This window comes from Vicugna pacos, chromosome X (assembly GCF_048564905.1).
Source record: "Vicugna pacos chromosome X, VicPac4, whole genome shotgun sequence".
Lineage (NCBI taxonomy): Eukaryota > Metazoa > Chordata > Mammalia > Artiodactyla > Camelidae > Vicugna > Vicugna pacos.
The window spans coordinates 58,615,586-59,185,126 of record NC_133023.1 but is presented as its reverse complement, the minus strand read 5'-3'; the positions used below and the strand labels follow the sequence as shown (position 1 = coordinate 59,185,126).

Here is a 569,541-nt window from a genome sequence, read left to right as displayed (position 1 = left end):
TTCATGTTGCTGAAAGCACAAGTCATAGCAGAACTAACTTGAAAGAAGCATTCCAGCTGTATCCAAGTCATCATAGAATTCTCTTCCACCCTCATCTGAAAGAGGCTTGAGAGATTCATTCTGTTCCATTTTGGCCCAACTCCAGACTCTGAACAAGCAACACATAAATTTTTCTATAGCAATAGAAAGTCAGCAGAAACTAATATAGGACAGCTTCCCTCAACCAGTGGTTCAGGATCAATCCTTTTGTAATTTAAACCCATTCGTTTACTTTCAAATCAGCTAGCAATTGGATTTGTACAATATATTTAGGAAAAATGCAACTGTATTATGAAAATTAAAATGATTACCCATAAGTAAACAGTTAAGTTAATCATTTGGTTGAGGCAGCACCAAGAAAACAAACAAAAACAAGGAAGTGCTGTTTACATTTGGTGTGGCACTCATTGAAGGAGGGCCAAGTGGACAGAACCTGTTCACTTAAGCAACTAAGAGGTTCATCAGCTGATTGCCAACCATACTAGTTGTGTGGGGCATCCCTTAAGCATCTACTTCTCAGCAAACGAGCCTTAAAGTTCAGTCTGAAAACATTTATGTTTATGTTGAGAACAAACTGGCATTAGTCTCCATTCAGACTTGTGACTATGCTCCAACCTGGGGTAAAATTTAATGACAGCCTTACTCTACCTTTCCCTGGTTATTCAAATTAGGAATCATCTTGAAGGCATCCTCCCTTGACCCACAGCTTTCCTATCACACCCCTTTCCTTTATTTTCAAGTACTTCTGAAATCCTCACTTTTCCACCATCTCTAACCCTCCTTAACCTCCCACCCCCTTCCTCATTTCCTCCTCACACTCCCATCAGTCATAGGCCTACTGTAGCCTGCTTATAAAAATGTTAATGTTGCAGTTATTTATTTCATATATTTGTCCTTGTTTAATGTCTGAAAGTGCTTGGTTAACTCAATCACTATTGCTTATTCTGATGTATTTCCATCTTTACCTAGGTATAAAATCTGCTGAAATTGAAGGGAGACAGTCTGCCTAAACTGCAAGAGGACACTGCACACCACAGTCAACAAGAAATGCCTGTGGAGGGCACTGGACATGGGAGTTGCACCTAGAGCTCCACAGAGCTGACTTTTTTCATTTCAGTAAATACATAAATTTATAGTGTCATTTATGAGGCTTGCATAGCTTGCCATTTTATATACATATCATAATTTATTTTATCATTGTCCTATTGGTAAATGTTATTTTGGTTTCCCAGTTTCCACTGTTACATATAATGCTTCAGGAAATGGTTTTGGTTATCTTGAAGAATTTGTCCAGTAATTTCCTTACTATTAATTTCTGGCAGTCCAAAATTCTATGTCAAAGGGTATGGGCATTAAAAAATATTTAATGGAAAATGCATACATACATAGGTTGATCAAAATTCAGATCATACAAAAGGATATACAGTGAAAAATAAGCCTCCTTCTTACTCCATACCTTCCAAGTCCCTCCTTTTTTTTCACATAAATGATAGCATAATATATACATGGTTGACTTTTCTTCATTCAAAATATCTTGGAAAGATTCCCATGTCTTATTTTTCTTTTATTTTCTATGCTAAAAATGAATAATGAACCTTGAAGATGTTATGCTAAGAGAAATAAACCAGAAACAAAAGGGCAAATATTATGATTCTATTTACATGAAGTACCTAGGGTAGTCAAATTCATAGGATAGGAATTAAAACAGTGGTTACTATGGACTGGGAAGAGGAGGAATGGGAATTCGCTCTTTAATAAGTGCAGAGTTAGTTTGGGATAACGAGAAAGTTTTAAAGATAGGTAGTGGTGATAGTCACACAATAATGTGAATGTACTTAATACCACTGAATTGCACACTTAAAATGGTTTAAATAGTATACTTTATGTTATGTATATTTTAGCACAATAAAATAAAATAAAAAGAACTATTAGCATGCCTCCTTCATCTTGGTAGCACAGTTAATTTCAAGTGGTCAGAATTTTGCATTTTCAAAAAAGTAGTACAAAAAAATATACCCAACATTTTATATACATGTGTGTGTAAATGAAGTTATTTGTGTAGTATGGATAATATGAAGGAGCCTTTCACATTTGACAGAAAAGCCAGAAAAGAAACTAGGGGTCAGTGCCAGAAGTCCACAAACAGGCTCCCTTGGAGATCCACAAAGCTGAGTTAGTGGTGAAGCCTTATTTTCCTTAATGACTGCATTATTTGGATGTATCAAAATGTATTCAATCACTCCCATACTGAAGGACATTTGTTTCCAATCTTACCCTACTGAAAAATATTACTGTAATAAATAACCCATATATAAATATCTTAGCAAGGAAGAGGGAGTATATCTGTAGGATATACCTGTTCTGAATCAAAGAATTTGGGTTTAAATTATGGCTACATATTGCAAATTGCCCTCCAAAGAAGTCCTATCAATTTACACTGTTATCAACAATGTATGAGTCTTCATTTCCCCATTAACGCAATGTATTATTACTCTTTTCTTAATCTTTTTTCACCAGCAAGATAAAAATGGTATCTCCTTGTAGATTTAATTTGTATTTGTCTTATGAATAAGATTGAAGGATATGTAAAATGTTAATTAAGGATTTCCTTAGTGTCAAACTGCCTTCTAGAAAGAGAAGGTTTATCACTAACACCCTTGAGAGGTATGCATAAGAGTAACAGTTTTATCCAAATCCTCACCAACCACTGGGAATTATTCTTTTCATCTTTGACAATCTGTTTAGTCAAAAAATGGAATCTCATTATTATTTTAACTTTAATTTATAGAAATATTAGAGTTGAAACATTTTAATACGTTTTTGGGCCAATTGTATTTGTTTTTTTCACTAAACTTTTCACACCTTCTGCTCAATTTTTATACTATGGTAGTTTATTTTTCTTTCTAATTAAAAATATGTATTTATAGTCTACCTTCATTCTAGAGGCAGCAGAGGCCTGTCTTTCAGAAAGTACATTGTGTGTTGGAGAAATGTAAGCATATGATTGCTTTCCTAGCAATAAATGAGTATGTCCTTCTGCCTTCTCATCTCCTATTTTTCAATGCCCATATCCTGATCTTTCAGGAAGAGTTGGGAGGGCAGTGTACTTTCCCTGCTACACTTTCTCAACATCCCCTTTCAATCACCTTCCCCCTTAGCATTGTAGGGGGGGTGTATGTGTGTGTTTTGTCCTCTGTAAAAGGAAGCAGGGAGATGGTCTTGCTCTGGCTTGTGGCCTTGGTTCTAATCACTCATGTAGCAGCAGAACCAGGCCTTGTGCTCCTTGTTGAAATAAGAAAGGATGAAAGATTTGTCTTCTGATTTCATCCTGATGTAACTAGCTTCCTAAGCTATATGAATTTAGCAGGGGCAGCAAAAGACAGGTCACATGGTAATCCATTCTTTTATGCATCTTGTTTGAACAAACACTGAGCACACTGCAGAACTGGGAAGTTGCTAAGATAAATTAAATGCAGTCTCTTCCCTATAGGAACTCACAGTCTAGTGACAGTTGGGTAGTAGTTATGCCTTCTCTTAGATTTACTTGGATAAACACAGAGTAAGTGAGGACCTAGAAGAATTCACCAAGATTGCAGAGAAAATTTTCACTGTACTCCCAGGTCCGAGTAGCTTCCTGATTGATTCATTCAACAAGTATTTATTGAGTGAGATAATACATGCTCAGTAGAGAAGGGGCAGCTACCTCCTATGTTTTAACAAGACCAAGGGAAGTCAGAATGGGGATAGAATTGTATGTTTCATAGCAGAAAAAAGTTGAGAGAATGCTCATTTGATATCCATTCTGTGAAATAAAAAGGTCATCCAATCAGAACAACAATGGGAGAAATAGCAAGATTAGAGATTTGAGAAAAGTTAAAAGGGTTTGTAGGGTATTGAAGCATGAGTTGACCAAAGAAATAGGGTACGATTGCTGTGCAGAGATAAGGGCCAATTGAGCTTAGTGACCAAGAATTTATATTGGTGCCAAGTTGCCCTGTGGAGAGACTTTCCCAGCAGCATTTGGCTGCTCCAGTGCAGTCACTGCAATACTAGCAGGGTCCTTGAAGGGAACCAGGTCACTGCATAATGTCCAAGGGTTCAAACCCTTGCTTCTCTTTCATTTGTCTTATTATGTCTTATATGTATCTGAATATACTCTGATATTCTGATTATAGAGGTAATATTTGCTAATGTGGCAGGTTAATCTACAGTGATACTAGTTTATGCTTTCTGTTTCTCAAGGGTAGCTAAAGGATTATAAAGTTAATTTTTCCCTTCTGCCTCTTGTAAAGGGACAGCTATGCCTTTGTATATGAAAATCTAGGCTCTTTGTGTTTCAGGAGCCATCCTTGAAGAAAACCATCCATGAATTGAGTCTCAACTATTAGGAGCATTGTAAAATTCCTTTGTCCCTTCATCTGTTGTGGCATTCATCTTTTTATTATTGACTGATAGGAGGTCCTTATTTATTAATTATTTCAGTCATATGTTGCACGTGTTTTTCCTCATTCATTTTTGTCTTTTAATTTTGATTTATGATGGGTTGTTGTTTTAACATATAGAAATTTTATACTTTATATCTTTTCTTTTATTATTTCTGATTTCTCTTATGCTTAGAAAGGCGTTTCCCAACCCCCTCCAAATATAGCTGGCTGTATTTTCTCATAGTACTTTCATTTGTTTTATATTTAAATCTTTAATCCATTTATATATATAGTTACTTCTGAAAATGTACCAAGGATTTTTAAATAGCTTTAATAAGGTGCTTTCTTGGAATTATTTTCATCTGCAAGTCACAAAAACATAGATAAAATCCAACAACTATGCAACACAATGTTGCATTATGTTCAAAACCAAAGAAATATTATCATATATATTTAAGTATCAGTATAAGAGCATTTTTCTATATTGACCTTTAATGAAAGTTCCAGCATGAATTGACTTTCAGTACTTTATTTTTTTTAATTTAAAAAAAAATTTATTGAAGTATAGTCAGTTTACAATGTTGTGTCAATTTCTGGTGTACAACACAATGCTTCAGTCATACATGAATATACATATATTCGTTTTCATATTCTGACTTTCAGTACTTTAGATTAATGGACAGAATGTTCTGTTAAGAGGTTTCATCTGTATCAGAACTAAAATCCAAGTATCATGAGCTCCAGAATCAATGGCAGTGCTGCCACTGTATCGGATTCTGTCCAAGTCCCTTACAGCCTTTAGGGCCAAGGCCATTTACCCACATTTGTTCAATTTATAGCTGCAGTTCCTGTAGTAATTCAGCACATATCACAGACTCGTATATCTATAAATCTTTAAGCCTAACTGTTTGGGAACAAAAGTTGAGCTAAACATAGAGGGGAAAATATTTAGCTTCAGCGAGCAAGATTTTATTGAGCTAGGTAAATATAAAGATAAAAGAAATGATATGATATTTATGCTTTTTAAGAAGCTGTTATGCCATCTAAATATATATGTACAATTTCTGAGAGTTCGACATGTATTTATGCATATAAAGAGGTCATATATACATATTTCAAAAAATCTTGAATCAACTTAGAATTAATATTTGTGTAAAGTATGTACTTATTTATAATTCCTATGTATTTTACTTAACATCTCACATAAAAGTATTTTTCATGTCATGGTACACTTTTTATAAACATACATTTTATGACTATAAAATATTCCGTCATACAGATGAACCATAAATCACTCAACTATTACTCTCTAAAGGTAGACATCTAAGTTGCTTTCAACACTCGAGTATCATTTTTTTTAAAGGATGTCAGGAATGTCCATGTGCATAAATCTTCGTGAATTCTGATGATTTCCTTAAAATAGATTCCTAGAGGTAGACTGACTGGATAGAAGTATATGATGTATATGTAGAACTGTTCTGCAAAAAGATTTTACCAACTCCACCAGTCTCACCAGCAATGTTTGGGAGTGCCCATTTCCTCATACATACAGAGGGCTTGGAAGGTGAGGAACACTAATACTCAGTTTATTAAAAGCAAACAGGAGTTAAGTCTTGGCTCACCACCCCTTTCTTGCCCTTGCTATACTCTCTCCTTTACATCTTGTGCCCAGAGTCCTCTGTGCTGCTTCCTGACCACCCAGGGTCTTTCACTGAGTTGCCCCACCAAAGCCAGCCTTCCCTAGAAAAGTTGACTCTCTAGACTTTTTCTCTCCCTGGTCCATCCCCACATCCAAATTCAAAACTCAATATCCTGCAGCCTGACCTCTCAGCCTGCCCTGAGATTGATCTTGTATATTAATTATCAATAATGAAATTGAAAGATAATTTTTTAAAAATAAGTTTGTTAAGCCAAAAAATGATCCCCAAAATTTATCCACATCAAATCCCTGGAACTTGTGTGTGTTATCCAATTTGGAAAAGAGTCTTTGCAGATGTCTCTTGAATTAAGCATCTTAAAATGAGGAGAAAATCTTCAATTTTCCAAGTGGCCCCTAAATGCCATTACAAGTGTGCTTATAAGAGAGAAGCAAAGGAAGATCAGACATGCAGAAGAGGAGAAGACCATGTGAAGAGGGAGACAGAGATTGAAGCAATGCAGCCACAAGTTCAGAAACAGAGGCCAGTAACCACTGGAAGCTGGAAAACACAAGGAACAGATTCTCCTCTAGAGTTTCTGGAGGGATCATGGCCAGGACCACACCTTGATTTTGGACTTCTGGCCTCCATAACTGTGAGAGAATACATTTTTCTTTAAGTCATCATCTTTGTAGTAATCTGTTACAGCAATCACAGGAAATGAATGCAGTGTCTCACCATGATCTCTCAGTTAACAATAAGGCTGCATATCAGGACAGGACTGTGGGAGGGAAAGGTGTTGTGGTTCATTAAATAACCACAAGGGAGCAGTGTCCTGCAGGGGATAGCAAGGAAACTGGTTTTGCTACTTGAGGTTCTCTCCCCCTTTCCTTTCATCATTCCATCTCACTGACCCCAAATCTTCTCGGCCCTAAAAAGCTTAAGGCTTGGGCCTTGGACATCCACAGGTAGTTTAGATTGTAGAGATTAGGTTGGGCATGTCAGGGGATGGTAAGCAATGAAATGAAATCTGTCTTTTAGTACTCTACAAAGCTTGAAGTACTGTCAAAGCTGAGCACCAACCTTTGGGGAAACACCCCAGGTCTCCCTTTAAGGATAACCTTTAGCAGATGGTGAAGTGGATTAAGCTGATGGCCTCTTTTTCTAGCTGCTCCTCTTCAGTAAGTCCATCCTCAGACACCTATTGCTCTTTCTGCCTCTGGTCCTTCAGTCATGAGGAAAGGTGAATTTCTTAGCTAACATTTATGGGCCAACCATCATGCTAAGGCCATCTATACATTATTTCACCTAATCTTTAAAACAACCTAGAAGAAGCTATTATAATTATCTGATTTTACAGAATGGAAACCTGAGGTTTAGAGGTCAAGTAACAGGGTTATAGTCCCCAAGATGTCGAGTCAAGCCTCAAGCCTTGGTCATATTAATTGCCACACCTTAGCATTACTTGGCTTCTGACCATTTTTCTCTTCTCTAATTAAGTTAGCATTTACTGTCCATATCACTCATTTGACTAGCATTTTAATTACATGTTACACAAATATATATTATCTCCTAATTAGATTGCAAACTCCATTATGGTAGGCACTATACCTTAAGCTGTGTTTGTAGCCCTCAGAGCACCTGTGGCAGTGAGCCTAAAAGCTGTAGGTTTTCACTAAATGCTTGCTAACCTCTCTCATCTTGGGAAACAGTTCCCCAGTTAGAACCCCTGTCAGTGTAACTTTATTGATTTTCAATTTAGAAAGAGTCCATTGAGAACTTTATTCGGAAACTAAAAAATTGTTAGGACTGGACTTAGAGTCACCATAATCCACAATAGCTTTATCCCAATTCCTCCTAAATGCTTTAGCATGCAATAGGTCACCTATAATGGCCTAACATTCCTCCTAGAGGTACAGTACAGTAAGGTCAAAGATGATTACAGTAAGTGACATTATTGGGCCAATATCACCTTCTAAATCTGAAGACAAATCTTTATAGCAGTCAGTGTCCAGACACATCTACAAACTTGTTTTTATAGTTCCCAAGTTGATAGATCCTCTACACTGTTCTCTTTTTTGCATTGTGTATCCTCATTTTCTTAGGCTAGTTTTTTTTTTTTTTTTCGATGGAGGTAGGGCGATTGAATCCAGGACCCTTTGCGTGCTAAGCATACTCTCTACCACTGACCTATACCCTCCCTGCTTCTTAGGCTAATTCTAACTCAAGTTGTTTACTGTTTTCAACAAACCCATATGTAGTTCCAGAGTCTCTTTTTTTTGTAAGTTCAACAATCAAAATGAATGTTATTTTTGACACAAGAGTTAAATCTACCCAATGATGAAGATTCTTTCTGGGATTCTATGAACCATTCTATATTTTCATGCATAGAAATATATCCTTACTATATTATCTTTTATCTCAAAACTCTTATATATAATGTCTGTTTCGCACTCATAATTTATTTGGACTTCACTGTACCTATATATTTTTCTTGGAGGTTTTTTCTAGCTTTATTGAAATTAATTGACATATAACATTGTGTAAGTGTAAGATGTACAAAATGTTGACTTGATAAACTTACATATTGCAAAATGATTGCCACCATAGAATCCTTAGAGTTTTTAATGACCTTAGGCAAAAGCAATACAGTATTAACTTACCTTCATATTTATTGGTAGAATGATTAGAGTACATTGGTTTAATGGAGTACCCATCATCAAGTGGATCATAGCTATGAAAGTGCTTTGGAAATGGTAAGCAACTACACACATGTAAAATTATAGTATTTTTTACTCTTATTCTTTTGCAAAATATCGCAAGAAGAGAAATCCAAAGAATATTTAATGATTACATTCTGATCATTGTGTCACCTAAGAGAAGTTAATATTTGAAGATAGGAGAGCCTTTCCAGAGCTTCCTCAATGTAGATAATTGCTTAATCCATTACTTCTCAAAATTTAATGTGCATAAGAATCCTCTGGAGATCTTGTTAACATGCACATTCTGATTCATTAGGTCTGGGGTGGTGCTTGAGAATCTGTATTTCTGACAAGATCTCAGATGAATCTCATATTTCTGATCTCTGGACCACACTGTGCATGGCAAGGAATAATTTTGGCTCTGCCTCTTAAACTTAATCACTAATCATATTATTAAGAGCTAATGTGTGGTTACAAGGAAACATATTCAGTAGGTGGAGACATTATCCCTTTCCCATAAATACAGACTGTCACTGAAACTTTGGTTTGGAAGATGAGCTTAAAAGTCATCCAGGTAGGGCCACATAAATAATTCTAAACAGAGAGGTTTCTATTCCTTTTTTCAGTATCTGTAGGGAAGAAAATTTTATATCTTTCTAACAAATTAAGCTTAATCTAGTTCTACCTTTACTGGTAGAAAAAATTTTCTGTTTTTTTTAATACATTTTTTTTAGAGCAGTTTCAGGTTCACAGCAAAATTGAGCAGAAAATACAGAGTTCACACATAGCCCTCCCCACCTACACATGTATACACCCCTACCCTCAACATCCCTCATCAGTGTGGCATATTTGGTACAATCGATGAACCAACATGGGCACATTATTTTCAACCAAAGTCCATAGTTTACATTAGGGTTCACTCTTGATGTTGTACATTCTATGGGTTTTGACAAATGCATAGTGACATGTAGCCACCACTACAGTATCATACAGAGTAATTTCATTGCCCTAAAAATCCCTTGTGCTCCATCTATTCATTCCTCCCTCCCTGCCCCTCCCCAAACCCCTGGGAACCACGGTATTTTTATTGTTTCTGTAGCTGTGCCTTTTCCAGAATGTCATTTGGTTGGAATCGTACAGTTTGTAGCCTTTTCAAACTGGCTTCTTTCATTTAGTAATATGTCTTTTAAGTTTCTTCCATGTCTTTCATGGCTTGATAGCTCATTGTTATTTTTTTACTGCACATATATTTTCTAATTTACATATATATACTGTTCATTGTTTCTAAGAACGTTTAGAGCTTTAGCTTTTTAAACCTGCATAGTTATCAAAGGAATAGCTAAGCCAACCACAAAATAAGAATTAATTCAAAAAGATACATACAGTATGCTATTAACAGCAGCATTATTTATAATTGTCAAGATATGGAATATATATATATATATATAATGGAATACAAGTCACCCATAAGAAAGAAGGATATTTTGCCATTTGCGGCCCTTCATTCACTTTTTTTTTTCATTTCAAAAGCTAGAATTTTATAACCAGCATAAACATTTCCATTACATCAGAAACATCGAAATACCTAGAAATAAACTTAACCAAGGAGGTTACCTATACTCCAAAAACCAAAATGACACAAAGAAATGGAAAGATTTCTTGTGCTCTTGGATTGGAAGAAACAACATTATCAAAATGGCCCCACTACCCAAAGCAATCTACAGATCTTGCAACTCCTGTCAAAATACTCACAATATTTTTCACAGAACTAGAACAAACAATTCCAAAATTTATATGGAGCCATAAAAAACCCTGAACTGCCACAGCAATCTTTTGTAGGTCTTTTTTTTTTCTTTCTTCTTTTTGTTTTCTTTTCTTATGGTTTGATGACTAGAGAAGGTTCTTTAACATTTGTTGTAAAGCTCGTTTGGCAGTGCTGAAATCTTCTAGCTTTTGTTTATCTGTGAAGCTTTTGATTTCTCCATCAAGTCTGAATGAGAGCCTTGCTGGATAGAGTATTCTTGGTTGTAAGTTTTCCCCTTTCATCACTTTAAATATATCTTGCCACCCCCTTCTGGCCTGTAGAGTTTCTGCTGAAAACTCAGCTGATAACCTTATGGGAGTTCACTTGTATGTTATTTGTTGCTTTTCTCTTGCTAATTTTAATATTTTCTTAATTGTTGTCAATTTGATGACTGTGTGTTGGTGTGTTCCTCTTTGGGTTAATTTTGTGTGATACTCTCTGCACTTCTTGGACTTGGGTGATTGTTTCTTTGCCCAGTTGGGGAAGCTTTTGGTTATTATCTCTCCAAAAATTTTCTCAGGTCCTTTCTCTCCCTCTCTCCTCTTTCTGGGACCCCTATAATGTGAATATTAGTGTGCTTCATGTTGTCCTAGGGTTCTCTTAAACTATTTTCATTTCTTTTCATTCTTTTTTCTTTTTCTGTTCTGCAGTAGTGGTTTCCACTCATCTGTCTTCTAGCTCTGTGATCCATTTTTCTGCCTCATTTATTCTATTATTGCATCCTTCTAGTGTGTTATTCATTTCAGTGATTTTATCCTTCAACTCTGTTTGGGTATACTTTATATTTGCCAACTCTTTGCTAAAAACTTCACTCTGTGCATCTATACTCCTCTTGAGTTCTCTGAACACCTTGACCATCATTACTTTAAACTCTTTCTCAGATAAATTGCCCATCTCCTTATCACTTATTTCTTCTTCTGGGATTTTATCTTGTGCCTTGTCCTGGGAGATATTCCTTTGCCACCTTATATTATCTATCTATCTTTCTATGTGTTTGTGGATTCCTTCCACAGGCTTTGGGGTTGTTGTTTTCTTTTTTCTTTAATTTATTTGTTTATTATTTTTTGCTTGTTTGGTTTTGGTTGGGGGAGGTAATTATGTTCCTTTATTTACTTATTTGTTTTAGTGTAGGTACTGGGGATTGAACCCAGGACCTCATGCATGCTAAGCATGCACTCTATCACTGAGCTGTATCTCCCCCCAACCCAGGATTGTTGTTTTCTTATTTCTAGTATCTGCCCCTGGTGGATGAGGCTGGACTAGAGGCTTATGCAGGTTTCCTGGCAGGAGGAGTCAGTGCCTGCCCACTGCTGGGTGAAGCTTGGTCCTGGACCTCTGGTGGGTAGAGGCCTTTGTAGCTTAGGAAGTCTGATGATGGGTGGGGCTATGTTCCCACCCAGTATGTCATTTGGCCTGAGGTTTCCCTATAGGCTGTTGGGTGAGGCTAGGTCTTGGTGCTAATGATGTAATCAGGATGTTAGCCTCCAGAAAAGCTCATGTAGATGAACACTCCTGGAATGTATGCCACCTGCTTTTTCCTCCCATGGGTGAGCCACAGCCATCCCCACATCCCCAGGAGACCCTCCAGATCCAGCAGGCAGTCCTGGCCCAGGTTCCTATGAGATCACTGCCTCTGCCCTTGGACCTGGCACACACGAGTTTCCATGTATGCTTCCGAAGCAAATAGTGTCTCTGTTTCCCCTAGTCCTGTGGGCGTCCCTGAGCCAAGCCCCACTGGCCTTCAAAACCAGATGTCCTGGAGAGCGAAAAAAAATGTGGCAATTGATATATATATGTTCATGTATAACTGAAAAATTGTGCTCTACACTGGAATTTGACACAACATTGTAAAATGACTATAACTCAATAAAAAAATATTAAAAAAAAAAGATGTCCTGGGGTCTCCTTCTCTTCCCAATGCCAGAACCAGAGCTGGGGAGCCTGACATGAGGCTTAGAGCTCTCACTCCTGTGAGAAGGCCTCTGCAACTTAATGATTCTTCAGCTTGTAGGTTGCCCACTAGAGGGGTATGTGGCCCAATCATATCATGAACATGCCCCTCCTACCATCCTGCTGTGGTTCCCTCTTTATGTTTCCAGTTGCATAAGATCTTTTTTGCTAGGTTCCAGTCTTTTTTTCAGTGATTGTTTAACATTCAGTTGTGGTTTCATTGTAGTCATGAGGAGAGGCAAGCTCGTGGTCCTACCACTCTGCCATCTTGACCAGAAAAGAATACTGGTAGAAAAATTTCTTTTTCTCATATGAATTTTTTTCTGTTCCAATTTAAACCTCTTGTTACTTCGGGTTGGTTAATAGAGTAATTAACTATGTTATCATTTCCAAGTATTTTTTTAGTATAATTACAGCCCCAATGGCTTCATTTAAAAATGCCTATAGTCCTAGTAATTTGGCCTAGGAAATGAATTTCTTGTATCCCAGCTAAGTGAGTATTTGATACATGTAAAGACATAATGCAAACCTTTGTATACTGGATATGCCTTGAGTTACTGCCCCAATTCCTTCCAAGACTAACACTCAACAAGAATGACAACAGCACCATTTTACCTGTGATGGTGATAGTATTTTTTTTAATGCCAAAGACAATTCCATTTCTTTCCTTTAGATGACCTCAAAGACTGGAGAGATCATTTTGTTCAAAGGAATAATCATCCCTTTACTGGATTAATTAATATGTTCTGTGGGAAAATACCAACTGTTTTCTTATTTGGAGATTTGCAGATACTAACTACTATATATAAAATAGGTAAACAACAAGTTAATCCTGTATAACACAGGAAACTATATTCAATAACTTGTAGTAACCTATAATGAAAAAGAATATGAAAATGAATGTATGTATATGTATGACTGAAACATTATGCTGTACACCAGAAATTGACACGTTGTAAACTGACTATACTTCAATAATAAAAATTAATTGAAAAAAAAGAAAAGGGTAGCACTGGCACCCTACTCCTCCCACTATAGGCTAATCAACTCTAGGTCCCTATGTTCCCCCTTTCTCCAGGAATTTATAGCACTTTTCCCATAATAAATTCCTTCCTACAGGAATTTGCAGCACTTTTGCTTACTACCATGACCCCTGTGCTGGGTGTTGCTTCCTACAGACACTGGTGTGTCAGGTACCTGAAGCATGAAGCCATTGGGGTTTACACCCCTGTCTTCAAATGGCTCCTAGAAACTGCTCTATGAAGTCTGATCATGGCTAGGTGATAGTTCCTGCAACCATCACTGTGCTGCTCGTTCATCAAGGCTGCTTCCCACTAAGTAAATCAATGGATCCAAACTAGTACACTCCTAACTCTTGGGCTCTCACTTAAACAGAAGCCGACCTTTGGAATTTCATGCCATAAAGTAGAATACACCAGAATCCTAATTTTGTCGTTGTCACTTTTATTGACACTTGTGATGTTTCTGTTGTTGTAGGTTCTTAAAAGGAGTACAGTTCAATCTATCTTGATAGGAACTGATTTGTATAAACTATCCGAGCACTATTCTCAAGCACATGTGAGGGCCTTCCTGGTTCCTAGACTTCCAGGTGACTTGTCTTCCAAGCCTTCCCCTTAATAAAACAGATATACTTTCCAGATATCTAATCCCCTAATAGTGGGAACACTGTTCCTGAAGCTTCCTCAAGCAGCACTTCTTCACCCTTCCAGTTGCCTGATGGACATTAACCACGTAATGGTCATGAGCAGCCTCTTGCCTGCAGAGCAGGTACATTCAGTCACACTCTTAGCCTTTCCACACCTTGGGTAACACTGGATTTGATGTCACAAAGACTTCCAGTCAATCAGCCACAGTTAGCTGTGCATTGTCTTTCTCCACAGATTTGTTGCCCAATGCATTTCTAATACGAGCCCAGAAGAGTGGCCTCTCATGGACATTCTCTGGCCAGGTGATAAATGTCTGCCTGTTGACAAGTTTCCTGAGTTGGTGGTAGCTGGATAACTTATAGTTTGGGATCTCTTCCAGGAAGATCAAGATGAGGACATCCTCGTGCTCATAGAATATCTTGATGCTGGCTAGCTGTACTTCAAGCTGGCACCATTCACTGTGCAGGTAGTGGTTACTGACCATACACAATGTTTTCCAGCTTGTGTTGATGGCATTCTGGATGTTCTCAAAAATGTCCATGCCTGGTTCAAAATCCCGGTGGTGAAGACAGAGCTAGAAGGTAGGCTGACCTCTTTCTTCCGGGGCTGGAACAAGCTCTTCATATACCCACTGCTCATCAGTGGCAGTGAAAGAGACAAAGGCATCATAGATGAACTCCTTCTCTGTCCTATGCCACTTGGCCTGATACCAGGCTCAAAATATGTACAGCCTATACCATAGCAATGAAGTCATCTTGGCGATAAACCAAGAGGAGACCATGGTTGTGAGGACCAGACTGAAGGAACAGAAGAAGTAAACCTTTCCCAGGTCAAAATTACACGTAGAATCATTGAAATCTATCAGTAAACTCTGGATATTTCCCTGCTGACAGAGGTAGCTACAGAGGTAGGGGATATAGACCTTTGCTGTGTTTATGGACCAATTCTTGAAACATTCATTGTCACAGCTGCACTGAAGTTTGTTTCCATAAAGATCAAAGTACTTCAGAGACTTCAGATTCTCCAGATGACTTTGATTAATTACTCTTAGGTTGTTGAATCTTAAAGAGAGGACCTGAAGGCTTTCTAAGCCAGAGAACATGCCAGGAGTCAGGGACTCTAAGTTGTTGTTTTCCAGGCGCAACACTTTTAGTCTTTTGAGGTTTTGGAATAAGTAAATACTTAAACTGAGGCTTCGGTCTCCAGATTTTGTTTCTGAGATATCCAACTTTGTGAGATTAATCAGGGAGTCAAATTGACGGTAGTCTACGAATACCATGGGATTTTTCCCTAGGAGTAGCTCCTGCAGGCCATTCAGCCCTTGGAAGAAGTTGGTTGGAACAACCTGAATCCCATGTATTTGTCCTTCTAGGTTGAGTTGTTTCAAAGACTTGAGGTTCATAAATGGAGGAGATTGCAAGGTCCTAGTAGTTTCATATGTAATTTTATTAAAACTGAGATGCAAAATTTCTAGATTTTCCAGGCCCAAGAAAAGGCTTGCCTGAAAATTTGACAAGACATTGTATGTCAAGTCAAGTTTATAGAGGCAACTGAGGCTAGAAAATGCATTTTTTGCTATGTTTTTCAAGCAGTTCTGGGAGAGAGTGAGAACTTGGAGTTTCTTCAGACCCTCAAAGGTTCTGCAATTCAGAGTCCAAATATTGTTGTACCCAAGGTCTAAACTCTCTAAATTTGGAAATTGAGCAAAGAAGTATCTGTCAATTTTTACTATCCAGCACCCAGCCAAGTTGAATTTCTTCAATGAATACAGCCCATAGAAGGCCATCCTATTGAGTTCTGTAATGGGATTTCTAGAGAGAAAGAGAGATTGTAGATACCTCAGGGGTGAAAATGCAAAATCTGGAAAGCTTTTAAACTTATTGTGGCTCAGATCTAGGGCTCTCAAGTTCTGGAGGGTACTCCAGGTCCTGTTAATGACAAAGGAAAGTTGACACTTGTTTAGATTCAGCCTTTGGAGGCTGGGCATAGCATCAAATTCACTGTCATTGAGGTGAACCAGATCATAGTTATGGCTCAGGTCAAGGGACAAAAGCCTGGTACAGTTGGCAAGGTGCTGTATGCCCCTGGCATCAATGGCATTTTTCCAAAAAACCAAAGCCTCTAGTATGGGTAAATTTTGGAGGAGACGACATAGTGTGTTGAGGTTTAAGTGACTACGTCAAACTTCTGGTTAATAAGGTCTATTTCCCTTAGATTCTGTAGGTGGTTGGCTGAGAGCATCTCCAGTTTCACCAATGTTCCACTCAGATTCAAGCTTCTCAGTTGGGGCATAGTTTCCAGATCCACATTCTGTATGACTCCGAAGCTAATATGAGAGACATCCAGAGTGGTCAGATTAGGTAGTGACAAAGCAGAGAAATTTAATTCCATTAGCTTGTTCCCTTGCAGGCTCATCTGGGTCAGGGAGACCAATGACCTGGGGCTGTGATCCAAGGACATGATGCTGTTGTTAGTAAGATCAAGACATTCCAGGTGCAGAAGATGTTGGATTGCTTCCAGAATATTAGAAAAATCAGTAATAAAGTTTCGAGATAAGTTTAAATATTTCAATTTGACAAGAGGGTCAAAGGCATTTTTGTGAATAGGGGTAATTTGATTATGACTCAGGAGCAAAGTTTCCAAGTTGGACAGGCCTTCAAATGAGTTGTTCACACTTTGAATCTTATTTTCTACTAAATTCAAAAGGGTCATGTTTTCAAGTCCCCAAAAGGCCCTCTCATCAATCTTCCAAATGGAATTCTGCTCCAATCGCAAGTCCACCAGAGCAGACAAATTAGTGAAGCCATATGGAGGAAGGACCTGAATTTGGATCTGTGTCAGGTTGAGGTGGGTAGTGTATCCAGGGATGTCACGAATGGCGTCTGTTAAGTTAATGATCTTCTTCCGAATGCAGAACATATGGTGAATGTCCATTTCATACTGTATGCATTTACTGAACCCATACATCTCTGTCAAAGAGAGCAGAGAAAGCCCACTGAAAATGAGCCAGAACTGTTGAGGAGGCAAAAGATTTTCTAAACCCATCTTGTCAGCCCCAGACCTCAGAGTTACTATTATAAAAAAATCCTCTCACATGTGTGATGCATATTTTTGGAGGAATGGTCCTTCCAGTTCAACTTTGCTGCAAAGATAATGAGACAGTTATTTAGCTTAAACATATCTCTTTTAATATTATTTATTTATTTCTCTCTTTTAATAATAAATAAATTTCATAGCTGCTTCAAGAAAACTAAATTTTGTCTCAAAGTTAACTTCCAAAACAAATCAATTTCCAAAGCAATCCCTATGTGTATCATCAAAAACCAGTGTTATTTTTTCCTGTAATCCAAAGTTGTTAGCACATGGAGGCAGAGAAGGAAATAGCACACTTGAATTAATTTAGAGAATTAAGAAGCTCCCCAACCCTCCTCTCACCCTTACACAGTAAAATACCTCCCTCACTGTTTGGGCTGATACCTGAGATTCTGCCACTGGAGATGCACTTTGGAGGTCTGTGGGTCTCAGCCTAGTTAAAAGAGAGTCATCATGGTGGGGAAAAAAACAAGGTTTACAGATCACCTCTGTTTTAATGTGAATGAATACAGAATCTGCTTTAAAGCCACTCATTTCACCACAGTTTGCATTTACATCTCTCAGGCGATCAAACCCATTAACAGCATGTGACATTTCTGGAAAGCAGGAAAAATACAACTACAATAAACAGATGTGTCAGTCTAGTTTCTGATGTGTGCTGCCCAAGGTTTCTCCAGCCTCATCTCCCAGTTTCAACCTGTTCCTACCATCACTTGTGGTAATGTAGTGAAAAGAGAACCAGCCCAGACAGACCTGGGCTCCAGTCCTGTGTCCTTTGACAAATTATTTAACCTCTCAGAGCCTGTTTCCTTATCCATACAATGGGACAATAATACCGATTCCCCACAACTTATGCAGATTCAATAAGACAACTTAAAGTGCCCAGATTGATGCCTGGTACACTGTGGAGCTGAATAAAAGGTTATTCCCTTCTTTTCACCTTAACTCTAGGCCAACATCAGCACACCATCTTTGTGTGGATCTTCTAGTTCTTGTCTCAAGAGCACTCACAGCCACAGAGAGGGGAGAGAAACAGTAAAGTTGGATTGTTTTCTTTCCTTTGTATATACTTCCATATGCACACAAAAATATATGACATATATGTATAGATATTGCCAGCACTATTTGTAAGATTCTAAGAATCACAAAACAAGCATCCATTATAGAACTTGGAGAGAGATATATATTTTATATATATATAAAATAAAATGAGGATTTTTTTGAATTGGTACATTTACAGTCATGATTGTATTATAATGAATAGAATCACAAAATATTTTGAAAAACTTTTATATGTAAAGTAAGCCACTTACTGAAGTCTGTATATATTAAGACTCTCAAGAATAGTACACAAGAGGGCCCATTTGCTCACAATATCAGTAACCCTTGGTATTATTCACTTTTATAATTTTTGCAATTCTGGTGGTATTAAAGTGGTATTGCTTTGTCTTTTATTGACATATTTCTAAATATTTCTAATATTGAGGATCTTTCTATATATTTAGTAGCTATTTGGATTTTTCTTTCAGTGACCTGCTTATTTATATCCTTTTTCCAGTTTTCTGTTGGGTTTCTTGTTTTTTTCTTCATGATTAGTGGTCATTTTTGTATATTCTAGATATTAATCCCTTGTTGGTTTTAATGACTTAAATAGCTTCTACATGTCATCTATCACTTAATATTGTCTATGATGTTCTTTGTGACTAAAACATTTTAATAATAATATGATAAAACCCATCACTTTTTTTGCTTTGTGATTTTGCTTTTAGATTCCTATTTTTTTAAAATTTTTGCCTCCTTAGATTACATTAGATGCTGTCCATTTAGCTTTACCTTTCCCACTTATATCTCATCCATCTAAATTCCAGTTTTGTATGTTGTTTAAGGTAGGGATCCAGCTCTATTCTCCAATTAGCAAAGTAGTTCACTGTAAACTAAAAAAAAAAAATCAGTTTCTTTTCTAATGCCTTGAGGGGTATATTTATCATACACCAGATTACCCTATATACTGAATGTATTTCTGAGCTCACTTTTCTGTTCCTTTGTTTACTTATCATTTCCTACAATGGTATCATGTTATTTTATTATTCTGGCTTTAAAGTATATCTTAATATTTAATAGGGTGAATCCTTTCTCTGTGTCAAGTTGATTTTCAAAGTGATTAGCTAGTCATGAAAATTTTTCCATTATAAATGTAAGTAATTTTATCAACTTTTCCCAAAGTCCTACTGGAATTTAATTTGGGACTGCACTGAATTTGCAAGTTAATGTGAGTTGAATTGATACAATTGCCATGTTATATCACCCCAAATATAGACATGGTATATCTTCTTTTAGTCAAAACTTCCTTTATATTTTTAAAGAGTTTTAAAATAGTTTCTGTAAAATTTGTGTTTCTGTGTTAAGGTGTTTCCTAAAAACATTTAGATCTTATTATTTTGAGGGATATCTTATTTTTTCCTATTTAATGTTCTAATTAGGTATGGCAGGGGTGCCATAAGTTTTGAATTTTTTGTGTTATCGTTGATCATAAGAGTGGAAAGCTTTCTGAACTCTAATTAGTTTTTAAAATGTGACTGTTTATTCTATTAGGTTTATCTGTTAATGATTATATTCTCTGCAGGTAATGGAAATTATATATCTCTTTTTCAAATTCATACACTTTCTATGCTTGTTTTTAATGTTGGGCTCATAATACTGGTCACAACCTCCAATACTACATTTAATCATAATGATGATAGATTTTTTTTTGTTAATGGGATGGCATCTATAGATTTTCCATTAATTATTTTATTTGCTATAAGTTTTGATACATATCAAGTCAGAAAATTTCCCTTATATTCCTAATTTTTTAAGGAAGAATATAGTTGAGTTTGACCAGAACACAAAAGAGGGAGGGGGAAATAGAGCCATCAACTAAGGGAGAATGTACACGGGGGGGCAACAACTTTCTTGCACAAATGGTAAACTGGCTATAAATATGGAAGCATGAAAACATCAAAAGTACTTACTATGTGCCTGGAACTTTCATAAGCATTATTGACTCACTACAAAACTCAGCAAGATACATAGTCTTAACTCCATTTTATTTATGGGGAATGGAAGCCCAGAGAGCAGACTTGCACAAATATTGCACAGCTAATTTGTGACAGATTAATGATTCAAAGCAAAGGCCACATCATCATAGAACTTCATGTTCTTTCCACTATACTTTGTCACTCCTTAATTCCAAAAGAGCAACCTCTAAACATTTGTAGCAATGATTACATCATAAGGATACTTGTGTTGCTCTATCTCAGTGATTGCTTTGAAGAATGCTAATTTGGTGTGTAAATTCTACAATATTCCAGAAAAAGTGGTGTCATAAATTTATACTTACACTTTATAGTCATGTCCATGACAGATGAAACAGAAACAATGATCTAATGATAGTTGTAATTTCCTTTTTTTTCACTCCTAATTTTTTTATTGAAGTATAGTTGGTTTACAATGTCATATTAATTTCTGGTGTACAACATAGTGATTCAGTTATATGTTCCTTTTCATTTTCTTTTTCATTATAGGCTAATACAAGGTATTGAATATAGTTCCCTGTGCTATACAGTGAGACCTTGTTGTTAATCTATTTTCTATATAGTTGTTTGTATCTGTTAATCCCAAACTCATAATTTATCCCTCCTCCACCACATTTCCCCTTTGGTAACCATAAGTTTGTTTTCTATGTCTGTGGGTCTGTTTCTATTTTGTACGTAAGTCCATTAATTGTGTCATTTTTTCTAGATTCCACATATAAGTGGTAACATATGGTGTTTTTCTTTCTCTTCCTGGCTTACTTCCCTTAGTATGAATGATCTCAAGGTCCATCCATGTTGCTGCAAGTGGCATTATTTTACTCTTTTTTATGGATGAGTAATGTTCCATTGTATAAATATACCACAACTTCTTTATCCGGTCATCTATTGATGGACATTTAGATTGTTTCCATGTCTCAGCTATTTTAAATAGTGCTGCTGTGAACATTGAAGTGTATGTATCTTTTCAAATTAGAAATTCAGTTTCCATTTTAAGGCAGCCCAGTGTTTTTAAGACTGAGATGAATAGACTGATTCACTGCTGGAGGTCAGTGCTTTAAGGCATTTTGACCTTGTTAGGCAATAAGAAGGAAATAGCTCAAAGGATAATAGACTTCATTGTAAAAGTAAATAGAAGGAAAAGAAGGGGGAGGAGGAGGTGGAGGAGGAGAAGGAGGAGAAGAAGGAGGAGGAGGAGAAGAAGGAGGAGGAGGAGAAGGAGAAGAAGAAGAAGAAGAAGAAGAAGAAGAAGAAGAAGAAGAAGAAGAAGAAGAAGAAGAAGAAGAAGAAGAAGAAGAAGAAGAAGAAGAAGAAGAAGAAGAAGAAGAAGAAGAAGAAGAAGAAGAAGAAGAAGAAGAAGAAGAAGAAGAAGAAGGAGAAGAAGAAGAAGAAGGAGAAGAAGAAGAAGGAGAAGAAGAAGAAAAAGAAGGAGAAGGAGGACGAGGAGGAAGAGGAGGAGAGGAGGAGCAGGAGAGGAGGAGGAGGAAGGAAGAAGGAGGAGGGGGAAGGAAGAAGGAGGAGGAGGAAGGAAGAGGAAGGAGAGAAGAAGGAGGAAGGAGAGAAGAAGGAGGAGGAGTAAAGTAGCATAAGGAAATATGTCTTGCATAATTCTGGGGTGGCTGGGAAACTGGGTGGAACAAGATGGCATTAACAACTTAATGTGTCCTCTGCTCTCATAGATGACAAGGGTGACCCATATGACCCCTAAAACCTACTCCTGTTTGTCACAGGAAATTTTAAATGAAGGAAAAGTGTAAACATCCAAACATGTCCAAACATCCAAATTTCCTGCCCTGACAAAGTACGGAAAGGTAAAAACCTTGTTGGTAAAAGTTCCATGGGGACAGGGCTAGTAGAGAAGATTTCTTTTACCTCAAACTGCTGGTCATGACTGTAAAGGAGCATTCAGAGCCAGTGCCAGAGAAGGAAGCTGGGACCTGTAAACCAGAGAAGGACAGAAGTACTTAGAGGTAGCAAAATGAAAGCCAGGAAGATGTGAGCAGAGAGCAGTCACGCAAGTGAGTAGGAAGGAATCTGTGCAAGGACCCAAATAGCACTGTTTTTTGTTTTTGTTTTGTTTTGTTTTTGCAGCTTGATTTTAGGCTCATCTCAGTAATGTGATGCACAGAACCTTTAAAAGGGCTGGAACAGGGCAGAGAACCAAACTCTTCTGGCGTTTAAAATAAGGCAAGGACTGTGAAGAACTAAGAACTTTCTGTTTGTACACTATTTAATACAATTTTATGACACAGTTATTGTACTGCTATACTCAATTTTTATATATTTTAGAAAAATTTTATCTATGCTGACCATATTTTTGTGCATTTTTAATTGAAGTATAGACAGTTTACAATGTTGTATCGATTTCTGGTGTACAGCATAATGTGTTAGTCATACATATACATACCTATATTCCTTTTCATATTCTTTTTCATTATAGGTTACTATAAGATATTGAATACAGTTCCCTATACTATACAGTAGAAACTTGTTTATCTATTTTACATATAGTACTAAGTATCTGCAGAGCTCGAACTCCCAATTTATCCCTTCCTATTCCCTGTACCCCCTATGCTGACCATATTTTATGAACCAAAACTCCAAGACATAAGCTAAAATTCTAAGCCTTTTTTCTCTTCCATCCTATGCACATGGACCACACACTCTCACCAACCACACTACATACAGTGATTTCTCAGCATGTCTCACCTCTCCCATAACACTGGCCCAACCCACTACTTGGTTAAAAATAATAATAATAATAATGAAGTTTTTGTAAAACTGAATGTACATGGGAAAAGGATTAGAAGGACATAAACCAAATGAATAGCATTAAAGATTTCTGAATGGTGGTAATACAAGCCATTTTCATTTTCCTGTGTTTGTAATCTATATTGAATTCAATTAATAGCCCACTATCCACTGTTACTCAAGCTCAAAGCTTGTTGCTGAGCACTGAGCCACCACCAGGCTCCTGGTCAGTTACCCACCAGCTGGAGTTCCTCGTGCTCCTGGAGGAAAGCAGAAATGAACTGAGGGATCATGGAGCCCAATGGAGAGGGGCAAGGTAAGAAATTTTCTGTGTTGCTGAGGGAGCTGCAGAGATCCTCTTGACCCTATCAGTGGGGCTAGAACCATGTCTAAATTTCTGGGCCAATTCAGCAAAATCCAAGAGGGGACTTAAAGCTACTATGTAGTTCACTGAGGCATAATTTTACTTGGGCAACAAGAACCAGTGCTGGGTGGAGTTGGAAATGAAAATGATGACAGCCTGGGGATTGGGGAGGGGAAGATGTAACTCAATAATACTGGGAAAGTTTGACCTCAAGTAACAAAGTTATGCAAGAGGCTGATTCAGAAAACCGTGGTTTACTTAGTTCCCAGTTACTAGGGAGCTTTCAGAGCAGATGGAGCTTTGGGAACTTTAGCCTTTCCCATCAAGAAGCTAGGCTAGCTGCTCTTAGGTGAGAAAGTAGGGAGTAGAAGTGTGACTCAGGCAGAATAGAGCACAGGCTACCACTGCCCTTGACTTCCATGGATGAAGTTGGAAACCCAGCTTGCCAAAGATGGACCCAGAAATTTCACTAACAGGTGCCTAGACGGCCACCCATCTGCTCCTTTCCTAACAGAGACTGTCTTGCCCTATGGCTTAATCTATCCTGGGATCATCTGCTGATCCTAGCCCCAGATATAACTCACTGACCTTCACTGCTAATCTAGCCTTAAAAAGTAGTTAGAAACTTGTTGTATATCTATTTTATATACAGTAGCTAGTATCTGCTAATCTCGAAATCCTAATTTATTCCTTCCCACCCCCTTTCCCCCTGGGTAACCATAAGTTTGTTTTCTGTGTCTGTGAGTCTGTATAACACATGAAACTATAGTCAATATCTTGTAATAATGTATACTGAAAAAGAATATGAAAAGGAAAGAAAAGAAACAACCTAAGTGCCCACAGATGGATGAATGGATAGAGAATTTGTGGTATCCATAGCACAGAATATTACTTAGCCATGAAAAGGAGTTCCTGCCATTTACAACAGCATGAATGGACATAGAGGGCATTATGTTAACTGAAATAAGTCAGACAGAAAAAGGCAAATACCATATGATCTCACTTATATGTGGAATAAAACAAATAAAAAACTTGAACTTATACATTCAGAGTACAGATTAGATTGGTGATTGCCAGAGGTGGGGGTGGGGGATGTGGAATGGGGGAAATTGGTTAAGGGGTTCAAAAGGCACAAACTTCCCATTATAAAATAAATCAGTCACGGGGGTGTAATGCACAGCATGGTGACTATACTTAATAATATTGTATATTTGAAAGTTACTGAGAGTAAATCTTAAAAGTTCTTATGATAATAAAAATAAAATGTGTAACTATAAAAAAAGTAGTTAGAGAATTTCAGGGGGAGGGTATAGCTCAGTGGTAGAGCATGTGCTTCACATGCTGGATGTCTTGGGTTCAATCCCCAGTCCCTCCATTTGGAAAATAAGCAAAAAGAAACATGAATAAAGTATGCATTTTATTAAAAATATAGAGAATCTCAGAGCTGGGAGGGACTTTCAAAGCCCAGCAAGAAGGCATATGCATAATACACAACAGACAAATGCTGAGCCTATTTGTCAAGGTCCAGGGAAAGAGAGTCCACAACCCTCTAAGTTTATACAAGTATTTGTTTAGCAGTTCCTCACAGTCCTGATCTTCCAGCCTTATTCTCTGCAGTTTAAATTTATTCCTTTGTATTTGGCTTTTCTAGAAGTGAATAGAAGCTGTAGCACACAGGACCTACCTAGCATAAATGTAAAAATGACACATGCCTATAAAATAAGGCATATTGGGGACAACAAGACAACCTAAGGGATTCTTAGGTTATGTTCTGAGCAGAAAGAAGAAAGAAGGTGACATAATAAAGATGATTATATATAATTTATTGACCAAATTAGGACACTTTTGAGAGTGAAAGGGGCATCAAATATAACAGGCATTAATTGAGCTGAAGCAGGCTGCAACATCTAGTCACCCTGAATATAAGATAACATATAAGATAACAAAGAGAAACCCAGCCTACTCAATTATATTTTCTTTATAGTTTCCAAATCAAAGCAACAGCAATCAACATTTTCAAATTGGAGGGGATAGAATAAATATTCCCAAGAAGGAGCTGAGTGCTAAGATAGTTGAGCTATTGGTAAGAGAATGTATAGCTGTTTTAAATTCATGTGTTAATGTGTTTCCTACACATGTGTTGAGTACCTACTTTGTTTCAGCTACTCTTCAGGGTGCTGCTCATATCAACGAGATTTATAGGTCATGGTCCCAGGCCTGGAGCAATAATTTATGGAGAGGTGGATTCATATACACAAGTAAGTAAGGCTACACGAAAGTAAACACTCAATATAGGAATAAAGAAAATGCTACAAGAGTTGAAGTTTCCAAGCCCAGATCAGTAACATTATAAGATATTAAAAGACTTTATAGACATAATTTTGAAAAAAATTACTTTAGGTAAATCTTTAAGAAATTATAAAGAACTAAAGATTTTGTTCAGTGGAACAACTATTGAACAAAATTGCTGCTCAAGCAGTTAATAAATCTTGGTTAAATGAATGAAATGTTCCTCTGGTCAGACCATACCTAGAACTTTTATGTTCACCATATTTTAAATGAGTCATTGAGTAATAACTGAAAATTTCCCCGACTTGGGAAAGGAAACAGTCACCCAAGTCCAGGAAGCACAGAGAGTTCCACACAGGATCAAACCAAAGAGGAACACACCAAGGCACATAGTCATCAAATTGACAATTAAGGATAAGGAGAAAATATTAAAATTAGCAAGAGAAAAGCAACAGATAACCCATAAGGTTATCAGCTGATTTTTCAGCAGAAACTCTACAGACCAGAAGGGAGTGGCATGATTTAAGTGATGAAAAGGAAAAACTTACAACCAAGAATACTCTGTCCAGCAAGGCTGACTTGGTGGAGAAATCAAAAGCTTCACAGATAAACAAAAGCCAAAAGAATTCAGCACCACCAAACCAGCTTTACAACAAATTTTACAGGACCTTCTCTAGTAATCAAACCATAAGAAAAGAAAACAAAAAGAATAAAGATTTTTTAAAAAGACCTACAAAAGTTTGCTTTGGTAGTTCAGGGTCTTTCATGGTGCCATATAAATTTTGGAATTTTTTGTTCTAGTTCTGTGAAAAATGTTATAAGTACTTTGACGGGGAGTGCATTGGATCTGTAGATTGCTTTGGGTAGTATGGCCATTTTGATAGTGTTGATTCTTCCAATCCAAGAGCACAAGATATCTTTCCTCTTCTTTGTATCATCTTCAGTTCCCTTCATCAATGTTTTACAGTTTTCAGAGTATAGGTAACCTCCTTGTTAAGCTTATTTCTTGGTATTATGTTGTTTTTGATGCAATGGAAATGTTTATGTCAGTTATGAAATTCTGGTTTTTGAAGTGAAAAAAAAGTGAATGAAAGGCTGCAAATGGCAAAATGTCCTTTCTTATGGGTGAGTTGTATTCCATTGCATATATGTGCTGCATCTTTGTCCATTCATCTATTGATTTGCATTTGGCATGCTTCCATGTCTTGGCAATTATAAATAATATTGCTGTTAATAGTGAGGTGTATGTATCTTTTTGAATTAATTCTTATTTTGTGGTTGGCTTTATTCTTTTGATAATGTGTAAATTTTTAAAAAGATAAAGCACTAAACGTTCTTAGAAACAATGAACAGTACATATATGTAAATTTTTAAAAATATATGCAATATATTGTGTATATGTATTTATGTGCAATATCTTGTATATGTGCAGTCAAATTGTAACAATTCTACCTAATAAAACTAAAAACTGAAAAAAATAAATGAGTCATTGACAAAATGGGATGGGTATCTACAGGAGGGTGACTACCATGGTGAAGGATCAGAAAAGCAAGTCATATATATATATAGAGAGAGAGAGAGAGAGACCATTACATTCCAGTTTATGCCTATTCCTATCATCCCATCCAATTATTATCCGATTACACTTTCAAAAGTATTCTGGTCTGAATGATAAATTATATGGTCACCCTACATATGTATAACCTAATATTAATTAGTGCCATTTATTATGTGATAATGTTTGTCATGCAAGACCTTACTTAATCCTTATCACAACCCTATTATATAGGTGTTATATCATTATTCTAACTTTATGGATGAGGAGTCTGAGTCTCTGAAATTTTACATTATATGGCCCTAATCATAAAGGTAATGAAGAGGGCTGACTTTTTCATTAGGCACAGTAGGTACAGTGCCTACAGCCCACAATACATTCAGGGGGCCATAAAAACATTTTGTCTTTGTAGAAATCAGATGAAAAAATGAACTTTAAGAGTAAAGGAAATGTTTTAATATATATTAACATATTTGACTTTATACCAATAGAGTTTTAAAGTCTGATTTCTTGTAGGTTTTTTCTTTTTTTTAATAGAGGAAGGGGTCCACAAGGTAACAATGCCCAGGGCCCCTGAAAGTCATATTGTGGCCCTGGTAATGAGTGGCAGAACTAGAATCCAAACCCAGAGCCCACACTCTAACTGAAAACCAAAACAGCTGAGGGAACAGGAAGCAGGCAGACTCAGAGCATCATCTGGCTATCATCAGCTATCTGGGGGGGCAACCATAAGAAAGAAAGCTCTTCTGTGATTATCTGATGTTTCTTTCTTGCCCTTCTGCCTCAGCTGTGCTTGTTGAAATTTCACTGAATCTTCAAGATAGAGCTTAGTTGTTACCATCTCTATGACGCCTTCCCTAACTCCCATCCTTGGAATTAGTTTCACTTTCTTCTGTACTCCGGTAGCTCATCTTTATATTAATTTAATTTATATTATATTACATATACTATATATATATATATATTATAGCAAGTAATATAAATTTTATAGTAGTTATAGCATGTACCACATTCTGCCATTGTATGCATGTTTGTCTCTCTTAAGAATCTGTAAGGAATAGGGATCATATCTTCCTTATCTTTGTATATACAAAATAGTGATTTAAACATACTATGGGCTGAGCAGACATTCACTGAGTTGATCTTCTTCCTTAGCTCACTTTAAAGATAAATTTCTCAACAGTCAGAGATGGTCCATATTCAACCTTTGAGATACTAGGCTCCAGACACTGAAAATGTTCACCAAGGCAGGGAGTACATAGAGGGGATTCCTGTTTTGGTTGGAAGTTTGGATTAAAAATCCTTTAATGGCCTTTCCAACTCTGAGTCTATGGTTTTCAAATTCTGTTTGCAGCCTTGAGGGGCAGCACAATATAGTGGCTGAGAGTTTGGAGTCTGGAACCAGACTGCCAAAGTTTACCTCCTGACTCTGCCACTTGTTGACTTTCTGGATTTGGGCAAATAGTTCATTTCTCAGAATCTTGATTTTCTTCATCTGTAAAATGGGGATGACAATTGTTCCTCTCGCATAAAGTTGTTGAAGATTAAATGAATTAATGTACCAGCACATGGCACAGAGTAAGAACCATACAAATGTTTTTTAATAAGTAAAATAATTATATTTATGGTTGCTTCTTTGGGCCACCTTCATTTTTTTCCATTTATATTTTGAAATCCAGAGCTGAAGCTTTAAAAGGCATGGACCAAAGTATAGCCCAAAGGAAGGCTGACTTCCCAACTAGTTATGTGTGTTACATATGTATCTGATAATGTGACCCCCCCCACATCATGCATGCCTTTTGGGCAGATCTCCAAGGATCTTCTTTTGTCAATCTGAAATTTCAGAACCCAGGGAGTAGTAGGGCCATCCTAGCTCCTTTCTTGATTCCTTCAGTGTTGGCATTGCAGTAGCAAGAAGGACTGCTTATCTTTTGGATATAAGATACACTTTCTGGTTTTGCAAACAGTCAGAAAACCATTTTCTGTCTGGAGCAAATCATGTGTCTCCCCTGCATCTAAAACTGTCAGTAAGAGCTCCCTTCAGCCTGGCTGGCATCTTAAATAACAGCATTACTGTGAGGGTTTGGGAAATGACAGCAAGTCTGGTGATTGTAAAAGAGCAAAAGCTCCCTCAAAATAGACATACTTGAGTTCAAATCCTGCTTGATATGGTGTCTCCCTTGGAAAGTCAGATCATGTAAGCTCAGTCTTTTCTGTAAAAGGGAATAAGAATCTCACAAGGTTATTGAAAGGATTAAATATGGTGATGTAAGTAAAATGTTCAGCACATAGATCTTCAATTAATGTAACCATATTAGCCTGTGTTCAACATGAAATTCCCCACATGTACATAAACATTGCCCTGTTTCTATATACCCCTATTATGACATGAATTCAAGAGAAGATGTGAAATAATGGATTGACTTAACTGCAAACAGAAGTTCCAATTATCTCACTGCTGCTCCAGGATTCAATATTTACATGAATAAATAATTTTTCCTTCTGAAAACCACTTTCAAACCACTTTTAAAATAAGTGTGATGAGTACAGACTTCTCCCCACAAAAATTTCTCTGTGTTAATAGATGTGGTTTTATTGTTTTGTGCATTTCATACATTGTCAGATATGGCTAGTTTCCCACATTGGTCCTTCCCTCACCCATGCCTACCCCTTTCACACTCTGGGTAATGGAAGTCATGAGCCCCACTTTCTAAAATGGAGAAATGAAAGGAAAAGAAGTGCCTGATCTGAAGTCATTGCTTATGTGACTAGTGGAGTTGGGAATAATTGGGAGATGAAGAAAGAACTGAAGGAACCAGAGATGTCTCGCTTGAAATGAAGAATATTCATGGACTACGGGAGCTGCATTTTAGCAACCACAATCCCCAGTCACTATTTTCTGCAGAGCTTCTTCTCCCAGGCCTCAATATAGGAATTCTATACAGCCAACTGCTTCCTCTAGACCTTTAAGGGAAGAGAAAGGGGGAACCAACAGGCAGAGGCCCTTAAGCTTCCCTACCTAGAAACACAGGCATCACTCTCTACCTAGACCTCGATTCCATCACAGAAACAGGCCCTGAACTAGTAAATGCCATCTCGTCCTAAAACTACTACCTATAATCCAGACAATGGATTGGAAGGTCCACAACAAAAACTTAGCATAGTCCCTAGAAACTTGTTCATAAGGAGAGAATAAACTTGTGGTTCTCAGTCCTGCCTGAGCAACAATATCACCCAGGGGTTCAAAACAGGTATTTCCTGGCCTCCACTCCAGCATCTGTATTTTAAACAAATGCCCTAGGTATGCAGCCAGGAATGAGAAGCCCTTCATCCAGTAGTTGTCAAGTCTGAACATGAATCAGAACCACCTAGAAAGGTTTTTAAAACATGAGTTGCTGGGCCCCACCCTGAGTTTTAGATTCATTTGGTCTGGAGAGGGGCCCAAGAATTTGAATTTTCCCCAAGTTCCCGGGTGATGTTAATGTGACTGGTGGAGGGACCACACTCTGTGAACAACTGGCATTGCCTATCTGTCTGAATTTGGCCTCGATGTCAAACAATTTCCATAGACTCTGCCTCAGTTTACCACTGTACCAAATAACTACTGAGGGAATTGGAGCTAGCCAGAACACTCAGTTATCAAGTCAGTCTCTACTGACCCTGCATATCAATCACTGCAAAAACAATCAGCTCACTACCCTGCCAAGGTCTCTGAGGCTAAACAGAGAATGTAACACACATACAGGTACCTCAAACCACCTGCTTTGTGATGTAAAATTTCCTGTCAACAACTCCTGCAGGGCAGGGCTGGCCCAGCAGGGAAAAGCAGTGTTTGACTGTCTCACTTGGGTCTACCTAACAGAGTGAAACTGCAGGTCCTGAGTCTCCATGCAGATATGTCAGCACCCAAATCAAATAGTTTTCTAGCAGGAGAGAATCATAACTCTGAGAACAGAAGACTCATCATGTCACATTTACAAGGATTCTCATCCCTCAGGAGAATTCTTGAGCTTCTTTTCCAAGGATGATGACCCCATTGCTTGTTTTTTAAATTTTTCCCCTTAACAGAGGCACTGGAGATTGAACCCAGGACCCTGGGCATGCCAAGCAGTCGCTGTACTACTGAGTCTTACCCCCCACCCCCAACCCCATTGCTTTTACCCTTGTGTCCTTCAGAGACATTCCTGAGCTTGTATACAGCGAGAGGGACTAAAGGACTTTTCCCTCTCAAACTTGGGGAGAGTCCTAGTGAAGGCTTTTAGAAAACACGATTTCATGACTCACAAAGAACCTGAGAGTATGACCCTCCTTCCTATGATAACTCTCCACATCATCTGCAAAAAGGCACTCTGACAGTCTCAGCCGAAAGTTTGCCACAAATTCAACTATACATAGCTTGTTCTTCTTCTTATTTTAAAACACTCTGCTTTCTCTGTGAAACTAGCAGGATTAGATGCTTCCATTTCTACTTTTGTAAGTTTCTTGATAGTACTACTGTTTGTAAATTTGGCTGAGGATGGGGAAGATGAGTGCAGAGGTGATCCACAGTGCAGGCTCTAGTCTGAGTGGGCTACAAGACTTGATGCCCAGAAAAGACACCTCAGAATTACTTAGCACTTTCTGAAGTATAGTCCTGCCCCATAATTCTCTGTGAAGTTTTACAGAAGAGGAGAGGAGGCCCAGAAAAGTAGCATTGCTTTGCACTCAGCGAGTAACTGGTTATGTATGACTGAGATTCAGATCCAAGCCTCTTGACCTCCACTCCAGTGCTCTTAGCACCTCAGCCCAGGTGGTGCAAATACATCTTGATGTCAGCTCCCTAAAGGTACTTCATAGACTGTGGGTCTTGGGGGTCTAAAGTGCTATCTAGGATTCTACTCCTTCCTTCTAACTCTTGGTACTTCTGAGGTGTGGTGACACCCAAACAAGAACCACTGTGGTGCCCACAATGAAAAGTAACTCTAAACTTGAGTTAGAGAATTATCTAGTTATCGTAGAGAATTTATTAGACTGAGAGTGGAAGTACATTTTTAAAGCACTGTGATGATTTTCACAGCATATTCTGCCCAGTAGTTACAGCAGCACCTAATTTAGGATGCACTTGGGGGTCCCAAATTCTTCTTTTCCCAGTTTCATTGTGATATAATTGAGATTGAATTTATAAGTTCAAGGTGCACAACCCAATGATGTGATACATGTAAGTATTGCAAAATGATTACCACAATGTGTTAGCAACATCCATCACCTCCCATAGTTACAAATTTTTTTCCTTGTGATGAGAACTACTCTCTTAGCAACTTGTAAATACACAAAATAGTATTTTTAGCTATAGTCACCATGTTGTACATTAGAGCCCCAGAACTTGTTTATCTTATAACTGGAAGTTTATACCTTTTGACCACATACACCCACTTCCCCTACCTCCACCCCCGCCTCTGACAAGCACAAATCCAATCTCCGTTTCTATGAGTTTGGTATTTTTAGATTCCACATACAAACAAGATCATACAGTACTTGTCTGTCTCTGACTTATTTCACTAGCATAAGGCCCTCAGGGTCTATGCATGTTGTTGCAAGTAGCAAGACTTCCTTATTTTTTATGACTGAATTTTAAAAATTTATTTATATTGAAATATGGCCAGTTTATAATGTGTCAATTTCCGGTGTATAGCATAAGGTTTCAGTCATACATGTACCTACATATATTCATTTTCATATTCTTTTTCATTACAGGTTCTACAAGATATTGAATATAGTTCCCTGTGATATACAGTAGAAACTTGTTTATCTATGGCTGAGTTTTATTCCATGCTTATACATACCACATTTTCTTTATCCATTCATCCGCTGTTAGACACTTAGGTTGTTTCTAGAGCTTGGCTATTGTGAATAATGCTGCAATGAACATGGGGGTGCAAATATCTCTTCAGATTCCCAAATTCTTAGAGCTTCTTAAGTCGTTGGGTACAGGTGGAAAGGTATAAGCAGTAGAGAACAAGCCTGGTTGGGTGATAAGAAAAGAAATCCTGTGCCACTTCCATGTACTACAAATGTCTGTGGTGTAATTTCTGAATTAGCTACTTTGAAGAAAAACATATTTTCTTGATCCCTCAGTCCTTAATAAGGCCATGTTCTTGATACCATTGTGGGGAAGGATTTCTTCCCATAATTCCCTGTATATTGCTGGCATGCAACCAAGGGTCAAGACAAGCAACATACCTGCGAGAAGCTCTCGGTACATATTCCTGCTGCTCATCTTCCTGTAATCAGATTTCCTCTAACAAACTTCTTTTGGGAAGCTCCAAAACCTCAAGATGATTGCTGAACTCTTAGGACATGTGACCAAAAGCAAAAAGCATTTTCTTCCTCTTCTGATTGCTCTCTCTCTCTTTTTCAGTAACTGAGGGAGTTTCAAATCCTGCTTAGCATATGTTGTGAAACAAACATGTTTTCAGTGAAAAGATTTCACCTTCTACCCATCATAAATTCCTCCATATTTCTTGCTCCCTTGGAACTCTTAGGGTGGCTCAATTGGTTCATGCCTTGTGTTGGGAGCAGTTCCAATCAACGAGACTGGAATTGCACATATGTGCATGACTGGAGTCCTCTTCTCCCCTCTTTCCTCACTGGAACTGGTGCACTTCCTCTTCAGCTAGGTCCCAGCTGTGTTTGAGCATTATGGTCAAGCTGTCTCATCTGGCTTCCTTCCCCTCTGACTCCTTTCTACCACAAACTTGGCTGCCTATTTGATGAGATTTCCCATGTTGTCCTACATTTTATTTGGTTTGGGTACAGAATTTGTCTCTCTCCTAATGATAGCCAAGAGAAGGTGGAGAAGGGATTGAATCCTGAACCTGCCTCACTATCAAGAACTGACTTGAAACAATTACTAGAGTGTGGGAAGAAGAAACACGACAAAAACCCATTTACAAGGCCAGCTCTTGGCAAAACTGAGGAATGTCTAGCCAGGTCTTAGTAGTTTAACTTTAGTGTTTTCTCCTTCACACATCTCGAGAGTATCAAGGACCAAGATTGCCTTCTACTAAGTGTGTCACGCTCCAGAAACTTAGAAACCAATCTTCCTTTGATAGCCCAGTGCTCCTCATTTTTTAAGCACCAAAAGCACAAGGTTTAAGTAGAGGTTTTGCTCAGAAAAAGAGATAAAAGCAGAATAAAATATTTTGCATTAACATCAAAATGGGGAAGGGGTGAGATATCCCTGGACAAAGTCTTTTTTGTGGATGAGGAGACACCCCCTAGCAGGATCCCTAAGGTTTGTGGCAATGCCCTCTTCAGGGGAGGAGGGGACTATCTTTTGGCTTTTTCAAAACTCTCACTTATACTACTTACCCACTGTTTTATAATAATAATAGCTAATGGAAAAAGTTAGAGTGCATTTAACATGTGCCAGACATTATAATAAATGCTTTACATGTATTTATTCAGATAACAAGTAACTCTATGAGGTAAATTTTATTATTGTCCCAGTGTTTAGATAAGGAAATGGAAACACACAAAAATTAAATAAGTAGCTCAAGTTTACCCAGCCATTAAGGAACAGAGTTGTGGTGGTATCTCTGTTCACCCAGGCACCAATGCGGCTTCTCTTGCTCCATGCACTTTCTGCTGGTGAGTCGGAATAATGTCTCCTCCTCCTTGGGGTCCTGGATCTCTCTTGCCCAAAGACACTGCCACCTCCTCTGGACAGAAGTGCTAGATGTTCCAGATATAATTTAGAAAAACCACAAAAATTTTTTGAAAAATAAAAAGTCACATTAAGTGATACTACTCCTAAAACAGTCATCTCTCTGGGAGTACTATTCCTGGGAGATTTCCTCTAATAAACCCAGCAGCAAGACATTCTTCCTTTCCTTGCCATTCAGAGATGGCTTCTTTATGTATTATTTTCTAGAAACCATTTGTGATCAGTTCTCCCAACTGAATAGCAAGAAAGTGAGGGGCAGAGTCATACTCTGGTTCATCATGTAAGTAATTGGTGGAAGAAATTCACCGTGCTAGTAAGTGCTATTTTTGTGGGCAAATATACTGGAATGCTGATCTGGACACTTTCTGCATTACACAAGCTCTTCCAAACAAACAGCCTGAAACCAAGGAAGTGTGATGCTACAAAAAAGGAACATTTATTTTTATGTACTTTGTTATCTCCCTAAAATGATAAAATAAATTCTTTTTTTGTCAGATGCTTTTCTTAAATCAGTGCACAATTCCCTCCCACCTCTCCTGGGTCTGCCATGAGGCCATCCAATTTCCCAGTATGCACTACTGAAGAAAATGCCTGAAGGGAGGAAGGAGAATGGCACATGGCAAATTTATTTATTTTTTATATGTGCAAATTTGTCTTATTTAATTTGTATTTATTGAAGTATATTCAGTTTACAATATGGTGTCAATTTCTGGTGTACAGTGTAATGTTTCAGTCACATACATACATATATTTCTTTTCATATTATTTTTCTTTATGGATTACAAGATACTGAATTTTTTGTCTTTATTTTGATAAATTTTTTAACAAGGCTAAAATTCTAGGTTGACATTTATTTATTTTTTAAAAATTTTTATTGAAGTAAGTCAATTACAATGTGTCAATTTCTGGTATACAGCACAATGTCCCAGTCATGCATATACATACATGTATTCATTTTCATATTTTTTATTAAAGGTTATTACAAGATATTGAACATAGTTCCCTGTGCTATACAGAAGAAACTTTCTTAAAACCAATTTTTATATATAGTGGCTAACATTTGTAAACCTCAAACTCCCAAATTTATCCCCTCCCATCTCCTTTCCCCAGTAATCATAAGATTGTTTACAATGTCTACAAGTCTGTTTCTGTTTTGTAGGTGACTTCATAGTGTCCTTTTTTTTCTTTTCCTTTAGATTCCACATATGAGTGGTATCATATGGTATTTTTCTTTCTCTTTCTAGTTTACTTCACTTAGAATGATAATCTCCAGGTCCATACATGTTGCTGCAAATGGCATTACTTTATTCTTTTTTATGGCTGAGTAGTATTCCATTGTACAAATATACCACAACTTCTTTATCCAGTCATCTGTCCATGGACATTTAGGTTGCTTCCATGTCTTCGCTATTGTATATAGTGTTGCTATGAACAATGGACTACATGTATCTTTTTGAATTAGAGTTCCCTCTGGATATATACCCAGAAATGGGATTGCTGGATCATAAGGTAAGTCTATTTTTAGTTTTTTGAGGAATCTCCATACTGTTTTCCATAATGGCTTCACCAAACTACATTTCCATCAGCAGTGTAGGAGGGTTCCCTTTTCTCCATGAAAATGGCAGATTTATAATTTATTTGCTTATGGTACTGTGGTAACTCTTCCTGGGAACAGGAATGGAGGTGAGAGATGGCCAATTCTTGACTCTATCCCTACAAAATTCACAAACAGTGAAGGTGTCACTATATGGTCTTTCATGAACAGGGTCAAATATGGGTTTTCTTATAGGTAATTTTTTTGTTTTAGTTTATGGGACTATCTGAAGAAGGCATAAAGAAATTACAGAACTTACATATTTTGATGCCTTAGACAACAGGCACTCTTGACGATGAATGATAATTCCGCTCCCCTTGCTTGCGACTGATTTAGGAGAAGACATGTGATGTAGTTCTGACTAATGAGACATGAAGTAGATTCTTCTTGGGGCTTCTGGATATATTTCCTCAATCTTAAAAAGTGGTGTAAGTACAATATGACTACATATCTATTCAAACCATCCCATCTGCTAGAAAAGATGTGGAGCAGCTGAAACTCCTGTATTGCTGATGGGAATGTAAAATGGCACAACCACTCTGGAGACACGTTTGGCTATTTCCTATAAACATACATTTACCATATGATCCAGCAAACATACCCCTGGGCATTTATTCTAAGCCAGAAATTCTCAACTTTGACACTATTGACGTCTCTGGCTGACTAATTCTTGATTCTGGGCCACTGTTCTCTGCATTGTAGGATGTTTAGCAGTATCCCTGGTAGATGCATCCCAGTAGATGCTAGTAGAAACCGATTTACCCAGATGAGACAATCAACATGTCTCCAGACATTGTCAGATATCCCTTAAGGGGCAAAATAGCCCCTATTTGAAAACCACACTTCTAGGAAAATGAAACATATTCATGCAGGTGGTTGCTAGAAGTTAGGAATAAAAGGAAGGTGTGACAAACGGATGACATGAGGGAGTATTTGGAGTGTAGAACTCTTCTGTATACTGATTACAGTAGTGTTTACATGTATTAAAGTTTATATAACTGTGCACCAAAAGAAAGAGACAGGTTTATTGCATGTTCAATTAAAAAGTGAAATTTTTAAAAATAAGAAGTTTTGACGCACGGAGAAGATGGCGGAGTAGAAGGACGCTCGTAAGTCACCCTCTCCCACAAATACACCAAGACCCACATCTACAGACCCACTCAGCCAACGAGAGCACCTGCGGAACTCCAACAGATCATCGCCCTCTTCAAAAGATAAAGACGCCAAAAATCTGGTAGGAGAAAAGGAAAAAGAAATAGCAAAAGGCAAAGCAGGACGGGACACGTCCCGCAGGGAGGGAGTGGCAAAGGAGGACAGGCGCTCGCTCGCTGGGTCTCCCCTCTCCAACTGAGAGGCCAGCGGGACGGAGGGGGAGCCTCCGAGGCTCAGATCTGTACAGAGCAGCCCTTGTCTGACAGAACTAAGTTAAACGGGCACAGAGCGTCCCCCCGACACCCAGCCTGAGACGCGGGCTGGCAGCGGCGGGCAGGGCCACGCTGCACAAGCTGGGCGGAGGACGGGGGCGGCTGCACGGAGGCAGCCCCGGGGGACTGCAAGGGGCTGGGCATCATGGCTGTGGGTGTACAGGACAGAACAACCTGGGCCCTCCATAAAACAGCAAGGTTGATGTGCTCTCGGGGGAAGGGTGCATACCCCATCTCTGAAAACCCGCGGAAACTTTTCGGGGGGAAGAGAGGCGGGGCTCAGGCACAGCCGCCATATCCTCCAGCGCTGAGCACCCAGGCGGGGGCGGGTACGAAACCTGCATCCGCACCAAAGGGCTCAGCAGCCTCAAAGGCCAGACTGAGACAGGCCTACAGCCCGGGGCAGATAGGATCCTTCCATCCTGGTCCCTCAAAAACTTGCTCCACAAAGACAAACAAGGAGCCGGGTTTTGGCTTGGAGCAGGGACAAGGCTGTCCCTCGGTCTTCCCTGAGCCCACCTGCAGAGCGCCGACCAGGGCAGAGCGCCGCCCAGGGCGGAGCGCACAGCCGCACAGAGCAGAGGAGCTACCGGCGGCGCGGGTAGAGGGAGAGCGGTCCCTCGCCTTTTGGGCAGGAACACAGCCCCTGACCGAGGTGCTGAGAGGGGGCAAGACTCGACCTCCTACCAGGCCAGTCTGCAACATCTGACTGCGGCATCCGGAGGGGCAGTGACCCACCCGCCCACAGCAGAGGAGAGCTGCACCTGACCCCGTGTTAGGAGGAGGCATGATCTGCTTGCCAACAGATGCTGGGAGCAGCACAGAAGAGGGCGCCAAAGGAGGGCCTCTGAAAACAACAAGCTGAGCTTCCAAAACAGGATGAAGACAGAAAGACTTCACATTGAAAGCACACAGACTCCAAGAGAACACCGACAACCCCCCCACCTTTTTTTTTTAAATATGTTTTTACCTATTCTATTTTCTATTACTCTCAATTTTTACTTCTTAATTCATTTCTATTTCTCTTGGGTTTTGATATCCTGTTATTGATTAGACACAGGTTTCAAATATATCTATTTATCTCCCCCCTTTCTTTTTTTTTTAAAGGTTTTAAAAGGACGTCTCAACCCGATTAATACTCTGCTTCAACTCGCTCTTCTATTATTCATTATACACTGTTTTCAAACCCTCTTTCTCCCTTCTTTTAAAAATATTTCTCTCTCTCTTTTTTCTTTTTTTCCTAAGTTCTATTCCTAAATAGGCATTAGAGAGATAAAATCCTTAAGATCCAAAATAGACAACTGATACTCCATAAACCACAGTGCCAGAGAGGTATGAGCAAGATGAAGAAGCAGAGAAACCTTTCCCAAATAAAAGAACAAGAGAAATCCCCTGAAAGAAAAATCAATGAAATAGACATCGATAGCCTACTAGATCAAGATTTCAAAAAAGGAGTGATCAAATTGCTGAAGGAATTAAAAGAGATAGTGTTTAGAGACATAAAATATGTCAAAAATGAAATTGAAGCTATAAAGAAGAGCCAAGTAGAATGGGTAAACTCATTGAAAGAAATGAGGAATGATCTAATAGCTGTACAATGCCAACTAGATAATGCAGAGGAACGAATTAGTGATCTAGAAGACAGGGCAACAGAAAGCACCCATTCAGAAGAACTACAAGATAAGCAAATAAAAATAATGAAAATAGCGCAAGGGACCTATAGGATAATATAAAGCGTCCCAATTTTTGCATAATAGGGGTTCCAGAAGGAGAAGAAAGAGCAAAGCAGACTGAAAAGGTTTTAGAAGAAATCATGACTGAAAACTTCCCAAACTTAAAGAAGGAATCAAATATCCAAGTACAGGAAGCTCAGAGGGTCCCAAACAGGAAGAACCCAAATAGACCCACACCAAGACATATCATAATCAAGATGGCCAGAGTCAAGGATAAAGAGATGATTCTAAAGGCAGCAAGAGAAAAGCAAAGAGTGAATTACAAGGGAACCCCCATAAGGCTCTCAGCTGATTACTCTACATAAACACTACAGGCCAGAAGGGAGTGGCAAGATATATTCAAAGCCCTGAATGAAAAAAAGATGCAGCCTAGGATACTTTATCCAGCAAGGCTATCCTTTAGGATAGAAGGAGAAATAAAGGGTTTCACAGTCAAAAAAAAAAAGCTGCAGGAGTTTAGCAACACTAAACCCACGCTAAAAGAAATATTGAAAGGGCTATTCTAAATAGAAAAGCAGCAGGATGCTACAAAAATGAGAAACTGAAAAGGTGATAACTCATGAATTACAAATAAAGAAAACATTAAATTATAAAAGAAGACATACAAATCACTGAGAGTGGGATGGGAGGCAGGGAAATATAGAATTTTTTTTTTCTTTTTAAAATTTTTTTAACAGTAGGATGGGTTTGAGATCATGTTACTATCAGTTTAATAAAAACAGTTATAGTAATGAGTTCATAGATTTACAAAAAAGGGTAACCACAAGTCAAAAATTTACAAGGGAGTCACAAAAATTAAATAAAATCCATGATAATACAAAGGAAAATTACCAAACCACAAAAGGAAGAAGAAAGGAACAAAGAGGATATACCTATTCAACTGCAAAGATAAGTTCAAAATGGCAATAAACACACATCTATCATTAATTACTGTAAATGTTAATGGACTAAATGCTCCAGTCAAAAGACACAGAGTGGCAGACAGGATAATAAAGCAAGAACCTTCAATATGCTGCATACAAGAGACCCACTACAGGGCGAAGGACACATATAGGTTGAGAGTGAAAGCATGGAAAAGGATATTCCATGCAAATGGAAAAGCCAAAAAAGCAGGTGTTGCAGTACTGATTTCGGACAAAATAGACTTTAAAACAAAGGCCATAAAGAAAGATAAAGAGGGACATTTTATAATGATTAAAGGAGTGATACAAGATCAGGATATTACACTCGTTAATATATATGCACCCAATATAGGAGCACCTAAGTACATACAAGAATTACTAACAGAGATAAAGGGGGATATTGATGGGAATACAATCATAGTTGGAGATTTTAACACTGCATTAACATCACTAGACAGATCTTCCAGACAGAAAATAAACAAGGCAACAGAGAAATTAAATACTACAATAGAAAAACTAGATTTGGTGGATATTTTCAGAGCATTACACCCCGCAAAAATAGGATATACATTCTTTTCAAGTGCACATGGAACATTTTCCAGGATCGATCATGTACTTGGGCACAAAAGAAACCTCAACAATTTTAAGAAGATAGAAATTATCTCAAGCATCTTTACTGACCACAATGCCATGAAACTGGAAATCAACAACAGAGAACAAAGGAGAAAAAAAGGAAAGCATGGAGATTAAACAATATGTTATTGAAAAAACAATAGGTCAATGAGGAAATCAAAGCTGAAATTAAAAAATACCTTGAGACAAATGATAATGAAAGCAAAACCACTCAAAACCTATGGGACACAGCAAAGGCAGTGCTAAGAGGGAAGTTTATAGCGATACAGGCCTTCCTCAAAAAAGAAGAACAATCTCAAATAAACAAGTTAATCCTCCACATGAGTGAATTAGTAAAAGAAGAACAAAAAGCCCCATAAAGCAGCAGAAGGAAGGAAATAATAAAGATCAGAGAGGAATTAAATACAATAGAGATTAACAAGACCATAGAAAAAATCAACCAAACCAAAAGCTGGTTTTTTGAAAAAGTAAATAAAATCAACAAACCTCTGGCCAAACTCACAAAGAAGAAAAAAGAGAGAGCACAAATTAGCAAAATAAGAAAGGAAAATGGAGAAATTACAACAAACAAAATAGAAATACAGAATATCATATGAGAATATTATGAAAAACTATATGGAAGCAAACTGGATAACCTAGAGGAGATGGACAAGTTTCTGGAAACATATTGTCCACCAAAACTGAATCAAGAAGAAACTGAACACTTGAACAATCCGATCACTAGAAAGGAAATAGAAATAGCAATTAAAAACCTCCCTACAAATAAAAGTCCAGGACTGGATGGCTTCACCGGGGAATTCTACCAAACATACAAAGAAGAACTCATACCAATCCTTCTCAAACTCTTCCAGATGATTGAAAAGGAAGGAATACTCCCAAACTCATTCTATGAAGCCACCATCACCCTCCTACCAAAACCAGGCAAAGACACTACAAAAAAAGAGAATTATAGGCCAATATCACTCATGAACATAGACGCCAAAATCCTCACCAAAATTTTAGCAAATAGAATCCAACAACACATAAAAAAGATTATACACCCCAAGTGGGGTTCATCCCAGGGACACAAGGGTGGCTCAACATACGCAAATCAATCAATGTAATGCATCACATCAACAAGAGAAAGGACAAAAAGCACATGATCATCTCAATCGATGCAGAAAAAGCATTTAAAAAAATTCAACATCCATTTATGATAAAAACTCTTGCCAAAGTGGGTATAGAGAGAACATATCTCAACATAATAAAAGCTATATATGACAAACCTACAGCCAGCATAGTACTCAATGGTGAAAAACTCAAAAGCGTCCCACTAAAATCTGGGACAAGACAAGGATGCCCACTATCACCACTCCTATTCAACATAGTCCTGGAAGTCCTAGCCACAGCAGTCAGGGAAGAGGAAGAAATAAAAGGGATCCAAATTGGAAAAGAAGAGGTAAAAGTGTCATTATATGCTGACGACATGTTACTATATATAGAAAACCCTAAAAGGTCCACAAAAAAGCTACTAGAGCTGATTGAAGAATTCAGCAAGGTAGCAGGTTAGAAGATTAATGTTCAAAAATCAATTGCATTTCTTTACACTAATGATGAATCAACAGAAAAAGAAAGTAAAGAAACAATCCCCTTTAAAATAGCACCCAAAGTAATAAAATATCTGGGAATAAATCTAACCAAGGAGGTGAAAGAATTATACACAGAAAACTATAAACCATTGATGAAGGAAATTAAACAAGACTTTAAAAAATGGAAAGATATTCCATGCTCCTGGATTGGAAGAATCAATATTGTTAAAATGGTCACACTGCCCAAGGCAATCTACAGATTTAATGCAATCCCTATCCAATTACCCAGGACATATTTCACAGAACTAGAACAAATCATAATAAAATTTATATGGAACCATCAAAGACCTAGAATTGCCAAAACATTAATGAAGAGAAAGAGAGAGGCTGGAGGAATAACTCTCCCAAACTTCAGACAATACTATAGAGCTACAGTCATCAAGACAGCATGGTATTGGTACCAAAACAGACATATAGACCAATGGAACAGAACAGATAGCCCAGAAATGAACCCACAAACTTGGTCAACTCGTCTTCAACAAAGGAGGCAAGAATATACAATGGAATAAAGACAGTCTCTTCAGCAAATGGTGTGGGAAAACTGGACAGCAGCATGTAAAACAATGAAGCTAGAACACTCCCTTACACCATACACAAAAATGAACTCAAAATGGATTAAAGACTTAAACATAAAACAACATACATTAAACCTCCTAGAAGAAAATATAGGCAAAACATTATCTGACATATATTTCAAAAATTTTCTCCTAGAAGAAATAAAAAGAAGACTAAGCAAATGGGACCTAATGAAACTTACAAGCTTCTGCACAGCAAAGGAAACCAGAAGTAAAACAAGAAGAAAACCTATGGAATGGGAGAAAATTTTTGCAAGTGAAACCGACAAAGGCTTGATCTCCAGAATATATAAGCAGCTCATACGACTCAATAAGAAAAAAATAAACAACCCAATCCAAAAATGGGCAGAAGACCTAAACAAGCAATTCTCCAAGGAAGACAGACAAATGATCAAAAAGCACATGAAAAAATGCTCAATATCACTAATTATCAGAGAAATGCAAATCAAAACTACAATGAGGTATCACCTCACACCAGTCAGAATGGCCATCATTCAAAAATCCACAAAAGACAAATGCTGGAGAGGCTGTGGAGAAAGGGGAACCCTCCTACACTGCTGGTGGGAATGCAGTTTGGTGCAGCCACTATGGAAAACAGTGTGGAGATTCCTCAAAAGACTGGGAATAGACTTACCATATGACCCAGGAATCCCACTCCTGGGCTTGTATCCAGAAGGAACCCTACTTCAGAATGACACCTGCACCCCAATGTTCATAGCAGCACTATTTACAATAGCCAAAACATGGAAACAGCCTAAATGTCCATCAACGGATGACTGGATAAAGAAGTGGTGGTCTATTTATACAATAGAATACTACTCAGCCATAAAAACCGACAACATAATGCCTTTTGCAGCAACATGGATGCTCCTGGAGAATGTCATTCTAAGTGAAGTAAGCCAGAAAGAGAAAGAAAAATACCATATGAGATCGCTCATATGTGGAATCTAAAAAACAAAAACCAAAAAACAAAGCATAAATACAAAACCGAAATAGACTCATGGACATAGAATACAAACTTGTGGTTGCCAAGGAGGCAGAGGGTGGCAAGGGATAGATGGGATTTCAAAATTGTAGAATAGATAAGCAAGATTATACTGTATAGCACAGGGAAATATACACAAGATCTTATGGTAGCTCACAGAGAAAAAAATGTGGCAATAAATATATATATGTTCACATATAACTGGAAAATTGTGCTCTACACTGGAATTTGACACAATAATATAAAATGATTATAAATCAATAAAAAAAGTTTTAAAAAGTTAATAAGTTGAAAAAATTGATTTAAAGAAAAAAAATTGGAAATTAATAGTAAAGTGCAATGCAAATATGACTAAAATTAATGAAGGTTGTCCTCAAATGACTAAACTTTGTAAAACTCTTGTGTGGTACGCAGAGGTAGGTCCTCTCAGACCCTCAATCCATGGTGTTAGGCCTGTGATTATGTTACCCTACATGACAAAAGGGACTTTTGCAGATAGAATTCGGATTGCTAATCAGCTGACTTTAAACTAGGGAGATTATCCTGGATTATCTATGAGGGCCCATTGTAATCACGTGAATCCTTAGCAGTGGAAAACCTTTCCTGGCAGCAGTAGGAGAGATGTGACAGAAGAGGCAGGAGAGATTTGAAGCATGAGTGGGATATGACCAACAATTGCTGGTTTCGAAAATGGAAAAAGTGGGCCATGATCCAAGGAATGTGGCTGACCTTTAGAAGCAAGAGTAACCATCAGCTGACAAATAGCAAGGAAACAGAGACCTTAGTCCTACAACCACAAGAAACTGAATTCTACCAATAACCCAAGGGAATGGATTCTCTCCTACAGCCTCTGAAAGGAAATCCAGCCTCCTATAGCTTTTTTGTATCTCTGTGGTATTGGTTGTTATTTTCCCTCTTTCATTTCTTATTTTATTTGAGTCCTCTCTCTTTTCTACATGAGCCTGGCTAAAAGTTTATCAATTTTGTTTATCTTTTCAAAAAAAACCCCAGCTCTTGGTTTAAATGATCTTTTCTACTTTTTAAATCTTTATTTTATTCATTTCCTCTTTGATCTTTATTATTTCCTTCCTTCTGCTGACTTTTGGCTTTGTTTGTTTTTCTAATTCTTTTAGGTGGCAGATTGGGTTGTTTATTTGAGATTTTTCTTGTTTCTTGAGGAAAGCCTCTATCACTTGAACTTCCCTCTCTGAATTTTTCTTAATCCAGTAGAAACACTCTGAACAGGGCACATCTGCTTTGGGCTTTACTCACTGAGTCACCTTAAGATATATTACTTCTCACTACCTGTGTTTTCTCCATCTCTATCAATTAGAGTTCAATCAGAGAAGCATAACTGCTATGAGTGTTATACTATAAGAGATTCATTATAGGGGTCAAGCCATATATGATTGTGGGAACTGGTGGAACAGTTGGTACAGGTTGCTTCCACACCTAGTGTTGAGTCTGCAGTGACTGTAGTTCAGCCAGAATGGCAGTCAGGTAGGAAATCTGGTTGTTAATGAGAACAAGGATAAACTAGAACCTGTGAGGATAAATTGAAATCTATGAGGACAACCAGAACCCAGGAGGACAAACAACCTGTGTCTGTCTTGCACATCTCCAATGTCAATGCTGTAGGTGACCACAGGAGAAACAAGTGCCTTGCATGACAAAACTGCACTTTCACTTGGACCTGACTTTAGAGAAGCTGAAAGAGGAAGTCTGGTGATAGCTGGGTGAGCCACGGGGTCAGGTGCTGCCTCCCCTCACCAACAAGGTGAGCCAGGAGATCAACAGTAACATGAGCAAACTACCACAGTGCCTGGAGCTCTGCACCAACTTTCTGAAGGTAAAAAATGTATGACCACAACCTCACTTCAGCCTTCTAAATCTCACAAAAAATGTGTCTTGTGGGGAGGGTATAGCCCAGTGGTAGAGTGTGTACTTAGCATACATGAGGTCCTGCATTCAATCTCCAGCACCTCTATAAAATAATAATTAACCCAATTACCTCTCCCCACAAAAAAATGTGTCTTGTAGCCAATCCTAACCCAAACCATACAGGGAAGAGATTTCTGTGAAATATATTTCCAATTTACCAAAGGTGACAGAGGACCAAGTCACCACCTCATTATAAACCAAGAAACTTAATTTCCTTTAGCTATAAACTGCAGATTACATAGATTATTGTGACGATAATAAGACTGTCAGAAAGTGTGGCAGATAGAAAATAAAATCTCACCCATTTAAATTGAAAACGTTTGCATTTTTGAAGTACCCACATTTATAATTCCAGCCTGCACATTTTCCCTTAATTTGAGTTTCCTATATCCAGTTGCCTACTTGACATCCTCTGGGATTCCTGATAGATACATTAAAATTGTGTCTAAAACTTAAACCGAACTTTTGACCTTTCTCTCACTTCTGCCTCTGAAACCACACCATCCCATCTACCACCTTCTCCATTTTGGTCAATGGCAACTCCCACCTTCTTAATGCTTGGGCCAAAAATCTTGGAGTCATCCTTGACTTCTCACTTTCTCTCATACCTCATACCCAACCCATCAGGAACCAGGAACTCCTATTGTCTCAACACTCAAAATATAACCACCTGCACCACTACCACCTTGACTTAAGCTGCCACCATTGTCGTTCTCCTGGATTATTGCCAGTGCCAGATAACTAGAGCGGTCAGATAAAATACAGGTGACCCAGTTAAATTGGAATTTCATGACAGGTAATTTTTAGTATAAGTATGTTCCATGCTGTATCCTCTGTGATGTTCTTCCCTCATCACTCTGTGTGGCAAGCTTCCTCACCTCCTTAAAGTATTTCCTCAAATGTCAGCTTTTCAGTGAGGCTTTCTCTGACCACCTTATTTTAAATTGCAGTCTCCTCCCCAATACCCTTTATCTCCCCTTCTCTACTTATTTTTTTCATAGCAATCACTGCTATCTAACATCCTAAATATTATGTTTACCATCTGTGTTCCCACATCAGAATCTAAGCTCACTGGGGGTAGGTTTTGCTTTTTGTTGTTGTCTTTTATGTTTTGTTTGTTGCTGTTATCACCAGCATTTAGAACAGTGCCTTATCCACAGTAAAACTCAATGTTTGTTGAATGTGTGAATGAATGTATGAATGAATGAATGAATGAATGAGTGAACAGACCTCTATTTGAACAAGGGTGTCCAGGCAAAATTTAACTTTTGCCCAGAACTTATTGGAGAGAGTCAGAGAGATGAGTAGCTAGTAAATGTGGGTCCTTGACAGATTCGTAGGCATTTCCAACTCATCCCGAAGAAGACTAAGAATAAGTGTTTTAAACCAGTGCTTTTCATATTTTAATGCACATATAAATCACTGGGAATCCTGTTAACATGTGGGTTTTGGTTCAGCAGGTCTGAGGTGGGTCCAGATAGTTGGCATTTCTCACAAACTCCCAGATGATGCTGATGCTGCTTTTCTGGGGACCACACTTTGAGTAGCAAGGTTTTAAGGCATCACTGAAGCCTGGCCTCTGGTGATAGAGCCAAAATGTTATCAGTCAGTAAACAGTTACTGCCAGTGGTCCAACCTAATATAGAACAGAGTAATTTATTTTGAACAGAGGCAGCTGTGACTGAACAGAGTGAAATCATGACTATTTGAAACGAGGACTTTGTCCAATCTCCATGGTCCTAAATTTAAGAATGCACTCAGCTATATCTCAGTGTGAGAGTGTTATTTTACTTGAACTGGCACAAACATGAAGAGTAACAATTACAGAGGAAAAAGGAAGGTTACCATTGCTAAATTTTAGGACTCAAAGGAATGTGATTGGTGTGGGGATTATTTCAGGCAAGCAGGCTGCTATTTTGGTGTTCCTTAAATCATGCCAAATGGGGCCTTCCTACAGACAGAAGTTCTCTTCAAAACAGGAAATTAGAGGGGGGGTGGTATAGCCCAGTGGTAGAGCACATGCTTAGCATGCATGAGGGCCTGGGCTCAGTACCCTCATTCAAAAAATTAAAAATAAATAAATTTAAAAAAATAGGAAATTAGCAACTCAGGCAGCTCCAGACCAATAACTGACCTACATACCCAAGTGGCTGTGGTTAATTTGTCTTTCTATCCCCACGCCCAGGGCAAGGAAATAACAACAGCAACCTTTTACCACTGTGTTTTTGCTGTTTTAGAAACATTACCTCCATACTACTGTCTCAAAATTTTGTAAGGTTATTATCCTCATTTTGCATTCAAAGAAACCTAAGTCAGGTTAGGTTAAGCTTTGGTTAGTTTAAGCAACTTGCCCTTGGTCACTGTGGTAGGCAGGATAATGGCCCCTCAAAGAGGCCCATGTCCTAATCCCCAGAACCTGTGAATATGTTACTTTACATGGCAAAAGGGACTCCGCTGACATGATTAAGGATCTTGAGATGGGGAAATTTTCCGGATTATCTGCATGGACCCAATGTAATCATAGGTCATTGTAAGAGGGAGGCAGTGAGGTCACAGATAATAGTAGAAAATGTGATGATGGAAACTATAGGTTGGAGTGATACGAAAAAGGGGCCATGAGCCAAGGAATGTAGGCAGCCCTTAGAAGTTGAAAAGGGCAAGGAACGCGATTCCCCCTAGAGCCTGTAGAAGGAATACAGCCCTGCTGACAACCTTGATTTTAGCCCTGAGATTTCAGACCCCTGACCTCCAGCACCATCGAATATTTGTTGTTATTTGTTATGGCAGCTATAGGAAACTAATAGCTGGTACATGGCAGAACTGTGATCTTGCAAACAGGCCTGGTGGGCTCCAAAATCAGTGCTGTTTCCACCACTGGGAATGGAGATGTGGTGCTTTTAAAGAAATGGTAGATGCAAAGGTGGAAGGTAAGAAGCTGAAAGAAACAAGAAGAGCTTAAGAGAGCTGATCCTGGGGTCTACTTGCCCCAAAATAACCTCTTCCAGATGGCCTGTTGTTTTCCATTTCAATAGTTATAAAGTTATTTGGATGTAAAAATAATCTTTTCTATTTAATATCTTTGTAATAACCTATAATGGAAAAGAATATAAATGTATAACTGAATCACAATGCTGTACACCAGAAACTAACACAACATTGTAAATCAACTATACTTCAATAAAAAAGAAAACAGTATTAAAAAGAGTAACTATAATATTAATAAATATACAATGTAAGAAGTAAATAATGACTATACTTCAATAAATAAGTAAATAAATAATCTTTTCAAGTAATTGCTAATACTTCTGACTAGATCTAAAGGTCATTGGCACTTTAGGATGGATTAAATTAATCTCGGATTGTGTCCTATCACTCGGTGATGATAACTGCAATGAAGAAATTGAAGTTTTGATTGGGTGAGGGTGAAGCAAGTCATGTTGAAGTAATGGCAGCACTTTCATTTATAGGCAGGCCTGAAGGCGAGGGAAAGGGTGCTGATAATGAAAAGCTGGGGGCACTCGAGGGCAACAGGTACAATATGCCAAAGATAACTCAGCCTGTTTCAAACTTTTCCAGTGAGAGAACTGTGTTCAGATTTCTTCAATTGCATGAGATCCTATTTATACTGGCAACTTTTTTTTCATACTGGCAACTTTACTTTAACTTGTCCTCAAGAACCTTGCCTTTCATACCTTACTCCTAATTCATTTCTACTACTGGTGGTCACCTCTGTGAAGAGGAAACTGTTAAGCAAATATGGCCGGCTGGCCCTAGCTCAATTTGTGAAAAGAGGCAGCTCTACCTCTCTCACCTCTATTTGAATCTTAGCAGGGCCTTTAAAGCCTTAACCTAGCAAGCATTCCCCAAGAGGAAGGTTTTCTGATGTTTTGTTTTGTTTTGGTCTAGAAGGTTTTGAAAGCTCACCTGGGATGTTGCTACCACTGCATGTCCTTCTCAGAGGTTAGCCAAGGTGCCAGTATAAAAGGGAGGCTGGCCATCTAAGTGGATACCTCAGTGATTTTACTCTCATGTTTCCATTTCCAATCCTGTATCATCACCCTGAATAATCCCAAGGATTTCAGAAGGAAATAAAAATTCACTTTTCCTTACAAATAGGTTTAAAACCCTTTCCTTAACTCTAAGTGTTTGGTTTGGGAATCTCATACACATTGTATAGGGCTCCCCAAATGCAAGGAAAGCTCTTGTCTCCATTTAACTCATTGGGGTAGACAATCTATAAAGAATGCTTCATAGACTATAAAAGAAAGGACAACAATTATATTCCTTTTTCTGTTTCTCATCCTCACTAAAAAATACAGCAGGTGGAGTGAAGTTTGAAGGAAAATAGATTTCTTCCATCTCACTCTTAGTGAATGCATGGTGCTGCTTCCAATCCTGCCCCATTTTTTATTAAAAAAAAATAACATCTAAAAGCACATGGTAGCTTGGAACTGCTGGTAGAGGAATTGGGTGATTTAACAAAAGAGACACTGACAAAAACACACTTTTTTTTTACAATACTATAATTATAAAGTTGAAGGCACATCCTTGGCAGAATATGATCAATTACATGCTTATGGAAAAACAAACTACTGAATATTTTGACTACAGTAGATGATTATTGCACAACATCGTCCACTGCTGTTTTGGGTATCAAACAATGTTTAACAATGGTTAGTTAGACATTTCTTTAACTAAAAGCCTAAGGTTGAGACGCCTGGTTTTGGCCACAAAAGGCATTTATTATCAATGCCATTACAGAAGCTCTTTTAATTGAAGAACAAGAATTCACGCTTTTGTGCTTTATCTGGTTATTCATGCCAGATAAACTTTCAGAAGGACTACAGAAAGTTCGGGTAAAAACAGCTAATAATTTGGCATGAATCTATATTTTTTATATTTGGTAAAATAATATTTTTAATATAGAAAAGTAAGAAACAAAAAAATCCAAAAGGAGTGATTTTAGGAATGTTTCTATTCTTACGAAAATAACCAGTAATCAGATGCCTCACCCAAAGAAAATAACAAAATAGAGCAAAATAAATATTAAGAAAAAAAATTTTAAAGCAAGAGTCACAAGTAATGGGAAAAAAAATCTCTAAGAACATACATTCTTGATTTTTAAGCTGTGTACATAAAGGATATGCTTTAAATTTTTGGAAACATCTTGTCTACACTGCTATTTTAAGCATTCTGAACAAAGAATATGTCTGATAAAAGAGTAACTTTTAAAAAGTTTAAAGCACAATATAAAATTATTTGTTCACAAGGCATCAAATCTAACACTCTAAAATGCTGATACTAAACTAGGAAAAATAACATTTCTATTTTCACAAATGACAACCATACTTCTTTAGACTATAACACTAAATAGTTACATTTTAACCTTTGAAATTTAAAAGGCATCTTTGGATATTTAAGATAAAAGGCGCCCCTTAGTTGAGTCTAAGTCAGCACTCAATACAAAAACGTTTTTGTTATCTTTCAGACTGAGGGCATGGTTGCTGACGGAATACAGAAGAGTGACAATGGAACAACAAACAAAAACCTTCAAATATAAAATTCATATATAAGTCCATTTTCCTTCTATATGGGATTTGTGTATATACGTCATGATATGAATAAACATAGACACATATGCACACATTGATCAAATTTGTTCTCACTAGTAACTCATTACTAAAAGCCAGTTACTAACTGAAAGCAATGTTTTTGATCCCCTCTATATATCACCTCTCTCTCCTGTGAATACAGCTGCTCTATGATGCTAATGGGAGTTTAGAATTGCGTAAGATTTGTGGAAGAGAATTCAAAGATGGTTATAGATATTTAAAGCAGGATTCTTCCTAAGGAGCATGTTTTCTGTTCTGGTAGTAAGGGCTGAAATTATATCCTTGATTTTTCCCAGATTATATAGGATCCTTTTCTTATTGCCCTATACCATGTGTGGTCCATTGGCATGTGGGGCCAAGAGGACAACTCTAACACACACAATAATAAAAGTAGTAACTGGCTATATTCAAGTGCTTCAGAGAAAGAGAGAGAGTGAGAATGAGGGGAAGAGGGAAGGGAAGGTAGGGAAGTGGGTAGAAAGAGAGAAAGGTATTTCTTTTTTCAGAAGTCTATATTATGCATTTGTTGTATTAGCTATTTCTTCTAGAAGAAACAAGTTGTGGTATGACAGGCCACTGGAATTAAAATAAGAAACAAATATTAAAATTCAAACTGAAAACACAGACGATGGCATAGGCATTGGTCTAAAACTGAGCCTAGACACACAAACTCATTCATATTTCATGAAAATGGGTTTACTTTTCTTTATCAAGTTTCAGTTCTCTCTTTAAGATAGTTGAGATAAAAATGACATCTTTTCCAACTCTGAAAAGTTAGCATGGAATTATGTTATAAACTTTCTTGTGTATGTATGAAAGGACAAGAGAAAAGGTAGGAGAGGAAGACACTCATCCTCCACTCCCACCTGATTTCAGACTCTGCCCTGATAAAATGATTTTTAGTATTTATTAGTGATCTCAAAGAGAAATAAGAACTATCATTTACTGAGTACAAATCTTATGTGCCAGGCATTGTGCTAGCAGCTTAATCTATGGCATGGGAACAAAATATTATGAATTTATTTATGAGTTTTCTTCACTTACATAATTCTGTACATGAAATCCATCTTACAGTTAACAAGGAAATTTAAATAGTGATACAAGCACCAGATCTCTGGCCAGTGTATTAATTCCCAGGCACTCACAGGGGAACTTCTAAATTTATATGACAAGGAGAACAAGCCCCTGAATTTGTTGACCACACTAGCTAGCAAGTGCAAATGTTTTAAATTAGAGAAAAGTATAGATTTGCCTAAAAGGTATTACAACCTAGGGAAATTTTCATTTTTGTATTACAACTGATTGTGTTTTTGGTAAGAGCAGCTTTGAGTAATAACATTATTTTAAAGTCATTTTGAGAGATTATCTAAAACACTAAAAGATAATGAAAATCTATTAAATTATAAATACCAGCTAAGGTCTTGCATCCTCTCCAAAAAAGGACAAATTTAGTGAATACAGGTAATTTTATATGACCTGTACATGTTAAAGATGGTAGTGTCAAGCTTTGAAAAAAATCAATTGTAGAAGAGGCTCACAATCTTAAGCTTCTGGACTGAGGCTGACAGACTACGCTAAGAACAACTTATAGCTGAACAACTCAGCAGGAGTGAATTGAAAGCTTGTGCAGAGCTAGGGAGTCACTGAAGGAAGAATCTGATATATTCCTTACAACAATGGGAAGATGGGAAGCATGGAACCCTATGGACCCTTATGGTCTTTTGAGCTACAAGATAAAGAAACGAACAAGATACTGGAAAAGTGTCAGTTATTCCTGTCAATGAGAAACCATTTATACTTAGCTCACTCGAAAGAAGATAACAACAACAACAACAAACAACATACTGGGGCATCTAAGAGAGCAACTGCAAAGATAAAGATGCAGGAAGAATGGAGGCAGGGTGAAGAAAGCCTGTAATAAATAAGGCACACCTATTTTGAAGTAGTTTCTACTGTTTTCCTTCTAAAACTAGATGCTTCAGTGCTTTGAAAGCCATTGCTTCCAATCTGGCAGGGCTGGGGCTCAAGAATCTCCTCAAGATTATGTGCTCAAATCTTCAAATTTTTAATTATCTTTTTCTTGAACTTTATTTTGGTCAGAAAATTATCATTTTAGCAGCAAGTCAGCAATCTTCACTTATAGGACTGGTAAACCTCACTGGTCTATCTTATCTGTTGCTAGTGAAAACAAGAAATGCTGGAAATTCATTTTCAATAAAGCTAGGTTCTGAGCTGATGCCCTGAAAAAGATATTTTTGCCATTAGACACATGCAATTCAAATAGATACCCTAACATAAGAGCATGAGATCAACATAAAATTCTGCAATATTGTAAAAAGGTAATGTGACCATGAATGCTGTGTCAGTGCAGAACAACTTCATCAAGCAGCACTCTGCGGCCTATTACAACGCACTGTCATCATCTTCCCTGAAGTCTCCCACCAGGAGTGAGTGCTTATCAGGTTCACTGGTACCAACGCTGTTTAGTGACCGTTTATCAGACAGTAGTGAGTTTATGGAGGCTCTGCTGTAATTAACAATCCGGTCCAGCAAACCCAGTTTAGGAGAATTTCTTGAGGTATCATCTATTCCAACATGAACACTTATTTCCGAAGGGCTTTTCTGTCCCATCTGGCTTCGAGCATGCAGTTCATAATTCTCGTAAGTTGGTTTCCTGTAACTGGAAAGATGCAAAAGTACACTCGTTTGAAATAACCAAATGTGAAAGAAGCACTTGTTACATTCAAAAATGAAAAGAGATTTGCCTGGTGTGAAATGTATAAAGGTGATCCCTGCTAGGAAAGCAGCTCAAAAGGAGTTGTGTGGGGTCACGTGATCAGAAATCCTACTTCTCAGAGCCAGTGTACTAGATTTCACCCTATTCAGTGCTTGTGGTTGCTATATTTAGACTACATAAGGTGATAATTGCATAGTTAATATTTATTATTAAGAACAGTTTAGGCTTATCATTGATTGCTACAAGAATAAAATCTAGCAAGACTGACTATGGATAAAAAAAGGACTGTAAAATAGAAATGTGAGCAAACCGTCATACTTACAGTTTAAGGAAGAGAGAAGAAAGTACTACTGAAACAGATGAAGCAGCCATTGCAGCAGATCCCATCCAGGGCTGCAAAATCAAACCAATGGGCATAAAAACCCCTAGGAAACAAGTTTGGATTAATTAGAGCAGACAGTACTAAACAGGTTACCAATGTGTTCCTAATACATATACAGAAATCATTTCCTTGTTTGATATTTATTCAGCAATTTACCCTCCTGTTGGTGGAGATTTATGTCGTTGCCAATTTTCACTAATAGAATGTTGCTGTGAACATGTGAACTGTGTCTCCCAGTCCATGTGTTTGAGAATTTTGCTAGGGTACATACCTAGAAGTGAAACAGCTGAGTTGTAACACAGGCACACCTTCAACTTTAGGTAGATATCCCTCAGTTGCTCTCCAAAGTGTCTGTACCATATCCTAATCCCTCCAATAGTATATGAGGGTTCATATTCTACAACCTCATCCACTCTTGGTTTTGACAGACATTTTAAAATTCACTCATATGATGGGGATGAAGATAGACTTACTATACTTTAAATTTTTATGTGCTTATCTATATTTTCTACTTTTTCTACAGTGATCATATATTACTTGTATAATTACTTAAAAATAACTCGTTCCGTGAATTAATCTCTCTGGACTTAATTCTTTTATACTTTGTCCTCTCAGCATCTGTGTGTCCCTGTTGATAAACAGTTCTGTCATTTTTCTCATGTCATTCCATGTCTCTGTCTCTTAAACAAGAGAAAAGAAGAAAGTGATAACTATTTCTCTTATGTTATTACTAACGCCTACCAAGCCCCTAAGTAATGGGGATGATCAGATGCTTATTAAACAATCCTAAACTGCTTTTTCTTGGTCATATTCCCTTGTTCATTTTCTCTCTCTCTCTTATCTGGTACCCAAACTTAAGAAAAAAACTGCTGGCTATTAGCATATTAAGAAAAGTCTCTGTATGCAACTATGTAACAAGACAAAAACTGATACAGAGTAAGTATATCATTTTTCCTTGTTTATGTAGGTTTTAAATTTTTCAAAATACATAATTGGAGGAAAAAAATAAGGTAAAATAAAATAAACCTGTCAGAATGCATATATATTCTAGGCCATGATGAACATACTGAAAATTTAAATTATTGATTTTAATATTACCTCTTACCATACCAGCAGGCTACATAAAAAGCTGAGCTCAAAACTAATAATAAGAAGACTAAAACTTCCAATATGACAGGTCTCTAATGACTTCAGAAAAAAAGCAATACAAGTTAACTGTCACATACCAGCAGCTATGGGAATTCCAATCAGATTATAAATTAGAGCAAAGACAAAATTTATTCGAATCCTCTTGACTGTCTTCCTTGATAAGTCAATACTCGCCACAACATCCAGAAGATCATTCTGAGAACAGAAATATGTGATATTAGCAAGAGACTCTACTTATATTTGATACTATATATACTGAAGATGATGTGTACCTTAGCATAATATGTGAATTAACTACAAATTTCAGATATTGTCAAAAATTTGAGTCAGCCTTCAAAGATGTTTGTCAGGAATTTTTCTCAGGGCTCTGAAAACACTTTTAGGGTTGTATGCTGGTATAGGGACTAAATCTCATTAGAATAACGTCAGCAAGTATTTGTTGAAGATAATTTTATTGTAAGTATATTCCCAAATCTTATTCACTTTAGAAGCTTGTCATTCTTACTTGCTTCACTGAACTGAGAAGGTCTGGAAGTATTAGCAAGACCTCTCAAACTCCCATCTTGAATTCTCCCCGTTTCTATGGCTGGGAGCATGGGAATTAGAAGGACAAAATCATTGTGTTCAATATACTTTACGACACTGTCCCTGACCATGTAGATAGCAGTCTCACACTCCTCAAAGTTCAGGCCACAAGACTTACCCTTATCAAAACCACATCAGCTGCTTCAATGGCTACATCTGTGCCTGTGCCGATGGCAATCCCAACATTAGCCATCGCCAGAGCTGGGGAGTCATTTATTCCATCTCCTACCATTGCTACCTGTTTCCCTTCCTCCTGAAGTTGCTTCACCTTAGCAACCTTGTGGGAAGGTAGAACTTCAGCAAACACCTTAGTAATGCCAACCTATGTGAGGAAAAATAAACTCCATTAATTTCAAGAAATATTATTGAGTACCTGAAATATAACTCAGCAATAATGAGCCATCATTTTCCACCTATCAGATGTCCAAATTTTAAAAGACTAATAATATCCAGTGATAACAAGGGTATGGGGAGATGAGTTCTCTTATACACTGCTGGTGGGTGTGTAAATTGGTATTGTCTTTTTGGAGGGCATTTGGCAGCATCTATCAAAGTGCACAGATCATTTGGTTCAAGTAATTCCACTTCTAGTTATAGTTTGGACATATATGCGCATATATAAAAGGATGTATATCCAAGGGTGTGTATTACTGCCGTATTTGTAACAATAACATTTCCAAAACCATATAAATGCCCCATTATTAGAGGAATGGTTAAGTAAATTATGATATATTCACACCATGGAATTCAGTGCAACAATGGACAAAGCTCTGAGGCATATATGATGTTATCTAAAAAAAAAGTAAACTGCTGAACAATTTGTACAAAGTGATCCAATTTATGTTGAAAATACCAGAACTATACATTTGTATATGAACATATATGCATATGAAAAAGTATAAAGGGTAGGGCTGGACAGGGAGTTTGGGAAAAGGGTGACTTCAACTTTTTACTTTATAGCCTTCTGTATTTTCATACAAGAATCTATTTATATATTATTTGTGTTATTTAATAGAAGAGGGGAGAAGGCATTCCAAAGTAGAAAAGACCAATATGAGAAAAGTTTTAGAGGTAAGGCAAATGAGTGGGTCAGTAGCAGAAAAATGCTATCAGAGTGATGCATTAGGAAGATGGTTCCATCAGTTGTACTTGGGATGGACCAGAGAGAGATGTGCATGGAGCTACGGCAGTATTTCAGGCATGAGAGGATGAAAGCCTGGATAGGGCTGGCAGCACTGGTGAAGACTGTGAGCAACATTTCAAAAGAAGCATCAACAGAAACTGTGTATGATGTCATGCAAGCATCTCATGAACTAATAAGCAAAAAGCTTTTCATTTATAACAGTAGAGACAAACCCCAAAGTCCTTCCTGAGCAGTGTGCCAGTTCTTCTTTAAGGAACCAGCTATGGCTACTCAGGGACAATGAAAATAATAGGTAATATAATTTTTTTGGCACTTGAAGGCAAGAAAGAAAATATACATGAAGAAATAGAAGTTAACACAAACTCCCACCCCAACAACTAAGTAAACCCATTACCTGAGAAGCAATAGATCTAGCTGTTTTACTGTTGTCTCCAGTCATCAGAACTACTTCTAAGCCCATAGACTTCAGAATATGGACAGCCAATTCTGCTTCAGGCTTCACTGTATCAGCAATAGCTATCAAGCCGCACAGCTCATCTAATATAGGAACACCAGAAAACAGAATTTGGAATATGGTGAAAGCAGAATAATATTCTGACTTAAAATTTCAGAAAGAAATGAATTTTAAGTGAAGTTGTTCAGGAGTTGGCTTAACTCAAAATATCCCCAAAATCACATGAACTTTATACCACAAACCCTGCTGCAAACCTCCATATTTAGTTGTGAAAATTTCACAGAGTGAGGTAGGGATTACTAACGAAGGTAATAATAAGAAAACAAAAAGAGAGACTTTACTGGATATTAAAAGACCCATTTTCTTTCTTTCTTTCTTTCTTTCTTTCTTTCTTTCTTTCTTTCTTTCTTTCTTTCTTTCTTTCTTTCTTCCTTCCTTCCTTCCTTCCTTCCTTCCTTCCTTCCTTCCTTCCTTTCGTTCTTTCTTTCTTTCTTTCCTTTCTTTTTCTTTTTACATTTTTTATTGATTTATAATCATTTTACACTGTTGTGTCAAATTCCAGTGTAGAGCACAATTTTTCAGTTATACATGAGCATATATATATTCATTGTCACATTTTTTTCCTCTGTGAGCTACCATAAGATCTTGTGTATATTTCCCTGTGCTATACAGTATAATCTTGTTTATCTATTCTACAATTTTGAAATCCCATCTATCCCTTCCCACCCTCTGCCCCCTTGGCAAGTACAAGTTTGTATTCTATGTCTATGAGTCTGTTTCTGTTTTGTATTTATGCTTTGTTTTTGTTTTTGTTTTTGTTTTTTAGATTCCACATATGAGCAATCTCATATGGTATTTTTCTTTCTCTTTCTGGCTTACTTCATTTAGAATGACATTCTCCAGGAGCATCCATGTTGCTGCAAATGGTGTTATGTTGTCGGTTTTTATGGCTGAATAGTATTCCATTGTATAAATATACCACATCTTCTTTATCCAGTCATCCACTGATGGACATTTAGGCTGTTTCCATGTCTTGGCTATTGTATCATTTTCTTTCTTTAGAGAAGTATTGGCCAAAAGCCCCAAACACTTCAGCTAATTTAAAGGCAAATGAAACTGAGAACTAATTAATTTCTTTTTTGTTTTTCTTTTTACGGTGAAGGGGTGGATGGAAACAAAACTGGTATTTTATACTGGGAGAAAAAAATCACTGCAAGGAATTATTTTACATTAAAAACAAAAGTAAATGGTATTTTCTACTTCTTCCTGGACCTAAAAAGCCCACAGTAAGATACTGCCTTCATATTTAGCAAGAATTATAAATGTTGACTAATTAATCTCAAAGCTGGAAATTTACCCTAAGAAATAATTTAACAAAAAAGCACCTAAAATCTCAAGGATGTTTATTGTAGTGTTATTTACAATAATATAACATTAGGAATAGCTTAAATTTCCAAGGGAATTATTAAACTAATTATAGTATATAAGTCTGATAAAGTATACTGCATTAAAATAGAATTGGAAAATTATTATTAAATAAAATAAGGTAAAATAAAATAGTATGTGTACAAGGGATTAAATTTTATTCAATTTTATTGAGGGAAAATTAATATACAATATAGTGCACCCATTTAAAAACAGTATATGTACTAAAGGGGAAAGGGAAGGGAGGGATAAATTAGGAGCTTGGGATTAACAGATACAAACTACTACTATATACAAAACAGATAAACAACTAGGTCCTAATGTATAGCACAGGGAACTACATTCAATATCTTATAATAACCTATAATGAAAAAAATATGAAAAAGAACATACATATATGTGTATAACTGACTCACTATGCTGTACACCAGAAATGAATACAACATTGAAAATCAATTATACTTCAATAAAAAATAAAAATAAAAATAAAAATAGTATATGTACTAATATTGTAATTCTGTACATGTGCATGTATATATACCCAGAAATGGAATATGTGCAATTAAAACTGACCTTGTTAGGATGATGAGATTATGAGTAATTTTTACTTTGCTATAAATTTTAAACTTTGTTTTTCTTTTTTTTAATTTTTAAAATTTTGTTTTTCTTTGTTTGGGGGGAAGGTAATTAGGTTTCTTTTTTAACGGAAGTACCGAGGATGGAACCCAGTACCCTGTGCATGCTAAGCGCTCTGTCACTGAGCTATACCCTCCCCCTGCTATAACTTTAATGTTACATTATTTTTAGGTTGAAAAAAATTCTTGATTAGCCTTTTTTAAAAACATAGCCTATATGAGACTGAACACTGAATAAACCTGACTTGATTGCCTTGGAGTCACCATCTTCCCGCACAGCTTTGCTGGGTGAGAGAAGACGATGGTGGTGGCAAACTCAGTGACATGACGCTTGGCACACATTCCTAAACTCTTTGATTGCCCAAGGGCATACAGCACGGCCTTGGATAAGTACAGACTGAACTAAGGACTGTGCTTTCTTAGTTTCTTGCCAAAATTGGCTGTCTTTTGAAAAAGACTATAAATGTAGGAATCTGAAGTCCCTACTACCATTAAATCTTCCACAAAGAGCACCTTGAACTGGAAGGCTTACTGAGGATTTCATTTTAATACTCTGGTTGCCAATTTTGAAGGAGAGAGGAAAAGTAGAATTGGAAATTGATGAAGGAATTCTGATTGAGGAAAGGAGAGGAGGAAGGGCAGGAGAACCTTGATGAGTGATGACATAATTAATATACTTCAGCCTTTGTTTTCTCTAGTGAAGATTCTATGTTCTCCATTGTTTATATTTGGGCATAATTTTAATTAAATAAAGCATAGTCTTTAACTATTGTAAGGGCTGCAGGGGTACAATAAGCAAATTCTGCTCCCAAAGTTCACAGAGTGCAGGCAGCTGGGTACTACTTTGAAAGTCATCAAAAATGTGGAGAATAAAATACTTAAGACCAGAAAAAAAAAAAACGCTATAAAGGAAAATAACAAAACCAGGCAAATGCAAGAGAATTTGAAATTAATCAGTAACAATTATGTATTGCTGATATTTTACTTTGCATTCAGGCTACTTTTGAATAACCCTCATAGTTCAGATGTCTCTCAAAAATACACATAAAATAATAACTGAGATCACGACATTGAGTCATAGTGTACTTATGGAAAACCTTACCATCAATTGCCACCAATACAGCAGTCCGACCTTTTCTCTCATGTTCAGTCATAGATCCGTCTACATCATTATTAATGACAAGACCATTTCTAATCATCCACTCCCGGTTACCAATGAGAACTTTGTACTGCTGAGCATTAAGAGCATCTGAAAGAAAGTACAGAAGTAACATTTAGTGAACTTGTTCAATACTTATAACAACCCTGTAAGGGACATTCCTCCCGTCTAAACTTGCACACTCAGTACATCAGTTTGTTTGTTTGTTTGTTTGTTTTGGTAGAACACAGCCTATGACAGTAATTTTCAAATGTTCAAGGAATATACTCTGCTCTTCCATGCCTCTGAGTGTTTAACAAACTCCATTATAGTCTTCAGGAGCCAATTCAAATGTTTCTTTCTTGGTGAAGCTTTTCATTTGAACTTTCCATATGATCTTTCACAGCAACTGAATTAAATTCAAAGTAATTACTGTGTATCAGTACAACCATCAATAGTTAGACAAGAACACAGAACCATACTGATGTCTCATTTTAAATGTGTGACCACTAGCTTTAACTGGACTCTTAGTGCTATCTGGCAATTCTACTACATTCTCCTAGTCCATTCATTCTCCATTCCTTCCAGATGGCTATTTAGATCTTCTTTTTTCCCATTCTCATACCAGATGACGACTCTGCTTCCTATTTCAGGAAGAAAATAAAAGCCATCGGAAGAGAACTTCCACAAACTCTCACTGCCACATCTACCCAACTACCTGTGCCTGTGTACACACTGATCTAGCTTCTCTTCTGTTATTATAAACTGCCTCTACTTCTATTTAAGGCCAACTTCTCTGCTTGTGTACTATATCCCCCTCCTTTGCCTATTTTAGAACATCTTTCTAACAATTCTCCCCTCTACAGCATAATCATATTTTCTGTTTCTGCTATACATAGCCTTATCTTTAGAAAGGAAAACAAAACAACCCTCTCTTTATCTCACTGACCTCTCTAGCTCCTGCCCCATTTCTCTGCTTCCGTAACAGCAAAACTTCTTGACAGCGTCATCCTTATTGGCTGCTTCCAATTCATACCTTCCCATTCTCTCGTGAACCCACTCCAATAAGGCCTTTGTCTCTATTACTCCAAAGAATTGTTCACATAGTACACCAGTGATCTTTAATAAATCTAATGACTGATTCTTAGTCCTCAGCTTACTTGCCCTATCAGCAACATTTAACACAGTTGATCATTCCCTCCTTGAAATACTTTCTTTGCTTGGCTTCTGGATCACCACAGTTTTAGAGTCATCTTCTCACTCACCACCTCTCAGTCTTCTTTGCTGACCCTTCCTCATCTCCCTGATTTCTTAATTTGTAGTGTTACAGGACTCAGTACTGAAACCTTTTTTCCCCTCTATCTACTCTCACTCCTTGGTGATCTTATCCAGTCTCATGGCTTTAAATACCATCTATATCAGTGCTGTCCAATAGAACTTTTTGTGATGATGGAAATGTTCTACATCTGCTCTGTTTAATACAATAGCCACTAACAACATGCAGCCACTGAGCACTGAAATGTGGCTAGTATGGTTAAAGGCTGAATTTTAAATTCAGTTCAATTTTAATTAATTTAAATTTAAATAGTCACATATAAATAGTGGTTACCATATTGGACAGCACAGATCTATAAATGGATGACTCCCAAGTCTTTATCTCCAACCCAGTTTGTTTCCTTGGAACTCCAGACTTGTGTAGCCAACTGCCTACTTGATATTTCCATTTATATGACATCTCCAATTGAGTATCTAACAGGATCTCAAACTTAACATGTCAAAAACTGAACTCCTGATCAATTTTCCTCAATATTGCCCCTCCTGTGATCTCCCCCATCTTGTTTAAATGGTAAAACCATCCTCCTAAATTGCTTAGGCCACAAATGTTGGCCTAATTCTTGACTCCTGTTTCTCTTATACCTCATTTCCAATCTGTGAGCTTAATCTGTCAGCCAGCTCTCCCCAGAAGATACACTCAGAATTTGACCACTTCTTAGCACCTCTACTGTTACCACACTGGTCCAAGCCACCAATGTCTTTCACCTAGATTACTGCAACAGCCCATTAACTCATCTCCCTGCTTCTGCCCTTGTTCCTACCCACTGCAACACTGTATTTTTACTAGACCAGCCCAAGTAATACTTCTTAAACATTAAGTCAGATTCTGTCACGCCTATACTCAAAACCCTCCAGGGGTTAGGGTATAGCTCAAATGGTAGAGCACTTGCTTAGTACACACAAGGTCCTGAGTTCAATCCCCAGTACCTCCTCTAAAACTAAATAAGTAAACCTAACTATCTCCCCAACACAAAAATAAATTAAATTAAAAAAAAACCTCTCCAGTGGCTTTCCATCTCAGGGTAAAAACCAAAGTCCTTTCAATGTCCTTACAAGATTTACTCCTGTGCTACCTACCTTTCTGACCTTGTCTCTTACCCCCTTCCTATTTATTTACTCTGTTGTAGCTATACTGTTCTCCTTACTGTTCCTCAAACTAATAAAGCACACTCCTCACTCAGGGCTTTTGTACTTAACATTCCTCCTGCCTGGAATGCTCTTGTCACAGACATGCACATGGCTTTCCCCTGCCCCCTCCTCAGGTTTTTGCTCAGAAATAGCCTTCTCAATGAGCCCTACCCTGATCGGCCTAGATAAAATAAGAAGCATTCCCTATACCCCTTGCCATTCTTTTTTTTTATAGCACTATCTCCATCAGACGGACTATATTTTCTTCTTTATTTGTTCACTGTCTTGTGTTCTCCCACCAGGAATGTAAACTTCATGAGATAGGGACTTGGTCTATTCTGCTCACTTTAGTGTTTTGAACAGTGCTTAATAAAAACTGTCAGCTGAACAAAATTACTATGTGTCAGTGTGCCTGATACTAGGAGTTTATAGACAAATAATAAAGAAATCATAGTTTAGTAGAATCAGGTAGGTAAATGAAGAATCATCATGCAGTGTGCCTAGTACCTCCAGAGATTAAGTAGAGTTATGACTAAGAAAGAAGAGAAAATATCTCTGCCTATGTATGTCAGTCACTGAAGGCTTCACTGAAGAGAGATGTGAGCTGAGTCTTCAAAGATGAGAAACCAGTAATATGCATGAAATGATGCACTGTAAGTAGAAACTCTAAGTAGTTCCATATGGATGGAACACAGGTTACATGGGTGGCAGTGGAAAAAGGCAAGATGCAGGGAGGCAGAAGACATATCATGGGGTACAGATCTTGAACAAAGTCCAGAGAGGACTGGATTCTATCCTGTAGGAGACAGAAAGCCTGTAAAGCCAGGATTCTTAACAGATTTCCATGGAGGGGCTTTAAGATATATACAAACCTCCAAAACATAAATTTTCTGAGGGGTGGGCATGGCTTTTACCATATTCCTCCAAAGGTTCATGACTCAAAAATAGGTTATAAACTACTGCAATAACAAGTTATTGGTCAAAAAGTGATATAATCAGGTTTGCATGTTAACAAAAACACTCAAGCACAAATGGGTGGGGAGGTCCAAGTACATTTAGATGTGCATATCATGTTTTTGGTTAGGTGGATAAACCAACAAGAAACCTGAGAAGCAGGCCTTGGCTAGAAGAAATGGACTTTAGAGTGGCAGTGGAAACCTACAGGTGGTAGAATAAACAATGAGCATGAATGAGATTGTACACAGAGAGTATGTAAAATGAGAAAAAGACAAAGGACAAAACCCTGAGGACACCCAACATTTGAGAGCAGGAGAAAAGAGGAGTCAGAGGAGGATTAGAAAGAACAGCCAGGTAAGGTTAGAGGAGAATCTAGAGAAAGCAGGATCATGGAATCAAAGGAGAAAAAGTTTTTTTAGGAAATTAGAAATGGTTACTATTGTCAAATGTCTTAGCGTGGTCATGCATCAATGAAGACTGAAAAGTGACCACTGGAGAGGGGAATAAATGAGGTCATCAGTGGACTTAGAATAGTTTCACTAGTATGAATGGGGCAGAAGCCAGACTGTGCAAGGAAGAAGTGGATTCAGCAAGCCTAGACTACTCTTTCTAGAAGCTTGAATATAAAGGAAAAGAAAGACAGATAAAATCTAGACAGGCATACAGTGATTTTGATGGAAGGAATATTTACATGTTAAGGAGAAAGAGCTACTACAGAGAGCTGTAAATGAAGGAAGCAAGGGGACATAAGAAAGTGAAGTCCTTGAGGAATCAAGAGAGGATGGAATCGAGTTTGGCCAAGATGGCAGAGTAGAGGGACGCTCTTAGCTCACCCTCTCCCACAAATACACCAAAACTCACATCCACGGACCCATCCAACCAGAGCACCTGCAGAACTCCAACAGAACATCGTCCTCTTCAAAAGATAAAGATGCCAAAAAAAAAAAAAGACAAAGATACCAAGAATCTGGTAGGAGAAAAGGAAAAAAAGAAAGAAGAAAAAGCAGAACAGTGTGGGACTGGTCTTGCGGGGAGGGAGCAGCACAGGAGGCATAGCATTCATTTGCTGAATCTCCCCATCTCCAACGGAGAGGTCAGCGGGACAGAGGGGGAGCCTCTGAGGCTCGGATCCGTATGGAGCAGCCCTTGACCAACAGAACTAAGTTAAACAGGCACAGAGGGTCTCCACAACCACCAGCCCTAAAGGCAAAGAGGCAGGTGGGGGACAGGACAGGCTACCCGAGCCGGGTGGAGGACTGGGGCAGGCTGCACAGAGGCAACCCTGGGGGACTGCACGGTCCTGCATGCTGTGGATGAGTGGGTACACAGGGCAAAACAACCAGGGCCCTCCATAAAACAACACGGTTGATGTGCCCTGGGGGGAAGGGTGCCATAACCCCTAGCTCTGAAAACCCACAGAAGGTTTTCAGGAGAAGAGAGGTGGGTGTCAGCCACAGCTGACATATCCTTCAGTGCTTAGCACCCAGGCAGAGGTGAGGTCGAAACCTGAATCTGTACCTAAGGGCTTAGCAGCCTCATAGGCGAGATGGAGACTTGTTTACAGCCCAAGGCAGATAGGACCTTTCTGCCCTGGTACCTCTGAGAACTCTTGCCTCCAATACAAATGAACAAGGAGCTGAGTTCTGGCACAGAGCAGGCACGGGGCTATTCTGCCATCTTCCCAGAGCCTGCCTAGGGAGCATGGATCTGAGGTGGAGAAGACAGCTGCACAGAGCAGGGGAGCAACCAGTACCAGGAGAGGGCGGGTGGCCACCCGCCTTCCTGGCATGAGTGCAGCACCTGACCATGATGCTGGGACAGGGAGTGACTTGCCCGCCTACCTTGCCCGAGCACATCATCTGACAGCACCAATGGGAGAGGAAGTAACCCGCCTCCTACTGTGCTGCTGGGAGGGGGCACAACCTGCCTGCCTACCCTATGGGACCACAGCATTAAGGGGGGGCGTGACCCACCAGGAAAAAACGTAAGAGCACAGCACCTGACCAGTGTTAGGAGGTTGTGTGATCTGCTTGCCAACCTGCACTGGGAGCAGCACAGACCAGGGGCGCTAATGGAGGGCATCTAGAAGGAGCGAGCTGAGTTCACGCAGCAGGGCAAAGACAGAAACATCTCTCGATAAAATCATAAAGAGCACACAGTCTCCACAAGAACACATCCTCCTTTTTCTTTTCTTTTTTCTATTTTTATCATTTCTATTTTCTATTACCTTTTTAATTTTTACTTTTTAAACAATTGTATATGTCTCCAGTTTTAATCCCTTTAAATTTTTTCTTTTAAAATACTTTTATTATTATTGTTTTTTAAAATCCACCTCATTTCATTTTTATTTCTCTTGGTTTTGATCTCCTGTTATTGATTATACTCAGGTTTCAATTTTTTTCTATTTTTTTAAGGTTTTTAAAAGACCTCTCAACTCGATTGCTATTTTGCTTCAACTTGCTGTTCTGTTATTGATTATACACTACTTCAAACCTTTTTTTCCTCCCTTCTTTTCAAATTCTTTCTCACTCTTTTTAACTTTTATTCCTGCATAGGCTTTAGATAGATAAATAAATAAACTCCTTAAGGACCATAATAGATAACTGATACTCCATAAGCCACAGTGCCAGAGAGATATGAAAAAGATGATGAAGCAGAGGAACTGTTCCCAATTAAAAGAGCAGGAGAAATCCCCTGAAAGAAGGATCAATGAAACACACATTGATGGCCTACTGGATCAAGATTTCAAAAAAGGAGTGATCAAAGGACTGAAGGAACTAAAAGAGATAGTGTTTAGAGTATGAAATATGTCAAAAAGGAAACTGAAGGTATAAAGAAGAGCGAAGTAGAATTGGTAAACTCATTTGCTGAGATGAGAGCTGATCTAAAGGCTGTACAGAACAGGCTAGATAATGCAGAGGAATCAATAAGTGACCTAGAAGACAGGACAACAAAAAGCACCCAATCAGAACAGCTGAGAGAAAAACAAATAAAAACAATGAAAACAATATAAGGGATCTATCGGATAATATAAAGTGTGCCAATCTATGCATAATAGGGGTTCCAGAAGGAGAAGAAAGAGCAAAGCAGACTGAAAAGGTTTTAGAAGAAATCATGACTGAAAACTTTCCAATCCTAGAGAAGGAATCAGATATCCAAGTACAGGGAAGTTCAGAGGGTCTCAAACAGGAAGAACCCAAACAGACCCACACCAAGACATGTTATAATCAAGATGGCCAGAGTCAAGGATAAAGAAATGATCCTAAAGGCAGCAAGAGAAAAACAAAGAGTGAGTTATAAGGGAACTCCCATAAGGCTCTCAGCTGATTTCTCTACACAAACACTATAGGCCAGAAGCGAGTGGCAAGATATATTCAAAGTCCTGAATGAAAAAAAGATGCAGCCTAGGATACTTTATCCAGCAAGGTTATCCTTTAGAATACAAGGAGAGATAAAGAACTTCACAGACAAGCAAAAACTAGAAGAGTTTAGCAACACTAAACCCATGCTAAAAGAAATATTGAAAGGTCTACTCTAAATAGAAATGAAATGAGAAAATCATAACTGGAAAGTTGAAAACTACCATGAATTACAAACAGAATAAACATGAAATTGTAAAAGAAGACATCTAAATCATTAAGAGTGGGAGAGGGAGGCAGGGAAATATAGTTTTATTTTCTTTGTTAAATTTTTTGTTCTCAGCAGGATGGGTTTGAGCTTATATTACTATCTGTATAATACAAACAGTTACAGCAATGGGTTAAAGACTTACAAAAAAGGGTAACCACAAGCCAAAAACTTACAAGTGAGTCACAACAACTACATAAAATCCAAGATAATACAAAGGAAATTTATCAAAACACAAAAGGAAGAAGAAGGAACAAAGAGGAAATACCAAATCAACTGCAAAAATAAGTTCAAAATGGCAATAAACACACATCTATCATTAATTACTGTAAATGTTAATGGACTAAATGCTCTGATCAAAAGACATAGAGTGGTAGACTGGATAATAAGCAAAAACCTTCAATATGCTGCATACAAGAGACCCACCTCAGGGAGAAGGACACATACAGATTGAGAGTGAAAGGATGGAAAAGGATATTCCATGCAAATGGAAAAATTAAAAAAGCAGATGTAGCAATACTGATTTCAGACAAAATACACTTTAAAACAAAGGTCATAAGGAAAGATTAAGAAGGACATTTTATAATGATTAAAGGAGTAATACAAGATGAGGATATTACACTCGTTAATATATATGCACCCAATATAGGAGCACCTAAGTACATAAAACAATTACTAACAGAAAGAAAGGGGGAAATTGATTGGAATACAACCATTGTCAAAGATTTTAACACCGCATTAACATCACTAGACAGATCTTCCAGACAGAAAATAAATAAGACAACAGAGAAATTAAATGATACAATAGAAAAATTAGATTTGGTGGATATTTTCAGAGCATTACATCCCCCAAAACAGGATATACATTCTTTTCAAGTGCACATGGAACATTTTCTAGGATTGCTCATGTACTTGGACACAAAAAAAGCCTCAACAATTTTAAGACAATAGAAATTATCTCAAGCATCTTTACTGACCACAATGTCATGAAACTAGAAATCAACAACAGAGAACAAAGGAGAAAAAAAGGAAAGCATGGAGGTTAAACAACATGCTATTAAAAAACCAATTGGTCAATGAGGAAATCAAAGTTGAAGTTAAAACATACCTTAACAAATGAAAATGAAAACACAACCACACAAAATTTATGGGACGCAGCAAAGGCAGTGCTAAGAGGAAAGTTTATAGCAATACAGGCCTTCCTCAAGAAAAGAGAACAATCTCAAATAAACAATCTAAGCCACAAGCTAAAAGAATTAGAAAAAGAAGAACAAAAAACCCCAAAAGGCAGCAGAAGGAAGGAAATAATAAAGATTAGGGAGGAAATAAACAAAATAAAGATTAAAAAAACAGAAAAAAAAATCAAACCAAAAGCCAGTTTTTTGAAAGAGTAAATAAAGTCGACAAACCTCTGGCCAAATTCACAAAGAAGAAAAAAGAGAGAGTACAAATTAGCAAAATAAGAAAGGACAATGGAGAAATTACAACAAATAACATAGAAATAAAGAATATCACAGGAGAATAGTATGAAAAACTATATGGAACCAAAATGAATAACCTAGAGGAGATGGACAAGTTTCTGGAAACATACAGTCCACCAAGACTGAACCAAGAAGAAACTGACCACTTGAACAAAACGATCACTAGCAATGAAATCGAATTAGCAATAAAAAACCTCCCTACAAGTAAAAGTCCAGGACTGGATGGCTTCACCGGGGAATTCTACCAAACATATAAAGAAGAACTCATACCAGTCCTTCTCAAATTCTTCCAGAAGATTGAAAAGGAGGGAACACTCCCAAGCTCGTTCTATGAAGCCACCATCACCCTGATACCAAAACCAGGCAAAGACACTACAAAAAAGAGAATTATAGGCCAATATCACTGATGAACATAGATGCCAAAATCCTTACCAAAATGTTAGCAAGTAGAATCCAACAGCACATGAAAAAGATTACACATCATGACCAAGTGGGGTTCATCCCAGGGACAGAAGAGTGGTTCAACATACGCAAATCAATCAATGTAATACATCACACCAACAAGAGAAAGGACAAAAAGCACATGATCATCTCAATAGATGCAGAAAAAGCATTTGATAAAAATCAACATCCCAAGGGGGTGGGTGGTGGGAAGGGACAGACTGGGATTTTAAAATGCAGAATAGATAAACAAGATTGTATTGCATAGCACAGGGAAATATAAGCAAGATCTTATGGTAGCTCATACGAAAATAAAATGTGACAATGAATATATATATGTTCATGTGTGGCTGAAAAATTGTGCTCTACATTAGAATTTGACACAACATTGTAAAATGACTATTACTCAATAAAAAAAGTTAAAAAAATTCAACACCCATTTATGGTAAAACTTCTCACCAAAGTAGGTATAGTGGGAACACATTTCAACATAATAAAAGCTATATACGACAAACCTACAGCCAGCATAGTACTCAACGGTGAAAAACTCAAAAGCTTCCCACTAAAATCTAGTCAAGAGAAGGCTGCTCACTATCATCACTCCTATTCAATATAGTCTTGGAAGTCCTAGCCACAGTAATCAGGCAAGAGAGAGAAATAAAAGGGATCCAAATTGGAAAAGAAGAGGTAAAAGTGTCACTATATGCCGACGACATGATACTATATATAGAAAACCCTAAAAGGTCCACACAAAAACTACTAGAGCTGATCGAAGAATTCAGCAAGATAGAAGGTTACAAGGTTAACATATAAAAATCAGTTGCATTTCTTTACAATAACGATGAATTAACAGGAAAAAAAAGAAAGAAACAATCCCCTTTAAAATAGCACCCAAAGTAATAAAATACCAAGGAATAGATCTAATCAAGGAGGTGAAAGACTTACACACGGAAAACCATAAACCATTGATAAAGGAAATTAAAGAAGACCTAAAGAAATGGAAAGATATCCCATGCTCCTGGATTGGAAGAATCAGTATTGTTAAAATGGTCACACTGCCAAAGGCAATATACAGATTTAATGCAATCCCTATCAAATTACCCAGGACATATTTCTTCAGCAAATGATGATGGGAAAACTGGACAGCAGCATGTAAATCAATGAAGCTAAAACACTCCCTTACATCATACATAAAAAATAAACTCAAAATGGATCAAAGACTGAAACATAAGACAAGATACAAAAACACCTCTTAGAAGAAAATATAGGCAAAACATTATCTGACATATATCTCAAAAATGTTCTCCTAGAACAGTCTACCCAAGCAATAGAAATAAAAGCAAGAATAAATAAATGGGAGCTAATGAAACTTACAAGCTTCTGCACAGCAAAGGAAACCATAAACAAAACAAAACGACGACGTATGGAATGGGAGATAATTTTTGCAAACGATGAAACCAACAAAGGCTTCATCTCCAGAATATATAAGCAGCTCATACAACTCAATAAGAAAAAAACAAACAACGTAATCCAAAAATGGGTGGAAAACCTAAAGAAGCAATTCTACAAGGAAGAAATACAAATGATCAATAGGCACATGAAAAAATGCTCAATATCACTAATAATCAGAGAAATGCTAATCAAAACTACGATGAGGCATCACCTCACACCAGTCAGAATGGCCATCATTGAAAAATCCACAAATGACAAATGCTGGAGAGGCTGTGGAGAAAAGGGAATCGTCCTACACTGCTGGTGGGAATGTAGTTTTGTGCAGCCACTGTGGAAAAAAAGTACGGAGATTCCTCAAAAGACTAGGAATAGACTTACCATGGGACCCAGTCATCCTGCTCCTGGGCACATATCCAGAAGGAACCCTACTTCAAAATGACACCTGCACCCTAATGTTCAAAGTAGCACTATTTACAATAGCCAAGACATGGAAACAGCCTAAATGTCCATCAACAGATGACTGGATAAAGAAGTTGTGGTCTATTTATACAATGGAATACTCTTCAGCCACAAAAACCGACAACATAACACCATTTGCAGCAACATGGATGCTCCTGGAGAATGTCCTTCTAAGTGAAGTAAGCCAGAAAGAGAAAGAAAAATACCATATGAGATCTCTCATATGTGGAATCTAAAAAAAAAGAAAAAGAACATAAATACAAAACAGAAACAGACTTATAGACATAGAATACAAACTTGTGTTTGCCAAGGAGGGGTGGTAGGAAGGGACAGACTGGGAGCTCAAAATTTGCAGATACTGAGAGGCATGTGCAGAATAGATAAACAAGATTATATTGTGTAGCACAAGGAAATATATACAAGATCTCATGGTAGCTCACAGAGAAAAAAATGTGACAATGAATATATGTATGTTCATGTATAACTGAAAAATTGTGCTCTACAATGGAAATTACTACAACATTGTAAACTGACCACACTCAATAAAAAATTAAACATCATAATTTGCATCAATTATAGACTGATTACAAACAAAATATTGTAATTAAAAAATAAACACACACCAAAAAAAAAAAAGAGGATGGGCTCTAGAGCAAAGATGAGGGGATTCATTGGGCAAGATGAGGGATTCTTCTTCCCCTGAAAATGGAAATATTCTGGGAGGGGGAAATAACCTGAAAGAACACATGTCTTAGAACCTTCAATTTCTGTGTCAAAAGTAAGCCAGGTAATTCACTTAGGGAAGTAGAGGGAAGGCCATAGGAGATTGTGAAGGATACAAAAGGTTTGGAGCAACTGTAGTGAGAAATAAAAGAAGGACAGCTGAACTAAGATGGAAGATCAGTTAAGGCTAGATTTCATCACCTTATATTGGAATCATGGAGCACAATTGGAAACTGTTCTTGAGAAACCTGAGTGAAATAATTAGAAGGCCTACAGTAAAACAGCTTTGAGAGAATAAAACCATGATGCCAATTTTTGTTTCTTATGTAACAGTTCAGAATTATAAAGTTATATATGTTAATAACTGTCTCATAATTGGCAATACAAAGAAAATTAGCTTACTTGAGAGCTGAGCATCAATGATCATGGCAGACGAAGGTGATGGCTGTTCATTACTTGCATCTATTTGAATAATGTTATTTTCCTCTATCTTCCAGTTATTCTTATGTAGGAAGCCTTCAATATTGGTGACTTTACAGCTAATACCACAGCCTGGCACAACCTGGAAATCTGTACAGGTACCCAAGGTTTCAGTGTCCAGCTCCTAATAAATAAACAGAAGAATTTCCTCTGCTGTACTAATAATCCAAGGTCATCATTAGCAAGATCAAAGATTACTGCTGGTTAATTCTAAATATTTAGACACATGCTACATGCCTGCTTAATTCTAAATGTTTAGAATAAAACTGTCACTCATCATTGCCTATTTGACAGTAGATTTCGATAAGGATGAAGGAACAGAGCATTGAGTATAACGTTGAAAATTACAGGAGAACCTCAGAATCCTTTGTTTTAATCTGACTCTGTGAGATTTATATCAAGTTTAGGGAAAGAAAATGTGGAAAGTTAATCAATATTCTCTGTCCTTTCCAGCAGAGAATTACAAGTTAAATATATTCTACTCTCAGGTCAGTACAGGGCAAAGTGTAACAAAGAATGGGGCCTTTAGTTGCCAGAGGGCCTCTCTAGTACGACTCTGTGTCCTTAGTTAGCCAAAGAATTTTGGTGGCCATCATTGTTTCCTGGCTCTTTAGATCTTAATCCTCTCAGTTGTTTGATTTGGGTGTAAAAAAGCCAGGTTAGTAACAGGCAATAGGTAAAAAGGAAAGAACAAATAAAGAAATGGCAGCATCGATGGTAGAAATTGCCAGTTTAACTGTAAAATTAGGTGAGATGATTTACAAAAAATTTATATACAAATCAATGAGAAAAAGGTAAACAATCTTATGAAAAAATAGGCAAAGGTTGCCAGCATACAGAATATAGAAAAAGAAATTCAAATGGCCAATATACGTGAGAAAAGATGCTCAACCTCATTCATAATTTAAAAAATGCAAAGTAAAATATTAGGCACTATATATAAAAATAGATTAAAAACCCCCAAATTTCTTCTGTATAGCACTGGGAACTATATTCAATATCTTGAAATAACCTTTAATGAAAATGAATATATGTATGTATATGCATGACTGGGACATTATGCTATACACCAGAAATTGACACATAGTAACTGATGGTAGTTCAATTTAAAAAATGCAAAGTAAACCATTAATGAATAAATAATTTTTACTTACTAAATTAAAAAAAAATAAAGTATTAGTAAGAATGTGGGGAAATGGGCATTCAACTTCAGGTGAAAGTATAAAATGGTACAGCCTTCTGTGTGGGTGTTGGTAATATGTGTCATTGTGAGCACTGGTAATATTCATCAAAATGTAACTGCATGTATCCTTTGATCTAGCAATTGCATTGGCAGGCATTTAACATAGAGATAAACTTGCAAAACCTGACAAGGATGTTAACTGTACATTTTAAGAGCCAAAAAACCAATCATACAATGGAATACAAAATAGTCGTTAAAAACAATGAGGCAGATCTATATGCCCTGAAATGGAAAAATCAGTTAATAATTTTTTAAAAGGTACCAAAGGTTGGTCATTGCATAACCTTTCCATAAAGTCTAAAAATTAATAAATGCTGTTATATGTACTAGAAATGGTTAACAGGTACACACTTCTGTGAGTATATGAAAAATTACTGAATTGTACACTTTACAAGGGTGAACTGTATAGTATGTGAATTTTATCTCAATAAAGCAGTTATTTAAAAAGACTCTTATCAGGTTACCACTTGTTAAGCTTTGGAGAAAGGAATTACAGAAGCAGGCAGGGAATAAGACTTTCGTTTTTCATCATGTAATTCTGAACTATCTGAACTTTCGTACCATAAATATGTATTGCCTCTATTTTAATTTTTTAGTCAACAGGGGTTTATCTGTGTGGTAGGATTATAGTTAATTTCTGTTTTCATCTTTATCCTTTCCTCTATGAAAAAATTAAAACATATAAAATAAAATGAGAAAACACAAGTCTCTCTAACCTCATGTCAACTATATACGTAAATCATTAAAAAACAAGGAAGAAATTGTACCTGCTTGCAGTATTTGGTTATGGCGGCTCCTAGAGGATGTTCACTGTTACTTTCAGCAGTTCCCACAATGGCCAGGATCTTATTGCGTGATATTCTGTTACTTTCCACTAGAACCTTTACTTGATTCACTACAGGGGTTCCATGTGTAATGGTTCCAGTCTTATCAAATACTACTACCTTTACCTGTAAGAAAATTAAAATACAATGCACCTATATGACTTGATAATCCTTAATATAAGCTTTCCAGAAATGAGAAAAAAGTTTACTTTGACAAACAGATTACTATTTTGTTTCTCAATAAACTGACTTTTCATTTAATCGGACTTAATAAATTGTCTTTGGGAGAATAATAGGAAAAAAGAATAAGGGAAGAAATACCCTTAGTTACACCTAAAAGCCCTCCCTTGCAAATGTACTGTCGATGTATGTTAAACAACTAGAACTAATTCTTAAGGGATGACTGTTAATAGGTAATTAAAAGATGCCTCTAGTGCCTCTAGTGCCTCTAGGAAAAGAGAAAGGTTTTCAATACTAATAAATTCTAGATCTGTAGGGGAAATCCGGGCAGTAGGCAGATGATTATAAGAGAAAGGTAAGTAATTAAGTTTAAGTATGCACCAGAAAAGACCAGCTAGGTTGCTCTGACTTTATTGGATTTAGATGAGAAGCTTGGCCTGGGAAGAGACAGCTCAGGGAACCAATGAGAGAAACAGCCAAGACAGGAAAAAGGAAGAGTCTGGAATTAGAGAACAGTCACCTCACAGTAAACTCGGAAAACAAACCTTGAGAAATGAATAGCTTAAACAACTGAGGTGAAAAGAGATATGACAACGAAATGCAAAGCATGATTCTGGACAAGAGAAAAAACAGCTATAACGGATACTATAGAGTCAGCTGAGGAAGTTGGAATATGAACAATAGATTAGACTAAAGTATTATATCAATATCAATTTCTTGATTCTGATCTTTGTACTGTGGTTATGTAAGAGACTGTCCTTGTTCTTAGGAAAGGAGCCTCGTATTTCAGTAAAGGGTATATAAGAGTTCTTTAAACTATTCTTGCAACTTTTATTTAAGTATGAAATTATGTAAAAATTAAAAATTACTATAAAAATTAATAGCCTGAATTCATAGGCTAGATGAGGTTTCAAATCTGTTCTAAGTTGGATTCTGTGTTTACTACATGAATCTGTATATAGTTTAAATCCTCCTAATAAGAACATACTAAAAGAAACATAGTTTTAGTTGAAGTCAAGTAGCCTTGATTGAGATTGTGATGGAAATTCTAATATGAGAGAGGTCAGGGGCAGAATTATATTCCTGAAGTCATAGTTGCAAACTGTCAGCTGGTGGCAGCAAAAGCAGAGAAACTACAATGTAACTACAAGCACTATCTAACAGCAAAGAAAACAAAACACGGAGTCACGTACAAATAGGTTAGAAGTCTGACAGATTTGGACAAATTTTCCTGAGCAAATACCTGTTGTGTCTTCCTGCCCTAAAGGCTGATCTAGTCTGAGCTGGAATAGGACTTCAGGTTTTTTAGAGTACCTTTAGAGCTTTTAGATAACTAAGGCCAAGTCAGAGCAGAACCAAAATAACACCTTTCTTATCTCAACCCTCAAAATAGTGTCAGAAGAGGCTCAGCTTATGAACTGTGTAGAAATAATTTAGGATTCTGTGTTTCTCAATAGGGGTGCTATTGCCAGTTTGGATGGGACAACTCTTAGTTCTGGAGGACTACCTTACCTTATGAGCCATCTCCAATGGCTCACCACCTTTGATTAGTATGCCATTCTGAGCGCCTACTCCTGTACCCACCATCACGGCAGTTGGAGTGGCCAGTCCCAGTGAACAGGGGCATGCGATGCACAGAACTGTGATCGAGGCTTGGAAAGCAAAGCGTATTATCGTTTCTGTTCGGGAGATACTTCTGTTGTAGCCCTTGAGAAGAAAGGCATGGATTTGGATTATTGACTTAGAGCTGTATAAAACAAAAGGAACAAAGCTTAACTCTATTTACATAAAACTATAGTTTTGGAGTCACACATAATTCTACTTAACTGCAAACATGTTTTAGTTACTAGTAAGAAAGTACTTTTTTTCTTTTATGGTATAAAAAATTGTGACATAACTGGGCAAACAAGGCACAGTCCTAAAATCAAGATTTCAGTTTTGCTGATTCAAGAGTTACAAAACTATGGAGTGAATATGAGGAACATAAAAGTCAGCTTCTCCCACCCATATTGAGAATAAGCGTTTTCATTAGGGACTTTCAAAAATAGCTGCAAACATGGGACCTAATTTTCAACAAGTGTGATCCTGAACAAAAATAATTCTGTATTTCTATATACACTAAGACCATATCTCTGTCCTTCACACTATTCTTTAAAGACAATGGAAAAAATCACCCAGCTTGAAAAGGTTGCTTAATCATATTTCAATAAAATTCTTTTGGACAAAACAAGGTGAACTGAGTATCTGGTAGTATAGCTCTTAGTGACATTGAATATTTGCTTGTGTGGGTAAATATGATTGACAGTATTAGAGGAAATCTCCTCAGACCCCCTGAACTGATAAGAAAAATTTCTGAAGGATACACATTCCAAAATGCTTTCAGCAATCCTCTTGTTCAATGAGTACTTAACCAATGTGAACCATTTAAAGAAACTTTTTTATATTATACTAATACCATATTATGGCATAGATACATAGTTGTTATAGTTCTACCTTTTCTTTAATTGAAGGGACATACAGCATGAAACAGTATACAGAATGGCATTTTTAAAAGAAACACAACAAAGTAAGACTTTCTTAGTAATAATGGTTTTACAGTGCTAGGTTCTTACTAAGTTCTCAAATACTTTAAGTGTTCACCTAAGAGTTTTACACACACACACACACACACACACACATACATAGAAACAGATTTGGAAGGGATTTTCAGACATCTAAGCTTATGCTTTCATATATGTCATTATGTGTATGTTTTCACCTACACTAATTTCAATCCTGAAATTTAGGTATTATTATCACTATACTGCAGATGACAAAACTGGGGTTAAGAGAAGTTAAGTGACTTCAAGGTTTTATCTCTAATATGAAGCACAGTCAAGATCTACTTTACCACTTTATGTATGACATCATACTTTAGAGACTATCACAGAACTAGAATGAAGAAGACACTAATATTTACAAAGCATTTAATAAATTATAAAGTGTTTCTAATATAATCATCTTATTTAACCTTTACGATGACTGCTAGCTATGTTGGATGTGAATTATTAAAATGTCACTTTACAGATGTAAGGAAATTGAAGCTCAAGGAGAAATTAAGTTGACCTAAGATCACACTGATGATATGTGGCAGAGCTGAGATCCCAAGGTTTCTCTCAATATTTCTATAGTCCTTTGTGAAAGCAAAATCATGCTGGGACTGAGACTAAATATAAAATGTGAAAGTTCAGTACAGGAATACCTCAGAGATATTGTGGGTTCAGTTCCAGACCACCAAAATAAAGTAAATATTCCACTAAAGTGAGTTACATGAATTTTTAGGTTTCCCAGTGAATATAAAAGTTACGTTTACACTATATTGTAGTCTAGTAAGTGTGCAATAGCATTATGTCTAAAAAAACAATGTATATACCTTAATTAAAAAATAATGCTGTTGGAAAAATGGCATCAGTAGATTTGCTGGACACAGGGTTGCCACAAAACCTTCAATTTGTAAAAAACACAACATCTGCAAAGCGCAATCAAGCAAAATGAAATAAAATGAGGTATTCCTGTACTTCTTTTTGGAAAATCACAAGTCATAATGAAAAATATCTTTCCAAAAGGAAATCTTTTCCATTTACAGAGATGCTAATGTTTTTCTTTCACTCCAGTCTGTTAAAGATACTAGTCATTACTAAAGTTATTTTCCAATTAATTACTTATGCAAAAGATTCACAAACTGTTTTACATGATAAAGAGGTGTTATAAGTCACTTACAGGAAAGTAGGTTTCCACAATTTCAAAATTCAGAAATCCAATTATAATCCAAACCAAAAGGGTAACAATGGAAATGATAACAATAAAAGGAACAAAGTAGCCACTGAGTTTGTCTGCAAACTGCTGGATAGGAGCCTAAAATTAAAAAAATAATAATAATGATAATATGTATATCAAAGTCTCCTTTTTTGATAATGAATACAGGGTATAGTATTGAGCACAAACAAATACTTTAATGAACTTCATATTAATACAACTAGAAATAAAGGAAATTATAAAAACTAGATGAAGATTGATACTGAGCGAGCTTTAAAGCAAATACTTTCTGTTTCTCCTAGGGAGTTAAATTACCTTTGACGTTTGTGCCTCCTCCACAAGTTTGACAATTTGAGAAAGGGTTGTGTCTGCTCCAACATGGGTTGCACGGATAAGGAGTGACCCATTCTGGTTAATGGAACCAGCAATCACTGTGCTGCCAGATTTCTTAGCCACAGGCATTGCCTCCCCTATACAAGAAGTAAAGATAGATTTAGGGAGCATAAATAAATACTATCTTGAAATATACCATTATTTGTTTATCATCAAAAAATATCTCGATAGGAGATTCTTACCTCATGAAATAGAATCTGGACAAATGCCTACGTGAAAGTTGCACTCTCTTTTTCCTTACGTTAGTTCTGGGCCAAACCCAGGGATGTATATTTTAAACCAGAAAGACCTAATGTGTTAGCTCTTAGTGGCAGGTACTTTTGGAGCTTCACACTAGCCTTAGAGCACTGGTTTTCAACCTGTTTCCAAGGAGCATTTAGAAATGTAGGAGAGAGTTCTCATTTGTACTAATTACTGGTGGGGCATGGGGTGCTGCTACTCCAATTTAGTGGGTCAGGGACACTAAATGTACCACATGTACAACAGTCCCACAGAACTACGAACTGTCCCCAACCAAACTGGCAATAGTACCCCTACTGAGAAACACAGAATCCTAAATTATTTCCACACGGTTCATAAGCTGAGCCTCTTCGGCACTATCTTGAGGGTTGAGGTAGGAAAGGTGTTATTTTGGTTCTGCTCTGGCTTGGCCTTAGTCATCTAGGAGCTCTAAAACTACTCTAGACCTACTCTCTTTAGAGCAGGACTTAATGTAGAAAACCTGAAGTCCTATCCCAGCTCAGACTAGATTGATCTTTAAAGCGGGAAGACACAATAGGTATTTGCTCAGGAAAATTTGTCAAAGTCTATTGGGCTCTACAGCAAAATGAGACAACTTCCTCTGGTCATACATTGCTAGTAACCAACAATGTTGAGTGAAAAGAGCCTTCAATAGCATAATTAAAACCACAAGGTAAATCTACAGAAACTGATTTAATACAGTCTTAAAAAGAAACCATATTCTCTTTGCATATTATTTACTCATTTCATAGTTTCTACAAAAGCTCTTCAACTTTCATGCCTATTCTTAATTAACACTTTGGATTCACTTCACTTTCATGTCATGATCCTCTGAAAGAACATACCCGTGATGAGGGACTCATCCACCATAGAATGGCCTTCAATAACACGACCATCCACTGGAAATTTGCCTCCTGGAACCACTTTAATGATGTCTCCACGTTGTACAAGTTCCACATCCACTTGTTCTTCACTGGATATGAGTAAAAATAAAAAGCATCATGACAATATGCTTCTCCTTCTGATCTTTCCATGTAAGCTTTTTAGTTCATATCAAGCTTGTGGCTCCATAATTGCTACCAATGGAAGTTAGAACCAACATTTAAGCAAGGAACTACAATGGCCGTCCTTTTCACTGTTGGGGAATAGCTCATTGCCTGGCACAAAGTAGCACTCTAAATACTTGTTGAATGGTCAATGGACAAATAAGTGAAACCTTTATAAATAATATAATGAGTTTTATTTAATAAAACAATTTATTTGTTGTGTAAAGTTGCCTAAATCATCTTATGAGGAAAGAAATGAGAAACACAAAACAATGAAATCTAATCAAGCTTTAGCTCTAACTTCCAGTTTACAGACAGTTACAGGAGTTATAGAACAAGTTAAATGATTCCAGGAGGAAGCGGAGATAAATTCAGACTGTGGGATATTCTACAGGACAATTGATAGATGTTTCTGTAACAAGTCAATTGTATGAAGAGGGAGGAATGGGGTAGGAAGGGGGGACGGAGAACTGGAGGGAGGAGCTGTTCTAGATCAAAACAAACATGTCAGGAGAAAGACAAATACTGTATGATATGACTTACATATAGAGTATGAAAATACAACAAACTAGTGAATATAACAAAAAAGAAGCAGAATCACAGACATAGAGAACAAACTAGTGGTTACCAGTGGAGAGACGGAAAGGGGGAAGGGCACTATAGAGTTAGCGAGTTAAGAGGTACAAATTATTATGTATAAAAAAAGCTATAAGGATATATTGTAAAGCACAGGGAATATAGCCAATATTTTATAATAACTGTAAATGAATTATAACCATTAAAAATTGTGAATCACTATATTGTACACCTGCAACTTATATAATATTGTACATCAACTATAATGCAATACAAATACAGTGAAGCAGGGACCTTGTTTGAATTCCATTTCAAACAAAGAAACATTTTGGAGACAACAGAAGAAATGTGAATATGACTGTGTATTAGATAATACTAAAGAATTATTGTTCATTTTATTAGATGTGATATGGTAAGAATATCTCCTATTTTAGAAATACTATAGGAATATCTGTAGTAAAATGATATGACTGGGATTTACTTTAAAATACTATTGCTACAAATAAAAGAAAGACAGGAATGCATAGATGAAGCAAAGTGTGGCAAAATGTGAATAATTGTTAAATCTGGAAGGTAGATTATGTGGATTCATTATAGCCTATCTCTGTGCATATTTTATATTTTTCATAAGAAGTTTAAAAAGAGGAGGTAGAATGAAGATAAATACCTCAAGAGGATATTATCAGAGCCAAGAGTAACAATAGTTGCTTCTGTAGCTTGTAATGAAATTAGTTTGGCAAGAGCCTCTGATGTTTTGCCCTATAAATTTAAAGAAACATGTTAACAATGCTAAGGAAGAAAAAGGCTTATGTAAAATAAAGATACAATCTTTAACATTTACCTAAAAGACAGCTTTAGGAATGTTAATTCATTCAAATTAGAAAATTTTTCACTTCAAAAATAAGAAGTACACAAAATATAAAATGTATTATTAGGTATAATTTATAAATAAATAATGTAAATTAATAAGAAAAACATCAGGAACCCAAAAGATACATGGGCAAAGGACATAAATGGGCAACTCATTTAAGAAGAAATATAATACCTGATGCATGGAAAAATGTTTATCCCTGCTATTAATGGAAGAAATGCAAACTAAAGCAACTCTATGATGCCATTTAATGCCTACTAATTTAGCAAGAATTTAGATAAGAGTCAGTGCTGATGGATGAAATTGTAGCAAAACTACTTCACTAACATACCTGTAATGGCAAAAATTAAGATTAGTAGCATGAGCCATAGAAAGATTTATGCCCTTTATAAATATCCTTATATCCTTTGTAATTTATCCTAAGATACCAATTCAACAGAAATAACTATTAAACATGAATATGTTTAATGCAGGATTATCTAAACTTATACAGTGGAAACAATCTAACTGAGAATAAAACCAGAACAGTTTAGTAAATTAAAGCACACTGATTTGAGAGAATAGTATTCAGAAATACTGAATAATTATCTAGACTGCAAAAATGGGAGGAAAACTTTATAGTGTTAAGGGTACAAAGTGGTAGGTATACAGTGTTTGCCACTCTGTACAATATAAAGGTATGTGGAACAGGATTAGAAAGTAATTTTCATTACAGCATGGGATAATGGGTAAATTATTTCCCATCATTATTTTAAAACTTGTGGGCACACTAATTTTTCCATTAATAATGTGATATAAATAAAACAAGTACTTCTCAAATGTCTCTCCCTTAAAAATAAACATGGACATACTGTACAATCTACAGTACAAATTCCATACATTTGGTGAATCTTCTAAAGGAATATTTAACCTAAAATACTGCCAAAACAAAAATGTTTCTTTCAGTACATGGTTAACTACATAAATGGATGTATATTTCCAATAATTGGTCTAGAATATACTACCGTCATTTATCCACCCAAGATTTGAACAAACGTCAATCTTTCTCACTTTACCTTTGCTATATGTTCCAGCCACCGGCCTAGTGCAATAAACACAAATAGCATAGGAGGAGTATCAAAGAAAGTAACAGGGTTCACTTTGGCTCTCTCATACATTGCAACCAGAAGAATAACCAAAGAATAAGCAAATGCAATGGTGGTTGCCAGCACAATCAGTACATCCATATTTGCAGTCTTATGCTTCAGCGCTTTGTAGGCCTGAATGTAGAAGTGCCAGCCTCCAAAAAACTGTAATATAGAAACAGTAATCATTGCTTTTTTAAAAATGCTGAAATTCACATATATACCTTAATAACTAAGATATAGTATCAATGGTAACTTCCTTTAGCTTTTATCTAATCCATAAACAATAAGGAGAGATTTTAAGCTGAAACAATAATGTTTGTATTTTAGTAGATATGTGTGTGTAGGGATTCAAATGGCTGTATAAGCCCTTGACAGCTGTCATCTGTGATCCAATGGATATTCCATAATATAAAGAAAGTCAAATAGTTCTTGAATTTTTCCTTTTAAAGCTAGGAAAAACAAGAACTAGGAAAATAATTCCAATCTTTTAAAAATGATTTTTTTATATAAAATTCACCTCCTTCTTTTCAAAATTCAACCTAAGTGGTATATCACAACCTATTGGATCTATTCACTGTTTTTGTTGAGAAACATAACTGAAAAGCTTATTTTTCATTAGTGCAGAGAAATGTACTAAGATGTTTTTAAAATCTTTATTGCTTTTTACAAGGATCAGAAAAGGGAATATATCTATTAGATGGAAGTGTTCCACAGTAAAAGTTTACCTCAGAAGAAGGGCTGAAAACATACAGAGACTAATGAACTTAAGTGCCATAGAAAAATAACAAAAATAATAATATAATAATTATTATGGTTATTTTATAGAATAAATTAATTATAAATACCTTAAAATAGAATTTATTTATAATATAATTAATATAAATATAATGGAATTTATTATCTACTTTAACCACTCAGTTTAAGGTTCTTTTTGTAAAGCATCCAGCATAAAATGATCATACTTCTGGATAGTATTTGTTTTGCAACTAAAATAGCCCCGCCTGCCACATTTTAGCTATTTTTCATTAGTAACAAATATACTTGCTAACATTTCACTTGCCTGTACAGGTACACACAATAAAAAAGATAGCAAATTCATAATGGACAATCCTGGCAGGATCTGGCGCTCCAGGAACATAGAAGAATGAATGCTGATCATTTCTTCTTGGCTCATGTTCTGATTATGGTGAAGAGTTGCAAGGTGGTGGTCCATAACCATCATATATATCATCAGCCCCATTACAGGAATACAGAAAAACAGGCTCACAAGAAAGGCCCGTCGCCATCTTATAGAAAAGAAAAATCATTTGAGTAGGTAGCTAATGGTTAAAGATCCTATGTACTATAGGGAAATACAAATTGTGACCAATTCCCACCCAGTGTAAGGATGATATTGTAAACATTGACATACTAACAGAATGTTAAACTTGTAACGAGGGGTCAAAAATCTGCTTTTTGCTGACATTCCAAAAGCACTTACTGTCTTATTTCTCGTTTATGGTCTAGGTGGCTTGCAGACCGGTCCTTCTTGACCAAAGAAGCTTCAAAACCTAAGCTCTAAGGAAATTCATAAGAGAACAATTATTTCACTGAATGTATCAATATTATGTACAGAAATTCTAAGTCATGGTATTGTCATTGAGGACAATGCAACTCAATTACTGAGTGTAAATACCCTGGGGAATACAAAGATGAAGTTGTGCTTCCTTCTCTTAATTACCTTTGTTTCTAATCTTTCATCTAAGAAATAAATATTTCCTCAACTCTAGCTAATGTCTATCCTACTGTTCTCAAACTATTGATCTAACTCAAGTGCTGTTGTTCTCTGGAGAGACTCTTATTATATCAAAAAGTAAATGAAAGCCTCCAATAAGTAATTTTGGAAAAAAGCTGAATCTATAACTTGGTCAGGCTGACAGAGTTTTTGATGATGTAATAAAGAAAGAATTTATCAGTAAAATCATAAATTTTGCTCTTAGACAAGCATCTACTAGTACTGATGAATATTTATCACTTTATTTTTAATTTTAGTTTTGACATCTACCCATCCATCCCCTGAACAAGTACAGAAAACTGAATACTAGGCCATAAAAGCTACCACCATACTAAATATATTATACAAGAATTTGCAGTCTTTACTCTTGTTCTATCAGAAAAAAGGACACAAATGAAAAATTTCCTCAATAAAACAAAACGTTGAAAGAAAGTTACACCTAAGCAAGACTTATATGAGCATAGACAGTAACATACACTATTATTTTGAACTGCAAGGGAAAATGCTGCCATCTTACATTTGTTGGTCGTGTAGCACAGTGAAAAGAACAAGCTTGAGCACTGGAGTTAGAAAGATTAGGTTCAGATTCCAGCTATGACACTTACTGGCTATGAGACTTTGGGTAAGTAACTTAACATCTCTTAACCTGAGTTTCCTCCAAATGAAGATGACAGCACTGTTGTGAGAATTAAATCAAGAGCTGAAGCTTTGCAATCTTGGTAACTGGCACATAGTAAATACTCACTAACGCTACAGCTTCACAAAGATGTTACTGGTATTACGATCTACATTAACAGGCTCTTATCTGAACTATTAATATGCTTTTTAGATCATCAGAACACCAAATGCTATACCACATTGAAACTTTTAAAACACTTTCACATGTATTACCTCTAAGATTTACTGAAGAATACAGAATGAATTTGTCACAAAGGAAAAGGTTTGGTCTTTTAAATTTCTTACTTTAACTTAAAAAGATATCATTTGTGACGGGGAGGGTATAAGCTCAAGTGGCAGAGCACATGCCCACAAAAGTCCTGGGTTCAATCTGTAGTACCTCCTCTAACAATAAATAAATAAGTAAACCTAACTATCTCCCCCCCAGAAAATTTTATATAAATAAATAAGAAAAAAATATATCATTTGCTTTGACCTAACAAACAATAAAGCATCTGGCAGGATGCTTTACTTTCTTAGTGATTAACATGAATTTTACTCCTAACAAACTGTACTTTATTCACATTTTCTAAATAGTTTAAAATGATCTGTGGTTCTACCTTAAGTCTGCTCCTGATTAACAGTGCTAATGTGCCTCTGCCTAACTCTTCCTGACAAAGACCAAAAAAAAGGACAGACATATTTACATTAAACTTCAAGACAGATATTGTCCACAGAGTAACAAAACAGTCAGATTTTTTCATTGTCTCTATCTGACACAAACCAGAAATGATTCAAGGGAGTGCTGACTGAATAGGTGAGAACACAGAAATGCAAAGTGTTGGGACTTACTTCAATTATATGAATAATATCTCTGGGACCAATAATTTCTGGATCATATTTAATATGTGCTTTGTTGGTTGCCAGGGCCACAGAGCAGTAGAAGATCCCTCTGTGTTTTGTGAGGGTAGACTCTATTTTATGTACACAGGAGGCACACGTCATTCCTCTCACCTGTTAAAGACAAAGGCTTTGTTATTTAGAAACATACTTTTTCCCTCTATTAAGTTTGTTATTACTTTAAACTAAAAGAACTCTAGTAACATGAGATTAAGATACAAGATCTTATCTGCACACTATTAATATGCTTTAAATTTGATTATTAGATCACTGTTTTTATATCACATTAAATAAATCTGCTCCCAGCTGCAAAAGGTTAAATAGAAGAGGATCTCATTAAAAGTCTCCCTCTTCTTGTTACCACTCAGTGATAGAGGACTTGACACCTATCATTGTTTCTTGTATTCAATGTCTTGCTCCCCTCTAAACTTCTTTCATATTGCTAAAGTATAAACATATACATATGTGTGTGTGTATGTATATATATATACACATATATAAATCCTTTAATATTACTTCTGTTGATGGATGACAAAAGTGTTTTCTTTTGTTCAAAAATGTATTTTGCCCTATGTCTTGAATGAGGTTATACTTCAGTTGGGTATTAAATTCTAAAATGAAGAGGCAGGACTTCTGGAGTGAGGAACTCCTAACACAGCAAATCCTTTCCCCAAAGAATGATAAAACTGGCAAAGGTTTCAAAAACAACCATTGAAAGACTATGGGAAATAACCAAAAAGAGTATATAGCAAATTACAGAGTATTTATTCAAGAATATCTACCTAAAAGATATCATTAATGGTGGAGTAAGGATTTCTGAAAATTCTCTCCTCCATAAAAGCAATGAAAAAAATTGTTAGAACCAAGTTTTTCAGGAAAGTTGAAAAAGAGGGAACCCTGTACACTGTTAGTGGGAATGTAAACTGGTGCAGCCACTGCAGAAAACAGTATGGACATTCTTTAAAAAACTAAAAATAAAACTGCCATATGATCTGTTAATTCCAATTCTGGGTATATATATCCAAAGAAAATAAAAACACTAATTTGAAAAGATACATGTACCTCCATGTTCATAGCAGTATTATTTACAACTGCCAAGACATGGAAGCAACCTAAGTTCTATCAACAGATAAATGGATAAAGAAGGTATTACACACACACACACACACACACACACACACACACACACACACACACACACACACAATATGGAATACTACTCAAGCATAAAAAAGAATGAAATAATGCCACTTGGAACAACATGGATGATTTGGAAGGTATTATGCTTAGTGAAATAAACAGAGAAAGACTGTATCTTAATCATTTATATGTGGAATCTAAAAATAAAACAAATAGATGAATATAATAAACAGAAACAGACTCAGAGAATAAACTGGTGATTACCAATGGGGAGAGGGAAGGGAGAGGGGCAAGATAAGGACAGGGATTAAAAGGTACAAACTACTATGTATAAAATAAGCTACAAGATAAACAACAAGGTCCTATTATATAGCACAGGGAACTATATTCAGTATCTTATAGTAACCTATAATGAAAAAGAATATATATGCGTACAACTGAATCACTATGCTGTACACGAGACCAACACAACATTGTAAATCAACTATACTTCAATTTAAAAAATTATAGGGGGAGGATTAATAGCTCAATGGTAGAGCACATGCGCTTAGCATGCATGAGGTCCTGGGTTAAACCCTCAGTACCTACATTAAAAAAATTTATCCTACCATCAAATAAATACATAAGCTACAAGGATTTATAGTACAGCACAGGAAATATAGCCAATTTTTTTTTTGTCTGGATAGGCTGAGAATTTTCCAATTTATCACACTGGTTTCTTTTTGTTTTTCACAGTTTGTACCTCAGTTAATCTTTCTTCTCACATTTTACTATAAGCAGCAAAAGAAAATTAGCCATACTTTCCACCCTTTACTTGGAAATCTCCTCAGCTAATTCTTCAATATTTTATAATAACTTTAAATGGAATATAATCTATAAGAATGTTGAATCGCTATGGTGCATACCAGAAACTAATATATTATAAATAAACTATACCTCAATTTTTAAAAATTGATTTAAAAAGAAATCTGAAAATTAAACAAAAACAAAGCGTAAATACAGGACAGAAATAGACTCATAGACAGAGAATACAGACTTGTGGTTGCCAGGGGGGTGGAGGGTGGGAAGGGATAGACTGGGATTTCAAAATTGTAGAATAGATAAACAAGATTACACTGTATAGCACAGGGAAATATACACAAAATGTTATGATAACTCACAGAGAAAAAAATGTGACAATGAGTGTGTATATGTCCATGAATGACTGAAAAATTGTGCTGAATACTGGAATTTGACACAACATTGTAAAATGATTATAAACTATTAAAAATGTTTTAAAAAAAAGCTTGCAGCAATGCAGGAAGCATTTATTCAGGAAAATCAGATGAATCCCAATAAAACAACAAACTGTATGGCATTATAATTTGCCTTATTCCCATCCCCTCTCCTCCAGCTGTGGTAGCTATGAAGACCAACAGGCCATAATCAGGGTGGAAAACAGCATCAAGGAAGCCATCAGAGAGGACAGAAAATGAGTGGAGTGCCTTCAAAGCCTCATTCCCAGAGAACTGTCATTATTTGACCTGTCTGATGGTTCTCTAAAATATCCCACTTGCAAAGATGTCTGTGTTTGTCCTGACTGGAGCTCAGTGAGTACAAAAAGGCTTTTCCTCAGGCGAATCTGTCAAAAACAATTAAAGGAAATTATTTAACCTTGTGGCTACCTGAGCCAATGGAAAACAGCTGGGGCAAACAAGAGGCTAGCAAAAAAGCCTAAAAAGGAAAGCTGGGCAGCGAGATGTCCATAAGAGCTCCAACATATTCCTAGGAGTCTAGAAGGCCATGCACATGCATAAGGTTGTGCCCATGTCCAGGGCTACGTGCACGTTCAGGAAGGAACTGAAAAAGCTTTAACTTCTCACCTCAGGCTGATTTAGGCTCTGTAGAAGCAGGAATTGAAAACCAAAGTAAAACTGACAACTGCATGGCTGAGTGTTCAAGGCATGCCTCAACATTTACACAGAGCTCTTTAGCAAAGACTGGGATACTAACTTGTTCCAGATATTTAAGAAAATCACTGTCCACTCATTAGCTGACCACTGTGCAAAGCAAGCAGAGACTTCAGTGGCCATAAACAACAAAAAACATAGTTTTTATAGAATTAGTTCAGGAGTCACTAAACAAACAATAACAATGGCAAACAGCAACAAAGAACAAATCTTGAGGACAGGGAAAGAATGTTATTTCCAGAGCTGCCACATTATATTTTCAACAAAAAACTGTGAGACATGCAATGAAACAAGAAAGTATGGTCCCTATACAGGAAATTAAGTTTTAGAAGTCTTTAAAAAACCAATCCATTCTTTTTAATAGCTGCTAAGTATCCTATGGTATGGACACTTGGGTTTTTTCCCATCTTTTGCTATTACAAATGATACTATAATCCACACACGTCATCTCATACATTTTCAAATATATCAGCTGGATAATTTCCTACAAGTGGAACTTCTGAGGCAAAGGCTATGTGAAATTTTACTTTTGATAGATATTGCCAAATTCCTGTTAAAAGCTTATATCATTCGACATTCCACCAGCGATATATGAGAGATCAAACACAGTGTTACAATTGCTTCTTACCTTTACCAATCTAATAGGTGAAAAAATGGCATTTCAGTGCAGTTTTAATCTGCTTTACTCTTATTATAAGTGAGGCCGAATATCTTTTCATATGTTTAAAGAGGTACTGTTCTGGCTTTTCTGTGAACTGCCACTTCATATCCTTTGCCAGCTTTCTTTTGGGTTGCTGGCTTTTACTGATTTACAACAGTTCTTCATATATTAAGAAAATTAACCTCTACTTATGACATGAATTACAATTATTTTACTTGCCTTTTGACTTTACTTATGGTGTTTTTTCTCCCAAGAAGTTTTTATGTACCTGAATTTATCAATCTTGGCTTTTATGGGTTTTGTATGGTATTTAGAAAGACTCTTTCAACTCTAATATTATTTTTTAAATCATAGATTAGATGTCATCATCAGAAAAAGCTGAGTAGAGGCTACATGGAAGTTCTCTGTACTATTTTTGCAACTTCTTTGTGAGTCTAAAACTATTTCCACAATGGACTGATGTATGATAAAACAAGTACAGTACAATGTTAATTGTAGAATCTAGGCCGTGTGTATAAGTGTCCAACTATACAACTGACTTTTCTGATGTCTGAAATTTTTATAGTAATATAGTGAGAAAAAGCTCCAAATATTTCTCCTAGTAATTTTATAGTATCATTTTTTACATTCAAGTTTTTGTTTGAGTTGGAACTTATTTTGGTACAGAGTTAAATTTTTTTGTTTTGTTTTCATTGCTTAAGTTATACAAATAAAACCTGATTTGCTGGATTGGACAAAATTACCATTTTAAACCAATATGCCTTTCACCTGGCTTTATGACTTCATTTATAAAATTTAAGTCTTTAATGTGTCTGGAATTTATTCTTTTACATGCTACTAGGTAGAAATCATAGTATATTTTAAAATTTGGTTTTCTTTTGTTCATTCAAACCCAATCCTTGTTTTATGGTTCTTAATAGAGGTATGACAATTATCTTTTACAGTCCATGCTTGATAGCCACCATTAAGTTACATCTTATCCTTGCATTTTCCAGTTTCCTTAATTTTCATTTTATGTCTTATTTGATCAACATTTAATTATCTTTGGAACTCTTTTCTGATTCCTCACCAAGTTATTCTTGGAAATCACGCAAGAATTCTTACTTACAATAAGTTCCAAAACACCATCCCCTTCATCGGCATTTTCTATCACAGTAGCTCCAAATCCAAGCTCTCGGATGAACTCAGCTATCATTGGGGGTTCTATAACAGCAGGGTTATATCTTACTTCTGCCTTGCCAGCCATCAGAGCCACAAGCACAGAATGTATTCCTAGAAACATTGATAAGAAAAAAAAAATTCAGATAACATTCTTCATAAAAAGAATAATCTTTTAACAGTTTTAGTAGTTTTTTTAATTGTGAAAGGATTAAAGTGAATCTGAAGAAATTTATCAACTTTTTAAAAAATTTTGCTTGTGTTTATTTGTTTTGAGGAGGAAGTAAATAGGTTTATTTGTTTATTTAATGGAGGCACTGGGGACTGAACCAAAGAGAGAACAGCAGAATAAATTTGATGAACTCAGCTCTCAGCTTCAACAATTATCAATAATACTGGGCTGATCTTGTTTCATATGTATTCCTAACTACTCACTCCCTGCCCGTGAAGCAAATCCCAGACATCATATCATTTCATATGCAAATATTTAAATACATATCTCTAAACAATATTTAAATCATATCTCTAAACAATAAAGACTCTTCCCTTTTAAAAAATAACTATAATACCATTCTCAAACCTAAAATAATTCCTCAATATCATCAAATATCCAGGCAGTATTCACATTTCCACAACTGTCTTACAACTCCTTATTTAACACTGTTTGTTTGAACTGGGATCTAAATAAGGCTCCTGAATTGCAATCGGTTGAGACCTTATAGTGAGAATATAAAGTATTTTTACAAACTCAGAAGACAGAGTCCTAGAGAAAGGAACTCGTACACTTAGAAAGTCACTGCACTTGTAGCAAAGAATCTAAGAATGTACCAACATATACATTATAATATTATCAAATAATAGTCATTCTCTCTCAAGTTTTACTGTCTGGCACACAGTAATCTGAGATGCTCTTATTCCTAGAAAAAAAATGTGCCACACAACTTAACAAAGGAGTTCATTTTATAAACTGCTGTTCTCTGGTGTAAGCATTTTGTTAATAACCATCCCACTTCTCTGTGTCAGCTATTAATTACTCTCATTTCCAAGAAAAAAATAAATTCTGCATAGCAGGAATGACAGTTCTTTCTAGGAATCTGTGGCTCTTGGTGGCTATCAGATAGGGAATAGGGATCAAAAGTCCACAGGTCAGCTCTGGGATTTGATAAAAAAATCACAAATATTAATTTAATAGTTTTTAATAAGAAAACAAAGTATCTAATATAATCTAAGCTTTCTATATAAGTGGCTACACTCTGGACTTTGTGGGTACCAAATGATTTTGAGGATTGGATCATGAGAAAGTGTCAGTAATAAGTGTCAGGAGGGTATAGAGAAAGTAGAAAAATCTTTCTGCTTCAGTTGAATGTAATCTATAGCAAAAGAGAAATACAAAGAAAATCTGGTTTTTCAAGTTTTAAAAATACTTTTCATATTTATATAAATTATGGATAATTTTTAAATTCTTACTGTAAACTATAATTAGAAGTCTTTCTATTCATTTTTAGAAATATAACAGACAAAACTGAGGGAAGACCAGTGCCACTTAGTTTTTAAAAAAAGTGAATGTAGTGAGTGACTCCACATAGGCCAATGGTATTTCTAATCGGATTAAGAGGTGGTAAAGGGGTAGTATAAAGTAATTGGAAGAATCAGCTTAATGGATTAAAAAAAAAACGATCTGTAATTGGCATAGGCATTCTTTCATGAGAAAGGCTATTTCTGAATTGCCCAAAAATAGTTTGTTCTAAAACTAAAAAGGAACCTTGCAAACTCCTTTTTGCCTTCATTTGCTTGCAACCTCCCTCCTGTTCTTTTTTATTCACTTAAAGTATAAGCTTTAGCCTTGACTGCATTCTAATTAAATATACAGCAGGCTGAAATGAAGGATGCAGAAATGACAGAATGTGGAGAAGATAATACTGAACTGAAGATGTTCTGTATAACATACATTTAGTTACAGTAATGTTCTGGCCTTTATATCTAGGGTGATTCTACTGGCCACAGGCCTGCATTATTACTCTATATACTTTGAGTTATTTCCCCAATAGTGGGGATAAGCTTATACTAATCATATTTATTTGGCCCTTGTGACTAACAGCATGTATCATTAATATACCTAGGGCTCGGGCTGCCTAAGTACCAACCCATGACTTCAGGCTTATTAAAAATAATCACATATCTCTATGGTTAACACTTCTACTATGCCATACTGTTAAGTCCATTAATGTGAGTGCAAAATTGTAAGCTAAAATACCTGAGTGTGACTGAATACATAACTATATGTATTATAGATTTTCTAAGATTTTGTAACCTCAGTTAAAACTTGTACACAACATTAAGTAAATTTTGAATAATCACTGCAAACAAAAATCAGTGATCAAACTCTTGGAAGAGAAGAATATAATTCTAAACAAACTTGGTATTGGTCCGGTGCTTGGTATGGGTATAGTAATATTGAAACTTACGGATTCTAGTTGTCAGTTTTACACATAGCTTTATCAGAAAATTTACATTTCTTAAAGTCCATTACAGCCAAGGTCCATAAAGAATAGTAATCTTATGTATTTCCTTCTGCCATTTGACTACAAATTTCACTGATATTAAAAAGTGACCATGAGGTAAACAAGACAGGAACTATAAGGGAACAAAACACTAACAAAAACTGGCTGTCAGGAAGTCAAGGTTGTCCTGCACATCACTGATAGTCTTTATGAAGCCTTGGCAAGAATCATAAACATGGTTACAAAATACATAAGAGGACAAAAAGGACAGAGTCCTCACACCAGTACATGAAATAACAGGCTTTAAGAGTGTCTTACCTTCTTCTCGTCTTAAATTTCGTTCAATGTTTGCTACACAGGAAGCACAAGTCATACCAGTGACCTGTATGTAACACTTAGATGAAGTCTTTGCCTCCTCCTTGTCGTGAACTGGTGTCATCATTTTGGTATGAAATTCATTAGTTGCAGTCAAAAGTGGCATTTCTGATGAGGACTGAGCTATTACTACCAACGGCTCATTTGTATCTGGTAGACAGGGAAAGATTCTTTTCATTTGAGGTATTCTTCAGTTGCATCCTTGTCATTCATCACAATCCACACTTCCAGGCACTGTCAATCCACTCCTTTAAAACCAGCATGGACCTAGAGCCCTGAGCAATGTTACCTTTACACTTTCCAGGAAGTGACTTCCAATTTAAATACTGTCCCCTCAGTCAGTTCCCAGGGAAATCTGAACTAACTGAATATACGTTATATCAAGTTTTCCAGCCATTATTTCCACCCCAAATCCCAGGTAGACAGTAGTTTGTTACTACATAGCTCTTATTTTTATAATGAATTTTTATCATCATATTAACGATTTACATACTGGCATTAAAGCAATTCGTGATATAGTACATGGAATAAAAAGCAATTAACAAAACAGCACCGCAGTATAATGTCTTTTAAAAATTGTTAGAGTGTATATATGAGAAATGTATCAAAAAGCCTAGGAGAGTACATACCAAATCATTAATAGGGGCTACTTCTGGGGAATGGGGTTAAGGCAGGAATAGAAAAACAGACAGATGAACAAATTTCCTCTATAGACACTTCTCTGTATGTTTGAATTTTTAACACTAATCTATAGTATTTTTAAAATTAAAATGTCTCTGTGGACAATGGAAGAAGAGGCAAGGAGTAAGTCAGCAGTAATCTTCATTTTCCACAAAGGAATATGAAGAAAATATCTCTGCAGAATGTTTATGGACTGTGGAACAGTGGAAAGCTTCTGCATCCCAGAAGCTCCCTGGCAGTCTCAGAAAATTTGCTATTTTGTTTTAGTTTATCCACTGCAGTATTAATCATCTCCCAAGAAGAGAGAAATTATTCCTTTTAGCACATCCACACACCTGCAAAATAGCTAAGGATTTTCTACTCTTCTGAAGAAATAAGGATGAAAAGAAGCAGAAATTTCTACTAACCTATCTAACTTGTAATTTATTCCCGTTGGGCAAAAAACTGGTTCAGGTTTATTTGGCTAGCCCACAGAGAAAACCCTGCACATAGGTGAGCTGGCTTTCAGAATGCTGAACAAAGGCATCTTTTAAAGGAACTTCAACAAAAGCCTCATTATTTCCCTAAAGAATAATGATCTACACTTCTCAAATCAGTTATAATAATGGCTCGAATTTTAACGCACGTACAATCATTTGGGGGATCTTGTTAAAATGCAAATTATGAGTCAGTACATTTAGGGTGGGGCCTGAGATTCTACTTTTCCAATAAGCTCGCAGGTAATGGCAGTGATGCCAGTCTGGGTATAGCAAAGGATAGTTTGAATAGCAAAGGACTATATTCTCCCAGTTCCAAAATTAGTCAGTCTCTGGTCTTAAGTGAATCACTTTAAAAAAACTACATTTATTCATTCAGATTACAAGAGCATTATTTAGAACAAAGAGGGCAAAATTTACTAAACAGTATCATTATCTTAACTCAAAAAGGAGGCTCCTTTGCCCAAAGAAAATAGCTTTGGCTCTGAAAAAAACCTTATTTTTATCTAAGCAGGAGCTTATCCATTCTCTCACAATTACTATCAAGACTTAATTTTGAATTTGGACAATGAAAAAAGTTTACACTACCAATTACTGTAAGTCTTGTTCCAGAGTAATTTAGTGATTTCAGGTAACAGAAGTAACCACAATGCCGTCTGCAACTTTCTCACAATAGAAGTACAGTATTAAGTTAAGTCATAGAGGCAATCCCTTTTAGCTACATTGGCATGACTTTTCAACAAAAATTCACAAAATTGTGATGTTTACCCCAGCAAGTGTGGCAAAAAGAGCAAAAGCTTCCATCTTCCACAGAGGCGGTGAAGGTGTTAAAAAGCCACAATGAATTAAATGGCTAGTTTTCTTAAGTTAGCTTTTCTATACACTGTAGCAACACTATTTATGCTTAAATGAATTCAAAAGGAAGGCTGACTTCCCTGCACTTGAGGCAACAATCAGAAAAGAGTCCAAAAATTTCAAGAAAGGGTTTCCAATCTGATCCTCAAAACTGGTAGGTTCAGTGTCTAAAGTAATGTGAAGAATAAATACATAATCAGAAAATGGCTTAAGATAATTATAAATATCATGTCTGCAACTTACTTTCAAATGATTCAGAAAAAGATATATATGGGAAAAGATATATATGTGTGTAATGTGTGTTTGAATATATGTCTGTCTGTCGATAAAGAGAATGATAAAACAAATGTTGCAAAGTATTAACCACCAGGGAATCTGAAGGAAATTGGTAAACAGAAATTCTTTGTACTATTCTTGTAGCTTTTCTGTAAGTTTGAAATTAAAGATAAAAAGTTACACAAAAGGAAAGGAATTTCATTGAGCATTTTGTTTGCTTTAATTGGTTAGTGAAGACTTAACTTCATACATTATATGTCTTTTCAAGAGAATGATGAGATTGAAGGTCAGGACAAAAAGCACCTCCCATTTTTCTCACTACTTCCTTTAACATTTATGGCCCACCTAGGACTAGTATGACATGAAAGTGAAATGCAGAGTAATAGACTGTGAAGCCTGGATCAGCACTAACACTGGCATTCAGAAAATGGGTAGCCACAATTCTGGGGGCACTGTAAAGTCTGATTGATTTCTAGCAGAAACACAGAATGCAGTCATTTGATATCAACCTTTTATCCCAATTATGGGTTACTGCAGTCACAACTCATCAATTATTTTATGGTCACATTCACTGTGCCAAGGTTTTTTGCCTATTCATCATGGCCATTAATGTGTTTATGATAAGCCCTAACAGATGTGGGATGCATATCCTGGTAATTATCTGCTGAATAATTGATTCCTGAGGCCCTTGACAATAGTAGGTTGAGGTAAAAGCTATTGTTAAAAGTTACTGAACATGTCAACATTCATGGTTCTTGAGGACTAGGTAGATAATAAACATGGTGCCAGAGACTATCAAGTATTCTTGAATTCCACTTACTAGATTGATCAGAATTTCTCCTATTGTTTAAATGAGTCCATCTTTGAAGCCACCTAAGGTAACTGGAAAGTTGCTTTTGCTCTGTTCACATTGGTTACATAAAACCTCATAAATACTAGCTATTTTAATTATATTACTTAATATTATATTATTGTTAAATGAACAATGTTAAAATAGATATAACTCAGAGATTTTAATCATAGAAGTCAAAGCAGCAAAATATTTAGACCAGTGCTTCTCAAACTTTAATGTGCATCTGAATTACCTAGGGTGCTTATTAAAATTAAAATGTAGATTTTTATTTAATGCAACTGCAATGGGTCAGAGAATTTATATTTCTAACTAGCTCCCAAGTGATGCTGCTGTTGCTGATCTGTGAACCATACTTTCAGTTGCAAAAATAAAGACCCAAGAGAATAGGACAAATTTCATTTGGGGGTCAGTCTGAGGTCCTTGCTTACAGTAATAACAGATACCAGATTTGACCATGAAAATATTTCAGTTTTATACCATATGTGGTGTGATTTGATATGATTCCTATATGTAGGAGGCATAAGAATATCACAATATGGGGGGAGGGTATAGCTCAGTGGTAGAGTGTGTGCCTAGCATGCACGAGATCTTGGGTTAAATCCCCAGTACCTCCATTAATAAATAAATAAATAAACTTAATTTCCCCCAATAAAAGATTTTTAAAAAGAATATCACAATATAAGTAACCTCTCTGACTGACACTGATGTAAAGTAAACTTGGTTATGTAGTGTCCATCATTGACACACAGTGCATTATGTATACCAAAGTATTTTAATTTAATAGAAACTCTGAGGAATAATTATGAATTAGTGAAATGCAAATTAATATAATTACAAATATTGTCACTTTTTGAAAAGTTTTTAAATTGTAAACAATAATAGATGCAACTAAAATTTTGCTGAAATCAATTTTAGTAATTTTTTATGGCTACCTGATGGAAGTTTCACTTCTAATATCTTCAATTTAAATTTTTCTTCTGGTTTCATAATTATTTCCTTTTGCAATTATGGATTTTATACACTTTCTTCAGACTTTTAATACTGGAGGTTCTTTGACATTTTTGTATTCTGTACGAGTTTTCTAATAGGGAATTGTATATTTCTTTTTTAAAGCACAAGAACCTTAGTCTTTAGAGATTTTATTTTATTAATGTGAGAATTCTAGGTGAGAATGTAAAATGGTGCAGCCATTTTGGAAAACAGTTCAGCAGTTCCTGAAAACATTAAACATATTCACCATATGACCTAGAAATTCCACTCCTAGACGTATACCCAGGAGAAATAAAAACATATATTCATGCAAAAACTTGCAACAAATGCTCATAGCAGCATCATTTATGATAGTAGAGCAGTGGAAACAACCCAAATTTCCATCAAATGACAGAGAAACAAAATAAGGTATACACATACAATGGAATACTATTCAGCAATAAAAAGAAATGAAGTACTGATACATGTCACAAACATGGATGAACATTTGTTACCTTGAAAACATTATGCTAAGTGAAAGAAGAGATACAAAAGGACAGATATTCTGACTCCACTTACATGGTGCTTAGAGTTGTCAAATTCATAAAGACAAAATACAACAGTAAATAACAGGGGCTGGGGGAAGGGAAGGGGAAATGGGGAATGACTGCCAGCCAGTATGGGGTTTCTTTGTGGGGGCTGATGAAAATGTTCTTAAATTATACAGTGGTAATGGCTGCAAAACTCGGTGAATATACTAACACCCACTGGATTATGTACTTTAAAAGGGTGAATTTCACGGTATATGAACAACACCTTGACTTAAAGAAGTGAGAATTCCACAATTTCTACCATTTGTCATGAATATGAAAATTAAGAATATTTATGTCTCTGGGTCCTCCTCCACTGACACTTATCTACCATAAAAATTTGAACATGTGTTTAATTTTTTTGTTTCTCAATTTTAGTGAGCTTGAAAAGAGAATATTGCTGTTCAATATCCTTCATTCTGATCAAAGACTGTAGTCTATGCCTAGTTCTACAGTCAGTTTAATTTAAATGGCTAAATTAAAAACTATGGTTAAAATTCTATTATTTTTTCTACCTTCTTTCTTTTTAAAATAATGTTTGCTTCTCCTGTTTTATATATATATATATATATAAATACAAACAAACAAACATGCATACACAAAAAAACTTAAAATACAGAAAGCACAGTGAAAACTAATTGTCATCTTATCTTACCACTCACAAATAACTACTGTTAAAATTTGGTTCATGCCCTATCAGGAATTTTATTCACTCATATACATAAATAACACATACATGGTATAAATCCTTATATGTGTTTATAAAATTTTGATCATACTGAATATAGAGCTTTTTAGCTTTTTTTTGTTCATTTAACAAAATATCTCAGACACTTTCCTGTGATCATTAAGTATCTTTAATATCATAATTTTTTATGGCTTCATAGCATTTCATCATATGGAGGTATCATTATTTATTTAATGTTTCTAGTTTTAAAATATTGTAAATAATTAAGCAAACATCCTTATGCATCTTTGTATACATTGCTGACTACCTCTGTATGTCTTATTTCCAAAAAGTGGAACTGCAGTGCCTATTACTCATTTCTCATTGATAAAAGCCAAAGAATTAGCAAGGTGTAGATAAAAGAAAAAAGTGATAATTACCTGAAAAAGAGGCATCAAATCCCATGTCTTCTATTGCTTGTCTCAAGGTTTCTGGAGAGGTTAGTAAAGGATCATACTCAATAGTTCCATTGCCATTTGCAAGGGATACTCGTATGGATTTTACACCTGGCTTTTTTGATATCACACCCTCAATAGACTGCACGCAAGAATTACAAGTCATGCCATCAATGTTTATCACGGTTTCTTGAGTCAGAGGCTGGCTAACTACATTCAAAGGACTCTTTTGAAGAGATGAGCTGGAGGGAGAGTTTGGGATACTCTCAATTTCACTTATACTACTAATTCTATATTGCCCTGGTGATATGGCCTCTATTGCTTTTCTCAGAGTTTCTGGAGTGACTAAACTTGCATTGTACTTTACTATAGCAGATCTATTCTCTAAAGAAACTACTATGCTGTTTACATATTGGAGGGTAGATAACGCACTTTCAATATTTGACACACATGATTTACAATGCATGCCCTCTATGATGAAAATGACTGTTGAATTATTGGTATGTGAGGGACTCCTTTGCTGTGATCCTTCTGAGGATTTGACTGGTGTGTTCTTTAGCCGTTCAATATCAATAGCTCCCAATTTGAGGTACTTCGGCTGTTTTTTGATGAATGCTGGAAAGCCCACAGCTTCAATCTGTTTTTTTATTTCCTCTACTGTAATAAGATGAGGTTGATAAACAATAGTAGCTTCTTGGTTGTCCAGGGAAACTAGTTAACAGAAAGAAAATAATTATTTAATTAAGTTATTCCTGGGCCAGCAGAAAACATGCTGTAGACAAAATCAATACCACCCATAATTATTTCTCTCTCATTGTTGTCATAATCCCTTCTTAAAATAATTCTGTTCTTTCCAGAAAATGTTATTGATACAGACTGGAAAAAAGTAAAAGATGTGCCCTCTATATCTGTGGCCTCCAAGTTTCTGCATGTCTGAACAGAAACATATTAGAGGTAAAGTGGACACCAGGCATGCTAAGAACCCTGAACTCCATGAATCACCATACTTGCAGTCTTTTCTGCTAGCTCAAGATTTGTGTAACTTTTAATTATAATCATTAACTTTACTGACATTAATCCTAGTAATACGCTGTACCTCAGACTTCAGTGAAGCAGTAACCTTCTAGTCCCCCAGATTCAAAAGGCATGCTTAAGAAAAATGCAAAAGTGAAAAGGATAAAATAGAAAATTAAGGCTTACAATACAATCAAACAAACAATATCAGACATTACCTTTAATTCGCTGAACACCTTGCAATTTCCCAATTTTTCCTTCAATGGTGCTAGTACACGAATGGCAGGTCATCCCTTCCACTTTCATCTTCAGCATGACTTCACCTGCCTGAGCCATACTGTAATCTTCACAAGTTTCTGACTTCTTCTGAGTTCCAGTATCCAAACTGAGATCCGGAACTAGCTCTATTATCTGATTGGCATTCACTATAGAAGGGATTATTCTCACCACTGCAGTTCTCTGCTGAGGAGAAATTTTAACGTCTGTCACACCCTTGGTCTTGAGTAATGTGCTTTGGATATGGTCCCATGGAGGAGCCAGTGAAGCAGTAACAGTCAAAAACACGGTCTCAGTTAAAACAGGGAGAGGCTTAGGATTGTGGAGAATAGCATCAAAGCCCATGTCATCGATAGCTTCCTGTAGGGTCTTTGGAGTTTGTAGTTTAGGGTCATAAACAATAGTTGCATTTTTTTCTTCCAGTGAAACCTTTCAGAAGGAAATTTCAAAAGTCAGTTTAATTAATTACATGACATGGAACTTAAAAATAGCAATCAACACACCACATTCAAGAAGAATGAAACAAATAAGTCGAGTTTCTCTATTAGTTCTCATCTTTACTATTCTCTTTGGAAGGAAACACAAAAACATCTTGTGCACCTACAGGAATGTAAAGCTATAGGTAGGTGTACGTGACTCAGGTACTGATCAGACATTTGATGCATAGACTAACACACTCTAGAATTGCACAATACAGTACAAACTACTCTCTCCTACCATCTCCTTTCACAAATTACTCCAACACTTTACACTCTACCAATTCAAAAGGTAATATGAGAAACAGGATCAGCTATAGAAAACAAAAGGCAATATGAAGTTTAAACTTTTCAAATGTTCAATTAAGATTACTTTGTTGGCAAGAAAAGGTATAAACATGCTAGTTTATGAAGGCAGTACGATTTTGTAGCAAATATTCCTATATTCTTCCAAGTCACTATGGTCTAGTATTACTTTTGTTCAAAATAAGAACATCTCTACTGTTTTACCTGATTTGATTATTAAAAAAAACAAAAAACAATGATTGTATTCTTAAAGCTCAGCAACTGTATATAATTTAACTACTACCAGGACATCTTACTATGCATGTCTTTGGTTAACATGTTACAAAGATTATGATGTAGTCACACACACACACACACACACACACACACACAAACTGGGTTGGGAGTCAGAAGATTTGAGTTCCAGTTACTGATCAACTACACTCATTACTTCTACCATCTGAAAGATGAACAAATGTGCCCTATTATCTTCCAGGGTTGTTATAAAGGATCATATGAGTAAATAGACAGGAAAGTAGTTCTTTGCAGCAGCAAGTTATATAAAAGTAAACACTGAACAACTAATATTTATCAAGCACATATTATATGTGCCAGGAACTGGGATTCTCTGGATACAAAAATGATCATGACGCAGTTCCAGTGAGCAATACTAGAACAGAGAAAAAACAGACACTTATTTATCCCTGGGAATGTGTGTCAAAAAGGCTTCTTGAGGGTGATAATACCTGAATATTAAAGGTAAAACAGAATTCAGCAAGGATATATGAGGCAGAGAATTCCTGACAAATGAAAACACAAAAGTAGAGAAAGATGACAGGTTGGGGAATTAGGCAACTGCCTTGTGGGGCTTCCTGTATGCCAATAATGATCTGTAATTTATCCTACAGGTAATAGAGGGCCATGGAAAAGTTAAGCAGGGGAATGGTATGATTATATTTGCATCTTGGAGAAGAATCATTTTGGACGCACTGTGGAAGAGGGTGCTGGGGTAGAGTGGAGTGACACAGGAGGACAAGAGATTAGCTAGGAGTCTACTGCAATTGCAATAGTGGTACAATAGAAGGTCTGAATTAAGGCCTGATCACTGAGGATGAAGGGAAAGAGGGCAGTTCTGAGATAAATTTAGGAGGGTAAGACCTACTAAGGAGATTACAGAGAGCAAAGGAGATTACTAGGATGACTTACAGGTTTCTGGTTTGGGCCAGTGGGGAGATGGTAGTGCCATTAACTGATATCAGAGAGGGAAGAGAAAAACTGGAGGAAATTAAGAGGTTGGAGTGGAGGGAAAAGAAAGATGATGAATTTAGTTTTAGACTTCTTGATTTTGAGAGGCAGTAGGGTATTAATGTTCCAAAGGCACTTAAAATATGAGTATTGTTGTTCTTGTTAAAGATTCCTAGTGAAAAGCTTTGTTCCACAAAATAAAAATAACTCCAAAATATAATTTAAAATAATTCAGAGTAGGAAATCTCACTTTAAATTGTCCACAGTAGTTATGTAGCTAAATCTTTCACTTATTTTAGTGAACTTCATATTTTTATTTCTTTCTTTAGCTTGGTAATCAATGGCTATGTATTTGGTAAAATCTTGAAATATGCTCATGGCGTGGAAAGTTTCTAAGCCTCTGATAATTCTAGTTGGTCAGACTGCTCTTATTTATGGAAGAGATCACTAGCATAAATGATCCAACACAGAAGTGGGAAAATAATTTATATTTGTTTTGGAATACACTGTATAACATTTTCCCTGAATAAGTTGCAGAATAGCAAAACCACATATAGTTCACTTACATACTTTTGAAAGAGATTCAACATAAATACAGTCACTATAAAATGAAGACTTTTGTGTCTTTGTACCTTTAAAGAGAGTCTCTTTTAAACTTTAATCTCACTCCCCTAAGGTCAATAACTTTCTGATTTGGAAAATTACTTTAAAAAATTTAAACATTCAAACTAAAGGGGAAGATGGAGAGCAGACAAGGGATGGGGAAGGACTGACTATAAAGGGGCAGCACAAGGGAATTTTGGGGGGCTCTGCTGTTCTGGCTGTGGGGGTAGTTAATGAATCTATACATGTATTGAAATTCACCAAAGCTATTATTTTAAAAATTATCGTGAACTGTGATCCTAACATGCAAAGATAATCAGCATTTATATTTTTGAATATTTCTTTCAAGTCTGTCCCCTCCAGTGTGTGTTCTTGTGTGTGTACATAGTATGTGGTGTGTTTACTTTAGCTTATTTCACAAAATAGGATAACCTGCTTACATACCATTTTATTCTTTTTTACTTGAAATTATATTTGTAGCATTTAACCCTGTCAATTTTTTCAGCAGCATTGTTTTTAATAATAGCATAATAATCTATTTCAAAAAAATTTCCCAAAGCTAAAAAAAACCCCAAAACAAACAAAAATAACTCATAGAACTGTACCCCCCAAAGAAGTCAATTTTATTGTATAATTTTAAAAACAAAAAATTAAAAGATCAAAAATTCAGTTCCTTAATGCAAGCACATTTCAAGTGTTCGATGGCCAGAGTGGCTGTCATCCAGGACAGAATAGATACAGAACATTTCCTTCATTATAGACTGTTCCATTGGACAGTACTGCTCTAAATACTACAATACATTTTCTAATAAAGTGCCAAACTTTAAAAAAAAGGAAGGGGAATTTTTTCCCTTTAGATTTAAATACATTGTATCTGGTATCTCTTATGACCTAGTTTTAAGCTAATCCCCACCCTACCACCCTGCCGCCAAATTTCAATTTACTAACATACTCAACAAGAAATTGCTCTTAAAACTCTTTTTTACAGCAAAACATCATTTTGTCACTAGATGGTTTGCTATACCTTCTACTGCTTTAGCCTGGCTTCTATTTACAAGACATAAAGAAATAAGGAAATTACGTATATAAAATACTATACAAAAAAGTTGTATTATTATCCTATGTTGCTTTTGTGCTGCAGATCAGAAAACACTTCCTTATTTAGTAACTACTATTTGTGAATTTTAAAGCTGGACCAACCACACCTAGCACAAATATGTTCCCCTTTGGGGTAACAGCATTCAACTTTTCCTCTGAATATTAGATATCAAAGAGACTTTTCAAGCCTAAGATCTCAAAGGAAATAAAAACAAGCAGCACTTTTGTCTCTTTTAAGAGGAAATTCACATAGTGATTATCATAGTACAGTTCTGGATGCCAAATCCTTGGGCAGGAAGCTAAAATAGCATTTATTTATTTATCAAATATTTACTGAGTACCTGTTATGTGCCCAGCACTGTGCTAGCTGCTACAGATATAATTATGAGCCCAAACAGGCACAGACTCCATACAGCCAGAAATTGCTGGTGGCAGTCTGATCCTGGATCTGTGCCACTCTCCTTTCACATGATCCCCACCAACACAAACCACCTCTTCCTATTCCCCACATTGCTCCAAAGTTTCAACAGCTTGTCATTTTCTCAGAGTCTTTCATTAGGAATCAATGCTTTTTTTTATTTTCAGAGGAACTATTTTTCTATTATATCAATAGTTCCTCTGAAAATAAATATCTAACAGTCTACAAGTTAGGAATTTGGCTCCTATGAAGGACTGAAGATGGAGGACTATTCACTAAATGTAGATGAAGGCAGGAGTGGAAGAGAAGAAACCAAAACATGCTCTGTGGGCTCAATAGCATGAACAGTGGTGTAGAGGGTGCTAACTGTCCACAGGGATTGCAAAGATCCACTCTTTTAATGTTTACGAAGTTCTTTACTTACTGAAACATCTAAAGTATGAAATTCAAGCATAGCATACTTTATCCGCATGTGATTTCTGTAGCATCATCTATTCTCAAGCAAGAAAGCTAGAACCTTGGACAAATCATCCTAATCAAAGGGCTTCAGTTTCTTGAGAGACTGGATTAGATAAACCTTTTGAGTTCTAACTTTATATAAAAGCTAAAGACTGTGTTACCATCACTTCTTGGGTTGTTATTAGTACATTTTCTTTTTTTGTATTCCTTATCATCTGATAATAAAACGTGATCCAATTTCCTATCTGGAGGCTAGGAAATTGAATAAACTGCCCAAGAAACCCAATGAGAAAATGAAAGAGCCAGGATTCAAATGAAGGTCTGTGTAATGCCAAAGTCCATGCTCTTTCCATCTATAAATGATGAGGTTAGATGATCTTCAATTTCCTTGAAAAACTAAAATTCTATGCCTGAGATTTGAGCAATGTGTGGCTTATAAATAAAAACACCTTAAAAGCATGAGATAGTTCTAGTGTGTGAACCAAATTTTAGTTCTGTGTTTACTTTCCTCCCCTAAATTTCATATCTACTCCCATACCAGTTTAAATTTAAAAATGACTTGGAGAATATATTTCTTTGGGTTTTTAGCAGGATTTGACAATTAATACATTCTAACATTTCTCCATTTTTAAAAGCCACTTTGGGACAGGTCCTTTGCTAAATAAAGTTTTAGCACACTGAAATTCCTTTTTATACCCCTAGGAATTAATTTATATGTCATCACAATAAATTCAGGTTAGCATGCTACTCCCATGTTAGCATGCTACTCACATTTATTTCACAATAAATTCATGGTTAGCATACTCCCAGCCAGTGTGGGAGTCTTCAAATAGTTTAAAGCCCACTTTCTAACATTTTCATAACAACTCAACATAGAGGGATTCAGGGGTTTTTGAGAGCTTACAAGGATTCCGTCAATTTACAGACTGAAATCAGAAAAGTAAAATAATTAATGATCTTGAATTTCTAATATGTTTGATTCACCTCCCACAATTTATTTTTGACAACTAAAAACTATATAAAAAACATAATAGGAATTCCATTTATATTATATGTCTCCATAGAAATTCTATTACTGTGTGTTAAAAAATGTACATATATTAACCCTCTACTTTGATGCTTCAATACAGGGTACTGAAAATTAAAATATGATAAGAGGAAGCCATCAAACTATTAATACTTACCCTATTTGACCAACCTAAAATAAAGGTTACCACTTAAAATTATTAAATCAATTTATGAACTAGCAAAAGACAATTCTTAGAGACTAAGACAAAAGTCCAAAACAAATATAAAACTTCAAAAGCCAAATGTTTTAAAATGAAAAAGATGTGGAGATTTTGTTAGTTTAAGTTAAGTTTGTTTTTCTGTAAACTGTGTGCCTTGTCAGAATTTTCATTGCCAGTATAATTTCACTTTGCTTCAAAAATTATATAGCCAATGCATGATTATTCAGTATAAAAATTTAAATACAAAGAAAGGAAATAGTGAAAGTCTCTCTTCACATCATTTCTCCACTGCTTGTTTGTACTTTGGATTTGACACTTCGTTGATTTTGGGGATAAAGTTCAACTAAATCAGAAACCTAAACCTCTTTGAATAACTGATTCTACATTTTCATGGGTGGATATTACCTAAGAATTTATATTAAGCAAAATGCCTACATTACTCTAATGCAACATTTAAAAAAAGAAATGTTCAATGCACTATCATTTGCCAGAGCAAAATTTAGGGGAAAAAAGTTCCAAATAGAAACAAAAAGACTGATTTCTATATGCTGATAGGGAACAATATCTAAGATTTACTTGCTAAGTGAAAAAAGCAAGGTGTAGAACAGTATGTATAGTATGTTTCCATTTACATAAAAAGGGGATACACACACACATATATACAGCTGATCATTAAACAACATGCAGATGGGAGGGTTAGGTGCGCCCACCCCCAGGCAGTTGAAAATCCGTGTATAACTTTACAGTTGGCCATCCTTATCTTCGGTTCTACCTCCTTGGATTCAACTAACCATGAATCATGTAGTTCTATATACATATTTATTGAAAAAATCCATAAGTGGACCCATACAGTTCAAACTTGTGTTATTTAAGGGTCAACTGCACACACATGTGCATACAGGTATACAGTATATACAGGTAAATCACTTTATATTCAGAGCCTTTTCTGGAAGAATCCATACATAGTAAATTGATAACTGGTTTCTTTTGGGAGGGGGAATGTTACTCTGGACATGTGTTACTTTTCCAGTAATTAAAAAAAGACAGTTAATTTTACAGGGAGCAAGGAATGTATGGATCCACAAGATGACTTATTAACTGCTAGTACCTAGGTGGTCATTTTTTAAAAGGATAGTCTGTATTAGGAAAATGGACTGTAGCCATTAGGTGAGTCAAGGGAAAAAGCACTCAAAAAGCAGTATGTTTCAAGGACAAACTAATATGTTTAAAAGGCATTAACCTTTTGAGCCATTAAGTCCATATATCTAATTAAATTTGTTTTTACATTTCTACTTTCAAAAAGGCAGAACAATCCCAGAGAAAGACTTTCATATTATCTGTCCATTTTATTTTTCCCTGAACAGAGCACTGGGATGATTAAATAAACCTTCAGGTTAATCACTTTAAAGTTTACTGTCTTGACATTGGCAGAAGAAGAGTATTACACTCATTTACAAACTTCACAATTTAAGACACAATTCCCAACATGTATTTAAATGCTGAAGCTGCAAAAAGATATAATCATATTCATTCTACTTATTCCAAAATTAGAGACTTCTTGACTATTCACTCTCCTTAAATTCTATTAATTAAAGCTCTAATCTGTTCCACTGCAACATTTTTTTAATAAAACAACCCCAATCAATTTAACATCACAATTACATTACTTCATGTCAGAGTTTTATTCCAAATAATACAAAAGTTCCTTGATTTAATCAAAACAATGTCTTCTTTAAATCTGGTTTCTAAATTGACTGCGCATGAGTCTCAACTGCAATCTCAGAAACTATGATCCAGAAAGTTTAAACCTTAACATTCTTTAGAAAATGACAAATATTTATGTATTAACATGTTGAGCTGCATTCTGACTACAAATCATGTTTGGACAAGGACAATTTCTATACGGTACCTAGAAAGAGGTGAATCCACCTTTTGTGGATACACAGAAACTCAAAATGGATCAAAGACTGAAACATAAGACAAGATACAATAAACCTCCTAGAAGAAAACATAGCCAAAACATTATCTCACATATATCTCAAAAATGTTCTCCTAGGGCAGTCTACCCAAGCAATAGAAATAAAAGCAAGAATAAACAAATGGGACCTAATGAAACTTAAAAGCTTCTGCACAGCAAAGGAAATCATAAGTAAAACTAAACGACAATCTACAGAATGGGAGAAAATTTTTGCAAATGATGAAACTGACAAAGGCTTGATCTCCAGAATATATAAGCAGCTCAAACGACTTAATAAGAAAAAAAAAACCCAATCCAAAAATGGGCAGAAGAACTAAACAAGCAATTCTCCGAGGAAGAAATACAAATGATCAATAGGCACATGAAAAAATGCTCAATATCACTAATTATCAGAGAAATGCAAATCAAAACTACAATGAGGCATCACCTCATGCCAGCCAGAATGGCCATCATTCAAAAGTCCACAAATGACAAATCCTGGAGAGGCTGTGGAGAAAAGGGAACTCTCCTACACTGCTGGTGGGAATGCAGTTTGGTGCAGCCACTGTGGAAAACAGTATGGAGATTCCTCAAAAGACTAGGCATCGACTTACCATATGACCCAGGAATCCCGCTCCTGGGCATATACCCAGAAGGAACCCTACTTCAAAAAGACACCTGCACCCCAATGTTCACAGCAGCACTATTTACAATAGCCAAGACATGGAAACAGCCTAAATGTCCATCAACAGATGACTGGATAAAGAAGAGGTGGTATATTTATACAATTAATACTATTCAGCCATAACAGCCAACAACATAATACCATTTGTAGCAACACGGATGTCCTGGAGAATGTCCTTCTAAGTGAAGTAAGCCAGAAAAAGAAAGAAAAATACCATATGAGATCTCTCATATGTGGAATGTAAAAAAAAAAACGAAAGAAAAAGAACATAAATACAAAACAGAAACAGATTCGTAGACATAGAATACAAACTTGTGGTTGACAAGGGGGAGAGGGGTGGGAAGGGACAGACTGGGAGTTCAAAATTTGCAGCTACTGAGAGGCATATGCAGAATAGATAAACAAGATTATACTGTATAGCACAGGGAAATATATACAAGATCTTGTGGTAGCTCACAGTGAAAAAGAATGTGACAATGAATATATGCATGTTCATGTATAAATGAAAAATTGTGCTCCACACTGGAAATTGACACAACATTGTAAACTGACTATAATTCAATTTAAAAACGTTCAAAAGAAAAATAACACAAATATATAAATAACAAAATTCTGTACAGATATAAATATTATAAGTAGGTAACAAAATTATGGTACAAATTTTTAGAATCTACCAAATACCATAAAATCTATGAAAATAACATTTTTATTAACACCTTTGGCTGTATATATATAATGCTGCTTCATTTAACAATGATATTGTAAATACATTTTCTATATAGAGAAGAAAACAATACTGCAGTCTTTCCTGTAGGTCAAAATATTTTTTTATTAATGATAGCTTAGAAAAGGTCCTTTAAATGTCACAACTAGATATTTGTAAATTTTTAGAGCTGTTGTCAAATTTGGGAAAACTATTGAGTTTCTTTCACATATGAGCTATAAGATTTCAGGGCATTTCCAAAAATTTACTTGTGCAGTGACAAGTCTTAAATACTCTTTGGATTGATAATACTCATTTCCCACTTTTACACTGGGCCCTACACCTTTATGTCATGATGCTGGGTGAATTGGCACCATTAGTGGTAAGGGTGTTATTAGAAGCCAGTCCTACACCAGAATTTGTAGCAAAAATTTCACTACACACAGAAGAGACTAAAAACTATATATAGCCAAATATCTTACTAACCCCAAACTAAACATATCCTCAATTCAACTTCCCATTACTCAGATTCCCAAAATGCCCATGGCACATCCAATACTGCCAACACAAAGGGGAAGTCTGACAGAGAGGGAGTTGAAGTAGAACTAGACAATGAACTTATAGGATTGTGGTTAAAATATTTTACTTTTGTAAAAACACATAACCACGTGTTTACATTACTAAGACTCTTTCCATGACTTAGAAGGGGTCAATGCCAGTGAAAGACTCTGAAACTTAAGCTTCATTAACTTTACCATAAATCTGTCTCTGGGCCTAGAAGACAACACTTAGTAAAATGTTTTTTAAAGGAAGGAGAAAAGAAGAAAGATCACTAGTATACTCTATATCATATAGGCTTTCAGCTGAAGAAGGAGAGGCAGAGCTAGAACAGGCAGAGAAATGTGTCTCCTTTTATCTTCAGCAAACAAATTATGAATGTGCCCTGGAAAGTATAGCCTTAAGTATCTGTCACTGGGATCTATATAAATCACTGTTGATAACACAAAGTGCTTTCATATTATATTTCTGCTACTTTTCCTTTACAACTTAATCCAATTTAATTGCATTTTTCTGACCTTGAATAGACTTTAACAAACAGAGGTGGATTCTGGGAAGATGTAATAGAAATAGCAGCCTTATATATGAGTGGGGTGCAATAGGCTTTTTGAGCAAATTTCTACAGGAATCTACTTGCAAATGTCAAAGCAGAATCTAGTCCTTTAGTTATACATAGATATGTTGGCAAAAATAATAATCTAAAATAGTCTGTCAGGCAGAGAGTTGAGAGTTTTGGAAAATGCATTAGTTGTCAGTAGACAGTAAGTACTTGAGTCACTTGGGAGAAAAATTATGTGAACTAGTTTCTAGATGCATAAGACAGCTTTACTGCAATTAACATAGACACTTAATTAGTAAGATTTAGCTTCTATTCTGACCCCTAACACCAGCCACCTTAGATCAAGTGGAGGAGGTTTAATTGGTTTCATTTGAAGATAAATCAAGTGTAGGTGTCATACCTATTATTCATTGAAATTAAATGATTCATTCTCAGAGCTTTGGGACTGAAAGTTGCAGAGCTACTTTTGCCACCCTCTTCTAATTAGCAAATTGCAAAAATACCCATCTGATTTTTGGATAGTTACGACTAGTGAAAAATTACCAAATGTTTTTATAAATTTGAGTATTTTGAATATAAACACACTTAAGAAAACCTGCAGTATAGTAAATAAAGAAAAGTTACCCGCATTCTCTCAGCTTTTCCAACTTGGCTGTCTTCCCAAAGCAAATTAAATGCAGCAGCATCCTTGGGGCAGGGAGAACGGGAGGAGACAATGAAGAAGCCTCTGAGACTGGAGTTATGCCAAGGTAGATGGTAAATACAAAGGAAAATCCTACTTTTGGAGCATGTGAAAGTGGAAAATTGATATCTAAGTGTTCACATGGATGCCTACAGGACAGAAGACTCAGCAGAAGGCATATCACACTATGTCAATAAAGCTTTGCTAGACACAATCATCAAAATAGTCTTAGCTGACCAGAGTACAGTTTAGTTAACAAATGAGAAACACTGCTTTTCTCCCATACAAATAGTAAAATGGATACAAAGTTTACTTTGTCTTCCCTGGCCAAGATGAATATGAAATTCAGACATGGGAAAAATTACCTAGAGTTTCAGATATAGAAGAGAATTGCCCACATATTGGCACCACACCACATGACTCTTGAATTAAGGAAATGTATTAAATTTCATCAAGAATCACTATGCACCAATTAACCAATTTTTGTAAGAAAAGCAAGGCAAACTGAAGCCAATTTGCTCAAGATCTTATGAGAAGTCTGAATCACAGACAAGAATACTGTAGGGACAAGAAAGCATGAATTCTGTACTTCGCTGAAAAGCTAAGACCCATCTTGAAACTTCTGAAGAATGAATGGGTAAAACTTAACGTTTAGATTAAGAATAATTAAAAGGCAGAGCTCCCATAAGTATTTGATCTGGAGATACACAAAATATTCTAGTTCCAATTTAATGATTCATGTGCTTAAAATAATAGTGAACTTCTGATTATTACAAAGAATCCCTAATTTTAAATCTTGTGCTAAATCTGATGTCCAGTTGGACAAAACTCCCTTAGAATATTAACATCTGGGGGTAGGGTATAGCTCAAGTGGTAGAGCACATGCTTAGCACGCATGAGGTCCTGGGTTCAATACCCAGTATCTCCTCTAAGAATAAATAAATAAATAAACCTAATTACCTCCCTCCACCAAAGGAAAAAAAGAGCCTGTTCTCTATTTAAAAAAAAAAGACTATTAACATCTACTCTGGGCAGAATGTCTAAAATTTATCTTTTCCATGTGGATCTGAACTAGTCACAGGAAAACCACTTTAGGACTGATGAAAGCTGATCAAATTCCAAAGCTGCATTAACTTTTTGCCATCAGTGTAATGAACATTGTATAAAAGCAAAATTACAGAAAACTTCTGGTAAATAGAACCACCACCAATATAAACTTATTTTTAATGATGCTAAAAACTTAAATAACATATTAAAATAATAAGTTCACTGAACAAATGAAGACACAACTCAGTTAAAATGACAAACTGACTCATTAAGCCCTGGCAGTGAAAATAAACCTGCTGAAGAGTTAGTAATTCACAGTATTTTAAGAAGAAGCATCCATTTATCACTGTCATTATAGTAGGAATCCCCAAACTTTTGGCAAGGAGATACTGTTCATTTTTTTGGACCCTTAGATACCAGTTCGAGAGAAACAGGAGACAACAGGTGGGGAATCAAACTGAATGAAGCATGGCAGAGAGTCCTGAAGTTAACTACACTCCAAACAGTGCTGAGAATCCTGAAGAGTGACAAGGAAAAAGGTGGGCAAGGGGCAGCACAAAGGCTTGGAAATGGCACAGAGATAAACTAGGAAATTCCAATCCACTAATCAGGGACCTCTACCTTAACAAAGTACAACAGGCAGGAAGGCTTAGATCAAATCTTAAAAGAATTAGCAAAATATATTATCAAATTCAAATAATGAGAATGTCATGAAAATAAATAGCAAGGATTCTCCTGGGTGACAGATACAGGGAGGTCCCTTGTTCCTTGTACTAGGCTCTTCATTTTTGTGTATGATTGAAATTTTTCATTAAAAGCATTCTTTGACCACTCCAAGCCCCCATGCCAAGACATTTTGCCCTCTTATTTGTTAAACCTATCTGCAGTTCAAGGGAAATCAGATTCATGTGTTCTCAATTCAGCTTAACTTATTAAAATATTGCTTTTTAAAAGCTAAAAAAAAATTCTTTGACCAAGGTGGGCTTATCCTGGGAATACATGGCTAGTACAACATTTGAAAATCAATCAGTGTAACTCAACATACTAATAGTCTTAAAGAAGAAAAATAATCTGATCATCTCTAAATGCAGAAAAAGCACTTGAAAAATTTCAACATCTATTCATGATTAGAAATAAAAACTGTCAGAAAACTAGGAAGAGAAAGGAATTTCCTTAAACTGATATAGGGCATCTACAAAAACCCTGCAAGTAACACAATACTTAATGGTGAAGGACTGAATGTTTTCCCTCTACAATCAGGAACAAGACAAAGATGTCCACTCTCACCACTCCTATTTAAAACTGTAATGGAAGTTCTAGCCTGAAAAAGAAATAAAAGACATATAGACTAGAAAGGAAGAAACAAAACTATTTTTATGCCAATGACATAACTGTTTATGTAGAAAAGCCCAAGGAATCTACAAAAAAAAGCTAAAAGATTTATTTAATAAGTCAGTTTAGCAAATTTCAGGATACAAAGTCAACATACAAAAGCCAACTGCAATTCTATACATTTGTAATGAACAACTGAAATTAAAATTTTAAAACACAGTACCAGTTAAACATCATTTAAAAACAGAAAATACTTAAAATATACATCTAACAAAATATATGCAGGACCTGCACACTGAAAACTGATTTTAAGATTTATTATAAAGCTACAATAATCAACATGGTGTGGTATTTATTGACCAAAGGACAGACATACAGATCAATGGAATAGAACAGAGCATACCAAATTATACCCATAAATATATGCTAAACAGATTTTCAACAAAGGTGCAAAGACAATTCAATGGAGAGAGAATAGACTTCAACAAACAGAGCTGCTTAGAAAAACTGGATATCCGTATAAAAAATTAACTTCAACCCATACCTCATCATGGATACACATTAATTCAAAATGGATCAAAGACCTAAACATAAAACCTAAAATGATAAAACTTTTAGAAAACATAGGAGAAAAATCTTTGTGACCTTGGGGAGGCTAAAATATGACACCAAAAGCATGCTCCATAAAGGAAAAAAAAAGTGGATAAATTGGAATTCATCAAAAGTAAAAATTGCTGCTCTGGGAAAGACACTTTTAAGGGAATAAAAAGACAAGCCACAGACTGAAAAAAATATTTGCAAAACACATATCTAAGAGAAGACTTATATTCAGAATATATAGAAAACAACCAAAATTGAATAGTAAGAAAACAAAAAACACAGCTAAAAATTTGACAAAAGGTTTGACAGACATTTCACCAAAGAAAAGTATACAAATGCCAAATAAGCACATGAAAAGGTACTCAATATCATTAGCCATTAAGGAAATGAGAATTAGTGAGCTACCACCACACACCCACTAGAATGTCTATAACAAAAAAAATGATAATTCAAAGTGTTGGAGAGAATGTGGAAAAAGTGGAATCCTCAAACATTGCTGGTGGGAAGATAAAATAGTATCACCACTGTGGTAAATCTCAAAAAGTTAATCATACACATACCATATGATGGAACAAATCCAATCCTAGGAAACTGCCCAAGAAAAATTAAAACATGTCCACACAAAGACTTAGATGTGAACATTCAGAACATCGTTTTTCATAATCACAAAAGAAAGTGGAAACAATCCAATGTCTCTCAACAAGTGAGTGGGTAAACAAACTTTGGTATATCCACACAATGGAAAACTCAACAGAAATAAAAAGGAAAGAACCAGTGATATATACAGCATGGGTCAATCTCAAATGGGTAATGTTAAGTGAAAGAGGCCAGACTCAAAAGGCTACATACTGTTTGATTCCATTTATACGGTGATTTAAAAGAAGTAAAACTTAGAGGAATAAAAAATAAATCAGTGGTTATGAGGGGCTAAAAAGGGAAGGATGATTTCAAAGTAAGGTTACTAAATTTAGCAAATAAAAATACAGGACAGACTCAGTTAAATTTAAATTTGAGATGAATGACAAATAATCTTTAGCGTTAAGTATAGCTCATGCAATACAACAGCTCTCAAGCTGTGGTTCCAGGACCAGCACCTTTAGAGTTAACTAGGTACTTTGTTAGAAATGCAAATTCTCAGGCCCCATCCAGCTCTACTAAAACAGAAACTCTGAGGGTGGGACCTAGTAATTTACTTTTACAAGTCCTCCAGGTGAGTCTCATCCTTTGGTTTGAGAACCACTGCTCACTATACCTGTCACTGACAAAAAAGAACCATAAGAAGCTAATGCGAAGAGAAAGGGGCACACAAGCCTGTCTGATAAATCAATTCACCATCATCAAATATTAACTGAACAGCCAAAGGGTATAGTAGGTTCTCTGAGGAGGGGTGATAGGCATGATCCTCAACTGAAGGCAGTTTCACACAAAGAGGACATTGGCAATGTCTGGAAACATTTTTGGTTGTCACAAGTAGGAGGAGAGGATACTGGCATCTGGTGAGTAGAGGCCAGGGATGCTACTAAACATCCTATAAAGCACAGAACAGCAACCTCCCCCAAAGAATTGTCCAGTCCATAATGTCAATAGTGCTGAGGTTGAGAAAGCTGGACTTAACACATTTTTTTTACACCGAAGGCTTTAAAATCAAAGGCATTTTTATGAACATGGAAATAAAAAGATTAAAAAGGTAATGACAAAAAATATAATTCAAAGTGTCTCATTCTAAAAATATTAGAATTATTCTGAAGAAAACTTATACAGACTATTGATAACAGAGCTAAAACAGTAATTTGGTGGTAGGAGGGACCTTTATGACAAAAATACCGTGTTGCTTTTTTTTTTAGAAGTTATGTGAGAGAATAAATTGGAGATTGGAGATGACAAGTCTGAGAACCATATGCAAATTAAAATGCATCTGTAGACACCGTATGACCAGAAAACAAACTGGCCCAGGAATCCTGGAAGTTGAGTTCTAGTTTTGCTTGGTATTAGGCAACTATGTAATTTAGCACAGGTCATTTCCTTATCTGGGCTTTAGTCTGCTGATCTGTAGAATGAGGGGATTAGACTATTTGAGTTCTATTTAGGATCTCTCACAGCTTTAACATACTATGCCTATGTCGAAAAATGGGCACAGGAAACATTCAAATATATACATATATATATTTTTATTGAAGAATAGTCAGTTACAATCAATTCTGTCAATTTCTGGTGTACAGCACAATGTCCGAGTCATGCATATACATACATATATTTGTTTTCATATTTTTTCATTAAAGGTTATTACAAGATATTGAATATAGTTCCCTGTGCTATACAGAAGAAATTTGGTTTTCATCTATTTTTATATATAGTGGTTAACATTTGCAAATATATTTTTTACAGGATATGAGGAGACATGCTATCACTTTGTTCCCTTTGGGATAGTCTTGTGCTGACTTTAGTACTTCTGGCTTTTGTGTTTAGAAGTTGTGAGACAAAGCTACTTAGCTCTTCTTGATTATTTACAATAATTATATTAACAACTCATGTTCACTGCAGAAAAATAAGATTATACAGATAAATCACTCTTTTCACTAAGTAAGATTCTGAGATGAATTATAGCAGGACTGTGTTAAGATGGTCTAACAAAAGTCAATTTTATTTTTGCAATTAAAAATTGAAGTGAAAATGTTTAGAAAATTACTGTTCTACTTTATATGCATGTTCCTAGGGAAGGCTACATTATTACTAAACAATTGTCATGCTGTAAAAGAGAAAGAAATCCTACAACCCCTTCTCTGAGAACAAATATTTTAGTTCAGTATGAGATTAAGAGTAATAAAAAGTTTAGCAGCATCTATATATACTTATAAAATATAAACTGATAAATATACAACCATAATAATGTCAAGACTCCACTTTCAGATGGTTTTAAATGTTAAAAATATATAATTTCCTATTTTTTAATAAGAAGGTAAGTGAATAGGCCAAAAAAACCTTAATTTAGCTTCAGGGCCAGATGCACGATAGTCTTTATGCCAAACATGTCAGTGTGTCCGCTTCTATCTCAGTGTTAGAAGTAATTGCCCAGAAGAATTCCAGTCAACAGCATTTGACTTTACTAATTTCCAAGGAGCAACTTACTTTAATGTGATGTACACCATTCAATTTTACAATCTGCTGTTCAATGGTCCAAACACAGGAGCTGCATGTCATCCCCTCAACAGAGATGGTGACAGAATTCACACCCATACATGGATCCATTTTGATTTCTTCTTTACATTTCTATTAAAAACAATGAACTTATTAATTTCAGCCATGGAAATAATCCTTCCTCAACTTTCCCACCTCCCCAACTGAAAATACACTACTAATAAAATATGCTCAGCATTCTTTTCTCTCATCTCATTTTACTCCCACCTCAGGGCCTTGCATTAGCTATTCCCTTGGTTTAGAACTTTGTTCTCCCAAATACCTGCTTTGCTAACTTCCTCGTCTCTTTCAAGTCTTTATCCAAATCTAACTCTCCTAATGAGTCTTACACTGACCATGCTGTTTAAAATTGCATCCCATATCCCTTTGACACACACATACTCTGATTTCCCTTACCTGTGCTCTATTTTTTTTCATAGGATGTCTTATCATCTTCTAATATACTTCATAATTTACTTACTGTGTTTATTGCTTATTATCTGTCTTCCTGTGGTGGTTTTAAAATATGTTCACAAGTTCTTTACTATTCTTTCTTTCAAGAGATGGAATTTAACTTCTTTCCCTTTGAGTGTAGCCTTGACTCAGTGACTTGCTTCCAACAAATAGAACACAGTGGAAGTGACAAGGTGTGATTTCCAAGACTGGCCATAAAGGGCACTGCAGGAGGGGGAAAAAAGTAATTGTGGCTTCCTCTTTGTCCTCTCTCTTGAATCACCCGATATGGGGAAAGCCACCTGCCACGTCATGAGGACACTCAGGCAGCCTTATGAAGAGGTTCTTGTGGTGAAAAATAGAGGCCTCCCGTCAACAACCAGCAAAGACATGATGCCTCCTGCCAACAACCAGGTGAGTGAACTATCTTGGAAGCTGATCCTTCAGACTCAGTCAACCCTTTAGATGCCTGCAGCTCCAGCCAATATTTAAACTTAAAAACTCAAAAGAGACCTTGAGCCAGAACCACCAAGCTAAACCACCCCCAAATTCATGACCCACAGAAACTGTGACACAATAATGTTTGTTGTTTTAAGCCACTAAAAAATTTGGAATAATTTGTTACAATAATTAATATTACTTCCTACTAAAATGAAAATTCCATGAAGGCAGGAATCTTTTTTTTACTGATATTAGTTTGAATCACTTGAAATTCCCATTTTATTGAGATATAACTGACATACAACATAGTTTTGGGTGTACAATATAATGATTTGATATATGTAGATATTGCAAAATAATCACCACTATAAGTTTAGTTAACATCCATCATCATGCATAGTTACAAATTTTTTCTTCTGATGATAACTTTTAAGATCTACTGTCTTAGCAACCTTCAAATTTACAATACAATATTGCTGACTAGTCACCATGCTGTACATTATATCCTCAGGACTTATTTATCTTATAACTGGAAGGTTATACCTTTTTAATCACCTTCATCCATTTCATACACTCCCTAACCTCCACCTCTGGCAACCCATCAATCTGTTCTCTGTGTCTATGAGTTCATTTTGTGTTAGTCTTCATGTATAAGTGAGCACATACAGTTTGTCTTTCTCTGTCTGACTTATTTCACTTAGCATAATGCCCTCAAGGTTCATCCGTGTTGTTGCAAGTGACGGAATTCCTTCATTTTTATGGCTTAATAATGTGTGTATATGTATATCACATTTTCTTTATTTATTCTTCTATTGATAGACACTTTAGTTGTTTCCATGTCTTGGCTATTGTAAATAATGCTGCTATGAACATAGGAATGCATTTATCTTTGAAACAGTTATTTCATTTCCTTTGGATAAATATCCAGGAGTGGAATTGTTAGATCACATGGTAGTTCTATTTTTAATTTTTGGAAGAACCACCATACTTTTTTCCATATCCATTTTTAAAATACAAAAATCTTAGAAAAGCTGAAAGAACAATTCATACCTAGAAGCATCATTCTCAATCTTAAATTTAACTAGCACTAATTACGGAACAACTATAATTTATAGTGTGATCTGATCTGAAATAGATTAATAATTATTAGTCTATTTTTGTTATTTACTTTCAAAGTTAAAGCTAAAGCTATTCGAAATTCTAACAATTCAGTATGTCCACTGATTCTTCTTATGAAATTAGTATTAAATTATTACCTATTTTTACATAAAGAGACTTACAGTATCTATTCAATATAAAAGAATATGTTTTGTCTAATTTTTGTTTTTAATGATTTGAAACAGTCTTGACTAAAAGCCAAAAAATAATGATCTCTAATGAACCACACTGCCAAAGGTTTTCACATTACGGTATCTATGACTTACAATCTGTATGTAAAAATAAGCTGTCATTGCTCTGAGAACTGCATCTTCATTCCTCTAATCAGAACAGCTGCTGCCAATAGGACAAAAATCTGAATCTTTGAATGAATGATAAGTGTAATAGAGAAGAATTAGTAGAACTGAATTAGCTTAGAGGACCTAGAGCTAGCTACTCCAGCTCAAAAAGAAGTTCTCCATATTGCCTGAATTCTCCATTGCACAAAATTTTACAATTTAAAGATTATTATATTAATGAATATCTTCCTTTTTGTTTCCAAATTTTTATTATGAAAAATTTCAATCACACAAAAAAGCTGAAATAATACAATGAACATCTAACTGTATATCCTCTGAATGAATTCAACAATTGTTAACATTTCTCTATATTTACTCTATTTTTTCTGTTATTGATAAATTTTGGAGATCATAATATTTCAGCATGCATTTCCAAAGAATAAGAACTCCTGTAAAACCACAATACTATTATCACAGCTAATAAAATTAATGATTGTATATCCTGTAATACAAATTCTCTAAATTTTCCCAAATGTTCTAAGAACATCCTTTACAGCTTGTATTTTTTCCAAATCAGGATCCAGGCAAGGTCCACATTTTCCATTTGGTTGTGTCTCTTCTGTTTCTTTTAATCTAGAACAGCCTCTCCCCCATATTTCTTCTCCCCCATGAAGTAACTTTTTAAAGAATCCAGATCAGTTGTCTTAACAGACATTGTATCCTCTTTTTAAAATACAAACTCCTCTTTGATCATTTAAGGAGTTGATAGCTGGAACTACACCTCCTAATACCTAGGTAAGATCAGTTACTACAATAGAACAGAAGCCTAGATCAGACAGGAAAGGCAAGTAGCTGTGAGCAAAGGATCCTTGGGATATAGGGAACTCCCAGGCCTAGATGAAAGGTCCAAGGTGGGATACTTAAGGCAAGCGGGAAAGCATTAGGGGCTAGGGAAAGGGTCACCGTGAAGTGGTAATGGGTATGAAAAGGGAAGTGTAATAATGTCTAAAACAAACAGATCCTATCAAAATTTTGCTTACCGTTAGTCCTGTACCTAAAAAAGAAGATGCTTCCTCTTTCCTCTTGTAGCACATGGCTGTCTGTCTCTGGGTCAGAACACTCAGACTTAGTACCTATATGGCTCAGAAATGTTACGGGTCAAAATGGGGCTTTTGAGGGGTGATCTAGGTAAATCCCAAAACTGACTAAATAGTTTTATAAGAAACTGTCAAAAAAAAAAAAAGAAACTGTCAAGTTCAAAAAACAGAACTGGTAACAAACTTTTGGAATACAATACACTCAGCAGATGAAAGATAGTTTACCTGGTTAGTTAGGAATGTAAAATCAAAATAAAGTTTTATTATGGTGTACACCCCAGACCAAAGTATTAGAACATCTCTCAGAGTTACTGAGGAACTGAGAGAGACTAGTTAAGCAGAAAGGCACTTTTAAAGTGACTGGATAATTCACCCTGGAAATATATATTGGGGAGGAAAGAAATGAAATGAAATGAATGAAAATTACATTAATACAGCCACTTTTCCCCCTCCATCCTAATTTAAGCATGTGAAATCTTCTATGAATAATATGTATTTTCTCTGTCTTCAAAACTCACCTGCATTTTTTTCTTCAAAATAGTACTTAAATTGGACCTTAGACTCAATTGAAACCTCAGAGGACTTTGATCTTCCTGTACTACTCTATTATACACACACACATAACTCTAATTGATTTTGTAATATATGTTACATCCATCTTTTGAATTTTAAATGTCTCAAAGATAGGTACAAAGTCAGGAACATCTTTTGTAACCTTTCATTATATTTTTTCAAAATGACTCAGAAAACAGTGTAAGCATAAACAATTTCATATGGTGTAGGCCTATGAGAGATGACAGTATCAAAGAAACACATCTGGCATGCAGCTTTTAGTAATGAGGCGACTCTGAGAAAAAGAGCATTCAACAACATTGAGGGAAATGACTTCTAGTTATTAAAGTATTTCGAACCATTCCCTAGACACAGATGCTAATCATCATCAGTAATAATATTTTCTGTGACGAAGAACAGTATTATGACTAGATAGATCATCATCTCTGGTTTGGAAAGAGAAACTGCAAAAGTTGAGTACAAACAAACAAGACACATATGAAGTCTGATTGCTCAAAACCACTTCTTAAAGCTGATCACAGAAGCTCAAACATTATTTTTAAATCCCCCTAAAATAATTAGTCCTCAAAATTTGAGAAAGGTTTCTGAATTCTTAATAAATTACATGGTAAAATTTATTTCTTTTTTTGGATATAGTTCTACTTGGATAATTTTTATCACTACAGTAATCAAGGAAATGCAAATTAAAACTACAATGAATATCATTTACACTCATCAGGTAGACCAGTATTTCAAAATCTGACACTACCAAGAGTGAGAGAATATGGAGCAACAGGATCTCTCCTATTCATCTGGTGAGAGTGTAAACAGTACAACCATTATGGAACTGCTTGGCAATACCTGGTAGAGTTAAAGACACACAACATTTTAACTCCTAGGCATATTACCCTAGAGAAAGTCTCACATGTGTACAAGGAAACATGAATAAGAATGTTTATTGCAAAGTGTTCCTTACAGTTAAAACTTTGGGGGGTGGGGAGGGTATAGTTCAGTGGTAGAGAGCATGACTATTATGCACAAGGTCCTGGGTACAATCCCCAGTACCTGCATTAAAAATAAATAAAAACCTGGATGCTCCTGGAGAATGTCATTCTAAGTGAAGTAAGCCAGAAAGAGAAAGAAAAATACCATATGAGATGGCTCATATGTGGAATCTAAAAAAACAAACAAACAAACAAAAACAAAGCATAAATACAAAACAGAAACAGACTCAAGAGACATAGAATACAAACTTGTGGTTGCCAAGGGGGCGGAGGGTGGGAAGGGATAGACAGGATTTCAAAATTGTAGAATAGATAAACAAGATTATACTGTATAGCACAGGGAAATATACACAAGATCTTATGGTAGTGCACAGAGAAAAAAATGTGACAATGAATATATATATGTTCACTTATAACTGAAAAATTGTTCTCTACACTGGAATTTGACACAACATTGTAAAATGATTATAAATCAATAAAAATGTTATTTTGTTAAAATAAATAAATAAATAAAAACCTAATTACCCCCCAAAAGAAACTTTAGAAATAAGCTAAAGTCTATCAACCAGAAAATGCAAAAATAGATGATGGTATATATATATGATGGATCATAACTCAGTAGCTAACATGAATGAACTAAAATAGTGGTTCTCACTGGGAGGAGGTGAGATTTCACCACCAAAGGGACATATGACAATGTCTGGAGACATTTTTGGTTATCATAACCTGGGGTGAGGAGGGAGTGCTACTGGTATCTTGTGGGTACAGACCAGGGATATCACTAAATAGCCTATAGCCTACAATGGACAAGAAAGCTTCTCACAACAAAGAATTATCTGGCCCTAAACATCAACAGAACAGAGGTCGAGAAACACCAAACTAGAGCTACAAATAGCAACATGGATAAATCTCATAAACATAGTTTAGGAAATAAAAAGTTTCAGAAGGATACAAAAGTCTAAAAATGTAAAGCAATATCATACATTGGTTTTGTATGCACATATATATATATATATAGTAGTGTTAGTTAAAACACAAAAATATGCATGAGAATAATAAACTCAAATTCAGGCGTTTGAGGAGGAAAGAAGAGATTGATTGGAATACAAAGGGGAACTTCACTTATATATGTAATGTTCAACTTCTTAGGCTGAGTAGTTGATACACACATGCTATATAGGGTTCCCTGTGCTCTATGTAGGCCTCAGTTATTTGATTTTAAGAATTTTTAAAAGCAAAATAAATGAATGGACCTGGAGGACATTATGCTAAGTGAAATAAGCCAGACACAGACAAAAAAGATAAAAAATACATGATCTCACTTATATGCAGAATCTAAAAAAGTTAAACTCTTAGAAGCAGAGACTAGAATGGTAGTTACCGGGGGCCAGGGAATCGGGAAAATGGGGAAATGTTGCTCAACAGGCACAAAGTTTCAGTTATACAGGATGAATAAACTCTGGAGATCTAATTAATGTACAGCACAATGGCTATAGTGAATAATACTGTATTGTATACTTAAAACTTGCGAAAAGAGATCTTAGTTGTTCTCAACAACCAAAAATGGTTAACTATATGAGGTGATGGATATGGTAATGAGTTTTATTGCAGTAATCATATCACTATGTATACATATATCAAGATATCACACTTTACACCTTAAATATATACAACTTCTATTTGTCAATTATACCTCAGTAAAGCTGGAGGAAAAAAGATTTTTAAAAAACCCAGCCCATTTTAGGGGGAAATAAAGAAGAAAAAAATATGGGGAATATGTAGCAGTTAAGAGAAAAGTTACCAAAACTGAAATAATTCAATAAGTGAGACCAATGCTAAACTCAAACATATAAACAGCCAAAAACCACCTAGTATATAACAACAGGGCTATAAAACACCCCTGTTTTGTTAGACAAATTGGTGATTTCTAGCTATGCAAACAACATTCAACTAGTTGCCTTCAGTGTGTGTGTGTGTGTGTGTGTGTGTGTGTGTGTGTGTATAAAATATTTCCAAATCAACTTATTTAAAAATTTTAAAAATTATTTTTAATTTTTTAACTAAATTTTTTTCTGCCCATTTTATTTAAAATCTACCACCTCTAAATTGAAAACAAAAGGGGTAAACATTAGCTTCTCTATTATTTTATATGAAGCATCTCTTTTTTTAAAATTGTGTGAGCCTTTAAAATGAAGATTGATCTTATTCCTTAATTTGTTTTCAAAATATTGAGTGTCAAATCTCTTTCATCAGACAACTGTCATTATACAAACAGAGGACTAAGATTCCAGATGAAACAGCTGGAGTAGACAAGTGTATGTTTCAAAGCATAACTGTTCTTTTCATTTGACCATTCCTGAAAGATTAGGAGTCAATACTTAAGATATATTAGTAAGGTCAAAAAAGAACAGAATAATCAAATTAGGAAAAGGCAATGTGCTTTGCCAGTCATTTTTTGTGACTCCTGGACTAATCATCACCTCTTTACAAAAAAGCTGTCCTTGTAATAACAACACAGATATTTCAGATTCCGACAGCATTGCACAGTTGACAAAACTTTCATACACATCAATTTCACAAGAATCCTGCAGTATAAGTAACGCAGTAGCCTCCTTTTAAAATTAAGGAAGCTAACACTCAGACTTATCCCTGCTCATACAGCCAAGTCAGGCTGGAGTCTAGAGCTAACAATAGCTTCAAAGGGATTAACTTAATAGGGCAATGTTTGCAAAAGGTATAAAGTAAAACCAGCCAAAGATGGAGGTAGGGTGAGGAAAATGCTCAAAACATATCGTTACCCTGCAGTGAACACGAGGTAAGGGGACAAGTTATTCAGAAACTAGGAAATAGACCTCAAGTTATTACTAGGTGCCTTTCCACCAGGGGCTGAACATTTGCTGTCTTGTCAATTCAATAACAGACCAGAGGAAAAATATGTTTTTAGTATGCGTGAAACTTTTGCCTCAGACAAGGCCATTTTTATTTCTGGAAAGTAGAGGGAAGTAGGATTCAACTATTTGACATTAAAACTTGTCAGTTACTTTTCAACCATATATATTATAGGTTAAATACGGCCTTGGTGCAGTAGTCTTAGATCTAAGACTGTTTGTAGTTGGGATGCTTTTTCCCCCATCAAAACAGTCATCAGATTCAAGCTTGTCAGATAACAATCTGTAGGTAAATTATGGACCACATGTAATGCTATAGCTCTCTTCATAAGAAAAAGTCCATCCTACAAAATTAGTTCTAAGACAAAATAGTGCCCCAAACCACTGATGAAAAAACATTAAATGCCTGTGAAAACCAAAAACAACTGTCAGTAGTTAACCACTACACAAAGTTGAAAGAACACTTATTTTATATTTGCTATAACTGATTAAGAACTATGAAATAAATGATAAAATTTTGAACAGACTGAAAATAACAACTCAGTTTGACCAAGCTTTTCAAGTATGTCATTTATTTTACAAAAGCCATCACTAAAAAGGATAATGATGCTAATCACTCTATCAGACATTAAAATATCTTTAAAAGTTTTACTTTTTGTAAATTGGTTTATAACATTATGTAAGTTTCATGTGTACAATATCATATTTTGACTTCTTTAAAAAGTCTTGTACTAACATCAAAATAGACAGATCCTTTGTAATGGAACAGAAAGTCCCAGAAACCAACATTTATGTATATATAAGAATGTAATTTATAAAAAGGGAAGAATTTTAAATAAATGGGGAAATCAATAACTGGTGTTCACGTAATGTGCTAACCATGTGAGGCAAACACTTTTAGATCCCACCTTACAGCAAAATTCTAAACGAGTTAAAGACTGAAATGTGAAAAAAGGGTTTTTAATGCTATAAAGATATAAAAGTGGGTAATAATTAACACCAACAGCAACAACAAAACTTGGGGTGAGGAAGCCCTTTATAAGCCTAAGCCAAAGCAGAATCCGTAAAGAAAAAGGTTTTTTAATTTAATTTATATGACTTTTCAAAATTTCACGTGGCAAAAAAAAACCCCACCCTGTAAGCAAATTACAAAAATATCTATGCATGGAGTTTCTTTTTGAAGTGATGAAATTTTCTGGAATTAGACAGAAGTAATGGTTGCACAAGTCTGTGAATACAGTAAAAACCACTGAATTACACACATAAAGTTATAATGAATTTTATGACATGTAAACTATATCTTGAAAAAGCCTGTATGTGTAATATGTATGTCAGACAATTGACAATATAAGAAATCCAAAATTCCAATAAGCATCTGAAAATTTACATTTAAAATTATAAATTAAAATGATTAAGATACAATGTTTTCCACCTACTAGATTAGTAAAATGTGTCTATTACCACATAATTTAAAACAACAAACTAGGAAACAACCTAATTTTTTTTACAGTAGGGCCTTGCTTAAATAAACTCTACATATCCACACTATTACTGATAGTTGTCCTATTTCTGGCTACCCAGCATCCAAACACACAACCTAGGTTGAGGAAATTTCCTCCTGTCAGTGAGTGTCTTGGTAACAGGCAGTAGGACTCTACCCTACTATTGAAGCCAAAGTGGAAGGGGAGATACTTCCTTTCTCTTAATCCTTGAAACTGAGATGCTGCTAAGTGATTCTAGACCTGGCTGAGCAGATACTTCTGTCCAGGGTTTTGAATTCTGAGGAAGTGACACAAATAGTCAGTGACAGTTAAAGAGAATTCCTGACTGTTGCAGCAGCAGAGTCAAGATGCCAGCAGTGGTGGTGGCAAAAAGTCCTGAGAAAGTCAGTGTCACTGGAGAGGTCTTCACCAGACTGTTTGTGGGGGTGTGAACTTAACCTGTTTTAGCCTCCCTGGATTCTTGCCCATTTTTCCAAGCATGGTTGACTATCTTTCCTGTTGACTCTATAAACAATCTTAATAGCCTACCAATAAATTCCTTGTCTGGTTAAGTGAGTCAGAACTGCTTTATGCTGTTCACAAGCAAAAATGCACATAGTACATGTATAATAAATACCATGTGGCCATTAAAAATGATAATGTAGATCTCCATTTACAGACAGGAAAAATATTCAGGATACATTTAGTAAGAAAAAGCAAATTTTCACTGTGCAAAAAGTTCTCTTAACCAACCTCCAATGGATTAACTGATGGTTTCTACTCTATTACTAAACTATTCAGATGCCCACAGCATGCTTAAGTGCACTACTTGTTCCACCAGTAGTGTTGGCATACTTAGTTTCAGCTGTGTTTGCTCCCAAGCCTGTTTATGCTGACTGAAATTCTTATAATCATGTGATTTAGTTAAATATTATGTAAACTGATGAAATGTAAGTATAAAAGAGAATTATCCTATGAAAACAAAAGTCAATGCTTTAGAAAAGTCAATAAAGGTGAGCAATAAAGTGCTGAAAAATAGCTGTACATGAAGCAACTTTAACAGAATGTGGGGTGAGAAATCATAAAAAATCTAGAAACATTATGTTCTCTACTTTCATGAAAGCAAACTAGAAATTGGAATTCTGGAAATCTGGAATGAAACAGTATGGATGTGCTTTATACAAGAAAGAAAAGGAGGGATTTCAAAGGACCCACATGCAAGGAAAAAGCCTTGGCCCTACATGAAATATTGAGGAACAAATGAATATATGCTCTAGGTCTTTACAAAGTGAATAGGCTATATATACACAGTTATTATGGTTCCATTCTTCAACCGACCAACCACTAGATAGTTTAGGAGAGTTTCCACCATGTTTCCATTTTCTATAAGGAAGATTCTGGAATATACCACAGAACAAAGAGTAAAAAACATCTCATTCCACTTTGTTTTAAAGGGCCCTAGTAATTTACATTTTCAACCTTGACTAAAACCTGTCATAAACCAACAATTATAAACAGTTGAATAAAAGGTACAATTGAGAATGTGTATCCCTAGCAAGGACATTGCTAACATTTAGACTTCAAAGAATTTTCTTCCCATCACTGAATTTCCTGCTTGCCCTATAAAGCCATGAAATGCAATGGCCTATTATGTTGCCTATGTCCAATACTTTATGCCATTTTTTTCACCTGGAACATTATGTTATTTTCTAATGTTGTTTTCATTCAGAACCCTCAGTGGAAGTTAGAGACAATTTTCCTCATACACAATTTTATATGACATTTCTTCTTCCTCTAAAAGTATTTATGAACTTAGTAAAATCACTATTTCCTGAGAAAGGCAGACACTTTAAAAGTTTGTGTGTTTGTGTGCACATGGTAAAATACATATAACACAAAACTTATCATTTTAACTAATTTTTCAATTGAAGTAAAGTTGACTCACAATATTATATTAGTTTCAGCTATAAAACATAGTAATTTCGTGTTTTCATAGAATACATCCCATAAATAATTGTCATAAAATATTGACTATGTTCCTTTTGCTGTACATTACATACTTGTAACTTATTTATTTTATACCTAGTAGTTTGCACCTCTTAATCCCCTCTGGCTATTTTGCCCCTCTTCCCATCCTTCTCCCTTCTGGTAACCACTAGTTTGTTGTCTATACCTGTGTGTCTGTTTCTGTTCTCTTCTATTTGTTCATGTGTTTTATTTTTAGGATTCCACATGTAAGTGAAAATGTACAATATTTATCTTTGTCTGAGTTATTCCAATAAGCACAATACCCTCCAGGTCCATCCATGTTGCAAATGGCAAAATTTCATTCTTTTTATGCTTGAGTAATATTCCACTTTGTATGTATACCACAACTTCTTTATCCATTCATCTGTTGATGGACACTTAGGTTGCTTCAATATAGTAGCTACTGTAAACAATGCTGCTATGAACATTGCTTTGCATGTATCTTTTAGAATTACTGTTTTATTTCTTTCTGGATATATACCCAAAAGTGGAATTGCTGGATCATATGGTAGTACTATTTTTACTATTTTAAGGAAACTCTATATTGTTTTCCATACTGACTGTACGAATTTACATTCCCACCAGCAATGCATGAGGGTTTCCTTTTCTCCACATCCTTGCCAATACTTGTTATTTCTTGTCTTTTTGATGATAGCCATTCTGACAGGTGTGAAGGGATACTTCATTGTGGTTTTTTTTTTTTTTTTGCATTTCCCTGATGGTTAGTGATGTTGAGCATCTTTTCATCTGTCTGTTGGCCATCTGTATGTCTTCTTTGGGAAATATGCCTATTCAAGCCCTCTGCACATTTTTAATCAAATTTTTTTAAAATATTGAGTTGTATGAATTATTTATATATTTTGGATTTAACCCCTTAGCAGACATATTGTTAACAAATGTCTTCTCCCATTCAAGGTTGTCTTCATATTTTGTTGATGATATCCTTCACTGTGTAAAAGCTTTCAAGTTTCATTAGCTCCCATTTTTAAAGTTTTGTTTTTGTTTCCCTTGCCTGAGAGAAGACAGATACAAAAAATATTCTTAAGACCAGTGTAAAAGAGCAAACTGCCTATGCTTTCTTCTAGGAGTTTTATAGTTTCAGATCTTACATTAGCTCTTTAATCCATTTTGAGTTTATTTTTTGTGTATGGTGTGTGAAAATGTTCTAGATTCATTATTTTACATGTAACTGTCAAGTTTTCCCAATACCACTTATTTTTTAAAAAGACTTTATTGTTTTAGAGCAGTTTCAGGTTCACAACAGAATTGAGCAGAAAATACAGACAGTTCCCAAATAGCCCCCCACACATATATACACCTCTACCCTCAAAATCCCTCATCAGTGTGGCATATTTGGTACAACTGATGAACCAACATGGACATGTTATTATCAACCAAAGTCCATAGTTTACATTAGGGTTCACTCTTGATATTGTACATTCTATGGGTTTTGACAAATGCATAATGACATGTAGCCACCACTATAGTATCATACAGAATAATTTCATTGTCCTAAAAATCCCTTGTGCTTCATCTATTAATTCCTCCCTCCATCCCTCTCCCCAAACCCCTGGAAACCACAATTTTTTATTGTTTCTGTAGCTGTGCCATTTCCAGAATGTCATTTGGTTGGAATCATACAGTTTGTAGTCTTTTCAGACTGGCTTCCTTCATTTAGTAATATGCCTTTTAAGTTTCTCCCATGTCTTTCATGGCTTGATAGCTCATTGCTTTTTTTTTTTACTGCACCTATATTTTTAAATTTACATATATGTACTATTCGTTGTTTCTAAGAACGATTAGAGCTTTAGCTTTTTAAATGTACATAGTTATCAAAGGAATAAAGCTAACCACAAAATAAAAATTAATTGAAAAAGATACATACACCCTGCTATTAACAGCAACATTACTTATAATTGCCAAGATATGGAAGCATCCGAATTGCATATCAATAGCTGAACAGATAATGAAGATGCAGTATAGATATAGATATAGATATAGATATAGATATAGATATAGATATACACACACACACATATATATATAATGGAATATAACCCACTCATAAGAAAGAAGGATATTTTGCTCTTTGTGGCTCTTTGTTCACTTTTTTTTTTCACTTCAAAAACCAGAATTTTATAACTGGCAGAGACATTTCCATTACATCAAAAACAACAAAATACCTAGAAATAAACCTAACCAAGGAGGTTACCTATACTCTGAAAACCGAAATGACAAAAAGAAATGGAAAGATTTCTTATGCTCTTGGATTGGAAGAATCAACACTATCAAAATGGCCACACTATCCAAAGCAGTCCACAGATCCAACACAACCCCCATCAAAATATTTACAACATTTTTCACAGAACTAGAACAAACAATTCCAAAATTTATAAGGAACCACAAAAGACTCTGAACAGCCAAAGCAATCTTTTGTAGGTCTTTTTTTTCTCTTTCTTCTTTTTGTTCTCTTTTCTTATGGTTTGATGACTAGAGAAGGTCCTTTAATATTTGTTGTAAAGCTGGTTTCGTGGTGCTGAAATCTTTTAGCTTTTGTTTATCTGTGAAGCTTTTGATGTCTCCATCAAGTCTGAATGAGAGCCTTGCTGGATAGAGTATTCTTGGTTGTAAGTTTCCCCCTTGCATCACTTTAAATATGTTGTGCCACTCCCTTCTGGCCTGTAGAGTTTCTGCTGAAAAATCAGCTGATAACCTTATTGGAGTTCCCTTGTATGTTATTTGTTGCTTTCCTCTTGCTTATTTTAATAATTTCTCCTTACCCTTAATTGTTGTCTGTTTGATGACTATGTGCCTTGGTGTGTTCCTCTTTGTGTTGATCCTGTGTGGTACTCTCTGTGCTTCCTGGACTTGGGTGACTGTTTCCTTTCCCAAGTTGGGGAAGTTTACAGTGATTATCTCTCCAAATACTTTCTCAAGTCCTTTCTCTCTCTCTTCTCTTTCCTAGACCCCTATAATGTGAACATTAGTGCACTTAATGTTGTCCCAGAGTTCTCTTAAGCTATCCTCATTTCTTTTCATTCTTTTTTCTTTTTTCTGTTCTGCAGTAGTGATTTCCACTAATCTGTCTTCCAGCTCACTGATCTGTTCTTCTACCTCATTTAGTCTATTCTTGGTTCCTTCTAGTGTATTGTTCATTTCAGTGATTTTATTCTTCAACTCTGTTAGAGTATTCTTTATATTTTCCAACTCTGCTATAAACTCTCTGTGCATCTATACTCCTCTTGAGTTCTCTGAACATCTTGGCCATCATTACTTTAAACTCTTTCTCAGATAAATTGTCTATCTCCTCATCGCTTATCTCTTCTTCTGGGATTTTATCTTGTGCCTTGGCGTGGGAGATATTCCTTTTACACCTCATATCGTCTATCTTTCTATGTGTTTGTGGATTCCTTCCACAGGCTTTGGGATTGTTGTTTTCTTATTTCTAGTATCTGCCCCTGGTGGATGAGGCTGGACTAGAGGCTTATGCAGGTTTCCTGGCAGGAGGAGCCAGTGCCTGCCCACTGCTGGGTGAAGCTTGGTCCTGGACCTCTACTGGGTAGGGCTGTGTCTAGAGGCCTTTGTGGCTTTGGAAGTCTGATGATGGGTGTGGCTGTGTTCCCACCCTGTATGTTGTTTGGCCTGAGGCTTCCCTACAGGCTACTGGGTGGGGCTCAGTCTTGGTGCTAATGATCCAATCAAGATGTCAGCCTCCAGGAAAGCTCATTTAGATTAACATTCCTGGCATGTTTGCCACCAGCTTTTATGTCCCCTGGGTGAGCCGCAGCCGTCCCCTACAGCCCCAGGAGATCCTCCAAGTCCAGCAGGCAGGTCGTCCCAGGTTCCTATGAAATCACTGTCTCTGCCCTCAGACCTGGTGCTCATGAGTTTCTGTGTATACTCCCAAGTGAATGGAGTTTCCATTTCCCCCAGTTCCATGAGGCTCCCAGAGCCAAGGCCCACTGGCCTTCAAAACCAGATGTTCTGGGGTCTCCTTCTCTTCCCAGTGCCAGAACCAGAGCTGGGGAGCCTGACACGCAGCTTAGAGCTCTCACTCCTGTGGGAGGGCCTCTGCGACTTAACAAATCTTCAGCTTATGGGTCGCCCACTCAAGGGGTATGGGGCCCAATTATATCATGAGCACACCCCTCCTACCATCCTGCTGTGGTTTCCTCTTTATGATTCCCATTGCAGAAGATCTTTTTTGGTAGGTTTCAGTCTTTTTTCAATGGTTGTTTATCATTCAGTTGTTCTTTCATCGTAGTTGTGAGGAGAGGCAAGCTTGTGGTCCTACCACTCCTCCACCTCCCAATATGACTTATTTAAGATACCACTTTTTCCCCATTATATATTCTTGCCTCCTTCGTCATAGATTAAATGACCATATGAGTGTGGGTTTATTTCTGGGCTCTCTATTTTGTTCCATTGATCAATGTGCCTGCTTTTGTGCCAGTACTATACTGTTTTGATTACTGTAGCTTTGTAATATAGTCTGAAGTTAGGGAGTATGGTACCTCCAGCTTTATTCTTGGTTTCCTGGATCTTTTCTACTATTTCTTTGGTCTTTATTTCTGCTTTGATCTTAATAGTTTGCTTCCTTTTCCTGACTTTGAGCTGGATTTGTTCTTCTTTTTTATAATTCCTTTAGAGTTGGAGGGCTGGAGACAGGTATGAGCCAGGGACATTTTACCATTTTAAGTGTACAGTTTAGTAGAATTAAGTATATTCACACTCTTGTGCAACCATCCATCTCCAGACCTTGCTCATCTTCCTAAACTGAAACTGCCCATTAAACAATAATTACTCATTTCCCCTCTCCCCAGCCCCTGGTAACCACCATTCTACTTTCTCAGTCTATGAATCTGACTACTCTAGGTTCCTCATATAAGGAGAGTCATATACTGTTTGTCCTTGTTTGTCTGTCTTATTTCACTTGCATAGTATCTTAAAGGTTTACCCATGTCAGAATGTTATTCCTTTTTAATGCTAAATAACATTGTTTATATATATATATATAGTAAATTGTTTTATATATATATAAATTGTTTTATATTTATATATATGTGTGTGTGTGTATGTATACACACACACACACATACATACACACACACAAAACATATTTTGTTTATCTCCTCATCTTCTAGTAGACAGTTGAGTTGTTCCTACCTTTGGGCTATTGTGAATAATACTGCTATAAACATTGTTATACAAATATCTATTCAAGTCCCTGCTTTTAATTCTTTTGGGTATATACTCAGACTTGGAATTGCTGGATCATTTGGTAATTCTAAGTTTAATATTTTTTAGGAATCACCATAATGTTTTCCACATCAACTGTACCACTTTTCATTCCTATCAGCAATGCACAAGGTTTCTATTTCTCTACACCCTTGCCTTGTTATTATTTTCTGTTTTTTTAATAGTAGCTATCCTAATGGGTATGAGTGGTAACACACTTTTTTACATCTCAGAAATTTCAGTGAAGAATGGAGAATTAAAGCTAAAATATGAGATAGATGGAAAGCCATAACCTTTCATTATTAGCCCTTTCATTGTTATTTTATTTCATTTACAATGCATTCTTAACAATTTTTCTCAATAATTTCCCCCATATTCTGATTTTTTGGCAAGAACTGGTTATAACATGTATTTTAAATGTGAAACATTATGCTGTCAGCTCTATTTTATGATTAGTTTTATAGGTAAGTACAAAAACTTGGAATGAGTTCAAAGGGATCAGGATAAAAAGATGTAACAACTGGTCACTAGTAAGAGTTCTTGGCTCATAATGTGCTTATTTTTAGAGTGGATATAAAAAATGGAAATATGAATCTCATTTATATCAATTCTTCAGAAACCTAGCTTTCATATTTAAACACATTTCTTCAAACTTTTTCCTAAAGCTAGTAAGAGTATATATACTAAAGGGGTAGAGTATACTAAAGGGTACAATATTGTACTTTGAGCACTGTAAATTAATAGTCAAAGAATAATGAAACAATACTAACCACAATTACTACAACAAAGTAGACTGATCAGTAAAGATGATGTGGGCAATAACTAGAATCTAGTAACATATTACTCTATCACCCTGAACAATTTGTTTGTTATATCTACTTTGGAAAGGAATACCAGAGGGACTGAACCCTATCATTAAAAATTACTTAATCAAATACTTGTCCTCAACCCTCATAAGCATTTATATAAATGTCTCCCACACAAGAATGAAATAACTTGTAATACATTTAGGACCAATGAAACTGCATGAAATCTCAGAAAATTTAAGTAGGAAATTATGCCTATTTTAAACCAGGCAAATGTATATGAACAGTACCTAGCACTAGTTACTGCTGTATGTGTCACTTATAGGTATATAATAAGTACTATTACTATACAATAAAAAGCCAGAGATTAATGACATGAGCCAAAATCACATATACATACTTAGTCAAACAGTGACCCAAAGATAATCACTTTTTTGTGTCTTCATAGGGACTCCAACTAGTGGGAGACAAGGCTACAGTATAAACATATGCCTGTACTTTTCCCCCTCTTACTTATATGAAAATCATCTATTTCAAATATTCCAAATATGAAATGAGAAGAAAACCAGATTGGGAGAAGAAACACCCAAAGAGAGAAAGAGACACCCAAAGCAGCTGTTCAAGAATTTTTTTGTTGTTGGGCGGATGATCAGTTGACTGGATAGACAGACAAACCAACTCTGAATTCTCCTATAAGATAAGAAAGCTGAAAAGAGGAAAGTGATTTCTTCTTGGTCAGAAGACCAAAAACGGTTGGAAACTACTAACTCTCTGAGATATTTTCCACAAACTCTTTACTCTTTCCCTGACTACAAAATGAAAACTCAAAGGAGTAAGTCCACCTTAACTCAGTGATCAATATTAGCATCACTAATAGTGAAATGACCAGGCATTCTATGCCTCTTACGTACCACCTCTGAAGTATTCTCATCAAAAATCTTTAACTTGTATCTAATAAAGCCACGAGAGGTAACTTCCAATGTACAGGAAATAACAGGGAATAAAGGGTGATGTTAAATGACAACACAAAGAAATAATCAGAAAAATCCAGATGTGACAAGAGCAGCACTGTCCAATAGAAATTTCTGCAATGCTGGAAATGTTCTATATCTATGCTGATCAATAAAATAGCCACTAGCCACATGTGGCATTTAAGCACCTGTAATTTTCCTAGTCAAAAAATGAGATGTGCTACAGGGGAAAATATATATACTGGTTTCAAAGACCTAGTAGGCAAAAAGAATGCAAACTATCTCAATAAGTGTATATTGATTAGATACTGAAATAATGATAACTTGTATATATTAAGTTAAATATATTAGTAAAATTAATTTCCCATTTCCTTTCTTATTGTGGCTATTACAATATTTTATTTTATTTTTTGTCTATACTATAATTATGAACCTATTTCTCCTTTTAGTTCTGTCCATTTTTGTCTCATATATTTTTAAGCCATGCCATTAGCTACATAAAAAGGAATATTTTGTCTACCTGTTAAATTAATCTTTTTATCATTATAAAGTATTCTCCTTCTCTCCAGTAGTATGGCCATACCAGTTATCTTTGGAAGTATTTGCATAAAATATTTTTCATACTTTTATTTTCAACCTTTCTGTGAATGACACATAGTTGTATCTTTGAATATCATTTAATTTTTTTGCATTCTTTTTTACTGAAGTATAGTCAGTTTACAATGTTGTGTCAATTCTGGTATACAGCATAATGTTTCAGTCATAAATACATACAGTCCTTTTCACATTCTTTTTCATTATGGGTTACTGCAAGATATTAAATACAGCTCCCCATACTATACAGTATAAACTTGTTGTTTATCTGTTTTATATATAGTAGTTACTATCTGCAAATTTCAAATTCCCAATTTGTCCCTTCCTACCCCCTCTATCCTCTAGTAACCATAAGTTTCTTCTCTATGCCTGTGAGTCTGTTTCTGTTTTGTAAATAAGTTAATTGGTGGGGATTTTTTTTTAGATTTCACATATGAGTGATATCATATGGTATTTTTCTCTCTTTCCGGCTTACTCCACTTAGAATGACAATCTCTAGGTCCATCCATGTTGCTGCAAATAGCATTATTTTATTCTTTTTATGGCTGAGTAGTATTCTACTGTGTGTGTACATATATACCACAACTTCTTTATCCATTCATCTGTTAATCAGCATTTAGGCTGTTTCCATGTCTTGGCTATTATAAATAGTGCTGCTGTGAACACTGGGGAGAATGTGTCTTCTTGAGTTATAGCTTTCTCTGGATATATGCCCACTAGTGGGCATGCTGGTTCATATGATAAGTCTAGTTTTAGTTTTTTTAGGAACCTCCATACTATTTTCCACAGTGGCTGCATCAGTTTACATTCCCACCAATAGTATAGGAGGGTTCCCTTTTCTCCATACCCTCTCCAGCAATTATTTGTAGACTTTTGAATGGTGGCCATTCTGACTGATATGAGGTGGTGCCTCACTGTAGTTTTGACTTCCATTTCTGTAATAATTAGGGATACTGAGCATCTTTTCATGCACCTGTTGGCCATCTGGATATCTTCTTTGAGAGCTTGTTTGGAGGTTCTAGCAGGGGAGCGCAGCCACTTGTATGCCCTTGACTGAGAAGAACAGTCCTCCTCTATTGGGGATGGTCGTCCTCTTCAACCAAGCATGCAGCTTCAGGAGGGATGCATATGGAGTGGTGAGAGAAGAAGGGGACACCTGCTTAGCCAGCCAGATCAGCTGAATCAACCCTGGCGATTAGTGGGGTGACAGATGTCACAGCCAGATTGCCCTAACATCCTGGATATCTTCTTTGGAAAGATGTCTATTTAGGCCTTCTGCCCATTTTTTGATTGGGTTGCTTGTTTTTTTGATATTAAGCTGTATGAGCTCTTAGTATATTTTGGAAATTAGTCCCTTGTCAGTCATATCATTTGAAAATATTTTCTCCAATTCTGTAGGTTTTCTTTTCATTTTGTTGATGGTATCCTTAGCTGTGCAAAAGCTTTTAAGTTTAATTAGGTCCCATTTGTTTATTTTTGCTTTTATTTCCATTACTCTCAGGGCTGGTTCAAAAAAAATATTGTTGAGATTTATGTCAAAGAGTGTTCTGCTTATATTTTCCTCAAGGAGTTTTATAGTATCTGGTCTTACATTGAGGTCTTTAATCCATTTTTAGTTTATTTTTGCATATAGTGTTAGAGAATGTTCTAATTTCAGTCTTTTACAGGTAGCTGTCTAGTTTTCCCAGCACCACTAATTGAAGAGACTGTTGTTTCTCCATTGTATATTATTGACTTCTTTGTCATAGATTAATTGACCATAAGTGCATGGGTTTATTTCTGGACTTTCTATCCTGTTCCATTGATCTATGTGTCTGTTTCTGTGCCAGCACCATACTATTTTGATTGCTGTAGCTTTGTAGTATAGTCTGAAGTCAGGGAGCGTGATTTCCCCAGCTCCATTCTTGTTTCTCAAGATTGTTTTGGCTACTTGGGATCTTCTGTGTTTCTATACAGATTATATTTTTTGTTCCAGTTCTGTGAAAAATGTCATTGGTAATTTGACAGGGATTGCACTGAATCTGTATATTGCCTTGAGTAGTATGGCCATTTTAACAATATTGACTCTTCCAATCCAAGAACATGGTATACCTTTCCATCTGTTTGTGTTGTCTTCAATTTCTTTCATCAGTGTCTTATAGTGTTTGGAGTACAGGTCCTTTACCTCTGTAGGTAGGTTTTCTCCTAGATATTGTATTCTTTTTGATGCAATGGTAAATGGGATTGCTTCCTTAATTTATTTTCCTGCTATTTTGTCATTAGTATATAGAAATGCAACTGATTTCTGTATGTGAATTTTGTTATCTTGCAACTTTAGCAAATTCATTGACGAGCTCTAGTAGTTTTCTGGTAGCGTCTTTAGGATTTTCTATGTATGGTATCATGTCATCTGCAAACAGTGACAGTTTTACTTCTTCTTTTCCAATTTGGATTCATTTTATTTTTTTTTCTTCTCTGATTGCTGTGGCTAGGACTTCCAAAACTATGTTGAATAAAAGTAGCTAGAGTGGGCATCCTTGTCTTACTCCTTATCTTAGAGGAAGCATTTAGCTTTTTTTTAATCTTTCTCACAAGCTCTGCTTGGAACTGTAATGTGGGTCCATTTACACTTAATAAATTATTGATATTTTAGGGTTTATATTTATCTTTTTGATGTTTTCTATTTGTCCCAAGTATTCTTTAAGCCTTTTTCTCCTTTTTTGTTTTATTTTGCATTCATCAAATATCTTTCATTATTCCCCTTTTCCCATATAAAATATAAAATCAATTGTGCTTCTATACATTGATAATGAACAATCTGAAAAGAAAATTAACAATTTCATTTATAATAGCATTAAAAAAGAATAAAATACTTAGGAATAAAGTTAGCCAAGAAGATGAAAGACTTGAAAACTGAAAACGACAATATATTGCTAAAAGAAATTAAAGAAGATACTAAAAAATGGAAAGCCATCTTGTATTCATAGATTGAAAGACATAACAGTGTTAAGATCCATCCAAAATGATCTAAAGATTCAGTGCAATCCCCATCAAAACCTGAAGAGTATTTTTGCAGAAATAGAAAAATCCAACCTAAAATTTACATGGAAACTCAAGAGACCCCAAGAAGCCAAAACAATCTTGAAAAGGAAAAAAAAATAGAAGTCTCATACTTCCTGGTTTCAAAACGTATTATCATGCTACAGCAATCAAAACAGTGTGGTACTGGTATAAAGATGGACATATAGACCAATGGAATAGAACAGAAGCCCAGAAATAAACCCTCACATGTAAGGTCAAATGATCTCCAACAAGGGTGCCAAGACCACTCAATGAAAAGAACAGTCTCTTCAACAAAGGTGCTGGGAAAACTGAATATCTACATGCATAAAAATGAAGTAAAACTCTTATTTACACCATATACTAAAATTAACTCAAAATGGATTAAAGACCTAAACTTGAGAGAAAAAAACTATAAAACTCTTAGGAGAAAACATAGTGGGAAAGTTTCTGAAATTGGATTTGGCAATGATTTCCTGGATACAACACTAAAAGCACAAGTAACAAAAGAAAAAATAAATAAACTGTACTTTGTCAAAATAAAAAACTTTTGTGCATCAAAGGACGCTATCAAGAGAGTGAAAAGACTCTCATAGAATGGGAGAAAATATTTACAAAGTATTTATCTGATAAGAGATTGATAATCCAGAATGTATTTTGTGCAACTCAGCAACAAAAAATACAGTTGAAAAATGGGCAAAGGACTTGAATAGACATTTCTCCAAAGAAGATATATACAAGGGCCAACAAATACATGAAAAGGTATTCAATATCACTAGTCATTAGGAATGTAAATCAAAACCCCAAAGAGATACCACTTCATATCTATGAGGATGACTATAATTTTTTAAAATTGAAAATAACAAGCTTTGGTGAAGATGTGGAGAAACTGGAACCCTTGTGCATTGTTGGTAGGAATGTAAAATGGTACACTCACTATGGAAAAGTTTTGAAGTTCCTCAAAAAGTTAAACAGAATTACCATATCATCCAGCAATTCTACTTCTAGGTATGTACCAAAAAATATTGAAAGCAATTCAAACTGAAACTTGAACATCCAAGTATTCTTTTTAATATTTAGCAATATTAAATCTTGGTGAGGATGAAAAGGAAACTGCTTGTGGACTCCTCATGGGACTGTAAACCGATACAGCCACTAAGGAAAACAGTATCAAGCTTCCTCAAAAGATTAAAAATAGAACTACCATATGATCTAGCAATTCCACTTCTGGGTATATATCCAAAGGAAATAAAATCACTATGCCAAACAGAGATCTGCACTTCCATGTTCATTGCAGCATTATTTACAATAGTCAAGACATGGAAATAGCCCAAGTGTCTATCAACAGATAAATGGATAAAGAAAATGTGGTGTGTGTGTGTGTGTGTGTGTGTAATGGAATACTATTCTGCCATAAAAACTCTGCCATTTGTGACAACATGAATGGACCTTGGGGGCATTATGCTCAGTGAAATAAGTGAAACAGAGAAAGACAAATACTGTATGTAGAATCTTTAAAAAAAAAACTCAGAAAAAGATCAGAGTTGTGGTTACCACAGGCAAGGGGTAAAGGGTAGGAAAATTGAATGAAGGTGGTCAAAAGGTACAAACTTTCAGTTACAAGATAAATAAGTACTAGGAATGTAACGTACACCATGATAACTATAGTTAACACCACTACATGATATATTTGAAAGTTGCTAAGAGAGTAAATCCTAAAAGTTCTCATCACAAGGAAAAAATCATTTTTTTCCTTTTTTCTGGTATCTATATGAGGTGATAGATGTTAATTAAATCTATTGCAGTAATCATTTTGCAATATATGTAAGTCAAGTCATTATGTTGTACACCTTAAATTTATACAATGTATGCCAATTTTATCTCAAAATACTATAAATCACACCTCTTGATGGACAGTAAAAGTTAGAATTAAATCTGTATCTGTTCTTTTAAAAAATACAATCTGTAGCCTTAGAAATATAACAATATGGAATCTTAAAATAAGTCAGCAAATAAAATGCCTCATGTGAAGGCCGTGTTATATTGTAATCACTGGAAAGAGAAGAATCTGCCAAGTTTTTGAAGTTTCATTGAAGATAACATATCACAGTGACTCACAACTTACCATTCCAGTGTTGACCTACTGGGATAATTGGGCAAATTACACTTGTGCTTATTTGGCTCTGTGATTTTACTGTGTAATTCTAGTCAATTTAGTGCATATGCCTACAGGGACTCTGGCCTATAAACAGAAAATAAATAAAGAGCCCTCGTGGCAGATTGAGGTTAAATAGTGCACTAATCATTCATCAGGTTAAAAAAGATTTATAAAGTCAAAAAAAATTAGCCCACTATCAGGAATGACATAACTGTATGCAAAGCTAAGTCATTCTCACTGGCAGACTTGAGAAACAGCCTGTTTAAACAGATAACAGGTGAGAGAGCAGCCTAGAAAAGAGACACTTGCCTTATCAGCCCAATACATTCGGAAATCTACCAGTTGGGACTTCCTTATATGCACCTAAGATTGCATGCTTTCTTCTAACATGTACACTTTTTTCTTGCTGAAAGCTTATAGTGTATGCTTACAAACTTTTTTACTTAACATATAATTTAGTTGTTAAATGAAAAGATGTTTAACTAAACTAATTAAAATACAAATTTGGGAAGTACAAATTAGATACAAACTAAAACAGTGACACCATGTTTCTGACTTACCATGTTGGCAAAAATTTCCAAGACCAATGTATCTATTCAACATGGTCAAGGATGCAGAAAAATATTTTACCATATTGTCAACAAAGAATAAATCACTATGGCCTTTTTTGGACAGCAATTTTGCAATACCTAGCAAGATATCACATGAATATAACCCTAGACCCAGCAATTGTACTTGAACGAAAAATATACAGAGGGAAGGGGGGAGAGTATAGCTTAGTGACAGAGCACATGCTTAGCATGCACAAGGTCCTAGGTTCAATTCCTAGTACCTCCATTAAACATAAATAAATAAACAAACAAACAAACAAACCTAATAACCCCCCAAAAAATACACTGATGTTCAAACCTATAGGGTAAGCATATTTAAAATAGTTCAAACTTGGAGACTCTCTAAACATCTATCAACAAGGAAATAGATAACTTATGATGCATTCATACTATAGACTACACAGCAGCTAAACAGAACAAGCTAAATCTGTATATACTGACATGGAAGAATATCCATGAATAGAAAAAGGTCTAGAATGATACAAACTATTAAAAGTAATTACCCTTTAAGGGGATGACTTTCTTTTTTTACTTTATATATATATATCTGTATTATTATAATTTCATTAAAATAAACGTGTATTATTTCAGTATTCAGAAAAAAATAAAGAAAAAGCTAAAATTGGCCACACGTATTTTTTTTTTGCTTGAAATAGATGCATCTATTCTTTCTGGAGCTTTAGATTTGCAGATAGTTTTTTGCAAACACAAGAAGAAGCAGGTCACATACAGTTCCTGTTTTTTAAGACAAGCAAAGGTTAAGAACGACAAAGAAAAAGGAGATTACAGAAAATGAAGTGAGGATAAGAGAAGTAAGACAGGGCAGATAGAGCAGTGTGGGGAAAGGAATTCTTTTAGTACTGGGCATGAAAATCATGAACAGAATATGATTCTCTAATCTTAAATCAGAAAGAGAAACAAAAAATAAAAACAGATAGTTTTCTTCGATCAGAGAGGGAGAGTTTAAAATGAGCAGCAGCAACCACAAATTCACTACAATTAGTTTTATCTTTTTATTTATTTTTTTAATTAAGTTATAATCATTTTACAATGTTGTGTCAAATTCCAGTGTAGAGCACAATTTTGCAGTTATACATGAACATATATATACTCACTGTCACATTTTTTTTTGCTGTGAGCTACCATAAGATCTTGTATGTATTTCCCTGTGCTATACAGTATAATTTTGTTTATCTATTTTACATTTTGAAATCCCAGTCTGTCCCTTCCCATCCCCCGCCCCCTTGGCAATCACAAGTTTGTATTCTATGTCTATGAGTCTGTTTCTGTTTTATATTTACTTTTGTATTTATGGGTTTTTTTTGAGATTCCACATATGAGCAATCTTATATGGTATTTTTCTTTCTCCTTCTGTTTTAAAAGACTAGGAAAATCCAACTGAGATCAGGAAATTATACATACTCTCAGAAAAAGAGGAACAAACCAGTTCCTAAACTGGTTGAGAATCTTTGGGATAACAAGGAAAACACACAGCATGTCCCAATAATCTGACATTAGGGATCAACTTGAGACAAAGGAATTTGTAAAATTTCCATAAGCAAAATGAATTAAGTCTTCCATAAGTAAAATGAATTAAGTCTTCTCCAATTTGATAGAAAGTCTATCAAATTAGGAATGAGACATACATAAATTATATATAAAACTCTATGAATGAGTAATTACAGAGGGTTGCATGTTAAATGAAGATTTTGACATTAGGAGATAACATGGTGGTTTGGTTTTGAGAAAATCTCTTTTTCTAGACTCAGCAACAAAAAATAACATCAATAAATCTGCTTTGGGCAAAATGACTTTAGAGGCCATACTTAAAACATTAGTCATTTCAACCTGCCTAAAAATGGTAAAACTGAAAAATCACTTTTATGACTATTCTTTCTACTCAGAAGGCTGAAAGAGCTGGATCTCTACCCTGTCACATTATTTCCATCCTGAAACTTAAAAGGTTGACATTGTTCCCAGAGAAACAAATTCCTTTAGTGCAATATACTTAATAAGCAAAGGAATATGGTAATTTATTCTCATAACTTTTAAGGTATCCAATATAAAGGTATTTTATATTTAGATTACATAGCATGTGATGTTAGTTCTCATATCCACTCAAGAGAACTTTTAAGACAACTGGGAAGAAGTGAAAATAACTAATGACTGAATTATATTCTAAGGATACAAATAAAAACTTTATTATTATTTTCAGAATCACACAGATAGAACAGACAGACGTGATGAGCATAAACATGGAGTCAGGAAACCTGGGGTCAAGAATAAATTATCTATGTGAATTTGGGGAAGTCACTTAATTGTTCTCAGAGCCTCAGTTTTTGCTTCAGTGGTTACCAAACTTCAACATACTTAAGAATTAACTAGAGGAGAATCTTTAAACTCCAGATTCACAGGCTTTCCACCCAAAGATCCTCTTCATTGGGAGAAGTAATGTTAAGGAATCTGCATTTTTAATGAACACGTCTGAAGATTCTAATACAGTATAGACAGACAATATACATTGACAAACGTAGTCCTACATAATATGGGAGTGAATAGCTACTTAACCCACATCAGAGTTGTTACATGGATCTAATGAAAAAAGCATGTAAAATACGTAGATACGTTTATACTAATTTATGCATTTTATAGAAAATGTATGTATATTAGATAATATGCTTATTTTCCTGAAATATCCAATCTAACTACAGGGTTTATTAAGGTTGAGTTAATACAGAGAGGTATTAATGAGTTTAATAACATTGGCAGTTAAATATATCAAACTGCTTATATACTGACAATAATCAAATAGAAAGTATAATGGGAAAAGATTCCATTCATATAGCGCTCTACAGCTTCCTGAAAAAATATTTTAAAGACTCAGTAATAAATAAGAAATGGGTAGGAAGATATTGTTAAAACAGGTTAATTCTACCCAAATTAGTCTAAAATTTAAGAGAGCAGATGGAATTTTGAGGTGCAGAGAACCTGACACAGTGATCCTAAGGTTCATATGAGAGAATAAATATTTGAGAACACACGGATAAATTTTGAAAGGGTGATAAGGAGGAGATATATATATATGACTTTTATATATATATATATATATAAAACACACAAAACTCTCTCTATATCACTATATATAAAATAGTGACAGCATTGCCAGTAGGTAAGGAAACAGTGGATCACCTAACAAATGGCTTTGGAACAACCAGTTATCCATTTTGAAAAAAAAAAAAGTTGTTCCCAACATAATATACTTAAATCCTAGATGAAATAAGGATTTAAAGGTAAAGTACCAAAGGTACTGGAAGAAAGCATAAGCATTAATGAGTATAATTTGGGGATAAGAAAAGCCTTTCTGTTAGGGTTTTCTATATATAGTAACATGTCATCAGCATACAGTGACACTTTTACCTCTTCTTTTCCAATTTGGATCCCTTTTATTTCTCTCTCTTGCTTGATTGCTATGGCTAGGACTTTCAAAACTATGTTGAACAGGAGTGGTGACAGTGGGCAGCCTAATCTTGTCCCAGAATTTAGTGGAAAGCTTTTTGAGCTATTCACCATTGAGTACTATGCTGGCTGTAGGTTTGTCATATATAGCTTTTATTATGTTGACATATGTTCCCTCTATACCCACTTTGGTGAGAGGTTTTATCATAAATGGGTGTTGAATTTTATCAAATGCTTTTTCTGCATCTATTGAATGATCATGTGCTTTTTGTCCTTTCTCTTGTTGATGTGATGTATTACATTGATTGATTTGTGTATGTTGAACCACCCTTGTGTCCCTAGGATGAACCCCACTTGGTCATGATGTATAATCTTTTTTATATGCTGTTGGATTCTATTTGCTAATATTTTGGTAAGGATTTTTGCATGTATGTTCATCAGTGATATTGGCCTATAATTCTCTTTTTTCGTAGTGTCTTTGCCTGGTTTTGGTATCAGGGTGATGGTGGCTTCATAGAATGAGCTTGGGAGTGTTCCCTCCTTTTCAATCTTCTGGAAGAGTTTGAGAAGGACTGGTATGAGTTCTTCTTTGTATGTTTGGTAGAATTCCCCAGTGAAGACGTCCAGTCCTGGACTTTTATTTGTAGGGAGGTTTTTTATTGCTAATTCGATTTCATTTCTAGTGATCGGTTTGTTCAACTGGTCAGTTTCTCCTTGGTTCAGTCTTGGTGGACTGTATGTTTCCAGAAACTTGTCCATCTCCTCTAGGTTATCCATTTTGGTTCCATATAGTTTTCCATAATATTCTCCTATGATATTCTGTATTTCTATGTTATTGGTTGTAATTTCTCCATTTTCCTTTCTTATTTTGATAATTTGTACTATTTTTTCTTCTTCGTGAGTTTGGCCAGAGGTTTGTCGATTTTATTTACTTCTTCAAAACACCAGCTTTTGGTTTGATTGATTTTTTTCTATGGTTTTTTTAATCTCTATTTTGTTTATTTCCTCCCTAATCTTTATTATTTCCTTCCTTCTGCTGCCCTTTGGGTTTTTTTTTTTTTTTGCTCTTCTTTTTCTAATTCTTTTAGCTTGTGGCTTAGATTGTTTATTTGAAATTGTTCTTTTTTGAGGAAGGCCTGTATCGCTATAAACTTCCCTCTTAGCGCTGCCTTTGCTGTGTCCCATAAATTTTGTGTGGTTGTGTTTTCATTTTCATTTGTCTCAAGGTATTTTTTAATTTCAACTTTGATTTCATCGTTAACCCACTGGTTTTTTAATAAGGTCCACACAAAAACTACTAGAGCTGATGGAAGAATTCAGCAAGGTAGCAGGTTACAAAATTAATGTTCAATAATCAGTTGCATTTCTTTACACTAACGATAAATCAACAGAAAAAGAAAATAAAGAAACAATCCCCTTTAAAATAGCACCCAAAGTAATAAAATACCTAGGAATAAATCTAACCAAGGAAGTGAAAGAATTATATACAGAAAACTATAAACCACTGAGGAAGGAAATTAAAGAAGACTTTAAAAATTGGAAAGATATCCCATGCTCTTGGATTGGAAGAATCAATATTGTTAAAATGGTCACACTGCCCAAGGCAATCTACAGATTTAATGCAATCCCTATCAAATTACCCAGGACAGATTTCACAGAACTAGAACAAATCATAATAAAATTTATATGGAACCATCAAAGACCTAGAATTGCCAAAGCATTACTGAAGAGAAAGAAAGAGGCTGGAGGAATAACTCTCCCAGACTTCAGACAATACTATAGAGATACAGTCATCAAGACAGCATGGTATTGGTACAATAACAGACATATAGACCAATGGAACAGAATAGAGAGTCCAGAAATGAACCCACAAACTTTTGGTCAACTCATCTCCGACAAAGGAGGCAAGAATATACAATGGAATAAAGACAGTCTCTTCAGCAAATGGTGTTGGGAAAACTGGACAGCAGCATGTAAAACAATAAAGCTAGAACACTCCCTTACACCATATACAAAAATCAACTCAAAATGGATCAAAGACTTAAACATAAGACAAGATACAATAAACCTCCTAGAAAAAAATATAGGCAAACCATTATCTGACATACATCTCAAAAATTTTCTCCCTGAAGAAATAAAAACAAGAATAAACAAATGGGACCTAATGAAGCTTACAAGCTTCTGCACAGGAAAGGAAAACATAAGTAAAACAAAAAGATAACCTATGGAATGCAAGAAAATTTTTGCAAATCAAACCGACAAAGGCTTGATCTCCAGCATATATAAGAAGCTCATACGACTTAATAAGAAAAAAATAAACAACCCAGTCCAAAAATGGGCAGAAGAACTAAACAAGCAATTGTCCAAGGAAGAAATACAAATGATCAATAGGCACATGAAAAATGTTCAATATCACTAATTATCAGAGAAATGCAAATCAAAACTACAATGAGGTTCACCCCTCACCAGTCAGAATGGCCGTCATTCAAAAATCCACAAATGACAAACGCTGGAGAGGCTGTGGAGAAAAGGGAACCCTCCTGCACTGCTGGTGAGAATGCAGTTTGGTGCAGCCACTGTGGAAAACAGTATGGAGATTCCTCAAAAGACTAGGAATAGACTTACCATATGACCCAGGAATCCCGCTCCTGGGCATATATCCAGGAAGAACCCTACTTCAGGATGACACCTGCACCCTAATGTTCATAGCAGCATTATTTACAATAGCCAAGACATGGAAACAGCCTAAATGTCCATGGACAGATGACTGGATAAAGAAGATGTGGTGGTCTATTTATACAATGGAATACTCTTCAGCCATAAAAACTGACAACATAACACCATTTGCAGCAACATGGATGCTCCTAGAGAATGTCATTCTAAGTGAAGTAAGCCAGAAAGAGAAAGAAAAATACCATATGAGATTGCTCATATGTGCAATCTAAAACAAACAAACAAACAAAAAACAAAGCATAAATACAAAACAGAAATAGACTCATAGACATAGAATACAATGTTGTGGTTGCCAAGGGGGTGAGGGTGGGAAGAGATAGACTGGGATTTCAAAATTGTATGATAGATAAACAAGATTATACTGTATAGCACAGAGAAATATATACAAGATCTTATGGTAGCTCACAGAGAAAAAAATATGACAGTGAATATATATGTTCATGTATCATTGAAAAATTGTGCTCTACACTGGAATTTGACACAACATTGTAAAATGATTATAAATCAATAAAAAATGTTAAAAAAAAGAAAAAAAGATATGTTACATGAAAAATGCAAGATGCAGAATAGTGTGTATATAGTATGATCCCATATGTGTAAAGAGAAAAAAGAGGGGAGATAGGTTTTACATAGGCTTGAAAATGTACTGAAAATTTCTAGAATACACAATAAACTGCTAACACTTTGTGGCGGAGGGAGCTGGGAATTCAGAGCATTTTACTTTTTGTACCTTGTGACTTTTTGTTACTATGAATATATATATATTGCTTTTGTTATAAAAATATAAGCTTAAAAAAGCTACCACTCTCGGACCTGGCAGTACTGCTTTCAGGAATATATTATAAGGAATAAATGGAGAGATACCCAAAGATATAAACATAAAAATATTCATTACAAATAAAGTGGATACAAGTTAAAAGACTAAAAAAAATGAAGATTAGTAAAATAAATGATGACCCATGAATTCAATGGAATACTATATGGTTGTGAAATTTAATTTTTCTGACATACAAAGACAGTAATTAATATACTGAAGAATAAGTCTTTTTTGTTTTAAAAGGAGACAAAGTATGCATGTTTGCACAGGAAAAATTTGGAAGATTATGTAGTTATCTTGGAGAGTAGTAAAGTTGGAAGCACTGTTATGATCTTTTGCTGTACTTTACAAAATTTTCTACAGTGAACATATTGTTTACTGAGAGTGACTAACAACCCATGTGGGGTAAACCCATAAATCCTAGGAATCAGACAATTCAGCTTGCTGCCAATGTACATTCCTACAAGAAGTTCAAATCCCTCTTTGGTTAATCCAATCTTGTAAGAATCCTAGGATATATATGTCTAGTTCTAGGAATCTGTTTCACAAGGGTCATATGATACTTGATGTCTATGAGAAGATTTAAATTTATTAGAAGACGAGGCACTAAAACTGAATGAGCCTTTTGAAAACATATGTTAAAATCTTGCTCTCTATAACAAAATTTCAGGATACTTGTGAAAGGAAAGTAGTTATTCTGTATCAGCACCTTCCATCTGGGCCATCTGGACTGCAAGATAAATGCTTTTCTGTAAAGAGTTCAAGAAGCTCAAGTAGATATTATGCTCACAAAATTTATCATTAACGTATACAAATGGTATACTGAATCATCTAGTAGTAGTAAAAGTTCTGGTATGACAGCAAATTCCAGTGAAGTGAGAAGGAGTCTTTTTTGTTTGGTTTGATTTTTTTAAATATATGATTCCCCATTTTTTAACTGCAAAGGGCATTTCTATGACTTTCCGTGTGACATAAGATTTAATAAGTTGCGTTTACTTTCCTTAACTGAATTGCACTTTACATGCCACAAAGTTGATAATATAGATCTTGAGGGGATAATTAGTTGCCTTTATTTCTACCTGTGAGAGCTGACAGACCAGAACAAATATTAACATCAACCAACAGCATGCCTATTTGGTGAGAGTTGGCAAGAGAGGTATGAGGGGGAGGGAGAGAGAACCATCCCATCACTTTCAAACTTCCCTCATGCTATTTCTTTATAACTAACACTTTCCAAAATGTGCAAACCCTGGCACCCACTATGTGTTTTCCTCCCTATAGTTTTGTTTTTTCAGATTGTCATATAAATGAAATTACACACTATGCAGCCTTATAAGTCTGGTTTCTTTCACTTAGCTACATGCATTTTAAGATTCACCTATGTTATTGCATGAACCAACAGGTAGTTCCGTTTTTGTAATAGAGTGGTATTCCACAGCATGGATATACAACAATCACTTTACCCATCAGTTGAAATAATTGGGTTGTTTCCAATTTTTGGTGATTAAGGCTGAATAATGCTGCTATAAATATTCACATACAAGTTTCTGTATGAACATAAGTTTTCATTTCTCTTGGATAGATACCTAGAGGTAGGACTGCTGAGTTATATGGTAAAAATATGTTTAACTTTGTAGGAAACTAAAAAACTGTCTTCTAAAGTGGCTGTAGCATTTTTCATTTCCACCAGCAATGTATGAAAGTTCCAGTTGTTCTGCCTTGCTGATATTTGGTACTGCCAGTTTTGTTTTGTTTTGACATTCTAATAGATGTATTACGGTATCTCATTGTGATTTTTTTAACTTTATTTTTCAGAGCATTTTTAGTTTCAGAGCAAAATTGAACTGAAAAGTACAGAGATTACCCATTTACTCCTTGCGCCCCCATGCACACCTCCCCTGCTATCAACATCCTGAATTAGCTTGGTACATTTGTCACAATCACCACTGTGGCTTTAATTTGCATTTCTCTAATGGTTTTAATTTTCATCTGCTCAATCTGCATTTCCTTTATTTGCTATTTGTACATCGTCTAGGTGAAGTGTTTATTCAGATCTTTTGCCCATTTTGTTATTGCGTTATTTTCTCATTGTCAAATTTGAGGGCTTTTAAATTTTATTCTGGATGCAACTTTTTGTCAGAAATATCATTTGCAAATATTTTATCCCAGACTGTGACTTAACTTTTCATTTTCTTTCACAGAACAAAAGTTTTTGATTTTAATAAAGTCCATGTACTCATGTTATCATTTATGGGTTGTGCTTTCGGGGTAATATAGATTTCTAATCTCATTTCTTTGTTCACGTCTTTCTTTATATAGTGTAATATTTCTCCTAACTAGCAGCTTTGGTCACAAAGCTGAGAGAAAAAAAAAAAGCTGCCAACAATTTTGTTTAATGAGTACAGTTTCACTTTGAGAAGATAAAAAAAGTTCCAGACATGGATGGTGATGATGGTTGCATAACAGTGTTAATGTACTTAATGCCACTACACTGTACACTTAAAATTGGTGAGTTTTACTATATAATTTGACCATAGCCAAAAAAAATTGCCACCAAGCAACAATATGTCAGGGAAGTCTATGTTCTAAAGCTCATGTACACTACTCGTTAGAACATTTTAGGCAGTAGTGAAACCAAAACAATGGCGCCAACGCTTCACTTTGGATCCATATGGATGATGAATGAGGATTTATTTCGAAGATGAGAGGTAGCCAGCCAAAAGGGACACTGTACAGCACTTTATAGAAAGGTTGTCTCATTTAGTCCTCAGATTCACAACGAAGATACTATAATCTGCTTCCTTCACAATTAAGGGTTAAGGGAACTGAGGCTTGGAGGACAAAGTTGCCTGTTCAAAGTCATGTTTGAGTCAGTAAATTAAGGAGCAAAGATGAAAGAAAGCCACCAGACAATCTGCCCCCAGAGCTCTCACTCCAAACCATTCTCATACTACTTCCAAATCCAGGAAGAAAAACTCTCTCTTCATTCAGCTTTTATTGAGAAATATAAAAGTTAGGAAATCACAAATAATTTAACAAACATCCCTTGGGGATTGTTACATGTAATTTCACTAGATTGGTTTCTCAAGGTATACTGAACAAAGGTAAGCTGTATGCCATCTTTTACTTTGCAGTGGAGGGGGAAACAGCTCTACATCTGAAGTCAAATGGCCTGGTGTCAAATTCTGGCTCTGGCTTTGTGTTAAAATAACTTATGTCTATATTAGTTTATGTGAATAAAATTTCCAATTCGGGGTGAGAAAATTATATAGCAGTAGATGCTTATTCACTCAAAATATGTTACTTATAGTATCTTGAAGCATCAAAATATGCATAAGCTTCTTTGATATTGTGAAGACCTAGTAAAGTTTAGAACAGTATTTTGAATCTCTATAAAAGTTAGCTATTATTGTTTGTAAAAAAAGAGTCACCTTGGACAAATCACTTCACCTATAAAATGGTAAGTATTTAAGAATAATGGTGGGGACTCCGGGCAAGATGGCGGAGTACAAGGACGCTTGTAAGTCACCCTCTCCCACAAATACACCAAGACCCACATCTACAGACCCACTCAGCCAACCAGAGCACCTGCGGAACTCCAACAGATCATCGCCCTCTTCAAAAGATAAAGACGCCAAAAATCTGGTAGGAGAAAAGGAAAAAAGAAAGAACAAAAGGCAAAGCAGCGCGGGACGGGTCCCGAGGGGAGGGAGCGGCAAAGGAGGACTGGCGCTTGCTCGCTGGGTCTCCCCTCTCCAATTGAGAGGCCAGCGGGACGGAGGGGGAGCCTCCAAGGCTCGGATCTGTACAGAGCAGCCCTTGTCTGACAGAACTAAGTTAAACGGGCACAGAGCGTCCCCTCGACACCCAGCCTGAGACGCGGGCCAACAGCGGCGGGCAGGGCCAGGCTGCACAAGCCGGGCGGAGGACGGGGGCGGCTGCACGGAGGCAGCTCCAGGGGACTGCAAGGGGCTGGGCGCCGGGGCTGTGGGTGTACAGGACGGAACAACCTGGGCCCTCCATAAAACAGCAAGGTTGATGTGCTCTTGGGGGAAGGGTGCATACCCCCATCTCTGAAAACCCACGGAAACTTCTCAGGGGAAGAGGGGCAGGGCCCAGGCAGAGCCGCCATATTCTCCAGCGCTGAGCACCCAGGTGGGGGCAGAGGCGAAACCTGCGTCTGCACCGAAGGGCTTAGCAGCCTCAAGGGCCAGACTGAGACGGGCCTACAGCCCTGGGCAGATAGGATCCTTCCATTCTAGTCCCCCACAGAACTTGCTCCACAAAGACAAACAAGCAGCTGGGTCTTGGCTCGGAGCAGGGACGAGGCTGCCCCTCGGTCTTCCCCGAGCCCACCAGCAGAGCGCGACCAGGGCGGAGCGCCCACCGGGACGGAGCGTGACCAGGGCGGAGCGCCGAACGGGGCGGAGCGCGACCAGGGCGGAGCGCCGGCCAGGGCAGAGCGCCGGCCAGGGCAGAGCGCCGGCCAGGGCAGAGCGCCGGCGCAGAGCGCGCAGCCGCACAGAGCAGCGGAGCTACCGGCGGCGCAGGCAGGGGGAGAGCGGCCCCCCGCCTGTCGGGCAGGAACACAACCCCTGACCGAGGTGCTGGGAGAGGGCACGACCCGCCCTCCTGCCTGGCCAGTCTGCAACATCTGACTGCGGCATCCGGAGGGGCAGTGACCCGCCCGCCCGCAGCAGAGGAGAGCTGCATCTGACCCCGTGTTAGGAGGAGGCACGATCTGCTTGCCGACAGGTGCTGGGAGCAGCACAGAAGACGGCGCCAACGGAGGACCTATGAAAACAAGCTGAGCTTCCAAAACAGGACGAAGACAGAAGGACATCACATTAAAAGCACACACACTCCAGGAGAACACCGACAACCTCTTTTTTTTTTTTTTGGTTTTTGTTTTGCTTTGTTTTGTTTTTTTGTTTTCTGTTTTTGTTTTTGTTTTGTTTTGTTTTAATCTGTTTTTACCTGTTCTATTTTCAATTACTCTTTCAATTTTTACTTCTTAATTCATTTCTATTTCTCTTGGGTTTTGATGTCCTGTTATTGATTAGACATAGGCTTCAAACACATATATTCATCTCCCCACCCCCCTTTTTTTTTTAAAGGTTTTAAAAGGACGTCTCCACCCGATTAATACTCTGCTTCAACCCGCTCTTCTATTATTCATTATACATTGTTTTCAAACCCTCTTTCTCCCTTCTTTTAAAAATCTTTCTCTCTCTCTCTTATTCTTTTCTCTTTTTTTCTTTTTTCTTTTTCCTTTTTTTTCCTAAGTTCTATTCCTAAATAGGCATTAGATAGATAAAATCCTTAAGATCCAAAATAGACAACTGATACTCCATAAACCACAGTGCCAGAGAGGTATGAGCAAGATGAAGAAGCAGAGAAACCTTTCCCAATTAAAAGAACAAGAGGAATCCCCTGAAAGAAAGCTCAATGAAATAGACATCGATAGCCTACTAGATGAAGATTTCAAAAAAGGAGTGATCAAATTGCTGAAGGAATTAAAAGAGATAATGCTTAGAGAAATAAAATATGTCAAAAATGAAATTGAAGCTATAAAGAAGAGCCAAGCAAAATGGGAAAACTCAATGACAGAGATGAGGAATGATCTAACAGCTGTGCAAAGCCGACTAGTTAATGCAGAGGAACGAATTAGTGATCTAGAAGACAGGGCAACAGAAAGCACCCATTCAGAAGAACTACAAGATAAGCAAATAGAAAATAATGATAATAGCATAAGGGACCTATGGGATAATATAAAGTGTCCCAATCTTCGCATAATAGGGGTCCCAGAAGGGGAAGAAGGATCAAAGGGAATTGAAAAGGTTTTTGAAGAAATCATGACTGAAAACTTCCCAAACTTAAAGAAGGAATCAGATATACAAGTACAGGAAGCTCAGAGGGTCCCAAACAGGAAGAACCCAAATAGACCCACACCAAGACATATCATAATCAAGATGGCCAGAGTCAAGGATAAAGAAATGATTCTAAAGGCAGCAAGAGAAAAGCAAAGAGTGAACTACAAGGGAACCCCCATAAGGCTCTCAGCTGATTTCTCTACACAAACACTACAGGCCAGAAGGGAGTGGCAAGATATATTCAAAGCCCTGAATGAAAAAAGATGCAGCCTAAGATATTTTATCCAGCAAGGCTATCCTTTAGGATAGAAGGAGAAATAAAGAGTTTCACAGACAAAACAAAGCTGCAGGAGTTTAGCAACACTAAACCCATGCTAAAAGAAATATTGAAAGGGCTATCTAAATAGAAAAGCAGCAGGATGCTACAGAAATGAGAAACGTACAACTGGAAAGGTGATAACTCATGAATTACAAATAAAGAAAACACGAAATTATAAAAGAAGACATACAAATCACTGAGAGTGGGAGAGGGAGGCAGGGAAATATAGAATTTTTTTTCTTTTTTAAATTTTTTTAACAGTAGGATGCGTTTGAGATCATGTTATTATCAGTTTATTAAAAACGGGTATAGGTTAATAGATTTACAAAAAAAGGGTAACCACAAGTCAAAAATTTACAAGGGAGTCACAAAAATTAAATAAAATCCATGATAATACAAAGGAAAATTACCAAACCACAAAAGGAAGAAGAAAGGAACAAAGAGGATATACCAATTCAACTGCAAAGATAAGTTCAAAATGGCAATAAACACACATCTATCATTAATTACTGTAAATGTTAATGGACTAAATGTCCAGTCAAAAGACACAGAGTGGCAGACTGGATAATAAAGCAAGAACCTTCAATATGCTGCATACAAGAGACCCACTTTAGGGAGAAGGACACATATAGATTGAGAGTGAAAGGACGGAAAAGGATATTCCATGCAAATGGAAAAGCCAAAAAAGCAGGTGTTGCAGTACTGATTTCAGACAAAATAGACTTTAAAACAAAGGCCATAAAGAAAGATAAAGAAGGACATTTTATAATGATTAAAGGAGTGATACAAGATGAAGATATTACACTCATTAATATATATGCACCCAATATAGGAGCACCTAAGTACATACAAGAATTACTAACAGAGATAAAGGGGGATATTGATGGGAATACAATCATAGTTGGAGATTTTAACACTGCATTAACATCACTAGACAGATCTTCCAGACAGAAAATAAACAAGGCAACAGAGAAATTAAATACTACAATAGAAAAACTAGATTTGGTGGATATTTTCAGAGCTTTACACCCCCAAAAAATAGGATATACATTCTTTTCAAGTGCACATGGAACATTTTCCAGGATCAATCATGTACTTGGACACAAAAGAAACCTCAACAAATTTAAGAAGATAGAAATTATCTCAAGCATCTTTACTGACCACAATGCCATGAAACTGGAAATCAACAACAGAGAAACAAAGGAGAAAAAAAGAAAAGCATGGAGATTAAACAATATGTTATTGAAAAAACAATGGATCAATGAGGAAATCAAAGCTGAAATTAAAAAATACCTTGAGACAAATGATAATGAAAGCACAACCACTCAAAACCTATGGGACACAGCAAAGGCAGGGCTAAGAGGGAAGTTTATAGCGATACAGGCCTTTCTCAAAAAAGAAGAACAATCTCAAATAAACAAGTTAACCCACCACCTAAATCAATTAGAAAAAGAAGAACAAAAAGCCCCAAAAAGCAGCAGAAGGAAGGAAATAATAAAGATCAGAGAGGAATTAAATACAATAGAGATTAACAAGACCATAGAAAAAATTAACCAAACCAAAAGTTGGTTTTTTGAAAAAGTAAATAAAATCGACAAACCTCTGGCCAAACTCACAAAGAAGAAAAAAGAGAGAGCACAAATTAGCAAAATAAGAAAGGAAAATGGAGAAATTACAACAAACAAAATAGAAATACAGAATATCATACGAGAATATTATGAAACACTATATGGAACCAAACTGGATAACCTAGAGGAGATGGACAAGTTTCTGGAAACATACTGTCCACCAAAACTGAATCAAGAAGAAACTGAACACTTGAACAATCCGATCACTAGAAAGGAAATAGAAATAGCAATTAAAAACCTCCCTACAAATAAAAGTCCAGGACCGGACGGCTTCACCGGGGAATTCTACCAAACATACAAAGAAGAACTCATACCAGTCCTTCTCAAACTCTTCCAGACGATTGAAAAGGAGGGAATACTCCCAAGCTCATTCTATGAAGCCACCATCACCCTGATACCAAAACCAGGCAAAGACACTGCCAAAAAAGAGAATTATAGGCCAATATCACTCATGAACATAGACGCCAAAATCCTCACCAAAATTTTAGCAAATAGAATCCAACAACACATAAAAAAGATTATACATCATGACCAAGTGGGGTTCATCCCAGGGACACAAGGCTGGTTCAACATACGCAAATCAATCAATGTAATACATCACATCAACAAGAGAAAGGACAAAATCCACATGATCATCTCAATCGATGCAGAAAAAGCATTTGATAAAATTCAACACCCATTTATGATAAAAACTCTCGCCAAAGTGGGTATAGAGGGAACATATCTCAACATAATAAAAGCTATATATGACAAACCTATAGCCAGCATAGTTCTCAATGGTGAAAAACTCAAAAGCTTCCCACTAAAATCTGGGACAAGACAAGGATGCCCACTATCACCACTCCTATTCAATATAGTCCTGGAAGTCCTAGCCACAGCAATCAGGCAAGAGAAAGAAATAAAAGGGATCCAAATTGGAAAAGAAGAGGTAAAAGTGTCATTATATGCTGACGACATGTTACTATATATAGAAAACCCTAAAAGGTCCACAAAAAAGCTACTAGAGCTGATCGAAGAATTCAGCAAAGTAGCAGGTTACAAAATTAATGTTCAAAAATCAGTTGCCTTTCTTTACACTAACAATACATCAACAGAGAAAGAAAGTAAAGAAACAATCCCCTTTAAAATAGCACCCAAAGTAATAAAATATCTGGGAATAAATCTAACCAAGGAGGTGAAAGAATTATACACAGAAAACTATAAACCATTGATGAAGGAAATTAAAGAAGACTTTAGAAAATGGAAAGATATTCCATGCTCTTGGATTGGAAGAATCAATATTGTTAAAATGGTCACACTGCCCAAGGCAATCTACAGATTTAATGCAATCCCTATCCAATTACCCAGGACATATTTCACAGAACTAGAACAAATCATAATAAAATTTATATGGAACCATCAAAGACCTAGAATTGCTAAAGCATTACTGAAGAGAAAGAAAGAGGCTGGAGGAATAACTCTCCCAGACTTCAGACAATACTATAGAGCTACAGTCATCAAGACAGCATGGTATTGGTACCAAAACAGACATATAGACCAATGGAACAGAATAGAGAGCCCAGAAATGAACCCACAAACTTTTGGTCAACTCATCTTCGACAAAGGAGGCAAGAATATACAATGGAATAAAGACAGTCTCTTCAGCAAATGGTGTTGGGAAAACTGGACAGCAGCATGTAAAACAATGAAGCTAGAACACACCCTTACACCATATACAAAAATCAACTCAAAATGGATTAAAGACTTAAACATAAGACAAGATACAATAAACCTCCTAGAGGAAAACATAGGCAAAACATTATCTGACATACATTTCAAAAATTTTCTCCTAGAAGAAATAAAAGCAAGAATAAACAAATGGGACCTAATGAAACTTACAAGCTTCTGCACAGCAAAGGAAACCAGAAATAAAACAAGAAGAAAACCTACGGAATGGGAGAAAATTTTTGCAAGTGAAACCGACAAAGGCTTGATCTCCAAAATATATAAGCAGCTCATACGACTCAATAAGAAAAAAATAAACAACCCAATACAAAAATGGGCAGAAGACCTAAACAAGCAATTCTCCAAGGAAGACATACAAATGATCAAAAAACACATGAAAAAATGTTCAATATCACTAATTATCAGAGAAATGCAAATCAAAACTACAATGAGGTATCACCTCACACCAGTCAGAATGGCCGTCATTCAAAAATCCAAAAATGACAAATGCTGGAGAGGCTGTGGAGAAAGGGGAACCCTCCTACACTGCTGGTGGGAATGCAGTTTGGTGCAGCCACTATGGAAAACAGTGTGGCGATTCCTCAAAAGACTAGGAATAGACTTACCATATGACCCAGGAATCCCACTCCTGGGCTTGTACCCAGAAGGAAATCTACTTCAGGATGACACCTGCACCCCAATGTTCATAGCAGCACTATTTACAATAGCCAAAACATGGAAACAACCTAAATGTCCATCAACAGGTGACTGGATAAAGAAGGTGTGGTATATTTATACAATGGAATACTACTCAGCCATAAAAACCGACAACATAATGCCATTTGCAGCAACATGGATGCTCCTAGAGAATGTCATTCTAAGTGAAGTAAGCCAGAAAGAGAAAGAAAAATACTATATGAGATCGCTCATATGTGGAATCTAAAAAACAAAAACAAACAAACAAAAACAAAGCATAAATACAGGACAGAAATAGACTCATGGACAGAGAATACAGACTTGTGGTTACCGGGGGGGGGGGGGGGTAGAGGGTGGGAAGGGATAGACTGGGATTTCAAAATTGTAGAACAGATAAACAAGATTACACTGTATAGCACAGGGAAATATACACAAAATGTTATGATAAATCACAGAGAAAAAAATGTGACAATGAGTGTGTGTATGTCCATGTATGACTGAAAAATTGGGCTGAACACTGGAATTTGACACAACACTGTAAAATGATTATGAATCAATAAAAATGTTAAAAAAAAAAAAAGAATAATGGCTCTGGAATCAGGCTACCTTGGTTTAAATCCTAGCTCCTCCACTTGCTGAATTTAAAGTCCTGGGCCTATCGCTTTTTCTCTTTAAGCTTCAGTTTTCCATGGCTAAAAGTAAGAGTAATTTTAACACTGCTATGAGATTAAAATGAGACAATCCATGCAAATTGCTTGGTATAATCCTTCATTCACAGTAAGCCCCTCAGTGCACATGCACTGCTGTTGCTTTTTATTAGCAATATTAAAATGTATGGGTAGCATTACGAATCAAATCATGGAAAGGGTATTTTGCAAATCTGCAGAGACAGCAATACTCTAATCAGTTCTTAGAGAACTGTAACTTATCTCATCTGGTGTTCATAAACATTGACCACTCCACCGAAAGCTACCCTCTGCCTGTCCCTCTGGATCACAATCCTCTTGTTTTATATTCTATCATATCACTTATCACTATCTGATATTTATTTTCTCTGTTTACTTATTTATTGTCTATCTTCCCCTTCCAAAATGTTAAGTTCTCTGAGAATAGGGAGGCATAACAGTTAAAAAGAAGGACGGAAGAGCCAAACTGACTGGATTTGATTCCTATCTCTGCTGCTTGCTAGCTGGGTTACCTTGGGCATGTTACTTAAGCTCTGTGCCTCAGTTTCCTTATCTGTAAAGCAGGAATAATAACAGCATGTTTCATAGAGTTGTTATAAGAATTAAATGACTTTATATAAAGCACTTGGGAAAACCTAGCACACAGTAAGTACTCAGTAAATGCTAGCATTATCATTGACCTACTTCACCTCTGTCATTCCAGCAGCCTGAACAGTCCTTGACACAGAGCAGGCAACCAATAAACATTTATTGAATAAATTAACAACAAGTGCTCAATGCTCCAATTGGAGTCAATCTTATAGCTCAAAAATATTCCTAAAAGAAAGAGTTGGGAATGAGGGAGAGGGGCTGTGGTGAGGTACCTTCTGTGGGGTCAACGACTCTGTACAGAAGCCATCTTCCACCCTAAGGGAAAAAGGCTGCTGGTCACCACGGAATATGATCTAAATTCTAGAACTGCCTTTGGTATCTAGGGAAGTCCCTGGGTACCATCTCTTTCCTCAGCTAACATTTATCGAGCGGTTACTTTGAGCAGTACTTTGCATGCATTAACTCATTTAACCCTTACAACAACCTTGAGGTAAATACAATTACCCCCATCTTACAAATGGGAACACAGAGGCACAAATAGGTTAGGTAACTTTCACAAGGTCACAAAGCTAGTAAGTAGCTAAGTCTGAATTCAAACTTAGGAAGTCTAGTTCTAGAGCCCATACGTTTAGCAGCTGTCATTTTCATTGTAGAGCACTGTCATGCTAGTATCTGGAATTCTTTTCTCTAAGGTCACTAGTGTTTCAAGAGAAGAATTCTCCAATCTCCTGCCTGAGAAGCATATACCAGGACCTATATTTGGAGCAAGGTGAGGGGAAAGGGCTGACCATTCAGTCTGCAGACTTTCACGGAAGCTCCCTGTTCTCAGCCCTGTGTTTCACCTTCACTCTGCCCATCGTCCAACAGCTCAGAGCCTTTCACGTTCACTTAGGCCAGAGACTCTCCTCTTGATCTCCTACCACCCAGGGCAGGTGGGAGTAGGGGGTAGGCGGGGGGATCACCTCACTGCAGCAGGAAAGGGAAGAGACCTGAGGGGTCCAACCCCATTCTGTCAGTTTTAAAAACATTTCACTTATTTTCAGCCCTGGGTTGCCCCCTAACCTCTCAGGAAAAGCCACTTGCCTTCAAGTTCAGAGCCTCTCATGGGTAATATGAAAGGAAAGAACTCACTTCTCATTGATATCCCCCTCTGCAGGCAGACTCCCCTTCTTCCTCTGCTCCCTACCTTCCAGCGATGCGTTCAAACCACTCTTGTGCTGATGTCCCTTTCCTGTTCTATTTGTCTTACAGGTTCAAGCCTTTTAAAATTTCTTTACTGTCATATTAGTGGAGTCTAATATGGAGTCTTATCTCTATATTAGTGGAATCTTGTCTCTTGGGATGGACAAGAGCTAAACATGTATAGTCAGCTGACCATGTTTAATCCCATTCACTACTTTTATAATGATATTTAAAGGGTAGATTTCAGTTATCTGGAAAATTAACCTCTGCAAAATACATCATTCCTTAACAATACTCAGTAAAAGGTAGTATACATCACGAAAGACCATGGGCTGCTCTGGAGGTTGTTTCACAGGGTTCCCAGAAGCTCACCTAAAACTTCTCTACTCAGTACAGAACCCGCTAAACCACCAAAATTTGTTTCATTTCAACTCCAAAACACAGATATATAACTCTAGAGACATTTGTTGAGATCACTTTATGAGTTAAAAAAACAAACCCTTATTACTTTCCACAAATGTATATAGTGAGCCAAGGCTTTCCTTTCATTCTGAGACCATAAAGCTTTCAGACAAACGAATCTGGAGATAAAAGCAAAAAGGGATCTAGAGTTGAAAACAGAGAGATACTTTATGATTAGAATATTCCAAAAATCCAAAGAGGTAAGTTTCTAAGTGCAGCCTCCATTGTTAAGTGATACAATGAAAATACATACTATGTGTCTGAAAGCCTGGATATTATAGACTCTTCCATCAAAAGGACAAAGGTATGGTTATTGATGATGTTTTTTTTGCTGAGCTATTTTTTCTCTGGACTAGCCTCCCGCTTAACTAACAAACTGCATTCAGAAAACTGTGCAGCAGAGTTAGAGGTATAGCTAATGACTCCAGAGGACAAGTGCCTCCCACAGAGATGAAGTCCATTAACTCTGGCTTCATTAACACTATTTAATCAGTCAAATCAAAAAGGTACCAGGAAGGTTTATACCACCAACCCCATACACACTAGCATTCAACTCATGTTGGAAAATATGGTGGTACTCAGCATATGTGTACAACCCACCTTGCTGATTATACAAAGATATCTCCTCTATCAGGTAAGAATATAATTAGTCTTGCCAGTACTTTTTTTTTAAAAAAAGCAGTTAACATACTGGTCAAAAAACTATTTGGTCTTAATTTTTAGAATTGAAATATTCATGTAGTATGATTTTAAAAATAACATATGCTTCTGTTTTTCAGAATCTTTCGACTTTTCCTAACGTCTGTATTTATCATAAATTTTCTTTTTATCAAACCAAGGTCTAAAGTACAATGTTCAGTATGAAGTAGTCAAACACTCCATATAGTCCAGATCTGTATCCTCATGTACACCCTTTAACCCTCAAATTCTTTAATGTCCTGTTTTATAGACTTTAGTTAATAAAGGTGAAAATATGACAACGCTCTCTCTTGTCCAAAGTTGAATCACTATCATAAGAGATAAGGATGAAAAATTATATACTGGAAATGTGTATGAGTTCAGCTTATAAAAAGGAAACTAGCAATCCAAAACTGTCAAGGACAATTGTTTAGCCAGGTATTTTTCCACAGATGAATGAGAACAAATTCAGAGAAAGCCTATATCATTCCACACCCTTAAGAGTTTTTAACTGGCAAGTTCCAAGTGCTTTGTTATTAAAAGTAAGCAGAAGCCCTAATACTGATGGCTGTATCAAATCTACTGAATTGCTGAGAAAAAAATATTTTAAATTCAATGCAGTCTGTCAAACAGAAATCAAAATAAACAGCCATCAACAATATTTACTATTTTTAGAATTTCAAGTGCAAATTCATTACAATTTTTCAGGAAGATTTTTTTTTTCCATTCCTCAATCCTGTGATTCTGTGCTTTCTTTGAAAGCACGATGACGAACTTTGTCATTTCACAAAACTAAGACTCTAAAATAGGCTGAATCTTTAGAAAGTTGGTTCTGGTACAGTAAAACAAATATGCTTTACTACAAGAGAGCTATTTTTTCCCCTTTTTAGACATGCAATTTTCACAAAGTAGATGCTTCCTTTCAGTTAGTTAGCTAACTTAAAGGGGGTTCACTTTCTTAATTCTGAAAAACCCATGGAGTGGTAAGCTATAGCATATTCTAAATTTTGGTTTAGTGTATTCTGTTGGGTCTTTGAAATAACATTATTAAAGCATCCCTTCTCTTGCCTTATCTCCCTTTTTTTCTTACTTTTGATGAAGGGTTCATGTGCATGAACACATACATACATACATACACACACACATAAGCTAAGACATTGATTGAACCTACTAACATCTTCCAGCTAAAAACTCATTCTGACAACACCTCCTTTTGGAAAAGTTATGACTATGAATGTAGGAAATTAAAGTAGAACACAGTACAGAGAAAGGTAAACAGATCAAATTAGGAAAAGTGTAAGTATCTATGTTCAAAGATGAAACTGCTATACTTCAGTATGAAACAAGTATCTGGCCAGCTACTTGCAAACCAGTCTCCTCAAAATGTACAATACTGAGTTTGATGGAAATGGCTGGATTAATCTGAAAAGCTTCATATAATTATAAGCCAAATTCCTAAAAAGTAGGCAGAACATGGGCAATATAAAAAGACACATATGGAGAACTAAAACACCAGTTGAATAGAGAGAGGAAAACGTCTACATGGGGGGAGGAGGGTATAGCTCAGTGGTAGAGTGCGTGTTTAGCATACACAAGGTCCTGGGTTCAGTCCGCAGTACCTCCATTAAGATAACTAAGTAAATAAATAATAAACCTAACTACCCCCCTAAAAAAATGCTTAAGAAAATAAATATTTTAAAAAAGTCTATATGGGAGCAGGAAAGGAGGTTTGTCTAGTCAGAATTGAGGGTACAGGTGGAAATATAGCAGGAAGTAACAGTAACATATCCTTACAGTCATACAGCATATTTCTGTTTACAAATAAGTGTTTCAAAAATTATTTCAATGAGACAGCAGATATATTCTTTAGGCAATTCATTAATTTGATATACATGACAGAGAACATCTTTGACATCAGACAGACTTGGACTTGAATCCAAATTCTGCCATTTACTAGCTGTGTGACCTTCAGCAAATTGATCTCTCTGATGCTCAGTTTCCTCACCTGAAAAATACAGATAACTCTTACTCATGGAACTGCTGAGAGGAGTGTATCAGATAACACAGGTAAAGTGCTTGACCCATAATTCCATTTCCTTTTCACTTTAATAATATTACTAAGTGCCTAGTATCTTTTTAGGTTCTGTGCTAGGCCCAGCTGGAGATACAAAGGTAAATGAATATGATATGGGCTCTGCTCTCAAGGGGCTCAGGGATGAAGGAAGGGAGTTCAGCGAAGACTTCACAGAAGAGATGCTTTAACTGTGTCTCTTTTTTTCCCTTAAAATATAAGGAATAAACATCAACTGCAGAAAAAAAGAAAATATAGATAAGCGAATACAAAAATAAACAACAAATCAGTCCACCACCAAGAAGCAACCAATGTTAAATTTTGAGGTGGGGTGTATATGTGTGTGTATGTGTGTATGTGTAAGTTTAGGAGGTTATTTTATGTGTATATATGTATAAACACACATTTTAAACAAAAATATGCTGTTCTATTTTAAAACATGCTTCTTTTCATTCAATACTGATGAAAAAATTTTCATGTACTCAGGTAAGGGGAAGTCATTCTGACTTACACATGATTTAACTCAAATTTTATGCTAACTAAAACACCCTGTTTGTGGCCTATTAAACATACATTGTACATCTGCTTTAATTATTAAAGAAAAGAGCACACTGACCAGAAGTAAAGAATGTCCATGTTAAAAATAAAGATAAAATGCTTCCCTTCCTGGACGCCAATGCTGGTCCTCCTTCAATGATAAGACTCTCTTCCCAGATGCCAAGACCATACTGACTCACTGTATACATGCTGATCTGGTTTTTTCCCTAAACCTCGTAGGAATGTATCCCTGACTTGTCTGATGTTCTTTGTTCTGACAAGATATAAAACTGCTGAAAAACATGCTTCTCTGGAGCAGTTCCTTAGAGTTATTTGAGAGGCTGTCTCCAGGCTATAGTCCTCAGTTTGGATCAAATAAAACTATTTTCTATTCCTATTATAGAATGTTTATTGACTACTGATCAACAACATTATAATACATATTTTTCTATGTCAGGAAATATTAATATATAATAATACAAAATACTTTTTTTTTACTATTTTAATCTTCACAACCCAATGGGATAGGTACTATTATTACCTCCACTTTACAGTTGATGAAATTGAGACACAGAATGGGTAAGGAACTTTCCCAAAGTCACACAGCTAGTTAAGTAACATAATCAAAATTTGAACCCAATCCTAGTCCAGAGTCTGTGCTTTTAATCACTAATGTATATACTACAATTTTAAAAGGCTGAATACATTGTGGAAAACAGCATGGAGGTTTCTCAAAAAGCTAAAAATAGAACTACCATATGAAACCAGCAGTTCTACTCCTGGGTATATATCTGGAAGAAACAAAAACACTAATTCAAAAAGATACATGCACCCCAATGTTCATAGCAGCACTATTTATAATTGCCAAGATAGAGAAGCAATCTAAATGTCTATCAACATGTGAATGGATGGATAAAGAAGATGTGGTATACATATATATAATGGAATACTATTCAGTCATTTAAAAAATGACATTTTGCCATTTGCAACATGGATGGACTTGGAAGGTATTATGCTAAGTGAAATAAGTCAGACAGAGAAAGACAAATACTGTAAGATATCACTTATATGTGGAATCTAAAAAATCCAACTAGTGAATGTAACAAAAAGGAAACGGATTCACAGATATAGAGAACAAACTAGTGGTTATCAGTGGGGAGACGGATGGGAGGAGAGGCAAGATAGCAGTAGGGGATTAAGAGGTAGAAACTACTATGTATGAAATAAATAAGCTACAAGGATATATTGTAAAACACAGGGAATATAGCCTATTTTTTATAATAACCATAAGTGGAGTGTAACTTTTAAAACTTTTGAATCACTATATTGTATACCTATAACTTATAAAATATTGTACATCAATGATATTTCAATAAAAAATAAAAATAAATAATTTAAAAGCTGAATATAAATCCATTAAATGAATGTACCATAATTTAACCAATCTACTATTGTTAGGTGAACTGGGTCTTCAAGACTGAGTCTTCTCGAAAAGAATAGAAAGAAATTCCAGACAAAAGGGCCATGAACAAAGTTACAGAGGTGTCAAACAGCATGGCACATTTGAAAGAGTGCTTTCGGGAATATGGATATGACTGGGGATATGGCATGAGTGGGAAAGACAAGGAGGCTGGAAAAGTAAGGTCATATAAAATTGAAAGGGACAAGACTAGTGTCAGGAAGACCAGTTAAAAGCCTACTGTCTGACTATGGAATATTATTCAGCCATAAAAAGGAATGAAATTCTCACATATACTGCATCATAGATAAAGCCTAAAGACATTATGCTAAGTGAAACAAGCCAGATACGAAAGGACAAATATCGTATGATTCTACTTATAACAGGCACCTAGAAGAGGTAAATTCATAGAGACAGAAAGTAAAAATGAGGTTACAGGGGGTGGGAAAAGGGGGAGTGAGAAACTATTGTTTAATGGGTACAGAGATTCTCTGGGGATGATGAAAAAGTTCTGGAAATGGATAGTGGTGATAGTTACACAACACTGTGAATGTACTTAATGCCAATGAATTATATACTTTAAATGGTTAAACTGGTAAATATGTTATGTATATTTTATCACAGTTTTTAAAAAATGACTCTTGTCCAGAAGGGAAATGATTAGGAACTAAATGGAGACATGAGGGGAAAATTTTGAGGAATATCAAAAACTATACAACAGACTTGATGACTAAATGAATGAGAGGGTGAGGAAAAAAAAATTTCTCGGGTTTCTGGGTACAGAGGAGGCCATTATTAGTTTCCTTTTACAGATAAGGACACAAAGGCCCAGAAATACAAAGTAATTTGCCGAAAGCCACAGTTTGTTAATAGCAGAATTGGAACTTAACCATCAGAGTCCTGTCTCTCACTGTACTCTTTCCACTACAACATATCAAGAAAGAATATTATCGTACATTTGTATAGCACTCTATAATTTACAAAATGTTTTTGCATACATTATTTCACTTGATAATCATAACAACCTATAAGTTAGACAGGGAAGGTCTCATTTTATTGTAGAGTACACTTAAATAGAGTAAGAAAAATGATACAACTCCTTAAAATCCTCATCAGACAGAGATCTAAATTTCATCTGTTGGATTTCAGGAGAGCCTTAAGGTAGGAAGTGAGATTCAAGTAATGAATTTGGGATTACCACAGCTGCTGCATGTATTAAGTATTGAGGGGAGAAAGTGAGTAGAATAGAAGTAGTTTGGGTAGGTTTCAGGCCACCATATTGCATAACTCCATGTCATAATTTTTACAGATAACAATATGACTACTGACCCCTGGAGTTGTGTAAGACAGCTGTCCTGGATGAAATAAAGTATGAGTCTCCCATCTGCTGATCAGGATCTACTGGTTGATCTAGAAACCTTGCCTCATGGAACTGCACCCTGGTTCCCAATCCCGTCTACTCCTCTGCCACATCCCCTTTCTGCCACGTGTCCCAGCTGACATCCCCAGAGTGAAAGGGAGAACAGCACAGCCAGTAACTATTCAGGGACTACAATGTTGGTATCTACCCTGATCTCAAGACTCAGACTAAAAGAAGCTCTTCTGTATATAAGGTTGGAGATCACCATAATAAAGGATTGGGAGGAGACAAAGATGTTCTTAGGTGATTATTTCTACTTATCTGGTGGGGAAAAAAATTCTAGAAAGTTCCAGGATAATACTGTTAAACCTTCTGAGAACATGATCATACTTATATTAAATCTAAAGGTAACAAGAGAGAAAAGGCAGGTCATAACAGGCATTCATTTGGTAATCCACTCATGCCTTAAACCAAGGTAAAAGAATATTAGTACAGATTACAAACAAAACTTACTACGTATGCTTCTGACCAAATTGTGTTTAGGTACAACACAAAACTAGGACACAAATGGTCTAGCCAGATGCTTCATATAGAAGATCATCTAAATCTGCTCAAATGCTTCAAATGCAGAACAGAACCTAAAACAATCACTGGTAGTCCTCAAATGGCCAAGTCAAACAACTGCAGTTAAGTTTCTTTTCCTCGTGTCTGGACAAAGGAAACATACTACTCTTATAGAAACACAACTGAAAACAAAGGCAAATGTACTCTATTTTGCTTGAAGACACTTCGGATGGCATTCTACTACCCATCACAGAATGTATTTCTTTCTCTTTCATTGAGTAACCTCCCTCTACTTCTCCTGACTTTCCCTTAGACGGCCCACTGACACTAAATGTGTACCTTGCTCTCTAGTGTTACTTGGTGCTACTAGGGTAACTGACCCCGACTGCTCTGTGTAAATATCATTATATTGCCTATATAGTTGTGTCACCAAGAAAACTTAATACAAAATTCTAAACTCAGGAGACAAATCAGAATGGAGATGGAATCAAATCAAGGTAGTATGACTCTAAAGCCCATGCTCCTTACCCTCTCCAAAACAGTGTACCCAAAGGAATTTACCATAGACTAAATAGCTGTTTAAACCATTCAAAAGATGACTGTATTGGAAAAATCCACTTTTCCCTCTTGTGTTTCTCCTTTACTCTTATACTACTACCATACTCACAACACTTCTGACACCAGACATGTGGAGGTTTTCCCCCACCAAGAAATCCTCTGTGACACCAGCTAGGTGTCCTACAAATAACTCAATTCTGACACTATCTACATGGAGATACGGTCAGATTCCACAAACTAAGGGCTCAGTCCTACAAGAACTGTTCCCACCCACCCCATTTCCCACACATGCAGACTTAAATAGCTGTTCAATGCATTAAAAAGATAGCCCACATCTACCACTTTCAATACTCTTCCCCAATAGAAAATCTCTACTACAATCAAGCAAGTGCCCTCACTGCCATAGAGTCCATGCTTGCCATTTCTTTCTAAGACTGTTTAGACTGTCTCCTTACCTACAATGCTCTCTTCCACAAATTTAAATCCTACCACCTCACTTGTCTGTAAACTCCACAAAAGCGGGAATGTATCTGTTGTGTTCACTCTCATATCCCAGCACCCTGCATATGGTAGCTACTCAAAATAATTGTTGAGTGAGTAAATGAACCCAAATACCACCTCCTCCATGAAAAACATGTCAAATATTTGTATCTACTTTCTTTTTGAATTCTGAATATGCTCACAATTAGCATCATAGTTTAGTACCTAATTTCTCTATAATTATTTGGTATTTGATTTTCTTAACTAGACATTGGATACATGCTTTGTGCCTCTTCGTACATCTCACAGAGCCCACGTAAACACTAGACATACAGGGGAAAGGTAGAGCTCAGTGGTAGAGTATGTGCCTAGCGTGCACAAGGTCCTGAGTTCAATTCCCAGTACCTCCATGAAAATAAATCTAATTACCTAACCCTCCAAAAAAAAAACACTAGACGTACAGCAAGCACACAGTAACAACTGGAGTGTTGAATTTATTTATAAAAATTCAATTTACCCACAACTTTGTAAGAATGCAGCTATTCTGCGGAGTAGGTTAGACATGCATAAAGCCTTTTCCATTGCCTACATTCTATATTTTAGAAATAATTCAATAGACGTATGGTGCAGCATTTGGCAATCAGAGAAATAATCTAGAAAATTCCAATGGCCCAGTCTGTGGCTCATTAGTTAATACACAAAGCAGATTGTTATGAGTTTCCTTGGTGGAGAAGTAGAATGAGTACATCAGGGTGATCTGACTTGCCAGCAGTCATGAGTTTGAGATGCCATGTTAGCATACTATAGGTGTACTGTAGGCTACTGTGTCCTCCTAGTCTGAGCTTCCCATTTTCTGTGGTGTCATTTAGAAATTAAATATTGCTCGCAGGTACTGACTGAGTAGTATGTTGTTTATGTAGTCTACTAAATTCATAGCACAGTAAAACTACAATTTACAGTTTTATTACATAGGTTGCTAAAACTACTTTTATGGTAAACAATACATTAAAAGAGTAACAGTAACTAAACTTTATTGTGTGCTTTCTACCTGCCAGGCACTGCTCTTAGGGATTTACATGTATTAATTCACTGACAATCCTACTGTTATTGCTGCTATTTTAGAAATTTGAAGGAACTAAGGCACAAAAGGTAAGAGGTCTGCCCATAGTCATACAAACAGTAAACAGAGGAGCTGGGATTCCAATCCAGACAGTCTAGGCCAGAGGCCCCACTCTTAGCCCTATATTATACTCCCTCCCCAAAACAGCAGATCACAATACAATGGTGAAGTCAAAATGCCTTGAAGTTGTCAAGAGAATAATATCCAACAGTCCAGAAAATATAACCAGCAATGTCCCAATTTATGCTTGCTGATTAACTTTTATTGTATGTTCTCTTAGTACAGTTTAAATTCTAAACATGTTACAAATATCAAAGTTTGGCCAAGTTCAAAGATGTGCTTACTGTAAAGATTTTTTTTAAAAAAACACACACATGGACCATTTCTTTTCTCTTCCTGGGAGACTCTGAGAATGCAAATAAAATAAGACTAACACCATTTTAAACATTAAGTCTTTTAGCATATCTGTAAATAATGTAATTAGCTAAAAACAAAACTATGGGTCTTTACTTTTGAATTTCATTTTAAATTACCAAGCACATTTTGAACTACCAATATTTTAATTTTTAATCATCTAATCAATTTGCTCATTCACACTTTCAAGTAAGATAAATAGTATTTTCCTCTTTAGGACAAACAAGGAACTTAATTTCAATAGACTTAATTTTGCTCATATGTCTATATATTTTTAAGGTACAATTATTTTAAAAAATACAGTTTCTTTATGTTAGGTAAGAGCATAGATTCTGAAGTCAAACTGACTGGCTTTAAATCTCAGTTTAGCCACTTGCTAGGTCTAAGAATAAAATTTGGCCCTATGAAAGAATATGTCAACTCCTACCAAAGTGCAAACAATAGACAAAGTACCAGATTTATTTTTTCACACCAGACAGAGGAACAGTTCTGGCCTCCTTCACTTATGTGCACAAAAGAAAAAAAAAAGACTCAAAATCCCATGACTTACCACTTGCCCTAAAGTTAAAAAACAGGAATTCATGGGTTACTTCTGTAATAATCACAGTGCACAAACTTTTAGGCAATCTTTTTTTTTTAATTGAGGTATAGTTGATATACAATATTATGTAAGTTTCAAGTGTTACAACATAGTGATTCACAATTTTTAAAGGTTATATTCCCTTCTAGTTATTATAAAATATTGACTGTATTCTCTGAGTTGTACAATATATCCTTGTAGCTTATTTATTTCATACATAGTAGTTTCTACCTCTTAATTCTCTACCCCTATCTTCCCCTTCCTTCCCTCTCCCCACTGGTAACCACTAGTCTGTTCTCTATATCTGTGAGTCTGTTTCCGTTTCATTACATTTACTAGTTAATTGTATTTTTCGATTCCACATATAAGTAATATCATACAGTATTTGTCTTTTTCTGACCTATTTCACTTAGCATAATACCCTCTAAGTCCATCCACGTTGTTGCAAATGGTAAAATGTCGTTTTTTATGGCTGAGTAATATTCCACTGTATATATACACATCTTCTTTATCCATTCATCTCTTGATGGACACTTAGGTTGCTTCAATATCCTGGCTATTGTAAACAATGCTGCTATGATCATTGGGGTGCATGTATCTTTTTGAATGAGTGTTTTTCATTTTTTTCAGTTATATATCCAGGATTGGAATTGCTGGGTCATATGGTAGTTCTATTTTTCGTTTTTTGAGAAACCTCCATACTGTTCTCTACAGTGGCTGCACCAGTTTACATTCCCACCAACGGTGTATGAGAGTTCCCTTTTTTCCACATCCTCATTAGACAATCTTAATCACACTCAAGTTGAAGTAATAATTTATTCTTTTATCTATTACACTTTATCTACAATGAATTTAAGGCTCTAAAGCTATCTAAAGGCTATGAAGGTTTTCATGACTAAAATTCTTCCTTTTATCACCTAGATAGAAACAGATGAGCAAGATAAAACACTTTGCTTTAGACGGACAATACTTTAAAAAGTATGACACCAATCTGATTGCTAATACATAAAAATGCACTTACAGTTGTGATTAGAAATTAATACCAAGATATTGTGACTATAAATCTAAACTAAAAAGTGCTATTTAGAATTAACAGTGAAATGATATAGCAAAATAAGAGAAAGCATTTATTGGCCAAAATGAAATTAGCTGTATACAAATAGTTTAGTATTAATATTAGTGTTTTAATAATACGATTAATATATTTATCAATAATCAATACAATACTTTATATTTTAGTTTAATACTATTAGATTAATGATCAACTGAATACTTAAATTAGAACTCTTAGAGCAAATAATTTCATCATCACCAAAATATTAGACACCTTTTTTCCCATTTTAAGTGCAAGGATCAACAAAGGAAATTACACTTGGCACTCTTTAACAACTAAGCTCCCTAAGCTTTTGTTAGCTCAAAGAACAACCTTTAAGTGTCCTCATGACCCTAGAGATCAGCTACAAATTAATCCTAAATCCTGAGAAGTTCATTAATAGGGCTCTCCACTGTAGAATTATCCCTCTCTGTTCGTCTATCTCTACTGACAATTTTTCAGCTCTTAACAGAAGCCCTTCTAATGCCCTCCTCTCCTGAATGGCAGGTAGGATGCTTCAGGTGAACACTGAAAAGATCAGAAACAATTTTATTTGTAATTCCAAGAAACATAGAATGCTCTGCAAACCCAGGATAGGGTAAGGAAAGGAGTAATTTCAGTATTATTCCCTCCCTATCTGCTTTGGTTAGGACACCAAATGCACAAGACAGATCAGGAAAAATTACAACAGCATAAAACAAAACACTTTAATTTTTTACAAATGAAATCAACTAAGGTAACTGGTCAGGCTAAAACAATTTCCTTAAGATGTGGAATAACCCGTTTATTCCAATTAGTAAATTGTCAAAATGCATTCCTGATTACGTCTGGAAAACTGGACTTCTATACTAGAGAATTATAAAGTAAAAACAGGTTTAAAAAATTTAAATCCTTCGGCCACAGCTGTATAATTATAAACATAGACAGAAAACACAGGACAAAGCACAACTAATTCACTCACTTTATCTTCATTTTCTTCAAGGAAAGAAGTATCTGTGAAAATTGATGTAATCTACCAATATTTTTCACATTTGAGCCCACAAAGATGAGGAAATCAATTTCCTAACAGTGCTGGAGAAACCAGGAACATACTTATGAAACCAGAAACATCCTATCCTTTCACTTTAATGAAACACATTCTAAAAATACTGTGACACTATTCCTGCCATACTATCTCAGCAAGTAAGCAAGTTATATCATATTAAATCAATGTCAAGACTGAGATTCATAAATGAAAAACATGACTGCTGGGATGACAGACTGAATGAAACAGGCCTGACTGTTGCCTGTCTCTCCCATCCCTCACCCTCATCTTGATTTATGTCCCAAGAAAGATTTCTGTTTAAAAACAAAATTCTGTAAAACCTTCAAAAGTTGTATTTTCCTTTAACAAAGATGAGTAGAAGGAATTTTGAGACAAAACTCCCAAATACTATTCTCATGTGTGCCAGTGCCTGTATCACCTCAGACAAATCTCTCCTCACAATTTACTTTTATATCTGGCAAAAGAAAATTATTTTCACTCACTGGGGGGGGGTCAAAGTCTTGATTAATGTTTGCCAAGTATTTTTTAAATATATAGATAAAAGCAGTTATAATGAGGAATTTATAAAAAGGAATGTGTTGCCTTAAAGCCCTCACAGAAGTAAAGGTTGTGGTATGTTACTGGGGTTATTTTTGCTTGCTCTCTCTTATTTTCAAACAGATTTTACTGCTTCTGCATGAATTGTTCAAAGAAAAACAATCTTCTGCATTAGAGACTAGACGTTTTAACCTATCCTTTTGATAGTGTCTAATCTAACCCTACCTAAAGGCCAAGAATCAAGATCTTTCTAAGACTAAGATTGAAAAAGAATAGTTTCTATCAGGTTAAGAAGAACAGTAAAGAAATCATTTTGGAAGAGAAAAGGAAATGCAGAAATTCCTTGGGGAAAAACTGGAACACCTTCTGCCTTTAGACAATGCTGTTATTCATTCCTACCAATTTAATAAGATTCCAAATTATATTTAAGACACGACACTCTGACACAACACTGTAAACTGTACTTCAATAAATAAATTAATTAATTAATTAAACAAAGACACGACACTCAATCAGAATTTAAATATAGCAAGCTTTACTTTTTCATATTTGAGTTTACATCAGAATTAAATCTCACATATTAACACTGTTTTTGTTACTTCATGGGTTTTTTTCCTATGTATAAGCTATTTTATTGGCTGGAAGATAGCTGGAATATGGTTGGGATACGATTGTAAGCTTACCAGTTTTTAATTCTATTTTTTTTTCTTTTAACCAGTGACATCTTGGAAGATGTGGCTGTTTTAGAGATGTTGATGTACAATATATTGTTGGATGCATCTTTCCAGCCCTGCAAGCCGTTCCTCACAGTATCTCTCTACCTGGGCTGCCCTCCCCTACCTCCATTCCTGCAAAGTTAAATCCTATCCATTTATCAAGGCCCAGCTCAAAAGCTCCATTCCCAGAATTCTCGTAACACTGTTTCTAATATACATTATTGAGATTAAAAGGGTTTATCTGTCTTTCCTACTAAATTGTGAGACACTTTAGTACAAAAAAGAAAAACCTTCTCTTGTCATGAGTGTAGAAACAAGAAAGTTTGAAAGATAAAAAATAAAATCTCAGTTCAAAATATCCTTTAAAAAGGATGAGATAAGCAACCTAGTTACTCAATCAGTGGGGCTGCTAGAATCCATTGTCTTCATGTCTGAACTCAACTTGAATGCAAATTCTTTTGAGGCCAGAGACTCTCTGCTATTTCTTGTGTATATCCCCCACACCTCAACATCACCTAATTCAATGTTCTGCACACATCAGGTCTCATCTACTGTAGATGAAGAGTTATAATTAAAACAAAGATCAGATGCTGAAAAATATTAACTTGTGAAACGATAAAATAGTTGCCTATGCTTAGGAGAACCTCAACGTCTACAACAAAAAGTGTCAAAGATAAAGATGCCACAGGCTGCAATGACGATGGAGAGTAACTTTACTGGGAGGGAGCAGAATGAACAGAATGAAATGGAAACAAGAGTGTTCAGTCAATTTAGTTTACGCTCCCAGAGCGAGACAAGAAGCAAAATAACTAATTTCCTCATGTTATTTCATTAATAATAGTGATCAGTCCACGTGACTTCCAATACCGGCCACAGATCTTGTACCTTCAATTAGGTAACAGAGGCTATAGATGATCAGGACACTTCCTCAGAAGGGTACAAGAAAGCGACAGGGGTCAGGACCTGAAATCTCCCCTCCTCTATTCCCTGTTAGGGGAGGTAAAACATGAGTGCAATAAATACCTGAGTTGTGAAGAACTGAGTTTAAAGGCTCCCCCATATTAAAATAACCTTCTCGCCACACTCGGTAGTACACGCTGACAGTACAGAATACTCGTCCAGTAGAAGGGGACGACGGGAAGCCGATATAGGACTTACCTGTTTCTTTCTATCCTATGGTTAAATCTTCGGAGCTACGCAGCCGGTGGCAGCGACAAACACGCGCACAGGCTCCGATCTCACACACCGGGAGAAGTCACCGCGGCGACCGCGGCGATGGCGACGGCGGCGATGGCGGCGGCGGCGGCGGCGGCGGCGGCGTCGACGCCAACTCCTCCCTCTGCTTCTTCCCTTCCTCCACCCCCACCGCCGGGCCGGCTGCTTTCACCCCTGCCTCCACCCCCCACTTCCGGGTGGTGCCCCAGCCGGAAGCAGCCGGAGGGGCGGAGGGACGCGTCACGTGAAGGGGAAATGCTGAGACTAGAATCGAGCTTCTCCCGCCCCCTGCTGCCCTGGGACAGACACGCAGCCTCAGGCGGAAGTCTCCTTTTGGCGCTGCAGAGATCCCTCTTCCTCGCTTACCAAAAACAAAAGCTCCATCAAAACCTGTTATCTGCAGTTTTCCTAACCTCAAGCCAGAATGTACCTTAGAGCTCCTTATAAATCATCTTCTACATAATTCAGCCTTTCACAGATTAAAATTAGCCTGCTTCTGTTAGACTGTGTAGTCTAACTCCAGATGTGAATGCCAGAACGATGAACTTGTCCTCATCCCTCCACTGAAAAATGATCTCAACTTTTTTTGATAAATGTTTTTTAATTCATTTTTTAAATTCATAATCTCTATGTGTGTGTTGGAGTTGGGGCAGGGATCTCACCTCACACTACCTTCACATTGCCATTCCAAGCTCTGAACCACTTCCACATTTACTCATTCACTCATCCATGATCTTAAAAACCTACAGGATTCCAAGGATGCAAAGATATTAGAGTACCTATTACCATGAGTTTTGATAGAAATGAGATGCCTAAAATGTAGCAATACAATGCAATAAGTAGGTGGTACAGAAAGCATTTAAGAAAAATTTATTTTTATTCCTGTTCCAATTTGTCATTTCAAAAAACAGCAAAATCCTAGAATTTTTAAAACTATAAACATTAAGAGTAAGGAAGGGGCTTCATCTCACTAATTTTGAAGCAAGATGTGGTGTTTTCATATATCCTTTCATTAAATATGTCATAAGATGCAAGGGAAAACTAATCACAGGATTATTCATATTTTCATTTAAACCCAGATCCCATTAAGAATATAAACTCAAATAATGTTGCAGAACTCAAAACAGTGCAAAGTGTAAATATTATTTTAAGACTGTAAAAGGCTTAGAAAAGTGGCACACAGTATGTCTACTTAAGTGTTTAATAAAATAATTTTCATCATGGTTCAAATCCCTATTAAGCCCTGACAGGTAACACTTAACACTGTCCACAGATCTAAATTTTAGGCCAACAATTAAGTATTCCAGAAACAATTATTCTTTGCCCCTCTACATCCATCCACATTAATAAAAAAATTCACTTCAGGACTCCTTACCTTTCTGAACATTAAGCTGTAGTTGTCAATGTGCATAGCCTTAACTGTTGATCCAAATTCAGCCCCAAATTTTAAATCTTAAAAACCACATCACAAGAAATGGCTTTTAAGTGGGCTTCCAATTATTAGCAAGTTGGTTTGTAACTACAATATTAACATTGTGTTAAGCTTTCAAAGAAATTCACTAATAGGTAGAAACCAGAAATAAACCTTTATCAGAAGAATATCAAATCTACTAGCTCTCTAGTTTTTATGTAAAGTATATCATTAAGAGCTGCAAGATCCTCTACATCCTTAGTCACTGAGCCTTTTCCCTCACTCTAAAACACCTCATCTCTAAATCAATCATCCCTAATCTCCCTTATCAATGAGTGAGTATACCAACACTTTTTAAATTAACTGAGCTTTCAAACAGAAGGGAATGTCCTCAAGAAGTAATCAGGTTTCCTGACGTTGAGCAGATAGTAGGTGCCCCCAAAATGCTTACTAAATGGTTAGTATTACCAATAAAGTTAATACTCGTGAGTGTGAGAACTCAAAGTCTGTGCCTCTACAGCTACCACAGTACCTAGTTCTAAGTTTAATGAATTTAAAAGAACACATGCACTCAAATAAGTTTGAGTCAAACTAAGAATGGCATTTAAGACATTCATCCTAATTAAAAAATACTTCATAACCCAATAATTAACATTTGAAGGACCAGCAATGCTTCTAAAGTTACTTACCTAAATTCTTCAGATTTTTTATAGGAACACTAATTTGACAAGCTTCACTCTCAAAGTGATGTGTCACAGGATGAGTGCATTTGTGAGGACAAAAGTTTGATTGAGTATACTAAGAAAGTTGCAAAGTCAGAATATTGTGATGACACAGAATAATTTAGACTTAAACTACAGCTTCATTTCTGGTAGTGGCCATGATAGTTTTGTTAACTACTCATCAGGACAAGATCAACCATAAAATTAAGTCTTAAAAGTATGTTCAAAGATGCTGAATAACACCACCAGGTTTTATCACACAAGGCAACACATACGCTGGCAAGTGGACAGAGACATTTTTAAAATGTCATACTATTTATTTTTGCCTATCATAATAGCTGACAATTATTACTTACCTGACAGATGTGGTACAAATCATACTGAAAATTACCTCGTCATTAGAAATTCTCAGTGCCAACTCAGTAACAAAAAGGGAATGTTGAAACTTTGTTACATTTATTTTGCTTAATCGTGTCGCAGGGTTTCATGTATTTGAATACTTTAGTCCTATTTTAACATTCTTTCAAAATACAGTATTGAAGTTTTATTAAATAGTGGCACTACTATATAGTTATTAATCTTGTAACCTACTTATATTGTGATGACATTCAAATCATTTCTTACTTAAATCATGAAATTACTGGTTTTGGTGCATTTAATGAGAAAATAGGACATATTGCCATGAAGGCATTCTTAGTATTTCACGTAAAAAGTAAACATTTTTCATGTTTGGTTAATTCCTTATCTACATCAGGTAAATTTGTAAGATTCCTAAAAGCCACTTACCTGATAACTTATAGCATCAGGTAAGTGAATTTTAGAAACCTCTCATTTAGCCAATACAGATAGGTTACTCAACTGAAATTCCATTTTCTGCTTACTTGAGCACTATCAACAGACCACTATGAGGCTTACTTCACAGCCTTTGGCCAAGGAAGTAATGAAATACATGGTGTAGATACCTTGTTTTCTTCAGTTAATATCTTAACACATAAAATCCAGTCATACTGAATTCAGGATAATCCACAAGTCCAGAAGTTGGTATAATTACAGAAAGCCAACAGCAGAGGTCACTAGTAGTTACACAGGCGAAAGTAAACTACATTTGACAGATCCTTTCTTTAATAACATCATAAACATCTTAAATAAATATGCTGAAAAATCTAAAGCTCTAATTAAATGTGCCAAGGGAGCCAAGGAGCTAGTTAGTCTCCAGACATCCTAGGAGTTCATTTGATAGGACCACTCTTCCCACAAGCCTGATGACACCTTCAGTTCTCTTGGTAGGTGTAAAAGGACCAAACCCAATTTCAAATATAAACATAAATCAAAGGCTAAAAGCAGTGTGTGTGTGTGTGTGTATGTATGTGTATTTATATATATACACACCAAATTTTAAACTCAAAGATGACCTAAAATAACTCTGTGACCAGTTATTCACGGACTATAATTTCAGCCTACTCTAAAGTCAACATCCAGGTAAGATTTTTCCTTTCACTCTACCTAATAGAAAAAAGCTATTCAAGAAGTAGTGCAGTGTTTTGACTTTAACATTAACACAAAGGTAAAATAAATGAAAAGTGATCAGGCTTGGTTTCATTTACAAAAGAAACAAACAAACCTACAATGAAGGCTTCAAATGTACTTTATTTTCTCAATCATTCCATATTTTAACGGGTACACAGTGCTTTTACTTGGCATCCATGAGTTGGTTTTGAAACAATTCAGTATTAAACCAGCTGGGATGATTACTGATCTCTCCATCCCTTTGGAGTGACTCTGCCAACAGGGGACAGGTTCCATTCTATTCCAATTTGTGTTGCTGTCTGTAAGAATTAAAATGCTGTCAGTTATATGTTTAAACCAGAGTCCACTCTCCCTTGGACACTATTTCTTAAAAGTGACAAAGGTACTCTGCTCTATAGGTTACAAACATTCAGAAAGTCACCTGGGATACAGTGACCTCCATGTAGGCTAAACCTAGGTGTTGTCCCAATTCTCTAGAGCAGTGCTGTTCAACAGAACTTCCAGAGATGAAGGAAATGTTCTATATCTGCATTATTCAATACAGTAGCCACTACCCACATATGGCTATTGAGCAACTAAGATGTAGCTAATATGACTAAGGAACTAAATTTTATTTAATTCAAATTCATATTTCATATTTCTACACTATCTCCTCAAAACATTGTTTCACTCTACAACTACCTAAATACTGCCAAAGAGCACTTCTGCAATATCCCTTCATCAAAGAGCACTTCACCTTCAAAAATGCCCCATCACACATTTGTTCAACATTTGTTTACTCTTCTAATTAAGTACACACACTTATTTTAATAGTATATCTGATTTCAGGAAGATCAAAACAAGAATGAAAAAGGCCTATTAATGAAGCATCTGATTATGAAGGCAACGGTTGATTCATATCTTTTAAAATCAACTTATATATTTATTACAACTCCAAGACTTCTACTTGTAACCAGGAAGTACAGTGACTGGCAAGTAGATTATTAAACATAAGATGTAAAAAGCTAAAATATTAAAAGCAAGTCACTTTATATTTCATCCATCAGAAATGCTGTACTCAGTTCTGAGGGTGGAATTTTAGAAGGAAGATTAAGCAAAGAAAGGCGACCCAAGATAGTGAAAACCCTGGAAACCTTGGGAACAAAAAAATGACTGACAGAACTAAGAATGTTTAATCTGAAAAGATCCAGTAAACATGATAGGAATTTTCTAATATCTAATGATTGATACATGGAAGTAGGATCAGAATTTCTGTGTTGCTACAGAATGATGGGTAAAATGAAGGAAGGAGATTTTAACTCAACATAAGATCTTTTTAACAGCTACACAATATGGAAAGGACTGTCTTGTAATCCACTAAGCAACTTGTTATTGGAAATGTTAAGAACAGATGATGGATGAATGCTCAATGTTGAGGAAGAAATTCCTGCACTGGGTGGGTAATTAGAAAATCTCTAAAGCCCCTCCTAACTAGAAATGTATACTACTGTGTGAAAAACATTTTGAATACATGAACTAAGTGGGAATAAAAGGCATCTAATACAGAGATTATCAATCAGTAGTACTTACATATGTCCATACAGCAATACAAAAAGTGGCTCCACTAGCTAATACAGCATTACCATATTTGTCATGGAAATCAGGTGCCCGTTTCTGGTGGCTCTGCCTTGCCACTGTTTGCTGAATGCTTCGAACTTAAAGGGAAAAAAAAGAATACAGGAGCATATCTATCAATTATCAGGCAAAGAGAACATGTGTAATTGATACTGCCACTCAGGAAAGACAAGGAAGTTAACTTTACAGTATAACGCAGTATAATAAAATGTTAAAACATACTGAAGGTAAAAGCAAAGTAGCAAACTTTGAAATGCTTCACAAACAAGATGAATTGACAGATGGATTGATACATGGTATAGCAAATATAGCAAAATGTTAATTGTAGAATCTATGTGGTGGGTATGCGGGTGTTCAAAATATAATTCTTCCAAATTTTCTGTACGTCTAAAATTTTTCATAATAAAATGTTGGGGGGGCAAAGAACAGACGATGTATCATTCACAACAAACTGGTATTTGTATAACCTCTGAACTTGGATCCTACTTCATTAATTTGAGTATTTATGACTTCAATTTTCACTAAAGTTCACTCAGCAGTGCTCAACAAGTTACAACATAAAAGGGTAAATAAACTCAAAATGAACTTTGAAAGCACACTAAATGTTTATGACCTTAAAATTACAAAAAGAAACTCCAAAAACTAGAGTAATCTTGATTTTTTTTAAAAAAGCAACTAATAAATACAGCACCATGTTAAATGAAATGGGGTATATGAAAATGTGGAATACACAGACCCTGTCCTCATGTAACTTGCAGTCTAGAGGAAGGTATTAGACATATAGACACAAACCACAATAATACAAGGAAGAAGAATGTTAGCTAAGCACTTTGAATAGCAGGTAGGATTTTGTTATGCAGACAAAATCCTGTGGGAAGGGGGGAACCTGAAAAATGGCAGAGACAGAAAACCCAGTGTACTAGAAAATCAATTACTTTTTAGGACAAGGTATATAGATTAGTAACAGGAGGTAAAACTAGAAAGGTTCTTGGAGGGCCACTTTTCTGGTAGAGGCAAAAGTTTTTGAGCAGAATGACAACATTAAAACTTTGCTCTTTACTATTATTTTAGTAGAGTTTTCAAACTGCCTCTGGAGGAACTTAGGAGGGCCTAAGAAAGAGCCAAGACTGGAAAATGCCTATTTCCGGCTGTTTTTCAATTCCCCTCCAATCTAAGTAGCAGATCCTTATTGTTTTAGAGCCTCAAAAGGTACTTAAGTATGTAATGAAAGACGTACTAAATAAAGAAATAGCAATGTTGCCGATTCACTAGCACTTAAGAATATAATGGCTTCTATGTGATAAATGGATTATTTCGGGATAGTTACTTGACCATTAATGGTTTCTTCTCTTAAGCGCCTTACAGTCTTTTTTTCCACCTTTAGTCACACTTGGATGAGCAAATTTACAAACGTTTCGCAATATATTCTGCTCTAGAGCAGTTAAAAAGTGAGCGTGTGAATTCCACATCGGGGAAAAGAACCTTCAAATCCCCTTTCCTGAAGTACAAGGCCTTACTTGCTCAAAGGGCAAAGAAAATAAGATTACCAAGCAATTCTGCAACACCTCATAACCTCAACATTTAGGTCACCAAAGTGGATTTCTTTAGACTCCTTCTCTGTGACAAGAAATGGTTCAGTTACCACCTATTGGTAATCTCATATAATTCTCAACAACTCTGTGAGGTAGGTATTATTTACTAAGCCCTTATTTTACAAAGGAGGAAAATGAAGTTCAGAGAGGTTAAATCATTTGCCCAAAGTGAGATAATAGACATGGCTTTTGGAATATGAGAAAACAGTCGGTCAACTATTTTTTGATTATCGTCAAAGGGGCTTGAGTGTTCAGAACACAATCTAGTAATACCGCCAATGACTCTGTAAACAGAAAATTAAAAGATGGCTAAAGAAGCTAAATGGAAATTCCTTAAGGTCACTTTCATTGTAAAACTGCTCACGTTACGCAAGGTCACCTTCAGTGCAAATCAAGTTCGGAAATGAATTTTCTTTCTCCAATCTAAAGAATTCTCAATACATAATGCTGGTCTCAAAATTTCCCTGTACTTTCCAAACTTTTAGATAAGAAAAAAAATGACCACAATTATTCAGTTAATAATCCACAAGTAACATATAATCAGCAGGCCTACCATTTAGGTTGTTCCCTGCAATGAAACCAGAATTGGCGAGGAGGCTCTTATACTTGCAGGTAAATGTATCCCCAAAGCTAAAATTTACGAAATTACTTAAGGAACGAGATGTGTTCACCAAGTGTCTCCCCTGAAGTCGTAGGTTACTGAATAATAAGGAGCAGCCAAGTTATGACTCCAGTAACAGAAAGAGAACTGGGAACCGAAACAGAAACGCTGGGTGATTAGATTAATATTAAGGACATCTTCCCCCATTACTTAGGGCGAGGTGGGAGACAGCATTTAGAATTATACAGTCGGTATGCAAGTGGAAGGAAAGGGCATGAGAGCCCGCGAGGACAAATGGATAAAAGCTCGTTGGAAATGGTTTGCTCACAATTTTTGCTCACCTCCGAGACGAATTAGTGCGTTTCTGGCCAAGGGAAACATCATGAAACGGACGACAGAACTGCGGCAAATGTAGTTGCTGGTTTCTCGCAACTTCGGGTCAAGTACCCTTGCAAAGAGCCCTGAAAAACAAAATGGCTTTCAGCTGCGTTCTTTAAAAAGATTTTAAGAAATCTCGCGAGACCTGTAAAAACCTATAGAAATGGGCATCCTCTTTACAGCACAGGAAGATAAAGGCCTTTTGGGAAATGTAGTTTCACGCTTTATAAATGACGTATCACGGTACTTAACTGAAGAATGAGAGAATCCCCTGCTTTGAAGCGAGGTTTAGGGCTCTTAAAGGAGAGCTGAGACACTGATCTCAGACTGAGTCATCAAAGGCACCAACTTCAAAATACTGTTTCAGAGGCTTGAGCTTGTATCTCGCTTCACACGAGCAGTACTTTCTGTTCCCTCCAAACTTCCTTCACTTCATTTTTTTGTTTCCTGTTACTATCTACTAATTCGTTTAACTTTTAATTTTGAAATAATTTCAAGTCATGAGGAAAGTTGCAAGAACAGTAAAAAGAATTCTTAATATATAGATAAATATATGATAAAGCAAATTTAACAAATTGCTGTTTGTAAAATATTGATGGTGGGTGTTCAGAGTACAACTCTCACTTTTTCTGTATGTTTGGATGTTTTCATAATAAAATATTTGTGGTGAGAGGAAGAATTTCTCTATACCCATTACCAAGGTACACCGCTTGGTAATATTTTGCCACGTTTTCTTTGTGTGTGTATAAATATACATGTATATATACATATATATTTTCTGAACCACTTGAGAATAGCTTGCATACATCATGTTCTTTTACCTATTAATACTTCAGGGTTCATTTCCTAAGAGGAAGCTATTCTCTTTCATAACCAGAGTGCAGTTATTAAATTCAGAAATTTTAATATTGATACAAGTCATATTCAAATTTCACCAATTATTCCAATGTCTATCCAGAATTCAGTCCAGTTCCCTGTATTGAACTTAGTTATCATGTGTCTTTAGTATCCTTTAAATTGAATAGTTCTTCAGCCTTTCTTTGTCTTTCATATCATTAATTTTTTTCTTACTACAGGTAAGTTTTACTCTCTTAGTTTTACACATGAAGGAAGTGAGGTGTAGAATCAAGATTAGGCAATTGTAAGCAGCAGAACTGGTAATGGTACTTCTGACTCCACAGATCTGTGCCCTGCAATATATTTGAAGAGTACAGGCCAGTTATTTTGTAAAAGTTTCCTCAAATTTTGTGTGCTTGATGTTTCCTCATAATTAGATTCAGTTAATACACTTCAGGCAGGAATACTGCATAACAGATGTGTCTTCTTAAGGCATTTTATCAGGAATCTTGTAATGTTAGATTATTAGTAATGCCAACTTTAATCATTTGGTCAAGAGTGGCCTCCAAGTTCCTACACTATAAGGTTACTGTTTTTCTCTTTGTAATTAACAAGGTGAAGAATACATTGAGACTATGTGTAGATTCTGTTCTTCATTGAACTTTCACCCACTAGTTTTTGTATCCATTGGTGATTTTTGCCTAAGTCAATTATTAGTATGAAAGTTGCAAAATTTGGTGATTTTCTAATTTTATCATTCCTTCCATACTTAATACTGGGTGTTCTACTACAAAGAGGATTTTTTTTAATGGAGGTACTGGGGATTGAACCCAGGACCTGTGCATGCTATCCACTCTACCACTGAGCTGTACTCATGCACTACAGGCAGGAATTTTATCTTCTCCCCTATTTATTCATTATCAGTGTGGATTCATGGATTCCATAGGTTTTAATCCATTGCTATCATGATTTTTTTAAATGCTCAATATTCCCAGATGTGGTCAATAGGATTCCCTTCAAGCTAGCTTGTATATCTTTTTTCGACATGTCTCCATCTTTTTTTTTTTTTTGGTGGGGGGGAGCACCTTTATTTTCTGACACAAGATGTTCAAGGCTCATCTTGTACTTTCCCTGTCCAGTACTGGGATCAGCCGTTTTCCAAAGGAGCCCTAATTTCTTTTAGGGGTGGCATTTAGCAACCTAGATTTGGCACTAAGTTTGCTCATGGATATTGGAGTGTCATTACTTCTAGTCCTATCAGTGAATAGAGCTAGGAATATATGTTATAAATGATAAATTTATACTAATACCTCCAATTCCAGTCCAACCCCCAAAAGTTCTTTTTTACTTTCCCTTATTTCATATTTGTATCTCCCTTCTTCCACAGTGAGAATCCTGGCTCTCAACATCAATGTTTTTATATATTACATTACACATAATACATTTTCAGAATATTTATATCACTACAAAACACAACCCTAATTAGTTTAAGATTTGCTGGTAGTTTTTTTTTTCTTTAGACTCGTGGTATATAACCAAAGTAGTGTGCTCATAAATAATTCAGATTTGTTCTTTTTTTCTTTAGTGTGGTTGTTTTTCATTTGAAATAGAGTTGGGCTCCCTTTTTTATTTGTATTCAATTTAAGGTTTTTTTTCCCAGTCTTATTGATTCGATTTTTTTCAATTTTAATTTATTTTAGAAATTGTAGTAAAATATACGTAACATAAAATTTACCATTTTAACCATTTTTAAGTGTACAGTTCAGTGGCATTAAGTACATTTACATTATTGTACAACCATCACCACCATCCATCTCCAGAACCTTTTTCATTTAGCAAAACCACACGATTCAGTTCTACACATTAAAAAAATTAGCATTATTCCAAAAGTCAAAACTGTACAAACTGGTGTACTTAGAGAAGTGTCATTCCCTCCCATAACCGTTCCACTTCATTTCCTCCACCTCCTGCAGTTAATCAATTTCATTAGTTTCTGGTTTAAGCTTACTGTGTTTCCTCTTACAAAAACAGGCAAATATGTATATATTTTCTTATTTCCTCCTCTATTTTACACAAATGTAGCATAATAGGTATGTACTTTTGCATTTGGTTTTTTTCACTTTAACAATAGATCTTGAAAATCCGTATCATTTACACAGCTCTTCCTCTTTCTTTTTCTTTACAGTCGAGAAATACTACATGGTATTTATGTACAATAGTATATTCTCCTATATTTGAACATTTAGGTAGTTTTAAGCCTATTTCAATTACAAATAGCGCTGAAATGAGTAACTTTCTGCACATATATTTTCTTATTATTGGAATAGATTCCTAGAGGTGGTATTGCTGGATCAAAGGATAAATGCATTAGATATTGTTAAGTTACACTACATTTCGCATTCCCACCAGCAATGTATGAGGGTGACTGTTTCCCCCCAGACTCGATGACAGCATGTATTGAATTTTTGCCAAAACGATAGGTGAGATTCCTCTGTGTACTTAAGAAACTTACCTTAATTTTTATTTGTTAAGTTTACATGCAGATAAATTCACTCTTTTAGTGTATGGTTCTGAGTTTTGGCAAATGCATACAGTGTATAACCACCTCAGCAGTTAAGAGAAAAGCTGCATTCCCACAAAAATCTCCCTTTGTAGTCAACCCCTCTATCCACCTCACGGCCTTAATAGCCACTGATCTGTTTTCTGTCCCTATGAATTTGCCTTTCCAGAATATCATGTAAATTGAATCATATAGCATGTCTGTGTTCTTTTTTTTATGTTTCTTATCATGTCTGTAAACTTTTTAATTTTTTCATATCTGTAGATCACATCTCTTCAGAACCAGCTATTTTCCCTTCCACAACCATCTCTTTGTCTTTTCAGCACGATGAAATTATTTTCCTGTGTGTGTGTGTGTTTTTTTCCTAGCAGGGCCTAAAAGAAAGGTAATATGATATTCCACAACATCAAAATAAATCCAAATTATAGGCAATTGATTTTGTTGGTGTTTTTCCTCTTGAGTATATTATTATTCTCCAGTAAAATCATCCCAGTTTTACAACCCACCATGATAAACAGAACAGGGCCAAATAAATGGAAACTTTGGCTATGCAGGATTTTCTTTCTATTCCGCATGTAGGATTTAAAAAATGTTTTGAAAATAACGGAATTGGATTTAATGAAAACTGATTATGACACAAAAACTTTAGAAAGACAAAAGTGCTTTCTTACAACCTTAGCTTTGCGTCCATCCCTCAAACAAAACAATGACAAGTTAAAAAAAAAGAATTTGCTGTTTATAACCAAAATTTAAGTCCTTGTTGGTGCTTAACTAATAAATCTAAAAGTTTAATTTAAAAAAAATACCATGAATAAACACTTTAGGAAATAACTCGATCTCGGCTCTCTTCAGCGCACGTTACACAGTTCATGGGACACAGGAGGTGTTCAACAAACTCTTGTTCGTTCACTTTAAAAAATCTCCCTCATTAATATTATTTTTGCTTTCCTGCTTTTACTTGTTTTTTTTAATTTGAAATACCTTGGAGGCCGAGCGAGGGACTTAGCTCCTATCAATCGTTGCTGGGTCCAGTGTTTCGAGAATATTATAGAAAGAGGTGGATTTCAAAGACTTTTTAAGTGAGTCCGGCGGGAAAAGACTCTCAGTAATCTTAAACTATTTTGGACTCCGAACAGCCGCAAGGCTTCACAACTGCGCAGGCGCGTCTGAAGAGCCGCTAAACGCGCCAGCTTTACGTATAATAAAAGGGGCGGTCCATCATCCTTAGCGGACCAATGAAAGACCTCCAGATTATCCTTTTTCTATTGGCTAACGGAGACCAATTAGAAGTGAGCCGTTTTTTAGCGGGCGTCTAGCTGTACAGCGTCGTGACGTAATGTGAGGGGACTACAGGCAGGGCTGAGCTGGACCAATGAGGAGGGTCAAGGGGTGGTTTGCCTGTTCTCACGCCAACCTTCAGACCCAGCCCCAGGAAAGTTTCCTTTCTAGGAGGGAGAGAAGCGAACATGGCAGCGCGTTGGTGGCTTTGGTGTGTCTCTGCGACCATGGCGGTGGCACTGCTGCTCGTTTATGGGGTTCCTTCAGCCTCTGCCCAGAGAAAGAAGGAGGTGAGAACGCTGTTTCCAACAACACGGGCTTTTCACAACGAGTGGGGCTTGAGAGGATCTGTTTTGTCATTCCCTATCCTTTTTCCCCGCCGATTCTGTGTCTTTGGTTGCTCCAGTTCCGCCGTTTTTGGAGTTGAGGGGTTCGCGAGAGAAGAAATTGTAACATTTTGTCTTCTAGGATTGTAGAGTCTGAGAGTGAGGTTAGGTAGGTGACAGCCTGGCTTTTGTAGGATAATACAAAAGGATTATCCTACAAAATCCTTGTAGGATATACACAGCTACGAGTTTTGACACTTCTTTGAGTATGGGCCCTGTCAGGTGGTGGAGGGAAGTTCGACTTTAGGGATAGGGGTAGAAATAACTGAGTCTCTCTATTGTCAGTGAATGTAACTCCCTTTTAGACGTATAAAAGCTATATATTTTGTAGCATTTTCACTTCGTTTTAATGTGAGGATTAAACTGAAGAACGAAACTGTGCCAAATTTATTTATTGTCCAAATAATTGATTAAAAGCAATTTACCGGAGTGAAGCTCTTAAACCATATTCAATCATTTACCAAATATCAAGCGTTCCAGACACTGTTCTAGGAGCTTGGTATGCATAAATGAACAAAACTTAGATACCCCCTTGTGGAATTTACTGGCTTTGCTAAGCGGAGGAGATAGAATATTCTTTACTCACCATTAAGCAATCCAAGCTGAGGAATTTAACCTTGTTTTGAAACATTTGTGACTTAGAGCCGTATGCTCTTAAGAGCTTTATAGATTACTAGCAATTATTTATGCTCTCTAATTTTATAAATGTGGAAAATCATGTCCCAAGCTTACACAGTTAACTGTTGCAGAACAAGGACTAACATACTAGGTCAGTCAGTCTTATGCTATTTCCTGTACATTCTGTGCTGCCTCTAGTACACAACACCTGTACATGGACTTTAAAAATACCATTTAAACATCTCAGATGCTTGTCAACTTGAGCTGAATTTTAAAAAACCTACCCTTTCTTTTTCTGAATATTTGTACTATTCCATAAGAAAGAAAAGCTAGCAAATTAAAACAAGTTACTTACTAGATTGGCAAAAAGTAAAATTAAAATATACAAAACACTGGGACTAGAAATCGATGTGCCTTTTTAAGCGGGGTCGAAGCCATTTTTATATGGAAAACAAGATGTAGAGCAATACATAGTTTTATATTCTAAAGGCCTTTTATGTTTTAAAAAAAAACTACACGTAACTGTCTATATATAGAGAGAAACCTTTGTAAGGATATATACAACAGTCCGTTAATAGTGGATATCTCTGGGTAGCTGGGATTGTTCATTAGAGGAACACTTTAACTTTTTACCTTATGTGCTGGTATTGTCTAAATTTCTACAACAACCACCTACTCTTTTTTAATTAAAAAAAGTGAAGATTTTTTAAAACTAGTGTATCTACCATTACATTATTTTTTAACATTTTTTATTAAGTTATAGTCACTTTACAATGTTGTGGCAATTTGGAAATTGTGTAGAGCATAATTTTTAAGTTATACATGAACATACATATATTCATTGTCACATTCTTTTTTTTCTGTTGCCAAGGGGGAGGAGGGTGGGAAGGGACAGACTGGGAGTTCAAAATTTGTAGATACTGACAGGCACATGTAGGATAAATAAACAAGATTATACTGTATAGCACAGGGAAATATATACCATTACATTATTTATTCATTTAACCTCTCACTAAACTAGAAGCAGAAAGGCCTAGCAGGGGATAGATTACTTTTAAAAGGAATCAGCAATGAATTATGTATTTTAAAATTGTTAACATGGTGGATTTTATGTTATGTGAATTTTATTCTGACTCCCTTCCTATCATGCCCACCTTTCCAGACCCTTATCGCTATTGCTATAACCGCCTAACTGGTTGTCCTTGAACTCACCCTTCACAGTGTTGCCAGAGATGCTTAACCTGAATAACTGAAAACCAAAAGGTTTAAAAACCTGTTTTGCAAAGTATAAAAGGGCTTCTGTAGCCTGTCCCTGGTCTACTTCTTCCAGGCTTATCTCACTTCAAGCTCCTCCCTGTACTAGTCATACTGAATTATCTGCCTGCCTTGATCTTTCTATACTCTCTTTTAAGTGTTTATACTTGCTGGGGTATCTCCCTTCTTCTCTATCACCTCACTCCCTCATTCACCTGAGGGTTTCTACTATTCAAGTCTTAGCTCAAACATTGCCTTCTTCCTCAACTAAGCTTTCCCTGGTTCCCCCAGGTGAACTGAGATGAATTCAGCACATTGTATTGTCATTGTTTAGATACCAGTCTTTCCCATTTGACTGTGAGCATCTTGAATACAGATACTTTTCTTTTTATTGAGGTATGGTTGCTTTATAGTATTGTATAACTTTCAGGTGTACAACGTTTTTTAAGTTTTTTAAATTTTAAAAAATTTTCAGGTGTTCACAATTTTTAAAGACTGTACCCCATTTATAGTTATTATAAAATATTGGTTATAAATGCAGACACTTTAAAATGAATTTTCTTTCCATCACACCCAGCAGTGTCTGTCAGTAAACATCTAATTAATTAATTAATTAATTGTGTGAATATAGAGTTAGGAATCTTCTTTGACTTGCACATTTATTTTGGTTTCACAATCTAAAATTGGATTTTCTCATCAGTAAACAAGGAATTAATATGGGTTGGTAAAGTTGTTTTAGTTTTTACCTCTTTCCCCTCTAACTAAGAATGTTTGAGGCTGTTTTTTTAAAAAAAAAGATTACTGTGATACTACTTAGAGACAGTTTAAAAATATTTTTAAAAATATATTTCTTTTCGTGTGAAAATTAAAGGAGATGAGGGTTGTACTTTGCCTAATGCAGTATTTGACATATAGCAGATATTAGACGAACTTTAGAAAATAAAATAAGATTATGTTCCTCTGCAGTATAAAACTTTTTTCAACTGATCTTTTTGTATTGTTTTTATGAAGGTTATTCAGAAAATAAAATTACCTGCATATTTTGACGCAGGCTATTATTGGAAAAACTTCTGTATTCTCTGACGTTGCTTGGAGAACTGACACATGAAAGTGTCACATGCACAAAGCCCCTGCAATTCTTTAGAAAATACCTTATTATCAAGAACCAAAGGCTTGGTAGCATTGCAAAGCAAACAAATTGAGACACCCCCCCCCAAAACAAAACATCAAGGAGAGGGGACAGTGGTATATCTTAGCACTGTCCAGGAAGTAGGTGAACCAAGAATGGAGCAGATGGCATTTAAGGATTACAAATACTCTTGTCTCTGTTCACTGTCTTTCTCCTTCTGTCATTATCTGCCAATTATGTTTCCAGATCTGTTCAGTCTCAGTCTTAATTTAAGGATAGAGTTGGAAATATATTGCTTAACTTGGAATTTTTAAACTAGCATTTATAGGCTAATGGATTATTAGGAAAGCTGAAAGTATCAAGAAGTTTTATCAGTAAACCCTGATGTTGTAGAATAAAGATATAATGATATGAGTTTGGAGGGGGAGGGAGGTGCATTTTAGAGGAATTCAGACTGGTGATGCTTAGCTTTATTCTGAAATTCAAAAGAAATCTTAATAGCAGGATCAGAGTTTAGCTTTAAATGATAGTGGATTCCTATATGCTGTCTTTGATGAGTGATATTCAGTGATAGTAGGAGAATTTGTAGTTGTTAAGGCTTAATCTACTTTGCTAGATTTAATTGAGATAAATACTATGCAAGCAGGTAGAATAAAATTAAACTGTTGTCTCACTGCCCTTTCTTGGTCCTCTTAATCCCTTGTAGTCCTAAAATTTTCATCATACTTGATTATTACTAACAGAATTAAAGAGATTAATTGGCTTCCTGTTAGTGGGATTATTTTGTGACCGTACTACTTTAAAGGTTTCAAGAGAAGAGGGAGACTTGAGGCTTACGTAACTTTGTGGTGACTATTATATTTTAATTGTGAATATTATTGCTCCTCTTTTTGTTTTATTTGAATGGTTGAAAGTAATGTACTCTAAGAAGGGGAGAAATCAATTGATTGTGAACGACTTTGCTTATAAATTTAATGTTTTGTCATAGTAAGCTTGTATTTTGTTTTGAGTAAATATATCCAATGCAAATTTAAAAAGCTGGACGGATGTATTTTCTTAAATGTTTTTAAAACTGTTAGTGGAAAAAGTATTTCCAGTAGGAGCTGTTTCCAAACCAATTGCTTTTTTGAGTTGCTGAGTTCACTTGATAAACCTCTTACCTTTATGTACTATAGTCCTTGGAAAATGTGTTTCTTACTAATAACTTTGTTATTATTATTATTTTTTTAACTTTTCTTTAATTCTTTTGGGGGGGAGGTAATTAGGTTTACTTATTTACATTTTTTGTTTTCTTTAGTGGGGGGGTCATTAGGTTTGTTTGTTTATTTATTTAAAGGAGTTACTGGGGATTGAACCCAAGACCTCTCGCATGCTAAGCACGCACTCTACCACTGAACTATATCCCTCCCTTACTAATAACTTTAAATTATTAAATAGTAAATAAAAGGACCTGAAGGGCACAGGTGACATTTTAATCCTTTACTTTTGAAGGTTGTGAGTTTGGAAGATAAAGGAATATCTGAAGTGTGAATAGTGGGACTTAGTGGAGAGGCTATAGAAAAACAAAATTTTTATTTCTGAGCCATAGTTTTCAGTCCCCAAACTATCAGCTCTTGACAACGGATGAGAAGCACCCTAAGGAAGAAGTTTCTTCGGTACTAGAGATTTACTCCAATCAAGAAACTTGTAACTCAAATGTGAAGAAAAGAGAAATTCCTTTAAAAAATCGTTTAATATTAAAAGACAAGAGGACTAGCCAAAGAAGTGTCTAGGAACTATTAACGTGTTATATTTGAGTTATCTAGAATATATAACATTCTTTAACCATTTTAGGTCAATCTAGAGTCTACAATGACTTTTCAAAATGAAACCTTAGGGGGCTTTTGAAACTGTAAGCTTCAGCTCACCAAGGTCACTTTCTAAAGTGAAAATCCTTTTTAGGGGAATGATTGTGGAGTAACAAAAGAATGGTGGGTGGGGTGGCATGGCTAGGTTTGAGTTACAAGCTATATCATTGAATCCTTACCTGTAGAAAGAACACCGAACTGTTTCCCTCACCAGACCATAGGGAGGTGCACTGTCCAGCTGGTTGTTAAGCCCACTTGTGACCTTCTTTTGCATACCACCTGTTAAAAACATACACACTTGTTCTTTGGTAGTTAATTGGCTTAACTCTACTGGAAGTTAAAACTCTAGCCACTGGGGAGATTGCATTGCTCTGGGACACCGTCAGTCAGAGGAAAGCTCATCTGCACCAGGACTCCTAGAAAATTGGCCAGGTTTATGCTGAATTCCTTTACACTTTCTCTTCCGCTTTCTTTTCAGTCTTTACACACATTCTTTGCTTACAGGCTGTCTTGCTGTTGTTATCTATTGTTTCACAAATGCGTGTTTTGAATTCCTGGCTCCACTGTGAAGTTCTTAGGAAAAGAGAACAACTTTCAGACCCCAGGTTCTCTGCCCTGCCCTGGAATTGGGAGGAGAGTGTGAGGGAGGAGCAGTGGCTCAGGGTTGGACTGGAGCCTGAGTGGGCAGCAAAAAAAAGAAATTTTTTTTAATAATGGTGTATTTTTTCCTGTTATTCATAATTCGAATTGCTTAATGTTTATTTAATTTCCCTGTGTTATGCATAGAAATTTATATAACATGTAGTCCTTGCCCGTAAGAATTAAAATGTAGAGAAAACTTTAGAGTATAAAGAATCACTTAGGGTACATGTTAAAATTCCATAATCTTGGAACCTACTCTAGACCTGAATCAAATTTATTGGAGGATGAAACCTAGAAGTCTGTACTTTTTACAGACTCCTTTATACTAGCTTCATTTTGAGAAACACAAGCCTAGGAAGTTTATTATCCCTTATGCTAAGGACTTGTGAATGTTTTATATACTTTATCATCAGGTCTTTCTTTTATATTGTGTTCTGGTCAGGAATGAATAAAGATATTTTTGAATACATACTAAGATTCTAAAAGCTTAAATAGTACTGTGAAAATCCTTTTCAGTTTAAAACAGTGGTTCTCAACAAGGGAGTGGGTAATTTTACTTCCCAAGGGTTATCTGGCAATGTCTGGAGACATTTTTGGTTGTTGCAGCTGGGGGTAGTGATGCTACTGGCATCTAGTGGGTGGAGGTCAGTGATGCTGCTCAACATCGTGCAATGTGCAAGACAGCTCCCCACAACAAAGAATTATCTGGCCGAGGACATCAGTAATACTGCTGTTGAGAAACTGGTTTAGAATGAGCTGTTTGAATCCTAGCTCTGTTTCTTACTAACTGTGGCACTTTGGCCAAGTTGCTTAACCTCGCTAATCCTGTTTATTCAACATTTAAATGAACTAAAAATGGAATATTTAACCTCATAGTGTTGTTTTGAGGATTGAATTACTCTCTATAAGGAGAGAAGTTGCTGCCTGATGCATATATATTGGACATTACAAATAGTAGCTGTTTTTTAAAAAAATAATAATTTTTTTCCTTTGTTTTTCTGGGGGAGGTAATTAGGTTTATTTACTTATATTTTTAATGGAAGTACTGGGGATTGAACCCAGGACTTATATGCTAAGCACATACTCCACCACTGAGCTAATCTCCCCCCTCCTCTGTAGCTATTACTTTCTCCATGAAATCAATTCAAGATAGGCTTACTTTAAGATATATTAAAATGTTAAAAGATTAGATCATTGTGAATAAGGATTGTAACTTCTAATTATCATGTCCCAGACTATGTTCATGTACTTTTATTGTAAGAATTTAAAACTAGTTCCTCTTTCATTGTGATATGTCTTTAGTTCATCTTAAAGAAAATGAACTCAGAAAGTAATCTAATGCCTCTGTATTAAGCAGTCTTTGAGGTGGTAATCCCATTTTATAAGAGCTTTAAAGAGAATTTGTAGTTCCTTTGAACTAATTTCTTCTACTTGGTAAATTATTTGGGGATTGAATAGCCAGAAATCTGGTCTTTCCAGTTTGTTAATAAATAGGAAGAGGAAAATTGTAAGTTTTTTACATAGACCTCATTTTAAAAGTCTATTCAAGACTTTTTGTTTAAGAAGACTCCACATGTGTATAGCTAATTCAAAACACATATTTGTTTTATGGGAATGGTCATATATCTATATGATTGAATAGAGATACGCTATATGAAACTATACCTCTTATTGCTTTACATTTTTTTCTAAAATAGCCCCAAATAGAATCTGTAGCTATGTTGAATAAAATAGCCAAATTATGTTTGAATTTGCTGGTAACTATCAAATTTAATTCGAAAATATAACAAAATTAATGACTGCTTTAAAATGTGGAATGCATATTTTTAAAATATGAACCAATATTATTCTCTGAGCTGTGAGGATCATTAAGGCTGTATCAAATGATAAGAATTTATTTTTTGGAAAATTGAATTTAATCTATGCAGCCTTATTTTAAATCAAATATTCCCTACTCTTGACAATTGTTGGTAACTAATTCTACTGTTAAAGATGAAGGAGGCTCCATGCGCTTGCTTCTTATCCTATCTATTTTCTAGTTCACTCTCTTCCACTGCCTTTACCAACAACCTGTTTCCTTAGTATCATTCATTGTTGCACACATCTTGTTAATTATTTGTTATACCAGTCTTTTGAGACTATACGTATTTCTCTATGGACTTATTAGAGACTATATTCATTTTTCCATGTGTGGCATATTAATTTTGTGAATCTTGCCAGAATTATTTTGTATCTGCTACAAAACTAATTTTTATGCCATCTTTCTTTATTCTTCATAGAGGTATACTCAGGAAAATTTTTTTTTCAGTATTGGCTGAATTCAGGCATGCTTTAAAGGTAAATCATGTATTTTTAGAATCCATCTTATCATTGCCTTCCTGAAATTAAGAAAATCCCAATTCTATTAAGTGTTCATATGTGCAATCATCTTTTCTTCCTTATATGTTAACATTACAAGTAAATCCATTCCCAGCTGTTTTCTATTAAATAGAAATTCAGTATACACTAACTGAATTCTTACTATATGGTGAAGTACTAGTTATGTCTGCTCTCTAGTAGCTAATAATCTAGAGAAGGAAACATATCAAAATGTCTTAGAATGATAAGTGCTAGAATACAGGTAAAAAGTGTTGGGAAACATCTAGCTGGTGGGGGTGGGATTAATATGCTTGTGTCCTTGGTCCTTGACCGCCTAGGAAAACCACTTAGAGTCACTCAGTTGCAACCCACTAAATTCACTACACACGCATTCTTTGAGAATTTTGTTGAGATGACTAAAGCCACAGAAGCTCTTATTGGTTCTCTGGATTATTTTTCCTAGCTTAAGTCTGAGGCAACTCATTTGCATTACTGACACCTATTTTCAAAGAGTGCTATTTTTCTAGTAGGTTCCTGATCCACTTCCTAAGTGAAAAGGCACAACCTAACATCTGTTCTCTGATGATTGAGTTTAATGGGAAGGAACTATTTTTAAAGTTTGAATGCCAGTGCCCTAGCCAAACTTCAGTCTAAGTAATGGGAAGTGTAACTGGTCAAATGTTCCTGAATAATGAACCACTCCATGATATCCCAGCCGTTTATAAACATATCCCTGTAAGGAAGGACAGAACCATAAATTAGCATTTACTCTACATTGAGAGTCTTGTCTTCTGAACTTCTTTTTTTGGGGGGTGGTAATTAGAATTATTTGTTTATTTTTAGGGAAGGTACTGGGGATTGAACCCAGGACCTTGTGCATGCTAAGCATGCACTCTACCACTTGAGCTGTACCCTCTCCCTTTTCTGAACTTCTTTTCTATCCTTTCCCATATTCTTACCACTCTTGCAAAGTTTGAGCTTAAGGGTGGAGGTGAGAGGAAGGATAAATGAATATGATTGCATTTATTTCCAACTGAAATTCTCATTGGCTAACCATGTTTCTCTTCCATTACCTCAGGATTGACTGGCTCTTAAAAAAAAAACAAACAAAATGTAGCTATTTCTTTATATAGACATAAATTTTCATTTCTCTGAGATAAACGTTTGGGAATGCAATTGCTGGATTGTATGGTTAGTATATAGCTAGTTGCTTAACTTTTTAAGAAACTGCCAGACTGTTTTCCAGAGTGACTGTACCATGGTACATTTCCACCTGCAGTGTATGAGAGATCCAGTTTCTCTACACCCTAACCAGCGTTTGGTATTGTCACTATATTTTACTTTAGGAACAGGTGTGTAGTGATAGCTCATTGTTCACTTAATTTGCATTTCTGTAATGGCTGATGATGTTGAACACCTTTTTATGTGTTTGTCATCTGTAGATCATCTTCAGTGAAATGTCTCTTCATCTCTTTTGCCCATCTCCAAATTGAATTGTTTGTGGGGTTTTTTTATTGTTGAGTTTTGATAGTGTTTTGTTTTGTTTGGTGGAGAATGCGGGCAATAATCTTGATGGTTTAAAAAACTATATTCTAGCTTCTAATCCTTTTCAGATGTGTGGTTTGAAAATATTTTCTCCCACTCTGTAACATGTCTTTACATCTTCTTAACAGGGTCTTTTACAGAGTAAAAGTGTTAAATTTTGATGAGATCCAGTTTATCATTTTTTTCCTTTTTATGAATCATGCTTTTGATGTCAGATCTAAGACCTCATTGCCTACTCCTTGATCTGAAGCATTTTCTCCTATTTTTTTTCTATTTCTTTTCCCCTAATGGAGGTACTAGGGATTGAACTCAGGACCTTGTGCATACTAAGCATGTGCTCTACCACTGAGCTATACCGCCTATTTTTTTAAAAATAGTTTTCATTTTTACATTTGTTTGTGATCCATTTTTGAGGTAATTTTGTATAAGGTGTGAATTTAGTTCGAGATTCATATTTTTGGCTATGGGTGTCCAGTTGTTCCAGCACCATTTGTTGAAAGGCTGTCCTTTATCTACTGAGTTGATTTTGCATCTGTGTGAAAAATCAGTTGGCTGTATTTGTGTAAGTCTATTTCTGGGTTCTTGTTTTCTGTTACATTGATATATGTATTTATCCCTTTATCAGTATCACCCTGCCTTGCTTACCGTAGCTATGCAGGAAACCTTCATATCAGGTAGAGTGGCTCTTCCCACTTTTTTTGAATCTGTGGCAAATGAAATGATTTTATCTAATTTTATTTATTAGGAAATAATAAGTAATTCACATAAAATGTATTATATGTTTGAATCTCATCATGAAATAATGTAATTTTAAGAATAATTATCATCAGGCCCAACTACCAAATTTTATTTTTAGGTCACTCACATTTTTTATGTACTTCTGCTTATTAGTCTTGGTTTTACGTAAGTTGTCTAGTTAAAAGAAACTTTAAATTCCAAGTTGAGAGTCTTAATGGCATGCTCCCTTTGTCTTTTTTTAGATGGTGTTATCTGAAAAGGTTAGTCAACTGATGGAATGGACCAATAAAAGACCTGTAATAAGAATGAATGGAGACAAGTTCCGTCGCCTTGTTAAAGCCCCACCGAGAAACTACTCCGTTATTGTCATGTTCACTGCTCTCCAACTTCATAGACAATGTGTCGTGTGCAAGTATGAACTTTCAACTACACTTTAAAAATTAAAAATCTCGTAAGGTTTTAACTATTTCTCAATCCCAGAAGAACCAAATTAGTTCAGTGGGTACCTAAGCAATTAATGTGTATACCATACTTAGAATGTCTCTGGTAACACATAAATAGTACTACTCTTTTATAGTCTTCTTTTTTTGTTGTTGTTGTTTGTTTTGTTTTTCTGTTTTGGAGGGAGGTAATTAGGTTTATTTATTTACTTATCTTTTTTAATAGAGGTACTGGGGATTGAGCCCAGGACTTTGTGCATGTTAAGCCCACGCTCTACCATTGAGCTATACGCTCACCCCCCCTCCACATAGTCTTTTCTTGATTGTATTAGTAGAGGAAAGACAAAGAGCAAGGATAAAGTATCATGGTAACCATTGAAAGAATAACTTTAACAATCATCTTATAAAGTGATATCAACTTATATAAATGTATGTCAATAGCATTGATGTAGTGTTTTATTATTTGTGTGTGCTTTCAACTTCATGCTCTCGTTTTATCACAACAACCCCAGGAGATACATGAAGCAAATATTCTCTCATTTTTGGAAGAAACCGGTTCTAAAATTTTAACTGGTTTACCGAAAGCTAGAGATATTTGTTAATGTAATGATGGTGGCTACATCCAAATTTAGAATTAATTACAAGAGAACTTTTGTAGGAAACAAATATGCATGATTTAGAGATGTTTTCTTTCTTCTAGATTGTTTTGTAGTAATTATAAACCTTAAAATGGAGGCTAATCTCACTTAAACTTTCATCAAACAATGGCTTATTGATTTTATTTTACTGTTTCTGGATGATCTTAGGAAAAAATATTTCTTTAAACAAAAGCACCATGGATAATTAAAAACAGTTGATAGTAAAAAAATAAAATAGCTTTTGCCTTTTGGTGTTTTTTACTTATATTTTTAGATTTGTATGTGTGATCTGGGAATTCACTTTAAATGAAATGACAAAGCTACCTTGTGAAAAACTAAGTTAGTAAAATCTTGGAGTCTTTCCAAATTCTGATAGCCTGAGCCCATGTGAAGGAATAGGCAGCCTTCTTTCAGAATAATGCGTTATGCTACCCCAAGCCTTGCTAACTTTTCCTAAAGGATTTTCTCCCCAGAGGTAGGAGATAGTCAAGGTATTTGGTCCCAGAGTGCTTTTTTTGAGGGGGAGGGGAGGGTATGCTGAATATAAATTAAAAGTAGAAGAAGGAAAAAAAATAGGTATTAACTATGAATAAACTTATAAACTCTAGAATTACCCATAATTCAGTCAGTTTACTTACTAGCAATCATGAATATACAGAAATGTCTGGAAATAAACACAAATCCCATAGTTCTGTATTAAATGCAAATTAATGAAATTCTTAATAACTTAAGTTTTAATTAGTATCTTACTTTCTGCAAGACCAAATTTTAAATTAGCTTACATTTTCCTAAACTCATTCAAATAATTAAGCAACAGTGATGTGTATAATACTATATATTTGGTGCTGTCAGAATGAGAAATACAAGAAAAATGTGCAACCCTTATCATCTGGCTAGGGAAATGAGTTCCACACATGAAAATGACAAAGCTACCTGGCAATATAAGGCAATTTATGATTAAGTACCAAATGAATTGTGTACATAATAAATGCTACAAAATTTCAGGAAGGACATATAACTGAGGTGGTTAGGGTTGGCCTAATAGAGAAGATATGACTTGTACTGGGGCTAGACAGATGGATCACATTTAGATAGCAGTAGGATATTCCAGTTAGAAGCAATGATGTGTGTAAGGGTACAGACATAGGAGTAAACAAAGTCCTGGAATTAACAGATTCTGTTTGAGAATGAGTAGTAGTAAGGCTTTGTAAAAGCTAGATGCATTATTTGAAAATAGATGATAAAGAACCTTGAATAACCAGTGAAAGAGATTGGAGACTGTGTTCTGAAGGTAATAGAAAAACAACAATGGTTTCTGAAAAGAGGAAGAGTATCAGGAAAGTAGTAATTTAGGAAGACTGATGTATATTGCAATGTAAGAAGGATTGGAGGAGAAGAAAGTAGAGTTAGTATTTTAATATTCTATTAAATATTAGATATTAAAGATCTGACTTTAGATGATAGCAAAGAAAGTGAGTGGGGAGGGATAGAGTTAAAAGATAATCACAAATGGAGAATTGTCAGATACTGGAAACTGAAAGCATGTAGGAAAAGAGGGAAAAGTCAAGTGTGGCATGAGATTTCAGTTAATCTCAATCTCAATTCCTTAGATTCTTCTTTTACCCTAATAATTCATCTAACTGTGTTTTTACTAAGTAGCATTTTGTCACCTAGATTTTTTTAATGGATTAATATTTTAGTCTGATTTCTCTGGTAAAGTACTTCAACCTTGTCTTTGAGCTCTTAGAAGTAATTTAGAGCATTAAAAATTACTGTAGAAACAATTAGCTAGATTTTTCCAGTGACTATTGAAGGAGCTTTGAGATAAGAAACAGGCACAAAGTATGAAGCAGAGTCAGGTAATCACTACTTCCTGTTGAAATCCCTAACACTTGGTATAAGGCTTCTCATGTCAAAATAGTGGCAGTGTTTTCCAAGATTTGTTCTAATGCTGATTTGCACTAGATTGCTTTTTTAAATGTTTTATATGTTATCTTCACAAATCCGATTGCATCCAGGCAAGCTGATGAAGAATTCCAGATCCTGGCAAACTCCTGGCGATACTCCAGTGCATTTACCAACAGGATATTTTTTGCAATGGTGGATTTTGATGAAGGCTCTGATGTATTTCAGATGGTAAGATATTTGATGTATTCTATTAAGTAGGAATAGGGGAACTATGGATAATGTGGAATACCTTTTTTTCAATTGCTACAGGAAGTTAAATAGGACTTGTCTTATGTAAGATCTAAAGTAGTTAGTGAAGTGTAAGCTAAACTTAAGCTAAACATGAAATGTAGTGGTCAGTGCTAACATATTAGAATGTAGAAATTGGGTAGAAATCAAGTAACTTTCATTTTTTTAATTGTAATAAAATATATATAATAAAAATTACCAAAAATTACCGTTTTATCTACCTTTAAGTGTACAGTTTATCAAGTAACTTTTGAAATCATAGCAAAAATCCCACCATTATGTAATATTGAAGTTCTTGGTAGAGCTCCATACCTGTCTTTACCCTCTTGCTTCTTGTCTTAGTGGAAAAGCTCCTTGTTCAAAGCTTAACCCTTTTCCTGTACCGTGTATCTATACCCAACAGCTCTGTCAGTCATGACCTCCCTCATGTATATGTTTTCTAATTAAGACTATTTTTTGAGGAGTTTAAAATTCACAGCAAAATTGAGAGGTAGCTACAGAAATTTCCTATATGCCCCATGTCCCCACACATGGATAGCCTCCCCCATTATAAACATGTTCCACCAGAATGGTATATCTGTTACAGTTGATGAATCTACATTGACACATCATAATCACCCAACGTGCATAGTTTACATTACCATTCACTCTTGGTCTTGTACATTCTACTGGTTTGGACTAATGTATAATGACATATATCTACCAATATGATATCATAAGAGTATTCTCACTGTCCTAAAATTCTTTGTACTCTACTAATTCCTCCCTCCACACTAACCCTTGGTAACCACTGATCTTTTTACTGTCTCCACAGTTTTGCCTTTTCCAGAATGTCATATACTTGGAATCATACAGTATGTAGACTTTTCAGATTGACTTCTTTCACTTAGTAATATGAATTTGAAGTTCCTTCATGGCTTAATAGCTCGTTTCTTTTTAGTTCTGAATAATATCCCATTGTCTTGATATACTGGGATTTGTTTATCCATTCACATACTGAAGGACATCTTGGTTGCTTCCAAGTTTTGGCAATTATGAATAAAACTCCTATAAGAATCTAAATGCAGATTTTTGTGTAGACATAAGTTTTAACTCATTTGGGTAAATACCAAGGAGCACAATTGCTGGATCATGTGGTAAGAGTATATTAAGTTTTGTAAGAAACTGCCAGACTATCTTCCAAAGTGACTGTACCATTTTGCATTCCCAGTAGCTGTGAATGAGAGTTCCCATTGCTCCACATCCTCATCAGTACTTGATGTTGTCACTGTTCTACATTTTGACCATTCTAGTAGTTGTGTAGTGGTATCTCGTTGTTTTAATTTGTATTCCCTTGATGACATGTGATGTGGAGTATTTTTTCAAATTCTTATTTGCCATCTGTTTATCTTCTTTGCTGAAACGTCTGTTTAGGTCTTGGGCCCATTTTTAAAAATTGTGTTGTTTGTTCTCCTTCTTGAGTTTTAAGAGTTCTTTGTATGTTTTAGGTAACAGTCGTTTATCAGATATATCTTTTGAAAAATTTTTCCCTGTCACACTCTCTTGATTTTGTCTTTTGCAGGGCAAAAGATTTAAATTTAATGAAATACAACTTATCAATTATTTGTCATGGATTGTGTCTTTGGTGTTTTATCTAAAAAGTCATCACTATACCCAAGGTTACCTAGGTTCTCTTCTATGTTATCTTCTAGGAGTTTTATATTTTTGTCTTTTACTTAGATCTGTGATCCATTTTGAGTTAATTTTTGTGAATGATGTAAGGTCTGTGTCTAGCTTAGGTGGGTTTTTTTTTTGGTCTGTTTTTTGCTCGTAGATGTCCGTTGTTTCAACACCATTTTATTGAAAAAATTTTCCTCCATTCAGTTGCCTTTTCTCTTTTGTCAAAGATCAGGTGACTGTATGTGAGTCTATTTCTCAGCTCTTTATTCTGTTCCATTGAATACCACACTAGTTTGATTACTGTATCTTGAAGTTGGGTAGTGTCAGTCCTCCAGCTTTCTTTTTCAGTATTGTAGTGGCTATTCTGGGTCTTTCACCTGTCCATGTAAACTTTAGAATCAGTTACTCAATATCCACAAAATTTACTTGCTGGGATTTTGGTTGGGATTGCATTGAATTATAGATGAAGTTGGGAAGAACTGACATCTGGAAAATATTGAGTCTTCTTTCTGTGAACATGGAATATCTTTCCATTTCTTTAATTCTTCTTTGATTTCTTTCATTAGGGTTTTGTTGTTTTCCTCATGTAGATTTTGTATGTATTTTGGTAGATCTATACCTAAGCACTTTATTTAGGGGGATGCTAATGTAAATGTATTGGTTTTTAATTCCTTTTGTTCATCGCTGGTATATAGGAAAGCAATTGACTTTGTATATCAACCTTGTGTCCTACAACCTTGCTATCATTGTTTATTAATGACAAGGAGTTATTTTGGTCAGTTCTTTTATAACTTCTACATAGAGGATTATGTCATGTGTGAACAAAGACAGCTTTATTTTTTCTTACCTGATTTATATGCCTTTTATTTCCTTTTATTGTCTTATTGCATTAGCTAGAACTTCCAATACAGTGTTAAAAAGGAGTAGGGAGAGGAGATATCCTTATACTTGATGTCATGGGAAGGTTTTGCATTCCTCACTATTAAGTATGGTGTTAGCTCTAGAACTTTTGTAGATATCCTTTATCAAGTTGAGGAAGTTCCCCATTACTCCTAGTTTACTGAGAGTTTTTATCATGAATAGGTTTGAATTTTGTCTAATGCTTTTCCTGCATCTATTGATAGGATCATGTGATTTTTTAGCATGTTGTGATAGATTACATTAATTGATTTTTGAATGTTGGACCAGCCTTACATACTTGGAATAAATCCTGCTTGGTCATGGTGTATAATTCTTTTTATACATTGTTGATTTGATTTGCTAATATTCTGTTTAGGATTCTTGCATCTATATGTTCATGAAAGATACTGACCTGTAGTTTTCTTATAATGTCTTTGGTATTAGGATAATGCTGGCCTCATAGAATGAGGTGGAAATGTTCCCTCTGCTTTATCCTCTGGAAGAGAGTATAAAGATTGGTATGATTTTTTCCATATATGTTAGGTAGAATTCACCAATGAATTCACCTGAAAATAGGGCTTTCTGTTTTACAAGATTATTCTTATTGATTCAAATCCTTTAATAGATATAGTCCTATTCAGATTGTCTGTTTCTTCTTGTGTGAGTTTTGGCAAATTGTATCTATCAAAGAATTGGTCCATTTCATCTAAGTTATCAAATTTGGGGCATACAGTTGTTCATAGTTTTTTTTATTAAGTATCCTTTTAATGTCCATAGGATCTGTAGTGATATCCCCTCTTCCATTTCTTTTTTTTTTTTTTTTGAATTGGAGTATAGTCAGTTTACGGTGTCGTATCAGTCTTTCATTTCTGACACTAGTAATTTGTGTCTTCTCTCTTTGTTTCTTAGTTAGCATGGCTAGAGGCTTATTTATTTTATTGATATTTTCAAAGAATATTTGGTTTTCTTTTGGTTTCATTGATTTTTCTCTATAGATTTTCTGTTTTCAGTTTCATTGATCTCTGCTCTAATTTTTATTATTTCTCTTCTTTTACTAACTTTGGATTTAATTTGTTCTTTTGTTGGTTTCCTAAGGTAGAAACTTAGATTACTGAGTTTAGATTTTTTTTCTCCTATATGCATTCAGTGTTACAAATTTCCCTGTAACCATTGCTTTTGCTGTATCCCACAGATTTGGATAAGTTCTGTTTCCATTTTCATTTAGTTCAAAATACTTTTTTTCTTGAGATTTCTTCTTTGACCCATGTGTTAATTAGAATTGTGCTGTTTAATTCCCATGTATTTTGGAATTTTCTGGTCATCTTTCTGTTACTGATTTCTAGTTTAATTCCATTGTGATCTGAGGGCAGACATTGTATGATTTCTATTCTTTAAATTTGTGTGTTTTTATGGTGTGTTTTATGGCCTACAATATGATCTATCTTGATGAATGTGTATTTTGCCATTTTGGATGAAGTAGTCTATAGATGTCAATTATATCCAGTCGATTGATGGTGGTGTTGTGTTCAACTGTATCCTTACTGATTTTTTGCCTGCTGGATCTGTCCATTGGGTATTGAAGAGGGGTGTTGAAGTCTCCAACTATGATAGTAGATTCATCTGATTCTTGCAGTTCTATTATTTTTTGCCTCACATAGTTTGACACTGTGTTGTGAGGCACATACTTGCTAAATAAGGACTGTTATGTCTTCTTGGAGAATTGACCCCTCTGTCATCCCTGATACTCTTTTTTATTCCTGATAACATTCATTGTTTTGAAGTCTGCTCTGTCTGAAGTTAATATAACTAATCCTGCTTTCTTTTGATTAGTGTTTGCATGGTATATTTTCCTCCATATATTTACTTTTAATCTATATGTGTCTTTATATATCGTGTAGGTTTCTTGAAGACAACGTATACTTGGGTCTTGTTTTTTGAACCACTCTAACAATTTATGTCTTTTAATTGGTCCATTTAGACTATTGATGTTCAAGTTGATCATTGTTTTTTTAAAATATATTTTTATTGAAGTATAGTCAGTTTACAATGTTGTATCAATCTCTGGTGTAAGCACAATACTTGTCATATAGGAACACACATATATTAATTTTCATATTCTTTTTAACCATAAGTTACTATAAGATATTGAATATAGTTCCCCAAGTTGATTATTGTTATGGTTGAATTACCATCTACCATATTCATTACTGTTTTCTGTTTGTTGCCCTTATTCCTTGTTCCTATTTTTGTCTTCCAATCTTTTTCTACCTTTTATGGTTTTAATTCTGCATTTTATATGATTCCATTTTCTCTTCTTTCTTGGCGTATTGCTTATACTTTTTCTTTTCTTTTTTTTTTTTTGCTTTTTTTAAGGATTGCCCTAGAATTGACAATACACATTTTGCTAATCAAAGTCCGCTTTCACATAACACTATACCACTTCACGGGTAGTGTGAATACCTTGTAATAACAAGATAATCTTAACCCCCACTTTCTGTCCCACGTATCATTTCTGTCATTCATTTCACTTATTTATAAGTGCGCACACACACACATACACACAGTTGAATACATTGCTGGTATTAGTTTGAACAAACTGTTATTTGATAAATTAATTACAAATAAGAAAAACAAAAGATTGATTTTACCTTAACTTATTCCCTCATCTTTCCCTCCCTTATTTTATGTAGTTCCAGGTTTCTAACCTGTCTTATTTTCTTTAACATATCTTGAAAGAAATTCCCTTGATTTTTGTTTGTCTGAGAAAGTCTTTATTTCTTCTTCACTCTTGAAGAATAATTTCACATGGTACAGAACTGTCTAAGTTGATGGTGTTTTTTTCTCTCAACACTTCAAATATTTTACTCCATTCTCTTCTTCTTTGCATGATTTCTGAAGGGAAGTTGGATGTAATTCTTGTCTCTCTTCCTCTATGGGTGAGGTGTTTTATTCCTCTGGCTTCTTTCAGAGTTTTTTCTTTATCTTTGATTTATCTTTGAGTTTAAAAATTATATGCCTGGACGTAATTTTATTGGCATTTATCCTGCTTGATGTTCTTAGAGCTTCCTCATTCTGTGATTTGGAGTCTGATACTACTTTGAGGAAATTATCAGTCATTACTGTTTTGAATATTTCTTCTGTTCCTTCTCTTTCTTCTGCTGGTATTCCCATTATGTGATATTACACCTTTGTAATTGGCCCGCAGTCCTTGGATTTACTGTTCTGGTTTTTTTTTTCAGTCTTTGTTCTTTTGCTTTTCAATTTTCAAGGATTCTATTGATAGACTTCTAGCTCAGAGATTCTTCAGCCATGTCCAGTGTACTAATATGCCCATGAAAGGCATTCTTCATTTCTGTTACAGTGTTTTTCATCTCTGGCATTTCTTTTTGGTAATTTCCTGAGATTTCCATCTCTCTGCTTACATTACCCATCTGTTTTTGCATGCTGTCTACTTTATCCATTAGAGATATTAATATATTAATTAGGTTTTTTTCATTCCTTGAGTGTTAATTCCAACATCCCTGCCAATTCTGGTTCTGATAACTTGCTCTGTGTCTTTAAATTGTATTTTCTTTTTACTTTTGCTATGCCTTATATTTTTTTCTTCATAGCCAGATATGATGTACTGGGTAAAAGGAACTGCTGTAAAATGGCCTTTAGTAATATGGTATGAGGTGTGAGCAGAGGGGAATATTCTATAGTCCTGTAATTAGATCTCAGTCTTTTAATGAGCCTATGCCTCTGGACTGTGAGCTTCACAAAAGTTTCTCAGTTTTTATTTCTTCCTTCTTAGAGGACAGGATGGGTGGAGTGAACTAGAGTTCGGTATTTTCCTTCTTCCAGGTCAGTTAGACTCTGATAACACTGCATCAGGTTAAGCTCTGGTTAATTAGATTCCTTTGAGGTCAGGCTTTGTTAAGAACAGGGTTCTCTGAGGTGTTTAAAAAGTAGTTTCTTTTCCCCTCACCCTGAAGGTAGCATGAGGGGATTTTTCTCTAGTATTTACTGTGGGAACCTAGTCAAGCTCCTGGAGGTAAATCTTATTTTTCAGTCCCTAACCCCTCACCATGACTCTGCTTCTGGAGTTTTTAACTCTTTGAGTTGTACACACTGAGCATCTAGTAATTGGTCAGTTATAGGTCAGGTTTTCCTACTCTGGCAGAGGTTCCTGACACAATTTCTACTTGTGGGTCTCTGCTCAGATAAGCTGTGACTCCTTTTATTTGCCTGTCTGTCTCACCAATTTAGGGGGCAGTCATTTGCCCTGTGTCCTCCTCTTTCCTAGAGAATTCCAGGAAAGTAGTCTATTTTTCAGTTTGTTCATCTTTTTACTTGTTACGATGGTGTGATGACTTCTAAGCTCCTGACATGGAGACCCAGAAATCATAGCTTTCCACTGTATTTTTAACTTCAGCCTCTGTACTACTTCTTTCCCTTTGCGTATAAGAGGATATAGATGCAATTAGTAGATTCAAGGACATAGATTCAATTTTGTCTGTTTATAAATGTGTCTAACTCATACAGTTGGACATGTTTTACTCAATAATTGTATAAAACATAAAAGGAAAGATTTGGGTATACCTTTTTGTTGTATACCTTTACATGAATGACTTCCCAATCCAAAAATTCTTTGTGTCCCAAATGAAACTCCTGTCTCTCCCACTTCCACCCAAACCTGGTACTCTTGTGTTCTGTATCATTAGTGACACTTCTTTGTCATTCCTCTTCTACAACATCCATCATCCTTTACATTTAACTGGTTGACTTACCATCCATATAATACTTTCTCCATATTGCCTACCATAACAGTTCTTAGATGTTTTTTTCTAGAGGGTATTAATAAGAAAAGTTGAGGTAAAAACAAACAGCCCAATCCAAAAATGTGCAGAAGACCTAAACAAGCAATTCTCCAATGAAGACATACAAATGGCCAGTAGGCACATGAAAAACCGCTCAGTATCGCTAATTATCAGAGAAATTCAAATCAAAACTACAAAGAGGTATCACCTCACACCAGTCAAAGTGGCCATGATTCAGAAGTCAACAAACAATAAATGCTGGAGAGGCTGTGGGGAAACGGGAACCCTCCTACGCTGGTGCAGCCAGTTATGGAAAAGAGTATGGAGATTCCTCAAAAGACTAAAAATAGACTTACCATATGATCCAGCAATCCCACTCCTGGGCATATATCCAGAGGGAACCTTAATTCAAAAAGATACAAGCACCCCAATGTTCATAGCAGCACTATTTATAATAGCCAAGACATGGAAACAACCTAAATGTCCATCGACAGATGACTGGATAAAGAAGCTGTGGTATATTTATAACATGGAATACTACTCAGCCATAAAAGATAATAAAATAATGCTATTTGCAGCAACATGGATGGACCTAGAGATTCTAATTCTAAGTGAAGTAAGCCAGAAAGAGAAAGAAAAATACCATATGGTATCACTTACATGTGGAATCTTAAAAAAAAAAGACAAACGAACTTATTTACAAAACAGAAAGACTCACAGACTTAGAAAACAAACTTATGGTTACTAGGGGTACAGGAAGGGGGTGGGAAGGTATAAATTGGGAGTTTGAGATTGCAGATAGTAACTAATACATATACAATAGATAAACAACAAGTTTATACTGTATAGCACAGGGAACTATATTCAATATCTTATAGTAACTTGTGAAAGAGAAAATGAAAATGAATATATGCACATGTATGGCTGAAGCAATATGCTGCACACCAAAAATTGACACAACATTGTAAACTGACTATACTTCAATAAAAATGTACATATACAAAAAAAGAATACTTGAGGGAAATTACATTTGGGAAACAATTTAAACAAAATTAAATTTTATTGTTTACTTCAGAGTATCAAGACATATGAAGGGTCTTAAAGTTTTATTCTACTTGCAAGCTAACAAGTTAGAGTCTGCCACAATTCCATAGATGCTGGCAGAAGACATGACACTCCTGGATTGAAGTTAAAGGACTTTATTACTCAAAACAACAACAGTATCCAAAGTATCAGCACTTTCTTGTACCAGTTCTCCAAGCCCCACTTATCATAGGACACTACAAAGAAAACCAGTGGATTCCATTATGGAAAAGTAATTCTAAGCTTTGGGAGCTCAAATCTTCTATAAAGGGTAGTAAGCATTCATGCCGTTTGCTTTGAAGGGAGACTCTATTTCTATCTTCTAAGGCTATACAAACATTCTTGAGAACATCATCCAGAACAAAGGCAGTCAGTGCCTCTGATTGCAAAATGTGCGTAAACATGAGAAACCTATGGAGAATGGTCTCCCAACCCAAGACTTCTCATAGATTTTAACATGCTGATATGTGTTATACCATCCATTCTAATAGTGAACTGTAATATGCAGAATTTTCCAAAATATTGGACCACTTAGTGAATCATTTTAGTTAGATTTTATGGAACATACTTTTGGAAATAGTGGTACACAGACTAAAGCCAAAATACCTTAGTCCTCCTCACTTCATGCCCTCTTTACTCCAAACAACCACCCTTTCCCATAATTATATTATGTCATGCACTATTTTATTTCAGCATTGTTGATTGTTTCCTACAACATGAAGCATCTTTTCTCCCTTGCTCCCTTTCTCTCCACTTTCAAAGTTCTATTTACCTTATAGGCCTCATTCCAGATACTCCCCCGAAGCCTTTTCAAATTCCCCAGATGAAATGTGAGTCATCCCTTTTCTTGTGTTGTTGTATTGCTTTTCTTATATTTCTTTTATACATGTATCCACATTCCATCTTATAGTAGAATTAGCCCTAGAGTTGTTTGACAGTCCCTCTTAAAATACAGTTACTTAAAGGCAGAACCAACATCCTATAGCTACTCGTGCTCAGCACATAATGCATATTCAGTAATGTCAAACAAATGGCTTAACATTCCCATTTTACAGTATGTCATTGTACTAGTCATATTCCAGTCTCACACAGCTTCATAAATCAAAATCAATATATTCATAGAACATGCTTCAACCTAAAAGATTAGTGCATTTAGGCTTTTTTAGACCAAAGGAAATAATCTCCAGAGTTTAAGAAATTGCTTTCTCATTCTCTACTATTGAAGCTGGGGTTGTTTTGGAAATTAAAAATTATAATTCCATTTATTTTAACAAGATACACATAAAGAATTTCTGTTAGTGATTTGTAAAGGTACAAAACCAACTTTCCCCTACATCAAAGACATTTTAATATGAATGTCCATTTTAGTGCTATATTTAGAGTTAGTGGTATAAGGATAGTAAGTATGTCCATCTGTGGAAGAAATTCAAACCTCTGTCCAAACAACAGTGTCATGCCACAATATACAAATCTAAGCATGGATGAAGAGTGACACCTACCAAAAACAGTATGTCTTGTTTTGGCTCTTTAACATCTAAGGAGTTTCAAAGCTTAAAGGATTTTTTTAAATTTTAATTGTGATAAAATATATACAAAATAAAATGTACTATCTTAACCATTCTTAAATTTATAGTTCAGTAGTGTTTAGTACATTCACATTGTTGTACAACCAATCTCCAGAATTCTTTGTCTAGTAAAACTGAAACTCTTTACATATTAAATAACTCCCTATCTCCTGTTCCCCCAGCCCTTGGTAACATTTTACTTTCTGTCTCTAAGAATTTGACTACTGTAGGTACCTCATATAAGTGGAATCATGCAGTATTTGTCTTTTTGTGACTGGCTTATTTCACTTAGCATAATGTTCTCAAAGTTTATCCATGTTTTGGCATGCATCAAAATTTCCTTCCTTTTTAAGGCTGAATAATGTTGCATTGTATGCATATACTACACTTTATTTATCCATTTATCTGTTGTTAGATGCTTGGGTTGCTTTCACCTTTTGGCTATTGTCAGTAATGCTGTTGAAAGCAGTGTGGAGGTTCCCTAAGAAACTAAAAATAGAGTTGCCGTATGATCCAGCAATCCCATTCCTGGCCATATTCCAAAAAAGATGAAAGTTCTAATTTAAAAAGATACACGCACCTCAATGTTCATAGCAGTACTGTTTACAATATCCAAGACATGGAAGCAACCTAAGTGTCGATCAACAGATGAATTAATAAAGAAGATGGAACACCCACACACAAATATGCACATACACACACAATGGAATATTACTCAGCCATAAAGAAGAATGAAATAATGTCATTTGCAGCAACATTGATAGACCTAGAGATTGTCATACTAAGTGAAATAAATCAGACAGAGAAAGACAAATATTATATGATATCACTTATATGTGGAATCTGAAAAATAGTACAGATGAACTTATTTACAAAACAGAAACAGACTTAGAGACATAGAAAACAATCTTATGGTTACCAAAGGGGAAGGAGGGGAGAGATAAATTGGTAGTATATGACTAACAGATGCACAATACTATGTATAATATAGATAAACAACAAGGATTTACTGTATAGCTCAGGGAATTATATTCAATATCTTGTAATAAATTATAATAGAAAAGAATTGGAAAAAAGTATATAGATATATACATATATATGTATAACAAAATCACTTTGCTGTACACCTGAAACTAATACAATATTATAAATTAACTGTACTTCAATTTTTTAAAAAAGCCCTGGAAAAAACCACAGATTAGAATTTTTAATAAGTGCTATCAACATAGGTGCACAAATATCTCTTCAAGACCCTGCTTTCAATTGTTCTAGATTTATACCCAGAAGTAGAATTCCTGGATCATATGGTAGTTCTATTTTTATTTTTATTTTTTTGGATCTCCATATTGCTTTCCATAGCAGCTGTACCATTTTATGTTATTTTTTGTTTTTTTGATAGTAGCTATCCTAATGAGTGTGGTATGGTGTCTCATTGTGGTTTTGATTTGTAATTCTTTAATGATAGTGATGTAGAGCGTCTTTTCATGTGCTTGTTGTCCATTTGTGTATCTTTTTTGAAAAATGTCTGTCCATATACTTTGTCCAGTTTTTAATCAGTTTTCTTTTTAGTTGTTGGAGTTCTTTATATATTCTGGATATTAGCCTCTTATCAGATATATGATTTGCATATATTCTCTCCCATTCCATTGATTGCTTTTTCACTCTGTTGATTTTGTCTTTAGCCTACAAGGTATTTTTAATGATCTGATTTGGTATAAGATGTTATACTAGTAATCATGGAAATACAAATTACAATAATGGTGATATACAATATTTCCCCATTAGATCAACTTTTGCCTAGAATATGGGAAAACAGATACCTTCTTACATTGCTGGGAAGTGTAAATTGGTACAGCCACTTTTGAAGGCAAGTTGGCTCTATCAATTTAATTTAAAATATTTCTGCCCTATGAACTAACTATTCCATTTCTTAAAAAATACTCACATATATAGAGAGAGATATGTACATGGCTGTTTATTACATCATTTTTAATTGGAAAAAAGGGGAAAAGTCTTAAAATACCAACAGTAGCATAATTAATGAACTATGAGAGTGAGGTTGATACATATGTACTATCATGGATAAATCTCTCAAACATGATTGAATATAAAAAGTAAATTGCAGAATATTACAGTTAATTTGATACCATTTGTGTTAAAATAAAGCAGACACAAAGCAGTATTATATATTTTCTGTTGGTACATACATGTTTTATGAATAAATTCAGAAAGTTCCAGAAATGATAATAGTGGCTGCCAGAAGGACTGGAGTTGGTCCTTATAACCCTATAATGTGTTTTTAATTTCATAAGGGAAATGGATTTCATATATTACCAAGTTCTCTTAGACATATGTATGTGTTTTAAATCCAAAGGTGTTACAATAGTTCCCCCCTTATCCACAGGGGATATGTTCTAAGACCCTGAAACTGCAGATAGTACTGAACCCTGTATGTAACTATATTTTTTCCTATACATACATATATACTTACCTATGATAAAGTTTAATTTATAAATTAGGCACAGTAATAGAGTAATAACAATAACCAATATAAAATAGAACAATTAAAACAATATACTGTAATAAAAGTTATATGAATATAGTCTCTGTCTCAAAATACTGTACGAATTTATCTTTTCTATCTTAGCTAAGCACTTACCATGTACTGTGGCCATTTTTTTCAATTGAGGTGGGACAGCAAAATTAGCATGAATTTCTTTTTTCTTTTTCAAGATTTCATGAAGATTCATTCTTACCATAGATCTTAGCAACCTCAGCATATGATTTTTTTTTATTAAGTTGAGAACTTTCATCTGTTCACTTAAAGGAAATACATTGTGGCTTCTCTGTGGCATATCTGAATTGCCAGCATTACTACTCTTGTGTTTCTGGGCCATTATTAAGTAAAATAAGGGTTACTTGACCATAAGCACTATGATACCACAGCAGTCGATCTGATAACTGAGAAGGCTAAGTGACTACTGGGTGGGATACGCTGGACAAAAGGATGATTCACATACTGGGTGGGATAGTGAGAAATTTCATCACACTGCTCAGAGTGGCATGCAATGTAGAATTTTTGAATTGTTTATTTCTGGAATTTTCCATTTAGTATTTTCAGACTGCAGTTGACCATGGGTAACTGAAACTATGGAAAACAAAGCTATGGACAAGGGGGAACTACTGTATAGCTAAACAGATATTTAAGAATTTGTCCTAAAATTTGGGCAGTAGTTTGGTGGAGTGAACACTATCCAGGATCTGGCTCTTGGTTTTGCAAACTCAAATTGAATTTTTAACGGTGTAGCCAGAATTTATCTAGCTCTGGAGACTTTGTGCACACTCACCAAACTATAAAAATCCATGGACATTTGTAGCCCAAGAGCTAATCTGTTGATTCACTGATTTAAGATATTTTACTGCTAAGGAGTCCAGAGTAATCATATCCACTAATCAGTATACCCTCTCTCCTTATGGGAAAGTCTAAAAATTTACTGTTAGAAGGGTTACTGTGAATATAGAATTGAAGCAAGGGAGTTGGGTTATTTTATTGGTTGATGTCTTTAAGTTACAATTGTCTTATACAAGCCAATCTCCATTAAAGGATTACCCTCTGAGGGGACCTAAATGCTTACATCTGTTGGTCAACATCTTTTTCCTGGACTTAGACTTTCTATTTTCCACAAGTATAATTATTATCACATAAAGAAAGATATAATGCAGATGAGTAGCTTGTAGATTCTTTACCTTAGCAATTCTGGTGTTATCTTAAGCATACCGTGATCTCATGACAGAGAACAGAGAAATGTGGTGCTTATCAGTAAACATTTATGAACATTTTAGAATGGACTATTTCTGCATATTGGTACCATTTTGTATTGGTTTTCACTACAGTAGAGCACTATCTTATCCTGATCTTTCTTTTCTCCAAATTGAGAATGTGCTCTAGGGGGAGGGTGTAGCTCAAGCAGTAGAGCACATGCTTATCACGTGTGAGGCTCGGGGTTCAATCCCCAGCACCTCCTCTAAAAATAAGTAAGTAAACCTACTTACCTCCCCCTGCCAAAAACAAAAAAGAGAGAGAGAGAATGTGCTCTATTTGGAGCTTACGTAAGTTGCATAAGACACTTTTAGTTCTTATAATTGTATTCTTTGCAAATATGTGAGCAGATTAAAGTGACTGTGGTATGGGAAATTTTCCGTTCTAAAGGAGTAAAATGTAGATTTTTTTTAGCTAGAAATTTATACTTGGTCAGTAAAGTGTACTAGTTAAGGGCACAAGTAGCCTTGGGTTTGAATCCTGGCTCCATCACTTGACTTTCCTTTGGCAAATCACTTAACATACCTAAACCTAGGCTTCCTCATCTTTGTAAAATGCCTAAATTTCCAGATAATATTTGCCACTAAGATTATTTCCTTGGTAATTTATATTTTCATGGAATACTTTTTATTCAGCTAAACATGAATTCAGCTCCAACTTTCATCAACTTTCCTGCAAAAGGAAAACCCAAAAGAGGTGATACATATGAGTTGCAGGTGCGTGGTTTTTCAGCTGAGCAGATTGCCCGGTGGATTGCTGACAGAACTGATGTCAATGTAAGTTTCCTTGCTTTGCAGAAAGTTACTTTGCCATTATCCACTTTGAATCTTTCTGGGAGGTCCTAATTGATCTTGTCCCCATATCACTGAGGTGGTAGTAGTTTGTCACACTCTTCATGAATAACATTTAACAGAATCATCCTGATGAAAGAGTGAAGTTACAAAACATCCTCTATTAATTCAGCATGGAGTGAGTACACATTTGTTTGTTTGTTTGTTTGTTTATCAGTTTGTTTAGTGGAGTAAGGTAATTCAGTTTATTTATTTATTCTTAGAGGAGGTACTGGAGATTGAACCCAGGACCTTAGAGTGCTTAGCATGCACTCTACCACTTTATCTCTGCCTTCCCGCTAAGTACACATGTTTTTTAAATGGAGGTACTGAGGATTGAACCCAGGATCAGTTGCATGCTAGGTATGTGCTCTACCACTGAGCTATACTCACCCCTACCCAATTCAGCATGGAAACCACTCTTTTGACATTTTTAAGTCCATGGACTTTATAGTTGTACTCGGCAAATACTTCTTAATCTAAAAGATGTTAGGTTGTGCATAAAGAGAATATTGTATCCATCCCATTTTAGAATACACTGTAGACTATTTTCATTAGGATGAAAAGAAAAAGTGTAATTTTTCTTGAAAATAACCACACTAATTTTGATTGTTTTTATTTCAAACTATTTTGACCTATATAATTAATGAGTAAATTTCATGCTTTAAAATGTTTTTGTCTATTTTCCATTAGATTAGAGTAATTAGACCCCCAAATTATGCTGGACCCCTTATGTTGGGATTGCTTTTGGCTGTTATTGGTGGACTTGTGTATCTTCGAAGAAGCAATATGGAATTTCTCTTCAATAAAACTGGATGGGCTTTTGCAGCTCTGGTGAGTGAATTTTAGAATGAAAATCGTTTGAATAAAATTCTTAATATGATATTGTTAGGTGGTATTTTGTTTATTCTTATCTGTGGGAAACAATTTTTGTATGTATTTATTTTATGCCTTAAAATCAGTGTGATTCCTCCATTATGGCTTTAGGACGTCCAGAGCTTGAAGCAACTGATTGTACCCAGGTTTTTTCAACCAGAGAGACTATCACCCCTATGAAAATCTCTAGTTCTCTTGAATATATTCTTCTAAAAGCCTTTTCAATATTCAATTTTAAACTTACGTCAGCTTATTTGCAATTTTAAAATAGTGTTTTCCTTTCAAAGTAAATAGTATTAATTCTTCTGATCCTTGTGGTGAAATAGAAGCCTTAATCAAGAAATCATTTATCTGAAAAAAATTTTTCTTCATATATTACTTGAGAGGATGCACTTTTCATATACATGTTAGTCTAACAAGGTGGGAACAGCTACATGGTGTTATATGAGTATTTCATTACTTTTTGTTTCCTAGTGTTTTGTGCTTGCTATGACATCTGGTCAAATGTGGAACCATATAAGAGGACCACCATATGCTCATAAGAATCCCCACACAGGACATGTGGTAAGGAAGTCCAGGATTTCTTTCCATTGTATACCAAAGTTAATCTTAATGATTATTATCCTGTGGATCAGTGCCAGCACATAAATGAACTAGATTTAGTTTTGACTTTTCAATCTCTGTGTTAATGAGCTTCAATTGCTGAAAAGACTGTGTAGTACTCTTAAAAGTGGGAAATTCCTTATCCCATTTCATGAGTTCCTTTAAGTAAGCTGGCTAACAATAAAAGTTGGCCTTCACCTAAATAGAATAATTGATCAAGTACTTGAGCATCTACTGTTTCTAGGCACTGTGCTAGGTATTATTAGATAGAGTGATAAGAAAAACATAGTCGCTGTTTTCATGGAGTTTATATTATTGTACTTCATGGCCTTGTACACTGAAATACTAGTTTTCTCATATATTCTGTTGTTGAAAACATAGTATAAGTACAGTGAATAAGTACAAATATAAGTACAAATAATAAATAACACAGAAATGGCTTTCATTTTAGTCAAACTTATTTATTGATGAATGCCACAGATCCAGTGCTTATATACATTGGCTAAATTAATAATTTCATAGTGTTTGAAAATAGCCCACTTTAGGATTAAAATACTAAAATTTAATGTATATTTAAAGATTAAATTTTCTCTTTTTCCCCCCCCTAGAATTATATCCATGGAAGCAGCCAAGCCCAGTTTGTTGCTGAAACACACATTGTCCTTCTGTTTAGTATCCTCCTTATAATAAGTTCTTGGGACTGTGTTTTAATTTGCCTATTTTCTCACATCCTAGTATTGTCTCTGCAGCATTTAGTTGAGGCTGCTCTCTTATTAATGCAAGTCGTAACATCTTTGGAATCATATTACTGTGTCATCTGTCTTTGCCCAATCAGCTAAAGACCACCAGGGACAAACCTGCAGTCTGATAAAGCCAAGTTTATTAGATCATTGCTACAAGAGAAACTACACATCAGAGGAACCATGGAACATCTTACCTTAGGAAAGATAGAGTTGTTACAGGTTTGAGGAAAGGTGGAGCTTAGATGAAATATAAATGAAGCAATGTTTTGTTGAGCTCAAAGCAAAGCCATGCTAAGTATAAAGCGGTCAGCATCAGGTCTGGACTATCAAGTGGACCCAGGTTTCTGTTTCCTGGAAACTACAGTATTCAGCTAAATGTGGGATTTTTGCCTTCAGAAACTCCTTTTTTGAAGCTCTGTACTTTGATTGTAAATTTAGGATACTTGGAAACTGTACTTGTAAATTGAATGACTTAGATCCTCCAGGCAAGAATGGAATGTTTTCTTCTTACTGATATAATTTGAATCAGCCTATGATTTTAAGGAACAGTGTTCTTCATTGAGTAAGAAAACAGTAGTTGCTCAAAGACAGGGGTTATTTTGACATTTTACAGCTGCAGCGTGCCCTAGGGAGAAATATTATTTCCTGTGAACTATGTAGCTACTTTATATATGTGTTGTCCCATCCTCTTGAATGACAGGGCAGATTTTTACTTTTTCACATCTGAAAATTGATGCTTCTATAAGCTGCAAGGATAGGTAACAGTGATACCAGATAGGCAGAGTCTAAATTTCTTAGTATTACTAAACACAGTTTACCTACCTGAATACATAAGCAGTGACTTTGTGGAACAAATCGACAAAGTGAACAAATGTAATGTTCCTAGAGATGTGCTTCTCAGCCAAGGGGTCCTGACATTGACATATGGGAATCAGTTGTAGCCCAGGCTATTAGAGAATCTGCCCAGTGACTTAATGGTAATGTCATTTGCTCTGCCTTGTCATCCCATCATCTAAATGACTTAGAGGAGTTCTATTTTTTGTTGTTATAGATATACTTTGCATACAATTTGGTTTCTTAATGTATTATAAGTATTTAATATATCATGTATGGCCTTTATTGTTACAAAAGTGTATGAGAATTACAGAGAAATAAGAAAATATAGGCAAGGAAAAGGAAAAATAGTCATCATTATCAATGTTTATATAATGAATATATCATAATTCAATTATTCTATTGGTTAATATTACAAAGAATGTTTTCTTGCATATAAAAATAATTGGCATATCTCCAAATTCCCAGAAGTGAAGTTTGAAACAAAGTGTATGACTCTGTTGTTCTTCATATTTCACACAAATTGATTTCCAAAAGGCTTTTGCTTAAAAAGTGTAAGGAGATTTGCTGCCAGAAATATATATGTGCCCTGATGTCACTGGCAAGTCCTAACCATTGTTATATATTCTCATTTTTTTAAGTGCTAATTCAATAGGCAAAAAAATTGTTTAACTATAGCTTGAGCAATAATAATCACAGTAACTAAAACATTTTCCCACAATTCTTTAATCTTGCTTCATTTTATGCAAATGTCTTTGTCATGTCATATATACTGTACTTTATTCTACTAGCTCTTTTATTTTTTTTTGTAATTGAAGTATATTTGATTTACAATATTGTGTTAGTTTCAGGTGTACGGCATAGTGATTTGGGGTTTTTTTTAAGATTATATTCCATCATAGGTTATTACAAGATACTGAATATAATTCCCTGTGCTGTACAGTAAATCCTTGTTATTTATCTATGTTACATATACTAGTTTGTATCTGTTAATCTCATATCCCTAATTTGTCCCTCCCTCCTCTCCCCTTTCATAACTATAATTTTGTTTTCTATGTCTGGGAGTCTGTTTTCTATTTTATATGTAGATTCATATATATATATATATATATATATATACATATTTGTATATATGTATATACTCCCCTCCCCTACATTTCTTGATTTTGATGTCCTGTTTTACATCTTCATGCTTAGCCTTTTACTGTTTATTGTAGTTATACTCACTTTTACAATTTTTAAATTGTTTTTTAAATTTATACTGGCTTATTTAACTGATCTTAAATCCTTTTATATATTTGCCTTTCCTATTGTGATTTTCCCTTTCCTATAGATTTTGCTTTTTTTTCTATTTAAAGAAGACCCTTCAATATTTCTTTTAGGGTAAGTTTAGTATTGCTTTTAGTTTTCACTTGTTTGAGAAATTCTTTATCTTCTCTATTCTAAACAATAATCTTGCTAGGTAGAGTATCCTAGTTTTCAGGGTTTTCTCTTACAGGACTTTGAATATATCATGCCACTCTCTTCTGGCCTGCAAAGTTTCTGCAGAGAAATCAGCTAGTAGCTTTATGGAGGTTCCCTTGTAAGTGACTCTTTGTTTTTCTCTTGCTGTCTTTAGAATCCTCTCTTTATCTAGTTCCTTGTTATAATGATTGGCATTTCTATCAATAATCTTTCTTAATTCAGTTATCATTTTTATTACCACCTTTTTGAACTCAAAGTCTAGTAGACTGGTGAGTTCTGTTTCATTATTTGTTGTTTCAGGGGATTTCTCTTGTTCTTTTAATTGGGAGTAGTTCCTCTGCCTTTTTATTTTACATAACTGTCTCTGTCTCTCTGAATTTAGGAGAAACAGTTATCTACTATGGTCTTGAAGGGCTGTTTTTATGTGGGAACATCCCTGTGTAGACTGTGTATATCCAGTGTTTTTGTTGCGAAGGTGGTTTTGGTATGGATGCCAGCTATATCTTTTCTCAGGGGTCCTTATCCTCTTGATACATGATGTGGTTGGTGTTGGAGTATCTAGAGCCTGTGCTGCATACAAGGTGGGGCTTCTGCTCTGTTCCAGGGCTGTCACTGCCCTGTCAGGGGTAGTGTCTGCTCCCACTTGTTGGAGTAGAAGCCCTCAGGGTGAGATGCAATCAGGGTTCATTGCCCTTGAGTGCATACCCTGCCCCAGAGGAAGTGATTGCTGAAGCAGGTGAGGCCTGTGTGTCATAGAGGCCCTCCCTGTGCACCATCTGTGTAAGTGTCTGCAGTTCCATCCAGAAGCAGCACAAGGTTGCGTCCCTTTGTTGTTTGTCCCAGATCTAGTGCAAAGCTGTGGTGTGTAGTAGGCTGGGGCTGAGGGTTGGGGCATTGTGGCAACAGGAAATGAGGTAGCCATGTTGCCACCTATGATCTAGGTTGCCTCTGTGGCAGTCTTCTCCCAGGGCCTGTCTGCCCAAGATTAAGCACTTAGCCACTGTGTGTTCTTGTGGTGCCACCCCAGGCACCCCTTTCTGTCTATGCATAGCTAGACAGTCTTTGCTCAGATCTCACACCAAGTTGTGGTGTGGAGTGGACACAGCCAGGGCGTTCACCCCTTCAAATTTGGATTTGTGGCTAGGCGGCAGCCACCAGCTCTCTCCTCCCTGATTGTCAGCAAGCTATCATGCGCGTTGCTTGCAAGTGGAGTCTAGGCTTCCGCAGCCCTTCTGTCTCAGCGGATTTCCCAGCAGGCAAGGAGGCTTGTCTGCGCAGCACCCCAGGACTGGGATGCCCATACTGTGGCTCGACCTGCTCACTCCCCAGGGTGACAGTCCACCCATGTGGACCGTCTCTTCTTTACAGATCCCTCCCAGGGGTGCACGTCCTGACCCTACACCTTTTTTCCCCATCCTACCTAGTTATGTGGAAATCTTTCTTGCAGTTTTGGTTGTATAACAGTTCTTCTGCCAGTCTCCAGTTAGTTTTCCATGAAAATTTTTCCACATGTAGATGTATTTTTGATGTGTTTGTTGGGGGAGGTGCACTCTACATCTTACTACTCCGCCATCTTGAACCCCAAACCTACTAGCTCATTAAATAGCCTAGTTCTTGTATCTTATGGAATAGCACCTCCTCTACTTTCTATTCAGTTCTCTCAGGGTAACCTGTAATCATGATTAGGTAATTATTTATTATTTATTATTTATTTTATTGTTTGTATCCCCCACTATAGTGTAAACTTGTCCAAGGAATGGCCTATATTTCCTCTAACTTTGTAACCTCAACTGATTGTGTCTGCCATATAATAAGCAGCGTTAGTAAAAGTTTAAAGCATCTGTAAATGAAATGAAACACTACATATTGAAGTGCATCATGAGAACAACAGGACACAAAGACTTTGGTGGTATACTGTAAGATGGAAAGCACCTTCAAAGAAAAAAACATATAGACAAAAACAAACATATATACAAACATATATACAAAAACAAATATATACATATGTACAGAAACAAACCATTTAAAAACAAAACTCTCAACCATTGGAGTACCATATAACCAAAGCCTATAGACATGATCAATCTTTATACATACCTGCGTATAAAGAACACTAGTAAGAAAAAGTAATCACTGGAGAAGATGACTATGTTAAGCAACAAAAAACATGAATGGGTATCATCCCCAACAAGAGGCTATTGAAGAGAAGTGTAAGATCATAGTGAAGGGATGAATAGACAGATTTAGAGCCAATTATAAATTCAGGCCTTATCTGAACACCTATTTTTCTCTTTCTGCTTGCCCACATGTGGTAGCATACAATGTGGATGTACATAATTAATTATGAGCATTTTAAACTGCTGTTTGTATTCCCCAAACAGCAGGGTGAATCTCTCTTTTCTACTACAACGCATTCTGTTTGCTTTAAAATTTGATTTTTCTTATTTTACTGTTCAACCATGCCATGTGTTACCTATTTGCATGAGTAGGTCTATTTTGTATTTATGTAGCTTCTATATTAAACTGAATAAAAGTGAGGTCATAGAATGTGGGATTTTATTTTTCATTAGAATAAGACAATTTAGGTAGGTTAGTAATAATTTGTGCTTTAAAGGTTAATTGTTGAAATTCTGGAAAATATTTAAGAAGTTTTTTTTTAAATAAAAATTATTTGCTTTTCTCTATAAATGGTATACACTTCAAATGTGTTCTTTTTTGGAGGGTAGTTGAAATAATTCAAAATGGCTATTTAACTTTTTTAAAATATGTAAGAGATTGGAGCAATAGTTGGAAGAATATTCCAGAAGGTTATTTCAATTCTAGAGGAAAATTCATACTTCATCTATTAGTTATAGTGGGACATTTGTTTAAAATACCAGTTTTTATTTGTGCAAATTAAGTAATTTTCCAACCATAATATTTTTTTATCTTCATAGTAATTAATTGTCTTACTCTATAGATACAAGATTACTTATTTAGTTACAATTTTTTTGTAATTAGGAGTTGAAGACTTAGGGGGAGGGTATAGCTCAGTGGTAGAGTGTGTGCTTGGCATGCATGAGGTCCTGGGTTCAATCCCTAGTACCTCCATTAAAATAAATAAGTAAACCTAATTACCTCCCCCCAAAAAAAATTTAAAAAAAAGAGTTGGAAGTTTATATATTTATTCATCCTATATTATTCTAGGAATATTAAAGTTGTATGTCCTTTTTATCTGTGTGAATTTCTCCTTAAACAATTTTCTAAGATGGTGGGGTTACCTTAGGGATGGTGCTTTTATGTGAAGCTGCTACGTCTGACATGGATATTGGAAAGCGAAAGAGTAAGTCTAATCATATGCCATAATGTAGCAATTTTTGCCTTTAATACAGAAAAAAAGTGTCCGCTTAATCACTTCCCCCCATAGTTATGTTATCTTACTTCTTTATTATTATGAAAGTAAAATGTGCTCATTGTAGAAAATGGAGGAGAATGAAACATTTGGAGGGAGAGCTACCCATTATTCCACTATTGAAAAGCTAATATTTTAATGTTGTAATATAGTTCTTTCCATTTGTTAAAACATCTTTTCAGCTGTATGTATAACATTTTAAATTTTATACCCCCCTTTAATTGGAGTTAAAATATTTCACTTTTTCCTATATGTGATTTTTAATTTATACTCTATTCTGTAATTTACTTAACCATTCTGATTCTGTTAAATGTTTAATTTTTTCTAGCTTTCATTATAATAATATTTATTTAGTGACTATTATGGTGTATATTACGTTTATCTTCATTTCATATTAATTCCTTAAAGTAGAATGACTTTGTGGTCCAGTGTATGTTTTCAATTATCTTGCTGTTTGAAGCCAATGATGCCAAATTCTTCCCTCCCCCTCAAATGTTTTAATAATTTAGACTCTTACCAGTGGTATTTCAGAATGCTTGTTTCACTGTAACTTTATCAACATTAGATAACCTCACTAAAAATGTGTGTGTGTATACTTGCTAATCACATAAGGAGGAAATGTCATTTTCTGCGTATTTGGTGTTTAGTGAAGTTGAATACTTTCTTAGGTGTTTATTAGCTGTTTGTGTTTTCCCTTTTGTGAAATGTCTTTTTGTCTTTTGATACTTACGTATTAGAGTCTTATTCCTTTCCCTATTTGTTTGCATGGACTTTTTATATATTAGGATATTCACACACTGGTATCTGTTACAAAGAAATGCTAAAAATGTAATTTAATTTATTTAACATGAAATCAGTTTAAGTCAGAGTTTCCCTTTTATGGTTAAAAAGTTAAATGTCATCAAAATTAACCTAACTTGATACATCTATTCACTCTTCCTTCTAGAAAAAAAATGATGACATTGGATTTTAAATTTGGGAGATACTTATTTTGCTGAATAAAAATTAATTTTTACATATTAGAAAAATGGAACTAATGTATCAATTTTTTTATCCAGTCAGTATGCATCCTTTCATTTCCTGGCTTTTGAAAAATTACCTATTTCAGTATTCATTATTGGGGAAAGGTCATCTGGGTCTTATACTGCTGGCATGAATTTAAATTGTAAAACATTTTGCTGACATATATTAAAATAGTCACGATTTAATCTTCTAAGATTATAAACTAATGAAATAATCACAAATAATAATAATAAATATTTCTTCGGCACTTATTATGTGCCAGGAACTCCCCTAAGCACTTTTAGGTATTTGGAAAAAGTAGAATACAAACATATATTCAGAGTGAAACTGTGTATATACATGTATGTGTGCATTTGATTAGGGGAAAAAAAGGCTTCTACAATGAGCATGTGTTAATACTCATAAAAAGTACGTTTGATGTTTACATTTTAGCCCCTAATGATATTGTGTGAAGATTTAAAAAGGAAAAACCATTATTCTCCAAGTATAACAAAACTAAAGTCATTTTTAGTATTGGCCAATAAATGTTTCCCTGGAGCTTCCACTGTTGTAGCACACATGCTTTCCCACTCCCCTACCTCTGTGCTCCTTACCCAGTCTTAGTCCAGAGACTCAAAGAACCTCAATTTATGGGAATCATACTTGAGCATTGCAGGATCAGCATCTAGAATTAAAGTTGTTAACTGCTATGCTAAACAAGAGCATATGGGATTAATGGAGAGAACTGTGAATTTAGGGCTAAGAATCAGGGTTTTTCCCCCTCATTATTCAAATGAGGAATCCATATTGAAGGAGTTCTTCATACAAGCAGTGTAATTACCTGTACATGAATAAAGTAGTTTCAAGTGAAGCTGTCACAATGATATCAGATGTCTTTAGGTCAGTATTTATTATTAATAATATAGTAAGGCCATATTAAGGCTTTAAAAGAAGTTTAGTGAGAGTGATTTTCTTGTCAGTAGTAAAACAGTGTTTCTAAATTCTTGACTGTGACAGCTTTAATGAAATTCAGTATTTCAATTAAACTGCACAAGTATGTAAATGGAACTGTTGTATTGTAATGGAGCAAATTAAAGGAGAAGGTAGACTCCTGAAGATATAAGAATGGGGATGAATTTTGTTACAAAGTTGAGATTTACCAGTAAATTATAGCCCTTGCTTTTCACTATTGGAAGTGTAGCCTAAAATTTATGCTCTGACTATTATGCTTAACATGCTCATTTTACTCTCTTTTTATTTTTCTATAGTAATGTGTGTAGCTGGTATTGGACTCGTTGTATTATTCTTCAGCTGGATGCTCTCTATTTTCAGATCTAAATATCATGGATATCCATATAGGTATGATTATTTTTCATTTATATAGTGATTAGCTATTCTTACAATGATTGGAATTCATGTTGCTTTATAATATTTTTTCACTTTACCTCCAAAGTATTCTAGCTTCTAAAGCAAAGAGATAGGCTTTAATATAGGTATGTCACATGTAGAAATTAAGATAATTATGATACAGTGAGCAATAGTATGTGATTTCTGTTCTCAGGGATATCATTCAGGGGTATTCTGACATCACCTAATTTAACCTAGAAATCCATCGAACACGTAATGATTAGAACATTTTATACAGTGTCTACTCACACAGTTCATTGTCTGCATACTTTACATCTTCTTGAGGACAAAATTATTCTTTAATTTTTTTTAACTTTTAACTTATACTTTCAGGTTCTTTAGATGGCATAAACAGAACACTTGATTAGAATCCAGTTTGTAGAATGTATAATAAGAAGAATGTTTAAGAAGGTCTAATTGGCTTGAAATGTTCATAGAGATCTCTAAGGCTCAGGGAAGTAATTACTCTCCTGGTTATAAGTTCTAGGTTTTACTCTCTTAATAGCCAAGAGAAATGTACCTGTATATAATGGGAATGTTACAAGATAGTTTTATAATCTGAGTGCCATTTACTATAATTCCTATTCTTTTAATACAGCATTGTCCTGTTGTATAAAGGACTATGAACACTAAAAGTAAAGTATATCAAGTGATATTTTTGAGACACAAATTCATTCTTCATATTATTTTTATTAGATAGTTTTGAGCAACTCCCTGGTTGGTTCATTATAGGTAACATTCCTAAATGTATTTTGATCAATGAACAACTTAAATTAATCTTCTTTTGCATTTCTTCCCAGTAAACTTAAAGACCAAAACCTACTCGAACTTTTATCCTTGACTTATAATCTTCCAGCTTTATGCTTTTATTCTTCTGTGCATGTACATTTTAAAATAATTTATCTTCTATAAAATGCTAACTAGAATGCAGGAGTAATCTTGCTGGGACTGCTTACTTATTTTATCACCATGGTTGATTCAATTATTAATTAGTGTCTCTCTTCAGGAGATACTTTAACTTGAAGTCATGTCTGTTTCCTTTTCTCCTAAGACTACCTCAATATCTCAGTATTTCACACTTTTTGTTATTGGTGCTCAAAGTTTAGTATACATGTACCCAAACATTCTTTGATCTGTTAAAAATCAACATATTCATTAGAAGTAAACACTACTTTTCTTTCAGAGACTAATAGATTGATGTATGTTTTTGTTTCAGCTTTCTGATGAGTTAAAAAGGATTCCAGAGATATGTAGACACTGGAGTAATGGCAATTGAAAAATGAGAAATGTGCGTGTGAAAAGGATGCAATTTGTGTATTTTGTATTACCTCTTTTTTTAAGTGATTAATATAGTTAATCATTCAACCAAAGAAGATGTATATAGTGCCTTAACAAGCAATTTTCTGTCAAAATCATGAAGTATTTGAATACAATTCTCTTAACCTTCCCTTCCCGGTAAACTTTATGGAAAATTTAATTTAGTTGAATTAAATATTTTATAAAAATTTTAAAACTACTACTTCATTTTAATTAGAACAAAGTTCAGAACTGCTTTAGTTATTAACTTTTGGCAATCTGATTTTTTTGTTATCTTATCCAAAGGTGAGGGAAAAAGTCGTGACCAGATGTTCCTGCATATGCCTGTTACAGATAATAGCATCAGGAATCCATTCTTAGCTTTTCCATCTTTGCATGGGTGTGTATACTTTCCACATCTTTCCTTTTGGGAAAGAAATCATATGTGCTATGTGGTCTTCTGAAAATGGAACACCATTCTTCAGAGTACACATCTAGTCTTTAGGAAGAAAGACTAGCCAGTCCTCCTCTTCCCCCATCTTTCCTCCTGAAATACTGTGGAAACTATGCTTCTTGGTAGCTGTAAACATTAAGAAGTATCTCTGAGTACAGGATTATAACTTCTGCATGAATAGTGTTAACTACCTTTCATTTGGAACAATTTCAGGTTCATTCTGTCTCCCTAGTTTACTTTTATTTAAGGTGGCCCCCTCTCTAATAAAAATGTAGCTTAGCACTAAAATTAGTGTAAATTAAAAATGGTCTAAAATGTTTCTGCAAATTAGAGATTGTCACTTCTTTCATTCGTACGTAAGAGAAAAAGATAGGTTCATCTGGTTAAGTTGATTTCTGTACTACAATTAAAACATATTTCTGTAACCCTTGTGTTAAGGAAAAGGACTCCCCTAGATTGGGAAAATAATTTAATCATGAAATATTAAGTTGTTGCCTATGAATAGAAAGTAAATGGTTCTTGAAAGCTATTCTGTTTTTTGCTGTTATTTTAGCCTTCATTTTCTCACTTTAAGTGGAGAAACAAAGTGATCATTTGAAGTGGTTTTGTTTGAGTTTTTGTCTTTTCTGTCAGTGAAAATAACCATATGTGCTAACCAAATTTCTGTGAAGAATGAACAGAAATGGTTATCATTAGATCTAGCTATAACCTGCCCCATAGTTATGAAGAGTATCCTGAAATACCAGTTATGGAAATATGAGAATTCTGATTGTGAACAAAATTTTAAGGAAATCTTAGAAGTATTACATTAAAATAATACTGTGACTGCCTGATACTATTTACAATTTAATAACTCTCCCATGTGGTCTAGAAGTCTTATATAATAGAATTTTGAAGAAAGAGATGGATATAATTGCCTAAGAAGAAATGTTTTATGTGGGGTTTTTGTTTTTGTTAGTAGATTTGGTGGCTGAGGGAATATAGTTCACCTTTTTACTCTAATGGAGCTCGTTTTTGTTAACTCACCTGTAAATTGTGTGATTCTGGATTCCGTGTCTGCTGTTATACTTGTCTCAGGCCAAATAAATTTATGCTGTGATTCTTATGAGACCTGTATGAATATGCCCTGATTTGTACAGACTGACCAGGGGAATATTACTGCCATGTAATCTATATAGTCCCAGATAATTTGCCATAAGCATCAAAAGAATGTCAGTTTTTTGTATTTGTTTTGTCTCCCTTTCTCTGTAAGGAGAGAAGTTGCATTCTGGCTAAAGTCTGTAGAAAGCAGATTTACTATAGTTAGAATAGTGTTACTTTTGTGGAAATGTTGAAATTAGCTTTCATCTGAAGTGCCTTAAGTAGACTCTTAATTTACTTTTCTAGTAATGGTTTAAATATTATTTGTTATGCATTAAAATGCTATTCAAAAATGGCACAGTGTAGTGGCAAAGATAACCAAATGTCTGGCTGTTTGCTTTTTGATCATATCAATAAACTTTTATAATCTAAATTCTGAGTTTTTGGTTAATATCTAAAGAGAATTGAATGTAAAACACTAAACTAGAATTTCAATATTAGGATATTCCATTTTGAAATTATAATTCAATTTCTTATTGTCGTAATAACAGTGAATTTGATAGGACAATTTACTGAACTATTTCTGTATTGAGATACATTCTTCCACAATTCCATACATTATCCTTCATTAATGTTGTCACCCATTAGATTAGTCAAAACAGCCAAGATAAGTAGATGAATGGCTCTTTTCAATGGTTGGTCTTCATTTTGTCCTAGTCAGTGAACACTGTGATTAGTTAATTCCCTTTTGGTACTAATTGATGTGAAACAGTTACCCAGACAGATTATCAAGTTATATAATACTGGACAGCAGTACATTTGCAAACAAGGAGCAGCAACACAGGACAAGAATTAAAGAGATCTGGCTTTTAAACAACTTTTATTCCTTACTTAGTTCCTCCCTAGCTATGGAACCACAGGTAAGCCATATGAACCCCTCTGGACCTATTTATTTCTTTATTCTAATATGAATGCATTGGATTAAGTCACCTCAGTGTTCCTTCCAGCCCTATTGTTCTATGATGCAAAATATTAAAGATATATTCAAATTTTGGATAGGTATTATTTGTGACATTCAGGTTTGGTGTTGAATTAAATCAATTGAAATGTAGGATATTTTGTAGTCAGTTATCTCAAGAAGCTGGGAAATACTTGTGGAGACCATTATAGCTGAAAATCATTTAATAATATACATTGAAATATTTTTTAGAAAGAATACATTTGAAGCCAATATGTTAATATCACATCTTGATTTAAGTGGGGTTCTGCCCAATTATCAGCAAGGATGAGATCAAAAGCTGTAATAGTTTGCCAATATTAGAGAAAGTCAAAGCCAAAGGGACTGTAGATACCACTTAATCAGTCCCTTCATTTTGACTGCTAGAGAAAACCTGCTGTAGAGACATGAAGCAATTTACTGAAGATTACTCCAAGGAAATGCCTACAGGTTTCCTGTGGCGCTGCACATTTCCTATGAATTAGGTTTCACTTCAGGATGCAAATTACTCCCTGGAGAAATGGAAACTGTAGTCAGTCCACCTTGATTGCTTCCCGACATTTAGATTGCTGGAAGAAGGGTTCTAATTAGAGAAGCATTTCCCCAGTGGGACTGAAGCAGGCTTTAGAAGAGGAGAGGAGTTTCAATTGACTCCGTTTAATCTGTGAAAGTAGAATTTAGGTGGGGAGACAAAGGGTTTTATTCAGAAGGAAGCCAGTCACAAGAGCCTAGAGATTACTCTTCAGAATTATTTGTCTATACATCCCTTTCACTCTGTGTTCTCAAATTTCCTGCTTGTAATTAGGGAGAAAATACCAGTGACTGTCAGTCAATAGAGAAATGAAATCAAAACCAAAATGACATACTGCCTCAGACCCATTAGGATGGCTACCATTAAAAAAATAGAAAATAAGTGTTGGGAAAGATATAGAGAAATTGGGACCTTTGTGCATTTTTAGGTGGTGGGACTGTAAACTGGTGTGGCTGCTATGGACAATAATATGGCAATTCGTAAAATAAAAACTAAAAATAGAATTCCCAGCTCATATGACTTAATAAGAAAAAAACAAACAATCCAATCCAAAAATTGGCAGAAGACCTAAACAAGCAGTTCTCCAAGGAAGACATACAAATGATCAATAGGCACATGAAAAAATGCTCAATGTTACTAATTATCAGAGAAATGCAAATCAAAACTTCAACGAGGTATCACCTCACACCAGACAGAATGGCCATCATTCAAAAGTCCACAAATGACAAATGCTGGAGAGGCTGTGGAGAAAAGGGAACCCTCCTACACTGCTGGTGGGAATGCAGTTTGGTGTAGCCACTGTGGAAAACAGTATGGAGATTCCTCAAAAGACTAGGAATAGACATACCATATGACCCAGGAATCCCACTCCTGGGCACATATCCAGAAGGAACCCTACTTCAAAATGACACCTGCACCCCAATGTTCATAGCAGCACTATTTACAATAGCCAAGACATGGAAACAGCCTAAATGTCCATCGACAGATGACTGCATAAAGAAGTGGTGGTCTATTTATACAATGGAATACTACTCAGCCATAAAAACTGACAACATAACGCCATTTGCAGCAACATGGATGTTCCTGGAGAATATCATTCTAAGTGAAGTAAGCCAGAAAGGGAGAAAAATACCATATGAGATCGCTCATAAGCGGAATGTAAGAAAAAAAAACAAATACAAAACAGAAACAGACTCAGACATAGAATACAAACTTGTGGTTGCCAGGGGGTTGGGGAGTGGGAAGGGACTGGGATTTCAAAATGTAGAATAGATAAACAAGATTGTACTGTGTAGCACAGGGAAATATATACAGGATCTTGTAGTGGCTCACAGCGAAAGAGAATGTGACAATGAATGTATGTTCATGTATAACTGCAAAATTGTGCTCTACACTGGAATTTGACACAACATTGTAAAATGACTATAACTCAATAAAAAATGTTTTTAAAAAAAAGAATTCCCATATGATCCAGCAATTCCATTTCTGGGTACATATCCAAAAGAATTGGAAGCAGAATTTCAAGAGATAATTTGTACACCTACATTATTATTCACAATATTATTCACAATGAACAAAAAGTAGCAGCAAACCAAGTGTTCATCCGTGTATGAATGAAAAAGCAAAATGTATATGCACACAATGGTACACTATTCAGCCTTAAAAAGGAAGGAAATTCTAATGTATAACATGATAAACTTTGAGAACATCATGCTGACTAAAATAAGCCAGTCATAAAGAGACAAATACTGTATAATTCCACTTATATGAGGTATATAAAGTAGTCAAACTCATAGAGACAGAAAGTAAAATGGTGGTTGCCAGGGGCATGGGGAAGGGGGAAGGGGGAGTTTATTATTTAATGGATATAGAGTTTCAGTTTTGCAAGTTGAAAAGAATGCTGGAGATTGATCGCACAACAGTAAGTGAGTTAACAGTACTGAACTGCACATTGTAAAATGGTAAAGATAGCATGGTTTATGTATATTTTACCACAATTCAAAATTAAATACTAATGCTTTTGTTCCAACCCCATACTGACATATCTTCACTGACACCACTATGTTTTTGACCATTGTCCTGAAAATATGAGTACAGCTGAATAGAGTTTGACTCATGCTGGAAATGTTGAAGTATGATCTTCAGGCTCTTTGGGTGACAATTTAAGGGCATACATATAAACCCTGCCTTCAGAATCAGTGATGATTAGTATATTCCAATTAATGCTTTATAAATAATGGATTCTAGCTGGGAAAAAACTCATAAAGATGTGTTGGCTCCACCAAATATTCAGACTCAGAAATGATGCATTTGATCTGAACTTTCCAGTTTATAATGCCTGGCCATGGCTCTGTGGCCAGCAGTTGCAGCTAGAGAACTTTGGGTCTGAAGTTCTTCTTATGATCGTCAAATAAAATAAATGAAATGTTTTCTCTCCAAAACACAGCTCAAACATTATAATTTATGGGAAGCTTTCCTGACCTCCCAGTTTGGGTTTTATACCCTTCCTGTCTTCTTCAGAGCATCTCTGTACTCTATCATGTAATTGCCCTGTCCCTCCCATAAACTATAAGTTCCTTGGGAACAGAGGCATTGTCATATCTTTGTATACTCATTTTCTAAAATGCATTCATAGTATATGTTAAGTAGAATCCCATTGATTGAATAAAGTAAAAAGGTCTTTAAAGTTACTTGCAGTCTTGTGGTGGAAAGAAGCATGTAAACATGCAGTCCTAGTGGAAAAATATGTGTTACGCCATGGGTACAGAGGACGGTTTGATCACTTTCTTGAGGTTGGGTGGGAGAGGAAGGGACAGGCTTCTGTGATAGGAATTGACATTTTAAAGGATGATTAGTTCACAAGATCGATTTTTAAAGTACTGAACTGCCAAATGATTCTTATTAGTATAGTATCATTTCAGAACTTAAATATCTGAAGTCAGAGTCATTTACATCCCGAGTCATACCTGAAGAGTTACAAGGTACATGAAAATTTCTAAATGAACAAAAGGAATACTTTAAAAATGTTCTTACCACTCTTGTCCTTCTTCCTGTTTTAAAAATTCTTCCTAAGTATCTCATTTTAATGACCAGTTCCCAAGTTATTAGTAACTCTGAACATCTTTTCTTATATTTATTAGTCATTTGTATTTCCCTTAGAACCAATTTGGGCCTTCATCTAATCCCAAAGGTCTTCTTAGAATTGAGGTAGAGAAACTTTATGGAAACAGAAGATAGTAGGGATATTTGAGGTGAAAAAGAAAAAAAGAGGAAGGCAGGATTCCACGACCAATTCCAGGACCCCTGAAAACCCACCTACTTTTATTCCTCCATGGTCAGATTTCCTCCTTTTACCTCCCTTTTTTTCCCTCAAAGGTCAAATTTATTCTCACAAGGCTAACTCCTCCTCACCTCTTTTAATCAAAGTTTTCTTTCTTAATCATTCTACTTGGAAAGACTCAAGCCAGACATACAAGGAATCCTGTTCCTGGTTCCTGGTCCTTTTTCAGATGTAACAACATCTGAGGATATGTAGAAGAGAATGACAATTTTATCTCAGATTTTAATAAAATACCAGTGTTTTCATAATATACAAAATAAATACTAAAATACCAGTACTACCATTTTTCTATAGTATCATACATATTATTCAAATCTTAACAGCTTAGCAGATGAAAGGAAGATGAAATTCCCAGATAGTGACTAGCCAGCTAGTTCTCTGAAATGTTAAGTCACATTAAGATAATATTAGGAATAAATGTAATAAAAGATGTGCAAGACATATACTGGAAACTATAAAACACTGTTGAGAGAAATTAAAGAACACTTAAAAGATATACCCTGTTCACAGATTTTAATATTCCATATTGTAGAGCTCTCAATTTTCATATCAATTCCAAAAAAATTACACAAGATTTCTGTATGTGTGTGAAGATTGAAATGCTGATTTTAAAATATATATGGAAATATGAAGGGCCAAAAATAGCTAAGGCAGAAAACGGCAAAGTGAACAGCTCAGAGGACACATCCCATCACAGAAACACTGAAAAAAGAGAAAAAACTGCCAAAATCAGCTTTCTTGGAGCTCTGGAAAATTGTCAAAAGTTTGAAGCAACCAAGTGGATACTAAATCAAGGAAAAGAAAATTTAAGCATGGTAGGAGAATTTTGTGATGTTTTAGACTTGCACCACCCTGCTACATTGGTGTGACAGAGTTTTGAAGGTAACACTCTGTGTTCCCAGTGTGGTGGTTGGTCCCAAAGAGAGCAGAGCAGACTTTGTTCCCAAGAAATTGTGTTTTGACCTGCCTGTGGGTTCCCTGAAGAAATGACACAAAAGGCTTGCCTTAGTTTCACCTAACTATTCAGGACAGAAATGCAGCTATGCACAGCATGCTCCTTGAAAATATTAAAAGATGAATGAACAAGCCACTGCTGCCTGGGGCGAGACATTGTAGCAAATAATAGAAGTGCCAAAAGTCTGGGAGGAAAAGCTGAGGAGAGACTTACTTTAGGAAACAAAGGCTTTATATACCCATAACAGGATGCATGCTCAGAATAGACTTAATAGTTCTCTATTACAAGCTTTCACTTGTGACTAATCTTTATGCTCAGTGCAAGCAAGAAGTGAAAGCTAAGACAGAGTTGTAAACTGACTAAGTGTTGAAGGACTGTACCAACACCAGGCCAATCAGCAAAGACTGAAAGAGTATTTTCTTTCCCCCTTCCTTCCTCCCTTCCTTCCTTTCTCTTTCTTTCTTTCCTTTCTTTCCTTTCTTTCTTTCCTTTCCTTCCTTCCTTCCTTCCTTCCTTCCTTCCTTCCTTCCTTCCTTCCTTCCTTTCTTTCTTTCATTCTTTCTTTCTTTCTTTCTTTCTTTCTTTCTTTCTTTCTTTCTTTCTTTCTTCCTTCCTTCCTTCCTTCCTTCCTTCCTTCCTTCCTTCCTTCCTTTCTACCCCCAGATGTTTAAGGAAATCATTCTCATATCATTAGATAACCACTAAGCTAGTGAAACAGAGACTTCAATGTCCACACATGACAAAAAGTACAGCCTTTACAAAAATACTTTAGGAAGTTCACTAAGCAAGAACTACAACCTACAACATGCAGCAACAGACACTAGGAAAGGAGGAGAATCTTATCTCCAGAGTTGCCACATTATAATATCAAAATTGTCCAGTTTTCAACAAAAAATTATTAGGTACATGAGGGAAGAGAAAGTATAGCCCATTCACAGGCAAGAAAGGAAATTAATAGAAACTATACTTCAGGAAGCCTAGACATTGGACTTGCTAAAAAAGATTTTAAATCAGCTATTTAAAATATATTCAGAGAGCTAAAGGAAACCATGTCCTAAAAATACCAAAGGAAACCAGGTGAACAATGTCTCACCAAATAAGAATATCAATAAAAAAGAATTATAACAAAATGTTAATTATGTGAGGTAAAAGATGTGTTAACTAACCTTATTGTGTTAAGCATTTCACTATATATATATATATATATATATATATATATATATATATATATATATATGTGTGTGTGTATCACATCATCATGTTGTACACCTTAAACTCTGTCAACAAAGCTGGAAAAGATAAAACATTATCCTTGGAGGAAAAAAAAGATACATAAAACATAGAAATTATTGATCTGAAAGATGTATTACTGAAAAAAAATTTACTAGAGGACTTTAAAAACATATTTAACCAGACAGAAGAAATAGTGAACATGAAGATGAATCAATTACAGTTAGGGAAGCAGAAAGGAAAAGAATAAAGACAACAGAACCTAAAAGACAACATCAAGCACGCCAATACACATAATGGGTGTTCCAGCAGTAGAGGAGAGGGAGGAAATGCAGAAAGAATATATGAAGAAATAATGGCTGGAAACTTCCCAATTTGATGGGAGACATGAATCTACACATCTAAGAAGCTCACCAAACTCCAAGTAAAATAAACATCGAGCTCCACACCAAGACAGACAGAGAATATTGAAAGTACCAAGAGAAAAGTGATTTTTCACTTAGAAGAGATCCTCAATAGAATTAACAACCAATTTCTCATTAGAAACCAAGGAAGTCCGAAAATAGTGGGATGACATATTTAAAGTCCTGAAAGAAAAAAAATGTCAAGCAGGAATTCTAAATCTGCCATAACAGTCCTTCAAAACTGAAGAAAAAATGAAGACATTCCCAGATAAACAAAAGCTGAGTTTGTTTCTAGTAGATCTGGACAATAAAAAATGCTAAAGCAAGACTTTCAAGCTGAAATTGAAATACACTAGACAGTAACTCAAAACCATATGAAGCAATAAAGAGCACGAGTAAATGTAAATACATAGGTAAATATAAAAGCCAGAATTATTGCCTTCTTGGGTAATAAACTCCATTTTATTTTCATATATGATTTAAAAGAATGTGCATAAAATAATAAATTATATTAATGAGTATACAATGTATAAAGATATGTTTGATGGTAGCAACATAAAAGGGGAAAGATGGAGCTGTGTAGGATCAGAGTTTTTATATACTATTGAAGGTAAGTTGGCATTATTTCACACTCGATTGTTCTAAATTTGATTTATTATAGTTCCCAGGATAACCACCAAGAAAATGTAAAATTACACAAAATAGGAAATAAGAGAATAAAAATGATACATTCCAAAATCAATTAAGCACAAAAGTAAGCAGTAATGGAGGGATTGAAGAACAGAGTATGTATGACATATAGAAAACAAATAGTAGTTCCTGGAGAATGTCATTCTAACTGAAGTAAGCCAGAAAGAAAAATACCATATGAGATCACTCATATGTGGAATCAAAAAAAAAAAATGAACATAAATACAAAACAGAAACAAACTCATAGACATAGAATACAAACTTGTGGTTGCCAAGGGGGTAGGGGCTGGGAAGGGACAGACTGGGATTTCAAAATTTGTAGATACTGACCGGCATATGCAGAATAAATAAGCAAGATTATACTGTATAGCACAGGGAAATATATACAAGATCTTGTGGTAGCTTACAGTGAAAAAAAATGTGACAATGAATATATGTATGTTCAGGTATAATTGAAAAATTGTTCTCTACACTGGAATTTGACACAACATTGTAAAATGACTATAACTCAATAAAAAATGTTTAAGAAAAAGAAAACAAATAGTAAAATAGCAGAAATAAGTCCTTCCCTATTACTAATTACATAAATGTAAATGGATTAAACTCTCCAATAAGAAGGCAGAGAATGGCCAAATAGATTTAAAAAAATCCACAATACAACTATAGGCTGTCTACAAGAGACTCACTTTAGATTCAGACACATATGTCAAATGTAAGAATGAGAAAAGCTATTCCATGAAAATAACAACCAAAGAGAGCTGGGGTAGCTATACTAATATAAGAAAAAATTGACTTTAAGTTAAAAATTGTTACAAGGGAGAAAAAAAGACATTATGTATTGATAAAGTGTCAATCCATTAAGAGAATATAATAATTATAAACATATATGCACCTAACAATGTTGCCCCCAAATATATGAAGAGAATATCAATAGAATTAAAGGGAGAAACAGTACACAATTCTAAAATAAGTGTTGGAAACTTCCCTACTCCACTTATAATAATGAAGAAAACAACCAGAATGATGCTCTTTAAGGAAACAGGGCTTGAGCAACACTATAAACCAACTAGACTGACAGACTTACACAGAACACTTCACCCAACAAGAGCAGAATTCCCATTTCTATCAAGTGCACATGGAACATTCTCCAGGTTACACCATATTTTAGGCCACAAACATTACTCAATAAATTTTAAAAGATTGAGGGGGCAGGGTGTGGGAAGGGACAGATTGGGATATCCAAATTTGTTGATACTGACAGGCATACGTAGGTAAATAAACAAGAATATATTGTATAGCACAGGGAAATATATACAAGATCTTGTGGTAGCTCACAGCAAAAAAAAATGTGACAATGAATGTATGTATGTTCATATATAACTGCAAAATTGTGCTCTACACTGGAATTTGACACAACATCGTAAAATGACTATAACTCAATAAAAAATGTTAAAAAAATTTTTAAAGATTGAATCATACAAAATATCTTCTATAATTACAATGGAACAAAACCAGAAATCAATAACAGAAGGAAATGTGGAAAATTCACAAATATGTGGAAATTAAACAGCATACTCTTAAACAATCAATGGGTCAAAGAAGAAATAGCAAAAGAAATTAGAAAATACTTTGAGATGAATTTAAAAAAAAGGAACATAACATACAAAAACATAGGATGCAGTGAAAGCATTGCTCAGAGAGAAAATTATATCTGTAAATGCCTACATTATAAAGAAGAAAGATCTCAAATCAATAACCTACCATTAGAGCTTAACTAGAAAAGAAGAATCTATGGGTTTAGAAGAAACTATATATAAAAGACATACAGAATTTATACCCAAAGCTAGCAGAAGGAAGGAAATACTAAAGATTAGATTAGAATGGAGATATGCAAAATAGAGAATAGAAAAACAACAGACAAAATCAACAAACCAAATATGGTTTTTAGAAAAAATCAACAAATTATTAAGTTTCCTTAAGTATAGACTTTTAAAAATATTGAATAATTTATTCAACTCTTACTGGTTTATGAGAAAGAAACACTATTTGGTTTGGAGCTATAAGATTAATCTTGTATGGTTTACTTTTTTATTGAGGTGTAAATGATATACAATATTACATTAGTTTCAGGTATACAGTATACTGATTTGATATTTGTGTATATTGCAAAATGATCACCACAATAAGTCTAGTTAATATGTACTTACAATTTTTTTCTTGTGATGAGAACTTTAAGATTTACTCTTAGCAAGTTTCAAAAATGCAATACAGTATTATTAACTATAGTCACCATGGTATACATTATATCCCCATGATTTATTTATTTTATAACTGGAAGTTTGTACCTGGTTTACTTTTTTTAACTGTAAAATTTAAAAAAAATTTTTAAACATTTTTTATTGAGTTATAGTCGTTTTACAATGTTGTGTCAAATTCCAGTGTAGAGCACAATTTTTCAGTTATACATGAACATACATACATTCATTGTCATATATTATTTTTCACTGTGAGCTATCACAAGATCTTTTTTTTTCTTTTTTTCCCCACAAGATCTTGTATATATTTTCCTGTGCTACACAGTATAATCTTGTTTATCTATTCTATATTTTGAAATCCCAGTCTGTCCCTTCCCACCACCTGCCCCCTTGGCAACCACAAGTTTGTATTCTATGTCTATGAGTCTGTTTCTGTTTTGTATTTATGTTTTGTTTCTTTGTTTGTTTGTTTTTAGATTCCACATATGAGCGATCTGATATGGTATTTTTCTTTCTCTTTTTGGCTTACTTCACTTAGAATGACATTCTCCAGGAACATCCATGTTGCTGCAAATGGCGTTATGTTGTTGGTTTTTATGGCTGAATAGTATTTCATTGTATAAATATACCACATCTTCTTTATCCAGTCATCTGTTGATGGACATTTAGGCTGTTTCCTTATCTTGGCAATTATAAATAGTGCTACTATGAACATTGGGGTGCAGGTGTCCTGGTTTACTTTTAAAGATGCTGTTCTCCCCTGTTATTTTCACAATGTGAGTGAAGAGGCTGTTTTAATTTCTCTTACGTTAAAGAAAAAAACTAGATAGACCTATGAGAAAAATGAATTATTTTATGATTTTTAATTATATTCATTTTAAATGGGCTTTATTTTTTGAGCACTTTTAGGTTTACAGGAAAATTGAGCAGAGTACAGAATTTTCTCATATACCACCTCTTCCCCCTACCGAGCTTCCCCTATTATTACTTACTTGAATTAGTGTGGCACATTTGTGACAATTGGTGAACCTACATTGATACATCATTATCACCCAGAATCCATAGCTTACATGAAAGTTCACTCTTGGTGTTGGACTTTCTATGGGTTTGGAGAAATGAATAATGACATATACCCACCATTATAGTACCATACACAATAGTTTCACTGCTCTAAAAGCCTTTGTGCACTTCCTATTCATCAATCTCTCCCCACAACAACCCTGTCACTCTTTTTTACTGCCTCTTTACTGTCTAATCTTTTTACTATCTCTGTAGTTTTGCCTTTCTAAATATCAGATAGTTGGAATCATATATAGTACGTAGCCTTCTTGAATTGGATTCTTTCACTTAGTAACAGGCATTTACATTTCCTCCATGCATTTCCATGGCTTGATATCTAATTTCTTTTAGGGCTGAATAATATTCTACTGTCTGGTGGTGCCACAGTTTACTTATTCAGTCACCTAGTGAAGGCAATCCTGGTTGCTTCAAAGTTTGGGTAACTATGAATAAATTTATTAACATCTGCGTGAAGATTTTTGTGTTGATGTAAATTTTCAATTCATTAATGCATTCATTCTTGCAAGTGTGGGATCATATGGTAAAAGTATGTTTAGCTTTATGTTTAGCAAGAAACTTTCCAAAGTGGCTGTACCATTTTGCATTCCTACCAGCAATGAATCAGAGTTCCTGTTGCTCCACGTCGTCACTAGTTTTTGGTGTTGTCAGTGTTTTGGATTTTAGCCATCCTAATAAATGTGTAATGTTATCTCATTGTTCTTTTAATTTGCAGTTCCCTAATGAAGTATGATGAGCATTTTTTGCCCACAAGCTTATCTGCTATCAGTATATCTTCTTTGATGAGATGTCTGTTCAGTTCTTTTGTTACTTTAAAATTGGGTCTTTGTCTTCTTATTGTTGAATTGTAAGGGTTTTTTTGTTTAATTTGGGTATCAGTCCTTTATCAGATATATTTTGCAAAGATTTTCTCCTAGTCTGTGGCTAAACTTTTCACGCTTTTAGCAGTGTGTCTTACAGAGCAGAAGTTTTTAGCTATAATAAAGTCCAAGTTATCAATTTTTTTCTTTAACTGATCATGCTTTTTGTGTTGCATCTAAGAAGTCATTGATAAATCCATGGTCACTTAGATTTTTTCCAACTTTATCTCGTAGGAGTTTGACAGTTTTGTGTTTTTAATTTAGATCTATGATCCATTTTCAGTTAATTTTTATGAAAGTTGTAAGGTCTGGGTCTAGACTCATTTTCTTTCCATATGGATGTCCAACTATGCTAGCACCATTTGTTGAAGACTGTTCTTTCCCAGTTGAATTGCCTTTGGTCCTTGTTTCACATCAGTTGACTCTATTTGTTTGGGATTATGTCTGGGCACTCTGTTCTGCCATTGATCTATTTGTCTCTTCTTTCACCAATATCACACTGTCTTAATTTTAAATTCACATTCGTTTTTTGAACAGGAAATACACCCACATGTATTTACAAAATATAAAAGGTGCAAAGAGTATATAGTGAAGTATAGTGAAGTTTCTTCCTACCCTGTTCGCCCTCAACTCCCACTTCCAGGTTACATTCCCAAAGTAAACACTATTATCACATATAATTTTCATTCTTTCAGAATTATTTTGCCTCTCATCCTCTCTCTCACTCTTGCTCTTACTTTTGCTCTCTCCCAAACACTAACACTAACATACAGTGTTATGCAACTTGTTTTTTCCCATTTAACGATATAACTAGAAAAACATCTCATATATGTACATCTGTATCTGCCCTTTTTTTAAAAAAAGTTTTTATTGTAGTAAAAAATGTAACCATTTTAAGTGTACACTTCAGACAGCATTAAATATATTCACATTGTTGTGATCTCTAGGACTGTTTAATCTTGCAATATTGAAACTTTACACCTATTAAACACTAATGCCTCCCTCCCCTACCCTACCCATCTCCCCAATCCTTATCAACCACCTTTCTACTTTCTGCTTATATGATTTTGACTACTTAAAATACTTCATACGAGTGGAATTATACAGTATTTGTCTTTTTGTGGCTGACTTATTTCACTTGGCATAAATTTCTCAAGGTTCATCTATATTGTAGCATGTGAAAGGATTTCCTTCTTTTTTAAGGTTGCATAATATTCCATTTACTTTATTCATTCATCTGTCAGTTGACATTTGAGTTGCTTCCACCTCCTGACTATTGTAAATAATGTTACAATGAACATCAGCATGCAATTATCTCTTTCAGACTCTGCTTTCCATTTTTTGGGTATATACCCAGAAGTGAAATTGTTCAATCCTATGGTAATTCTATTTTTAACTTTTTGAGGAACTTCCATACCGTTTTCCATAGCAGCTTCACCATTTTATATTCCCAGCAACAACACACAAGGGTTCTCTTTTCACCACATCCTTGCCAGTACTTATCTCTTATCTTTTTGATGATAGACACTCCAACAGGCCTAAGGTAACGTCTCATTGAGGATTTGAATTTCTCTTATGATTAGTGGTGTTGAGCATTTTTTCATGCTTATTGGTCATTTTATATCTTCTTTTGAAAATTGTCTATTCAAGCCCTTTGCACATTTCTTAATCGAGTTTTTATTTGTTGTTGCTGTTGTTGGTAGTGAGTTGTAGAAGTTTCTTATATATTATGGATATTAACCACTTATCAGATATATGATTTGCAAATATTTTCTCCCATTTCATAGATTCACACAGTTGATAGTTCCTTTTATATGCAGAGGTTTTTAATTTTGATATAGTCCCATTTATCAATTTTACTTTTATTGCTTGTGCTTTCACTGTAACATCCAAGAAACCAATTGCCAAATCTAATAATCTGAAGCTTCCCCCCTATGCTTTCTTCTAGGAATAGTATAGATTTAGACCTTTAATCCATTTTGAGGTAATCTTTGTGCCTTGTGTAAATTAAGAGTTCTACTTCACGCTTTTGCAAGTGAATATCCAATTTTCCTAACACTATTTGTTGAAGACTGTCCTTTCCCCATTACATAGTCTTGGCACCTTTGATGAAAATCATTTGACTGTATATGCAAGGGTTTATTTCTGGGCTGACTTTTCTGTTCCATTTTCTGTGTATCTATATTTATGTCACTACCCCACTGTTTTTTAAATTTTACTGAGTTATAGTCAGTTTACAATGTTGTGTCAATTTCTGGTGTACATCACAATTTTTCAGTCATACATGAACATACATACGTTCACTTTCATATTCTTTTTCACTGTGAGCTACTACAAGATCTTCTATATATTTCCTGTGCTATACAGTATACACTTGTTTATCAATTCTATATATACCTGTCAGTATCTACAAATCTTGAACTCCCAGTCTGTCCCTTCCCACTCCCCTAACCCCTGGCAACCACAAGTTTGTATTCTATGTCTGTGAGTCTGTTTCTCTTTTATATTTAAGTTCATTTGTCTTCTTCTTCTAATTTTTTTCTACATTCCACATATGAGTGATGTCATATGATATTTTTCTTTCTCTTTCTGGCTTACTTCACTTAGAATGACAAACTCCAGGGGCATCCATGTTGTTGCAAATGGCATTATGTTGTCATTTTTATAGCTGAATAGTATTCTATTGTATAAATATACCACAACATCTTTATCTGGTCATCTGTCAATGGACATTTTGGTTGTTTCCATGTCTTGGCTATTGTAAATAGTGGTGCTATGAACACTGGGGTGCTTGTATCTTTTTCAATTAGGGTTCCTTCTGGATATATGCCCAGGAATGGGATTGCTGAGTCATATGGTAAGTGTATTCCTAGTCTTTTGAGGAATCTCCATACTGTTTTCCACAGTGGCTGCACCAAACTGCATTCCCACCAACAGTGTAGGAGGGTTCCCTTTACTTCACACCCTCTTCAGCATTTATCATTTGTGAACTTTTGAATGATGGCCATTCTAACTGGTGTGAAGTGATACCTCATTATAGTTTTGATTTGCATTTCTCTGATAATTAGTGATATTGAGTATTTTCTTGTATGCCTATTGGCCATTTGTATGTCTTCATTGGAGAACTGCTTGTTTAGGTCGTGTGCCCAGTTTTAGATTGGGTTGTTTGTTATTTTTTATTAAGTGGTATGAGCTGTTTATATATTCTGGAGATTAAACCTTTGTCAGTCTTATCTTTTGCAAATATTATCTCCCATTCTGTAGGCTGTCATTTTGTTTTGCTTATGGTTTCCTTTGCTGTTACGACAGTGTCTTGATTACTGCTGCCTTTTGGTATGTTTTGGAATCTCCAATTTTGCTCTTCCTTTTCAAGACTGAGTTGGCTTTCCAGGGTCCCTTGAACTTATATATTAATTTTAGGGGTTTTTTCCTATTTCTGCAAAGAATGACATTGTGATTTTGATAGGGATTTTATTAAATCTCTAGGTACCTTTAGCTAGTATGGACATTTTAACAACATTAAATTTTCCAATCCATGAACATCAGATGTCTTTCCATTTGTTTGTGTTTTCTTTGATTTCCTTTAGCAATGTCTTACAGATTTCAGTGTGCAAGTCTTTTCATCTCCTTTGTTAAGTTTATTCCTAAGTGTTTTATCCTTTTTGATGCTATAGTAAATGAGATTGATTTCTTAAGTTCCTTTTCAGATTGGTCATTGATAGTGCATAGAAACGCAGCTGAGTTTTGAAAAATTTTTATATTAAGGAGCTATGTGGTATTCTGTTGTATGGATAGCATAGTTTATTTGACCAGTCTCCTATTGAGGACTGTCTACGTTGTTTCTAAATCTTTGCTGTTACAAACAATGCTGCAGTGAATAGTTTTGTGGACAGCTTTTTCACATGTAGAATATGTCAGTTAGATAACTTCCTAGAAGTTAAATTGCTGGATTAATGGATATATACATTTAAATATTTCATAGATACTGCCAAAGCGTTATGATTATGACATAAAATAGTCAGAATTTGTGATGGTGTCTATTAAAAATATGAAAGTATCTATTTTATCATTTAATTTGCTCTTTTAAAGGTAATTTACCTTGTCTTTCTTGCAAAGCAAATAAGCAAACTCACAAATTACACATTTATGGTCGAGAGTCCAAGAAAGGATTATATATTGATTTCTGTGGCAATTTGATGAAAAATGTGTACCAGTGAATTTTTTTCTAAAATAGAGCTGAAGGAAACTTATTGACAATCATTTGTTGAAAGTGATACACCTATATCAGTAAAAGTTTTAGTCGTCCTTTAATAGCAAATAAATCTCTCCATGATTCACATATATAGTCAGCAATTTTATATTTTAAAAATTATTTGATTATAATTTTGTTATTAAGATGTTTTTCTGTCTGTGGAATTTGTCATCTAAAGATGCTTGTTTTAAGAAGTCTTGTCCCCAAGAGCTCGTTTAAAAGTTGTGTATTGTCTTGTAACGCAGTGGACCTCCTTTCAAATTAACTGCATTCACCAAGGAGGAAAATATAACTTCTGTAATTTGTACGTTTAAATGATATTTAATGCATAAAAGACAAGGAGGAAACCACTATACCAGATACAAAAGGCTGGTTTCTACAGTTGGCAATGGTACTTCAGTATTTGAAAGATGACTTGAAATGTATACAAGCTTCTCTTGATTAAAAAAGTTGCTACAGTTTATCTGATCATCAAAATGTTCTGTGCAAAGAAGGCGAATCACTTGCTATTCTGGTAGAAAGCAGCAACCCTGTCACCTAAACACAACAGGAGCTCTTGCTAAATTCAGGAAAATCAAATAGAATGAATGAAAACATGTATGGCAGAATAAATTTAGAAATAAAATTTGAAACTATTTGATTTTACGGAAATGATTTGTGACTTGCAGATATCACCAATGGACAATTAAATTATAGAATATGAAAGTTAGAAAGGCTTTTAGAAATGATACAGCCAAACCTCTGTAATGAGGTGGAAAAGTCACATCAGACTGGGGAAACGGTCAAAGTGTGGGTGTTCCAAGCGGCAGTTTAGCGTTTATTCAATACTGAAAAAAATCGTGTGCAGATCTTAAGTTGGTCTTATGTTTTATATTTATGATATATATTTGTAAGCAAGCTGGCATGCTTAATATTATATATAAATCATCTAGGAAATAAAGAGCTTGATGATAACCTGGACTAAAGGAAAGAAAATGTAAAGGATGGCCGTATAGATTAGCGGTTAATAGCGAAGCGTCTGATCCGAATCTTGGCTCCGCTACTGTGGGACTTTGTGTCTTGGTTTCCTCATCTGGAAAATGTAGGTAACAAGCGTATGTCTGCCTCAAAGGGTATAACGATTACGTGAGATAACCTGGGTAAAGGATTAGTATAGTGCTGGGTATATAGTAAACTCCCAGTAAATTTAAGTTGCTGTTATTGTTTTGTCAATATAGCAAAGAAAGAGGATGGATTAAAAAGCATTTTCAGAATAAAGTCAAAATACGTCACTAGCACCTTCAGGTCAGTGGGACTGAATTGGACCCCCTAAGAAAAGGCGGAGGGGATCAAGTGACGTAGACCGCCTTAGCAACAGGCCCCCAAAGAAGGTGAATTTCAGTAGCCAATAAGAATCAGCGCTGCGGAGAAGGCAGCCAATGGATGACGGAAAGGGGAAGAGGGAGGGCGCGCCAATTCTGCTGCCTGAGCCTCGGCCCAACAAAATGGCGGCGGCGGCGGCGTCGCTTTGTTTCCGCGGCTCCTGCGGCGGTGGCAGCGGTGGCGGCCTTTGAGCTGTGGAGAGGATCCAGCACCAGCTCTAGTGACGGCTAGGAGTCCAGTGCATTTCTATCGTAACTGGGCACCGGGGAGCGCAGAGTGGCGCCCTACGGTCGCTGAAGCCGACAAGGCGTTGAAGCGAAAACATGACTGCTGAGCCCATGAGGTAAAACACAGCACCGTCTCACGGGTTCCAGCCGTCGCGGCCTACGCTCCTTCTGAGCCGGGTGTTTGGGAAAGCTTTGGTTTAGCGAGTTAGGCTTGTGTTTTGCTAAGCGGAAAGAGGCATCTTTTTAGGTGAGGAGGGTTTCGGGGTTTCGGCGGTAGGCTTCAATACGGGGTGGGGGTGGGGGGGCGCGGCCTGGCATTTCGGGCGCTTTCTCCAACGTCCCCTAACCCGTGGAGCTTAGTTGGCCTCATCTGTTTATTCTTTGGTGCCTGTGGAATTGAGACCCCAAAGTGGGAAATGGTTTTTGGCATCCTGGTCATTTTTCCTAATCTTTGGGCCTAGAAACTGCGTGGGGAAGAAGCGGGGGTGGGGGTGAGAAAGGAGGGGGTGGGGGTGGGAAAAGGAGGGGTGGGGGTGGGAAGAGGGGGAGGGGCGGGCGGGAGGATGTGAGATCCTGGGACTACTTAGTGGCGTTTAGATCACTGGAGACGGAAAGTACCCCAGCCTTGCGCAATTTTTTTTTTTCTGAAGCCCATGGGGACAAGCCCATTTTGAGGGGTGAACGAGTGGGTCTTGCCAGTGTTCCTTCTCTACTCCAGATCCTCAAGGGTATCCTTGGATTTACCTCCAGGCAAGGGGTTAGTAACGCAGCGTTTTGCTTCCAGAGAACCCCAGTATACTACTTTCAGTGTAGTCCAGCTTTAATGGGTGGTAAGGCAGTCCTAAAATGTTCCTCCACTTTCTGGGCAAATTTTGAGCAAAAGTAATTAGACCTTGTTTTTGTTGATTTATTCTGTGATGGGTGAGGAGCACGTTAACGTGGGTCAAAGAGAAGTAAGATCTGTTGCAACGGAGGCAGTGTCTGGCAGGCCACCTCTTATCAACCAAGCACGTTTATTAGGTTGAGGCTGTTTTACTCTACTGCTTCTGATTTGCCTCTTGAAACTGTCAAAAAATGTGGGTTGTTAATATGAAATATATATCACTTTTACACAGGTTTGCTGACTTGCTTTTCAGTTTGACATTTTACTTTTCATCCCTTGTGAATTAAGTAATTTTCTTACTCTGAGATGTATCCTTGTCGCCCAGTGGCTAAATAAAATTACAGGGACTGTGGATCAGAATTACATTGGTAGTTGGCAAAATGTGCTTTTGAGTATATATATGTATATATATAGGTATGTATGTTTATAGAGCACTTTAGCTAGCATATAGAATTTGGGAATGAACCTATAATACTTACGCCTGTTTTTCTGAACTAACAAGCAGTAAATAAAAGATGTTTTCCTTCCTTTGAGAAAAAAATGCACTTTAGTTCTTAGATTATAGATCCCTAGTTGTGTAAAAATTGTGGCCTTGGGTTTCTGAATTAATTGGTCCAGGTGTAGTAAGTCTTTAAGGGATATTGGGCACATAAGAGGTACCCAGTACAAATTGGTGGCTGGTTATTATCAGGTGCTCGTGTTTGTATACATGTCTCTTACAGTTAAATATGACCTCTAGGTTTTCCTAAATCTCACAAAGTCTGCATTTAAAACTGTAGATTGAACTTGGATTTTCTCCCCCTTTTTAGGGTAAACAAATTAATTATTTACAGACTTTCTGAATAGAATTATTCATTTTATGCCAGGGTCAATTTTTCTTCTGGATCTTGAATTTTTGTAGATGTTGGTGGTAAGAGTAATAGTCATAACTAAAACTGAGTGCTTATTGTTGATCTTTACCCATATAATCTTGCTTAATTCTCAGAGCAACCCTATTGGGTAGGTACTTGGTGTTTCCCATTTTACAGATTAGGAGGAAACTGAGGCATAGAGAGATTAAAGAATTTAACCAAAGTTATACAGCTGTAATAGGTGGAGCTGGAATTTAACCCAGTCTTGACTCCAGAGCTTATGTTCTTAACCAAGCGACATTAATGCCTCTTTGAGCTGCCAAATATAATGATTATGACCATTTCAGTTTAGCCCGGGTATTACAATGGAAGAAGTTCATGTTAGCTACCATTGTCATTTGTTGTAGGTCTTTGAGTTTGTAGCTGTTTATAATATTTTGCCTTTTATATTCAGATGTGTTAATGGAATAACTGAAACATTTAATTCCAGGATAATCTTAAGCTATGTGAAAAACTCCTTGTAAAGAACACATGTATGGAGAATTAATTTTAAAAAGTATGATACGCTCTGAATATTTACTATGAAAGAGCTCCAAGTGGGTGTTCAGAAGAACTGTCTCAGGCTCAAGTGTCATTCATCTCAAGCCATAATCATAGTTAAGGGATAATCTGACAGGTAATGCTTGAGTGAGTTGAACCCACAATAACCACATCACTCTTGATTCTATTCTAATGTGAGGTAGAAATAATATGAACAATTCTATGCGTTGTCATTAATTTAATTCTATACAGGAGTTCCAGATTTCTTTATCAGATCTTCTGTCTAGCAGGAACAAATATTAGTTCTAATATTTACTTGTGTTTATAAAAAGCAAAATTTCTAGGATTCTATGGTGAAAAAAATAGCCAAAAGACAAAAGGGAGGAAAATAAATTGATGACTTGGCTAAATCATACAGTTGGCCCTGTGTTCCTCCAGTTCAGTATCCATGAATTTCAGTCTTTAGTTGGTTGAATCTGAAGGTGCAGAACTGCAGATATGGAGGGCTGACTTTGAGACTTGAGCATCTTCATATTTTGGTTTCTGTGGTGGGTCCTGGAACCAACTCCCTGCGGATACTAAGGGACAACTGCACACTGAAAAGTCAGTGACTCAGTCTTTAAAGGTTTTGTTACTGTTTTTAAAGGGTTTTTTTGTTACTTGTTTTGTTTTAAATAAGATTGCTTTTTTCCTTCAAATTTTTGGCATTATGAAAGGTCAGCCTCTGATTGACAAAAAAACTTTAATTTATTTTTATATAAAGATCTTAAAAATTTGATGGGATTTGTCATTCCAATCCTTACAGCAATTGATTACTTGAAAAGCTGAAAACAGTATAACTAGTTATTGGTCTTAAATTTAAAAAGGCAGAGGTTGTCTGAATTGAGAGATGTTGGGAAAATATCTTAGAAAGTGTTATGGTGGTAGTTCACAATCAATTGCATACTAACTTAATTTCTGAAAAATGTTACCTGAAATATTTGCATTCCGACTGTGTGGGGTGAAAAGAAAGACATTTGTGACTTTTACTGTGACCGGGCCAGTTCTCATTATTGGCAACCCTTGGTATAGTTGGCCATGAGCTTTCTGTTATACATTGTATTTCTAGAGAGAAGATAAATGTAGTACTTAAAGGTATTTCTGTGTAGATATAGGTGTTTGAAATAATATTTTCTGTAAGAAATTATATATATTTACGTGCCTATTTCACTTTTGGACTCTGAATAGATTTACGGATTGGGTGACAGGATACAGGTAGTTCTTGGGTTTACGTGAAGTACTTTTCCTCGGGACTGTGAATGTTCTCTTAGACATTGGCAGATACTGTTCAAATGGGTTAAGCCTTTTGAAAATGATTTATAGATCTTCCTTTTGGAATGTTGAGTATAACGGCACTAAAAGGAGTGTCTATGTAGGATCTCTCTGTACATGTATCCTATTGCTTATCCACTGTTTGTAGATACAGGTGTTTTGTTGCTAATATTGGTTTGATAGATGACATGGAGGATGATTAACCTCCATATCTCCATCTGTAAAATGGGAGTAAGTTTAAAAGCTATTGATAAAGCCTGCAGTTCTGGAGGAGGTAACATGGTTATAACAGTGGTTCCTAAAAGACAGTAAAGTAAAGGCTCTTTGGGGTCTTTGTTAATTTTTAAGTGTTTTAAGAGTGTAAAGAGGTCCTGAGACTAAAAATTTGAGAACTTCTGATGTAGAGGAATGAACTCTTAACTCTGAGCCAAACCTGGGTTTTCTAGTTACAGCTCTGTTGTTGCTTAACTGACTGTTTGACTGTGGACAAATCATTTATCTTTTTTAGACCTCTGCTTTGTCATTTGCAAAATAAATTTGTACTAGATGATTCATAAAGTTATTAAAAAATAACTCTGCTTATGTTAGTGTCCATTCTTTTTTGACTTTGTTTGCCTTTGAGGGGTAGGGAGAAGAAATGATGAGGGGAAGTTTCTTTATTCAATGTATGTGCATCTTTTTTGCTTTAAAACTTGCATGGTTAGGATACAGGTGTTTTGTTGCTAATATAATGTCATAGTATCATATACATACTTGTGCAAACATTGGAAAGGAAAACTTTTGCTGGGAGGTTTGTTAATAATTATTGTGGCTCAGGATATGTTTTATATTTTGAAAGATTACTATATCCAGTATATTTCTGCTCTTTCATGATTGGAGATGATACTTCTGAAAAGGTATATTAGTTCTAGCCAGTTGTGCTTTTTGCCCTGGGAAAAGGTTCTGTGAATTTTGCTCTGTATCCAGTCTCTAAGACTTTGTATCTGAGTTTTGGCTTGAAATAGCCATTCTTGGTATCAAGAGTCCAGCTTTCTTGTTAACTGTTACATGCATGCAATATTTGCCTAATAAATTTTTGATATGGCAGTGGTGTTCATGTGTATATACCCTATACTGTGTATTTTGAGGGAATGCTTTATTAGTTGATCAAAAACTCCAGTAGCAACTAGGGGCCAGGGACTGTGTGTATGCAAAGGGGTAATAAGACAAAAATTCCCTCCTCCTTAAAGCATTCCTAATCTGAGGTGGGGGAAATAAATAAGCAGTTTCAAAGCAGTGCTGAAATGGAGGTACATTGGTTGTGTTAGGGATCAGAATGAAGGAATGGGGGATGTCTGGGAAGTTTTGCAGAGGAGCTGGTATCTGTATTGGGTCTTGAAGATAAGTTAGCAGTTAAGGATTGGCTGTGAAAAAGGGCAGTCCAGGCTGAGGGATTAGTATGGCTAAAGATTAGTCTTATTTTCCACAGAGCATAGGAAATAAGACATGTTCACAAATAAATTTGAAGCAGGATATAAAGTACTAAATGCTGCATTAGGTAAAAGCTGAGTTGCTATGGGTGTTCAGAATAGGAAGACATTTCTGACTGGGTCCAGGGAAGGCTTTATAGAGAGATAGCTTTTGAGTGTGGCCCCTGGAGGATGGGTATACTTTTGACAAAGAAGACTTGGGGGAGGATTTCAGATGTGAGGTATAGCAGCTTGAGCAAAGAAATGTATATATTAGTATTTTCTAATTGAAAGGAGGTCAACTTAGAATTCTTGACCCAGTTCATGGACAAATATTGTATAACCATTGTGTAGTTAGTATTTTTTCCAGCTTTATTGAGATATAATTGATATGTAGCATGTGTAAATTTAAGGTGTACAATGTGATGATTTGATATACATATTTATTTTGAAATGACTACCACAATAATTACCATTTTTGTTATTGTGGGGAGAGCATATAAGATCTACTCTCCAGCAACTTTCAAGTATATACTACAGTATTCTTAACTATAGTCACCATGCTGTATGATGTACATCAGATCTTGTGAGTGAGCCTGATAATTTTAGTTCAGAAGAATTGTAAAAAGAGTAACCCATTTTTCTTAAAGATTGTATAAAATTTAATGGACAGATGTTGAATGACTGTTTGTTCAAAATATATCTTTAGTTGTCTTTATTTTGATCATTTGTCAGTTGACTTTTGGGTGACATTTGATTTATGAACTCCAAAATAAAAAAATAATTTATTTTTGAGTAATATTGGATTTATTTTGCTTATTTGAATTATATTTTTGAGTTTTTTTTGGTTTATTTGATAGAATTCCAAACTTAGTTGTCCTATAATGCTTGTTTTGAATATGTGAATTTGTTCCAACAAGATTGACACATCAGGGAACAATTTGAGCATAAGACAAAATTTACATTTGCTTATTCAGGATTTTGTGTTCAAGGTCAGGTTTTAGCAAACTGTGGCCACAAAACAGTGGCCTATTTTTTTAAATAAAGTTCTGTTGGAACACACCCAAGCCATTTGTTTACATTGTCCTGTGGCTGCTTTTGTACCAGTCTCAAAGTTGACTAATTGCAATAGAGACCTAATGGCCCACAAAGCTTAAAATATTTACTATCTGGCCCTTTATAAAAAGTTTGCCCTGGGTGAATGCAGGAAACTGTACCCAGCTGAACTGAGCTGCATTAAAATACACACGTGTACAGGCACATACCTCAAACACCTGCCAGCTACCTCAGTTCACCCCTTGTATTATGAGCCACATTCATCCACATCTGTTGTTACAATTTTCCATCCGATTTCAGATAACCTTCCTTCCATCACTTCACAATAATTCATGAGATGCAACCCTTCTGATGCCCACTTCCACAAGCAAACTTCATGTCTTTTTCAAGGTAAAGTGTCATTTATTGTTGTACTTGTGTATTTGTTAATCACTTTAAGTGTGTAAACTGTGTAAAATTGTGCTATCATTTCTGCTAGGTTTCTATCTTTTAAAAAAATGTGTCACTGATGAAGTTTTTTGAATGTTGTGCTTCGAACCCCATTTTCCCCGTGAGTCCTGCAGTGTCATTGCATAATTTTGCATTAACTCGTGATTTAAGAACTCCTGTTACATAATTGCAGAACTGATTGTAATTGTCATCCTGCAAAAAGTACTAATTCATTCACCAAATATTTCTTGGGCTGTGTGATGATTAAATGAATTAATGGACACAAAACACTTAAGTTAGTGTCTGGGACATAATAATTGCTCAGATATTAGTTATTACTAATGACTGTTATCATGTGTCTTGGAAGAGCTGTTCTAAATACTACTTAGGTGGACAAGACAAATTAAGGCTCTCCATGGAGCTTCCATTATACTTTAATCTGTATTAATTTACATTTTGACTAGTAACTGTCCCCCCCAAAAAAGATGTTTTGATGTTTTGATAAAATGATATTTAAAAGTGTCTATCCACAGATCAAAGATACTTACTTAAAATAACTTTCTAAACAGTGTCTCATTCATCTCATGTGATATTTTATTGAATGATTTTTTGAGAATTTTTTTTTGTAACTGTAACCTCAGGAGATGAATCTGATTCTGCATTCAAGGAGATAAAGAATAATCATCTCTTTTTTCCTGTATTACAAAATAAGGAGTTACCACCAAATACTCTCTTATGTAACCTCAGTATAGTTAGCACAATTAGAAATTGACATTGATATAGTACTATTTCTAATCTGCAGACTTTTTGCCAATTGATTCATAATGTCCTTCATAGTGAAAGACAAAAAATTATTTTTTTCTGGTCCAGGATCCAGTTCTGGAATAGGCATTGCATTTTATTGTCATTTCTCTTTAATCTTCTTTAATCTGGGGCAGCTGGAGCAGTTCACCTTGCCTTTTTTTCCCTCTTCATTTTTTGAAAAACACAGGGCAGTAAATTTGGTTTTGTCTGATGTTTCCTTGTGATTATGTATCTTTCCAGGGATGATATGAAGTAATGTGCCTTTCTCAGCACATTTTATCAAGAATTTTACTATATTTTTAATATGTTTTTATTTTTAATACTAAGATTATCAGCTCATTCTCTGTTGCTTAATTTAGAGATTTGAAGCTATGCATGGTTAATTTCTATAGAGTTGGGGAGAATTTGCCCACCTCTTATTTTTCTTGCTTTTCCTCTTTCCACTTTCCTCAGATACCCCCAAAATTCAAAACCAAAACAGCCTATTTATGAATTTTCATTATGTTTTCTGAGTATCTACTAAAAATAGAGAACTAAGAGTAAACGTTTTGTATTAAAGTGATTGTACCTGTTACGTGTGAAGTACGTGAAATAATATATTTCTTTTGAAGGCGAACTATAGAGCATACAACATAGCTTACTTACAGTTTAGAGACAGAAGGGAAAATATTTGATGTACTAAATGACTGCAGGGCTTTTAAAAAATACTCAACAAATCACCATCCTTTTCTTTTAAGGAATTCCTGCCTGAACAGGCATTATTTTCATTTTAATAAACATTTAGTATTTCTCTGTAAACTCAGACCAGTTTCCTCCTTTGAGGAATTTACCTTCCAGTAGAGAGTACTCTTAAGTTTTAAACAAGAAACTTTAAGCAGAATTGATTATTAAAAGTAAAAGAAGGGGAGAGTATAGCTCAAGTGGTAGAGCGCATGCTTAACATGCCGAGGTCCTGGGTTCAATCCCCAGTACTTCCTCCAAAAAAAAAAAAAAATAAGTAAACCTGATTACCTTCCCCCCAACCAAAAAATAAAGTGAATATTAAAAGTAAAAGAAAATTCAGTGGGTGAAGAGGGAAGAGAACCTTCTCTGAGCTGCGTTGTGGTCCGATAAGATTGGAAAATCATGTGTGGATTGTCTTCAGAGAGCCTCAAATGCTTAGTTAGGAGTTTATACTTTATCCTTATTTGTAAACATGGGAAGCCTCTGACTATTTTGAGCATGGGGTGACAGATATTTGAGTCTATACTCAGTTATGCCAATTATTGGAAATACTGAGAAGATAGAACAGTCCTTTAGACAAGGATTACAGTTGGCCCTCCATATCTATGGATTTCTTATCTGCCGATTCAACCAAACTTGACTGAAAATATTTGGGAAAAAAATTCCAGAAAGTTTCAAAAAGCAAAACTTGAATTGCTGCACATAGTCAACTATTTACATACAATTTACATAATATTAGGTATTATAAGTACGCTAGATATAATTTAAAGTATATAAAGGGATGTTCATAGGTTATATACAAATACTATGCCGTTTTATGTAAGAGATTGAGCATCCTTGAATTTTGGTGTCAGGGGGTGGAGTTCTGGAACCATCATTGAGGGATGACTGTATATTTAGCATTATATTGGCATATATCTCCAACTCCTATACCCCCCACCAAAATAGTCCATGCTAATTACCAAGTGAGACATTTTTGGTATAGTAGTTTAGTACTTAAATTGAGGTAGAATGAACTTGGGTAAAAGATGGGATTTCAAGGCAGGTGAAATGACTTTTAGGTACACCTTTTTCCCTGCTTCCTTCCTCATTCCAAATATAGTATTAAAAGATTTAAATAGCTTTTATTTCTAAATACTGCCAACCACTTATTACTGGTTTGCATGGTTTGTCTCTGACATCTGAATTCTAAACATTTGCCTGATTATTCTTGATGGGAGCTAGGGCTACCTGCCTGACTTGAAGGATAAATTGTGGAAACAGATACCATTTTCTCCCTATAAAATCTAAACTTTAAAAAATTGTAGATTTTTTCCTGTGGAGAAAGAGATTGCCAGTTCTTCCCTAAAGACCCTTTTCTTACAACTCTTCACAATAAGAGTAAAACTTGTTTTGCTTTCTTGTTCTTGCCACATTCTTTGCCTGTGCCTTCATTTGAAGACTCTGCCTTTGAGTGGAGGTGGGGAGTGGTGTATCGATGAACTGTATTTAGTAAAGTAAAAATCAGTGTGCCAACTAAAAGGAAACTTTTCTTGAAGTTCCTACTGGGAATTACTGATTTGGCCTACATGAACATGGTGAGTGTTATTGCAGTTAAAATTGTTTGGATGCTATATAGAGATCACTATACACCATAAGGTAAAATACAGATCTTATTCAAATATTGCTGTTTTATTACTCAAATTGGTAATTTTTTACCTGCATTAGAGCGTTTTTATCTATGTATGTAAAACAGTAGACTGGAATTTGCTCAGTCCTCTATTGTTTCTTTTTTAAAAAATTTTTTTGGGAAATAATTAGGTTTATCTGTTGATAAATTACTTTTGGTGGAGGTACCGGGGATTGATCCCAGGACCTCATGCATGCTAGGCATGCACTCTACCACTGACTATACCCTCCCCCCTGAAATGTTTTGGAAAGCTTGATATTTTCTGACAAATTCTGAGTAGCGTTTAATTTGCCCAAGTAGGTTCTGTTGGTGCTGAGCCTAATAAAATGAGAAGTATCCTAGGTTCTGCCCTTAAATGCTTTTAGACTAAAAGTAAATAACACAAGACAAGAAGATATTTAATGAATTATATAAATGATATATTTAATATATTTAATGAATTATCTAAATATATTTAATGAATTATATTAATGAATGAACATTTTATTGATATTTAATGAATTATATAAATATATTTTTCTGGCAACAGATATGGAGATAGCTTATACATACACACATGTGAACTTTCAAAACAGATTTTAAAGATTAATCTTAGGCTGGAAGTGAGAACATTAATGGACAAAGATTAGGGTTACTAACCTTATTTGTATATTCCTTTTTTAAGTTATAAAATACCATAACAAAATTTAGCATTTTAACAACTCGAAAGTGTACAGTTTAGTGGCATTAAGTACATTAACTATATTCACAGTGTTGTGCAACCATCATAATTAGCGAATTCCCAAATATTTCCTTTAGTCTAGAAAGAAACCCTGTATTTCCCAATACTCCTCCCATCCCCTTGCAAACACTAATGTACTTTCTAGCTCAATGGATTTGCCTATTCTGGACATTTCATATAAATGGAACCATACAATATGAAGGTTTATCTATATTGAAGCTTGTATCAGTACCTAATTACTTTTCATGGCCCAATAATATTCTATTAGGATATCCTCCATTTGTTTATCCATTCACCAGTTGATAGGTGTTTAGGTTGTTTCTACCTTTTGGATATTGTTAATAGTACTACTATGAACATTTGTGTACATGTTTTTGGACATATGTGCTCATATCTCTTGGGTATATACCAAGGAGTGGAATTTCTGAACCGTGTAGTAATTCTGTGTTTAACTTACTAGGAAATGCCAAACTGTTTTCCACAGTTGTACATCTTAATGTTCCCACCAGCAATGAATGAGGGTTTTAATTTCTCCACATCTTTGCTGACACTTGTTATTTTCTGTTGTATTTATTTTTGAAAAACATGGCTGCTCTAGTGGGTGTAAAGTGATACTGCATTGTGGTTTATTTTATTTTATTTTATTTTTTATTTAAGGAAGCTTATTCGGAACCTGTTTAAAAAGACCAAGCAATACTCAATATAAAATAGATTCAACTGAGACATTTTCAGTATTAGATTATAAATCCTGTAAAATGTGATTAGAGACAGGAGATGAGTAGTGAGAAATAATTTCTAATAGTGAATAAAATTCATTATGTACTGTTTATTGAAAGTTTTGGGGATTCTTCTGCATATTTGCAAATGTCTGTACATTGTGGGGAATCCAACTTTTCTATCATAGCATGAAAGTCAGGATAGCTTTGGTAAGAAAGACCCATGTTAAAATCTTAACTCAATTCTGTGCTTACTTGGAAAGCTAACTCTTGATAATTATCTTCACTGAAAATGAATATTAAAAGTAAAGAAGAATTCAGATCAGTCAATAGTAAATAAGATACCATGTACATTTTAAGTGTTCAGTGTTATTATTGATCAGGGCAAGTGTCATAATGTGGATGTTGTAGTTTCTTGTAAGGCTTTATCTTAGTAGGAGGGAAGGCCATAGTGATAACAGGGTCTCAAATCTTGTAGGACCTGCAAGAAAACCTCAAAGTTTTGGCTTAAATAATTGAATTGTGATAAAATTTATGAAACATAATATACCATTTTAACCATTTTTAAGTATACAGTTAATTCACATTGTTGTACAGTCATCACCACAGCCCATCTCCAGAACTTTTTCATCATCCCAAGTTAAAACTCTGAACTCATTAAACAGTAATTCCGTCTTCCTGCTCCCCCAAACCCTGGTAACTGCTGTTCTACTTTCTGTCTCTGTGACCCTTCTTGGTACTTCTGTATCAGTGGAATTGTACAATATTTATCCTTTTGTGTTTGGCTTATTTCACTTAGGTTAATATCCTTAAGGTTCATGCATTTTGTAGCATGTGTCAGAATTTCATTCCTTTTTAAGGGTGAATATTACTCCATTCATTGTATGCATGAATCACATTTAGTTTATCCATTCATGTGTTGATACACATTTGTGTTGTTTCTGTCTTCTGGCTGTTGTGCATAGTGCTCCTGTAAACATTGGTGTACAAATGTCTGTTTGAATCCCTGCTTTCATTTCTTTCAGGTATATATCTAGAAGTGGAATTCTATTTTTAATCTCTTGAGGAACCACCAAACTTTTTTCACAGTGGCTGCACTATTATGTTTTTTCGTTAATAGTTATCCTAATGGGTGTGAAGTACTATCTCATTATGGTTTTGATTTGCATTTCCCTAATGACTAATAATGTACAGAATCTTTTAACATGTGCTTATTGGACGTTTGTGTATCTTCTTTGGAGAAATGTCTGTTGAAGTCTTTTGTCTGTTTTAAGTTGGGTTGTTTGTTTTTTTGTTTAGTTGTAGGAGTCATTTATAAAATGTTGATATTAATCCCTTATTAGATATATAATTTAGGAATATTTTCCCTTGTTCTATGGGTTGTCTTTTCACTCTCTTGGTAGTGTTCTTTGATGCACAAAAGTTTTGAATTTTGATGAAGTCCTAGTTATCTACTTTTTCTTTTCTTGTATGTTCAAGAAATCATCACCAAATTTAAAGTCATGAAGATTTATTCCTCTGCTTTCTTCTAAGAATTTTATGATTTTACTGTTTATGTTTAGGTCTTTGGTCCTTTTTTTGCATGTGTAATTCTTTTATTGAAGTTAGGTGATTTACAGTATTATGTTACTTGCAGGTGTACAGTGTAGCAGGTCAGTATTTTTACAGTTCATACCCCATTAAAACTTACTACTGGATAATGGCTGTAATTCCCTGTGCTATACAATATATCCTTGTTGCTTATCTATTTTATACATAGTAGTATGTATCTCTTAATCCCATACCCTTAATTTGCCCTGTCCCCAGTCATAACCACCAGTTTGTTTTCTATCTCTGTGAGTCCTTTTCTGCTTTGCTAATATATATTCATTTGTATTTTTTTTTAGATTTCACATAGAAGTAATATCATATAGTATTTGTCCTTCTCTGTCTGAGTTATTTCACTAAGCATAATATTCTTTAGCTCCATCCATGTGACTGCAAATGGCAGAATTTCATTCTTTTTTATGGCTGAGCAATATTCCATTGTATGTATATAATACACACACACACACACGCACATGGTATCTTTATCCATTTGTCTGTTGATGGACATTTGGGTTGCTTCCATGTCTTCGCTATTGTAGATGGTGCTGCTATGAACATTGGGGTGCATGTGTCTTTTCAAATTAGTGTTCTTGTTTTTTATGGATATGTACAATCCCAAATTTTTCTATGAGGCCACCATTACTCTGATACCAAAACCAGACAGACAACTACAAAAAAAGAAAATTTCAGGCCAGTATCTATGATGATTCTAGGTGGAAAATCCTTTCTCTTCCTAGTTATCTGAGTGTTTTTATTGTGAAAGGGGGTTGAATTTTATAAAATGCTTTTTCTCTGTCAATTTAGATGATTATGTCATTTTTTCCCCTTTTTTCTGTTTTATATAGTATATTACATTGATTTATTTTTATGTCACACTTTGCGTTCCTAGGATAAATCCCAATTGGTCATGGTGTATATTCTTTTAATGTGTTATTAAATTCTGTTTGCTGATACTGTGTTTAGAATTTTGCACCAGTATTCACAAGGGATATTGGTTTGTAGTTTTCTTTTCTTTTCTTTTTTTCTTTTGTGATGTCTTTGTGGTGTAAGGGTAATGCTGGCCTCATAGAATGAGTTAGGAAGTATTCCTTCCTCTTCTATTTTTTTTGAAGAGTTTGAGAGGGATTCTTCAGTAGATGTTTGGTAGAACTTACCAACTTATCAGAGAAGCCATTTGGTCCTGGGTTTTTCTTTTTTGGGTGTTTTTGATTGTCAATTCAAGTAAAGAGATTGAATAGTTAACCCTGTCCCCATCCCCCCCAAACAAATACTGGCTTTGGTATTTACCCATGTAGTTACTTTTATCATTGTTGTTTATTTTATAATAAAGCTCTGAATTATACTGTGGTGTTCTTTTATTTCAGCCTGATGGGCTCTCTTTAGCATTTCTCGTAGGACACATAGGCTAGCAGTGAATTCCCTCAGCTTTTGTTTTTTTGGCACATTTCTTCTTCATTTATCAAAGGTACATTTGCTAGATATGAAATTCTTGGTTAATAGTTTTTTTCTCCAGCACTTAAAAATGTCATCTCACTGTTCTCTGGTCTCCATGGTGTTTAGCTGTTTATCTTAATGAAGATCCCTTGTGCTCGTCATTCTCTTGTTGATGTCAAGATTTTCTTTGGCTTTTGACAGTTTAATTATGTTTTGTCTCAGTATAGATCTCTGTTTATGCTACTCAGAGTTAATTGTGCTTCTTTGATTCATGTATTTCATGAAATGTGTTAAGTTTTGGCTGTTATTTCTACTTCTGATCTTCTGCTTCTATCCTCTCCTTCTGTGACTCTCATTGTGAATGTGTTGGCATCTTTGATGGTGTCTCACAGGTCTCTGATGCTCTCTTCATTTTTCTTCATTATTTTATCTTTCCGCTCCTTATAGGTAGTCTTAATGGGGCTGTATTTAAGTTCACTGAATTTTCAAATTTTCTGCTGAACCTCAATAGTGAATTTTTCATTTCTATCATTGTACTTTTCAGTTCTAAAATTTTATTTGATTTCCATTTTATAAATTCTTCTGGATATTTTTTACCTTGATAAGGCATCCTAGTTTCCTTTTTTTTTTCTGGTTCATGGTTTTCTTTAGCTCTTTTTGAGTATAATAAGACAGTTGATTCAAAGTCCTTGCCTACTAATTCCAGCATCTGGGCTTCCACAGGGACAGTTCTGTTAATTTCCTTTTTTCCCCTGTGAATGGGCCACACTTTTCTTGTTTCTTTGCATGCTTGTAACTTTTTTGTTGAAAATGGACATTTTGAATATTGTAATGTAGTAACTGGCAAACACTCTTCCTCCTCCCTAGTGTTTCTTCTTACTGCTTGTTGTGGGTTGTAGTTCTTGTTTAGTGAACTTTATAACCTGTTTTTATTATGACTGTGTTCTTTGTATGTGTGGACACTAAAGTGTTTGTTCTGGTAGATTATTGGTCAGTTAGTCATTTGACAGAGTTTTCCTTAAATGCTTAGAAGCAAAAACAACCAACCAAACAAAAAACAAACAAAAACCCCCTACCAAAACAAAACAACTCTCAATCTTGGCAGATTGGCTCAGTGTTGGAACACTTCTCAGGGCTTAGCCATTTCATTTAAAACTGTTCCCTAGCCCTCACTTCCTGATTGTGTGGAGACTCAAGGTCAACCATAGGTGAAAGCTTACGGCCTTCTCCTATCTTTTCTTGAGCATGTGTCCTGCCCTGGGCATATATGTGGTCTTCCAAATTCTCTGATACATATAGGAGATTTAGAGTCTTTATTCCTCCATGTATCTCTTTCTCCAGCTTCTTCCTCCCCATCCTTTTACATCTGTCTAGTGCCTGGTCCCCTTGCTATCCATTGCCCCAAGTGGCTGTGGATAGTATAATTGCCTTTAAATGCTTTGGACAAACCCTCCTCATCCCAGGAACTTTCTCCTCCAGAGAGCATTCTGAGGTGGGTGAAAGAAAGGCAGACCTATGACTCAGTCTGTCAGATAACCACCAAACAGGTGAAAAACATACAACCACAGTTCTTTGAGAATAAGCTCCGTATTATTTTTTGACATTTGCAGCTTGAACTAGAAATGTGGGCCACTGTCTTCATGGCTGCCAGCTAGCCAAAGAGTGGGTCATGATAGGTGAATACTTTAAAACATTATGGTGCTCTCATTCTGAAGTTCAGCAGCTTTTTCTATTAAGTGCTTCCCTGATGGTTGTAATGTTTTGATTGGATTGTGGAGTTCCCAAAAAGTTGATTCTGACAATTTTTACCAGCATAATTGTTGCTATAGTGGAGAAACAGAATTTAGAGTTGCTTGCTTTTCCATTGTGTATGATGTCATTCCAGATGTGTTTGTTTTAATTCCTATGCCAGTGCCACATTTTGTTAATAACTGTAGCTTTTTATGAAGCCTTGACATCTGCTAGGGCATGAATACCCATATTGTTGTTCTTTGTGCTGTCTTGGCTAATCTTGAACCTGTACTGTCCCATATTATGTAGCTTTTATTTTTTTTTACATTTCTGAATGCTTCAAATCAGTGTTTGGTTCTGTTTTAACACACTTCAAAGGCTTAATGTGAGCCAAGCATTGTTTTAGATAAAGGTTTCTTAAACTTGGCATTATAGACATTTTGGTCCAGATAATGCTTTGTTATGGGAGGCTGTCCTATGCGTGCATTGTATCCTTGGCCTCTACCCAGTAGATACCAGTAGCAGCCCCTCTCCCCTGCCAGTTACGACAACCAAAAATGTTTAGTTGGTTGGTCCCTGTGGGTGGTGGTGGTGTGGGGGTGGCACAATCCTTACATTTGAGAACTACTATTCTAGATGATAGGGATTCACAGAAAATTAATACTGAGCTAAGTGGAGGAGTTAATGGCTCAAATATGCTGTGATATGGTTAAGTACAGTTAAACAGGGGTATGAACCAAGAACTATGGAAGAACAGCAAAAATTGCCTTGGAAAGTTGATGGCAAGTATTTTCCAAAGAGAGAGATGGCAGTTTTGAGTTTGGTCTTAAGGCAAAGTGGTGACATTTTTTAGGAAAGGAGATGTTCTAGGTGGTAGAAAGTCTAGAGACTTGGTAAAAGGGCTCTTGTTTGCCTTGAGAACAGCAAGACGTTAAGTGTGATTGGAGAGGATATGGGTAATTAGAGTTGAAAAAAAGGAAGGCAGTTGGGGTCAGAATTGAAAAGGCTTTTCAATGCTATGCTGTTTCATTTTTTTGCCTTTTAATTATAGAAAAGCATCAAATACTTTAAAAGTCTTTAGAGCAATATGTAGTATGTTCAACTTTTTAAAAAGAACAATAATGATATAGTGAAATGATAAAAAGCACATGGTGGATATTGAACTCAAGAAGATAAACTCTAAAAAGAGAACCCTCGTACAGTGTTGGTGGGAGTGTAAATTGGTGCAACCTCTATGGAAAACAGTATTGAGATTCCTTAATAAACTAAAAATAGAACTACCATATCATCCAGCAATTCCACTCCTGGGTATATATCTGGAAAAAATGAACACTAATTTGAAAAGATACATGTACTCCAGTGTTTATAGTTAGCACTGTTTACAGTAGCCAGGATATGGAAGCAACACAAGTGCCCATCAGTAGACAGTTGGATTAAGAAAGATGTGGTATGTATATATATATATGTGTGTGTGATTGAATATTACTCAGCCATAAAGAAGAATGAAATATTGCCATTTGCAGCAACCTAGATAATGTTATAGACCTAGATAATATTAATGCTTGTGAAATAAGTTAGGCAGAGAAAGACAAATACTATATGATATCATTTATATGTGGAATCTAAAAAAATAATACAAATGAATGTATACAGCAAAACAGAAACAGACTGACAGATATAGAAAAGAAACTAATGGTTACCAAAGGGAGGAGGGACAAATCAGGAGTATGGAATTAACGGATACAAACTACTGTATTTAAAATAGATAAGCAATAAGGATGTACAGTATAGCACAGGGAATTATATCTGTTATCTTACAATAACCTGTAATGGAATATAATCTGCAAAAATACTGAATCACTATGCTGTACACCTGAAACTAACACAATATTGTAAATCAATTATATTTCAGTTTAAGAAAAAAAGAAGATAACTCTAGCCTATAAAGTAGGAAAATAGGAAGAGGTAGAGATTTATATAAAAATAAAACTAGATGTCAAATACGTTCTTAAATCGTATCATTGTTTGTGGAGACTTTTTTTCATCCTCTATTTGTCAAAATTCTTTTATAGTATCAACACTGATGATAGTTCATGGTATTTAAAGCAAGAATGTAGCAGGCAAATGTACAGAGTTGTCTGGTTTTTCAAGCAAATTATGAGAGTGATATATTTTAAACTCTTACCTGCTTTCTTGGATTGAATTTGTAGTCAGATTAACTAAAACTGGACTCCTGTAATAATTCTGTGTCCTGAGAAAAGGAAGATACCTGAAGAAAAGTTAAAATGCTACTGAATTTTTGGTAACTTTTATTTTGATATTATCTCAAACTTATGGAAACGTTACAAGACTAGTACAAAGAATTATTTAGCCTTTGTCTGGAGTCACCATTGTTAACATTTTATCCCAAGTACTTTATCATTTGCACATTTTCTTGTTATATTCATTTACTTTTTTCTGAATCATTTGAGTATAAGTATTAGACATCATGCCCCCTTTTTCCAAATGCTTCAGTATTTCCAAAGGAGAGGAATATTTTACACAATTACAGGGGAATTATCAATTGATAAAATTTATACACTACTCTAACCCAAAATCCATATTCTAAGTTTCCAGTTGGTCTTATAATGTCCTTTAATTAGGAGCAGTTCTTCTGCCTCTCATGGTCTTCCCTGACCATGACATTTTTGAAAAGCACAGGCCATTAAATTTTTTAGAATGTCCATGAATTTGGGTTTCTATGATGCTTCTTCATGATTAGAATAAGGTTATGGATTTTTGGCAGAAGTACAACAGAACTGACAGTGTGTTCTTGTTAATGCATCTTAATAGGAGACACATGATGTCAATTGAACCATTACTGGTGATAATAATTTTTTTGATCACTTGGTTAAATTGATATACACCAGATTCTCTGTGTAAAATTAATTTCCCCCCATTTTTAACCAGTGATTGTGGGGGAGATACTTTGAGATCGTGTGAGTATTTTATTCCTCAGTAAACTTTCACTTACTAGTATTCATTTATTACTATGATTTTTTTTTTAAAAAGATGATTGTCTCATTTCATTTCTTCAAATTTCAGTGGCATTTACAAAGATGTATTTGAAGAAAAATATTTTTTAAAGTTACATTTTCATGGAGAAATGGTAGTGTAAAATAGTAACAGGTCTCAAATTTGAAAATAAATTGCTGTAATGAAACAAATGGGAATGAGAAGTAATAAAATATAATAGAAAACAATAAAAAAGTAACATATGGACAGTTGTATAAAATTGTATGAAAGCTTGCCAATCCCAGATTTGCTCTTTTTGTTGTGATCCTTTTAAGAACAATTTGTAGCAGAATAATCCCCGTGTAACAGTTTGTTGCTTTTCCCATTTTTGTACTTTGGTTCCATTTCTTTTTCTTTGAATAAAAATTATGGATTGTGTTGAATGTTTGTAGTACAAGATAAAAGCCCAGAACTCTGAGCCTTTAAAGCATTTTTATTTATCATGCAGATATTAAAAATAATAGAGACACATTAAAAAAGAACTCTCCAAATCTTGTTACCTTAAAGCAGGATTTCTCAACAGGATCACTGTTGACGTTTTGGGACAGAGAATTATTTATTGTGGTGGGGGACTCTTGTGTGCATTGTAAGGTGTTTAGCATTTGTCACATGTTCCCTGAGGCCCAAGTTGCCTCCACTGAGAGAGAACTACTGGCTTACAACAGTGGTTTGCTTTCCCTTGTCCCATAGTTCTTTAAATTTCTTGGACGTGTGCATTTATAAAGTTCATGTCGTTCTAGTTTTGATTAAATTTGGGAATCGAAGTTTTCACTTAAACTGTTGTAGTTTGCACTGCTAGTTTTTCATCTTTATTTTTGTAAAATACACAGCAAAAATTTAACATTTTAACTATTTTAAGGTATACAATTTAGCGGCATTAAATACATTCAGTGTTGTGTAACCATCACCACTATCTTTTTCATCATCCCAAGGAAAAAACTGTGTACCCATTAAACAGTAATTCTCCATTCCTTCCTCCCTCCATCCCCTGGTAACTTCTATTCTGTTTTCTGTTTCTTTCATAGTTATTTTTAATCCATTTGGTTGTACCATAATTTTCTTAACACTGATTAAAGTTCTAATTTAGTTTTTATAATGTGACAACAACTTCATGCTTTATAACACTTTTTAAAAGATAATTTCTTTAATTTATGTTACTAAGAGAGGGATTAGTGCATCAAAGGTTGTGAGTGTTTATGGTTCTTCGATCATTTACTAATTGTTGGTAAGAGAATTAAATAACTTTGGAACTTTGGGTAATATAAAATAAGTCAAGGTATTTTCAGGTCATTTGATACAATGTTATTAATAGAGTGAAATATTGAAAAAGCACTTGCTTTCTGTAACTTTCAGTTCTGGCTCTTCTGATAGTTATGTAACTCTGGGTCTCAGTTTTATCCTCTTTATCTAGTCCAGCCCCTCATTTTAAAGTGCTTTTAGCTCTAAAATTTTGTCCCTATGAACTTTTGGGTTATAAAACAATCCTATGACATAGGCTAGATAAAAAGAGAGAGAGGTAGTAGCGTTTCAGAAACACAGTTTGGGTTGGATCTCCTTAAGTGAGCTAGACTTTTCCTTTAGTCCAAGGACAGGATTGTGTGAATTACAATGAGGGGATGTTGGCATCAGTACATTACAGAAGAAAAAGGAATTGCTAATTAGTTATAGTATCTAGGAGTAGACATGGAGCTGACTTACTCTTTAAGTCAAATATGAAGTTGTATAGATGATCCCTTTCAGAAGCAAATTTAATAACTGAAAAGTATCCTAACAGTTATCTTACAGTTAAGTTTTCTAATTTTACAATTGAGGAAATTGAGCTCTACCAAGGTTGCAATTTGCTTAAGGTCATACTCTAATTAGTAATTAGAACTAGAACCAAGATTATTTGACTCCCAGTGCAGGGTTCTTGATGCAGTACTTTGTTTTTAATAATCCATTCGAATTTTTCTGTGTATTTTGCAAACAATTCAGTAAGAAAGTAGAATATTTTTCTGTCAAGTGTGTCATAACTTTTGTTCAAGAAATAAAGAATACTTGTTATTTCTTAAAGTGATTTTTGCATTTTTCTATCACTACGACAATCTCAAGGACATAAATTAGCTATAGTTCTGTTATGACACTGGGTTATTTAGAATCTTCTTGATTCCTTGTATTTTGTTCCCGTGTTTCAGAGTTGTTTCATTATTATTTAAATTAAGATGAGGTGATTATTTACTAAAATCACTACAGTATAGCTCAGAGAGGCTAAGGGAGCTTTCCAAGGGTGTGCAATTAATCAGTGACATAGTTATTTTTGATCAGAAAGTTTCCTTTTCTAGTATCAAAGTAGTTTATGCCCTTTGTTGCATTGTGAAGTTTCTACTTTGCATAACTGGCATACTTCACAATTTTGATGTATAATTGGCATGCTTCTTAATTCTGTAAATGGTTACCTAAAAAATTGTGACACTACTGTCTACAGGCCACTATTGTAGGATATAAGACAGTGAACTCAGTATTAAAATAATAGCTTCTATATATTTAAATTTTTTATTCTGAAAAATTATAAACATATTCAAAAGAAAGAAATAGAACTCCGCAAGTACCTGTCACCATCTTAAACAATTATCATCTCGTGGTAAGTTGAATTTTCTGTATACCTATCCAAGTTCTCGTCACTGGATTACTTTGAAACAAATTCCAGACATCGTATTATTGTATTGAAGTTTTTTTTAAACAAACTATACCATGGAGTATTCACCTGAAACGAATTAGAATTTGCAAAAGGACAAATGGATCTTTTTTTCTTTCAATGTCAATATAAAGAACAGGTTGCCTTCTTGATTTTTGTTAAGTTATAGTGTTTTAGGTGTTTGGCATCCATCATAATTGAAAGAAGCTGTTATACTCTCACATTACTGAAGTATAAAATTTTCAACATTTTATTATGAACAATTTCAAACTTTCAGCACTGTTGAAAGAATTTTACATATACTCACCACCTAGGTTCTACGTTTAACATTTTACTACACTTATTTTATCACATATTTATCCATTTATCAAACTCTTCATTGATGCAGCAGTTCATCCTATCTTCTTACTCATTTCAAAGTAAATTCCAGAGATCAGTATAACTGAGGTTCAGTTTTTAAAGTTATCTTTTCAACTTTGTTTTTCAACTAGGTTTTTTTCAGATTTCTTTTTTGTGTAAACTTTATTGTTGTGAGTGGCTATTTATATCTGAAGTCCTGTGTTGTGACCACTCATAGTCTCCATGGTTCCAGTGGTTTCAGTGCTTCTCATTTTGAACTTTGCTTTCATACACCATGAACCTTTATTAGAATATTTAGGTTATGTACCAGTAATTCATATTTAATCAAAACTAAGCAGAATGAATAATGAGGGTTTTGCACATGTGTTTCCACTGATATTTTAAAAAAAATCTATTCTAGGAAGACATTGTGTGTCCCATTGTGGTACGCTAAACTAATATGCTATTTTAGGACTCTCTTTTAGAATTTTCCATTAAACAATAACTCTGAGGGCCAGAAGTCACTGTTTCAGTGTTTAGCACTTCTTTGATCTTGGTATTCTGTAAAATGCCTAAATATTCTTTGATCTCCACATGACTACATACCTTGTGACTGAAAAAACTATTTTTACCACATTATGAACTTTTTAAAGGCTCATAATAGCCATATAGTAAATGCTTATTGAATAAATAAAGGAGGTAAATTTGTCAATTCTTTACTTAATTTTTTGAAGTTTTTCTTTACCTTTTATCATCAAACTTGTATGAAGGACGGAAGGATGCTTTTGCTCTATGTAGAGCAAATTGAAATAAGTTTACATTCTAAATAGTTCATTAGCATATTTTCAGACTTGAGTTATTTAATGTAAACAGAAATAAGAGAGTTCTGAAACATGTATATTCTGAATTAGTTATTTAATTGGGGAACATTTCAGATAAAAATATAATATGAACATCTCTGCCCCTACCACCTAGCTTCATGAAATCTTATGTTTGCTTCAGATTTCTTTTAAAGAAATAAGACATCACAGATAGAGATGAAGTCTCATGGATTTTAAAATATTTTCTCAACATGTATACATGTATGGATAAGTTTCTACATATTTAAAAACATTATTTAGAATCTTTTCAGTTTCATGAGTTTATTTAAGTGATACCATACAGTACATATGATTCTGCAACTCCCTTTTTTGGTTCAGTGTTGTTTTTGGGATTTTGAGGTAGATCTGCACTGTTCAATAGCAACTACGATCTGTGGCTATTGAGCACTAGAAATGTAGCTAGTGTGAATTAATATGTGCTGGAAGTGTATTTGCATACAGGATTTTGAAAACTTAGTACAGAAAAAATGTAAAATATTTCATTGCTAATTATTTTACATTGACTACATATTGAAATGATAATTTGGATATATTGGGTTAAATAAGATATTCAAATTAATTTCACCTGCTTCAAATTAATTTCACCTGCTTTTTCTTTTTTTTTTTAAATGTGGCCTCTAGAATATTTTAAGTTATATTTGTGGCTTACAGTATGTCTCTGTTGAACAGCACTGATCTAGAGTGCTCACTTTTCATTAGTTTTGAGTTCTACGGGTACACTATAATTTATCTACCTACCATTGGTGAATATTTAGAACTTTTTTCTAATTTGGTGCTTTAAAATAAATGTTACCAAGAACCTTCTTAAATGTGTCTCCTTTGCACATATGCTACAGTTTCTTTAGGTAGTCAATTTCATTTTTTATTTTTTATTGTAAGATAATTGCCAAATTGATCTCCATACTGGTTTTACTAATTTACACTTCAGCTGGCAGTCTGAGAATTTTCTTATTCTATAGTTCTTCATCCTGGTCAATGTGTTTTTGTAGACAACTATAACAGCACTTAAATTACCAGCACAAACAAGTATTGGTAATTTTTTAAATGAATATAAGTGTCAGCTTACTTCTCTTAGCTAACCTTTTTCATAATAGTCAATGCACATAGCCCTTTTGTTCCCCTGTGCTATTTGTGTTCTGAATAAATAAAAATTGATTTTAAAATTTAGCAGCCATATCCTATTAGTAGGCAGCTGCATATAAAAAGTGTATCTATTTTTTAGGGCTGATAGCTTGGAAAAAAACTTCTAGCATCTTTACATGGTGGAATATTATGCTGCCATTAAAATTTATGTTTTGGAAAATATTTAATGATGCAGGAAAATACTCACTTTATATTAAAGGAGAGAAAAGTTTATAAAGCAGTAAAGTAACCATTCAATTTTGTTAAAACCAAACATCTGTGTTAACATTTTCCCCTCTAATTACCTTTGGATGGTGGGATTTTAGGTGACATTATATTTTGTACTTCACACTTTTTCTTACATTCTACTTTCTATAGTGGTCTTGTTAGGGAAGGAGGATGTAGAGGGGAGTTCTTAGCAACAATAAGCTAAAACTTCCACACTTGGAATATTATTATAGGAGAGAGTAAATGAACTGTAATTGTTCTCATTTTAAATGTTAAATATCAGGCTTTCCTTAAGATACAAATGAAGCAAAACCATATTATTGTTCACTCATTGTTTTTCCTGTATTAGAGGAATTTTTCAAAGAATATCTTATAAATTATTTAGGCATTGTCATTTAACTTCAGTAAGAAGTTCACTTGCATTTGGTATTTTCTACTCTTGGGGAGAGGAAATAATGGAAAATGGATTCATCTCCAGTCCTCTGGAATAAAATTCAGACAATTTGAGCTATGGTCTCAACTTGCTTTAACTTGGAATTACATGATTGAGGGATAGATTTTGGTTTGAATTCAGTTCTCTAGCTTTGTAACCTTTGGAAAGTTATCCAGCATCTGAGTTAATTTTTCATCTGTGTGATAGAGACAATAATACTGAAATGAAAATCAATGATATGTCTAGCATAGTATAAGCCCTTACCAAAATTGAGTTGCTTTCTCTTCTCCTTTCCTATTTTTCAGAGTGAATACATTTAATAGCTGGAGACAGAAATGATTAGGTATGCATTTCATGAAAAGAGATATGGATAGCTCTAATGTATGTATCAAAAAGTATAAAAGATAACAATATAAGCTGATGCTAATTTCTCATACCTTCCACCTCAGGTGTCTGTCGTCTAGAGCATTGAGTTCACTACATTCTAAAGATAAGCCAAACACTATTTTCAAAAATGATCTAATCTGTTTATATATCTTTTGCCTTTGGAATGACAGTTTTATTGCTCCTGTAAAAAAGTTAATACTATCTCAGATCTTAATCAGCAGTTGTCAAAACTCCATTTAGCTAGTGCTGGCATTGCAGACTTTATCTGATTCAGTTTTTATTGATTAGGAAAATAAGCTTTATTTTTATCTGGAGGACTTTTTAGGACTCACTGAAAATTGAGTTGTGGTCCACAAATGAAATGATTTCACTTATGACTTATAGATAGGCTTAAAGCACTGAATATTTAGCTATAGATACAGAAATATGTGACTTTGAATATGTGACTCTCTCAGAAAACTTAGGTTTGGTTTTTCTCCCTTTTACTCTTTACCAAAAGAGAAATTAGAATCTTATCTAAACTGGGTTTAAGTACTTTTTGCATTACAATATATAGGGATGCAGATTCACTCTGAAATCAACTTCTAGAGGAAAACATATTTTGTTACAATGGGTAAAGTAAAATTGCATTTCTGCTTCATCTGAAGGTAGTTTGTATTTTAATCTACTTAAATCTAAATTCATTCCCTTTGAGCTAAAATGTGACTTCATCCTGATAAAAACCCTCCAAAGATTTCTGTTTTGAAAGAACTTGGTATGCTTCTGTTAGAAAATAAAGGCAGCAATACTTGTACTTATTTTTTTGTTTGAGTGAATAGAATGTATTGAATTTAGATAGATGAGACTCAAATGGAATAAATCTAAGCTTTTCAAATATTTGTCATATTTCCTACCCTCAACTGATCTTTATTTTTCCTTGATTCTGTATAAAACCTTTTTACCTTTCTCTTTTAATACCAGAAACGTGTGGTTCAGTGTTTGGTTTCCCAAGCTATTCTTCAGGAAATTCATGACTCTAGCAAACTCTGCTTCTCAAAATGGAGGTTAGTAGGTACTGGAAATAAGGTTAAGAGATTAAGCCCTAGCTCATACAATTTAATAAGAAAAAACCAAACAATCCAATCCAAAAATTGGCAGAAGACTTAAACAAACAGTTCTCCAGTGAAGACATATGAATGACCAATAGGCACATGAAAAAATGCTCAATATCCCTAATTGTCAGAGAAATGCACATCAAAACTACAGTGAGGTATCACCTCACAGCATTCAGAATGGCCATCATTCAGAAGTCCACAAACGATAAATGCTGGAGAGGCTGTGGATAAAAGGGAACCCTCCTCCACTGTTGGTGGGAATGTAGTTTGGTGCAGCCATGATGGAAAACAGTATGGAGATTCCTCAAAAAACTAAAATTAGACTTACCATACAACCCAGCAATCTCACTCCTGGGCATATCCAGAAGGAACCCTAATTCAAAAAGATACATGCACCCCAATGTTCATAGCAGCACTATTTACAGTAGCTAAGACATGGAAACAACCTGAATGTCCATCGACAGATGACTGGATAAAGAAGCTGTGTATATTTATACAATGGAATACTAGTCAGCCATAAAAAATGTAAAACAATGCCATTTGCAGCAACATGGATATCCCTGGAGAATGTCATTCTATGTGAAGTAAGCCAGAAAGAGAAAGAAAAATGCCATGTGATATCACTTACATATGGAACCTAAAAAAAAATGAACTTATTTACAAAACAAACAGACTCACAGACAGAGAAAACAAACTTATGGTTACCACAGGGGAAGGGGAGTAGGAAGGGATAAATTGGGAGTTTGAGATTTGCAGATACTAACTGCTATATATATAAAATAGGTAAACAAGAAGTTTATACTGAATAGTGCAGGGACCTATAGTCAATATCTTGTAATAACTTATGGAGAAAAAGAATATCAAAATGAATATATGTATGTACCTATATAACTGAAGCACTGTGCTGTACACCAGAAACTGACACAACATTGTAAACTGATTATACTTCAATAAAATATATATATATATATATATATATATATATATATATATGTGTGTGTGTGTGTGTGTGTGTGTGTGTGTGTGTGTGTGTTTTAGCCCTAAAAGAAGCTATATAAAAGTTACATGTATCAGATTTTAAAAAATTAGGAAATTCACAGTTATAGGGATCGTTCCCCTTTCTTCTCTAGATTATTCCTGGCATAATTAATAGTGTTTCTTCACTATTAGGTTGTGAGTTCCTTAAAGTCAGGTCTTATGTATTTATTTTTATTGCAATACCAAGTACTCAGTATATATTCAGCATTTGGTAACTACTGTAGGATGAATAAGTGAATCTTACTCCTCATCAGTAAAAAGTGAAATCTGACTGATTTGGATTAGAACCCTTATGTCAGTTTGGGAAGAGTTTAAATGGAAGTTTTTTAGGCAAGAGATATTTATAAAGCTGATCTGAATTGCCTTTGTTTTGAAATTTTATTGCTTTACAGATACTTTAAAGTATTTTTCAAAAAAGCTTGAATGATTAGTAAGCTGTATTTGTTAGTCCAATTTGCTCACGTTATTACTCCTAAATTATGGCTCATCTTTCTACTGAGGCATCAGCCCACTGAAAGAAACAGACCCATATAACTTTTTTAGATGTTAAAGTCAGACTGGAAAATTAGAAACTCAGAATGTTAGCCATTTCTGAATCTCTTTTTATTGAGTCATTGTGAAATTATAAGAAAATAATTTAATAGTTAAAGAAGATACGATATTTGCGTTCTGATATTTGATATTAGTTTAAATTTTCCAGGATTGGCACCATCAATTGAAAAGAAATGAAGAAGTTTAACCAGAGCGACAGGGAATGAATTGTTGTTTGGGGGTAAGATTGTCATAGAGTTAGGTTACACATACAGGACAAGATACTCGAATATTAGAATGAGTACACACAGACCAGGAACTGTAGTTGTCTTGAGATTGGAGGATAGAGTTGACTTTGAAGAGGTTTTGTTTTGTTATTTTGTACTCCTCATCTAACAGAGTGCAGAACTTACTCATTTTCACTTGTTTCTTCTTAGTTGAGTCCTCTCTTCATGCTAATCTTTGCATAACTTTAATAGCTAGGCATGTGTTACATAGTTTCTGACCAGTTCCTTTTGAATTCTTCAGTTTACTTCTATAAAGTCTTAAGGTGGCTTCTACAAAATTTAGAACCACCATTCTGTTTTTTAACTCAGATAAATTAGATCTCAGTTTTTGTGAAAGAAAAGATTGCCTCATTTTTGTTTTTAGAGAAGTATTCAGTGGTATTCAAGAGGTTTGTAGTGGCTCTTTGTATTCAGTATACTTACTTATGAAGGCTTTTTAATATATCTTGTTTTGGGACTCAAAGAGAAAGTCTTAGATTTTAGTAGTGCCTTGTTTGTTGTGGTAAATTTTGGATTCTGTTTTCAGAAAAGTAAAATTGATCTTCTAAGATGATTATTTTATGGTACCCATGCCAGATATGACTTGTCATCTCATATATTTAATTTTTATGTCCTTAGATGACTAGGAGGCCTGAATGACTTTTTGAGATGTTGTGAAATAGATACCAGTGTTTTTCCTGTTTCAGTACTTTTTTTTCCCCCTCCCTTTTTTTCTTTTCTTTTCTTTTTTGTTTGTTGTATTTCCAGAAATTCTTCAAGTATAAAATGTTAATACTTCCCAAGGGTCAAGAGAAGCATGTGAATTTAAAAACTCTAGGTCTTTTAGAGGATACTTAGAGGGGTCTCTGAAGAATTAAAAGGGATAATACCATTTACCTTCCCTTATTTGTGACACAAACTTTCCATCAGACTGTCTGACACATTGGTCCTTCCTATGTCCCACTACAAAATTAATGTTGAACAATTAATGTTAAGTAGAAAGAGTAATATAATAATAAGAGTCAGGTAGAGTTGAAGGCCAAAAAAGTCTTGTTATAGAGAATAGACATTGTAAAATTGTATTGTAAAATCTTGTGCCCTGGGTGAACATGAAAGTTTGGACACTTGATTTTTTTTCTTAATACTAAATTAGAATTTTTCAGAAAGTAGAGCTTCATGAAAGACTTGATATCCTAGGGTGAGATCCTGGGTGGAAGGAACCTGTGCTTTTTCTACCTCATTTATAATATAATCAGTGTTTACTACCACTTCACCTCAAAAGGCAACAAAGTAATTATCTAGCTTGACAGGTAAGTTTTAAAAAGATACAGATAACTGTTTATTTTAATGTCTGTTTCCATGCTATAGTTTTATAATCTGTGCCGAACCAAAAAGTTAAAGCAATAATAGTTTGATTACTCCTGATTGCTGCTTTTAAAGCTAAAGATTTTCAAATATTATTTTCAGCTCATGTTAAACTTTTTGTTTGAGTCAGTTTTTTCCCCTAATTCTTGTTCAGTGTAGAGATTGTATGAAAGGTCAAAATTCAAGTGCAATTGCTGTCAAAAGATCTATAAGCAACTCAGTTAATATCCAGTTCACTTAAGAAAAACTTTATTGATATAAATCACAAACTACAGTTTATCCATTTAAACAGTACAGCTCATTGGTTTTAGTATATTCACAGATCTGTACAGCCATTATCATCACTCCAACAAGAAACCCCATACCAATTAGTGGTCACTCCTCGTTTTTCCCCATGTTTCTATCCCAGATCCTGACAACCACTATTTTACCTTCTACCTCTAGGGACTTGCATATTTTGAACATTTCATATAAAAGAGATCATACAATATGTGGTCTTTTGTGACAGGCTGCATTCATTTAACATAATACTTTCAAGATACATCCATGTTGTACCATGACTCAGACCTTCATTCCTTTTTATTGGTGAATAATATTCCATCTATCATTTGATGGATATTTGGTTTGTTTCTACTTTTTGGTTATTATGAATCATGCTGCTATGAAAATTTGTATATGAATTTTTGTGTGGGCATTTATTTTCATTTCTTTTTGGAATTCTGGGTCATATGGAAACTGTTTAACTTTTTGAGGAATTGTCAAAACTTTTTCAAAGTACCATTTTATGTTCACATCAGCAGTGTATAAGGGTTCCAGTTTTTCTACATCCTCACCAACATCATGTATTGTCCATCTTTTTAATTATGTCCATTCTGGTGGGTGTGAAGTAGTATCTTTTGTTTTTATTGTAATAAAATATATACAATATTTATCATTTTAACCATTTGTAAATGTGCAATTCATAGCATTAAGTACATTCACAATATGTAAAAATCACCACCATCTATACCGAAAACTTTTATCATCCCCAACAAAAGCTCTGTACTCATCTTTAAAGTCTCTTTGGTAAATGGTGCTGGGTCAGTCATCCATATGTGAAAGAAAGAAGGTTGGACCCTTACCTCATACCATATACAACAACTAAAATTGGATCAAATACCTAAATTTCAGAGCTAAAATTGTGACACTCTTAGGAGAAAACATAAGGGCTAATCTTCATGACCTTGAATTTGGCCATGGTCTCTTAAATAAGATGCAAAAAACACAGGCAACAAAAGAAAGATACATATAATTTGAACCCTTACAACTCGGGAATAAAAAGACAGCTCAGTTAAAAAGTGGACAAAGTGTTAGCTACTATATGTAATTTTAAAAAAGTTTCTTTTGTATAGCACAGGGGACTATGCTCAATATCTTGTAATAGCCTTTAATGGAAAAAAATGAAAACGAATATATGTATGTGTATGCAGGACTGGGAAATTGTGCTGAACACCAGAAATTAACACATTGTAATTGACTGTACTTGAATTAAAGAAAAGTGGACAAAGGACTTGAATAGATATCTCTTTGCTTTTTGTGATAAAATGCACATAATTAACATAAACCTTTTTAAGTGTACATTTCAATGGGGTTAAGTATATTTTTATGTTGCTGTGCAGCGAATCTCCAGAAATTTTTCATCTTGTGAAACTGAAACTCTATACTCTATAAAAAACAGCTCCCCATTTCCCTTGGCATCCCTTTGTTTATAATCATGTCTTTATGTTTAAAGTGGGCTTCTTGTAGATAGCATATATTTGAATCTTAGTTTTAGTCCACTCTGACACCTGACTGTATCCACTTGACAGTCTGACTCACTGACTCTTAGTTGGTGTATTCAGATCATTCACATTTAAAGTGAATTTTGATATAGTTGGATTATTATCTACTACGTATATAACTTTTTTATTCATTGCACTTGTTTTCCTTTTTAATCTTTTTTGCCTTTGTGGTTTTCTTTTTTCTTAACATTTTTTAAACATTTTTTATTGATTTATAATCATTTTACAATGTTGTGTCAAATTCCAGTGTAGAGCACAATTTTTCAGTTATACATGAACATATATATATATTCATTGTCACATTTTTTTCTCTGTGAGCTACCATAAGATCTTGTGTATATTTCCCTGTGCTATACAGTATAATATTGTTTATCTATTCTAAATTTTGAAATCCCGTCTATCCCTTCCCACCCTCCGCCCCCTTGGCAACTACAAGTTTGTATTCTATGTCTATGAGTCTGTTTCTGTTTTGTATTTATGCTTTGTTTGTTTGTTTGTTGTTTTAGATTCTACATATGAGCAATCTCATATGGTATTTTTCTTTGTTTTTCTGGCTTATTTCACTTAGAATGACATTCTCCAGGGGCATCCATGTTGCTACAAATGGTGTTATGTTGTCGGTTTTTATGGCTGAATGGTATTCCATTGTATAAATATACCACATCTTCTTTATCCAGTCATCCGTTGATGGGCATTTAGGCTGTTTCCATGTCTTGGCTATTGTAAAGATGCTGCTATGAACATTGGGGTGCAGGTGTCCTTTAGAAGTAGGGTTCCTTCTGGATATATGCCCAGGAGCGGGATGACTGGGTCATATGGTATGTCTATTCCTAGTCTTTTGAGGAATCTCCATACTGTTTTCCACAGTGGCTACACCAAACTGCATTCCCACCAGCAGTGTAGGAGGGTTCCCTTTTCTCCACAGCCTCTCCAGCATTTGTCATTTGTGGACTTTTGAATGGTGGCCATTCTGACTGGTGTGAGGTGGCACCTCATTGTAGTTTTGATTTGCATTTCTCTGATAATTAGTGGTACTGAACATTTTTTCATGTGCCTATTGATCATTTGTATTTCTTCCTTGGAGAATTGCTTGTTTAGGTCTTCTGTCCATTTTTGGATTGGGTTGTTTGTTTTTTTCTTCTTAAGTCGTATGAGCTGCTTATATATTCTGCATATCAAGCCTTTGTTGGTTTCACCGTTTGCAAAAATTTTCTCCCATTCTGTAGGTTGTCTTTTTGTTCTACTTACGGTTTCCTTTGCTGTGCAGAAGTTTGTAAGTTTAATTAGGTCCCATTTGTTTACTCTTGCTTTTATTTCTATTGCTTGGGTAGACTGCCCTAGGAGAACATTTTTGAGATGTATGTCAGATAATGTTTTGCCTATGTTTTCTTCTAGGAGGTTTATTTTGTCTTGTCTTATGTTTAAATCTTTGATCCATTTTGAGTTTATTTTTGTGTATGGTGTAAGGGAGTGTTCTAGCTTCATTGATTTACATGCTGCTGTCCAGTTTTCCCAACACCATTTGCTGAAGAGACTGTCTTTATTCCATTGTATGTTCTTGTCTTCTTTGTCGAAGTTTGTGGGTTCATTTCTGGGCTCTCTCTTCTGTTCCATTGGTTCATATATCTGTTTTGTACCAATAGCATCTATCTTGATGACTGTAGCTCTGTAGTATTGTCTGAAGTCTGGGAGAGGTTATTCCTCCAGCCTCTTTCTTTCTCTTCAGTAATGCTTTGGCAATTCTAGGTCTTTTGTGGTTCCCTATAAATTTTATTATGATTTGTTCTAGTTCTGTGAAAAATGTCCTGGGTAATTGGATAGGGATTGCATTAAATCTGTAGGTTGCCTTGGGCAGTATGACCATTTAACAATATTGATTCTTCTAGTCCAGGAGCATGGGATATCTTTCCATTTTTTAAAGTCCTCTTTAATTTCCTTAATCAGTGTTTTATAGTTCTCCGTGTATAAGACTTTCACCTCCTTCATTAGATTTTTTCGTAGGTATTTTATTGCTTTGGGTGCTATTTTATTTTTTATTTTATTTTGGTTTTTTTTTGAGATTTAGACAAATTTATTGAAAGATACAGGATGTTAGCAGGGAAGTCAGTCATTCAGTGGTATATTACATCATGCCACTACCTTGAATATATAATTTTAAAATTAAAAATATATATTTCATAACTAAGCCTTTGGTCAAAAAAATTAAAGTCATTTAGCACATTTGTGAAAGGCCAATAAGAAATGGATTTTGAACATTAAAAAGACCAAGTCACTGAATTAAACAGCAGCAACCCCTGCTAATCTAGAATCCCGCTGTTTTGAATGTAGAAGTGTCTGTGCAGAGCTAGTCATTGATTTCAGCAATCAGTATTGGGCAGGCACATTTGTCAGTGGTGGTGGCAGAACTGGAGAGCTGGGCTTGTCAGTTGAGCATGTCCCAGAGAGAGTAGCAACAGAGGGCAATCCAGCAGGCTGTGAGGCAGGTAGATGTGCCCAGGTCATTCCTTCTTTGGTCTTCCATGACATACACTGTGGTTTTAGGAGGCTCCTGAGATCCGCCCTCCCAGCTGTACTGTGGGTATCCTTGGCTGGGGTATCCCTGAGGAGGTGGGTAGGGTCCATTCACAGGTCCTGGAGGGTAGGCCGCAGGCCCCATTGGTTGTTGTGGATAAGGTGGGTATGGGGCCATCTGGCCGGGGCCTGGATACGGTGGAGGGTTCCCTTGGTTCATCAGGTACCTGCAGACTCTCTTCTCTATGAATCTGCTGGGCACTGCTTTGGTTGGGACCCAACGGGATCAGAGGAGACCTCAAAAGTCACGCCGCACCTGCTATGGAGCGAGTGAAGAGTAGAGGCACGCCTGATGTCCTGGGTGCTATTTAAAGGAGATTCTTTCTTTCTTTTCCTGTTGATTCATTGTTAGTGTAAAGAAATGCAACTGATATTTGTACATTAATCTTGTAACCTGCTACCTTGCTGAATTCTTCAATTATTTCTGGTAGTTTTTGTGTGGACCTTTTAGGGCTTTCTTTATATAGTATTATGTCATCTGCATATAGGGACACTTTTACCTCTTGGTTTTTTTTTTTTACATTTTTTATTGATTCATAATCATTTTACAGTGTTGTGTCAAATTCCAGTGTTCAGCACAATTTTTCAGTCATTCATGGACATATACACACTCATTGTCACATTTTTTTCTCTGTGATTTATCATAACATTTTGTGTATATTTCCCTGTGCATTACAGTGTAATCTTGTTTATCTATTCTACAATTTTGAAATCCCAGTCTATCCCTTCCCACCCTCTACCCCCCCCCGGTAACCACAAGTCTGTATTCTCTGTCCATGAGTCTATTTCTGTCCTGTATTTATGCTTTGTTTTTGTTTGTTTTTGTTTTTTAGATTCCACATATGAGCGATCTCATATGGTATTTTTCTTTCTCTTTCTGGCTTACTTCACTTAGAATGACATTCTCTAGGAGCATCCATGTTGCTGCAAATGGCGTTATGTTGTCGGTTTTTATGGCTGAGTAGTATTCCATTGTATAAATATACCACATCTTCTTTATCCAGTCACCTGTTGATGGACATTTAGGTTGTTTCCATGTTTTGGCTATTGTAAATAGTCCTGCTATGAACATTGGGGTACAGGTGTCATCCTGAAGTAGATTTCCTTCTGGGTACAAGCCCAGGAGTGGGATTCCTGGGTCATATGGTAAGTCTATTCCTAGTCTTTTGAGGAATCTCCACACTGTTTTCCATAGTGACTGCACCAAACTGCATTCCCACCAGCAGTGTAGGAGGGTTCCCCTTTCTCCACAGCCTCTCCAGCATTTGTCATTTTTGGATTTTTGAATGACGGCCATTCTGACTGGTGTGAGGTGATACCTCATTGTAGTTTTGATTTGCATTTCTCTGATAATTAGTGATATTGAACATTTTTTCATGTGCTTTTTGTTTACCTCTTGTTTTCCAATTTGGATCCCTTTTATTTCTCTCTCTTGCCTGATTGCTGTGGCTAGGACTTCCAAGACTGTGTTGACTAGGAGTGGTGGTAGTGGGCATCCTTGTCTTGTCCCAGATTTTAGTGGGAAGCTTTTGATTTTTTCACCGTTGAGTACTATGCTGGCTGTAGGTTTGTCATATATAGCTTTTATTATGCTGAGATATGTTCCATCTATACCCACTTTGGTGAGAGTTTTTTTTATCATAAATGGGCATTGAATTTTATGAAATGCTTTTTCTGCCTCTGTTGATGATCATGTGGTTTTTGTCCTTTCTCTTGTTGATGTGATGTATTACATTGATGGATTTGGCGTATGTTGAACCACCCTTGTGTCCCTGGAATGAACCCCTCTTGGTCATGATGTATAATCTCTTTTATGTGCTGTTGGATTCTGTTTGCTAATACTTAGGCAGGGATTTTTGCATCTATGTTCCTCAGTGATATTGGTCTGTAATTGTCTTTTTGGGTTGTGTCTTTGCCTGGTTTTGGTATTGCCTTTGGTTTTAATTGAACACTTTATGTGATTTCCTTTTCTTTCCTTTTTAACGTACAAATTATACTTCTTTAAAAAATTTTATTGGTTGCCTTATAGTTTGCCATGTATATTTAAAACTAGTCTAAGTCTATTTTCAAATAACACTATACCACTTTGCAAGTAGTGTAGATACCTTATAGCAATATTCTCAACTCCTCTCCTCTGTAAGCTCTAATCACCTAATGCATTTTTTGCTATTATTAGTTTGAGCAGTTAGTTATTAGGTCAGTTAAGAATAAGAAACATAAAAGATGCTATTTTACCTTCATTTGTTCCTTCTCTCATGCTCTTCCTTCCTTATGTAGATTTGTATTTCTGACCTATATAATTTTCTTTCTCTCCAAAGAACTTTAAACATTTCTTGCAAGTGAGATCTACTGGCAACAAATTCCTTCAGTTTTTGTTTGTCTGAGAAAGTCTTTATTTTTCTTTCACCTTTGAAGGATCATTTTGCAGGATACATTATTGAAGCTTGGTGGGTTGTTTTTTCCTCAGCAGTTTAAATATTTCACTCCACTCTTACAGCTTGCATGGTTTCTGACAACATTTCAGGTGGAATGCTTATCTTTATTCCTGTATAAATAAGAATTTATTTTTCTTCTGGCCTTGAAAAAGATTTTTCTTTTTGTCTTTGGTTTTCTGTTGTTTCCATGTGATATAGGTAGGTGTAGGTATTTGGTGTTTATCGTGCTTTGTATCCTGCATCTATGGTATCTGTAATTAATTTTGGAAGGATTTCCATCATTTTTATTTCAAACATTTCTTCTGCTGTTTTCCCTCTTCTCCTTTGTATTCCCATTACGTTTATGTTAAACTTCAGTAATTGTCCTACGGTTATTAGTTTTTCTGTTCGTTTTATGTCTTCTTTTTTCTGTTTGCATTCCAGTTCAGAAAGTTTCTATTCACATGTCATCATCATCACTGATTCTTTCCTCTTCAGTCTCATGATTCTTTCTTTGGCTCTGTCCAGTCTATTGATAAGCCCATGAAGGGCATTCTCTTTTTCTTTTATGGAGTTTTGGATTTATAGCATTTTATTTTGTTTATTTATTCAAGTTTTCATCTCTCTGCTTACATTACCCAGCTATTCTTGCACATTGCCTACTTTTTCCATTAGAGTCCTTATTCTATTAGTCATAGTTATTTTAAGTTCCTGTATTTGATAATTCCAGACATCTGTGTCTTCTGTAAGTTAGTTTTGATCCTCTCTTTGTATCTTTAGATTGTATTTTTTTTTCTGGCTTTTCAGTGGGACCTGTAATTTTTTTTGAAAGCTGGATGTGATGTTTCTAGTAATAGGAGCTGAAGCTTTTAGTGTGAGCTTTTATTTAATTTAATTTATTTTATTTAATCTGGCTAGGAACTGGACTGTGTTTAATGTTGGCTGTAGCTATAGGTGCCACAGGTTTTATTTCATCTAGTTTCTTTGTTTTAGGGTTTTTTTTTCTCCTTCCCTTTTGTCCTTGGGTTTCCTTAAACATTCCTTCTTAAACAGAGTCTGTATCTTGTAGCTTTCTCACTTATAATTTAGTGTTATTATACTTGATTCCAGGAATTGGGGAGGGAAAGTGATTTGTAATCTTATGAATTACATCTGTTTTTTAAGTGGTCCTGAGTCCCTGGGCTATGACTTTTAGAAGTGAATGGCTATATAAAATGTCCACAAATGATAAATGCTGGAGAGGGTGTGGAAAAGAGGGAACCCTCCTACACTGTTGGTCACAGTGTAGCTTGGTGCAGCCATTATGGAAAACAGTATGGAGATTCCTTAAAAAACATTTAGACTTAGCATATGATCCAGCAATCCCACTGCTGGGCGCATATCCAGATGGAACTCTAATTCAAAAAGATACATGTACTGTACAATAGCAAAGGCATAGAAACAACCTAAATGTTCATCGACAGATGACTGAATAAAGAACCTGTGATATGTTTATACAGTGGAATACTACTCAGCCATGAAAAAGAATAAAATATTGCCATTTGCAGCAACATGAATGGACCTGGAGATCATCAGTCTAAGTGAAGTAAGCCAGAAAGAAAAAATATACCATATGATATCACTCATATGTGGTATCTGAAAAAAAATCACTAATGTATCTATAAAACAGACTCAGACATAGAAAATAAACATATGGCTATGAGGAGGGCGAAGTGGGTGGGAAGGAACAAATTGGGAATTTGAGATTTGCAGATACTAAGTACTATATTAAAATAGATAAACAACAAGTTTCTACAGTATAGCACAGGGAACTATATTCAATATCTGGTAGTAACCTATAATGAAAAGAAAATGAAAGGAATATATATATGTATATGTATGACTGAAAACATTATGTTGTATAGCAGAAATTGACACAAGATTGTAAACTGACTAAACTTCAATTTTAAAAAAAATGGGAAAAAAGAAGTGTTACTTAGCCTTTCCCTCCTTAACTTAGGTGAGACAGGAAAGCTAGAGTCTTCTGAGGTTGTCAGATTTCTCTTCCTCCAGGTAGATAATGCTCTGGTGAAATAGTTTACTTTGAGGGCATGACTTTGTTAAGAAGAGAATGCTCTGGGCGTATTTTAGTGTGGTTACTTTTCCGCCTCCCTTGCTCAAGGCATAAGAGAATTTTCCTCGGATCTTCCTCATGGAAACCTGAAAACCTTGTGAGGCTCCTGGAGGTAAAAATCAAGAGAGTGTGCCACCACGCCCAAACTGGTACCCCAGAATTTGTTAACTCTCAAGCTGATCCATACTTGACCTCCAACAATTCATTAGTTACTGTTGAAGTGTTCCCACTTCTTATGTGATTCTCTGTAACTGCCAGTCTCTCCAGTTTTTTTAATTTTGATTTGTGCTGTGACCTCAGTTCACTAATGGATCTAAGATAAGTTATTCATTTCCAATTTATTCATCTTTTTTCTTATAAGCATGGGAGAAAGGACTTCTAAGATCCTTACCTATTGGTGCTGACTGGTTAGGTTTTGTTTTTTTTGTCTTTTTATAAATAAATGAACCTATATGAAATGACATAGCTGTCTGGCTTTTTTGGGGTGCTCTTTTGTTTGAAATGCTTGTGTAACATCTTTAAGGTCTTGATCTTTGTGAGGATCAGGTTCTAATTTCAGTTGGAAGTTTTATGAATTGATTTTAAAATGATTTGTTTTGCTTATTGTTAGCACCTTATGTTTAGTTGCTGCTGCATACAAGTAAGGATAGTGTGGTAAGCACAGTAGATAAAGCATGAGTAGTAAAACTAAACTCAGGTAATTTAATGTGTTCATGAAGTGTTTTTATTAAAAATTAAAAAAATCAATGAACATATGTAAAATAATAACAGGTAGCATTGAACAAAGGTGAAAAACTTCAGAGAAGTATGTTGAAGTAACTGAAAGCACTTTTCTGGACATCTTAGTTTATCCTTAGTCTGTTTAAGTGTTCTGAGTTTTGAGGATTACCCATGAGGATAATGAGTTTTCTATTATGTAAGGTAAGTCATATTAGTCGCTGTGTCTTCAGTTCCCTTAAGGGATGCAGCATAGGGTAGGCTTTGGTTGGAGGTACAATTCTTGATTATCCAATTAGTAGTTGCAAGTGCAAATTATTTAATTCCCTTATTGTATTTAGCAAATAAGTGCCTTTCTGAGCCTCAGTTTCCTGTAATAAAATTCTCATGAGGTTTAAATCAGGCAAGTGTGTATAAAATGCATATTAAAATTTGTCAGGGTTGTGTAAAGAAACCCAAGACAATGTGGACTAAGTAAAATTCCACCATTTACCCTAAAACTTGTTCTTCCAGTGGTTGATATTCGTTGGCACAGTAGAAACTTGTATGGACCTGTATCACATTTGGGAGTAAAATCAAGATATGAACATTTTATAGACAAGTAGGTTTTTTTTAATAAAGTATACTTACATAGTTAATACTGGACAGCTTTTGAAAGGATTTCTTACCATTTTACCTGAATAAGGACATAATTTAGGAGATTTTCAACACTTAAATGAATAGTAAACTTGTAGCAAAAAAAGGAAGCATGGGAAGAATCTCTAGGATTAGTGAAAAGTCAGTTGTGTATTATTATTTAATTTATAAATGAAGTTATAGATACTAACAAATACATAAGCTGTTTCATAATATGTTGTAAACACATATGATAATTTTAAACCTAAAGAAAACCCCTTACATTTATGACTAATTTGTGGAATGGAAGTGGATTACCTTGAAAAAAATCTTAGGAAAATGTTGTTTTCAACTTTTAACTTAGTTTGAGTCAGACATGTCCAGTCTTCATTTATGAAATATAAAATTACATGAATTAAAAAGGAAGATAGACCTTTTCCAGCATCAAAGCAGTGAATTTATTGTATCACAAAAAGGTAGAAGAAAAAGTATTACCTGAAATCTTTTCTAGGTAACATTCACTATTAACATTTCTGAGTGCCATTTTATTGTAATATTTTTATTAGTTGTGATTATACTTTATGTTCAATTTCTTTTGCTATTTTTGGTTAACGTTGTAGCATGAACTGTTTTTCATATTGTAGTTGAACTTTTTTGAATTATTTTTAATTGTTGGTATGATACTGTATGACTTGTATTGTGCCTGTTAGCCGTTATTGTGCATTTTAGCTATTTATAGTTTTTTTTTTTTGGCTATTGCAGATAAGTCATAGATCAACATCTGTGATTAAAATTATTACTTAGAATTATTTTCTCTGTATAAATAAAAAGAGGCAGAATTATTCAAGATGGGATCAAAGGCTTATTGTCAAATTGTTTTCTAAATACTTGTATTACCATTGGCCATTTTTGAGAGTGTCTCATAGCACCTTGTTCTACAATGAGTAGTCTTTTTTTCCCCCTTATTTGATAGGTTAAAAAAAGGTATCACATTTAACACTTTTTATAGCATTTAGTAAGTTATACTGTCATGTTTATTTCTTCATGTATTTACTTTTTAAATGAAAATGTTCACAGTTTTTTTCAGGTTTCTGTAAGGGAACCAGAGCAAAGTAATGTGTTTTGCATTGCCTTATTTATTTATTTTTGGTTAGCACAAAAACATTAATCTGTTAACCAAAGGAATGGTCCTAATTTTCTTTTATTGAAGTATAGCTGAGTTATAATATTATATTAGTTTCAGGTGTATAGCATACTGATTAAGAATATTTTATTGCATATATATTCCCTATAAAGTTACTATAAAATATTGGCTATATTCCCTTTCTGTACAATATATCCTTGTAACTTATTTATTTTACACATACTAGTTTTACCTCTTAATCCCCATCCCTATTTTGCCCTTCCCCGTGCCCTCTCCTTGCTAGTAACCACTAGTTTGTTCTCTATACTGTTAAGTCTGTTTCTTTTTGTTATATTCATTTATTTTATTTTTTGGATCCCACACATGATATTTGTGTCTCTGACTTACTTCATTAAGCATAATACTCTCCAAGTCCATCCATGTTTTTGCAAAAGGCAAATTTTCATTCTTTATGGCTGAGAAGTATTCCATTGCATATACATATACATATATATATATATATATATATATATATACACACACACACACATATATACACATTCTTTATTCATTTGTTGTTGGAAATTAGGTTACTTCCATTTTCTTGGCTGTTGTGAAAAATGCTGCTCTGTACTTTGGGGTACATAAATCTTTTCAAATCAGCATTTTCATTTTCTTTAGATACTTGCTCAGGACTGGAATTGCTGTATGATATGGTAGTTCTGTTTTTAGTTTCCTGCAGAACCTCCATGCTGTTTTTTTTTAATAGTGGCTGAACCAATTTACAATCCCACCAACAGTGTACAAGGGCACCCTTTTTCCCACATCTTTGTCAGCATTTGTTGTTTGTGTTACTTTTGATGATAGTCATTCTGACAGGTGCAATGCGACATCTCATTGTTTTTTTTTCCATTTAATTGCAGTATAGTTGTTTTACAATGTTATGCAAGTTTCTGGTGTACAGAAAAGTGATTCAGTTACACATATATGTATCTAAACTTTTTTGTATTCTTTTCCATTATGGTTTGTTATAGGATATTGAATATAGTTCCCTGTGCTATTACAGTAGGACCTTGTAGTTTATGTTATATACAGTAGCTTGTTTCTGCTAATCCCAAACTCCTAATTTATCCCTCCCCTACCCCCTTTCCCCTTTTGGTAACCATAATTTTTTTTTCTATATCTGTGAGTCAGTTTCTGTTTTTAAAATAAGTTCATTTGTGACTTTTTTTTTTAGAGTCCCCACATAAGTGATACTATAGGGTATTTTTCTCTCTCTGGCTTATTTCACTTAGTATGATAATCCCTGGGTCTGTCCATGTTGCTGCAAATGGCATTATTTCATTCTATTTTTATGGCTGAGTAGTATTCCATTGTGTGTATATACCACAGCTTCTTTATCCATTCAGCTGTCAGTGGACATTTAGGTTGCATCCATGTCTTGGCTACTGTAAATAGGGCAGCTGTGAACTTTGGGGTGCATGTATCTTTTTGAATTAGCATTCCCTCCAGATATATGCTCAGGAGTGGGCATGCTGGTTCATGCGGCAAGTCTATTTTTAGTTTTTTTAGGAACCTCCGTACTGTTTTCCACAGTGACTGCATCAGTTTACATTCCCACCAAGAGTATAGGAGGGTTCCCTTTTCTCCACACCCTCTCCAGCAGTTGTTATTTGTAAACTTTTGAATGATGGCCATTCTGACTGGTGTGAGGTGGTCCCTCATTGTAGTTCTGATTTGCATTTATCTGTGAATTAGTGATATTGAGCATCTTTTCATGTGTCTGTTGGCCATCTATATTTCTTCTTTGGAGAAATGTCTGTTTAGGTCTTCTGCCCATGTTTTGATTGGGTTCTTCACTGTGGTTTTGATTTGCATTTTTTTTGATTAATGATGTTGAGCATATTTTCATGTGCCTGTTGGCCCCCTGTATATCTTCTTTAGAAAAATATCTGTTTGGGTTTTCTACCCATTTTTTGATCTTTTTTTTTTTTTTAGATACTGAGTTGCATGAGCTGTTTATAAATTTTGGATATTAACCTTTTATGAGTCATATCATTTGCAAATATTTTCCCTCATTCTGTATGTTGCCATTTCGTTTTGTTGATGGTTTCCTTTGCTCTATAAAAGCCTTTAAGTTTAATTAGGTCCTATTTGTTTATTTTTGCTTTTGTTTCCTTTGCCTTAGGACACAGATCAAAAAAAAATTGCTATAATTTGTGTCAAACAATATACTACCTATGTTTTCTTCTAGGAGTTTTATGGTTTCTGGCCTTACATCTAGGTCTTTAGTCCATTTCACATTTATTTTTATATATGATATGAAAAAATGTTCTAATTTCATTCTTTTACGTATAGCTGTCCAATTTTCCTAGTACCAGTTTTTGAAGAGCCTGTCTTTTCTGTATTGTATATTGTTGCCTCCTTTGTGATAGATTAATTGACCATAAGCACTTGGATTTATTTCTTGGCTGTCTATTCTGTTCCATTGATCGGTATGTCTGTTTTTTTGTGTGTGTGCCAGTACCTTACTGTTTGATTGCTGTAGCTTTGCAGTATAGTCTGAAATCAGAGATTGTGATGCCTCTGGCTCTGTTCTTCTTTCTCAGGGTTGCTTTGGCTATTTTGATTCTTTTGGGTTTCCACACAAATTTTAGAATTATTTTTTCTAGTTCTGTGAAAAATTCCATTGGTATTTTGATAGGGATTTCATTGAATCTGTAGATTGCTTTGGGTTGTATGATCATTTTAACAAATGTAAAGTTTTCCAGTCCACGAACATGGTATATCTTGCCATTTGCTTGTGTTGTCTTCAGTTTCATCAGTGTCTTATAGTTTTCTGAGTACAAATATTTTACCTCCTTATTTAGATTTATTCCTGGTATTTTATTCTTTTTGATGCGATGGTAAATGGTATTGTTTTCTTAATTTCTCTTTCTGATATTTCTTTGTTATTGTACAGAAATGTGACAGATTACTGTATATTGCTTTTGTATCCTGCAACTTTACAAAATTGATAAACTCTAGTAGTTTTTTTGGTGGTGTCTTTAGCATTTTCTATGTAGGGATGATTTTGATTAAAGCCCACAGTTGGAAATAGTTGCATGTTAAATGTTTGTGATAGATAATTGAACACAGTAATGAGAAAAAGTATTGTGAAGATTTGCTCATCCAGCTGAGCTTGTTTAACAGCTAATTCCTCTTTAAAGTGTTGTTGGAATTTTTATACCTTTTCATAGATCCTCATACAGGTGACATTGTTTATAACACATTCTATCATTAATTTCCTACCTTCCGCTTTTCTTATTGAACTTTACTTCTCTTATGATTCCTGGTGTTGAACCAATGCAACTTTGTTAAGTTGAAGACAGTCTGAGTTTTTCTCACATCAGCTGTAGTTTTTTAAAACTTCTCTTCCAGTTTACAAGAAAACTGTTTTCAAGATGCTCTCAGTTTTTACAGTGAGAGTTTTGCTGTCAGAAGTGATGACATAATCTTGCTTGGCCATTGCACCCATTTTTCACAGTGCCAGTCTCACGCCTGCTTCCTTCATATACTCCTCAAAGCTTTTACTCTTCCTTCATATATTCAAGAAAGCCATTTTTTACTAGCTACTGAATGGTAGCCATGGTTGGCCTTGGGAACAGGGTCTAATGTAGGAAGCAGGGCACCTGATTCTGAGAGATGTGCTTTGCTTATTAATCCCTTGTCACCCCTGGCTCCCATTCCCCTGAACCAGGAGGTGCAGACTTGCTCCATCCACGAATCCTCAGGCACTTCCTGCAATCTAAATAACTTTATTACTCACATAATATGCTAATTAAAATTAATTATACCTCCTTTAGGCTTTTAAATTAAATTACTAGAATATTGTAGATAAAGCTTAAGTCCCATTTGAACTATTTCTTGATCTATCTATATTGGTTCATATGGCTCTGCTTCATTCATTTAACTGCTGTATAGTATTCTATCATGTGAGTATATAATCTGTCCATCCTGCTTTTTTTAGATAATTAGGTTATTTCCAAATTTTCTCTAATAGAAGCAGTACTGCAGTTTGTACATATCTTTGTTTATAGCTTTAGTGACCAGACATGGCACCAATTTTCTTTTAATATTTGCGTGATATATCACAGGTCTTTTTAAAAATTTGCCATTTTAACAATTTCAAAGTCTACAAATCAGTGACATTAAGTACACTGGCAGTCCTGTGTAACCATCATCACTCTCCATTCCAGAACTTTTTCATCATCTTCAAGACAGAACCTGTTCCCATTAAACAGTAACTCTACATTCCCTCCCTTCTCCAGCCCTCTAGTCTGCTTTTTGTCTGTATGAATTTGACTACCCTAAGACCCTCATCTAAGTGGTATTGTACTATATTTGTCCTTTTGTTGTGTCTGACTTATTTTACTTACCATAATGTTTTCATAGTTGATCTGTGGTATAGCACGTATCAGAATTTCATTCCTTTTTAGGGAATATCATTTCTTTTATTCCATGTGTATGCTGTATTTTATTTATCAATTCATCTGTTGATGGACAGAAAGGTGGAAATAAACCTTTTTGGCTCTTGTGAATAATGCTAGTATGAACGTTGATGGTGTAACTATCTATTTGGGTCCCAGCTTTCATTTCTTTTGAATATCTACTTAGAAGTAGAATTACTGGATCTTATGGTAATGTTATGTTTCTCTTTCTGAAGTACTGCTGTACTGTTTTTTCACAGTGAATTCATCATTTGATATTCCTACCAGCATCACGCACAGGGTTCCAGATTCTTCACATCCTCACCAACACTTGTCCTTTTCCTTTTCTTTTATTATTTTTTTGGGATAATAGCCTCCTAACAGGTGTGAAGTGTTACCCCATTGTGGTTTTGATTTGTATTTCCCTAATGACTAGTGATGTAGAGCATCTTTTTGTGTATTTATTGGATTTTTGTATGTCTTCTTTGGAGAAATATCTATTCAAATCCTTTGTCCATTTTTGAATTTGGTTATTTGGATTTTTGTTGTTGAGTTGTAGGATTTATTTACACATTCTGGATATCAGTACCATTTCAGATATATGATTTGGAAATATTTTCTCCCATTTTGTGGGTCATCTTTTCACTCTCTTGATAGCGTCCTTTGATGCAGAAAAGTGTTTCATTTTGATGAAATCTGGTTTATTGTTTTATTTTGTTGCCTGTGCTTTTGGTGTCATTCAAGAAAGCATCACCAGTTACAATGTCATGAAGGTTCCTCCTCTGTTTTCTTTTAAGAGTTTAATAGTTTTAGCCACTATGTTTAGGTCTTTGATGAATTTTGAGTTAGTTTTTCTATGTGGAGTCAGACAAGGATCCACTTCATTATTTTGCATGTGTATATCCAGTTTTCCCAGCACCACTTGTTGAAAAGACTGTTCCTTCCCCATTGACTGTTGTTGACAGCCCTGTTGAAAATCAATGACCATATATATGCAAGGATTTATTTCTGGGTTTTCTATTCTATTGGTCTATATGTTTATCCATATGCCAGCACCAACACTATTTTGATTATTTTAGCTCTGCAATTAGTTTTATTAATTGAAGTATAATTGACTTACAATATTGTGTTAGTTTTAAGTGTACAACAAAGTGATTCAGTTGTATATATATGTTTTCAGTTAAATATATATCAGATTATTTTCCATTATAAGTTATTACAAGATACTGAATATAGTTCTCTGTGTTAGACAGTAAATCCTTGTTTCTTATGCAGTTAGTTTTGAAATAAAGAACTGTGAATTGTTTACTTTTGTTCTTTTTCACAGTTGTTTTGGCTATTCAGAATTCCTTAAGGTTTCCTCATGAATTTTAGTATGGGTTTTTCTGTTTATGCAAAAAAGCTGTTGGGATTTTGGTAGGGGTTGAATTGAATTTGTAGATCACTTTGAATAGTATTGTCATCTTAACAATATTAACTCTTCCAACTCATGCACATGGGGCATTTTCCCATTTATTTATGTCTTTAATTTCTTTCAGCAGTGAAAATACTGCTGTTTTGCAGTTTTTCATGCATAAAGCCTTTCACCTCCTTGGTTAAACTTACTCCTAAATATTTGATTCTTCTTTATGCTATTGTAAATGGAATTGTTTTCTTAATTTCCTTTTTGGAGTGTTCATTGTTAGTGATAGAAATGCAGCTGATTTTTGTATGTTAATTTTATGTCCACTAACTTTACTGAATTCGTTTACTAATTGTCTCAGAATTTTCTTTTGATTATCTTTAACGTTTTCTACATATAAGATGTGATCTGTGGACAGAGACAATTTTACTCTTCCTTTTCAGTTTTTAAACAATCATGAAGTGAACAGAAATTTAAAATTAATTACCAATGATTTTTCTAAAGACCATTTTTGGTCAATATACTCATGATCATGTACCCAAATCTCAGAGGTTCTTTATGGTCCATTGCTAGGCCTTAAAGACAGCAACACATCTATAGCAGTAGGTAGATGACTGGGTGAAAATGAAAAATAGTTTTGTAAGATGTTACCACTGTGGAAAACTGGGTAAGAGATACACGGGATCTTTGCTTGTGAACCTACACTTATCTCAAAATGAAAAGTTTAAAAAAGAAGACTAGTTCCCCTATGTATATATTTCTCCAAAATAATATTACAAAGAGGTGAAGCACTAATAATTTTTGGAACTCCACAATTCTTCGTGGAAAAAAAGTAGTAAAACATTCAAGGCAAAGAACATGGCCCATAGTTAAAAACACTTACAGTAGGACTCAAAACTTCTTTGAAATCCAGTCATTCATGATATGGTTAGCTTACATTAGGAATTTAGATTTTTTTTTTGATCAACTTGAAGATACGCAGATCAGATCTCGCTGGTCATTTGCATCAAGCCCATGTTATAATTGTGTGTCTGTGATCATGAAGGCTGAACATAATCTTCTTCAATGGAGATTTTTAACCATTCTTAAAGGTCATTTTAAGAACTTTTACCTAGGACCCAGAGTTAAGTAATGTATAGTACTGCTTGAGTCAGCTTCACATTTCAATAGAGGGAGGAAGAAATTGACAACCATGGCTGGAATTTATAAAAATAATTTGTAATAGTTCACAATTATGAAACTGATAAGCTAATGTGTGCAGTTTTGCCTTAAGAAAAGATTCTTCAGTTTACAAAAGGACTGATAAGTGCTGCCTTTTAAACAGTTCATTTGGTGTGCTTAAAATACCATTTTCACAAATAAGATTCAATTCGAAGGACCATCTCCAAAGTATGACTAGAATGGTGAGGCAGATTTTAAAGGCTGACATCAGAGCTTTTATAAATGAATGAATGTTTCCCTTCTAAATAGTCACTTTTGGAGGCCATACTGATACCAATGATGATGTTATTCCTGAGGACATTTTGAGAACGCTCTTTTTGTAACCAATTAGAAGGCATGCAAGAAAATAGGTCTTCAGACATACTTTGGATTTTGGCAAAAGCTAATTTTAACTCACCTGATAATTTTTCATTATTCACTGTATTTGGCTTTAAATGATATTTGGCCATTTCCAAAACTCACATCTGCCCTTAAAGAGAAGATTTCTCAAATTAATGGGCAGAGTTTTTTAGGTATTAATCCTTTTTTCACCACTGAACTTCTAGCTCGTCTTAAAATTTATATTATACAAACATGTTTATGCCTAAAAATGCTGTCCTTGACAGAACAAAAAAGTTCTTTGGATTGTATTATCTTGTTATTTTTGCATATGTTGGTACTGTTATTGGGCTTCACTGACTTACCCATAGTCCTGACCTTGTTCAGGTACAGCATGAATTCATGTGATTACTGGCTTTGTGGTTGGATTTCTGTGAATTCTAGGAATGAATGGGATAATCACCATTATGCTGTTTTGCTGTACTCCTTTCATTTCTAAAGAGCAAGTTTTTCATCCTTTGGTAATCTATTGATAGGACAAGATATAGAATGACATAGTCCATTATTATTTTTAACTTTTGGTTATCAGGAATTTTGTGTGCCATGGGTTGACATGTTGCATCTTCTCCTCTGGTTTCATTCTGTAGTTGAAGATTAAGGACACTGAGGGACTTGATGATTCAGTTTTTTTGTACACTTGACTTTTTTCCAACGGAAGGTCATGGCAAAAATTAGAAACCATACCCTCTTGGTACCTGTATTGCAGAATCACGTTTATTTCAATATTTTGTAAAACAACCCTTTCCACCAGAACAAGCAAAATCCCGCACAAGATCTTTACTTGCAGTATGCTTATTATATCTCATTTCTTTTTCCTTCCCTGGATATCTTGAGTTCTTCCTAACCAAACATAGGAAAATGATACAGCGGGGACACTGGACTTGGGGCCCAGCACCCTGATTGAATTCGGGTGGTGTCTGACCCATAAAGGCCTGACAGATGTTACTTGATTCAGTGTTTTAATGTGCAGTCTGTTGATTATTAATGAGGTTGAAGTATTTTCTCTTTCAGTTTTTTGTTACCCAGTTGTATTCCCTTTTTTAAAACATTATGGTTTCTGTTCATTTATCTACTAGGAATTGAGTATTTTTTAATATAATAAGAATGTTTATCTCTATTTTCAGGTTAGTTTGCCTATTAAATTTTGGTTATGGATTTTTTGGAGGTGAATGCACAAGTTCTTATGTAAATAGGTATATACATTCTTGAATTCCTTCCTCTAGTTTGCATTTTTTACTGAGATAAAATTCACATAAAATAAAATTCACCATTTAAACCATTTTAGTATATATAGTTCAGTTAAAAATATTTGGTAAGTTCACAATATAGTACAACTGTCACCACTTTCTAATTTTAGAATATTTTCATTGCCCCAGAAAGATAACTCATACCTCCCAATTCCCCCCTTCCTCCATTCCCTGGCAGCCACTAATCTACTTTCTGCCTCTGTGGATTTGCCTACTTTTGACATTTTACATATATAAATGGAATAATATGTAAGATTTTGTGTCTGTCTTTAGCATAATGCTTCCAAGGTTTGTCCATGTTTTAGTATGGATGAATATTTCAGTCCTTTTTATTGAGGTATAATATTCCATTGTTCATTCATTAGTTGATGACATTTGGGTACTTTCCACTTTTTGGCTATTATGAATATATTTGGCTGCTGTGCTGTGAACATTTTTGTACTTTTTTTTGTGTGTGGTTATGTTTTCCTTCTCTTGGGAATATACCTAGGAGTGGAATTACTGGGTCATTTGGTAACTATGTTTTAACTTTTTGGATTACTACTGAACTTTTTCCTAGTCACTGCACCATTTTACATTCCCACCAGGAATGTAGGTGGGTTTCAGTTTCTTTTTTTTTTTAAATTGACATATAGTCACTTTACAATGTGTCAACTTCTGGTGTATAGCATAATGTTTCATTCATACATATAAATACATATTATTTGTTTTCATATTCTTTTTCATTATAGGTTACTACAAGATATTGAATATAGTTCCCTGTGCTATACTGAAGAAATTTGTTGTTTATCTGTTTTATATATGGTAGTTAGTATCTGCAAATCTCGAACTCCCAATTTATCCCTTCCCAAACCCTTTTCCCCCAGTAACCATAGTTTGTTTTCTGGGTCTTTGAGTCTGTTTCTCTTTTGTAAGTAAGTTCATTTGTGTCTTTTTTTTTTTTTTAGATTCCACATATGAGTGATATACTGTGATATTTTTCTTTCTCTTTCTGGCTTGCTTAACTTAGAATGACGATCTCCGGATCCATCAGTGTTGCTGCAAGTGGCGTTATTTTATTCTTTTTAATGCCTAATAGTATTCCATTGTATAAATATAGTGGGTTCCAATTTCTTTACATGCTTGCCAACCCTTATTTTTGTTTTAAAAATTATTACTGTATCCATTCTAATGAGTGTAAGGTAGTATCTCATTGTGGTTTTGATTTATATTTTGTTCTAATAACTAATAATCTTCAGCATTTTTTTCAAGGACTTACTTGCCATTTGTATGTATCTTCTTTGGAGAAATATAAATCTAAATTCTTTCACTATTTTTAAATTGAGTTTGCCTTTTTACTATTTAGTTGTAAGAATTCTTTATATTATTTAAAGTATATATATTATATAAAGAATACTTATGCTTGTTTAGAAATATGATTTGAAAATAGCTTTCTCCAATTGTGTGGATTGTTGCTTTACTTTTTAAAAAATTTTCATTGACGTATAGTTGATTTACAATGTTGTGTTAGTTTCAGATGTATAGCAAATAATTTAGTTACATATATTCTTTTTGGATTCTTTTCTATTATAGGTTATTATAGTATATTGAATGTAGTTCCCTGTGCTATGCCATTGATCCTTGTTGTTTATCTGTTTTATATATAGTAGTGTGTATCTGTTAATCCAAAACCTCTAATTTATCCCTCCCCGCCCCTTGTCTCTTCACTTTCTTGGTGGTATCTTTTGACATACAAAGTTTTGAATTTCAATGAAGTCAATTTTCTTTTTCCTTCTTTTAAGTTTAGGAAATCTTTTATTATTAGAACTGATCTGTGTGTTTTTTTCCTGCATTTTAAACTTTTAACTTTTTATAACCCTGTTGGATTACAGATAATACCTATATACATAACTTAATAGGATATGATATAATAATTTAGTTACATAAATATTTCCCTGGAAAACTGTGAGATCTTCTAAGTCCTGTTCTACTCTATTCATCTTAATGTTTGTCATTTATACAATTACTGTGTTCTAAGCAGAAAAAAGTAATACACAAAAAAACTGCTGAAGGCTTCTGAAGAGTGCTAAAGAAATATATTTGATAAATTACTGAATTATTATTTTAAATGATATAAATTAGTATTTAACTTGAATTATATTTTGATTGTAGATAAGTGTACAGGTAGATAGTGTTACTCATATTTTCATAGCCTAGGTAAAATAAAGAAAATACATTTTCTTTAATTTGTATTTTGAATATGCATTCTTTCAGACTACTTACACTGTAGTTATATTTTTAGTTTATTAAACTTTATATTTACTTCAATATATGACAGCTAACTAAGGAAATTCTTAAAATTTTTGTCTTGACAGTGAAAGCAAGTTGAATACATTGGTGCAGAAGCTTCATGACTTCCTGGCACATTCATCAGAAGAATCTGAAGAAACGAGTTCTCCTCCAAGACTTGTGATGAACCAAAGCACAGGTAAATTAAAAATAATGTGCAATATCTTCTAGTCTATTTTCCATTTATTTTTTGGGGGAGCAGCTATTAAAGTCTTTAATAGCCCCTATGTAATCTAGTTTTTAGATAATAACTGATATTGGATATTTTAATTTAAAAATGTAAGGTTGTATTTTGGTCAGCTAATCTTTGACAAAGGAGGCAAGAATATACAATGGAGAAAAGATGGTCTTTTCAGCAAATGGTGTTGGAAAACTGGACAGCAGCATGTAAATCAGTGAAGCTAGAACACTCCCTTACACGATACACAAAAATAAACTCAAAATGGACCAACGACTTAAACATAAGACAAGATACAATAAACCTCCTAGAAGAAAATATAGGCAAAACATTATCTTACATACATCTCAAAAATGATCTACTAGGAGAATAGATAAACAAGATTATACTGTATAGCACAGGGAAATATACACAAGATCTTATGGTAGCTCACAGAGAAAAAAATGTGACAATGAATATATATATGTTCATGTATGACTGAAAAATTGTACTCTACACAGGAATTTGACACAACATTGTAAAATGATTATAAATCAATAAAATGTTAAAAAAATGATCTACTAGGGCAGTCTACACAAGTAATAGAAATAAAAGCAAGAATAAACAAATGGGACCTAATTAAACTTACAAACTTCTGCACAGCAAAGGAAACCATAAGTAAAACAAAAAGACAACCTACGGAATGGGAGAAAATTTTTGCCAGTGAAACTGACAAAGGCTTGATCTCCAGAATATATAAGTAGCTCATACAGCTTGACAAGAAAGAAACAAACAACCCAATCCAAAAATGGACAGAAGACCTAAACAAGCATTTCTCCAAGGAAGAAATACAGATGATCAATAGGCACATGAAAAAATGTTCAGTATCACTAATTATCAGAGAAATGCAAATCAAAACTATGATGAGGTTATCACCTCACACCAGTCAGACTAACCATCATTCACAGGTTCACAAACGACAAATGCTGGAGAGGCTATGGAGAAAAGGGAACCCTCCTACGCTGCTGGTGGGAATGCAGTTTGGTGTAGCCACTGTGGAAAACAGTATGGAGATTCCTCAAAAGACTAGGAATAGACTTACCATATGACCCAGTCATCCCGCTCCTGGGCATATATCCAAGAAGGAACCCTACTTCTAAAGGACACCCGCACCCCAGTGTTCACAGCAGCCCTGTTTACAATAGCCAAGACATGGAAACAGCCTAAATGCCCATCAACGGATGACTGGATAAAGAAGATGTGGTCTATTTATACAATGGAATACTCTTGAGCCATAAAAACTGACAACATAACGCCATTTGCAGCAACATGGATATTCCTGGAGAATGTCATTCTAAGTGAAGTAAGCCAGAAAGAAAAAGAAAAATACCATATGAGATCTCTCATATGTGGAATAAAAAAAAACAAATAAACAAAGCATAAATACAAAACAGAAACAGACTCATAGACATAGAATAGAAACTTGCGGTTGCGAAGGGGGAGGGGAGTGGGAAGGGACAGGCTGGGATTTCAAAATGTAGACTAGATAAACAAGATTATACTGTATATCACAGGGAAATATATACAAGATCTTGAGGTAGCTCACAGCAAAAAAAAATGTGACAATGAATATATGTATGTTCATGTATAACTGCAAAATTGTGCTCTACACTGGAATTTGACACAACATTGTAAAATGACTATAACTCAATAAAAAATGTTAAAAAAAAGTAAGGTTGTATAGTTATAGGTGCTTAGAGAAGCATACACTTATGGTTTTATGTGTAATGGAGATGTATTATAGTTGGGGGGTGATGAATGTTGACTGTTTAAAATAGTCTTAGAAGAGGTGGGAACAGTACAGAAATATATTATCCTAGAAGTTATTCATGTATTTCTTTTATTGAAGTACCGTCAGTTACAATGTGTCAATTTCTTATGTACAGCACAGTGTCCCATTCATGCATATACATGCATATGTTTGTTTTCATATTTTTTCCTTAAAACTTACTACAAGATATTGAATATAGTTCCCTGCACTATACAACAGAAACTTTTTTTTCTAATCTGTTTTTATATATAGTGGCTAACATTTGTAAATCTCAAACTACCAAATTTATTCCTTCCCACCCTCTTTCCCTGGTAACCATAAGATTCTTTACTATGTCTGTGAGTCTCTCTTTGTTTTGTAGATGAGTTCATAGTGTTTTTTTCCTTTTTCCTTTTTTTTTTTAGATTCTACATATAAGTGATATATGGTATTTTTCTTTCTGACTTACTTAACTTAAAATGATGATCTCTAGGTCCATCCATGTTGCTGCAAATGGCATCATTTTATTCTTTTTTATGGCTGAGTAGTAATCTATTGTATAAATATACCACAACTTCTTTATCCAGTCATATGTTGATGGACATTTAGGTTGGTTCCATGTTTTGGTTGTTGTATATAGTGCTGCTGTGAACATTGGGATGCATGTATCTTTTCGAATTAGAGGTCCCTCTGGATATATAGCTAGAAGTGGGACTGCTGGATCATATGATAAGTCTATTTTTATTTTGAGGAATCTCCATACTGTTTTCCATAATAGCTGCACCAAACTACATTCCCACCAACAGTGGAGGAGGGTTCCCTTTTCTCCACACCCTCTCCAGCATTTATCATTTGTGGACTTTTGAATGATGGCCCTTCTAACTGGTGTGAGGTGATACCTCATTGTAGTTTTGATTTGCATTTCTCTTATAATTAGTGATATTGAACATTTTTTCACATGCCTATTAGTCATTCATATGTCTTCTTTGGAGAATTGCTTGTTTAGGTCTTCTGCCCATTTTTGGATTTTTTTTTATTATTATTATGTCGTATGAGCTGCTTATATATTGTGGAGATCAAGCCTTTGTCGGTTTCATCATTTGTAAAAATTTTTTTCCCATTCCATAGGTTGTCTTTTTGTTTTGCTTACGGTTTTCTTTTCTGTGTAAAGCTTGTAAGTTTAATTAGGTCCCATCTGTTTATTTTTGCTCTTATTTCTATTTCCTGGTTAGACTTCTGTAGGAGAACACTGCTAAGATACATGTCATTGAATGTTTTGCCTATGTTTTCTTCTAGGAGATTTAGTGTGTCTTGTCTTATATTTAAGTCTTTAAGCCATTTTGAATTCATTTTTGTGTATGGAGTGAGGGACTCTTCTAACTTCATTGATTTGCATGCTGCTATCCAGTTTTCCCAACACCACTTGCTGAAAGGACTGTCTTTTCTCCGTTGTATATTCTTGCCTCCTTTGTCGAAGATTAATTGAACATAGGTCTGTTGGTTTATTTCTAGGCTCTCTGTTCTGTTCCATTTATCCATATGTCTGTTTTTATATCAATACTGTGCTGTTTTGATTACTGTAGCTCTGTAATATTGTCTGAAGTCTGGGAGGGTTATTCTTCCAGTTTCATTCTTTTCCTTCAATATTGCTTTAGCAATTCTGGGTCTTTTTTGATTCCATATGAATTTTAGGATTGTTTGTTCTAATTGTGTGAAAAATGCTCTGAGTAGTTTGATAGGGATCACATTAAATATGTAGATTGCCTTAGGCAGTATGGCCATTTTAATGATATTGATTCTTCCAATCCAAGAGCATGGATAGCTTTCCATTGTTGTAAGTTATCATTAATTTCCTTAATTAATGTTTTGTAGTTCTCCATGTATAATAAGTCTTTCACCTCCTTGGTCAGATTTATTCCTAAGTATTTTATTGTTTTGGATGTGATTTTAAAAGGGATTGTTTCTTTACTTTCTTTTCCTGCTAATTCATTATTAGTGTAAAGAAATGCAACTGATTTTTGTATGTTGATATTGTATCCTGCTACCTTGCCGAATTCTTTTATCAGCTCTAGTAGTTTGTGTGTTAAGCTTTTAGGGTTTTCTTTATATAGTATCATGTCATCCACATACAGTGACAGCTTTACCTCTTCCCTTCCAATTGGATCCATTTTATTTCTTCTTCTTGCTTGATTGCTGTGGCTAAGACTTCCAAGACTGTGTTAAATAGAAGTGGTGAGAGTGGGCATCCTTGTCTTGTTCCAGGTTTTAGTGGGAAGGCTTTTAGTTTTTCACCATTGAGTTTTTTGCTGACTGTAGGTTTGTCACAAATAACTTATTATGTTGAGATATGTTCTCTCTATACCCACTTTGGTAAGACTTTTTATTATAAATGGGTGTTGAATTTTATCAAATGCTTTTTCTGCATCTATTGAGATGATCATGTGGTTTTTGTCCTTTCTTTTCTTGATGTGTTATATCACATTGATTGATTTGCATATGTTGAACCATCCTTGTGTCTCTGGGATGAATCAAACTTCGTCATGGTGTATGATCTTTTTTATGTGCTGTTGGATTCTGTTTGCTAATATTTTGTTGAGGATTTTTGCATCTATGTTCATCAGTGATAGTGGCCTGTAATTTTCTTTTTTGGCAGTGTCTTTGCCTGGTTTTGGTATCAGGGTGATGGTGGCTTCATAGAATGAGTTTGGGAGTACTCACTCCTTTACAATCTTTTGGAAGAGTTTGAGAAGGACTGGTGTCAGTTCTTCTTTGTATATTTGGTAGAATTCCCCAGTGAAGCCATCTAGTCCTGGGCTTTGTTTGCAAGGAGGTTTTTTAATTGCTAATTCTATTTTGTTATTCATGTATTATGCAATAAATTTTTAGGTTGTTTTGTAACTTCTCTGAGTAGATTTGGTACATATTTTTAAAAATAAAAAACATTTAACATCTCATCTCTACCTGTCTTTCTCCTTTCTAAAACTGTGTTGTATCACGTGATGATTACCATCACTTGTTTTGAGGTTTTGTGGCTAGCTGAACACACACAACACACACACTTGTGCACTTTCAGAAGAAAGGTAATACGTACAGGAAGTATTAAGAGATGTAGTTCACAGGGAAAAGCTCAACCATATGTGTACTTATAGTCCCAGAAGGTGAGAAGAGAGGCAATGGGTCAGAAACTAAGAAGAGATACTAGTTGAGTATTTTCTAAAAATAATGAAAGATAATCAAGCCATAGATTCATGAAATACTATGAGCCTCAATCTGGATATATATAAAGAGAACTACAACTAAGAATATCATAATTAAACTCCTAAAGAATGAAAACCAAGTGAAAAATCTGAGCAGCCAGAGGGAAAAAGTCATTGCTTTTTATTTTATTATTATTTTTAAATTTTTTATGAGATTTTTTTGGTGGAAGGTAACTAGGTTAATTTGTTGATTGATTGATTGATTTATAGAGGAGGTACTGGGGATTGAACCCAGGACCTTGTGCATGTTAATCCAGTGCTCTGCCTCTTGAGCTATACACTCCCCCCAAAGTCATTGCTATTTGAATGTTGAGTGTTTTTGAACAACAGTTACAGTGATAGCTCATTTTACAACAGGAATGTTAGAAGCTGGATGACAATGAAATGATAACTTTAAAGTGCCAAATGAAAATAATTGTCAGTGTAGAACTCTGTTCAGTGAAAACATCTTTCTAACATGAAAATTGAATAAATACAAAAAGTGAAAACTTGATTTCAGCAGACCTACACTAGAGGAAATACTAAAGAGTTTTCTTGAATCAGAAGGAAAATAACTTGAAATGTGACACCAAAATACAGAAAGTTATGAATAGCAATGGGAAGGGTAAATACATGGGTAAAACGAAATACGTACTTTAATCTATAATTTCTATTCTTAATTCATAAATTTCCCAACAGTGTGTTCATAGGTAAGTTTTTTCTGCTGAAGTCCAGGATCCAGTTGATGATTACATGTTGCATATAGTTACCTGGCCTTTAGTCTTTCCAAATCTGAAATAATTTCTCTGTCTGCTGGAACCATGGTATTTTTCAAATGCACAAATCTGTTTATTACTTAGATGATTGTCCCTCAATGTGGATTTGCCTTACTATAATTAGATTGAGGTTTCTTTAAATTTTTGGCAAGATTACCACATAAGTGATGTTATGTTCTTGTCTGTATATTATATCACAAGGCACAGAGTATAGTTTTTCCTTTATTGGTGATGTTAACTCAGGTTATTTGGTGTGGTTATTTTGCTACATTAATTCACTATAAAGTTATATGATTTATTTCTTTGTAAATGGTAAGTAATTGATGATTACTTTGAAACTACTGAGTTTTTTTTATCATTATCCATTATTTTTTCTTATTTTATCCTTACTTTCTGCCCTCACAAGATGTTCATTGTTTACTTTGCAGTGTCTCTTCCCCAGCCCTGGAATCAGTTACTTCTCCAAGGAGTTCTGCTTCATTTTATGAGATATGGTATTTAGAAAACAGTATCTAGGTGTATGGTGTGCTCGTTGCCACCAGAATGTCTTTGCTTCCAGGCCCCCTTATAGAGAAAGCCAGTGTATGTGTTATATTTTCATGAGTTGATATTGATACTTTTAATTGTACGTTGGACAACAGGTGTCATTTTAGTCATCCTCTTTTCATATTGTTTTACTGCAACAGAAAGAAATTTGGTTCCCCTTATCCTTAGTGTATGTACTCAGTTGCTCAGTCATCATTATACCCATATACTTTCAAATTTGGAAACAAACCATCACAATAAAGAAACCTAACTAGTGTTAGGTATTCATTTAAAATTTCTTTTTTCTTTAGAATGAAGTTATATTGTTACAGTTCTGTGTCTGGTATTTAGTTGAGGAGTTCTGCTTCTGGTGGTAATGGGAGAGTAGCTCTGTTTGGATAAACAGATAGCTCCCACAGATTCCAGTTATAACCTCTGGCCAAAATGCTAAAAACAATGATGTGGAAGGACTGAACAGTGACAAAAAGCAGACACAAACTGGAGGAGAGTCAACGCATGGAAGAAGGAAGTATTAATGGCTGAATTCCCAATTGTTAAGCCTTTTGTCCTTAAGAATATGCCAGTTAGCTCCAGCAGTGGTGTTTAAGACTTGGATACCGGTCTCATTAGGGCCGTGCTGTGCAAGCCTGCAACCCCATTGCTTCTGATAGCCTCCTTGTGACTAAGATTGAACCAACATAAAACTCAGCATTTTGTTCAAGATGGCGGCATAGGAAGATCCTGAACTCACCTACTTTCACAGACACACTGGGTCTACAGCTGTATGAAGAACAATTCCTCCTGCAGAAGAACTGAGGACTGATTAAACAGCCTCTGCACAACAAACGATACAAGGACCACATAGAGATTGGAGGGAGAGACAGAGACACAGTATCAATGGGAACCCCACTTCAATTCATTGTACTGTAGTGGGGAAGGATATAACTGAGGGGCCTGTGTGCAGGATTACCTGTCCTGGGGCACAGAGAAAAAACAGTCGTAAAGGGGGCCTGGACTATACATGAGTGAAATCCATTTACTAACCCTAGAATGTCTGCTAAATGGTTGGGGGTGTGCTGAAACTTTCTCCAGCATTGAAAGTGCTAGAGTGCACCACTTTTTGTGTTCCCCCCTTCACCTTGATAGCATGAGTGGGAATATGGTTCAGGTGCCGTAGCTGGCCTACCAAGGCTACCCCAGCAAGGCCCTGGCCCACATAAGCTATAGCCATTCTTGCTGAGGCAGCCTGAATGTGGATTGCCTCAGGACCCCTCTGGTCCATGACTGGCCAGGCTTGGCCTGTCAAAGTTGCCTGGTACTTGCAGACTACACAGGGCATGCTCCTGCCCAAGACTATGCCTTCAAGACCGGGAAAGTACCTATTTTACCTGATATATAGAAACAGACACAAAGTCAAACAAATTAGGGACAGAGAAATAAGTTCCAAAAGAAAGAATAAGATGAAAATGCAGGCAAAAACCTTAATGAAATGGAGATATGTAATTTGCTTGGTAAAGGATTCAAAGAAATGGTCATTAAAAATGCTTCCTAAAGTAGGGAGAAGAATAGAGGAACACAGTGAGAATGTCAAAGAATTAGAAAATATAATAAAGAACCAGTCAGAGCTGAGGAACACAAAAGCTGAAATGAAAAATAACACTAGAGGAAATTGACAGCAGATTGGATGATACAGTAGAACACATCAGCAATCTGGAAGATGAAATAGTGGAAATCAACCAGTCAGGAAAGCAAAAAAAATTTTTTTAAATGAGGAGAGTTTAGGGGATCTTTGGGGCAACTTTAGGAGTAAGGATCTCAGATGGAGAAGGGAAAGGAACAGAAAACTTACCTGGAGAAATGATGGCTTAAAACTTCCCTAATCTGAGAAAGGAAACAGGCATCCACTGATGGGACACACAGAGAGTCCCAAACAAGATGATCCCAAACAGAGCCATACCAAATCATATAATTAAAATGGCAAAAGATAAAGACAGAATTTTAAGGGCAGTAAGAGATAAAGCAACGAATCATACAGAAGGAAAACACCACTAGATTATTAGCTGATTTTTCAGCAGAAACTGCAGGCCAGAAGAGGGTGGCATGACATATTTAAAGTACTGAAAGGATAAAACTTACGACCAAGAATACTCTGCCTGGCAAGGTTATCACTCAGAATTGAAGGAGAGATGAAGAGTTTCCCAGACAAGCAGAACCTAAAGGAGTTGGGCACCACTAAATTAGCCTTATAAGAAATGTTAAAGCATCTTCTTAAGGTGGGAAAGAAAATGCAATAGCTTGAATAAGAAAATGTTTGAAAGAAAGAAATCTTACTGGTAAAGGTTAAATACATAGCAAAGGCAGTGGATCAGCCACTTGTAAAGCTAGTAGGAAGGTTATAAGACAAAAGTAATGAAATCAACTAACTACAATGTAAAGAGATGCACAAAGTTTAACATGTAAAATATGATGCCAGAAACATAAAACATTGGGAGGGGTAATAAAAATGTAGTATTTTTATACTGTAGAATGTTTTTGAATTTCAGCAACTGTCAGCTGTGTGTGTGTGTGTAAAAATATAATTATTTATCAACTTGATGGTAACTGCAAATCCAAAACTTACAGTAGATACACAGAGATAAAGAGAAAGGAACTCAAACATAATACTGAAGAAAATCATCAAACTAAAAGGTAAGAGACCAAGAGAAGAAGAAAAGAACAAAGAAAAACTACAAAAGCAAGCAGAAAATAATGAACAAACTGGCAATAAGTACATAACTGGCAATAACAACTTTAAATATAAACTTGACTAAATGCTCCAATCAAAAGACACAGATGACTGAGTGGATTAAAAAACAAGACCCATTTGTATGCTGTCTACAAGAAACTCACTTCAGATCTGAAGACAAACAGACTGAAACTGAAGGGATGAAAAAAGATATTCCATGCAAATGGAAATGAGAAGAAACCTGGGGTAGCAATACTCATACTGGACAAAGTAAACTTTAAAACAAAGTCTATAACAGAAGACAAAGAAGGATGTTACATAATGGACTCAGTAAAGGGAGAAATTGATAGTAATACAATGATACTATCATTGTATTTTTACACTACTTTTTAATACACTACTTACATCAATGGATAGTTCATTCGGACAGAAAAATCAATAAAGAAGCATCAGCCTTAAAAACATTAGACTTAATATATGAACTTAATATATACAGGTCATTCTATCCCCCAAATGTAGAATACACATTCTTCTCAAGTGCATATGGAACATTCTCTAGGATGGATCACATGTTAGGCTACAGAACAAGTGTCAAAAAATTTAAGAGTCTGAAATTATATCAAACATCTCTTCTGACCACAGCGGTATGAAACTAGAAATCAGTTACAAGAAGAAAACTGGAAAAAACCACAAACACATGAATACTAAACAAAATGCTACAAAGCCAATGAATCAACAAAGAAATCAAAGAGGAAATTAAAAAATACCTTGAGACACATGAAAATGGAAACACAACTTTCCAGCATCTATGGGATGCACAACATGTAGTTCTAAGAGGGGAGACTGTAGCAATACGGCCTGCTTCAAGAAACAATAAAAAAAATCTCAAATTAAAATATAGCTTTTATACCTAAAGGCACTAGAAAAAGAAGAACACAACAAGCCCAAACTTAGTAGAAGGAAGGAAATAATAAAAGTCAGACTGGAAATAATGAAATTGATACTTTGTCTTTTCTTCCTCTTTAGAGGGTCTTTTGTAGAGCAAAAGTTTTTAATTTTGAGGAAGTCCAATTTATAGATTTCCTTTTAAGGATTATGCTTTTCTTATACATAAGGAGCTAGAAAAAGAACAAACAAAACTGAAAGTTAGTAGAAGGAAATCAAAGATTAGAGCAGAAATAAATGAAAGAGAGACTAGGAAAAAAGAAAAGATCAATGGAACTAAGAGATTTTTTTTGAAAATATAAATAAAATTGAAAAACCTTTAGTCACACTTAATCATGAAAAAAAAAAGAGAGGGCCTAGGTAAAGTGAGAAATGAAGGAGGAAAAGTAATAACTTATACCATATCAGTGTGAGGAATCATAAGACTACTGTGCCAACAAATTGGACAACATAGAAGAGATGGATAAATTCCTAGAAACAGAAGTCTTCCAAGACTGAATCATGAAGAAATAGAAAATCTGAACAGACTGATTACTAATAAAATTCAATCATTAATCAAAAACTTCCAACAAACAAAAGTTCAAGACCAGATGACTTCATAGGTGAATTCTAACACATCTAGAGTTAATACCTATTTTTTCAAACTATTCCAAAAAATTGAAGAGGAAGAAACTCTTCCAAACCCATTCTACAAGGCCAGCATTAATTACTCTGATACCAAAACTAGACAAAGACACTATAAAAAAGAAAATTATAGGTCATTATCTCTGATGAATATAAATATAAAAATATTCCAAAAAAAGTAGCCATCAGAATTCAACAGTACATAAAAGGATCATAACTATGATCAACTGGGATTTATTTCAGAGATGCAAGAATTGCTCAGTAACAGCAAATCATTCAACATGATACACCATGTTAACAAAACGAAGAATAAAAATCATATGATCTCAGTAGATGCAGAAGAAGAATTTGACAAAATTCAACATCCGTTTATGATAAAAATTCTCAACAAAGGGTATAAAGGGAGAATACCTCATCATAATAAAGATCGTTAGTGATAAATCCACAGCTAACATCATACTCAGTGGTAATAAGCTGAAAGATTTTTCTCTAAGATCAGGAAGAAGGCAAGGATGCCCACTCTTGCCACTTTTATTCAACATACTATTGGAAGTCTTCATTATAGCAGTCAAACAAGAAAAATAGAAAGCATCCAAATTGTAAAGAAAGAAGTAAAAGTGTCAATATTTGCAGATAACATGATACTATATATAGAAAACCCTAAAAAAAAAAACCCCAAAACCCTAAAGACTCCACCAGAAAATATTAGGATAAAGAGATGAATTCCATAAAGTTGCAAGACAAAAAAAATTAATATACAAAATTGTTGTATTTCTGTATACTAATTACAAACTATTAGAAAGAGAAATTAAACAATCTTGTTTACTGTTGTGTCAAAAAAAAAGCCTAGGAATAAATTTAACCAAGAAGATGAAAGGCCTGTACTTTGAAAACTTGATATTATTTTAAAGAAATAGAGGATTATACAACAAAGGAAAGATATTTGTGTCCATGGATTGGAATAATTAATATTGTTAAAATGTCCATGCTACCCAAAGCAATCTATAGATTCAATGAAATCCGTCAGATACCCATGGCATTTTTCACAGAACTAGAACAGATAGAATCATAAAATCTGTATGGAACCAGAAAAGACCTCATATAGCCCAATCTTAAGAAAGAACATAAAAGCTTGGTTATCACACACTTCACTGATTTCAATTCATACTAAAAAGCTATAGTAGTGAGAACAGTATGGTACTGGCACAAAAACTGACAACATAGATTAATGGAGTAGAATAGACAGCCCAGATATAAACCCACTCTTTTATGGTCAATTAATCTGTGACAAAGGAGACAGAATATATGATGGGGAAAAGACAGCCTCATTAGTAATTGGTGTTGGGAAAGCCGGATAGTTATATGCAAAGGAATGAATCTAGACCATTTCCTCACACCATATGCAAAAATACACTCAAAATAGATTAAAACTTAAGTATAGAACATAAGTATAAGACCTAAAACCATAAAATTCCTAGAAGAAAATGTAGGTAGTACTTTTTTTTGACATTGGTAAGTATTTTTTTTTCTGATCTTCTCAAGTGAGGGAAACAGAAGCAAAAATAAGCAAATTGGACTACCTCAAGCCAAAAAGCTTACGCACAGTGAAGGAAACCATCAACAAAAGGGAAAGACAACCTACTGAGTGGGAGAATATATTTGCAAATGATATATATTTTAATGGGTTAACATCCAAATTATGTAAGGAATACATACATCTTAATAACAAAAAAGCAAACGGTTTGATTAAAAAATGGGTAGAGGACCTAAGGAGACATTCTCCCAAAGAAGACATATAGATGGCCAGCAGGCACATGAAAAACTGCCCACCATCACTAATCATCAGGGAAATGCAAATTAAAACCATAATGAGATATTACTTCATACATGTCAGAATAGCTGTTGTCAAAAAGGCCACAAACATCTGATGTTGGTGATGTGGAAAAAAGGCTACTGTCTTGCACTGTTGGTAGGAATGTAAGCTGGTGCTCCTACTATGGAAAACAATGTGGAGGTTCCTCAAAGCATTAAACGTAGAAATACTATAGGATTCATCGATTTCATGTCTGGTTGTTTATCTGAAGAAAATGAAAACACTAATTCGAAAATTATGAAATTTTGTTACATTTTCACCTAAGTACTTCATTTTGGGGGGTGCTATTTTAAATTCTCTCTTTTTTTTAACTTCAAATTCCAATTGTTCATTGCAGGTATATAGGAATCCAGTTGTTTATATCGACCTTGTATCCTGTGAACTACATCTAGGTAGCTTCTTTTTCATCTTTTAGATTTCTTGGGACTTTCTACTTAATCTTGTCAGCAGATAGGGTCAGTTTTACTTCTTTCTTTCCCTCTGTGTGCCTTTTAATTCCTTTTCTTGCCTCATTACACTGGGTAGGACTTAATGTATTTTTTATTATTTTGAAGAAGATCATGATAGCAGACACCTCTTGGTGTTTCCGATGTTAGTGGGAAAGCATTCACTCTTTCACCATTAAGTATGATGGTATCTATATAAGGTTTTTGTAAATGTTCTTTATCAAATTGAGGAAGTTCCCCTCTATCCCTAGTTTTTTTTTAAAGTTATATTTTTATTGAGATAGTTATAGATTCACATGAAATTGTAATACTAATATAGAACTCTTATATACTTTGCTCAGTTTCACATGGTAGCAACATTTTATAGAGGTATAATATATCATTATAATCAGGTTAATGATCTCTACCAATCTGATTGAGATTTTCTTAGTTTTATTTGTACTTTTGTGTTTTTGTTAAGTTCTGTACAGTTTTATTACCTGAGTTGATTCATATATTCATTACTCCAGTCGAGATACAGATTCCTCATCTTGTGCTTTTTATAATCAAACTCAGCTCCCTACTCCTACTCCTACCTGTGCCTAACACCTGGCAATCACTAATCTGTCCTCCATTTCTAAAATTTTGTCATTTTAAACATGTTCTATAAATGGAATCATATAGTATATAACCTTTTGGTATTTTTTTTTTCATTTAGCACAATTCCCTCGAGATTCATCCAAGTTGTTGCATGTGTCAATAGTTATTTTCTTTATATTGCAATGTAGTGTTCTATGTGAATGTACCACAGCTTGTAACCATTTACCTGCTAAAGGATATCTGATCATCCCAGATTTGGGCTATTACAAATAAAGCTGCTGGGGGTTTTGATGGGGGTTGCATTCGATCTGTGGATTGCTTTGGGTAATGTGGTCATTTTGATAGTGTTGATTCTTCCAATCCAAGAGCACAAGAAATCTTTCCATTTCTTTGTGTCATTTCGATTTTTGGAGTATAGGTAACCTCCTTGATTAAGTTTATTTCTAAGTATTTTGTTGTTTTTGATGTAATGGAAATGTCTCTGCCAGTTACAAATTTCTGGTTTTTGAAGTGGAAAAGAAGTGAATGAAGGGCTGCAAATGGCAAAATATCCTTCTTTGTTATGGGTGAGGTGTATTCCATTACATATGTGTGTGTGTGTGTGTGTGTGTGTGTGTGTGTATACACACACACTGCATCTTCATTTTCAATTCAAGTATTGATGTGCACTTAGGATGCTTCCATATCTTGGAAGTTACAAATAATGTTGCTGGTAATAGCAGGATGTATGTATCTTATTGAATTAATTGTTATTTTGTGGTTGGCTTTGATATTCCTTCAATAACTATGTAAGTTTAAAAAGCTAAAACTCTAAACATTCTTAGAAACAATGAACAGTACATACATGTAAATTAAAAAATATATGTGCAGTAAAAAAAATGATCTATGAAGCCATGAAAGACATGCAAGAAACTTAAAAGGCATATTACTAAATGAAAGAAGCCAGTCTGAAAGGCTGCAAACTGTATGATTCCAACCAAATGACATTCTGGAAAAGGCACAGCTACAGAAACAATAAAAAGATTGTGGTTTCCAGGGTTTTGGGAAGAGGGAGGGAGGGAGGAATGAATAAATGGAGCACAAGGGATTTTTAGGGCAATGAAATTACTCTGTATGATACTATAGTGGTGGCTACATGTCATTATGCATTTGTCAAAACCCATAGAATGTACAACATCAAGAGTGAACCCTAATGTAAACTATGGACTTTGGTCGATAATAATGTGTCCATGTTGGTTCATCGATTGTACCAAATATGCCACACTGATGAGGGATGTTGAGGGGAGGGGAGTATATGTGGGTGGGGAGGGCTATATGCTAACTCTCTGTATTTTCTGCTCAATTCTGTTGTGAACCTGAAACTACTCTAAAAGAATAAAGTCTATTAAAAAAAAAAAACAAAACGGCATGTGGCTCCTCACATACCTGCATTACAACCCAGATGCCTCAGCCAGCGTGCTGTTGCAGGTGTAGACTAACTACTTTAGGGCAGCCTAATGGATGGGCTTTTATTCTACGCTTTCTACTCTTTGGGTGTTAAAATGTCTTTTCTCCTGGGAAATAAGAGTGATGAGAGTATCCATAAATAAACAACAGAGAGTTGTTTGATTAAAAAAAACAAATAAAGCTGCTGTTAAACATTCGTGTACAGGTTTTCATGTCAACATAAGTTTTCATTTCTCTGGTATATATATGCCCAGGAATTCAGTTGGTGGGGTGTATGATGGTTGCATATTTATTTTTATATTTTAAGACACTCCTAAACTGTTTTCCAGAGTGGCCACACCATTTTATATTCTCACAGCAGTGTAAGAATGATCCATTCCTCTACATCCTTTCCAGCATTTGGTTTTACCACTGTTAAAAAAAATAGACTTTCTGATACTTCGTGATATTACAGTGTGATTTTAATTTGCATTTCCCTAAGGACTAATAAAACTTTTAACACCATTGTTGAGATATAATTTACATAGCTTACAATTCACCAAAGTGTACAATTTAGAAGTTTTTAGTATGTTCACAGATACATGCATCCATCTCCACAGTAAATTCTATAATGTTGTTATCACCTGAAAAAAAAGCCCTGTACCCTTAGGTATCGCCTCCTATCCTCAGCCTTAACTAACCACCAACCTACTTTCCTGTCTTTATAGATTTCGCTATTTCAGACCTTCTTATGAATGACATTGTATAGCACATGGTCCTTTGTGACTGGCTTTTTTCACTTAGCATAATGTGTTGAAGATTTATTTATGTTTTAGTGTCTATTAGTACTTCATTTCTTTTTATGGCCAAATAACATTTTTTATATGGATATACCACCTTTGTTTGATTTGTTGATAGACAATAACAGCTTGTTTCTACCTTTTGGCTATTATGAATAATGCTACTATAAACATTTGTGAACAGGTTTGTGTGTGACCATATATTTTAACTTCTCTTGGTTATATGCCTAGGAGTGGAATTGCTGAGTTATACGGTAACTCTGTTAAATCCTTTGAGGAAATATCAAACTGTTTCCCACAGTGGCTGCACCACTGTGCATTCCCACCAACATGTATACGGATTCAGATTTCTCTGCGTTCATGCCAACAATCGTTATTATCTGACTTTTTAATTTGAGCCAACCCAGTACATGTGAAGTGGTGTCTTACTGTATTTGGCTATTGATATTGAGCATCTCTTTATGTGCTTATTGGTAATTTGTATATATTCCTTGGAGAACTAGCTATTTAGATCCTTTGCACATTTTTAATTAGGTGTTTATCTTTTGTTGTTGATGTATAAGAATTCTTTATATATCCTAGACTTTTTATTATGATAAAATATGCATGATATCACATTTACCATTTAACCAATTTTAAGTATACTGTTCTGTGACATTAAGTACATTCACATTGTTGTGTAACCATCACCACCATCTCCAGAAATTCTCCGCCTTCTCCAACTGAAACTCTGTACCGACTAAAATCACTAACTTCCCAGTCCTCTTTACCTTCAGTCCCTGGCAACTGCTGTTCTACATTCTGTCTCTATGTATATGAGTACTGTAGGAACCTCATATAGTGGGATCATACAATATTTGTTTTTTGTGTCTGGCTTATTTAACTTAGCATAATGCCTTCAAGGTTAATCAATGTTGTAGCATGTATCAAAATTTTCTTCCCTTTTAAGGCTGAATAGCATTCCATTGTGTGTGTGTGTGTGTGTGTGTGTGTGTTTAGTTTTATCATTCATCCGTCAGTGGGCATTTGGGCATTTGGGTTAGATACATGATTTGCAAATATTTTCCACCATTTTGTTGGTTTCCTTTAATTTTCTTAATTGTGTTTTTTGAAGCACATTTTTAATTTTGGTAAAGTCCAGTGTATCTAATTTTGCTTTTGTTGCTCATTCTGTTCTTATCATGCCTAAAAATCTATTACTAGATCCAGGGTCATGAAGATTTACCCCAATATTTTCTTCTAAGAATCTTATAGTTTTGATGCATTTGGAGTTAATTTTTATATGTGGTTGTAAGGCAGATCCTCAACTTCATTTGTTGCATGTGGATACACAGTTGTGCCAGCACCATTTGTTGAAAAGACTATTCTCTCCCTATTGGATGGTCTTGGCATTCTTGTTGAAAAATCAGTCGACCATATATATATGGGTTTATTTCTGGACTTTCAGGTTTTTTTTTTTAATATTATATCTTTTTTTTAGGAGGGATACTTAGATTTATTTATTTTTTGATGGAGATACTGAGGATTGAACCCAGGACCTTGTACATGCTGAGCAGGTGCTCTACCACTGAGCTATACCCTTCTCTTGGACTTTTAGTTCTTTTCCGTTGATTCTTAAGTCTGTCCTTTTGCCAGTACTATACTGTACTGATTATATTTGTTTAATAAGTTTTAAAATCATGAAGCGTAAGTCTTCCTGTTGTGTGTTTCCTTTTGAAAATTATTTTGGCTACTCTGGGTCCATTTTCATTCTACATGAATTTTAGAATGAGCTTATCAGTTTCTACAAAGAAGTCAAGTGGGATTCTGACAGGGATTGCCTTTTTTAAACTGTAGATCAGTTTGGGAAGTATTACCGTTTTAATGTTGTCTTCTATTTTATGAACATGCAGTGTTTTACCATTGATTTAAATCTTTCATTTCTTGAAATAATATTTTGTAGTTTTCAGAGTATAAGTTTTGTTAAGTTTATTTCTAAGCATTTTATTCTTTTTGATTCTATTGTAAATGGAATGTTTTCTTAATTTTATTTTCAGATTTTTCTTTGCAAGTATATAGAAATACAATTGATTTTTGTATATTATTCTTTTTAAAAAAATTTTTGGGGGGGAGGTGATGAGTTTGTTTATTATCATATATTTGTTAATAGAGGTAGTGGGGATCGAACCCAGGACCTATGCATGCTAAGCATGCACTCTAACTGAGCTATACCCTTCCCACCCTTGTATATTATTCTTATATTCTTCAACCTTTCTGAACTCACTTATTAGTTCTAATATTTTTTGGTGGATTCCTTGGGATTTTCTACATATAAGATAATGTTATCTCCAAAGATAGATAGTTTTGTTTCCTCCTTTTCGGTCTTGATGCCTTTTATTTCTATTTTCTCGCTCTGGCTAAAATCCCCGTTACAGTGTTGAAGGAGAGTGACACGAGCAGATTTCCTTGTCTTGTTCTGATCTTAGAGGGAAAGCATTAATTTTTTTTCTTACCATTAAGTATGATGTTACCTGTGGGTATTCTGTAGATAGTTGAGGAAGTTTTTAGAATTTTTAAAAATAAATTTTAATTTTTAGAGCAGTTTTAGGTTCACAGAAAAATTGAGTGGAAAGTACAGAAATTTTTGATGCATCTGTCTCTACACATGTACAGCCTCCCCCACTGTCAACATCCCTCACCACAGTTGCACATTTGTTACAATTGATGAACCTATTGTGATAAGTCAGTATCATCCAAAATCCATAGTTTGCATTAGATTTCACTACTGTAAAATCTAATTTTATTATACATTCTAGGGATTTTGACAAGTGTGTAATGACATCTATCATAATATCATACAGGTTAGTTTCACTGAACTAAAAATCTTCTGTACCATCTATCCATCCTCCCTTTTTCCCCTAACCCCTGGCGACCATTCATATTTTTACTGTCTCCACAGTTTTGTCTTTTCCAGAGTGTCATACACTTGGAATCATACAATATGTAGCCTTTTCAGATTGTCTTCTTTCGCTTAGTAATATGCATTTAAAGTTTCTCCATGTCTTTTCATGGCTTGATAACTTATTTCTTTGCAGAGTGGAATAATATTCCATTGTCTGGATGTACCAGTTATTTTATCCACTCACCGTCTGAAGGACATCTTGGTTACTTCTACATTTTGACAGTTATGGAAAAAGCTACTTATAAAGATGTTTCTATAAATAAAAAGATGTTTATAAGCATCTTTGTGCAGGTTTTTGAATAGACTTAGTTCTCAACTTATTTGGGTAAATATCAAGGAGTGTGACTGCTGGATCATCTGGTAAGAGAATGATTAATTTTCTAAGAAATTGCCAAAAGTGGCTGTATGCTCCACATCCTCAACATCATTTGGTGGTGTCAATGTTCCGCATTTTTTCCATTCTAATAGATGTGTAGTATTGTTTTAATTTCTGATTCCCTATTGACATATGATGTGGAACATCTTTTTATTTGCTCATTTGTCATCTGCACATGTTCTTTGGTAAGATGTTTTCAGATCTTTGCCTATTTTTAATCATGTTGTTTATTTTATTATTGTTGAATTTTAAGAGTTCTTTGTATATTTTAGATAATAGTTCTTTATTAGATATGTCTTTTGCAAATATTTTCTCCCAGTCTGTAGCAGAAAGATGTCTTTTATTGTTTGGAAGTTTTTGCTAGTATTTTATTGAGGGCTTTTACATCAATATTCATAAGTGATACCGGTTTGTAGATTTCTATTTTTGTGGTATCTTTTCTGGTTTCTATCCTACTGGTCTTGTGAAATGAGTTGGGGTGTGTTCCCACCTTTTTAGTAAAATTTTGTGAAGAATTGGTGTTAATTCTTTTTTTTCTTTGAACGTTTGGTGCAATTTAATGGTGAAACCATTTGGACCTTTATTTTTCTTTGTGGGTAGTTTTTTGATTACTAATTCAGTCTTTTCAGTTATACTTCTATTCACATGATCTATTCAGGAGTCCACTTCAGTAGTTTGTGTTTAGGAGTTTTTCCATTTCATTTAGGTTATCTGTTTTTTTGGAATAAGGCAATTGTTCGTGTTATTCCTTTATGATCCTTTTATTTCCTTAAGATAAGTAGTAACATCCCTTCTTTAATTTCTGATTCTAGTTATTTGAGTATTGTCTCCTTTTTCTCTTGGTTTATCTAGCCTAAGACTTTTTTCAATTTTCAAAAAAATGATTTTGGTTTTGTTGATTTTTCTCTGTTGTTTTTCTATTCCCTGTTTCATTAATTTCTGCTCTAATATTAATTATTTTCTTCCCTCTGCCTCCTGTAGATTTAGTTTGCCATTTTTTTAGTGTCTTATGGTAAAGGAAAATACAATTTATTAATAGTATGATTTTATTTTTAGTAGAATATGGAGCTTAAATTTTCTTTTAAGAGAAAAACCTTAAAAAAATTACACTAGGAAATGTTATGATACCAAACTGCTTTTTTTTTTATAAATGCTTTTTAAGAAGGAGTTAGTGTGTCAGAAGAGAGTGATTCTATTCAGGAAACTCTTCTAGGAATATTTTAATGTAAGTAAAGTATTACCAGTACTGCCACACTTCATAGATTGAAAAATGGGTTCATGGAATTATAGATTTTGGTGTTCTGTTTGATAATGTACCAAAGAGATAAATAGTGTTTTTATTTCTTCTCTTTTAAGATAAAATTAGTGGTTCTGGAAATAACTCTGATATGATGGAAAACAGCAAGGAAGAGGTAAGAATAATTTGAAGCATTTAAAAGATACTAACCAACTAGAGTATAGGTCATCGACTGCTTTTACTTAATGGATGCATGTGTTTAAGTTTACTGTTAAACTCAAGTATTATTATGTTACTTCATTTTGGGTAGTTGTCCATTTTTTGATAGTATTTATTGTTTTTGTTGTTATTGTGGTTTGCTTGCTTCAGCAGTATACCTAAAGTCAGACAACGGAAGGCTTGCAAACGGATAGGTATTTGAATGTTATTATATTGCAACAGTGATGCTCCAGGTGGTTGTTATAGGCATAACTCCATGGTTCTGAGATGTCTTAAAACCAGATAATTCAGAGTCTCTTAAACATTATTATATGAACCCATCCTGAAGTCCTTCACCCGATACCCAAGCCTAAACTATGGTTTTAGGATTCTTTCCGCCTAGTGTGAAGAACTAAATTCAATAAAATATACTGATTATACTGGCAAAATACTGGTCTATATCTCAAAAGAAATTATAGAAGGTACTCTGTGCTAGATGTTAGGATAGAGAAAGTAATACATTTTTCAATCTTTAAAACTTTCTACCTCTCTTGGGATCTGATTACCTCTACACCTTTTTTTTTTTGTCTTTGTTGACTTAGGCCAAGATCATAATACAGCAGTGTATCACCTCTACACCTCAAAATTTAACAGTAACAATTTTATTAAAAATTAATCTTAAATCAAGGAAACCTTAAGAGTAAACAAGAATTAGTTTTTGATGCTTCATTTAGAAAAATATTCTAGGTGTATAAATTATATCTCATTCTGTCACTGTATTAGAGATACTGGTGTAGGGAAATACTTAATTGTAGGGATGTTTCTTTGAGAGTTTTACTCACCTTTCTATTTATTTCTCACATTTAGGGAGCTAGCTCTTCAGAGAAGTCCAAATCATCAGGATCATCACGATCAAAGAGGTTGGTTGATGTTCAAGGGAAAAAAGTTTCTTTCTTTTTTTCTAAACTTCAGGTACTCTTGTTCTAAGTAAACTATTTTATACAAACATACATATTAAAAATGGGCTGTATAGTATATTGAATGCTTTTGTATCTATCATTTGACTTCAACAATTACCAATTCATTCTGACTTAATTTTAATTAAAAGTGTCTGGGGGATTTATTATATATTAGTGGCACTTGCAATATGTAGGTAATTTCTTTAAAAAAAAAGGAGAAAAGAGTAAATAAATTGGTAAATGCTTCATTGTGACTATGGTTTTTTTAGGGTTATATGAAATTGTCTAGGATGGGGAGTGTAGCCATCATAGTTATGAGAAAGTTATAAGATCAGATAGTAGTAAAAATACTTTTCTGTGTTAAATTGCCAAAGTGAATTGTACATAAAGACTGAAACTTCTTCCAAGTATACTGTAACACTAAGTTATTATGCATATACTGTGGAGTATAGCTTTTATTAGAAGTTTGCAGTTTATTCTATTGGACTTTCGTTTCTACAAACCAGTGGGAATGATTCTTAATAATCACAACTTACTTGTTATTAACTTACTCCCTAAAGTAGTGCTTCTTAAATAGAAGTTCTCTTCACAACCCCTGGTAGCTTTTTCAATGCACGTGACTTGGTCCTACCCCAGACTTACTAAATCATAATATTCAGTTCTACAGTATAGAAGTGTATGCTTCCTTAGGTGATTCTAATATGTATTCCTGGTTAAGAGCAATTGCTCAACCTAAACATGTTATTTATGTTCTTTGGGTGTTTTTCCAACTATCAGAAATGTCCATAATTCTGTGCACTTAATTCTTTCATAGGAAACCTTCAATTGTAACTAAGTATGTAGAATCTGATGATGAAAAACCTTTGGATGAAACTGTAAATGAAGATGCTTCTAATGAAAATTCAGAAAATGATATTACTATGCAAAGCTTGCCAAAAGGTAAAGTGTATTAATTTTTCATAAGAAGTTATGGTTGAAATGTATTTTTAAATGCCATTATTAAATTGGAACTTGATTACCATTAGTTGTGTGTAAAAAACCAAACTTGGCATTTTAATAGTGATGGTCTGGAAATGTATTAGGTAATGATAGTGTGTGTTACTGAGGTTAAAAATTTAGAATATTCAGTCAGATTTGAAAATAAAAAACCTTATTTTCTCTTTCAAATGGGTTTTAGAAATGGGATTTCATTTCCAAATTAAACTTGAATGTGGAAATTGGTTTAAAAGTTTAGTATATTAAGTTTTGGTTCAATAAATTTTAATGTGCTTATTTTATTGAAAATCAATGTCTGAAAACTTAAAAAAAAAAAACCAACCTTTATTCTAGTTTAGTCTTACTGCATTCGTAAATTCCCTAAGACTCAAAGCTGAAGTTAAACTATTGAAGAGAGATTTAGGTATATTTCTAGTAATTATGTTTTTAAAAGTGCCTTGTCACATTCCTCTCAACTGTTGTTCTAACCTTAAAATCTCATTGACCAAATTGAGGCCGGATGGAAGGAGGGAGGGAGAAGCCAAATGAAAATCTCAAACTTTTCATAGCCCAAGTCTGAGAGCAGTGTGATTACATGATGAGAGAATGACAAGGGTCTTGGTAATTTCTAGGTTTTTCAGAATCAAAGTTTAGATTTCTTTTCTTTACTGAATAATATGTCTAAGGCTCTTAGCAGTTTTTTCAAGTTTATTCTTACAGATCACTTACAGAAGTGTTTTACTGCTTTGTTCTCTGTCTATACTTACGTTTATGTGATATGTGATTTTTTGATTATGGAAGTTTAAAAAATGATGGATAGAAGATACTGCTTGACTAGGACAAGTAAGAAATTATAATAGATGAGAAATGAAATGAGGAAAAGAAATGAATGAGACAACGAAGAGAAATAAAAGGAAAATTGATAGGCCTACCATTTACTTGGCTTTGAAAATCATCGATGATATGTATTGGCTTTGGTGCCCTGGGGCAGAAACAACTAACATGGGAATTTGAGTTGAGTCCCGTGGGCAATGATTCACCTTGGAGTGTTACATTCTCAGTGGTTGTCGCTGGGAATCCTTAATGATGGCCACTGGGTAAGCTAAGAATTAAGAATTCAAATGTTTCTTTTAATGATACTGTGGAGGAAAGTTAGCATGGGATGTTACTAACCTGAACTAAAGGTAATTCTCTCCTACCAAACCAAAAGTTAATCTGTTTCATAAGAGTAAATTTGGTTGATTATAATTATTGTTACAATACTATATTGAGTATGTATAGGTACCAGACTCTTAAAAAATTAACTCATTTAATCCTCAAAACAATGCCGTAAGGTAGTTATTGTTTCTACTTGTAGAGATGAAGGAACAAATTCAGAGCTCAAGGAACTTTTTCAGCTTTAAATTGAGAAGCTAAGATTTGAACCCAGGTCTGCCTGAATCCAAAGCTAGTGAGTGCTCTTTCCACTCTGCTGCTTTGCTTCCATTTAGAGAAGAATCTTCAGAAATAAATCTATTTTTTTGTTAATTATAAATCTTTAGCTTTTTTCAAATGCCAGGGCTTCTCTGAGAGTATACATGTGAAATGATTGTTGTGAATAAAGATTTTTTTGTGTGTGTGTAGATTATTTAACTTTACCAGTTTGTAAAAACTCAGTCCTGTGTGCCCTGTCACCCCCCCCCCACTTTTCAGAGACTCAGAAATTCATTTAACTAGATGCTGTATCTTGCTGAAACCTACTTGCTGAATAACATAGACCCACGTTTCAGGGAGACAGCTCCTGACAACTACTAGATTTTATAGTCAGCCCTACATATCTGTGGGTTCCGCATTCACAGATTCAACCAACTGCAGATCAGAAATATTCAGGGAAAAAAATTCTGGAAAGTTCATAAAAGTAAAACTTGAGTTATTTGCCGGCAACTGTATTTACATAGTGTTTACATTGTATTAGGTATTATAAGTAATCTAGAGATGATTTAAAGTATACAGGAGAATATATGTAGGTTATATGCAAATACCATGCCATTTAATATAAGGGACTTGAGTATCCACGGATTTTGGTATCCAAGGGGGTCCTGGAACCAATCCCCCACAGATACCAAGGGATGACTGTTAATTGTTGCCAATAATGCTCAATTACTAAGCCCTGCAATGTGGGTAAATGGACCCCTTTTGCTATACCCCTGCTTTATTTGCTCTTGAGAGATTAAAATGAAAACTTAAATTAGCAGTCTGTCTCTTCAGTTCACATATTTTATAGGTCAGAAAGTACATTCTTTCTAAAAGATTCCCATGGAGACCAAAAATTGATCTCATTCTGCAATTTATTGTTAGAGCATTTGAGCTTAAGTATCTTTAAACAGTATTCTGTTTAAAACTCTTTTAAGGCCTTGGATAGTACTGAAACTTTGACATACTAGTAGGGAAATGCTGCAGAATAGGTATAGCAGTAATAGCAGAATTAACTTCTCACATTGCCCTCCATTATCCTCTTCCAAAACAATATAAAACAACCCTTAAAAATCTTTTTCTGCATTTATGATTTGACTAATGAGAAGAATAGGATGTCTTTTAAAATTTTCTCTTCTGATCCTTTTATTTTATAAACTATGGAATTTAGCATGGATGTTCATATTCAAAACAACTTTTGTGATAGGCACTATAAAAATTCAGAACTGGGCTGAGGCTTTCTACTTTATTCACATATTTTTGTTATAATCAGTTCAGAATCCTGCCCCCCTATTTTTATGAGCTATATTCCAACAAGTAATCTGATTGTTGACACCTGGCCCTTTTACTATTTCCCTGTTTTATTTATTCTTGAGAGGTCCTTATACAAGTATTGAAAGCTTGGAAGAAACAAAACTATGTACCAGCAATGTTGGCTTTATCTGAACTGAAGTCTTGTACTTCACTTGCACATTTAATATGTGTAATGGTTTTTTAAATGAAATCATTCTAGGTACAGTGATTGTACAGCCAGAGCCAGTGCTGAATGAAGACAAAGATGATTTTAAAGGGCCTGAATTTAGAAGCAGAAGTAAAATGAAAACTGAAAATCTCAAAAAACGCGGAGGTAAATACAAGTGAAAATGAAAACATGAGTTTAAATTGCTGTTTATGACCATATTGGAAAATCTGATGTGCTTACTAAAAATACCTCCACTTTTCTGCCCATTGTTTATTAAAAGCACTACTTAAAAATAACTTCTGTTTCTCTCTGAGCTCTGAAGCAGAAAAGGTTAAACACCATTTATCGAAACACCTTTGCCTTCAGTGGCTATTAAGTTATCTCAAGAAGCTTAGTAGTTCCTTCTTGCACACGTTAGTTCTGTAATGCTTATATGCCAGAATACCATGTGTTCCTACTCACCCCGAAAGAATTTTAGATTTGGACAAAATCTTGCCTGTGGCCTTCACGATCTCTTGACTCCACTCACAACAATTTAGAATTTCTGGGGATGATGTCACAACTGTGCCCCAGTTTGTTCTTATGTGTGTTAAAGTCAGAGATCTATTGATCTAAGGATAGCAAAGTAGAGATGGGTATAAAGAAGGGAACTAGAGCTGGTAACCTTCCCTCCATCGTCTGGGCTGCCTCTCCTTTTGTCTGTCTACCCTCACTTATACACACCATACTGGCTAATCATCTGTAGAAAGTTAGCATGAGGAGGATTCATTTAGAAATTTATGCCAATGAAGTATGTGTCCCACTTACTTGTGTGTGATTTTAAAATAGTGCCTATATGTATTTTTGGGGCAGATTAACAGAGCCAGAATCCATGACTATAAAAGGAATGAATCTCTAAAAGATAGACTGTGACTCTGAATTTCTAAATAGAAGTATAATGGAAGCGTATCTGTTTAATATTTATCATGTTAATTTTGAAATTATAGCATAGTTCTATCAGTGAAATTTTGTGTAGATTTTAATTTCAGTGCTATATGATATCTTGATGCTACTAGTAAAATATATGTGTATTCATTATATAGATACACTCACATATATGAATATATATATATCAGTTTTCAGATTCAATAATTCATTAGGTTGTTGGAGAAAAATCAAGGAACTATTGTTTAGCCTTTTGTCCACAAGGGGGCGTTCTACCCTTTTCAAGCAATAGGAAGATTTATTGAGAATCAAATTTATAATAGGGAGACTGCCATTGCATCAACAGAGCTCACCAAAGCGAAGTGGTATTCTTAAAATAAGAGAATAAGTAAGTAGAAGATGATGATAAGGACCAGTAGTAAGATCTTCTGATTATACGTTCTCTAGAGAAGACAGATAACTAAATGTACTGCATTGTGTCAAAATTAATATCTAATTGGTGTCTTTTGGGGAAGGGACTCTGGAGCAGTCAGTGTCTGAAATGTGGATAAGGGCTAAAAGGGAGAATAAAAAAGGACTACAGTTATTGGGGAGGGTATTTCCAGTGCCATTTTGCTCTGCTGCTGGTATTTGGTCTGAGCTGATAATGTTTCTGGAACATTTTATTGAGTGTTCTGTGTAATGTTTATATCGTGCTTAAGGGAATATGTATGCTTATAGCCATATAATAGCACTTAGTCTTTCATGTTAATTTCTGTCTTAATGATTTGCTACATCTTTTAAGTTGTCAGAAATCACACAGGAAATTTAATCATGTTTACCTATATACAATGTATGAATAAACTAGTGGTCTGAGGTACTGAATTGCTAGTTAATATTAAAACTTCCTAGGAAAGTTAGTTCTAAAATTGAAGTCTAATTTAGGAAACTGTCAAGAAGGTAAACTTTATGCATAAAATAATCTTACATTGATTTGAAACAAAGTAAAACACAAAGCTATAGCTATAGTGACTATTTCAAGAACCTTTGTTTTTTAAATACTATAGCCTATTTTGACATCCTTTCCTTAGTTTAATTGTTAGGAAACGTATTTTATACCTAATTTTTCTATACGGCACAGTAATTTTGTTCTCTCTTTAAAACTGATAGAATGTATTGAGCTCAGAAATGAAAGTGTGTCTTTTCTATTTACGTACTGTATGTATTATAATCATTAAGATATTTCATAACTAAAAATAAAAATTTTAAACATACACATAGAGAAACAAGTACATATAGTAAAATAACATTTCAGCATTTTACAATATTTGCTTCAGGTCTCATTTAAATCAAATATTGGTTTAGTCCTACTCTCATCCATTTCTCCTTCCTTCCAAACCTCAGGTTATGATTATCCTCAAGCTTGTATGCATGTGTGTATGTTGTTTCCATGCATGTTTTAATATTTTTCTATATATTTATTCGTAAAACATGTATTTTTTCATTTAAAAATACACAAAATAGTATCCTATATATATCCTTTTGCAACATTTCTTATTCAACATTGTTTTTGAAATGTATTCACATAAGTAAAAGTGCATCTAGTTTTTATTTTTTATTGCTTTATAGAATTCAGTTGTATGAGTAAACCACTATTTCCCAAACGTGAAGTTATTTTCAATTTCCTGTTTTCAAATTTTTCTACTTTGCTAATTAGTGCTGCAATGAATATCCTTTATATGATTCCTTGTGCACATATGGGAGAAATTCTCCAAAGAGTCACCTAATTTTGTTTAATTCTTGAGCAATATATGTGCAAAAGCACGCAGAAGATGCTTAATAAATATTACCTAACATTGGATGAACATTCAAACTCTAGCTTTTATTTATCTTGTTAGTGTATCTAAATGCAATCATTATTTGAAATGAAAAAGCACACTGTATATTCGTTTATGTTAAAACAAATACAGAATATATGAATACTCAAGATCAAGCAGTAATACAGGATAATATGATTTAAAATAAAATATTAGCAGCTTTTATAGTAAGTCTTCAAATGCTTTATATTTTCTGGAGAAGTATGGTGGTGCCCTTATACCTTGCTTAAACTTTTTTAACTCTTGCAAAAAAAAAATTGTGATAGTGATTTGGTCCATGGTGCTTTGGACTGTAAAACTAAGAAAAACACAAAATAGAAAATTAAAAGGTGAGAAATGTGTGGGTTGTTTTGTCTTTTATTTAGAGATAGATACAGGTTATTTTCCTCTCTTTTTTTAAGTCATCTCCCCTTTTTTTGTTTTTTGTTTTGGTGAATGCAGGCATTTTCACTGGCCTCTTTTAAATCATAATCTACCATCTTAGTTGGATCAAGGTTTTGATTGCACATCAGAGTCATCTGTAAGACTTTAAAAAAAAGTTTCCAGGAGATTCCCATTCAGTGGTTTAGTGGTGGGAATGACTGTCCCTGTTTTTAAAAAGATTCTTTGGATGATTCTAATGTTCAGCTCAGATTGTGAAGCACTGTGCAGAACTAGGGACAAGAATGAGGCAGGAGAGGTTCCTTATTCTTGTGTAGGTTATTTTGAATCCTGTTTTTCTGAAGACACTGCAGAATGGGACTCTGTTAAAACCCAGCCATTTTGAGGTTGTGCTGCCAAGATAGATATACCTGCAAGTCTTAATTTGTCCTTTGTTGGAAATAGTAGACAGTGCTGATACAGATTAGACAGTGGAATAGACATAGAAAGAAAGAAAGGTTAATGGGGGATTGTGAATAGTATTGAAATAAATCTTAGGAAGGAAACTGGTAATATAAAGTTTGCAGGTTTTTACATGTTATTGAAAGGATCTGTGCAGACAACTCCATTTCAAGAATAAAAACTTTACAGCATACCTAACTTAAGTGCAGGGTTACAAAAAGAATCTGTTTCATATATTTCACTTGCTTCCCCATTATTCAAGAACTGATACTAAATTTATTTGCAAAGCAGTAGCAAAATGGAAAAAGAGCTCTTGGCCCTTATTTTTAGAACTTCTTTTATGGAATCTCTTCATGCTATATCAAGTTGTCGTGAGAAATACGGTTTGCATCTGTAAAAAGGAGCAAGTTAGCTCTGGAATTTGCCAAGGTTGTCATGTTTTTAGTAATTCCATAAAATTATTAACCCTTTTACTTGCGTCCAAAATGTCATTTTCCTAAGAATTATGAGGTATTTGATTTCCAATACAAATGTTGGAAAACGCTGACTAAAGTATGTATCTTTCTGTATGTGTGTATATGTGTGAATAATGGTCACTCCTTTCCCTTAGAAGATGGGCTTCATGGGATTGTGAGCTGCACAGCTTGTGGACAACAAGTCAATCATTTTCAAAAAGATTCCATTTATAGACATCCTTCACTGCAAGTACTTATTTGTAAGGTATGTAATGACCTGTTGATAATTAATTCCACAAATGTTTGAATGCTTAACATGTGTCAGACTTTTGATGCACAGTGATGAAGAAATAGTCTCTGCTCTTGCAATATATATATTGTATACACTTATATTGTAGTAAGAAAGACAGACATGAAAAGCCTAAAAAGTGCTATGATAGGGGAGATACTGTGTACTATTGAACACACAAGAAGCCTTTGTAATTTGGATTTGGGTATGGATGGCTTTATAATGCAGATGATATAGGCTGTTATCTGAAATATAAATAGGAATTAGCTTGGTGAGGTGGGATTTGTTCAGCATATTCTAGGCCAAGTAGTATTCAAAGGCTGGTAGGTGATGGAGAGTATGATGTGTTGGAAAATTGCACATACATGTATATGTGTGTACATATATACTTTATAACCTTCCCTCTTATGTACCCTAGTTACCCAGATCTAAACTCTTCATGTGGAGCAAGGTTTTCACATAATTTGGAGATAATAGAATTAAAAATGTTTGATATGTGTTGAAGATACTTTTAGCAGTCTGTGTACACTTTTCACATTTGATCTTAGCTAAAAGGCCAAGAAGCGATTTATGTACACTTTTATTAGTAATACCTTGGAGTTAATTTTAAATATCTATAATATCAAGGTTATGGTTTCCCCAACTCATGTAACTGCTAAGATTAATCCTGTGTTAGTTTGTTTCCCAATAGAATGCCTTTTTGAAACACAGGGGCAGACCAAACTTGCCTTAGAGTTCCAGTGCTAGATCTTACATGAATTTTTGATAGATGTAGACCTACTTAAATGTACTAAATTTACTTCCTCTTTTAGTAATTTGTGTCCTTTCTTTCCTTGAATTCATTTCAGGCAGGAGCCTATCTATGGTAGATGTCGTAGCCTCTAGTTTTAAATTGTGACAGCTGAATTTTAATATTGCTGTATTTGTAACATGCATTCCCTTTCTCTTATATATGCGATTTTTTTTCAAGGGCCAGTCTGTTGACCCTAGCCCATTTAAGTAATCAGTATTTTCATCAGTGGGCATGGAACCTTCCCCTTTCTCCAGTTCCAGTGAAAAGGAATTTAATTTAAAGTCAGTCAGACTTGGATTTGAATACCAGCTTTGCCTCTCGAAAATTGTATGACTTTAGGAGATCTATTTGCATATTAATGAACCTAAGCCTTTTCTCTCAAATTGGGCAGCAATACATCCTACTTTGCATAGTAGGAATTTGAGATTTAATGTGGGTTAATTAGGATAACGTTGCTCAGCTGCACACATAGTAGCTGTTTATATATGATAACTATTAAATTTATTAATTAGCAACAACATCTGGTACATTTTTGTGTAGAGCTTTAGTATCTCATCATATGAAATCAGAAATTTGCTTTACCAAAATCTTAAACTTTTATATAAGGAACAGCAGTGTTTGATGATACGGAATTCTGTTTCAAGGAATTTCTTGAGCTATTTCTGTGTCTGGAAACTACAAATATGGGTAGCACAGTGTTTCTGCTTCGTCTAAAACACACACACATACATACACATTCCCTTTATGTTTTTAATGACTTAAAAAATAACGTTTCTGTCCTTTATGAATGTTATCAATTTTCAATGAATTCCCCCTTTCCCTTTTCTTTCAATAGAATTGCTTTAAATATTACATGAGTGATGATATTAGCCGTGACTCAGATGGAATGGATGAACAATGTAGGTAGGTAATAAATTAAAATTAACTAAAATTCAATGTTGTCTACCTTCAGAGGGGAAACTTACAGTCTGTTATCGGATGCATTTTTGTACTATCATCATTGATGTCTTTAATGGAAGGTTGTTTTCCACAGAGGCTTTGGTTTATGTCTTAATTTTCCAATAAAGAATATGCAGATGACCTAAATTACTTTATTGTTAAAATTGCTGGTGGGAAAATTTAACTTGCTTTGATAATGAAAAGATTTAAAATGAATTTGAGTTGGGAGTAATATTTTAATCTTTAAATAATTTCAGATGGTGTGCAGAAGGTGGAAACTTGATTTGTTGTGATTTTTGCCATAATGCCTTCTGCAAGAAATGCATTCTACGCAACCTTGGTCGAAAGGAGCTGTCTACAATAATGGATGAAAACAACCAATGGTATTGCTACATTTGTCACCCGGAGCCTTTGTTGGACTTGGTCACGGCATGTAACAGTGTATTTGAAAATTTAGAACAGTTGTTGCAACAAAATAAGAAGAAGATAAAAGTTGACAATGAAAAGAGTAATAAAGTATATGACCATACACCCAAATTTTCTCCAAAGAAAAATAGTTCAAACTGTAATGGAGAAGAAAAGAAGTTAGATGATTCATGTTCTGGTTCTGTAACCTACTCTTATTCAGCACTAATTGTGCCAAAGGAGATGATTAAGAAGGCAAAAAAACTGATTGAGACCACAGCCAACATGAACTCCAGTTATGTTAAGTTTCTGAAGCAAGCAACAGATAATTCAGAAACCAGTTCGTCTACAAAGTTACGTCAGCTTAAGGCTTTTAAATCTGTGTTGGCTGATATCAAGAAAGCTCATCTTGCATTAGAAGAAGATTTGAATTCAGAGATTCGAGCTTTGGATGCTGTAAACAAAGAGAAAAATACCAAAGAGCATAAAGTCATAGATGCTAAGTCTGAAACAAAAGTACGAAAAGGAGAAAAACTCTGTGCTTTGGAAAGGAAGGATATTTCAAAATCAGAAGCTAAACTGTCAAGAAAGCAGGTAGATAGTGAGCATATGGATCAGAGTGTTCCAGTAGAGGAACAAAGAGCAAATAAAAGTACCAGTGGTGAACGTAAGAAATCTGATAAAAAAGAAGAACCTCAGTATGAACCTACTAACACTTCTGAAGACTTAGATATGGACATTGTATCTGTTCCTTCCTCAGTTCCAGAAGACATTTTTGAGAATCTTGAGACTGCTATGGAAGTTCAAAGTTCAGCTGATTATCAGGGAGATGGCAACAGTGGAACTGAGCAAGAACTGGAGGGTTCTTCTATAAAATTAAATATTGCTTCAAAAGACAGCAGAGGAGGTATTAAATCAAAAACAACAGCTAAAGTAACAAAAGAATTATATGTTAAACTCACCCCTGTTTCCCTTTCTAATTCCCCAATTAAAGGTGCTGATTGTCAGGAAGTTCCACAAGATAAAGATGGCTATAAAAGTTCCGGTCTGAACCCCAAGCCAGAGAACTGTGGACTTGGACAGGAAAAGAATGATAATGGGCATTTGGTTGAAAGTGAAGTTCCACTACTTTCAGAAGAATCTGATCTTCGAAGATCTCCACGTGTAAAGACTACACCCTTGAGGCGACAGACAGAAACCAACCCTGCAACATCTAATTCAGATGAAGAAAATAATGAAACAGTTAAGGAGAAACAAAAACTACCAGTTCCAATGAGAAAAAAGGATAAGCGGAATTCTTCTGACAATGCTGTAGATAATCCTAAACCTAATAAATTGCCTAAATCTAAGCAGTCAGAGATCATGGATCAAAATTCAGATTCTGATGAAGTGCTAGCAATCCTCAAAGAGGTATCCAGGATGAGTCACAGTTCTTCTTCAGATACTGATATTAATGAAACTCATACAAATCATGAGAAGACTTTGTATGATATAAACACTCAAACAGGAAAAGATGATAAAGGAAAAAGGAAACGAAAAAGTTCTACTTCTGGCTCAGATTTTGATATTAAAAAAGGCAAATCAGCTAAAAGGTCTACAATTTCTAAAAAGAAACGACAAAATCAGTCTGAATCTTCTAATTATGACTCAGAGTTAGAAAAAGAGATAAAGAGCATGAGTAAAATTGGGGCTGCCAGAACAACCAAAAGAAGAGTTCCAAATAAAGAAGATTATGATTCGTCCGAAGATGAAAAACACAGCAAGAAAGGAATAGATAATCAAGAGCAGAAAAGTTTGAGGACTACACAAGAAGGGTCATCTGATGATGCTGACAGGAAACAAGAGAGAGAGAATTTCTCTTCAGCAGAAGGCATAGTTGATAAAGACAAGACCATCATGGAATTGAGAGATCGACTCTCTAAGAAGCAGCAGCCAAGTATTTCCTCTGATGGTGCTGATAAACTTTCTTGTGGGAAAGAGGAGAGTTTTAATTCTCCAGAAGACAAAAAGGTTGCTGAAACTAAAGAAAAGAGTAAGCATCTGAAAACGAAAACGTGTAAGAAAGTACAGGGTGGCTTACCTGATGTTGCTGAGAAGTTCCCAAAGAAAGAACAGAGTGATGAATCCTCTGAAGATGATAAAAAGCAGAGCAAAAAGGGAACTGAGGAAAAAGAAAAGAAAACTGTAGACTTGAAGAGAAAAGTAATTAAGATGGAACAACAATATGAATCATCATCTGATGGTACTGACAAATTACCTGAAGGAGAAGAAATTTGTCATTTTCCTAAAGGCATAAAACCAAATAAGAATGACACAACTGATGGGGAAAAGAAAAGTAAAAAAATAAAAGATAAAACTTCTAAAAAGAAGGATGAATTATCCAATAATGCTGAGAAGTTACCAGGGAAAAGAGATAGTTGTGATTCTTCAGAAGATAAGAAGGGTAACAATGGAACATCCAGTAGACAGAAGAAAAGGTGCAACTTGCCTGAAAAGAGTTCAAGGAAGAGACAAGATTGTTCATCATCTGATGCTGAGAAATATTCCATGAAAGAAGATGGTTGTGATTCTTCTGATAAGAGACTGAAAAGAACTGAATTGAGGGAAAGAAGAAATTTAAATTTCAAGAGAAATACCAAGGAAGTACAAAGTGGCTCATCGTCTTCTGATGTTGAGGAAAGTTCTGAAGATAATAAAAAGCTGAAGAAACAAAGAGCTTCAGCTAAAAAGAAGGCAGGCAGTATCAAGGAGAAAATGAGAAACTCCCTAAGAACAAGCACTAAAAGGAAGCAAGCTGACATTACTTCCTCATCTTCTTCTGATTTAGGAGATGATGATCAGAATTCTGTAGGTGAGGGGAGCAGTGATGAGCAGAAAATTAAGCCTGTGACTGAAAATTTAGTGCTGTCTTCACATACTGGATTTTGCCAATCTTCAGGTAGGTGAAAATAAATAGAAAATATAATTTGTACATTTCCCCTCTTGAATCACTACCTTGTTTAATTTTCCCTGAAGTCAGTCAAATGCAAGGTTACTATTTAGGGAAAGACATTTAAAAATTCTTTAGAGATTTAGAGACTAGAGGTTCTTTTTCCATTTATTTTTATGTCATCATTAGGAGGTATTTCAAACATTGTTAGTATCCTGTATCAGGTATACCAGGTTTGTTGGTTAGATTTCTTTTTCAGTGTTCAGTGCTTTTCTTTGGAATAATTGAAAGTAATTTATAAAGGAATCAGAGTGGTGCTAATAGTTCAGTAGATATTTATTCATGTAGTAGAGATGAGTGCTTGACACTGATATAATATGTGTGAAAGTTTTAAACATGAAAGTTTGCCATGCATCTGACTTTTAAAATTGGGCAGATTATTTTTGTGTCCCATGAAATCCTCTGAAGAATTTAAATTTACTTCATTGAAACCCTTTGCTGAGGCTCATTAGTTGTTTTTTTTTTGTAATGATATGAACAGATTTTTTATCTTTAACGCTAACAAGATAGAGGAAGAAAGAAATCCAAAAACTAGATAGATTTCCACATCGTGATGAAATAGATAGGGTTTGGGTCAACCAGTTAGTGATAACCCTCCCCCAAAAGAAGTTAAAAATAATTATTATTGCAGTTCTTTTAAAAACCCAGTTGTATGGTGTACATTTGTTACTCATATTGTCTTTTTTCTTTGTCAGTAAAACCTGTCTGTTAACCAGGGACACTTAAATTTAGTTTAAAATTTTTATAAAGTAGATTTCACTTATAACTGTGTTCTCAGCAAAAGCAGAATGTTTAAAATTTTCCTTTCATTCCTTTTGTTGGGATTTTCCTCTTACCCAAATTGAATTTGAGTGAAAATAACTTGAATCTTGGGTTTTTTTTTATTGAGTTATAGTCAGTTTACAGTGTTGTGTCAGTTTCTTGAATCTTGGTTTTTAATAAAACTTTAAATCCCTTTTATGGAGCCCAAATGAGTTGGTTTGAAAACCAGATGTGATATGCATTGTATACTCAGTTTAATGCTCTGTTACATTAGATGCCAGTGGAGTTCTGCTCATATGGCGGTTGTAACTACAGATCCACACCACAGTCCCTGATATTCTTGAGGCCTAACGTGTTTCAAAATTTTCAGCTGTTTTGTTTTTAGGAAGATAATATAGAGTAGTTGCTATATATTATATGATAGTTCCAATAGATCCTGAGACAGCACCCCCCTAATCAAACACACTAATATTTCTGCAGCAAAACATGAACATTTACACTTAAGAGGAATAAACAGTTCAGATCAGATTTTGCTGTCAAATCAACTTAGGCACCACCTTACAAAACTTTAAATTTTGAGAGCTTTTTGGATTTTAGAATTGTATATGAGATTGTGTACTTATATTCAAAACATTCCAATAGTTACTTGGATATAAAATCAATGTTTTAGTTATCAGGTTAGTTGGAAAAACTTATTAAGGATTAAAGTATGAGAATAATAAGTTGTGATTAGTTACATGGAGTATTCTCGCCAGCAAATTCTAGGCTATTGAACTAATCAAATTTTGGAAAACTGGTTTCTATGATTAAACAGCTTCTCTAGTGAAATGAACATGTTTTATTTCAAATACTAAGTTTCTTTTCCCAAAATTTCACTTGATTTAACATATGTGAGGGTTTCTATGATATACTTTTCATGTTTGGAGCTATTAATACGTAGTATAGTAAGTAATATATATTCATTAGATCTTAGTAAGAGATGGCAACATATGACAAATACTCAGAAGGTTCAGTTCCCTTTTCTCATATTTATATCCAAAGAAACCTTGAGAATTCAGCACTTCAGATGCCAGTCTCTCAGCTATTTGGTGGAACAAACCTTGTTTAGATTTTCTTCACCCTGGATATTTCTTGAGACTGATTACTTCAAGATGGAAAAAAATATAAATTTGTTAGAGAATTAACACATCTAAAAATTGGACTTGTCAATAGAAATACTTCGGCGGAAAAGAATACGCAGGGCATTGAAAATAAGCATACGTAAAAGCACTGTTTTTCAAGATAAGTTTAAGTGCGAGCCAATGATAAGCGGCATTCCTTAAGAATTTGCTTGCATGTGTATATAAGCATGCTAAATATATTTATTCTCCTAATATGTCCAACTTAATTTAGGTGACAGTTTGTATGAGCTCTTAGCCTCCCCTGCCCCGTGAATTTAGAGGATTCCAATTTATTCAGCAATAGTTGGCTACCCTATTACAGATTACATTTTCCTAGAAGTTGGGGCTTGGGAATGGCATGACCAACCAAGATGAAGAACATGGTCCTAAGGAGACTGTAGTCCAGTGAGAAAGATAGACATAGATAAATAATTATTTTCAAAGAAAAACAATACCAGAAGAAAAGTAGGAAACTAAAATGGGACTGTGTGATAAATTGCGTGAGCCATTTAATCTGAATATTGGAAAAAGACTTAAAAAAGCAGGTAGCATTTGAACTAGACTTTGAAGGATGGGTCAGATTTTCAAAGGTGTGATAAAGGGGAACAACAGTAATATCACTAGGAACATTTCATTTCAAGATTGGTCTGTTTGAATAAGGTATATACTGTGAGTTTGCTAAGGTATTGTGAGATTTATTTTTGTCTTTCTATATTTAGCATATTTCTATCCTGAACTTGTAGGTGTCTGTGTTTGCCTTTCTATATTTAGCATATTTCTATCCTGAACTTGTAGGTGTCTGTGATTTTTTTCTCCAACATTTCCCCCCTGTATTTTAGTATGAAAAAATGTTAAATATACAGTAAAATTTCTGCTGTTAACATTGTACTATATTTACTTTATCACATGCCTATCTATATATCCTATCTATCCATCAGTGTACCTTTTTCTTTGCCCTTTTAACTGTATTTTGAAATAATTGCAAATTCACAGGAAGTTGATTTAAAAAATTGTACAGGAATGTCTTAAATGCCGTTCATTCACTTCCCACCAATGGTAACATCTTGCATGATTATAGTATAATGTCAGAACCAGGAAACTGAAGATTTGTTCAGATTTCACCAGTTTTACATGCACTCCTTCATTTGTGTGTGTGTGTGTGTGTGTTTGTGTGAAAGTATAGTTCTGTGCAATCTTGTATCGCATGTAGCTTTGTATAGCCATCACCACAACCAAGATATTGAACTGTTTCATTACTGCAAGGTTCCTTTGCAGTACACTCCATTGTATATCCCCATTCTTAACCTCTGGCAACTGTTAATTTGATTTTCATCTGTAGTTTTGTTATTTTGAGATGGAATCATGACATATGTAACCTTTTGAAATTGTGTTTTTTCATTCAGTTTCATGCTCTTAAAATCTTTGATGCATTTGAAAGTAAATGGTAAACATCAGCATAATTCTGATTACTTCAGCATATATAGTATTAACTAGAGTACAGTGTTTAAGTTTATTTTTGAGGCAACATTTACATACAGCAAAATATACAAATCTTAATCTCTAGGTTTTTAATCAAAGGATAGAAATGTTGCTTTTTTATAAGGAATTAAGTTTTACTGTACTTGAATATATCTCTGAGTGATTCTACTCATGAATACCATATGAATTCAAGCATATTTTGAAATTACTTGGTACTACTTAGTATTAATAGCAAATTAGACATCTGTTAACTTTAAACTTAAAATGGATCACTATCAAGGTTATTTCAGTAAGAAACTTAGGCTAATATGATGGTGAATGGTAAAGATTTGTTACTGTGAAGGATGAGTTTTAAATCTGTTATGTTCTGGAAAGGAACTTTGAAATATACAAGATCCAACTATTTGTTAATTTATTGCTGTCACTTGTTAATCCCCATTGTTCCTTATAAATTCCTTTTATTCATGTTTTGGATCCCAGAGAATCCACTAGTTGTTTTAAAGTTTTTGGCTTTCAGTTTTACTTTACATGGTTTTACTTATATAGATAATTTAAAGCTAATTTTAAGTACACTTTTGTTCCCTCAAGGAGATGAAGCCTTATCTAAATCAGTGCCTGTCACAGTGGATGATGACGACGATGACAATGATCCTGAGAATAGGTATGATTCCATCTGTAAGGACTTTAAAAAGATTATAACACACCCTAGGCGTGGGCACAAACAGCAGCAACGGAACCGCAAGCAGGTTGTAAAAACCAGGAGTGCCTGCCTTAGAAAGACTCAGTCACAGTCTTCCCGCAAGTTTGAAAGAAAAGCCAGAAAATGGGCTAAAACTCAAAAACCTTAAGAGAAAGTAAATAGAAATATTAACACACCTAGCATAGGGTGTGTTATAAATACAGTACTGTCAATTTTTATGTTTCCATGTAAACTGTGATACTTTTTTGAGAATATTTTAATTTTGACAGATTATTTTATTGGTGAAAGGAAATCATATCTCAATAAATTGGTGACAGCAGACATCTCTTTCCTCAATATTTGATTATTGTTTTTTAATTGCCATCCAATGTGGTGGTCCTATTCATTAAAAGCTGTTCAAAATGAAAAAAAAGGGATTGTGCAGATATTTAAGATTAAGAAATTGCTTTCATAATAAGTATCAATTTATGAAGTGTCTAGACTGATTTAGATTTTAATGATTTTTCAAATAAAGTAGAAGTGGACAGTATGATAATATTAACTTTAACAGTACTTAACAATAGGTTTAAATGTGAGAGTGTAGCCTGTACATTTGACCTAAGGGATAGCTGAGAGAAGAAAAAATATACCCCCATATCCTAGCAATGAGGAATAGAGAAAACACAGCTATTAAAAGGTATAACTATAATGTTTTTACATATTTTTTTAAACCCTTCCTGGACTATAGGATACCCCACACCAATGATCTTCAACAAAAGAACAGTGTTGTATAGTGGATAGAATTTTGGAGTATAATAATAGCTGTCTGTGTGATCTTGGGCAAGTGACTTAACTACTCTTTGCCAAAATTTCCTGATCTCTAAAATGAAAGGTTTGGATAAAATATTTTCTGATTAATTCTAGCACCAAAAATCTGATAGACTTGATGGTTTTACTACAGAGTACTATATTAACTATCCATTTATTTCTAATAGTAAGCTCTAATAATTAAGAAAACATGAAAATAAACATGTAATTTTTGTGTTATAATTTTGTAAGGAATTAACTTTTGAGTTAGTAAATGCTGTGGGGTCAGCTGTTACTCTAGCTCTGTTTTAAAGACATTTTACTGATGCTGATAGGTTTTTCTGTTTCAAAGATCAGCATTCTTCTGATTAATAGGAGAGCATTTTTATTAAGGTGAATGAACAATTTTATTTTGCACTTTTGAATAGAGCTTAATTATGAATACAAAGACTCAGATGCTGCTTACCTACTTATTTTTTTATTAAAAAATATATCCAATTATTTTATGGGGTAGGAATGGGGTCCAGAATGTAATGGTGAAGGCATACATTTTATTCAACAGGGATTTTATATATAAGTATATGATCACAGTGAAAGCATTTAAAATTTTATTCTCTTTTAAAATGCTTTAATTCCTTTTCATTTGTTTATGCTACTATTTGTTTTCCTGTAAATCATAAGGCCTCAGATGTTATTGAAAGGCTAATAATGTTTAAAACATGCTATATCCTAATTTACTTATGAGTTATGAACCTTAATTTCATATTTAACCACTAAATGAGAGTGTCATTAAGGTATGATAATTTTTTGTTAGAGCTTGTCCAAATATAACTATCATTTTCATCTTTTAAGTTACTCAATCATATCTCTGTAACTGACAAGTATTTTATTGGAAGGATCTTTAATTCCATCTTGTATTTGTGATTAAAAAATACAACCCTGTTGAGTACTTTTGAGAAGAATTGAATTTTATCTTGAGCATGTTTTTCTTTATACTCAGTTTAATGTGCTTTTATAAAAATACCATTAATAACTTGTTTCATATCCAATATGCCAAAGAGGTGTCTAATACCCATGGGTTATCTAATTGATGGGGATACAAATACCTTCTTGAATTATTTTAGTATAGACAATGTACTTGAGCATATTTGAATATGCACTGAGCAACTTTTAAAAATTTGTTTTCAGACCATAATTATATCTTGGAATTATTTTTACGTTTCACATTTTTGAGTAGGATGTATTTTGGTAGATACCTTATTGTAATTGTGTATAAATTTGTACACAATTGTGTAATTGTGTATAAATTGTATAAATTTCATATGCTTTGCCTTTTTAGCAATATTGTAATACATTTTCAGTATTGATGTTTATGGAGAGGTAAATAGTGTATAATGCAGATGGTTAACTATTTGGATGCAATAAATTCCTGTAAAACTTTTTTCTTGTTCAAGCATTTAATTTTAATTATAATGCATTTTTCATGAGAATTGAAAGAATTTGTGAGAACCAAGATATATAAACTAGTTTGTGGCCAAAGAAGTTTTGATATTTCTGAAACTGAGGAAGTAAATACTTTATAATTCTCCAAACATATATATTTGTATATGACATATATACTTATATATATTTGTGTGAAAGTTTTACAACAGATTTCACTATTATTTATCTTTTCTGTTTTAAAGTTATAATAGCTTTTGAGGTCATTTAAAAAACTTAGTCACGTCCTGAATATTTTAGTAGAAGTGAGTAAGTTTCTGTTATTTTAGCATACTATTATGTACTATCATTCATATTTGGAAGTAAATGTATGCTGTTGTGAGATAGAGTGGTCTAACTTGTAAAATAGTTTATATTTAATGGTATTTATTTAAGAAACAATGATGAAAATTATAGAATCATTGACAGGTACAATTTTTTGCTTGTGCTTTTTAGAAAAAAAATAAGTAGACTTTGTATTTTGAATTTTTATAACAGAATTTACTTCAAATTTTATAGATTGTATATGCTTTTTGAAAGAGAGGATAATATCAAACAGCTTGTCAGGTTATTTTAATTATACATGTAATTTTAAAGTCAGTTATTTGAATGTGCCATTTTGTTAATGTTGCCTTTCAAATATTTGTTAGTTATGTTTTAAATTGGTTATTTCATTGAAAGGATATTTAATATCCTATGTTTTGATACCTGCACTGTGAATCAGCCTCAATGATAAGATGGTAGTGTGATCTGTTAACAATGATAATGTTGAGGATCATTAAACTAGACTTTTCTTTAGAGGCTCCTTACTGTACAATCAGTGAAGAATCCATTCCCCTGCTAAAAAAAGAACTATTTTAGAATATTCTTTATTTGTATACTTTTAGGGTGTGAAAAATATTTAAAACTGAGCTTTTAAGAGAAAAAAACAGATTGCTAGATTTTTTTTTTATAAATAACTGTTCTTTTTTTAAAATCCCAGTTTTGCTTAAAAGCTGAGCTTTTTGTATGGATACCCTCTCCTGCCACACACATACGTATATTTACTTTATAGTTGAAGAATGCTTACTTAGTTGGGTCTCTCAGTGGGACTAAATAATTCTTTTTTTTTCATAGAAGCAAAATTTGATGTGGAGATTGCTTAATGAAATTGCCCATTGTTAATTGAAGTTCTACTTAATTATTGTGGGACTACACCATAGCCTTCAAATTTCCCAACTGTTTTATCATTTGATAATACTTTGCCTTTCAGACCAGAAAATATGCAAATGATTTTTTTTCCTACTAGCTTGGTGTGGGTATTCTGTTGATGCAGGCTCTGTACTGTTAATCCAGCATATTTTTGGAAGTGATTAATGATTCCTGGATGTTGTTCATGGTAATGAAGATATTTAATGATTGTTTCCCTAATTTCAGCAACTATTAATGGCTTGAGCAGTTTCAAGTCCCTTTGACATAAGACTTTCACTTGGTTTCCATTTTAAACATTTTTTCAGATGTTCGTCTTCTATATGTCTTTGTGCTATACAAATTTGCTAAATCTGAAATAATTTTTTCTGTGAATTTTTTTTCCATGGTGGTCCTATTTGGTTAGCAAAATTGCTTTGGTTCTCCTTTATTATACTTGAAAAACGAAGGTAGCATTTTAAATGATTATTTTACTTGTTTTATGTTTGAGTAAGGGTTTTAAATGTCTGGCAATTTTAAGGTAATTCTTTTTCAGTTTACTTTCTCTTTATAGTGCAGGTAAGTATTGTAAGTCAAGTATAATAGAGGTGTCTAGCCACTAGAGAGGATCTGTTTGTGAATATCTAAACTGGTTGCAGTTGCCACCAGCTCTCTTTTCTATGCTAGAATTCCTAGCAAGCAAGGAAATATGGTCAGTAGTGATCTCTCTGCTTAAGATATAAACATTATATTCAGCCCTCCTTACCTGTTCTCTGTTCTTTGGTGATATTGGGACGTCCAGATAATGAGAAGTAGCACCCATCCCCCCCAAAAAAGAGGGGAGAGTGGATTTTCTAGTGTTAGCCAGAAGAGTTCATTTTTCTGACTTTATATATGTCTTTGTCTTTAGCTTTGCATTTTAAAAATAAAATTGAGACAAATAAATTCTTTGTTTTTACTAGTTCAGGTATAAAAATATTGAACTAGTTCTTTTATATGATCAAATTTCCTAAATATATATCAATGTTAATAATTTTTTTCTTAAAATTTCCTCTAAAACTGGCCTAAATTTTTACATAAAATCAGGGAATACACCTTTTGTTATTTGAGCCCATGTATGAATTATTCATAAACTGTGGGTTCTTAATTTCATGCAGCTTTTATTTTTCTACTCCTAAATTTTTTTTAAAAAATTATTTGATACCAATTTTAAGAAAACAGTGATGTTTTTCGCTAACTGCAAATATTGTTGAACATGTGACATAAAAATGTTTCAGGCTGTTGTTTAGCTTTTGGTTATTTAATGACTTCATTATCTCATGAATGCCACTCTTTTTAGGTACAGATCATTATGCCTTAATTATATTTTTTAATAGAAAGGTTCATATCAAGGTACTAATTTTGAACCAAAGAGTTAAAAAAAATACTAATAAGGATTTTGAAGATGAGGAATTCCTTTGTAAATGTATGAAATATTTAATTTTTTATTCTTAATCCTGAAGTACATAACATTTATTAAAACAAAGCCTCTCACCCTACTAGAAGGATATGTGTGCACCACTCTGTTCTCACAAAAAATAATCAATTTTTGGCTGTATTCATTTTAATTTTTTCACATGTCAACCTTTTATATATGGTACAATGTTTTAGTACTACATTTATTTAGACAGTTTTTTTCTATCTCTAAAGGGCGTGCATTTAAACCTATAATCTTATTCAGAATTCTGTTTTAACTGTTCTTTTGCGATATTGTGCACATAATGTAAAAAATAATTTGAAAAATTTGTGACCTTTGTGTATGGATGCACAGAATCTTCAACTTCTAAAAATGTATTTTTCATTTAGCAACTTTCTTCAAGCCTGTTTTCAGAACCTCTTATAAAATATAACAGTAGATTGTAGGATGTATCTGAGATGTCCTGTCTGCGCTTTAGGGGGATGACACATACTGGACTAAAGATCTAACTCTTTGTTTTTAATCTTTAAAAATCAAAGCTTGAATTCTTTCATTTCTAAATATACATATTGGAAATCAGTGAAATACAGATATCTTTAAGAATGTGACTTGTAGTGTATTGGCCCAAGCACTCATTAGCACAGTAGTAGTAAATGAGTACAGAATGTAGCACTGGCATAGTAAAATTAGTAGCAGATTGGGATTCAGGATCTTAGGTCCTACTCCTGGCTTTGCCACTAACTAGCTTTGTTTCTTTGGCCAAGTCATTTCCCCTCTTTAAGCCTGTTTCTTCCTCTGTAAAATGACAGAATTAGACTCTAAGGTCCCTTCTTCTAGCTCTAACATTTTGTGTTGCTTTTGTAATGGCTGTTTCTCTAAAACTCCCTGGTGTAAGAGATCTTTCTCTTGATCCCTCCTTTTTAAGAAACTCAGTGTTTTGAATTAGTGATTTACCTACCAGCAAGAGGCAGTTTACTTTCTTTTTCTATTTGAGTTCTTAAACAAGAGACATTACTGATTTCCTTTGTAGATAGGATCAGAATGAATAAAAGCTTTCTTGACTCTCTCTCTCTCTCTCTGATTGCTCGTTTGTCTTTGCATTGTTGGGCTCATTCTTTATTTTTTTTTTTGTTTTATTTTAGTAGGTGAAGGTGCAAGGTGTAATAGGGCATTATCTTCGTATTCATTATGTGATTTAGAAGGCTTAGCTTGTTTGGGTTTTGGGGTTCTATTATTTATTCTCTCATGCACCAGTTCCGATCATTGTTTGTTTGTGGGTTTTTACCCTCCCTCCTGTATGTTTTGCTTTCTCCCCCTTCCCTTCCCTCCCTTTCAGGAAAATGGAGGAGTGGCTCCATTACTTCCAGCTCTGCCCAGGTTTTCTGCCACAAGAGTGGCACAGCCTGTGCCTCTAATGCTTCTGATAGAGTCGTGACTGCTTTGGATGCTACACCTGCCCCAAGATGTAATGTTGAGCATTGAGATTCCAGGGGCAGTACCTTGTTGTCTGGATGATTTTCTCAGAAACGTCCTGGAAAGCCTCAAGAAAGGAAACTTCAGAGCAAACAGAATCAACTAGGGATCATGACTATACATCCATCACATGCATACCAGCATGGGTCCAGCCGAGGCCTCCAAAATGATGCTTTGCCAGCCTCAGCTGGTTCTCAAGTGATGATGTCCTTGAAGTCTCTGTGGCCCGTGACTCAAGAGTTAAGGTAGTGGAGTTTCCCTTAAAGCATCTCACAGCAGGCTTTGTAGATGGGACACATCTCACCTCAACATGTTTGCTGAATACTCAGGTTGAAGGTCAGCCTCAGCCCTTAGGCCTTTAGGCCCTTAGGCCCTTCAAGTTAAGTTCTAACTTTGAGTTGTAGGTTTTGTGATAGGCTAGGTTTATGATACAGAGGGTCTTTGACATATTGGACTTGATCTATCAGCCATAATTTATGTAAAATAATTTAACTTTATTATTCTTTTGGGGGCTTAAGGTATATAGCTATATATTAGGCTTTCCTTTGGTCGAAAGGTGTTAGAGGGCAAATTTAAAACATCTTAGTTGAGGTAAAGCTTAGGGATTTTCCATCAATCTGTGTAACTTTCAATTTGGAGAAAAATTGTCATTCTCTTAAGTTTGTAATTTTTTTCTGCTTCTAAAATATCTGTGATTGTTCTATATCTTATGGTCTTACTGAAGGTTGATAAATGAAGTAATTCTTCAGTGTGTGGATATCATTTCATTTTTCATGATTTATTAGTTGATATAACATCTCATTATCTTATGTATATCATATTTCTTAGTTTCTTCACAACAGTTCAGAATTACAGTATGAATTAGGTAGGTTTATATATTCTGACCCTCCATTTAGTAGACATATCAGAGGAGTCTAGAGTTTGAAGAAGAAACATTATGTGGTTTATTAAAATTAACAACCAAGTCTTTACAGTTAAAAAAATTTAAGACATTTTTTAAACTTGTAAATAGAAACTGAAATCAGGTGATTCAGCTAACCCTTAGAAGTAACTAAATTAGTAATTGTGTTTTTGTTGGCTATTATTGTACCAACCAAATGGTGATATAAGATCTATTAACTGCAAGTAAAGTATGTTTTTCTATTTGTAATCTAGTATCCAGTGCTTCATGTTATATACACACACGTGCATATACACACATGTGGGCATATTTATTCATTCCAGAACAGTGGTTTTGCTCAAATTGGCCTGAGAAAGTTTTCCCTTGTTCATAGGAAATGACAATGTGGTGTGTATTAAAGATGATTTTAGGGAGTTCTTCCAGAAAGATGCTTTTAATAAATTTGAAGACCCACCCTTTATTTTGAAACTGTTTCCTAATTTGTGGAGGGTGTGTTTATTTTATAAAATGATGAAAATAAATGTTATTTGGGCTTAAATTTTTTTATTGGCAAAATGAAAAGCTGGCAACCCTATATTAGTCCTCATTATTAAAACATTTGCTGTGTGCAATCCAAGTCAGCAAACTACTAATGTAGAAGTTTAAGAGCAACACTTAATATTAATAGCTCAACCCCAGTAGGATTTAAATCAAAGTGATCTAATCTCCACTTCATTAAAATGCAAATCAGGGTGGAAACTCTGAGAAAAGGTAGCTCATCTGTGGTTTCCTTTTGCAATTGGTAACTTTCTGTGTTGTCTAAATATTTCTGATCCATCTGTTTAGAGGGGAAATACCCAAAGGCATATAATAAGCATTTATGGAAGTGATTACCTATATTGTTTGCTCATTCTGTTTAGGTACCTTTGCTATATATCTTTATATAAATAACAATGAACAATCTTCCTTTCAAATAAAGTTAAGAAGGCATTAACATGCATTAACATCTCCTACCATTGAAAGAATTCTTGATGGAAATGTGAGTGCATGTTAAGAAATAAAAAGAGAAGTTTCTAACCCAAAAATAACAAAAGTTCCGTAATTCCACCTGCAAGTTTTGGCAGAGCTAGAGAATCAATCTTGATTGCAGAGTGGATGTTTATCCACATAGAAGTTAATTCATAGAAAATCAAGAATCATGTCAACTTTTGAACCTTTCTGCAAGGTATTCCTTTGTTAGTGTGATTTATGAATTTATGTCAAAATGTGCAAAATACCTCATCTGGCACAAAAGCTGCTTTTATCTTACATTTTCATATGTCTGTCTTTAGTGCAAACATGGAAATTTACTAGGAATTTGTTTTATTTTTATATAAAATGGTATTAGCTAAAGAAGTATTTTCTTGTGCTTTTAGTAGTTGATTTTTTCATTAGCAAATTGATCTTTGAGGAGTATCTTGAGAAATTTTGGACTGAGTGAGGCTAATGCACTGTCTGCTTTTTTCAAAAGTAAAAACTCATTTATGATAATTTGTGTTCTTTTAAGTATGAACGTGGTTAATAGCACCCTTGCCCCTTCTCTGCCCTAGTTTGAATATTATTAGGGATTTTTTATTGCTTCAATACTTAATATGTGTTGTGTGCTTTTATTTGGTTAAAAGAATTTATGAAATAAAATGAAATTTAAGGGCCAAAAATATTATCCACCAACTTGAGGCACTGTTTCGTAATAAAGTGGTTTATTACACACTGATTTTCTAAGAACGTATTTTGCTGTTAAATAAATCCTCTCATGTGGAGTTTTGTGTTGGACTGACATTTGTCTGAATGAATTGATTTAGTATTGTGGGCCTGTCTGGTATTGTAGTTGTTGGATGATGGCAGGAGAGGAAGTATAGGATTGGAAGGTTATCCAGCATGAAGCTGCAATTGGTCAAAATAGTAGAAATGTCCCTGAGATTTTTCAGTATATTGCAGAATTGTATAGAATTGGGGGGAAATCAGTGCTAAGAGCATTTTCAAAAGTTTTCATTGGTAGCTTAGGTTAAAACATGGTTTTGGTAGATTTTATTTACAATAAAAAAATCTATTGACACATTTATTTTCATTTTGATACAAAGAATACTTTTTATTTTTAGTTTGTTATACTTCACCACCAAATATATAGTTTTTATTGTCTTTTTACTTTCAAGAATTGCCAAGAAGATGCTTTTAGAAGAAATTAAAGCCAATCTTTCCTCCGATGAGGATGGATCTTCAGATGATGAATCAGAAGAAGGGAAAAAAAGAGCTGGAAAACACAATGAAGAAAACCCTGGAGATGAGGGTGAGCACCCCAAAGAGAAGTGTAGGATGTCATAATTAGATTATTTGACCAATTCAGTCTTTGAAGACTGTCTGACCATGAAATCTCTTAGCACACACATTTGAAATTTATTAAAAAGTTTAAAACTGTACTACCTTTGCCTCTTTTGAGTATCTGGTAATAATTGTGCATGTTTTGTCAGTTACTGACAATAAACACATGATTTTTAAAGCAGAATTTTTTTACTTTTTAAATCTACTAATTTGCATTGGTGTTACTTAATATTTAAAAACAGTAATAGAGCAAGTTTGATGTATGAGATTGCCTGGTATCACCAGTGATGCCAAGATAAGTACATAGCTCTGATCTTTTCCATAAGTTGTGATAATTGTCAACAAATAAAATATGTAGTTTTGCAAGACATTTTTAAGGAAAAAAGGCTGGTTTTACTGATATATTTTCTTCATTTAGAAGCAAAAAATCAAGTCAATTCTGAATCAGATTCAGATTCTGAAGAATCTAAGAAGCCAAGATACAGACATAGGCTTTTAAGGCACAGGCTGACTGTGAGTGATGGAGAATCTGGAGAAGAAAAAAAGATGAAGCCTAAAGAACACAAAGAAGCCAAAGGCAGAAACAGAAGGAAGGGTAAGACATTTAAATTCTGATAGTAAGGAACATACATACTGGTTTTATAAACTGACTATAGTAGTGAAATTTAAGTACCTATGCTGCAACAGTTGACTACCTATATCGAGTATCAGCACACTGACAACAACTGTTCTGTCAGGGTGAAATAAAGAATTTAGAGTGGGAAGATAACCCAGAGACTTGAGAGATGACACAAAGAATATTTTTAACCTTTAGTAGTCATCATACACATTTAGATTAAAAAGATAAATAGAGTAATAATTAAAATATACATTGATATTATGTAGAAAATAGAACTGCCTGTAACTGCAGGAAGAAATAATGCTTTCCTGAGGAAAGATAGAGGATGCAGTTAATTTGGATAGATTTATGCAAGCTTAAGAGTCTGAATCCTTCTGCATTGAGTGCTTACATGTTTCTAGCATCATGGTAAACACTGAGGATACAAAAATGAATAAGGAAATCATGGTCTTATGTGACGGTTTTCAATATGCAGATCACTTGGAGAATTTAAAAATATACCTATGACAGGGCTCCATCCCAAGCCAATTATAGCATAATTGGTGGTGGTAGGACCTCAGTATGTATCCATGTGTTTTAAAAGCATCTCTGATATAATTCTGACATCTAGCCAGGTTTGGCAGTCACTGGTTTAGTAAGAATTATTGACACTAACATTACAAGAAATTTTATAGCACCATGAGGGTTGTCTTCTATAATAGAGTATTGTATAATGTGGCACGAAGAGAATTTCTTTAGTTTCTTGGGGGATAGGGGTGTCTCCAGAGAAGGCTTCACAAAGATGAAGCATTTCACTACCAGATCAAGTTCTAAGTGGAGAGCAGGCAGATGTGAAGATTTATAATACAAACAGGGATAAACTTTTATAAGCCTCTTCAAAATGTTTAGCACATGGTGGAGGGGATGCAGTTAATGCTATAGCTGGAGTATAGGAAGGAGTAGGGAATGGAACAGCAGGAAATTAGGCTGGACCAATAAGACAGAGACCAGATACTGGAGATCTTTGTAAGCCTGTGTTTCTCAAACTGAAGTACTTGGCAGTGGACTCAGATAGGTACATGAGGCTATAGAGTAAACATGGTACATCTGTTTGGTGTGTTCATTTTACTTGAGAGTTGAGGGAGAGCATTCTTCTAATAAATAATCATTTATTGGGCAGTTAAATGTGAAATTTGCTTGAGAATTTTGGTTAACAAATTCAAAGAAAGTTTTTTCTTCTTTGGGGCAGAGTCTGAAGACTTTAGTGCCCAACTCCCAGAGGGTAGATTAGCTCTTCCTTACCACTAGGAATACAAAAGAATTTTTGGAAGTGTCTGAGAAATACAATAGGCTCTATAGGCTGGAGAGCCATTGAAAGATTTTTAAATTTTTTTTAATTTTAAGAATTATTTTTATATTATTGCAATATTGAGATCTAATTCACAAACCATATAGTTTATCTGTTTAGAGTACAGTTGTTTTTAATATATTCACAGAGGAGGGCCACCATTTTTTTAAAAACTTTTTATTTAAGATATACATACGGAGAAGTGAGTATTTCATAATTGGACAGCTTGATGAACATGTATGGCACCTAGATAAAGGCACAGGATATATTCATTACTAGCACTCAAGAATCACAACTTCAACACAACCACTCATTTTTCCCATTGAAAGATTTCAACCAAGGATGAAATATGGTCAGATTAGTTGTCTGTGAGACTGTGAGCATTGAATCTTACTTGAAAGTTATTGCTATAGTTGATGCCAAATGTGATTGTCATGGTATATGTATAATATAATAGTGGGATTACTCAATGAAGCTGTAATGTGCAACTGGAGGGCTAAGAAGAGAATCTTGGAATCCTGAACATTAAAAGAGTTATTGAGCAACAGTTATCCATTAAAGAAGAAGAGGAGGGTTTCCCTGGCCCCCACATATACTTAATATGTCATGGATATTTTCATGTTAATAAATAAATACTAGTACCTCATTTTGTGAAGGCTTATCTCATAAATTTCTTTGCAGCATGACTGCAAGCTGGTCTTTTAGATTCTGTAAAGGAGCTGAGCACTTTAACATGTTACATAACAATGTGAATTCCCAAGCATCTTCAACAAAAGAAGAAATATTTTGCCTCTGAGGCTTAGCTCAGGGTATAGAATCCTGTAGTAGGCCAAATGCATTTGAAATTTTTATTGAAACCCAAGTTTTCTGTGACCTATGTTTCCACTGTTTTCTCTTCTCTGAGTAGTACCCACATGTTCTGTGTGTGTGTGTGTATTTGTTCATATGTGTAGAAGGGAGTAAACTAAAATCCCATCATACTTGTGTTTCTAATATGGATTGTGATCATAGTGATTGATACTACATTTGGAGTTGAATGATTTTCCAAGTTTTGCAAACTCTGGTGTCCCTATATTGTCTGGAAACTTAAGTTGTACAATGGGGAGAAGTCAGAAACAGATAGCTTAATCAAATGTAGCGTGTGAGCTTTAATTTTCACCTAAATTTGAAAAAAGTTACAAAGGTTATATTGATGATAATTAAAAAAATGAAATTATTGCCTTTATAGTAGATGATGTTAAGTTGATATTTCCTGAAGTCTAATAATGAGATTTAGGTATGTAAGATAGTATCCTTATGCTTAAAGATTAAGTGTCAAGATACCTGCACTCAGTTTCAAATGGTTCAGTGCAAAAAAGTGTATATGTATGTTCAGAGAGAAATAAAGGAAATGTGGTAAACAGTTAATAAGTGAATTTAGGAGAAGGGATACAAGTGTTCACTCAACAATTCTTTCAAATTTTTGATTGGTTTGAAAGGTTCAAAATCAAATGTTTGATGACAAATTAATACTTAAAAGTCTTAAAATTGTATCTCACAGGATTTGCGTGTGCATGCATGTGGATATATGTTCTCCCAAATTTCCAGTTACTTGACGTTTCTTTTTTATTATTTTTTGTTTTTTTATTGTGGTACAACATGCATAACATAAAATTTTAACCATTTTTAAGTGTGCAATTCAGTGGCATTAATATATTTACATTGTTGTGCAACCATCAACACTGTCTCCGGAATTGTTTCACCATCCCAAACTGAAACTCACTAAACAATCACTCATCGTTTCTCTCTTCCCACATAGCAAGGCTTTATGTTGTTTATGCTTGCCTATGTTTTTTTAGATAGAACAGACCTTTGATTCTGATGTCAGCTCATGAGATGTATTCTAAAAATTTCTTATCTTGAAATAATTTTAGATTTATAAAAGTGTTGCAAAAATAGTAGAGTTCTTGTATACCTTTCACCCAGATTCCCTAATTTAACACCTTATACTTACTGTAATACGATAATCAAAATTGGGAAATTAACATTGATGCAATACTATTAACTAAACCAGGGGTTGGCAAACTACACCTTTAGGCTAAATCTGATCTTCTGCCGGTTTTGTAAATATAGTTTTATTGGAACACAGTCATATTTATTCAGTTACTGCTTTCCTGTGTTTACAATGACAAAGTTGGGTAGAGATGAGGGATTGCAAGAGACCATGTAGCCTGCAATGTTGAAAATACTAACCATCAGACCTCTGACCTCTTTTGTAAACTATAGATCTTATTTGATCATTACTTTTCCCACTAATGTTCTTTTTCTGCCCTGGAATCCAATCTAGGATCCCACATTGCATTCAGTTGTTTTATCTCCTTAATGTACTCCAATCTGTAATAGTTTGTCTTTTCTTTCATGACCTTGACACTTTTGAAGAATATTGATCAGTTATTTTCTAGATTGTCCATCTGTATGTATTTGTCTAGTGTTTTCTTGTGATTAGATTGAAGTTATTACACATTTTGACAAGAATGCCACAAAAGTGATATTCAGTTGTTCTTGCTGTATCATACCAAGTGTATATGATAATATGTCCTATTACTGGTGGTGTTAACCTGATTAGTTGATTAAGTTTGTGTCTGCTGGGTTTTCCCACTGTTAAAAATAAATATTTTTCAGTTCATATTTAATGAATAGCTTGTGGGGAGATACATTGAAACAATGCAGATACCCTGTTTCTCATCATACTTAATGTCCATTAATTTTAGCATCCATCTTGCCTGAGCAGTTTTTACTGTGATGTTTGTCTAGTGGTGATTTTCTATTTCTTTTATTACAACTACATTTAGTAATTGTAAAGAAGAGCTCTTTCCATTTATTTATTTATTAATTTATTTATCCCATTACTTATATTAATATGGACTTATAACATATTTTTATTTTATTCTATGAGTTATAATCCAGTTTATTTTGTTGCTCAAATTGTTCCAGCTTTGGTTATTGGGAACTTCTTCAAGTTGGATCATGAGTCATTTGATTATGTCCCTATCGTTTTTTGAGCACTGCTTTACTTTCTGGCACCACAAGATATTCCAGGCTCATCCTATATTTTCCCTGCCCAGTTTCCTCTGGCCAGAAAGATAGGTGTCTTCTCCTGGGGTTTTAGATGCCTGTGTCATAGTGGCAATTTTGGTATAGAAAAATAAAATTTTGGAGAGAAAAAAATAAAATTGAAGATCCACCTTTTATTATCATGATATGCAGTGCTCAGCTTCTTTTTCCCAGTGCTATGATTAGAAATGGGGTTCTCCCAGAGTTTTGCTATCAGCACCCTCTGCATAGTTGTGGAATTCAGCCTGTCTTTCTGTCAAAAACCAGGAAAGAAAGGAGGAAAAAACCCCATGACATTCATAACCACCGCCCCCTCAACCCCCCTTCAATTTTATAGGGTTCATTATTTAAGTTTTGATTTCAGCCCCCAATCTTTCTGCTGTTGTTTCTCTTTCAGAGTCCTTAGGTTGTTTCTTTATGTATTCTGTCTATAGTTTTTTGTTGTCATAAATGGCAGAGAGTCTGTAATTGCCTTTATTCCACCTTGGCCAGCCAACTTTGCTTGTTTTGAATAACCAGAGTTCTTTTATTGACAGGTAAATTCTCGTTTTGTCAATTTGCATAAATTAATACTTACATTTTAATAAAGAAATATAGTTTTAGAACCATAGTTGGAATTCATTTGAATTCTTTATAAATACCATTTGAATCATTAACTGGTCTAATCTGTGTGATGTAATATCTGTTAATGTATGTACTACACATATTCCCATAGTGCTTGAAGTTTTAACGTGAAGTTATTGACAAATTAAGTGAATTGAATTTCTATTAGGAAGTATTTAATAACTTTTAATACATATTTTTAATTCAAGTGAGCAGTGAAGATTCTGAAGATTCTGATTTTCAGGAATCAGGAGTTAGTGAAGAAGTTAGTGAATCTGAAGATGAGCAACGGCCCAGAACAAGGTAAATATATTGTTTTTTCAAAAATTTTAGAAATTAATCTGAATAACCATGCTTCAGTTTATTTGTAGAAAGGTTGCTGTTACTAATTTAACATTTTGATTTGAAACTAATTATTAAAATTATTAATTAAAATAGTATGTATAAAAATACATATATAACAACATACTACGTATAGTTGAATTGTATGTTCTAAACTAAATTGTATAGTGGGCTTTCAGAGTGAAAAACACTCTTGACTGTATTTTGTTGTTGGGGGAAGTTGTAGTGTAATAGGGAAGAGACTCTTATCGACAAACCACCTCAATCTAACTCCTGGTTTTACTACTTTCTGTTTGTATAAATACTCTGTGCTTCAGTTTCATCATCTGTAAAATGGGAGATTACTACTATCTACTTTATTGATTATTGTGAGCATTAATTGAGATAGTTCATGTAAAGTGCTTACAATAGTGCCTATTTGGTAAAGAGTAAATGCTCCATGAATGCTAATTATTGGTCTTAGTAGTACTACTAGTATTATAGTAATTAATATATGCTTGTTCTCTCAATACACATAGGTACTGGTCTAGATTACTAGTTATTTAAAATTTTACTTCCTTCTTAGCATAGTATTTTAGATAATACTAACCATTCTAAGAAATTTTTTATTTCCTCCAGAATAATACGATACTTCTGTTGATTTATCATTTTGTGTTTGTGTGAGTATGTATATGTATGCCTACGTAGGTGTCTGCACTGGTAAATTTTTAAAACATTTGAAGTTTTTAAGATTAGTATTTACCAGGTTGTGTCTGGAATATAGCAATATACTGTACTTTAGGGAAATATGAAATAACAACAGGATACAATAAGAATTTTAAAAACTGAGCTGGAATACACATAACACAAATTTTACCAGTTTATAGTATAGAATACCATGGTTTTTAGGATATTCACAAAGTTGTGCATCTACCACCACTATCTAGTTTAAGAACATTTTCATCACCCCAGAAAGAAACCCTGTACCCCTTAGCAGTCATTTTGCATTCTTCCTGCTTCTTATCCCCTGGCAAAAACTTACCTGCTTTGTGTATGGATTTGCCTATTCTGGACATTTCATATGAATAGATTCATACAATATGTGTCTTTTTTATGAATGGCTTCTTTCAGTTAGCATAATGTTTTCTGTGTTTATCCATTCTGTAGCTTGTATCAGCATTTTATTCCCTTCTAAATTATTTATCATACATATACATACATATATTCCTTTTCATATTCTTTTTCATTATAGGTTACTACTAAATTATTTTTAATGGTGGGAAAATATATATAAAATTTACCATCTTATCCATTAAGTGTACACAAGTAGTGTTATGCACATTCACATTGTTCTGCAACCAATCTCCATAATTTTATCTTGTAAAACTGAAACTATTTATACATTAAACAATAAGTCCCTATTCTCCTTCCCCCTAGCCCCTGGTAACTACCATTCTACTTTCTGTTTCTATGAATTTGACTACTGTAGGTACCTCATATAAGTGGAACCATGCAGTATTTGTCTTTTTTGTGACTAACTTATTTCACTTGGTACAGTGTCCTCAGGCTTCCATGTTGGAGCATGTATCAGAATTTCTTTCTTTTTTAAGGCTGAATAATGCTCCATTGTTAGTATGCACCATATTTTGTTTATCCTTTCATTCACTGATGAACTCTTGGGTGGCTTCTACCTTTTGGCTATTGTGAATAATGAACATGGGTGTATAAATGTCTTTTCAAGTTCCTGATTTCAATTCTTTTGGTTATATATCCAGAAGTGAAATTGCTGGTTCTTACAGTAATTCTATGTTTAACTCTGAGAAACTGCCACACTGTTTCTCATAGGAGCTGCACCATTTTACATTCTCACCAACAGTATACAAGGTTTCTACTTTATCTGCATCCTCACCAAAGCTTGTTATTTTCTAGGGTATTTTTTCAATATTAATCATCGTAATGAGTGTGAAGTGTGGTGTCTCATGGCTTGAATTTGTATTTTACCTAATGGTTAGTGATATTGAATATCTTTTCATGTGCTTTCATGTGAGTTAGATGAGACAGAATCCTGTCTCTTGGGCAGCCCCTAGACAAGCCAGAACGTTGCAAGCAAGTTCTACTCTTCCTTCCTGTGGGCAGCTTTCTCCTGACCTTGTTGAGCTGAGCAGGGAAAGGGATGGGGCCAATATGAGCAGAAATGCTATGAAATTTCCTCTCATTTTTAAGTGTAACTCATGGTTAGATGTTCACTTGTTTGCTGCAGGTTCTTAACTGGTTTCTAGAGTTCTCACATAGTTGGTTTTGGTTTTGGGTTTGGGTTTTTTTGTTTGTTTGTTTGTTTGTTTTTTGCCATATGTTGTTTATTTTGTGTTTCTGTGGGAGAACAAGAGCCTGAAACTTACTCATCCACCATCTTACTGAGGTTACCTGGCTACTCCATTACTTTCAGTGGCTGAATAATATTCCATTGTATGAATAATACCACATTTTGTTTATCCATTTATCTGTTGATGCATATTAGGATTATTTCCACTTTTTGCCTATTATGACTAATACAGTTATGAAAATTTGTATACATACAATTTTTACACAGTATGCTGTTTTCATATTCGTTCATAGGAACAGTATCCATGAGTGGAATTGTTTGGTCATAGTCATATGGTAACACTGTGCTTAACTTTCTAAGGAACTGCCAAAATGTTTTCCACAGTGGTACACCATTTCACATTCCTACCAGCAATGTACCAAGCTTCCAATTTCACTATATCCTTATCAAAATATACCATTTTTGTTCTTTTGGTTATAGACAACCTAGGGGGTATGCAGTGACAACTCATTGTGATTTTGATTTGCTTTCGTCAAATAACTAATGATGTTGAGCATTGTTTCATATGCTTACTGACCATTTGTCTATCTTCTTCGGAGAAACATCTATCATAATTATTTTCCCAATTTTTAATTTAGTTGTCTTTTTATTGTTGATTGGTAATAGTTCTTTTTATATTTTGAATACAAGACCCACAGCAGATGTATGATTTGCAGATAGTTTCTTCTGTTCTGTGGATTATCTTTGCACTTTCTTGACAGTATACATTTATACACAAAAGTTTTTAATTTTGATGAGTCAAATTTATCTGGTTTTTTTTCTTTGATTGCTTGTGCTTCTGGTGCTACATCTGAGAATCTGTTGCCTAATCCAAGGTCACAAAGATTTGTGGCTTTGTTTTCTTTGACAAGTTTTATAGTTTTAGCTCTTATACCTAGGATTTTGACTCTTTTCCACCTATAATCTCCATGAAATTTTATTTAAGAAAGCTTCTTGGGGGAGAGTATAGTTTAGTGGTATAGAACCTGCTTAGCATGCACAAGGTCCTGGGTTCAATCCCTAGTACCTCCATTTTAAAAATAAATAAACTTAATTACCTCCCCCCTAAAGAAAAAAAGCTTTTAGTTTTGTATATTTACATGGTTCTCAGTATTTTCTACTATAAATACTATTGTCATAAAATATTTACATATTCCATGTAGAGTTACAGTAATATATTTATTACACTATTATGTAATATACATAAAATATACACACATATACATTCATGTATATGCGTGTGTGTGTATTCACACACTTGTCTGATTATTTCCTTAGAGTAAATTTCTGAAAGTGACATTGTTGGGTCAAAGTTGTGCAGTTTTAAGGCTTGTCATACATATTTTCATACTGTCTTACAGAAATAAATTTTTCTTCCCCTAGCAGAATATGTAAATAACCATTCCTTTACTCTTTTAACAATAAAAAAAATGAGCAGCCTGTTAGATAGAACATATAAGGGGGAGGGTATAGCTCAAGTGGTAGAACATGTGCTTAGCATGCATGAGGTCCTAGATTTGATCCCTAGTACCTCCTCCAAGAATAAATAAATAAAGTTAATTACCTCCCCCCAACAACAACAACAAAAAAAACACAAAAAACAAGAAAGAACATATATCTTAGGGAAACTATGATCCATACAGAGTTAATGTTTTACATGGTGCAAGACAGGGGTTCAACTTCATCCTTTTGCATGTAGATAACCAGTTGTCTCAGCACCACTTGTTGAAAAGACTGGCCTGTTGAATTGTCTTGATACCCTTGTGGAAAATCAATTGACCATAAATATAAAGTTCTCTCTTCTTTTTTTTTTGCATTTTTTTTCTTTTTTTTTTTTTTTGTTAATGGAGGTACTGGGTATTGAACCTACAACCTCATGCATGCTAAACATGAGCTATACCCTCCATTCCCCTAAAATTTTATTTCTGAACTCTCATTTCTCTTCCATTGATCTGTATGTCTATCCTTTATGCCAGGAACATACTGTATAGATTAGTGTAACTTTGTATACCAATTTCTAAGTGCAGAAGTACTTTTCTCACCAAAAGTTGTTGTTACTGGTTTCTTTTTTAAATTTATGTGAGCCGATATGAAGAGAATAGTGTCTAACTTTTATAATCTGCTTTGTTTTTTTTAAGAGATGGTGAATATTTTTCATGTGTATTTTGGCCATTTATATTTCTAAAGGCCCTCCATCCATTTTATTACTCATATGCTAAACCTCCCCCTCTGAATAACTTAAAATGTTGATCAGTGGATTTCAAATTAAAGGTTATCCTTTTGAACCTACTGAAGTTTTTTTTTGCTGTTTGTTTTCCTTTATCTTTTTGGGGGAATGCAAACAAAAACAGTTCTGAAATAGTACATAATTCATTTAAGGAAATTCATCATGAAATATTTTATTTTGCATTTTAAATCTTCTTTAGGTCTGCAAAGAAAGCAGAGTTGGAAGAAAATCAGCGAAGTTATAAACAGAAAAAGAAAAGGAGACGCATTAAAGTTCAAGAAGATTCATCCAGTGAAAACAAGGTAATACTGAGATTTACCATGTGCTTGAATTATAACTGTTACAGTAGATCATAGTAAAATATGTTATTACCTCTTCTGCATTCTGTTCATTAGTTGAATTTTACTGATTTATTTACATTTTACACTTTTGTAGATTGATTTATTGAATGTATAAATATGCAGAAGTATTAACTTTGATGTATCATCATTCTTTTTCTGTTTCTTAACTAAATCTAATGGAAATTTTAAGCTATTCTGATTCATTATCTGCATTCTTAGGGCTACAGAATTGATGTGAAGTGTTCTGTCTGAAGACATAAAACATAACTCATGTGAATAAATTTCTTTTAGCAGTTAAGTTAGTCAATTTAAGCTTCTTGTATATAAGCAAAATTATATAGAGTACAAGTCCTCCTCTGTAATGGTTTATTCTGTCCATCCTGTTCTCTTTTGCAGGGGTTCATTTTTTAAAAATGAACAATTTTAAAAATGTGCAATTCAGTGGCCTTAATTACATTCATAATTGGAAACTCTGTACACATTAAACAGTAGCTCCCCTTTCCCACCTACTTCCAGCCCCTTATATCCTCTACTTCTAATTTCTATTCCTGTGAATTTGCCTTTTTTAGGTGCATCGTATAAATGGAGTCACATAATATTTATCCTTTTATGCCTGGCTTATTTCACTGACATAACGTTTTCAGGGTTCATCCATGTTGTAGCATGTATCAGAGTTTCCTTTCTTTTTAATGCTGAATAATGTTCCATTGTATGTATATATTACATTGTGTTCATCCATTCATCTCTTGATGGACATTTGGGTTGTTTCTACCTTTGGCTATTTTGAATAATGCTACTGTGAATGTGGGTGTACAAATATCTGTTTGAGTTCCTACTTTTAATTCTTTTGGTTATAATTGGAGAAGTGGGAATTGCTGATCATATGGTAATTCTGTTTAACTTTTTGAAGAACTGTCACACTTTTCCCAATGCACCAGGGCTTCAGATATTTTGAAATTCTCACCAACACTTATTATTTTCTGTTTTTTTCAAAATAATCATCCTAATGGGTGTGAGGTAGTATCTAATTAGTGGTTTTGATTTAAATTTCCCTAATGACAAGTGATGTTGAACATCTTTCATGTGCTTATTGTACATTTCTATGTTTTATTTGGAGAATATCTGTTCCAGTCCTTTGTACCCCTTTCAGGGTTTTTTTTTTTTTAAACACTCTGTTTTATTGAAAAGTATAATTCTGAAGCTTTTCAGTATACTTTGTTCCATCCTTTTTGGTATATTAATTACTGGAATATGAAATGGATAAATTAGACAGCTTTGTAGTATTTACCTTTGATCATTTAAATTCCATAGAGTAATTCTGAAGAAGATGATAAAGAAGAAGATGAAGATGAAGAGGAAGAAGAAGATGAAAATGATGATTCTAAGTCTCCTGGAAAAGGCAGAAAGAAAATTCGAAAGATTCTTAAAGATGATAAACTGAGAACAGAAACACAGAATGCTCTTAAGGAGGAGGAAGAGAGGCGAAAACGTATCGCTGAGAGGGAGCGTGAGCGAGAGAAATTGAGAGAAGTAAATAATTTTTATTTAGAATTTCTTTTTAATATATGACATTCATAGATTCATAGATATATTTCAAGAATAGGGTATTGTAATCAACCACAGATTTTTAGTTACAGTTACTTTTCCCTATTTGCAGTATATTATGCAACTTTAAAATCTTCATTAGGCTATAGTAATATAATTAGGTGCATGGAAAGAGTTGGGATTCTCGAATGATCACCAGAGTGTTTTATTTGGGGAAGAAAAGTGTTAAAAAAGTATTGCTTAAATCCATAAAGGATTTTAAGTTTTTGAAAAAACTTTTTCTTGTAAAAAATTAATCAAATGTACTGGTGGAAGGAATGTTACTATAAATCTATGTATCTATTACACAGTTTCAACAAATACCAACACATGGACAGTCTTGTGTCTTCTGTTCTTTAATCTTCAGATTATTTTGGAGAAGGCTCAGTAATCATATCATTTCATCTATATATAGTTCAGAGTATATTGTTGAAAGATAAGGACCTTTTAAACATTACCACAGTACCATCATTACACTTAAAAATTAATAGTAATTTCGTATCATCAAATATCTAGTTAATAGTCAAATTCTTTCACTTTTCTCACAAACATAGTAGTGATTTTTAAAAATAGTTGGTGTGAATCAGGATCCTAAGAATGTCTTACTACGTATGTGTTGCATTTGGATACTTATGTTTGTATTTTTCTTTAAGCCAATACCATACTGTCTTAATTACTGTAACCTTATAGTAAGTCTTGAAATTAGATACTGTAACTCCTACAACTTTGTTCCACTTTTTCAGAATTGTTTTGGCTATTCTCAGTTATTTGCATTTCCATGTAAGTTTTAGTATCATCTTGTTAACTTTTACAAGACTCCTCCTGGAACTATTATTGGGATTGTGTTAAATCTTGAGATCACTGACATCTTAACAGTATTTTGTCTTCTGTTACATAAATATAGTATATTTCTCCATTTATTTAGTTATCCTTTGATTTCTCTTAGCAATGTTTTATGGCTTTCATTGTATAAACCTAGCACATATTTTTCTTAATTTATCCCTAGAAATTTATGTTTTCTGATATCATAGTAAATGAAATTTTAGGTGATTTAATGACCTCGTGTTCTGTGACCTTGCTGAATTCTCTTACTAATTCTAGTAACTTTTTTGGGGTAGATTCTTTGGTAGATTTTCTACATATACAATCATGTTGTCTATATGAAAACCATTTTATAAATTTCTTTCAAAATTATAGTTTATTTCTTTTTTAAATTATAAATGGATGGTTAAATTCTTTAAATTCTTTTAAATGTGTCTGTTGGAGTGACCTAGAAAAATAGTCTTACATTGCTAGAATAAGCCTTGATTGGTTATAGTATATTACTCTTTTTCTATATTGTTGTATTTCTCTTGCTATATTATATCAGCAGGAGTTTTATTTCAATTTTAAGTAGGCATGTTAGTTTGTAAATTCCTTTTCTCGTAGTATCTTTCTGGTTTTGCTATCACAGTAATACTGTTCTCATATAAAGTGAGTAGGGAGGTGCTCTATCTCATCTGTCATCTTAAAGCATGTTTGTAGGATAGATATTTAGTTCTTTAATGTTTAATAGAATTCTCCTGTGAAGCTACAGGTCTGGAGTTTTCTGAGTTTTTAAAAAAATTTTAAACATACTTAGTTTGATAAATGTAGGGCTTTTTAGACTGTTTCTCTTTAGATCTGATTTGGTAAAATTTGTCCATTTCATTTAAATAGTTATATTTGTTGGTGAAATGTGTTGATAGTATTCCCTTATTAAGTTTTTTTGTGGGCCTTGTCATGACATCTCATCTTTCATTTCTGCTGATAATTTGTGCCTTTTTTTTGTCATGATTAGTCTCTGGAGATTTGGCAATTTTCAGCTTTGGATTTTTTGATTTTCTCTATTTCACTTTTTCAAATTTCATTGATTTCTACTCTATTTTTATTTTATTCACCTTTCTTTGGGTTTAATTTGCTCTTTTTCTAGCTACATAAGGTGGATTCTAGCTACTTTTTTAATATATAATTTAAAGGTGTAAAATTCCCCACTGTGCATACTGTTTTAAATACTGCATTGTATGAATTTTGATACTGTGTGTTTCACTTCTACTTTGTTCAGAATCTTTTCTTATTTAACTTATGACCCAGAAAATGATCTTTCTTTCTGGATATTCCATGTATACATCCTGCTGTTGTTGGGTGAAAATAGTCTATAAATTTCAGCTAGGTTATGTTGGTTGATTATATTCAGGTCCTCTATATCCTTAATAATATTCTGTCTAATGTAGAGAGAGCATTGTTGAGGTCTCCAAGGTCATAATCGTTGATTTGTCATTTTCTTTATGCAGTTCTGTCCAGTTTTTTTATTTCAGTAGGTTGAAGCTCTGTTGTTAGGTACATGTACATGTAGGATTATATCTTTCTAGTGAATTGACCCATTATCAGTAAGTAACCTCGCTTTTTGATCTCTGATAATTTTACTTCGTCTGAAATCTCTTCTATATGATAATAATATAGTCACATCATTTTCTTTTCAAGCATTTTACCATGAGAAGTTCCAGCATACAACAAGATTGACATAATTTCAGTGATTTCTAATAAACTCATGTCCTAGATTGTTCTGTTGATATTTTACTGTACTTCATTTATCATGTTCTTATTTCTCTAATAATATCTCTTATCCATCATATTTTTATGCATTTCAGTGTTCGTTGCAGACATCATTTCACTTAACCGAAATGCTTTAGCATGTATATGTTTAGTTAGCATTCATATTTATTTACAAGTTTTTCTTTTTATGTAAAATTTATATACAATGAAATGTGCCAAAGTGTACAGTTGCTTTTGAAACACAATGAAATGCACAGATTAATGTATATATGTTTGTAGTTTTCTTCAAATTGTCTTTTTTCCTTTTACTTAATGTTTGGATAGTATTCTATCCTCCCTCCATTGTGTCTGCACTTAAATGCAACACAGTTTATCTGTTGAATGGGTGTACTGCTGTCAATGGTCTCCTTGCCAAATCTTTGGGGTATATTTAGGTTGCTTCATCATTTTCACTGACTTGAAGTATCCTGTTACATATTGGTATAACTTCTCTCGTTTGTGCTTCTTTGGGTTCTTTTTAAAAAAAATTATTATTTTAACTTTTTTTTTAAATTGAAGTACCATCAGTTACAATGTGTCAATTTCTAGTGTATAGCACAATGTCCCAGTCATGTATATACATACATATATTTGTTTTCATATTTTTTTCATTAAAGGTTATAAGATATTGAACATAGTTCCCTATGATATAAAGCAGAAACTTTTTTAAAATCTCTATTTATATATAGTGGCTAACATTTGTAAATCTCAAACTCTCAAATTTATCACTTCCCATCCCCTTCCCCAGTAACCATAAGATTGTTCACGATGTCTGTGAATCTGTTTCTGTTTTATAGATGATGTCACATTGTCCTTTCCTTTTCTTTTCCTTTTTTTTTTTAAATTCCACATATGAATGATATCATATGGTATTTTTCCTTCTCTTTCTGGTTTACTTCACTTAGAATGATGATCTACAGTTCCATCCATGTTGCTGCAAATGGCATTATTTTATTCTTTTTTTATGGCTGAGTAGTAGTCCATTGTATAAACATACCACAAATTCTTTATCCATTAATTATCTTTTAAGTACATAGTTCAGTGAAATACATATTATGTAACCATCACCACCCACCACTCTTTTTCCTGAATTTTTCATCACCCTAGACAGAAACTCTGTACTCATTTAGCAATAAATCCTCATCCCCCTCTTCACAGTGTCTTGTAACCTGTCTTCTACTTTCTGTCTACAAATTTGCCTATTCTAGGTACCTCATGTAAGTGGACTCATACAATTTTTGTCGTTTTCTGTCTACCTTATTTCACATGGCCAAATGTTTTTGAAGATGCACCCATGTTATATTGACTATCAGAATTTCATTTCTTTTAAAGATGAGTGATACATTGTATACATATACCACATTTTGTTCATTCATTCGTTGATGGATACTTGGGTTTCTTCTACTTTTTGGCTGTTTTGAATAATGGTGAACATGAATGTACAAATATCTCATCAAATTCCTGCTTTCCATTCTTTCTTATTTTTAAAATATTTTATTGAAGTATAGTTGATTTAAAATACTGTGTTAATTGCAAGTGTACAGCAAAGTGATTCAGCAATATATATATATATATATATATATATATATACACACACACATTCTTTTTCAGATTCTTTTCAATTATATATTATTATAAGACATTGAATATGGTTCACTGTGCTATACAGTCAGTCCTTGTTGTTTATTTTACATATAGTAATACGTATCTGTTAAGCCGAAACTCCTAATTTATCCTGCACCGCCTTTCCTTTTGGTAATCATAAATTTGTTTCCTATATCTGTGAGTTTGTTCCTGTTATGTAGATAAGTTTATTTGCATCATTTTTTTAGATCCCACATATAAGTAAGGTGATATAGTATTCATATTTTCTCTGTCTGAATTACTTCACTTAGTGTGATAATCTCTAGATCCATCCATGTTGCTGTAAATGGCAATATTTCATGCTTTCATTCTTTTATAATGGCCAGGTAATATTCTGTTGTATTTATATACCACATCTTCTTTATCCATTCACTTAGACACTTAGGTCACTTCCATATCTTGACTGTTGTAAATAGTGCTGCTGTGAACAATGGAGTGCATGTATCTTTTGAAATTAGAGTTTTTATCTCTTCTGGTTGTATGCCCAAGAGTGGGATTCCTGGATCATAAGGTAACTTTATTTTTAGTTTTTAAGGGACTTCCATACTCTTCTCTGTAGTGGCTGTACCAGTTTACATTCCCACTTATGATATAGGAGTGTTCACTTTTCTTCACATCCTGTTAGCATATATTATTTGTAGACTTTTTGGTGATGGCCATTCTGACTGATGTGAGATGATACTGCATTGTAGTTTTAATTTGCATTTCTGTAATAATTAGTGATGTTGATCATCTTTTCATGTGCCTGTTGGTCATCTGTAGTTTTCTTAAGAGAGATGTGTCTTTTTGTCTTCTGCCCATCTTTAGATTGGATTGCTTGTTTTTTGATATTGAGCTGTATGAGCTGTGCAAAAGCTTTTAAGTTTAGTTAGGTCCCGTTTGTTTATTTTTCCTTTTATTTCCATTACTCTAAGAACTGGTTCAAAAAATATTGCTGTGATTTATGTCAGAGAGTGTTCTGCCTATGTTTTGCTGTTGGAGTTCTGTAGAACTCTGTCTTACCTTTAGGTCTTTAATCCATTTTGAATTTATTTTTTATGTGGTGTTAGAGTATGTTCTAATTTCATTCTTTTACAGATAGCTGTCCAGTTTTACCAGCATCACTTATTGACGAGACTGTCTTTTCTCCATTGTATATTCTTGCCTCCTTTGTTATGGATTAATTGACCATAAGTGTATGGGTTTATTTCTGGATGTTCTATTCTGTTCCATTGATCTATGTGTCTGTTTTTGTGCCAGTACTATACTATTTTCATTACTGTAGCTTTGTAATAGTTTGAAGTTAAGGAGCATGATTCCTTCAGCTCTGTTCTTGTTTCTTTAGATTCTTTTGGCTACTTGAGTTCTTTTGTGTTTCTATACAAATTTTAACATTTCCTGTTCCAGTTTTGTGAAAAATGTCATTTATAGTTTGATAGGGATTCCATTGACTCTGTATATTGTCTTGGGTAGTATGGCCATTTTAACAATATTAAGTCTTCCAGTCCAAGAACATGGTATATCTTTCCATCTCTGTTATCCTCGATTTCTTTCATCAGTGTCATAGTTTTAAGAGTACAGGTCGTTTGCCTCCTTAGGTAGGTTTATTCTTAGGTATTTTATTCTTTTTGATGTGATGATAAATGGGATTGTTTCTTTAATTTCTTTTCTGATATCTCATTGTTAGTGTATAGAAATTCAACAGATTTCTGTATATTAATTTTTTATCGTGCAACTTTACTGAATTCATTAATGAGCTCTAATAGTTTTCTGTTAGCGTTCTTAAGATTTTACATGTATGGTATTATGTCATCTGCAAACAGTGGCAGTTTTAGTTCTTCCTTTCCAGTTTGGATTCTTTTCTTTTTCTTGTCTGATTGCTGTGATGAATACTTTCAATACTATGTTGGATAAAAGTGGTGAGAGTGGGCATCCTTGCCTTGTTCCAGAATTTAGCAAGAAGGATTTAAGCTTTTCACTGTTGAGTATTATACTGGCTTTGGTTTTGTCTTAAATGGCTTTAATTATGTTGAGATATCTTCCCTTTGTACCTACTTTGGTGAGAGTTTTTAGGCTGAATGGATGGATATTGAATTTTGTCAACTGCTTTTTCTGTATCTGTTGAGTTTATCTTGTGTTTCTTGCTTTTTTTTTGTTGATGTGATGAATCACATTGATTGATTTGCATATGTTGAACTGTCCTTGTTCTATTGGGATGAATCCAACTTGATCATGGTGTATGATCCTTTTTATGTGTTGTTGGATTTGGTTTGCTAATATTTTCTTGAGGATTTTTGCATCTATATTTATTAAGAATATTAACCTGTAATTTTTTTCTTTTTCTTTTTCTTTTTTGTGGTGTCATTGATGGGTTTTGATATCAGGGTGATGATGGTGGCTTCATAGTATGACTTTGGAAGTGTTCTATTCTGTTTAGTCTTTTTGATGAGTTTGAGAAGGATTGGTGTAAGTTCTTCGTGTGTTTGGTAGAATTCCCGGTGAAGCCATCTGGTCCTAGACTTTTGTTTGCAGGCAGTTTTTTTATTACAGATTCTGTTTCACTTCTAGTGATTGGTCTGCTTAAATAATGTTTCTTATTGATTCAGTTTTGGTAGGCTGTATCGTTGTAGAAAGGTTCACTTTGTTGACATAGAACTGTTGACAGTAGTCCCCTCTTTTTTTCTTAATGAGCCTGGCCAAAGGTTGGTCAACTTTGTTTCTCCTTTGAAGAAGCCAGTTCTTGCTTTTATTGATTTTTTTCTATTTTTTTTGTATATTCATTTTCATATTCTTTTTCACCATAAGCTAGTACATGATATTGAATATATTTCCTTGTGCTATACAGTATAATCTTGTTTATCTATTTTATATATACCAGTCAGTATCTGCAAATCTCAGAACTCCCAGTTTATCCCTTCCCACCCTCCTCCTGCCTGGCAACCACAAGTCTGTATTCTATGTCTGTGAGTCTGTTTCTGTTTTATATATAAATTCATTTGACATTTTCTTTTTTAGATTCCACATATGAGTGATATCGTATGGTATTTTTCTTTCTCTTTCTGACTTATTTCACTTAGAATGACATTGTCCAGGGACATCCATGTTGCTACAAATGGCATTATTTTGTCATTTTTTATGGCCAAATAGTATTCCATTGTATAAATATACCACATCTTCTTTAACCAGTCATCAGTCAATGGACATTTAGGTTGTTTCCATGTCTTAGCTATTATAAATAGTGCTGCTGTGAACATTGGGGTTCAAATGTCTTTTTGAATTAGAGTTCCTTCTGGATATATGCCCAGGAATGGGATTGCTGGATCATATGGTAGGAATATTTTTAGTCTTTTGAGGAATCTCCGTATTGTTTTCCACATGGCTGCATTCCCACCAATGGTGTAGGAGGATTCCCTTTTCTACACACCCTCTCCAGCATATATCATTTGTGGACTTTTGAATGATTGTCATTCTGACTGGTGTGAGGTGATACCTCATTGTAGTTTTGATTTGAATTTCTCTGAGAATTAGTGATATTGAGCATTTTTTCATGTGCCTATTGGTCATTCATGTGTCTTTATTGGAGAATTGCTTATCTAGGTCTTCCACCCATTTTTGGATTGGGTTGTTTGTTTTCTTCTTATTAAGTCATATAAGCTCTTTATATATTCTAGAATTCAAGCCCTTGTCAGTTTCATCATTTCCAAAATTTTTCTCCCATTCTGTAGGTTGTTGTTTTGTTTTTGCTTATGGTTTCCTTTGCTGTGCAAAAGCTTGTAAATTTAGTTAGGTTCCATTTGTTTATTTTTGCTTTTATTTCTATTGCTTGGGTAGACTGCTCTAGGAGAACATTGCTGAGATGTATGAGATGTTTTGCTTATGTTTCCTTCTAGGAGGCTTATTGTATCTTGTCTTATGTTTAAGTCTTTGATCCATTTTGAGTTTATTTTTGTGTATGGTGTGAGGTAGTATTCTAACTTCATTGCCTGACATGCTGCTGTCCAGTTTTCCCAACACCATTTGCTGGATAGATGTCTTTATTCCATTGTATGTTCTTGCCTCTATCATCAAAGATTAATTGACCAAAGTTTTGTGGGTTCATTTCTGGGCTCTCTGTTGTTCCATTGATCCATATGTCTGTTTTTGTTCCAGTACCATGCTGTTTTGATTACCGTGGCTCTGTAGTATTGTCTGAAGTCTGGGAGGGCTATTCCTCCAGCCTTATTCTTTTTCTTCAGTAATGTTTTGGCAATTCTGGGTCTTCTGTGATTCCTTATAAATTTTAATATGATTTGTTCTAGTTCTGTGAAATATGTCCTGGGTAATTTGTTAGGGTTGCAGCAAATCTGTAGATTGTCTTTGGCAGTATGGCCATTTAAACAATATTGATCTTCCAGTCCAGGAGCATGGGATATATTTCCATTTTTTAAAGTTTTCTTTAATTTCCTTAATCAGTGTTTTGTAGTTCTCTGTGTATAAGTCTTTCACCTACTTGGTTAATTTATTCCTAGGTATTTTATTACTTTGGGTGCTGTTTTGAAAGGGGTTGTTTCTTTACTTTATTTTCTTGTTGATTCATCATTAGTGTAAAGAAATGCAACTGATTTTTGTACATTAATTTTGTATCCTTCTGCCTTGACGATTTCTTTTTTTAGTTTTAGTAGTTTTTGTGTGGAGCTCAGAAAAGACAATTTTATGATTCTTATTTTTAAAAATTTATTAAGTTTTGTTTTGTGTCCTGACAAGGACACAAGGAATAGTGATAAAACAACTTTTGTTTGATATAAAATTCTCAGTTGAGAATTTATTTTCTTTCAACACTTTAAAATATATTATTGCACTGCTTTATGGCCTTCATGTTTATGATGTGAAAAACCAGATAATGTTATTGTTTATCCCTGTAAGTGACAAATTACTTCTTTCTTGCTGCTCTCTCTCTGTCTTTGTACTTTGAAGGTTTTATTATAATGTGCTCAGTCCAGGTTTCTTTTAGTTTATCTCTCTTTGATATATTGAACTTCTTTCATTTGTAGATCCTAGTATTTACTCAAATTTGGGGAGTTTTCGCCATTAGTTTTCCAAATAACCTTTCTGCCCCTGTTTTCTTCTTGGGCTCTCATTATGTATATATTGGTCTGCTTGATGCTGTCCAGTATCTTGGTTTCTGACTTAATTCCTTTTTCTTTCTGTTGCTGAGACTTGATTAGTTCAGTTGACATCTTTATGTTTGGTAGTTCTTCTGGTTGCTCATACATGGGTCCTTTTTGAATTTTTACTTGACTTTATTATCTTTTTCAGTTTCAGATTTTGTGTGTGTTTTTGGTTTCTTTTTATAATTTTTACTTCTTTGTTGATAGTCTCATTTTGGGCGTATATCATTTTCCTGATTTCCCATAGTTGGTGGTTTTTTTCTCATTATTCTCTGGGTAGGCACTGCTGTTCTTTTTGATTTTTTTAGTTGAAGTATAGTTAGTTACAGTGTGTCCATTTCTGGTGTACAGCATAATGCCCCAGTCATGTATATATGCACTTATATTCATTTTCATATTCTTCTTCATTAAAGGTTACTACAAGATATTGAATATAGTTCCCTGTACTATACAGAAGAAATTTTTTCGTTTATCTATTTTTATATATAGTGGTTAACCTTTGCAAATCTCAAACTCCCAAATTTATCCCTTCCCACCCCCTTTCCCCTGGTAACCATAAAATTGTTTACTATGTCTGCATGTCTTTTTCTGTTTTGTAGATGAGTTCATTAGTGTCCTCTTTTTTCTTTTTTTTTTTTGAGATTCCACAAATTAGTGATATATGATATTTTTCTCTTTTTGGCTTACTTCACTTAGTTTTTGTGGGGGGTCATGTAGGTGATTAGGTTTATTTACTTGGTTTTTCTTTTTCTTTTTTTTTTTTAAATGAAGATCCTGGGGATTGAACCTAGGACCTCGTGCATGGTAGGCATGCACTCTACCACTGAGCTATACCCTCCCCACCAGCTTACTTCACTTAGAATGATGATCTCCAGGTCCATCCTTGTTCCCACAAATGGCATTACTTTATTCTTTTTTTTAATTGCTGAGTAGTATTTCATTGTATAAATGTACTGCAGCTTCTTTATTCAGTCATCTGTTGATGGAAATTTAGGCTGATTCTTCCCCTTAGTTTTTTTTTGTTGTTGTTGTTACAAATTTCTTTGCCTGTAGTTTAAGTCTTTATTATGCTTTTTATTCCTTACTTTCAACATGATCTTGTGTTTTGTCACAGCCTTTGGCTAAAATCATGAGCTAGTTGACTCATTTAAATAAACATTTTTTTTTGGAGTGGGGAGTAATTAGGTTATTTATGTATTTATTTATTTTATAATGGAAGTACTGGGGATTGAACCTGGGGCCTTGTGCATGCTAAGCACCCACTCTACCACTGAGCTATACCCTCCTCTCTTCCGTTAGTTTTTTGTCCACAGTTTCCTTTGGATTTTTTAGCACATTTAAGACAATTGCTTTACAATCTTTTTCTATTAATTCCATTGTTGGGGACTTCTCAAGGGTGGCTTCTCTTGTTTTATTTTGTTTTTGTTTTTGTTTTTTGAATGGGCCATATTTCCTATTTCATTGTATGGTGAGAGTTTTTTTTTTTAATTACAAATTGGGCATTTGACTGTTACAGTGTTATAACCCTGGAGCTGAGGATCACTGTGATGTCAAAACTTAAGTTCTTCTCGGGTTTTTTCTGATCATGTGTCTTGCTGGGCATATACATGGCTTTTAAAATTCTCCTGTATATTTTACTGTTTTTTTTAATGTCCTAAATTCTCAAGGATTCTCATCCCAGCTTCTTTTCTGAGCCTTACGTGGTCAATTGTATGTCTCTACCTAAAATATCTTGCCCCTGCCCTCTATGGGTTTATAGTTGCCTTGTAACTGTTTTTTTTTTGTTGTTGTTGTTAATAGCTGTGCCTTCTGTTTTTTTCCACCAGAATTTCAAGTTAGGTGAAAGAGTGACAACAGTAGTATGTCATTTCTTCATTTAACCCCAGACAGGTTCGAACAGATATACACAATAATTTGCAAATAAATTCTATTCTTCCTCCAGTTTGAAGGAGGCAACTGTCAACCAGGCTGCTGCTGCTTCAAGAATAAGACCATCACCTCACCAGGAGATAATGGAGTTAGGGCATGTAAAAATATCACAAACCTTTTCTACCATTTTCAAGGTGACTTTTTCTTGACTGGGCATTCACTTGGTTGCTATAGACCTTTGAGTGTTTTCCAGAACTCTGACAAAGTTGGTTCAGAGACTTTCAGATTAAAAAAAAAATTTTTTTAACATTTCTGTGCAGAAACAAAGAGCTTCCAGGTTTCTTGTCCATCATTTTGTTGACATCTACCTTTTCTCTTCATTTTTGAAAGTTATAATCCCTGGGTATAGAATTCCAAGTTATTAGTTTTTTCTTATATCTGTTTAAAAATGTTGATTCTTTATAACATGTTGTTTGTGGTCTTTCTTATTTTTATTTCCCACCCCCGCCCCCATATATGTAATGTGTTTTTTTTAAAGATTATTTTAATTAACTTTAAAAGATTTTGTCTATTTGTCACTGGCTTTCAGGAATTGATGGTTATGGCTTTCTTAGTCTTTATCCTGCTTGGTGTTCCTTTAACTTGTTAGATCTGTGGGTGTGTAGTTTCCGTCAAATTTTTGGAAAGATTTGACCATTGTTCAGATAAGTTTTTCTATTCTCTTTCTCTTTTGAACTATATTTACATATATATTATACTGTTGGATATTGTCCCACGGTTTTTTTTTTCATTTTTCCCCTCTGTATTTCATTTTACATAGTTTCTCTTGCTTTGTTTTCAAGTCCTTTAGTCTTCTTTTTAAAATGATGTTAATCTAATTAAGTGAATTTTTCATATTAAATACTTATTTTTTATCTCAAGGAATTCCATTTGGTTCTTTCTTATATATCTTTTATTTCTCTTCCCACTACATTCATACTTTCTTTTCAGTATTGGAATACATTTTTTAGCTATTTTATGGTGCTTGCCTGCCAATTTGAACATCTCTTTCACTTTTCTGTCCATTTTTAAGTGATTTTTCTCTTGGTTATTGTTCATATTTTTCTTTCTTGACACATGTAATGATGTTTTATTAAAAAATAGACATTGTAAATTAGATATTGTTGAGTGTCTCTGTGTTGTCTTCTATGAGAGAGGGCTTGATATTGTTCTCTTTAGGCATTTAAGGCACTTTAATTCAGTTTAAGTATTTCAGTATTTTTAACAAAACTTTGATAAGGTGTGTCCTAAATACTCTTTAGTTTATGGGTCGTTTTGCCCCACTGCTAATGTGTGGCCTTTTTCTGGTCTCTGCTAAATGCCCTGAGTTATACATGAAGACTATACATTGTCTTGTTTGAAATTTAATGCCTTCGAGACCTATATGATCATTGAGGACTGTTTAGCCTGCAACTTCTTGACCACACTTTGACCTTGTGGAGTTTTACTCCTCATGTGCATTTTAATATTCCCATTTTGATTTTTGGAGGTCTTTTTGTGTAGCTCTTTTCCCTCTGTAGTTCTCTGTAGTTTCTTTCTGTAGTTCTTCCAGCTGTCTCAGTTTAACCTCTGTCTCCTCAACTCAGAGCACTCCAGTGTTCTACTTGGGATACCCTTGATTCTGGAATGTGCCTTTAGACAACAGTCAAGGGGAAACATAGGGCCCTTCTTGTTGGTTTTGCTTCTCTCAGGGATCAGTGTCCTGTTGGTACCTGTTAGCCAAAGTCTGAAAATGTTTGTTTGATATGTTTTGCCTTTTTTCTAATTGATTACAGCAGGAGAGTCAGTCTGGTCCCTAATATTCTGTCATGCATCCTGGTCCCTTATCTCCATTGGCAAAAACTGGGCTCAACCTTTTCAGTGTGCTGGCTTAATGTTTTTTTTAACATTTTTTTTATTGATTTATAATCATTTTACAATGTTGTGTCAAATTCCAGTGTAGAGCACAGTTTTTCAGTTATATATGAACATATATACATTCATTGTTACATTTTTTCTCTGTGAGCTACCACAAGATCTTGTATATATTTCCCTGTGATATACAGTATAATCTTCTTTATCTATTCTACATTTCGAAATCCTAGTCTGTCCCTTCCCACCCTTTGCCCCCTTGGCAACCACAAGTTTGTATTCTATGTCTATGAGTCTGTTTCTGTTTTGTATTTATGTTTTTGCTTTGTTTTGTTTTTTATTTTAGATTCCACATATGAGCGATCTCATATGGTATTTTTCTTTCTCTTTCTGGCTTACTTCACTTCGAATGACATTCTCCAGGAGCATCCATGTTGCTGCAATGGCGTTATGTTGTCGGTTTTTATGGCTGAATAGTATTCCATTGTATAAATAGACCACCACTTCTTCATCCGGTCATCTGTTGATGGACATTTAGGCTGTTTCCATGTCTTGATTATTGTAAATAGTGCTGCTATGAACATTGGGGGGCAGATGTCATTTTGGAGTAGGGTTCCTTCTGGATATATGCCCAGGAGTGGGATTCCTGGGTCATATGGTAAGTCTATTCTGAGTATTTTGAGGAATCTCCATACTGTTTTCCATAGTGTCTGCACCAAACTGCATTCCCACCAGCAATGTAGGAGAGTTCCCTTTTCTCCACAGCCTCTCCAGCATTTGTCATTTGTGGACTTTTGAATGATGGCATTCTGACTGGTGTGAGGTGATACCTCACTGTAGTTTTGATTTGCATTTCTCTGGTAATTAGTGATACTGAGCATTTTTTCATGTGCCTATTAATCATTTGTATGTCTTCCTTGGATAATTGCTTGTTTATGTCTTCTGCCCATTTTTGGATTAGGTTGTTTGTTTGTTTGTTATGAAGTTGTATGAGCTGCCTATATATTCTGGAGATCAAGCCTTTGTCAGTTTGATTTGCAAAAATTTTCTCCTATTCTGTAGGTTATCTTTTTGTTTTAGTGATGATTTCCTTTGCTGTACAGAAGCTTGTAAGTTTCATTGTTTTTATTTTTTTCTTTTCCTTTTTTAATTAAGACATGGGATATATTTTATTTCTTTCTTATTTTTTTCACTATAGCTTAATTTATCATTTGTCCTAAATTCTCACATTTCATTATGTCTGTTTATTATTAGTTATGTAAACATTCCTTAAGTTGTAGTTTGAGTGCATAAACATATCAACTTAGTGACTAACAGGTAGACAATTTCTTTATAAATTATCTTCTCTGTTTAGGATGAAGATTTACTAATCCTCATTCCAAAGACAACCCTTTATAACAAAAATATCATATGTATCACTTAGGGACATATGGTTCCAAAGTCTTATTTAAAACTTTGTATATTAGTTTTCTACTGTGCATTTAAAAAGTACCACAAGCTTAGCTTAAAACAAGACAGAATTATTATTTCACAGTCCTAAGTCAGAAATTTGAGAGTGGCTTAGCTGAGCATGGCTCTACTGGGTCACCTCAGTGCCTCACCAAGTTGAAATTAAGACGTTAGAGGTGCAATTTTCATCTAAGACTTTGTATCCTTTTATGGGTCACTTGGCAGAATTCAGTTTCTCATAGTTGTAGCAGTAAGGTCCTTAGCTACAAGAGACTTCTCTCTGCAGCATGGCCATTTGCCTGTCTTTGAAACCAGTAAGAGAGCATCCCTTGCACTTCTGTCTTTTAAAGGGCTTGATTAGGTTTTGCCCACCTAGGAGCACCTCCCTTTTGATTAAATCAAGCCTTAATGACTAATGGTCCAATTATAAGACTGATAGCCCATGAAGTTTACAAATCTCAACTACATTCAAGGGGTTGGGATTATATAGGGTATTTATACCAGAGAGCGGGGATTTTAGAGACTGTTTTAGGATTCTGCCTACCACACCTTGCAAACAGTACAGACATTCAGAGAATTTTCCATTTGTCTTTGCCCCAGCAATATGAAGCTGGGACGTGTCCAAGCGAGGAAACTGTAAAAATTTAGTGAATACTTAGTCTCTGCCAGATACTTTGTATTCGTTGCCTTATTTAATCTCCACAACAACCCCATGAGGGCTATTTATAATCTTTCCTGGTTTGTATATGGAGAAACTGAAGCTAAGAGAATTTAAGTAACTTGTTGAAATGGAACTCAGATCTAAATGGCCTGTGTTATTTACACTCTACCACACTGTCTCCTAGTATTAATCTTGATTTGTATATAATTTACAGTTTTATGTAAGTGCAGCATCTATCCAGGTAATTTATTACCAATTTGTGAGTTATTAAAATTTTTACATGCAGTAATGGTACTATAGTTATGGTTTTAAAAAGAAACTGTGTCCTTTTAAAGAGACATTCTAAAACATTTACAGGTGAAATAACATCCTTGTTCAGGTTTGCTTCAAAATCATTTATGGGATTTTGGAGAATGGGTGGGAAGCTGTCAGTGAAACAGAGCTGACCAGAAGTTGATAATTTTTGAAGCTGAGTAATGGGTAACAGGGCTTATTATACTATTCTGTAGTGAATATTAAATAATCCATTCATCCCTAGTTACAGTTCTAAACATGAAAGAAATAAGGCTAAAATTTCACTTTTTTTAACATTTTTTATTGAGTTATAGTCATTTTACAATATTGTGTCAAATTCCAGTGTAGAGCACAATTTTCCAGTTATACATGAACATACATACATTCATCGTCACATTCTCTTTCGCTGTGAGCCGCCACAAGATCCTGTATATATTTCTCCTGTGCTACACAGTAAAATCTTGTTTATCTATTCTACATAAAATTTCATTTCTTAAACATCATAATGTCTGTAGTTTTAAAATCATGAATCTTTATTCATTTTCATGGAACCATAAAAGTTTATACAAATATTTCCTTTATTAAAGTAGTATTTCATAGTGATTAAGAGCATGGACTCTGGAGCCTAACTCTGGGTATAAGTCTTACTGTTGTGATAGTTAATAGTTGTATGACCTTGTGTAGGTTATTTAACATCTTTGTCCTCAAGTTTTTTTTTTTTTCATTTGTGAAATGGCAATATTTGTACCTACCTTATACAGTTCTTGAGTATACTATGTAATGAATAGACATTAGAATAAGATAGTAAAAATATATATACATCCACATGTATTCATATGCATTTATTTAAGTTTTCTTTTAAATAAGAGACTTAAGATAATTATTTCCCTTTTGCATTTAGAGGGTAGTATATGTTCTTGTCATTCTTTTGAGTCTGTGGTTCTCAAACCCATGTTTCTAAAAGTTTTTCCTTTTCACAACACATATTTACATGGTTTTTTAGTGGGAGTCTTTTAGCATCTTGGGTGGGACAGTTCTTGTTTGGGATTGTCTTTTGCATTGTGGAGCATTTATATGTACCTTCCCCTCTGCCTACATTAAATGTGAGTCCTGACCTGTCATTGTGATAACCAAAAGTGGCCGTGCACATTTTCACATGTCCTCTAGAAGAATAGAACCATTCCTGTTTGGGATCCATTTGCCTATTCAAATTTTAATGGTGGTGTCGTAGATTAATTTAGAGCACTACTTTTCTCACAGCTCTATGTATCATATGTGTTGAGATGGTTCAAAGTGAGAACCAATAAGCTGAATTACTGGCATTACCACACTGGTTCAGTTATATGGGAGTTTTTGGTTTTGGAAAACATGTAAACCTGTGATCTGTCCTGCTCTTACTGAAAGAAAATTTTGGATGTATGGTGTGGAAGTAGATTATCTGTATTTTGGAAAATTTGCTTTAATAATACTCATACTCCACCACTGCTTGAGAGATTTCTGTGAGCTTAAATATCTATATTTCCCTTTCTTGTAGGTGATAGAAATTGAAGATGCTTCACCCACCAAGTGTCCAATAACAACCAAGCTGGTTTTAGATGAAGATGAAGAAACCAAAGAACCTTTAGTGCAGGTTCATAGAAATATGGTTATCAAATTGAAACCCCATCAAGTAGATGGTAAGAGACTAGTACATGATTAAAGTATTTTAGTTACATTTTACCGCTATTTGGTGTTTCCTGTGTGCCTCACATTCTGCTAGGTACTGAAGGTACTTTTACTGGTGAGCAAAACAAACATGATCCCTGCCCTTATGGAGTATGTAATCAAATGAGGAAGAACAAAATTAAATGATTGCAAAGAAAATGTATTATAAAAGGGGAAGTGTGTGCCACTCACAAATAGGTATACATAGCAAATGTATTCCACCTAATCTGCAGTGGTTGACTAAGGTAAGGTATGGGATAGGGAGAGGTACAGTTTAGCTAAAATCCTTCTTTAGGAAATGTTATTTCAACATTTTCAAGTATGCTTGTTAATAATATTTCTACATTTGTATTGGAAAGATACCAAATTATCCCTATCCTCTGCTTTATCAGAGTGGAATCAGTAAGTCAGTTTTGAGGTGTGTATGTGAATGATTGATAAAGGAAAGTTCTATAGTTCCTATTCCTTGGGTAGCACAAAGCCCCTTTTCTTGTTGTTAATGTTGAATAAAAGGAGAAGTGATGAATATATCTCCTGGGTTTTCCCCCCTGATTGACTCAAAAACCTCAAAGTTTTTGGTATTTAATATGAATCTGTACCTCTTTTGATAAAGTTTCTATTTAGATTCGTCATAAGTCTCTTTGGATCATCTCAGGAAATGGAGAAGTTCTGCTATAATAGCTTAAATGAGTGAAACAGAGTCACCTGTTGTGTGCCTATGTTCACTTTTTTTTTTCTAGTTAACTTTGTTGAGGGGTGAGGGGATCTCATTTATATTCAAGAGGTTCCTTATCTCTCTTTTTAAAAAATTCTATTTCTTGGAAGTTTTGGTTATGTTTTTATGTATTTACGAAGGAAGGTTTTTTAACTTAGGCATTTAAATTTAACTTAATGAAGCTGTCATTTTTTAGGTGTTCAGTTTATGTGGGATTGCTGCTGTGAGTCTGTAAAAAAAACTAAGAAATCTCCAGGTTCAGGATGCATTCTTGCCCACTGCATGGGCCTTGGTAAGACTTTACAGGTAAGAACATGAAGTTATTCTGTTTTTGTGCACTCATTAATTTAGGAATATGTGTTGGATTCTGTTATGTCCCAGGAACAGTTGTAGGGGCTGGAGATAAGCAATGAAGAAGAATAACAGTATTTCTTCCTTAAGAAGCTTATATTCTGGTGGAGGAAAAAGAGTTATATTCTGGTGAAGCAGAAAGAATTTAATCAGACAAAATAAGAAATTTGTACTTTCAGATAATAAGTGTTTAAAGAAGAGAGGAAAAGCATCTTGTAAGAAGTGATGTTTGAACCAGTGATCCTAATGAAGTGAAGGAATGGAGTTACAGGGATAGCCAGTAAAACTGCAAAGATCCTGAGGTGGAAATTAACTTCCCTTACAACTTTTTAAGTTTGTGATCTTTTAGTAGTAACAACATAATATATTTTTCACTATTAAGATACTACATTTCTACATGCAGGAAGTTGCAGGAAGAAAGCAGGAGTTGCAGCAGAGATGTGAAATTAGTGTATATATATGAATATGTATATAATTTAAAGCCATAAGACAGTTATTTTAGACTCAGTGAGACAGAAAACTTTACAGTGGAAAAGTACTTCATAACATACATGGGCAGTAGTATTTTCTGAATGTTAAAGTGATGTTCCTTGGGGACCAGGGACTTACTAGCTGTTTTTGGTGTGGTTACTTATTATATTTGTATTACTATTATTGATCATAGACTTATGGAGCTTTAGAGTTGGAAGGACCTTATGTATCATTTAGTTGAACATGTTACATCTTTTTATATGTTAATATCTTTTTCCTTATACTTTGCCTGGTTTGGAAATGTGACCTTTGGTTGGTTGCTTTCTTCTTTAAACCAAAAAAAACTATTAAATTGTAAGGTTGTTTAATTTATTGACTTTTTTTGTAGATAAATGAAGATAAACAAACTTAATTTGTTTTCTTGTAGGTGGTAAGTTTTCTTCATACAGTTCTTTTGTGTGACAAACTGGATTTCAGCACAGCTTTAGTGGTTTGTCCTCTTAATACTGCTTTGAATTGGATGAATGAATTTGAGAAGTGGCAAGAGGGATTAAAGGATGATGAGAAGCTTGAGGTATCATATTTTAAATGTTTCCTATTATTAAAATAACTGCATGAAATTCATATAGTAAAAGAAAAAGATTTTTAATTATCAGTGATACATATTTTAGTAGGGATATTTAGAATTCACACATTCCTACTTTTAAAAATCTTTATATTCCCACAAAAGGTCTCTGAATTAGCAACTGTGAAACGTCCTCAGGAAAGAAGCTACATGCTGCAGAGGTGGCAAGAAGATGGTGGTGTTATGATCATAGGCTATGAGATGTACAGGAATCTTGCTCAAGGAAGGAATGTGAAGAGTAGGAAACTTAAAGAAATATTTAACAAAGCTTTGGTTGATCCAGGTAAGATACTGTTAGGGACTGAGATAAAGAAGCATGTTGAATAAATACTTACATTTTAATTTAACAGATACTAACTGAGCAACTAAAAGTAGGTGAGTTTTGTTTCATTTCTCCTTGAGGTTTTTCTTTGTTTGCTTGTTTCTTTGTGTAATTTCATTAAGGTGAAATCACTCTTACGGTTGCTAGCTGTTCATTTTCTTTTAACATTTTTTTATATAGTTATAGTCATTTTACAGTGTTGTGTCAAATTCCAGTGTAGAGCACAATTTTGCAGTTATACATGAACATATATATATATTTATTGTCACAATTTTTTAGCTGTGAGCTACTATAAGATCTTGTATAGATTTCCCTGTGCTATACAGTATAATCTTGTTTATCTATTCTATATTATGAAATCCCAGTCTCTCCCTTCCCACCCCCAACCCCCTTGGCAACCACAAGTTTGTATTCTATGTCTATGACTGTTTCTGTTTTGTATTTATGTTCTGTTTTTTTTTTACATTCCACAGATGAGCGATCTCATATGGTATTTTTCTTTCTCTTTATGGCTTACTTCACTTAGAACGACATTCTCCAGGAACATCCATGTTGCTGCAAATGGCATTATGTTGTCGGTTTTTATGGCTGAGTAGTATTCCATTGTATAAATAGACCACCACTTCTTCATCCAGTCATCTGTTGATGGACATTTAGGCTGTTTCCATGTCTTGGCTATTGTAAATAGTGCTGCTATGAACATTGCGGTGCAGGTGTCATTTTGGAGTAGGGTTCCTTCTGGATATGTGCCAGGAGTGGGATTCCTGGGTCATATGGTAAGTCTATTCCTAGTCTTTTGAGGAATCTCCATACTGTTTTCCACAGTGTCTGCACAAACTGCATTCCAACCAGCAATGTAGGAGGGTTCCTGTTCTCCACAGCCTCTCCAGCATTTGTCATTTGTGGATTTTTGAATGACGGCCATTCTGACTGGTGTGAGGTGATACCTCATTGTAGTTTTGATTTGCTTTTCTCTGATAATTAGTGATACTGAGCATTTTTTCATGTGCCTGTTAATTATTTGAATATCTTCCTTGAAGAATTGCTTGTTTATGTCTTCTGCCCATTTTTGGATTAGGTTGTTTGTTTTTTCCTTATGAAGTTGTATGAGCTGCTTATATATTCTGGAGATAAAGCCTTTGTCAGTTTGATTTGCAAAAATTTTCTCCTATTCCGTAGGTTATCTTTTTGTTTTACTTATGGTTTCCTTTGCTGTGCAGAAGCTTGTGAGTTTCATTAGGTCCCATTTGTTTATTCTTGCTTTTATTTCTATTGCTTGGGTAAACTGCCCTAGGAGAACATTTTTGAGAAGTATGTCGGATAATGTTTTGCCTATATTTTCTTCTTGTAGGTTTATTGTATCGTGTCTCATGTTTAAGTGTTTGATCCATTTTGAGTTGATTTTTGTGTATGGTGTGAGGGAGTGTTCAGCTTCATTGCTTTACATGCTGCTGTCCAGTTTTCCCAACACTGTTTGCTGAAGAGACTGTCTTTATTCCATTGTATATTCTTGCTTCCTTTGTCAAAGATTAGTTGGCCAAAAGTTTGTGGGTTCATTTCTGGGCTCTCTATTCTGTTCCATTGGTCTATTGTCTGTTTTTGTACCTATACCATGCTGTCTTGATGACTGTAGCTCTGTAGTGTTGTCTGAAGTCTGGGAGAGTTATTCCTCCAGCCTCTTTCTTTCTCTTCCGTAATGCTTTAGCAATTCTAGGTCTTTTGTGGTTCCCTATAAATTTTATTATGATTTGTTCTAGTTCTGTGAAAAATGTCCTGGGTAATTGGATAGAGATTGCATTAAGTCTGTAGATTGCCTTGGACAGTGTGACCATTTTAACAATATTAGTTCTTCCAGTCTAGGAACATGTGATCTCTTTCCATTCTTTTAAGTCTTCTTTAATTTCCTTCATCAATGGTTTATAGTTTTCTGTGTATAATTCTTTCACCTCCTTGTTTATTTATTCCTAGGTATTTTATTACTTTGGGTGCTATTTTAAAGGGGATTATTTCTTTACTTTCTTTTTCTGTTGATTCATCATTAATGTAAAGAAATGCCACTGATTTTTGAATGTTAATCTTGAAACCTGCTACCTTGCTGAATTCTTTGATCAGCTCAGGTAGTTTTTGTGTGGACCTTTTAGGGTTTTCTATATATAGTAACATGTCATTGGCATGTAATGACACTTTTACCTCTTCTTTTCCAATTTGAATCCCTTTTATTTCTCTCTCTTGCCTGATTGCTGTGGCTAGGACTTCCAAGACTATGTTAAATAGGAGTGGTGATAGTGAGCAGCCTTGTCTTGTCCCAGATTTTAGTGGGAAGCTTTCGAGTTTTTCACCGTTGAGTACTAGTCTGGCTGTAGGTTTGTTGTATATAGCTTTTATTATGTTGAGATATGTTCCCTCTATACCCACTTTGGTGAGAGTTTTTATCATAAATGGGTGTTGAATTTTATCAAATGCTTTTTCTGCATCGATTGAGATGATCATGTGGTTTATTGTCCTTTTCTCTTGTTGATGTGATGTATTATATTGATTGATTTGCTTATGATGAACTACCCTTGTTTCCCTGGGATGAACCCCACTTGATCATGATGTATAATCTTTTTTATGTGTTGTTGGATTCTATTTGCTAATATTTTGGTAAGAATTTTTGCATCTATGTTCATCGGTGATATTGGCCTGTAATCCTCTGTTTTTGTAGTGTCTTTGCCTGGTTTTGATATCAGGGTGATGGTGGCTTCATAGAATGAGTTTGGGAGTGTTCTCTCCTTTTCAATCTTCTGGAAGAGTTTGAGAAAGACTGGTGTGAGTTCTTCTTTATATGTTTGGTAGAATTGCCCGGTGAAACCATCCGGTCCTGGACTTTTATTTGTAGGGAGGATTTTTATTGCTAATTTGATTTCAGTTTCTAGTGATTGGTTTGTTCAAGTGGTCAGTTTCTTCTTGGTTCTGTCATGGTGGACAATATGTTTCCAGAAACTTGTCCATCTCCTCTAGGTTACCCATTTTTTTCCGTGTAGTTTTTCATAATATTCTTAAGTATGATATTCTGTATTTCTATGTTATTTGTTGTTATTTCTATATTTTCCTTTCTGATTTTGCTTATTTGTGCTCTTTTTTCCTCCTTGTGCGTTTGACCAGAGGTTTGTCGATTTTATTTACTTTTTCAAAAAAACAGCTTTTGGTTTAATTGATTTTTTTCTATTGTTTTTTTAATCTCTGTTTCATTTATTTCCTCCCTGATCTTTATTGTTTCCTTCCTTCTGCTGCCTTTTGGGGTTTTTTGCTCTTCTTTTTTGAATCTTTTAGCTAGTGGGTTAGACTGTCTGTTTGAGGTTGTTCTTCTTTTTTGAGGAAGGCCTGTATCACATAAACTTTCCTCTTATCACTGCCTTTGCTGTGTCCCATAAATTTTGTGTGATCATGTTTTCAGTTTAATTTGTCTCAAGATATTTTTAAATTTCAACTTTGATTTCATCATTGACCCATTGTTTTTTAAAATAACATATTGTTTAATCTCCATGCTTTCCTTTTATTCTCCTTTGTTTCTCTGTAGTTGATTTCTAGTTTCATGGCATTGTAGTCAGTAAAGATGCTTGAGATAATTTCTATCTTCTTAAAGTTGTTAAGGCTTCTTTTGTGCCCGAGTACATGATCAGTCCTAGAAACTGTTCCATATGCACTTGAAAAGAATGTATATCCTATTTTTTAGGGGTGTAATGCTAGAAAATATCCATCAAATCTAATTTTTCTGTTGTATTAATTAATTTCTCTGTTGCCTTATTTAGTTTCTTTTTGAAGATATGTCTAGTGATGTTAATGCGGTGTTAAAATGTCCGACAATGATTGTATTCCCATCAATATCCACCTTTATCTCTGTTAGTAGTAGTTTTATGTACTTAGGTGGTCCTATATTGGGTGTATTTATATTAATGAGTGTCATAACCTCATCTTGTATTACTCCTTCAATCATTATAAAATGTCCTTCTTTATCTTTCTTTATGGCCTTTGTTTTAAAGTCTATTTTGTCTGAAATCAGTACTGCAACACCTGCTTTTTTGGCTTTTCCATTTGCATGGAATATCCTATTCCATCCTTTCACTCTCAATCTGTATGTGTCATTCTCTGTAAAGTGGGTCCCTTGTATGCAGCATATTGAAGGTTCTTGCTTTATTACCCAGTCTACCACTCTATTTCTATTGACTGGAGCATTTAGTCCATTAACATTTACTGTAATTAATGATATATGTGTGTTTATTGCCATTTTGAACTTATTTTTGCAGTTGATTTGCTATTTCCTCTTTGTTACTTTCTTCCTCCTTTTGTGGTTCGGTGATTTTCCTTTGTATTATCTTGGATTGTATTTAGTTTTTGTGACTCCGTTGTAAGTTTTTGGCTTGTGCTTACCCTTTTTTGTAGGTCTATTAGCCCATTACTATAACTGGTTTTGTTAAACAGATAGGAATATAATCTCAAAACCAACCTACTGAAAACAAAAGATTTTAAAAAGTAAGAAAAAAATGCTGTATATTTTCTTGCTTCCCTCTCCCACTCTTAATGATTTAGATGTGTTCTTTTACAATTTCTTGTTTATTCTATTTGTAATACATAGTAGTTATCACCTTTCCAGTTATGAGTTTCTCCTTTGTGTAGCATCCTGCTTTCTTTTCTATTTAGAGTAGACTTTTCAGTGTTTCTTTTAGCATGGGTTTAGTGTTGCTCAACTTTAGTTTTTGCTTGTTTGTGACATCCTTTATCTCTCCTTGTATGCTAAAGGATAGCCTTGCTGGATAAAGTAAGTATCCTAGGCTGCATTTGTTTTTCATTCAGGACTTTGAATATATCTTGCCACTCCCTTCTGGCCTGTAGTATTTGTGTTGGACAGTCAGCTGAGAGCCTTATGGGTATTCCCTTGTAACACAGTCTTTGCTTTTCTCCTGCTGCCTTTAGGATCATTTCTTTATCCTTGACTCTGACCATCTTGATTATGATATGTCTTGGTGTGGATCTGTTTGTGTTCTTCCTGTTTGGGACTCTCTGAGCTTCCTGTACTTGGATATCTGATTCCTTCTTTAAGTTTGGGAAGTTTTCAGTCATGATTTCTTCAAATACCTTTCCAAACCCCTTTGTTCCTTCTTCCCCTTCTGGAATCCCTATTATGCATAGACTGGCATGCTTTATATTATCCCATAGATCCCTTATGTTGTTTTCATTGGATTTTATTTGTTTTTCTTTGAGCTGTTCTGATTGGGTGCTTTCTGTTGTCCTGTCTTCTAGGTCACTGATTGGTTCCTCTGCATTATCTTGCCTGCTTTGTACAGCCTTTAGGTCAGCTCTCATCTCAGCAAATGTGTTTACTAATTCTACTTGGCTCTTCTTTATAGCTTCTATTTCATTTTTGACCTATTTTGTATCTCTAAACACTATTTCTTTTAGTTCCTTCAGTACTTTGATCAGTCCTTTTTTGAAATCTTGATCTAGTAGGCCATGATTGTCTATTTCATTGATCGTTCTTTCAGGGGATTTCTTTTGCTGTATTAATTGGAAGTGGTTCCTCTGCTTCATCATCTTGCTCATATCTCTCTGGCATTGTGGCTTATGAAGTATCAGTTATCTATTGTGGTCCTTAAGGAGTTTATTTATTTATGTATCTAATGCCTATGCAGGAATAAAACTTAAAGAGAGAGAGAAAGAGAATTTTTAAAAAGGGAGCAAAAAAAGATTTGAAGAAGGTGTATAATCAATAATAGAAGAGCAGTTTGTATCAGACTAGCAATTGAGTTGAGACGTCTTTTTGAAAACCTTAAAAATAGGAAAAAAGAGCTAGAAAGAACATTTGAAGCCTGTGTATAATCAGTAACAGGAGATTGTAACGAAGAGAAATGAAAATGAAATCAGGTGGATTTTTCAAAACAGTAAGAAATATTTTAAAAGAAAAATTTAAAAGCGATTAAATTTGAAGCTATAAAATTGTTTAGAAAGTAAAAATTAAAAAGGCCATAGAAAACAGAACAGATTAAAAACGATAAAAAGCGAATTTTAAAAGTAAGGAGGAATAAGAGGTTTCAAAACAGTGTATAATCAATAGAAGAGCAATTTGAAGCATAATAGCAATTGTTTTGAGATGTCTTATAAAAACCTTTAAGAAAGGAGAAAATAGCAAAAAAAAATTTGAAACCTGTGTATAATCAATAACAGGAAATCAAAACCAAGAGAATTAAAAATGAAAGGAGGTGGATTTTTTAAAAATAATAATAATAAAAATATTTTAAAAGAAAAAATTTTAAGTTGTTAAAACTGGAAGCATATGTAAGTGTTTAAAAAGTAAAAATTAAAAAGGTAATAGAGCAGATAAAAAAAGATTCAAAGAAGAGAGGAGGGTGTTTCATGGAGATTGTGCATTCTTACTGATTTTATTGAGAAGTCTTTTTGGCTGCGCCCTATTTCGAGAGCTCTACTTGCTACTTCCAGAGGCCCTCCATTGATGCTCCTCATCTGTGCTGTTCCCAGTGTCTGTCCGCAAGAAGATCGCGCCCCCTCTCAACACTGTGGTCAGGTGCTGCTCTCCTTCTCGGTGGGCGGGCGGGTCACTCCCACTCCAGATACCTCAGTCACATGCTGCGTTTGGGAGAGGTAGGTGGACAGGTCGTACCCCCTACCAGCACCGTGGTCTCCTGCCAGGAAGGTGGATGGCCACCCGCCCTCTTGCAGTGCCAGTCTCTCCGCTGCTCTGTGCAGCTGCTGCTTCACCTCGGGTCTTTGTTCCCCAGGCAGTCTCGGTGAAGACTTCGGAACAGCCCTGCCCCTGCTCCATGCTAATACTCAGCCCTTGTTTGTCTTGGTGACTAGAGTTCGCTGAAGTACCAGGGCAGAAAGATCATTACTGCCTTGGGCTGTAAACAAGTCTCCATCTGGCCTTTGAAGCTGCTAAGCTCTTAGGCACAGATTCAGGTTTTGACCCCGCCCTTGCCTGGATGTTAAGTGCCGGAGAACATGGCAGCTGTCCCTGAGTCCTGCCTCTTTTGGCCTGAAAACCTTGTGTGGTTCCGTGGGTTTTCAGAGATGGCAGTATGGCACTTCCCCCCTACCTCAGGGCACATCAGCCATGTTGTTATATGGAGGGCCCAGATTGTTTTGCCCTGTGTACCCACTCATCCATGGCACGCAGCACCTTGCAGTGCCCCAGGGCTGCCTCAGTGCAGCTCTCCCAGTCTTCCGCCCAGCTCGGGCAATCCTGTCCCGCAGTTGCTGACTTGCATCTTGGGCTGGGTGTCACAGGGACCTTTTGTGCCTGTTTAACTTAGTTCTGTCATTCAAGGGGTGCTCCTTACAGATCCGAACCTTGGAGGCTCCCTCTCCTTCCCAGTGGACACTCTGTTGGAGAAGGGGAGACCCAGTGAACGAGCGCCATTCCTCCTTTGCTGCTCCCTCCCTGTGGGACTGGTCTACACTGTTTTGTCTTTTCTTCGTTTTGTTTTTCTCTTCTCCTACCAGATTTTTGGTGTCTTTGTCTTTTTAAGAGGGCAATGTTCTGTCCGAGTTCGGCAGGTGCTCTGGTTGGCTGAGTGGGTCTGTGGATGTGAGTTTTGGTGTATTTGTGGGAGAGGGTGAGCTACAAGCATCCTTCTACTCTGCCATCTTGGCCCCCTTCTGGTCTCCAGCTGTTGGTAATTTACTCACTGAGTCTGGAAGTGTTTGAAGTTTTCTGGGGAGACCTTGTTAACAAATAAAAGTGTGCCAGCTACCTGTGTCACAATTGCAGATTGTTCTATATATTAGATGATTACAAGAGCTTTCTCCATATTCTGAAAACAGTTCTTACATTTCTTTTCCAACTTTGTCATTAGAAGAATTGGTGTATTTTTTCCTGTCTTTTAAAGAGTAGTCACTATGGAGCATTAATATTTGCAGTGCTGTCAATCCTTATGACAAAAATCCTGATGATGCAAGGTTCAAATATTTTTTAAAAATTAAAATTTTTTCATTTTTCAGTTTCATTAAGTAAAATTGTTATAATTTGACTGCACATATACAATATAGTACATATAAATACGTACATGCAATATACTGCACATTTTTAAAATTTACATGTATGTATTGTTCATTGTTTCTGAGATGTTCAGAGTTTTAGCTTTTTAAACTGACGTAATTATCAAAGGAATATAGCCAACCACAAAATAAGAATTAATTCAAGAAGATACACACACCCTGCTATTAACAGCAACATTATTTATAACTGTATGGAAGCATCCTATGTGCACATTTAATAGATGAATGAATAAAGAAAGTACAACATATACATGTAATGGGATACAACTCACCTATATAAAAGGCTATTTTACCATTTGCAGCCCTCCATTCACTTTTTTTTCACTTCAAAAACCAGAATTTTGTAATTGGCATAAACGTTTCCATTTCATCAAGAACAACAAAATACCTAGAAATAAATAATTAAGGAGGTTACCTGTATTCTGAAAATTGTAAAACACAGATGAAAGAAATTGAAGCTGATAAAACGAAATTGAGGCTGATACAAAAGCTATCTTGTGCTCTTTGATTTGAAGAATGAAGATTATCAAAATGGCCATACTACCCAAAGAAATTTACAGATCCGGTCCAACCCCTGTCAAAATACTCAAGACATTTTTCACAGAACTAGAAGAAGCAATTCCAAAATTTATATGGAACCATAAAAGACCCCAAACTGCCAAAGCAATCATTTTTTTCTCTTTCTTCTTTTTGTTCTCTTTTTTTATTGTTTGATGAACAGAGAAGGTCCTTTAACGTTTGTTGTGAAGCTGGTTTGGTGGTTCTGAAATCTTTTAGCTTTTACTTATCTGTGAAGCTTTTTGATTTCTCCATCAAGTCTGAATGAGAGCCTTGCTGGATAGAGTATTCTTGGTTTTGCATTTTTCCCTTTCATCACTTTAAATATGGTGTGACACTTCCTTCTGGCCTGTAGATTTTCTGCTGAAAAATCAGCTGATAACCTTATGGGAGTTCCCTTGGACATTATTTGTTGCTTTTCTTTCACTAATTTTAATATTTTCCCCTTATTCTTAATTGTTGTCAATTTAATGACTACATGCCTTGGTGTTTTCCTCTTAGGGTTGATCCCGTGTGGAACTCTGTGATTCCTGGACTTGGGTGACTGTTTCCTTTCCCAAGTTGAGGAAGTTTTCAGTCATTATCTCTCCCTAAATTTTCTCATGTCCTTTCTCTCTCTCTTCTCTTTCTGGGACCACTATAATGCAAATACTAGCACACTTACATGTTGTCCCAGAGTTCTCTTAAACTATCTTCATTTCTTTTCATTCTTTTCTCTTTTTTTTCTGTTCTGCAATAGTGATTTCCACTAATCTGTCTTCTAGCTCACTGATCCATTCTTCTGCCTCATTTAGTCCATTTTTGGTTCCTTATAGTGTGTTACTCATTTCAGTAATTTTATTCTTCAACTCTGGGTATTATTTTTATTTTCCAGCTCTTTGCTAAAAACTTCACTCTGTGCATCTATATTCCTCTTGAGTTCTCTGAACATCTTGGCCATCATTACTTTAAACACTTTCTTAAAATAGATTGCCTATCTCCTCATCAGATTTCTTCTTCTGGGATTTTGTGCTTTGGCCTACCTCATATTGTGTACTTGCTATTTGTGTTTTTAGGTAGGTAGTTATGTTTCTCGACCTTGGAGAGGTGGCCCCCTGTGGGAGACGTCTTATGCATCCCAATAGTATACTCTTGTCTACCCAAGGGCCAGGGTCCAGCTGTTCCCAGTGTAGAGCCTGGCCTGTGTTTGTGGATTCCTTCCACAGGCTTTGGAATTGTTGTTTTGTTATTTCTGGTATCTACCCCCTGGTGGATGAGGCTGGACTAGGGGCTTAATGCAGTTTTCCTGGCAGGAGAAGTCAGTGCCTACCCACTGCTCGGTGGAGCTTGGTCCTGGATCTCTAGTGGGTAGGGCTGTGTCTAGAGGCCTTTGTAACAGGAAAACTGCTGATTGGTGGGGCTAGGTCTTGGTGTTAATGATCCAATCAAGATGTCAGCCTCCGTGAAAATTCAGATAGATGAACACTCCCGGAATGTCTGCCACCAGACATTTTATGTCTCCTTGGTGAGCTGCAGCCATCCCGTATATCCCCAGGAAACCTTCCAAAACCAGCAGTCAGTTCTGGCTCAGGTTCCTATGAAATCACTGCGTCTGCCCTTGGACCCGGTACACACGAGATTCTATGTATACTTCCCAGGAGAATGAAATCTCTGTTTGCCCCAGCCCCATGGGGCTACTGGAGCTAAGCCCTGCTAGCCTTCAAAATCAGATGTCCTGGGGTTTCCTTCTCCTCCCAATGCCAGAACCCTGGGCTTGGGAGCCTGACGTGGGGCTTAGAACTCTCACTCCTATGTGAGGGCCTCTGTGACTTAATTATTCTTCAGCTTGTGGGTTGCCTACCGGGAGGTATGTGGTTCTGATTATATCATGAGCACGCCCCTCCTTCTGTCCCTCTGTGGTTCCCTCTTTATGTTTCCAGTTGAAGAAGATCTTTTTTTGCTAGGTTCTGGTCTTTTTTCCGATGGTTGTTTAGCCATCAGCTTTGGTTTTGTTGTAGTTGCGAAGAGAGGTGAGCCCGTGGTCCTACTACTCCACCATCTTGACCAGAAATCCCAGGATCCAAGTATTTGATTCTTCTTTGCCATTTGGCAAAGTGGCAAGTTGTACTATTAAAAACTAATTAATATTTAGTTATTTGTATTTTTTTTTCCTTTTCAGAGTTTATCTTGTCATATCTAGTTACTTTAAGAGGCTATTGAGACTTTAGATGTTTATTGAGAAAGCCTAATTTTTCTCTGCCAGAATAACTATTTCTTAGAATCCTTGGCTTTGCCCCCTTTTTATTTTAAGTTTTAACTTACTTTTTTTCAGCTTTATTGAGGTATAATTGAGAAGTAAAATTGTAACAAACTTAAAACGTACAATGTGATGATTTGATGTATGTATACGTTATTGAATGATTACCTCCTTTACCCATCCATTACTTCACATGGTTTTATTTTTTTATTTTTTGATCAGAACATTTATCCTCTGCTCTTTTAGCGGATTTCAGTTAAACAATACAGTATTATCAGCTACAGTCACCGTGTTATTACCATGTTATTTATTTATACACTAGATCCTCAGACCTTATTCATCTTAAAACTGAAAGTTTGTCCCCTTTTGCCTCTTTTATGATAATAATGTAATTAGCATGTACCAAAGTAACTGCCATTGTACATCTTAAGGCTTAATAATAAATTTGTCTTTTTCCCACAGTTAAAATAGTTGTCCAAAAGTCCTATGATTGCTTTGTTGTCAGAGAACTATAAGCTAGTGAATGGTAAGGTAGCATGTTTTTCAGAAGATTTCCTTGCGAGTTTAAAATAAATTTCTGATTCTTAATGTGGTGATTTGTTCATGAGGAAATACAATAAAAAGAAATTAAAGCTCATAACATGAAGAGTGACATTTGTTATTTCCATGTAAGTCATTAAGTAACATCTAGAAAAACTTTTTGGGGTGGAGATTTTTTAGTTGAAATGGTAGGAAAGAAAGCTCCCATTTACTCTGTACCCAAATCCCCCGTGCTTCCATCTTCCATCACCATGGTAGATTTGTTGAAACTAAGAAATTGATACATTGTTAACAAAACTCCAGTTTAATATTACTGTCTAGTTTCTGTTCCAGGATCCCACATTCCATTGAATTGTCATGTCTCCAAGGTCTCCTCTTGTCTATGATAGTTTCTTAGTCTTTTATGTTCTGTTACCTTGTCAGTCTTGGGGAGTTAACTGTTCAGGTATCCTGAAGAATCTTCCCTATTCTGTTTGTTGTTTTTCTTGTGATTAGTCTGGGGTTATAGGTCTTTGAAACAATATACCAGAGGTGTAGTACCCTTCTCTTCACATTATATCAGGGGTATATTAGATCCACATGATATGACTACTGGTGTTAACTTTTATCTCTTGGTTAAGATAGTATTTGCCAGGTTTTTCTACTATAGAGTTACTATTTTCACTTTTCTGTTCTTTGGAAGCCAGTCACTAAGTCTGGCCTATCCAACTTGAGGAAGGACAGAAATTAAGCTTTATCTCCTGTAGTGGGCAGTATCTACACTTAAATTTGGATTTTTTTTAACGTTTATCCTTTCTTATCCATTTATTTAATCAGTCATTGATTTATATCAGTATAATCACTGATGTTAGCTTATTTTGTTGTTCAAATTGTTCTAGTTTGGGCCATTGGAAGCTCTTTCAGGTTGGTCCCTGTATCCCTTTGATATTTCATCCTTTTGATTTTTTTTTGAGTACTTCATTACTTTCTGGTACTGTAAGGTGCTTTAGGATCATGTTACATTGTCCTTGCCCTAGAATCAGCTGTTTCAACAAGGAGCCATGTCTGGTTCCTTTCACTGAAAAATGGTGTTTACAAACCAAGATCTGGGCACTCAGTGTGTTTATTGCTACTGGAGTGTCATTGCTTCTAGGTTCTCTCAGCAGACAGAAGTAGCTGATATGTGTACCATATCCAAGTATACACAGATCTATCCATTTGTGTATCTGTTTATTAAGATAAACATGAATTTTTGATTAATTCTGTATCATAGGGTTCATTTTAGTCTTTTTTTGTTATTCTGTTACTTGCATTTCCAACAGTGAGAATCTTGGCTCCAACCATCCACCATCCATTTACTTCCTAGTTCAGCCTCATTATATATGTAAAGTAGTTTCAGGATTGTTAACCTGTACCCCTGTAGTGCTTATATATGATTGCTTTTAGCTTTATAACTTCCAAACATCATTTTCTAACATTGCTTAGGTCAATTTCTTTGTTATTTGCATACATTAAAGTTTGTTTTTTGTAATGTAGAGTTTAATTTTTAAAAAATTGATGTATGGTTGATTTATAACATTGTATTAGTTTTAGATGTATCGCATAGTGATTCGATATTTTTACAGATTATATTCCATTAAAATTTATTACAAGATAATGACTTTGATTCCCTGTGCTATACAGTATATCCTTGTTGCTGATCTGTTTTATACATAGTAGTTTGTCTTAATCCCATACCCCTATATTGCCCCCCCCACCACTGGTAACCACTAGTTTGTTTTCCGTATCTGATTATTTTTCTTTTGCTATATAGATTCATTTGTTTTGTTTTTTAGATCTCATGTAAATGATGTCATATAGTATTTTTCTTTTTCTAATTTTTTTCACTAAAGATAATACTCTCTGGGTCCATCCATGTTTCTGCAAATAGTAGAATTTCATTCTTGATGGCTAATATCCGTGTGTGTGTGTGTGTGTGTGTGTCTGTACACATACATGGATGTGACATCTTTAACTATTCATTTGTTGACCCTTGGTTTGCTTCCATATCTTGGCTGTTGTAAACAGTGCTGCTGTGAACATTGGGATGCATGTATCTTTTTGAATTAGTGTTCATTTTTTCCATAATATACCCAGGAGTGGAATTTCTGGACGACATGGTAGTTCTATTTTTAGTTTTCTGAAGAATTTCTGTACTGTTTTCCAGAGTGGCTGCACTAATTTATATTCTCACCAACAGTGCACAAGGGTTCCCCTCTCTCCACATCCTCAACAACACTTATCTCTTGTTTTTTTTTTAAATAATAGCCATTCTAACAAGTGTGAGGTGATATCTCATTATGGTTTTGATTTGCATTTTCCTGATACTTAGTGATGTCAAGGAGCTTTTCATATACCTGTTGCACATTTGTTTGTCTTTTTTCGAAAAATGTCTGTTCATATCTCTGCCCAATTTTTAATCATATTGGTTTTTTTTAAAGTATGTATTTTATATTGCAATGTTTGAATGTTCCCAAGGCCACCCTCAGGTTCAGTAATTCACTAGGATTCACAGAACTCAGAAAAGCTGTTATACTCATGGTTATGGTTTATTACAGTGCAAGGATACAAATTAAAGTCAGCAACAGGAAAAGGCACATAAGGCAGGCCACAGGAGAGTTCCAAGCGCAGTCTGTTAGTGGAATTGTACAGATAGCACCTATTTCTCCCAGAAATGATATGTGACAGTACTTATGGAGTATTGCCAACCAGGCACACTCATATGAACCTTGGTGTCTAGAGTTTGGGCTTTGTCACATAGACATGGTTGACCATCCCTATGGGTAGTCTTAGTCTCTAGCCCCTCTGGAAGTTGAGAAGGTGCCATGTGACCCAAAACCACTTTCCCCCCCACCGTCAATCACATCGTTAGCATAGATTATCGTGGTGTGTCCCAAGCCATCCGGGTAAAAAAAGATATTTTTATTCACTAGGACATTCCAGGAATTTAGAGGTTACCTCCCTAGAGCTGGAGGCAAAGGCTAAACTTTTCTTTGTGCAGGAATAATTCTTTACTTCACTACATATATGTATACATAGATAAAATCACTCTGTGGTGGTTTAAATACAAATGGGATCATAATATAGATTCTGCAACTTCTTTTTGTTTAATAGTATAAAATATATTTTTGGCATATCTTTCAAGGTTAATACATAGAGATCTACATCATTAATTTTAGTTCTGTGACATTCATTATAGCATAGTTTTATTAACCCCCTTTGACAAGCTTTAAAGTTTGTAATTTTCCACTGTAACAATGTTTCAGAGAATATTTTATGTATCTTTAAGTACTTGTGGAAGTATAGCTTTAAGATAAAATCCCAGAAATTGAAATTTGGGTCAAGGGAGCACACGTTTTGCATTTAATAGGTAACTGTAAAATTGTTTTCTTAAATGTCTGATGGTAATTTAGACTCCCACAAAGAGTATAAGAGAATACTTACTTCACCACATCCTCATGAATAGTGAATATTAGGTGGTGGAAATCATTTAAATCACTTGTGTAAAAGTTAATTTTCTCTTTAGAAAACTTCTTAGGATTCAAAATAAACAATATATAGTCTTTACATACAAAGCAAGATACAGATTTTAGTTTTTAGAAAGAGGTTAGTAATTTAAAAATGTCTTACTACTTGTGTAGCCCCATGTGAATAGTGAATAACAATTGTATTATTTTATCAATCATACTGAAGTTTTACTTTTGAAATCATGTAGAAGATGTATTTTCTTCAATGCCTAACATATAGGGGATAGTTTGACAACTTCTTTTGTCTTAAATCAGTATTTAAGTAATTTGGGTGTATGTTAACCAGCAAGCAAATTGTGTTTATGAGATACTTTAGCAAAGAATACATGTGTTATTTTAATAAAATAAGCTTATCTATTTCTTTTGGAAGAGTCACTCTGAGCGGTGAGATCTTTTATAGCTTGTAAAGTGTTCTCCTGAATACCCGTACCCATGTAGCAATCAGTTTAGCTGTACTTTATCAGTCAGTTTTTTCCCCAGCAATGAGTATTAGTTATTTGGAAAAAGTGAAATAGGAAATACTGCATGGCATATTGTGATTTATATATTATTTCTTAAAATATAACTTTTGAAATATGTCATATATATATAAATTGCTCTTGGTCTTAGGCAGTAGTTTTAACTTGGTGCACTAGTGCTAAAATTTATCTCTAGATACTGTTTTTCATTTATAAAATACATTTTTTTTAATATCCCAGATCTGCTGGGATCTTTTCATCCTTGTGATTACTTTTATTCTTGCCTATTTTTGTTCTCATTCAGAGGACCTTAAGTATCATCCACAGTAGTACTTTAATACTCTACTGTTGGGATGAAATTAATCCTAGTTAGTGCCACATTAACCAAATACAGCAACAGATAAAATATAACTGTTCTTTTATCTTCCCACAAGAGCAGCATTGTAAAATGATTAACTTAAATGGATTATATTTTTAATTTTATTATATATTAATTAAATGTTGTTTTTCTAGGCCCTGACTTTGTTGTTTGTGATGAAGGCCATATTCTAAAAAATGAAGCATCTGCTGTTTCAAAAGCTATGAATTCTATACGATCAAGGAGGAGAATTATTTTAACAGGAACACCACTTCAAAATAACCTAATTGAGTGTGAGTCAATATCTATAGTTATGCTATAGAGTATTGGCATTGTCTCCAATATATTTTTTGCCACTTTGCCATCTGCTTCTCTTCTGTTTATTCTAGTATAGTCTCTGACTATGATCTACATAGGTTCATGTTAGTCTACTGTGAAAGAATACCATCCATTTCAAGTGGAAAGGTAAACCAGAGTCAAGAAGTGTGCCGTTTTGAGTGTTCAACTATAAATAGAAAATTTAAAATATATAAAAAGTATCAGAAATCTTAATGATTGATTTAAAAGTACACATACGTTTGTGACTATTCAGGAGATACTATAACAAAATATATCTGTTTTGTGGGATGTACTGATAGAAAATTGAAAAGAAATGCTAAGCCTGAAAATTTTAGAAAGGTGGAGATTGGAGGAGGAGAGCTGTGTTGAATTGTAAGGATACAGTTTGCTGAGGCTCAGGACAGATGATGTAAACCCAGGGAAGTGACTTGTGAATTTCCCTCATTTTCATATATGTGTGGTTACACTAAAGAGGAACATGAGTTATTTGGCAAATCACAAATTGAAATTTCCCATTGTAATTCATTCTAATGGCTTTTTGTTATTTTTATGTTATTTCTTTTCCTTTAGTATATTCATAGTAACTGTTTTCTGTTTTATTACTTGTAATACTGGTTATTGTTTTACTTTGTTTACATTTATCTATAGTATATATCTATGTTTTATCTTTATTTTTGTCTGTTCATGTCTCCCCTTTTTCTGTTGCTCCATTTATAGAGTGTTACCCTATTTCACATTGTGGTCCTATATAATTAAGGCAATTGATAGCTCTGTTAAGGACTTTCAAAGTAAACCAGTTAACACAAAATGTGATATAGTAGCTTATTACCTGATTTTATTATTTTGATTTTTTTTTTTACACAAGATACCCTACCCTGCTGACAATAAAATCATGGATAGGATTATAGAGCACTTGTTTTCCACTCCATATCTATTATAAAGAATAGTGAGTTAGAATAAAATGTTCTTAGGTATGTTTTTAAACATTCATGCCTAGAATTTAGGGATGAGTTTTATTTGAAATTTCTCGTCTGGTTTAGGTAATCCAGTTCTGTATCAGACTTATAACCAGTGTTTATACACACTCAGTTTGGTGTTTTTCCTTTGTAGCTTAATTCTCATGCTTCCATGGCATGCCTTTTTGACATGAGGATTTTATCAGAGAATTTTTTTCAGTTCTTTTAGCCATTACTGTTGTTAATGAACTAATATCTTCTTTCTTAGATCATTGCATGGTTAACTTTATCAAAGAAAATTTGCTTGGATCCATTAAGGAGTTCAGGAATCGATTTATAAATCCAATCCAAAATGGTCAGTGTGCAGATTCTACCATGGTAGATGTCAGAGTGATGAAAAAACGTGCTCACATTCTCTATGAGATGTTAGCTGGATGTGTTCAGGTACAAGTACATTCCATAGTAATAAAATATTGTTAATTTGTTATGTTGCAATTGCAAAATGTTTTCTGAATTTAAACTTAATTTTGTGTTTTCTGTCTTCTTCTTTCAGTATATAGTTTTACAATTAAATCTCCTTGCACTCTCTTCCAAAGTTTATACAACATTGAACTTAAAAAAAGTTTGGAACATAATTGATTAATTCATTTGCCAGGTGTAGGGCTTCATATGGTAGTGTGTTAATGTTTAGATTTTCTCATCCTTAAGATAGGGAGTATGAAAGTAATCCTGAAGAAGCAGTTTTACTGATTTCAAGTACATACAGTAAGGTAAATAATAGTGTTGTTTACATAAAGATCTTCAATAAACCTTTGTTAATAAGTAGATAAGTATGTAGAGACTAAGCAGTTAATAGTCTCAGTTCTGCACTTTTTCTTAAGGTACTAGATACTAAGGTAGCAACAAAGATGTTGTAACAAATGAGATAGGCTGTCCTTTTGGCTAGATATACTACCATTATATAAGGTAAAGTCCCCTGTTTGTTCAGATTGGTCATACATTCTGCCTCAAGTTATGTGTTATCCTCTTATTGGCACATCTTACCCAAAGGATAACCCAGACTACATCAGACTTTGATACATTGGTTTTACTGTATAATTAAAGCAATTCTTTTTGCCAGCACTACTTACTATATCCCCTCCCCGCCTTTCTTTTCTTTTCTTTTCTTTTCTTTTCTTTTCTTTTCTTTTCTTTTCTTTTCTTTTCTTTTCTTTTCTTTTCTTTTCTTTTCTTTTCTTTTCTTTTCTTTTCTTTTCTTTTCTTTTCTTTTCTTTTCTTTTCTTTTCTTTTCTTTCTTTTCTTCTTTTCTTTCTGTATAATGGAGATCATTTGGAACCCTAAATTGCTCACTTGGTAATTTAGCCACTTCAATTTAATACCTCCTTGGGGTGTTGCAATTTTTTTTTTTTACCAGTGCATCATATTGCATAGTCAGATGAAATACATTAACTACAATTATATGGGATCATTGTATGATTAAAGAGGGTAAACATGATTAAGTAAATGTTTTCTTACCTATTCATTTTAAGTGTAATTTTAGTTGCAAGCAATGATAATTCTTAGCGCAGTTAATTACTGTCATGTATTTAGGTTAACTAATTTTCATTGTTTTTCTTATTAATTACAGAGGAAAGATTATACAGCATTAACAAAGTTCTTGCCTCCAAAACATGAATATGTGTTAGCTGTGAGAATGACTCCTATTCAGTGTAAACTCTATCAGTACTACTTAGATCACTTAACAGGTAACAAATACACTGAGTTGTTTGTTTTTAATTTCTCTCTTAAGACATTCTTTTTCTGAAGAATGCTATCTTGGTAATTTTACCATGTCAGTTGCTCTTTTGCAATTTTGCATTTGAGTAAAATGAGTATGCTTATTTTGTAAAGGCACAAAATATTTCTACTTAAAAAAACCCTAATATTCTCAAAATAAAATTATGAAACAAACTGATGAGAAGAAATAGATGGCGTATGTCATTAATGCCTTAATTTGTAAAGAGCCTTTATTTCAGAAATATTATATATGTGAATAAATCCATAAAAGAAGATACATAAAATTCCAGTGTATTATTAAAAATATTAACCTAACCACATTAATAATGAAAGACATGTAAATCGAATCTGTGAAATCATTTCTTAGGTATCAAATTGACGAAGGTTGAAGGAAAAAAAGGCAAAATATAAGGCATGGCATATATTATACTCCCAGTGTTTCAGTAAACATAAACACAAATGCATAAAATACACAGAAATGTTAATAACAGATTATTTTCTGGATGATTTCATTATGATTTCATTAAACTAACTTTGTTAGTTTACTTCTTACTCTTTTCTATGTTTTTTTAAAAAATAGTGATTAGGTATTGTTTCATCATCAGTAAACTCGTGTGTTTGTATGTTTTATGTGCTTGCAGTTGTCACTGTTCTCAGAACAAAACCTTAATCTCCATTTGGTCTGACATGAGATTTTTTACTTATTGGTCACGTTATTCTGGCACCTTTTCCCAAGTGATGTGCCAGATTTATTTAGGGGATACAGGCTAGAAGGTACCCTTCAGCCATTGTGGATACAATAATTGATCAAAAAATAATGAAGGGTTGAGTTGTATACATACATGTTAAAATGATACTTCATATCATATCAGTAATTAAAGTAATACTCTTTATAACAGTATATTTTAGAAAGTAGAATAATGATGATGGTCTTTATTGTTCTGCTTTGGGGAAAACAGGATTTGAATTTTTATATTGTATAGAAATGCTTTTTTGCTATATTATAAAAACAATTTTTCTACTGACTTTTGGAAGATCATTTCTAATAAGACACACATTTTCATTTGTCTGTCAGTCATAAGCTGTTGGATCTATTGTACCATCCTGTTTTTTTTTTTAATTTTTGGGTTTTTTTTGGGGTAATTAGATTTATTTATCTATTTATTTATTTTTTTAATGGAGGCACTGGGAATTGAACCCAGGACCTCATACATGCTAAGCACGTGCTCTACCCCTGAGCTGTACCTTCCCCCTATATCATCTTGTTTTGAATAACAAAAATTGCAGTGATAACTAAGTAACCAAATATAGTCATTCCAATGAGAGTTACTGTGTAGTTTAAGAGGGATGTCCAGACCTGTCTTTCATTAATCTTAGTAATATAGGGTACTAAATTTGATCATTTGATATTTTCTCCATTTAAAATTTTGTTTTATCTTAGAGAAAATGCTAGCTGTTTTCAAATATTAGAGAATCAGTTGTCTTTAATAACAACAAAATGTTAATAGCTCATGTATAGATATTAAAATGTACTCTTTTGAGAACAGTGCAGTATTTAAGAATTAAGGGGGCCTCAGTGTGACTTTAATAGGAGTAAATATCTAAAGTACTAAATTGCCAAAGCTTCTAAACTCTGAAAGGTATGATTGTTAAATTATCATCTGGTGCCATGAATCTTTCAGTCATGAGAAGGTATTGGGTTTTCCCCCTACTAAATGTGATGTTTTATTTTCCTTAAAATAGAATAACCAGAGTTAATAGCCTCCTTGAAAAAACTTCCATAAAAGGCCAAATGGGTTAAATTAAAGGCTACTCTGTATTGATTCTCAGTGCAAACCATCACAGTATTTCTCCCGGAATGTCACCCACCTATCTCACTTGCATTTAGAATTTTTGGTATTTAATGTATTACATATTACAAACGTTCTTTGTTTCTGTATTTGACTCTTTTTATATTCAACTTGGCTTTAAGAAGTTTACTTAAATTTTGCTTTTAATACTAGCAACAATTCAATGTTAATTTTATTTATTTATTTTTTTAATTCAATGTTAATTTTAGTGGCGATAATTTATAATGTGTTTAATATTTGCAGAATTAAGGTCATAAGTACTACATTTAATGAATTTCAAGAAAATTAATTTCCTCCTAATTTTCCTTTGTTCTCTCCTTTTTAAATATAATTCTGCAGTCTTCCTTTTACCATCGGGTATCAGTTTACATTTACATGTAAGCCTCTGCCTTCGGTAAACACTTTAGGTTTTACAAGTGTGGATACTTAGTTTTAAAACAGCCTAATTTTAAGCTTAAATCAGTATTAAAATCTATACATTGTCTTAAGACATGAAAAATGCAGCACATTAAAAAGACAATCCACAGAATGGGAGAAAAATATTTGTAAACATTAACATTAAGAATATATAAAGAACTTCTATAATTGGATGACAAAAAAGCCCTAACAACCCAATTCAAAAATGATCAAAGGATTTTAGTAGACACTTCTCCAAGGAAAATATACAGATGGCCAATAAGCACATTAAAAGATTGCTCTAGATTATCACCAGTTATTTGGGAAATGCAAATCAAAACCAAGAAATACCACTTCACATCCAATAGGATGACTATCAGGTAAAGAAGGATAAGAAGTGTTTGCAACGATATGGAGAAATTAGAATCCTTGTGCATTGCTGGTGGGAGTGTAAAATGGTGCACCTGCTGTGGAAAAAATAATATGGCAGGTCCTCCAAGAGTTAAATATAGAATTACCCTATGATCCAGCAATTCCACTTTTAGGTAAAATTCCACTTTCAAAGTAATTGAAAGCAGGAACTCAAGCAGATACTTACACACTCATGTTTATATAGCAGCATTACTCATAATAGCCAAAAAGGTGGAAGCAATCCAAGTGTCTATCAACTGATGAATTAATGAACAAAATATGTGTGTGTGTATATACACACACAAAATGGAATATTACTTTCTTAAACAAAAATTCTGACACAAATGAATCCTAAGCAAAATAAGCCAGACACAAAAGGACAAATATTATATGACAACACTTAGAAGTACCTAGAACAGTCAGATTCATAGACACAAAAAATAGAAAGGTGGTTGTGAGGCTAGGGAAGGGGGGAGTGCAGTTATTTTTAATGGGGACAGAGTTTTTGTTTAGGATGATGGAGAAGTTTTAGAAATGGAGAGTGCTTATGATTGCACAACATTTTGATTATACTTAATGGCACTGAATTGTACTCTTAAACATAGAGGGCAGTAATAATCCTTTTGTCTCTAAAAATGAATGGGTCTAACTGCCACACTTTTAGAGATTGACTCAGTAGATCTGGAGTAGAGCTCAGGCGTCTGCATTTATAAGCCCTCTAGGTGATTTTGATGTACCCTCTGCTTGAGAACCACTGCTCTAAATGATGCTCAATATCATTGGCCATTGAAGTACTGTAAATCAAAACCGGAATGAGATACAGGCATACCTCATTTAATTGTACTTCACAGATACTGTGGTTTTTACAAATTGAAGGTTTGTGGCAACCTTACATTGAGCAAGTCTGTCAGCACAAGTTTTCCAACAGCATTTGTTCACTTTTTCATATCTGTGTGTCACATTTTGGTAATTCTCACACTGTTTCAAACTTTTTTGTTATTATCTGTTACGGTGATCTGTGGTCAGTGATCTTTGATGTTACTATTGTAATTATGTCATCATATCACCTTCTCTGATTCTCACTTCTGAGCCCCTCTATATTACAGGGACCATTATGGTTGCATTTGATCCACCCAGATGATCTAGGGTAGTCGTCTTCATTTTAGGGTCTTTATCTTGATTGCATCTGCAAAGTCCCTTTTGCCATATAGAATAAAATTCATGAGTACCTGAGATTTGAATGTGGATATATTTGAGGGACTGCTGTTCAGTTTACCACAGACCCCATGATAATAACATTTTATATAGAAACCATAGATGTAAATGTAAATATCAGATTGTCATGCTTAATTCATTATATATTTACCTGTTCTTTTTTGTACTTATATTTCCAAATATAGCTATTTGGAGTCAAAACTTTTTTTTTACGAAAGAATGATTCAATAATAATTGCCAATACTCTGTTGTGTAGAGAATGTTTTTCTGTGGGTATTTATTTTGCCAGCTCATTAGCATATCATTTTCATGTGGTTCCCATTCCCCACAAAGAATATCACCTCTAGTACAAATCAGTACTGTCTGTAGAGGAACCATCAGTTTTTCCCCTTTAAAAATTTCCTGCCCTTTTCTACCCTAACCAGTTAGGTAGGCCTAAAAGTCTTATGAAAATTTTCTATAATAGAAGATGATTATGATTGGTACAAGAGTGGTTCTTACCCCCCTACAAAACAAAAATTGACTTTTTTTCTGAACAGCTAGGCAGATCAACAAGGAAATAGATTTGAAAAACACTTATAAATCAATAGAACACTTCATCTAACAAGAGCAGAATACACATTGTTCTCAAGTGCACATGAAACATTCTCCAAGATAGACTATATTTTAGAGCATAAAATAAGCCTCAATTAATATAAAAAGATGAAGTCCACACGAAATATTTTCTTTAACCACGTTAGGGTGAAATTACAAACCAATAACTGAAGGAAAGCTAGAAAAAGCACAAATATGTGTAAATAATATGCTCCTAAATAACCAATGTGTCAAGATTTCACAAAGGAAATTAGAAAATACTTAGAGATGAATGAAAACAACACAAGATACAAAAATATGGGATGTGGCTAAAGTGATGCTTAGAGGGAAATTTATTGCTGTAAATGCTGATGTTAAAAAAGAAGAAAGATCTCATAAAAAGGAAGAAAGATCTCAAACTTATAATGTAACTTTCTACCTTAAGAAACTAAGAACAAACTAAACCCAAAGCAACTAGACGGAAGGAAATAAAAAAGGCTAATCAAAAATAAGTATAAAGGAGAAAAAGAAAACAGAAAATCATTGAAACCAGAAGTTGGTTCTTTGAAAAGATCAACCTAATTGATAACTCTTTAACTGTACTTACAGAGGAGCCCCAAATAACTAAAGTTATGAATGAAAGAGCATCACTATTGACCTTACAGAAATAAAAGAATTATAAGGGAATACTATGAATAGTTGTATATCAAGAAATTAGATACTTCATTTTCACAGCAATGATTTCTATTGTATACAGTAGAAATACCTCTAATCAGGCAAAATAATCAGTACTAGATTTTTATGGATTTTTATTCATAATTCATATCATTACTGAATTTATTCTTGTCCTTCATGGAGGTGACTTACTAATTAGCAGTGAATTTACATATTTTAAAACTTGACAGAAAAATGTTATTGCTTAAATGCTGTTTCTTTTTTAAAATCAGCTTGGTTCTTTTGCATTTTACCCCCTTGATAATTTCATGTTAATGAAATATGCATTCATCTCATTTTCACTTCATTTTCATAGAAAAATACAATTTTGTTGAAATTTACTCTGGGCAAAAGAAATCTTAATTTTTTCAACATGAAAAACATAATTTTTTGAAGTACTTTTTTGGGTATAAGAGTAGTTGGAAAGAGTAGCTGAAGTGCTGCATCCAGAGAGTGGCTTTATCTAAAACACGAATTTGTAGTCTAGAGTCCATGGATAGAATTTAAGGGTGGTGTATAAACCCGAATAAGAATAAATTACATGTTTCCACTAACCTCTAACAAGAATATAGCATTTTGCCAATTATTAATGTAGACAAAAAACCATTGTAGTATTAGTGATAACTGATTTTGTTACCAACAGAAATCAGAAATATTTCTACATATATTGTTGTTACTGGTATCTCAAAATTATTTAAAAAGTATTTATCAATACTTCAAAATTTCAGGTAATTGTTACACTTACTGCTATATTTTGTAATGTAATGCATTAATAAGGTACACATATTACTATATCCAGATTTTTAAAAATATTTTGATAATTTGTATATAATAGGTTTCTTTTGTAATCCTGTTTATATGTTTCAAAATATTCTAAGAAAAAGGGTCTGTAAGCTTCTCTACATGGCTAAAGGAGTTCAAAGCACAGATAAAGTTAAACCCCTAATTTAGAAACACTTGGTTGAATTAGAGAATTCTTATGTCTTAACATTAGTTTTTCTTTTGATCAGGTGTAGGTAATAGCAGCGAAGGGGGAAGAGGAAAGGCAGGTGCAAAACTGTTCCAAGATTTTCAGATGTTAAGTAGAATCTGGACTCATCCTTGGTGTTTGCAGCTGGACTATATTAGCAAAGAAAATAAGGTAAAACAACTAACCTAAAATTGATTAAAAGATACCTGTTGGAAGCAGAATAACCTTAGGAAAAAGGCTGATCTATATAGACTTACTGTATATTCAGATTTTCTTTGGCTTTGTGGCATAGTAATTCAACCTATTTTATTTCTAGTTAATTCTATATGGTTGAATGCATTGTGATTATAGAAGGAGTATTAAATGTTGATCTTAACATCTTGTGTAACTCTAGTAAAATGATCAAAACTAAGAAATTAACATTGGTCAGTATTATTAACTAAACAGTAGACCTTAAATGGATTTCATCAGTTTTTGTACTTATTTATGTCCTTTTTCTTTTCCATGATTCAATCCAAGACTTAACATTGCATTTAATAGTGATATCTGTGATGTCTCCTTTATTTTTTTCTACTCTATGAGTTTCTTAATTCCTCCTTATCTCATAACAATTAACTTATCCTTAAATGAAATAAACATCATTATAATTTACAGTATAAGTTTATTATAAGCTATTAAAACATTCATCTTTTTTTTTTCTCTAGGGATATTTTGATGAAGATAGTATGGATGAATTTATAGCTTCAGATTCCGATGAAACCTCCATGAGTTTAAGCTCTGATGATTATACAAAGTAAATTGAGTACTTTTTGTGTCCTGTGTTGACACGTTTAAAATCCATGCTTGCTGGTTATCCTCTGATAATTGGCACTTGTATCTTTCCTGTGTTTTCCTAATAGTTTCAATTTGTTCTTTCTTTAGAAAGAAGAAAACAAAGGGGAAAAAGGGGAAGAAAGATAGTAGCTCAAGTGGAAGTGGCAGTGACAATGATGTTGAAGTGATTAAAGTCTGGAATTCAAGATCTCGAGGAGGTGGTGAAGGAAATGTGGATGAAACAGGAAACAACCCCTCAGTTTCTTTAAAGCTGGAAGAAAGTGAGTCTAATAAATGTTGCCTTTATCATGGACATTGATTTTAAAAATATGTCATTATAAAGTTAGTACTTTTTTCAGTTATTAATTATCCTCACTAGTTGGCTCAAAGGAACATCTTTCCTCAATTGGTGAACATCTAGGATAATCAGATACACACGATAACAACAAATATTTGATAAATGTTTAATTACAAGCAAGCCATTATGTTCTCTCTGGTATTTAAGAGGAAAGGGAAAAAGAAAAACTAGCATTTATTTTACATGTATGTACCTAAACTCTATTATTTTCACTCCATATGTTAGCTAACTTAATTCTTGAGTGGCCTTGGAATGCTGTTATATCTTTATTTTTATAAATGACTGGTAGAAGTAGGATTCAGACCAATTTCAAAGCCACCATGGTATTTTCACTTAACTACATGTAAATAACTGGAAGCATTTCATAATCAACTATAATTGTAATTAATTTTATACAGTAAAACTAGTTTTAGTCTTTTTCTTTTGTAGTTCTTGATAATCTGTAATTAGTGTCTGCTTTAGGTTTCCTCTGTATAAGGTATAGTTTGTATCATCTACTTTGCTTTCTCTTGTGCATGAATGTACAGTCAGTGAAAGTCTTTCATTGAACTTTCAAATGGCTAAAGTTGTCTTTGCCCATATTTACATTTGAAAGATTAATGTTGAGGTTCCGTATCATTCTAGTGCAGCCTGACTGGGCATTTAGGAACTCTAATGCTGGGGACAGATATCTGAATATTTGAAATACCAAATATCTAAAGACAAAGCAGTGTAAATGACTCTCAATATTTGGCATTTAGGAATCATGGAGCAAAGCAGTAGACCACCTCTGAAGAGAAGAGAGATGTGGGTGCCAGCTAGGTGAATGATCTTGTACATAGAGAAGCTTAGCTGGTCTCAGGCCTGCAGCTGAACAAATTTGGTGATTCCCCGATGAACATTTCTCTTGTCAGTACCTCCTTGGAATAGACAGATGGCAGCCTAACTATAGACTCTGGCTTAGTTTTCTAAGAAATCAAGGGAATAGTAAAAATTAAACTGTGAAATTTCCCTCTGTGTTTTTTCCTCCTGTTACCCCATAAAGGCAGTTTATTATCAGTGTTCATCTTCCAAAGAGTAGTAAAGAAATGGTTATAATTAAATTAAGGTAATAGGAAGCTCCTGTTATCTCCTCCCCTGCTCTCCTGATCTGCATTTTCACTTAAATTCTCAGTCTCTCATCTCATAATTAGAAATAAATAGTTTAAACTTTATGTGTTCTGGGAATGATTTTCTTAAAATATTCTTGTTGAAATTTTTCTCATAAAGTATGGTTGAGAGAGAGAGGGAGTAGACTATGTCTCATCCTGTGCTCTAAATGGGTTATATAAAAGTATGCTGAGGTATTGATCCCTTCATCACTTGAAAGTATAGCTGAAGTCTGACAAAGCTGGGTCACCTCCAGAAATGAATAGTTTATCTTCCAGTTTTCATGGTGTGCTATTGTAAGTATTAGCACTTTCCATATATGCCACAATGTGAAAAATGTTGGAAAGAACTGGGACAGAGAGTAGGTGGCTATAAAAACAGACAGGGAGTGCTGTGGGTTCCAGATGACACACTTTGCCTACTTCTGTAGCATGTTTATTTCCTTTTAGCTGTGAGCAGTCAAATAGAAGTCATTCATATATGGATGTATTTTTTATTTTTGCAGCTAGGTACATGTATAATTTATCCGAAACATTTTCCAGAATAAATAAATGATAAAAACCTATTTTTGTTTTTTAGATCTAGATTAACTCTATATAAGGCTGAGTAGATCATAGCATATGAACATACATAACACATATCTGGTACTATGTAACTTTAAAAAATCACTTTCTTACAGTAAATGTAAGAAAACCTGAATAGAAAGTATTAAAGGTCCAAAGTGTTACACTTGGAATTTGAAATGGATATTAAATAAGTAGATGGCTATAATTGAGCTATAATATGATTTCCACTGCATATTTTATTTTTACTGCAAAGAGTTGATGTTTAATTCTTTTCCAGTAGCTTTCTGAATTTTTTGAGAAGCAACATCTTGAATAAGTCGCTTAAGATTACCTTACAGCATCCGTGTTTCTGCGTTTTAGTTTAGTATTTTATTAGGACAGTTTTATGATGAAGAAATAACTTTATATAAACTACTTAAAATAATGAATTTATTATTATTTCAGTACAATCATATCTTGTTTTATTGCATTTCACAGATACTGTGTTTTTTACAAACTGAAGGTTGGTGGCAACCCTGTGTTGAGCAAGTCTATCTGCACCCATTTTTCCAATAGTGTTCGTTCACTTTGTGTCTGTCACATTTTGGTAATTCTTAGAATATTTCACTTTTAAATTATTATTATGTTTGCTGTGGTGATCTTTGATCAATGACCTTTGATGTTACTATTGTAATTGTTTTAGGGAGCCATGGATTGCACCCATACAAGATGGGGAATTTAATCGATAAATATGCTGTGCCTGTTGTGACTGATCTATCGACGGGCCATTCCTCCATTGCTCTCCCTCTTCTCAGATTTCCCTATTCCCTAAGACACAACAATATTGAAATTAAGCCAATTAATAATCCTACAGTGGCCTCTAAGTGTTCAAGTGAAAGGAAGACTCGCATGTCTCTTTCCTTAAATCAAAAGCTAGAAATGACTGAGCTTAGTGAGGAAGATATGTTGAAAGCCAAGATAGGCCAGAACTAGGCCTCTTGCACCAGTTAGCCAAGTTGTGAATTCAAAGCAAAAATTCTTGAGGGAAATTAAAAATACTACTCTGGAGAACACACAAATGATAAGAAAGTGAAATAGACTTACTGCTGATTTGAAGAAAGTTGTAGTGATCAGGATAGAAGATCAAACCAGCCACAACATTCCCTTAAGCCAAAGCCTAATCAAGAGCCAGGCCCTAACTCTCTTCAATTCTGTGAAGGCTGAGAGAGGTGAGGAAGCTGCAAAAGAAAAGTTTGATGCTAGCAGAGGTTGGTTCATGGAGTTTAAGGAAAGAAGCCATCTCCGTAACATAAAAGCACAAAGGTGAATCAGCAAGTCGTCATGTAGAAGCTGCAGCAAGCTATCCAGTAGATCTAGCTAAGATCTTTAATAAAGGTGACTACACTAAACAGCAGGTTTTCAATGTAGACAGAACAGCCTTATATTGGAAGGAAATGCTATCTAGGACTTTTCATAGCTAGAGAGTTGAAGTTTCAAAGGACAGGCTAACTCTCTTATTAGGGGCTAATGTAGCTGATGACTTCAAATTTGAATGGTCAATGCTCATTGACCATTCTGATAATCCTAGGGCCCTTAAGAATTATGCTAAATCCACTCTGCCTGTGCTCTGTAAATGGAACAACAAAGCCTGGATAACAGCACATCTGTTTACAACATGGTTTGCTGAATATTATAAGCCCACTGCTGAGACCTGCTGGTCAGAAAAAAGATCCCTTTCAAAATATTACTGCTCATTGACAATGCATCTGGTCACCCAAGAACCTCTGATGGAGATGAACAATGAGATTAATGCTGTTTTCAAGCCTGCTAACACAACGTATATTAGGATCAAGGGGTCATTTTGACTTTCAAGTCTTACTTATTCAAGAAGCACATTTTGAAAGGCTACAGCTGTCATAGATAGTGAGTCCTCTGATGGATCTGGGAGAGGTTAATTGGAAACTTCTTGGGAAGGATTCCCCATTCTAGATGCCATTAAGAACATCCATGATTCATGGGAAGAGGTCAAAATATCAACATTAATAGGAGTTGGGAAGAAGTTGATTCCAACCTTCATGGATGACTTTGAGGAGTTCAAGTCTTAAGTGGAGGAAGTCAACGCAGATGTGGTGGAAATAGCAAGAGAAGTAGAATTAGAAGTAGAACCTGAAGATGTGACTGAATTGCTGCAATCTCATGATAAACTTTAATGGACGAGGAGTTGCTTCTTAGGGATGAGCAAAGACAGTGGCTTCTTGAGATGGAATCTGCTCCTCGTGAAGATGCTGTGAAGATTGTGGAAATGATGACAAAGGATTTAGAACATTATGTAAACTTGGTTGCTAAAGCAGTGGAAGGGTTTGAGATGACTGACTCCAATTTTGAAAGATGTTCTACCATGGATAAAATGCCATCACATAGCACTACATGCTACAGAGAGATTGTTTGTGAAAGGAAGAGCCAGTTGATTTAGCACACTTCATTGTTGCTTATTTTAAGAAATTGCCATAGTCACCCCAATTGTCAACCACCACCACCCTGAAGAGTCAGCAATCAACATTGAGGCAAGACCCTTCACCAGCAGAAAGACTATGACTTGTTTCAGGGGGATGAAGATTAGCATTTTTTAGCAATAAAGTATTTTTTAATTAAGGTATGTACATTGCTATTTTCAGACATAATGCCATTGCACACTTAATAGGCTACCATATAGTATAAACATAACTTTTATATGTATTGGGAAACCAAAAAAATTGATGTGAATTGCTTCATTGTAATGGTATGGAACCAGCCTGCTACATTTCTGAGGTATGCCTGTATTTTCAGAGTAAGTTTTATCAGGGAGCATTTATATTTGAAAATATAGAGAGAGTAGACTCGGGAAGATGGCAGCATAGGAAGACCCTTTGCTCACCTCCCCCCATGAGCACACCAATCTATATTTATGTATAGAGCATTTCCTCTTGAAGAAGACCTGAAGGCTGCATGACGTGGTTCTGCTAATAGAAGGACCACATAAAAACCAGTAGGAAAGTCAGAAGCATGGTATCCATGGGAACCCCTCTTCTTTCATGGTGATCTACAGTAGGGAGATATATTACTGAGGGACCTAAATGCAGACGTACTCACCATGGGACATAGCAGAAAAACTTTAAAGCTATCTAGATTATTATGTAAAGGAAGTCCATTTACTAACCCTAGAGTTTCTGCCAAAATGATAGGGAGCTGAGGTAATTGCCATTGTTTGGAGTTCCCACTGGACTCCTCCTGGGCCATATGTGCTCCAGCTCCAGCTGCCCAATCAAGGTGGCCTGTAGCACAACACTCCAGGGACTGACCCCCGGACCAGGTCCTCTCCGGCCATTTTACCTAGGCAGTGCTAGGCGCAGTACTCCCCAAGAGGCTGCCCTTGGACTGGGCTTGTTCCATGCTCCACAGCCCCACCAAGGAAGCCTTGGGCATAGTGCTCCCCAAGGATTAACCCCAGCTGATGCCCAGTCCAGCCCCAACCAGCCTGCTAATGCCTCTAGGCACAAGCAGTCTACACAGGGGATGCCTCCACAGAAGACTACTTCTTAAAGATCAGTAGAGGTAGCTGTTTCACCTAATTTACAGAAACAAAAAAGAAGAGTCAAACAAAGTAACAAAATAAGAGAAATATGTTCCAAATGAAAGAAGAAAACAAAACCCCAGAAAAAAATCCCTAATGAAACAGAGATAAGTAGTTTACCTGATAGAAGAGTTCAAAGAAATAGTCATAAGAGTGCTCTCCAAACCTGGGAGAAGATTGGAGGAACTCAGTGAGTACTACAACAAAGACTTAGAAAATATAAGAAAAAACCAATCAACTCAATACAGTAACTGAAATAAAAAATAAACTAGAGGGAATCAGAAGCAGATTAGATGATAGAGAACAGATCAGCAATCTGGTAGATAAAATAGTAGAAATCACCACATAAGAACAGCAACAAGAAGAAAGATTTTTTTAAAATGAGAGTTTAAGGGACCTCTGGGACAATATCAACCATACTAATACTCACATTACAGGGGTCCCAGAAGGAAAAGATAGGAACAAAGGGACAGAAAACTTATTTGAAGAAATAATGGCGGGAAACATCCCTACCTGGGGAAGGAAACAGACATCCAGGTACAGGAAGCACAGAGATTGCAAACAAGATGAACCCAAAGAGACCCATACCAAGACATATCATGACTAAAATGTCAAAAGTTAAAGAGAAAATTTTAAAGGCAGCAAGAAAAAAACACCTAATCATATACAAGGGAAAACATATAAGCCTATCAGCTGATTTTTCAGAAGAAACGTAGCAGGCCAGAAGGGAATGCCATGATATATTTAAAGTGCTGAAGGGAAAAAAATGAAGAATACTCTACCTGATAAGGTTATCATTCAGAATTGAAGGAGAGAGAGTTTCCCAGACAAGCAAAAACTAAAGGAGTTCATCACCAATAAACTGGCCTTACAAGAAATATTAAATGGTCATCTTTAAGTAAAAAAGAAAAGGACACATCTAGCACTAAGAAAATATATGAAATGAAAAAAAATCACTGGTGAAAGTAAACATATAGTAAAGGAAGTGGATCAGCTACTTAAAGAAGCTAGTATGAAGGTTAAAAGACAAAATTAGTAAAAATCAGCTGTAACTAAGTAAGTAGTTAAGGGATACAGAAAACAAAAAGATACATGACAGCAGAAACATAAAATATGCAAGTGAACATGTAATGCTTTGATTAATTAACTGATTAACCAGGAAGTAGGATTTATTCATGGGCATGAGTAAGGAGTGGACAATGCCAAGGCTCTCATGATGCAGGCCTGCCATTTGTCCAGGGGGCCATGATTAGGGATGTACTTGATCTTGCAGACCTCAGTCACATGCTCCTTGTTCTTCAGTTTGTATAGATGGACATGATGACTTGGCCAGTGTGGACTGTTGCCACTGTGCCCTGGGGCTTTCCAAAGGCACCCCACATACCTGTTTGGAACTTAACCCCAGCACAGGACAACATCTTGTTGATGCAGTTGACAGAAGGGGTGGAGCTGTATTTTGCTGAAAGAGCCACATTTGTCACAGTGTTTCACTATGTACTTGTTGGCACAAATATGGGCAACCTCCAAGGCTCCAGTGGAGAGCTGTTCATACTTCTCTGACACCATGTGACCACAGAGTGGAAACTTACCCACTTTTGCCTTCTTCCACCCCAGGTGAAAGATGTGGATCTTGGCATCAGGGTCACCTTGGCACAAGCAAGACTCTGGGTAGGATTTGTTCTTACAATACTGGTAACACTGGGTAGTGGGAGGTGCAGCCCATGGTGACAACAGGATCTTCAGAAGCATGCTGAAGGGAAAGAACAAAACATAGTGCTTTTAGAATGCCTTCAAACTTAGGCTATCAGCTTACAATAATGGGCTGCATACACATACATGCACAGATACATACACATACCTCCTGGTAACCACAAATCAAAAACACTTAACAATGGATATACAAAAAAGTAAAGAGAAAGGAATCCAAACACAAAAGTAAAGGAATTCACTCACAGCTAACACCATACTTAATAGTGAAAAAGCTGAAAGCATTTCCCCTAAGATAAGGAACAAGACAAGGATGCCCACTCTTGCCACTCTTACCCAACATAGTTTTGGAAGTCCTAGCCACAGCAATCAAAAAGAAAAAGAAATAGAAGGAATCCAAATTGGAAAAGAAGAAATGAATCTGTCACTGTTTGCAGATGACATGATACTATACATAGAAAATCCTAAAGACACTGCCAGAAAACTGTTAGAGCTCATTCATGATTCTGGTTAAGTTGCAGGATACAAAACTAATATACAGGAATTAGTTGCATTTCTATGTACTAACAACACAATAGCAGAAAAATAAATTAAGGAAACAATTCCATTTACCATCTCATCAAAAAGAATAAAATTCCTAGGAAAAAGGCTACCTAAGGAGGCAGAGAACCTGTACTCAGAAAATTATGACACTGATGAAAGAAATTGAAGATGACATAAACAAAAGGAAAGATATACCATGTTCTTGGATTGGAAAAAAAATCAATATTATTAAAATGGCCATACTACTACCCAAGGCAATATACAGATTCAGTGCAACCCCTGTCAAGTTACCAATGACATTTTTCATGGAACTGGAACAGAAAATGTTAAAATTTGTGTGGAAACACAAAAGAACCCAAATAGCTAGAATAATCTTGAGAAACAAGGACAGAGTTGGGGGAATCATGCTCCCTGACTTCAGACTATACCACAAGGCTACAGTGATCAAAACAGTATAGTAGTGGCACAAAAACAGATACATAAATCAATGGAATAGGATAGAAAGTCCAGAAGTAAACCCAAGCACTTCTGGTCAATTAATCTATAACAAAAGAGGCTAGAATATATGATGGAGAAGTCTCTTCATAAATGGTTCTGGGACAACTGAACAGCTACCTGTAAAAGACTGAAATTAGAACAGTCTCTAACACCATATACAAAAAGAACTCAAAATGGGTTAAAGACCTAAATGTTAAGACTGGATACAGTAAAACTCCTAGAGGAAAGCATAGGCAGAAAACTCTTTGACATAAATCACAGCAATATTTTTTTCAAACCAGCTCCTAGAGTAATGCAAATAAAAGCAAAAATAAACAAATGAGACCTAATTAAACTTAAAAGCTTTTGCACAGCTAAGGATATCATCAACAAAAGGAAAAGTCAACCTACAGAATGGGAGAAAATATTTACAAATGAAAAAAGATTACAAGCTAATAGTCCTGATGAACATAGGTGCAAACATCCTCACCAAAACTTAGCAAACTGAATTTAAAAATGTACCAAAAGGATCATATATCAAGATCAGTGAGATTTATTCCAGAGATACAAGGGTGGTTTAACATCTACAAATCAAATCAGTCAGTGTGATATGCCACATTAACAAAACAAAAGATAAAATTAAATGATCATCTCAGTAGATGCAAGAAAAGCATTTGACAAAATTCAACTCCATTTATGATGAAAATTCTTAACAAAGTGGGTACAGAGGGAACATACCTCATCATCATAAAGGCCATTTATGAAAATCCCACAGGTAGCATCATAGTCAATGGTGAAAAACTAAAAGCTTGTCCTCTAAGATCAGAAGCAAGCTAAGGATATTCACTCTCAGTAATTTTATTCAACATAGCATTGGAAGTCCTGGCCCCAGCCATTTAGGCAAGAAAAACTTAAAAATGCATCCAGAGTAGAAAGGAAGATGTAAAACTGTCACTATTTGCAGATGACATGATACTATATATAGATAACCCCAAAGGCTCTACCAGAAAACACTGTTTGAACTCATAAGTGAATTCAGTAAAATTCCAGGATACAAAATTAATATACAAATATTTGTTGCATTTCTGTACACTAATAATGAACTATCAGAGAAATGAAGAAAATAATTTATTTACAATTGCATCAAAAAGAATAAAATATCTAGGTTTAATTTTAACCAAGGTTAAAGATCTTTTCCCTGAAAACTATAAGATATTGAGGGAAGAAATTGAAGACCACACAAAAAAATGGAAAGATACTTCAAGTTCATGTATTGGAGAATCAATATCATTAAAATGTTCAGACTACCAAAAGTCATCTGTAGATTCAGTGCAATCCCTATCAAAATATCAATGGCATCTTTGACTGAACTGAAACAATCTTAAAATTTGTATGGATCCAGAAAAGACTCAAATAGCTGAAGCAATCTTTGAAAGAAGAACCAAGCTAGAGATATCAAACTCCCATACTTGAAACTATACTACAGAGCTTTAGTAATCAAAACAGTATTGTACTAGCACAAAAATCGACAGATAGATTAATAGAACAGAATAGGAAATTCAGAGATAAATCCAAGCTCATATGTTCAATTAATCTTACAAAAGGAGACATGAATATACAATGGAGAAGAGAGTCTCTTCAATAAATGGTGCTGGGAGTGGGGGGGGGATTATAGTTCAAGTGGTAGAGTAGATGCTTAGCATGAACAAGGTCCTGGGTTCAGTCCCCAGTACCTCATCTTTAAACAAACAAACAAACCTAATTACCTCCCCCTTTAAAAAATAAATAAATAAAATTTTAAAAAGAGCCATCAGAAAAATGGTGTTGGGAAAACTGGAGAACTATATGCAAAAGAAACTGGACCACTTTCTTACACCATATACAGAAATAAACTCAAAATGGATTAAAGGCTTTAAAAGATCTGAAACTTTAGAATTTCTAGAAGAAAACATAGGCTGTCCTATGCTCTTTGACATTAGTCTTAGCAAAATTTTTTGGATCTGTTTCCTTCAGCAAGGGCAACAAATTAAAATCAAACAAATGGGACTATATCAAACTAAAAAGCTTTTGCACAGCAGGGGAAACCACCAACAAAATGGAAAGGCAACTTACTAATTGGGAGAAGATATCTATTTGCATAGATATATCCCATAGGATTGATATCTAAAATAATATAAATAACTCATAATTCAGTATCCAAAAAGTCTCTATTAAAATGAACAGACGTTTTTCCAGAGAAGACACATAGATGGTCAACAGGCCCGTGATAAGATCCTCAACATCACTAACCATCAAGGGAATGCAAATCAAAACTACAGTGAGATACCACATCCCACCTGTCAGAAAGGCTATTACCTTAAAGCAAGAAACAACAAGTGTTGGTGAGGATGTGGGGAAAAGGGAACTGTCATGCAGTGTTGGTGGGAATGTAAATTGATACAACCATTATGGAAAATATTAGAAAATCAAAAAATTAAAAGTACAACTACCATATGATCCAGCATTTCCACTTCTGGGTATTTATCTGAAAAACAGAAAATCACTCATACAAAAATATGTATGTACCCCTATATTCATTGCAGCACTGTTTACAATAGCTAAGATATGGAAGCAACGTTAAGTTTCCATTGGTAGATAAATGGATAAATAAGATGTGTTTTACACACACACACACACACACACACACACACACACACACAATGGGATACTACTAAGCCATAAAAAAGAATGAAATCTTGCCTTTTATGGTGACATTGATGGACTTTTGAGGTATTATGCTAAGTGAAATAAGTCAGACAGTGAAAAACAAATACTGTGATTTCAGTGGAATCTTATATGTGGAATCTAAAAAACAAAACAAATGAACAAACAAACAAAACTAGTAGATACAGACTCATAGATACCTAGAGCAAACTGATGGTTGCCAGAGGAGTGTGCATCTTGGGATAGATGAAACAGGTGAAGGGGATTAAGTGGTACAGACTTCCAGCAATAAGTAAATAAATCACAGGGACTTAATGTACACATAAGAAATATAGTCAGCAATTTTGTAACAACATTATATGATGATGGATATTAACTGATCTTACTGTGGTTATCATTTCATAGTGTATAAAAATATCAAATCACTATGTTGTATGCCATACAAATATTGTATGTATAACTCAGTAATAAAATAAAATGTGTATATTACTGTATAGATAACTTTTGTGATAGAATCCTTCTATATGTCTTAGGGCCATAATATTAGCACTAATATACCACATTTATTCTTTGAACAGAGACCTATTGTGTGCTTACTATGTGCTTGTCCCTGCTTGGGTTATATCAGAAAATGCACTTAATGGAGTTTATCATTCTACTACTATATACACACAGAATATTTTAATCATATGGTACCTTTTTAAAAAAAACTACAGTGTATCGTTGCAAATGTGGTAGTTAAATATATATTTAGATTGCTTCAAGAAATTAGGGGTAATGGGGTTGCTTTCTATTTGTTTGTATTTCCTTTGTGCCTTATCTTGTAAGCATTTTGTGATATCCAGAGTAGATATTTAGGAGTGGTTTTGATATATTAATTCACTGCCATTTGTCATGTATGCATACACAGTACAGAGTTATAACAGAAGTTATGATTAATCTATATTATATTGATGATAAAATAAGAATATTCAGCATGAAATTTGTATTTTTTAGGTTTAATGATATATTCAGGATGTTTATTCACTGGAGTAGCCTATATTTTTATGGGTTGCTATTTTTTTTAGAGATTACTATAAATATTGTGATTATATCCAATGGGATTAAAATTAGAATGGAAAATCTTGTATTTGCACCAAAATTGTCACCTATGTTAAGCTTTGAGACTTGTCTAGATGCTACATTTGTACTAACTTTCTGCTCTTTTTTTGTGATTGGTGACATTTTCACCTTAGATAAATTACCTTTATTAAATATGAGTAACCATTGTTAAAAGTTTTGTGCAATCTGTGGAACTGCAGAATTCCCAAAGGCACTGATTATTTGCCAGTTGACTAATTGTAGAAAGGAATTTTAGTCAACATATGTTTGATAAGCATGTGTCTGGAGTCCCCAAAGCCACGCCCAGGTTTGGTGATCCATAGGAGTCAGCATATAGTCATATTCAGGACTATGGTTTATTACAATGAAAGGGTACAAAGCAAAACAAGCAAAGGGGACAAGGCACATATGTGTCAAAGTCCAGAGGAAATTAGACATATGCTTCCAAGTGTCCTTTCCCAGTGGACTTACACAGGATGTACTGATTTTTGCAGCAACAAGTTAGGGCAGTATATGTGAAGTGTTGTCTACCAGAGGAGCTCATAGCTCACTAGAGACTAAGTACCTAAGGTTTTTATTGAGGACTGGTGACATAGGCACTTTCTGCCTGGCTCTTACTAAATTCCAGGCTCCCAGAAAGAAAACAGGTATTCACACAATCTTGGCACATTGAGCCCCTCTTCTCAGGAAAAGTTTTATATCAGTATGGGGAACTTTTACCATTCAAGTTCCCAGACAGCAGTCAAGGGCAACCCTCTCAAGGAGGCTTTTCTAAGATGCAATTTTAGTTGAGTTTTGAAGGATAGTAAAGTATGAACAGAAGTTTGCCAAGAAAAGAGGGAGAGAATGTAATATAAGATATTCAAGGAAAGATACAGAATCTTGCAAATATGTGACACATTTAGGTGGTAGTTTATTGTGGTTTAAATATAAATGCATAATGAGCTTTGTAAAAGTAATGGAAATCACCAGGATCCAGACAGAAAGAGGGAACTGATATCCTAATCAGTAAGTTCTAGAAGGTATGCCATGGAAGCCCTAGGGATAGGCTAGTCTTGAGAGTAGCAGCTTTGGTTTTCACCCATCTAGGTATAAGATACAAGGCCTTGAGCTCTCTATAAAGTGGAGAGTTCTTAGAACCCAGATTAAAGCTGAATCTGTTTAAAGGGTACTTACTCCACAGAAAAATAAGAAAAAAACTTGCTCATCAATCCAGGGAGATAACAAGGAAGCTCATTTGTGTCACCGTGGGCTATGGGTTTGGAAAGTAGTTTCCTAAGATTCACAATCATGGACTTTCTGTCACATAGTTTATGGTTTGAAGTTACATAGCCATTATTTACATAGTCTAAAAACCTCAAGCTGAAATACTAACCTCAAGAGTAGTTCTGGTTTGGTGATCCCCTGGAGCACCTTGCATAAGCATATGCAGAAATACTGTGAAGTTGTATGATGTCAACCCAAGCTACTGAGGATTCTCACATATGTTACAGCTATACTGAATGTAAAATGACAATAAAAATTATTGAATACCTGAGGAAACAATTAACATTAGGAAAAGTTAGCAATAAAATAAGTTAGTCAACCTGAGAAAGTTAACACACAAAACAACGTGATTAGATTGTCAAAAATCTCAAATAGGACTATTTGATAAAAATATAAACTAGGTATGTTTAAAGTGATATTTTAAAAATCATAAGCATAACTTTATACCAGAAAATTTTAAGCTTAGGTGAAGTGGACAACATTCTAGAAAAATATGACAACATTAAGTGTTTGTTGCAGTTATTTCATGGTAGCAAAAAGTGAGAAATAATCTAAATGTGAATAGAAGAACTAATAAATTATTCATGCATTGGGATACTACATGGCAGTTAGATTTATTGAATAAGTCTCACTTTGCATGGAAAATGAAAAACTGTAGAGTAAAAAAGTTATAGATTGATACAAACAGTATGGTACCATCTACATATAGTTTAAAAGCATGAAACAATGCACAGTTTAGTGACACACATGTAGTGAAAATATAAAAACATACATAAGCAGTAAATATAGAATTCAGGGTTTTAGTTGCCTCAGAAAGAATGGGAAAGAAGAGAATAATATTGGGTAGGGTCACATATTAGTCTTCAACTGTATCAGAAACAGATATAACAAGTTTTAAAATTTAATGAAGATGAAATGTGGGAACACTGCTTTTCATTATGTTCTATATACTTTTCTGAATATGTAAAATATTTTATAACAAAATATATAAAAATTTAAAGTACTTTGCATTCAAAGACAATTGAGAGAAGGTACAGAAACATATACATTCCTTATTTTGAAATGAACTATTTATATCTTTCATAGATTATTTTGTGTTACTTTCTCATTATAACTTTTATTGTCAAGTTTATAGGGAAAATAAGAGCAAAATGATTTAACATGATACAGTGATTCTGGGGTCAGTCCTTGTTTGAGTTTTCCAGAATTCTAGTAGCATAGTGAAATGTTTCCTGCCCCTAAGATCTTTTCTCTCTTGATCTCTAGGTGAGTCGGTCTCCCTTCCCTTCCTTTTTGCCTCTCCCCTACCCACTTTGGGTCTCTGGGTGTTTCTCTCCTGGTCCCTGTCTCTTGGGGTGTGCTTTGGGGATTATACTCTATCTTAGATTCATCTCTTAGAGTCTCTATCTTTCTAAGCCCCCAGCCCCTAGTTTCTGTTCTCATACTTGCACTTTCTCAGAATCTGTCTCTTACTTACTCTATCACTTGGTGTCCCACCCCCATGTTTTTATTTCCTCTACGTGCATTTGTGTATGTTTGTATACATCTTTGTGTGTCTCTCAGATTCTCTAATCTTTATCTCCTTCTCCCAGGGTGAGTTTGTCCCTCTACCTCACCTCCACCACCTCCCTGTGTCTTTCACAGTATAGAACTCTCTCTCTCCTGGGGTAGTCTTTTTTCTGTCTCTCCCTGTGTATGTTAGTATGTGTTTCATTCCCCTCTCCCGAATCCCTGCCAGTGTCTTTCTTTCTCACTCTCTCCCTGGGTCGGTTTGGTCTATATCTGTTTCTCTTGATCTTTCTTAATCCCTGTCTTGGGGTATTTCAGTCTCTTCCCTTATTTGCCTACTTATTTATGTTTCATTTATTTTGTTTAGGTAAAGCTACTTCCTCTTCTAATCCAAGCAGCCCAGCTCCAGACTGGTACAAAGATTTTGTTACAGATGCTGATGCTGAGGTTTTAGAACATTCTGGAAAAATGGTACTTCTCTTTGAAATTCTTCGAATGGCAGAGGAAATTGGGGATAAAGTGTAAGTTCTTTCCTATTTCCTATTTTTATTATATAAATGAACCTTTTGATAACCATTTTATTGTCTAAACAATTTATTTGGAGAAATCTGTTTTGTTTTCTTCCTTTCTAAAGATGTAATTTCTTGGTTAGTGTAGTGATAGACAACTGTCTTCTCAGTCATTAGTTCTGAGTGCATATTCTGGTAATTTCTTCAGTGCTGTTTCCCCCTTCTGGCTGTTGCATCTTGAACTAACTTCCTTGATCCAAGCCTCTAGTTGGTACTTATATTTCATCATTTTTCAGAATCATTTTTCAATCTGTGCATGTGACTTCTACCCTGTTACTTTATTGAGATTTTTTCCCCCAAAAGTCACTTAATGACCTGATTTCCAAAGATAGTGGACACCTCTCAGACTTAATTTCACCTCTTTGACTACTCTCTTTATTATTTCTCCTTTATTTTTTGTTCCTGTTTGTTTTACTTCTAGCATTTGTGCCCCATTCTCTTCCCTGCATTCCAACCCCCAATCTTATCCTTAATTTTTATATTTAGAAAACATACTTTTAATGTTTTGAACCAGAATTATTGGTTAGGCTGTTAATAAGGTCTCAAGTTCTGGTCATAAAATGGTTTTAAAATATCATGCTTTTAATTTAACAATTTTTTGTTATTTTAACAATTTAACATAAAGCTAAAATAAAACAATCTGTCTTTAAAAAATCTCAAATTTAGTTTCTTTAACTTTCTGGGGAAAAAACAGATTTTCTGTTATATTTCCATACCACTTTTTTTTAATTGAAGTATAGTTGATTTACAGTGTTGTGTTAGTGTCTGATGTACAGCATAGTGATTAAGTTATATGTATATATGTATTTTTTCTTTTTCATATTCTTTTTCATTATAGATTATTAGAAGCTATTGAATATAGTTCCCTGTGCTGTATAGTAGGACCTTCTTGTTTATCTATTTTATGTATAGTAGTTTATATCTGCTAACCCCAAAGTCCTAATTTATCCCTCCCCACCTTTCCCCTTTGGTAACCGATTTGAATCTATTTCTGTTTTGTAAAAAGTTCATATTTGTCATTTTTTTTTAAAATTTTACATATAAGTGATATATGATATTTGTCTTTGTCTGACTTATTTCACTTAGTGTGGGTAATCTCTGGGTCCATCCATGTTGCTCCAAATGGCATTATTTCATTCATATATTTTATATAATATTCCATTGTATATATACACCACATCTTCTTTATCCAGTCATCTGTCAGTGGACATTTAGGTTGCTTCTATGTCTTGGCTATTATAAATATTGCTGCTATGAACACTGAGGTACGTGTGTCTTTTCAAATTATAGTTTTCTTTGGATATATGCCCAGGAGTGGGATTGCTGAATCATCCATACCACCTTTTAATGTACCTCTGCTCTACTCTTAACACATTCTAATGTACTTGATATATCTTTTCACTGGATAGTGAGTTGTTTGAAGACACAGACTGTTTTGTTCTTTTTTATTAACCATTGTACCTGGAACCTAGTAAGTCCTCACTAAAAGTTATTTTTGTTATATATTGCCACTTTATTTATATAGAAACAAGTGATTCAGTTAAGGGATAATGTTGGATTAGAATGGAGTGGTAGTGGAGATAAAGAGTTTGTTTTGGAATAGAAACAGCAGCACTTAATAGATTAAATGCAGGTCAGTGAGAAGGAGAGAGTAGCCAAAGATGACTCCCAGGCTTTCCCCCTAAATGACTGGTGGATTATTGTGTAATTTACTAAAATGGAGATTAGGGGAGAACTAAGTTTATTAGACAGTGTAAAGAGTCCTGCTCTGGCTTTAAGTTTCTGAAGCCTATTAGATATCCATGAGAGATGTCAGGTAGAAAGTGGATATTTGAGTTTAGAGTTCCTGGAAGGTCAGGAGAGATGAATGCTCTAGACATGATCATGTTTTTTTTGTTTTTGGGGTTTTTTTTTTTGGCTACTAACTTCTGTAGTTTAAAGTTAATTTTCATTGGGTACTATAGAAGAATTTTAAGAATGTAGAAAACATTTTAGTGGTCTTTGAATTTCCCAACCAGTACAAGAATCTTTTTTACCACTTACATCTCATGGATGTTCTCCTAGTCTCCCCTGAGTAGAATATCTGCCATCTCAGAAAGCTCCCTATAGTCGAATACTTCAAAGTGTTACAATATGTATCCTTATCTTTAGTTTATACTTTATTCCTATAGCTACTTCCCCTCTGGTCTAAAATAGAACATATCTATTGCATTTTTTATACTGTGATTAATGATCACTTTTAGTTATTAACCCAACTGATAGATGTTATCAATGTTAAGACTATAAAATTATGTATTTCTGGAATTATGATTACCACTATTTTTTATTTGCCAAATACTTCAGTATGGAAATTTTCAAACATAACAAAAAGCAGAAAGAATTTTTAAGAGTGAATACCTATATACCTGACACCTATAATCTGTATTGTATATTTTATTGTACTTTATTGCATATCTATCTATTCATCCCTCCTTCATCTTAATTTTCTGATGCCTTTCAAAGTAGGTTACAGACATCACTACTGCTATTTTAGTTGTCTCCTCTTTAGATAATGGTGGGTTTAACTCTTGTCATTTTTAGCTTTTTCTTCTCAGTTGATTGATCTGTTCTTTGTATGGCATAATTTCAGTTCTGAATTATGTCTTCAGTCTTTTAGCACTCATCTCAAAATATGGTCACAGCAAACAAAACACTTCAGCTGAGTTCTTATTAACACACAGTTATAGTGAGGCTGATTCTTGTTTATTCTAGACCCTATAATTCCATTCATGCAATCTGATAGAGAGGTTTTCCAACATCTAAATGGCACTATTGGTTCGTATTGGCTTGTGGTCAACTAAGACTCATATTTTTTTAAAGAATAACTGTTGTCTGATCAGATTCCTCTATTGCCTATTTGTGCAGCTGATCTTTTGACCCAAATGAAAATTTGATATTTCACAGGGTGAGAGATGAATGAATTTTTGTGATTTTAGCCAGCGGTGTCATAATAAATGTTTAACAGTGGACTCTTCAATTAGTAATGATGATGATGATGATGATAGTAATAATAGTAATAATAATAATAATAATAATAATAATAATAATAATAGAGAAAGCAATGAAGCAGGAAAGAAGAGCCCTGATTTGTAACATTTGCTGGTTTCTATGGTATAAATATGCCCCCCATGGCTAATTTCAAGCTGACAACATGTCAGAGGTGGGAAGAGATGCTAACATTCCATGCCTTGTTTCAAGCTAGTTACAACCAACTCCAGTATACCACTCAGTTTAGCCCAGCCCTTCTGACTTACTTGTTCTATCATTTAAATATTATATTTTGATTGAATCTTTATTCCCATATTTTTGATATGTGTGAATCTGGTAAGTATTGCTTTTACATTTTAGTATGGGTTGTTGGTAAAATAGATAAATCCAAAATAGTTTACACAAGTATGAAAAATATTACCAATCAGGATAATCATTCTTCGTGTTATCTGCAACTAGAAAAGGTTAACAGAAATAACCATTAGTAAGTGGGAAGGATATAGCTCAAGCGCTAGAAACACATGCTTAGCATGCACGAGATTATGGGTTCAATCCCCAGTACCTCTTCTAAAAATAAATAAACAAACAAACAAACCTAATTACCTCCCCCCTCAAAAAAAAAAAAAAAGAAAGTAATAACCATTAGTACATAGCCATTTAGTCCTAATAACACTCCTTTTTTCATAATGAGGCTTATCTGAGCTCAGTGGTCCCCAGAACCAGCCTTAATGCTCTACTGACTCAAATCAACCTTTTTCCAGAATAGTAGCCAAATTACAGATTAATTCCAATTAAATAATTAGTGTTTCTAAGAATTTAAGTTTCCCAGTTATAGGAAACTCAAAAACTTAATTTATAGTTCAGAATGAATTGATTCAACAAAGTTTTTGATTCTAGGAAAGATAATCTACTGAGGAATCAAGACATAGCCCTTGGTCATTTACACTGAGCACCAGGAATTAATTCATTTCTTTACCAGTATTTTGTAAGACAGTAGACTTCCACCTTGCAGAGTTCAGAAAGCTATACTGTGGTCAATGTACATGTCATTAAATTCAGTGGTTATATCATAGCTTGAGTTATTCTTCTTAGTTTTACTAAATCTGAAGACATCTAGCAGTGAATGTTAAATGATCTTCTAGAGTCTTAAGTACCTCTTTATCATACAATACAGCTTTCAGAATCAAAACAAAACAAAAAGTATGCTTGCCACAGGTGTCTAGTTCCTTGTACTCTGACCTCCTTTGTATACATAAAGGAGAGAATGAGCCCTCATATAGTCTCTTTCTAGATTTTTTTCATTTCCAGTGTGTAATTATGTCTGCTTTTCCCCAATGGGTTAGATCAGAACAATGATTTTCAAATAGTTTCTCAGAGCCCTTGCAAGATGTTGACCTAGAGCATAGGGTGAGGGCCCAGTGACACTTTTCCTTCTTATCCTCCAATGCCTAAAGCACCTTGTTTTTCTTACTTATTTTATTTTAACACCACATAAGGCTTTATGTGAACAAATAATTTTCATGGCTGACAATGATTTAGAAAACTACTAGGATAGAAAATGAGGCATTTGCAGACATGCTTGGAATAACAAAGTGTTTTAGAATGTGTATAGTTAAAATTACTCAAATGCTTTTGATAGGAAGACTTTTTTTTTCTCATTTTCTAAATAGTATCTTTTGCAGAGTAAAATTTTTAAGTTTTGATGAAGTCCCAGCTTATCAGCTTTTTTCCCCCATAGTTCATACTTGTGGTGTCAAGTCTAAAAATTATCTAGCCTCAAGTTATGAAGATTTTCTTTGTGTTCCTCTAAGCGTTCTGTAGTTTTAAAGTTTACATTTAGGTTTATACTCCATTTTGAGTTAATTTTATGTAAAGTGTAAGACTTAGGCTAAAGTTCATTTTTTTGCATATGAATGTCCAATTTTGCCAAGACCATTGTGGAAAAGACTATTTTTTTCCATTGAATTGCCTTTGCCTTTTTGTCAAAAACCAATTAACTATAGTGTGGCTTTATATCTGAACTCTATATTCTGTTCCATTGATTTGTGTTGGTCTCTTCATCAGTACTACGCTGTTTTGATTACCTTAGCTTTGTGTTGAAATCATGAAGAGTTAGGCCTGCAACTTTTTTCCTTTTAAAATTGTTTTGGCTACTCTATGTGGTTGGCATTCCCATATAAACTTTAGAATCAGCTTATAAATTTCTATGAAAAAAACCTACTGGGATTTTGATTAGAATTGTGTTGAATTTACAGGTCAGTTTGGGAAGAAGTGGTATCTTTACTATACCAATCTCCTAATCCATGAACACTAATTTGTGTTTTTAGCCTTGTTTTCAGCCAGTCTCTCATATCTCTGGACTTGATTGAAGATTTTCTTGAATTGGCTAGTAGGGAGAAGACAGAAGATAAAGATAAACCTCTTATTTATAAAGGTGAGTTACAAACATTTGTATATCATAATTTTAGACACATTCATTTAAACATATTGAATAAACATTTTAACAGTAAAAGAAACAATACTACTCAAACCCACAACCCTGATGTATCTGTTTTTTCTGCACTTTCTTTTTGTCCTTATCCATGTAAATGTGATCTTTGTTGCTGCAGTTGTAGTATAAATTAAAGTTTTAGTGGTTTTTTTAACATTTTTTATTGATTTATAATCATTTTACAATGTTGTGTCAAATTCCAGTGTTCAGCACAATTTTTCAGTCATTCATGGACATATACACACTCATTGTCACATTTTTTTCTCTGTGAGTTATCGTAACATTTTGTGTATATCTCCCTGTGCTATACAGTGTAATCTTGTTTATCTATTCTACAATTTTGAAATCCCAGTCTGTCCCTTCCCACCCTCCAAAGTTTTAGTGGTTTTAAATAGCATTATTGAGATATAACTCACATGTCATGCAATTCACCCATTTAAAGTGTACAATTCAGTAATTTTTTTAGTATGTTTTCAGAGTTGTGCAGCTCTCACCATGGTCAATTTTCAAACATTAATCACCAAAGAAGCCCTGTACCTTTTAGCTGTCACCATGCTAACCCCCTTTCTACCTCTTTCACCTCTAAGCAATCACTAATCTACTTTCATTTTATATAGATTGTCCTATTCTGGACCTTTCATATAAATAGATTTATATAATATGTGTTCTTTTGTGACTGGCTTCTTTCATATAGCATATTTTCAAGGTTTATCCAAGTGTTAGCAAGTGTCAGTGCTTTATTCCTTTTTATGGCCTAATAATATTCCATTGTATGGATAATACTCACGTTTTGATTATCCATCCATTCATTCACTGATTCATAGATATTTGAGTTGTTTTCTCCTTTTGGCTATTGTGAATAGAGCTGCTATGAACATTTGTATACAAATTTTTATTTAAACATTTCTTTCAGTTCTTTTGGATATTTAGCTAGGGATGGAGTTATTTGAACTCATGGTTATATGGTCTAATTCTGTGTTTGACATATAGAGAATCCACCAAACTGTTTTCTACACTGGCTGTACTGTTTTACATTCCCAAGAAGCAGTGTACAAGGGTTCTGATTTCTCCACTTCTTTACCAACACTTGTTTTCTGTTGTTGTTTTTTCTGTTTTAATTATAGCCATCCTAGTGGCTGTGAAATGGTATCTCATTGTGATTTTGATTTATATTTCTCTAATGACTAATAATGTTGAACATCTTTTCATGTGCTTATTGGCCATTTGTATATCCTCTTTGGAAAAATGTTTATTCAGGTCCTTTGCCCATTTTTGAATTGGGTTATTTGTCTTTTTGTTACTGAGTTGGAATTGGTTTTTGCTTTTTTATTTTTTAATTTTTGAAAATTTTCTGCATACCAGGCCCTTATTAGATACATGCTTTGCAAATATTTTCTTTCATTCTTGGGGTTTTTTTTTAACTTGATTTGATGCACAAAAGGTTGTCTTTTTATATTCTTCAATGCACAAAAGATTTTCATTTTGATAAAGTCCAACTTACCTCTTTTTTCCTTTGTTACTAATGCTTTTAATGTCCTATCTAAGAAACCATTGCCAAATCTGAGTCTATGAATATTTATCCCATGTTTCCTTTAAAGAATTATATAGTTTTAGCTCTTACAGTTTGGGTCTTTGATGCATTTTGAGTTAATTTTTATATAGTGTGTGAGTTAAAGGTCCAAATTCAGTCTTTTTCTCTGGCTATCCAATTGTCCAAACACTATTTACTTTTTTTTCCCCCCCTTAACGGAGGCCCTGGAGATTGAACCCAAGACCTCGTGGATGCCTAGCATGAGCTCTACCACTGAGCTGTACCCACCCAAGCACTATTTTTTGAGAAGACTATTCTTTCCCATTGACTGTTTGTGGCATCCTTGTTGAAAATTAGTTGACCAAAGAGACAGATTTATTTCTTGATTCTGAGTTCTATTCCACTTACCTATATGTTAATCCTCATGCCAATAGCACTCCATCTTGATTACTATTGCTTTGAAAATAAGTTTTGAAAGTGAGTCCTCCAACTTTGTTTCTCTTCAAGATTAAAGTGGGAAGAGCAGACATCCTTTTCTTTTTCCTAATCTGAGGGGGAAAGCATCTGATCTTTCACCATTATGTATAGTATTAGTTGTATTTTTTTTCATAAATACTGTTTATCATGTTGAGGACGTTCCCTTCTGTTTCCAGTTTTGTGAGTGTTTTTCCCTTATCATGAATGTGTCTCAGATGTTGTCAACTGATTTCATTGTGTCTGTTCAGATGACCATGTGGGGTTTTTATTTTTATTGATTTTTAATTTTTGTTAAAACTTTTTCTTCATGAATAATTCATTCTATATCTTAAGTTGTATCCTAAGATTTTTAAACCTTTAACATTACTTTAAAAGAAAACAATTTAAACACATCCTATTTGCAGGGATATCATTAATAAAACTAGATCATTTATTCCAGAAATCCTTAATATTTGAATCTTGTAGGATATTACAGCCCTTAAGCCATAAACTAAATTTGACTTAATGAGATATACAGGAAATGGCCTTCCCTTTTTTTGTTTGTTTGTTTGTTTTAGTTTTACTCCTCACAGGAATATATGTATTTATTTTTTTTAAATTGAGGTATAGTTAATTTACAACATTATATTGGTTTCAGATGTACACCATAGTCTGAAGTCTGAGAGGGTGATACCTACAGCTTTGTTCTTTTTCCTCAGGATTGCTTTGGCAATTTGGGTCTTTTGTGGTTTCATATGAATTATAGGATTATTGGTTCTAGTTCTATGAAAAAACTGTCTGTCATGAGTATTTTGATAGGGATCACATTATATCTGTAGATTGCTTTGGGTAGTATGACTTTTAACAATATTAATTCCTTCAATCCAAGAGCACGGGATATCTTTCCCATTCTTTGTATCATCTTAAATTTCTTTCATCAGCGTTTTATAGTTTTCAGAGTATAGGTTTTTCACCTCCATGGTGTTTTTTATTCTTTCTGATGCAATTTTAAGTGGGATTTTTTTAAACTTTCTGATAGTTCATTATTAGTGTATAGAAACACAACAGATTTCTATATATTAATCTTGTATCCTGCAGCTTTGCTGGATTCATTTATTAGTTTTTTTGGTGGGATTGCTGGATTTGACATGGACATAAGTCTTTTCTCAGGGTGTGCTGTCAGCTTGGGAGTGGGTGGGACTAGAGATGGGCTGGAGCTGGAGCTGGATGTGAGGTAGACTTCCCCTCTGGTTGTCACTGCCCTATTGGGATGGGGTCTGACTCCAAATTGCTGGAGTAGAAGTCCTGAGGGTCAGTCCCAAGGTGACTCTGTTTCCTTTAAGTATGTTTTCCCCTCTCCCCTCACCGGAGCCTTTCCCCAGAGGAGGGGAGTGCTGAAGCAAGTAGGGCCCATGAGTTATTTCGGTCACAGACAGAGGTCCATGCTGTCTCTGATGTGCTGCTTGTGCAGGCACTGGTATTTGTTTCCCTTGCTCCCCTAAGATGCAGCCTCAGATGTGAGTCCCCTTTGTCCCTCATAGCTGATCACTGCCCCCAGCCTCCAGCACCCCTGCCCTGTTGTGGAGCCACACTGCAGAGCTGGCAGGGCCTGTGATTCTCAGCATGTATTGACAGGTGAGCTGTGGTGGAACAGCAGCCATCAGAGATCTGGGCTACTTCTGATATGCCACTTAAGTAAGCGCCAACAATGGCTGCTGCTGCCCCACCCAGGCTCTACCCTTGGACTGGGCTGCCTCTGTGTCCCATGGTCAAGTCTTCTCTCTGGTTGTGGCTGCTGCAGGTCCAGTTCTGCACTGTGATATGGAGTGAGTATGATGCCACAGTGTTCACTTTGCTTGGGCTGGGGCACACACCCAGGTGATTGTGAGAGATCCAGCATTGGCCAGAGCACCCATCTCTCTACTCTGCCTCAGGGGCAAGCCAGCATGTGTACTCCTCTTGAGTGGAGTTCAGTCTTCCTACCACCTTCGTTTAGTCCTAACAGTCCTCCAGTAAGCCAAGGGAGTTGTCTTCCCCTCGTAGGACCCTAGAACTGGGGTGTCCAGTCTGTGACTATGTAATCTCCCTTATCCGCTGAGTCCCCTCCCAGGGACACAGGTCTGACCTGATTGATTTTCTTCCCTTCCTACCCTATTCCCTGTGTGTCTTTCTTACAGCCTTGGTTGTACAGGAGTCCTTCTGCTAGTTTCCAGTTAGTTTTTAATGAGAATTGTTTCACATGTAGATGTATTTTTGATGTTTTCATGGGAGATGGTGAGCTCTGTGTCCTCTTACTCTGCCAACTTCATACCTTTCCTCTGGGTTTTTAAAATTTCTATTGATACAGTGCATTACTTTGCACCATATCATCAGATCATCAGATGTTAAGCAAACCTTGCATATCTAGTATAATCTCACTTGGTCATGGTGTTTAATACTCTTTGTATGTTGCTGGATTTCATTTGCTAGTATTTTACTGAGTATTTGTGCATCCTTTTTCATAAGAGATTAATTTTCAGTTTTATTTTCTTATAAAATCTTTGTGCTGTTTTGATATGAGGCTAATACTGGCCTCATTTAATGAGCTGTGAAATAGTCCTTCTCTTTTTTTGGAAGAATTCAGGAAGAATTAAATATTTGCCAGAATTCAGCAGTAAAGCTTGTCTGGACTTCAGTTTTTCTTGTGGGTAGTTTTATTTATTGTTGTTGTTTTTATTATTATTGTAAAATATACATAACATGAAATTTAACATATTGTCAGGGTGAAAAGGCAACTTAAGAATAGGAGAAATATTTGCAAGTCATATGTTTGATAAAGGTTTAATATCCAGAATACATATAGAACTACTACAACTTAACAACAACAAAAAATCTGCTTCAAAAAATGGGTGAGAGACTTGAATAAACATTTCTCTAAAGATGATATACAAATGACCAATAAGCACATGAAAACGTGCTTAACAAAAATTTTTTTTTTAAATAAAAAAGAAAATGTGCTTAACAATCATTAGAGAAATGTAAATAAAAACCACAACTAGATACAACCTTACACCCATTAGGGTTACTACTATCAAAAAACAGTAAATAACAATGTTTGGTGATGATGTTGAGACATTGGAACCTTTGGGCACTATTGGTGGTAATGTAAAATGATTAAGCCACTGTGGAAGATAGTATGGCAGTTTGTCAAAAAATTAAAATTAGAACTATCGTATGATCCCAAAAGAATTAAACATGGTCTCAGACATATTTGTATACCCATGTTTATAGCAGTGTTATTCACAGTAGTCAAAAGGTGGAAATAAACCAGGTATGCATCAGAGGATGAATGGATAAGCAAAATGTGATATATACATACAATGGAATACTTTGCAGCTTTTAAAAGGAAGGAAATCCTGTCACACATGGTACAGTATGAAACTTGAGGACATTATGCTATATGGAATAAGCCAGCAAAAAAGACAAATAACTGTGTGATTCCATTTATTTGAGATATCTAAAGTAGCTAAATTCACAGAGAAAGTAGAAGTTACTTCAATGAAATGGAGAATGGAGAGTTGTTGTTTAATGAGTATAGAGTTTCAAGTTTGCAAGATGAAAATGTTCAGAAAACCTGCTAACACTACTGAACTTTACACTTAAAATGGTTAAGATGTAAAATTTTATGGTATGTGTTTCTTACCACAATTAAACAAGTTATACAGCCAGTTGCTAGTGGAGATTGGGTAAAACAGTTTTTGTTTATTTTGTTTTGCATCAAATCTTTCTGATTTGTCTGTATTTTTGCTTAAAGTAAAAATGTTTAAAAACTAGTAAAAGATATGGTACAAGAAATTGAGAAATCCATAATTATTTATTTGGTCTATAAGGCAAAATAGTTTTATCTCTAAAATTAAATGAACATTACATTTTTTTGAAAAGATGTATGATGAGTACCTACCGGGTACTCTGCAAAGGACTGGGAAACAAAGTTTCCTTCTCTTAAGGAGCTAATAGTCTAATGGTGAATACAGATACTAAACAAATAAATATAGAAAATTAAATGCCCAGGAAATGAAGACGAGAGTATTTCTATGATTTAGGAAGGAGTTAGTCTCATCTCTCTACCTCATGATATCTCCATTCAGCTTTTTAGTGTGTCTTAACCAATTTCCCTTTATTACTCAATTAGCAGAAGAAAAGAAATCCAAATTGGGAGACAAGAAATAGGAAGGGAAAAAGATTTTTTTCATCATTTTGACCATGTTTAAATGTATAATTCTGTGTCATTAAGTGCATTCACATTACTATGTAACCATCACCACCATTTAAAAAAATAATTTTCACCTGTTTTGCTGGGGAGCAAATCCATGGAGCAACTTACTCTGTCATGTCAGAAGTCCCTCTTCCCATAAACTAGATTTTGTTATTTTCACTTGTCATCATTTCATAAACATTTTGATGTTCCTACATAATCTTTATCACTTTCAGCTCTACAATATTCTGTCCAGTAAATATCATTCTTTACTTAACCATCTATTATTATACTTTCAGATAATTTTCAATTTTCACTATTATACATAATCTACAGTGGGCATCTTGATGGCAGTGGATGTTTCCACTTTAAATTTCTTTGGTTTAAATTGCCATGTAAAATCAGTGATTTTAAAGGTATACTGTTTTCTATACCAGTTCTTCATTTTTTCTTTACAAAATGTTGCATGCCACACTTGAGAAAAATAATTTTTAAATTCCACAGCTAAGGACTTGAACATTCGTATGCAGCTACCTATATACTCAATATATGCAGTTGTGTTCCTAGTGGTTTTTTAATATCTATCTTCTATGACATGTTTTTGGAAAACATTTATCATGTTGACCTTCATTCATCGTTAACTCATAAGCTCTGTTGTACCTCAGATTGCCCAGCAAGCATACCAACACACCTGCATGGCCAGTGGTGCATCAAGCACATTTCTCCTTTGGCAACCATGTGGAAAAGCAATAGTATCTTTATTTTTAGACTGGTGCATTGGTTACTTAGGTCACTGTAGTAATTGAAAAGGAGCATTAGCTCTTTATTTTGTACCATAGTACATACTATATCAGTGGTTTACTAGTACACTTACCAGTAGAATTCCTTTTTTCTCCAAGCCACATTTTACAGAGTATTAGTGTAAATAGTTGCTAATAGAGTGAAGAGTTTTTTCCTCTTTTCCCAACTGGGGCTAAGAGTCACCACCAAGCCATTACATTGTTACCCCAAATTAAATGTTTATAGAACCCATAATGTATTCCAGGGTTCATTTCATTTTGTAAATATAGGATATCTACCACATGCAAGGTACAATCTAGATGCTAAGGATAAAGAACTTAACATAAGAGAAAATGTTCCTATCCTCCTAGAAGTCATATTCTTATTAAGGGAGACCAGTAAGAAACAAACAAGTAAATATATAGTAACAAATGCAATGGGGAAACAGTAAAATAGTATAAAGGTGACAGGGAGTTTTGGAGGACAGTATGTAGAGTAGTTGGGCAACGCTTTACTGCTGAAGAGAGAGATCTGAAGGGAACATGGGCCATGCAGAAATCTGAAGGAAGACCGTTCCAAACAGAGGGAGTAACAGGTGAAAATGCAGTGAGGTATGAGCATGCGTGTTTAAGAAACTGCAAGAAGTCCTAGAGAGTGCTTCATGTTCTATGGTAATTATTTCTGTTTCTCTAGTTAAAATCTGTGTTTATTGAAGATGGGCTCACTGTTATACATTTTTTGCTAAGCACAGAGCTGGACATGTAATAGGTCTATAGTAAAGATTTGCTGAACTGGCAATGTAATACATTATCCTTATCTGGATCTTCTCTATTTCTGTTCCATACAGAGTGATGCCCTAGTGATGCACTTTCTTATGAGCCCATTGAATTACAGTGCTTGGTATAATATATACTGGCACTTTTTATCTTTCTCATTCATGATCCCTACCTCTCTTTTTTTCTAGGGGTCCTTCTTATTGACATGTTTTCAACATGTATATGGGTATTGTGTATTGTATTTATTGATTTGACTGTGGGTAAGCATAATATTAGGTAGCTTAAATATTTTTCTATTATCACTACATATTAATTTTATTAGTCAGATTATATGTTCTGTCATGCTTCATTATCTGAAAATCTGTGTTACAAAAAAAGTTATATCAGTTTAATCTGCCACCAGGAATAAATGGATAATGCTCATTTTGCTATATACTTGTCATGCTATATTTACATTTCACCTATCTTTGATGGATAAAAACAATTGCCATTGTTTTAATTTGTATTTTTCTGACCACTGGCAAGGTTGAATATTTTCCCATACACTTCCTAGTTAATACCTAACTTTAGAAATTGTCTTCAACAAAGATTTGTTTTAACCATAAATCAGTTTGGTTTATCTTCTGAGTACCTACTAGTACTACTACCACCACCACCACTACTGTTACTACTATTACTACTGCTACTGTGTATTGGTCAATGAACTAGGTTAAAGGGATATTATGGGAAATCATGTTACAGAGAGAGATCAAACACTTATAATATGGTGTCATAATAAAGGTAGATATAATTTGCTATGGTATCTTGGGTGTTAATATTAACTACCCAGTAAAGCTTAATTACTATGTAATAGGCACTGTTCTAAGGGTTTTTTTTTTCTTATATTAACTCATTTAATAAAAAACAACCCTATGGTAGGTACTCTGGCTGTCCTCATTTTTAAAGAAAAAGAAACTAAGGCACAAGGAGTTTAACTACTTTCCCTAGTGAAGATGCTAGTAAATGATGAAACTGGGATTAAACTCAGGGAGTATGACTCTAAGATCTATATTTTTTTATTACTAAACTATACTGTCAGTTTTGAAGTGTTGGATTCACAAAAGGGGTAGTACAGATTGTTCATTTGTATTATTCCAAAAAGGCGTGTATGTTGAAATACTTTTTAAAAATAGTCATGTCATATTCTATTCATTTATGATTAGCATATTTACTTTAATAATTACAAGTGAACAGCTAATGAAAATGTGACTTCAGCTCTTACTTTTTTATCCTACCATGTATCTTTTTTCCTTAGATGAGTATGTCTTTTCCCCCCCTAACTGAAAGAAAGAAAAACTATAGATAAATAAATTGACTTTCTTAGCCATTACTGAACTTTCAACAAGGGAATTCTAGGTCTTCAATATAGGTAAAGATGTGGATAAGCAGTAAACATGTTGACAAGCACTATTTATTTATTTATTTATTTATTTATTTATTTATTAATTATTGAAGTACAGTTGATTTACAATATTGTGTTAGCTTCAGGTGTACAGCATAGTGATTCAGTAATTTTACAGATTATAGTCCATAATAAGTTATTATAAGGTAATGGTTGTAATTCCCTGTGCTATACATTTTATTTTTGTTGCGTATTATTATACATATAGTAGTTTGTAACTGCTAATCCCATACCCCTAATTTGTCCCTCCCTGCTTCTTCCTTTTGTTTTCTATATCTGTGAGTCTGTTTCTGTGTTGCATATACATTTATTTATATTGTTTTCTAGATTCCACATATAAGTAATATCATACAGTATTTGTCTTTCTCTGTTTGACTTATTTCATTAAGCATAATACTCTCTAGGTCCATCCACGTTGCTGCAAATGACAGTATTTCATTCTTTTTTATAGTTGAGTAATATTCCATTGTGTGTATGTATATGTATGTGTATATAATATATATATATATATATACACACACACACATTATATATATTTTTATATATTTATATATATTTCCCATCTTCTTAATCCAGTTGTCTGTTGATGGGCACTTGGGTTGTTTCCATATCTTGACTATTGGTAAATAGTGCTGCTGTGAACATTGGGATGTATGTATCTTTTCGAATTAGTGTTTTTTTCCTGGATATATACACAGAAGTAGAACTGCTGGATTATATGGTAGCTCTATTTTTAGTTTTTAAAGGAACCTCCATACTGTTTTCCATATTGGCTGCACCAATTTACATTCCTATCAACAGTGTATGAGGATTCTCTTTTCTCCACATTCTCTCCAACATTTGTTATTTGTAGACTTTTTGATGATAGCCATTCTGACAGGTATAAGGTGGTATCTAATTGTGGTTTCGATATGCATTTCTCTAATAATTAGTGATGTTTAGCATCTTTTCATGTCCCTGCTAGACGTCTGTATGTCTTTGTTGAAAAAATATCTATTTAGGTCTTCTGCCTATTTTTTGGTAGGGTTTTTATTTTTTTGATACTGAGTTGTATGAGCTGTTTGTATATTTTGGATAGTAAACCCTTGTTGTTCACGTCATCTGCAAATATTTTCTCCCATTCTGTAGGGTGTCTTTTCATTTGGTTGATGGTTTCCTTTGCTGTGAAAAGCTTTTAATTTCTATTAGGTCCCATTTGTTTATTTTTGCTTTTATTTATTTTACCTTAAGAGATAGATCCAAAAATATATTCTAATGTCAAAGAATGTTCTTCCTAGGCTTTCTTCTAAGAATTCTATGGTTTCAGGTCTTACATTTAAGTCTTTAATCCATTTTAAGTTTGTTTTTGTAAATGATGTGAGGAAATGTTCTAATCTCATTGTTGTACATGTAGCTGTCCAGTTTTCCCAGCACCACTTATTGAAGAGATTGTTTTTCTCCATTGTTTATTCTTTCCTCCTCTGTGATACATAAATTGACCATAAATGCGTAGGTTTATTTCTGGACCTTCTATCCTGTTCCTTTGATCTGTGTGTCTGTTTTTGTGCCAATACCATGCTGTTTTGATCATTGTAGCTTTGTAGTATAGTCTGAAGTCAGGGAACATGATTTGTCCAGCTCCATTCTTCATTCTTAAGGTTGTTTTGGCTATTCGGGTTCTTTTGTGGTTGCATATGAATTTTAAGATTTTTTGTTCTAGTTCTGTGAAAAATACATTGGTATTTTGATAGCAGTTGCATTGTCTGTAGATTGCTTTGAGTTGTATGGCCATTGAATTGGAAAAATTAATATTATTCAAATGACCATACTACTAAAAAAATCTTTAAAACTAATGTACTGCGTTTAAGTTAAAATTTGCTTAAAGATGTAAATCTCAATTTTGTCATCTTGTTTTATCTCAAGACTAGGCTGTGATGATGTGAATTTTGCTTGGAGGGGATGTAGTAGTAATATGTTTTCAGTTAAAGAATTGGAATGGAAATTATGTATGATAAAATATGAAAATGTCATAAGCACTTAATCTGTTGGTATTTTAGTGTGAATGTAAGTCTTTAGTAGAATTTCACCTCACTGTACAAAAGTTGACATGTCTGATCATTATTTAAGTTGTAAAATCACAATTCTTTACTTTCACATACACACTCACACATATGTTAATTTTCATGAAATATGAACATATTCTGATATTTGTGGCTAGACCATAGAATAGTTTTTGGCACATAAATAAGCATTCAGTAAATATTTGTTCAGTGAATAAATGCATTCTATGCCTCTGGTTTTTATCTGTTTAGTACCAACTTGTCTAAAAAGAGGGGAGAAACCTGGTCATTTACAGATTTAATTAAAAGCAAGCATCATAAGCATGATGTAGCTTACTCATATTCTTTTGAAAGTTTTAAAGGATTCTAATCAAGGAAATCTTTTACAAAGTTTACATGTAGATGAAATACTTTTCAAAAGTATGTTTCCTTTTCAATATCTATTAGAAGGAAATCTGTGGTGAATTTATTTGTAATCTAGTGATTTACCCCTTGATTAAAAAAATTTTTGTCTTGCTATGCAAATAGAATATAAATAACCAGCCTTTAAATGGCAAGCAAGGAAGAAAATCTTTTACTACTAGGATAACAATATATATTAAATCTCTTTTTTCTTTTCTTGTTGAATTTTCAGGTGAAGGAAAGTGGCTCCGAAACATTGACTATTACCGTTTAGATGGTTCTACAACTGCTCAGTCAAGGAAAAAATGGGCTGAAGAATTTAATGATGAAACTAATGTTAGGTAGGAAACATTTTCTGAATATATAGTTTAAAAAATCATTTAGAATCTAAATATAGTAAGAGTCACTCTTTTTGTGTCTACTACTATAATTTTTGACACATGCAAGATATAGTCAAGATATAAAGTGGTTTCATTCCTCCCTCAGGAAATTCGCCCATGGAATCAAACTTTTTTTTAGCCTTTTCAGTTTTACTTTTTTCACATAGCAAAATACATTTGAGATTCATCTGTATTGTTGCATGTGTAAACAGTTTGTTCCTTTTTATTGGTGAGTAGTATTCCATTTGGTATTCCATTTTGATATTCCATTGTATGGATATATCCATTGTATGAATGTCTTGTTTTGACAGTTTCCATTGTATGGATGTATTCACTGTATAAATGAATGGTTTGTTTAATACAACCATTTCCACTTGTGATCCATTTGAGTTGTTTCCAGGTTTTGGAATTAGAATTAAAGCTGCTCTAAACATTCTTGTATAAGTTTTGTCTGACCATACACCCAAATGAAATGAATATCCAAGAATGGAATTGCTCGGTTGTATGGTAAATTTATGTTTAGCTTTGTAGGAAACTCCTTAACAGTTTTCCAAAGAAGTTGTACAATTTTGCATACCCACCAGCAATGCATGAAAGTTCCAGTTGCTCTGCCTCCTTCAGCACCTGGTATTCTCATATTTTTAAAAAAATGTATTTTACACATTTTAATAGGTATATGATGGTATCTCATGTGATTTTAATCTGCATTTCCCTAATGATAATTGATGGTAAGCATCTTTTCATGTGGTTATTGGCCATTTTTTTCCATTTTTTTAAAATTGAAGTATAGTTGATTTACAGTATTGTGTTAGTTTTAGGTATACAGCATAGTAATTCCGTTTTTCTTTTAGATTATATTCTTTTAAGTTTAATTAGGTCACATTTGTTTATTTTTGCTTTTATTTATATTGCCTTGGGAGACTGAGCTCGGAAAACATTGCTACGATTTATGTCAGAGAATGTTTTGCCTATGTTCTCTTGTAGGAGATTTATGGTGTCCTGTTTAAAGTCTTTCAGCCATTTTGAGTTTATTTTTGTGCATGGTGTAGGGGAGTGTTCTAGTTTTATATATATGTGGCTGTCCAGCTTTCCTAATACCACTTGCCTAAGAGACTGTCTTTTCGCCATTGTATGTTTTTGCCGCCTTTGTCAAAGATTAATTGACTATAGGTGTATGGTTTTATTTCTGGGCTCTCTATTCTATTTCATTATCCATATGCCTATTTTTGTGCCAACATCACACTTTTAATTGCTGTAGCTCTGTAGTATTGTCTGAAGTCTGGGAATGTTATGCTTCCTGCTTTGTTCTTTTTCTTCAGTATTGCTTTGGCAAATCTGGGTCTTTTGTGATTCCGTATAAATTTTAGGATTATTTGTTCTATTTATGCAAAACATATCTTGGGTAATTTGATAGGAATCACATTAAATCTGTAGATTGCTTTGGGTAGTATGGCCATTTTAACAATATTAATTATTCCAAACCAAGAGCATAAGATGTCTTTCCATTTTTTCCCCCATTTCTTTAAAGCATCTTTAATTTCCTTTATCAATATTTTATAGTTCTCAACATATAAGTCTGTCACCTCCTTGGTCAGGTTTATTCCCCAAAATTCTATTTTTTGATGCGATTTTAAAAGGGATTGCTTTTTTACTTTCCTTTTCTGATATTTTCTTGTTTTTATAAAGAAATGCAACTGATTTCTTCATTTTAATCTTGTAACCTGATATCATGCTGAATTTGTTTATTAGCTCTAGTGATTTTTGAGAAGGAAAGAAATATTAAAGATCAGGGAGGAAACAAAGTGAGATTATTGCCCATTTTTATATCATCTTTTGGTTTTAACATTAAGGTATTCTTGATCTCTTTGTTTATTGTAGGAATTTGAGTAATATACTTGAACCACTGTAGGTAAAGGATGTGTTGTATATCTGTTGTTGATGTTGCTTATGTACATACATATAAACATTTGCACACACACATACATGTGTGAAAGCACTGACTTTAAGAAAGTGATGTAGGGATTGGGTTAGTTTAATGACAAGATGGCTGAAATATGCCTTAATAGATGTTCTAAAGTATGAATGGCATTATATTGTGTGTGTGAAAACATGTTTTAATTCTAGCAGAGTCCTGAACTACACCTAGGGTTAAAGCTAGAGAAATTCCACTTAGACCATAGGAAGAGTATATTCTTATTAGATATTTAAAATCTACAGAGTCTGGGAGACCTTACAAAGGGATAGTTGAGTATAGTAAAGTAATTTTTTGAAAAAATGATTAAATAACTATTTAAAGAATAAGTACATTTTTTTATTCTGTTTGCAGTGTTTTTTTAAAGAATTATTATTTGTGCATGAGTTTCAAGAAGTAATTTTACTGGTAATACTAGTCTGATTTGTCAGATTTAATATAAACCTTCTACTTGCTCAATTTTTCAAGTTTGTAAATATCATAATAGCATATGATTTGTCCCATAACAGTTATATTTGATGACTAGTAGGGAACAGCTTTGAAATTTGGATGGTAAGCTGTCAGCTTGGCTTACTCACTAGCAAATTAACCCCCCTAAAAAAAAGTGCCCCCTCCATGCCCATGGATTTGAGGGGTTATTGTTGAGTAGCTAAACATCTTTGGAGTAAATCTACGAATGTTAGCAATTATGTCTATGTCTGTCTGTCTTCTATTTTCTCATGACTCAGTAATTTTCAAAAATGGAATACAAATATAACATTTATTTATGGTAATGCAGTTGGAAAGACACATTAAGATAAGCTCTAAGGTAGTGACCTAATGTTGTCTTGTGTGGTCAGGAAGTAGTTTTCAACAGTCTCAGGGTCCTTGGTTAGCTTCATACTGTTTTTAAACTTAATTTTATTAATACTTATATTTTAAATTTATACTGCTTTATTTAATTTAGAGTCATAGGAATTTACAAAGATAGTATAGAGATGTCCTGTGACCCTTTTAACTAATTTCCCCTAATGGTTACATCTTACATACTTGTAATATCATACAAACCAAGAAACTGACACTGTTTCATTATGTGTATATCTGGGTTTTTTTTTTTTGATCATATAGGTAGAGATTCCTGTAACCACCACTGGATTCAAGGTATTCTATCACCACAAAGATTCCTCCCTTTCTACCCTTTTATAGTTGCACCCATCCACTGATGTTACCACAATCTTGAACTCCTGGCAATAACTAATTTGTTCTCCATCTTTATAATTTTGTCATATCAAGACTGTTATATAAATGGTATCATAGTATATGTGATCTTTCGAGATAGGCTTTTTCCACTCAGCATAATGTCTTTTATTTTCATTCAAGTTGTGTATATCAATAGTTTGTTCCTTTTTTAAATACAGAGTAGTATTCCATGGTATGGATGTACCAGCTTGTTTAATACAAACTGTACATCTACTGCAGGGCATTTTGTTTGTTTCTAGGTTTGGCTATTACAAATGAAGCTGCTGTGAACATTGTGTACATGTTTTGTGTGGATCTAGTTTCCATTTCTCTAGAATAAATGCCCAGGTATGTGATTGCTAGGTTACATGGTAAGTGGCTATTTCATTTTTTAAGAAACTTTCAAACTGTTTTCCAAAGTGGCTGTACCATTTTAGCTTCCCATCAGTAAAGTGTGAGAGATAAGTTTCTCTGCATCCTCAAAACATTCATTGTTATCACTGTTTATCTTAGCTGTTCTCACAGGTGTGTAGTGGTATCTCATTGTGGTCTTAATTTGCATTTCCCTGATGGCTGGTTATGTTGAACAATTTTTTTCATATGTTCATTTATCATCTGTATATCCTCTTTGGTGAAATGTTTCTTTATGTCTTTTGCCTATTTTCTCATTGAATTATTTGCTTTCTCATTGTTGAGTCTTGAAAATTCTTTATATAATTTAGGTATGAGTCATATGTCAGGTATGTGGTTTGCAAATATTTCTGCCAATCTATGGTTTGTCTTTTAATTTCCTTCACAAGGTCTTTCACAAGGCAAAACTTTTAATTTTGGTGAAGTCTCGTTTGTCATGTTTTGTTTTAATCATGCTTTTGTTGTCAAGTCTAAAAATTCTTCCCCAAGCCCTAGGTCCTGAAGATTTTCTCCTGTGTTATCTTCTAAAAGTTTCATTATTTTACATTTTATATTTAAGTCAAAGATGCACTTTAAATTAATTTCTGTGTTAGATGTTAGATTTAGGTTGATTTCACTTTTCTTTCTTTTTTTCCCACTGTGGATGTTCAATTGCTGTAGCAGCATTTGTTGAAAAAGCCATTCTTTCTCCACCAAATTGCTCTTGTGTTTTTGTGAAAAATCCATCGGCTATACTTGTATAGCACTTTTTTTGGTTCTAATTCATTGGTCCATATATCCATCCTTCTGCCATTGCCACATAGTGTTGATTACTTTGATTATTTTAGTTGATTAGTGTTGATTATTTTAACTATATAGTAAGCCTTAATATCAAGTCAAGTGATATCTCCCACTTTATTCTACTTTCTACAGATTGTTGTAGCTAGTCTAGTATCTTTGTCTTTAAATATAAATTTTGGAATCCTCTTGTCTAATCTACAAAAATTTGCAAGAATTTTAGTTGAAATTGCATTGCACCTGTTACCAGTTTGGGGAGGATTGATATCTTCACCATATTGAGTCTCCCGTGAACACAGTGTCTCTTTGATTTTTTTTTCATCAATGATTTGTAGTTTTCAGCACATAAGTCCTGTATATGTTTTGTTAGACTTACAACTAGATATTTCATTTTTGGGGTGATTGTAAATGATACTGTATTTTTAATTTTACTTTTCACATATTCATTGCTAGTGTGTAGAAATGGCAGTTGACTTTTGTGTAGATCTTTTACCTGTAATCTTGCTGAACTCACTTATTTGTTCTAGGAGTTTGTTTTATAGATTTCTTGAGATTTTCTACTAGACCATTATGTCATCTGCAAGTAAGGAGTTTTATTTCTTCCTTTCTAATCTGATTGTGGTTTGTTTCCTTTTCTTGCCTTATTGCACTGGCTAGAACTTAAGTAATATGTTGAATAGCAGTGATGAGAGTGGACATACGTGCCTTCTTAAGAGCATTCAGTGTTGATAACTATGATGTAGCTGTAGGTTTCTTGTAGATGGCTTTATGAAGTTGAGGAAGTTCCCTGCTATTCTCCTCTATTCCTAGTTTGCTGAGAGTTTTGATTATGAATAGGTGTATAATTTTTTCAGGTGCTTTTTTTGTCTCATTTAATATGAAAATCTTTTTCTTTAGCCTATTAACATGGTATATTACATAGCTTCATTTTCAAATAGTGAACCAACCTTGCATCCCTGGAATAAATCCCACTTGGTCATAGGGTATAATTATTTTTATGTAGTGCTGGCTTCTGTTTGCCAAGATTTTCTTGGAGGATACTGATGAGATATTGGTCTGTATCCACTTACTTTTGTAGTGTCTTTTTCTGAGTTTGGTAGCAGGATAGTATTGACCTCACAAAATGAGTTGAGAATTTTTCACCCTTCTGTTTTCTGAAAAAGGTGTGTAGAATTTGTGTTAATTGTCTTAAATTTTTTGGTAGAATTTGCCAGTGAAACTTTTTGGCCTTGGAGATTCCTTTTTTGTGAGTTTTTAAATCTCTAATTTGATTTCTTTAATTGTTATGGAACTATTCATGTTATCTATTTCATATTGATTGAATTGTGCTTTTTGAGGAATTGGTTCATTTCAAATTTATGTAAAGAATTGTTCATAGCATTCTCTTATCCTTTTGATATCTTCAGGATGTATAGTGATAGCCTCTGTTTCATTCATGGTATTGATAATTTGTGTATTTTCTTGGTTTTGTCAGTCTTACTAGAGGTTTGTCTATTTTTTGTTTATCTTTTCAAAGAACCTGCTTTATATTTCACTGGTTTTTCTGTATTTTTTTTCTATTTTAAATTTAATCTTGTTTTGACTTTTTCTCATCTTTTTCTACTTTCTTGAGGTGGAACCTTAAATTACTAATTTAGGACCTTCCCTCTTTTCTAATATAAACATTTAATGCTGTAAATTTCCCTTTCAGCACTAACTTAGCTATATCATACAATTTTTGATATGTTTTATTTTCATTTCCATTGAGTTCAGTGTAATTTTTTTTCTTTTTAGACTTCCTTTGTGAATCATAACTAGAATTATGTTGTTTAATATACAGGCATTTGGAGATTTCCATTACTTTTCTGTTGTTGATTTCTAGTTTGTTTCAGTTCTGTTCAGAGAATATACTCTATGATTTCAGTTCTTTTAACTTTATTATGAATTGAGATGTGGTATATCTTGCTATGTCATACTTGGGCCCTTGAAAAGAATGTATTTCTTGCTATTGTTGGCCAGAATTTTCTATAAATATTGATCAGATCCTGTTACTTGATGAAGTTGTTGTATTCTTCTTTCTGTCTAGTTGGTGATTAATTTTTGAGAGAGGAGAGTTGAAGCCTCCAAGTATAATTGTGGACTTGTCTGTTTCTCGAGGTTTTTGCTTCTCAAATTTTCAGCTCTGTTTTTTGGTGCATACACATGTTATGTCCCTCTCTATTACTTACAGTTTTCTTTGGTCTGAGACATACTTTATTTCATACTAATATGCCATTCCTGCTTCATTTTGATTGATGTTTACTTGGTATATCTTTTTTCATCCTTTTATGTTCAACCTACCTATTTTGTTATATTTGAAGTGAATTTCTTTTAGTCAGTGTATGTTGGGTTATGCTTTTTTTTAAATCAACTCAATCTCTTTCTTTTAAATGGTGCATATAGACCAGTTACAGTGTTTTTTCATTGAAGTATAATTGACACATTACATTATATTAGTTTCAGGTATACAACCATTTACATTTAATATAGAACTTGAGGCTACCATTTTAGTTTTTGTTCAGTTTGTTCTCTTTTATTCTGTTTTATTTTGTTTCTGATTTCTTTTTCTACCCTTCCTGTAGGTTACTTATACATTTTTTGGAATTTCATCTTGATTCATCTATAGTGTTTTGTAGTGTAATTTTAAAAAACATTTTTTTATTTGTAGTGTATCTTTGTATAACTTTTATAGTGGTTGTTTTAAGTATTATGTGTACGTAACTGGTCATAGTCTAATGGTGTCATCATTTTACCATTTTGATTGAAGTGTAGAAACCTTAATTTCTTTATGTCCCTTTTTCTCCTCCATTTATAGTATAATTATCTTAAATGTTTTCTTTACATAGATTAACCACATCAGACAGCATAATCATTTTTCTTCAACCATCAAACATAATTTAGAAAACTTAAAAGAAGGAAAATCTATTTTATACACTCATAATTTTTGTTCTTTTCATTGTTGTTTCTTCCTAATGTTTTAATATTTCTTCTTTTATCATTTCCTTTTTTTTTAAAGAGAGCTTCCTTTAGCAGGTCTACTGGCAGCAAATTCTCTGAGTACCTTCAGTTGAGAATTTCTTGATTTCTCCTTAATTTTTGAAAAATGTTTTAACTGGATATAGAATTTTGGGTTGGAGTTCTTTCAGCACTTGAAAAATATGCCACTTTCTTCTAGCCTCCATGAGTTCTTAAAAACTTGCTATTTTTACAGGTTTGGCTTTTTTAGATTATACATGATCTTCTCTGTCTGACTTACCTCATAATGTACTCAAGTTTCACCTGTGTTGTCGAATATGGCAGGATATCCTTCTTTCTTGTGGCTGAATAATACTCCATTGTATATATACCCCACATCTTTCTTATCCATTCAGCCATTGATGGGCATTTAGGTTGTTTCTATATTTTGGTTATTGTGAATAATGCTGCAATAGACACGGGAGTGCAGATATTTCTTTGACATCCTGTATCCATTTCATTTGTGTATATACCTAGAAGTGGAATTGCTAGATCATATGGTAGATCTATTTTTAATTATTTGAGGAAACTCCATGTTGTTTTCCATAGTGGCAGAACCAATTAGTGAATATAGACAACAATATTTTATTATAATCATCAAACTTGCTAAGAGACTAGAACTTAATTATTCAAACCACTAAAAAGAAATAATTATGTAGCATCATATAGGTGCTAGTTATCACTACATTGGCAATCATATTACAATACATACATTATTAAATTAACATGTTGTACACCTTAATTTTACATAGTGTTATATGTCAGATATATTTTAATTTTTTAAGAAACTTGGTTTTCAGATTGTTCTTTCCTCTGTCATTAAGGTCCTGTTTCTCTCACTTCTTTCAAGGTTTTTTTCTTTATCTTAGTTTTCAGAAGTTTGAGTTTGGTGTGTCTTGGCATGGATTTCTTTGGTTTTACCTTGTTTATGTTTCATTCAGCTTCTTGAATTTGTAGGTTTGTGTTTATTGCTAAATTTTTGTAATTTTCAGGCATTACTTCTTTGAACACTTTTATAGCCCAGTCTTCTTTTCTCTTTTTTATTTAGGACTCTGATGGCAAGAATGTTAGAACTTCATTATAGTCCTGTTGATCCTGGAGTATCTGTTTTTTTTTTTTCATTTGATTTCTATCTATTATCAGATGAGGTCATTTTGGTTTTCTGTTTTCAGTGTTCATTGAATCTTCTGTTCTCTACATTCTACTCTTCAGCCCATCTATTGAGTTTTTTATGTTACTGTATTTTTCAGTTCTAAAATTTCCATTTGGTGTTTCTGTTTGTCTTCTATTTCTTTGCTGAGACTTTCTATTTTGTTCATTTGTGTCAGTGTTTTAATAGTTGCTTATTGAAGCATTTTAATAATGGCTACTTTTTAAATCTTTGTCACATGGTTCTAACATTTATGTCATCTCAGTGTTGGAGTCTATTGATTATCTTCTCTCATTGAAGCTGAGATTTTCCTGGTTATTGTTATGACAGAGGTCTTCTATTTAACTTAGACATTTTGTTTATTATGTCATGAGACTCTGTATCTTAATTAAGTCTTATAGCAGACCTCTTCTGACTCACATTCAAGCAGGGCATGAAGTGTCCCATGTCATTACTGTCAGTTGAGAGTGGAAGTTTAGTCTATCTACTAGGCTTCTGCTGATACTACCCTGGCTGGCAGGGTTAGGATTGCCTATTTACAACCCCTTCTCTTATTCACCTCCATTGACATTACAGGGAGTGACTCATTACTGTCTGGGTTCTGGTGTAATTCCTGACTATCCACTAGGCCTCCTTTCATACTAATCTGGTAACAGGGGAGAGGGTTTTTCTTGTAACCTCTGGGTGGGAGTGGATTTCTTGGTTCCCTGTGTGGTCTCTACTGGCACTGCTGAGTTGGTAGGCAGACTTTGTTAACTCAAACTTATCTGATATCATTTTGGCAGTACCTTGTTACAACTAGGTGAGGGTAGAAATTTGGACTTCCCACTCAGCCTTTAGTGACGGGCAGAGGTGCAACACATTTTTTCTGTACTGTTTGACTGGAGTTGAAAGGTTGAGTTTGGTTTTTTTTTAACATTTTTTTGTTGAAGTACAGTTGATATACAATGTATTAGTTTCTGATTTACAGCATAGTGATTCATATATATATATATATACACACATACACATAGGTATGTATATATAATGTATTCTTTTTCATAATCTTTTTCATTATGAACAAGCCATTGAATATAGTTCCCTGTGCTATACAGTAGGACCTTGTTGTTTATTCTCTACGTAGTAGTTTGTATCTGCCAATCCCAAACTCCCAATTTATCCTTCCCTCCCCCTTTCTCCTTTGGTAACTATAAGTTTGTTTTCTGTTTGTGAATCTGTTTCTGTTTTGTAAATAAGTTCATTTGTGTCATTTTTTTAGATTCCACAAATAAGTGATGTCATATATTTGTCTTTCTCTGTCTGGCTTACTTCACTTGGTATCATAATCTCTAGGTCTATCCATGTTGCTGCAAATCGCATTATTTCATTCCTTGTTATGGCTGAGTAGTATTCCATCATGTGTGTCTATCTTCTGTTTAACCTAGACATTTTATTTATTATGTCATGAGACTCTGTTTCTTATTTAAGTCTTATAACAAACCTCTTCTGACACATGTTCAAGCAGGGCATGAAGTGTCCCATGTCATTACTGTCAGTTGTGTATACACACACACACACATTTTCTTTATCCATTCATCTGTTGATGGACATTTAGGTTGCTTCCATGTCTTGGCTGTTGTAAATAGTGCTACTGTGAACATTGGGTGTATGTATCTTTTCGAATTAGAGTTTTCTCTGGATGTATACCCAAGAGTGGGATTGCTGGATCAATGGTAACTCTATTTTTAGTTTTTTAAGGAACCTCCCTATTGTTCTTCATAGTGGCTCCACCAATTTACATTCTCAGCAACAGTGTAGGAGGGTTTCTTTTTCTCCACACCTTCTGCAGCATTTCTTATTTGTAGACTTTTTGATAATGGCGATGTGAGGTGATAACTCATTGAAGTTTTGACTTGCATTTCTTGAATAATTAGTGATGTTGAGCATCTTTTCATTCTTGAATAATTAGTGATGTTGAGCAGATGTTTCATCTTTTCAGGGTAGAGTCTAGCCTGCATTTGCAGACTCCTTCCACAGGCTATGGACTTACTGTTTTCTTCTAGTGTCTGGTGGGTGAGGCTGGACTGGAGGCTTGTGCAGGTTTCCTGGCAGGAGGGGTTGGTGCCTGCCCACTGCTTGGTGGAGCTGGGTCCTGGCCCTCTGGCTGGCAGGGCCATGTCCAGGCCTGTGTCTAGAGGTGGCTGTGGGCTTAAGAAGTCCTTAGGCAGTCTGCTGATGGATGAGGCTATGTTCCCAACCAGTATGTTGTTTGGCCTGAGATGCCCCAGCACTTAAGCCTACAGGCTGTTGGGTGGGGCCAGGACTTGGTGCTAATGACCCAAGACGGATGTCAGCCTCCAGGAAAGCTCCTGTAGATGAATATTCCCTGAATGTCCACCACCAGCTTTTATGTCCCCAGAATGTGCCTCAGCTGTCCCCCACCTCCCCAGGAGACCTTACAAGACCAGCGGGCAGGTCTGGCCCAGGCTCTTATGAAATCACTGCTTCAGCCCTTGGTCCCAGTGCACATGAAATTTTGTGCACATTCTTTAAGAGTGAAGTCTTTGTTTCCCGTAGTCCTGTGGAGCTCTTGTAGTTAAGCCCCACTGACCTTCAAAGCCAAATGCTCTGAGGGCTCTTCCTCTCAATACTGGATCCTCAGGCTTGGGTGCCTGACATGGAGCTCAGAGCTCTCATTCCCGTGGGAGAACCTCTGTAATATAATTCTCCAGCTTGTGGATCACCCACCTGGGGGTTAGTGGACCCGATTATATTGTGAGTACACATCTCCTACTATCCTGTTGTGATTCCCTCTTTATGTCTCCAGTTGTAGAGGATCTTTTTTGGTAGTCTTTTTTATCGGTGGTTGTTAAGCAGTCAGTTGTGGTTTTGTTGTGTTTGTGAGAAGAGGTGAGCTCCAGGTCCTTCTACTCCACCATCTTGACAAGATCAGACATTTGTTGTTTTAAAGTTCTCTGTCTTGCTGGTCTGCCCCTTTTTTGGTCCTTTGGCTGGAGAGAGGCTTGGAGATTTACTTTGATAGCAACACATTGATGTTTCCAGGTTGCTGGGTTCTTCAGCACTCAGTCTGGGATATATGGGGGTTGGGGGGAAGCCTATAGAACTCATTGCCATGTTGTGCTTAGGTTCCAAGCCAGTGTGCTTCCTTTGCCTCACTTTTCAGAAACTTCATACGTTTGTTTTATGTATAATGTCATGTTCTTAGCTGTACTTATTGTAAGAAATAGGGAAGATTATGTCTATTCCATCTTTCCAGAATTGGAATCCAAATATTAAACTTTTTAAAGAATTATATCTGTCCCTTAGTGAACATATATATATGCTTCTGTTGTGTATGTTTAGAAGTGAGATTGCTGGGTAATAGATATGTATGTATTCAGCTTTATCTTATACTGCCAAAACATTTTTCCAAAATGCTTGTACCAGTTTGCACTTCCGTTAGTAGTATATGTATGTTTCATTTGTTACCTGTCCTCATTATCACTTGATGATGTCGGTTTTTTTAAGCCATTGTCATGGATATGTAGTGGCAAGCCTTCATAGTCTTAATCTATATTTTCCTTATAACGAATTGCAAGTACTTTGTAGATTTAAATGTGGAAGCTAAAGCAATAACTGAGAGCAATAACAGACAACAGCAGAGTATTTTCCTGATTTTATAGTAAGAAATTTTTCATAAATAGGATATACAAAGAACTAACAATAAAAGGAAACATTGATATGTTGAGTTTCATTAAAATTAAGAACTTCTATTCATCAAAGGCATTTCATGTGAAGAATGAAAAGGCAAACCGTAAGTTAGAAGAAGCTATTTTCAATATATAGATCCAAAAACTCTTATCCACAATGTATAATGAATTCTTAAAAATCAGTAGGCTAAACCAGACAACCCCCATTGAAAGATGGGCGAGAAACCTGGGAAAGACTTTACAAAAGCTAATATCCAAATGGCCAATAAACATAGGAAAAGGTGCTCATATTTATTAATCTTAGAGAAATGCAAGTTAAAAACATTTTTGACAAAGGTGCAAGAGTGTCTCAATGGAGGGAGGATAACCTTTTCAACAAATGGTGTTGAAACAATTGGGTATTCGTAGGCTGAAAACAAAGCTTAAACTAAGCTTCACCCCATTGAAAAATCAAGTCAAAATGGATTGTAAACCTAATGCAAAAAAAATTATATTTGTTTAAGAAATCATAGACAAAAATCTTAAGGAACTGAGGTTAGGCAAGAGTTATTTGTCATGACATGAAAAGCATATAATCCATTAAAAAAATCAGTAACTGGACAATCAAAATTAAACTTTTGTCTGCTAGAGACTTTGTTAAGAAGAGGGAGAGAAGCCACAGACTTTGAGAAAGTATTTGAAGTTGAACATCTAACAGAGTCCTCATATCTAGAATATATGAATTATCTAAATGTAACAGCAAAAAAAAAACAATTTACATTTAGAAGAGGAGCCAATGAATTAACTAACACTTCACCGAAGAGGATCTATGCCTGGCGAATAAGCACATGAAAAGATATTCAACACGACTGGCTAACAGGGAAATGTAAATTAAAACCACAAGATATCACTTACTACCAAATGCTGGTGAGGTTGCAAAGAAACTTGTTTTCTCCTAAAATGCTGGTGAGAAAGTGAAATGTCACAGCCACTCTTCCTGGAAAACAATTTAGTAAGGTTTTTTTAAACTAAACAATTAAATATATACTTAGTCATAAAACCCTATCATCACACTCTTGAAAATTTATGCTAGAGAAATGAAGACTTATTTTCACATGGAAACCTATACACAGATGTTCTTACCAGCTTTATTTGTAATAGCCAAAAACTGGAAACTACCCAAATGTCCTTTAACATCTGAATGGGTAAACAAATTGTGGTACATCCATATAATGGAATTCTGCTTGGCAGTGAAAAGGAATGAGCTATTGGGTTTTTTTGTGGGGGAGGGAAGGTAATTGGGCTTATTTATTTTTTAGAGGAGGTGCTGGGGATTGAACCCAGGACCTCATGCATGCTAAGCATGTGCTCTACCACTTGCACTATCCCCTCCCCCCGGAATGAACTATTGATAATGATCCAAACAACAACTTGGATGGATCTCAAGGGCATTATGCTGAGTAAAAAATGCCAGTCTCAAAAGTTTACGTATTATTATGATTCCATTCATACAGCATTCTTGATGTGACAAAATTACAGTGATGAAGAACAAATTCGTGGTTGCCAGGGATTAGGATTAAAAGGAGGGTGTAAATACTAAGGGATAACACAAAGGAGGTTTTTTTATGGGGTGATGGAACAGTTCTGTTTCCTGCTTGTAGTAATGATTATGTGATTCTACATATATGATAAAACTTTATAGAGCTATACACTAAACAATTGAAGTATGTATAAAAACTGGTGTAATCCAAATAAACTCTGTACCTGAGTTCATAGTATTGTACCAATGTCACTTTCCTGTTTTTGACAATGTACTATGGTTATGTAAGTTATTACCATTAGGGAAAGCTAAATGAAGGGTACAGAGGAACTCTGTACTATTGTTGAAAATTCTTTGTGAACTTTAAGCAATTTTTTAAATGTTATAATTTATGAAAAGGCAATACTATGAGTTGTCAAGGATCTGGAACATCTAGAATTCTCACATACTGCTGCTGCAAATGTAAATTGTTATAACCACTTTGGAGAACTATTTGTTCAGTTTTAACAGTGCCATATACATACCCTATGACCTCGCAATTCTGCTCTTAGAAATACTTACATTGTTTTAACCAAAAAATATAAGCCAAAAAGGTTTATAGCAGTACTGTTCAAATAATGGTTCATATTTTAATTGTGTTTGTTTTAGTGTACACTTTAATACTAACATTTAGTATTAAGAAACTAAACATATTATGGTTCATTTATCTGATTATGAACTTACATCTTCCAGACTGAATAATATTAAAGGTTAACTAATTGTAAAGTAGTTTTTGATACCAGTTCAGTTACTTGACTCTGTTCCTTTGTTTATTTTTCTTTTCAGATCAAAATTATTTACTACTTTCTACTATTATGCTTTTAAAAACCAAAATATCTCATTGACCACATCTATACCTTGTAAATAAATACCTATGTTATTGCAAATTAGGCTCCATCACAGTTCTTTATATGTCTGTTGTTTTTTTTTCCATAGTTGGTGGTCTCCTTTAGCGTACTGACCAGATATTTTTTCATGTTTTGTAGTCCTAGAGTAGCTCAGTACTTGGGATTAATAGTTTGATAAACAATCTTATTAAACCCATTCAACTCTTCATTAGTGGATAGATACCAAAGAGTTTTTAAAGTTCTGTACTAGATTTCCTCTTTTCTTGTGCGTGTGTTTTTTTAACCTGCATAGTTCATACCATTCTGTATACTTGATCCTTTTGCTGGTATAAAGTAGATCTAAGTAACTGACATAATTTTGGAGCAACATTTGCCCATAAACCCTTAAATATGTCTACTAATTAAAGAAAGCACAATTTGTTCTCTGTAATGAGTACATTTTACAGATAAGTATAAAGAGGAAAAATAATATAATCACATTGACCAGAGATCACCACTGTTAACAAGTGTGTATGTATATGTTTTATTTTTTAATGCAGTTGTAATTATACTAAATGAGATTCTGTATCCTACCTTTATTCACACAATATTGTACATTTTTAATGGTAACGTAACCTGTTGAACAGCCAGAGCGTAATTTAGTCCTCTGTGTTATACATGTTTTTTAATTTTCAGATATATGCCCTTATAAATAAGTGTGATGCATATATTTTCTTGCACTTCTGATAATTCCTATAGTCTATATTCCTAGACATATAGTAGCTCCAAGTTGATATAAAACATGACTTTAGTACCTTTGTTCATTTTGTAACAGGATTTTTCTTACTTAAAAGCTCTTTCTCATTATTTAAATTTTGAGCTTCTTTGCATTCTCGTTTATAATACTATATCTGTAATAGGTATGGGATTTTAGTTATTTTCTGTCATGAGATACTAGAAACTAACGCTTGGTTAAAATGGCATTTTGTGGAGGAGATTGCTGAGTGCTTACTGTATATCCCAGGATTTTCCTTACTCTAAGCTGCCAACAATAAATACGTTATATAGTCATCCAGTCAAATATTATGCAGCTACCAAGCATGATGTTTACCAAGAAATTTGAGGAAATGCTCATAATTTAAACTGTATACACAGATATTGTCTGAATAAAACCAAAAATGTATATGCTTAGGAAAAATGAAACCTATAGGAAATGTACAATGATTTGAATGGAGCTTATTCTTTTTTTTTCTGTTTTTTAACCTTTTTTATTGATCTATAATCATTTTACAATGTTGTGTCAAATTCCAGTGTTCAGCACAATTTTTCAGTTATACATGAACATGTATATATATATTCATTGTCACATTTTTTTCTCTGTGAGCTACCATAAGATCTTGTGTATATTTCCCTGTGCTATACAGTATAATCTTGTTTATCTATTCTACAATTTGAATGGAGCTTATTTCTGGGTACTGGAACTGAGTAATCTTTTTCTTTAAACTTATTTATATATTTTTAAAATGTTATATATAATCTTTTTAAATTAAATTTTATTTATATAAAATTAATGTGTTACCTATTTAAAAATAGTTTTGTAAGACTTAAAGTAAAAATCAGTCCCTTGACCAGTACCTTCCTTGCATGATTTCTACTCTCTGCAGGTAACCAATTTCAACTCTTGGCAATTCTTCTGGCCTTTCCTTACATACATCCTTTCTACAGTCTGAGATGGGAGTTTACTCACATGCACATGCACCCTTTTCCACATTCATTTTCCCAATACATTTTTTCACAATACTTGCACATGCACATGCACACTTTTCCACATTTATTTTCCCAATACATTTTTTTCACAATACTTGCCTAAATCAATTTGGAGTGTTTGCTTTTTTGTGATTGTAAATATTCACACCTAAGCCATTTAAAATACTAAGATTACTTTTCCTTTTTTGTACACCTGTTCAGTTTTGTTGAAGTAATCATTTACTTTTTTTAATGTGTTTTTTAAATTGAAGTACAGTCAATTACAATGTGACAATTTCTGGTGTACAGCACAACGTCCCAGTCATACATATACATACAAATATTCATATTCATATTTTTTTCATTAAAGGTTAAGTAATGGTTTACTTTTACCATTTGCTTAGTTTTCTGTGACCATTGCTAATTCATTCCCAAAATCTCCTACAGAAATATCAATTCTTGTGTTCCAGTGCAGCAGGTAATCTATCAGTTTCATTTGTTTTCTTGACTACATTCTTCCTGGAGCCCTGTGTCTTCTTTATCCTATTTTAGTTACCTCAGTATCTTGTATGTATCTGACTTTTCTCCTTACTTTTATTACACTGTATTATAATTACCCATCAGTCACCCCTACTACACTCAGCTCCTTGGGCAGTGTTCTTCATTTTGATGTACTTAGTGCTCATAACAGTAGTGAACACAATGTTTTTTTTTAGTTGTACATAGATTTCTGAGTATAAATACCTTGAGTGCATTGTAAACATGTGATTTGTATATTTATCTTTATTCCTAAATCATACTAGTTCATTTTCCAGCAATAAGATTCTTCTTGAGCATATAAATCATCAACCTGACTTCTTAGGCATGTCTTGTTTTTTTTAAGTAAGTGAGAAATGAATTCTCTGAATTCTTGATTGTTCAAAAAACTACCTTAGGATTAAAAAGTCATTGATAAATAAAATATCTGTGAAGCACTCATTACTAAACATTCTATAATTTTATTTTCAGAGGGCGATTGTTTATCATTTCCACCAAAGCAGGATCTCTTGGAATTAATCTGGTAGCTGCTAATCGAGTGATTATATTTGATGCTTCTTGGAATCCATCTTATGACATCCAGAGTATATTCAGAGTTTATCGCTTTGGACAAACTAAGCCTGTGTATGTATATAGGTTCTTAGCTCAGGTGGGTTTATAATTTATATTTTCTTTTTCATATTGAAAGGTTGGATGAAAGTGATAATATTTTTGGAGTTCAAAACATACATGTATTATAGACAGGCAGACGAAATTGAAAACACCATTCCTATTCATAAAGCAGCAGAAGTCAATTTTGGTCTCTCATGATTTTCTGTTTTGTAGTTTTCCAGGTCTCTAATGTCACCTTTCTCAGATTGAGATGAATTTGCATAGGTAAACAGATTTAGTATTTTCTTGCTAGTTCAAGAAAATTAAACATTTACAGTTTTTTTAATTAGTGCACATAGAAAAGCCAGTAACTAAATTTATTTTGCTTATAGATGTAAAGGTCAAATGATCATTGTTTTGAATGGCGACTAGATATTCTTAGTTTGAAGAATGTGGAAGAAAAGGTTAATGTATTATAAATAATGAAAAATCATTATAAGTAATATTTAATACTTTCTAGTCAAGAATATTAATTTCCTTTAAGTATAAACTCAGGTATTAAAAAACAGAAACTGAAATTTAATGGAAATAAATTAAATCAAAGAGGTGGATGCAATTCAGTGTAATACAGGTTTATAGAATCAAGTTGCCTTTGTAATTTGTACATCTTCTTTGAGAGCAGATGCAACCCTTTCTACGTGCCTCCAACTCTTGGCTTCTCAACCAGGGACTGAGTTTTATTGGTAGATTCTTTCTCATACATTAGAGTACATAATATAATTGATAAACTATACTATAAATTCTTTTCTATTATTAAAATTAAGAGCTCCTTCATAGTCTAGTTCAGAATGTTATGTAGAATATATAGTAGGTACGGCATTTTAGTTATTTTTTGTCCTGAAGTTATAGAAAGTAAGACTTTGTATAAAGGCAGTTCATAGTGATTGTTGAGAGTTTATTACAGTCCACTGAAAAGGAATTAAAACTGCTCTCTTGCATTCTTACATCAATAACCTCCTAAAATCTTACTTCATGCACTCTTTTATTCTGTTTATCTTGATATCTGACTGCTCTCCTACTTCCACCAAATATAGAAATATATAAAGCAACACATGAATTCATATTGATTAAAAAATATAGAATGATTGTCAGTAATGTGGTTTTCTTTTTTTTTTGTCAAGGTAAACTACTCTGAACAAAAAATGTCTCATGAATTAAGCAGCACTGCTCATAAAATTTGCTTCATGAAAGTATATTACTATGAGGTTTTGCTATTTCATATTAACCAATAACTGTATTTCTCCATGATTAAGTATCATGTTTACAAAATTGTTTCTTCTTTTTATAAAGGGAACCATGGAAGATAAGATTTATGATCGGCAAGTAACTAAGCAGTCACTGTCTTTTCGAGTTGTTGATCAACAGCAAGTTGAACGTCATTTTACCATGAATGAGCTTACTGAACTTTATACTTTTGAGCCAGACTTGTTAGATGATCCTAATTCAGAAAAGAAGAAGAAAAGGGATACTCCTATGCTGCCAAAGGTAAACATCTTTAGATTATTAGCTTAAAAAAACCCCTAACATGGTCCAAGGAAATTTTACTGTTGCTATGAAAGTTAGTCATCTGGTTAAGGCTATATTTCAGAATTTTTCAAAGAGAATAAAATTATATTTAAACGAGAAGGTGTTTGGTCAGTTCTCCACATAACACCACAAAAAAAAAAAAACAGTGTAATCTGAGTGGGGAAGGTACAGCTCAGTGGTAGAGTGCATGCCTAGCATGCACAAGGTCCTGGGTTCAATCCCCAGTACCTCCATTAAAGATAAATAAATAAAAACCTAATTACCTACCCCCCCAAAAAAAGATAGTGTAATCTGAAATACATATTTTTTGCCAAATAAAAAGCTCAGCCCTGCAGAAAAAGGTTTCTGAGTAGAAACCTTAAAGGAAATAGTATAGTTCTCTTTTAATAACCTCCAGTAGAGGGCATATATAATTTTAATAATTACATATCAGGTTTAATTGTTTCTTCCTTAACATTCTTTGTTTTTATAAAACAATTAAAAATCAGCAAATAAAAGTGTCTCTTACTTGATATTTTTCACTGTCATAAAGCAAGTAAGACTTGGAAATGGGCCCTTAGAGGTAATCCAGTCAACTCTCTTATTTTATAGATGGGGAAACTTAGGGTCAGAGGCATTCAATGACTTGCCCAGTTAAGTGGCAGAGCCAGGAATAGTATTTATATCTGTCTTCTGGTCCATTGTTCTTGGATAAGAGAACATTATTTAATATTGATATAGAAATGTAATATGGTAGATATCTTTTTGACCCTTTTGAACATAAGAGAAAAACATACGATCTCTGATCTAAATTAAGAGTTTGTATATTTAAACCTTTTCTAGTTATCTAAAATGCCATTTTGAGGGGGTTTATTGGGGGAGGTTCTTTTCCTGTTGTCATGGTTTCAAATTTAAGCACTTAATATTCCATGTAGCTGTTAAGAGAATTGGGAAAGCAGCTACCAGGTTACAGTATTACTCTGCCAAAGTGACTTCATTCTTTTGTAAAAGAAAAAAAACTCTAAAGTATCTTAGTTCTTCATATTGTTGGACCATTTAAGTAAAGCAAAAGGTAACAGGAATAAATATATTTATAATGCTAATATAAAGTAGTGATTTCCCCAGTTGATTTTCAATGTACATATGTCAAAGTAACATGAATAGATATATTAAGCACTTGGGAAATTTTTTAAATGTCCTTTGTCTTTTTAAGCAAATATTTTGTTTTTCTAATCAATGAACCTTTCTTCTATTTAAAGTGCACTGATAGAGATTGTCATAAAAACTCCTAAATGCTCTATCAAATCTCTTTGAGAATGGCTTAGAGCCACATGAGGGTTTAAATCTTCCATTTTATAAAACTTAAAAAAAATCAGTTTCCATGTTATGGAATAATAAATTGATAGCAATTTGGCTTCCTTTCTTAATTATATTATTACAGAATGTGAATAGGGTTCTTGAATAGTCTTCAGAAAATTTTCTGTTGGACAAACAGACTTGTTTGTATTTCTTTAAAAGTACACAAGCACAAATGGACTCATATCACACATATTCTTTTTTGCAACTTGCTTTTTTCACCTAGATGTTTCTTGAACATCTTTCCATATTGGTTACATATATCTCTACTTTAAAAAAAACTACATAGTGTACACTTGCCTTGTTTTGTTTAACTCTAACACTTTTCCTATCAGTTACTTAATTTTGTTTGGCAAGAAGTATTCTTGGAAGTACTTGTACACATTTATGTTTATAATTTTAAAGATAGTGAAGTTTCCCTTTTCAATTTAAGAATGATTTTATATTTAATTTAGCATCTTTCCTAAAATTGCACTTTAAGCTTCAGCTTTTATGAGAAATAGCCCATGATCAGTAATATTTCTCATAGAAAGCAAGCATTCCAATTTGAAAAGAGGTAATTGCTTTAAAGTTATTCATTATATGGTGAATTTCTGAATGTAGGAAATCTATTTAATTTGATAAATATTTACTGATTATTTGCTGTTTTTGAAGTGTATGGTGAGAGTATATTAATACAAACAAGACATTGTCTATACTTTAAAGAGGATTTAGAAAATCCAGCAGGAAAGAAATGCTATTTAATTGTTATAGGATGTCTGGAAAGAAACCAACTGTTTTATAACTTGGCACTCTGAGCCGTCAAAGGTGTCATGTTCTTTCATTTATAGACTTACTGTATTTTGTTTTTAGTGCTATGACCCTTTGCCCAAGAGAAAAAGAAAAAGGAATGTTCAATGCTACTTTAATGCAAAGTGCTTCAACTCTCCCACAGTTCTTCCCAAGAGGAAAATAATAGTAAACTTACTGATTTCTCACTAGGTTTCATACTCTGTGCTAAACAATTTGTTCAGATTGTTTTCCTTAATCTAGCAGCAACTTTTCTGTTGATAGTGCTGGTTTCATTTTTGAGATGAGGAAGTTAAAGCTTGGGGAAGTTACATAACTTATCCAAGTATACACACCTAATTAGTGGTGAAGCTGGCCTTCAAACCAAGTCTGCCCAACTCAAAAGCATGTACTCTTAGTCATTACACTTTATTGCCCCCGAATGCAGATTAGAAAGTTAATTCTAAGTAACAAGGCAGAGGACCTAGGATTCCCAGAATTGTATGATGTTTAGAATGCCTTATTTTATTTAAAATAAAACTAGATTTTAAAATACAGAATGCTTTCACAATCAGTACCATTGTGTGATGTAACTGTTAAGATTGTATAATGTAACCCGTTTAGCTTATGGCTTGTGAAGTTGTAAATTCCTCAAATTTATAGAAAGCTTTTAAGTTTATACAGGCCTTTCTCATACATATTCATTATCTCAGGAAACTGAAGCTTAGAGTTTGTGATTACCCGAGGATGCATGATTAGTAAGTGTTACAGCTAGAACTTAAACAGAGTAGTTTTCAAATTCTATTCCAAGGAGCCCCTGGAAATTGGCAGAGGTGCCCCAGGGCTACCATATGGTTAAGCAAGTAGGGGAAGGTGAGACAGGTAGCACTCCAAGCCCTCCCTGCATCCCATTTGAGAGTCCCTCTCCTTTTACCTCTTTTATGTGTTGGGTACAACGTAATTAATTTAAAGAGAGAATTTTTTTAGTTAAAAAAGTTTTTTTAAACTTACAAGTTTTTAAAACACTGTACCATGTTATGATAGCTTACTATCACAGTAACTGAGAATTGTCAGGGATTGAAAAGGAAATACCATGGGATATATAAGAGATTTACCTGAAGGAGGTGATAGTCCACTTGGGGAGAAGAAAGTAACATTCTTAAAATAATAAATTGCAGATGTGACTGATACTGAATGTATTTGCCGTGGTATGTGGTTGAAAAATGGAGGATGGAGCATTCAGGTATAGTTTTAATGGAAAAAAAATTATTGACCCTTAAAGGATAGTTTGGATTAAGTAAGAATGAGGTGTGAATGTAGGATGAAACAATTTGGGTGAAGGGAAAGGTAAGAATTTATGTACCAGACTCAAGGTATGATGAAGAAATTGGCTAGATAATGAGTTCAAATTGGGCGGATAGGGTAGGGCCAGCCTATGGAGAGCCATTAAAGGTAATTGGAAGCATCTGAATTTAAAATAGCATGAATAAAATACCATGAATGGGGCTCTTGTATGATGAACGTGGGCTTTTGGAAAGTTAGTCTGGCATCAAAATGGAGGTTGAGGACACATAATAGGGTGATGATTGTGGAATGAAACAGACATTTCAAGAAAATAAATGATGGAACTCAATGGATGATAGACTGTAGCTTTTAATTGGTGGGCAGTGAAGAATTTTAACAATAAGACCAGGTTCCTTCTCCCAAGGAGCCTGTAGTCTAATAAGCATATGTTAAGCAAGTAGATACAATAAAATGGGTCCTATAATAGAAATCGATACAGGCACCCTGTACAGGAAGGAGTAGTCAGTTCTTTCTTGGAAAAGTTTGGGGATGGGAAGTTAATATTTGAGGACTTGAACTGATGTTGAAAATACACGTGTGTAGCTGTTTGCATTGCTATGAGGGCAAAAGGTGAAGGCCATTCAGTGGGGAGGAGCAGGAAAAAAACAGGTGTATAAAACAGCATTGCAAGTTTTAGGAACCTCAGATAGTTACACATAAATAATGGAGTGTAAGGAGATAGTGGTGTAGAGTAAGGGTGGGCGTGGGAAGCAGTGAGAGAAAAGACTGGAAAGGTAGATAGAAATCAGATCATAGAAGTTTGAGTTTGGACATTTGTATTATATAGACTGTGGGATCTGTTCAAGGATTCTGAATAAAAGATCAACATCAAATTTTCATTTTAGAAAAAGCACTTTGGGTGTCAGTGTGCAGGTTGGATTGGAGAAAAGAAAATGGATGTTAAGATACTTGTTATATAACTTGTTAGAATGCTATTAAAATGATCCAGACGAGAGATAACATAGGCCTTAAGGTGGTAGCAATGGGAATAGAGAGGTACCAGGCACGATGTAGGTACTCAGTAAATGTTAATGTTGTTCCATGAGCTTATATTTAGAATTTCCTTTAACTTTGCCCACTACTGTTTGGCTTTCGTTCCCTTTAATGATATTTTGAAAATTAGTCCTCTCTGAAATGGATACAAGTGGGTGCTTTTTATATTTTTAGAAGTCTTGGTATTTGAACCTCCTCTTATTAAAGGCATTTGAAAGTTGGTTCCTACTATTATAGTACAATTGCGAACACCTGCCTTTTTATACATTTTTTTAAGATGAAAGACTTCTGAAAATGATTCATCTTCATTTCCCCCTCAAATTGCTATTATCTAAATAATGATGGAATTGAATGCCTTTTTGACTTGCTTTTTCTTTGTCTTTTGATAGTGCTTAAAGTATTCAACTTGATAAGTGATTATCTCTTCCTGCCTCATCACTTTCTCTATAAGTCATTATTATTTGTTTTTGGTTTTTGGCAGGGGAGGTAATTAGGTTTCTTTATGTATGTTAATCAATTTTTTATTTTATTGTATTTTCTAGTGGAGGTACTTAGGGATTGAACCCAGGGTCTTGTGCAAGCTAAGCACTACCGCTGAGCTATACCATCCTCCTCTAAGTCATTATTTAACTCCTCTTCCTGTATTTCTGTTCTTGTTTACTTTCTTTTACTTTTTCACTTTCTAATTAGATTTACTATTTCAGACTTAATTTATTAACCACTTGACTGTTTTTTAATCTCTGAATTCTTTAAAGGCAAGAACTATATTCATTTCTTTCTTCATCCATAGTGAATAATACAACTTTGACACTTTTATATGGACTTTTTTTTGAAATTCTAGTTGCCTTTTTAGTGATACTTAACTGAATTTTAAAAAAATCTTCCATAATGATCCATATATCATTGAAAATCGGTGTTAGGATTTGACTTATTTTCACAAGCAGTAAAATTAAAATTAAAATGAAGCAGGTGTGTGAAAGGAAGAAAATTGGCTCTTTAATAATGATGCCTTCAGTTGTATATTGAATCAGCTATCTTATTCAGCTCTATTCACCACCCTGCCCCATGAATTATATTCTATTAAATCCCCTCAGTTTCTTACTGTTGTTGGTGTTACTGATGCTTTTTCCCTTTTGAAATACAATGATCTTGTAGCTCTGTGAAACCATATTTTAAAATGAATCATGTCTACCATAAGCGTCTATGCATTTCTTCAGTTGTTCAGGGTGATAACATTCCTCAGGCATTTTGAAACTTCAACATGATCTAAACTTATAAATATTTTAACACAAGTTTGAGATTTGTTGACTGATTCTTAACTGTTTTTTAAATATTAAAGTAATACCTGACCTCTTATCATTTATGTAAATTATATTAGGGGAAAGTACCTTTTGTGGTAATAAACTTATGAATTATACAGATTGATCAGAGATGAAAATCTTGGTCAAAGTCATGTTTCATAATATGCTTAAGTGGTTATACAGCCTAAGTTCTGTACCATTTATTAAGAAAACAGAAGTCAGTAAAACTGCCATAGAAAACTTTTTGCACTTCCCTTTTCCAGCACTGTACTACCTGTGTCTTTTTAAATGTGGACTGCATGTTGATAATTACAGGGAGAACAAAATGGGGATTTAAATTAAAGTACCCAAAGTGAGGCTTTGCTTCCTGTACTCTGATGTTGTGTACAATTTTCTTCCTTTGTCTTTAGTCCTTTAGTCAAGTTTTAATACCTCAAAGCATAGTTTACTGAACAGAGATGCTATTGTACAGTTTTATTAGCCAGATGATGGTAATATAAGGTTTTAACTTAGTCATTCTTAACATTAGAGAGAAATAGACTCTGTTAAAATAATTTGATGTGAAGTATAAAATAGCTAGTCAACCTATGTCAGGAACTTGCATGCATTTACTTTTGAGAATAAAGGTTCAAAAGGACTCACTGAATTGTAGGGCAAGTGTTAGTAACTTATAGCATATTAACCACATGGTGGCACATAAACCCAGTTTTTGTTCACATGTACCTCTAAGGAGCCATGCTCATAATTAAAGCATATATAAAGTTTGATGTCACTGTCTCCTACTTCTCTGCCTCTTTTAGTACAAGTTTAGTAGGTTTATTATTTAATAAAACAAGTTCTAGTATTGTTTCTATATTTGTATTCACTGGCATAAAAATGATTATTATTCATGTGAATAAGAATAGACCACCAGAAATCATAATAAAGTCTAGAGAAATTGTTTTAATTCTACTATTTCTTCATAGATTAAAGAAGTCTCCTATTCATTGTTGCTGGAATGGTTGATGACAACCAAATAAAAAGAGCAAATGATTTAAGCCCTGTCCCTTTCCCAGGTAACCTGCCAATCGACCTTTTTAGGGTGTAATTTTTAGATAAGTCACATAAGCTTTCCAAGCCTAGCTTCCCTTAAGAAGATAAGAAAATATCTCACATAAGAGATAATCTATATAAATCACATAGTAAGTGCTCAAATGTTAGCTGCTATTTTTGTTTCTGTAATTGTTATATTGCCATTATACTTGGTTCATGTCTGTGAAATCAGTATAGACTTAAATTTTTGGAACTTAGGAGTCATATGAGGTCCTGATCCTTAGAAGATTAAACTTGACATATGACAGATCTGTAGGAGACTAAAAACATTGAGAGGCCAGAAGCAGTAATCTCAGCTAGGTTGCAGAAGAGACAGGTATTTGAGGCTTCAACTCCCCTAGAGATCAACTATAATCAAGAGGGAATATGGTAATTTTTAATTACTAGACATTGATAATCACTTTCAATGATGCTAGCATGTTTTTGACTACAAACTATTACCCTAATATTCAAGGGGTTTTCTCCTTAAGTAATACTTATAATTTAGAAGTATAGCCAGCTGTGATACCAGTGTAGTTATTTTTAAAACTGAAGGGGTGCTTCTAGTGTCCTTTTACAAACTACAAAATAAATACTTATTAATAGACTGACCATGCTTTTTTTTATAGGGCTGCTTTGTGTCTTACTTTGATTGTATCACTTTATAACACAAGAAAAACTAAGGAGCCAAAATCAGCAAGTATTTTAGGGGAAACATTTGGATTAAAGAGATGGATCCAGTGATGCCCCTAAATAGCAACCTCCCTAATCCTGGCAAGCTGTTTTACAAATCTCTGCTAATGGAAACATCAACATATATGAAGCTTCTTGCTGGCAGAGTTGGGGGTGCGAGATTCTCTTGCAGAAGATTTGGGGTAGACTTCAAAAGTGTCTACTTTTGAAGCACTGGAAATATCTTCTAATACAGGTCATGGAAATTCAGAAATTTAAAATACCAGGTTTATATTTAGTAAATGCTCATTGAATAGATGAATTAAGTGGTAGAAACTTTTTTGGCTTTATAGACAAATTAAAAGATACATCTGTTCCCTCTAGATTATAAACTTTCTACTATCCTATGTGGGCAGGGATTGTGTCAGTGTATCTTCATCACTGTATCCCTAGCACCTGGCATAATACATAGGACATAGCAAGTATTCAGTAAAACCATGACAATGAACAAATAAATTTTTATCTTAAAATTGCAATGGTTAAATTGTAAGACAATGGTTGACATACCTTTAAAATAGCAGTTATCCTTGTGTATAGTCCTTGAACTAACCTGCATCAGAATCACCTGACAGCATGATAAAAATGTAAATTCCTGGCTTCATCCAAGACCTACTGAATCAATTTCTGGGGGTGAGCCCTGGAAATCTGTATTTTTAACAAGGTCCACCGCTGTTGTAGGTACCAAGTATGTAGGAGTATGATTCACCTTTGTAATTATTATCAGATAAACCTTTGAATGAAGAATAAGAATGAACAGTAGCTAACATTTATTGAGTGCTTTTTATGCCAGGTAGTGTACTGAATCATTTAATCCTTACACCCACCTTACAAAGCTGGTAGAGTTTATTTCTGTTTTACAGATGATGAAATTATGACAGACAGAAGTGGGGTCACCTGCATTTGATCTCAGTGCAATAACTCCAGACACCATACTTTTTAACCATTACACTCTGCTGTGCTTATATTAATATGTTATATGAATAAACTTGTGAAAATAGTAAATTGAGGCACTCTCTTTTGATAGGACTTCACACCAATTTTTTTATTTCCAACTTTTTTCCATTGAGATATAATTGACATATAACATTATATTATATAACATTGTATTTGTTTCAGGTGTACATAATGATGATTTGATATATATATTGCAAAATGATGACTACAGTAAGTCTAGTTAACATCCATCACCACCCATAGTTACAATATTTTGATGAGAACTTTTAAGATCTGCTGTCTTAGCAACTTTCAAATATATAACCCAAATATATAATACAGTATAATTATTAACTATAGCCACCATGCTATACATTACATCACCAGAACTTACTCATCTTATAGCTGAAAGTTTGTACCCTTTCACAAACATCTCCCTATTTCACACATACCCCACAGTTCCTGGTAACCATTATTCTACTCTCTTGTTTCTATGATTTCAGCTTTTTAAAATTCCACATATAAATGAGAGCATATGATATTTGTCTTTCCAAGATGACTTATTTCACTTAGCATAATGTGCTCGAAATCCATCCATGTTGTTAACAGATATCAGGATTTCCTTTTTTATGGCTCAACTAATATTCCATTGTATGTATGTGTCACATTTTCTTTATCCATTCATTCATCCGTGAGCACTTAGGTTGCTTCCATATCTTGGCTATTTTAAATAACGCTGTGTTGAACATGGGGTGCAGATATCTTTCTGAGTTTGTGTTTAAGTTTCCTTTGGATAAATACCCAGAAGTGGAATTGCTGGATTGTATGTTAGTTCTATTTTTAGTTTTTTGAGTAACCTCCCTACTTATTTTCCATAGTGGATGCATGCACTAATACACATTCCCACCAACAGTGCATAAGGGTTCCTTTTTCTTTGCTCACACTTTCTTCTTAATCAGCACTGTGGGTTTATGGAAAGGCATTTGCAATGTTACCAAGGTGTGTAATGGAGAGTATAGGTTTCATATTTTAGTTACTGCAAAATCCTAAAGTGGCAAAGCTGATCCCCATCATCCTTAATTATCTTTGATGCTGAATGTATTGATTTTCAGTCCTGAGTCAGTATTGCCATGCTGGTTAAAAGCAGGAGCCCTCAGGCAAGACCACCTGGGTTTAAATCTTGACCATATCAAGTTATTTGACTTCTCTGTGCCTCAGTTTCTTGATCTATCATTCTGATACTTTGTGTCCATTATTCAAAAATCTCATCCTCTCCATTTTAATTTTCATCTCCTTCTGAGATAGTTGTTACCAAATGCTTACTCTTCTGCTTTTAGCATCCATATCTTTTAGCTTTTCTTTTGCATTTCTTATTTCTTTATCCTTTCCTACTGTCTTCTGGGAGAGTGTCTCAGTCTAATCTCCTAACTCACTAAGTTATTCTTCAGCTGTACCTCTACTGCTGTTTATTTTATCCATTGAGTTATTTATTTCAATGATTATTTTTTATCTGTAATATCTCATTTTGATACTTTTAAGATAATTCGAATTTGAATTTCATATTGGTAGTATCTTCCCTTATTTCCTTAAGTATATCTATCATGCTTACTTTGAATTATTAGTACATCTTTTTCAGTTACTATGCTTTAAGTGGCATATGATGCCAGTTTGTTGTCATCTCAGTGATGTTATGTACACATGTGTGTGTCTATAAGTTCCTGGAATTCATGTTTCCTTTTCCCTTCTGTAGTTTTTTCTGTCATTGGTTATCTGGGAGGGAGCCAGCAGCTCATGCTGATTCAGAATCTTAGAAATCTCATCAGTAATATGGGAGTTATAAATAGTATGTACTTCAGAAAGTTATTATGACAATTAAATGAGATATTTTGTGTGAAGTTCTTAGAACACTGTCAACATACATTTGTGCATTCAATTTAGGTTTTTAAAAAAATCCATAGAGAGGTGACTTGGATTCAGATTCCATCTTTAGAAAACTGTTTTGATTTGCTTAAATAGAGAGCTAATTAGGAGTAAAAAGGATACTGACTCGTCTTTTAAACTTTGGGCTGTCCCAGAATTCTACCACATAGTCAAGTGTTGTCTGTCTCTCTTATAGCAAAGAAATATGTTTAAAAAAAAGTTTAATTAAAAATGTTTTTCCTACTGTGAAAAATTTCAAACCAGAAGAATATAATATATACTTATATAACCATCACCTTAATTTAGTAATTGTAATATTTTGCCATATTTGCCTCTATTTTTTAAATATTTTAAATTATGAGAGTATATTACACTTGTAAATATTTCAGTATGTCTCTAAATTATAAAGACATTTTTATATAACCACAATTTCACAGAATTAATAATTTCTTAATTCCTTAACGTCATCTAATATCATATCCATATTCAGATTACCCTACTTGTCTCAAAAATGTCTTTTGTAGTTACTTTGTTCAAGTCAGGATCCACTCAAGGTACACACACTACATTTGGTTGTTGTGTTTCTTTATATATTTCTTTTAATTTAATATAATCACTTCCCCACCCTTCATTCTGGATTTGTTTATTTCCTAATGGTGAGTTTGAACTTCTGTATCTTATCTATTCTGTAAACTGGAAATTAGATCCAAAAGTTTGATTAAATTAATGGCAGATATTTCTGGCAAGAATGTTTCATAGATGATATGTAAAAGATGAATATTCTTTAAAAAACAGGACAAGGCAAGTTATGAGGAAAAGGGAGTAATACATATCAAGAGCTTGTGCTGTGTTCCTTAAATATATTATCTCATTTAATTTTCACAATAATCCTATGAGTTACAGGTGGTATTACTCCTTTGTAGTAAGGGAATTGGTTCCAAGAGATTACCCAATAATTAAGGAGCAAAGTTAGAACTCTAAAACAAGTTTCTCAAGAAACGAAAAATAGAACTACCATATGACCCAGAATCCTATTCCTGGGTGTGTATCTGAAAAAAAAGAATACACTAATTCGAAAAGATACATGCACCTCAGTGTTCATAGCAGCACTGTTTACAATAGCAAAGATATGGAAGCAACCTAAATGTCCATCAATGGATAAATAAGATATTGTGTATATGTACAGTGGAATACTACTCAGCCATAAAAAGGAATGAAATTTTGCCATTTGCAATAACATGGAGGGTATTAAATCAGACAGAAAGACAAATACTGTATGATGTCACTTATATATGAAATCTAAAGACTAAAACAAACTAGTGAATATAACAAAACAGAAACAGACTCACAGATATAAAGAAAAAACTGGTGGTCACCAGTTAGGAGAGGGAAAAGGGGAGGGGCAAGGTAGGGGTGGGGGATTAAGAGGTACAAACTACTATGTATAAAATAAATAAGCTACAAGGGTATGTTTTACAGCACAGGTAATCAGCCAATATTTTATAAGAACTGTAAATGGAGCATAATCTTTAAAAATTGTGACTGTGTTGTACATGTGAAACTTACATAATATTGTATATCAAATATGCCTCAATTAAAGAAATAATAAAAAATTTTAAAGAGAGAGGGAAAAATCAGGGCCCTTTATCAATACATAAACAAAAAATTTTACTAACAAAACATTTGCTTTTTCTGCCTCAATCTCTGGTAAAATAAGAGCAACAAATTGACTTGCTCTTCACATAAATAAATTGCTTAGGCTTATCACACTTTCATTCTAGGTAATAAGAGGTATCCTTTAAGCATCAGCTAAAATTTTTTTTAACATATGTACCTTCTCAAGACAGGCAATAGCTTACTGATTTTTCTATAATTACAATGGCCATATATTTAGGATTTTCTAGGACAATTCTGATATCAGATAATTTGTCCCGTCAAATTTGTCTAATGAATTTTTCATTAGAAAGACTCGATTTAGGTGTAAAAACTCCTCTTTCTGTATGGAATACATTGTTTTTAAAGTGAGGATCTGCTTTAGACTTTCAGAAAAGCTGTTGGAAGTAAGAGAAAGTGGTAAATAATACCCAGTAGAGTTCTCCTAATTAGCTGACCAAGAGAAATTAGTATCTTGGTGAAGAAAGTGATTAAATTCTGTCAGATGTTACTGGTAGATAGATAGGATCAGGTTTGAGAATTGACCATGAGATTTAGCAATGCAAAGGTCATTGGTTAACCAGGCACTTTGCTAAGCTCTTCATGTGTAATATTTAATCTCCACAGTAATCCTGTGAAGTAAATACTTATTAGGCCCATTTTACAGACCAGGAAACTAGATCCAGAGAGGTAATTTACTCAAGGACATAGGGGTAATAAGTATTAAAACTGGGGCTTAAAACCAGTAAGACTCTAGATCTGCACTGTCCAATACAAGAGCCACTAGCTACATGTGACTATTTACATTTAAATTAATTAAATTAAGTTTTAGTTCCTCAGTCACACTAGTCACATTTCCAGTGCTAAAGTAGCCACATGTGACTGGCAGCTAACATATTGGACAATGCACACACAGAACATTTCCATCATTGCCCAGAGTACTGTGAGATAGCTATAATCTAGAGCCTGTGATCTTAACCACTACACAGAAAGCCTCCCAATTTACAAAGTTACATATGTGTATATTTTTTCATTTAAATTCTGCCATTAAACTTTCCTTTGAAATTCAAAAGGCTGACGTAAGTCTTCTTTTTCATTGATTCAGTTGATTCCAGCAAAATTACACTGATGTTTATATTTCAAGCAGTCTGGTCAAATTGTCGATTGTAGAGAGAAACGTGGTAAGCAAGGCTATATGTTCTTTCAGTTTTTTACATTTTCATTTAGGGAAGCTCAGAAGGATGTAACTAACGTTGAAATGATCGATCAGTGATTCTAAATTAATACAAGTGCTTGATTGCCACAGTATCTGTATATTAATGTCCTAAAGTGTGCTACTCAGATTGGCTGGTTCACATGTGTATGTAACACTTCCAGGAGTAGGAACAGTGGAAAATTGAAGCTGTGATACTTTTAGGGGAAGTAAATAGACGAATGTCTCAGTTCTGTCTCTTCAATTACTGATGTTTTTATGACTAGGCTTTTTACATCAAATTACTTTGGACCCTTAAAGGAATATAAATTGTGGGAGAGAGATTTGGTCAATAAAAGAATCACTAGATGACCTTATTTATGTCATTTTTAAACCATTTTACTTTTTATCTTTTAATGTTTTCTTTCTTTGAATGTAATTTGAGCTGCTAAATAGCTGCTTTCCTTCCTATTTCATGTCTCTTTTTTTGTAGCACACCTGTGTGTGAGTTAGAGGTTGTAACAGTGTTAATAAATTAAAGAGATAATGTGAACTCCAGATTGTACAGCATGAGAATTGAGTTCCAATTCAGACTCTATTTAGAAAGCTGCAACCTCTAGAAAGTCACTACAGTCATATAAAATCTGTGACACTCTTTACCTCACAGTGAGTGGAATATGGCATATGGCATGTGTAAGAATTGTAATGGATAACCAGTTTTTAAAGGTTAAATGTTAAATACAGTATTTAGTTTTTTAAATGTTAAATTGAGTATAAAACATTCTTATCAAAGGAGACTCTGACTTTTACCCTCCACCAGTGTCAGTTTGGCAGGCCTGCCTTTTCTTTCCTTGAAAGTGACAAGTTCTGTAGTTGTCACTATCTTATTCATACCTACAATTTGAGATCTGGATATATTTATAAATGCTCTTTGGCAAGGGTGCTCTTGACCTGAAAATCTGATATGAGGTGGAATGTGAACTTCACTCAGTAGCTCTCTAGTTACTTATCAGATATGTTGCATTTTTTCTTTCCTGTGTAGTTTGGAAAGAAACAGGCTTTAAATTTGAAAGTAGAAACTTTTTTGACTAGGAATATAAGTATCTTTATTAAGAATCTAGACTTATTTAAGTAAGTATCTTTATTAAGAATCTAGACTTATTTAAGTAATGAAAGGATTTTTTTCATAGTTTTTGAGTTGGTCCTGTGGCACTTAAGTATTAAGTGACATTTTATTTCCAGATATTGTAAAACTCAAATTCAAAGTGATAGCAAGCAAAATATTTTGAAACATGGCAAACCCCTGCCCCCACCCTCAGGCAAAAAGCCTTGATTGTTTTTAGAAATTTTATTTTCAAGGTTGAATTTCAGAATTAATTAAATGGAAATTTTTGTCAGCTTACCAAATACTTTAAACTTCTAAATAAATTAACTTAAATTTGTAATTTATCATTAATTTTGTTTTATTAATTGAACTAGTCGTTTTTAAAGCTCAAACTAATTTAGGTTGTTAGCTCGAATATAGACCATGCTTTTCCCAGCTTGTAAGCTTTTTCACTTATTTAAGGAAAAATAAAGTTTAGACAAAGAAAAGTAAAGGTACACATTTGGATGTAATTTAAACCTCATTTTGATGACTGTTGGCCTAGTGATTATAGATTCTGTTCCAGTATTGTTTTCAATAATAGTGTTACTATAGCAACTAATATAAATGCACGCTTCAAGGGGAAAAAACAAAAACCTCTCCATGATTGTGTTGTATATTGGGATGAAATTTCTCTTTATTAACTTTTATAACTTACTCTAGACTTTGCAAAATTGTCTTTCCCTAAGAAATATTCTGAGGATCCTGTTACAAATACCTGTTTGCCCTCATTAATCTCATCATCTGTTTCTTGTATTGACAGTATGCTGCAGTGAATTTAAAAGGGAAAGATGTAAGAAACAGTTTGTATCAGAAATCCTCTAAATTCTTTCTCTTATTTGCCTCTTTCACAGCACTCTGGAGGATAGAAAGATTTCTCCTTTCCTACTTCTGAAATGTACAAATGACTCTTGTTCCTATAAAAATCAGTTAACTTACATGTAGTGTCTTTTCTTTGTTAAAATGAATATAGTGGTAAACATATTTGTCTAAGTCCTTGAGTCTTGTTGGTATAATTATTGTATGAACAAGTGGTTGATACACATTAAAATTTATCCAAAACTATTTCACTGCAGACTTGGTAATAATTAAAAACTACAGATGACATGATTAAAAGATGATAAAATATATCTATATAATGTACACACCTTGCAGCCATTAAAAATGATGAAAGTTTGTATCTGATATAAAATGATGTCCATGGAAAGATACCAAGGTGGAAAATTAGGTTTCAAAACTATAGTGCAGTCCTATTTTTATGTAAAAATGTGTGGAGGAATATACAACAGATGTTACTAGTAGTTATCTCTAGGTTATATGATAGGATATTAGCATCATTTCCATTAAAAATTTTTAAAAATTCTTTGAAAAGAGGGAGTGTCATAGTCAGTAGAACAATATGGTTGGTTTTTTTGCCTTGTTTTAGGAAAACGGTCCAAATTTTTTTTAATGATACAAAACTAAGTCACATGCACTTCTCTGACTTGTTGGCATTTTAGTTACCTGTGAGTCAAAATGAAAGTTACTGCATAGGCAGAAGCTGAACCTCTGTCATATTCTGACCTTTATTAGGCAATCATGTTTGACTTGATAGCCTAGATCTCAAATCTGGAATTAGTGGGGAGAAAACACTTAAAGGCTTTAGAAATGGGATTTCCTAAAATGAGTATCTCCTGAAGATGAAAGCGGTAAAATAGTTCATGTCAGGTTTAGGCTAAGAATGAACTGGTCTTTCATAAGTTTGTGTCTAAGAATTGTGTTTGTTTCAGTTTAAATATTTTATTTTATTAAAAAGTTACAATTCTCCAAGGAAGACATACAAATGATCAAAAAGCACATGAAAAAATGTTCAATATCACTAATTATCAGAGAAATGCAAATCAAAACTACAATGAGGTATCACCTCACACCAGTCGGAATGGCCGTCATTCAAAAATCCAAAAATGACAAATGCTGGAGAGGCTGTGGAGAAAGGGGAACCCTCCTACACTGCTGGTGGGAATGCAGTTTGGTGCAGCCACTATGGAAAACAGTGTGGAGATTCCTCAAAAGACTAGGAATAGACTTACCATATGACCCAGGAATCCCACTCCTGGGCTTGTATCCAGAAGGAAATCTACTTCAGGATGACACCTGCACCCCAATGTTCATAGCAGCACTATTTACAATAGCCAAAACATGGAAACAGCCTAAATGTCCATCAACAGGTGACTGGATAAAGAAGAGGTGGTATATTTATACAATGGAATACTACTCAGCCATAAAAACCGACAACATAATGCCATTTGCAGCAACATGGATGCTCCTAGAGAATGTCATTCTAAGTGAAGTAAGCCAGAAAGAGAAAGAAAAATACCATATGAGATCGCTCATATGTGGAATCTAAAAAACAAAAACAAAAACAAACAAACAAACAAAAACAAAGCATAAATACAGGACAGAAATAGACTCATGGACAGAGAATACAGACTTGTGGTTACCAGGGGGGTAGAGGATGGGAAGGGATAGACTGGGATTTCAAAATTGTAGAATAGATAAACAAGATTACACTGTATAGCACAGGGAAATATACACAAAATGTTATGATAAATCACAGAGAAAAAAATGTGACAATGAGTGTGTATATGTCCATGAATGACTGAAAAATTGTGCTGAACACTGGAATTTGACACAACATTGCAAAATGATTATAAATCAATAAAAAATGTTAAAAAAGAAGTTAACATTTGCTTGCTTTAAAAAAAAACTTCAAAAAGAACAGAAGTGTTAAAAGTGAAAAAAAAAATAGACCCACTTTAGGTTTCTCCTTCTCCTGGAATCCTTCAGGGGATTTTCTTTTTTTAAGAGAATAGATCTGGGAAACAGAGGAACCATGCCTCAAGAAAACAGTCATTCTTTTTTTTAATTTTATATATGTATATATAAAATATATATATATATATTATTGAAGTATAGTAAGTTTACAATGTTTTGTCAATTTCTGGTGTACAGCATAATGCTTCAGTCATACATGAAGATACATATATTTGTTTTCATATTCTTTTTCACTGTAAGTTACTACAAGATACTGAATATAGTTCCCTGTGCTATACAATATAAACTTGTTGTTTATTTTATATATATTAGTAAGTATCTGCAAATCTTGAACTCCCAGTTTATCCAGTCATTCTTCATAGTGTGATAGAATGATCACTGGATAGGAGCCAAATAATTTATCTTCTAGTCCCAGCTGGAAAAAAGTTACTTTGCTTCCTTGGACATCATTTTCTACCAATTCTAAGATGATATGTTTGGACTTTGAAATTACAGGATGCTAAGGACTAACTTGATAAAGCTCCCTCATATTGCAGACATTTTTTTAAGGAGTATATATGAGTGTGTTTGTGTGTATGTGTGTGTGTGCATGTATGTACAATGCAAACATGCATTTCTGGAAAGACTTTAAAGTAACTATGGTATGAATCATGGTATTTATAATTGAGAAATAAACACTACACTTAGTTGACATAGTGTTTATTTCTAAAGAATTGGGTGTTTCATTTATTCTTGCTATTTTTATATCATCCTGTTATATATGTGAATGTAGAGTATTTCATCCATGTTTAATTTAACATTCATAACTAGATTAAGTTATTATCCAGGATTATGAGGAGAATCACAAAGCTGAAAATTAGTTGCTAGCACACACTTCTCTTGGTCTTTCCTTTAGATTGCTTTCTTAGAGAAATGAAGTGATTTTTGACTATGGTTAAGAATATCACTTATTGTCAGACAGAAGTAAAATTAAGGACTATCCATAGAACATTTCTACCTTGTAATTTATTTGGTATTTTGTAAAACAGCTGACTTTTCTAATTGTATGGCATGGTCACTTGCTAAAAATATTAGTCAGTGTTATCTGGTTTTATTACATACCTCTCTCCTGAGTCATGGTTGGGGGGTGAGCATGGGAGACACACATCTAAAGAAGCATTATCTTTTAACAGAATTTAATTCAGACTGCTCTGTCTCCCTCCCTGCCTGGTCAGTAACTCTGAACTTTGGAGATCTATCTAGTGATGATAAACGTGCTCTATATATGCTATAGGCCAGAGAAGTCAGCTTTGATGGCAGATTTCTACACTGGTACAGGAGTGAAATGTTTAGTTAACATTTCAAAAGAACTTAAACCTATTAGTATATATGTGTTCCACCAGTAGACTTTCTTGAGCCCTCTTGCTTGTATGGTCTTTTAACATTTTCTGTTTTCAAGAAAAAAAATAGTATATGCATTCAAAATGAATTGTAAAATCTCAATTACAGCTGTATCCATTAAGAAAATCAGTCCCTTCTCTTTCATGAAATTATGAAGGGATTATTTCAAGTGTTTATTGGGGTAGCAAGATAAAAAATTTGTTAACATGATACCAAATATCAGAATATTTGGAATTGGTATCAGCATTTGCTATTGTATAGAGATAAACTTAGGGCACCATGATTTGAATTTTTCATCTTGAGTTATTTAACAATCATTTGACTTCCTTCCGTATTTTGGACTCTATACTCTAAGTATGGTTGAAGATGTAAAGACAAAATTCAAATATGGGCTTTGTCTATGCTAAAACTCATGGAGGCATTAAACATTATTAGATGTAGATTTTTTTTTTGGTTTTTTGCTCTTTTTTTAATTTAAATTTAATGTGCTATTTGCCTCCCTGTAGCTTCCTTTGACCAGTAATTATTTATGTTCCTTGACTAAATTCACGCTAAGTTTAGAAAGTGTGTTCTAAGGGAACTTGCTATTAGAAGGTATGGAAAATCCTTTTGTAAAGTGAATTAATTTGCCTTTTATATATCGAGGTTTTCATCTTTGATTTCTTAATAAACAACTTGTGAATATTTTAATTTTTTATTAGCAAGTAACATATCTATGGTTCACTTTAACTCCTTACCCCCTAAATCTCTCTTTGTGTCTCTCTCTCATAATTACTTAATCTTTTTACTTTAAAATACTAAGACATCATGACTTAAAAAAGACACTATGATAATAAATTGATAAACAGTTTATATCAGTTTAAATTTGATCCTTGCACCCTTACAGTATAATTTATTTTTGACTTTCTTACAACTGAAATATAAGGACTGTATGTTCCTGTAGCTGTTTTGATTAATTTAGATTTGGTTTTTGTTAGTATAGTGTTTGGTAGCTAAAGTGATTGTGAAAATAAAGTTGTTAAATCTGTATAAGCAGGAATAGCCATGATTTTTAGCATAGGCATTCAGTGTAATCTGAGTTAAGCAGACTTACGTTAGCATTTATTATCAACTCAGAACAAAGCACAAAACAAAACGATATGAAAAAATTAGAAAAAAAGTAGGAGGAAGAAAACCTTGAAAGATGAAAAGCAGTCATTAAAAAATTGAACCCCTAAAACATGCTCTATAAACATGAAATTCTTACATAAAGGCTGGTACTGCATGTATAGTGAATGTTTTCTAGGTAATTTATCATATACATCAGAATATGTATGTGGGCCAGTTTCTAGTTTTTAGTCTAATAGTAAACCAGAGAACTATGGAGATATGATCCAGAGGGAGAAAATAATTCTCTATTATTTCAACCCCTTTAAACAGGACACCATACTTGCAGAACTTCTTCAGATACATAAAGAACACATTGTAGGATATCATGAACATGATTCTCTTTTGGACCACAAAGAAGAAGAAGAGCTGACTGAAGAAGAAAGAAAAGCAGCTTGGGCTGAGTATGAAGCAGAGAAGAAGGTAGTTCATTTGGATTGCTTTTTGGTTTTTGTTTTTATGTTAGTCATTTGAAAGAGTAGTGAGTGAGAAAAGGGTCAGATTTGGAACAGGTAATAATATAGTGAAATCTTTAGGAACTGAGTCCCCAAGTATGAGAGTCTGTTTATGGGCTTTGGCTACCTTTGGTGATAGACGGGGGGGAGAGGAGAAAAGAAAATATTTTCGCCTTAAAGCATAGTAACCTCATTTCTGCTTAGCACTTGCTAAATTGAGAGATTAGTGGGAAGCTATATATTTAGCATCACTTAACTTCCATCAACACCCTCACTGTAGTAGCAGACATACAGGAGCTTAGAGTTTGGAGGTAGGAGTAATTATTGCTTTAGCATGTATACCATGAAATCTAAATTTTGACTGAATATCAGAACACAAAAATACTCCATTATTGGACATTAATGTCAGTCTCCAGCAGCATCTTTAAAATAGTTCCATGTCTGTTTTAAACACCAAGCCCCTTGAGCAAAAATGTGCCTGAGCATGGGAAACCTTATCCTAATACCTGAATCCTTTTTAAACTCCTAACTCATTGTACCAAACTTCTTTCACGTTAATGTGATTTTAGGAGTCTCATCAGAATTCTCTGAGTTGCCCCATTCTGTGGGAATTACCAGAAAAAGAGTACACCTTTAGGGGTTAAAGCTTTCTATGTAATAAGATCTTGGTTTCGGGTGAAAAGAGCGTTTTGTTTGTGTGTGAAAGAGTGTTAATAATTTCCTAGATCTGAGAATGTGGATTTTTTCTAAACCAGTAGGTGATGTAGAATTTCAAGTTTTAAATCACAATGTGGGAAGTGCATAATTTTTTGTTTTTAGGGGCTGACCATGCGTTTCAACATACCAACTGGGACCAATTTACCCCCTGTCAGTTTCAACTCTCAAACTCCTTATATTCCTTTCAATTTGGGAGCCCTGTCAGCAATGAGTAATCAACAGCTGGAGGTAAGTTGTGAAGTACAAAAGTAGTTTAACTTGAATTAAAGGCAATTTCAAGTGCCCTGTTGTTGAGGGTTCCCTATGCAGGAATATCACATTCTCCAAAAGATTACCTCTGAATAGACTAAGAAATTTTTCTTTTATTTGTTGACCTTTTTGAACCAGCATAGTATAGTAAAATGTGGTTTGTTCAGAGCACAAGGGAATCAGGCCTTGAATTAATGTAGTTGAATTATTTTAATTAAGGGACAATAGGGCAGTTGACTAGCTAGGGAAATAGCACTTTTTTCAGTTATGAAATATTTTGAATAAACAAATTACTTGCTTAATTTTTGAAAGTAGCATAAATACACACATTGATTTACATCCTAGTGCAGCATTAAGTATATGATAATGCACAGTATTATGAAATAAATTATTGAAAACTAGAATCAATTATGAGTTAAATAAGAAAGATTAGGTTTTAATATACTAATAATTTAATAACTTAATTGAATCTGTGGTTTCCTTTTTAAAATGTGCTTATGGAGTCATTTAAATTATTAAATTATTGGGGCAATAAACCCCAGACTTTTATCTTCCTAACAAGACCCTCACTGATGAATTTTACTTTGTTTTATTGATGCTGAATTTTGCTGTTCTTTTCAATTATTTAACAAGTTTTAAACCAGGTGGTATAAATTGGCAAGAGAAAGGATCCCTATACTTTAAAAGTATTCCATCTTTTATATGCCCTGATAAAATTATTTCTTGCATTCTTGTAGGACCTCATTAATCAAGGAAGAGAAAAAGTTGTGGAAGCAACAAACAGTGTGACAGCAGTGAGGATTCAGCCTCTTGAAGATATAATTTCAGCTGTAGTAAGTTAATTGGCAATTGTCATACTCCAACTTGCAACTTGTGTTCTTCCCCCCACTATTTAAAGAAATTTTTAATTGTTGTTTGCTTCACTACTTCTTTGAGGAAAAGAGCATAATTCTTATAACTTGATATGCAAAATACTAGTAAACTGAATAATAGTGCCAAGCTGTAATTCAGCAGTTTTACCTAGATGTTGACACAAAAGAGAAATGTAAAATCTAAGAACTGGGAAATTAATTAATCATAGAAATGTATGCATTGCTTACATAAACATATTTTAATTACCAGTTGCACAAATTAAATCCAGATAGTTTTATTGCAGAGATAACCAACACTTGTACAACAGTGGGCAACTTAGTACCCTGCTTTTAAGTACCTTAATTATTTTTCCTCAATTCTACTGCAATAAGGAGTAAATAGATACTTTTCTTTTAGTGGAAGGAAAACATGAATCTCTCTGAGGCCCAGGTACAGGCGTTAGCATTAAGTAGACAAGCCAGCCAGGAGCTTGATGTTAAGCGAAGAGAAGCAATCTACAATGACGTATTGACAAAACAACAGATGGTAAGAATTTGTACTATCTCTAGGTTATGTTTAATTTTCTTGAATTTATAATAATGGGTTTGTGTGACATCTCTGTCAGTAACCATCCCTCATATGGGCTGATGGATGGTCACTGGTTATTCCCAGAAGAAATTTTATCCAGAAACCTAGTAATGTCAAATAAAGGTAATGTCTTTTGTTGCAAAGGAGTAACAACTTCCAAAATGGGTCGCCTTCAAATTTGTATAAGATCTCTTCTATATAATTTTATTTTATATATTCTGGACACTTAAAAAGGAATTTTTGCCAGACTTTTTACCACATTTACTATTTTTAACAACTTCCCCAAAGAAGTATACTTTTTAATATGTTTAATTTGAGAGTAAAAAGTGGAACTATAAATGATGTATGACACAGGTTCCTACTAAATTGTGTAATTCTCTAAAAGGCTAACATATTCTAGGATCCTTACTCATCTTTCCCAGCACGGTCATTTGCCAGCCATCTGCCTTGCACTGGGAAATTTCAACTCTTGACATCAGGGAATCAATTTCTGTGGCATGAATTTTACTTAGAAAGCACTGTAGAATTATGTGGTTTTAAATTATCTTGGGAAATTTGAGACATTCCAAATAGGAATTATTCCCACTGCAAGTGCCTTTTCCCTTTGGTGTTTGTCACTAAAAATGTTTATTTGTCTGTCATCATGTGAAATATTCAAAAGAATGACAAAGAAAGGAGACTTGACAAAAAGTGCTGTAACTAATACTTGAGACTAATCACAGTGCAGGCCGGGTTACTATGGAAACTAATCTAAATGCTGCTTGCACTACAATAGTCAAGTCATTAAGAGAATTTAGCCCTAAACGGTGTTACTAACCGGTTTCTACAGTAATGGTTCTGTGAATGCCATCAAATTAGTAATGGTGATAACAATAATGTGTTTTCCTTTTGGTATGGTACCCCCTTAACAAATTGATTTTAACTCAAAACTTGATACTGCCTCTTTGAGACAGGTCACGCACTGTAACAGCTCCCTTTTCTCTCTTTAGTTAATCAGCTGCGTTCAGCGAATACTTATGAACCGAAGGCTCCAGCAGCAGTACAATCAGCAGCAACAGCAACAAATGACTTATCAACAAGCAACACTGGGTCACCTCATGATGCCAAAGCCTCCAAATTTAATCATGAATCCTTCTAACTACCAGCAGATTGATATGAGAGGAATGTATCAGTCAGTGGCTGGTGGTATGCAGCCACCACCATTACAGCGTGCACCACCCCCAATGAGAAGCAAAAATCCAGGACCTTCCCAAGGGAAATCAATGTGATTTTGCACTAAAAGTTTAAAAGATTGTTAAAATCATAGAAAGATCTTTTATTTTTTTAGGAATCAATGACTTAACAGAACTCAACTGTATAAATAGTTTGGTCCCCTTAAATGCCAATCTTCCATATTAGTTTTAAATTTTTTTAATAGGGCATACCATTTCTTCCTGACATTTGTCAGTGATGTTGCCTAGAATCTTCTTACACACATTGAGTACAGAAGATCTTTCAAATTGTTTTCAGTGAAAACAAGTCCTTCCATAACAGTAACAACTCCACAGATTTCCTCTCTAAATTTTTATGCCTGCTTTTAGCGACCATAAAATTGTCATAAAATTAATGAATTTATGAAAGAATACAGATTTATATATTCATTCTTTACATACAAAAACACACAGCTGAGTTCTTAGAGTTGATTCCTCCAGTTATGAAATACTTTTGTACTTAATCCATTTCTTGACTAAAGTGATTGAAATGGTTTTAATATTCTTTTGACTGAAGTCTAAAACTGGGCTCCTTCTATATCATCTCTGTGACTGAAAGTTAAAAACTAAGGGTTATCTTTGACACAGAATTGTGTGCAATATTCTTAAATACTACTGCTCTAAAACTTGGAGGAGTCTTGCAGTTATATTAGCATTGTATAAACAGCCTTAAGTATAGCCTAAGAAGAGAATTCTTTTTTCTTCTTTAGTCTTTCTGCCATTTTTATTTTCAGTTGTATGTGCTGAAATAATTACTGGTAAAATTTCAGGGTCGTGGATTATCTTCCACACATGATTTTTCTCTCCCCTGGCACTAAAACAAAGCACATCTCTTAACTGCTTGGTGCCAGTGCTAGTGCTTCATCCTGTTGCTGGCAGTGGGATGTGGACTAACAAAATCAAGTTCTAGCATTTTAGGAGGTTAAGGATGACATTGTGGTTGTTAGGTTCACACCCTGTTTTATAAACAACATCAAAATGGCAGAACCATTGCTGACTTTAAGTTCACATGAGGAATGTACTTTAACAATTCCCAGTACTGTCAGTATTGTGAAATAATTCCTCCTAAAGATAAGGATCACTGGCTTCTATGCTCTTTTCTCTCATCATTATGTTCTTTTTCCCCAACTTCCCTATGTTTTCTTAAATTAAATTACATTTCAAAGCTTGATATTTTTTTTTAGTTTAGATCTGTGAGGCAGTTTTCTGATCAAAATTAATTCATCTAATACCCTTTTATGAGGTTTTACTAGAAAGTCATCACATTGTCGTTTTTCTTAATCCAGGCCTATAAAAATGACCTATAAGTTTACTCATGTACAATTTGGTTGCTTGAATTTCTTAAAGAAAAAGATTGTTAGACTATTAGAGTCAACTCAACATGGCAAAATGATTTTTGAGATGGTGACGTAACAGGTAGTGGAAACAGCTAACGAATTCCAGAAAAAAGAAAGCTAGGTGGAGGATTGCTCTAGGTATCACTGGATTAGAATGAGTTTAATTAGCTAAAACAGTTTTGAGTTGTTTGGATGATGAAGAGATTTCCACTTTTATCTTGAAAGAACTAGTGGTAAAACATCCAAGAGCACTAGGTTTGTCATATAGAATTTTGAGGTTTGGTGGATCCACCCCACACCTTCCCATGGTGAGTTATTGCTAACAAATTCTATATATTTGGATATTATGCCAGCCATATAATCAAATTTATTTAATTGAGGGGGGATGTGTTTTTACTTTAGAAGAAGTGAAAAAGAATTTATGAGATAAATATTTGAAGACAGTATTCGCTGGCCAACTGTTATCAGTTGGTATTTCTATAAGTACAGAATACTTTAAACCTGATTTACGAGACCTGGGAACTTTCAACATGGTCTGATTACTTGTTCAAAGACATAGATGTCAAAATTTTAGGTAACCTTCTAAACCTTTTTCACCGTGGATGAAAGTATGACTTAATAATACATAGAAGGATTAATTGGAAATAAGAGAGTTTAAAATAAAACTTGGACCACTTTGCATACACTCTTCTCACTTGACATTTTAGCTACATAATATGTACTTTGAGTATAACATCAAGCTTTAACAAATATTTAAAGACAAAATCACATCAATAAGATACTAAAAGGCTCATTTTATATTTGTTTTAGATGTTTTAAATAGTTGCAATGGCTTAAAAAATGACGATTTAAAATGTTGCTTGTAATACAGTTTTGCCTGCTAAATTCTCCACATTTTGTAACCTGTTTTATTTCTTTGGGTGTAAAGCGTTTTTTGCTTAGTATTGTGATATTGTATATGTTTTGTCCCAGTTGTATAGTAATGTTTCAGTCCATCATCCAGCTTTGGCTGCTGAAATCATACAGCTGTGAAGACTTGCCTTTGTTTCTGTTAGACTGCTTTTCAGTTCCGTATTGAGTATCTTAAGTACTGTAGAAAAGATGTCACTTCTTCCTTTAAGGCTGTTTTGTAATATATATAAGGACTGGAATTGTGTTTTTAAAGAAAAGCATTCAAGTATGACAATAATACTATCTGTGTTTTCACCATTCAAAGTGCTGTTTAGTAGTTGAAACTTAAACTATTTAATGTCATTTAATAAAGTGACCAAAATGTGTTGTGCTCTTTATTGCATTTTCACAGCTTTGAAAATCTGTGCACATATTGTTTCATAGAAAATGTATAGCTTTTGATGTGCTATTTAATGGTGGTTCTTTTGCACATTTAGTTATTTAATATTGGGAGGTCAAGAAGTTTGGTTCTTGAATCTGTTATATACTAAATTCTGTATAAGGAGATCTCAAACTTCAAAAATAATTTACATACCAGGAAGCCTATGTGTGTTTGTGTTAGTTTTGGTTGTCTGTGTGTAATCCAGCACCATTTCCTGTTTCCCAACAGCTGCATCACTCATTTAAGTCAAGCGGAGCTAGCACTGCACACTTGATACAAAAACTGCTCACCATCCTGATGCCATAGCAAGTTGATGGAAACCTTATTACCTGGCCCCCAAAGAAGCTGAATATTTTGTAGTCTTCCCTTAGCTATGCCCATTTTCCCACTAGTATCATAAAATAAGATACATATTTCTGTACCCTAACCAAAACTTTAAAAACAATTATTTATGTATCCTAGTAACCATTGTTTCCTTTGAGGGTGGCATTTTGTGAGATACTTTAACAGTAAAATAGGTCATCCTTTTACATGCTTATTTCACTAAAAATTATGTCCAGGTTATTACCCACCTTATTTCACCATTCTTAGTCTCAAGTGACTTTTGGCTATCTCCAAATTATACGTACCTTTAGAGATGAATATTATTCTACCATTTGATTTTTTTTCAAAAGTATGTAATCTGTGCCAGTCTCAAAGGAGTGACCAAGTTTCAGAAATGCTTTTTGTCTGTGCAACATTTTATATATGCTGTTATATGGAAGTGAATAAAAAGATCCAAAATATATATTGTTTCTAAGCTCAATATCTGCCAGGTAACCAAACTCTGCCCACAACACTCATGTTGGATCTAATAAAAGAATGACCCATCCCATCCCCACCTGAGAGTTGTACCCCCAGAGTATGTACTGTCATAAAATTTCTTTACAATATATCCTGCCACCCTCTCTTTGGAATAACCTTCCTGACACCATTGTGTCTACTTGGCTAACTGGAAATCACTCTTCCTCCCCTCACTCTAGGGATCTGTCTATCTGAGATTGACCACTGCACACCTTCACCAAGGAAGGTGTGACAAGGAAGACTGCATATAAATTGAGGCCTTTACTAAAGATAATAAAGATAAAGCTTTAACTGAAGGAATGAAAAGGTGAGACAAATCCTAAAATACCACAGGTTCTCTGTTAATACTCAGAACTGCCACATATTCCAAGCAGTCTACCCAGCAGCACTCTTCCACATTCTAATCCTGAACATTATGCCCTCACTTCTCCCTGAGAGAAGCACGTAATGGAGGGGGAGCATAGTAGCTGCAATCTCCTTTAGCTAATCATATAAAATGACTAAGAGACTTCTGTACCTATTAAATAGACTCAGCCCCCTCCCTATAGTCCTCACATCAAATATATGTTGATTTTTAATAAAGGTGAAGAGAGATGACTTATCAAATGCAAGGATGGGATTTCTTTCAGGTATATGAGGAAAAAGTGTAGTATTGAAATAAAAGGAACAAAGAGAGGGATCGGGAAAGAGACAGATTAGATTGGAGTGGGTTGATGGAGGGCCTTGAAATCCTGAATGAGTAATTCAATACAGAGGATAACGAGGGTTTTTGAGGTGGCTGATGTGTTCAAAGTAGCAGGTAAAGATAGTGATTTGGGCAGGAGCAATTTGAATGGTTTAGAATGTTAGGTGGAGAAAGATTGGAGACATGAAGATAGATAATTAGGCATTCAGTGACCTGACTACAGACAATTTTAAGGACAAAAGGCAAAATTCATTAGAAGTTGTATAGGATAGTGTACTTTTTAAGTTGTAAGAAAAACCTTATTTTCTTTTAACTTTCCCCAAGAAGCCTACTTTGTTCAGGATTTCAGATTTTACACGCAAAACTTCACTCATTGTTTACTCTCTCAAATCTAATGACAAATTAGTAGCATTCCTGTTCTTTCACAATTTTTGGTTACTTCCATTATCTTTCATACATATTTGCCGATAGGGAGTTTGGTCCTTTTAACTAAGTTGAATTCTGCTGCTTTACTCAAGCTAATTCAATGGGCTAAATCCATTCCTGTTACCTTTTCTTAAAACCCATATATTCCAAGTGCTAGCATCTCTGTTGGTAATGTTATATTTATAAACGTCCCTTGGTATTTTCAGAGCGCCTTGTGGTTATTATCTCTTAACCTGTATGCAACATATTTGTGAGGAACGTGAGAACAATTACATTTTTCTTGTGACAGTTAAAAGACCAAAATCAAATCTATTGCACTTAGGAGGCAGAAGACATATTCTAGTCAAATTATCTGGACCTTTCATGTCTCATTTGGAAAATGGGACATAATAATACCTTACTTCTTGAAGGCAGGAGGCTGGAACCAGGTGATTTCTGCAGGTCCTTTTCAGCTCCAAGAGTTAAGGTTTAACTGTGAGCAAAGCACAGTTTGAAGCCAAAAGGCAATGTGTTTGTCTAAGGTTACATGGTAAGTTTCTGAACAGAATTAAAAATCTCTTCCCTTTGGCTAACCCTCTCCCTCTAAGCTATACCTTTTCTTTTCCTCTGTTTAGAAAAATGAGAGGTCTGACAGGTATTTTAATGACAAAGCAGATAAGTCAAGTTGTAATTGGCTCTAATTACCACTTCCACAAGCTGTAACCTCCTTTATCTTTTGCCCAGGGGCACTCCCAGAGCTGTTTCTTACTGCCTCCGGAACTCTGCAGAAAATGAAAAAACATGTTTAAGGATCTGAGTCTTCTATCTTGGTTGCCTGATTGGGTTATATACATGACAAAACATCAAGGTAAATATAAATCAGCTTTTGTAAAGTCAGCTTTTAAGCAAATAATTGGTGACTTCCCATTCTATTGTTCATAACTGTAAAGCCCAAATTAAGCCAATATTTAAGTTGTCTGTCTGGATGAAGTTTACAACGTGTAGGAGGCAATGTTTGTTTATTTGACTTTTTTGTAACAACACATATGGCATACTTTTTGAGATAAAGGTTTTATAACGGTCAAATCTTTTAACAAAGCTACAAAAACTAATAGAAGAAAAGAGTAAAGTAGTGATCATTTTTTCCCTGTAACTGCTTGTCCCCACATGCCAGTAGCAAAGCAGTAGCAAAGCTTGTGTCTCACCCACTAAATACATTTCAGTGAAAACAAAACCAAACAAAAAAAAAAAGGAAAAAAAAAAGAAAAAGAAACGTGGTTAATATAATCACTTGAAGTCTTGTTAGTTCATTCCCAGCTCTTGGTAGGTTTTCAACAATACAGCATGGAGGTTGGCCTTCAAAGGCTTTAGTGATACAGGCTTGCCTGGACCCTATCCTTAGCAAAGTAAACCTTATATTGTATTAGCAAGTTTTCCTGCCCTCTCTATATCTTGCACACTCTACTGGATATGGATATACTAAGCTCAAATGAAGTGCAAACTCTCTCCCTCTCCTCCACCCCACACACACATCCCTTTAAATTCTGATACCTCAGTGTATGTGTGTGTGTGTGTGTGTGTGTAGGAGAGGCTTATAGAATCATAGAATGCTAGAAATGGTTGCGGTCTTAAAGACCCTGTAGCCTATTCCTCTCCCTTTATAGTCAGGAAAAAAACGGTCCAGAGAGGGGAATAGATGCCCAAGGGTACCCATGTCTTCTAATTCTATTCCACTTCTCATTCCACTCCATTAAGATGCTTCCTATTATACTTGTATCTCAATTCTTTTTTTCAGTCAGCCAGACCACATTAAGCAAATTTTCTGAATAATTGGTACTGAACTAAACTTTAAAATGAGAACTGTTTGTGGGAAGTAAAGCAGTATATGAACCAAAATGACATGGAAACAAATTCCTATTTGACAACTCTAAAATGGGATATTTAATTTGTTTAAGTTTCTTCTTTCACCACATTCAGCACACTTGAGACCAATAGGATCTAGAAGCACTGTTCCACTTTATGGTTCTCAATGCCAATGATGGAATAATTCAGCCTTCCTCAGATAAGGCAGGTTGATGTCCCAAGTCCTTCAAAATCCTCTATTTCAAATGATAAATGCTGCTGCATTCACAAGGAAACAAAACAGAAAGCTCTGTGATAGTGTAGTGATCTCTATCAGGATAGGGGCAACTGACAATTCTTGTTAAAGAAGAGACGTGCCAGAGGGATCATGAATAATTTACACATTTCCAAAGAACTCAAAAACAGCACACTGATTTTAACGTGCTAGAATTTCAGGACCTGCTTCTACCTTTATAAACGTGGACAAATTACTTCCCCTCTGAATCTTCTCTTGCATAGCAATAAAGATTTGTTGAATGCCTATTATGTGTCAGGCACTATAATTAGTCACTTTCATAATTCCTGTTTTACAGATGAGGAAATAGGTTTAAAATAATTATTTGCCCCGTGTCACATGACTAACTGAAAGAGGCAGGATTCAAGAGCATGTATCTGATTGTTTTTGCCATTGAACAAGTTTGTTTTCAAGGCATTTCCTTCTGTTTCTCTTCAGTGGTGCCTAGAGGGTTTGGCTTTCTACTTTCATTTCCTTCTGTGATCCAAACAGAAGTGTTTGAAAAGTCCAGTGTGAGTACTTTAAAATATATTTTAAGATATCAGAACTAATTTTTAATACAGTGGCTTTCTCACAAGTTCAATTAGGAACCAATTGAGAATCCTAAAGATAGAACTATTCTGAACTATGTTTATTTTTCATTTTTCCACCTGATAAAGTTCAAACAAGGCCTTAAAAGATAGCTACAATCTGGGCATGTAGAGATTAAGGAGAAGGGCATCTCAAAGAAAACGGCAAACACAAACACACGTAGGCAGCAAAGAACAGAACTCAGGATAGTTCTAGGAAATGCCATGCTTCTGTGCTTTTGCACAGAAGGCCATAGCCCCATTTAAACCAATAGTTTCTGTAATACACAAATTGTAATTAAATGGTATGGTAGACTGAATAATGATCCCCCAAAGATGTCCACCTTCTAATCGCAGAACCTGTGAATATGTTGAGTTACATGGCAAAGGAGAATTAAGGCTGCAGGAATTAAGGAATTAAGGTTGCTCATCAGCTGACCTTTAGATGGGGAAAGTCTCCTGGATTATCAGGTGAGCCCAATGTAATCACAAGGGTCCCTAAAAGAGGAAGGGGGAGACAGAGGGAGAGTTACAGGCAGATGTGACTAGGAACAAAAGGTTCAGAGTGAGCAATGCTGCTGGCTTTGAAGATGGAGGAAGAGGGCCATGAGACAAGGAAAGTGGGTGGCCTCTGAAAGCTGGAAAGGAGCAAGGAAAAGAACCTCCAAAAAGGAATGCAGCTCTGCTGGTTTTAGCCCAGTGAGACCCATGTCGGACTTCTGTCCTACCTACAGAACTGTAAGATAATATAAACAGGTGTTGTAAGCCTCTAAATTAGTGGTGATTTGTTATAACAGCAATAGGAAACTAATACAAATGGTTATTTGTGTGATTACTTGATTAATGTCTTGCTTCCCTGCTAGATATGTGAGCTCTTAAAGGGCAGAACCCTATCGGTTTTGCTGACTTTAATATCCTCAGCAGCTGACACCGCAAAAGTGTGAGATAAATGTTTGATGAATTTTTATGTGAATATCTTGGTGGTCATACATTACCTGAGAAAATTAAGACAATGTCAATACCATTGAAGTCTGTTTCTGTGTCCCCAGATGTATGTCTGTTTCTCTGCCTTTTTCTTTGGGTCTCTTTGTCTTTCTCCTTCCCCTTCTTCATTCTCTCTTCTCTCTTCCTGACTTCTGTCCCTATTTATTAATTAGCCATAACAAAGGACTGAAGTACACCTTATAATTATCTACTATGTTTATGGAATAAGGTCTTATATTTCCTGTTGATGGTTTTTAAAAAGAAATAAGTAATACAGTTTATTGCACTGAAAAAAATTGCTTTATACTCAAGGACCCCTTCATTTATTACCTATTTAGTTTATATCAGTGAGTAATCCTTGGGTGAGTGATCCTTGATAGTAGTTTCTCTTTTCACACTTAGGATAGTGTATAGAAACCAGGGACAGGAACATCCCACAGAAACTATCCCTTTGTACCTGCTGGTGGGAAATTGTTCCCTGATTGCATGGCCCACATCACCAAGATAACATAATTTCCTTTCTTCTGAGAGGAAATTGTTTGTCGTTGTCTACTTAGAAGAAATCAGATCCCCACTTAGGACCAGAGTTATTTAGTCTTTTCCCTGGTTCCATCTGCTGGCTACTGAGTTTAATCATAAAGATGTTTAATGTTTGAATGGTATGCACTGGAATTCTGAGGAAGGCTTTGCACATATTGTTCACCTACAAAGCTCAGCCTGTTCATGAAGCAGAATGGCTTAATGAAAGGTAAACTTTTGGTGGGAAAGTTCTTGAAATTTCTTGTGTTCAAGAACATTTAGGGAAATCTTCATTCCTAGAATTGAAAGGACCTATGCTAGTCCAGTTATTCTTAAACTTCAATGTATGTGCAAATCACCTGGGGAGCCCATTAAACTTTAGATTCTGATAGAGTATATCTGGGGTGGGCTCCAAGATTTTGCATTTCTAACAAGCTACCAGGTGATGTTGATTCTGCTGGTCCAGGGACCACACTTTGCGGAGCAAGAGGACAGTGGATCTAGGACAGTCAGAGATAGAGTATCTTCATTCTGCATCTTTTTTAGACCTCAAAGTCTTTTGTACCCCCAAAATAAACACAAAATGTCCTTTATCAGCTTCTTCCTCAAGCTATGGCCTTATCTCCCTTCTTCTCTTTTCTGCTAAATCTCTTGAAAGTGTGTTCTGTACTTGTTGCGTGAAGTTGCCCTTATCATTTTTTTAATTCCTCAGGTCCAGCAATATGCCTTCTGCTCCTACTCCTTTATAGAAGATACTTTCTTGACAGGACCCCATGATATACTAATCACCAAAGTCTATAACTTTTTCTCAAAAGAAAATTCCACAACTCTATGGACCAGAGCCACAACAAAGTCATGATCTCTAAATTCAGCTGCCTAGAAACCCTTCTTTGTCCCTAATCAGCTACCTACTACCTTTCTCTCCATGCTCAAGAGATGGCCTTGCCTCCTAGTTCACTTTAAATGACAAGATCATCAAGTCAGAACCTCTCGACCTCCTTCCCATCCAGTCTCCTTCACAAATTTTACTCTTCCTCTCCCCTTCACTTGTGTTTAAGGGTCAGTGTCTCCCTTCTGTCAATAAATGAATAATTCTACCTGCACTATGGAGCCAAGTTCCTCCCTCCATCTTAGAGGTTTGGCTCCATCCATCATCCCCTCTTTCTCCTATACCTTCAACCTCCATCTACCCAACCCTGATCCCTTCCTGACTGGATAACTGCAGTAGTCTCTTAGTTAGCCACCCCACCTTCATACAATCCATCTTCCACACTGCAGCGAGAATGATTATTAAAACACAAATCCAACCATGTTACATTTCCTTAGGTTGCTTCTCATCACAGAGCAGCTCATATAACAGGGAATGTAATGATATCTTCTCCACTAAACCCCCAAAAGTTATCAAAACTTCAGAGATCTCGGCCTCATTAGCTGAGGATTTCTATCCTTCCCATCCAGATTTGCCTTGAGGAGTAGCGTGGGGTAGGGTGGGTAGAACTGGTGACTGTTTTCTCTGTCAGTTAGCTGCAGGGTCATTACTGTGCTCAAATCACTGTACATGGGACAAACAACAGATTTCAAGGCAAAAGGACAGCAGGCTGCAGGGCAATATGATTTCTCTCTACATTTTGAAATTCTGTTATACTGTAAGAATCCCCCCTCAAGTCAAGTCAATGAAAATTTGCTAGTACCTAGTGAGTACCATGCACTGTGCCAGGTATAAGTTATTGAGAACTTGCTGATCTGGATCCTGGCAGTAAGAAGCATATATATGTGTGTATATATCCCATTTATGAAGTATCTTCTGTGTGCCAGCCACTATCCTAGGTTATTTACACCCATAATGCCATTTTGTCCTGTATTATCATCACCATTTTATAGATGAGGAAACTGAGGCTTCCTAAAGGGTCACACAAGAAGAATGTGGAACACCTACATTTCAAATCCAAGTCTGCCACCTGCAAAGCCCCTTCTTTTTCTTTTATGGCATGGCACTTCTTACAACCTGTTTCGGAAAATAGAGCTGATGATCTTGAGATGAAGGCAGCATATTGGAACAGTATATGATCAGGTGGTAATTTGTGGTAAAGGTAAAGACAAAATGATATGATATAAAGAGTCTAGGATTGATGTTCAGTAAACTATGGAGCCAATTTTGATTCTGCTACTAATTAGGTATGTACCCTTAAATATACTACCCTCTTTAGGTGTCTGTCTCCCCTTTTTTAAAATAAGGAGATTGAGGAAATGCAAATGGCTTTTAAACAAATAGAAAGATGCTTATTCTCACTCACAAAATGCAAATAAAGCTAAAACAAATACAATTTTCATCTATATTTCATCTATATTATTCTATTGCCAAAGATAGAACAAGTGTTTATTTTGTTAAGAAGATTATGGGGAAACAGGCACCCTCATAAATTATTGGCAGGAGTATAATTTGGCACAACTTTGATGGAGGATAATTTGCACTATCTATTAAAGTTTAAAATGCTCATCACATTTGTCCCAGATCATTTCACTTCTAGAAATTTATCTTACAGATATATCCATGTATGTGCACAAAGATATATGTATAAGGATATTCACTTAGATGTTGGTTGTAGTGGCAGAAGACTAGAAACAACCTAATTGCCCATTGATGGGGAACTGATTAAATTATTGTAATAGCCTCATAGCAATATAGATAATTATATATGTCCACTGTAGAAAAGTTAGAAAAATACAGAAAAAAATAGAAGATAAAGATAATAAAAATATATTGTTCAGAGACAAGCACTCAACATTTTGCCTCATTTACCTCTATTATTTTTTCTATTCATATGTATGTATGGTATTTTTACATAATTGAGATTATAATGTAATACAATTCCATATTCAGCTTTTCCCTTTAAATTGTCCTGTGAGAATGTCTCTATGTCATTTGAAATATTAACCAACCTAGTTTTAAATGGAATGAATAATGATTGCTCATACTAATGTACCATAACTTGTAGCCATTCTTCTATTGTTGGAAAGTTAGTTTTCCTTTTTTTTTCTTTTTCTTTTTCTTTTATAAATAATGTTGCAGAGAACATTGACTGCATTATTAGAATTGGATTCTGGGTCAAAAGGCATGAAAAAGTTTAAAGTTCTAGATTTATATTATCAAGTTGCATCATCAGTATTCACCCAATATCAGTATATGATTGAACCGAGTTCTCTGCACACTCATTGATTTTAAGTATTATTGTGTCTTTAAAACCTTTCTTAGTTTGATAAGAAAAATTATATTTCATTGTTCTGAATTTCATTAATTAGTTTTGAGGCTGAAGTATATAACTTACATTTTTTAAAAGGTGTATATCTTCTTTTGCAAATTATCTATATATGTTCTTTGCCCATATTCTATTGGAGGTTTAGTGTTTTTATATGGGTGTTTTGTATGGGTCCTATATTCAGTATATTAATGATAATAACTTGTTAAATTTTTGTGGCAAATGTTACCCCAGGTTTTTAAAAATTTTATTAATTTTTTTATATTTAGGAGTTTACAAACTTCTTGATATTTCCCTTGTATGTTTAAGAAGTTCTTTAAGAACTAGAGAAATTTGGACATATTGAAAGGGAAAGGCTGTGTGGGAGAGTTGGGATCAAGTGTGAAGAGAAAGGACATAATTTTCAGAGAGGGAGGAACACGCTCTGAAAGGGGAGGAAAGGAAAAATGAGTCTAAAGCCTGCTTGAAAGAGATTATGGGAGACCTAAATAAATGGAAAGACATCCCATGTCCAGGAACTGAAGGACTTAATATTGTTACCATGACAACACTCCCCAAATTGATCTACAGATTCAACACAATCTATAAAAATTCCAGATGATTTCTTTGTATAAATTGACAAGCTGACCCTAAAATTCATATGGAATTGCAAATGACCCAGAATAACTAAAACAGTCTTGAAAAAGAAGAACAAAGTTGGAGGACTCCTACATCATGCTTTCAAAACTTACTACAAATCTATAGTAATCACGACCATGTAGTACTAGCATAAGGATAGACATATATCACTGGATATAATTGAGAATACAGAATTAAATCCATGCATCTCTGGTCAATTATCAACAAGACTGCCAAGACTACTCAGTGGGGAAAGAATAGTCTTTTCAACACATGGTGCCATCTAGCATATACATACGAAAGAGTGAAATTGGGTCTCTATCTCATACCATATATCTGTGTCTAGAATATATTAAAAAATCTTAATTCAATAATAAAAGACATAAAACCTAATTAAAAATAGACAAAGAATCTGAATAAATATTTCTCCAAGGAAGATATACAAATGGCTAATAAGGACATGAAAACATGCTCAACATCATTAGTCATCAGGAAAATGCAAATCAAAACTACAGTGAGATTCTCTATTCTTTTTATAAGCTGTATTATCAGAGAGACTCTTTATGAGAACCTGATCATCTATGTAAAATAATTCAGTCTTGGAAAACATTTTATTCTCTTTCTGATGCATGGCGGACTATAGAATTTTAGAAGTATATAATACAGTAGAAGGAAGAAAGGATGCATGAAGGGTAACCAAAGGCATTAAAAACTTTTTAATGACTTTCCTAAGAAGAAATAGATTGTTCCTAAGTAGAGATTCACCAAATAACTTGATGAAATGAATGGAACAATTGCATTTATCTTACCAGAAGGAAGAAACTCAGTGTATAGTAAATGTTACTAGCCAATACAGTGTTTAGTTTTGGGTCAAAAAGAGAGTGTTTGATTCTTGAAAATACCTACCTTAGTAACATACTAAACGAATGTATTTAGTATAGCATATATATTTCTATACAACATATATATTTCATAGATATATATAGTATATATAACATATATAAATTTTAAGCTATATCTTATTAAAATGCCACTTATTCATAGATAAACAAGATTATACTGTAGAGCACAGGGAAATATATACAAGATCTTGTGGTAGCTTACAGTGAAAAAAATGTGACAATAAATATATGTATGTTCATGTACAACTGAAAAATTGTGCTCTACACTGGAAATTGACACAATATTGTAAAATGACTATAACTCAGTAAAAAAAAAAGTTAATAAAAAATAAAAATGCCACTTATTAAAGCATTCATATTGAACAAAACAGTATAAAACTACATGGTCAATATGTGATCAACCTCCCTTTAGAAATGGTGCTCTGTTGAACAGCTAGAGGGCCTATCCAATAAAACAGAGGGGAGAGCTGCACAAAATGTAGCCTGAGCTTTAGAGTTTAAAATAAGTAAGTGAATAAATAAATAAATAAATAAATAAATAAATAAATAAATAAAACACCTGAGATAAACTTAACAAAGAAGGTGAGAGATCTTCACACTACTAACTATAATACATTGATGAAAAAACCTGAGGAGGACAAAATAAATGAAAAGTTATTTTGTGATCATGGATTAGGAGAATTAATATTGCTAAAATGTCTGTGTTACCCAAAGCAATCTACAGGTTCAATGTAATCTTTGCTAAAATCCCAGTCAGATTTTCCCCAGAAATAGATTAAACAATCCTAAAATGCGTATTGAGCCACAAAAGACTCAAGTAGCCAAAACAATCTTGAGAAAGACGAACAAAGCTAGAGGTATCACGTTCTCTCATTTAAAGTATGTTACAAAGCTACAGTAATCAAAACAATATGGTACAGGCTTAAATACAGACACATAGGTCAATGCAACAAAATAGAGAGCCCAGAAGTAAACCTGTATATCAGTGATCAATTGATTTATGACAAAGGAGCCAAGAAGAGGGTGAGGAAAGGACAGTCTCTTTAATAAATGGTATTGGGGAAAATGGACAGATGCCTGCAAAAAAAAAATGAACCCCTATCTTACAACATACACAAAAATTAACTCAAAATGTATTAAAGATTTGAACACAAGACCTGAAACTATCAAACTCCTAGGAGAAAACATCCTGGTAAATTCCTTGACATCTGATCTTGTTGAAGACTCTTTGGATTTGACACCAAAAGTAAAGACAACAAAAGCAAAACTAAACAAGTGGAACTACATCAAACTACAAAGTTTCTGCACAGCAAATAGAACAATACAAAATGAAAAGACAACCTATGGAATGAGAAAAATATTTGCAAATCATATATCTGATAAGGGCTAATATCCAAAATACATGAACTCATACAACTCAATCCAAGAAATAGAAACAATATGATGAATAAAGGAGCAGAGGAACTGAACAAATATTTTTCCAAAGAAGACATACATATAAATGGCCAATAGGGACATAAAAAGGTGCTCCACATCACTAATCATCAGAGAAATGCATATCAAAACAATAATGAGATATCACCTCACACCTGTTAGAATGGCTATCATCAAAAAGACAAGACACAACCTGAGTTGGAGAGGATGTGGAGATTAGGAAACCTTCATACACCATTGGTGGGAATGTAAGTTGGTACAGCCATTAAGGAAAACAGTATGGAGGTTCCTCAAACAAATTAAAAATAAAACTATCATATGTTCCAGCAATTCCATTTCTGGATGTCCATCCATAGGAAATGAAAACAGGATATCAGAGAGATATCTGCACTCCCATGTTCATGCAGCATTATTCCCAATAGTCAAGATATGGAAACTAAACGAACATCCAAGGATGAATGGATAAGGGAGCCACACACACTTAAGTGGAATATTAACCAGCCATGACAAAGAAGAAAATTCTTCCATTTTCCAAACAACATGGATGGAACTTGAAGGCATTATGAAAAATAAACAAGCCAGATTGCATGGTATCACATAGATGAGAAATCTAAAAAAGAAAAACTGAAATTCAAAGAAATAGAGAGTAGAAAATGATTGCCAAAGCCTGGAGGGTGGGGGAATAATGAGAGGTTGGTAAAAGGGTAGAAACTTCCAGCTATGAGAAGAATAAACTTTGAGGTTCTAATGTAAAAGATGGTGATTATAGTTGACAACACTTACTGTATAATTGAATTTGTTTCTCCTTTAATTTAATTTTATTTTTTAACATTTTTTATTGAGTTATAGTCATTTTACAATGTTGTGTCAAATTCCAGTGTAATATAATTGAAATTTTTGAAGAGTAGAAATTAATGTGTTTTCACCGAAAAAAATAAAAAACAAATATTTGAGGTGATGGGTGTGTTAATTAACTAGATAGGGAGAATCCTTTTACTGTTTATATGTATATCAAACCACTGTGACATACACTTTGTCTTCTACAATTGTATGTCTATTATGCCTTAATAATGCTGAAATTTAAAATGTAAAAATAAAATTCAAAGAAAGAGAAAACAAAACAAAACAAAACAAAAAACTACAATGAAATACTATTTCACATCCACTAGGATGGCTACAATTTAAAAAAAGATGGAAAATATAAAAAGTGAGGATATGAAGTAATTGGAACCCTCATATATTCCTGATGCGAATGTAAAATGGTACAGCCTCTTTGAAAAAGTGTGGCAGTTTCTCAAATGGTTGACCATAGAGTTACCATATAACCCAGCAATTCTATTCCTAGGTATACATCCTTGAGAAATCAAAACACATGTTCACACAAAGACTTGTATGCAAATGTTCATAGCAGCATTATTCATAATAGCCCCAAAGTGGAAAGAGCCCAAATGTCCATCACCTGATGAATGGATAAACAAAATATGGTACATCCATACAATGGAATACTATTTAGCTATAAAAAGAAATGCAGTATTAACACATGCTACAATATGGATGAACCTTCAAAACATTGTGTTACATGCAAAAAGCCAGTCACAAAAGGCCACATACTGTATGATTCTATTTATATGAAATGTTAATAGGAAAATCCATAGAGGCAAACTAGATTAGGGTTACCAGATTCTAGGAAGTGGAGGTAAATGAGTTATTGCTTAATGGTTTCAGAGTTTTTGTTTAGGGTGATGACAAATTTTGGAAATAGATGATGTTTATAAAACATTGTGAATATAATTAATGCCCATGTATTGTACACTTAAAATGGTTAAAATGGCAAATTTTGTTATTTTACCACAATAAAAATATTCAAAAAATGTTTTCTTTAAAAGAAAAAGGCAAAACTAAATAATACTGAAAAATGATTGCTAGGCTTAGATCTTGGTTAAACATGAGGGAGATTTCATCTACAGAGAGAGACCAGAGAATGCCTGATCTGGAACAGGTTGGAGCTGAGAGCTAGAGACAGAGAATTATAGCATCTCACATGAATTAATGCAGTGTTTGCCACTTGTTTTCATGATAAGAAGTACTTGGGGACTTGTTAGATATTCAGATCAGTGATCCTCAAAGAGTAGTCTAAAGATTCTCAGGAGTATGTTACGTCCTTTCTTTTCTAATTACAGATCTAGGAGAGGCCAGATTTTCTCCCTATACTTCAGCCAAAAGAACATATAGCAACAGATTGAATGCAGAAGCAGATATAAAAATTCAGCTGTCTTCTATTAAAGCAGACATCAAAGAGTTTAGAAAAATGTAAAATAGTACCACTCACTAAATTTTTGAGAATAGATTTCTTTTTTGATAAGAATGTAATTTATGTTAATGGGTTTGTTGTTATTTTAAATGAGTTATTAGACAATTAAACTCCTGAATTTTAATTTCTAGTATCTTAAATACCAATAGCTATAACCCACATAAACAAAAGCTCTTTGAGGTCCTCAATATTTGTAAGTGTGTAAGGGTTCCTCAGATCAAACAGTTTGAGAAACATTGATATAAATAACCAAGCCTTTCAGTTGGAAATTCTAATTTAGGAAGCCCCAGTAGAACCAGGAAGTCTGTAGTTTTAAACAATTACACTAGGTGCTTACCAGAGAAGTTTGGTTAACACTAAGCCAATATAAAGGTGTTAGATGTTAGGGATTTTTATGATGAGCTATGGTGAATGCCAGATAGAATCAAAACTAAATGAATAAAAGGATTGTCAAGCAGAAAAAGGCTGGTCCATTTGAGGTTGATGAGACTATATTTGTAGTGGAACCATTTGACAACCCAGTTTTCATAGCTTTACCTAGCAATGTTGGCAATCTAGGAGCAGAAGTAGACAAAGTAAGCACTTTAAACTAGAGTTGGATGGGGCTTTGGTTGGGGCTCTTTAAGTTATTCTGTCCTAGATATATACATGACATCCAGATGTACATTGAGGAGGCTGTAATCTGGGTTTGTATTGAAGGAGAGTTTTGGAATCTATTGGGTATGGGTATAATAGCTTAAGGGGGAAGCCTGAAGAAACCTATATGGTAGTTTTAAGTGAGGTCATGATGGTATGGTGGATTTTGGAAACGGAGCATTTACAACTGGTGGGACACAGGGAAATTGAAAACAGAAAGGGCAAGCATGCATCTGCCACCAGGGAGTCCAGTGTATGGCACATTAAAGAGGACTGGGATGGGGATCAGAGCACATGACTGTAAGGAAGAGAAATGAAGATGGAGGGTTCTGGATACATGGGACCCAGGTGATACTGTCTATTCATGGTGTGGTTATGGGAGCCTGCAGAAGGGAGGCTTCTGGGACCCTAGGATGCATTGCTAAAATATAAGTAAAACAGAAGTTGGGTGATGGTTGAGAGAGTCTGTTGGTTTGCTTCATAGCAGGTATGTTAGACAATGGAGTTTCCAAGTGGGTGATCTCATTATGTGTTCTTAGTAAGAGGCCAGTATTTGTATGGCATGGCTGTCCCATGTACCACCTTACTTTTTGGTACCTGTCCTTTGTAAAAACCCCAGCAGAGTCATACTTATAGGAGACAGGATGGAGTGATGCATATATTCATTCAGATATATGTCTTCAAATAATAATAAATAATAAATAATTAACTAATGGTAATAGCCATAGCTAACATTTACAGTGCTTATTATGCACCAGGTACTGTGTCAGCATTTTACACTTTCTATATATTATCTTATCTAATCTTCACAGCAACCACCCTTGAGGTAGGTACTGTGATTGCTTTCATCTTACAAGTGAAGTCACTGTGGCTAACTACAGTTTGGCCATACTATGTTCTTGTAGTTGTTTGATCATGCCTAACTCCTTCCTGCCTCTGGATTTGGACATATTCTTATTCTCACTGCTGGGAAAGCTATTCCTGGCCTCAACTAAGCTAATTCCTACCCACCCTTCAGGGCTTACCCTAAGCATCATTTTCTCAGGAAGCCTTCCTTTAATCCCTTTAATAGGTTATGTCTCCCTGGATATACACTCTTTACAGCACTTATCACAATTTGTAGGTTTACTTGTTTATATCTGTCTTCCTGACTAGACCATGTCAGGAGGAGAGGAACTACATCTGTCTTTACTCTTATGTTTACAAAGACATAAAAGTCCTCAATAAGTGTTTATTGAACTAATGAATGAATTAATGACTTTGTTCAGGGTCAAAGAGGAAGTAAAGGAATCTTGATATAAAACAAGGTTGGTCTGATCAGGACCTGAAGGATGTGTTATCTGCGTGTGTTTTACTCCATTACCAATGATAGGGAACAGGGCTGATCTCATACTCTATCTGGAAACTGGAAAGAGATGTGGAGGGGAAACAGCCTACACTGAGATGGAAGAGTGAAGAGAGACTATTGAGGGTCAATGAGACAGTTGGGTATCTCTGCAATTGCCACCAGATCCCTGGTATAGAGGCCTGTTAGAGAGGGCTTCCATTGTCTATTTTGAGAACACAGGGAGTTCTAGGAATGACAAACTCATTTATGTTCTGATCCTCCTGCTGAACAAAAGGATTAGTTAGATGACTGACAGTGAATGTGTCTTGCCAAAAGAACGTGTCTTTCCTCACTGGTCCCTTACTCCCTAAACTCCCACATTCCTCCTCAACAGCTCCCTGTTCATGAAGTACTGGGGAAAGGCAGTGTAACTCCAACTACTCCAGGGAGAAGGAAAGTAGTTCCCAAAGATCAGCCTTTTCAGGGGAAGGAAGGCTAGGTCTAAACTCTAGGCAACTTGGATGGAGCCCATTTGACCTGTGGTCCCACTAGAGCCCTGAGCCTGATGGATTTCTGACTACATAGCCAGGGATTCAGTGTTTGAGCACTGCAGTGACTTGAAGGTAAGGTAAACTCAGGTTCTTTTATTATTTTAAGCCTTTGATTAAATTCCTTTGTGGAGGGAGTCTGCTCTGATGGCTCTGATAAGCTCCTTGTGTCTGGGCCTGGTGAGTTTAGTCTCTGATTGTTTTTTGAGCATGAGCAACATTTGGTTGTGGCAACAGGGTGAAAAGAGCACTGCATGGGGAGGGGAAGGAATCTGCTATCAGAACTGCTGTCAGGGCTGGCCCTGGGTTGAGCTTTGTTCAGAACCACTGAGCAGTGAAGACATCCCAGCTCCTCCCTCCCCTCTTTCCCACCTCCCTGTTGCCAAACTTAAAGCTATCTCTTAGATGATAGGAGTCAATGTTTTCACATGTAAAAATCTGTATCTCTGGAGGAAAAAAAAACAAAAACAAAACTGAAGGCTCTGTCAAGGTTTTCACATTGGATCACAGTGGCCACCGTTCTTACACCAGATGCTTTGGGGCTGTGGAAACTCCTAGAGTACTTGGTCCTAAAATTTTGGGGGACTCTCTGAGAACCAATGAAAGATCAAATGTACATACACATAAAAATTTCCATACTATTTTGGGAGTTCAGGCCCAAGGGGCCTTCCACGATCCTTTAAGGACCTCGTAAACCCCAAGTTTGGAACCTCTGGTATACAGTGTTTTTCTTGGCCTGGAATAGCAGTATTCTTAGGTCTTATATATTCTTTCTTGGAACATTACAGGTAGGTGCTCAGTAGAAATCTGGGGGTCCTGTGGAGTATGTAGCTGGTAAATTAATGCCACATTCTGTTGTTTTGATATAGTATTCACCCTGTCTCATCTAAATGATGCTATATCCTTGTCAAGAGGTTGTCTAGCCTCTGCTTAAACACTTCCAGTGACAGGGAACTCACTATCTTTCCCAAAACACGCTCTACTTTGTCATTGTGCCTATTTAAGTATACTCAGAACTTAATAATTCAGATGTTTCTGTTATATAATCCATTTGTTCTCTTTAGCCTGGCATTTGCATCATATACATATTTGCTAAAGGCGTCTGTCTTTGTCCATTCATTCATTTACTTATTCTTTTTTTTAAAAATTGAAGTATAACTGATTTACAATGTTGTGTTAGTTTCTATGGTTACCAGGAGGAAGGGGGGTGGGGAGGGATAAATTGGGAGTTCAGGTTTGGAGTTCAGGATTTGCAGATATTACCTACTATATATATAATAGATAAACAACAAGGTCATATTCTTTCTTTCAACCAACCATTCATTTATTCAACAAACATTTCCTAAGTGTTTGTTTTGTTCTAAGAATGCTGTAAACACTGGGAGGGGATGCAAAGATGAATAAGAAATAGTCTCTGTACATGTTTTCATCCAAAAGCAGAGGTCCAGAGCTCACTACTCTACAATTCCCTCTAGGTAGGCATGAAATCCATTACTTTAGCACTTTGGGGATATAATGTCAATCACCTGTCAACTGATCCAGTGGTACTAAGTCATCCATCTTACATTTTCATTTCCAGACTTGATCTTGTCTTTTAAAGCATGAGAAGAGCTACCCATTGACATTTTCTGGCCATGTGCCCCATTAATTATTATTCCTAAAGTTCAATACTAAGAGTGCCTCCTCCTGCATCTTAGGACCCTAAATTATTCTTCTATTCTTGTTCCTCCTACTTCCATCTAGAGGAAAAAGGTAAGGCCTGACCCTAGGATTTGGAATCTTTCCCCCCTTTTCATTACATTGGCATTTTCCTTATAAATCCTACCCTGTATTATGGTGCTTGTGGCCTTGCCAGGCCTATGTCAAGTGCCTCATAACTAGAGTAATCACAGGGAAGTGCCAGCTTCCTGACGGTTAAAATAGAGCTCATTTATCTCACAAGCCCTCGGAAGCTGTGGCTGTGTATCAGAAGTTCTAGGTAGCTGACCATAGAGAATAGAGGTAAAATTTTAATTTTAAAATAAAGGTGTGATGTGCATTAAAAATGTGATAAAAAGTGTCCCACAGCCTTCTCCCAGAGACCTCTAAGGGTGGTGTTTCTTCCCTCTAGCCCACCACGGACATTGCCATCAGCCTTCTTTCTGGCTCTCCAAATCCTCCTGTTGGTTCTTCACAGCAGGCATTACCTCTTTCAGGAAACTTTCCCTTCCCACTCTAGCCTTGTGAGATCTCTGCCTTGGTGATCCATTGGTAAGTATTCTAGTCTATGATTACATACACCATGCAACCTAATTAGCACTCCACCATACAGTCCTATTTGCTGTCTCATGGATGTACTCATATGTATGGTTTCTGTGTTGGGTACTTAAGATTTGGATGAACTTTCATAGACTTTTTGGTTTTGATTTTTAAGTGAGCTGCTGCCTAATCTATTTGTTTCACCCATACAATCAGTTGGGAAGAGTGGATAGCTACATGATGTGATTGAGGAGCGCCAGGAGGAACTATCCTAAACCCAAAACCTCCCACAAGTCCTTCATGGTACCTGAGTACTCAATGTAACTTTTATTCCTTTGGTTCCTGTTTCCTGACAGCATTTATTTTGAAAATGCAAATAACTCTATACTCCTACTTCAGTAAATATAATTAAAGAGGCCAGAGATTTTAAACCAAGATATCTGAGAGGCTGCTCTGGAGAAGAGGGAGCTCCAGGAATACCATTCCCACTTCAACTAGAGCCATTCTATTTTCTTTCTGAAAACCATTCCTTTAGGGCACTAGGTTTCAAACTTTATCATGCACAGGAGTCCTCTGGAAGGCTTGTTAACATGCAGATTGTTGGGCCCCACCGCCAGAGATTCTGATTTGGCAGGTCTAGGGTAGTGCCTGGTCATTTACATTTCTAACAAGCGCCCAGATACTCAAGAGACTATACACTCTAAAAACTGTTGCTTTAGGGAAATGTGTTATCAGCTTTCCAAACCGCTCTAGGAGGAGCACGGATGGCAAAGGTTGGGGGTGGGGTTGGAGAGGAAGTAGGAGAACACCTCTATAAGGGAAGTTGACTGATTCAAAAATTATTCTCCCTATTAATTGTTGTTTATTTTGAATCTCTCCATCTTCATATGTTAAATAAGAAATCACCAATCAGGGTTTCTGACCTCCGGGCTTTGTGCCCTAACCAAATCCCAAAGGAGAGTTTCTCTATGCCTAGTTCTAAACACAAATCAGAGATTCCATAAGGGCTGTTGGTCTAGCCCATCCTGAAGCTTTGATTCACCACTAAGTTTAAAGTCATAGACCCAGAAAGGACTTCAGATAGGGCTCTAGATAATGCTAATATTGTAGATAATGGGTCTTCCAGCCTACGCAGTGTGATGACAACATTAGGAAATTATAATGAGTAGAGAAAGAAGCTAACCCACCTTCTAATCCTACTAAATGTACAAATCAATAGAATCAGACAGTTACAATATAAAGACAATTTTATTGCCAATAAAAGCCTTTAATAACTCATTTATCCTGTTTCAGTAGGACCTTATTCTTTCTGATGAAAATCCAGTCATAGCATCTCTCATTAAAAATAAAATTATTTTGAAATAAATAAATATATAAAATAAATAGCATATACATTTCATAAATAGTTTGTCCTTATGCACAGTATCCATGCTTACATTTTAATATCATTTTCTTACAACCTACCCCATCTCCCACTTCCAATGGCCGGAAAACTGCATGTCAAGACAGATGAGAAATCTGCAAAGCCGATATGGGGATGGCTTGCAGCAGGGCTGGAGCCCCGAGGATTTTCTTAACAAGACTTTTCCAAAGCTCTGTAGGTAGCATCTATGGCAGATTCCTTGGTCTTTCATTTTACCCACTGTCAAGGTATTTGGGTAGATTGTGGGGCAAGACAGCCCTGGCCCTTGGAGAGGCCCCCATTCTTCCTTGTGCCACCTCAGGGGAAAGAACATGAGTAAAGGAAAAAGTATATACAGGATTCCCTCTAGCCCACCCCTCCCCCCACATCCCTCCCCAAAATAACCCAACCTTGATATACACTTTGAACAAGGGAACAGCTGGGTTGAGTTGAACAGTAAGTGCTTCTCTGTTATCTAAATTGATAGGAAAGAGGATTGAAAAGCTACGAGTATAGTGCTTCCAGAGACAACCATGGCCCCAGAGTATACAGATCACAGAGGTCACACTAGGGGTCTGTTACCTATAGCGGAAGAGGTCTCTGGACGTGGAGGGCAACTTAGAAGGATCTACTGGCCTGGGTAAAAAGTGAGTGAATTTCTGGTGTCGTTTAGTCCTGTATCCCTCCCGGGGTGAGCCGTCTTTATTCAGGGCCACATAATACTGTCTCTCCGAGTCCGAGTGTTTGTACAAGGTGGAGGCATAGGTGTTGTACCAGTTTTCTTCAAACTGTTCCCGGAAAACACATTCACGTGTGAGTTTCTTCTGTGAGGGTGAGAAAATAAAGCAGATCCCATTATATGACTATTTCTCCCATCCCAGCTTGCTGGTGGAGAAACTTAAATAGCAACAGCACATTGATATTACAAAATTTCAGTCCTATCTCCTGTTATTCCTGAGGCATTGTCTTTCCCAATAGTACACAATGGTCCTGTCTGTATTGCTTTCACCCTCTTTCATGAGCCACACAAAAAATGTTTTAGGTGAGATCTTTTCTGAAGGCAGGAGACTGGAGAAGATGGCCTTCCCTGGCTCCCTGAGTCTGAGAATTTCTGCTGTGGCCTCTCAATGCCCCACTGGCACCCCTGAGTTTTCTCCCTACTCAGGGCTAATGATGTTCAAATCCATTGAGATTACAGTCAACCATGTCAACTGACAGGCAAAGGCCTCGGATCTATATAAAGCTCTATGGGAGGTGAGCTGTGATCTCTCCTAATGAAGGGTCTCAGGCCTGTCAGTTGGAAAGCCCAGAAAAGATCTTGAAAAGTTCCTCCAATCTGGCTACTTCAAGCTGGCAGGTCCTGGGTCTCTTGCCTCTGTCCCTTCTCACACTTGATCCAGCCACCATACTACTTGCTGGGGTTGCCGATACCGAGTGCTGGGGACAGGCCTATCTCTTAGGTGTCAGGGAAGAATGTGCTCTGATTTCAAGGGGTGCAGGCAGCCAGAAAGTATGCGATGTGACTCAAAAGCCAAAGTCAGGAGTTGGGATCCCCTGAAAGGGTTAAGGTCAGCAAAGTCACTCACTATTCTCCAGCTCTGGGCTGGCTTCCAGAATACAGAACATGCACTGCAGCCAAACCAGTCATAGGTGGGGACTTGGGGCTGTCACTGGACCCTGGAACCCTCACTCTTCATTTGTTTGTTTCATTTGGCCTTTGGGATTCAGCTGAAGCAATCTGGCCATCAGAGACTGTAATGTTAATCTCAGAATCCTCAATCTGAAGGCCAGCTCTCGCACTGCCTTTTTTTTATGCCAGCTAGTCGGCTACTCCTTTGGGTACCCATTACAAATCAGATATGCTCCTTGGGAGGGTTAGTGGTCCAAACCCTTACCATCTACTGACAAGCCAGCATAGCTTACTATCACCAGCAGACTAGCTAGCTCTCTAATGGAAAAGGCAAAAGCAAATGTACCACAGAAAAGCTTCTGTTTTGATGGGGGTTGAGTGAGTGAAAATGTTATGTAGCAAGTTCCTGGGCAGCCAAGTAGTGACTAGAAGACACTAATCCTTTACAGTTGACAAGAGTGCTTTCACATGCTAGATAAATATTTTGCCTTACGTTGTCCAAACCCTGGTGGTAATAGCCTCTGATGAGAAGAAAACCTGAAACTTACCGACCCATATAGTTCTCCTCGCTCATTCATTCCTAAGTATAGGCCAGAGTCCACTCCTCGGATGCTGATCAGCCCCACAGCCAGGCTGATAAACTCCAGGATTCCTAGAGCAAAATAGTGAATGCCATTTCCATTACTGATATCAAGCTAAGGGGAAGCTGTCCAGGTGACACAAGCTACTAGTCATTTATCCCCAACTGGATGCCCGCCCTGTGTGCCTTTGGTGAATTACCTGATGAAACCATCTTTTGCAGCAAGAATGAAACCTCAAAGAAGGGACTGAGTCTGGGCCTCAGCTTGTCCATATGTAAAATGGGGGAAACAGCTTCTGTCTCTACTCAACATTCTTAGGCACATGATGAGGAAGAGACCATGAGAAGGCTTTGGCTACAAAAGCTCCATAGTTACAAGGTACTACTGCTATTAAGCACCACCTTTTCAAGAATATGGGAGGGCAGCTTTCAAAATGAAAGAATGTGGCCAGGGTTCTGTATATTCCCAAAGTCACTTCCCTCCTCCCTAGAACGCACAGCATTACCTTCTTGTTCTCTGGGATGAACTTGTTTTGCACCCTTTTAGCTCCCATGTCCTTAAAGCCACATGAAGCTGTCAACTGCCTGTAGCTGACTCTAACAAAGGCCACACAAGCCACTCATGGAGTTTGTTCCTCCGGCAGGAGGCAAAACTTGGCCTGGTGAGAGCTTTCTCCTCAAAAGTACTCACAGCCAGTGCAGCCCCAGGCTGACACTCCTGTCATTCTCCCCTTCCCTCTCGAGTATTTAAAATTTATCTATGGCAAAGAGTTGGCAGGTAGCATTGGACTTGATACTAATCTGAGATGTTGCAACTTTAAGGTGAAAGGGAAGACATTTGGAAATGTCCTTCTGGCTGACAAGGTTAGAGATGAGGATTTGAAAATGTTTTCACCTGCCCAGCAGCAGTACGGGGTGGGGAGGGGCATGACGGGGTGGGGGATCAACCACTAAGAGAGAAAAAGTAACCAGAACTGAAATCCTGGTGATACTGAAGACTTTACAATTTTGTTCTAAGATCACACATCTATTATATAGATACAGATGTAATGGCCAATAAGATTCCTCTTTGATATTCCCTAACCATGTTTTTCAACAGACAGACCAAAATTTGATATGACTGATTCATGGAGGCATCCAAAGGTATGAAGTGAGCTCATAACTGGCTGTCTTTCTTATCCAAATATGTAATTCCTAAGGATAATAATATTCTATGTAATCTACATAGGGAGTGGGACTGGTTCCTTAAAAATTACTTTAAAAAATTAAGTGGTTAATTTTGAAATCAGGTTCGAAATTCCAGTGGGAAGTCTACTGAAGAGCCCCAGTGGCTCGGGCTGGTGGGTGAGTGTTCAGGTGCAGAAGATTTTAGGGCATATTTGGACCTATTCGAAGAATGTAACATTCTTCTGCTGCCATCATACAGAACACTCGGAGTGTGGCCTTTGGCCTCTAGCATTGAAATCCTCCAAGTTTTATTCTCAGTCTGGTTGTTACTCACTCTTACAGTTCTTATAGTGCAAAGAAAGGAGTTCTGGGAAAGGAGACTGACACAAGATGGTAGGAGAGGAAGGGAAAATACCTTGTATAGGGGTTAAGCCCATACTGACTTAATGGACCAAAACCTTTAGTTACACTGTACAAGGTTTTGATTTTGGTTCTGCCCTGTTTAACATTTTAATAAATGACTTGTAAGAGGACATGAAGGGACTGTTTACCCTAGTTCTAGAAGACATACAGCTGAGAGGGTGACACAATCAGAATCCAAAGAGATTTCAAGAGAGTGGAAATATGGGCTGACTCCAACAAAATAAGCTTTAATTAGAATAAGTGTAAAATCCTGCATTTTGGTCCCCAGACCAATTACCCAAGATATTTTGTGTTTGGGGTTTTTTTGGGAACCAGATAAGCCTCAAGTGCAGACAGCTGAGTTAGTCATACTTCTTGTTTCATGGCCTATTATCATAATTGGTCTGTGTAAGGGCTATTTATCTATTTCTTTTTATTTCCATCCTCTGCTCCCATCCTCCTCCCCACTTCAGGCAACCGTGTATCTTTTCTTGAAAACAGGTACTATTCTTTGGTGTTTCCATGCATTTTTATTCAATCCAAGTCTGCCCATCTTTGGAATGGGGAGACGTGGCTTAGGAAAACATACACAACAATGGCTTAAGGGATTTGATTGAACAAGGTAAGCTCAGTATAGCTGGTTCATGAGATTATTAAAAAGCCCATGTAAATCTAGTCATGTAAAAATTTAAAATTATTCAAAAGCTAATGCAAAAAAAAAAGAAAAAAGAAAAGCTAATGTGATCTAAGGCTGTGTTGATAAGAGATCTAGCGACTGGCCTTAGGGAGGGGATGCCACATTCTGCTTTGCCTCTGTTAGACCACAGTGACAGTACAGCTTTTCATTCTACTGTGTTTAAGGAGGGCTATGGAAAAACAGGAGGGTGTTCAAAGGAGAGTGGCCAGTATGGCCAGGAAATGAGAAACCAGGTCATGATTCTGTTCTGGGTGCTAAACTTTGAGGGATACCAACCCACTGGAGCCTTCTGTTCTTTGCTTTGCTTAGGCAGATTCCTTCAGAGCTTTGAGTCTTAGTTCCCTCATTCTCTAAGTATCTTATGTCTCTGACCACTCTGAGCTCATTAAGTAGCAGAGGCAGCTTGTGATCTCACCAGCCAAAACCTGGTGTGAGAACAAATCATGAAACCCAAGAGGTGTGGCCATTTGAGTCACCACAGTTTTTCTCCAACTCTCTGTTAACCCTGATGCCAAAGGACAGATCATACAGGAAGTCACTTGGGTTGTGTCCAGTAACAGGGGGTCTCCAACAGCTGGAATCATCCCTGCCCAGCTGTCTTGGGGCATCATTTCCCTTTGCCAACTTTCCTATTAGCTGGATTCAAACTGTGGGAATCCAGTGGCACAAGATGATGGAACAGATATTCCTAAACCTTCTCCTGAATTTCAGCCAGCATGAAGGGAGAGAGAAAACAAGCCATTTTCCCATTTTCCCAACTACAGCTGGAGAGCGGTGTTAATAGCAAAATGTTGAAGCAAAGTATTAAGTAGACAATGTTTGTCCTCAGTACTTTCACCCCCTGTAAAGCCCAGGACCTCTCTCTGCTCTGCATCACCTTGACCTGTCCACCTCAGGCTCTGGCCTTTGCTTGACAATTTCCAGATTCCTTTCTGCTGACACCTTTTCCTCTAGGGCTTTGGTCAAAATGGACCTGTTCTGGGCTCCTGCTGCTTTAGAACCTAGCTAGATGACTGGCTACTATGTCATTTAATCTGGTTGCAGAACTCCCCTGAGCTCCCTCAGCCATCCTTTCAGACCCTTAGGGCCAAGACAGTGCTGCTTTGGCTCCTTGCCAAATAAAAACCAGATCGTTCAAAAAACCAAAGCAGCTGCACGAGCCTGCTCTATCCCACCTGGCGGGAGGCCTCTCCTCCAGTCTGGCTCCCAAGTTCTGCTCTGCCATCCCTCAGGTGCCCCTCAGGAATGTCAGTATCCCTGTATCGCATGTAAACGCCACCAGCCAGGTGGAGATTGGAAATACTCCTGGCTACCAATTGCAGAATGGGGGGGGTTGGGGAGGGGGAGCACAGGCTGTGCCAACAGGTTATTATTTGGAGTCGGGGCTGCTCTTGGGCTCAGCCTGACTCGTTCTGAACACATGGATTCCAGGGTAATCCTTGGGGGCCCTGCTCTCCAATTACAACAAATAGCTATTTACTTTACATGGCCTTTGGAGACTACCTCCTCCCCCCAAGCAGAAATCTATAATATTTTATATCTTAAGTCTGGCCTACTTTACCCTGCTGGAATGTTGACTGCTAAAGCACTTATGGAATGTTAAAGTTTCGATTTATTGAATACCCTGGCTGATTAACTCAAATGTGGAGGGAGGAGAGAGTTAGCAAACTCCAACGCCACCTCTTTCTTTGCCAAAAGCTAAACTGAGAAAGAGTAAATGTGTGCTTGAAAGTTCGCAGGGGACGTTACAAAGAGACGGCTTTGACCAGTTATCATTTCCTTTACAGGAAATACACGGAACTGCCAGGAAGCCAGGAAGGAGGAAGGGGAAAAGGTGGTGCATAGGTGGTCTCAGGCTGTGTGTGTGTGTGTGTGTGTGTGTGTGTGTGTGTGTGTGTGTGTGTGTGTGTGTGTGTGTGTGTGTGTGTGTGTGTGTGTGTTTAAGGCAAAACCCAAAATGAAGCAGTCAGTTAAGCAGCAGTGAAAACATCCTTTCCTCCTGCCAGTTTTATTTCCTTTGGTTTCTCCTTAAACAACACTCTTAGCAGACCTGAGAGATGAAAAGAAATGAAGATGTGTCCTTAGGGAGGTAATTAAAGACCACTTATCCCAAGAGCCTATTACTGATTTATGTTGACCTGGTAGGTTATTAGGCTCAGCTTAGGTTCAGAGTCAGACAAATACTTGTAGCTGCTGGGAGCCAAGCTTATCGTTTCTCTGCCTCTGCTGCCTCCACCCCATTTCTCCATCATTTCATGATTTTTCTTCTCTATGTCAGGAATGAACTACCCCAATATCTTTAGGCCATTTCTGGGAGCTTTGGGGGACTCTAAGGCCAGGATGGGAGTCCCACTCCTTCTGAAGAGGAACAAAAGGGGCCTGCAGTCACAAGTGGTGGAAGGGAAAGGAGCCATGTTAACCCTCCCTCTCCCCTCACCCCACCCCACCTTATCACCCTTTTGAGGGCCTGCTGCAAGTTTATACAGACACCTACACCCTTCCATTCCCCCCACCCTCCACACAACCTACTGTACTCCAGCTCTCCAAGTGCATTTTTCCAAGATGACATAGACCTCATTAGGGTTCCTGCTTGCTCCCAGCAAGGAAGACCAGCCCTGGCCCTAAGTTGTTTGCTAGATTTAGCCTTGCTCAGGAACAGCCCTCTGCCCCTACTACCCTGAATTTTTATGGTGCACTGGGATGCAGCTCTAGTGAGGTAAGGGGAATAGGATGATGGGGGAGGTTTGGGGGGAATAGGGCAGGATGGGAAAAAGAAGGGAAGGGTATCATGCCTGAGACTAGGCAAAGCCTCATACTGGCTTAGGGATAGGTGTCTTTGGCCCATAGGGTCTTGGGAGGAAGTAGAGGGCACTGAGGGATGGAGGGATCCAAGGAAGGGTAGCTGTCACAGCCCCTGAGTAATAGTTTCATAGAGAACGAGAAATTGAAAATAAAAATGGCTAAATTATTGAGGAATGAACATATTTGCTTAGAAACCCAATCATCTCAAGGTTTATATTAATTGTGGATTCGTATGTGAGATAGGCAGCTGTGCTCTTTGAACAATCTGCAGAGTGAACATCCAGAGAAAATACTGGATGGAGGCTGGAAGTTTTCTGTCCTGGACTCAGGAGACACCTGTTTGGGGGTTGGGAGTGGGCCCAGGACCGCTTCCTCACAGAGCCAAGGAGTCCAGAGGTAGCTCCGGGCCCCCATGCCTGGCAGAGCAACCCAGAGGCAGACAGGTGCCACGGCTGCCACGGACCCACCGGTGAAAAGCGACTCGGGCGCCGGCCGCCCGCACACCGTGTCCACAGCCCACGAAGGTTCCAGCTCCAGGTAGTCTGCCGCGACAACCCCACTGCCGTCGAGGCTCAGCCTCGCGCTGCAGCCACTGCCCTCCACCTCCTGGGCAGTTGCTCCTATCCCTCTCCCAGCTTCACTTTATTTCATCAGAAGCGCAGTGCCTCCAGGTCCCAGAACAATCCCCCCGCTCCCGTGGAAGGGCGGGTGGAGTGGGGAAAGGAGAGGCCGCACCTCAAGGCGCACCCGCCTCCTCCCGAGAGCGTTTGAGGGTGCCAGGCGCCCCGACGCCGCCGCGCGGCTCAAGTCCGCACCGCGGTGTCCTGCCCGCCCGGCGTCCCCAAGGGCCTCCAACCTCGACGGGCCCAGACGGCACTGAGCTGGGGGGCGGTCCGCGGGGCCCCAACCAGAGCCTCGAGCCGTCGGCTCCCCTGCGCGCCGTCCGCTAGCCTCCCGTCCCTCCCCTCCTCGTCCTCACCGAAGCGGCTGTGGTCGTGGCGGGTACCGTGCACCGTGCCATTGGGGAAGATCTCCAAGTGGAAGCCAGTGCGGCAGTAGAGCTGGCGGCGTCGCAGGATCCCCTTCAGGTGGGCGAAGTCTGTGGGCGAGCCGCGCTGCAGCTTCCCCTCGATCTGGCCCAGGCGCTCGTTCAGGAATCCCGGGGAATCGGCTAAAGGCACGTTCCCCAGAGACGGGGAGAAGCCGTGCAGATCCCAGTCCAAGGAGGCGAAGACCCCCCCCACCTCCGCCATGGCAGGGCGCGCGGGGCCGAGCCGGGGCCGCGGGGCGCGAACTGCCTCTCCCCGCCGCGGGCGCGGGCGACACGGCGGCGCTCGCTCACTTGCTCGCTCGCTCTCTCCGCGCTCTGCCGAGCTGCAGTCGACGTCTATTCGCGTCCAAGGAACTTCTCAGCGGCGGGGAGCGTGGGGCAGCGCGCTCCTGACCTTGCTCTCAGTCAAAGTGCCGCTTCCCCTCCGCATCCATCTCCCTAGGCCTCTCATAGCTGGCTTCGTCGAGCTATCAGATGCAAACGGCACTTTATATACATACCCACTCCCCTTACATTGACATATTGGATATTTAAATACAAGCCACACCTCAATGGCATCCCCTCGGAGATTGGTGTGTGGGTTCTTTTTTTTTTCCTTCTCGTATCCATTTGGCTCTTTTTGGGAGAGGGGGGTGGAGGGGGAGAGAGCAAGCGAGCTTCACTCCCTCTTTTATTATGAAAAAATGGCAGGAAAAAGCTACACATTGCAGTGAGGCATAACTGCTTTTGGCAGGTTTTTCTGAAACTGCTGATGAAATAACGGAGCCCAGTGCGTGGAGGCTTTTGGCGTCCACTGCCACTCAGGCGTGTTGCGTGGAGGTCTGTCTGTTGCGCGGGGGCAGTACCCACCTCCCACGCGGCCTCCGGCTGCTTGCCTTTGGAAAGTGGCCTGAGACCCGGGGTGTGGGGGGGTGGTTCACGCGTTCGTGAGCCCCTCTTGTTCCCCGGCTAGTCGGAGGCTGCAGACGGGGCGCCTGGCCTGGGACAGGGGCTCCCTGGTTTCTTTGTTCTGTTGCATGCTCCCCCCTCGTCCCACTCCCCACCTGTAGGTCGGCAGGGGGCTGAGGAACTGAAAAATCCGGAAACGCACGCAGTTGCAAAATGTGGGATTGGGGGTGTTGTCGGTTCCTGCAGGCACCCAGGCGGGGGCCTTAAGGGGTCTGGGAGGAGCGGGAAGCCCCACGGAGGAAAGAAGGCTTTTTTTTTTTTTAAAGGGACGTTACAGCTTAGTAAAAGGAGGGGGGAGTAAGAAATAGAAAGCGATCTTTTTGAAAAATGATCTCCACGGGCTTTCTGGGCGCGCTTTTACAAGGCTCTCGAGATCAAGCTTGATGAGAGGCACTGGCAGTCTGGTGGGGGCTTTCCCCCACCTCTTTTCTTGTTGGAAACAGGTGTTTCCTCGCTCTGTCCTGTGCCCTCCTCGGAGATATTCTATCAGGAAGAGCGGCAGTTGGGGAGGGAGCTGTAAGCAGCCAGGGCAACGGGCAACATTGGGAAGACCTGGGGAGCAGGTGCCCGGCCCGCCCCGCGCCCCCGCGCCCTTGCCCGGCACCTGAACCGAGGGCCCCTTCTCGGGGCCTCGCGCTCAGCGTCCTGCTCGCCTATTAAACTGCGTTTTCGTTTGCAGTTTGCACCCGTGTCGGGCTCTGGCTGCCTTCCCCGGCTAGGCCGGGAGAAGCGGAACGGAGCGAGCACCTCCCCCAACCCCCAACTCCTTTGCAGCGCCTCCTGCTGGAGAACCCGTGTCTCGCGGCGAGTTCGAACTCCCGGGTCTCCAGGGAGAGGAGAAAACCTATTCAGCTCAATTCAGTGCAATTTGAGGTCCTGCTCCTGGGCTCCCACGTGCACCCAATGCTCACTCTCTGGAACCGTTGCAATTCTCCGTCGTGGCTTGGTTCTGGTGTGCCTCCCTAGCTCAGACAGAACCTCCAGAGCCAAGCACAAGGTCTGGCACGTGGTAGGTGCTCAGAAATCGTGTTCAGATGTGCACCCAGTAGTAGGGAACACAGATGCAAACAATCTTCCGACTGCAGAGGACACAGAAATGCAAAAGATGGCGTCCGTACTGGAGTATTTACGGATGAAATGGCAGGCTATCTGAGATTTGCTTTATAATAACCCAGAGTGAGAAAGCAGAAAGAATGGAAGTATAGATGCGCTAGTATTGTTCATGTTGCTAATTATTGAAGCTGAGTGGTGAGTACATGGGTGTTCATTATATATTCCCTCTGCTCTCTATATCAACATACAAATGTGAAATTTCCATAATAAAAGCTTTAAAAAATGAGACTGACATAAAACAACAAAGAAATCATTCCTTCCTTCATTCTTCCCTTCAAAGAGTTTGTGGATTTAGTGAGAAGGTGGGGGAAGTGGGGCAGAACTTAAGTATATAAATGACTATAATACAAGAATACAAGGCAGTTTAAGGTGCACAGTGCTGTGTGGGTTCAAAAAGCAGAGAAAAGATTGATCTAGGGGTTTAAGGTGGGATTCTGGACCAGGTTGGCCTTTGTAATGGACAGTCCTTGAAGGGAAGGTGAGGAAGATTTTGCAAATTCAGGTGGGCCACTTCCAGGAAGGGGAAAATAGTCACAAAGCAAGTGAAACAATTTTAATTGGTAAAGACTAATTCTTCGGCATTTTAGTGACTGGCAAATGAAATAATGTAGATGACACTGCTTAGAATTATGTGATGTAAAGGAGTTATATGTCTGTTTCTATGATTATATAAAGCACACATGGATAATGATGAAACTACTGGTGACCATTATGATAATGTGACTATTTCTTCAACAGTCACTTCAGGGAATTTCTACATTCTTTGTCCCCCAGCATTCCCAAAGTCACCAACCACAGTTACAGATCTGGAGTTCTATCTATTGGAAGGTCAGACATACAAGCATTCCATTGCCCTTCCTGGATTCTTTTGAGCTCAAGCTGACTGATGATTGTTTTAAGAAGTGTTTCCACAAAGTGTCCCAATTGATGGAACACTTTCATGAAAGTTTTTTAATTTTCACAACCTTATGGAGTAGGAGGTGCCATTATCCTTGTTTTAGAGGTGAAGTTAAGTGACTGGCACAGAATCATACAGCTGATAAGGAGCAGAGTCATAATGTAATCTCAGATCACTGGGGGAAAATTACTCTCAATTTATGGGCCTTGGGATTATGCAAAGATTGATATGTTGAGGGCAGTGAGACTTCAGAATATTTTGATTTATAGCAAATCCTCAGCGGGACACAACCTCAGGCTAGCATTGTGCTGGATATTTGGGATGAGAGGGAAGTATACATAAAAAATGAAGCAACCCTTACTGGATTAAGGATGTCACCTGTAAAGTGAAGATAACTCTACCCCTTCACAGTGGTATAGAGAGTATGACGTGAAATCACTGATGGAAAGTGCCCAGCATTCTCTCTGGCACATGGAAGACCCTCAACACGTCTGAGATTCTGTCCTCCTTTCCCCATACCTCACAGGGTTAATGTGAACAATTAAGCAACCTATGAGAAAAGGACATGGAAAAACAAAACTCCTTAAGAAAAAGGGCAGTTCTCAGATACAAACTACTATATACAAAAGAGATAAACAACAAGGTCCTACTGTATAGCACAGGGAACTATATTCAATAGATTGTAAAAATGAAATATAATATTAATGAGATATAATGAAATATAATATTAAAAAGAATATCTATATCTGAATCACTATGCTGTACACTAGAAATTAACACAACATTGTAAATCGACTATACTTCAGTTAAAAAAAAAAAGCAGTTCTGACTCAGGCTATAAGCAACCAGAGGCTAGGGGAGAGCTGCTGGGATCTGTTTCTTGAAGAAGGAGGTAGATATTCAATATTATTGCTGATATTGCTGGTGCTCACACCCCTTCCAGCACATACCCCTGGGAGGGGAAAGGATGTCTGGAATTGTTACTCTGCCCAGTTCTTCATTTTTTTCCAACAGCTTATAAATGTTTTTGCCTTCCTAATATATTTTCCCTGATAAGGGGCAGGGGGAGCTGCACTGCTTGGCAAATCCTTCAGGGAGTGCAGTTAACGCCATTATTTTTCTTCACACTTACTTTGGGTTAAGCACTGCCCCGGGTGCTTCACATGCATTATCTCCCTAAGCCTTATCACAACTCTAAGGAATAGTTTTATTCCTATTTTACAGATGAGTAAGCTGAGGCCCAAAGATATTCAATAACTAGTAGGACTCAAACCTTCGATCTTAATTTAGGACCTAACTGTGACACTATGCTGCCTCAATCTATTTACTTCAAAAAGAACTTGTCTTGCTCCTTTGTCTTTTTTGCCCCTGCCTCTTCTCTCCTGCTTTCCTTGTGGGCAGCATTCAGACTGCTAGGGTTCAAACCTCAGCTTGAAGCCACTCTGGGCATTGGAGCTTCAGTTTCCTCTTCTGTGCGATGCAGATGGTGACATTCATCACCTTATAGAGGTTCTGTGAGGTTTAAATGAAATAATACACAGAATGTACCAATGACTGTGCCTGGCACATACTAAGTAGTCATTGTTCCTAAAATGATTTACATCTTGTCTGGCCCCAGTCATATTTCCTCCCCATTTTCCTCAAACTACGTTCATTTTTCCCTAAGGGAGAGATGAAGTGGATGAGAACACTGGTCGAGTCACGCCAAAGCCATCAATTCCAATCTTATTACTCTTTCTGTGTGATATTGGGCCAGTCTTGTTCTCTCTGGTTTTTAGAAGGCCTGTCTTAGAACCCAAGCTGTCACCTCTGTGTGGGAAAGCAGGTAGTGAAGGAGTGGAGGTCTGAGAAAAACAGGAAATTACTCATTTGGAGAATTCCATTTATTGAGCATCTTGAGATAATACCAGGCATTATCTAATTGCCTTACCTTGAAACCACATCACACCCCCATACAGTAGAAGTTATTATTATTCTGATTTTTAACAGATGGCAAAACTGAGGGCTAGAGAGATTAAGTAACTCACTCAAGGTCATTCAGCTTGTATGTGGTGGGGCTGAAATTCAGATCTGGAGAGGAGCTCCAGAGACCAGACTACTGGTCACTACACTACTCTCAAAAGTGTTGGGGCCTGGTTCACAAGAGAAATTATTATATCATGATACAATCCTCTTCTGGACAAGAACAACCCGGGTTAAAAGAGTAGTCTTTTTTCCCCTTTTAAGAAATCTGCAAAAAGTCAGACTACCTTCTATTCTCCCCACCCCCAACTCTAGGGCCCAGAGAGGAAAGGAAATCTCTTAGGCTGGAATGAGCCCCCATCTTACCTGTCTGGTCAGTCTCCTGCAGTGACACTGAGCCACAAGTCTCCTTTGTCTCTGCTGTCATTCTCCTCTGGGCCTACCTGTAATGGGGGTGGGTAATGGACCATTTATTCTGGCTGTAACTTGCTATTAGTCGGCAGGTGATGACATCTTTGTGAAATGATCTGTTAGTTCTCTGAGAGGAATGGGACACTGTGGAATGTGGCTCTAACCCTGGCAATCTGGGTCATTTCTCAACCTGCTGTGTGTGATTGTGAATGTGGGTACAATGGTGGCTGTGTGTCTGGTACTGGATGTTGGGGGAGACGTATGTGCAGAGACTATAGTTGTATTGGTTTTCCCGGTACAAATACAATGCTTATGTGTGTATTTGTGATGGGGTGCAAAAGAATTTGCATGTGTCTGTGTAACAGCGAGAGTTGTGGGTTTAAGGTGTGAATAAGTAGATGTAAGTATGTGAACCTACAGGCAGCCACTGCTAATTTGCACGAAGAAGATACATTATGGATGTGAAGCTGAGTTCATTTGACTCTAAAGTCACTTCCTTTTTTTTTAAAACCTGAAATGATTATTTTGGTCCCACAACCTGAGGGCACATTCACCTCAGGAGGTAGGATAGCCAGTTGGGGGGACCCTCTGAGGGCCCAGTTTCCTGGGAAACTTGTTGAGATGGCCTTATAGTATCTCTTTCTTACTTAAATGAAGGAATAAAGCAGGATCTTAAGATCAGCTCTTTGCTTCCTGATTATATGGCCTTTGATTAGCAGGACCTCCTTCTTGCTTTGCCTCTTTTTCCCTAAAGCTATGGACTTCATCTTGTTTCTAGGGGATCTGAATCTCCTCAGTTATACTCTTTATTTCTGGGACATGTAGCATTATTCACTGCATTTTAAGATTTAGAGAGGGACTAAAAATTCTAGCCTACTCTCAGAGCTGCTTAGGTTATATAACCCTTGGCAACTTAAAAAAAAAATGTTGACAGGTACAGGGGGTGGAACAGAGTTAGCAAAGAAGTGTAGTTCACAGTCAGTAGTCACCTGAGCAGGTCACTAGGAAGAAATGTACTTTCTGAGAGGGTGGATTGTGGTCCTAGTTCTCACTCAACTCACTGTCTGGGGCTTTGGCCAACTTATTTCTCATATGTAGGCCTCAGTTTTCCTAACTGTGAAAAGAAGGGGCTAGACTATATGTCTTCTCAAACTTTTATTTCTTCATTGAAGCAACCCTAATGACAAAGGAGAGGGAAAATGAAATCCCCAGCATGGGTAGAGGGGAGGGGCAGATGGGATAAACCAAAGCAGCCTACTGCAAGGTCGAAGTATCTTTGAGATCTCATGTTTTATCCTAAAAATGTCTTCAAAATTGGCATTCTCCTCCCTGATATGGCCATATTTGTTTTAATATAGAAATGTTTTAAATTTTGTATACTCAAATGAAATTGACACTCTAAGAACATGCCATGTTTATTGTGTGATTTTGTGGACCCCCTTGGCACACTGCCACGGACCCCCAGGGGTATGCATACCCCGGTTTAAAAATTTGGGAATAAATGATTAAGATTTCTTTCTGCTCTAATACTCTGGTTCAATGACCTGGGAATACCTGTGGTATCTTTGGTAACTACTCCCCAGGATGCTATAGGGTTTTTTTAATGGCTACATCTGAGAGCTCCATTTTCTAACCAGTTATGCAAAAAAGAATGGAAACCTCTGATTTTCTTTCTAGAACAAGTGTCTCCACTGTGTCTTTGCTGAGTCCCAAGTACAGGTTCAGGCTTAGGCTCAGGTATCCTGGGGAAGGTCAAGAAGCATTCTTATGGGACTATTGTGGCACCTAATGTGGCTTCCAGGAAGCAACAGGGGTTAATAGTTCAGTGCGTTAAGCATTCAATTGTGTGGAGTAGATTTTAAGTGCAGCAGGAGGTTGAAGAGTAGAGCATAGATGTGCTTTCTGGAGGAGGTGTGGGAGAGCAAGGGAGGAGTTTTGAAGAATAAGCACAGTTCAGATAAATGGAGTAGAGGAAGAGGGGCAATACACTGGGAGGAGGGCACGAATAAAGGTCTGGAGGCTGAGGATCCTGGCCTGCTTAGGCCTGGGCCAGAGTCTTGCTCAGTGGCAGGAGGCACAGAAAACTGAAATGGGGTCTTTCTCCCCTGAGCATGAATTATTAGCTACTTATCAATTCACTGTCTTTTTTAAAAGGAGGTTGTGAATAGGGCTGAACCCCTCTCCTGCAGGGAGTAGGAAATCCCTGGAACAAAATAAAACAACCTTCAAAAAGGGATTTGGGGGAGAAAGTGGAGGATAAAAAGATATCTAAATGACCTCATGTACTGTCATGCAATCCAATCTGTGAATAGATGCATGTTTATTCTGTTAAGTCATTAGATTTCTGGTTTTGGGGGGCACATGCTATTTCCTCTGGCTTTCTTATTTATTGGTAAAAATTCACTTCAAGGGAGCCCAGATAGTACCCACACAGCACACATGGTTTAGGGCAGCCTAGAGCACAGGGCAGCTCCCAGCCCCTGTCTGTATCACCTCAGAGCAGAGCATGAGGCCTGGAGTGAAGGAACGCATCTAGGACCTGCTGGCGGCTGGAGGTGGTGGTGCCAGAACTGCCTCAGAGCCTAAGGAGAGACGCCCAAGGGGAGCAGAGTTAGTGGCAAGGGGAGATTTCAACAACGGGCCTAGATAGAACCAGGTTGTAGGCCAGTAGTCAGGACCAGGGAGCTGGGAAGCAGGCAGTCGCAGGTGCCCCTGCAGGGAGCAGAGCCAGCATCTAGCAAGCCTGGTGGCAGCAGGCTTCAGATAAGGGTTTGGGTAGCAAGATGGTGTCAAGGAAGTGCAGGTGCAGGTGGCGGGGACATATTACCAATAGGTTAGAAATCCAGAAAATGTCAAAATATTAGTAGGACTAAGAGAAATGAGGTGATGGGGGAGAAAATAGGCAGAAATGAATAAGTGCTGATTTTTTTAAACCACTATTGAGGCATGATTGACATACAAAAAGCTGTATATATTTGATATATATAACTTGCTGTGTTTGAGGTTAAATATATACCTGTGAAACCATCACTACAATCTATGCCATAAACCTATCCACCACAATGCAAATGTTTCCTCCCATCCTCTTGATTTTTTTATCATCATTACTATTATTTTTGTTGATAAGAACACAAGACCTACTCTCTTAGCAAAATTTCAAGTGTACAATATAGTATTATTAACCATAGGCACTATGCTATAGAGTAGATCTCTAAGACTTATTCATCTAGCATAACTGAGTATGGATTTCTTAATCTTTACTACTAGGAAGCTAATTTATAACATCTAAAATTGAAATATACAAATTTAAAAATTGCAATGGACTCCAATTACCAGAAAGGACCCAGGTCAGGAAGGGATTGAAGGAATTGGCAAGGAAGCCCCCTCTCCCCTCAGTGTTGAAAGAATTTGGATACCTATGGAACTACAGGGCCTTGGATATAGAGGGAATAAGACAGGAGCCCAATCACAAGAAGTGGGTACAAGGCAGGCACCTACACATAAGGGAAGGGACAACATCCTTGTTATTGGAATTGAAATTATGGAGTCATAGCAGGGCCAGACTCCACTCACTTGAGCCTCAGCTGGTAAAGTATGGATGAAGATATATTTCCCCCTGATTCAGGACAGAATGAATCCCAGGTACAGGTTTTATAGAAATAGGGGAAAGAAAACCTATCAGTGAAGGTTCACTGAACTTAGAAGGGGCATGGAGCTGGACAGCTCATCACAGTGCCACCCAGCCAAGCTCACAGAGTCATACTATTGCTCAAAATCTCTGCAGCAGGGTGAGAGGCATATGTTTCCTCATTCCCCCTACCCCCGTCATCCTCTACACCACCCCAAGAAAGGAGCACAAAACTGTCCTTTCAGGGAGTTAATGTCACTGGCTTTTGACTGTCTGGACCTCCCCAAACCCAGGCTTTTTTTGATTAGCATCTCAGGCTCACAGTGGAGGATGAGGTCACCCTGGTGTGAGATGAGATGACAGTATCATGACTTGGCTGGCCATGAAACAACTGATTTTAAAGCTAAATTTTGTAATCTCATACTTTATCCAAGGGGTTGTGTAATTCAAAGCAATGACCACGAAGCTGTTTGTAAAATTCTGACTTTCTTCTGAACCAAAGTGTGGATTGGTTCTGGTAGTGTGGGGGGTGGAAGAGCTGAGAGCTGAGGGAAGCAAGCAAGGCCCAGATGGTTCAAGGGTGAGACCAACACTCATGGCTTCTGTTAATGTGAAAGGGATCTCCTCTTCTGCAGATATAAAAAGCTTTGTCTTTTCAAGTGTCTTGAAGATTTCCAAAGCAGAGGGTGCTTAACCTACTGACCCCTACCTGGAAAAAAATAGTAAGTAAGAGAGAAAATCCCAGCAGGAACTGCTCAGCCTCCCAAACCACAACTGGGGCCAGCTGGGCCTTGTATAGGGCAGGATGACTTGCCCTCCAGCAAGGGTTTGGGGCTGGGCCATCTTGGGGGGCTGACAGTCTTGGAATTAGATACACATAATAACTGGTGGGTCTCAGGCTCTGAGTCCAAGAGTGAATTTGGGGAAGGTGTGAAATATCAGGTAAAGCATTGATAGGCAGTAGAGTGTACTGGATGTGGAATCAGAGAGATGTGAGTTTGACTCCTGGCTCTATCACTGGCTGTGTGGCTTTAGGTAAGGCAGTGAATCCTCTCCAATTCTGTCTCTTGCTATAAAGTTGAAACAATAATTGAAGCTATCTCTTAGGTAATTTTGAATCTACAATATGACTATATGTCTATTTGTCTGAAGGTCTCACAGTGAGCTAGTAACACAGTTATACAGGATTATGTATGCCAGGGACCCTGTGGTTCTATACCAGTGGGTCTTTTGATTCTTTTTAATTTCCATGATTGCTCACTATAGTGAACTTTCTGGGAGGTGGGTTAGAGTGACTTTCCAGCAACAGAGGACTTTTTCACGAATGCATGCTTCTTCCTTATTTGACTTTTTCCCTTTTATCCACCCATTTTCTTTTCAGAGGATGAGAGGCCGCATGGTGTGGAGCAAAAAGAGTCAGATAAATAGGGCTTGAACCTTACTTGTGTCACTTTTACAGGCCATAGAACCCCAAATAAGTCATGGTAACTTCTCATGGTAACTTTCCTAGAAGTGTTTTAGTTTTTGTTTTAAGAAGCAAAAAGGATAAGTGTGTGTAACATGCTTGGCACTTAAATAGGCAGAGTAGTTTTTATTCTATCAATCATTGTTCAGAGATTTTAGGTTTTAAACCTTTATTTTTGGGGGGGAAAGTAATTAGTATTAATTAATTAATTAATGGAGGTACTGGGGATTGAACCCAGGATCTCATGTATGCTAAGTATGCACTCTACCACTGAACTATCCCCTCCCCTAGAGATTTTAGATTTTTAAAGATGTGGGAGGTAGCTAAAGCTATGAAGGGCTTATTAGTACTATATGATTTCAAGGATTTGAAATGTTGATATTTCAAGAAGATTTACCTTGAGAAATTATGCCATAGAAAGGTCCTTCCCAATGAAGACCAAGAATTACAAGTTGCAGGTCCCTTTTCCTGGTATCTAGATACCTTGGTTGCTCATGTGACAAAGGCTGCTGTTTGCTACTGAGTTCAGTATCTTCCCTTCGGAGTTTTTGTGGCTCTTGGGAGTTTTCAGACCTTTATGAGATCCTACCATTAGGGCTCCTTCTTTGCATTCTTAGGGTCCTGTGGTGAACCAACCTAAACAATTTGGTCACGTACAACTATTGGCTTTTATGAGTAGGTCTTGGTAGTCACCAATGGTTGGAAGAAGGTGAAGGGTTTAACTACCTCCCTACAACCTTGCTGCCAGTTTGGAACAAAAGCAAACGTCAGATCAAAATCTGCCACACATATGAACATTTATTAGCAAGCAAGTACAAAACAGTCATAAAACCTGTTCTAGAAGCTCAAAGATATTTTAGATCTCTGTCCTTTTTCGTTCTTCTTGCATGAAAGATTCACTTGAGGCAAATGTGATAGTATTCCAGCCACACATTCAACTGAACATTTCTGGGGGTCAGGGGACCAAGAATTTTCTGGAAACAGCAGCAGGACCCAGGACCCGTCAGGAATCATTGAGAGTACCCTCCCTAAAAAGTGAACACTACTAGATTTTAATACCCTATCCAAGATAAAATATTCTAGTCTGTCCACATATTTTGGTTTGTATTTTTTCTTTTCTTCTTTTTTTTGTGTGTACACATATTTTGAATACCATTAATTTCACCAATAAGAACCCATTTTTAATAACCATTATATTAGTTAACATGCCTCGGTTTTCGCCAATAAAAACTTGTTTCTAACATTTACTATGCTAATTATCATAGCCTCTAATATTATTAGGAAGTAATGATTGAAGCTGATAGCTGTATTAGCCATCTCTGGGGTGTGACTTTTGAGTGAGAGGTATTGATTAAGACATCCCTACATAACAAAAACAGACATATGGATCAATGGAACAGAATAGAGAGACCAGAAGTGAACTCACAAACTTTTGGTCAATTAATCTTTGACAAAGGGGGCAAGAACATACAATGGAATAAAGACAATCTTTTCAGAAAATGGTGTTGGGATAACTGGACAGCAGCATGTAAATCAATGAAGTTAAAAGATTCCCTCACACCATACACAAAAAATAAACTCAAAATGGATCAAAGACTTAAACATAAGATAAGACAAGATAAACCTCCTAGAAGAAAACATACACAAAATATTATTCCACATACATCTCAGCAATGTTCTCCTAGGGAAGTCTACCTAAGCAATAGAAATAAAAGAAAAATAAACAAATGGGACCTCATTAAACTTAGAAGCTTTGGCAGAACAAAGGAAACCATAAGTAAAACAAAAAGACAACCTATGGAATGGGAGAAAAATTTTGCAAATGAAACTGACAAAGGCTTGATCTCCAGAATATATAAGCAGCTCATACAACTTAACAAGAAAGAAACAAACAGCCCAGTCCAAAAATAGGCAGAAGACCTAAACAAGCAATTCTCCAAGGAAGACATACAAATGACCAATAGGCACATGAAAAAATGCTCAATATCACTAATTATCAGAGAAATGCAAATCAAAACTACAATGAGGTATCACCTCACACCAGTCAGAATGGCCATCATTCGAAAGTCCACAAATGATAAATGCTGGAGAGGCTGTGGAGAAAAGGGAACCCGCCTACACTGTTGGTGGAAATGCAGTCTGGTATAGCCATTGTGGAAATCAGTATGGAGATTCCTCAAAAGACTAAAAATAGACTTATCATATGACCCAGCAATCCCACTCCTGGGCATATATCCAGATGGAACCTTAATTCTAAAAGGTACCTGCACCCCAATGTTCATAGCAGCACTATTTACAATAGCCAAGACATGGAAACAACCTAAATGTCCATCAACAGATGACTGGATAAAGAAGTGTTGGTATATTTATACAATGGAATACTACTCAGCCATAAAAAATAATAAAATAATGCCATTTGCAGCAACATGGATGTCCCTGGAGAATGTCATTCTAGGTGAAGTAAGCCAGAAAGAGAAAGACAAATATCAAATGATATCACTTATACGTGGAATCTAAAAAAAAAGACAAATGAACTTATTTACAAAACAGAAACAGACTCACACTCATAGAAAACAAATTTATGGCTACCAGGGGGAAAGGGAGTGGGAAGGGATAAACTGGGAGTTTGAGATTTGCAGATACTGACTAACATATGTAAAATAGATAAATAAGTTTATACTGTATAGCATAGGGAACTATATCCAATATCTTGCAGTAGCTTACAGTGAAAAAGAATATGAAAATGAATATATATACTCATGTATGACTGAAGCATTGTGCTGTACACCAGAAATTGACACATTGTAAACTGACTATACTTCAATTAAAAAAAGACATCCCTACATATAGTGTATATTTAAACTAATTACACAGAACATCACGCTGTTTCTGTTTTAATATTTTAAAGTAAATTTCAGACATTATAACAGGCACCTCATTCTGATGATCTTGCAATCAATAAAATTGAAGAAGCAGAAAGTCTTTAGGTTTTCTATATGAGTGAAAGAAAAATGCGAAATCAGTACCATGAAGACTGCTGGAGTATATCCTCCTCAAGATAATGCTTGCAATCAAACTCTTGCCTTTGGTTTTCCTGGAGCTCCTTCCTTGGCTTTGTCCATGTTTTTTCTTCCCCAAAAGGAAACTGTCACTTAGTATACGGACAGTTCCTAGAGTGTTAAACGCTCCATAGTTAGGTTCTGCTAGGATTAAAGATTTCTTAACCCTGAGGCTTCTCCTTTAGAGAGTGGGGTCTGATCTAGGCAGAAACCCCAAATGCCAGATGTCTTGTGGTGACAACTGTTGGCAGCCCATTGCTAAAGAACAGGGATGTGCGCATTTCAACTAAAAAGAGGGAGACATGTGCTTAAGTGCAGTTCAAGGTTCCAAGCATGTCTTCAAGGCAGGAAGGATTCCTCTAAGGCCCATACCCTCTGCTTCTACAGTTTCTTTCTTGTGCTGCAATGCCATCTCCAGGCCCTCTCCTTCAGTGTATTAAGCCCCTGGCAGATTTCCCTAACTTAAAAGTGGGTGCAAGATAAAAACTATCGATATATGCAACAACTTGGATGAATCTCAAGAGAATTATGCTGAGTGAAAAAAGTCATTCCCCAATGGTTGCATATACTGTATGATTCCATTTATATAACACTCTTGAAATGACAAAATTATAAAGATAGAGAATAAAATAGTGGCTGCCAGTGTTTACAGAAGGAAGGGAGAGTGAGGCAGGTGCAAGGGCTGAGGGCAACATGAGAGATTCTTGTAGCAATGGAACTATTCAGCATCTTGACTGTGCTGGTGGATACACAAACCTACACAGGTGATAAAATAGCATAGAATGAAACACACACACACACACACAAATAAATATAAGTAAAACTGGAGAAATCTGAAAAAGATGGGTGGATTATATCAATGTCAATATTCTGCTTATGATATTCTATTATAGTTTTACAAGATGTTACTGTTGGGGGAAGCCAGATAAAGTGTACAAGAGATCTCTTTGTGTTATTTCTTGGAACTATATGTGAATCTACAATTATCCCAAAATAAAAATTTTGATTTAAAAAAGTGGGCAATTTGTGGCAATGGCTGGACAACCTGTGCGTATACTAAAAAACATTGAATTGGACGCTTTAAATGGGTGAATTGCATGATATGGGAGGAATATCTCAATAAAGAGGTTAAAACAAAGTGGGTACAAGGATCTTCAAAGAAGCTGACTAAGGAATCCAAGTTCAATTCCTGGCCCATGAAAGATGAGCCTGACAGTGGAATTGTTATTTTGTTCAAGGGGACTGTAAGCCTCTGCCTTCCCCTGCCTTTCCTAGTCTCTCCCCTCACCCTGAGCCAATCCTGAATGGGGTAGTGGGGACATCTCAGCTGCCTCAGCCTACTGGTGACTGGAGTAAGCCACAAGAAAGACCCAAACACCTTGCAGCCCTCTCATCATAGTCTTTTATTATCCCCCACTGGGTGGCTCAGTTCATCTGCCTTGGCTTTGGCTCTCTGCTTGGACCAAGGCCCACTGAGTTGGAACCTTGATTCTCCACCTCGCTCTTGCCAAATTCCTCCCCTGGAGGCTGAATTCTTTTCCCTGTCCTCTCCTGCCAGTGGCTGAGGTTTAGCTGTGAACAGGCTCAATGCTACCATCAGTCTAGTTTGGAGGATTGCTGCCTGTTGCCTAAGTTCTCTGGCTGTGATGGCAGGAGGGTGGGGAGTGGTGCTCCTGGGCCTGCCTGCCCTCTTGGACCCTGCATCCTGTACTTAATGGACCCCAGGGATCTACATGCCCTTTAGCCAGGTTGCATTGTCCTGTTCCATTGCTTCCTCCCTCAGGGCCCAGCCTAAGTGGTCAGAATGGTGACCCCTAGTTTTCGTCTCACCTGGTTCTAATGTCTTCCTTCTCCCACTGGGCTGGATTGTAGGCCTCACACTTAAGCCCACTCAGGTGACAGTAAAGTGTAATCCTGTTATCTTGCCCACACTGCAAAGAGCACATCCAGGAACTGTTGTTACTGACTGGGCCTGGTGGCCCTAGATGGGATTCTGATGCTAAAAGCAACACAGACAGAGGAGTGTAGAGCAGGTGGAGCTGCTTGGCCCAGCCTTCAGACCAGCACCTCTCTTTCCAAGGGAAGTCTCAGTGGAAAGCTACAAATCAGCTACAGTGATTTGGCAGGTCCAGTCCAGGGAAGAGACTCATGTCTGTGGTAGCTCCTTCTCTACAGAGAGCCTGATGCTCTGAATCCCATCCCAAGCATCCTGCAATTACACCTCTGGTCTCCATCATTTCTGACAGTGAGGCTGGGGTTTACCTTAGTTGGGCTTAAAGAGTTTCTTTCTTTCTTTCTTTCTTTCTTTCTTTCTTTCTTTCTTTCTTTCTTTCTTTCTTTCTTTCTTTCTTTCTTTCTTTCTTTCTTCCTTCCTTCCTTCCTTCCTTCCTTCCTTCCTTCCTTCCTTCCTTCCTTCCTTCCTTCCTTCCTTTCTTTCTTTCTTTCTTTCTTTCTTTCTTTCTTTCTTTCTTTCTTTCTTTCTTTCTTTCTTCCTTTCTTTCTTCCTTTCTTTCTTTTTCTTCCTGTCTTCCTTCCTTCCTTCCTTCCTTTCTTTTTTCCTTTCTTTCAATTTTATTTTTTATTGAAGTATAGTAAGCAAATGGTCAGGCTGAAAGGATGGTCCAGAGACCACTAATGATGACCTACAGCAGATAGCTAGGCAAGATTGGCCAATAAGACTTGACAAATTTCTTACCGCTTATCAAGTTGCTCCATGTGTGAGAGCAGGAGTCAGTCCTGCTGTATTATTAAGAGTACAAAAACTTAAGACTTTCATTCATCATCTATATCTACATTCGACTGTCACTTTTGCTGCCAATATTTCTGCTTCCCCACAATTTTCTGTTTCTCATTTGTTGTGGCTATGAAAACAATAACACCCTTGTAAGGACTTTAGTAAATTGTCTCTGAGAAAGATTCTTTTATGAGTAAAATCTGCAAACTTCACTGTGTGGATGTTGACATCTATTTTGACTACCTGGAGGCCCTTTTTTCTTCTCCCTTATTTTTAAGAATTTCTTATTTTTAAACAATTTTTAAACTTACATTTCCATTAATAATTATTATAAAATTATTGGCTATACAGCTATTTACAGTTTACAGTTATTTATAGTTATTATAGTTATAGTTATTACATTTACAGTTATTAAAAAATTATTGTCTATATTCCCCATGTTATACAATACATCCTTGAGCCTATCTTAAGCCCAATAGCTTGTACCTCCCAGTCCCCCACCCTTATATTGCCCTTTTCCCTTCCCCACTAGTAACCACTAGTTTGTTCTCTCTATTTGTGTGTCTGCTTCTTTTTTCTTATATTCACTAGTTTGTTGTATTTTTCGGATTCCACATATAAGTGATATCATATGATATTTATCTTTCTCTATCTGACTTACTTCATTTAGCATGATAATCTCTTGTTCTATCCATGCTGTTGCAAATGGCATTATTATTTTTTATGGCTGAGTAGTATTCTATATATATATATATATATATATATATATATATATATATATATATATACACCACATCTTCTTTATGCAGTCATCTGTGGATGGAATTCTTACTTCTTTATTCTCTACTTTGTCCCAGATATATAAAGTTGCCAGAGAATAACCTCTGGATGAGTGAGGTATTAGTCAGTTGGGTTCTGGAGAGTGCGTCTCACCTTGCTTCAGCAGTTTTATTGTTGGCTTGGGCCCCTTTCTCCTCTGGGGCCAGTGAAGCCCATTTTGCTATGGGTCAAAGTTGGCAGTCAGGTTGTAGAGCTGTGGACATAGTCTTAGCCCAACTGTCTAAGTGGACCTGCCCTAAGGGAGTAGTCTCTAGGGGCATTGAGAAGAGGCCTGTTTGTTTTGGTAGTAGATGTGAGTTAGGAAATGTGACATATTTCCTTTTGAATATAATGAGACCATTTGGTATAGATATTTTCCTGCTAAACTGTCTTTGCTCAAGTCCCCTGGGGAATGGCAGAGGGAACTAACATCTGAAATATAAATATATTTCAAATATTTATGAAATATTTCGGTCAAGCAGCATATAGGCTAGACTGGCCCAGCAATTCCTTCAAGACAGTTGAAGCCTGAGGCCTGGGGAAAAAAGAGGGGCAGGTCCAAAGGAGTATATGTGTGTGTGTGTGTGTGTGTGTGTGTGCACCCAAGATAGTGCAGAATGCAGGGAGGGAGACAGGAGAAAGGGAACCAACCTGACTATAACTGAGGACCCCAAAGTATCCTGGGATGGCATATTGTTTTTTTTTCAGACGTTCATTCAGCCATCCTTTCTTCTACATCTTTCCCTCAGATTCTTTCCTTCCTTTTCTCCCCCTTCTTCCTCTCCCTGTCTCCCTCCGCACCCTTTTCTCACTCCTTTCCTTCCATCTCTCAAGGATAGCGAAGGACATCTGGACAGTGGCAGTAGCCCAATGCTGGAGCAGGATCTTTGAAAACAGGAGACTGTCATCTTGCTGCCCTTTTCCTCTACAATTCAGGATTTCTAATGCATCTGTTCAGGCCTTGTTTGTCTCTCCTTTCTGTTCATTTTGGGAGGCTGAATGAAAGCACATGAACTACAACCTTCTCCTCTGATAACCCTGTCTCTCTGCATTTTTCCCTGACTCACTGGGGAGAATCACACATATTTTTGGATGGAGCACTTGGCTGGAGGCGGAGGACCTGGCTCCTGTTCCCAAGCTCTATTCTATACTTTTGTTCTGACCTTGGGCAAGTTCCTGCCCTCTTTGGGGCCTTAGCTTCCCTTTCAATAAATATGATAAATGGAAACACTTTTGGAGTCCATACTCAAAAGTGATGCTAATTAGAATACTTGGGATTCTAGGATCTTCCTTACCCTTGCCCCATGCCCTCCTTCCTACCTCTCCTCCCAGGAAGCAGTTTGTTAACTGAAAAGCCACACCCAAGGTTATGGTCTGAGTAGAGGGACTGAGTTATTTTTCCCTTCTTAAAGTAAAAGATAGAATCACAAAGAGTTACCAAGCAAGAAGAGGGCAGGGGTAGGGTTCTGGAAGGGTAGGAATTTTGTGGATAAAGGCAGACAGTTATCCCTCTGACCTCTCCTAAGCCCTTCCACTCAAAGGTCCAGGATGAAGTGTTTGGATCACTGTTAAACCCAGATTTTGGCCTAGAAGCAGCCTGTTTCTGGGCAGTAGTTGGGGTAGGGAACTGTCAGTCTGAACAAAACGTGCCTGACTGTACTGTGTGGGGATTTGTGGGCCCAATGCCTCTTTCCTTATGACTAGGTACCTAGCAGCAGGGTTTTTGGTCTTTGGTTTGTCCAACTGTGAAAGAAGCAAGAATGGCAGTCTCCACGAAGGCCTGCAGCTGCCTTCCAAGGAATTTCAGTGTATCTGGGAGCACAGAGGCTGAGTCATATTTTGGGAGAGGATTGTGTTTTTATACCCGCAATACAGGGTGTTGCCATAATATTAATCATTATTATGGTTAAAAACAAATAAACTCATCCCGCAGTTATGACAAATCTGTGTCTTGGCTCATTCTTGCTCCTGCATTGTCTTTCTTTGAGCTCCTGCCTTAGGGAACCAGAGTTTAACTCCATATGGCCAGAATGGGCTGCTGTCTTTCTAATATCATCATTAGGGATGCACGTAAAGTACCTAATTAAAAAGAAAAAAACTTCCATATCTATTTACTAAGACTTACAATTCCACTCTGTCAAATTTCAAATGCCTCATTAAGCCTCATTAGTTACTTCTATCTTAGTATTAGTGGGCTTTTACTACTGTTCCTGAGAGAAGGTGATGAGCTGAAAGGAGAGACCATGAGGGTCCTGGACATCTGGCCAGGGAGAGATTGCCCTCAGGGAAAGAGAAGGACATAGAAAGGGGATGTTGGGCCACTGCAAAGAAATTACCAACCTGGGGGAAGGGTTTAGCTCAGTGGTAGTGTATGTGCTTAGCATGCACGAGGTCATGGGTTCGATTCACCAGTACTTCTGTTAAATTTAAGAAAATTAAAAAATAAGTAAATAAACAAGCCTAGTTACTTTCATCCCCCCCCCAAAAGAATCCACCAAACTGACAGTTTTCCCACCAACCTGACAGTTTTTCCGTGAACTACTTGTAGACAGGTCACGGCTATTGCTGCAGGGGACCTGTGACTGTGGGTCTGGATGGTAAGGGGAGAGGGGCAGGAGGAAGATTCACTTAAGTTTGATGAGCCATTTTTCCAGCATGAGCCTCAGGCCCTGGCTCTAGAACAATAGACCTCGGCCTCAAAAAAGGAGAGAGCTAACTGCCTGCTTAGGTATTTGGGCAATTTTAGGCCGAGCCCCTGGGCACTGGGCAATTTCAGGCTTTGGCTGTAGAGCCTCTGGTTCCCACTGGGTTGAGAGATCTGACCCAGCTTGGGAACTGCTGGGTATCTGAGACGAGGAGGAGACTGTGTGAGGACTTAGGCTTTAGTGAGAGACCTGAATGTTAGGGCAAAGTGTGCCCTTAGATATAGCCTGTTCTGTAAGGCTCGACCCTCAGCTGGATTTTATCCAGTGACCCGGAAGTACATTTTACCTTTTTCTGGACCCCACCCTATCCTGAGCAAATTTAAAAAAAAAAGACTCACTGCTACCCTACATGTCTTTCGCCTGGGCTTAGATGAAAGCTAGGGTGGAGAGTCTCCAGTTATGGTCTCAACAATCATCTTTCCTTCACTGTTCTACATCTGCCTTGTTGTGGGTGGCCAAAACGGCACCTCCTCAGAGATTTTCCCTCACTTTATTAGTTTGATAGCTCCTCTCACACCCAGCCAAATTCTTTTTTTAAAGCTTTTGAACAGATTTACTCAAAACAGCTTTGCTCAAGACATATTGTCTTCATAGTACCTATTACTACCTCAAATCACCATTTGGTTATTTGGTTGTTTCTTGTCTCTCCCCATCCCCCTGTCCTGTATATACTTCATGAGAGCAGGTGCCAAGGTGTTTGGTCCCCCACTATATACCCAGAATCTGGCAGAATTGAGCAGACCTCTTCTCTGTCTCCTGAATACAACATGCATGTGTTCACTTTGTACCTCTGCTCAAAGTATTTCCCATCCCTGGAATACATTCTTCCATGTCCATCCAATCCTTCTTGTCCTGCAATGCTGGACTCAAGTCCCGCCTTCTCCAGAAAGGCCTCCGTGATTGCCTCAGCCCACAGAGTGCTTTTCCTTCTCTGACTGCTATAGTTTTTTGGGGGAGGGAGGGTAATTAGGTTTATTTATTTATTTATTTTTAGAAGAGGTACTGGGGATTGAGCCCATGACCTTGTGCATACTAAGCATGTGCTCTACCACTTGAGCTATATCCTCTCCCTACTCCTGCTATAGTCTTGACTGGTTCTGCTATGTATTTTGCTAATTTATTCTTTACTGTCATGTATTCCTTCCCAATTGTTTCCTTTGCATTTGTCTCACTTCTCCAAGTAGATTATGTTCACAATACTTTCTGCTTTTGATCAGGTTTAGCTCTTCTGTCTCACTTCAGAGTAAAAATGAGTTTGCATTTAGTGATATAAATGATGCAGCAGGACACAAGAAAGTTTCTCTTTGTCTGGTCCAAGGACCACAAGCAGCCCTTTTTAAATGCAGATTCCCAGATACTACCTCCACAGGTTCAGAATATGCAGTCTGAGTGGGACTCTGGAATCTGTGTTTGAAAGAAGAGCCTTCTGATACACAAAGTTTGAGAGCCAGTGATCTTCATCCTGCCTCAGTTGCTAACCAGCTCTGTGACTTTGGGTGACTCATTTGTTCTCTCTGGGCTTTTATTTCCTGATTGTAGAATGAACGGATTGGGCAATGTGACCTTTCAGTTCTAACAATCAGTGAGTTTATATTCTGTGAATCCCAGAAGGTAAATTCCTTGGCTTACATATCTTAAAATCTCAATTGCAGCATATTGAAGTGTGGTACTTTAAATGTAGTTGGTGCTTAATAAAAACCGGTGAGTGAATGAATGGGGTGAGTGGCTGGGAGGCAGGTGAGGGGGACCCTGTGAAAATTCAGGGACAATAGTGTAGTGGATCATATTACGGGTCTGGGTTAGAATTCCAGTCTCTGCCAAGTCATGTGACCTCTCCAACTCTCCATTTCCTCATCTGTAAATTGGAGGTGTTAATAGTACCTACTGCATAGGGCTGTTGGAGGATGAAATGAGATAATGTCTACAAAAAGCTTAGCACAGTGTCTAGCACATAGTAAACACTTAATACCTTTGTTTTTAATTAGGTCATCCCAATGAGGAGCAAATGATTGATTTTCAAGGAGGCAGAACCTAAATTTCAACCATATCCTTGACTCCTCAGGTCTCCCTTTTCCTACTGGCTCACACATTAAAGGGGAAGAAGAATCAATGTTTTGGGAAGACTATAAAGGCCTTAACAATGAGGTCAGGGCCTGGAAGCCTGGATGATCTGACAGCCAGAGGTATAAAGACTTGAATTAGAACCTGGGAACAATGGGCTGGGATGTTAGGGCATGCTAGCCCTTATCTGTGGACTGAGAAAGCAAAGTGTCAAAGCATCATGAAGTTTGGCATCAGTAGTATGGAGAGAATATGGGTTTCAGAGTGAGAATATTTGGGTTCAAGTCTCAGTTTTTGCAGGAAGCCTTCCTTGACCTTGCTCTACTCCTGCCTCCGTATCTGGGTCAGGTGCCCTTTCTCTTTGTTCTCACATAGCCTACTATTTACCTTATCACAGTATTTACTTCTGTTGTCACTACCTCCCAACTGTCATCCACAGTAGACTGAGCTCCTTGAGAGCGAGGACCATCTCTGTATGCTGGACAAAGAGCATATTGCCTGAGCGGAGGAGATGTGCAGGAAATGCTTATAGAGCTCAGCTTAAGTGATGAGCTGATGTACTGTCGAAATTAGTCATTGATGAGCTTTAGGCAAGTCAATCAACCTCTTTAAGCCTTAAGAGGAGAATGGATAAATAATTTACCAGGGTTATTGTGAGGCCCCAGCACTTTGTAACCTGTAAGAGAATCATAGTTACTGACTTTCAGGCCTCTTTCCCGCTCCTTCCCTCTCAGCCCTGCTGACCTTTACCTAAACCTATTTAACCATCCCTTTAGGACTCTACTTTCTGTTCTCAAGGCTGTTTTACCACCAGATCTGGAAAAGGATTCCATGCTAATGTGTTAATGGGTGTTAGTTGGACAATATATTTACATTTCAGCAGGGAGCTTTCCCTGCTTCTGGAGGAATGAGTAATGGTGGATTCCAGGTGCTTGCTCAGGAGAGGGCTGGGTTTTGTTGTTGCTGTTAGAGGGCCTCTTAAGCCATTTCTCAAGCTGCCCTGGTAGGGGGTCACCTACATTTCCCCTGCACAGGGCTGGCTATTCAGCACACACTGTGCATTTGCGTGCAGAAAATGCCCAATATGTCTAGGACCACTTTGGGGGCATCTCTCTTGTGAGGCTCCCGAGAGCACAAAGAACCAATGTGTAGCAATTTACTTGCTCCTTTCCTGAGTTTTGAGTCACACTGACTCAAAAGTCCTGATGAGCTCCGTTCCAGGCTTGGAGATCACACCTGGGGCCTAGAAAAGCTATTAGTCTGGAAAGATTATTTCTGCTAATCCCCCTAAGCAGCTCCTGAGGCTTTTCACATGCTCATAGAATAGCCTGGGGCCTTTGCTGGGGTCCAGTGTTAAACTCCTTTGGAAAGAGGTATAATTCCTGGTTAAAAGTTCCTCTGGTGCTATTAATATTGAGCAGAAATAAGTTTTGTGCCTGAAATATCAATGCCAAGGATTTCATGTGTGTTGAGGACCAGAGGGTGAAGGTGAGGGGTTTACTGCTAAGGCTAGTTTGCAGGTCTGGGCAGGGCGAAGGGTGGGGGTTGGGGGGCTGTCTCTGTGTGGGTTGTGGGCATGAGTGTGTATTTTGAGTGTACATGCCCTGTATTCATGCTCTGAGAATTTGTCCTTTGGTTCTTTTCAGGATTCTCTAGTGCAAGAGTTTGCTATGAAAAGAAACTGTTCTTCCTTGCTGCCTTATATGTAAGTAAATTCATCGCCTAATGTTCCTAATTGTGTTGAGGTCTGAAAATACCCGAGGCATGATAGTTTGCCACTCTGGGTATCAGTGTTCTCCATTCAGAATATGGGGACCTTGGATAAATTTTGGGAAAGTGACCCAGGGGAGATTGGATCAGAGGACCTGAATTTGCCAGGAGCTGATTGTCCTGTGGCTGGTAGGTTATAACAGGGCTTGCCTGCCATTTCTACCTCTCTGCCTTTTGCCCATTTCTCCAGAGGAAGAGTGAAGGGGGAAAGAGCTGAATGTTGCCTCCCTTCAGCTGGAAAATGTTCCATTCCCCAGTCTTTGTGTGTTCAATGGTCACCAGCTTGCCTTACACTCCAGTCTCTGCCAGGAACACTGATGAAGCCTCCACCCATATCTGTATTGGAATTGTACCCTTACTCTATGGTAGATTCAGGTGGATCTAGTCTCTGAATGGGGCTGGCTTAATATGTAAATATGGATACTAATGTTTTTCATGGGCCAAGAGGTGACTGTCAGGTGATTTGCTTTCAGTGCAGTGGGATTCTAGGTTAATTCCTTGTTGGTCCAAAGGCATCAGAACAGAGGCTCAGAGCTCTGTTGGCAACTGGGCTAGGGGTTGGGAGCAGCTAAGAGGGGCAGCATCTCCTGATGAGAGTAGAAGTTGCCAAGAGAGCATCTGAAGGACAAATACAACATTCATACCCTATGTGACCTGAATAGGGCTTTAAAATATTTTAAATTGTTTCCCCCCATTTAAAAATTCAGAAACTTGAAAATAATAGGATCAGCTAACACTGGGCAAGTTGCCTGCCTAACAGTAATCAGTTATACTAAGTAGTGCTGCCACATTTGAGCAGGATTGCACTTTCCAGTTTGCCGCAGTCCCCCATTTCCTTATTGGTTGCATTATACCCTGTTTACTTCTTTCACTTAGACTATCTGTGTGGCTCCTGTAGACCAGTTTGTGATCCCTGAACTTTCAACACTTATCATGTTGGGATAGGCCTTAGGGGGAGATTTAGCTGCAAGGAATGGGAGACCAGATGAGTAGTGGGGCCTGAAAATAATCAGAAAGCCTGAGAGAAGTAGCCAGAGGTCATGATTTGGCATCCTGTCAGGCAGAGGGATCACAGCAAGATGGGGCCCAGAATCTAGCATCTTGTGAAGACCTCAGGCAGGAAACATTGAGGGAAGGAATATTCTGCAAGTTCCAGAATTGAACCAGACTGTTTGAGATCAAGTGATCCTGCCATAGTCCTACTTAACCTCTCAATGACTTCCCATTGTTCTTAGGATGAAGACAAACAGCCTTACCATGGTCAGCAAGATGCTGCATGGTTTGGCCTGACAATGTTGAACTTTATCTCAAACCCAAACCCCAGACTTTTAGAAATCTGTTAGACTCTTTTGTGTTCTGAGAAATGGCTAATTGCAAAGGACCAAATTATAACACAAGACCCTCCTTCACCCTTTTTGCATGACTCAGATAAGATCCACCCCAAGTTTTCTCCCTCTTCTTTGATACATTCCTCATTCATGAACATTTTCCCTATTGCAATAGGCCTGAATAAAATCATCTCCTCAATTGTCTGTTGCTTTTTGTCTTTTATGGTTTTGGTGCCATGACTTGAATGGGATTGGACCTCACCTTCAGATCCATGTTTACTCCACTTACGTCATAAGGCATCTCAGAGTTACTTATGCTCCTCTTCTGACTGGTGATCTGGGCACCCAACATGGAGTCCAGCTCCAGATCCTGTGTTCCAGACTCTTGTCCACTGATAGCTCTCTAAGGATTTGATTTTGATTGTTTTTGAGTATTTGCTTAATTTCTGGTGCTGGCTTCTTTTGGTTTCATGGTCTGATCATTCAGTGATCTTTGTAAGTGGATTATAGCTCTTCCTTGACTTATGATGGGGTTACATTATGATAAACTCACTGTAAGTTGAAAATATTGAAAGCAGAAATGCATTTAATAAACCTAACCTATTGAACATCATAGCTTAGTCTCAGCTACCTTAAACGTGCTCAGAATAACAACTACATTTGGACAAAATCATCTAACACATCTAAAAAGACTATTTGATAATAAAGTGTTGAATATCTCAAGTAATTTAGTGAATCCTGTACTGAAAGTGAAAAACAGAAGGGTTATAAGTGTATTGGTTCTTTACCCTCATGATTGCATTGATGAATGGGAGTGTGGTTTGCTGCTGCTACTCAGCATCCTGAAAATATTGTATTGCATGTTGCTAACTTGAGTAAAGATCAAAAATCAAAATTTGAAGTATGGATTTTACTGATACATATTGCCTTCACACCATCATAAAGCCAAAACATGGAACTTGATCCATCATAAGTTCAGGACCGTCCGTGATGGTTTATAGAGATCTTATCTCTGTTGGGTGAAAGATGAACACTTTTCTGTCTATTTTGAGCTCAAATCAATGAAGAATTCTATGCCCTTCAGGAAGAGAACAGCTATTTAATATGGATCAGTGAGTTTTGTAATCTGTGTTTACACTTGACCCGAAACTAAAATTTGAGAATTAAAGTTATAAGCTGTCTTTCTGTGTCTGAATGTGTCTCATACGTAATTTAGAAACGCTTTTACCTTTTATTAATGTGTCTTATATGTAATTTAGAAAGGCCTTTACCTTTTTATTATGTGGTTATGTAATATTTTTCTACCTCTAGATGATATTATTAAATTAGATTATGAAGTCTCTTAAAGGAGCTCTATTCTGATTGGCTTAAAGATAAATGAGTGCTCATATAAATTGAATGTTCCTAGAATTCCCAGAAACTAAGGAATTGTATTGGATACTTTCAATATGCTAAACAAAATTATTCTTACAGAAACTAATTCAAATAGTCTAAGGATTCAAATTCCCATAATTTAGGTAAATCTAGCAAATGAGAGTAGTTTAATATTTTTGATTTAATGAAAACAGCTATGCCTTTTCTGATTTATCAGTGTTGAGCATGCTACAAGTATTCATTTTTAGTCTACTTGGGTATGTTCTTCTTAAATTTATACAAGTTTACTGGCCAAATAAGCTAGCATTGCTTCTACTAAGTGTTTAAAATTCTGAAAAAGTGTAAATTTGTGTTTAACCAAATCAAATCATTATTATGACAAACTCTATTTCAAGAGTAATTATGTTTTGTAGCATGTTAGCTTGAAGGTAATTTCCAAGATATTTTAAAACCTTGAACTGATAGTAACTTGAGTTGATTAATGGCCATTCATTAGATACCTTAGATTATTTCTAAGATAGAATACTGAAATATTAATTAACAAGCATAATTTTAAGTTTGTATATCTTTGTTTTGTATTTTTACTTGCTACAGAGAGGCTATATATACTTGGATCTGTTAATAAATGTGTTCACTTTTGCCACTTTGAAAAGCTGTACTGTAAGTGTTGTATATGGATATAGAAAGTTGTAGGTTTGTGGAAAGGAAATTTATTTTGTTGAGTTCAAAGCTGGCTAAGGCTTGATGTGCTTGTTTATAAGATTTTCAAAAAGAGCTTTAGTATTAAATATCATACTGATGCAAAACTAGAATTGGATTTTCTCTCTGTTGAAACTTCAGATTTTTTTCTTGGACTATTGGTGTGCTCTGAATAAGAGGTTGTAAAAGATTATTCTTTAGTTTCTGTGTAATCTGCCTAGAAGACAAAGATTCTGTCTTGCTAGAATAACCTAGGTTTTATGTTGACTTTGTGATGTCCTTGATTACTTAAGAAAACAAAGTATTTCCCTTCTTAGGAAAGAGCTGTGTATCTTTTCAATCATATTACCTCTTGTGTGTTACTTTTCAAATCTTTTATTGTCAAATTGGTCAAATAGGTGTCCAAGCACTGTTTTTTAGGAACCTATGATCCTGTCTTAATCAAGTGTTCAAATATCCTGACAACTTTTGATATTTTGGCTTCTCAAAATCTAATCATAAATGATATATTGTGCCTACAGTTGCCTTTCAGATTTCTCAGAGGACCCCTGGGCCAAAAAAAAAAGGAATTTGTTTTTTTACCTTGTAAAATAGAATTGCTAGAGATAATTGGGTTTGTTCAATATATTACTATTGATAAGTTGCATGAGAAGAGTGGTTAAATCAGAGGAGATCCTCAGTCTTTCCTAGGTTAAAGTGGTATAGCTAAAATGTTATTAATATACATATTTCAGACATTGTATGCTATATGGGAAGTTTCTAGAGAACTAGCAATGCCCTTGCTGTCCATGAAATATTCCTATTAGTCAGAGTCCTAGCGTTGCTTTGCTTAATAATAGAAATCAACAATATAGTATTACCAGTCATAATTTCAGTTTTTTAAAAAATGTTAATTTGGTTCCAACTTTGCTTATGTTTTTGGGAGTATATTTTTTATTGAAGTATAGTCAATTTACAATGTTGTATCAGTTTCTTGTGTACAGCATAATAGTTCAGTCATACATTTATATATCCTTTTCTATTATAGGTTACTATAAGATATTGAATACAGTTGCCTGGCAACTTTGCTTATTTAGTTTGAATCAAGCACCCTCTAAGTCAGTGGTTTTTAATTGGGGATTTCACATCACTTAGCTATGGAGTTTATTAATATAAACATGTTTAGGACCTACTCTAGACTTGCAAAAATTCTTTACTTGGTATTCTTCATATATTCTTGGTATATTCTAACAATATGCTTAACATATTCATGCATATTATGGTAGTATTACTATGTTATATCTGAAGAATATTTTCTTTGTAAAGATTATGTTATCTGTTTTTATAAATCAGATATAATATTCATTCTTTGAAAATTAGTATTAATCATTATGTTTATAGATATTTGCTTAAAACTTTTTTGGGGGATTGATTTTTATCGTCTTGTTTTGCATGCCACAGAAGCAGCCAAATTTCCTTGACAGTTATTTTATTTTTACTCTATGGAAAGCAAACTAATGAACTTTCATCAGATCTTTCACTTTTGAAAATGATCAGTAGTAAGTTAACCACAGCTATTGTAAGTCTTTTGTCATCTACAGATAGTTTTTTTAAAAAAATGTTTTAGGGGGGAGGGTATAGCTCAAGTGGTAAAGCACATGCTTAGCATGAATGAGATCCTGAGTTCAATCCTATGTACCTCCTAGAGAAATAAGTAAATAAATATACTTAATTACCTTCCTCCTCCCCTAAATAAATAAATAAATGTAAGTAAATAAGTAAATAGATTAATTTAAAAAAGTAGGGGAGGGTATAGCTCAAGTGGTAGAGTGCATGCTTAGCATGCACAAGGTCCTAGGTTTGATCCCTAGCACCTCCTCTAAAAGTAAATAAATAAATAAGTAAATAAGCATAATTACCTCCCCCTCCAAAGGAAATTTTTTTGTTATTTTTTTAAACATTTTTTATTGATTTATAATCATTTTACAGTGTTGTGTCAAATTCCAGTGTTCAGCACAATTTTTCAGTCATTCATGGACATATACACACTCATTGTCACATTTTTTTCTCTGTGAGCTACCATAACATTTTGTGTATATTCCCTGTGCTATACAGTGTAATCTTGTTTATCTATTCTACAATTTTGAAATCCCAGTCTATCCCTTCCCATCCTCTACCCCCCTAGTAACCACAAGTCTGTATTCTCTGTCCATGACTCTATTTCTGTCCTGTATTTATGCTTTGTTTTTATTTGTTTGTTTTTGTTTTTTAGATTCCACATATGAGCGATCTCATATGGTATTTTTCTTTCTCTTTCTGGCTTACTTCACTTAGAATGACATTCTCCAGGAGCATCCATGTTGCTGCAAATGGCATTATGTTGTCGGTTTTTATGGCTGAGTAGTATTCCATTGTATAAATATACCATTTCTTCTTTATCCAGTCACCTATTGATGGACATTTAGGCTGTTTCCATGTTTTGGCTATTGTAAATAGTGCTGCTATGAACATTGGGGTGCAGGTGTCATCCTGAAGTAGATTTCCTTCTGGGTACAAGCCCAGGAGTGGGATTCCTGGGTCATATGGGAAGTCTATTCCTAGTATTTTGAGGAATCTCCACACTGTTTTCCATAGTGGCTGCACCAAACTGCATTCCCACCAGCAGTGTAGGAGGGTTCCCCTTTCTCCACAGCCTCTCCAGCATTTGTCATTTTTGGATTTTTGAATGACGGCCATTCCGACTGGTGTGAGGTGATACCTCATTGTAGTTTTGATTTGCATTTCTCTGATAATTAGTGATATTGAACATTTTTTTCATGTGCTTTTTGATCATTTGTATGTCTTCCTTGGAGAATTGCTTGTTTAGGTCTTCTGCCCATTTTTGGATTGGGTTGTTTATTTTTTTCTTATTGAGTCGTATTAGCTGCTTATATATTTTGGAGATCAAGCCTTTGTCGGTTTCACTTGCAAAAATTTTCTCCCATTCCGTAGGTCTACTTCTTGTTTTATTTCTGGTTTCCTTTGCTCTGCAGAAGCTTGTAAGTTTCATTAGGTCCCATTTGTTTATTCTTGCTTTTATTTCTTCAGGGAGAAAATTTTTGAGGTGTATGTCAGATAATGTTTTGCCTATGTTTTCCTCTAGGAGGTTTATTGTATCTTGTCTTATGTTTAAGTCTTTAATCCATTTTGAGTTGATTTTTGTATATGGTGTAAGGGTGTGTTCTAGCTTCATTGTTTTACATGCTGCTGTCCAGTTTTCCCAACACCATTTGCTGAAGAGACTGTCTTAATTCCATTGTATATTCTTGCCCCCTTTGTCGAAGATGAGTTGACCAAAAGTTTGTGGGTTCATTTCTGGGCCCTCTATTCTGTTCCATTGGTCCATATGTCTGTTTTGGTACCAATACCATGCTGTCTTGATGACTGTAGCTCTATAGTATTGTCTGAAGTCTGGGAGAGTTATTCCTCCAGCCTCTTTCTTTCTCTTCAGTAATGCTTTAGCAATTCTAGGTCTTTGATGGTTCCATATAAATTTTATTATGATTTGTTCTAGTTCTGTGAAATATGTCCTGGGTAATTGGATAGGGATTGCATTAAATCTGTAGATTGCCTTGGGCAGTGTGACCATTTTAACAATATTGATTCTTCCAATCCAAGAGCATGGAATATCTTTCCATTTTTTAAAGTCTTGTTTAATTTCCTTCATCAATGGTTTATAGTTTTCTGTGTATAATTCTTTCACCTCCTTGGTTAGATTTATTCCCAGATATTTTATTACTTTGGGTGCTATTTTAAAGGGGATTGTTTCTTTACTTTCTTTCTCTGTTGATGTATCGTTAGTGTAAAGAAAGGCAACTGATTTTTGAACATTAATTTTGTAACCTGCTACCTTGCTGAATTCTTCAATCAGCTCTAGTAGCTTTTTCGTGGACCTTTTAGGGTTTTCTATATATAGTAACATGTCGTCAGCATATAATGACACTTTTACCTCTTCTTTTCCAATTTGGATCCCTTTTATTTCTTTCTCTTGCCTGATTGCTGTGGCTAGGACTTCCAGGTCTATGTTGAATAGGAGTGGTGATAGTGGACATCCTTGTCTTGTCCCAGATTTTAGTGGGAAGCTTTTGAGTTTTTCACTGTTGAGAACTATGCTGGCTGTAGGTTTGTCATATATAGCTTTTATTATGTTGAGATATGTTCCCTCTATACCCACTTTGGCAAGAGTTTTTATCATAAATGGGTGTTGAATTTTATCAAATGCTTTTTCTGTATCGATTGAGATGATCATGTGGTTTTTGTCCTTTCTGTTGTTGATGTGATGTATTACATTGATTGATTTGCATATGTTGAACCAGCCTTGTGTCCCTGGGATGAACCCCACTTGGTCATGATGTATAATCTTTTTTATGTGTTGTTGGATTCTATTTGCTAAAATTTTGGTGAGGATTTTGGCGTCTATGTTCATCAGTGATATTGGCCTATAATTCTCTTTTTTGGCAGTGTCTTTGCCTGGTTTTGGTATCAGGGTGATGGTGGCTTCATAGAATGAGTTTGGGAGTATTCCCTCCTTTTCAATCGTCTGGAAGAGTTTGAGAAGGACTTGTATGAGTTCTTCTTTGTATGCTTGGTAGAATTCCCCAGTGAAGCTATCCGGTCCTGGACTTTTATTTGTAGGGAGGTTTTTAATTGCTATTTCTATTTCCTTTCTAGTGATCGGATTGTTCAAGTGTTCAGTTTCTTCTTGATTCAGTTTTGGTGGACAGTATGTTTCCAGAAACTTGTCCATCTCCTCTAGGTTATCCAGTTTGGTTCCATATAGTTTTTCATAATATTCTCGTATGATATTCTGTATTTCTATTTTGTTTGTTGTAATTTCTCCATTTTCCTTTCTTATTTTGCTAATTTGTGCTCTCTCTTTTTTCTTCTTTGTGAGTTTGGTCAGAGGTTTGTCGATTTTATTTACTTTTTCAAAAAAACCAGCTTTTGGTTTGGTTTATTTTTTCTATGGTCTTGTTAATCTCTATTGTATTTAATTCCTCTCTGATCTTTATTATTTCCTTCCTTCTGCTGCTTTTTGGGGCTTTTTGTTCTTCTTTTTCTAATTGATTCAGGTGGTGGGTTAACTTGTTTATTTGAGATTGTTCTTCTTTTTTGAGGAAAGCCTGTATCGCTATAAACTTCCCTCTTAGCACTGCCTTTGCTGTGTCCCATAGGTTTTGAGTGGTTGTGCTTTCATTATCATTTGTCTCAAGGTATTTTTAATTTCAGCTTTGATTTCCTCATTGATCCATTGTTTTTTCAATAACATATTGTTTAATCTCCATGCTTTTCTTTTTTTCTCCTTTGTTTCTCTGTTGTTGATTTCCAGTTTCATTGCATTGTGGTCAGTAAAGATGCTTGAGATAATTTCTATCTTCTTAAATTTGTTGAGGTTTCTTTTGTGTCCAAGTACATGATCGATCCTGGAAAATGTTCCATGTGCACTTGAAAAGAATGTATATTCTATTTTTTGGGGGTGTAATGCTCTGAAAATATCCACCAAATCTAGTTTTTCTATTGTAGTATTTAATTTCTCTGTTGCCTTGTTTATTTTCTGTCTGGAAGATCTGTCTAGTGATGTTAATGCAGTGTTAAAATCTCCAACTATGATTGTATTCCCATCAATATCCCCCTTTATCTCTGTTAGTAATTCTTGTATGTACTTAGGTGCTCCTATATTGGGTGCATATATATTAACGAGTGTAATATCTTCATCTTCTATCACTCCTTTAATCATTATAAAATGTCCTTCTTTATCTTTCTTTATGGCCTTTGTTTTAAAGTCTATTTTGTCTGAAATCAGTACTGCAACACCTGCTTTTTTGGCTTTTCCATTTGCATGGAATATCCTTTCCCATCCTTTCACTCAATCTATATGTGTCCTTCTCCCTAAAGTGGGTCTCTTGTAGGCAGCATATTGAAGGTTCTTGCTTTATTATCCACTCTGCCACTCTATGTCTTTTGACTGGAGCATTTAGTCCATTAACATTTACAGTAATTAATGATAGATGTGTGTTTATTGCCATTTTGAACTTATCTTTGCAGTTGAATTGGTATATCCTCTTTGTTCCTTTCTTCTTCCTTTTGTGGTTTGGTAATTTTCCTTTGTATTATCATGGATTTTATTTAATTTTTGGGACTCCCTTGTAAATTTTTGACTTGTGGTTACCCTTTTTTGTAAATCTATTAACCGATACCCATTTTTATTAAACGGATGATAACATGATCTCAAACCCATCCTACTGTTAAGAAAATTTAAAAAAGAAAGAAAAAAATTCTATATTTCCTTTCTCCCTCTCCCACTCTCAGTGATTTGTATGTCTTCTTTTATAATTTCGTGTTTTCTTTATTTGTAATTCATGAGTTATCACCTTTCCAGTTGTAAGTTTCTCATATCTGTAGCATCCTGCTGCTTTTCTATTTAGAATAGACCTTTCAATATTTCTTTTAGCATGGGTTTAGTGTTGCTAAACTCCTGCAGCTTTTTTTTTGTCTGTGAAACTCTTTATTTTTCCTTCTATCCTGAAGGATAGCCTTGCTGGATAAAGTATCCTAGGCTGCATCTTTTTTTCATTCAGGGCTTTGAATATATCTTGCCACTCCCTTCTGGCCTGTAGTGTTTGTGTAGAGAAATCAGGTGACAGCCTTATGGGAGTTCCTTTGTAATTCACTCTTTGCTTTTCTCTTGCTGCCTTTAGAATCATTTCTTTATCCTTGACTCTGGCCATCTTGATTATGATATGTCTTGGTGTGAGTCTATTTGGGTTCTTCCTGTTTGGGACCCTCTGAGCTTCCTGTACTTGGATATCTGATTCCTTCTTTAAGTTTGGGAAGTTTTCAGTCATGATTTCTTCAAAAACCTTTTCAATCCCCATTGATCCTTCTTCCCCTTCTGGGACCCGTATTATGCGAAGATTGGGACGCTTTATATTATCCCATAGGTCCCTTATGCTATTATCATTATTTTTTATTTGCTTATCTTGTAGTTCTTCTGAATGGGTGCTTTCTGTTGCCCTGTCTTCTAGATCACTAATTCGTTCCTAGGCATTAACTAGTCGGCTTTGCACAGCTGTTAAATCATTCCTCATCTCTGTCAATGAGTTTACCCATTCTACTTGGCTCTTCTTTATAGCTTCAATTTCATTTTTGACATATTTTATTTCTCTAAGCACTATGTCTTTTAATTCCTTCAGCAATTTGATCACTCCTTTTTTGAAATCTTGATCTAGTAGGCTATCGATGTCTATTTCCTTGAGCTTTCTTTCAGGGGATTCCTCTTGTTCTTTTAATTGGGAAAGGTTTGTCTGCTTCTTCATCTTGCTCATACCTCTCTGGCACTGTGGTTTATGGAGTATCAGTTGTCTATTTTTGACCTTAAGGATTTTATCTATCTAATGCCTATTTAGGAATAGAACTTAGGAAAAAAAAAGAAAGAAAAAAAAAAGAGAAAAAAATAAGAGAGAGAGAGAAAGATTTTTAAAAGAAGGGAGAAAGAGGGTTTGAAAACAGTGTATAATGAATAATAGAAGAACGGGTTGAAGCAGAGTATTAATCGGGTGGAGACGTCCTTTTAAAACCTTTAAAACAAAAAGAAAAAAAAGGGGGTGGGGAGATGAATATATGTGTTTGAAGCCTGTGTCTAATCAATAACAGGACATCAAAACTCAAGAGAAGTAGAAATGAATTAAGAAGTAAAAATTAAGAGAGTAATTGAAAATAGAACAGGTAAAAACAGATTTAAAAAAACAAAAACAAAAACAAAAACAAAAACCAAAAAAAAAAAAAAGGGTTGTCGGTGTTCTCCTGGAGTCTGTAAGAAATTTTAAAAAATTTAAAAAATGTTTGAATTTGATGCTTCCCTGGAAGCATTTGCCATCAGCTACAGGCCGGAGTGCTTTACCCTCAGCAAAGGACTATCTCAAAGTTCCTTTGAAAAGAACTATACCAGGTACTATTGGCTACAGGGTTCTGATGGCATCATTTAAACAACTTTGAGAACATACCAACGGACTGAGTTTGAATTTCCAGAACTCTAGTCAAGAAATAGATGGGCTTATGAGATCACTAATCCAAGACTATGTGAAACAAGAACTAATACATAGAATGGAATGAACTGATGAGGGATGATCGTGGATTTTGTTTGGAATATTACTAATGTTTTAATGTTCTCTTTCCCAGATATATAAGGAACCTCTTTTTATTTTGTTTTAAATTATATATAATTCATGACAATTTAGTAGATTATACTCCTGTAAACAGAAATAAATATTTGTAGAGGGAGAGGGTATAGCTCAGTGGTAGAGCATGTGCCTAGCATGCATGAGGTCCTGGGTTCAATCCCTAGTATCTCTATTAAAATATAATAAATAAATAGACCTCCCTCACCAAAAAAGGTAATAGTAATAAAAAATAATAAAAATGTTATTAAAAATGAAGAAAAAAACTAGACAGAAAAACTTTTTCTTAAAGAAATAAATACCTGTAAATGATATCTTATTCCTCCTGTTTAATCCCTCCAGAATTCTGAAACTTTTATTGAGTATTTTAATTTTCATGACAATATGATTATTTGCATAGGCTCAGTAAGAATCTGTTGTCCTGGTTAACAGAAGATGATTGGAAACGTTTGTTATGCAACCAATGCCTTGCTTGGAATGCCGTATTTTAGAATGATGCTTATTGAATCAGATATGACCAGATGCTTTTCAGGAACTCTGACTTTATGGAGCAAATGCTTACACAGCCCTGATGGAAAAACTTGTCTGGTTCCTGGTTTACAGGGTTCCCAGTCTTCCAGGTGAATAAGGAATGTCACTTCCTGGCAGGCCAGGAACCCTAGGATATTTTGTGGACCTTGTAAAGAGAAGAATTTGGTCAAATTTATAAGTACTAAAGTGAACTCTGGTGCTGAAGTTCTTTATTTGTCTTCCTAGACTCAGGGCTTTTAAAAGTCCAATCTGAGAGTCCTTATGAAAACTTCCAGCAAAGCCAGTTTAAGAAGGCCTAAATAGTAGCTTATTAGAGAGAATGACTTTGTAAATAATTAGATCAAATCTAATGAGACCAGCCTTACTTTGTGTGATCAAGAATAATCTTTCTGTGAGATTATCTTTCATCCAAAGGGAAGAGATGGTAGAGATACATTTTGTGTTTCAGTAGAAAACTATAGCACATCCTTCTGGGCTATCAATTCCTGGTTCTGTTTGCTCTCTTTGAGCTACTTTGCACCTTATAAATTGCAAGCAACTGAGCAATATGCAAACTCTGTCCTGTCTGGTGGAAATTTAACTGACTTCTCCTCAACTATGGAAACCCAGTTTTGACACCCATCTGTAAACTAGACTGGATCCTATTACTTTCTCTAAATTATCAATCCTTACCAAATTTCAATTCTTTTAGTTTCCTTAAATATCTGACTACAACCCTCCAAGTTAACTTTCCAAATTTCTTCCTCCCCTTGACTTGGAACACTGAGAACTAAAACCTGACAGCTTAGACTCCTATTGGAACTGTAGCTTGCCTTGCAGCTTGTCCTTTTATCCAAGATCTGAAACAGCTCTTCAAGCTAAAGCCTAGTGACTTGATACAAACTTGGAGGAATACATCGTTGCAGCAGGCCATGTGTGGGTCAGTTTTCTCCCTGGACAAGCCACTGCCTGGACCATTAAGGACATTGAATGAAATGTTTGGGTCATGTACTTTGTGAGAAGCAACAAAGATTGTGGGAAACATCACCAAGAGTAGCAACTTCCTAGGTTTAAAAAACTCAACAAATGGCGCTACATAACTGAGATCTTCCTTCACTGATCTTTTGGAATCTACTGGACTGGCTACCCTAAGAGTTCAACTCCTGGCTCTTTACTTTTATCCAGCCTTTTATATTAATATTTCTTTTTGTCCCATTTTACACATCTCTCTTTTAGGATTCCTAATCTTCAGGCATCTAAAACAACTGACCTTTGCCACCAATTCTCAACAGATGGTTCAATTTTGCAGAACAATGCTACTGAGAATCCTCAAGAGACTATTTCTCAGACCCTGCTTCATTCACCCTATTCAGGAGATTTATGGTTGCCTCTGAGTTGTTCAGGAATGAATTATATTTATTTTTTTTTGGACAAAAGGGGAAACTGATGATGGTGAATTTTATCTGATCCCCGTGCTCCTGGAAAACAATGATGGATAAGAACTCTTCCTCCTTTTAAGACCTACCTGTACCCTTCCTCAATGATGTTCCTTTTTTATAAAAACCTTGAGTTTCCTTCCTTTTATGAGATGTTCTTTGTTTATGATCACATTGTCTATTGCAACAGCCTGAATAAAATCATTGCCTTAACTGTCCAGTGTACTTTGTCTTTTATAGGCCCCTACCTTTCTCTCCAGCTTTATCACTTATCTCTCTCATTCACAACACTCAAACCACACTGGTCTTTTTGTCCCTAGAGCAGGCTTAAATTCTCTCCACCTTAGAGCCTGTGAACATGCTGTACCCTATACTGGATTTTTTTTTATCCTCTTCCTCTCATCCAACTCAGCTCAAATGTTAGTTCCTCAGGTAGGTCAAGATGTTACCACCCTACCATTATTCTTTCTCATAGTACAGTTGATCTTCATTATTTGTGAGTTCTGTATTTGTGAATTAGCCTACATGACAGAATTTGTTTCTAACCTCAAAATTAATACTCATAGTGGGGTTCTGGTTCAAGGTGGTGATGTAGGATGATCCTGGACTTACTTCCTGCTGTGGACACACTGAGTCTACAGCTACATATGAAACAATTGCTTCTTAAAATCCTACAAGCTGGCTGAGTGATGACTACACATTGGGCAAATGAGAAGAAAACCACGTCAAAGTGGGTAGGAGAGGCTGCGACATGATCTTGCCTTAAACCTCACCTCTGGCGCAGTGACCTACAACTGAGAGGGAACTCAAAACCTGGAACTTCTCCCAAAGCAGTGAAGCATTCAAACCCCACATCAGTCACCCCAGCTTCTAAGATATGCACTTAAGAGATGAGCCCACAAAACATCTAAATTTGAAAATCAATGGGGCTCATGTCCTGAGACCCACAAGATGGTAGTGATCTGATAAATGCCTCTTAAAGTTCTCTCATACTTGAGCTCACACACCCTAGGGCCCAGCTCTGGGCAGCTGATCATGCCCAGACTTTAAATGAAGAAGGCCTAACCTGCTTATTTTAAAACCTCAGCCTGAGGGGCAGGCATCTAATTGCATACACATCTAGAAGCCTGCTGAAAAACTCTCTGGAGATGGAGACTGGTGGATGAAATCTTCACACTCTTTGCTTTTCTGTGCTCCTGGAAAGAAGTCTTTACATGCATCTGGTGACCCAATTTTTGTGGTTGCTGCCCAGGAGATGCCTCTTGGTTACCTGGCTCTGGAGGCCAAGATAGCTTGCATTCCTGGTCATATGGAACTGTAATAATTAGTGTCACCCAGAAAGGAGCTCATACTCCTGTCTGGTGCCCCAATTTTTTTGACTCCTGGCAGGGTGCACCTATATATCACCTGGCTCTGGTGGCCAGTAGGGCTTGCACTTGTGGGTCCCACAGGACTGTAACCTGTGGAAACAGAATTCTTAAACAGCCACCATCCTCAGGGCACAGCAAGAGGCAACAGACCCAAGAGCTTGATCTTTCCATGAAGGAGGCCAATTAGCTAATCATCATGACTGTGGCCTGAGGTAAAAGCTTCTAATTTAACGTGCATCTAGGGGCTGGCTATAATCTTTTCCAGAGACCTCAGAAGGCGGGCCCTATCTTTACCCTAACCCTCCCCTCCAGGAGACACTCCAGACAGCCAGTGTCTCCTGGAGGGGAGTTTTACATGCATCTGATCCCAGCATTTTGTGGCTGATGCCCAAGGGACACCCCTGATCACTTGTCTCTGGTAGCCAGAGGGGCTTGCATTCCTGGGTCTCACAGAACTGTGTCAATCAGAGATTCTCAGCAGGCTACCACCCCCAGGGCACTGTACATACAGCGGACTAAGGCACTCCCACCCAAGTCTTTCTGTGAAGGAGCCACTTTGCTTGTCCTGGAGCTTTGGACTGATGGCAGGCTTTAGGTTTGGCTCACATTTAGTGACCTATGGAGATGCTCTTGAGGAACATAGGCTGTGGGCACCATCTTTATGCTCTCCCTCTGTTTTGCTCCAGCTGACTAGTCGCTCCTAGAAAAGAACTTATACACTCATCTGCAACCATGAGTTTTGTGATTGCCACTGAGGGGACATTTGTTAGATCACTTGGCTCTGGCAGCCAGTGGGGCTTATGCTTGCAGCTCCTCAGGACCGTATATATTTGCATACTTTTAAAAGCTGTTGCCTGAGGGTCTGGTTTCCTGTCAGCCTGAATCTAGGTGCTTCAGTCTTCTCCTTTGGGACGCTGACAGGCATTGATACATTCTCAAATACAGGGAGCTATTAAAAATATAACAGAATGCTTGGACAAGCACAGATGTTTGAGAGATGACAAAGCATTGGAGCAGGGCTGAAAGAAAAGTTTCAGCTACATGAGGCCACTCCTTCAAGACTGAGAGAGGCAGTTGTTTCATCTACTGTGTAGAAACCAACATAGAGGGTCAAGCAAAATGATGAAACAGACCAATATATTCCAAATGATAGAAAAAATAAAACCTCAAGAAAAAATTTAATAAAATGGGAGCTAAGTAACTTACTTGATAAAAAGTTTAAAGTAATGATAATAAAGGTATTCACTGAACTGGGGAAAAGAATGGATGAAAACAGTGAAAACTTCAACAAAGGGATGGAAAATATAAGAAAGCACCAAATAGAAACCACAGAGCTGAAGAATACAATAACTGAAATGAAAAATACGTTAGTGGGGTTTGACAGCAGACTAGATGAAGCAAAAGAAAGGAACAGTCAACTCAAAGACAAGGCAGTAGAACTCACCCAATCAGAGCAGCAGAAACAAAAAGAATGGGAAAAAAGTGAATATAGCTTAAGAGTCTTATATGACAACAACAAACAGATGAATAGTAGCATTATATGGCTCCTAGAAGGAGAAGAGAGGAAGTGGCAGAAGCGTTATTTGAAAAAATAATGGCTGAATGCTTTCCTAACTTGTGGAAGGAAACATATATTCAGATCCAGGAAGTTTAGAGATTTTCAAAAAAGGTGAATCCAAAGAAACCCACACCAAGACACATTATAATTAAAATGTCAAAAATTAAAGACAAGGAGAGAATACTATAAACAGCAAAAGAAAACAACTTGTTACAGGCAAGAGAACTCCAACAAGACTATCAGCAGATTTTTCAGCACAAAATTTTGAAGCCAGAAGGGAGTGGCACATTCTATTCAAAGTGCTAGGAAAAAACCCAACTTCCAACCGAGAATACTGTGGCTGGCAAAATTATTCAGAATCAAAAGAAGGAAAGAGAGTTTCCCAGACAAGCAAAAGCTAAAAGAGTTCATCACCACTAAAATGTTGAAGGGACTTCTTTAAGCTGAAAAGAAAGAGTGCTAATTAGATTAACAAGAACACATATGAAAGAGTAGACCTCACTGGAAAAGTAAATACATAGTGGATTAATTAATTATAAAGCTAGTGTGAAGGGTAAAAAACAAGGCAGTAAAAATTACTATCATTATAATACTGGCATATTTCATTTTATTGTACTTCACTTTATCGTGCTTCACAGATACTGTGTTTTGTACAAATTGAAGGTTGGTGGCAACCCTTCATCGAGCTAGTCTACTGGCACCGTTTCTCCAAAAGCACTTGCTCACTTCATGTCTCCATATCACACTTTGATAATTCTCCCAATATTTGAACACTTTCATTATTGTTATATTTGTTATGGTGATCTGTGATCAGTGATCTTTGATGTTACAATTGTAATCGTTTTGGGGCACCGTGGACCACACCCCTATAAGGTGGCAAAATTTATGGATAAATGTCGTGTGTTCTGACTGCTCCACTGATCAGCCATTCCTCCATCTTTCTCCCTCACCTTGGGCCTTCCTATTCCCTGAGAGGCAACAATATTTAAATTAGGCCAGTTAATAACCTTACAATGGCCTTTAAGTATTCAAGTGAAAGGAGGAGTCGCACATCTCTCACTTTAAATCAACAGCTAGAAATGATTAAGCTTAGTGAGGAAGGCATGTCAAAAGCCAAGATAGGCTGAAAGCTTGGCCTCTCATGCCAGACAGCCAAGTTGTGAATGCAAAGCAAAAGTTCTTGAAGGAAATTAAAAGTGCTACTCCAGTGAACACACAAATGATAAGGAAGTAAAACAGACTTATTGCTGATTTGGAGAAAGTTGTAGTGACCCAGATAGAAAATCAAACCAGCCACAACATCCCCATAAGCCAAAGCCTAATCCAGAGCAAGGCCCTAACTCTCTTCAATTCTGTGAAGGCTGAGAGAGGTGAGGAAGCTGCAGGAGAAAAGCTTGCAGCTAGCAGGGGTTGGTTCATGGGGTTTAAGGAAAGAAGCCATCTCCATAACATAAAAGTGCAAGGTGGAGCAGCAAGTGGTGATATAGAAGCTGCAGCAAGTTATCCAGATCTAGCTAAGATCATTAATAAAGGTGACTACACTAAACAACATGTTTCCGATGTAGACAAAGCAGCCTTATATTGGAAGAAAATGCCATCTAGGACTTTCATAACTAGAGAAGAGAAGTCAATGCCTGGCTTCAAAGCTTCAAAGGATGGGCTGACTCTTTCATTAGGGGCTAATGCAGCTGGTGACTTCAAGCTGAAGCCAATGCTCATTGACCATTCTGAAAAATCCACAGTCCTTCAGGATTATGCTAAATCTACTCTGCCTGTGGAACAACAAAGCCTGTTCACTCATGGTTTACTGAATATTTTAAGCTCATGATTGAGACATACTGGTCAGAGAAAAAGATTCCTTTCAAAATATTACTGCTCATTGACAATGCACCCGGTCACCCAAGAGCTCAGATGGAGATGTACAATGAGAGTAATGCCTTTTTCAAGTCTACTAACACAACATCCATTAGGCAGCCCATGGATCAAGGAGTCATTTTGACTTTCAAGTCTTATTATTCAGGAAGCACATTTTGTAAAGCTAAAGCTGTCATAGATTGTGATTCCTCTGATAGATCTGGGCAAGGTTAATTGAAAACTTCCTGGAAAGGATTCACCATTCTAGGTACCATTAAGGACACATGGGAAGAGGTCAAGATGCCAGCATTAATAGGAGCTGGGAAGAAGTTGATTCCAACCCTCATGGATGACTTTGAAGGATTCAAGTCTTCAGTGGAGGAAGTCACTGCAGATGTGGTGGAAATAGCGAGAGAAGTACAATTGGAAGTAGAGCCTGAAAGTGTGACCGAATTGCTGCAATCCCATGATAAACTTTAATAGATGAGGAGTTGCTTTTTGGGGATGAGCAGACAGTGGTTTCTTGAGATGGAATCTACTCCTGGTGAAGATGCTGAGGAGATTGTGGAAATGACAAATGATTTAGAACATTACATAAACTCGGTTGCTAAAGCAGTGGCAGAGTTTGAGAGAATCACCTCCAATTTTGAAAGAAGTTCTACTGTGGATAAAATGCTTTCAAACAGCATTACATGCTATAGTGAAATTGTTCATGAAAGGAAGAGCCAATTGATGTGGCAAACTTCATTGTTGTCTTATTTTAAGAAATTGCCACAGCCACCCCAACTATCAGCAATCATCACCCTAATCAGTGAGCAACCATCAATACTGAGGTGAGACCCTCCACAAGCAAAAAGATTAACTCACTTCAGTGAGATGATGGTTAGCATTTTTTAGTAATGTTTTGTAATTAAGTATTTTTGTACATTGTCTTTTTTTAGACATAATGTTATTGCCTACTTAATGGATTACAGCATAGTGTAAACACAACTTTTATATGCACTGGGAAGCCAAAAAACTTGTGTGACTCACTTTATTGGAACTTAACACACAAAATCTCTGAGGTGTGCCTGTAGTCAATTAAGGGATGCATAAGATAAAAGATGTAAAATGTGACATCAAAATCATAAAACATTGGCATGGAGGTGAGAAAACTTTTGCACTTTAGCATGGGCTCAAACTCAAGTTGTTATCAACTTAAAATAGACTGTTATCGATATATGTTTTTATATGTAAGCCTCATATGTTGTTATATGTAATCCTTATGGTAACTACAAAGCAGCAACCTATATTAAATACACAAATGATAAAGAGAATGGAATGAAAGTATACCACTAATGAAAGTCATCAAACTACAAAAGAAGAGAGCAAGAGAAGAAAAAAATAAGAGAAGAACTACAAAAACAGCTAGAAAACAATTAACAAAATTAACAAAATAAACACATACCTGTCAATAATTAAATGTAAATGGACTAAATTGTCCAATTAAAAGACATAGAGTGGCTGAATGGCCAAAAAGCAAAACCTATCTATATGCTGCCTACAAGAGACACACTTTAGATGTAAATACACACACAGACTTAAAGAATGGAAAAAGATACTCCAATCAAATGGAAACCAAAAGAAAGTTGGAACATCTATACTTACCTCAGGCAAGATAGATTTTAAACAAATAATAAGAGACAAAGAAGAGTGTTACATAATGATAAATGGGTCAATCCAACAAGATGATATAACATTTATAAATACTGATGCACCCAACATAGGAACACTTAAAGATATAAAGTAAATATTAACAGATCTAGAAAGATATATAGACAGTAGTATAGTTATAGTAGGTAGAGGCTTTAAAGCCTCACTTACATCAATGATTAAATCAGACAGACAGAAAATCAATAAGGAAACTTCAGCCTTAAACAATATGTTAGATTAGGTAGACTCAGATATTCACAGAAAATCCCATCTAAAAGCAACATAATACATATTCTTCTCAAGTGTATATGGAACATTTTCCATGATAGATCATATGTTATACCACAAAACAAGTCTTAATAGCTTTAAGAGGACTGAAATCATATCAAGCATCTTTTCCAACCACAATGGTATGAAACTAGAAACCTGTTACAAGATGAAAATGGAAAATTCACAAATATGTGGGTATTAAACAACATGCTACTGAACAACCAATGGATCAAAGAAGAAATCAAAGCAAATTTAAAAAAATACCTTGAGACAAATGAAAATGGAAATAGAACATACCAAAATTTATGGGATACAGCAAAAGCAATTCTAAGAGGGAGGTTCATAGTGATAAATAGCTACTTCAAGAAACAAGAAGAGTCAGAAATAAACAACCTAACTTTACTCCACAAGCAACTAGAAAAAGAACAAATGAAGCCCAAAGTTAGAAGGAAGGAAATAACAAAGATCAGAGCAGAAATAAATAAAATAGAGACTAAAATGATGATACATAAAAATCAATAGAACTAAAAGCTGCTTCTTTGAAAAGATAAGCAAAATTGACAAACCTTTAGCTGGACTCAGCAAGAGAAAAAGAGAGGACTCGAATAAATAAAATCAGAAATGAAAGGGGAGGTATTATAACTGATATCACAGAAATACAAAGGATCATAAGAGACTACTATAAATAATTATATTACAAAAATTGGACAACCTAGAAGAAATGGATAAATTCCTAGAAATGTGTAATCTATCAAGACTGAATCATAGTAAAATAGAAATCTGAACAGATTGATTTCCAGCAAGAATATTGAATCAGTATTCAAAAACTTCCCAGAAAATAAAAGTCCAGGGCCAGATGGCTTCACTGGTGAATTCTACCAAACATTTAAAGAAAAATTAATAACATTTCTTCTCAAACTCTTCCAAAAAATACAAGCAGGGAAAACTCTTCCAAACACACTTTATGAGGCCTGCATTACACTGGTACCAAAACCAGACAAGGATGGAAGGAGGAGGAGAGGGAGAGGGAGGAGGAGAGGGAGAGGGAGAAGGAGAGGGAGAGGGAGAGGGAGAAGGAGAGGGAGAGTGAGAAGGAGGAGGAGGAGGAGGAGGAGGAGGAGAAGAAGAAGAAGAAGAAGAAGAAGAAGAAGAAGAAGAAGAAGAAGAAGAAGAAGAAGAAGAAGAAGAAGAAGAAGAAGAAGAAGAAGAAGAAGAAGAAGAAGAAGAAGAAGAAGAAGAAGAAGAAGAAGAAGAAGAAGAAGAAGAAGGAGAAGAAGGAGGAGGAGGAGGAGGAGGAGGAGAAGAAGGAGGGGAAGAAGGAGGGGAAGAAGAAGAAGAAGGAGGGGAAGAAGGAGGGGAAGGAGGGGAAGAAGGAGGAGAAGAAGGAGGGGAAGAAGGAGGGGAAGAAGAAGAAGAAGGAGGGGAAGAAGGAGGGGAAGGAGGGGAAGAAGGAGGGGAAGAAGGAGGGGAAGGAGGGGAAGAAGGAGGGGAAGAAGGAGGGGCAGGGGAAGGGGAAGGAGAAGAAGAAGGAGGAGGAGAAGAAGGAGGAGGAGGAGAGGATAAAGGAAGGAATAAAGAAAGGAAAGAAAATTACAGGCCAATTTCCTGATGAACATAAATGAAAATTATCAGCAAAATATTAGCAAACAGAATTCAACACTACATTAAAATTTTCATACACCATGATCAAGTGGGATATATTCCAGGAATACAGGGATGGTTCAACATTAGCAAGTCGATAAATGTGATACACCACATTAACAAAATGAAGGCTAGAAATCATATGATTATCTCAACAGATGCAGATAAAGCATTTGACAAATTTAACATCCATTTATGATGAAGACTCTCAACAAACTGGTATAAAATGAACACACCTCAATATAATAAAGTTCATGTATGACAAGCCCACAGCTAACATCATACTCAAGAGTGAAAAGCTGAAATCTGTTCTTCTAAGACAAGAATATGCACTCTCCCCACTTTTATTCAACATAGTGTTGGAAGTTCTAGCCAGAGAAGTTAGGCAAGGAAAAGAAATAAAAGGCATCTAAATTGGAAATGAAGAAGTAAAACTGTCACTATTTGCAAATGACATAATATTATATAAAGAATATCCTAAAGATTCCATCAAAAAAAACCTAGTAGAACTAATAAAAGAATTCAGCAAAGTTGCAGGATAGAAAATCAATGTATATAAATCTGTTGCATTTTTATACATTAATAACAAAGTATCAGAAAAAGAAATTAAGAAAACGGTTCTATTTACAATTGCATCAAAAAGAATAAAACACCAAGGAAAAAATTTAGACAATAGATGAAAGACTTGTACGTTAAAAACTATAAGATATTGATGAAAGGAAGTGAAGACACAAATAAATGGAAAGATACTCCATGCACATGGATTGGAGGAATTAATATTGTTAAAATGTTCATACTACCCAAAGCAATCTCCAAATTCAATGCAATTTCTATCAAAATTCCAATGGTATTTTTCACAGAAAAAGAACAAACAATACTATAATTTGTATGGAAACAGTGAAGACCTTGAATAGTCAAAGCAAACTTGAGGGGAAAAAAAGCTGAAGGCATCACAATGCCTGATTTCAAAGTATATTACAAAGGTATAGTAATTAAAACAGTCCAGCTTGGGCATAAAAACAGACACATAGATCGTTGGAACAGAATAGAGAGACCAGAAATAAACCCATGTATATATGGCCAATTAACTTATGACAAAAGAGCCAAGAATATGCATGGTGAAAGAACAGTCTCTTCAATAAATAGTGTTGAGAGAATTGGATAGCCACATGCAAGAGTAAAACTGGGCCACTATCTTACACTACATGCCAAAATGAGCTCAAAATGGTTTAAAGACTTGAACATAAGACCTGAGGCTATAAAACTTCTAGAATAAAACATAGGTGGTAATGTCCCTCACATAGGTCTTGGTGATGATTTATTGAATCTGACATCAAAAGCAAAGGCAACAAAAGCAAAAATAAACAAGTAAGACTACAGCAAACTAAAAGGCTTATGCACAGCAAAGAAAATGGCAACAAAATGGAAAGGCAACCTACTGAATGGGAGAAAATCATTGCAAATCATATATCTGGTAGGATAAGGGGCCTATCTATCTATCTATCTATCTATCTATCTATCTATCTATACAACTCAATAGCAAAAAAAACTGACTAAAAATATGCAGAAGATCTGAATAGACATTTTTCCAGAGAAGACATACAGATGTCCAAGAAGTTCATGAAAAATGGGCTGCATCATTAGTGATCAGGGAAATTCAAATCAAAGCCACAGTGAGATATCACCTCACACATTTTAGAATGGCTAGTATTGAAAATGTAAGAAATAACAAATGTTGGTGAGGATGTGGAGAAAAAGAAACCCTTATGCACTTGTTAGTGGAAATGCAAATTGATACAACTATTACGGCAAACAGTATGAAGGTTCCTCAAAAAATTTAAAATAGAACTACCATATGATCCAGCAATTTCACTTTGTGTATTTATCTGAAGAAATTGAAAACTTTAACTTGAAAAGATATTTGCATCCCCATGTTCATTGCAGCATTATTTACAATAGCCAAGATATGTCCATCAGTAGATAAATGGATAAAGAAATTGTGTATTATTTAACCATAAAAAAAAGAATGACGTTTTACCATTTGCCACAATATGGATGGACCTCAAGGGCATTATGCTAACTAAAATAAGTCAGACAGAGAAAGACAAATACCATACGATCTCTCTTATATGTGGAATATTATATATTTTAAAAAGCTCATAGATACAGAAAACAGATGGTGGTTGCAAGAGGTGGGGGTGGGGAGAACTTTATTTTGTTTAAATAAATTAACTTGAATAAAGAATTTTTAAAATATTCATAGCACTTTACCAGTCATTCATAAACAGGCGCAGAGCAGTGGAATTTTGTGTTATCCAAGGTGTGTGTTCCCAGCTGAAGATGAATACGGCAATACTCTGCTTTCTGTTTTCAGCTTTCATACTGTAAGCAACAGTACTTTTTGCAGTCTGTTTAGTGCCATGTTTCCCCTTTTGTGTGCTTTTTGTTGGTGATTTTGCTATTTAAAATAAACTTCATGCCTAGTACTGAAGTGGTGTCTAGTGTTCCTAAGCACAAGACTCTGATGTCTTACAGAAAAAATAAAAAATGTGTTAGATAAGCTTTATTCAGACATGCATTATAGTGACGTTGGCTGTGAGTTCAATGTTCATGAGTCAACAATTTATATTAAATAAACTGCCTTTAAATAGAGACAAACATAAAGCAAAGTATTGATCAGTTGTTAAAAGTACTGTGATGAGCAGCTGACAGGAAATTAACTCTGTACTTCCCAAGAGTAATGGTTCAGAATTCACTAATTTAGTGTTGGCAGCAACTTTATAGAGTATAACTACTGTGAATAATGAGAATCACCTGGTTCATTTCCTTCATAGCACTGATCACAGGTTATATGTTTATTTGCATAGTTTGTAAATGTCTGTCTCCTCCAGTAGAATGTAAGCTTCAGGGGGACAGAAACTAGGATTTCTTTCATTGATTGGATCCCCAGTACCTGATATCCCAGTACCTAGGACATAGTTGTTGCTTGGTAAAAATTGTTGAACGAATGAATGAATGAACAAAATGCCTGTAGCTGTGAGGCACAGAGGAATACCTGGGCAGGGAACCAGGCAAGTCATTACAGAGAAAGGTTGCAGGCTGTGGTAAGAGGAACCATTGTTCTGTTCCCCTTTCCCATTATAGTAACTCTTGTCCTATAGTGTTGACTATATTCAATGTATAGTGGAAGGATTTTCTACTGAGAGTAAGATGTTTTAGGTGCCAAAGCAAAATACCACCTTCCTTTAAGTAGTTTAATATCCTTTCATTGTGCTTATAGTAAAAATAGGCAAAAAAAAAAAAAGCTCCTGCAACCTGGTAGCTACAAATACCAGACAAATTTGGAAGGGGCATGGGATTTTCTTCCCTTCTTCCATTGGAGGCCCCAAATTGGCTCTCAGTTGTAGTCACAACTCTTTGGGGGGTTTATATCTGTTAACATTCCTCAGGCATAAGGCCAAGAACACATCTCTACATCATGCTTATTGAAATTAAATCACTCAGCTTTCTAGGTGTCCTGACATAACACGGCTAGACAGATATTTATTCATTTAGTAACCCGAAATGGCTGGTGATACAACATAATCCACCTATCAGAGAGCAATTGTGAGGAGCCAGCCAGTTGAGCCATTGTGGAAAGGAAGCCAAAATAAGTCCAGGGCCAAGTCAGGGAAGGCTTTATCCAACTTAGTAAAGGAGTGTTTGAAAGCTGACCTTATCAGTAGACAGAAAGCTAAGTAATCTATTCTGTAGTCACCTTTGGAGAATGATTTGAGAGTCATCAGAAAGGATCCTCCCTTCCCTGTTTTTTAATGAGATCTTGTTTTACACCTACTATGTTCTTGGTTGTTCTGTTCCCCTGGACAGACCTTTCTTTTTTCTTTCACCCTTATTAAACACCTATCATCAAGGGCCCGCTCCTCCAAGAAGTCTCACTGGACATTATGTCTCAGTGCCTTCTCTGAAGTCAGCTGTTAGATTATCTGAGCATCCTAGGATTTCTTTGCATGTACTTCCTGCCTTTATTAGTGATAAACAGTGATACAACTAACATTATATGGCTCTGTTGACTTATTTTCCTGAAGGATGTTAATTGTTATTGGAAGACAAGAACAATGCCCAGTATTTCCTTTGTATTCCCAATATTTCCTAGCACAATCTTCTGTACACTTTGGCCTTTAGTAAAGATTTGTTCAATAAATGGAGTCAGGAAATTAACCTTTGTGAAGCCTTCTCTGCCCACCTTACCTGGAAGGGACCTCTCTTTCCCCAGAACTTTATATGTCCTTGAGAGTTTACTATATTACAGAGACAACTTTGGGTAAAGAAAGGTTGGGTGGTACGAAGTGATACAAATGTGATCACGATCTGATCCTTATCCTCTCTACTGACTAAGCTAAGAGTTGTTTTGGGCACCCAGGATCAGCCTAAACACATTTGGAATGCAGGTAGAAATGATCTTTAGTGTCCTGAAATCCCGTTTTGTTCCTTCTCCCACTGAGATTCAGCACCCTCTTGCTTGTGATTCCCCCATCTCCATCCCTAGTCATTCTGTTTAGCTGTGTTTACACAGTCCAAATACATGCAGGCTGCCATCATTTCCCTCCTCAGGTTTGCTGCAGTCCAGATTTCATTTCTTTCATCTATCCTTCACCAATCGTATTGGCTGATTCTCCAGGATCATGTTTCAAGATCCTCTCTAGGCCGCCCACTGCCAATCTGCCAAGATCAGGGTATATTTTCCCCTAATGACTAGAGCCCTGCATAGAAAGCCCGATCTCCCTCTGCCCCAGTTGAACCTTGGGATGGTCCAGGCATCCCCAGAATGATCTCTGCAACTCATACCATAGGTTAAGGCCAACCCTGGGCTCATTGGTTAGCAAGGCTAGATATCTCTTAGCCCTGATGTTCTTCGGCTTCCTCCTACCTCAAAAACATTTGTCTTTTAGATTAATTTTTCCCAGTTATATGATTTATTTTGTGAATATCCAAGTGGAATCTCTTTTGACTATCTCCTGTGCATATTCTGAAGCTTGTTCTCTCTGCATGCTGCCCATGTCTCTGTTTCTGTTTCTCTGCTTTTTTTCTCCGTGCCCCTTTCTGTTGAGTCTTCTCTCCTTTGTGAGGGTAAGTTTCTCTCACTCATAGTAGTGTGGACAGTTCTTCTAAGACTGATGGGAAGTGTGGTTCTAAAGTCCTCTTTCAAAAGTTCCAGACAAGGGGAGAATTGGCGCATCATTTTTAGGGCTCTTAAGCAATGGACCTCCATGGCTTATCTGAGACCCCTTTGGGCATGGGCTGGACATTGTGGTGCCTGGGCCCTGGCATTCCTCCCTTGCCTTAATTTCTACCTCATTTCCTATTTTTAGCCAAAATAAGAGTATTCCCCCATCTTCAGCCAATTTCTTATACTCTAGGTCAAGATTTCATAACCTTGGCACTCTTCACATTTTGGATCTGATAATTTGTTGGTATGCAAACATGTGTGGGTGGAGGGGGCTGTCCTGTGCATTACAGGATGTCCATCAGCATCCCTGGCCTCTACCCATTAGATGCCAGTAGCACCCCTTGCCCAGTCACAGACTCTGACACAGTTGTGACAACTTAAAATGTCTCCAGACATTGCCAAATGTCCCCTAGGGGACAAAAATCACCCCAGATTGAGAACCAGTTCCCTAGTTCCCTCTGCTTTGCTCACTGGTCCCTGCCTGATATTCCCTTCTATTCCAGTCCTTTCCCCAAACTCACTGGGAAGTCACCATCACTTGGCTAATAATGTCATCAGGGAAGAAGTAAAGGGAACTCTAGACTTAGGAAACTTCATTTTCATTGCTGGAGTCCACCATTTAGTAGTTATGTGACCCTGATCAAGTTACTTTTTCCTCAGTTTTCTCGTCTATAAAATGGAGACAATAATACTCCCACACCACAGAGTTTTTGTGAGGATTAAATATCTTTTTTTCTTCCTAAAATCATTATTGTTAACCATTGCTTTTACCATTCATGGCTTCAAAAAGTAAGATGACAGTGAATCGAACCAAGAGTAGAGCTGGCAGCCTTCAACAGGGCTATATCTCACAGTGATAATAGGAGCAGACAGCCACATAACTGGAAGGAAGAAAAATAGAAGCATTAGTTTCCAAAGCATCGAAATCAGCTGGAGACATTTTTTAAAATGACAGTGTCCTGAGTTGTACCCTAGGTGTCCTGAATGCTGATGTCTGAGTGTGAGACACATAATCTGTACCAAAAAATCTCCCCGGTGGATTCTGGTGACAAGTCACATTTGAATACCACAGAGTTAGATGACCTCTAAGGTCACTTCTAGCTCTGATAGTTGGTGACTGTAAATTTTTGTGTATCCTAGAAAGTATTATACAAACCTCAATTGTACCCTCTAAGCATGATCTTAGGAAATTTTCATGGATTTTGAGGAGACTGGAGTTGAAGAATGTCACCTTATTTCAAGAGAATAAAGCAGCTTCTGGAGGCACATTTGATCTTATAAGCAGGGATGAAGGAGGCACTGCCATGAAGTTTTTTTTAATTGAAATGTAGTTAATTTACAGTGTTAGTTTCAGGTGTACAGCAAAATGATTCAGATATATATATATATCTTTTCAGATTCTTTTCTATTATATGTTATTGTAAGAAATTGAATATAGTTCCCTGCACTACACAGTACATCCTTGTTGTTTATCTATTTTATATAC

The 569,541-nt window shown here is 35.4% G+C and overlaps 6 protein-coding genes, 1 long non-coding RNA gene, 1 other non-coding gene and 1 pseudogene across 16 annotated transcripts; 2 read left to right on the top strand and 7 right to left on the bottom strand.

Moving 5' to 3' along the window:
• Positions 1–17,048: 17,048 nt before the first annotated feature.
• Positions 17,049–33,649, bottom strand: LOC140691774 (uncharacterized). Its single transcript, XR_012067444.1, has 3 exons — positions 33,566–33,649; positions 22,260–22,324; positions 17,049–17,192 (listed from the first exon to the last, which is right to left on the bottom strand). It is a non-coding gene; the product is annotated as an uncharacterized lncRNA (long non-coding RNA).
• A 17,328-nt stretch (positions 33,650–50,977) lies between these two features.
• On the bottom strand, positions 50,978–178,979 carry ATP7A (ATPase copper transporting alpha). Of its 2 annotated transcripts, XM_031671581.2 has the most exons (23): positions 178,757–178,979; positions 119,395–119,535; positions 102,275–102,761; positions 101,028–101,753; positions 95,164–95,370; positions 92,295–92,458; positions 87,389–87,550; positions 85,586–85,662; positions 85,166–85,391; positions 84,034–84,267; positions 82,775–82,866; positions 81,331–81,458; positions 80,168–80,322; positions 79,817–79,951; positions 77,570–77,764; positions 75,821–76,003; positions 73,733–73,934; positions 61,692–61,838; positions 58,470–58,612; positions 57,050–57,253; positions 56,424–56,541; positions 55,138–55,240; positions 50,978–54,758 (listed from the first exon to the last, which is right to left on the bottom strand). In XM_031671581.2, the coding sequence occupies exons 2-23, from the start codon at positions 119,512–119,514 to the stop codon at positions 54,482–54,484; spliced, it is 4,485 nt and encodes a 1,494-aa protein (XP_031527441.1). In that variant the 5' UTR covers positions 119,515–119,535; positions 178,757–178,979; the 3' UTR covers positions 50,978–54,481. The 2 variants fall into 2 exon arrangements, with proteins under 2 accessions (XP_031527441.1, XP_072811939.1); XM_072955838.1 differs by lacking the exon at positions 119,395–119,535.
• A 3,594-nt stretch (positions 178,980–182,573) lies between these two features.
• On the bottom strand, positions 182,574–186,782 carry COX7B (cytochrome c oxidase subunit 7B). The gene is made up of 3 exons (XM_006218908.4): positions 186,622–186,782; positions 184,043–184,167; positions 182,574–182,772 (listed from the first exon to the last, which is right to left on the bottom strand). Exons 1-3 carry the CDS (start codon positions 186,662–186,664, stop codon positions 182,695–182,697), a joined length of 246 nt encoding a protein of 81 aa, XP_006218970.1. The 5' UTR covers positions 186,665–186,782; the 3' UTR covers positions 182,574–182,694.
• A 4,558-nt stretch (positions 186,783–191,340) lies between these two features.
• Positions 191,341–233,363, top strand: MAGT1 (magnesium transporter 1). 2 transcript variants are annotated; one of them, XM_006218907.2, is made up of 10 exons: positions 191,341–191,623; positions 202,093–202,262; positions 204,947–205,064; positions 219,586–219,726; positions 220,474–220,614; positions 221,131–221,220; positions 221,868–221,931; positions 227,548–227,622; positions 229,962–230,052; positions 231,317–233,363. In XM_006218907.2, the coding sequence occupies exons 1-10, from the start codon at positions 191,522–191,524 to the stop codon at positions 231,330–231,332; spliced, it is 1,008 nt and encodes a 335-aa protein (XP_006218969.1). In that variant the 5' UTR covers positions 191,341–191,521; the 3' UTR covers positions 231,333–233,363. The 2 variants fall into 2 exon arrangements, with proteins under 2 accessions (XP_006218969.1, XP_072811954.1); XM_072955853.1 differs by lacking the exon at positions 219,586–219,726 and having other exon boundaries at positions 191,408–191,623.
• A 17,622-nt stretch (positions 233,364–250,985) lies between these two features.
• On the top strand, positions 250,986–488,140 carry ATRX (ATRX chromatin remodeler). 7 transcript variants are annotated; one of them, XM_072955835.1, is made up of 36 exons: positions 251,002–251,227; positions 302,871–302,983; positions 323,439–323,494; positions 324,385–324,437; positions 325,291–325,415; positions 328,417–328,530; positions 332,578–332,687; positions 334,340–334,407; positions 334,701–335,755; positions 335,843–337,786; positions 341,827–341,899; positions 351,372–351,505; positions 351,956–352,132; positions 357,389–357,482; positions 362,289–362,391; positions 363,742–363,960; positions 381,095–381,236; positions 382,176–382,285; positions 383,229–383,375; positions 383,532–383,709; positions 399,651–399,788; positions 401,059–401,234; positions 402,418–402,535; positions 408,736–408,866; positions 409,400–409,488; positions 409,617–409,789; positions 424,823–424,976; positions 430,379–430,485; positions 442,434–442,542; positions 459,971–460,148; positions 461,441–461,635; positions 481,677–481,826; positions 482,678–482,803; positions 483,562–483,657; positions 484,094–484,222; positions 485,254–488,140. In XM_072955835.1, exons 1-36 carry the CDS (start codon positions 251,208–251,210, stop codon positions 485,530–485,532), a joined length of 7,383 nt encoding a protein of 2,460 aa, XP_072811936.1. In that variant the 5' UTR covers positions 251,002–251,207; the 3' UTR covers positions 485,533–488,140. The 7 variants fall into 7 exon arrangements, with proteins under 7 accessions (XP_006218967.1, XP_006218968.1, XP_072811936.1 ...); XM_072955834.1 differs by adding an exon at positions 257,501–257,590 and having other exon boundaries at positions 334,701–337,786; XM_006218905.3 differs by having other exon boundaries at positions 250,986–251,227; positions 334,701–337,786.
• CYSTM1 (cysteine rich transmembrane module containing 1) lies at positions 284,669–284,977 on the bottom strand. The gene has a single exon (XM_072956706.1). The coding sequence runs from the start codon at positions 284,975–284,977 to the stop codon at positions 284,669–284,671; it is 309 nt and encodes a 102-aa protein (XP_072812807.1).
• Positions 374,164–374,235, bottom strand: TRNAG-ACC (transfer RNA glycine (anticodon ACC)). Its single transcript has one exon. It is a non-coding gene; the product is annotated as a tRNA-Gly (tRNA).
• On the bottom strand, positions 416,426–416,898 carry LOC140692028 (large ribosomal subunit protein uL16-like; annotated as a pseudogene).
• A 21,294-nt stretch (positions 488,141–509,434) lies between the features above and the next one.
• On the bottom strand, positions 509,435–517,761 carry FGF16 (fibroblast growth factor 16). Its single transcript, XM_072956594.1, has 3 exons — positions 517,257–517,761; positions 511,178–511,281; positions 509,435–509,823 (listed from the first exon to the last, which is right to left on the bottom strand). Exons 1-3 carry the CDS (start codon positions 517,528–517,530, stop codon positions 509,578–509,580), a joined length of 624 nt encoding a protein of 207 aa, XP_072812695.1. The 5' UTR covers positions 517,531–517,761; the 3' UTR covers positions 509,435–509,577.
• Positions 517,762–569,541: the final 51,780 nt, after the last annotated feature.

Bases quoted from the DNA above. Each gene is read 5' to 3' on its own strand.
- COX7B (XM_006218908.4), bottom strand. From the start codon at position 186,664: ATGATGTTTCCCTTGGCCAGAAACGCACTAATTCGTCTCGGAG. The intron at 184,168-186,621 runs GTGAGCAAAAAT...TTTCCCTTTAAG, and splicing joins CGCACTAATTCGTCTCGGAG to TTCGAAGCATTCAGCAAACA. The intron at 182,773-184,042 runs GTAAGTACTACT...TAATTCTTACAG, and splicing joins GTATTGCTGTATGGACATAT to ACAGCAACACAAATTGGAAT.
- ATP7A (XM_031671581.2), bottom strand. From the start codon at position 119,514: ATGGATCCATGTATGGGTGTGAATTCTGTCACCATCTCTGTTGAGGGG. The intron at 76,004-77,569 runs GTAAGGTAGTCC...ATTTTCTTACAG, and splicing joins CATTGGAGATGGCTCATAAG to GTAAAGGTAGTAGTATTTGA. The intron at 55,241-56,423 runs GTATGTGACAGT...CTTGTTTCCTAG, and splicing joins TGGAATTCCCATAGCTGCTG to GGGTTTTTATGCCCATTGGT.
- FGF16 (XM_072956594.1), bottom strand. From the start codon at position 517,530: ATGGCGGAGGTGGGGGGGGTCTTCGCCTCCTTGGACTGGGATCTGCAC. The intron at 511,282-517,256 runs GTGAGGACGAGG...ATTTTGCTCTAG, and splicing joins CCACGACCACAGCCGCTTCG to GAATCCTGGAGTTTATCAGC. The intron at 509,824-511,177 runs GTAAGTTTCAGG...TCACCCTCACAG, and splicing joins GAGGAGAACTATATGGGTCG to AAGAAACTCACACGTGAATG.
- MAGT1 (XM_006218907.2), top strand. From the start codon at position 191,522: ATGGCAGCGCGTTGGTGGCTTTGGTGTGTCTCTGCGACCATGGCGGTG. The intron at 202,263-204,946 runs GTATGAACTTTC...GATTGCATCCAG, and splicing joins AGACAATGTGTCGTGTGCAA to GCAAGCTGATGAAGAATTCC. The intron at 221,221-221,867 runs GTAAGGAAGTCC...TCCCCCCCCTAG, and splicing joins ATCCCCACACAGGACATGTG to AATTATATCCATGGAAGCAG.
- ATRX (XM_006218905.3), top strand. From the start codon at position 251,208: ATGACTGCTGAGCCCATGAG. The intron at 251,228-302,870 runs GTAAAACACAGC...TTGTCTTGACAG, and splicing joins ATGACTGCTGAGCCCATGAG to TGAAAGCAAGTTGAATACAT. The intron at 383,376-383,531 runs GTATCATATTTT...TTCCCACAAAAG, and splicing joins AGGATGATGAGAAGCTTGAG to GTCTCTGAATTAGCAACTGT.
- CYSTM1 (XM_072956706.1), bottom strand. From the start codon at position 284,977: ATGAACCAAGGGAACCCTCCACCGTATCCAGGCCCCGGCCAGATGGCC.